Below are 508,089 nucleotides of genomic sequence, written 5' to 3'. Positions count from 1 at the left end.
AAATTTTTATTCTATCCAGTGTTTTGTCTACATACATACGTCATCTGTGGGGTGAGCTATTCATGATGTGTGTAACACAGGCATCATTATTTCAGATGGACAATCCACATACACACCTGTGTATTCCAGAAGACAATATCGTTGAATGGTTATGGATCTCTAGTTCTCCCGGGAAGGAGTATTTGCTACACAATATGTGGCTATAAGCTGCTATACATTAAGGCACTGTTGGGAAGTCTCACCATTTTGGATCACCATCTATATAGTTCCACGCTCGCTGTAATGTTACCATCTGCCTGCGTTTTAAGATGGCATTATAGAGAGGTAGCGCTATATTTCTGATACTTGAGAAAAGCTGTCTGTGTCCCCCTTAACTAGTGTTGCTCAGCACTATTTTCTGTTTGTTGTAATGTAGTTAACCTTTTTAAATGGCCACTCTTATCTCAATTAAGAGTATCCTGTTATGTATTTACGTACATCTCCCACACATGGTTTGGGCAACCATATTGTGGATAGTATTAATATCCATTACAATCAATTTGTACCTCAGTGGGGGCTACTGACTTGATAAGCTGCATGGGAGTAGATATTTGTTACACTTAATACATGACCTGTAAAGATATATCTTCCTAGCTTTGTTTCTCGTCTACTGTAGATTTATTAATGTCCATATAAGAAAGGGATAGCTCGTTTCATTTACAGCGGTAGAATCCTCAATGCGTGTTTGTAAAAGGTACAGTATTATACTGCATTAAATGGAGAGAAAAAAAATGATGAATGTTACATTGCCTAGCAGTGATCGATACCCACGTTGTAAGACTGGGGATTCTCACTGCACAACACTGTAGGTAGTCAGTCTGAGCACAGCATAAAGTAAAGGAGGCGTTGAAATGCTGATTTATTTGTCATTTCTCTTTCATCCACTAGGGGCCACTGGAACAGTCTTATACAGTAGGGGTGTGAAGCTTGCAACCGGAGGTGTGGCACAATCTAAAATTAGCATTGTCTGCACAGCCGGCTCCTCCCCCTTCACATCCCTCCTCCCTCAGTTTGAAAAATTGTGCTAGGAGGAAAGAAGCACAGATGGGAGCTCTGCTCCATAAAGAAATTTTATTTTTTGTTTTGTCATTTATGACCGGCCCAATCCCTCCTAACCCTAAAAGGAGGGTGCAGGCTTTTTTCTTTAAAAGGGAGATGGTGCCCAATCCCTCCTAAATGAAAGGAGGGTGCAGGCGTTACCACATGAAGATAAATTCAACCCAATACAAGGGGGACAAATGTCTTCAGAATAGAGAGAGACAAGGATCCCAACTAAAGGGATCTACATCTTTCTCTCCAGGAAAATCCGAAGCATCAGGGCAACTGTGAGTACTGGTTGTAGTGTCACCTGTCCATTTGACACTGGTGGCCGGGCAGACCCGCTCTCCCTCCCTCGACTTTGTAAGCCTGCATTCGCTGGCTCCGTATCTCCGCGGCTGACAGCCGCAGCGCCCCTGCACTCCCTGAGCCGCTAGGTTATGACAGCGGCAGAGTCCTTCCAGACACACCGGGTTTGTACTACTGCATTCGCGGCTGACAGCCGCAGCATCACCCGCTCCCCCCGCCGCTGGCTCCGTGTCTCCGCGGCTAACAGCCGCAGCGTCCCTGCACTCCCTGAGCTGCTGGGTTACTTAATAGCAACAGCGCCCTTGCTAGTGGGAGACCTGACCCGCTCTTACATAGTACACGGCTCCTATCTCCCATATGCACCCTCCCTCCAAACAGTAGCGAGGGACGCGGCAGGGGGACCCGGCATGCGGGGGTAATGTAAAGTTTAAAAAACACTAGTTAGGAGGGCTGCTTGACATAAGGGAGCTGGAGCGCTGACTGAGGCGCTAGGGGAAAATTAATGAAGTTTACAAAAATATTCAGTGGTGGCCATCTTTAAGATACAAGAGGCGCCAAGCTGCTGTTCAGGGGAAACTATACGCCCCCTAGAGTGGAGCCATAAGTCCTGACCAGTTAGAACAGGGGGCGGTGTTTTAGTGTAGAGTATACTCCCTCTGCTGGTAGCTTGTAAATCTCTGATGCAGAGGATTTTCCATGTGTTATTAAACATAGTAGATGTACGCTTTATATTTTCAAAGGACATCTAATACAAAGATCCTGTGGAAATAATGGGAACGGCTGGATATCAACCCCAACCTCAGAACTGAATCACAGTGAGGTGTTGAAAGAGGCTGTTGTTTAGAATTTATTTTATTTATTTCTCTGACGTCCTAGTGGATGCTGGGACTCCGTCAGGACCATGGGGAATAGCGGCTCCGCAGGAGACAGGGCACAAAATTTAAAAGTTTGACCACTAGGTGGTGTGTACTGGCTCCTCCCCCTATGACCCTCCTCCAAGCCTCAGTTAGGTTTTTGTGCCCGTCCGAGCAGGGTGCAATCTAGGTGGCTCTCCTAAAGAGCTGCTTAGAAAAAGTTTGTTAGGTTTTTTATTTTCAGTGAGTCCTGCTGGCAACAGGCTCACTGCAACGAGGGACTTAGGGGAGAAGAAGTGAACTCACCTGCGTGCAGGATGGATTTGCTTCTTAGGCTACTGGACACTAGCTCCAGAGGGACGATCACAGGTACAGCCTGGATGGGTCACCGGAGCCGTCTCAGTCTTCATGAGGTAGCGCACAGCACTGCAGCTGTGCGCCATTGCTCTCCGCACACTTCACACCAGCGGTCACTGAGGGTGCAGGGCGCTGGGGGGGGCGCCCTGGGCAGCAATGTAATATACCTATTCTGGCTAAAATATATCACATATAGCCCCTGGGGCTATATGGATGTATTTAACCCCTGCCAAAAAAAAACCGGGAGAAGAAGCCCGCCGAAAAGGGGGCGGGGCCTATTCTCCTCAGCACACAGCGCCATTTTCCTGCCCAGCTCCGCTGCGAGGAAGGCTCCCAGGACTCTCCCCTGCACTGCACCACAGAAACAGGGTAAAAACAGAGAGGGGGGGCACTTATTGGAGATATTTATAATATTTGAGCTGCTATAAAGGGAACACACTTATTAAGGTTGTCCCTATATATATTTATAGCGCTTGGGTGTGTGCTGGCAAACTCTCCCTCTGTCTCCCCAAAGGGCTAGTGGGGTCCTGTCTTCTATCGGAGCATTCCCTGTGTGTCTGCTGTGTGTCGGTAGATGTGTGTCGACATGTATGAGGACGATGTTGGCATGGAGGCGGAGCAATTGCCTGTAATGGTGATGTCACCCCCTAGGGAGTCGACCCCAGAATGGATGGCTTTGTTTATGGAATTACGGGATAGTGTCAGCACGCTACAAAAGTCGGTTGACGACATGAGACAGCCGGCAAACCAGTTAGTACCTGTCCAGGCGTCTCAGACACCGTCAAGGGCTGTAAAACGCCCTTTACCTCTGTCGGTCGACACAGACCCAGACACTGACACTGAATCCAGTGTCGACGGTGAAGAAACAAACGTATTTTCCAGTAGGGCCACACGTTATATGATCACGGCAATGAAGGAGGCTTTGCATATCTCTGATACTGCAAGTACCACAAAAAGGGGTATTATGTGGGGTGTGAAAAAACTACCGATAGTTTTTCCTGAATCAGAGGAACTGAATGAAGTGTGTGATGAAGCGTGGGTTACCCCAGATAGAAAACTGCTAATTTCAAAGAAGTTATTGGCATTATACCCTTTCCCGCCAGAGGTTAGGGCGTGCTGGGAAACACCTCCTAGGGTGGATAAGGCGCTCACACGCTTATCAAAGCAAGTGGCGTTACCGTCTCCTGATACGGCCGCCCTCAAGGATCCAGCTGATAGGAGGCTGGAGAATACATTACATTAAAAAGTATATACACACATACGGGTGTTATACTGAGACCAGCAATCGCCTCAGCCTGGATGTGCAGTGCTGGCGTGGCTTGGTCGGAGTCACTGTCTGAAAATATTGATACCCTGGATAGGGACAGTATTTTACTGACTATAGAGCAGTTAAAGGATGCATTTCTTTATATGCGAGATGCACAGAGAGATATTTGCACTCTGGCATCAAGAGTAAGTGCGATGTCCATATCTGCCAGAAGAAGTTTATGGACGCGCCAGTGGTCAGGTGATGCGGATTCCAAACGACATATGGAAGTATTGCCGTATAAGGGGGAGGAATTATTTGGGGTCGGTCTATCGGATCTGGTGGCCACGGCAACGGCTGGAAAATCCACCTTTTTACCCCAGGTCACCTCCCAGCAGAAAAAGCCGCAGGCTTTTCAGCCGCAGTCCTTTCGTTCCTATAAGAACAAACGAGCAAAAGGACATTCCTATTTGCCCCGAGGCAAAGGAAAGGGTAAGAGACTGCAACAAGCAGCTCCTTCCCAGGAGCAGAAGCCCTCCCCGGCTTCTACAAAGGCGTCAGCATGATGCTGGGACCTTACAAGCAGACTCGGGGGCGGTGGGGGGTCGCCTCAAACATTTCAGCGCACAGTGGGCTCACTCGCAGGTGGACCCCTGGATCCTGCAGGTAGTATCTCAGGGTTACAGGTTGGAATTCGAGAAGTCCCCTCCTCGCCGTTTCCTAAAGTCTGCTTTGCCAACGTCTCCCTCCGACAGGGCGACGGTATTGGAGGCCATTCACAAGCTGTATTCTCAGCAGGTGATAGTCAAGGTACCCCTCCTACAACAGGGACAGGGGTATTACTCCACGCTAATTGTGGTACCGAAGCCGGACGGCTCGGTAAGACCGATTCTAAATCTAAAATCTCTGAACCTGTACATACAAAAATTCAAGTTCAAGATGGAGTCACTCAGAGCAGTGATAGCGAATCTGGAAGAAGGGGATTTTATGGTGCCCTTGGACATCAAGGATGCTTACCTTCATGTTCCAATTTGTCCTTCACACCAAGGGTACCTCAGGTTCGTGGTCCAAAACTGTCATTATCAGTTTCAGACGCTGCGGTTTGGATTGTCCACGGCACCCTGGGTCTTTACCAAGGTAATGGCCGAAATGATGATCCTTCTTCGAAGAGAAGGCGTCTTAATTATCCCTTACTTGGACGATCTCCTGATAAGGGCAAGATCCAGAGAACAGCTGGAGGTCGGAGTAGCACTAACCCAAGTAGTGCTCCAACAACACGGGTGGATTCTGAATTTTCCAAAATCCCAACTGATCCCGACGACACGTCTGTTGTTCCTAGGGATGATTCTGGACACTGTTCAGAAAAAGGTATTTCTTCCGGAGGAGAAAGCCAGGGAGTTATCCGATCTAGTCAGGAACCTCCTAAAACCAGGAAAAGTATCTGTGCATCAATGCACAAGAGTCCTGGGAAAAATGGTAGCTTCTTACGAAGCGATTCCATTCGGCAGATTCCATGCACGAACTTTTCAGTGGGATCTGCTGGACAAATGGTCCGGATCGCATCTGCAGATGCATCAGCGGATAAAATTGTCCACAAGGACAAGAGTGTCTCTGCTATGGTGGTTGCAGAGTGCTCATCTGTTAGAGGGCCGCAGATTTGGCATACAGAACTGGGTCCTAGTGACCACGGATGCCAGCCTGAGAGGCTGGGGAGCGGTCACACAGGGAAGAAACTTCCAGGGCGTGTGGTCAAGCCTGGAGACGTCTCTTCACATAAATATACTGGAGCTAAGAGCAATCTACAATGCTCTAAGCCTGGCAAAACCTCTGCTTCAGGGTCAGCCGGTGTTGATTCAGTCGGACAACATCACGGCAGTCGCCCACGTAAACATCCCGGGAGTGGACAACTGGGAAGCAGACTTCCTCAGCAGACACGATCTGCACCCGGGAGAGTGGGGACTTCATCCAGAAGTCTTCCACATGATTGTGGTCCATTGGGAAAGACCAATGGTGGACATGATGGCGTCCCGCCTCAACAAAAAACTGGACAGGTATTGCGCCAGGTCAAGAGACCCTCAGGCAATAGCTGTAGACGCTCTGGTAACACCATGGGTGTACCAGTCAGTGTATGTGTTTCCTCCTCTGCCTCTCATACCAAAAGTACTGAGAATTATACGGCAAAGGGGAGTAAGAACGATACTCGTGGCTCCGGATTGGCCAAGAAGAACTTGGTACCCGGAACTTCAGGAGATGCTCACGGAAGATCCGTGGCCTCTACCTCTAAGACGGGACCTGCTTCAGCAGGGACCGTGTCTATTCCAAGACTTACCGCGGCTGCGTTTGACGGCATGGCGGTTGAACGCCGAATCCTAAGGGAAAAAGGCATTCCGGAAGAGGTCATCCCTACCCTGGTAAAAGCCAGGAAGGAGGTGACTGCACAACATTATCACCGCATTTGGAGAAAATATGTTGCGTGGTGTGAGGCCAGGAAGGCCCCGACGGAGGAATTTCAATTGGGTCGATTCCTACATTTCCTGCAAACAGGATTGTCTATGGGCCTCAAATTAGGGTCCATTAAGGTTCAAATTTCGGCCCTGTCGATTTTCTTCCAGAAAGAATTGGCTTCAGTTCCTGAAGTCCAGACTTTTGTAAAAGGAGTACTACATATACAGCCCCTGGTTGTGCCCCCAGTGGCACCATGGGATCTTAATGTAGTTTTGGATTTTCTCAAATCCCATTGGTTTGAGCCACTCAAATCGGTGGATTTGAAATATCTTACATGGAAAGTAACCATGCTACTGGCCCTGGCTTCAGCCAGGAGAGTGTCAGAATTGGCGGCTTTATCGTATAAAAGCCCATATCTGATTTTCCATTCGGACAGGGCAGAACTGCGGACGCGTCCTCACTTTCTGCCTAAGGTGGTTTCAGCGTTTCACCTGAACCAGCCTATTGTGGTGCCTGCGGCTACTAGCGATTTGGAGGATTCCAAGTTGCTGGACGTTGTCAGAGCATTGAAAATATATATTTCAAGGACGGCTGGAGTCAGAAAATCTGACTCGCTGTTTATACTGTATGCACCCAACAAGCTGGGTGCTCCTGCTTCTAAGCAGACGATTGCTCGTTGGATTTGTAGCACAATTCAACTTGCACATTCTGTGGCAGGCCTGCCACAGCCTAAATCTGTCAAGGCCCATTCCACAAGGAAGGTGGGCTCATCTTGGGCGGCTGCCCGAGGGGTCTCGGCATTACAACTCTGCCGAGCAGCTACGTGGTCAGGGGAGAACACGTTTGTAAAATTCTACAAATTTGATACCCTGGCTAAGGAGGACCTGGAGTTCTCTCATTCGGTGCTGCAGAGTCATCCGCACTCTCCCGCCCGTTTGGGAGCTTTGGTATAATCCCCATGGTCCTGACGGAGTCCCAGCATCCACTAGGACGTCAGAGAAAATAAGATTTTACTTACCGATAAATCTATTTCTCGTAGTCCGTAGTGGATGCTGGGCGCCCATCCCAAGTGCGGATTGTCTGCAATACTTGTACATAGTTATTGTTACAAAAAAATCGGGTTGTTATTGTTGTGAGCCGTCTGTTCAGAGGCTCCTACGTTTGTCATACTGTTAACTGGGTTCAGATCACAAGTTGTACGGTGTGATTGGTGTGGCTGGTATGAGTCTTACTCGGGATTCAAAATCCTTCCTTATTGTGTACGCTCGTCCGGGCACAGTATCCTAACTGAGGCTTGGAGGAGGGTCATAGGGGGAGGAGCCAGTACACACCACCTAGTGGTCAAACTTTTAAATTTTGTGCCCTGTCTCCTGCGGAGCCGCTATTCCCCATGGTCCTGACGGAGTCCCAGCATCCACTACGGACTACGAGAAATAGATTTATCGGTAAGTAAAATCTTATTTTTTTTATCAGTGAATCCAGCCAGGTGAATCCAGTGTACATTTGTTCCCGTCATCCGTTACGGTATTCCGTTGTCTATTATAAAGAATGTATTCTGTGGGGGTGCATTTTCATCATCACATGCACAAGCCAAGAATACTAAGACTTATTACCAGTACAGTAACTCCAGTGTACATCTACTTATATATTTATATATGCATAATGCCTCCAACAGACGCTGCTAACAGGTCGGCGGAGGAGGGAGCATCAGATATGGTCACCCAATTCACTTCTATCTGTGTCAACAGTTGGTGGTCTGGTGGGTGTTGGTTGAAGGAGTATTTATATTAATTATATATTTTCTACTAGAAAGAAAGATTTCCAGCTATTTAAAAATACTCTTCAGAGCTCCAAATATGTCTACGGCCTTTTTCCTCCTATGTTAATAGGTGAAAGTCCGGCTGAGTGGTATGTACATATTTATCTAAGGTAAATGGTTGCTCAAATAAATGGGCACTAAGGTTAACAGCCCTGGGGTTTGCGACAGTTGAGAACGGGCACACTACCAGGGGGCAGTGGGTGTCAAGGTTTGGAAGGCATAACCTGACCTATATTTCAACAATTGAGTATGGGCTGCAAACCCATCCGAAATAGGGAGAAATTCATAGTTAAAATTACTCCATCCACACGGGTATAACATAATGGCCTAAAATGGAAATGTGATGCTGACTCTCGAAATGGTGGCGAACCGTTAAAGGCATAACTACCTAGAAGTGATCATTACATACTTCCAAATTCCCAAATCAAAATTTTGATTAGCGGGGCATATCCGAGAGTTAACCACATATTTTATCAGGCTGCTATGGAAGTTAGCTTCCAGATCTCAACTATATCTCTCAATGTTTTCTATGACAACAGAATCTCGGATTCCACAGAAGGGGAAAAGATCCTATAACGATTGTGGCTCACCCCTGCCTAGTCTGTTAAGGGACACTCTTACTTATTACAGTCCCACTGCAAAACAGGGGTCACATGTAGGTTGGAATTGACAGGGAAATCCAAACCTCTAGTGGCAAGACCATCTCAAACGGACATGGGAGGTTCTTGTGTCAATAAAGAGCTGTTACCGGGTTGGAGGCTATTTCCCTTGGAGGTGCAGCCTTCCTTGGTCCAATAAATTTAAGACAAATGGTAATCAATTTGAAGTGTTTGACCCAGTTTCTACCGGCCTAAAGATTCAAGAGGGAATCAATCCAACCGGTCACTGCAGGCCTAGAACCGGGGGAGTTCATAGTGTCTTGGGACATAAGGGATGCATTCCTTCATAACCCGATTTGGACTCCTCATCAAGCATACTTAGAATTCATACTGGTCAAAGATCAGTACCAGTTGGGACCTTACCATTCCCTCTATCATCAGCCACGAGAATTTTATACAAAGATAAGGGTCACCAGTTTGAGACTGTTAAGGGTCACGATCATACCTTATATAAATGATCTGCTGATCTAGGCCACCTTCCAGGAACAGCTGATCGAAGCGACTCCTCAAATTCTCACACATCTTCTGCCTACCTGGTATTATAGAACTAGACCAATAGGCAGTAGCCGTTACTCTGGTCCATTATCCAACTAGTTTGGTTCTCCGTCTCGTACTGGAGGAGTCTCAGGTAACAGAGACTATTCCCAATAGCCACTAATCGGGGTCTCTACACAGACTTACCGTGGACCTCCTATGGGGGGTAAGGGTTGGAAAGGTCTAGAAAGATTGGGTCCGAGACTTGAGAATTTTATATCAACAGGGTTTGTCTCCCTATATGGAATATAGATGTTGACAATGCCTAAGCTGTCATTCCGTTCTAAAGCGTAGGCATTACTGATGACGATTCGGAAATTGATACGCATATCCCTTTTCTTCAGGAGAAATGGGGTTCTTTTCGAATCCTTTTTTGTCATGCCCACAGACGGTCACACTCAACATGGGTGAATTGTGATTCCAGAAATCCAACCTAATGCCAATTCAAGGGATTCCATTTCCAGGTCTCCTCTTCGACACAGTACAATTGAGGGTAGTCCTACTATTGACATACAGAGGCTGGTGACTCGGGTACTACAGGCACAGACGGTTTCTCTACACCTCGGTGTACATCTATTCGGCATTTGGGATTGGAGGATCCTCACAACGGATGCCAGTCTCAGAGGTTGAAGTGCCGTCCTCGAGGAAAGACGGACGTCACGAGAGAACAGTATACCCATAAACATTCTCGAGCGGAGTGCAGTTACAATACAACTTCTCTTAGCCGAAGACCTAGTAATGGGCCAACACGTGATGATGCAGTTGGACAATGTCACAATGACATTATGCATAAACCGTCAAGTAGGGGCAATATAACATTAAAAGTTCGTCCTTTTCGGTGTAGTTCATTCCAAGACTGAACAACTGAGAACCAAATTATCTCAGTCGCCAGGACATGCATCCGGGAATGGAGATGGTGGTAAGGAGATGGGGCCGACCTCAAGTAGACCTGATGGCCTTTTAAAAAAAAAAAAAAAAAAAAAAGAGATTCAGCTGTCCAGGTAGTGGCAAGCACGAGAGATACAGCAGCGAGCGGAGTGGATGCATTGACACTTCCTTGAGCTTACAGAAGTGTTTCATTTTACCGCAGTTTCCTCTCAGACCCTGGGTAATAAAGAAGGCAAAACGGAACAGTGTGTGGGCAATTCTCATTGCACCAACCTGGTCCCGCAGAAATAGGCACTCGGACTTGAGTGGGCTCGTTGCGAAAGATCCCTAGTGGCCACCTTTCAGAGAGACTGCCTGTGATCACAGGGGAAGTTCCGCCTCCCAGACCTGAACAGGTTTTGTTTAACTGCGTGGCTCTTGAGACCAGGATCGTGAGAAGGAGAGGGATACCAAAGGCGGCTATTCATACAATGAAAGCGGCTAGAAAGCCGGTCACGACCATGCACTACTAAAGAATATGGAAGAAAACATGGACTAGTGTCTGGAACGGAGGTTGAATTCCAGGAGCTTCCACCTGTCTAGGCTTTACGTTTTCTCCAGGCCGTTTTACATAGAAGCCTAAGTTTAGACTCCTTGAAGGTACAGATTTCGTCTCTCCCCATCCTCTGTCAGCAGCGCTTAGCATCTTTAGAGGCGGTTCAGACTTTCTTACGGGAGGTTCTGAGGATACAACCTCCTTTTCCGTCCTCCCACAGAGTCGTGGGACCTAAGGTTGGTGTTGGAATATTTAAATTCAACCACCTTTCAGCCTTTAGAGAGAGCAGGATTGAGATATATCTCCAGGAAAGTCACGCTGGTCCTTACCTTAGTTTCGACCTGATGGGTCTCTGATTTGGGAGCCTTATTGTGTAAGAGTCCTTTTTCTAATTTTCCATGAAAATAGGGCAGTCCTCCGTACGGGGGCAGAGATTCTCCCAAGTGTGTTTTCTGGGTTTCACGTAAACCAGCCAATTATAGTTCAGTCTCTTCAAGGATATAGAAATGGGTGTCTTTGGACGTTGTCAGCACTTTACGGATATACGTGCAGGTTACGTCGTTCTCCAGAGAGTAGGACCATTTGTTTTTTGTGATAGTCCAAAGAAGGCTAAACAAGGTCTGGCGGTTTTGGGGTTTCACGTTAACCAGCCAGTTGTGGCCCCATCTTTCCAGGGTTTTCGCAGATGGGGACGTGTCCTTGGATGGTGTCCGAGCTTTACGAGTATGCGTACAAGTTACGTCGTCCTTCAGTAAGTCGGACCATTTGTTTGTTCTATCTGATGAGCCAAAAGAAGGGTTGGCCAACACCTAAGCAGTCTTTGTCTAGATGGATTAGCCTTGCCATTCGGCAAGCTTATCTTTCCTGTGGTAAACAGGTTCTGGTTCAGACGGGTGCTCATACCACCCGATCAGTGGGTGCCTCATGGGTGGCTGCCAGAGGTGCTTCCACTACTCAACTTTGCAGAGCGGCGACGTGGTCCTCAGCCCACACGTTCGCGTAACTTTACAAGTTTGATACCTTTTGCATCTGGAGACTCTAAGTTCGGACGTATAGTTTTGCAGGCCACCGACAGCACTCCCTCCCTGGGGGATAACTTTGGGACGTCCCCTACTGTATAAGACTATTCCAGTGTCCCCTAATGGATGAAAGAGAAAAGAGGATTTTGGTACTTACCGATAAATCCATTTCTCTGAATCCTCTAGGGGACACTGGACGCCCACCTCGGTGCTGTCAACCTGCTGTGTTCAAAGTTCTTGTTAAAACAGTTTCGTGAAAACAGCGTTAGTTTTCGGTTAAGAGTTCTTTGATGCTGTTCGATATGTTGTACGGTTCGGTTCCTCGCCAGGTGCTATAGTATCATGTCCTATTCTTTCGGTCAAATTTTTCAAACTGAGGGAGGAGGGATGTGAAGGGGGAGGAGCCGGCTGTGCAGACAATGCTAATTTTAGATTGTGCCACACCTCCGGTTGCAAGCTTCACACCCCTACTGTATAAGACTGTTCCAGTGTCCCCTAGAGGATTCAGAGAAATGGATTTATCGGTAAGTACCAAAATCCTCTTTTTAGCAGCTTGATTTAAATGTGTTAAATCATACAGTCAGGAATCTGTTAATGATTTTTAATCTACTTAAAAATCCCTTTACATAGTTGAGCCAGGTTTGGGGAATAATAAATGTAAAGAGCAATCCGTAACACTTACAGTATACAAATGGATAGACGTGTGAAAGACAGTGTTCACATTCTGAGTTGACATTATGAATATGTTGACATAATAACCATGTACATGTCATTAATGGAGACAGGACCTGATTTGGAAGCAAGACAGAAAAAGCACTTAAGTTTTTATCTGGAGTAAACCATTTTGCAATGCAAATGGAGCAAATACATTTATATATTTTTTTCTGTGCAGGGTAAATAATGGCTGTATTTGCATGTAATTACTGTGGTTCTCTGCAGCCCCAATTCTTGTCTCACTGCGCTGCTCCCATTGAGAGCACACCATGCAGAGAAAGGGGACTGTGACATAAAAACACAGTACAGCACGAGTATGGCAGCAGCTCTCCCCATGCTGTCAGTGCTGCACCATGCTGTAAAAGGTTTTACTTTCACTTTAGAGTTGAGGGGGTCCAGGCACCAGTGGCGGGGAGGGAGTGGTGTTTAAGCAGTACTGTGTTTCAACTACTTCAGATGGCTGGGGTAGGCTTTCTCCCAGCCAAAGCTTCCCTCATTGGACCTCCACCGCTTCCTGCATCCATATCCATCCTGTACTTCAGGCAGGCATCATTTAGGTGGGACAGCGGTTTTCTGTGAAAAAAAAAAAAACCTAAAGCTACAGCATACAGCGCTTTTCCTCCAGCCTTCAGCACAGATCTGTCCAGAAAGAGTGTTACTCCACTCCTGTAAGCTTCACTTTCTCTTATCCTGTGAATCAGTGTTTGTGGTGTTTTAGATTACTGTGTGCAAGGTGTGTGTGTATTCACAGTGCACTATGGCAGGCAAGGGAGCATCCAAAGCATCCCAGAAAGTACATGTTCCAAACGCTCTGGTGTGGCGTCTTTACGTGAGGCTCGTGAGTTGGTGGAATGTGTGTACCCTCCCCTGCATGAACCCCTCCTGATCTATCAGACTCCTCATTGGCGGGTGTTACGCCTGACCTTTCATTTGAACCGGTAGCCTCCCTTAGAGACAGGGAGTCTGCATCCAGCTCACGCACCTTGGTGCTGCCATTCAGAACCATACTAGGCCTGGTTGTCTCGGTGGTACACATTCTGGAATCAGCTATTTACCTGGGAGAGGCATCTAGAGCACAGGTTCTCAAACTGTCCTCAGGACCCCACACAGTGCATGTTTTCCATGTCTCCTCCCAGAATCACAAGTGAAATGATTAGCTCCTCCTGTGGACCTTTTAAAATGTGTCAGTGAGTAATTAATACACCTGTGCACCTGCTGGGTTACCTGCAAAACATGCACTGTGTGGGGTCCTGAGGACCGAGTTTGAGAAACTGTGATCTAGAGCAGTGGTTCTCAAACTCGGTCATCATTACCCCACACAGTGCATGTTTTGCAGGTCTCCTCACAGAATCAAAAGTGAAATAATTAACTGCACCTGCGGACCTTTTAAAATGTGTGTGTGAGTCATATACATGTGCACCTGCTGGGTTACCTGCAAAACATGCACTGTGTGGGGTAATGAGGACCGAGTTTGCAGACCTATGCTCTAGATCAGTGTTTCCCAACCGCGGTCCTCAAGGCACACTAACAGTCCTGGTTTTAGTGATATCCAGGCTTGAACACAGGTGACTTAATTAGCACCTCAGTTATTTTGATTTAACCATCTGTGCTGAAGCCTGGATATCACTAAAACCTGCACTGTTGGTGTGCCTTGAGGACCGCGGTTGGGAATGCCTGCTCTAGATTATAGACTCTGTAACCTACTAAGGTGCACAGTCAGCACCCTATACCTTAAGAGCGCAGTGTGTGGGTTGGCTCTAATCTCTGTCTCTCTTGCTGTTCTTGGGGGTGAAACTCTGTCTAGCCTCCCCTGGGTGTGTGTGTGGAGTGTTTGGGGTATCCATTTAGCTATGTCCAGGGACTCCGTGTCATATGCTGCAGAGGATATGTCCCCTCAAGATGATCTCATTCCATGTAATCAGGATTGCACTGGTTTAGCGCAGATACCAGCAAGGGAGCCTGAATGGTTATCCTCTATCAAATCTATGATTTAGCAGATTTCTACTAGGGTTGCACAAAATGAATCTGCAACTCAGGTTTGGTCTGGTTCTGTTACCTCAGGAATTGAATTGAGCTAAGGACATAGAGATTTAAAGAGAATCATGTTATGAAATGTATCAAACATGGTGCGTGACCACGGGATGAGGTCACTTCCTATGAATCAATTTTCTGTCCACACATTATTGGCTACTGGTACTATAAATACCTGGCTTCCCACACAGCAGGTTAGGTCTTGACAAAGGTCCTAGGACCGAAAAGCGTCGACAGACTGCTGTGTGAGTAGCCTTTAATCCTCCTAACAGAGACTATTTATGGACTTTTTTTGTACTGTATGTTTTTAAGTTTGTATTTTTTTAACTTTGGATGGACTTTCTGTGAAGTCCTTGGATTGCTTCCCATTGTATTTTGCACACGTTTTTATTGATTGGTGTAACTTTCTGAGGAATAAATTAATTGTTAAACTTTTGGAGATCAAGAGTGTTTGAGAATCCAATCTGTGAATGGCTGATAAAGCATGAATTCAGTAAAGAAACCATGGTTGGGGTACGCCAATTAAACGTGATTGGTTATTTAAAGATACCATGATAGGAGTCACCCTATCGATCACCGTGTGAGTCAGGGGTACGCATCGGCTTAGCAAAAGAACGGTGAAGGGTGTATGTTTGAATATTGTATATAAATAACCACCATACATACAGAAGATTTAACCATGGTGTAAGTGAGACACGGATGTTCCTTATTACGTGTTAACTTATATAAGGTTGAAGTTATCAAAAATACCACACATTGGTTGCTTTCTTTCATTTTGTTTATGAGACCATCCTGAGATGTGGAGGCACACTTAGAGCCACACCAAACAACATCAAAAGATACCTTGATAGAGGAGTCGACATTTCCAGCTTTGTGTGAGTTGGGGGTACAACACCCAGTCTTTCCTGATTTATTCCAGGTGTATGGTCTTGAGTGATGTGATATCGTTTTCCAATCGAAAAGGGAAAAGATACCTTTACGTGTACAACCTACTCCCCAATAGTGTGAGTGGGGGTACGCAGAAAATCTTTCCACCATTTTTTAAAATATGTCTAGGAAAGCAATATAGATATAAGGAATTTCCTGGCATATTTTTCCCTCCCTTTCCCCTGGCGCCAAAGGAGCAAACTGATCCTATCTTTCTTTGTTGTGTATAGTTAATTTTTTGGATAAAAGGTGAAATCCAATTGGATCAGCCTGTTCCACAGGCGGGTGGTCTTCTGTATGCCGAATGTCGGGATCCCGGCGCACAGTATACCGGCACCGGAATACCGACACCCGGCATACCGACAACTATTCTCCCTCGTGGGGGTCCACGACCCCCCTGGAGGGAGAATAAAATAGTGTGGCGTGCGTAGCGCGCCACCGTGCCCGTAGCGTGGCGAGCGCAGCGTGCCCGCAAGGGGCTCATTTGCGCTCGCCACGCTGTCGGTATGCTGGGCGCCGGGAGCCCGAGCGCCGGCATACCTTACGACACCCCCACAGGCAGCATTCCCTTTGCGCCATTCTGTGTGTTCTACAAAAACACTTTATTTGTATCTTCTGTTTGATAGTAAGTCTAAGCCAATTAGCAGTGGACTGCTTCGAAGCATGGCAAGCCTTTTTCTGCGCATCATATAGCACGAACAAGGAATCCGTCTTTCTGATCCGAGACGTTCTCTTGATGTAGATCTTCGCGGCTCACACAGCATCCAACGCCTCCGTAGGAGCAGAAGTGCCGGAACCACAATAGGTTGATTCAGGTGAAACGCAGAGACAACCTTCGGCAGGAACTGCTGCCTAGTCCTGAGCTCCGCTCTGTCCTCATAAAAAGCCAAGTTAGGGCTTTTACAGGATCAGGCCCCAAATTCCGAGACACGCCTAGCAGAAGCCAGGGCCAGTAACCATCACTGTCTTCCACGTGAGGTACTTGTCTTCTACAGTCATCAGAGGCTCAAACCAGGAGGACTGTAGAAATTCCAACACTATATTCAAATCCCAGGGTGCCGTGGACGGCACAAAAGGAGGTTGAATGTGAAGTACCCCTTGCAAGAAGGTCTGAACTTCCAGCAAGACTGCCAATTTATTCTGGAAGAAAATTGAGAGGGCTGAAATCTGAACCTTAATGGAACCCAGACGTAAGCCTTTATCCACACCATGATTCAAAAGGAGAAAATTTCTGTATACTCTATTAATTGGCGCAAGGGGAATGCTGCCCGGTAAAAACTGTTGACTCTACTGGATATCACCCCTTAATCCAAAATAAATTGTACACATCTAAAACAGGAATAGAGTCAATAGCTTCTTTTGGCGCATGGGAAAAAAAACATGAGAGATGAGGAAGTAATTGTACTTTCCTAATTACAATAGTATGGTATTGTTATTCAGCGTACCCCCACTCACGCTGTTATAGAGTAGGAAACACACATCAAGGTATCTTTTATTCTCCTGTATCAAACTCAAGGTATAGAGATAATCCTGGGTATCGTACCCCAACTCACACAGCAATGAATATCAGGACTCCTATCAAGGTTTTGATAAAGCTGAATATTTATCTTATATAAAACCCTTTATGAGGTCTAAGAACACTGTACGCTATTTACGTATGAAGTACCGTAAGGGTACGCTCGTTGCGTAACAATCGCTTAGCCGTAGTCGAGACGCTCAAGCGTCACGTTCGCTCACGGCCAAGAGATCACAGGCAGGCACGCTATTGGCTGCTGACTAACGTAATGATTCGCTATAGCGTAGCGGACGCTCGGGACCACGAGGAGATCACCAGCGGCGCTGACGCTAACAATGTTAAACCTTTGTATCTAAACCATAAACAGTATAATATGCAGTAAAACCTTAGTGTAGAAATAGGGTGTAGATGCAACCTAGTGTAACCTTATTAACTCAAATGCTGTTCGAGCGCCACCAACACTCTGAGAATACTAAACACTATAAGAAATACACAGATACCTGGGCTTAGGGTCCAACGCCTAATAAATATATATTATGAATGATATACTTGCAAAAGAATTTAACACAATACAAGTCATACACTACAATATAACAGACTACCTAACCAGTTAACTACACAGGAAATACAATACAATAACGTTTTAAGGGAAAATAAGAGAGAAAGAGGAGAAGATGAGAGAGAGAGAGAGAAATTGGCCCACAATAACAGTAAGAACAATATGGTTGCGGAGAAAAACTTACGCACAAAGGAAACGATCGCATGCGCCTCTGGACATCCAGCTCCCGATTTTCAGCAATGATAACCGTTGAAGAGTGAGAGCTGGATGTGATCGGCTTGTCTATTTATGCCCCACACACAATACAATTCAATGGTCCCTACAATCTCATTGTTCATTGGACACAGGAATTCCTCCTCGCATTATAACAAAAGGTCATAGGTTGATTCATACAGGTGGGCCGTGACTATTTCCAACAGCTCAGGTGGGAGGGAAACTGGGTTTCCCGCCGCATGGATAAGTAAGTGCAAATACAGTAAATGTTCATAAACTTCTTATGTCCATAACTATTCGCACGAGCGATTAATCTGCTTCAAACCAACACCGGAATATTGCTAATTAAATACTCTTCCGATGGGTACTAAACACCACTGTATTACTCCTGTCTGACCCTTCGTATCAAACAAAGAGGGATTTCTCTGTTCACGAACATTCTATATTAACCAAACTTTCAGAATCTATCAAAGGGACCATGATCTACAAAATACATTATATAGTGAAAATATGTAACGATTGAGTCGCACGCTACGATCACATAAACTCTACCGTAAATACGCATACCGTGCGCCTGCGGGTGCCCGCGACTGTGAGTATGCGCACGTACGGGAGAGCGTACGCATGCGCAGCACGGACCTGTGTGAGGTGCAAATATGGTAGTGTGCATAGAGATATTTTTCTGACTTTGACAGTCCACCCTTTGACAGTCAACAATAACTGCCACCTTCTAAAACATTTCAAAAAGAGAAAAATATATGTCAGGGGTTAATACATTTACATGGTTGGGTAGGGGAGGAGAGGAGAAGGTAGGAAAAGGGTATGACCTAGTGAGATAGCAGAAGCATGTGTGTATGAATCCGTGCTTGGGGGTCATGTATCATCGTGCCGTACGTGTTTTAAATCAAGCTTCGAGGTATTGCGAAGTATACATTTGAATTCCTTCTTATCCCGTGGTACGGGTCTGTGGATGGGCTGTCAAACTTTACCGAGCTCTTTTCGGCTTTGGTTGTAACAAAATGGGGGAGCACATTTTAGTTGATGATACATGAATGGGGGAGATATGTGATTGCTGATATCTGCCTGTATTCCCTATCGACTATGTGTGTCATTACCTGAGGGTTGTAGAAATGAAGAAAAGACATAATTACGGTAAATGCGGTGGTATTCTATGTCAGGTAAATGTACATTCGTCGATTGAGGTCTTGTTTGGTGTCTGTTGAATGCAGTCTTCTTTGTGCTTTTGCCCATAAGGTGCGAGCAAAAGCTGTCAATGTCCATAGATTTACAAAAGTGTTGGGCTATCGTAATTTTAAAATTTCTAGGGAAACTGGGGATCCATGGCATAGTTCATCAAAAATCTGTGTATCAGGTTGTCAAAACTTCTTCTTTAATCCATCTGTTGTCTGTATATCGGCTCATCAAATTCCTCGTCCAAGTGGGTCTTTTTACCTTGGAGAAAACGGAAAAACAGGTGAAAGAAACGGACCGTAGAAATCGCATTTTCATCACATCATTGTTTCTACATTTGGGTCATAAATCAAATCCATTGGAATTACAGTTTCCTCACTCCTTAAACTCATCACCCTGGTACGACGATTGCACTTCATTAAAGCCTGACCGCATCTAAATATCAAACCAATTGATATGACAACACCTAAGATACATAGGAGAAACTTCCCAACATCCATTTTGACTCCTTGAGCCCAGTCTCCTAAACCAGAGAACCAATTTCGTGGGTTCAACCATGACACCCAACCAGTCAGCTCATTACCTACTGCAGCAAGAGTGAGATTGTGTCTCCTGCGAAATTCCCACTTCAGTTGGAGAATATCGTCCATCTTTTGGTCTATGACCTCGACCGGGTCCTCGGTGCTATTCGTAATATATGTGCAACATTTCACGCCGTATTGTGTTGCCAGTGTGACACAATATCCGCCTGTCACTGCTGTGAGGTAATTAAGAACCATTCTATGCTGTACTAGTTCTGTTTTATAAGCCTGAAGTTCTCTTCCAGTATACCTAAACGTGTCATCATACATTTCAGTGATATTATCTAACAAATTTGCAAGTGCGGATATGTATTTATAATTCAACACTCCTCTGGCGGTACGAGTGATGTCTAACGCGATTAGAAACTGAATCCCGGTGGATTCATGGATCATGTCAGAGGCCGGATGCTCTGTTCTTTCTATCAGGTGCCGTTTAACTACGTGCTCGTAATGGGTGTGAGTATAAGGAGTTTGGGCAACACGGTGTATGTCTTTCATTTTGTCATGTGATACAGTCATTACTTCAGGCAGTACTTTTCCAATATAACACAATCCTTCAGAGTTTGGGGCAAGCCACTTATACGCCTTTCTCCCGCATATGAAATATGCATCATCGGGGAGAACATATGGGACGGAGTAGGACATAACCATATTACACACCTTCCATGTGAAATCTCCTAACCCTAATTCTTCCATCTGCTTAGTACACGTATCAGGTTGTACGATATGTGCACAGTATCCTGGTGATACCTCTCCGACTCTCGTAATCCTATTTCCTAAGGTATACCTATATCGGAAAGATTTTCCTCTACTGGCTATGTGGCGTATAAGCTCTGTATCTGTAGGCATTCTATCTGCTCTATGCGAAAAGGTCATGGTTTGATTACTCCATGACACTTCCCAATTTCCCGGCTTTCGGGGATTGGAGATGTTAAAACATAATAGGGACCTATCCACATGGTATTGGTGGAGCTTCAAACTAGGAGGGCTGGAGATATTAAACCTCCTGTCCACCGGTCTCCCACCACTTAACTCGAGTACCTCCCCTAACGTTAAAGGAAATGGTACTAGCCCTGATTTGCTATGACCTTGAGGTACTTGAGAGCATACCCAACAATCTGTTTTATTTAACACACTACCCACTAAGGAGTGATAGTCACTCAATGGATGCCGGTCCATATGGATATTAAAACTGGATTGGCATTTCTTTATGCACCCATCCTCAATGACATTGTTACAGAGCCGACAGATACAGTTTTCTTCAGCTAACAATCCTTCACAATTCCTTCTATGGTCAATGCTATCGGATCGTTTTCTGATACTCGCCTTTACTTGTTGATTAAGTTGTTCTTGGAAAGCTACGCCTCCATCTTTATCATCAGAACCCATTCCAGAACCTCTCTCGACCTCCATGGTACTCTCGCCGGAACAGACTGCTCTGGTCAACATCATGGTCAACAGGAAAATCCAGATCACAGTCTCTTGGGGCAAGTCCATCTTGTAGGAGGAAACGGAGAAGAATGAGAAGGGGGAAAAAATAATTTGAGGGAGAGGGGATGGGAAGTTGGAGAAAAACAATAAAAGGGAACAGGGGATCGACAACTGCTTTTGGTCTTGTGATTTTCAATGCTCAGGTGCCGCCTCAATCCTCCTGGAACAGACACTCCAGTGATACAACCTCTACCGTCTGTTCCTTATCACGGGACCTCTCTGGATCAGCAACCTTCTTACAGTGGGACGAATGAACCCAAGTCTCTCTCTCAGCAACCTTCAATGCTGTAGTGCTAGTCAATAAGACCTGGTATGGTCCTTCCCATCTGTCAATAAGGCAACCTGAGCGTAGAAAATTCCGTATCATTACATAATCCCCAGGTTCAATGTCATGACAATTACTATCTGGTAAATCAGGACTTCAGATTATCATTTTGATTCCTTAACTGTTTACTCATGTTAATCAAGTATTTTACAGTCACTTCATTGTTACACTTCAAATCATCCTGAGGGTTAATCATAACATGCGGTTGTCGACCAAACAAGATTTCAAAGGGAGACAGATTAAGAGGGGACCTGGGAGTGGTTCTGATGCTGTACAGTACAATGGGTAAAGCTTCTGGCCATGTCAATCCTGTCTCTGTCATCACTTTACTCAGTTTATTTTTAATAGTGCTGTTCACTCTTTCCACTTTCGCACTCGCCTGTGGACGGTATGGAGTGTGCAGCTTGCTATCAATTCCCTTCAATTTACACATTCCTTGAAAGACATCACCTGTAAAATGGGTACCCCTATCACTTTCGATAATTCTAGGGATACCATATCTACATACAAATTCCTGCACAATTTTCTTAGCAGTAAACATAGCGGTATTTGTGGCCGCCGGAAATGCTTCGACCCAATTTGAGAAAACATCTATACAAACAAGTACATATTTTAAATTTCGACAAGGGGGTAATTGAATAAAGTCAATCTGTATTACCTGGAAAGGGCCGCCGGCAGGTGGGATATGAGATGGTTCTGTAGGTATTGCCTTTCCGATGTTCTCTCTCAAACAGGTAAGGCATGACATTGCTCTTTTACTCGCATGAGATGAAAATCCTGGGGCACACCAATATGCTTTTACCAACTTGCACATCCCTTCCTTGCCCAGATGCGTCAGCCCGTGAGCTGCCTCAGCTAAACATGGAAGGTATGCTCTGGGGGCCACTGGTTTACCGTGTCCATCCGTCCAGAGTCCTGAGGACTCCTGGCCATATCCTTTTGCCTTCCAGACTGCCTTTTCCTGTGTGGAACACAAATTTTGCATCTCACACAACTTCTGTGTGTTGATGGTATTAAATACCATCAGTTGTGTGGTGTCTGTCTGTCTGGGGGTAGCAGCTGCTAACTTAGCAGCTTCGTCTGCTCGGCTGTTACCAAGTGATACTGGGTCCTGGCTATATGTGTGTGCTTTACATTTGATAACAGCCACTCTGTCGGGTTCCTGTATCGCTGTTAGAAGCCTTTTTATGTGAGCTGCATGCGCTACCGGTGTACCAGCTGCCGTCATGAAATTTCTGAGGCGCCATAGGGCTCCGAAATCATGGACTACCCCGAATGCGTATCTAGAATCGGTGTAGATATTGGCTGATTTGCCCTTAGCCAATTCACATGCTCTGGTTAGGGCGACCAGTTCAGCAACCTGGGCTGAGTGAGGTGGGCCTAGCGGTTCCGCTTCTATGGTGCCTTGGTCATCTACGACTGCGTATCCAGTACACAAGTCTCCCGAGTCTGACTGTCTATGACAACTACCGTCCGTGTAGAACGTAAGTTCTACATCTTCCAGTGGGTTGTCACTGATGTCAGGCCTTGCGGTAAAATTTTGGGTCAAATATTCCATACAATCATGTGTGTCTTCCTTTGTATTAAATCCTCCTTCCCCACCACTCTCATCCTCCACCCTTTGTGCCTGTCCAGGCACACCTGGGAGATATGTTGCAGGATTTAATGCACTGCATCTCCTTATGGTGATGTTTACGGGGGCCATTAGTGCCAATTCCCATCTTGTAAACCGCGCTGATGAGACGTGTCTGGTTTGGGCAGAATTTAACAAGGCTGACACTGCATGTGGTGTATGAATTGTGAGGTTGTGACCTAGCACGACGTCTTCGCTTTTCGTTACTAGCAATGCTATCGCAGCAACGCTTCGCAAGCATGTGGGGAGGGATCGCGCTACCGTATCTAGCTGAGCGCTGTAATATGCTACTGGCCTGCTGGCATCACCGTGCTTTTGGGTTAGTACGCCTGCCGCGCAACCAGCACTTTCTGTTCCGTATAGTTCAAAGGGTTTCCCATAGTCTGGCATACCTAATGCTGGTGCCTGCGTTAGGCACTGTTTAAGTCTCTCAAATGCTGTCTCAGACTCGTCTGTATGCGAAATCCGATCAGGTTTGTTTGAGGAGACCATCTCCTGCAAGGGTAACGCTAGAATGGAAAACCCTGGGATCCAGTTACGGCAATACCCACACATTCCTAAAAATGTTCTGATCTGTTGCTGGGTTTGTGGCAGAGTCATGTCTCTAATTGCTTGAATTCTATCAGCGGTCAGGTGTCTCAGTCCTTGTGTTAGACAGTGTCCCAAATATTTTACCTTAGTTTGGCATAATTGCAACTTGTCTTTGGAAACCTTGTGTCCTGTGTCTGAAAGATGAAACAGGAGCTGTTTCGTATCCTTCAGGGATGCTTCCAATGAATCAGAACACAGTAGTAGATCATCCACGTACTGTATTAATACTGATCCACTCACTGGTTGGAAAGACTGTAAACAATCATGCAAAGCCTGGGAAAATATACTTGGACTATCTATGAATCCTTGTGGTAATCGAGTCCATGTGTATTGGACTCCTCTGTATGTGAATGCAAACAAATATTGACTGTCAGGGTGCAGAGGTACCGAAAAGAAAGCGGAGCAGAGGTCAATAACAGTAAAAAATTTCGCAGTGGGAGGGATTTGCATTAGGATGACAGCTGGATTTGGCACTACGGGGAACTGACTCTCAACTATTTTGTTAATCCCCCTTAGATCCTGCACTAGCCGGTAACCCCTCCCCCCACTCTTTTTAACAGGGAAGATGGGACTATTGGCAGTGCTGGACGTTCTTACCAGAATGCCCTGTTGTAGCAAGCGCTCTATTACTGGGTAAACTCCTAATTCCACCTCTGGCTTCAGAGGGTACTGTGGAATCTTTGGAGCTATCCTACCATCTTTTACTTGTACAACTACCGGAGCTACGTTTGCCATTAATCCAGTGTCCTGTCCATCTTTAGTCCAAAGTGACTCTGGTATCTGAGATGTCATTTCTTCTACTTGGGAGGGAGTCCTATTTGTCATAATGGTATGTGACATTAATTTTGATGGGGAGTCTAACATGTCTCGTACTTCCTGAGCGTGATTCTCAGGTATGTCCAAGAATACACCTTCAGGAGTACAATAAATGACGCACCCCATTTTACACAGTAAGTCTCTACCCAGGAGATTAGTCGGTGCCGATGTAGCCAGCAAAAAGGAATGCTTGGTATGTAAAGGCCCTATTGTAATCTCGGCTGGTTTGCTAACAGGGTAGTGCTGGACTACCCCCGTTACCCCTATGGCTGGAATTGTCTTACCAGTGGTTCTCATGCCCACTGTCGAATTTATCACTGATTTGGCCGCCCCTGTATCTACAAGAAAGTTTAATGATTTACCAGCTACATTGATTGCAATTTCTGGTTCACTTCCAAGGCTTGCAATCAATTTTTCTGGCTGCAGATTACAGGTATGGCCACACCCCTATTGGGTATGGTGACCTCCCTGAATCCCGCTGGCAGCAACTACTTGTGATGGAGTTAATTGGGAGCTACCAGAGGCTTGCCAGTCTCTGTTCGGGGGATATCTTTTTGTTTCCCCTGCATGTGGCTCATAACTCCGTTTCTGCGGACCCTGATCCCAATGTCGTGTGTCGTGTCCTTGTCTAGGGGGTTGATAAGATTTTTGTATATTTCTCGATCTACAGTCTCGTGCAAAGTGTCCCTGTTTGTGACAAGAATAACATGTTACCACATTTGACTTACCCACAGGGTTTGGTGATATTAACACAGGCTGTTTTGTGGTCAAGGCCTGTATACTTACTGCCATTAACTTATCACCTTGTTGTTCCCTGTGTCTGGTGATATTCCGGTCGTGATCAATAGCAGCCTCTCTCAAAGTAGCCACAGACAGACCTCGCCAACATGGTTGTGTGGTCTGTACCCTAGTCTTTAATGACTCTTTTAAACCATCCATCAGTACCGATACTGCTACTTCTCGATGGTTTATGTTTGTTTTAATGTCCTCTATGCCTGTGTATTTTGCCATCTCTAATAATGCTCTGTGAAAATACTCTGTAGCTGTTTCTGACTCCTTTTGTTTAATGGAGAATATCTTGTTCCATTTAACTACCGCTGGGAAATACTCTTTTAACTGTAAGCTTATTCTTTTTACATTGTCTTTGTTGTACACATCTGTAAGAGGTACATCCTGGTCTAATCCACAGTCAGCTAAAAATTGAGTTGCGTCAACATTGGAGGGTAAACATGCTCTCAGCAATATCTGCCAGTCTTTGTTGTTGGGCTCTACCGTGTTACTTAGGTCTCTGATGTATTTTTGGCTGGCAACTAAGTCTTTTCTAGGGTCAGGGAATTCAGACACTATGGTCCTTAATTCCATTCGGGAAAATGGGCTATACATGGCAATGTTCCTAACAGGAGTGACTCCTGAAGTGTCTGTTTTCCCATTTGGAACTACTATTACCTTAACAGGATTAACTCTAACAACCTCATTCTGTGTAGATTCTACAGGCTGTGGTGAAATAGTTTCAGCATAGTGTATGGTGCCGTACTTACCCGTTGATACGACCTCACCTATCCCTCCGCTAGGGGCCTTTGTTACTAATCTCGGGGGTGTAGCTGTGCCTACTGTGGTCTCTGCTATGGTGGCTGCTAGAGAGAGCGCTGAAATTGTTGCCGATTCGTCCTCTTGATCACACTCCTGAGGAAAGTTCAAAACAGGGTACAACTTGCACGGGTTAATACTTGCATTGGTTAATTGGTTAACATTATCTTTAACATTTACACAGTTGCTAAGTGTTTGTGTGTTACACCTTAGTGCGTCATTCTCCGCAACCAATTTCTCTCCTGATATGTATGGTGGCGGTGGGGCCGTGGCTATCAGTTTCCTGATCGAGCCAGATCCCGCCGCCTGAGCCAATCCTCTCTGTATGTCACCCTCCTGTTGCCACAACTGCAAATAATCATAATGCTTGATTCGTCTCTTTGCTGATTTAATGAGACATATCCTTCTCCTTAAATTCGTTAACACTTCTGTGCTGAAGCTACCTACTCTTGGGAATTTCTCTCCGTCATGTACTGTCATTCTCTCCCATTCATCACATAAAGCTTCTGTGTGACTTCCGTACTTTTCACACATTACGTACCTTGCCGACCCGACTGGTCGGTTTATGGAATCAACCCGAACCGAGGTTGATCGCCCCCTTCCTGAACAACTGGCCCCCATAATTTGCAGGTGTTACGGACCCTTACAAAAAACCAAGATATTCACGATAGGTTGACGGTAAGGTTTACCGAGCACCTTACTCACTCTGCCCACGCCGACCAATACGACCTGATCACACCGATATGGTGCTGGCGTACTCGACCCAGGGCACCTATTTAACCTTTGTTTACTGGAACATGCGAGGGATATCCGCAGAACACTTACTCTTTCCAGTAAAGGTGAGGTTGTTGGATAATTCCTGAGTGACCAGCGAACTTCCCTTTGTAAAAATAAAAAATTACACAAATCACGTCAGAATGTACAAATAGCGTTTATGACCTTCGTACACAAATAGTACCGGTCAGGTTTACTAATGCACACATTTACGTGCGGTACAATCGTTCAGCACATAAGCAACTAATCTTATGTACGGAGCGACCAGTGGAATCGAAAATTGCGGCTGCGAATTCCTTCAGCAAGAGCTTGTATGGCCTATATGGGTGTTGCACCAACCCTTTTTTTTTGGTGTTGTGCCTGTGGACTGTATAGCGGACTTCCTTGTCTGCTGTACCTGAACCTGCTGGTCTGCTATGACCTCCTGGTCTGTTACAGTATGACCTCCTGGTCTGCTATACTCTAATGCTCAATTTTTTTATGTTTAACCAAGGATGCCTCCCTAGCCACCGTGCATGTCACTTACACGTATGTACCTCACGAGAACTCGATGATTTCTTTTGGTTCAACCTCAAAATTGTATGTAAAAACACTCACTCACCACATGTACACTTTTGTTTCTATTTCTATTTCTGCGCAGAAATTTCTCTTTAGACCAGATGTGTTACAAATTAGGAGAAGGATCTATTAATTTAAATTTCGAATGTTAAAATAAATTTTCGCTATTTATCGCCTGTTGCGTTATTTATCGCGTGTTGTTTGAGTTACGTGGGCGTACCCAGACGCTCCGTTGCGTAATTTACGCTGCGTGCGTCGGCCTTTGCGTACGCGAGTCTCCCTTTGTTAGAGACACGTGTACACCAGTCTTTGTCTACCGTAACACAACTAACACGTTTTATCAATGTAGATGATCCTTGATCATCTACCAAGCACCACACCAATCTCTCTTTATACCTTTAGGTAGAGTTGCGTGTGCGCTTTACACTTTATCCCTTTACTTTTACACTTTAACTATGAAATAGCGACAAATCTCTCTTAGTACGTTTATCAATTATACAATGGCAAACAGGAGAGTGATATATGAAAATACACGAATGAAAAGAAATGCAGATATGCGTGCGTGTGTACGCAAGACAGAAATAAACAGTTTAAAAAAAAAAAAAAACACTATCGTTTTGTTCTTACCTCCGGTCCCGGATTCCTTCAGCACCCTTTACTAAGCGAAGCAGACGCTTATCCAAACAGCACTACGAGGAATATGATCTCCCGCCCTTTGCTGCTGGATAATGTCTGCTGAAATTACCTAGTGCAGATATGTGAAGGACGGGCGAGCCGCCAATTGATAAAGCTGAATATTTATCTTATATAAAACCCTTTATGAGGTCTAAGAACACTGTACGCTATTTACGTATGAAGTACCGTAAGGGTACGCTCGTTGCGTAACAATCGCTTAGCCGTAGTCGAGACGCTCAAGCGTCACGTTCGCTCATGGCCAAGAGATCACAGGCAGGCACGCTATTGGCTGCTGACTAACGTAATGATTCGCTATAGCGTAGCGGACGCTCGGGACCACGAGGAGATCACCAGCGGCGCTGACGCTAACAATGTTAAACCTTTGTATCTAAACCATAAACAGTATAATATGCAGTAAAACCTTAGTGTAGAAATAGGGTGTAGATGCAACCTAGTGTAACCTTATTAACTCAAATGCTGTTCGAGCGCCACCGACACTCTGAGAATACTAAACACTATAAGAAATACACAGATACCTGGGCTTAGGGTCCAACGCCTAATAAATATATATTATGAATGATATACTTGCAAAAGAATTTAACACAATACAAGTCATACACTACAATATAACATAGACTACCTAACCAGTTAACTACACAGGAAATACAATACAATACAATTACGTTTTAAGGGAAAATAAGAGAGAAAGAGGAGAAGATGAGAGAGAGAGAAATTGGCCCACAATAACAGTAAGAACAATATGGTTGCGGAGAAAAACTTACGCACAAAGGAAATGATCGCATGCGCCTCTGGACATCCAGCTCCCGATTTTCAGCAATGATAACCGTTGAAGAGTGAGAGCTGGATGTGATCGGCTTGTCTATTTATGCCCCACACACAATACAATTCAATGGTCCCTACAATCTCATTGTTCATTGGACACAGGAATTCCTCCTCGCATTATAACAAAAGGTCATAGGTTGATTCATACAGGTGGGCCGTGACTATTTCCAACAGCTCAGGTGGGAGGGAAACTGGGTTTCCCGCCGCATGGATAAGTAAGTGCAAATACAGTAAATGTTCATAAACTTCTTATGTCCATAACTATTCGCACGAGCGATTAATCTGCTTCAAACCAACACCGGAATATTGCTAATTAAATACTCTTCCGATGGGTACTAAACACCACTGTATTACTCCTGTCTGACCCTTCGTATCAAACAAAGAGGGATTTCTCTGTTCACGAACATTCTATATTAACCAAACTTTCAGAATCTATCAAAGGGACCATGATCTACAAAATACATTATATAGTGAAAATATGTAACGATTGAGTCGCACGCTACGATCACATAAACTCTACCGTAAATACGCATACCGTGCGCCTGCGGGTGCCCGCGACTGTGAGTATGCGCACGTACGGGAGAGCGTACGCATGCGCAGCACGGACCTGTGTGCGGTGCAAATATGGTAGTGTGCATAGAGATATTTTTCTGACTTTGACAGTTTCTTTAAATCGTCCTTCTCACGATAGTTCATGGAAGTGCATCCTCAATGTGTAATAGCCTCATAAGCATGAAATCAAAAGAAATATCCAATGTGTAGTAAATTCTGTTAACTTATATTACATATATGATTTATAATGATAAATCACTCCCGTGCCTAAATTGCACCCTTGTTCATTCCACCGGGTGAAGTATCCTTATAGTTCCATGTGCAACATCGACATGTGAGCCCTTCACCGAAATATGTATAAGGTATGCGTACCCCTCACTCACACAATGAATATGGGGAAAACTCATATAACAGTATCTTTATGTGGAGAAATATGCCTAGCGGGCGTACCCCAACTCACACATGGGTATGAAAGCTGAATCTCATCAAGGTATCTTTATCCAGTCCTTCCTCCCAACTGGTATCGAGTCGCAAAAACCTCTATAGCACTTTAAAGTGGAAACACTTGACCTCCAAATTGAAAGTAAAAAAAGGGGTTCAGAAGGGTCTTTTCTTCCTCCAAAATCATGCAAATCCCAAATGTGAAAACGAAATGTTCCACAACATTTTATTTAAAACGAGCCAATAAAACAATTCATAAAAATTCATCTAAAAAGCATGCAAATAGTTATAAGCATAAATCCATCAAGTAATTCCGTTGGAAGAATGGCTACTCACACAATGGTCTGTCAACGCGTTTCGGTCTCTTGGACCTTTTTCAAGACATGACCTTCTGTGTGAGAAGCCAGCTATTTATGGTGCCTGTAGCCAATCCTATCCTACCTTGTTTAATTTATGGGAAGTATTGAATGGACAAAGAGGGATCATCTATATCATCCAGAAGCCTTTGCGGCATTGCAAAGGAGTAAAAAATTAGTGATAAGGGATTTAGAATCGTTTTCATTGGACTAGATAATATTATAGAAATATAAATAGATCTTTTCATGTGTAATGGGGAGTGGAAATTAATGAATTAAACTGCTTTTAAACTCATATTTAAGTATAAACTATTAGATGAAGTCACTTCCTGTATTTTGATTTCCAGGTAGGATAGGATTGGCCACAGGCACCATAAATAGCTGGCTTCTCACACAGAAGGTCATGTCTTGAAAAAGGTCCAAAAGACCGAAACGTGTTGACAGACCATTGTGTGAGTAGCCATTCTTCCAACGGAATTACTTGATGGATTTATGCTTATAACTATTTGCATGCTTTTTAGATGAATTTTTATGAATTGTTTTATTGGCTCGTTTTAAATAAAATTTTGTGGAACATTTCGTTTTCACATTTGGGATTTGCATGATTTTGGAGGAAGAAAAGACCCTTCTGAACCTCTTTTTTTACTTTGAATTTGGAGGTCAAGTGTTTCCACTTTAAAGTGCTATAGAGGTTTTTGCGACTCGATACCAGTTGGGAGGAAGGACTGGATAAAGATACCTTGATGAGATTCAGCTTTCATACCCATGTGTGAGTTGGGGTACGCCCGCTAGGCATATTTCTCCACATAAAGATACTGTTATATGAGTTTTCCCCATATTCATTGTGTGAGTGAGGGGTACGCATACCTTATACATATTTCGGTGAAGGGCTCACATGTCGATGTTGCACATGGAACTATAAGGATACTTCACCCGGTGGAATGAACAAGGGTGCAATTTAGGCACGGGAGTGATTTATCATTATAAATCATATATGTAATATAAGTTAACAGAATTTACTACACATTGGATATTTCTTTTGATTTCATGCTTATGAGGCTATTACACATTGAGGATGCACTTCCATGAACTATCGTGAGAAGGACGATTTAAAGAAACCTTGATAGGAGTCCTGATATTCATTGCTGTGTGAGTTGGGGTACGATACCCAGGATTATCTCTATACCTTGAGTTTGATACAGGAGAATAAAAGATACCTTGATGTGTGTAACCTACTCTATATCAGCGTGAGTGGGGATACGCCGAATAACAATACCATACTATTGTAATTAGGAAAGTACAATTACTTCCTCATCTCTCATGTTTTTTTTCCCCATGCGCCAAAACAAGCTATTGACTTTATTCCTTTATCCACACCAGCCTGCAGGAATGGAGGAAACAAACCAAGTGAAACTCTGCAGGCAGATACGTGCGTTCCTCGCACCAAGAGACATATCTCCTCCAGATATGATAGTGTTTTGACGTCACATGTTTCCTGGCCTGAACCATGGTTGCAATAACCATTTTAGAAAAGCCCTTGTGAGCTAGGATGTTCCGCTCAACCTCCATGCCGTCAAACGAAGCCGCCATAAGTCCGGGTAGACGAACGGTCCTTGTTGAAGAAGATCTCTTCTGAGTGGCAGAGGCCAAAGGTCTTTGACGGACATGTCTAGAAGATCTGCGTACCATGCCCTCCGAGACCAATCCAGGGAAATCAGAATTGCCTCGACTCCTTGATTCCTGATTCGCTTGAGCACCCTCGGGAGCAATGGAATCGGAGGAAACCGGTAGACCAGCGATAAGGCCAAGGCGACGACAGTGCATCCACTGCCCTCGCCTGAGGGTCCCTGGTTCATGAGCAATACCAAGGAAGCTTCTTGTTGAGTCGAAAATCCATCATGTCTACTTGTGGGCAGCTCCACCGGTCGATGATTTGCTGAAACACCCGATGGTGAAGCCCCTACTACCCCGGGTGGAGATCGTGACGACTCAGGAAGTCCGCTTCAGAGTTGTCCACTCCCGGAATGAAGATTGCGCACATTGCTCTTGCATTTCTTTCTGCCCAGAGGAGTATCCTTAACACCTCTCGTATGCAGGCCCTGCTTTTTGTCCCTCCTTGTTGACTGATGTACTCCACTGCCGTGGCGTTGTCCGACCGTACCTGGAAGGCGTGATCCCTGAGCAGAGGAGAGGCCTGAAGTAGAGCATTGTAGATCACCCGAAGTTCCAGAATGTTGATCGGAAGGAGGGCGTTGTAGTAGGCTGACCACCTGCCCTGGACTGAGCCCCCTGGCTGACAGCTCCCCATCCTCGCATCAGTCGTGAGGAGTATCCAATCCTGAATCCCGAAACTGCGGCCTTCCAGTAAGTTGAAGGTCTGCAAATTCAGGATCCACCCATGGTGTGACAAAAGCTGGACAGTGTGGTCTATATGAAGCAATAAAAGCTCCTTGGACCTTGTTTTTAATCAGAAGACCGTCCAGGTAAGGGACAATATTGACCCCCTGGACGCGGAACATCATCTCCACCATCACCTTCGTGAACACACTTGAAGCCGAGGACAGGCCGAAGGGCAGTGCCTGGAACTGGTAGTAGTTGTTCAGCAGGGCAAACCTCAGGTAGGCCTGATGAGGTGGCCAAATCAGGGATATGGTGATAGATGTCTTTTATATCCAGGGATACCATGAACTCCCTTTCTTCCATGCCCGCAATCACTGCTTGCAAGGATTCCATCTTGAATTTGAAACCTCTAGATAAGGGTTCAAGGATTTTAGTTTCAAAATGGGCCTTACCGAACCGTCCGTTTTTGGTACCACTAACAGGTTAGAGTAGTAACCCTGTCCCTGTTGTAGCGGCACTGGACCAATGTAGCGGCACTGGAACAATTTTTGGATGGCCTGTTGCAGCATAACATGCGTATCCAAAAAAGCTGGTAAGTTTGATTTTGAAAAATCGTTGGGGAGGAGCATTGTCGAAGTCCAGCTTGTAGCCCTGAGAAATGAGGTCCCAGGAATCCTGGCAGGAACTTTCCCAGATGCGGCTGAAGTGACGCAGCCGAGCCCCCACCTCGAGATCCCCTCGGAGTGGGTGGGCACCGTCATGCTGAGACCTTAGTGGAAGCTGGACCGGCACTCTCCTGAGAACTGGGGATCGCTGGTTTTCTTGTCTTACCTCTGGTGCCTCTAGTTGCGTTGGAAGCACTTCTGGCCCTAGATCTAAACCTGTTAGACCGAAAGGACTGGGTAGACGGCCCCCGGGTAGGAACGCCTAGCCGATAGGCTCCAGAGGGTAGAAAAAATAAGATTTGAAACCTACCGGTAAATATTTTTCTCCTAGTCCGTAGAGGATGCTGGGGACTCCGTAAGGACCTTGGGGAATAGACGGGCTCCGCAGGAGACATGGGCACTAAAAAGAACTTTAGATATGGGTGTGCACTGGCTCCTCCCTCTATGCCCCTCCTTCAGACCTCAGTTAGAGAAACTGTGCCCAGAGGAGACGGACAGTACGAGGAAAGGATTTTGGTAATCCAAGGGCAAGATTCATACCAGCCCACACCATCCACACCTTACAACTTGGAACATACGAACCAGTTAACAGTATGAAAAACAAAACAGCATCAGTCAAAGACTGATCAAAACCGTAACATAACCCTTACGCAAGCAACAACTACAGTATATACAAGTCTTGCAGAGAGTAGTCCGCACTGGGACGGGCGCCTAGCATCCTCTACGGACTAGGAGAAAAAGATTTACCGGTAGGTTTAAAATCTTATTTTCTCTTACGTCCTAGAGGATGCTGGGGACTCCGTAAGGACCATGGGGATTATACCAAAGCTCCAAAACGGGCGGGAGAGTGCGGATGACTCTGCAGCACAGAATGGGCAAATATGAGGTCCTCATCAGCCAGGGTATCAAACTTGTAGAATTTCGCAAAGGTGTTTGAACCCGACCAAGTCGCCGCTCGGCACAGCTGTAAAGCCGAGACACCTCGGGCAGCCGCCCAAGAAGAGCCCACCTTCCTAGTGGAATGGGCCTTTACCGAATTTGGTAACGGCAATCCAGCCGTAGAATGAGCTTGCTGAATCGTATTACAGATCCAGCGAGCAATAGTCTGCTTAGAAGCAGGAGCGCCAACCTTGTTGGCTGCATACAGGACAAACAGTGCCTCCGTTTTCCTAACCCGAGCCGTTCTGGCTACATAAATTGCCCTGACCACATCAAGGGACTCGGAATCCTCCAAGTCCCGCGTAGCCACAGGCACCACAATAGGTTGGTTCATATGAAAAGAGGAAACCACCTTAGGCAAAAATTGAGGACGAGTCCGCAACTCAGCTCTATCCACATGGAAGATCAGATAGGGGCTTTTGTGAGACAAAGCTGCTAACTCAGATACTCTCCTAGCAGATGCCAAGGCCAACAACATTACCACCTTCCAAGTGAGATACTTTAATTCCAACGTTTGAAGCAGCTCAAACCAGTGAGACTTAAGGAACCGTAACACCACGTTAAGGTCCCATGGTGCCACTGGAGGCACAAAAGGAGGCTGGATATGCAGCACTCCCTTCACAAAAGTCTGGACTTCTGGGAGAGAAGCCAATTCCTTCTGAAAGAAAATGGATAGGGCCGAAATCTGAACTTTAATGGAGCCTAATTTTAGGCCCAAATTCACTCCAGTCTAGAGGAAGTGAAGAAAACGGCCCAGATGGAATTCTTCTGGAGGAGCAATCGTGGACTCACACCAAGACATATACTTCCTCCAAATACGGTGATAATGTTTCGCCATCCCCTCCTTCCTAGCCTTTATCAGAGTAGGAATGACCTCATCCGGAATGCCCTTTTCAGCTAGGATCCGGCGTTCAACCGGCAAGCCGTCAAAACGCAGCCGCGGTAAGTCTTGGAATAGACAGGGCCCCTGTTGCAACAGGTTCTCTCTGAGAGGAAGAGGCCACGGATCTTCTGTGAGCATTTCCTACAGATCCAGATACCAGGCCCTTCGAGGTCAATCTGGAACAATGAGAATTGTCTGTACTCCTCTTCGTCTTATTATTCTCAATATCTTTGAAATGAGAGGAAGAGGAGGGGACACATAGACCGACTGGAACACCCACAGTGTCACCAGGGCGTCCACAGCTATCGCCCGAGGGTCCCTTGATCTGACACAATATCTCGGAAGCTTCTTGTTGAGGCGTGACGCCATCATGTCTATTTGAGGCAGCCCCCACTGACTTGTAATCTCTGCAAAGACTTCCAGATGAAGTCCCCACTCTCCGGGATGTAGATCGTGTCTGCTGAGGAAGTCTGCTTCCCAGTTGTCCACTCCCGGAATGAAGACTGCTGTCAGAGCGCTTACATGATTTTCCGCCCAGCGAAGAATCCTGGTGGCTTCTGCCATTGCCACTCTGCTCTTTGTTCCGCCTTGGCGGTTTACATGAGCCACTGCGGTGATGTTGTCTGACTGAATCAGAACCGGTAGGTCGCGAAGCAAATTCTCCGCTTGACGAAGTCTCTTAATTCCAGTACGTTGATGTGTAGACAAGCCTCCTGGCTTGACCACAGACCTTGGAAGTTTCTTCCCTGTGTGACTGCTCCCCATCCTCGGAGGCTCGCGTCCGTGGTTACCAGAACCCAGTCCTGAATAACGAACCTGCGACCCTCTAGAAGGTGAGCACTCTGCAGCCACCACAGGAGAGATACCCTGGCCCTTGGGGACAGGCTGATCATCTGATGTATATGTAGATGTGACCCGGACCACTTGTCCAGTAGGTCCCACTGAAAAGTCCTCGCATGGAACCTGCCGAATGGAATGGCCTCGTAAGACGCCACCATCTTTCCCAGAACTCGAGTGCATTGATGCACAGACACCCTTTTCGGCTTCAACAGGTCCCTGACCAAGCTCTGGAGTTCCTGGGCCTTTTCCATCGGGAGAAAAACCCTTTTCTGTTCTGTATCCAGAATCATGCCTAAGAAAAGCAAACGGTTCGTTGCAACCAACTGTGACTTTGGTAGATTGAGAATCCAGCCGTGCTACTGCAATACCCTCAGGGAGAGTGATACGCTGTTCAGCAACTGCTCTCTTGATCTCGCTTTTATTAGATCGTCCTGCGCAGGAGCACCATCATTTCCACCATTACCTTGGTGAAAACCCTCCGGGCCGTGGAAAGCCCAAACGGCAACGTCTGAAATTGGTAATGACAATCCTGTACAGCAAATCTCAGGAACGCCTGATGAGGAGGATATATGGGGACATGAAGGTATGCATCCTTTATGTCCAGGGACACCATATAATCCCCCCCCCCCCCCCGGGCTGGCGATGACCGCTCTGAGCGATTCCATCTTGAACTTGAACCTTTTTAAGTACAGGTTTAAGGATTTTAAATTCAGAATGGGTCTGACCGAACCGTCCGGTTTCGGGACCACAAACAGGGTTGAGTAATACCCCATCCCCTGCTGAAGCAGGGGAACTTTGACCACCACTTGTTGAAGAGACAATTTTTGAATCTCATTTAAAACTACCTCCCTCTCTAGGGAATAAGCCGGTAGGGCCGATGTGAAAAACCGGCGAGGAGGCACCTCTTCGAATTCCAGCCTGTAACCCTGGGAAACAATGTCTATTGCCCAGGGATCCACCTGTGATTGAACCCAGACATGGCTGAAAAGTCGAAGACGTGCCCCCACTGGGGCGGACTCCCTCAGCGGAGCCCCAGCGTCATGCGGTGGATTTTGTAGAAGCCGGGGAGGACTTCTGCTCCTGGGAACTAGCTGTAGTTGGCAGCTTTTTCCCCTTGCCCTTACCTCTGGCAAGAAAGGAAGATCCACGTACTCTCTTGGATTTATGCGACCGAAAGGACTGCATCTGATAATGTGGCGTTTTCGTAGGCTGTGAGGAAACATAAGGCAAAAAAGTTGTTTACCTTCAGTAGCTGTGGATACCAGGTCCGTGAGACCTTCCCCAAACAATTCCTCACCCTTGTAAGGCAAAACCTCTATATGCCTCTTCGAGTCTGCATCACCCGTCCATTGTCGGGTCCATAGGGCTCGCCTAGCAGAAATCGCCATAGCGTTGGCTCTGGAACCCAGTAGGCCCACGTCTCTCTGAGCATCCCTCATACATAGGACAGCATCCTTAATGTGACCCAGGGTCAATAAAATGGTTTTCTTATCCAGCGTATCAATATCAGCAGATAAGGTATCTGTCCACGCTGCTACAGCGCTACAAACCCAAGCCGACGCTATCGCCGGTCTGAGTAATGTACCAGTATGTGTGTAAATTGACTTCAAGGTAGTCTCCTGCCTGCGATCAGCAGGATCCTTGAGGGTTGCGGTATCTTGAGATGGCAGCGCTACCTTTTTGGATAAGCGTGTCAACGCTTTGTCCACCCTTGGGGAGGATTCCCACCGTATCCTGTCCTTAGCCGGGAAAGGATACGCCATAAGAATCCTTTTGGGAATCTGCAGTTTCTTGTCTGGAGTTTCCCAAGCCCTTTCAAACAACTCATTTAGCTCATGTGAAGGGGGAAAAGTAACCTCAGGCTTCTTTTCTTTAAACATGTGGACCCCCGTGTCCGGTACAGAGGGGTCATCTGTGATATGCAACACATTTTTTATTGCAATAATCATATAATGAATACTTTTAGCCAATTTTGGCTGCAATTTCGCATCATTGTAGTCGACACTGGAGTCAGAATCCGTGTCGGTATCAGTGTCTATTACTTGGGATAGTGGGCGCTTTTGAGACCCAGAAGGTCCCTGCGACATAGTGAAAGGCAGGGCTGGACTCCCTGTACATTCCCTGGACTCTGCTTTGTCCAACCTTTTGTGTAATAAATTCACATTTGCATTTAAAACATTCCACATATCCAGTCAGGTGTCGGCATTGCCGACGGAGACACCACACTCATTTGCTCCACCTCCTCCCTAGAAGAGCCTTCTGCTTCAGACATGCCGACACACGCGTACTGACACCCCACACACTCAGGGAAATCTCTAATCTGGAGACAGTTCCCCAACAAGGCCCTTTGGAGAGACAGAGAGAGAGTATGCCAACACACACCCAGCGCCAATGACCTTGGAAAAAATACCCAGATAGATATAGCGCTTTTATTATATATATATTCACTGTGCCAAATTATGTGCCCCCCCTTCTTTAAAACCCTCTGTCACCGTGTTCAGCAGGGGAGAGTCTGGGGAGCCAGCTTCTCAGCGGTGTGCTGTGGAGAAAATGGCGCTGGTGAGTGCTGAGGGATCAAGCTCCGCCCCCTCAGCGGCGGGCTTCGGTCCCACTCGATTTCTTTAAAAACTGGCGGGGGAACTCCTATATACAGCCCGCAGAGCCTATATATATATTTGCCAGTCCTAGAGGTTTAAAATTGCTGCCCAGGGTGCCCCCCCCCCTGCGCCCTGCACCCATCAGTGCCTGCCATGTGTGTTGTGTGTGGGAGCAATGGCGCACAGCGTTACCTCAGAGAAGATCTGAAGTCTTCTGCCGCCTCTGAAGTCTTCTATCTTCTCATACTCACCCGGCTTCTATCTTCTGGCTCTGTGAGGAGGACGGCGACACGGCTCCGGGACGAACTGCGAGGGGAGACCTGCGTTCCGACTCCCTCTGGAGCTAATGGTGTCCAGTAGCCTAAGAAGCAGGGCCTATCATTTAAGTAGGTCTGCTTCTCTCTCCTCAGTCCCACGATGCAGGGAGCCTGTTGCCAGCAGGGCTCCCTGAAAATAAAAAACCTAACAAATATACTTTCTTTCAGGAAACTCAGGAGAGCTCCCTGTAATGCACCCAGTCTCCTCTGGGCATAGTAGTAAACTGAGGTCTGGAGGAGGGGCATAGAGGGAGGAGCCAGTGCACACCCATATCTAAAGTTCTTTTTAGTGCTCATGTCTCCTGCGGAGCCCGTCTATTCCCCATGGTCCTTACGGAGTCCCCAGCATCCTCTAGGACGTAAGAGAAATGGATTTCCCTGCAGTAACTTTAGAAATCCACGTATCCAATTCTACCCCAAAGAGCCATTCGCCCAAAAAGGGGAGAGACTCTACACTGCTCTTGGATTCTGCATCCGCTATCCACTGATGCAACCAGAAGGCCCTGCGTGCTGACTGTCATAACAGTTGTCCTAGCATTAATATTGCCTATCTCCTTGAGAGAGTCACACAGGATCCTTGCAGTGTCCTGAATATGCTTCAGGAGAGACACTGTAGTGACCAGGGGCATATCCCCCGAGAGGCCCTCCTGAATCTGAGTAGCCCAGGAATGAATGGCATGAGTCATCCAGCAACCCGCCATGACCGGCCTTTGAGACAGCCCCGCTGCTGTGTAGAAAGACTTTAGTGTAGTTTCCATCTTCCTATCCCCAAGGCCATTCATAATGAAGGAGCCCAGGGCCGGCAGTACCGCCTTTTTTGGAAAGGCGGAAGACTTATACGTCCACAGCCAGGGATTCTTCCCAGAATTTTCTGCCTCCAGGAGCAAATGGGAAAGTGTGTAAAAACCGTTTTGACACTTGGTATTTTTTATCTGGATTTCTGCTGCTGGGTACACTGGGCTCCACAGGCAATGACATTGGGGTGTAGAGTAGGATCTTGATCCAAGGCACCAACAGCCTCAAAGCTTTGACTGTTCCCAGAATGCCTAGCGCCGCTTCCTCTATAACCCCGCCACCATGCACAGGAGCTCAGTTTTGTAGTTGGTGCAGGCACTTAACAGGGGGGCTGCACCAGCAGCCCTAAAAGAAGCTTTTAAGAAAATTTGAAGACTTCAAGGGCTGCAGCAGAGACACTGACAGTGTTAGATGTCAGTGAGACATCTCCTACTGCAGCTCCATCACCTCCCCCAGCGGTGCTGTACACTTTCGCGCCCTGGTTGCCGGGTACCTACAGCGGAGGCTCCGGTTTTCTTTCTGTCAGTCACACACACGACCGCTGCTCTCCCGGATCGCGTGGCCGCTCTACAGGGAGGAGGTAAGGGGTCCCCGCAACAGGACCCGCTGTAAATCACGATCCCGCACGGCCGGTGGGAGGCGGGCCGCGCACGCTGGCGTGGACACTGTGGCAGTACAGGGACCCCACTAAACCACCAAGGCATGGGCACAGGTCGTTTTTTTCTCTAAAAAAAACATTTTTCTTAGCCCCCAGTGCCCGGTGGTGAAGTCCAGCAGGAGGATAAGGCTTTGACCTGTAGCCCGTCCCCCAGCCCCAGGGCGCCATTTAGAGGAAATGTTCCAACCCTGGAGCTGCATATCTCTCTCTACCTCACTCCCAGTCAGTGTTTGGGCGCCATTACACAGAGCAACACTGTTCCTGGGACTGTCTGGGCAAATCCTCCTCTGTAAAGCCGCCTGCCTGCCAGCGCCGTGCATTTTACAGGACACTTAACTAATACTGTCAGCAGACATGTAGAATACTTAAGAAAAAGTGCATTTAGTCAGGGTTATTTAGTACAAGTACTCTGTGATATACATCCAGTCTTTACTGTGCATTGTTATATCTGATTCAGTGTTTAGCTATACATAGTACTACTCTGTATTGCTAGTCCAGTTTTATTGCCTGTCATAATCTCTGCATTGTACAAACTGTGACTCTGTGTGTGTGCATATAGCTGCTGTGTGAACTCCATTTCGTGTGTCTCACTCAGATTGCTATCCCTATATTCTATAGCCTGAGGGCGCTAAGTGTGTCAGGTTTAACATAATATAGGCAGTTCACAGGATATACTCGATGCGTATTTTTCTCTGTGATTTTTAGTCACCATATAACTCTTGAGTTCCCTGTTTGTGCTGATACATTGCACAGGGGGTTCTTGTCAGGTATTTTGCTGCTGATAATTGTACTGTTGCCTTGCATTGAGCTTTTGATTATGTCAGCTACAAAGAGCTGGGGCTGATCCCACACTGCGTAGTGTTGACGCTGCAGACACATTTGAGGATAACATAGCAGCTGAGGGTTCAGGTTCTGGGGGGTCCTTGCCCCCCAGTGGGACTGTAGCAACAGGGGTGCAAAATGACCCACCTTAGGCTACCTTCTCCACGATATTGAATACACTGGTAACTAGACTAATGCCCCCTATGGGGCCTCCTGTGCCGGTACAACTGCTTATGGTCCCTGCGGTTAACCCGCTATGGGCAGATCAACTGTCCAATCAGTTACAGCAATTGTACCAATCACTGACTACTCAAAAGTCTAACCCTCGCCCGCCTAAGACCAATGGGTCCTCTAAGCGGGCAATTACTTCCTCACAATCCACCCATATCCCAGAAACCTCGTCTGATGAGGATGGCGCTTATACAGACCCCACAGATTCTGATGCTTCTGGGTGGTCTTCAGTATGCCGAATGTCAGGATCCCGGCGCACAGTATACCGGCGCCGGAATCCCAACACCCGGCATACCGACAGCTATTCTCCCTCGTGGGGCTCCACGACCCCCCTGGAGGGAGAATAAAATAGCGTAGCGCGACACCGTGCCCGCAGCACAGCGAGCCCGCAAGGGGCTCCTTTGCGCTCGCCACGCTGTCGGTATGCCGGCGGTCGGGCTCCCGGCGCCGGTATGCTGGTCGCCGGGAGCCCGACCGCCGGCATACCGTAGTACACCCAATGCTTCTGATGGGGATTGTTTCGCAGGTGAATGTTCCTGACTTGTTAGAGGCTATCAGGCTTATTCTTCAGGTTGATGATGAAAAGGAGCCGGTCACTGCCCCTAAGAAACCGGACAGGTTTAAACGTCAGAAGGTGGTTAAACAAGTTTTACCTCACTCTGACCATTTAGTTGACATACGTCAGGAGTCCTGGGAAAATCCAGGAAAGAAGTTTACGCCTCACAAGAAGATGCTGGCTCGCTACCCCCTCGCTGCGGAGCTTAGTAAAAATTGGGAACCACCACCGCCAGTGGATTGGCAAGTAGTGCGGCTGGTAGTATCCTCTGCTCTCCCTGTAACTACTGTCACGTCCTTGAGAGGAGGGTTGTTTGAAGGCAATCTACACCCTAAACGGTGCGGTGCATAGGCCCACTATTGCAGCAACATGGGCTGCAGAAGCATGGGCTCAGGAGCTGGAGGCTGCCTGCCAATGCTTCTGATCATGCTAGACAGTGCCTACCATATATTGTTACAGCGTCTCATTACATTAAAGAGGCGGCTTCTGATACTGGTATTCTGGCAGCCAAGGCTTCTACTACGTCCATTTTGGCTCGCCAAATTCTCTGGTTAAGGTCCTGGTCTGTGGACATGGACTCTCATAAAACCCTGGAGGTAATACCCTTCAAGGGAGACATTCTTTTTGGAGAACACCTTGACAAGATAGTGACTGACTTAACGTCTGCTAAAACAGCATGTCTTCCTAGTACTGCTCCTTCGGTGCCGAAGGCTAAAAGTACTTCCTTTCGTCCTTCAGGGAAAGCAAAAGGTCAGGCGTACCTAAAGCAGGTTTGCACTTCCAAACCCAATAAGCCCAAACCCAAACGGGCCTGGGCTGCCCGTCAGCCCGCTTCCAAGACTGACAAGTTAGGCGCATAACGGGGCGGGCCTCCCTCTGGGGGATCCCAGGATGGGGGTCAGACTTCTAGGGTTTACCCAGAAATGGTTGAAGACCACTTCCGATGCCTGGGTACAGGAAGTCGTCACTCGAGATTACGCCGTATACTTCAAGAATCGTCCCCCTCATCGATTTTGCCTGACAGACATCCCTTCGGAATATAAACAAATGTATTGATCTTAAATGCGCTAAACCGTGAATTGCAGCCCAGGAGAAAACAATTGGTACTTCACAATTATACCACAAAAGTCAATTCGTATAAGATATTTGAGTCTCACAATGGCGCATATCACTCAAAATAAAGTACTTTCCTCGTGTATTTCATTCGATGATATTTGTCATGAATCAGCAAAAATGTTGAAAAATCTTGATCCTAGATTATAGGGATATCCACTTGTAATTTTCAGCTTATCGCTCAATCATATTGCTCACCCATATATTTCTGTTTAGTATCCACGAGCCCTTGAGGAAAGGTGAATAACGGGGAGCTGCAATTGTGAAGGGAACCTGTCTGGCTGCAGCTGCCTCCGATGCTGTGCAGGTGAGCTTCGGATCAGGTGAAGGCAAAGGTGGTACAGTCCCTCCTAGACACAGGAGTGGTAGTACAGGTGCCTCTGGCTCAGAGAGTCAAGGGGTTCTATTCACCGCTGTTCCTAGTCCCGAAACCAAATGGGTCTTCCCGGCCCATTCTCAATCTCAAGTCTCTGAACAAGTTTGTGAAGGTCTCCAAGTTCCGTATGGAAACTCTTCGCTCTACTGTTCTAGCCTTGGAGCCTGGGGACTTTATGGTCTCACTGGACATACAGGATGCTTACCTGCATTTTCCCATTGCAGTGTCGCATCAGCAATACCTGAGGTTTGTGGTTGGCAACCTCCATTACCAGTTTCGGGCGTTACCTTTTGGTTTAACCCCAGCTCCGCGAGTCTTCACCAAAGTCATGGCGGTAATTATGGCTGTATTCCGCCGTCAAGGGGTCAGGATCCTACCATACTTGGACGACTTGTTGATCCTGGCAAATTCCCAGAGATTCTACTACGTCATCTAGATTTGACTATCTGGTTCCTGCAAGCCCACGGGTGGTTCATCAACTGGAAGAAATCCTCCCTGGTCCCTGCTCAGAGCATGGTGCACCTGGGAGCGTTGTTGGACACACACAACCAGCGGTTGTTCCTGTCTCAGGAGAAACTCCTGAAGCTTCAGGACAGGATTCGATGCCGCAAGTGTCGATACATTCGGCAATGCAAGTGCTAGGTTTCATGGTGTCGGCTTTTGACATGGTGGAGTACGCTCAATTCCATTCCCGCCCACTCCAGAGGCTGATTCTAGCCAAGTGGGCCAGCCTGCCTCACCGGATCAGGTCTCATATGATCTCATTATCTCCAGAGGTCCACCTGTCACTGAGCTGGTGGCTTCAGGACCAACGATTGAGCAGGGGTCGTCCCTTCTGGATCTCCAACTGGGTTCTGCTGATGACGGACACCAGTCTGAGGGGTTGGGGCGTGGTGTTGGAGCAACACTCCCTTCAGGGTTGGTGGACCAAGGAGGAGTCTCTCCTCCCGATAAACATTCTGGAATTGCGGGCGGTGTTCAACTCATTGAACTTGGCCCAGCATCTAATACAGAACAGACCTGTTCAAGTACAGTCGGACAACGCCACCGCGGTGGCGTACATAAATCATCAAGGCAGCACTCGAAGCCGCATGGCAATGAGGGAAGTATCACGGATTCTTCAGTGGGCGGAATGCCATCTACCAGCCATATCGGCAGTGTTCATTCCGGGGGTCCTAAACTGGGAAGCGGACTTTCTCAGTCATCAGGACGCATACGCCGGAGAGTGGAGCCTCCATCCAGAAGTTTTTCAACTCCTCGTGGACAAGTGGGGCCTTCCAGATGTGGACCTGATGGCGTCTTGACACAATCACATGGTTCCGGTCTTCGGAGCAAGCAGGGATCCTCAAGCAGCGTTTGTGAATGCACTGGCAATTCCATGGAACTTTCGGCTGCCATACGTGTTCCCTCCGGTGTCACTCCTGCCCAAAGTAATAAGGAATCCTACTTCTGGTCGCTCCAGCGTGGCCCAAACGGCACTGGTTCTCAGACCTTCAGGGTCTCTCGATAGAGCGTCCCCTTCTACTTCCGCAGTGCCCAGATCTCCTCGTTCAGGGCCCCTGTGTATATCAGGATTTACCTTGATTGGCTTTGACGGCGTGGCTCTTGAAGCTTCTGTCTTAAGGGCCAAAGGATGTTCTGAGGCAGTCATTCAAACCATGTTAAAGGCCCAGAAACCGGCTTCTGCCCGGATTTATCATAGGGCCTGGAATTCTTACTTTGCTTGGTGCGCATCTAACAATCATGACGCCAAACTTTTGGCTTTTCTACAACAAGGCCTGGACTTGGGCCTTCGTGTGGCCTCCATCAATGTTCATATTTCTGTCTCGTCGGTTTGGTTTCAGAGAAAGATTGCTACCCTTCCTGATGTGCATACATTCACTCAGGGTGTGTAGCGGATTCAACCTCCTTATGTCCCGCCGGTGGCCCCTTGGGACTTGGTGGTTCTGGAGTCATTGTAAGGGTCTCCGTTTGAGCCTCTTGAATCTGCTGACCTTAAGTGGCTTACTCTTAAGGTAGTGTTTCTGCTAGCTATTGCTTCCGCTAAACGGGTGTCAGATTTGGGTGCCTTGTCTTGTAGGTCTCCCTATCTGATTTTTCACCATCATCGGGCGGTTCTTAGAACACGCCCTGAATATTTACATAAGGTGGTATCTTCTTTCCACCTTAATCAGGAGATCGTGGTTCGCGCCTTGGCCTCTCCAGATTTGTCTTCCAAAGAGCGGTCTTTGGATGTGGTACGGGCTCTCCGTATCTACGTGAAGAGAACTGCCTCCGTCAGGAAGTCGGATTCTCTCTTTGTTCTGTTTGGTTTTCACAAACGTGGCTGGCCTGCTCACAAGCAGACCTTGGCCAGATGGATTAGAATGGTGATTGCATATGCTTACGTACAGGCTGGTCTTCCAGCTCCTGCTACTATTAAGGCCCATTCTACTCAGTCAGTTGGACCTTCTTGGGCGGCCTGCCGTGGTGCGACCCTTGAACAATTGTGCAAGGCGGCTACGTGGTCCTCAGTGAACACGTTCATTAGGTTCTATGCCTTTGATACATCCACCTCCCAGGATGCTTCCTTTGGACGCCGGGTTCTTGTGCCCACTACAGTGCATCCCCTCCCATAAGGAACTGCTTTAGGACATCCTCAATGTCATTCCCTGTGGAGCCCAGAGTACCCCGCAGCAGAAAACGAGATTTATGGTAAGAACTTACATTTGTCAAATCTCTTTCTGCAAGGTACACTGGGCTCCACAGGGCGCCCACCCTGACGCACTTAGCTTCTTTGGGTTGGTATGGCATTAGTAGCTGGCACCCTCTCCTGTCGTGAGTGTGTGGTGTTTGTGGCTACTAACAGTTGTCGTCTCTTTTGCCTGCTACTGCATTGGACTGGTTAACTGAAAACTGAGCTCCTGTGCACGGAGGCGGGGTTATAGAGGAAGCGGCACTAGGCATTCTAGGAACAGTCAAAGCTTTGAGCCTGTTGGTGCCTTGGATCAAGATCCTACTCTAAACCCCAATTTCATTCCCTGTGGAGCCCACTGTAACTCGCAGAAAGAGATTTAACAAAGGTAAGTTCTTACCATAAATCTTGTTTTTTCCAGGCTAACTTAAACAAGTCGACTAACTGCAGAATCAGGGAAAGTGACACTGGGCTTGTTCTGCGTGAAGAAAAATGACTGCAGTGATGCAGCATCCTCTAGAGCAGCGTTTTTCAACCGCTGTGCCGCGGCACACTAGTGTCCCGCCAGCGGTTGTCAGGTGTGCCGCAGCCCGCCGCCCACCAGAGATGTCCTACATAGTGCTCCGGCGCCCGCCGACAGTGCTCCGCTGCCGCCCTTCTCCTGTCAGAGATACTTGGGTCCATCTGCCGTCGGGCTCAGCCAGTGTATTCAGTTTTTTCGCTGCCCGTCCCGTGACCTTAGGTGACGTGCTGTGACACATAGGTCATGCACGCCACGTCACATTCCCGCCCGCCTGCTAGTGTGAGCTGCTGCCTGCGGACTGCTCTGCTGTCTGCTCATCCTGCCCGGAATAAACAGGACTGCAGGTTGGCATTATTGTGAGTGCAGTGTGTACAATTACAGGGGAGGAGACAGTGTAGAATTACTAGGGGGGAAGCAGTGTGGAGTTACTGTGGGGGGGGGGGGGGGGGCAGTGTGGAATTACAGTGGGGGCCAGTGTGTTTGATTTATAACTCTGGGGGCCAATGTGTTTTATTCCGTGGGGGCCAATGTGTTTTATACCGCGGGGGCCAATGTGTTTTATACCGCGGGGGCCAATGTGTTTTATACCGTGGGGGCCAATGTGTTTTATACCATGGGGGCCAATGTTTTTGATAACTGTGGGGTACAATGTGTTTGATAACTGCGGGGACCAATGGGCTTGATACTGCGGGGGCCAATGTGTTTGATAACTGTGGGAGCCAATGCATGTGTTCCCTACACCCCCCCCCCCCCCCCACAGGTCCCAATTCCTCCCCCTCCTCCAGTATTTCCTCATCTGAATCAGATAGTAATGCAGGTAACCTACATTTTTGTGGACCTGAATTAAGGAGGGGGGCTGCTCAACGCTTGCAGCAAGATCTGCAACAGCTTGCTGCAATTGTGTTTTTTGAGCATTTGCAGGGAGCTGAGATGACATATAGCCAAGAAGGCTCTTGGCTCTCCCCCCCCAGTTCCCTCACTGAGCTGTGAGGACTGACTACATTGTTCACATGATAATAAACCAGACCTCTAGCAAGAGAGAATCTGGTGCGACATACACTGCATAATTGATGTTTTACCATGTTCACAGTAATAACACATACATATACACACAGACAAGTAATATGATAGCAAGCCTGCCCTTACTGTATGTGAGAGTGAGACAGAGAAAGGGGACAATCACACCCAAGCTAAACAGCCCCGGTGAGGCTGCAAGCCGATATATCACAGTATAACACTGGTATTCTGTTCTGTTTAGGACACAGATTGTGTACAATAGCGGCTCTCCCCATTTGCTACACCCTGTACCAGTTTCCAGTGATATTCTGCCTGTCTGGAGGAGCTGTGTGTGCCTGCTGCTGCAAGCAGAGGAAGGCGCCAAAATGCCACTGGTTCTGCTCTGAGGAAGCTCCGCCCCCTATAATGGCACCAGAGCTACTGTGTTCTTTATACTGGCAATGTCTCCCAAACAGCTTATAAACATCACACAAGTGCTGGTTTAAGCTACTGCTAGCTAGTGTACCTAGAGGGGTATAGCGGGTCCCCCTCGGGAGAGTCCCGTATGCCTCCCCTGCGTGTCAGCCACACCTTGAACCGAGGGACCCCCCAATCTGCACTCACCACTGTCGTCACCTTCAGGCTACTATTAGGGGTTAGGCTACGATTGTGACCACAAAGGTGCAGCACCCCGCGGTGCAACAACCTCTCAGGACTGTGGTCTTGCAGCTGGGAAGCGGCTCTGACACCTCTCACAAGGCCGGTGACCACTCCCCCCCCCCCCTTCCCCCCCTCCTTCCTCCAACTTCCACGGTGCAGGTATGCTGTTGCCCAAACAGCATACTGAAAATAAGGAGATTTAAGAACGGTAAGTTCTTAACATAAATCTCTTTCTGCGAGGTACACTGGGCTCCACAAGGATTAACAGCGGGGTGTAGAGTTGGATCTTGATACAAGGCACCAACAGGCTCAAAGCTTTTGACTGTTCCCAAGATGCACAGCGCTGCCTCCTCTATAACCCCGCCTCCGTGCACAGGAGCTCAGTTTCAGTAACCAGCCCAATGCAGTAGCAGGTGCCAGAGATGACAATCGCTCGTAGCCAAGTACACCACACACCACAGGAGAGGGTGTCAGCGTCTATGCCATACCAACCCAAAGAAGCTAAGTGCATCAGATTGGGCGCCTTGTGGAGCCCAGTGTACCTCGCAGAAAGAGATTTAACAACAGTAAGTTCTTACCATTAATCTCGTTTTCTGCTGCGGGGTACACTGGGCTCCACCAGGATTCACATCGGGGATATCCTAAAGCAATTCCTTATGGGAGGGGATGCACTGTAGCGGGCACAAGAACCCGGCGTCCAAAGGAAGCATCCTGGGAGGCGGAAGAATCGAAGGCATAGAACCTAAGAAACGTGTTCCCAGAGGACCACGTAGCCGCCTTGCAATTGTTCAAGAGTCGCACCACAGTGGGCCGCCCAAGAAGGTTCAACCGACCGAGTAGAATGGGCTTTGATGGTATCAGGAACCGGACGACCAGCCTGTACATAAGTATGTGCAATCACCATTCTAATCCATCTGGCCAGAGTCTACTTGGAAGCAGGCCAGCCACGTTTGTGAAAACCAAACAGCATGAAAAAAGAGTATCGGATTTCCTAATGGAGGAAGTTCTCTTCACATAGATACGGAGAGCCCGTACCACATCCAAAGACTTCTCTTTGGCAGACAACTCAGGAGAAGTAAAGGCCGGAACCACAATCTCCTGGTTAAGGTGGAAGGAAGATACCACCTTAAGTAAATAACCTGGCCGTGTTCTAAGAACCGCCCGGTCACGGTGAAAAATAGGATTTTAATACCTACCAGTAAATCCTTTTCTCTTAGTCCGTAGAGGATGCTGGGGACTCCAAAAGGACCATGGGGTATAGACGGGATCCGCAGGAGACATGGGCACTTTAAGACTTTAAAAGGGGTGTGAACTGGCTCCTCCCTCTATGCCCCTCCTCCAGACTCCAGTTATAGAACTGTGCCCAGGGAGACGGACATTTCGAGGAAAGAATTTATCATTTAAACCCGGTGAGCGTCAAACCAGCTCACACCTCCAGCATGCCGCAGAACGTGGCATTCAACAGAACACCAGCTGACGGCATGCACAATATACAGCAATATACTGCCAGAAAACGTAACACAACCTGTGTGTAAACACAACCAATAATAGCATAACGCATGCCACGGCATGAATAACATCAGCCACAGGCTGACGGAAAAGTAACACAGCATGTGTGTAACCAAACTTAATAACTGCAGGTACAGTACGCACTGGGACGGGCGCCCAGCATCCTCTACGGACTAAGCGAAAAGGATTTACCGGTAGGTATTAAAATCCTATTTTCTCATACGTTCTAGAGGATGCTGGGGACTCCAAAAGGACCATGGGGTTTATACCAAAGCTCCAGAACGGGTGGGAGAGTGCGGATGACTCTGCAGCACCGATTGACCAAACATGAGGTCCTCATCAGCCAGGGTATCAAACTTATAACCCTCTCAAAGGTGTTTGAACCCGACCAAATAGCTGCTTGACAAAACAGTAATACCAAAAACCTCGGGCAGCCTCCCATAACACACCCACCTTTCTGGTAGAATGGGCCTTCACCGGTTTCGGTAACGGCAATCCAGTCGTAGAATGAGCCTGCTGAAACGTATCACAGATCCAGCGTGCAATAGTCTGCTTGGAAGCAGGAACCCCAATCTTGTTGGGAGCATACAGTATAAAAAGAGCGTCTGTTTTCCTAATCTGAGCCATTCTGGCAACATAGATTTTCAAAACTTAGACCACATCGAGATACTTCGACGTCGCCTAGGCGTCGGTAGCCACCGGCACGACAATAGGATTGGTTCATGTGAAACGTTGAAGCTACTTTTGGCAGACAATGCTGACGAGTTCCCAACTCTGCTCTATCTTCATGGAAGATCAAACAGGGCTCTTGTGAGACAAAACCGCTAATTCAGACACCCTCCTTGCGGATGCCAAAGCCAACTGCATGACCACTTTCCAAGTGAGGAATTTCCACTCAACCTTATTGAAAAAGTTCAACCAATGAGATTGCAGGAACTGCAACACCACGTGAAAATCCCATGGTGCCACAGGGCACAAGGGAGGGTGGATGTGTAACACTCCTACGAAAATTTGAACCTCTGCAAAGGAGGCCAATTGTTTTTGGAAGAAACCCGATAAGGCTGAAAACTGAACCCTAATCGAGCCCAACTTAAGACCCGCATCCACACGGTCTTGTAAGAAAAGAACGGAGAAAACGACCCAACTGGAATTCTTCCGTAGGAACTTTCTTGGATTCACACCAAGACACATGCTTTCTCCAAAAATGGCGTTAATGTTTTAACGTTACTTCTGTTCCGCCTGAAGAAGAGTAGGGATGACTTCACTGGGAATATACCTTTGGGTTGGGATCCGGCGATCCACCTCCAAGCCGTCAATGGAAATCACGGTAAGTCTTGGAACGCACACGGCCCCTGCCGTAACAGATCCTCTCGTAGAGGAAAAAACCAGGGATCTCCTGTGAGTAATTCCTGAAGATCCGGATACCAGCACTCCTTGACCAGTCTGGAAGAATGAGGATCACCTGAACCTTTGTTCTTATGATCTTTTAGCATCTTTTGGAAAGAGTGGAAGTGGAGGGAACACCTAGACTGACCGAAAACACCCACGGTATCACTAGGGCATCTACCGCTATTGCTTGAGGGACCCTCGACCTGGACCAATATCTCTGAAGTTTCTTGTCGAGGCGAGACTCCATCCTGTCTATTTGTGGAATTCCCCAAACTTGTCACTTCTGTGAAAACCGCTTGATGAAGACTCCACTCTCCTGGATGGAGAACGTGTCCGCCGAGGAAGTCTGCTTCCCAATTATCCACTCACAGAACGGACATCGCTGACAGAGCACGTACTTGTTTTCGTCGCCCAGCGGCAAATCTTTCTGGCTTCTGCCATTTCTTCTCCGGTTTTTGTTTGTAGAAAACCGCTATAAACAGCCCTTAACTCTAGGCCGTTAGTGTGGTTACAATTAACCTAACTTGACACTTGTCCTCAGTGCGAATTGCGCCGCTACCACAGGAGTGATATTCTGGTCTTGAAACCATGAATATCTCAAGTGGGAACCGGACCACTTGTTCAACCGGTCCCTCTAACACTCTGGCATGCAAGCTGCCCACTGAATGGCCTCGAAGGTCGCAACCCTCTTTTCCAATAACTGAATGTATTTGGATTGACCCTGTTGCAGGTCCGACCAGACTCTGAAACCTCAGAGGTTTTTTGTTTTTTTTTGGAAGCAAATAATATTTTCCAAGTCGACCACCGCGTCGTTGGGACCCACAGGGATTCCGGCAAGTTCTGCTGTCGAAGAACTGTCAGGGGGAAAACCACGTTTTTCACCAACTGGCTTCTTGAACTCTCCGTAATCTGGAGAGCGATCCAGTACAGAATACTTCTGTCTCCTTACTATCGGAGGAAGCCTATCATACCGTCATCACTCTGGTGAATTGGTAACGACAATCCTGAATCACAAACCTCAGGAAAGTCTAATGCGACAGAAAACCGCAATTAGACCTCCTTTCTCCTTGTTCAGAGTAGAGAAACCTGTCATGAGAGATTCCCTCATGGATTTTAAGAAGGAAATTTTAGATTTTAGGTATAGGATTTTGTCTGACCGAGCCGTCCGGCCTCGGAAGCACGAAAAAGCTTGAAAAATAGCTTCTTCCCTTTTTTTTGTGTGTGAGACCGGGACAGCAGGACAAAGACCTGATCCTGACACAACTCTTGTAATGCGCCACATACTACCTCCCTGTCCAAAGGAAACGTCTGGAAAAAACTCCCGTATGTCCCACCAGGGGACTCTATCCTCAACTCACTGGTCCATGTCCTTTCCAGGGCTGACTGAAGAGTTTCAGACGTGGTCCCACCGGTGTGGGTTCCCGCAAGATAGACCCACCGTCCTGCGGTGGACGTGGCAGAAAACATAGGATGATTTCTGCTCCTGTTGAAAAAAGGCAGCTGACCTCCTTCCTTTCTTTACCTGCAAAGGGGAATCCTTATCTATTCAGTCAAAATGACTGCATCCTACAATAATGCATCACCAGCCGTAGCGAGGGAACCTAGGGCAAGAAGGTAGACCTACCAGTGGCACCTGCTGCGAGCATATTAACCAAGTTATCACCAAACCAGGCTTCACCTTCATAGGGAAGGGGCTCCACTCCTTCTCGGAGTCAGCATTAGCATCCCTTTGGTTAATCCACAACGCCCTCCTAGCTGAGACCGCCATGGACTTGGCTAGCGAACCCAAGAGTTCCATATTCCTTGTAGTCGCACGGTAGTATGCTACAATGTTCTAGATATGACCCAACTTAGGGAGTATTCCATCTCTCCCCAGGGTAATTATATCGGACGACAAGGTAACCGATCATTTCTGAATACAAATACTCCCCCATGCGCATGTCATGTAGGGGGTAATTCCAAGTTGATCGCAGCAGGAAATTTTTTAGCAGTTGGGCAAAACCATGTGCACTGCAGGGGAGGCAAATATAACATGTGCAGAGAGAGTTAGATTTGGGTGTGGTGTGTTCAATCTGCAATCTAAATTGCAGTGTAAAAATAAAGCAGCCAGTATTTACCCTGCACAGAAACAAAATAACCCAAATCTAACTCTCTCTGCACATGTTATATCTGCCTCCCCTGCAGTGCACATGGTTTTGCCCAACTGCTAACAAAGTTCCTGCTGCGATCAACTCAGAATTACCCCCGTAAGTATAATCAACGTATATAATGAAAATATCACTTAGCTTCCTGCATACGATCCTCTGTGACAGGGCCCCGTGCAAGACCGGGGTTGACTCTCACTTTATTCTACCCACGGTGGGAAAAGAATAAACAGTTGGCCTCCTCGTGAGGATTTGAACCATCTTGTCACGGCTGACCTAGAGTTTTTTCAACAGAGCGACCAGCACATGAAAAGGAACAACTTTACTTCAGCATTCATTATAAATTTAAACTAGTGATGAGCGGGTTCGGTTTTACTCGGTTCTCAAAACGGCATCTTATTGGCTCACGGATGTCACATGTTTTGGATAGCCAATAAGATGGCGTTTTGAGTAAAGTAAAACCGAACCCGCTCATGTGCATCACTAATTTAAACATAATTATGCACATTTAAATACACATATATATCTATAAATATATATATCTATATATACACATCATATATATATTTTTGTCCGGAACAGCAGGGTCCCTAGTGACGTTAATACGTTTTTAATGTGTATGAAACATGTACTGAATGCTGATATTGTGGATCTAATCAGGAAACCTTATGGTCGACATAAGAAATAGTATCCGTGTCGATACCAGGGAGTAGTAACTGGGCAATATAACATGCGACCCCGAGGGGTCTGAGGGAAATCTATATATATTAATATTTGTATTACCCTTACTACGTCTGTGATCTAGCCACAGATCTATGCAAACCTACCATACACCAAGCACCATCTGGAGTCGGCGGTGCCGACTGAGACATTCCCATAGCCATATGTGGCAGAGTACTCAGCCTCCTACATGCCGACACACATGTACCAACCACCCAACGACATCACACTGACTATTTTGTGCCAGGGAAACACAGAAAACGCTCTCCAGCTCTTTTGCTCATTACATATTGTGCTTTTTTAACATGTATTGCACTAAACCACTGTGCCCCCCCCCCCCCCCTTTTTCCACTGTTATCTTGTTCAGCAGTGTTTTTGGCAGGGCCAGCGTTTCTGAGGAGAAAATGGCGCTGGTTCGAGCTATGAGGGCGAAGCCACACCCCCTCAATGGCGCGCTTCAGCTATTTATACTGGTGGGGGTCTGTATACAGTGCCTATGCACTGTATACCTCTTATGCCAGGCTTAATATTGAGGTTTTATTGCTGCCCAGGGCGCCCCTCCCCGCGCGCCCTGCACCCTTGTAGTGCCGCTTGTGTGTGGGAGCAATGGCGCGCAGCGTGACCGCTGCGCGGTACCTCTGAGACTTAAGTCTTCTGTACTTCGGTTACTCACCCAGCTTCATTCTTCTGGCTCTGTGAGGGGGACGACGGCGCGGCTCCGGGAACGAGCAGCTAGGCTATACCAAGTGATCAGACCCTCTGGAGCTAATGGTGTCCAGTAGCCTAAGAAGCAGAGCCTTTAAACTCACAGAAGTAGGCCTGCTTCTCTCCCCTCAGTCCCACGAAGCAGGGAGCCTGTTGCCAGCAGTGCTCCCTGAAAATAATAAACCTAACAAAGTCTTTTCCGAGAAACTCGGGAGAGCTCCTCAGTGTGTGACCAGTCTCTCTGGGCACAGAATCTAACTGGAGTCTGGAGGAGGGGCATAGAGGGAGGAGCCAGTTCACACCCCTTTTAAAGTCTTAAAGTGCCCATGTCTCCTGCAGATCCCGTCTATACCCCATGGTCCTTTTGGAGTCCCCAGCATCCTCTAGGACGTATGAGAAAATCAAATAGGGAGACTTACAGGATTAGGCACCAAAGTCCGAGACCCTTCCAGCTGAAGCAATAGCCAGCAAGAACAACACTTTAAGGGAAAGCCACTTAAGGTTAGCGGAGGGAAGAGGCTCAAATGGAGACTCTTGCAAGGCCTCCAAAACCACCGACAGATTCCAAGGGGCCACAGGCGGCACATAAGGAGGCTGAATCTGCAACACACCCTGAGTGAATGTATGGAGATCAGGAAGGGTAGCAATCTTTCTCTGAAACCAAACCGAAAAGGCAGAGATGTGAACCTTGAGGGAGGCCAGACGCAGCCCTAAGTTCAGGCCCTGTTGTAGAAAGGCAATTAGTGTGGCCGTACTAAACTTGAAAACGTCATGATTGTGAGACGCACACCAAGTAAAGTAAGCATTCCAGACCCTACGGTAGATCTGAGCAGAAGCCGGCTTACGGGCCTTCAACATAGATTGAACGACCGCCTCAGAAAAACCCTTGGCCCTCAGGACGGAAGCTTCAAGAGCCATGCCGTCAAAGCCAGATGGGCCAAATCCTGGAAAACACAAGGGCCCTGAACGAGGTCTGGTCGTTGTGGAAGTAGAAGGGGACGATCCAACGAGATCGGAGAACCAGTGCCGCCTGGGCCACGCTGGAGTGACCAGAAGTAGGTTTTCTCCTTTTTGTTTGAACTTCCTCATTACTCTGGGCAGGAGTGACACCGGAGGGAACACATACGGCAGCCGAAAGTTCCGCGGGATTGACAGAGCATCCACGAATGCTGCTTGAGGATCCCTTGTCCTTGTTCCGAAGACCGGAACCTTGTGATTGTGTCGAATTGCCATCAGGTCCACATCTGGGAGGCCCCACTTGTCCACGAGAAGTTGAAACACTTCTGGATGTAGGCTCCATTCTCCGGCATGTACGTCCCGACAGAGCCGGCCCTAACCAAGGCAAGATTTTGGCTGTTGCCCCCTAGCACCACCGCTGGTTCCGCCTCTGACCTTGCACCTCTTTCCCAGCACCATCACCCCTCACCCATAGCAGTCCTTATTTTGGTGTTTGTACCCCCTATATTTTAAATAGGAACAGTTTGCACATTTGGCGCACAGCCCAAAAAGGGGTGTGTTTTTGCTGGCAAGGGGCATGGCCACACAATAGTAACCCCAGTTCCAATTACGCCACACAGTACTGCAACTTTATTCACATTTGATCATGCGATAGTGTCCATAATTCATATTACATCCCACAGTAGTATCACTTTACCTTATTAACGTTACTCCTCACAGTAGAGCCCCTTATTCACATTACATCACACTGAATTGCTCCTTATTCACATTACACCACACCCTATAGCTCTTTATTCACATTAGAAGACACAGTAGTGCCTTTTCTATATGCAACGCCACATAGTAGAGCACCTTGTACACATAATGCCACACATTAGTAATGCATTTATACACATAATTCCACACAGTAATGCCCCTTACACATATGAGACACATTATTAATGTCCTTATAAACATAATGCACCTTACACATTATGACAACCTTTATTAATGCCCTTTTACACATTATGTCCCTTACACATACGCCGCACATTATTAATGCCTATACACATGACACACATAGTGCTCCCTACACATTTGCTGCACATTAGTGCCCCTATACACATAATGACACACATACAGTAGTACTCTTTTACACATATGCCGCACATTATTAATGCCCTTATAAACATAATGACACACATAGTGCCCCCTACACATTTCCTGCACCATGGGGGTAATTCCAAGTTGATCGCAGCAGGAATTTTGTTAGCAGTTGGGCAAAACCATGTGCACTGCAGGGGAGGCAGATATAACGTGCAGAAAGAGTTAGATTTGGGTGGGTTATTTTATTTCTGTGAAGGGTAAATACTGGCTGCTTTATTTTTACACTGCAAATTAGATTGCAGATTGAACACACCACATCCAAATCTAACTCTCTCTGCACATGTTAAATCTGCCTCCCCTGCAGTGCACATGGTTTTGCCCAACTGCTAACAAAATTCCTGCTGCGATCAACTTGGAAATACCCCCATTATTAGTGCCCCTATACACATGACACACATACAGTAGTACCCTTTTACACATATTCCGCACATTATTAATGCCTTTATACACATAATGACATGCATAGTGCCCCTTACACATATTTCGAACACTACTGCACAACCAACCCACTCACATGCACACCAGCAATCACACTGCCACTAACACTGTGACCTCTGTCTCTGCTTGGATACAGATGTCCTCATAAATCTTGCCTCAATGCTAAGGTCTGGCACCTTTTTTTGAGCAAAACGCATCTTATTTGCATTGCTATGTGGCTAGGATGCACAAGCAGCTTCTACTGATTAAAATGATATGCAGCATGCCTATATACTGTGTGAGACTGTGGCTGTATCTGCATATGAAATGCTACACACAGAATATAGGCATGCCGCATATAATTTTAATCAGCAGAAGCTGCTGATGTCCCTAGGCATATCAAATGCCCTAGGCAATTGCCTAGTTTGCCTATACCTATGGCCGGCTCTGCATCCTGATGACTGAGATAGTCCGCTTCCCAGTTCAGAACGCCAGGAATGAACACTGCTGATGTGGCTAGCAGATGGCGTCGTGCCCACTGAAGAATCCTTGATACTTCCCTCATTGCCATGCGGCTTCAAGTGCCAACTTGATGATTGACGTACGCCACCGTGGTGGCGTTGTCCGATTGTACTTGAACAGGTCTGTTCTGTATTAGATGCTGGGCCATTGTCAACGCATTGAACACTGCCCGCAGTTCCAGAATGTTTATCGGGAGTAGAGACCTGGGGGTATATTTACAAAGATTCGTGTTTTGGCCGTTTTGAAGGGTGTTTGAACTCGAATGGTATCGGGTGCATTTTACTGCAACTTTTTGAATCCTGATACGATCATTCACTAAGCTGCCGAGTTTTGCACAATAGTTTTTTCCGATGTCGATGTGATTCGTAATATCAGGAGTGATGAGTAAAACACTGCCTGACAAAACACAAGGAATCCCGGCCGGATCTGTGAGATCCGTGCAGGGCTTCATTGTGTACCTTAAAAAGTTGATTAAAGTCTTAAAAAATCTGAAAAAAATTGCGTGGGGTCCCCCCTCCTAAGCACAACCAGCCTCGGGCTCTTTGAGCCGGTCCTGGTTGTAAAAATATGGGGGGAAAAATGACAGGGGTTCCCCCATATTTAATCAACCAGCACCGGGTTCTGCGCCTGGTCCTGGTTCCAAAAATGTGGGGGACAAAAAGCGTAGGGGTCCCCCGTAGTTTTGAAACCAGCACCGGGCTCCACTAGCCAGGTACATAATGCCACAGCCGGAGGACACTTTTATACTGGTCCCTGCGGCCCTGGCATTACATACCCAACTAGTCACTCCTGGCCGGGGTACCCTGGAGGAGTGGGAACCCCTTAAATCAAGGGGTCCCCCCCCTCCAGCCACCCAAGGGCCAGGGGTGAAGCCCAAGGCTGCCCCCCCCATCCAAGGGCGGCGGATGGGGGGCTGATAGCCTTTTGAAAAAATGTGAGTATTGTTTTTAGGAGCAGTACTACAAGTCCCAGCAAGCCTCCCCCGCAAGCTGGTACTTGGAGAACCACAAGTACCAGCATGCAGTGGAAATCCGGGCCCGCTGGTACCTGTAGTACTACTACTACTAAAAAAATACCCCAAAAAAAACAGGACACACACACCGTGAAAGTATAAGTTTATTACATACATGCACACCTCCATACATACATACTTACCTATGTTCCCACGAGGCTCGGTCCTCTTCTCCATGTAGAATCCTTGGGGTACCTGTGAAAAAAATTATACTCACATAATCCAGTGTAGAATCAGACCTTTGTATAATCCACGTACTTGGCAAAATAATAAAACGGAAACCCGACCACGCACTGAAAGGGGTCCCATGTTTACACATGGGACCCCTTTCCCCGACTGCCAGGACCCCCCCCCCCCCCCTGACTCCTGTCAAAGAGGGTCCCTTCAGCCAATCAGGGCGTGCCACGTCGTGGCACTCTCCTGATTGGCTGTGTGCTCCTGTAGTGTCTGTGAGGCAGCACACGGCAGAGATACAATGTAGCGCCTATGGGCTCCATTATAGCCAATGGTGGGAACTTTGCGGTCAGCGGTGAGGTTACTTTCGGTCAACCGCTGACCGCAAAGTTCCCACCATTGGCTACAATGGAGCGCATTGGCGCTACATTGTATCTCTACCGTGTGCTGCCTCACAGACACTACAGGAGCACACAGCCAATCAGGAGAGTGCCACGACGTGGCGCGCCCTGATTGGCTGAAGGGACCCTCTTTGACAGGAGTCAGGGGGGGTCCTGGCAGTCGGGGAAAGGGGTCCCATGTGTAAACATGGGACCCCTTTCAGTGCGTAGTCGGGTTTCCGTTTTATTATTTTGCCAAGTACGTGGATTATACAAAGGTCTGATTCTACACTGGATTATGTGAGTATAATTTTTTTCACAGGTAACCCAAGGATTCTACATGGAGAAGAGGACCGAGCCTCGTGGGAACATAGGTAAGTATGTATGTATGGAGGTGTGCATGTATGTAATAAACGTATATTTTCACGGTGTGTGTGTCCTGTTTTTTTTTGGGTATTTTTTTAGTAGTAGTACTACAGGTACCAGCGGGCCCGGTTTTCCACCGCATGCTGGTACTTGTGGTTCTCCAAGTACCAGCTTGCGGGGGAGGCTTGCTGGGACTTGTAGTACTGCTACTAAAAACAATATTCACATTTTTTCAAAAGGCTATCAGCCCTCCATCCGCCGCCCTTGGATGGGGGGGACAGCCTCGGGCTTCACCCCTGGCCCTTGGGTGGCTGGAGGGGTGGGGACCCCTTGATTTAAGGGGTTCCCACTCCTCCAGGGTACCCCGGCCAGGGGTGACTAGTTGGGTATGTAATGCCAGGGCCGCAGGGACCAGTATAAAAGTGTCCCCCGGCTGTGGCATTATGTACCTGGCTAGTGGAGCCCGGTGCTGGTTTCAAAAATACGGGGGACCCCTACGCTTTTTGTCCCCCGTATTTTTGGAACCAGGACCAGGCGCAGAGCCCGGTGCTGGTTGATCGAATATGGGGGAACCCCTGTAATTTTTTTCACCATATTTTTCCAACCAGGACCGGCTCAAAGAGCCCGAGGCTGGTTATGCTTAGGAGGGGGGACCCCACGCAATTTTTTTTCAGTTTTTACACTAAACAGACCCTTTCCCATAGATAACCATGCACAGATCTCACTGATCTGTGCATGGTTATCCAAACTCGACTGGAAAAAGCAGGTCTATTTTTTTGCTGCTTTTTTTAACGAATCTAAAAAAACCAGACCCGCACTTGAGCACTCAGAAACTAACACCCAAATACGAATGAATAGTGAATGCCCGTATTGTATGAAATAACAGCCGTGTTTGACCGATGGTCTATTCATTCGTATTTCGGAACTTTGCAAATCAAACCATTACGAAGAGTCCAAACACTGCCGAGATTGGTGCTTAGTGAATTCCCGGATTGGGACTTAGAAAAAACCCCACAAATCGGACAAACTCGGATTTTTAGTAAATACTGGCCCTGGAGAGAGCAGGGGCAAACGCAGGATTTGTAAAGGGGGGTTTCCATCAGACAAATTTACCCACGACTTCCTCAGAAGAAACGTCAAATCACACAAGATTTTAGGACTTTCTATGGGATACGTTTAATTTGCCGGTTGTCGGGATCCCAGAGGTCAGGATACCGACTCCGGAATCCTGACAACCAACAATGCCGCCAGCCGGAATCCAGGCGCAACAGGGCTATTCCACTCGTGTCTGCCCACAGAGTGGCGAGCGCAGCAAGCCCGCAAGGGGACTCTTAGCGCTCACCCCGCTACCAGCATTCTGGAGGACGGGATGCCGCTGTCAAGATCCTAACGGCCGGCAAACCATCCGCCGGTAATAAATACCGAACCCCTTTCTACACCTCACTATGATTTTAGACTTCAGGTGCTATTAATATATTTGTATCTCAGGGAGTAATTCAGACCTGATCGCTAGGGCTGCGTATTCTCACAGCCTGCGATCAGGTCTGAACCGCGCATGCATATGCACCGCAATGCGCAGGCTTGTCGGACGACTGCACCGGGCATTGGTGCAGAGCGACGGGATGGTGCGAAAAAAGCGATCACACTGGCGCTCGCAAGGAGATTGACAGGAAGTGGGCGTTTGTGGGTGGTAACGGACCATTTTCTGGGAGTGTCAGGGAAAACACAGGCGTGTCCGAACGTTTGCAGGGAGGGTGTCTGACGTCAAATCCGGTCCTGAACAGGCTGAAGTGATCGCAGCAGCTGAGTAAGTCCTGGGCTACTTAGAGATTGCACAAAATCAGTTTGTACAGCTCTGCAACACATGCGATCGCACACTTGCACAGCGAAAATACACTCCCCTGTAGGGGGCGACTATCTGAACGCAGGACTGCAAAAAAACACTTGTGAGCGATCAGGTTTGAATTACCCCCTCAATCAAGTAGCCTACAGTAGTTTTATATATACATAAGTTTTATATTATTATTTACTCTTTATATTTAAATAATGTATTCAATTAGTTATGTTCCCATTTGTTTTTCCTAATGCTATTAACCTTGTTAATTTGGGTTGAAAAACATATATATAGAGATAGATAGATAATGCATAAAGCTGTGCACATGAACAAAAATGTGGATTACTTTGTTTAAAGCCATTATGAATATGAAGCAATGGTTGATTGGAGGCAGAGGTTCCTTACCGAGGTCAGCTAGGAAAGGAGCAGTGTGTGGTGGTCACATTCAGATTAGGCAGCCTCACAACACTTGTGACCATTAGCTCTAGTTCACCTGCCGCTGGCTGAGAGAGTTTAGTGTGTGTAGCTCTACCCAGAGGGTCCGCGAATCGCGGCAAAATGCAGCGAGTTGGCAGAGCCTAATGTCGAGAGTGGGCGTAGCTTAATGCCGGGAGTGTGCGGAGCTAAACTTGCAAGCCGCGATTAGCAATAAAATTGATTTGGTCCATCAGGAGGGGTTTCTGGGTACTCAGAAAAACCCCTGGGTGCGCCACTGGAGAGTGTTGTTCCAACACCGCGCCCCAACCTCTCAGACTGGCATCTGTCGTCAGCAGGACCCAGTTGGATATCCAGAAGGGACGGCCCCTGCTCAATCGTTGGTCCTGAAGCCACCAGCTCAGTGACAGGCGACCCTCCAGAGATAGGGAGATCATGTGAGATCTGATCCGGTGAGGCAGGCCGTCCCACTTGGACAGACTCAACTTCTGCAGAGGGCGAGAATAGAATTGAGCATACTCCACCATGTCAAAAGCCGACACCATGAGACCTAGCACTTGCATGGCTGAATGAATCGACACTTGCGGCGAGATAGGAAGCATCGGATCCTGTCCTGAAGTTTTAGGACTTTCTCCTGAGACAAGAACAACCGCTGGTTGTGAGTGTCCATTAACGCTCCCAGGTGTACCATGTTCCGAGCAGGAACCAGGGACGATTTCTTTCATGCACTGGACCGTCAGATCGAGATGACACAGGAGAAGTTCTGGGGAATTCGTCAGGATCAACAAATCATCTAGGTACGGTAGTATCCTGACCCCTTGACGGCGTAGTGAAGCTGTCATGACCGCCATTACTTTGGTGAAAACTTGGGGAGCCGTTGTCAAACCAAAGGGTAATGCCCGAAATTGGTAATGAAGGTTGCCCACCGCGAACCTCAGGTACTGCTGAGACACCGCAATAGGAATATACGGGTAGGCATCCTGTATGTCCAGGGAGACCATATAATCCCCAGGCTCCAAGGCCAGAACAATAGAGCGCAGAGTTTTCAGACGAAACTTGGAGACCCGCACATGCTTGTTCAAGGACTTCAGATTGAGAATGGGCCGCGAGGACCCGTTCGGCTTCGGGACTAGAAACAGCTGTGAATAGTACCCCTTGCTTCTCTGAGCCAGAGGCACCTGTAGTACCACTCCTATGGTCAGGCGGGAATGTACCACCGAATAGAGAGTTTTTGCTTTTGCCAGGTCCAGAGGAACATCTGTCAGGCAAAATCGATGAGGGGGGCGATTCTTGAAGGGTACGTCGTAACCTCGAGTGACGGCTTCCCTTACCCAGGTATCTGAAGTGGTCTTCAACCATTCCTGGGCAAAACCTAGAAGTCGGCCCCCCACCCTGGGATCCCCCAGAGGGAGGCCCGCCCCGTCATGCGGCAGGCTTGTCAGTTTTGGAAGCAGGCTGACGGGCAGCCCAGGCTCGCTTAGGTCTGGGCTTGGCAGGTCTGGAAGAACGAGTTTGCTTTGGGTACGCCTGACCTTTTACTTTACCTGGAGGACGAAAGGGCCGAGGGAAAGTACTTTTAGCCTTCTGTGCGGAAGGAGCCGTACTAGGTAGGCAAGCTGTTTTTGCAGTAACCAGATCAGCCACAATCTTATGAAGGTCTTCACCAAAGAGAATGTCTCCCTTAAAGGAAGCACCTCCAGGGTTTTCTTGGAATCCATATCCACCGACCAGAATCTCAACCAAAGGATACGTCTGGCCAAGACGGACGTAGTAGCAACCTTGACCGCCAGCACCATGGCATAAGAGGCCGCCTCCTTAAGGTACAGAGAAGCCGTGGTAATATATGAGAGACATTATCGAGCATGCTCAGAAGCGTTGGAAGGCAGTTCCGCCTCAAGCTCCTGAGCCCACGCCTCAACAGCTTCAGCAGCCCATGTCGCTACAATGGTTGGCCTATGCACAGCCCCCGTTAGGATGTAAATCACTTTAAAACAACCCTCCACACGTCTAGCCGTTGGTTTGTTCAGAGAGGTGACAGTTACTGGCAGAGCAGAGGAAACTACCATGCTCGCCACATGAGAATCTACAGGCAGAGGAGTTTCCCAATTTTTACATACCCCCGCAGGGAGAGGATAACGAGCCAACAGTCTTATTCAGTGTGAATTCTGTCCACGGATTTTCCCAGGATTCCTGACGTATGTCAACCAGGTGTTCAGAATGAGGTAAAACTTGTTTAACCACCTTCTTACGTTTAAACCTATCCGTTTTCTTAAAGACAGCCTCAGGATCATCAGACACCTGAAGAATGAGCCTAATTGCCTCAATCAAATCTGGGACATCCACCACTAATTTCCCTTCCCCACCAGAAACATCAAGTCAGTGTCTGTGGGATCAGTATATGCACCATCCTCCTCAGAGGATGTGTCTGGGATAGCAGTGGATTGGGAGGAGGTAATGGCCCGTTTAGAAGACCACTTAGTCTTAGGCGGGCGAGAGTGACACTTAGATTTGGACAATGACCGGTTCAAATGCTGTAACTGAGTGGAGATTTGATCTGCCCATGGCGGATTAATAGCAGGGACCATAAACTGATGCATTGGCACATGTGGTCTCACAGGGGGCGCCAACTTAGGTACAGGCGTGTTCATCAGCGTGGAAAAGGTAGCCCAAGGTGGGTCCTGTGATGCCCCAGGTGCTACAGACCCACTGGGGGGTAAGAAACCTCCTGTACCTGAATTCTCAGCTGCCATATTCTCCTCCATCACGTCTGTGGCCTCACTACCACGCAATGTGGGAGAAGCCCCAGCGCCATTGCCACGTGTAGCTGACATACTAATGTGCACAATGGGGGTAATTCCAAGTTGATCGCAGCAGGAATTTTGTTAGCAGTTGGGCAAAACCATGTGCACTGCAGGGGAGACAGATTTAACATGTGCAGAGAGAGTTAGATTTGGGTGTGGTGTGTTCAATCTGCAATCTAATTTGCAGTGTAAAAATAAAGCAGCCAGTATTTACCCTGCACAGAAAGAAAATAACCCACCCAAATCTAACTCTTTCTGCACATGTTATATCTGCCTCCCCTGCAGTGCACATGGTTTTGCCCAACTGCTAAAAAAAATCCTGCTGCGATCAACTTGGAATTACCCCCAATATCGGGCAACCTGGTAAAAGTTTCAGCAGCGATATACCTAACCAGAACTCCCAGTGAAGTGTGACTATGACAGCACAACTGGGAGTTCAAGAAATACAGGTTGAGTATCCCTTATCCAAAATGCTTGGGACCAGAAGCATATTTGGATATCGGATTATTCCGTATTTTGGAATAATTGCATACCATAATGAGATGATATGGTAATGGGACCCAAGTCTAAGCACAGAATGCATTTATGTTTCATATACCTTATACACACAGCCTGAAGGTCATTTAATACAATATTTTTAATAACTTTGTGCATTAAACAAAGTGTGTGTACATACACACAATTCATTTATGTTTCACATACACCTTAACACACAGCCTGAAGGTCATTTAATACAATATTTTTAATAACTTTGTGTATTAAACAGAGTTTGATTACATTGAGCCATCAGAAAACAAACAAAGGTTTCATTATCTCACGCTCACTCCAAAAATTCTGTATTTCGGAATATCTGGATATGGGATACTCAACCTGTATGTATATGTGTGTATATATATATATATATATATATATATATATATATATATATAGTCGAAGTAGGAAAATATTACAGTACACACATCACGTACAAACTCCACACAGATGGCCTCCATGCGCGTACTTATTTGCAAGTTGCGTATGACCGCTCACGCGGTCCTGCGTATTAGCGCGTGGTATGGGTAATTACAGTAGCATTGGTACTCACATGGAAAAGCCACAAAGACAGATCTCATATTTAATCCACATAGTGTACAATGGGGGTAATTCCAAGTTGATCGCAGCAGGAAATTTTTTTAGCAGTTGGGCAAAACCATGTGTACTGCAGGGGGGCAGATATAACATTTGCAGAGAGAGTTAGATTTGGGTGGGCTATTTTGTTTCTGTGCAGGGTAAATACTGGCTGCTTTATTTTTACACTGCAATTTAGATTGCAGATTGAACTCACCACACCCAAATCTATCTCTCTCTGCAAATGTTATAACCCCCTTTCAGCAATTATATGTTGGTGGGTCGGATCCCAACATCTTAAATACAATTGGTGTCATGTCTCTTTTCATGCTAAGGTTTTAAATGTATTTCAGCCACACGTGAAGCTGCATTGTGCTCTCAGCGTGTCAGTGTGTGTGTATGCACTGCGTGTACTTTGTACGTCCGTTGCGGCGTGTGTACGCAAAGTGCGTGCACGGTACAGACCTTTGTACGCTGAGTAAAAAGTACGTAGGTTAAGGACTGAATACAGAGGCCGCAGCGGCTCGATTTTAAAGTGTATTGAGTGTATTAAAGTATTGCTTTTAGTCCTGTAAGTAAATCAGCATTTACAATTGGGTTCTCGATCTGGTTTTTCACACGCTCGTAGACTAGCAGATCATAGCAGACTTTAATCTATCAGCAAAGGGTGGAGATACATCTTTAAGTAAAACCTTTTCCTGGTTGTTTGGATGTTTTGAAACCCTATTTTTGTGCTGTTAGATTGCGTCTGCTCTGTCTGGTCTGCAGAGGTGCTGATAGAACCCGGAGGGAACAATAAAAAAAAGCTATTTAAAAAATCTGTGTAATTTTTTTTGGTGCCAAAAGCATACAAAGGGTACCGATATTTTGCATACTCTCCCACATATTGTTGCCGTAGGTTATTAGTAATTTTAGACCCGTGTGAAATCGGATACATTTGTTTGCTATATAGATACATTTGAAATAAGTGTATTAAGGGAGTAATTATAAAGACACAAAACACAGTTCTGGCCTAGTCGTAAAAGTTTATACAGAACAAGTGTGGGTTGTGTTTGTGAGCGATTATAGTTTGTATTGCTCACATTTATAGAGATTGTGTGGCTTGGTGAATTGCAGACACACATTTGTACACGAGGTACGGACAAAATACGTGGCGCAGGGTCGCACATGTGGCGTAAAAGGCATGCACGGTCACGTGTTTACGCAAGGTTGCGTAGGAGTGCGGACGCTAAGTACAAATCACACGATAGTTGCTCAATTAAAAGGTGTGATAGTATACATTTAATACAATAGCACATAACTATCAGATTTCAAAAGCAGGTTACCTTAAATATTTAATTTAAAACTGTAAGTACCTCTGGGGTAAGTAACCAACCTAAGGGAGTGGAAATTTTCTGTACAGAAAAGAAAAACAAGGTGTATTTGAGTGAGTGGAGCTGAACCCTGGAAATTCGGGTCCCATGGGAACACTGGGTTAGTAGAGGCCCGGTGGCGTAAGGACCACTACCTTACGTGAACATATTGTGGAAATACGAAAGTCGTGAGGAGACTTGCACAGGAGCGTGGTAGGGAATTGTGAATTGAGAATTGTGACCCCATATAGTTTTTGTTACGCTCCGGCTGAGGATCGCAGCTTGTGAATTAGACTCCCACGATCATAGGGCATATAGATAACTAGTATCTATAGGCTGTGTGATTGAACCGCACGTCCGTGTGTTCTACACAGCGCAACGTGATACCATTGTGTCATATGCGCTGTGGAAAAGCATACGCAGATGTGATTGTGTAAACAAAGGTGTTTTTCTTTGATAACGTCGGGAATTCTCCCTGGTGGACTTCCACTGGAAAGGGTGAAGCAATAGTTATTAGGCAACTGTTTTTTCACCCTACAAAAATCCAGTGGAAAGATACCGAAAACAAATTTTTTGCTGCCTCTTTCAGGAAAATATTCCAACAGAACCTCCACTGAAAGAAATTACGGTGCTGTAAGGTCTTATAGGAGCCCTAAGTTGGGTACATTGCGATCCACTAATCGACAGTGTATCGTTGTACTGGCCAGCGTGGGCGAGAGCGAGTGAAAGGCGCTCAAGTAACTTTCACCGTCTGCTTGCATTGAGTATTTTGGTGTTTGTGGGAACAGCCAAGACCCACAATTACGGGAGCCAGTTGCTCAAGTAAGAGACGTTCAGTATGCAGGGTTCAGGCTGGAGAATTGTGGCCGAGAGGGTCAGCAAGGTTTATTATGTGTGGGAAATATGGTCCACACATGGAAGTGTATTGCAATGAATGGGTACGTATGACTGCTGAAGATAGGGCCGCATTTCCCCAGGGTGGGTAGCTTTGAACCAGAGGTACTGCAGAATGTAGGTATTATAATGTCTGATCAAATCTAGAAAACAAAGGATCAGACATAACGATTGTTTAAATCTGTGGCAACAAGAGGGGGAGGTGCAAAGGGAACAAACTCGCAAAGCAAGTTCCAAACCTGGCAGGAATGCGAGTATGAACACACCATTACCGACACAAGTCGAAGGAAAGGAAATAGCTACAATCAATGGTACATCTGTAAATGATAGTAGAATGCAGAAGCAATGTGTTAACCCTAACCCGTGCAAGTTGTATCCTGTTTTGAATTCTCTCCAAGGTTATAGATCACAGGAAGATGAAGGACCCAGCCTAATCGCAGCTCATTCAGGCAGTCACCTTACAGGAAACACAGGTGGGGCCTGTCCAACCAGTAAGAGCAGTAACAGTTTCTCCCACTGAAAGGACTAGTGAGATCACAGACATCGGTAACTGTGAGACTGTTCATTACACAGAGACATTAATACCTCACAGTGGGGGTAATTCCGAGTTGATCGCAGCAGGAATTTTGTTAGCAGTTGGGCAAAACCATGTGCAGTGCAGGGGAGGCAGATTTAACATGTGCAGAGAGAGTTAGATTTGGGTGTGGTGTGTTCAATCTGCAATCTAAATTGCAGTGTAAAAGTAAAGCAGCCAGTATTTACCCTGCACAGAAACAAAATAACCCACCCAAATCTAACTCTATCTGCACATGTTATATCTGCCCCCCCCTGCAGTGCACATGGTTTTGCCCAACTGCTAACAAAATTCCCGCTGCGATTAACTCAGAATGAGGGCCAGTGAGCAAATTAAGAATGGAATGGTAGGGTTACATCCTGCCTTGGAAATAGTAACTCCCAATGGGTGAACCGATAGTCAGGGAATAACCCTCACCAGGAATAATGCAATGTATTGCCCGTGGAACAGATCAGAACTGCGGTCAATCATTTCAGAATTCCCCGATCCCCGGAAGCATTTAGCCAGATGTCAGAAGTTTATCAAAGATCTGGGTAATACCCATGAACCTGCAAAGATTGGCGGACATTCTTGAAAGCGTGCCTACCCCCTAATATTAACACCTAAAAATTTATTACGGATTGTAAATTAGAGTCAGATGGTCCTAGGACCAACGAACACAATCAGAACATGGAACGAATTAACATACAACTAGGATTGTATTTTCCCACTGCTGTTAAGTGGAGCAAAATTTTCTCCATAAGACAGAAGGACAGTGAAATGACATCTGAATATTTCCATAGGGCTTTGCAAATAATGGCTAGATACACTGGGGTATCGGATATAGGTACCGATGCGAATTACAGGGAGGTAGCTATCTCTGTACTAATGGATGGGCTCAATAAGGCATTGAGGGTCAGGGTGCAAACATCTTAGCCAAATTGGAAAGGGGTCACAGTAGCTAATCTTAGAGAGTGCGCTGTTGAACATCACAAGAATATTGCTAGGCGCAGAGAACAGGAGGAGAGGTTGATGATGGTAAGTGTACAGGCACATACAAGAAAGCCCCATCAGCCTAAACCCCAGACCCTGATGGTACATTACAACCAAGAATATGTTACAATTGTAAAAAGGAAGGACATTTTGCAAGGGATTGTAGGAGTAATGGGACACAGAGTAAATATAGACCCCCTAGACAGAAAACATGAGCCACATTATTAAACACATAGATGGGACCAAGGGACATATAGTAAGGAATCACAAGCCATATAGAAAACACAAATTCGGATAATGGGAAAAACAAAATAAATGCAACATTACCCTTTGACAAAACTTGCTGGGGTTAAGATGGGGCCTCAAAACTTTTGCTTCTTTTTCTAGCAGAAATGGCCCCTGATTAACTTAACACAGGCATGTCCAAACTGCGGCCCTCCAGCTGTTGAGAAACTACACATCCCAGCATGCCCTAGCACAGCTTTAGCATTCTCTGACAGCAAAACTGTGTCAGGGCATGCTGGGATATGTAGTTTCACAGCAGCTGGAGGGCAAAGTTTGGACACGCCTGATTTAACAGGAGCTATGTTAGATATGATATACATATAATGTGCTCCCAATCAGGAAGTACGAAGTATGTTAGACACCCACGAAGACTAATGTTACATTTCACTGTTCTAGATTCATATCCATCACAGGTAGAGGAAATTTTCTTACAGATACCGGGTTCCCTTTGAACTTACGATGGACAGGACACTGGATTGATGGCTGGGATAGTCCCAGTAGAGATACAACACACAGATTTTTTTATTTTAAAGGGGAGTAGACCAAGTAGAGAATCACTTCCCCGTAGTGCAGTTGTCAAATTTTATAAAATCTTCTTTACCTCTACAAACTTATCGATCACCAACTTCTATTCTGTTTCTCCACAATTGCCTCTTCATCTTTTTCGTTCACACAGGGTGGTCCAATGGGTGTAGTATGGTAGCCCGACCGCCGGCTTACCGACAGTGTGGCGAGCGCAAATGAGCCCCTTGCGGGCTCGCTACGCGCGCCACGCTATTTTATTCTCCCTCCAGGGGGGGGTCGTGGACCCCTACGAGGGAGAATAAGTGTCGGTATGCCGGCTGTCGGGATTCCGGCGCCGGTATACTGTGCGCCGGGATCCCGACAGCCGGCATACTGAAGACCACCCAGTCCAATACATGGACCCGATTACAGTTCAAACACCACATACCTAATTGGTCCTTTATCCCTCTCTTCTCTCATTCAGAGATGTTTTTACTTCACACAACTGATAACATGAAATAATTAAATTAAAAATTTGTGTTCGCCTTCCAGACTGCCTTTTCCTGTAGGGAAAGGACATGGTCAGGAGTCCTCAAGACTTTGGACAGATGGACACAGTAAGCCAGTGGCCCCCAGAACATATCTCCAGTCTAGCTGAGGCGGCACACGGTCTGACTCATCTGGGCAAGGAGGGTATGTGCAAGCTGGTACGAGCCTACTGGAGTGCACCAGGATTCTTTTCTCATGCAGGTAATAAAGCAAAGCAATTACTTGCTTGAGGAAGAATATTGGTAAGGCAATACCAACGGAGCCATCCCATATCCCTCCTACAGACGGACCTTTTCAGGTAATACAAATCGACTTCATACAGTTACCACCCTGTAGGAATTTGAAATATGTGTTAGTATGTACTGATGTGTTTTCCAACTGGGTAGAAGCATTCCCCGCTGCCACAAATACTGCTGTGTTCACTGCAAAGAAAATCGTGCAGGAATTTGTGTGCAGATATGGTATCCCTAGAATGATTGAAAGTGATAGGGGTACACACTTTACAGGTGAAGTCTTTAAGGTCATGTGCAAACTGATGGGAATTAATAGCAAGCTGCATACTCCGTACCGACCACAGGCAAGTGCAAAGGTGGACAGAATGAACAGCACTTTTAATAATAAGATGAGCAAAGTGATGGCTGAAACTGGATTGCTGTGGCCAGAAGCTTTGCCACTAGTGTTGTACAGCATCAGAACCACTCCCAGGTCACCGCTTAACTTATCACCCTTTGAAATTCTTTTTGGTCGACAACCTCATGTAATGATTGACCCCCAGGACGATTTGAAATGCAATAACGAAATAACTGTGAAATATTTGGTTAGGATGAGTCAGCAGCTGAGAAATCAACAAAGAAATCTAAAGATGGTGATTCCTGACCTACCGAACAGTAATCGTCATGACATTGAGCCTGGAGATTATGTGATGATTCTAATTTTTTTACGCTCAGGTTGCCTCATAGACAGGTGGGAAGGACCGTATCAAGTCTTGTTAACCAGCACGACAGCACTAAAAGTCGCCGAAAGAGAGACTTGGGTCCACTCGTCCCACTGCAAGAAGGTCGCTGGCCCGGAGAACTGTGTGTTCAAAGAGCAAGGTGAAGAGAACCTCGTATCACTAGAGTGTTTGTTCCAGGAAAGCTGAGAGGCAGGACTGTTGAAACGGCACCTGTGCGCGGAGAACAACAAGATCAAAGACGTTTGTCGTACCAGTTTTCTTTTTTCACCTCCCACTGTCTTTCTCCCCCTTCTTCTCCCCTAACAAAATGGATCTACCCCAAGAGACTGCGTTTCGGGTTTTTCTGGTAATTCTGTTTTTGCCCAGGACAATCTGTTTTGGTGAGGGTCCCAGAGAAGTCGAGCAAGGATCTGGAATGGGTTCTGATGGCAAGTTTGGATTTGTAGGATCTCAGGAGCAGCACATCACTCGATTAAAGGCTGGTATCAGTAAGCGCTCTGGTAGTCACGGGGCTCGGAGGGGTTATTGTCTGATGAATATTGTATTTGTAGAAATTGCGAGAACATAGTCGAAGATGGGTGCATCCAGAGATGTCAGTCCAACATTAATATCGACATGGACCGACATCCGTTGAGTGATTACCACTCATTAGTGGGTAAGGCCTTAAACCAGACAGAATGTTGGGTGTGCTCACAAGTACCTCAAGGACAGAGTAAGTCAGGATTAGTGCCGTACCCTTTAGCAATAGATGAGGTACTCAAATTGCGGGGTGGGAGACCAGTGGACAAGAAATTCAATATATCTAGGCCCCCTAGCTTGAAGCTCCACCAGTACAACGTAGATATATCCCTGTTGTGTTTTAATATTTCCAATTTCCGAAACCAGGAAATTGGGAAGTGACGTGGAATAACCAATGATCTTTTCACACAGAGCTGATATGATTCCTATCGACTCTGAACTTGTACGCAAGATAACCAACAGTGGGAAGTATTTTCGGTACTGGTATACACGTGGAAGCAAAACCATGTGGGTTGGAAAGGTATCGCAGGGGTATTGTGCCCATATCATCCAGCCCGATACTTGTACTGAGCAAATGAGAGAACTAGGGATTGGTTTCTTTACCTGGAAGATTTGCAATATGGTGATGTTACATTTTGTCCCCTATGTTCTCCCAGATGATGCCTATTTCATATATGGGAGGAAAGCGTACAAGTGGCTTACTCCGAGCTCTGAGGGACTGTGTTATATTGGAAGAGTACTACCAGAGGTTATGACCATAACCCATGATAAAATGAAAGACGTTCACCGCAACGCTCAGACTCCTTATACTCGTACCCATTATGAACACATCATCAAGAGACACCTCATAGATAGGGCAGAGCACGCAGCCTCTGATTTGATCCACGAATCCACCGGGATTCAGTTCCTTCTCGCATTAGATATCACCCGTACTGCCAAAGGAACTATAAATTATAGGTACACGATGCGCTCGCGAACTTGATAGATAATATCACTGAGATGTATGATGACACCTTTCACGTATACGGGAAGGGAGTTACAAGCCTACAAGAAAGAGCTGATCCAGCACAGAATGGTCCTCAATTACGTTACAGCTGTGACAGGTGGGTACTGTGTTACCCTGGCAACTCAATATGGCATGAAGTGTTGTACGTATATCACGAATAGCACTGACTACCCCACGGAGATCATCGATCAAAAGATCTTGAAGTGGGGGTTCAGGAGGAAGCACAACCTTACCTTGACGGCTGTGGGTAATGAACTGACTGGCTGGGTCTCATGGTTGAACCCACGCAAATGGTTCTCAGGGTTAGGAGTGGGAGTCATCATAATTATTGGTCTGCTATTCAGGTGTGTTCGAATTCTAACGCGGCGCAAGCATGGCACAAATTTGATGAAGCTAAGGAGCGAGAGCATCGTCACAGCAGCAGATTTGGTTTATGACCCATCTATAGAAACAGTGTTATAAGGATTGCAAATGAATTTCATGGCCTGTTTCTTTCACCATTTTTCTCTGTCTCCCCTTTTACCCAGAAACATCCAACCGGAAAAGACGTCAACCCTACCCAATGTTTATGTGAATGTATTTTTATATATGTGCGTGCACATATTCGCAAGTTGCGTATGACCGCTCACGCGGTCCTGCGTATTAGCGTGTAGTATGGGTAATAACGGTAGCATTGGTACTCGCATGGAAAAGCCACAGACATATCTCATATTTAATCCACATAGTGCACAATGTACACATAGCCCACACGCACACCAGCAAGTTATACTTGTTTAAAAGGTACAACAAAGGGATTCACCTTTACAGGATATGAGGGGACAGCATTAGGTTATGAGGTGGTGTTTGGTATCCAACGGTAGGGTATTTTAAGGGCAACATTCCAGTAGCAGTTTGCAGAAGATAGCACGTTCCTGTGCATAGTTATGCGCAGGAACAGGATATTAATATTATACTGTGTTTACTGTACTCTGATATTCGTCAGGAACCCAGTGGAGACCAACTGCAAGCACACCTGGAACAGACATCGCCCACCTATTCAAAACAACCTATGACCCCTCCTGTACTGTAAATGACCAGACCGTTGACCTATGGATGAAGAGGTTAGTTTCCATTGTATTGTGTTTTTACCAACTGTATAAAAGCTAAGCTGCCTAGCCAGTCACTCAATCTCTCTCTGAAGGTCATCTTGCAGATTGACTGAGCACCGGACTGTGTGGCGCTGGTGAAACAAAACGTATGTACCATTGTATTGTAGCCTCTTTTCTCTTATTGTAATTGTATATCTGTTGTAACCCCCTTTCAGCAATTATATGTTGGAGGGTGGGATCCCAACATCTTAAATACAATTGGTGTCGTGTCTCTTTTCCTGCTAAGGTTTTAAATGTATTTCAGCCACATGTGAAGCTGCATTGTGCTCTCAGCGTGTCGGTGTGTGTGTGTATGCACTGCGTGTACTTTGTACGTCCATCGCGGCGTGTGTACGCAAAGTGCGTGCACGGTACGGGCCTTTTTTACGCCGAGTAAAAAGTACGTAGGTTAAGGATTGAATACAGCGGCCGCAGCGGTTCGATTTTAAAGTGTATTGAGAGTATTAAAGTATTGCTTTTAGTCCTGTAAGTAAATCAGCATTAAATATATATATATATATATATAGTGACTATAAATCACAAGTGAAAATACACAGCAAGTATATCTTGTGATACAATCCTATATTATATAGAAAAACCTGATACACTTAGCCCTCTCAGGTATAGCAATATAGGAGTAGCCCTCTAAGTGAAATACTCTTTAATTAGGCAGCCACGCAGCAGCTACATGCACACACACAGATATAGTCAGAAGCGTACCATGCAGAAATTATGCACCATAAAACTGCACTGGACCAGCGATGCAAAGTAATACTCAGTACGGCTATATGTGTCAATAGATATAACAAAGCACAGTAGATACTGGATGTATATCACAGGGTGTTTGTACCACACAACCCTGCATGTATGCACTCTCTTAACACTGTCCCAGTGACAGGTAGAATACTTAAGTGTCCTGCATGAAGCACAGCGCTGGCAATCAGGCTGCTCTACAGAGGATTTGCCCAGCATTCCCAGGAACAGCTCAGCTATGTCTGTGATGGCTGCTGACCAGGAGAGAAATGCAACTCCAGGGCGGGAACATTTGCAGAAATGGCACCCTGGGGCCACAGGCTAGACCTACTCCCCCTGCTGGCATCCCGACCGGGCGCTGCGGCATTGAAAAACTGAGTTATTTACATATAAAAAAAAAACAGACCTGTGCCCTGTGATTGTCCCTGGTGGCTAGTGAAGCAGCTGCCCAATAACAGTGTACACGCTACAGTGGATCACGGTAAAGTGCAGCTAAAGAGACCCTTAACTCCCCCGAACTCCCCCGTTCCTGCAGCCCCACGATCCGGGAGGACAGCGGTGTGTGTGACTGATGTTTGGAAGGAACTGGAGCCTCCGCTGCAGTGACCCGGCAACCAGGGCGTGGGAGTATACAGCACCGCTGGGGGTGATGGAGCTGCAGTCGGAAAAGTCTAAGAGACTTTGCCTGCTGCAGCCCTGAAGTCTTGATAGAAGAATCTTCTGTCTTTCCTTCCAAATAAAACTATCAATAGGCTGCCTAAGGCAGCCCTCCTCTTAAGTGCCTGCATACTGCATGGCACCAACTTACAAACTGAGCTCCTGTGCATGAGGCGGGGTTATAGAGGAGGCGGCGCTGTGCATCTTGGGAAGTCAAAAGCTTTGAGCCTGCTGGTGCCTCAGATCAAGATCCTACTCTACACCCCGATGTTAATCCTTGTGGAGCCCAGTGTACCCCGCAGCAGAAAAGAGATTTAAAAGAAACTGAAGAAAACTGAGTGTGCCCACCCTCCTGAGGGCACTTTTTTCTAAACGGTCTGTGGGAGAGGGCATAGAGGAAAAGCCAGCACACCCAGTGGAAGAAATTTAAAGTGCACCAGCTCCTTTGGACCCCATCTATACCCCATCGTACTAAGTCTCCCCAATATCCCTTATGGATGCTAGAGAAAATGTTGATACTCTAGGGTGCCGTTTTTGACTAAAGTTTGAGAACCACTATAGAAAACTATAGCAAGTTTTATGTACAAACAGTGGGTATTATTTTACAAGTGCAGTTTTGACACAGTCACTAAAAGCAATGAAGCTATTTGAACACTGTGAACAACTATAAATTAAAAACTTGTATAGCTCATTAATAATCTGCATATTCCACTATCAAAGACCTAAGGAGGACAAGGCCGTCCAACGTTTAGACTGTTCAGAAAACGACTCTTCTGGTGCAGGATGAAGTTCAGTCCTCTCACAGGAACAACAATCAAGTCATAGTACAAAAGTTTTGTAATCCTTTCGGAGTGTTTGATACGTAACACAGTAGCTTATAAAGACAACAGATTTGATTCCTCAAGCACAATGTGATGCAAACATTACAAAAACGAGTTTTATGGTAAGAACTTACCTTTGTTAAAACTCTTTCTGCGAGGTACACTGAGCTCCACAAGGATTGGACAATGGGGTGTAGAGTAGGATCTTGATCCGAGGCACCAACAGGGTCAAAGCTTTGACTGTTCCCAGAATGAACAGCGCCGCCTCCTATATCACCCCACCTCCCAGCACAGGAGCTCAGTTTTTAGTTAACCAGCCCAATGCAGTAGCAGGAAGAGAGACAACGGTTAGTAGCCACATACACCACACTCTCACAACAGGAGAAGTGTCAGCGGCTAATGCCATACCAACCCAAAGAAGCCAAGTGCGTCAGGGTGGGCGCCTTGTGGAGCCCAGTGTACCTCGCAGAAAGAGAGTTTTAACAAAGGTAAGTTCTTACCATAAAACTCATGTTCTGCTGTGGGGTACACTGGGCTCCACAAGGATTGGACAGTGGGGATGTCCTAAAGCAGTTCCTTATGGGAGGGGGCACACTGTAGCGGGCACAAGAACCCGGCGTCCAAAGGAAGCATCCTGGAAAGCGGCAGTATTGAAGGCATAGAACCTTATGAACGTGTTCACAGAGGACCACGTAGCCGCCCAAGAAGGTCCAACAGACAGAGTAGAATGGGCCTTGATGTGATCAGGAGCAGAGAGACCAGCCTTCACATAAGCATGTGCAATCACCATTCTAATCAATCTGGCCAGAGTTTGCTTGTGAGCAGGCCAGCCACGTTTGTGAAATCCAAACAAAACAAAGAGAATCAGATTTTCCAATTGAAGCAGTTCTCTTCACATAGATACGGAGAGCCCGTACCACATCCAAAGACCGCTCTTTGGGAGACAAATCAGGAGAGACAAAGGCCGGAACCACAATCTCCTGAGTCCTGATTAAGGTGGAACGAAGAAACCACCTTAGGTAAAATATCCGGGACGAGTCCTAAGAACCGCCCGGTCACGGTGAAAAATCAGATATGGGGAACTACAAGACAAGGCACCCAGATCAGACACTCTTCTACAGAGGCAATAGCCAGCAAGAACACCACCTTAAAGGGAGAGCCACTTAAGGTCAGCTGAACCAAGAGGTTCAAATGGAGGCTCCTGCAACGCCTCCAAAACCACCGACAAGTCCCAAGGAGCCACAGGCGGGACATAGGGAGGTTGGACACGCAACACACCCTGAGTGAAAGTATGAACATCAGGTAAAGTTGCAATTTTTCTCTGAAACCACACAGACAAAGCAGAAATATGAACCTTGAGAGAGGCCAGACGCAGGCCTAAATCTAGGCCTTGCTGCAGAAAAGCCAAAAGTTTGGCTGTACTAAACTTGGAAGCGTCATAATTTTTAGATGCGCACCAAACAAAGTAAGAATGCCAGACCCTATGATAAATCCGAGCAGAAGCCGGTTTCCGGGCCCGCAACATAATTTTAATGACCCCTTCAGAAAACCCTTTAGCCCTCAAGACGGAAGCTTCAAGAGCCACGCCGTCAAAGATAGCCGGGCTAGGTCCTGGTAGACACAAGGGCCCTGAACGAGGTCTGGGCGTTGTGGAAGTAGAATTGGACGCTCTGACGATAGGCCCTGCAGGTCTGAGAATGAGTGCCGTCTGGGCCACGCTGGAGCTATGAGAAGCAGATTCCTTTTTCTTGCTTGAACTTCCGAATTACCCTGGGCAGGAGTGACACCGGAGGGAACACATACGGCAGCCAGCGCATCCACGAATGCTGCTTGAGGATCCCTTGTCCTGGAAGACCCTACTTTTCCACTAGGAGTTGAAATACTTCTGGATGGAGGCCCCACTCGCCGGCATGCACGTCCTGACGACTGAGAAAGTCCGCTTCCCAATTCAGGACTCCCGGGAATGAATATTGCCGATCTGGCCGGTAGATGGCGTTTCGCCCAACGTAGAATCCGTGAGATTTCCTTCATTGCCAAACGGCTTCGAGTGCCGCCTTGATGATTTATGTAAGCCACTGCGGTGGCATTGTCCGACTGTACTTGAACAGGACAGTTCTGAATTAAATGCTGGGCCAAGTACAACACATTGAAGACCGGCCGCAATTCCAGAATGTTGATCGAGAGGAGAGATTCCTCCTTGGTCCTCCGACCCTGAAGGGAGTGTTGCTCCAGCACCGCGCCCCAACCTCTTAGACTGGCATCTGTCGTCAACAGGACCCAGTTGGATATCCAGAAGGGACGTTCCCTGCACAAATGTTGGTCCCGGAGCCACCAGTGTAGCGACAGACGGACCCCCGGAGTCAAGAAGATCATTTGAGATCTGATCCGGTGAGGCAGGCCGTCCCACTTGGCTAGAATCAGCCTCTGGAGGGGGCGAGAATGGATTGAGCATACTCCACCATGTCGAATGCTGATACAGTTAGGCCCAGCACCTGCATTGCCTAATGTATTGACACTTGCGGACGAGAAAGGAAGCAACGAATCCTGTCCTGAATCTTCAGGACTTTCTCCTGAGACAAGAACAACCTCTGGTTGTGAGTGTCCAACAACGCTCCCAGGTGCACCATGCTCTGAGCAGGGACCAGGGAGGATTTCTTCCAGTTGATGAGCCACCCGTGGGCTTGTAGAAACCGGACCATCATATCCAGATGACGCAGGAGAAGATCTGGGGAATTTGCCAGGATTAACAAGTCGTCCAGATACGGCAGTATCCTGACCCCTTGACGGCGGAGTACCACCGTCATCACCGCCATAACTTTGGTGAAGACTTGCAGAGCCGTTGTTAAACCAAAAGGTAACGCCCGAAACTGGGAATGTAGGTTGCCAATAGCGAACCTCAGGTATTGTTGATGTGACACTGCTATAGGAATATGCAGGTAAGCATCCTGTATGTCCAGGGAGACCATGTAGTCCCCAGGTTCCAAGGCCAGAACTATAGAGCGAAGGGTTTCCATACGGGACGTGGAAACCTTCACAAACCTGTTCAATGCCTTGAGGTTGAGAATGGGCCGGGAGGACCCATTCGGTTTCGGGACTAAAAACAGCGGAGAAAAGTACCCCCGGCCCCTCTGAGCAAGAGGCACCTGTACTACGACTCCTGTATCCAGGAGGGTCTGTACCACCGAGTGTAGAGTTTTTGCCTTTGTCTGGTCCAAAGGGACGTCTGGCAAAATCGATGAGGGGGTCGGTATTTGAAGGCTATGGCGTAACCTCGAGTGACGACTTCCCGTACCCAGGCATCTGAAGTGGTCTTCAACCATTCCTGGATATACCCTAGAAGCCGGCCCCCCACCCTGGGATCCCCCAGGGGGAGGCCCGCCCTGTCATGCGGCAGGCTTATCGGTCTTAGCAGCTGGCTGACGGGCAGCCCAGGCTCTTTTGGGCTTCGGCTTACCAGGTTTGGAAGTGCGGGCCTGCTTATGGTGCGCCTGACCTTTTGCTTTACCTGAAGTACGAAAGGGGCGAAAGGACGTACCTTTAGCCTTCGACACAGAAGGAGCGGTATTAGGCAGACAGGCAGTTTTGGCAGTAGCCAAGTCAGCCACAATCTTATTTAAGTCCTCCCCACACAGAATATCTCCCTTGAAAGGGAGTACCTCCAGGGTTTTTCTAGAGTCCAGATCCACAGACCAGGATCTCAGCCACAATATCCGGCGAGCCAGGACTGACGTAGTAGAGGCCTTGGCTGCTAGGATACCGGCATCAGAAGCCGCCTCTTTAATATATCGAGAAGCTGTGACAATATATGACAAGCATTGTCTAGCACGGTCAGAAGAGATTTCAGCTTCCAACTCCAAGGCCCATGCTTCAATAGCCTCTGCAGCCCATGTAGCTGCAATAGTGGGCCTTTGTGCAGCACCCGTGAGGGTGTAAATCGCTTTCAGACAACCCTCCACACGTTTATCCATAGGCTCTTTTAGAGACGTGACGGTAGTGACAGGTAGAGCTGAGGAAACCACCATCCTAGCCACATGCGAGTCCACTGGAGGAGGCATTTCCCAATTTTTAGACAGCTCTGGCGCGAGGGGATAGCGAGCCAGCATCTTCTTTTGAAGCACAAACTTCGTACCCGGGTTTTCCCAGGGTTCCTGACGTATATCCACTAGGTGGTCAGAGTAAGGTAAAGCTTGCTTAACCACCTTCTGACGCTTGAACCTATCTGGTTTCTTAGGAGGGACGGATGGCTCGTGAGCATCTATAATCTGCAGAATTAACTTAATAGCATGTGAACTACCCTCCCCATCAGCCATATCCGAGTCAGAACCTGAGGGGTCAGTATATGTGCTGTCTTCATCAGACGAGGTGTCAGTGACAGCAGTGGATTGTGAGGAGATAAGTGCTCGCTTAGAGGACCTCTTGGACTTAGGCGAGCGTTGGTCAGACTTTTTAGTAGTCAAGGACTGGTTCAACTTCTTTAATTGAGCAGATAAATCGTCCACCCACGGCGGGTTAGCTGCAGGGACCACATGCGGTTGTACCGGCATTGGGGGTCCCATAGGGGGAGTTAGTTTATGAACTAGCATATGCAGAAGCGTGAAAAAAGCGGCCCACGGTGGGTCAGTATGTGCCTCCGTTGCCACAGTCCCACTGGGGGGCAAGGAGCCCCCAGAACCAGAGCCCACAGCTGCTATATTCTCCTCATATGGCCCCGTGGCGTCAGCAACACCGGCAGTGTGTTCAGCCCCAGAACCGTTACCCTCAGAAGCAGACATGATATAACTTGCAGTATGAGGTTAACACAGTACAATTATCAGCAGCACTATATCTCTTAACCCAAACCCCTGCGCAGTGTAGTCAGCACTAGCAGAGATAAAGGAGCGGCATGGTGACTAAATCACAGAGAAAAATACGTAACAGTATATCTTTGTGAAAATCCTATATTAGATAACAACTGACGCACCAAGCCCCCTCAGGTTATGGAATATAGGGATAGCAGGTTGAGTGAAAGACACAAAATGGACACCACTCAGCTATCAAATGCACACACAGAAAGTCACAGTTTGTACAATGCAGAGGTTATTACTGACAATAATACTGCACTGGACTAGCTTACACAGCTATATAACAATAGATATAACAGTACACAGTAAGAACTGGATGTATATCACAGGGTAATTGTACTATAAAACCCTGACTAAGTGCACTCTTTCTTAACTATCACTGTCTAAAAAGGCAGGTAGAATACTTAAGTGTCATGTAAAGGCACAGCGCTGACAACCAGGCGGCTTTACATAGGAGGATTTGCCCAAGCAGTCCCAGGAACAGTGAGCTGAGGGATAATGGCGCCGCAGACACCGACAGGGAGTGAGGAAAAGACAGATATGCAGCTCCAAAGCGGGAACACTTGCTAGAAATGGCGCCCTGGGGCTGGGGCTGCAGGTCTAAGCCTTATCCCCTCTGCTGGTAAAACCACCGGGTACTGTGGGCGATAGAAGAATTGGTTTAGAGAGAAAACATGACCTGCGCCCATGCCCTGGTGATCTAGTGGGATCGCCTGTACTGCCAGTGTCCACCGCCAGCACACACGGCCCGCCTCCCACTGACAAAGACCGGGTACCGCAAGCGGGACCCACTTACCACCTCCCGAAGCGCGGCCACGCGATCCTGGAGAGCCCCAGCCGTGTGTGTCTAACGTGAAGAAAACCGGAGCCTCCGCTGTAGGTACCCGGCAACCAGGGCTCGGGAGTGTACAGTGCCGCTGGGGAGAGCTGGAGCTGCAGCAGTGAATGTCAGAAGACATTTACCACTGCTGCTGCCCTTGAAGTCTTCACTTTTTACCTCATAAAAAGCTTTTCTTAGGGCTGCCTGGAGCAGCCCCTCTGTTAAGTGCCTGCTTACTGCAGCACCAACTGACAAACTGAGCTCCTGTGCAGGGAGGCGGGGTGATATAGGAGGCGTCGCAGTGCATTCTGGGAACAGTCAAAGCTTTGAGCCTGTTGGTGCCTCGGATCAAGAACCTACTCTACACCCCATTGTCCAATCCTTGTGGAGCCTAGTGTACCCAGCAGCAGAAAAGGTTATCTTTTTTTCTAATGGGTCAGCTGTACTATACAGGTATAGGAAACGCTTCTCCAACCGGCATATAGCAACCAGATGTTTTATTTTCATGTATTAGATACAGGACAGCTGAAATCTGATAGGTTGCTCAAGTCAACATCTCTATTATTCCAAATCACTGGATGAAGTAGTTGTGTGGTTTGTCCTTTTTTTTTTTTCCTTTATAAAAAAATAAAGGACAAATAAATTTGTGGAAAGACATCTGATGATGTTTATAAGATTTGTTGCACAACATACAAGGCAAATACTGCAGAAGTAGGAGGATGCTTTTATTTTTTTTGTTCAGAACCCCCCCCCCCCCAAAAAAAAACAGTATGACAACTTTATGAAGTAGTGTGTGACCTCCCTCATAGGAGTCCATGTTTGCATGCCCGCCTGCAAATCACTAAATGCATGATTTTAAAATCAAAATCCAAAACCAATGTTAAGAAGAGATTGGACTTTATTAAATAGCTGTATGTACACTTTGGAGGGAAAGACAAATGGCTATTTTCCCTTTAGAAACCTGGTTTAATTATTAAATGTATATGATGGCCAGAAAGTCTAACGGGACATGAAAATTCAGATACAAAATATTGACAATTTATATAATATTCAGCAAAGAGCAGTACAACGTATTCATGTCGATAGTAAGGAAGACAAATATAAGAAATCAGCTGAAAACAGGGCATGTTAATAGACTACAATGTACATAGCAAACTCAAAAATACATGGGATTAACTACATTCATTTATAGTCAATTCACATTTGTTACCATCAGCAGCATACCAGAGGTTTTTTTTCATCTTGTTGCCAATACATCTATTATAGATTGCAAAAAATATACAACATAAGTGTAAAGGTTCCGATTAATCTGGAACACATTGTTTCAAAGCATCAGACAGGACAGATTGGCTGCAAAAATGAAAGGATTAAATTATAGTTATTAGAGAGAAAAAACATGAAAACCTTCTGCAAACATTTAGGTTGTGCTTTTTCTATTTGCTGAAATGGAATAAGAGCCTGAAGTGAAATGACGCAGAACACATTCTCCACCATTATTATGGCACTGTTTCAGAATAATAATTTATGCAATAAGGCACAAGGAAAATTAAAGTACACCTGCCAGTTCTGTAGGCAAACTTTTAAAGCAAAGATGGACCTGAACCAAATCCTTATGCTTCAAGATAACAGAACTTCTCTGTGTCACCAATCTGTTATTCTGCAAAGTAGAACAGATCTCTAAGCGGATCACAAGAAGTTGGTATATACAGTAATACAGCACAGGGAGGTTTGTCCAAATGGACCTGAAACGGTATTTCTATTTAATAGTCATCAATTTACAGTATTATTACGCAGGAAGTCATAAACAGTATTTCTAATTGCAATTTCAATATATAGAAATACTGCAGCCTAATTATTTTCTACAGTTGTTAAATTTGGGTGTCTGTCCCCCCAATTCAAATATGATTTACAGGAGGGAAATCAAAAGTCAAATCTGACCAATTATCCTATTTTTTTATTTTAACGTACATTTGCAATTTCTCTAATCTACTAAAGACATGTAAATATTTGTGTATATTTCTTTTCAAACATCAATATTAAAAAAAAAAAAAACAGATGCTGTATGAGAAACAATATTTAATAGAAAGGCATTTAATATTTACAAGCAGTATTGTGTGCAACGTTCTAAAAATAAACCAGTGGCTATTCTGCATACTGGAGAACGGTACAGAAAACACATTGATGGCTAAAAGGAACTTACAAAAATAATTTGAAGTAGGGATTAATTTTAGACATCGGTATTACTTGCAACAGAATACAGATTTAAATCAAAAGTGGCTGAAACCATTATAACATTGGAAGTCAACAACCTTTCTAAAATATTGTCTTTTATTGGACAACCAATTCTTAGGTCATATGTCATAGTGCAGTCACAAATATAAAAGCTTAATGAGGGACATTTGTGAACTATTTTCTATAAGTAAATGTAGAAACTGTGGCGTTGCCTACAGCAACCACACTAGATTAATTTTCTAAACTGCAATAGAAAATGACAATTTTTTTTTTAATTATCTCCTTTTCTCTTAAGAACAGAACAGAATTCATAGACATCCCATAAAATTACATTTATAAAATAAGGCAGTTTAGATTTATGATTTTGGCTACATTTCAAAATGAAAGGCAAATTTATACAACCAGCACAGTGGTAAGCAATGCTGCCTTGCTGCGCTGGGGCCAAGGGTCCAACTGTTACCAGGGTACTACCTGTGTGGCGTTTGTAGGGGTTGCCACACAAACGCGAAACATACTGGTAAGTTAGCAGTCTCCAGACATAACTAAATTCATGTGTTAGGCAATATAGATTGCAAGGTCCAGCGAGGTGGTGTGATTGATACATATTCTCTGTATGCACAGCATAATAGGTAGGCATTATAAAGTCTGATAATTAACAGCTTGTTCTTTGTAGGTGACTTATACTTTAGTATATTTGCTAAGCCAGTGAGTGGAGAGAGACTTTAGAACCGAGGTATTCAACATGTGACACACTGGCTGCTGTGGAGCTACACATCCCAGCATGCCCTGCCAGAGTTTTCCTTTTAGGGCATGCTATGGCAGGACATGTTGGGATGTGTGGTTCCAAGGTAGCTGGAGGACTGCATGTTGAAGACCCCTGTACATATTTTTGAGTACTGTTTATCACTGAACATATGAAAGCATAATAATGGGAAGGATCTGGCCAATCAGCTGAAGCATTATTATTTACCATTAGATTTTGTAGTTACCAGAAAGACTGCATTTAACATGGTCATCAATGGTAAATATTCTACGGAAAATGATCGGAGAATATTCTTTGCAATGAAAACAGACAGGACTGTAGTGAGGATGGAAAGAGAGAAACAAAAACAAAAACAATGGACACAATGAGACACCTAGAAGCGTTTATTGTATGCAACAAAACTTAAATATGATCATGTGTACATACAGGATGTACAGACAGCATTGGGGATACACAAAAGTGTCCACTAACTCATTGACAAAATGCAGTGTGCACACCTATCCACCTAAAATAAAACCTTGGAAAAATTATTCTGAGACGATCAAGAAACATGGACCTTAAAATAGCAAAACACCTAAAACCTGAAGAGCCAGCATTTCTGAGTTCTCAAGCTGCCCAACTCAACTATTTCTCTTATAAACAAAACAAAAAAAAAAAAGTTTTTTTTTACATTGTTATTAAAATCTGGCAACCAACATTATAAAACCAAATGCTGGACTGTCTTGCGATCCAGTACAGTATTCATCATGAGCATTTCAATAAAACTGCTTTAATGATCATGATATATGGTTTAAAAAAAAAATAAACATATTAATATGTACATTAATCACATATTATAATAACCCAGACAAAAGGGATGAGAAAAAAGGACTTAAAGAAATGTTGTCTTTTAAAATAAGCTGTGGTTCCCACACTGTCCTGTGCAGGGAGGAGGAAAAACAAACAAAATATTGATAAAGTTTCATTGTACGAAGATGGGTAGGGGAGAAAAAAAAAATAAAACTGTACATTTCATTCTATTTAAAAGTAGACCTGCTGCACTATTTTACATAAGACAGTTGCCAACAGAAGAATCCAGCAAGCTTTCCCTTTTCCCTGGCCACAGCTGTGCCTCTATATATCTATACCAGCGGAACAAGTCTATGGGCATGTTAAATTCATTAGATAGAAGCTGGCCATAGTTAGGGCAAATATCAAGCAGAATACAGTGTGGATGCCGAAATGCTGAAACCCAATAAACGGTGTGCGATGCAGTGAAGTCTTAAATCCTTTGCTCCATACAACCATAGTGTAATTTCAACAGATGTAAAGAAAAACGTTGTCTGAAAGAATTTGATGAGATTGAGATAACATGTATGTTTTCTGGTGACTTTTTCACATTAAGAATTTTTTTTCTTTTTTTTGTTAAAAGTAGAAAGCAGTTACTATTTCAGCAAGTTCATCTCCCGAATGAAAGTAAAAAAAAAAAAATGGAATCAAATCTTGAAGTGTGGAGCATGCCTGGTGTTACAGCCACTTATTTACTCATCTTGTGCAAGCTCTTTCTTCTTACCTACCAAACAAAAAGACAGTCAGTCTCTACATACTGATCTTCCACACAGACCGCTCAGCTTTAACAAATGCAAGGAAAATGAAATAAAGTAGACAGCTACAGACTAAAACATAAGCTCATTGTACCACACAAAGGTTTAACTTACACTCTGATTGGACCCAAAAAAAAACAAAACACAATATACCCAATACATTTTCATCAATCTACTAAAGTCATTTTCCAGCCATGGATGGCAATATCCGGTCCAGAACCTGCTGGCATAAATGCATTAACACATTAACTAATCTTTGGCAAACTGCGATATGAGGAGGTTAATACTTAAGTACCAGATATTGCTTACCAACTGTAACATTGGCTTCCCATTCTCTTCCTATTCTAATGTTTCTTCATCAATCCATAGGGGACACCGGCATTAGACAGTGGGACATCCCAAAGTTACTCTCCCTAAAGGAGGAGATGCTCCTGAGCTGTGCTGAAAACTCTTCGCTCAAAAGCCGTGGTCTACGAAAGCTAAGGTGTCAAAAAAAGGAGATTTATGGTAGACTTATCATGGTTAAATCTTTCTGCGAGGTACACAGGGAATACATCGGGGTGTAGCGATGGATCTTGATCCAGAGGCACCAACAGGCTAAAGCTTTAGACTGTCCCAGAATGCATTGTGGGGGCCTCCTCTATAACCTCGCCTCCAGGCACGGTGTGCTCAGTGTTGTTAACCAGTCCAATGCAGAAGCAGGTAAAAGAGAAGGCAGATGTTAGTCACATAGATCCACATTCTCACGACAGGAGAAGGGACTAGCGGCTACTGCCATACAAACCCAAAGAAGCTAAGTGCGTCATGGTGGGCACCCTGTGGAACCCAGTGTACCTCGCAGAAAGAGATTTAACCATGGTGAGTCTACCATAAATCTCCTTTTCTGCAGCGAGGTACACTGTTTCACAGGGAATACATCGGGGATGTCCTAAAGCAGTTCCTCAAGGGAGGGGACACACCTTAGCGGGTATGAGAACCCGGCGTCAAAAAGGAAGCATCCTGGGAGGCGGAAGTATCAAAGGCATAGAACCTAATAAACGTGTTCACTGAGGACCACGTAGCCGCCTTGCACAATTGTTCTGCAGACACGTCACGACAGGCCGCCCAAGGGGGTCCAACAGACCGAGCAGAATGGGCTTTACTATCAGCAGGAGCTGGAAGTCCAGCCTGCGCATAAGCTTGTGCAATCACCATTCTAATCCATCTGGCCAAGGTTTGCAGATTCGCAGACCAACCACGTTTGTGGAAACTAAACAGTACAAAGAGGGTATCTGACCTCCTGATAGAGGCAGTCCTCTCCACATATACACAGAGCCTGTACCACATCCAAAGACCGTTTTTTGGAGGACAATTCAGAAGAGATGAAGGCTGGAACCACAATCTCTTGATTAAGGTGAAAAGATGACACCACCTTAGGTAAATAACCAGGGCGAGTTCTAAGAACTGCCCGGTCACGATGAAATATCAAAAAGGGTGGACGACAGGACAAAGTGCCTAAGTCTGACACCCTTCTAGCAGAGGCAATAGCCAGCAGAAACAGGACCTTGGCTGTGAGCCATTTAAAGGTCCACTGACTCAACAGGTTCAAATGGAGACTCTTGCAGGGCATTCAGGACAACAGACAAATCCCATGGAACCACAGGAGGCACATAGGGAGGCTGAATCCGCAGTACGCCCTGAGTGAATGAATGAACGTCAGGTATAGACGCAATTTTTCTCTGAAACCACACCGACAAGGCAGATATGTGAACCTTGAGGGGGGCCAGACAAAGTCCTAAATCCAGGCCTTGTTGCGAAAAAGCCAGAAGTCTGGAAGTACTAAACTTGGAAGCATCGTAATTCTTAGCAGCACACCAGGTGAAGTAAGAATTCCAGACCCTATATTAAATCCGTGCAGTAGCCGGTTTGCGGGCCTTTAGCATAGTTTGGATAACCGCATCGGAGAAACCTTTGGCCCTCAGGAGTGAAGCTTCAAGAGCCACACAGTCAAAGCCAGTCTGACCAGATCAGGGGTAGACACAAGAGCCTTTAACGAGGTGGTCTGGGCGTTAAGGAAGTAGAAGACGACGCTCTATCGATAGACCCTGCAGGTCTGAGACCAATGCCATCTGGGCCATGCTGGAGCGATTAGAAGTAATTCTCCTTCTTGCTTGAACTTCCGTAGCACCCTGGGCAGAAGCGACACCGGGGGTAACACGTAGGGCAGCCGAAGTGCCATGGAATTGTCAGTGCGTCCACGAATGCTGCTTGAGGATCCCTTGTCCTTGATCCGAAGACCAGAACTTTGTGATTGTGTCGTGATGCCATCAGCTCTACATCTGGTAGACCCCACTTGTCCACTAGGAGTTGAAAGACTTCCTGATGAAGACTCCACTCTCCGGCGTGTACGTCCTGATGACTGACGAAAACCGCTTACCAGTTGAGGACTCCCGGAATAGACACTGCAGATAATGCTAGCAGATGGCGTTCCGCCCAACAAAGGATTTTTGACACTTCCATCATTGCCATGCGGCTTCGAGTGCCACCTTGACGGTTTATGTATGCCACTGTGGTGGCGTTGTCGGACTGTACTTGAACAGGCCTGTTCTGTATCAGATACAGGGCAAGAGTCAAAGCATTCCAGAATGTTTATTGGGAGGAGAGAGTCCTTGTTCCACCGACCCTGGAGTGTGTTGCGACAGCACCGCACCCCAACCCCTCAGACTGGCGTCCGTAGTCAGTAGGACCCAGTTGGGGATCCAGAAGGGACGGCCCCTGCTCGACTGCTGGTCCTGTAGCCACCAGCTCAGTGACAGACGAACCTCCGGAGTCAAGAAGAATATTTGAGACCCGATCTGATGACGCAGGCCATCCCATTTGGAAAGGATTAACCTCTGTAGAGGGTGGGAATGGAATTGAGCGTACGCTACATGTCGAAAACAAACACCATGAGGCCTAGTACTTGCATCGCCGAGTGTATCAACATTCTTGGGCGAGAGAGGAAGCATCTGATCCCGTCCTGAACTTTCAGGACATTCTCTGGAGACAGAAAGTCTTTGGCTGCGTGTGTCCGGTAGTGCCCCCAGGTGAACCATGCTCCGAGCAGGGACCAGCGAGGACTTCTTCCAGTTGACGAGCCACCCGTGGGCTTGATGACTGAGGAGGACATCGTGGGAGTTTGCCAGAATCAGCAAATCGTACAGTCATGGCAGGATCCTGGCGACGGAGGTGAACCGTCATCACGCCCATAACCTTGGTGAAGTATCCAAGGGGCCGTGGCCAGTCCAAATGGCAAAGCCTGGAATAGACAGTGAAGGTTGCCAATAGCAAACCGCATATATTGCTGATGCGATATGGCAATAGGCATATGCAGGTAAGCATCTTGTATATCCAGGGATACCATAGTGTCTCCGGGTTTCATGGCCAGTACAACTGAGCGCAGTGTTTCCATACGGAACATGGACACACTCACAAACTAGTTCAGTGATTTGAGGTTGAGAATAGGCCGGAAAGACCCATCAGGTTTCGGGCCTAGAAACAGGGTCGAGTAGTATGCTCTGCCTCTCTGGGACAGAGGTACCAGCACTACCACTCCTGTATCCAGGAGGGAACACACAACCAGACGTAGAGCTTGCGCCTTTAACGGATCCGAAGGGATATCGGGTGTGCAGAACTGGCAAGGGGGACGTCTCTTGAAAGAGACTGCATACCTGTGAGAGACAACTTCTCGCATCCATGCGTCTGAAGTGGTCATTAACCAGACCTGGATGAATCGGAGAAATCAGCCCCCCACCCTGGGATCCCCCAGGGGGAGGCCTGTCCCGTCATGCCGCAGGCTTGTCATGAGAAGCACGCTGACGAGCAGCCCAGGATTGTTAGGCCTTGGGCTCTGTAGTTGTTGGGAGCTCGAGACAATCTTGGGTATGCCAGACCTTCATTTTCCCTTAAGGCCGAAAGCAGGGAAAAGTGCTACCTTTTGCCTTCTGTGCAGAAAGAGTAGCATTTGGGAGAAAGGCAGTCATAGTAGCAGTCAATTCAGATCCAATTTTTAATTAGGTCTTCCCCAAATAAGTTGTCCCCAGTAAAGGGGAATACCTCCAAGGACTTTTGGAGTCCAGGGCCACCTTCCATGACCTCAACCAAAGAATACAGGCGAGCCAGGACAGACGTATTCGATGCCTTGGCAGCCAACACACCCGCCTCAGGGGACTCCTCCTGGTATAGAAAAAGGTGGCGGTGGTATTGTGAGACCGGGAATGTCTGGCATTTGTCAGATATATCCTCGGGCAGCTCTTCCTCTAATGCCTGATCCAATCATCAATCTATTTTGCAGCCCCAAGAGGATGCAATCGAGGTCTATGTACAACACTCGTTAGGGAGTAATAGACTTCAGGTATCCCTCCACACGCTTACCTCTCGATTCCTACAGTGAAAGGACAGTGGTGAGAGGCAGAGTGGACGACACCCGATGGGTGACACGAGTTCACTAGCAGTGAATTACCTACTTGTTATATAACTCTGCAGGAGGAGGATATCGAGCTAATGCCCGCTGTAGACAGGGGGAATGTCTTCCCTGGATTAGACCAGGGATCTTGTCTGATGTACACTTAATGGTCAGATTGTGGTAACAGTTTTATTTACCCTCCGATGTGTGAACATATCAGATTGCTTAACCACAGTAGGGAAATCCTCTTATCAGTGATCTATAGGATTTGCTTCCCAGTAACCACAAGAGCAGTGGTGTCATTTAGCAATGGGAAATCCTTGTCATAAACACCTAATATAGGTATTGACAGGACAGCATGATTCCCCGCGTCAGAAACACCTAATAATAGGATTTTGGTACTTACCAGGTAAATCCTTTTCTTTGAATCCATAGGGGGCACTGGAGTACTCTTGGGATATGGACGGCTTAGCAGAAACAAAGGCACTGAATATTTAAATTTAGAACTCTCCACCCCTCCATATCCCAGAGTACCTCAGTGTACGACCTCAGTGTTTTTTACTGAGCGAACAGGAACTATAGAGAGGTTGACAATGGAGAATTCCTATAACATAACGGACAACAACAAAGTTGACACATAACGTTACTGTCAACTAAACAGTTGACACCATAACCGATAGACCTTTATAAATTGAACCAATCGGTGAAAATGTGGTACCATAAGCTCCTCTGAGCTTAATACAACCCAGGTAAAACTGCTCTGGGTGGGCGTCCAGTGCCCCCTATGGATTCAAAGAAAAGGATTTACCTGGTAAGTACCAAAATCCTATTTTCTTTTTCATCCACTAGGGGTCACTGCAGTACTCTTGGGACGTACCAAAGCTTCCCTCGTGGGCGGGAGAGCTGTTTGACACCTGTAACAGTAAGCGGCCAAAGCTAGATGCTGATGCCGCAAACGTTTCAAAACTTGTAAACGCGCACAAACGTGTGCACTGAAGACTATGTAGCCGCGTCGTAGAAGCTCCACGACCAGCTGGTCATGACATTCCCACAGAACCTGTGGGATGAGCTATTACTGACGTAGGCGACTGTAACTTAGCCTTAAGGTAAGCCTGACGTGTAGTCAGTTTTATCCAACTGGATAATGTCTGCTGAGAAACTGGCTAACCCCAGTTGGCAGCATCATAGAGAACAAACAACGTATCCGTATTACGAACTGTAGACATTCGGGACATATAAACGCGTAATGCGCGTACCACATTCAGAATTCTAGAATGTGCTGTCAACACAGGAAACACTATTGGTTTATTGATGTGAAAAATAAGAAATCGGAATTCGTCCGAAGTTCCGCTCTGTCATGAGGAAACCCAAATACGGTGGCTTGGAATACAAGGCACCCAAATTTGAAAACAAAACCCTTGCCGAAGCTAAGGCTAGAAGAAAAAACGTTTTCCAAGTGAGAAACTTAATCCCCATTTGTTGTAAGGGTTCAAAATATGAAAACTGTAAGAAATTTGAACCCAGCTTCAAGTCGCATGGCTCTGTAGGTGGGATACATGGAGGCTGCCCTCTGATGACACCTTGTAGAAAGGTGTGTACCGACGCAATAAAGTCAAACGTCTTTGAAAATAAATTGACAACACAGATACCTGCACCCTCAGTGTAGATAAACGCAGTTCTCCATCCCACCCCGTCTGTAAAATAACAGAATACGGGTAACTTGAAAGATGATGTCGGAAACTTCCGAGCTTCACACCAACCTATATAGGCACACCAAATTCTGTAATAATGAGCTGCCGTAACCGGCTTCCTAGCTCGTAACATGGTTGGTATAACCGATACTGTAATGCCCTATCTCTTTTCTTAAGAGGGCGGTCTCAACCACCACCCCGTCAACCGCAGCCGCGGTACATAGGTAAATAGGGGTAAAAGAACGGTCCCTGTTGTAACAGGTTGGACGTAGTATGAGCGGGCAAGGATCGTGTGCGAGTATTCCTTGGAGATTCGAGAAGCAAGCTCTCCGAAACCCATGAGATATCACTAGTATGACTGTGACGAACTGTCTTATGATCCGTTTTAGCAACGGAGAGAGCAGCGGAAAACGGTGGAAACAGATACACGAGGCTGTACGACCACGCGAATGAGAGCCTCCACCGCCACTGCCCTTGTGATCTGTCGTTCTGTACACATACTGAGCGTTTGTAATTGTGGCGAGATGCCATCATGTACACCTGAAGGTAACCCCACCTGTGGACCCACATGTGAAACACCTCTGGATTTAATGCCCAGTTTTCTGGATGAAAATCCCGACGGCTAAGATCATCTGTCTAACAGATGTCCACTCCCGGAATGAACCCCGTCGACAATATCACCTTGTGGTATTCTGTGCAAATGAGGATTTGAGCTACCTCCCGCATTGCCATGCGGCTACTCGGTCCTCCCTGGATGTTGTGTATGCAACTCCCGTTGCGTTGTCTGACTGCACTTGGACAGACTGAAAGCGAAGCATGTAGTGCATTGTAAATTGCACGGAGTTCCAGGACATTTATAGACAGCAATCTGTCGTGATCCGTTTTAGAACCCCTGTCGCTGACCTTTTTAACTACAACTCCTCAACCTCTGAGACTCTCGCCCAGAGTATAGACACCCTCGCCCCCCTGTGGGAAACGCGAGTGAAACCCGGCGAACTAAAGCGCTTCGAAAACACATCATTGTTCCTAATAGGCGAATACACCAATGTACCGCTAGTGTGCGTGGCTTTTGCACTAATTGTACTAGATGGTATAATCTGTTCTTCCTGGTGTAGTAGGTAAATCTCTTTGATTTACCGTATCTATACTCAAACCTAGGAATTGAAGTCGTTCAGACGGAATTAGATGCGATTGTTTTTGAACTTGACACTGCAACCGTGGTGTACGTTAGTAGCGCAAGTAAGAGGAACCTCTGTTGAGACAGAGTTCTTATGAGCAGATCGTCTAAGTATGGAACGATTGTCACTGCCAGGGCTCTGAGATGAGCTATCATCACCAACCTCACTTTGGTGAATACCCGAGGCGCTGACAAGAGGCCAAACGGTAGAACCTGAAAAGGTTAATGGTTGTGGCGTATTGCAAAACGCAAGAACCTGTGATGTGGTGACCAAACCGGAATGGGTAAATACGCATCCTGAAGATCAAGCGCAATCATGCAATCTTGTGGCTCCAAATATGCAAATACTAACCGCAGAAAATCCATTTTCAAACTGTAGTAAGTGACTTGCTGATTGAGACTGCGACGGAGCCCTCCGGCTTCGGTACCCCAAACAGAGGGAAATAAATAACCCTGACTCTGTTGGTATACCAGGCCTGGAAATAAAAACAGCTGAAACCAGCAGAGACTGAATGGCAACCTGCCAAAACGCCTAATTTCGCCCGACAGAGGCAGTCTTGTCTTTTAACCTTTAAATGGCGGATACATCCATGAGTGGATGTCTGGAAAACCGGCAAATGTAACGTGTAACGGCGCGCTTCCACAATTGGAAATTCGATATGGCCTAAGAGGCCGTCAAGCCACTGGCTTGTTGACTTTAGCGCCCTGGCGTTACAAGTCGTGACTGTTTTTGTACCCCAGCCTTGAAAAGACTGAAGTCTAAAGGCTTTAAAGGCCGGACCAAAGTATTTCCGTTTTGATACCGGAGGAGGCAATGGCTAGACATTCACCCCCCCCCCGCCTTGGCCTGAATATCAAATTTAGGACCAAACAACTTCTGGCCTTGTCGTGCTGAAACTAGCGACGATGAAAAGTGAGAATCGAGGTAACAGGCGTCAGCAGAAGCTTTACAGAGATACTCTGCAGCTTCTCATTAACGATAAGTCTAACGTGATCGTCATTGTTTCCATACATAGAGCGCCTAGTGACCCAAATGTATCTTGGGTCTTTATAATGTTTGACACAGACGAATTCACCAATGGCGGATTCTCCCATTTAGATGTGGAAACGGGTAAATAGACTTAAATCTTAGTCAGATATTCTAAATAAGAAACTCATTGAAGATCTGTCGTTTATTAAATTCGACGGATTAGATGTTAGAGTCTCCTTAGTCTCTGTAAACATTGAGACATTGACTCACTGGTCATTAGCAATGTATGGTTGTCAAAACCCGCACTACCTGACTGCTGGTTTAATGTGCCCTTCTCACTCGTAGTTATCGCTGTGAGGTTTGACATAGAATTGTCAGACTGCATTAAATTATAAGACCAGTTAAATTAACAGGGAAGTTGGACCTTTGGAAAGGCTGAGACTCCTCCGTTAGAGCTGGCGGAGTAACTTCCGAGACTCCGATCATACCGCTCCTGTCGAGCGGAGTCAATTTGAATTGCCAATGCTTAACATAGGATCTGGGACTGACCCGGCTTCCGGAGTGGAAACCTACAAAACAACTGAATCTGTGGTAGATTTATGTACAGACATTGTAGTAAACCTTATATTTAGTCTGTGTTGGAGCCTTACCCCTTATACAGACAGACACCACAATAGCCAAAGAACAGACACTTGCACGACTCAGTAAAATCTTTACTTAAGGTGCGTAATATATATATATATTTATGGGCGAAATACAGTTCACATGGGCAACCTATGTGAAACCTGAACCAAAATTCCCACTAACACCCCTGCGCCTCCGGTGGCGTAGAGATGTAGGGCAGGAATGTTCTGGAATTACCACTGGAAGAAACAGGAAACATGATTAAAATGGCCCCCATGTGCTTACACTGATACTCACAGGACAGGTTACAATACCTGCTGCAGTTAATATAGGCTCATAGATTATTATACAGTGATAATCACAGTCTAGTACACACTGATAATCACAGTCTAGTATACACTGATAATCACATGCAGGTTACAATACAATCACAGGCAGGTCACCTTTAATATAAGCTCTGCCTGCAGTTAATTTTGTATTAATATCTTCTATAGATATGGCAGCCTGTTAATATTAATATCTTTTATAGATATGGCAGCCTGTTAATATTAATATCTTCTATAGATATGGCAGCCTGTTAATATTAATATCTTCTATAGATATGGCAGCCTGTTAACATATATATAGGCTCAACAGCCTATTATACCGTGTTTTTCCCCTTGCAGCATTAATACCGTCTGGCAGCTGCAGCCACGCTGTAATCAGCCAGGTCCCCCCCCCCACCCCCTTCCCTGTACTCCCTGTAGCGCTGTGTCTCAGCGGAGAGCCAGGAAGCTCATTGCAGGGAGGCGAGGGACACATAGTTCAGAGCAGCTGAGGTCGGCTGGCCGGAGCGCGGCGTCGCTAGGCAAGCTGCGGCGGGTCTCCCTCTCTGAGCGGTGTACCGCTGACGGAGCGCCTGGCGGGAGGACGGAGCGCCTGGGGCGGGCGGTCGGAGCGGCAGACGGAGCGCTGGACGGAGCGGCTGGGGCGGCTATCACGGCAGTGAGCGGTCGGCTTTACCCACGGACCCCACACAGCGGGGCGGCAGCCTGCGCTGACCGCCCCGTTTCCCCAGCATACCTTTTGTAGGGAGGTCTGCGACGCTTACCGGTCATGGCTGCGACGGGGCTTCCCTCTGTAAGCTCCATCCAGCTCCTCAGGTCATGACTGCGACGGGGCTTCTATGTGTAAGCTCCGTCCAGCTGTTGCAGGAGACAGTGGGCTGCCTGTGGCTGAGAGGGTGCTCTTTGTGAGGACCGACACGCCATGCGCTGCCCGTGCAGCGGCACTATCCCGGACCCATGGTTTTCCAGAAACTGGGAAGGGATGTGCTATAGTAATAAGTAAAAATGAAAAATTAATAAAATCTTCCACCAAGTGTGGGAAGTCCCCACAAGCCTTGTTATTGCTGTGAGCACGGAAAAAACACTGGGGTCGTACACTGAGGTACTCTGGGATATGGAGGGGTGGAGAGTTCTAAATTTAAATATTCAGTGCCTTTGTTTCTGCTAAGCCGTCCATATCCCAAGAGTACTCCAGTGACCCCTAGTGGATGAAAAAGAAATAGGTATTGACAGGACAGCATGATTCCCCGCTCTTCAGATAAAATAGAGAGATTATTGGATAGGGATGAGGAAGCAGACCGCTTAGATGACCCAGAGACACAAGAGTGACCTGGAATAGGGTTTTGCCTGACCAAGGACTGAGTCATACACTACAACCCCTGAGGCAAAATTATCCCACCCAAAGCGGAGTAACCATGGGGACATCAGTGACTGTAATGTTACAGGTGGTCCCATAGGGGGCATAAAGCATTCAACTAGAGTACCCAGTAGGTTTGAGAACGCAGCCCAGGTTGGCTCCTGATTGGTTACAGGAGCTGCAGACTGATCCCATCAGGTAAATCCGTTGCGCATGCTCTGCAGGATGCAGGAGCGTCCCCAGATTTACTGTCCTACATGTTAAACATTATACACAAATGCAACAGAGAGTGGTTTAGTACGATCAAGCCAGACAGAGTACAATACCTACGAATAAGTCCGTTAGCATGTGAATGAGTACCCAGTACACAACACCTGCGAATAAATCTGGTATTATGTGACTGCGTACACCGTAGAATACACGTAATAGGTAAATACTGTGACGCACTATATATTGACCCATACGCACCTAGTCCTCTAGGGTACAGTATACAGAGATAGATCTATCTGGAATACACCGCAGTGAAATCACATAGCAGATACAGGCACACAGTCACGTTTGCAATGCAGATAATTATTTCCATGACAATAAAATTACATTGGATTATTATATGAACACACACGCACATATATTTATATAAAAAACAATTCGCTGTCTGAGACCGGATGTATATATCCGAATACTCGTACAATATATTCTGGTACAGGTACACTTGTTCTTAACTAACGCTGTCTTATTATCGACATGTAGAATACTTAAGTGTTTTTAAAACCACGGCGCTGATGTACACGCGGGGTTTACAAAGGAGAACTTGCCCTGCAGTCCTGAAGACCAGTCGCATCTATTTTAGAAAATAGCAACCAGCGTCTCAGTCAGGGAGTGAGGGAGAGTGTGAGGCAGCTCCAGGGCGGGACCACCAGTAGATGGCGTCCTGGGCCGGAGGAGAGGCTACAGGTCAAGTGCCGGCTCCTCTATGCTGGACTTCACCACCTGGTACAATGGAGCCTTATTAAAATGGATATTAGTATATCTGACCTGTACTCCTATGCCCTGGTGGATATAGTGGGGTCCCTGCTCGGTGACAGTGTATACGCCAGCGTCGCAGTCCGTCTCCCTAGACTGCGATCGGAACGCGATTTAATGGCAGGTCCTGCCTGGGGGACCCTCGTACCTCCTATAGCAGCCACGCGAACCAGGAGAGCGTCTGCGACCGTGTGCCTAGAGCTGGAGAGTATCCGACGCAAGTACTCGGGAAGGTGATGGAGCCGCTGGGGGAGGCGATGGAGCCGCATATGAAACTGACATATGAAGTGCTGCAGCCCTTGAAGTCTTCTAAAAAGCTTTTTCAGGGCTGCCCAGTGCAGCCCCCGTTAAGTGATCTGCTTCATGCAGGCACCAACTCTAAAACTGAGCTCACAGTGCCTGGAGGCGGGGTTATAGAGGAGGCCCTGCAATGCATTCTGGGACAGTCTAAAGCTTTAACCTGTTGGTGCCTCTGGATCAAGATCCATCTCTACACCCCAACGTATTCCCTGTGGAACACAGTGCACCCTGCTGCAGAAATAGAATTTGAGAAACGTATGGGCAGAGGACCATGTGGCAGCTTACAAAGCTGCACCTCTGCTCTGACAGAGGCGCCACGTGAACTGCCCAAGAAGTCTCCACCGAACTGGTGGAATGAGCAGTCACCACAGCCAGGGCAGGAAAACCGTCCACAGCGCAAGCGTGGCGGATTGTAAAACGGAGCCACCTGGCCAAAGTCAACTTTGTAGCTAGCCAGCCCCGCTTATGAAAGTCAGCGAGGCCAAAAAAGCCTACTCTGGCGAGGATCAGGTGCTGGAAAGGCAAGTATCACAATCGTGTCCAAAGAACAGCCCTGTCAGAGTGAAAGACCAGAAATGGGGAGTAACAAGATAACACACAAATCTGACACCCGTCAGGCCGACACTATTGCAAGTAGGAAAAGAGTCTTCCACATAAGCCAACGAATGTCCACAGAGTCCAAGGGCTCAATAGGTGATGACAGAAGAGCCCGTAGCAGCAACGTCAAGTTCCACGGAGCCAACAGAACAACATACGGGAGCTATACATGGTGGACATCCTGTAGGAATGTCCCCACATAAGGCATCAGCTCAATAACTCTCTGGAAAAGGACAGAAAGTGCAAACTGCACCTTTGAAAGACAACCTAAATCCAAAACGCACCTGCCAAAAAGAGGACTCGCACAAGTCGAAACTTAAAACCCTTAGATGAACACCAGGAGTAATAAGTCCGACAAAAACAGTGATAAATCCCTGCAGAAGGAGGTTTTCAGGCATTCTGCATGGTACAAATGACCGATCTGGAGAACCCCAAGCCCTCAAGACTGAGGTCTCAAGAGCCACCCTGTCAAATCAAGATGGGACAGTTCCGGGTGGAGGCACAGACCCCGAGACAGTGTATCTGGCCATAGAGGAAGACACAGTGCCGATAGAGATGCCTAGGAGATCCACGTACCAAGCCTGTCGCAGCCAATCGGGAGCCACAAGAATTGTGCTGCCCTCCAAAGGTGTCTGGATGTAGAGACCACTCGCCAGAGTAAACGTCCTGGCAGCTTAGAAAGGCCGCTTCTCAATTCTGGACTCCGGGAATGAAGACTGCCGACTGAGCCGGAAGATGAAGCTTTGCCCAATTGAGTATGTGACTCACCTTTCATGGCGCCACGACTTCTACACTAATTGTTTATGTAGGCAACGGCTATTGCGTTGTCGGACTGAAACTGAACTGGATGTTGCTGGAAGAGCAGCACAACTAGACAGAGAGCTCTGAAGACCACGCGGAGCTAGAGAGTGTAAATCGGTAGCTGGCTCTCCAGAGCAGTCCACCAACCCTGAATAAGTCTATTAACAGGTTACTGAACTCCCCAACAGCGAAGACTTGCGTTGTGGTGAGGAAGACCCAGTCCTGAATACAAAAGTGACGGCCCTTGTACACATGGGATCCCTGTAGCCACAAGAGGAAGGGCCAAAACTCCTGAGAGAAGGATAATGGAGTCTTGATCTGCAGATGGGTTGTTCCACCAGGCAAGAACTTTCCCTGAAAAGGCTGGTAGTGAAACTGGGTATACTGCACTATGTTGAAGGTGGAGACAAGAGATTCCAGGATCTGCATGCACGAGTTTTCTGAAACTCGGCAGGGACTTAAGAACTTGAAAATTTAGGCATGTAGGTCAAGAAGTTTGTCTGCAGGGAGAAATACGCGCTGAACTTTAGAATCCAGCAAGGCCCCTTCTGAGTCAGGCAATGTGGAAGATTGTGAGTGAGGAGTCACCCATGGCGGGATGCCTCTGAGAGGGAACGTGCCAAGGAGCAAGGGAGGAGCCAAAGAAGAAAGCCTACCTTTCCCTTTTGACATGGACATGCAGAGCATTGGCAGTCTCTACTGAAGAAGTGCCCCATAGCTTGCTGCCCTGGGGTCTAGCGGGTGAGCAGGCGACCTGGACGCCAACTGTCAGCACTGACTGGTCTCCGGCAGTGATAGCCGCTATAATGGGGCTCTTACCTGTACCCCCCTGGTGCCTGGCTGCGGCTCCAAAGGTGTGCTGCCAATAGCCCAGCCTAAGACACTGACCCACTCGCCATCGCTGTGACTGCCATCGCTGGGTGGTTGGTGGAGCAGCAGTGTGGGTGTCCTATAGGACGCCTAGCGCTGCCCATTCTAAAAAAAAAACAAATGTAAATAAAATAAATAAATGTTGAGGCTTCTAAAAGCAATCCCCTATTTAAACAGGGCCCATTCATGCAGGCACCAAACTAAAACTAGCCTGCCTGGGGCTGTGGGCGGCATATAGGGGAGAACGAGCCTGGGCTGCTGCTGGGAGGAAAGAAGTTAACTGTTTGGTGCCCAGTCTCCTACTGACCGCCTATAACCAACTGTCTAATGCCTTTGTCCCCTATGGAATTATGAATAAATAACAATTTAGGACAATCAACTGCTGAATAAATCAAACTTTGATAAATTTACTTCTAAAAAATAATCTTTTTATTAATGCAATTAGACGGCTGGCAAATGGTGAAGTAATTGCCGTGAAGACATTGTATGTAGCCCTCTGTAAGAGCTACTTTAAAGGTTTTATCTGGCAGGTGTTGGTGCACTGAAGTAGATCCTCTGACCATAAAGATGTATTTAAATCAGTTTGCACACAAGAACCTGAACAAAATGTATTGCCATACAAAAAAGGTGAAATTAGACTTTTAAAGGTGCTTTTTTTATTTTTATTTTAAGTTATATTTAGCTTATGCACAAAATAAAAATACTATTAGTTTTCTTTTACTGGTTATTAAAGATTTAGGACTTTATTTGTAAAGTGCTTCTCAGGAGGTTGGAGATGAAAATTTAAAACGGCACTTGCAGTCAGTGTAAAGCACTCCGAGCAGTACACTGACAGAGTGCAGTTTTAAAACTTCACCTCCAACCTGCTGGGAAGCCCTTCTTGTTGAGAACTTTGTACTACCATAACCTTTTCCCTATACAGGTTATTGGGATGAAAAATTTAGCTGAAGTTGATAAATTAAAGTACAATAAACTAAAAGTAGAGCTAATTTTGCAGCTATCTGAATCAATAATTACAGATGAATGTTAAAACACAATTGTACTGTGAGTAATCTGCACCTTCAAGTAACCTGTCTCTTTTATCTGTGTATCTTCTGCATCCTGGCTGCTCTCACATGCACTAAACAGATCTGCCTCATTAGATGTGTATCCTGGACTGAAATCTATTTCCCACAGGAAATCTCCTTCACTGCCCAGACAGTTACTGCTGGAAAAATGGGAACCTGTATTTAATCAGACTGCGCACACACAGCATACACTACAAGCAAGCAGTGGGAAAACGTAATACTTTGTTTCAAAAGCGTTTTTTCTTTGGAGCAGTTTTTGTACATTTTTGGTTCAAATGTATTTCTAAAAACCCAATATTGGACTGCAGTATATGCCTTGCTAAAACCATTAAATCCTGTCCTCCTAGGGGCCTATTCTACACAAATGCATGTCCGTAACTGTTGCAATAGCTATCTGGCAACAGAGAGAACCCTTAATCTGGGTACACATGGAAAGATTTCCACTAATACCCCTTTTCCACTGTAGCACAGGTCGCAGCCGTGTCGCCTGACACGACTGCGACCAGTGCTACAGCCCCCCTTTCCCACATCGCTCACCAACCCGGCATATTGCCGGGTTGGCGACGCTGCTAGTGACGCGGCAGGGGCGGCGCTGGGAGATCACATGATCTCCCAGCGCCACCCTCCTCCCATACACTGTGAACGGGAGCCGTGTCGCCTCGACACGGCTTCCGTTCACACTAGACAGTTTACCGGGTTGAACACGTGTTCAACCCGGCAAGCTACCCGGGTGGGATTCCCGGATCACTTGATCCGGGAATTTGCAGGGGGACCCTTTTCCACTAGGGAAAAACATGGGTAAATGCACGCCCCCGCGCATTTACCCGTGTTTTAAGGAGCTAGTGGAAAAGGGGTATAAGATATCTGCCAGATCTGGTAATGGATGATGGCAAATGACAATTGGCCATTGCTCTCACCCATTACCAGATTTTAAATCCAAACATGCAGATCTGGCAAATCTTTCCAAGTGTACCAAACTTTAGGTTTGAAACATCTGTAAACACTCTAGAAGAAAACCTAAAAATGGGCATACATTATACAATTATCTGGCAAATCATCTGCTAGATCTGGCTAGTTGGATTGAAAATCTGAGAATGGATTAGAGCAATTGACAATCGACCATTTGCTTCTAAACACTGGAAAATGGACAAAACCTGACGTTCAGACAAATTGGTTAAATCCGTGATTTAACCAATTCATATGAACAGCTGTTTTTGTCTGTTTTCCAGAGCCCGGGAGTAAATGGTCGATTGTCATTTGCTCTCATCCATTACTAGATGTTTAATCCAACTAGCCAGATCTGACAGATAGCAATATAGTGTATGCCCAGCTTGACCAATGTCTTGTTTATAATAACTAAATTCAAAACGTTGCTGGTGTTTGTTCTGTCTGTACACACTTACAAAAGTAGAGGGTTAGGACTTCAACCTAGCTTTCCATATGGTGTAGAGGGATCTCTCACCAACTTTTTGTGCTCAAGAAAAGTCAGTTGAAATATAAAGTGCGACAGTTTCCATGTAAAACTACCTGTGAAGTAATGCCAACACCCGCTTAGGACAAAGTACATGTTTTTAAAGCAGCTACTTTGTAAGTATACTGTGTATGTGGTAGGTCACAGTGATTAACTGTAGTGTTTCCTCAGACAAAGCTGAACAAAGTCTGGTGCTTTTAATTTGATTAGTGCATAAATGTGTATATACTAAACAAGTCCATTAATAAAAACCTCACACATTCTCCAAGGTTTACCTTTGTAAATCCATTTGCCTTTGTGCTGTTTTTTTGGCTGCAAGTTCTTGTTTTGGTACCTTGGTGTTGCCTGCCTCCATTCCTGCAGAGCTTTCTTGATTAGCTGCTGCCCTCTTACGCCCTCGCCCTGAAGGCTTGCTAGAGTCATCATTTTTTGCCGCACTGCCCTGAGACTCGGACTTTGGAGGCCGTCCTCTCCTTGGCTTCGGTGGTGGTGTCGGTGTAACATCATCCATTTTCTTCTCTTCAGACTGTTTGTGGATATTTTCTGCTCCCGGTGATGCAGCGGATCTCTTCTTCCCCCGCTCTGCACCAAGATTAGGTGTCACTGTCTGATCCAAATTCACCTCCTAACAGAATTTAATAAATAAAATAAAGTTTTATATACTTAACAATTTTCAGTAATCTGCAACACGTTAACGCTAACATTAAACACAAGTAAAATAATTTAAGACTACTTTATGAGATGTCATAGACACCTAAATGAACAAAGTCTGAAAAACCAACAAAGATGTTACTGTACCTTGTTCTTAACCGCTTCAGATTTGACTGGAGTGACAGAGATCATTCTAACCAGATGCTCATCATTTTCACTAACTCCAATTTCAGAAACTTCTGAGCTCTGATCCCTATGAAGAGATGCACAGGTTACATTGTTAAGATTTCTGTGTTGCCTCCATAAAGTAAGGTCAGATAATGGAGGACTATTACAGTTGGAGACTGCAGCAATGCACGGTGCAGGAGGGTTGGCAGGAGTAAACCCTTGGTTGGAACTTCAGCTGTTCCACTAGTAAAGAGAAAGTAACAAAAATGTTACACTAAGATTCTCTTCCAAGAGAATGGGTGAAGGTAAGGAAAAGGGGAAGTGGTAAGAGTGTAAATATTAACTAAAATCTGGAGATTACAGTAAAATGAAACAAGCCAGAAAGCAAATTGTTTTCTTTTGCTTTTGTATGCAAAGCAAACCGATTCAAATATTACCGATTACAATTAGTAACATCTTCCGGTCATTCATCTACACTCTGGTTTTAATAGGAGCTTGTGAGTCTCTCTATTACACATACCTGTAAGACATGTTCTCCTACAGAACAGGCCTCTAGTTTTTTTATTTATTACTGTTAAGAAACACTCTAGCAAAGTGCACCTGACAATATCTGCAGCCCTTCAGTGTCCCTATGAGAATGACTGCTTACCAGGTACACTTGAAACAAAATTAAGAGGGAGATCGGGTGAAGGAGACACTATGTACTAAATGTGAACTTGCTGCAACAATGCGGCAGACCGCTGCATACATCAGCTGAGAATCAAGTGATTAGGATTGTATTAGTAATTAGTATATATTCACTGCTGCTTAAATTCATGGCAAACATGTTTAGAATAAGACTTCAAATTAGCAACTTTACAGACCATGGTAGACACATTACCAACAACGTTTCTACTGTGAAGTGACAAGTAAAGGAAAGCAACTAGGTAACCAGCGACATATTTAAAACAAACCTGTGATAGGCCTCCCTACAAAGCAAATAATACAGATTTGTAATAAAAGGAAAATAAAATAAATAGGAAACGCTTATTTACCTTTGTCGTAGAAGGACAGTAGAATCAGATTCTGAAATGATGCTCACATTGGTGACAGTGTCGGAAACTGTGCTTCTATGGTAAGGCCGCCTGCCGGTGGCAGACAGAGGCTTGTTCAGAGCACCAAGCACTGTTGTTGGCTTTGGCTGGGAAAACAGAATTTTGATACACACATTCACATTTATTTTCCCATAGTGCAGAACAATGAGCAGAAACTGCATGCACAGATTTGCTCTAGAATTTTTAATTACCATCATCTGGCACTAATTAAATGGGGCACTGGTAAGAGAAAAAAAAAAAAAAAAAGAGTCCCTATCTCTGTTATTGTTTTATTTTAAGCTATGAGGGAAGACTAATCGGTAACCAGATCCTAGAGAAGATGGAGGTGCGCTTCACATAGATGTTTTTGGTGGGTGACTTTAGAATAAGCAAATACTAGTGCGACTCAAACGTCTGTTCTGCCAATCTGTTTGCAATCTCACCTTTCCTGTTAGTAGATGCACCCTCGTTTCCTCAGAAATGTAGCTCTTGTCATTGCAGAAGTCCTTGGAGATAAAGAAGCCATTTTTTTTACACTTTTAAACAATGACAATATATCACTATTATGTTATTAAACAAAGCAATGTGAAAAGCATTGAATAAGCACAATAAGTTTTTAAAAATGCTAGTATGCTTGATAACACGCAAAAAACACATCTAATGGCAGTATGCGGTTCTAAAGCAATTTATGAAAATAAATGACTGGGATATACAGGGTTATTTGGAGGGTGAGGTTTAGGCTGCAGGAAGGGTTAGGGGGCCATTGGGGTAAGGTATCTATACTTCCCCTGTCAGGATTTTGATCACTGAGATGGTATTCTGACCGCTGGCATCCCGTCTGCCGGGATTATCCATCCCAACCTATTACGCCTACATAAACACTGAAATTCAGTTTTCTCTGAATCCATTAAGGGTGTACTGGAGGATACTTTTAGGATTCTGGTGCTTCTGCTCCTCTATATGGCCCATTCTGCAGGTTAGAGTCCCACAAAACAGAACCAGAGAGAAATGAGTCTAAGAGGTAACTTCTCCACTCTAATCACTGCTTCACACATCTACCCCTCTGTGTGCACAATCATTTTCCATATTCACTGTGTGTTGCTTCCCTCTGGAGAGAGAGACTTGCAGTAAGTCACTATGGGGGTCATACAGGTGTGGCTGCACCCGAGACCATCGATGCAAAGTACCGATTTTAGGAAGTCTGAACATGTGCAAGACCCTTCTGTATGTGCGCGAACGGGTCCCATTGGACGCAGGCCGGCATCACTGTCATGGATTTACTGTCTGAAGCTGTTTCAGGGTTGGTGAAAGGTTCATTTTGGACAATCGGAGGCGTGTTGCCACCATCTAAGGGGTAGGGAAGAGACCAGGGACCTCAGTCATATGACAGATTTCCTGGCCTCTGCGACGGGGCTGCTTGCGCACTGATAAGATGCTGCGTCCTAGGACGTGGGTGGACCATTACTGCTGCAGGAGGAGTCTCTGCATGTAATAGACATGTCTTGCTGCATCTACATACAGCGCTATTACTGCTGCTTCCACGGAAGCAGCAGCAATAGCTAACCTAACAGAAATTGAAGGACCCCATATGAACAGAAGTAGCACAGGACCAGTAAGCTGCAAGACTGACAGATTTGCAATACCATACACTACCTCACAGAAATTGCTGTCTTTTATAAGCAATACCAGTGTGCAGGATGTGGCATTTGAACTACAGGATAGTGTGTGGATTACATACATGAATAGTGTGTGGCTGGCATACATGTACGTTTAAAATGGTTTAAACAAAAAAGGTTCTTGCTGTAGTCAGGGCTATCTTAACAGCAGTGTAGGAATCTGGGCAAAGCAATGCACTGGAGCCCCTACCCATCTTCCAGTGGAAGGGGTGGTAGGTGCTATATAAGGGGGTGGTTCTATCTCCCGCTCAGCATGTAGGATCTGGAACAGTAATATCTGCTAATTACTCTTTTACTGCACAGATGGTGGGAGGGAGAACACTAAACTGTAGAAGGGGCATTGGGCTGAATGAAGGGGCCCTGATACATGACTTACAGGGTGGTAGGTGAGGGTTTAATACACAGGGGAGGATAGTGGAGTGGGCTTAAAATTCATCATTTTCTGATGGGAGGGCAGCTTGCTTGACTGCAGATAGCTCTAGTTCCTGGAAATAGATTCCTTAGCTTTTCATGGGGTAAAACACTAGAGGAGCCCTGACTTGGAGATCAGAGTTCAGGAGCCAGAGTAATGAAAATATAAACCTGCATACCAGGCACGTGGGGCTCAAGCAGGGACCAGCTGTAGGAAAAGGTTGGTATCTCTGGTTCCAGGCACGGTAGAGACAAGCTGCCAGTGTCCACCGAAAGGAGAAAGTCCCGGCTTTTGTAATATACCCTCAAAAAAACTCTAAGTCAGACAGAACCTGAGATATCTTGCTGGAAAGAGCAATTAACCGGCTCGGATGGGTACCACTGCTTAGAAGTTGTCAGATATCTCAGGTTCCCTAGGGCCGATCTTCAAAAATCTGGTACCTCTGGAAAGAGAGGACCCTCAGCTATCAGACTAGGGCCCTTGGGTAAGAGCCCATACGAAAAAGAAGGTCCTGGTTGTAGTTTCCTACAAATCATCCTTCCAGAAATTAGAAGCAATAGTAAGTGTTCCTAATACATTGCTTGAGTCACTAATCTCGTTTTAAAGTACAGATAAGAGATCTTATGCAGACTTTCAAGTAACATATGTATGCTTTTTTTTTTTTTTTTACATACTATACCAGTGGTGGCCAACGTGTGGCTCATGAGCCACATGTGGCTCTTTCTTTATTCAAATGAGGCTCCCAACACTCAGTCACAAGAGATCTGTAAACCGTTGCACTCCAGCCAGACATGCAGCAGCACTACGTAGACTGAGAACTGATACACATGGGGGAGCTGGCTGGAGTGCAACAGGTGGGTGCTGGCTGGAGTGACACATGGGGGAACTGAAGTGTATTATGTGAATCTGGCTTTTCAATATATTTTATGCAGATCTGGCTTTTTCAATTATTTGATGTAGAAGTGGCTTTTTCATTGTATTTTATGTTGGCTCTGGCTTTTTCAATGTATTTTATACCAGGGGCGTGGCCTAGCAGGCACAAGGTCACACCCCATTTTTGCAAGTGCGCCTTCGGCTCGAAGTCGGCTCTTTGATGTACCCAACAAGATTTCTTAGCTCTTTGTCTCTGACTGGTTGGCCACCCCTGTACTATACAGTGGAAAGCAAGCATATAAAGTCTTACCTTATCAGGCTGAGTGAAAAATCTACTTGGCAACATTGGTTCCTTTGGCACTTCTGCAAGCGTGATGGCGATCTTGCTATTCATGACACATAGAGCCACATCGCAGACAGTGTACAATTTCTAATGGAGAGAGAAAACCCAAATGTTTATACTGTTCCACAACGGTCTCCAAACTCCCTACATAAATGCATGCAAGGATTACTAAATAATGTGAACAAAGCGCTTGGATATATGTATAAGTAGTATCTGTTAATTGTGACTAATTGTAATAATAGGGTGTAACATCAAAAAAGATGGTTGTAACATTAAACGATTGTGCAATACCTGAAAAATAAAAAGGGTTAGTTAATGTTTTACAGCCCTTTTGTATGATTGCTGCGGTCTCCAGGTGTTTAAACGTAGGGGTTCCATATTTGCCGTTCAGGGAGGCTTGTATTGAGAGAGTCCCGGTTACCTGACTTTCCCTATACTACCAACCTTGTTGTAGTGATGACGTCCGTCTTTCTCCGGCTGGTTCCCCTGCTCTGACTTGCTGCTTTCTCCAGCCGCTTCTCACTTGTGCCGTGTGGCACTAAATGACTGATTGAAGTCCCGGTCTGTGAGTCGGCTTGAATGAACTCAGCAGCGTGCTGTGACTGTAGATAAATAAAAAGTATTTTGGAGTCCGTTACCAGCGCTTCCTCCGAGGAAGTCGGAGCGGGGGAACCAGCCGGAGGAAGACGGACGTCATCACTACAAGGTTGGTAGTATAGGGAAACTCAGGTAACCGGGACTCTCTAAATACAAGCCTCCCTAAACGGCTGTAAAACATTAACTAACCCCTTTTTATTATTCAGGTTTAGCACAATAGTTTAATGTTACAACCATCTTTTTTAATGTTACTCCCTATCATTACAATTAGTCACAATTAACAGATACTACTTACACATATTTCGAAGCGCTTTGTTCACATTATTTATAAATCTACCATTATTTACTGAGCATATAAAACACAGGAATCCCAGACACAGCGCAGTTATTTTTACTACTTATGCAAGGATTACTGTAACTACACATTTGGTGTGCACAAAAAATAAGAATTTACTTACCGATAATTCTATTTCTCGTAGTCCGTAGTGGATGCTGGGAACTCCGTAAGGACCATGGGGAATAGCGGCTCCGCAGGAGACTGGGCACAAAAAGTAAAAGCTTTAGACTAGCTGGTGTGCACTGGCTCCTCCCCCTATGACCCTCCTCCAAGCCTCAGTTAAGATACTGTGCCCGGACGAGCGTACATAATAAGGAAGGATCTTGAATCCCGGGTAAGACTCATACCAGCCACACCAATCACACCGTACAACTCGTGATCTGAACCCAGTTAACAGTATGATAACCGTAGGAGCCTCTGAAAAGATGGCTTCCAACAATAAACAACCCGATTTGTTTGTAACAATAACTATATACAAGTATTGCAGACAATCCGCACTTGGGATGGGCGCCCAGCATCCACTACGGACTACGAGAAATAGAATTATCGGTAAGTAAATTCTTATTTTCTCTGACGTCCTAGTGGATGCTGGGAACTCCGTAAGGACCATGGGGATTATACCAAAGCTCCCAAACGGGCGGGAGAGTGCGGATGACTCTGCAGCACCGAATGAGAGAACTCCAGGTCCTCCTCAGCCAGGGTATCAAATTTGTAGAATTTAGCAAACGTGTTTGCCCCTGACCAAGTAGCTGCTCGGCAAAGTTGTAAAGCCGAGACCCCTCGGGCAGCCGCCCAAGATGAGCCCACCTTCCTTGTGGAATGGGCTTTAACAGATTTTGGCTGTGGCAGGCCAGCCACAGAATGTGCAAGTTGAATTGTACTACAAATCCAACGAGCAATCGTCTGCTTAGAAGCAGGAGCACCCAGCTTGTTGGGTGCATACAGTATAAACAGCGAGTCAGATTTTCTGACTCCAGCCGTCCTGGAAACATATATTTTCAGGGCCCTGACTACGTCCAGCAACTTGGAGTCCTCCAAGTCCCTAGTAGCCACAGGTACCACAATAGGTTGATTCATGTGAAACGCTGAAACCACCTTAGGGAGAAATTGAGGACGAGTCCTCAATTCCGCCCTATCCGAATGAAATATCAGGTAAGGGCTTTTATAGGATAAAGCCGCCAATTCTGATACGCGCCTGGCTGAAGCCAGGGCCAACAGCATTACCACTTTCCATGTGAGATATTTCAAATCCACTGTGGCAAGTGGTTCAAACCAATGTGATTTTAGGAACCCTAAAACTACATTGAGATCCCAAGGTGCCACTGGAGGCACAAAAGGAGGCTGTATATGCAGTACCCCTTTGACAAACGTCTGAACTTCAGGCACTGAAGCCAGTTATTTTTGGAAGAAGATCGACAGGGCCGAAATTTGAACCTTAATGGATCCTAATTTTAGGCCCATAGACAATCCTGCTTGCAGGAAATGTAGGAAACGACCCAGTTGAAATTCCTCCGTAGGGGCCTTCTTGGCCTCACACCACGCAACATATTTTCGCCAAATGCGATGATAATGTTTTGCAGTTACATCCTTCCTGGCCTTGATCAGGGTAGGGATGACTTCATCTGGAATGCCTTTTTCCTTCAGGATCCGGCGTTCAACCGCCATGCCGTCAAACGCAGCCGCGGTAAGTCTTGGAACAGACAAGGTCCCTGCTGGAGCAGGTCCTTCCTTAGAGGTAGAGGCCACGGGTCCTCCGTGAGCATCTCTTGCAGCTCCGGGTACCAAGTTCTTCTTGGCCAATCCGGAGCCACGAGTATCGTTCTTACTCCTCTCCTTCTTATGATTCTCAGTACTTTTGGTATGAGAGGAAGATGAGGGAACACATATACCGACTGGAAAACCCACGGAGTTACCAGAGCGTCCACCGCTATCGCCTGAGGGTCCCTTGACCTGGCGCAATATCTGTCCAGTTTCTTGTTGAGACGGGACGCCATCATGTCCACCTTTGGTTTTTCCCAACGGTTTACAATCACTTGGAAGACTTCTGGATGAAGTCCCCACTCCCCCGGGTGGAGGTCGTGTCTGCTGAGGAAGTCTGCTTCCCAGTTGTCCACTCCCGGAATGAACACTGCTGACAGTGCTATCACATGATTTTCCGCCCAGCGGAGAATCCTTGCAGCTTCTGCCATTGCCCTCCTGCTTCTTGTGCCGCCCTGTCTGTTTACGTGGGCGACAGCCGTGATGTTGTCCGACTGGATCAATACCGGTTGACCCTGAAGCAGAGGCCTTGCTTGACTTAGGGCATTGTAAATGGCCCTTAGCTCTAGGATATTTATGTGAAGAGACGTTTCCATGCTTGACCACAAGCCCTGGAAATTTCTTCCCTGTGTGACTGCTCCCCAGCCTCTCAGGCTGGCATCCGTGGTTACCAGCATCCAATCCTGAATGCCGAATCTGCGGCCCTCTAGAAGATGAGCCTTCTGTAACCACCACAGGAGAGATACCCTTGTCCTTGGAGATAGGGTTATCCGCTGATGCATCTGCAGATGCGATCCGGACCATTTGTCCAGCAGATCCCACTGAAAAGTTCTTGCATGGAATCTTCCGAATGGAATCGCTTCGTAAGAAGCCACCATTTTTCCCAGGACTCTCGTGCACTGATGCACTGACACTTGTCCTGGTTTTAGGAGGTTCCTGACTAGCTCGGATAACTCCCTGGCCGCCTCCTCCGGGAGAAACACCTTTTTCTGGACTGTGTCCAGAATCATCCCTAGGAACAGTAGACGTGTTGTTGGAATCAGCTGTGATTTTGGGATATTTAGAATCCACCCGTGCTGACGTAGCACTACCTGAGATAGTGCTACTCCGACCTCTAACTGTCCCCTGGACCTTGCCCTTATCAGGAGATCGTCCAAGTAAGGGATAATTAATACGCCTTTTCTTCGAAGAAGAATCATCATTTCGGCCATTACCTTGGTAAAGACCCGTGGTGCCGTGGACAATCCAAACGGCAGCGTCTGAAACTGATAATGACAGTTTTGTATCACAAACCTGAGGTACCGTTGGTGAGAAGGGTAGATTGGGACATGGAGATAAGCATCCTTGATGTCTAGAGATACCATATAGTCCCCTTCTTCCAGGTTCGCTATCACTGCTCTGAGTGACTCCATCTTGAATTTGAACCTTTTTATGTAAGTGTTCAAAGATTTTAGATTTAAAATTGGTCTCACCGAGCCGTCCGGCTTCGGTACCACAAACAGCGTGGAATAATACCCCTTTCCCTGTTGTAGGAGGGGTACCTTGATTATCACCTGCTGGGAATACAGCTTGTGAATAGCTTCCAATACTGCCTCCCTGTCGGAGGGAGACGTTGGTAGAGCAGACTTCAGGAACCGGCGAGGGGGAGACGTCTCGAATTCCAATTTGTACCCCTGTGATACTACCTGCAGGATCCAGGTGTCCACTTGCGAGTGAGCCCACTGCGCGCTGAAATTCTTGAGACGGCCCCCCACCGTGCCCGAGTCTGCTTGCAGAGCCCCAGCGTCATGCTGAGGACTTGGCAGAAGCGGGGGAGGGCTTCTGCTCTTGGGAAGAGGCTGCATGGTGCAGTCTTTTTCCCCTTCCTCTGCCCCGGGGCAGGAATGAGTGGCCTTTTTCCCTCTTGCCCTTATAGGGACGAAAGGACTGGGTTTGAAAAGACGGTGTCTTTTTCTGCTGAGAGGTGACCTGGGGTAAAAAGGTGGATTTTCCAGCCGTTGCCGTGGCCACCAGGTCCGATAGACCGACCCCAAATAACTCCTCCCCTTTATACGGCAATACTTCCATATGTCGTTTGGAATCCGCATCACCTGACCACTGTCGCGTCCATAACGTTCTTCTGGCAGAAATGGACATCGCACTTACTCTAGATGCCAGGGTGCAAATATCCCTCTGTGCATCTCGCATATATAGTAATTCATCCTTTAAATGCTCTATAGTTAATAATATACTGTCCCTATCCAGGGTATCAATATTTTCAGTCAGGGAATCCGACCAAGCCACTCCAGCGCTGCACATCCAGGCTGAGGCGATCGCTGGTCGCAGTATAACACCGGTATGTGTGTATATACCTTTTAAGATATTTTCCAGCCTTCTATCAGCTGGTTCCTTGAGAGCGGCCGCTTGTTTTGATAAGCGTGTGAGCGCCTTATCTACCCTAGGGGGTGTTTCCCAACGTGCCCTAACCTCTGGCGGGAAAGGGTATAGTGCCAATAATTTATTAGAAATCAGCAGTTTTTTATCGGGGGAAACCCACGCTTTATCACACACCTCATTTAATTCATCTGACTCAGGAAAAACTACTGGTAGTTTTTTCACACCCCACATAATACCCTTTTTTTGTGGTACTTGTAGTGTCAGAAATGTTCAATGCCTCCTTCATTGCCGTGATCATGTAACGTGTGGCCCTACTGGACATTACGTTTGTCTCGTCACCGTCGACACTGGATTCAGTATCCGTGTCAGGGTCTGTGTCGACCATCTGAGGTAACGGGCGTTTTAGCGCCCCTGACGGTGTCTGAGACGCCTGAACAGGCACTAATTGATTTGTCGGCTGTCTCATGTCGTCAACAGTTTTTTTGCAAAGTGCTGACATTGTCACGTAATTCTTTAATTACTACCATCCAGTCAGGTGTCGACTCCCTAGGGGGTGACATCACTAACACAGGCAATTGCTCTGCTTTCCTCCTCATACATGTCGACACAATCGTACCGACACCCAGCACACACACAGGGAATGCTCTGATAGAGGACAGGACCCCACTAGCCCTTTGGGGAGAAAGAGGGAGAGTTTGCCAGCACACACCAGAGCGCTATATATATATATATATATATATATATATATATATATACAGGGATAACCTTATATAAGTGTTACTCCCTTTATAGCTGCTGTATTATATATTAGCTGCCAATAGTGCCCCCCCTCTCTTGTTTTATCCTGTTTCTGTAGTGTAGTCTGCAGGGGAGAGTCAGGGAGCCGTCCTTCCAGCGGAGCTGTGAAAGAAAATGGCGCTTGTGTGCTGAGGAGAAAGGCTCCGCCCCCTTCACGGCGGCCTTTTCTCCCGCTTTTTTCAGGAAACTGGCAGGGGATAAATGCATCCATATAGCCCAGGAGCTATATGTGATGCATTTTTTTTAGCCATATAAGGTTTTTATATCGTTTTTATTGCGTCTCAGGGCGCTCCCCCCCAGCGCCCTGCACCCTCAGTGACCGGAGTGTGAAGTGTGCTGAGAGCAATGGCGCACAGCTGCAGTGCTGTGCGCTACCTTATTTGAAGACAGGAACGTCTTCTGCCGCCGCTTTCTCCGGACCTCTTCGCTCTTCTGGCTCTGTAAGGGGGCCGGCGGCGCGGCTCCGGGACCCATCCAGGCTGAACCTGTGATCGTCCCTCTGGAGCTAATGTCCAGTAGCCAAGAAGCCCAATCCACTCTGCAGTCAGGTGAGTTCGCTTCTTCTCCCCTTAGTCCCACGATGCAGTTAGCCTGTTGCCAGCAGGACTCACTGAAAATAAAAAACCTATTTAAACTTTTACTTCTAAGCAGCTCAGGAGAGCAACCTAGCTTGCACCCTTCTCGTTCGGGCACAAAAATCTAACTGAGGCTTGGAGGAGGGTCATAGGGGGAGGAACCAGTGCACACCAGCTAGTCTAAAGCTTTTACTTTTTGTGCCCAGTCTCCTGCGGAGCCGCTATTCCCCATGGTCCTTACGGAGTTCCCAGCATCCACTAGGACGTCAGAGAAAAAGGAAAGGTTTGATCGCTGTGCAAACAGGTGTTTGTGCCCAACAGTGATCACATCTCTGTATTTTCCTACATTTCTGCAGATTGCACATTTTCTACAGAGTAGCAAACACGCTGAAAACAGATACTGTACCATCAAATAGCAGCACATTACATTATACATATTGTAAACAGCCTCCACAGAATGTAGCACATTGGGGCTTATGATGGGTTGGCTTCATGCAGTTACCACAGGGTGTAACACACCATGGCCGGCTTGTGATTAACGGACTTCATGTTGTCTCCACAGGCTGCAGCTTACTTGGGTTAGTGATGGGCTGGCTCCATGCAGTCTCCACAGGGTGTAACCCACTGGGGCAGGTTTGTGATAGGATGGCTTCAAGCAGTCTCCACAGGGTGTAGCACACTGGGACAGGCTTCATGCAGTCTCCACATGGTGTAGCACACTGGGACAGGCTTCATGCAGTCTCCACAGGATGTAGCACACTGGGACAGGCTTCATGCAGTCTCCACAGGGTGTAGCACACTGGGACAGGCTTCATGCAGTCTCCACAGGATGTAGCACACTGGGACAGGCTTCATGCAGTCTCCACAGGGTGTAGCACACTGGGACAGGCTTCATGCAGTCTCCACAGGATGTAGCACACTGGGACAGGCTTCATGCAGTCTCCACAGGATGTAGCACACTGGGACAGGCTTCATGCAGTCTCCACAGGATGTAGCACACTGGGACAGGCTTCATGCAGTCTCCACAGGGTGTAGCACACTGGGACAGGCTTCATGCAGTCTCCACAGGATGTAGCACACTGGGACAGGCTTCATGCAGTCTCCACAGGGTGTAGCACACTGGGACAGGCTTCATGCAGTCTCCACAGGATGTAGCACACTGGGACAGGCTTCATGCAGTCTCCACAGGGTGTAGCACACTGGGACAGGCTTCATGCAGTCTCCACAGGATGTAGCACACTGGGACAGGCTTCATGCAGTCTCCACATGGTGTAGCACACTGGGACAGGCTTCATGCAGTCTCCACAGGGTGTAGCACACTGGGACAGGCTTCATGCAGTCTCCACAGGATGTAGCACACTGGGACAGGCTTCATGCAGTCTCCACAGGGTGTAGCACACTGGGACAGGCTTCATGCAGTCTCCACAGGATGTAGCACACTGGGACAGGCTTCATGCAGTCTCCACAGGATGTAGCACACTGGGACAGGCTTCATGCAGTCTCCACAGGGTGTAGCACACTGGGACAGGCTTCATGCAGTCTCCACAGGGTGTAGCACACTGGGACAGGCTTCATGCAGTCTCCACAGGGTGTAGCACACTGGGACAGGCTTCATGCAGTCTCCACAGGATGTAGCACACTGGGACAGGCTTCATGCAGTCTCCACAGGATGTAGCACACTGGGACAGGCTTCATGCAGTCTCCACAGGGTGTAGCACACTGGGACAGGCTTCATGCAGTCTCCACAGGATGTAGCACACTGGGACAGGCTTCATGCAGTCTCCACAGGGTGTAGCACACTGGGACAGGCTTCATGCAGTCTCCACAGGGTGTAGCACACTGGGACAGGCTTCATGCAGTCTCCACAGGATGTAGCACACTGGGACAGGCTTCATGCAGTCTCCACAGGGTGTAGCACACTGGGACAGGCTTCATGCAGTCTCCACAGGATGTAGCACACTGGGACAGGCTTCATGCAGTCTCCACAGGGTGTAGCACACTGGGACAGGCTTCATGCAGTCTCCACAGGATGTAGCACACTGGGACAGGCTTCATGCAGTCTCCACAGCGTGCAACACACTGGGGCAGGCTTGTGATGGACTGGCTTTATGCAGTCTCCACAGAGTGTAGTACACTGGGGAAGCATGGCTCCAAGCAGTTTCCGCAGGGCGTAGCACACTGGGGCAGGCTTGTGATGGACAGGCTTCATGCATTCACTCACTGGAAACATGCTGCAGGGTCAGCAACAGACTTAAGAAAGCAGATGTGTTTATTGGATACTTCTGTGTGGAGTGTGGTGCAAGGGATCGGAGGAAACACTGACAGAACACATTCTAAAAGCTTTGACATTAAGAGCCAGTACTAGACAATCCAGTTTAACAACTTAACATACTATATGTAATCACGAGTAATCTCCTTTGCAAACATTTTCTGGTGAAACACACTTAAGCTGCATGAGTTTACTCATATTCAAAGTATATACCATTACTTTATTAAACTTATTATTCTGTTTAAGATTTAAATAGCTTAAAAAACTTACTTCATTTGCTTTCGGATCATCTGGAGACTGAGCGTCCCTGGTCTGTTTGATGCTCTCACACATTTTCTTCATGAACAAGTGACTGTTGTTCTCATTCTTGGCCATTAAAACTTCAAGCATGAACCAAAGGCACCTGCATTCGAAAAGGTTACTATAGTACATGTTCAAATACTATTCCTCAAACATAAAAGCAATGTATTGCTACCTAAACACTGGTTATTGTATTGTAGTAGGGATGCGTTAAGCATACCGGCAGTCAGGATATCAGCGGTCATGTGAACGACACCACTAAGGAGACAGGCGCCGGTACACAGACAGCCAGCATCCGGAAAGCATCAAGGTGGGTGTTAGTGCACTGATTGGGGGGAGGTTGGCTATAGCCGCCAGCTACAGCCACGCCCCTACCCCCTCCACCGAGTTTTAGCCCTGGCTGCCATCCAGGATGGATAGGGTTAGGGTAAGTGTGTGTGGGGGGGGGGGGATGGAGGGTTAGTGTACCTACTCCCCAGAGGTGTTGGGATGCCGCGGTGAACGCTGGCATCCAGACGCCAGGATATCATACTGAACACCCCTGTAGTAGACCAAGTAGTTCAATCAACATTTGTATTTTGTATATAGAATCACTAGCAACAACACTTTCACATAAGCAGGCATCCAATTAGGCACAACTGGTATTCGGCCAAAACAAAAAATGCTTGATAACGTGATTTTTGACATATGGTCATTACAGCGCTGATCCTATGTATTATTGCAGCTTCGACGGCTGTTAACTGCAAATTATGCTTGGGGACAATGAAGTGGGGGATAGAAAACTACCCCCTCCAGCGTTCTGAGGCACTTGATGCATAATCCCCGATAAGTGCCGGTTTACGGGGTTACTTGGACAGCCCTGGCCGAATTCATTGGCTGTGGCAAAATTACTGCAGCTAATTGGATACCGAGAATACACAGATAACCGTGAGAGTATGTTCAAAATTTTGCGTTGATAGCTTAATGTTAATGGCATAATGTTTAAATTCCTACAGACTGCACAAAATACGTTTAGCCAAACGGGTTTGGGGACACAATTTATGAAATTCAATGAGATTTAATAGTCTCATTTTAGAAACTTACTCTTTGATATCACGTAATTGGTCAATATCCTGAGGTTTCGTAAAATCTGGATCGTGAGCCAGGAGATGAATCATGTATGGGACAACATATTCCGGCAGTAAGGACAGCAGCTTTTCTATGGAAACATTGCACAAATCATGAGATTACGACTTTTCAATGTGAAAGGAGACCTTTATTACTTTTTATAAACAAGGGGACTCTCAAAGTAACAGCCAGCACCAGAACTGGGCTGACAACTAGTGATGCAGTGCGGAATGAAGGCGTGGAAAGTTTGCCACAGAACTGCTCACAGATCAGTTGACAAATTCAGAGTGCTGAATAGCGACATAAAAAAAATAAAAAAATAAACACATGGCGGTAAATGACAAGTTACAAAACATACACAACTACTCACCACTTGCAATTGGGTTTTGCTTTATGTACTCCCTCCGTATACTGATGTTTTTAAGTAAGCACTGTCTAGCATGGGCTCTTCGTTCTTTAACTGGATCCTTTGCACACAGAGCAAAAATAGCCATGTACTCTAGTGGAAGCTGAAGCTTCACCAGTGCCTTGTGCAGCTTCTGTGCAAATATCTGTCGCACCTGGTAACACTCATCCTGCAGAAGAGACAGAGACAAACCACACATTGGTAGCTACTCAGCACATGCTGTGCAGTAACCATTCCACTGTGACAGCACAAATAAACGTGGTTACAGGCTCACAGGACACTATAGAATGGGAGACTGAAAAAACCACACAGGCCAGAATATTCTTACATTGAATGAGCAGTAAGATCAATAAAATTGCACTTACATTAATAACCAGCGCACACAGCTGGAACTGCTCCGGGGTGATTATTTCATGGTAACAAGGCTCCTGTGCCAACTTCATGATGGCACCACCAGCAGCCAATCTCAAACGAGACATGTCAGATTTACTGAAACAATGATAAAGTCAGACTGAATTACCTGATCAGATAGTAGCATTAGTCAGAGAGTAAAATCTGATTTCTCTTACATCCTAGAGGATACTGGGGTCCACTAGCTTTGGGTACTTTAAGAAATGAATAGTGTGGGCTGGCTCCCCCCTCTATGCCCCTCCTACCAGACTCCGTTTAGAAAATGTGCCCGGAGGAGCCGATCACACTTAGGGAAGCTCCTGAAGAGTTTTCTGCATTTGTTTTCCGTTTGTTATTTTCAGGCACTGCTGGGTGGCACCAGCATGCCTGCTTCGTTGGACTTAGGGGGGGAAGAACAGCCCAACTTCCTAAAGGGTTAATGGTTGGGTTTCTCCGCTGACAGGACACTGTGCTCCTGAGGGAGTCATTCGCAAGACCCACCACGGCCAGCGTACCCTCCCGCAGCCCTAACAGAGCCAGAAGAAAGAAGAGTGGTGAGTCGAACGCCGGCGTCCCGGTTTGCAGGTCGCCTGCGAGAATGGCGGCATAAGGGTATGAGTAATGCACTGACATGCAGGCTGCGGCCCCAAACTTCAGTAACATGCTGAAGTGTGTATCCTCGGTGAGGGGCGAGCTGAAGTCAACCACCACCCACACTGGCGCTATCGCTTACAGGGGTTTTAACCCACTGTTAAGCACATGAAATACCTCAAGCCAGTCTAATAAAACCAGGAAGACAGCCCGTCATTAAGGGGGCAGGGCTTCACTATGAGCGGATCCAGCCGCTCACCAGCGCCATTTTACCTCTGCAGATCTCACTGAACAGTCTCACAGGGACACACAGCTCCTCCTTCAAGACTCCAGTTTACCTCAGCGGTACCAGTGGGTTATAGCAAGGGGGGGGGGGGGGGGGGGGGCAAGCAATAATGGTATACTAAGCCCCTATTAAGGGTACTTAGTTTGCGACCCGGCTAAGTCTTTTATTGGCCATAGGGGCGCGTTGTGGCTGGCTCCATAATACTCTGTCTCCCTAGAGGTCTCTGGGTGGGTTAACGGTGTTATACCCTCTTCTCTACTGTGCGGCTGTGTTTTTACTTGTTGCCATGTCAAAAGAGTGTGTCCTGCACTGCAGAGTGCTTCTCGTCCCCAGGGGAATCTATAGTGTACACAAGATAGTACACCTTCTCAGGCTAGTGGATCGGAACCAGTGTGGTTAAATTCACTGAAAGGGATGATCTCAAACATTTCTCAAATTGTCCCAAACTGAGAAAAAGACGCAATACTTAAGACAGTTTATAAATGACCTGATGAATAGAGATTCAGTGCCCATACCAGCGTCTTAGACCCCTGCCATTTGTCCACAAAAACTACACTGGCACAAATCCTGCATACTGACACCGATGATGATGACACTGATGCAGATGACGGTGATGTGGATTTAGGTGGGGGGGGGGATACAGCTCTATCACAGGGAATACAGGCCCTAATAGAGGCTATTAGGGAGGTCCTGCACATTCCTGATACAGTGATAGATACTGAGGAATCTCATTTCAATGTAAAAAAAGAAATCCTCTGCTACCTTCCCTGCATCTAAAGAGTTAAATTCTCTATTTGAAGAAACTTGGCTCACTCCTGACAAGAAGTTTCAGATCCCAAAACTGTTAATAGCATCTTGCCCTTTTCCGCAGGATGATAGGAAAAAGTGGGAAGTGCCGCTAATTGTTGATGCCTCAATTTCTAGGTTGTCCTGTAAGACAATCTTACCAGTCTCAGGTGCAGGAGGCCTCCTTAAAGAACACGGCTTACCGCAAGATTGAGACCATTCTCAAATCTCTGTACACAGCTGTGGGGGTGGCTCAGAGACCCACTATAGCTTGCATTTGGATCTCTAGGGCCATTTCCAAATGGTCAGGTACTCTAATTGAGGACTTAGATTCTTTACATAGGGGGGAGATAGTTTTACAACATGTACAGGACTCTGCTAATTTTATGGTCGAAGCCCTAAAAGAAAATAAGAATTTACTCACCGGTAATTCTATTTCTCGTAGTCCGTAGTGGATGCTGGGTACTCCATAAGGACCATGGGGAATAGACGGGCTCCGCAGGAGACTGGGCACTCTAAAAGAAAGATTAGGTACTATCTGGAATGCACTGGCTCCTCCCTCTATGCCCCTCCTCCAGACCTCAGTTAGGGAAACTGTGCCCGGAAGAGCGGACACTACAAGGAAAGGATTTGGAATCCAGGGTATGACTCATACCAGCCACACCAATCACACCGTACAACTTGTGATAACTATACCCAGTTAACAGTATGAACAACAAATGAGCCTAATTAACAGATGGCTCATAACAAAACCCTTTAGTTAAGCAATAACTATATACACGTATTGCAGAGAGTCCGCACTTGGGACGGGCTCCCAGCATCCACTACGGACTACGAGAAATAGAATTACCGGTGAGTAAATTCTTATTTTCTCTGACGTCCTAGTGGATGCTGGGTACTCCGTAAGGACCATGGGGATTATACCAAAGCTCCCAAACGGGCGGGAGAGTGCGGATGACTCTGCAGCACCGAATGAGCAAACTCAAGGTCCTCCTCAGCCAGGGTATCAAACTTGTAGAATTTTGCAAATGTGTTTGAACCCGACCAAGTAGCAGCTCGGCAAAGTTGTAAAGCCGAGACCCCTCGGGCAGCCGCCCAAGAAGAGCCCACCTTCCTCGTGGAATGGGCTTTTACTGACTTAGGATGCGGCAGTCAAGCCGCAGAATGTGCAAGTTGAATCGTGCTACAGATCCAGCGAGCAATAGTCTGCTTTGAAGCAGGAGCACCCAGCTTGTTGGGTGCATGCAGGATAAATAGCGAGTCAGTTTTTCTGACTCCAGCTGTCCTGGAAACATAGATTTTTAGGGCCCGGACTACGTCCAGCAACTTGGAATCCTCCAAGTCACGAGTAGCCGCAGGCACCACAATAGGTTGGTTCAAATGAAAAGCGGATACCACCTTTGGGAGAAATTGGGGACGAGTCCTCAATTCTGCCCTGTCCATATGGAAAATCAGATATGGGCTTTTACACGACGAAGCTGCCAATTCTGACACACGCCTGGCCGAAGCCAAGGCCAACAGCATGACCACTTTCCACGTGAGATATTTTAGCTCCACGGTTTTAAGTGGCTCAAACCAATGTGATTTTAGGAAATCAAACACAACATTGAGATCCCAAGGTGCCACTGGAGGCACAAAAGGAGGCTGAATATGCAGCACTCCCTTAACAAACGTCTGAACTTCAGGCAGTGAAGCCAGTTCTTTTTGAAAGAAAATAGACAGGGCCGAAATCTGGACTTTTATGGAACCCAATTTTAGGCCCATAGTCACTCCTGACTGTAGGAAGTGCAGAAATCGACCCAACTGAAATTCCTCCGTTGGGGCCTTTCTGGCCTCACACCAAGCAACATATTTTCGCCATATGCGGTGATAATGTTTTGCTGTCACAGCCTTCCTAGCTTTTATCAGCGTAGGAATGACTTCATCTGGAATGCCCTTTTCCTTTAGGATCCGGCGTTCAACCGCCATGCCGTCAAACGCAGCCACGGTAAGTCTTGGAACAGACAGGGCCCCTGCTGTAGCAGGTCCTGTCTGAGCGGCAGAGGCCATGGGTCCTCTGAGATCATTTCCTGAAGTTCTGGGTACCAAGTTCTTCTTGGCCAATCCGGAACAATGAGTATAGTTCTTACTCCCCTTTTTCCTATTATCCTCAGTACCTTGGGTATGAGAGGAAGAGGGGGGAACACATACACCGACTGGTACACCCACGGTGTCACTAGAGCGTCCACAGCTATCGCATGAGGGTCCCTTGACCTGGCGCAATATCTTTTTAGCTTTTTGTTGAGACGGGACGCCATCATGTCCACCTGTGGCCGTTCCCAGCGATTTACAATCAGCTTGAAGACTTCTGGATGAAGTCCCCACTCTCCCGGGTGGAAGTCGTGTCTGCTGAGGAAGTCTGCTTCCCAGTTGTCCACTCCCGGAATGAACACTGCTGACAGTGCTAGCATGTGATTCTCCGCCCATCGAAGAATCCTTGTGGCTTCTGCCATTGCCATCCTGCTTCTTGTGCCGCCCTGTCGATTTACATGGGCGACTGCCGTGATGTTGTCTGACTGAATCAGAACTGGCTGGATTTGAAGCAGGGGTTCTGCTTGACTCAGGGCGTTGTAAATGGCCCTTAGTTCCAGAATATTTATGTGTAGGGAAGTTTCCTGACTCGACCAATGTCCTTGGAAGTTTCTTATCTGGGTGACTGCCCCCCAACCTCGGAGGCTTGCATCCGTGGTCACCAGGACCCAGTCCTGTATGCCGAATCTGCGGCCTTCGAGCAGATGAGCACTCTGCAGCCACCACAGCAGAGACACTCTGGCCCTCGGGGACAGGGTGATCAACCGATGCATCTGGAGATGCGATTCAGACCACTTGTCTAACAGATCCCACTGAAAGATCCTCGCATGGAACCTGCCGAAGGGAATTGCTTCGTAAGAAGCTACCATCTTTCCCAGGACTCGCGTGCAGTGATGCACCGACACCTGCTTTGGTTTCAGGAGGTCCCTGACCAGAGATGATAATTCCTGGGCCTTCTCCTCCGGGAGAAAGACCTTCTTCTGTTCTGTGTCCAGAATCATGCCCAAGAACAGCAGACGCGGCGCAGGAATCAGCTGTGACTTTGGGATATTCAGAATCCAGCCGTGCTGATGCAGCACTTCCTGAGATAGTGCTACGCTGACTAGCAACTGCTCTTTGGACCTCGCCTTTAAAAGGAGATCGTCCAAGTACGGGATAATTATGACTCCCTTCTTTCGGAGGAGCCTCATCATTTCAGCCATTACCTTGGTAAATACCCGCGGTGCCATGGACAGACCAAATGGCAACGTCTGGAATTGGTAATGACAGTCCTGTACCACAAACCTGAGGTACTCCTGGTGGGGTGGATAAATGGGGACATGCAGGTAAGCATCCTTGATGTCCAATGACACCATAAAATCCCCCTCTTCCAGGCTTGCAATAACCGCCCTGAGCGATTCCATCTTGAACTTGAACTTTTTTATATAAATGTTCAAGGATTTCAAATTTAGAATGGGTCTTACCGAACCTTCCGGTTTCGGTACCACAAACATTGTGGAATAGTAACCCCGTCCCTGTTGAAGGAGGGGTAACTTGATTATCACCTGCTGAAGATACAGCTTGTGAATTGCCGCCAGTACTACCTCCCTTTCTCTGAGAGCAGCAGGCAAGGCTGATTTGAGGTAACGGCGAGGGGGAGTCGCCTCGAACTCCAGCTTGTATCCCTGTGATACTACTTGCAGAACCCAGGGATCCACCTGTGAGCGAACCCACTGGTCGCTGAAGTTCCGGAGACGCGCCCCCACCGCACCTGGCTCCGCCTGTGGAGCCCCAGCGTCATGCGGTGGACTTAGAGGAAGCGGGGGAAGATTTTTGATCCTGGGAACTGGCTGTCTGGTGCAGCTTTTTCCCTCTTCCCTTGCCTCTGGGCAGAAAGGAAGCGCCTTTGACCCGCTTGCCTTTCTGGGGCCGAAAGGACTGTACCTGATAATACGGTGCTTTCTTAGGCTGTGAGGGAACCTGAGGTAAAAATGTCGACTTCCCAGCTGTTGCTGTGGAAACGAGGTCCGAGAGACCATCCCCAAACAATTCCTCACCCTTGTAAGGCAAAACCTCCATGTGCCTTTTAGAATCCGCATCACCTGTCCACTGCAGAGTCCATAATACTCTCCTGGCAGAAATGGACATTGCATTAATTCTAGATGCCAGCCGGCAAATATCCCTCTGTGCATCTCTCATATATAAGACGACGTCTTTAATATGCTCTATGGTTAGCAAAATCGTATCCCTGTCGAGGGTATCAATATTTTCTGACAGGGTATCGGACCAAGCTGCTGCAGCACTACACATCCAAGCTGAAGCAATTGCAGGTCTCAGTATAGTACCTGAGTGTGTATATACAGACTTCAGGATAGCCTCCTGCTTTCTATCCGCAGGCTCCTTTAAGGCGGCCGTATCCTGAGACGGCAGTGCCACCTTTTTTGACAAGCGTGTGAGCGCCTTATCCACCCTAGGGGATGTCTCCCAACGTAACCTGTCCTCTGGCGGGAAAGGGTACGCCATCAGTAACTTTTTAGAAATCACTAGTTTCTTATCGGGGGAAGCCCACGCTTCTTCACACACTTCATTCAACTCATCTGACGGGGGAAAAACCACTGGTTGCTTTTTCTCCCCGAACATAATACCCTTTTTAGTGGTACCTGGGTTAATGTCAGAAATGTGCAACACATTTTTCATTGCCGTAATCATGCAACGGATGGCCCTAGTGGATTGTACATTAGTCTCGTCCTCGTCGACACTGGAGTCAGACTCCGTGTCGACATCTGTGTCTGCCATCTGAGGTAGCGGGCGTTTTTGAGCCCCTGATTGCCTTTGAGACGCCTGGGCAGGCACTGGCTGAGAAGCCGGCTGTCCCACAGCTGTTAGGTCATCGAACCTTTTATGCAAGGAGTTGACACTGTCATGTAAAACCTTCCACATATCCACCCATTCTGGTGTCGGCCCCGCAGGGAGTGACATCACACTTATCGGCACCTGCTCCGCCTCCACATAAGCCTCCTCATCAAACATGTCGACACAGCCGTACCGACACACCGCACACACACAGGGAATGCTCTGACTGAGGACAGGACCCCACAAAGTCCTTTGGGGAGACAGAGAGAGAGTATGCCAGCACACACCACAGCGCTATATAATCAGGGATTTACACAAACACAAAGTGATTTTCCCTATAGCTGCTTTACATATACAGTTTGAGCCTAAATTTAGTGCCCCCCCCCCCCCCCCCCCCCCTCTCTTTTTTACCTTTGAGCCTGGAAACTGCAGGGGAGAGCCCGGGGAGCTGTCTTCCAGCGGAGCTGTGAAGAGGAAATGGCGCCAGTGTGCTGAGGGAGATAGCCCCGCCCCCTTCTCGGCGGACTTCTCCCGCTCTTATATTTATATTATGGCAGGGGATTTTTGCACATATATAGTTTTATGTGCTGTTTGCCAATGTAAGGTACTCTAATTGCAGCCCAGGGCGCCGTCGTCCCCCCCCCCCCCCCCCTGCACCCATCAGTGACCGGAGTATGTGGTGTGCATAGGGAGCAATGCCGCACAGCTGCAGTGCTGTGCGCTACCTTAATGAAGACCGGAGTCTTCAGCCGCCGATTTTCAGGATGTCTTCTTGCTTCTGGCTCTGCAAGGGGGACGGCGGCGCGGCTCCGGGACCGGACGACCGAGGCTGGGCCTGTGTTCGATCCCTCTGGAGCTAATGGTGTCCTGTAGCCTTAGAAGCCCAAGCTAGCTGCAAGCAGGTAGGTTCGCTTCTCTCCCCTTAGTCCCTCGTAGCAGTGAGTCTGTTGCCAGCAGATCTCACTGAAAATAAAAAACCTAACAAATACTTTCTTTACTAGAAGCTCAGGAGAGCCCCTAGTGTGCAACCAGCTCGGGCCGGGCACAGATTCTAACTGAGGTCTGGAGGAGGGGCATAGAGGGAGGAGCCAGTGCACACCAGATAGTACCTAATCTTTCTTTTAGAGTGCCCAGTCTCCTGCGGAGCCCGTCTATTCCCCATGGTCCTTACGGAGTACCCAGCATCCACTAGGACATCAGAGAAATTGGCTTACTCCATGCACGCTCCACGGCCATGTCAGTGGAATGAGGATTCCAGAAAGGGAGTGGAAAGCCTACCATTCAAAGGTGACACCCTGTTTGGAGATGAACTGGATGCGTGGAAATCCAAGGCTACGGCGGGTAAGTCTACATACCTCCTGTCTGCAGCACCCCCAGCTAGGAAAATCTACTCTGCTCCACCTCTGCAGTTCTTTCAGACAGCAAAGTTCAACCAAGGGTTCTTCTGCTTCCTTCAAAGGTAATAGAGGTAAACCCAAAAAACCTGCTCCTGCAGGTTCACAGGAACATACCTCCGGCTCTGCTTCCACAAAGCCTTCGGCATGACGGTGGACCGCACTGATTGGAAGACAGGCAGGTGGGTGCCCACTTGAGATATTTCAGTCACATATGGACAACATTAGGCCTAGATACCTGGGTCAAAGATCTTATCACCCAGGGCTACAGACTGGAGTTTCAGGAACACACACCGCAGATTCTTCAAATCAGGCTTACAAACTTCTCCAGAAGCAAGTCTGACTCTACAGGCAGCGATACAAAAACAGGTACAGACTCAGGTCATTGTTAGTTTCACCTTACCTACAGAACAAAGGTTATAATTTTAACCTGTTTGTGGTTCCGAAACTGGACAGTTCGGTAAGGCCCATTTTAAACCTCAGATCCCTGAACCAGTACTTACAGATATTAGATGGAGTCTCTGAGAGCGGTGATCTCAGGTCTGGTGGAAGGGGAATCCTTGGGTGTCTCTAGATATCAAGGATGCATATCTTCAAATCTCGATCTGGCTGCCTCACCAGGCTTATCTAAGGTTTGCATTACAGGACTATCACTACCAATTCCAGGCCCTGCCATTTGGCCTCTCAACGGCACCACAGGTATTCACCAAGGTCATGGCAGAGCTGTTCCTCCTACGCAAACAGGGAGTGAACATAAATCCTTACCTGGACGACGTGCTGATAAAAGCATCATCCAGGGAGAAGCTGCTGGACAGTATTGCAATTTCGACTCAACTGCTCCAGGATTACGGGTGGATTCTGAGCCTACGAAATCTCACCTGGAACCGACGAGAAAACTTGTGTTTCTGGGCATGAACCTGGGCACCCAAGCAATGAGAGTTTTTCTTCCACTGGAAAAGGCATTGGTAATTCAGTCGATGATGTGGGAGGTTCTACAACCTCCCTGGATATCGGTGCACCTGTGCATTCGTCTTCTGGGTAAGATGGTAGCGGCTTATGAGGCCCTGCCGTACGGAAGGTTTCACGCAAGGCCCTTCCAACTGGATCTGTTAGACCACAGGTTCTCAAACTCGGTCCTCAGGACCCCACACAGTGCATGTTTTGCAGGTCTCCTCACAGAATCACAAGTGACATAATTAACTCCACCTGTGGACCTTTTAAAATGTGTCAGTGATTAATTAATACACCTGTGCAGCTGCTGGGTTACCTGCAAAACATGCACTGTGTGGGGTCCCGAGGACCGAGTTTAAGAACCACTGTGTTAGACAAATGATCCGGATCGCATCTACACATGCACCACAGGATACGTCTGTCGCCAAGAGCCAGGATTTCTCTGCTGAGGTGGCTTCAGACTCCTCACCTCACAGAAGGCAGGAGGTTCAGGATTCAAAATTGGATTCTTCTAACCACAGACGCAAGCCTCCGAGGTTGGGGAGCAGTCACCAGGAAGCAACACTTACAAGGAAAAACAACAAGTCAGGAAGCCACTCTTCCAATCAACTTTCTGGAACTAAGGGCCGCATACAACGCCATTCTGCAGGCTTCACATCTTCTTGAAGATCAAGCCATTCAGGTTCAATCAGACAATGTGACGGCGGTGACGTACATAAACCAACAAGGCGGAACGAAGAGCAGAGCAGCGATGTCAAGACGTAACAAGGATTCTCCTCTGGACGAAAAGACATGCAATAGCATTGTCCGCAATCTTCATTCCGGGAGTGGACAACTGGGAAGCAAACATCCTCAGCAGACACGATCTCCATCCAGGAGAGTGGACCCTTCACCTGGAGGTTTTTGGGTGCTTGACGAGTGGGTGGGGACTTCCACAGATCAACATGATGGCCTCTCGTCTCAACACGAAACTCCAGCAGTATTGTTCCAGGTAAAGAGACCCACAGGCGGTGGCGGTAGACACTCTGGTGACTCCGTGAGCCTATCAGGGGGTGCACATGTTTCCACCTCTTCCATTGATCCCAAGGATTCTCAAAAGAATAAAAAAGGTAAAGGTTTCAAGCAATTTTCATTGCTACGGATAGGCCAAGAAGGGCTTGGTATGTGGACCTACTGGAGATGCTCCTGAAGGATCCGTGGCCTCTACCTCTTCGGGAGGACCTTCTGCAACAAGGGCCTTTCATCTATCAAGACTTACCGCAGCTACGTTTGACGGCATGTTTAAACATTACCAACGGATTTGGAGAAAATATATTGCTTGGTGTGAACTCAGGAAATTCCCTGCAGAGGAATTTCGCCTGGGACGTTTTCTGCTCTTTCTGCAGTCAGGTGTGGAAGTGGGCTTACGCCTGGACTCCTTAAAAGCCCAGATTTCGGCCTTGCCCATTTTCTTCCACAAACAATTAGCTTCTCTCCCTGAGGTTCAGACGTTCTTAAAAGGGGTTCTACACATTCAACCGCCCTTTGTGCCTCCCACGGTACCTTGGGATCGCAACGTGGTGTTGCAATTCCTGCAATCTGAATGGTTTGAACCTTTACAGGACGTTGACGTCAAGTTTCTTACATGTAAGACCGTCACACTGTTGGCCTTGGTTTCTGCAAGCCGTGTGTCGGAACTGGGGGCGTTGTCTCACAAGAGCTCCTATTTGTTTTTTCATGAGGATCGAGCTGAACTCAGAACTCGAAGGTGGTGTCTGCGTTTCATATCAACCAACCTATTGTGGTTCCGGTGGTTACAGACACCTCTACTACTTCAAATTCCTTGGATGTTGTGAGGGCTTTGAAGATCTATGTGAAAAGGACAGCTCGTCACAGAAAATCAGACTCGCTGTTTGTTCTCTATGATCTCAATAAAATTAGGTGTCCTGCTTCAAAGACAATTGCACACTGGATCAGGGTTATTATCCAGCATGCTTACTCTACGGCAGGTTTGCCGGTTCCTAACTCTGTTCATGCCCACTCTACTCGGTCGGCGGGTTCTTCCTGGGCGACTGCCCAGGGTGTGTCTGCTTTACAGCCCTGCCAAGCAGCTACTTGGTCAGGTTCGTACACGTTTGCTAAGTTACACTAGTTCAATACTTTGGCCTCTGAGGACCTTCAGTTTGGTCAATCCGTTCTGCAGGATCCTCAGCACTCTCCCATCCGGTTTGGGAGCTTTGGTACATCTCCATGGTACTAATGTGGACCCCAGTATCCTCTAGGACATAAGAGAAAATAGGATTTAAATTACCTACTGGTAAATCCTTTTCTCGTAGTCCGTAGAGGATACTGGGCGCCCGCCTGCCCAGTGCTTTGTGTTTTCCTGCGCTGTTTCTTACGTTAAGTATTGTTATTGGTTCAGCCGTTGCTGTTCAAGTTTGGTTAGCATGGCTTTCCTCGTTTGGTGTGTGCTGGTTCGAATCTCACCACTGTTCTGTTAAATCCTTCTCTCATGGTATGGCCGTCTCCCAGGCACAGTTTCTAAACTGAGTCTGGTAGGAGGGGCATAGAGGGAGGACCCAGGCCACACTATTAATTTCTTAAAGTGCCCAAGGCTCCTAGTGGACCCATCTATACCCCATGGTACTAATGTGGACCCCAGTATCCTCTACAGACTACGAGAAAAGGATTTACCGGTAGGTAATTAAAATCCTATTTTGCTACATATCACTTGATATTTGTCTAAGGTTGAGCTAAGCAAGTGATCTCTTAGGACTATATTGCTAATCACCTTATTCTTTTATGCTCCGTCAAGTCTCCTTCGCTGACCAGCATAGCAGACAACAATCGCAATGTGGAGTTTGCAGACTTTGACTGATTGTTCTTCATACCCAGCAGCCAGCGCACCAGTAACTTTATGGCCTGCACCTAAAGAATCAAACACTTATGTTACAGAGGATATTTCATGAATGAGGAATATCAAAGTGCCCTATTTAATAGTAATTTAACTAAATAGAAAAACATCGGCGCAGGTTACAGTTTTTTCATGTAATAGCATACGTTTCATACAAGGAAAATGATCTAGTGGTTGTTCAAGTACGATTTTTACACTTACCATTAAACTCTGTCTATGAATTCCATGGGGGAGACTGGGTATACAAGGTGGCACGAGGAAACTTGGCTCTTCAAATATAAATTGCCACTGATCATGCTCCTAACCCTTTACACCCTCATTGGTCAACAGAATCTCAGTTTTTAATATAACAAAGCTCAAGAACTTTGGTAGAGTATAATGCAGGGGAGAAGATAATATGACAATGTAGTGTTGAACAAAGCACAAAACAGATCTAACAACTAAACAAACCAACCAACATAAAAGCACGAGGGAGCGTACCCAGTGTCCCCCATGGAATACAGAGAAAAGGTGTATTGGTAATTGCAGAAATCCTGTTTCCACTTGCATTTCATATATTGGAAACTCAGTCGCTGGAGACGTTGAGAATGTGTTCAAGGGAGAGAAGCACTTTCCCCCAAAGTATCTATCACTGGATGTAAAAATGTCACATCTGTAGAGTTTTGTGAATGTGTATCAGTGAAGTCAATGAAGCAGTTTTGTATAGCTGCAGCAGAAGCCCAAAGCCTTGCAACCCAGGCTCCAATATTCTCAGGTACAGGTGTACCTACTTTGGTAACATGAGGAATTACAGTTGCAATCAAGCAAGAAAACCGTTTAAAGGACCTTATTCAGTAAGGATTGCAGTTTCTGCTAAAAAGCAGTTGCTGCGATCAAATAGTTGCTTCCCCGAAATAGAGAAAAAAAACGCCCACTGCAGAAATAGCGAATGCATCGCAATATGCCAAAACCATTCGCAATTACTGGATCATTGAAGACTTCTCCTATCTGCGCCAGGCAAGGTCATCCACAATTCTTGTGACACAAGAGGCTGGAAGTGGTCATCTCTGACATCAGAGGCCCTCCTTAAAAACGCATGGACACACCTGCGTTTTTTCAGGCACACCCAGAAAACAGCAGGATTCCGCCAGCTTCCTGTCAAACAGCGGCTGCATTGCAATCACGATCTGTATGCAATTTCTGTTGCCATTTTTCCTTGCGCATGCGCAATGTGAACGCCGCACATGAGCTGCAACTGCGGACAACGATTTTCTAGCAGACACTTAACCTGCGTCAATAGCTGCTTCTCTCAAATAAGTAGCGGATTCATAAATATGCTCCACTAATACAATGAAATCAGATATTGGCTTACCAGATCTCTTACATTTTCCAAGTACTCTATTTATCAATAGGCTACAATGAGAGGTCTGTGAAATGTCTCTGCTGCATTTTAACAATAGCCTCCACTAAGAAAAGGAATTGAATATTTGGTTTCCGATGGCTAACGATGCAATGGTGAGTATCCAATGTTTCCTCACCATCACAGGTTTAATTTCCGATGTTCTACCGATGAATTGGGTGGTGAGCAGGCAAGCAAGCCCGACTGATTGGCTCCCGCACCTAAGCCCATATGGACCTTCAGATAAATCCACCTGTATTTAAAAGGGTTCATTTCTCAGCATACCATACTCTCGACACAAATCCTCAACCTCCGGTACTACATAACACATTTGCTCCTGCATACTAAACCTTGCAATTCTAACCATATGGAACTAGTTGTAATAGTCAGTTTAAACCACTGCAACTAAGCAAATCTATATAGTGTGGGCCGTTTAATAGTCTGCTATTTTGTAGGTGAGGGGTCAGCCAGACACCTTCACTCCACATTTTACAACATACCAAATATTACTGCATCAACTGAATGCAATTGCACCACTACAACAAATAATCATCGTGCTATTTAACAAGGCACACACAAAATGTTATGGTTTAAAGGTAATTTCAGATATTAGATTAACTATTACCTAAAATTAATGGAAACCCAATAACCACATATTTACCAGAATCCCACCTATGAGTGAAATTAAGACACCTTCTACAAAAACAAGATCTACACTACTCTGGTTATACTTTACACAATGCAATGTAATATAGATCTACACAATATTGTATATACTACTGTTTACAGTACAGAGCTGCAGAAAGGGTCGCATACACGCATCCATACTTTTGAAAGAACTTCAGGAGAAACTTCATCATCTGAGGACCAGAGTTTCCCATTCTTTTCACCATTGGTCTATATATGGGAGAAAGGAGGAGACAGAAAATAAAAATAGTTCTTTAGTACTAATACTTTAACTGTTAAAACATTCAACCAAAAATGTTTATGAGGTGACTCACCCGGTCGTTCATTAGTAGATCTTTCACAATGAAATTTGCCACAACTGATTTCATCGGAGATGCAAACTGATCAGGTGCTAACATGGAAATGTGACCTAGCGACACAAGAGGTGTGACTAACTGTTCTGGTACATCTGCATTAAGACTTCGGCTGAGAGGCTGAAATAAGAACAGATACTTAAACCTTTTGTCATTTGACAAGTGAGTCACACATGGCAACAATAAAAATTGTGAAATTTTGGCTTATATATTCATTTCTTAAATCCTTTGGGGAACACTGGAACTTTGGTTACAGAGGCTCAGCCAGGAGTTTATGCTGATTTTTTTTTTTTTTTAAGTGATTAAAGTCTAACATGACTTCCCATCTATATCCCCTAACCTGCCAGCAAGTCCGTTATTTTTCTAACCAAGCCTCCAAGGGCATAAACAAAAAGGAGAGTAAAAACGGTCCTCCGATACCTTTGTGATGGTAAAGAGAATTAGAGCATAACAGCGCAGGAGCCAACTGACCGTCACTTTCTGAGAAAAGGATTCAACTCAAGTACAGTTTTCTCTCACATCCTATTGTGGGACACAGGAAGCTCAGAGACCTCCCAAGGCTGGTCCATCAAGTGGGAACTCAGAAATAACTGTCAAAACTAACCTCACTGGATCCTCTAGTGCACAGGTTCTCAAACTCGGTCCTCAGGACCCCACACGGTTCATGTTTTGCAGGTTACCTGTAGATTTTTAAAATATGACAGTTGGTGATACACAGTGCAGCTGCTGGGTGACATGGAAAACGTGAACCGTGTGGGGTCCTGAGGACAGAGTTTGAGAACCACTGCTCTAGTGGATGAAAGAGAAAATATTGCATCTACAAAACTTAGTAAACTGAGGATCTGGTGACAACTCAACTCAGATGCTCTGTACTCACTTATTAAGTAAAATGTGCCCTAGCATGGTCAGGAACAGAAATCTATAATCTAGGCCTGTCAACTTCCCAGAGTGATGCATCTAGCAAATGTTTACTTTGATTTATGAAAACCAGTCTTGCAGACATCATGAATGACCAAAAGAGCAGTTTTCCAAAACTAATGGCTCTACCTATACAAATCCTCAGAGGATGACCAATACATGAGGATCTCCCTTTTTCAAAGTCTGCTCTTGTGTCAAAGTTGATATCAAGTCAGTGTCCTGTTTAAGTGGAACTTGACTAGAATGATAGGTGAAAAAGTGTTCTCAGAACAGCCATGTTCTCGCTCTCTCTATCAATATCTATATATATCTATATCTATATATCTACACATAGAGAGTACCGGCTCTCCCATAAGCACTATGCAGCTGAGCGCCGGGTGCCTGTGCAGTAAGACGTATGTACATGCAGAGGATGGCACAGCACTCCAAGGCGGCTTTGAAAATAATCACTCAGTTAGCAGGGATACAGCAACGTTTCAATGTATTAACATTTTCCTCAGGCTTGACAAATACAAAGACAGTACTTACATATATAGCAGACTCTCACCAGGTGCAGGACGCCGTCCTTCCGGATACGGGACAAACACCCGCCCAGCAGCGTGAACGTCAAAGATGACGTCATCCATGTGCTCCCCATCACCATGGTAACCAAATGCACTGCAATTGGACACAGTTTAGCTACAAGAATAAACAATGATTGTCCAATATAACTGATCATGGACCATATATAAGACCAATATGAATGAATAAATACATAATTAGTATAATATAGAAATATCTCCAAACTACAGCAAAAAATCTTATTTATCTAAAATAACAGAGTTAGATATTCATTTAAACCTCGTGGAGCCACAGTGTCCAATCTCTGGATCCACTGGGCTTCCCTCTGTAGCAATTTTAACCCTCGATTACCACCTCTTAATGAAGGTGGGATATGATCGATCATTCTGTATCTGACCGTGGTTAACGGATGGCGTGCAATACTAAAGTGGCGTGCGACAGGCTGCTCACTTTTACCCGTATTTATGGCTGCCTTAATAGCTGACCTATGGGCTGCCATACGTTCCTTAAATGTTCTTTCGGTTTTACCGATATATGACAGCCCACAGGGGCATATCAATTGGTACACCACATACCTGGACCCACACGTGAGTCTATGTTGGATGTGGTAGGTTTTACCTGTATGTGGGTGTTGGAATTTGTCACCTGGTATTAGAAACTGGCATGTCGTACAAGTACATCTATAACATCCCTTTCTCATGCCATAAAAAATGGATTGGGGCCTCGGATCATATATATCTGTTCTGACTAAAATGTCATGTAAATTTCTTGTTCTTTTATAACAGGGCATGATTCTAGAATCAGACAACTTCAAATCGGGATCTGACTGTATAATATCCCAATGTTTTTTTACTGAAGATTTAATGGTTTCACTTACTGCATTGAATTCCTGTACCCAAGGGATACAAGACTCAGATGCTGAATTATTCTGGGGATATAGAAGTTGGTGTCTGTCCAATGCCAAGGCCTTAGTTTTAGCTGCCTTGAGCATTGTAGGATGGTAGCCCCGATTTTTAAATTTATCAGACATGTGGTCAATTTGCTCCTCTGCTTTTGCTGGATCAGAGGTAATGCGCTTGGCCCTTGACATGACATTTTAGTCAGAACAGATATATATGATCCGAGGCCCCAATCCATTTTTTATGGCATGAGAAAGGGATGTTATAGATGTACTTGTACGACATGCCAGTTTCTAATACCAGGTGACAAATTCCAACACCCACATACAGGTAAAACCTACCACATCCAACATAGACTCACGTGTGGGTCCAGGTATGTGGTGTACCAATTGATATGCCCCTGTGGGCTGTCATATATCGGTAAAACCGAAAGAACATTTAAGGAACGTATGGCAGCCCATAGGTCAGCTATTAAGGCAGCCATAAATACGGGTAAAAGTGAGCAGCCTGTCGCACGCCACTTTAGTATTGCACGCCATCCGTTAACCACGGTCAGATACAGAATGATCGATCATATCCCACCTTCATTAAGAGGTGGTAATCGAGGGTTAAAATTGCTACAGAGGGAAGCCCAGTGGATCCAGAGATTGGACACTGTGGCTCCACGAGGTTTAAATGAATATCTAACTCTCAGTTATTTTAGATAAATAAGATTTTTTGCTGTAGTTTGGAGATATTTCTATATTATACTAATTATGTATTTATTCATTCATATTGGTCTTATATATGGTCCATGATCAGTTATATTGGACAATCATTGTTTATTCTTGTAGCTAAACTGTGTCCAATTGCAGTGCATTTGGTTACCATGGTGATGGGGAGCACATGGATGACGTCATCTTTGACGTTCACGCCGCTGGGCGGGTGTTTGTCCCGTATCCGGAAGGACGGCGTCCTGCACCTGGTGAGAGTCTGCTATATATGTAAGTACTGTCTTTGTATTTGTCAAGCCTGAGGAAAATGTTAATACATTGAAACGTTGCTGTATCCCTGCTAACTGAGTGATTATTTTCAAAGCCGCCTTGGAGTGCTGTGCCATCCTCTGCATGTATCTCTATATCTCTATATATATATATATATATATATATATCTATATATACACATACACACACACCCACACACATATATAAATATATATATATATATATACACCCACACACACACACATATATATATATATATATATATATATATATATACATACATATATATATATACACACACACACACACACACACACAGGTTGGGTATCCCATATCCAAATATACCAAAATACGGAATATTCCGAAATACAGAATTTTTCGAGTGAGACTGAAACAGTGAAACCTTTTTGTTTCCCGATTGCTCAATGTACACAAACTTTGTTTAATATACAAAATTATTCAAAAAATTGTATTAAACGACCTTCAGGCTGTGTGTATAAGGTGTATATGAAACAAATGAATTATGTGTATGTACACAAACTGTTTAATGCACAAAATTATGAAAAATATTGGCTAAAGTTACCTTCAGGCTGTGCGTATAAGGTGTATATGAAACATAAGTACATTCTGTGCTTAGACTTGGGTCCCATTGCCATGATATCCGATTATGGTATGCAATTATTCCAAAACACGGAAAAAATCCGATATCCAAAACACTTCTGGTCCCAAGCATTTTTGATATGGGATAGCCAACATGCATGCATGTATGTATACACACACACACACACACACACACACATATATATATATTTCTCTGACGTCCTAGTGGATGCTGGGAACTCCGTAAGGACCATGGGGAATAGCGGCTCCGCAGGAGACTGGGCACAAAAAGTAAAAGCTTTAGACTAGCTGGTGTGCACTGGCTCCTCCCCCCATGACCCTCCTCCAAGCCTCAGTTAGATTTTTGTGCCCGAACGAGAAGGGTGCAAAGCTAGGTGGCTCTCCTGAGCTGCTTAGAAGTAAAAGTTTAAATAGGTTTTTTATTTTCAGTGAGTCCTGCTGGCAACAGGCTCACTGCATCGTGGGACTAAGGGGAGAAGAAGCGAACTCACCTGACTGCAGAGTGGATTGGGCTTCTTGGCTACTGGACATTAGCTCCAGAGGGACGATCACAGGTTCAGCCTGGATGGGTCCCGGAGCCGCGCCGCCGGCCCCCTTACAGAGCCAGAAGAGCGAAGAGGTCCGGAGAAAGCGGCGGCAGAAGACGTTCCTGTCTTCAAATAAGGTAGCGCACAGCACTGCAGCTGTGCGCCATTGCTCTCAGCACACTTCACACTCCGGTCACTGAGGGTGCAGGGCGCTGGGGGGGAGCGCCCTGAGACGCAATAAAAACGATATAAAAACCTTATATGGCTAAAAAAAAATGCATCACATATAGCTCCTGGGCTATATGGATGCATTTATCCCCTGCCAGTTTCCTGAAAAAAGCGGGAGAAAAGGCCGCCGTGAAGGGGGCGGAGCCTTTCTCCTCAGCACACAAGCGCCATTTTCTTTCACAGCTCCGCTGGAAGGACGGCTCCCTGACTCTCCCCTGCAGTCCTGCACTACAGAAACAGGGTAAAACAGAGAGGGGGGCACTATTGGCAGCTAATATATAAATACAGCAGCTATAACAGGGAGTAACACTTATATAAGGTTATCCCTGTATATATATATATATATATAGCGCTCTGGTGTGTGCTGGCAAACTCTCCCTCTGTCTCCCCAAAGGGCTAGTGGGGTCCTGTCCTCTATCAGAGCATTCCCTGTGTGTGTGCTGGGTGTCGGTACGATTGTGTCGACATGTATGAGGAGGAAAATGATGTGGAAGCAGAGCAATTGCCTGTGTTAGTGATGTCACCCCCTAGGGAGTCGACACCTGACTGGATGGTAGTAATTAAAGAATTACGTGACAATGTCAGCACTTTGCAAAAAACTGTTGACATGAGACAGCCGACAAATCAATTAGTGCCTGTTCAGGCGTCTCAGACACCGTCAGGGGCGCTAAAACGCCCGTTACCTCAGATGGTCGACACAGACCCTGACACGGATACTGAATCCAGTGTCGACGGTGACGAGACAAACGTAATGTCCAGTAGGGCCACACGTTACATGATCACGGCAATGAAGGAGGCATTACACATTTCTGACACTACAAGTACCACAAAAAAGGGTATTATGTGGGGTGTGAAAAAACTACCAGTGGTTTTTTCCTGAGTCAGATGAATTAAATGAGGTGTGTGATAAAGCGTGGGTTTCCCCCGATAAAAAACTGCTGATTTCTAATAAATTATTGGCACTATACCCTTTCCCGCCAGAGGTTAGGGCACGTTGGGAAACACCCCCTACGGTAGATAAGGCGCTCACACGCTTATCAAAACAAGTGGCGTTACCGTCTCCTGATACGGCCGCTCTCAAGGAACCAGCTGATAGAAGGCTGGAAAATATCTTAAAAGGTATATACACACATACCGGTGTTATACTGCGACCAGCGATCGCCTCAGCCTGGATGTGCAGCGCTGGAGTGGCTTGGTCGGATTCCCTGACTGAAAATATTGATACCCTGGATAGGGACAGTATATTATTAACTATAGAGCATTTAAAGGATGCATTACTATATATGCGAGATGCACAGAGGGATATTTGCACCCTGGCATCTAGAGTAAGTGCGATGTCCATTTCTGCCAGAAGAACGTTATGGACGCGACAGTGGTCAGGTGATGCGGATTCCAAACGACATATGGAAGTATTGCCGTATAAAGGGGAGGAGTTATTTGGGGTCGGTCTATCGGACCTGGTGGCCACGGCAACGGCTGGAAAATCCACCTTTTTACCCCAGGTCACCTCTCAGCAGAAAAAGACACCGTCTTTTCAAACCCAGTCCTTTCGTCCCTATAAGGGCAAGAGGGAAAAAGGCCGCTCATTCCTGCCCCGGGGCAGAGGAAGGGGAAAAAGACTGCACCATGCAGCCTCTTCCCAAGAGCAGAAGCCCTCCCCCGCTTCTGCCAAGTCCTCAGCATGACGCTGGGGCTCTGCAAGCAGACTCGGGCACGGTGGGGGGCCGTCTCAAGAATTTCAGCGCGCAGTGGGCTCACTCGCAAGTGGACCCCTGGATCCTGCAGGTAGTATCACAGGGGTACAAATTGGAATTCGAGACGTCTACCCCTCGCCGGTTCCTGAAGTCTGCTCTACCAACGTCTCCCTCCGACAGGGAGGCAGTATTGGAAGCTATTCACAAGCTGTATTCCCAGCAGGTGATAATCAAGGTACCCCTCCTACAACAGGGAAAGGGGTATTATTCCACGCTGTTTGTGGTACCGAAGCCGGACGGCTCGGTGAGACCAATTTTAAATCTAAAATCTTTGAACACTTACATAAAAAGGTTCAAATTCAAGATGGAGTCACTCAGAGCAGTGATAGCGAACCTGGAAGAAGGGGACTATATGGTATCTCTAGACATCAAGGATGCTTATCTCCATGTCCCAATCTACCCTTCTCACCAAGGGTACCTCAGGTTTGTGATACAAAACTGTCATTATCAGTTTCAGACGCTGCCGTTTGGATTGTCCACGGCACCACGGGTCTTTACCAAGGTAATGGCCGAAATGATGATTCTTCTTCGAAGAAAAGGCGTATTAATTATCCCTTACTTGGACGATCTCCTGATAAGGGCAAGGTCCAGGGAACAGTTAGAGGTCGGAGTAGCACTATCTCAGGTAGTGCTACGTCAGCACGGGTGGATTCTAAATATCCCAAAATCACAGCTGATTCCAACAACACGTCTACTGTTCCTAGGGATGATTCTGGACACAGTCCAGAAAAAGGTGTTTCTCCCGGAGGAGAAGGCCAGGGAGTTATCCGAGCTAGTCAGGAACCTCCTAAAACCAGGACAAGTGTCAGTGCATCAGTGCACGAGAGTCCTGGGAAAAATGGTGGCTTCTTACGAAGCGATTCCATTCGGAAGATTCCATGCAAGAACTTTTCAGTGGGATCTGCTGGACAAATGGTCCGGATCGCATCTTCAGATGCATCAGCGGATAACCCTATCTCCAAGGACAAGGGTATCTCTCCTGTGGTGGTTACAGAAGGCTCATCTTCTCGAGGGCCGCAGATTCGGCATTCAGGATTGGATGCTGGTAACCACGGATGCCAGCCCAGTCACACAGGGAAGAAATTTCCAGGGCTTGTGGTCAAGCATGGAAACGTCTCTTCACATAAATATCCTAGAGCTAAGGGCCATTTACAATGCCCTAAGTCAAGCAAGGCCTCTGCTTCAGGGTCAACCGGTATTGATCCAGTCGGACAAAATCACGGCTGTCGCCCACGTAAACAGACAGGGCGGCACAAGAAGCAGGAGGGCAATGGCAGAAGCTGCAAGGATTCTCCGCTAGGCGGAAAATCATGTGATAGCACTGTCAGCAGTGTTCATTCCGGGGGTGGACAACTGGGAAGCAGACTTCCTCAGCAGACACGACCTCCACCCGGGGGAGTGGGGACTTCATCCAGAAGTCTTCCAAGTGATTGTAAACCGTTGGGAAAAACCAAAGGTGGACATGATGGCGTCCCGTCTCAACAAGAAACTGGACAGATATTGCGCCAGGTCAAGGGATCCTCAGGCAATAGCGGTGGACGCTCTGGTAACTCTGTGGGTGTTCCAGTCGGTATATGTGTTCCCTCCTCTTCCTCTCATACCAAAAGTACTGAGAATCATAAGAAGGAGAGGAGTAAGAACGATACTCGTGGCTCCGGATTGGCCAAGAAGAACTTGGTACCCGGAACTGCAAGAGATGCTCACGGAGGACCCGTGGCCTCTACCTCTAAGGAAGGACCTGCTCCAGCAGGGACCTTGTCTGTTCCAAGACTTACCGCGGCTGCGTTTGACGGCATGGCGGTTGAACGCCGGATCCTGAAGGAAAAAGGCATTCCAGATGAAGTCATCCCTACCCTGATCAAGGCCAGGAAGGATGTAACTGCAAAACATTATCATCGCATTTGGCGAAAATATGTTGCGTGGTGTGAGGCCAAGAAGGCCCCTACGGAGGAATTTCAACTGGGTCGTTTCCTACATTTCCTGCAAGCAGGATTGTCTATGGGCCTAAAATTAGGATCCATTAAGGTTCAAATTTCGGCCCTGTCGATCTTCTTCCAGAAAGAACTGGCTTCACTGCCTGAAGTTCAGACGTTTGTCAAAGGGGTACTGCATATACAGCCTCCTTTTGTGCCCCCAGTGGCACCTTGGGATCTCAATGTAGTTTTAGGGTTCCTAAAATCACATTGGTTTGAACCACTTGCCACAGTGGATTTGAAATATCTCACATGGAAAGTGGTAATGCTGTTGGCCCTGGCTTCAGCCAGGCGCGTATCAGAATTGGCGGCTTTATCCTATAAAAGCCCTTACCTGATATTTCATTCGGATAGGGCGGAATTGAGGACTCGTCCTCAATTTCTCCCTAAGGTGGTTTCAGCGTTTCACATGAATCAACCTATTGTGGTACCTGTGGCTACTAGGGACTTGGAGGACTCCAAGTTGCTGGACGTAGTCAGGGCCCTGAAAATATATGTTTCCAGGACGGCTGGAGTCAGAAAATCTGACTCGCTGTTTATACTGTATGCACCCAACAAGCTGGGTGCTCCTGCTTCTAAGCAGACGATTGCTCGTTGGATTTGTAGTACAATTCAACTTGCACATTCTGTGGCAGGCCTGCCACAGCCAAAACCTGTTAAAGCCCATTCCACAAGGAAGGTGGGCTCATCTTGGGCGGCTGCCCGAGGGGTCTCGGCTTTACAACTTTGCCGAGCAGCTACTTGGTCAGGGGCAAACACGTTTGCTAAATTCTACAAATTTGATACCCTGGCTGAGGAGGACCTGGAGTTCTCTCATTCGGTGCTGCAGAGTCATCCGCACTCTCCCGCCCGTTTGGGAGCTTTGGTATAATCCCCATGGTCCTTACGGAGTTCCCAGCATCCACTAGGACGTCAGAGAAAATAATAATTTACTTACCGATAATTCTATTTCTCATAGTCCGTAGTGGATGCTGGGCGCCCATCCCAAGTGCGGATTGTCTGCAATACTTGTATATAGTTATTGTTACAAACAAATCGGGTTGTTTATTGTTGGAAGCCATCTTTTCAGAGGCTCCTACGGTTATCATACTGTTAACTGGGTTCAGATCACGAGTTGTACGGTGTGATTGGTGTGGCTGGTATGAGTCTTACCCGGGATTCAAGATCCTTCCTTATTATGTACGCTCGTCCGGGCACAGTATCTTAACTGAGGCTTGGAGGAGGGTCATGGGGGGAGGAGCCAGTGCACACCAGCTAGTCTAAAGCTTTTACTTTTTGTGCCCAGTCTCCTGCGGAGCCGCTATTCCCCATGGTCCTTACGGAGTTCCCAGCATCCACTACGGACTATGAGAAATAGAATTATCGGTAAGTAAATTCTTAATATATATATATATATATATATATATATATATATATATATATTACAGATAGAAAAGGATTCTCGTGGGAGCCAATATGCCTTTTGTATAACAATAATTAAAAGTTTTTATTGTACAGAAACAAACGATATTTATCCTAGGCGTTCGTTATTGACACAACCTTCTAAAAATTCAAATAAAACAATATTACAATCTTATACATAAATTACAGTTGGATGTGAGGATTTTACAGTCAGGTGATCACAGTCAGAACTTGAAATGGATGCATCTCCAACCAGATGCTTGTGATAAGGACTTTATTAACCAGATGTTGCAAAAACCCAACCAGATGTTGCAAAAATCCAACGCGTTTCGTCTGTTAGGACTTCATCAGGGTTTTGGAATCAGTTCTTATAGTAGGAGTGATTACCATTGGTTAGAAAGGTTTAGAATATCCAATGATTACATCCAATCACATATTCAATTCGATAAATATAATATCTAGATAGACTTCAAAAAAATATATATAAATTTGGTTGAAATTAGATGTAGTTGGGATTCAGTGAGGTTGCACTTGTTCCTGTGAAAAAGGAATAGTATCGTTCAGGATTTGAAATTTTCCTAAGTCCTCTGTTTGGTGACATGTATAAACAGAGGTAGACTATAAGGTTCCACCACTCTTGATTGATAATAGGGAACGTAACATCATCTAATTTCAACCAAATTTATATATATTTTTTTGAAGTCTATCTAGATATTATATTTATCGAATTGAATATGTGATTGGATGTAATCATTGGATATTCTAAACCTTTCTAACCAATGGTAATCACTCCTACTATAAGAACTGATTCCAAACCCCTGATGAAGTCCTAACGGACGAAACGCGTTGGATTTTTGCAACATCTGGTTGGGTTTTTGCAACATCTAGTTAATAAAGTCCTTATCACAAGCATCTGGTTGGAGATGCATCCATTTCAAGTTCTGACTGATCACCTGACTGTAAAATCCTCACATCCAACTGTAATTTATGTATAAGATTGTAATATTGTTTTTGAGGATTTTTAGAAGGTTGTGTCAATAACGAACGCCTAGGATAAATATCGTTTATTTCTGTACAATAAAAACTTTTAATTATTGTTATACAAAAGGCATATTGGCTCCCACGAGAATCCTTTTCTATCTGTAATCTACTTTTAATACCTTATCTGACAGAGGGTCTTATCTGACAGAGGGTATTTCTTGGTGGTCTGAGACTAGAGGTATAGCGCAAGATATTATGGTTGATTTTTTTTTTTTTATATATATATATATATATATATATATATATATATATATATATATATATATATATATATATATATATATATATATATATATTATTGTGATGGGGTAAGCTTATCGGCGCTTAACCGCGATACCAAACTGTACTAGAGTGCAGACCAGGATATTATGAATGAGCAATCAGATGGTCTCCTTATTTAGACACTCCCTTTAATATATTCGGGCGTCAGCTACACCTTAAAGAGAGAAGCATTGGTAAAGTGCTTCATGTACAGTGTAAAAGAAAAAGAGGATAAGGTGATTTTAAGCGACCAATGGTGTCTTAGAACTTAGAGGAGACTTAAATTAAAAATGATAAAAATTTAATAAAATATAATCAGCAACAATACAAAAGTAAATAAAAACAATGGCCCTATGCAAAGAGCCTAAAAAATGAATAAGAAATCAATGGAACTACATATAAAAATATAAAAGTTAGTATAAAATTGATAGTACAAACTTATATAAGACAGGAGGAAAATTGTCCTAACAGTAAAAAATTGGAAATAAGATCAGCATAAAAAATGTATAAATAAGGTTCTTGGCTTTTGAGAAGGTATGTATCATAACACCCAACGCGTTTCATCCTATCTGGACTTCATCAAGGGGTGATAGGTAATTGGGACAGCTCATCTATACAGGTATATATCCCAATTAAAAGGGATCCCACTATAGCAGAGGTTATCAAACGCGGTCCTCAAGGCACCCAACGGTCCAGGTTTTAAGTTTATCCATGCTTGGCCACAGGTGACTCAATCAGCACCTCAATTTGATTTAATCATCTGTGTTGAACAATGTATACACCTAAAACCTGGACCATTCGGGTGCCTTGAGGATCGCGTTTGACAACCTCTGCACTATAGGTATTCCTAGGTGCCTGTCATACTGTCAATTTGCATGAAGATTAGAGGCCTGTCACTTAGTGGTTCTCAACCCCAATCCTCAACCGACACAGATGAATTAAGCCATTTTGCTGGGTAAGTAATTATTCATGCTTCCACAGACAAAAATACCCAAAACATAATCTGTTTGGGGAACTTAAGGGGTAGGAGATGAGAAGCGCTGGTTTAGCCGAACAGACCAGTTTCCCTACTCTGTTTTCCACCACAAGAAGCAGAGAAGTGCCCTTTTCCTGAAGCATGAAAGGGATAAAAAACTTACATTAACAGACAGAAAGGAACCATTTTCTACTTGTGGTCTAGCTAATGGTCTTACATGGTTCTGGACTAAGTAAGACATTACCTAAGAATGGTATGGGCTCAAGATTCAGCATGAAGCCAAAATCTTAGTTCCAGTGAGACCAGCTCTGAGAGCAAGCTCATCTGCAAGCCCTCTGAAAGATTCTCTGATCATTCTTTTGAAGTATTACCCAAGCTGGGTATATTATGGGTCAAAGAGAAGCTCCAGGTGCCAGATAAATACACTTAAATATTGCCTAAAACCTTGTGTCATTCCCAAGAACCACTGCATTCAGAATGCTGGGAGTCTTGAACACATGCATTAGAGCATTAACATGGTGAAATAACATGGCTATTTTATTAATACACACTGGGGGATATCCCGTTAGCCCCGGTAATCTACTGGTGCTAATTGTCCCGCTGGGGGCTATCTATTTAGCTTGCTCGAGATGCTGCTTATTGCGGATTTTGTTTTACCGGGGCTAATTGGAAATCCCCCAATGTCTCAACTGCATAATCAGATTCACTTTATGGCAAGTAATCTGCAAATGGAGACTTCAGCATTAAAATGAACCAAGTCCATTTCGTACTGCCATGGTACAATTGAAACATCGCATTTTATATAACAGAAAAATGAAACATGGTCCTACGTTACTGAAGCAGTGAAAATAATTAAAATGTAATGATTATAGTTCTTTAACTTTAAGAACCATTTTCTCCAAATCAACTCTCATGGACTTGGTTCACATTAATTCGGATCCCTCCAAATAATAATGTAGCCACCGGGTCTGACAATTTTACAGAAGAAGAAACAGTGTACATGCAATGGGAATAAATATTTGCAGAGAAAGGCTCCAAGGCCACCGTCTATACCCTACAGTAAACTGAATCCCAGAATCCCCTATGGATGTAAAAGAAATATAAGCTCCTACTGCATGTTTTCTTACAATGCTGACAATTATACAGTGTATACAAATAATATTCACCTCAAAGATCTGAGCCAGTTGTACTTCTTTATTAGAGAATATAGCATGGATACAGTGTACAGCCTGCTTTGCTTGATGTGGTGTACCCCTCTTGGCCTTCTGATGCAAAATTGGAATAAGCGTCCTATTAAAACAAATACAAATATACAGTTTTGTTTTTTGATTTTTTTTTTTTACATTTTCTTTTTACTAGGCAGAGCAAGTATGATCATCTAACCGCTACAGGTCTCTTCTGTTTTTTACCCTTTGTTGCAAAATGTTTAGGAAAAAAAACAAAAACAAGCAACCCTAGTTAAAGTTAAGGGCCCTACAGACATGCCGATCCGCCGCCGAGCTGCCCAACGGCGGATACAGCCGACGAGCACCCGGCGGCGGGAGGGCAGTGATGGGGGGAGTGAAGTTTCTTCACTCCCCCCGTCACACGGCTCCATTGAAGTGCAGGCAAATATGGAAGAGATTGTCCATATTGGCCTGCATGCACAGCCGACGGGGGACCAGCGATGAACGAGCGCGGGGCCGCGCATCATTCATCGCTGGAGCCTCCACACTGAAAGATATGAACGAGTTCTCGTTCATTTATGAACGAGATCGTTCATATCTTTCAAAAAAATCGGCATGTGTGTAGGGCCTATTAGTTTCTGTATGGACGTATTTTGCTACTAGAACACTAAAGCATTCTTAAGCTATAGCACTTTATAAAGGAATATTTATAAACTGGAACATGGGTCGTAGGTTGGGACTGCGGAGCTGGCACTTAAATAAAATTAAACTAACTTTAAAAGACCTCCCTGCAACCAAGCAGTGACCCAGTGAACCTGTTAGAACAATAAAACAGAACAGTAGGGAAATGGACAAGACAAAACCTAGTAAGACTGAGGGAGGAAAAGCAGTGTCCCCCAGCCAAATTAAGAGAAAAGAATCCAACAGTAATTACCCACAAATCTCCTTCTATCCTATATCAAGGCTGGTGAAACACTGGAACCATGGGATGTTCAACAGACTTCCGCAGAGAAGAGAATGCTCAGACTGCCTGTCCGAAGAACTGCATGCTCAAAGTAGTTGTGGCCGCCGGTAAAAAACATGAAAACTGTAAAAACGCGCAAATAGGTCAACAGAGACCCAGGTAGCTGCATAACAGATCTGTTCCACTGAATCCCCGTGTCATGTTGCCCAGGTCGTCACCACAGCCCTAGTGAAATGTACCGACACAGTGTCTGGTGCCAGTCGCACTGCATTAAGAAAAGGCTTGAGTAATGATTGAGCGGATCCAACATGTAATGATCTACTTTGTAGACTGCCAACTATGTTTATGTGTGTCATAAAGAACAAGTAGATAATCTGTGCGGCAGACAGAAGTCTTGTCAACGTAAATCTGAAGAGCACAGACTACATCTAAAAGGCAGATATCCCGAACCAAGAAAGTTGCAGAAGGCGGAAAAACCATAAAGATGATTTCCTGGGTTAAGTGGAAAGCTGAAACAACTGTCTCTCAGTGGAATGAAGGAACTGTATGATAAACCGCTTTATCGTCAGAATATGAGAAAAGGCTGCAAGAAAAAGCACCCACCTCGAAAACACGCACAGCTGAGGAAACGGCCATAAGGAAAACCAGCTTTCAAGTTACGAACTGAAGATCCACTGAATTTAAAGGATCAAATGGAGTCTGCTTGAAAGCAGATAGGACCAGACTAAGATCCCACAATGCTACTGGGTGGATGAATATGCAGCACTCCCTGAAAAATAATTTGAACTTCTGGAAGAATTGCCAGACTCTGCTTGAAATAAATCAACAAGGCCGAAATTTGTACTTTCAAAGAATGACTATGTATAACTGGCCTCCAAACCCTCCTGAAAGAAGGCCAAGAAACGAGAGTGTAGAGACTTGGAGGTATGAGCCCTTCTCTGTTAAAAAAACATTTTCATACTCAAAAACTAGGCCGTTAAAGCCAACTTGAGTTAAGTACTCATACAGACCCTGTAGCAGCAGAACTGGACATAGTGGACAGACGCAACCCAGGACCTGCATTTTGATAACTTCGGTATACCAGGACTTGCGTGGCCAATCTGGAGTCACTAGGATTTCAGTCACCCATTAATCTTTGATCCGCTTGAGCACCCGAGGCATTATTGGGATTGGTGGGAACAGATGCGATATACGAAAGTCCCACAAACCTTCATGGCATCCACTGCAAATGCCATCAGGTCCCTGGATATTGCACAATATTGTGTAACTCTGAAGCTGTGTCAAGAGGCCATTAGGTCCACTTGCGGTAGAGGCCCATGGTTCTACTTCCCAATTTTTTCACTCCCGGAATGAATATCACAGAGGTTATCTGAACATAGTTCTGTCCAGGAAAGAATTTGTGCTACCTCCGACATTGCTCGCACACTCTTGGTGGCTCCTTGATGATTTACACCACAGCTTTGGCCAGGGTGTGAAAAGTATAATAAATAAAAAAAGAAAAGAAAAAACTTTAAAAAAATATTTGTGATTTTTTTTGATTGATTTTAGATTTAAATTAGATTTTGATAAAAGTTATCAAGTAAACAAGAAAAAAAAGTAAAAACAAAGTTCTTTTAAAATACTGTACCTTTAGAATATTTAAGTTAAATGACGAGAGTGTCACCATGAATTATGGCATGGCAAACTACACAAAAATCACACAAACTGCAAAAGGAAAGAAAACCACAATGATGTTAAAAGTTACAATAGTTGGCAATTGCCTTGTCTGATTTGCAAATCTGAGTAAGCCTACACATTAGGTTTTGTTACAACTGAAGAATCTTCTTTCCGAAGTGTCTGTGGTTTCGGAAGATCTTCTGAGCAGTGACCCTTGTACACGCTTGTTTAATAATGTCAACACTCATACATTTGTTTCATGTTTGCAGAAGTAGCAAACAATTAAAATGTGTATTAAAAATATAAATAAATGAAAATGATATTTCAGAGTACCCCAGTTAAGTTTAGAGGGTCATGACAACAGCAGATAGCGGCACATGTAGAGCAGTGGCAAAGTAATGGGGATTCCAGAGAGTTTTTAAAGGTCTCTCCTGGATACAAATCGATCCAAGAGAGACACTGCCTCCTAGATGTCACAGAAGGCAAAGAGTCAAATTGTAGCTCTGGTTTAGATACCAGATCTCTGGCGCTGCCAATCCAGGATTACGGAACATGGCAAGAGATAAATACACAAAGCCAGCACATCCGGTGACCGTGCTTTTCAAAATATACTGTGAGATCAAATACTCAAGCAGTGCTCATTGAAAATATAACCAATAAAAAAGTTTGGGAATGACACCTGCTAAACATACAACAGCAAGTCATGCAATGGTGACATGGTGCTTACGATCGTATCTGTTGCAAATCTGTTTCAATCTTGTGCCCTGTGTTTCGAAAGATCTGGATAGCTGCTTCTGCCACCTTGTCATCTTCCATACGAAGGCACTGGAGGAAAGATTCGTATGTCTCCGCCGAGTGGAATGCAGTTGGATGGGTGAAGGACAGTACCTAAACATAAAATAACAGCAGCTGAGTGTTGCTGTGATGCTATTTGTATAATGACAAACTTTAGTAATGACAATTGTTACCCCCTTTTAGGGAGCACATAAGCACACAAAAATTGTATAGACAATATTAAGATTTCTCAGAAACTGATTCAATTCACATAGGGCCTTGCTCACCTACAAGTAGTAATTAGATGTCAGTAGCCGCTGGGTGGTTAAAACGAAATAAATTTTTTGTAAAAGATTTTTTTAAGTAATTACACAATCCTGCCTAAGTTTCAATTTACCTTTAGAAGTTCCAGTCCTGCTCGTATAGCAGAATCAGGACTTACACCTTCCTCTTCATCATCTGCAGTGCCCTCAATAGATTTATTCATCAGTTTTACTAATGCACTGGAACATAAAAAGTATGCAGCAAATCAGGTCACAGTGCTATGAATGATGCATATCATACAGATTTCTAATGTAATGAAACTGAAAGCAAATTCAATTAACTTCATACCCCTAATCCCACATAAACCTAACTGATGCTAATTGTTTTTGCTCAGTATTCACTACTGAAAGAGGGGAAGGGGCCACAGTTAAGTTGCTGGGATATTCAAGAAAATTAAACAAGTACATTTACAGAGGAGAAGGTCCTAAGAGAACTCTCAAAGCTGAAAGTGGACAAATCTATGGGGCCAGATGGAATATAACCAAGGATACTAAAAGAGCTTAAAGACGTGCTGCTAGCACCATTAACAGAATTATTCAACCAGTCATTAGCTACAGGAATAAAGCAAACATGGTCCCATGGGGGGTGGGGCGTGGGGGAGGAGAGGAGGCGCTAGGGGGGCATTCAGATTTAGTGCCGAAGCGCAGCGATTCATCTCCCCATCCTGGCCCTCCCTCAGACTAGCCTGGGCGGAGGTTTGGGCAGGTGTGGGAGGGTATAATCTGCCGTTGTGTGTAGTGTGTGGGGGAGGTCACACAGTGTGAGTCTGTGTATTAGTCTATATGCAGTCCAGTGTGTGTGGGGGAGGGATGGGACAGTGCGAGTCTGTGTGTGTGAGTAATCTGTCTACAGTCTGAGTGGGTGCATGCTGGGAGGGGGGGGGGGGGGGGGGGGGGCAGTCTGTCTATGTAATCTACAGTCTGACTGTTTATGTAGGGGGGGTAGTCTGGGTGTTTCATATTGGTAATACACATATACTGTTTTACAGTATACATTGTTACAATTGTACACATGTATAAGGCATGTTGGTGGTTATACACATACACACATATGTGCGCATGGAAACCCCCCTTTCAAATGTCGTATTTGCCCCTGGTGCAAAGCAGTGAGTGCCAGCAGGGGCATGTAATGCTGAATGGCATGGGTTGAAGGCTGAAGAGACACCGCCCCTGCTCCGCTCACACTATGCACACACACACACACACACACAGTGTTGGCGTTGCTTCAGCACAGGGGACTTGGGACTGAGGACATATAATAGGGAAGGTAGAGACAGCTATATGACTACCGTGTGTTTGTGTATATATGTGCTGGAGCAGTGCAGTGTAATACTTTGTGTGTGTGCTGGAGCCGTGCAGTGTTTCCCTGTGTGTGTGTTTGCGCGCTGGAAAAGTGCAGTATAACCCTGTGTGTGTGTGCTGAAGCAGTGCAGTATAACCCTGTGTGTGTGTGCTGAAGCAGTGCAGTGTAACCCAGTGTGTGTGTGTGTGTGTGTGTGTGTTGGAGTAGTGCCGTGTAACCCAGTGTGTGCGTGCGTGTGTGTGTGTGTGTGTGTGTGTGTGTGTGTGTGCGCGTGCTGCAGCAATGTGATGCAACATTTGGTACCCAGGGTGGGTACTTGAAGGGATGTAAATTGTCACAATATAGCATGTACTGTATATATGTTTATTGGGGGTATGTGTATATTCATGGGCTGTGTATATATGCACTGTACTGTTTATTGATGGTGTCTTAACTAAACTGCTTCAGAACATCCCTGCTTTGCTTGCCACACTTGAGCCTAAGGGCACTACTACTGTGTGGCATTGTGTGTATATAAGGTGCATTAGTACTGTGTGGCATAACATGAAGAAGGGATACTACTGTATAGCATAATTTGTTATAAAGGGCATTACTACTGTGTTGGGTATTATATATAAGGGGCTCTATTTTGTTGCATAGGTTCATTTTTATTTTTTTGAAAGGTGGTGGTGGTTGGGGGGGCGCACCAGATTACTACTTTGCCCCGGGTGCCAAAAATCCTAGTTTCGGCCCTGGTCTAATCAGTAAGTAGGAAAATTGATGGAATTTACAGGATCCCAAACAGCATAGATTCACTGGGGGGAGATCATGTCAAACAAACCTTGACCTTTTTGACTGTGTGACTAAAGTGATTGATAAAGTCGGAGCCGTGGATATAGTTTATCTACACTTAGTAAGGCTTTTGACACTGTTCCACATAGCAGACTGCTAAATAAACTCAAAAGTTTGGGATTGGATACTAAGATTGTTGAATGGATAAGATCTTGGTTGCAGGAGAGAAAACAGAGTTGTAGTAAATGGAGTCCATTCACAGGAGGGAAATGTTACCCAGTGGAGTACCCCAGGGCAGGGCCGTAACTAGGTGTGGGCGGATGGTGCTTAAAACACAGCACACCTGTGCTGTGGGCGCACCATCCGCATACACCCCGACGCCAGCACCAGCGCTGCCTGCTATATTTTAAAACCGTATCGTTGCGCCCGGCTCCCTCTCTGCTGGACGCATCGCTAAAATACCCAGCAGCGCTGTCAGTCTACCGCGTGCTCCGCTCAGAGCCAGCCCTTGCCAATTGCCTAGGGTATCTGTGCAGGCTGCAATACATTGTGCCGGCTCCAGCTGTCTCTGGCCCTGCCACTGACGAACCGCTGCCTCAAGACACCCCCATCACCAGCGCTGCAGGAGAAGGAGCCCCCCTCACTGCCCGCTGCAGAGGCTCAGAGCTCCTCCAGGGTCCAGTCCACTCATCTGTTCGCAGTGCCGCAGTCCCTATTGACAGTGATGAGGTGAGTTGCACTCACCGGCCCATCCTCCCCCGCACAGACTCCTCTCTCACTGCTCCAGGATCCCCCTCAACCCCATTTGCGGCCTCCCCTCTCCCGCACAGGCTCCTCTCACTGCTCCAGCATCCCCTCACTCCCATTCGCGGCACCCACACAGGCTCCTATCTCACTGCTCCAGCATTCCCCTCAGCCCGGTGAGTGAATACCCCATGTGCTCAGGATAAACTCCGGGAGCCTACCTGCTACCGCTCATTTCTAACCCTCTCCTACCTCTCTCCCCCTCCCTCCCACCGCACTCACTCTGTCTCTCTACATACCACCTTTCTTTTTCTCTCTCCCTCCCTCAGGACTCGACCTGCCGTACTGTGTAAAGGGGACGACGACACTGCCGTACTGTGTTAAAGGAGACACACACACTCCATCTGCTGTACTGTGTAAAGGGGGGGGGGGGGGGGGAGACACTCCACCTGCCTTACTGTGTAAAAGGGGCGACATACACTCCACCTGCCGTACTGTGTAAAAGGGGACACACACACTCCACCTGCCGTACTGTGTAAAAGGGGACACACTCACTCCACCTGCCGTACTGTGTAAAAGGGGACACACACACTCCACCTGCCGTACTGTGTAAAAGGAGGGGACACTCCACCTGCCGTACTGTGTAAAAGGAGGGGACACTCCACCTGCCGTACTGGGTAAATCATGCACTTGGGTCTCAAAAATCCAAAGGCTAAATATAGTATTAATGGCATTATACTGGAAACTGAGGAGAAAAAGGATCTAGGAGACACTATTTCAGGTGACGTAAAGGCAGGTAAGAAATTTAACAAAGCAATGAGGGAGGTTAGTCAGATGCTTGGCTGCATTGGGAGAGGAATCAGCAGCAGAAAGAAGTAATAATGCCATTGTATAGGTCATTGGTACGGCCTCATCTAGAATACTGGGTTCAATTCTGTAGGCCATATCTTCAAAAATAGGATTTTGATAACCTACCGGTAAATCCTTTTCTCTGACGTCCTAAGTGGATGCTGGGGACTCCGTCAGGACCATGGGGAATAGCGGCTCCGCAGGAGACAGGGCACAAAAGTAAAAGCTTTAGGATCAGGTGGTGTGCACTGGCTCCTCCCCCTATGACCCTCCTCCAAGCCTCAGTTAGGTTTTTGTGCCCGACCGAGAAGGGTGCAATCTAGGTGGCTCTCCTAAAGAGCTGCTTAGAGTAAAAGTTTTGTTAGGTTTTTTATTTTCAGTGAGTCCTGCTGGCAACAGGCTCACTGCAACGAGGGACTTAGGGGAGAAGAAGTGAACTCACCTGCGTGCAGGATGGATTGGCTTCTTAGGCTACTGGACACTAGCTCCAGAGGGACGATCACAGGTACAGCCTGGATGGGTCACCGGAGCCGCGCCGCCGACCCCCTTGCAGATGCTGAAGAGAGAAGAGGACCAGAAATCAGCGGCTGAAGACTTCTCAGTCTTCATGAGGTAGCGCACAGCACTGCAGCTGTGCGCCATTGCTCTCAGCACACTTCACACCAACGGTCACTGAGGGTGCAGGGCGCTTGGGGGGGCGCCCTGGGCAGCAATGAAAGTACCTATGCTGGCTAAAAATACATCACATATAGCCCCTGGGGCTATATGGATGTATTTAACCCCTGCCAGGTTGTCAGAAAAACGGGAGAAGAAGCCCGCCGAAAAGGGGGCGGGGCCTATTCTCCTCAGCACACAGCGCCATTTTCCTACACAGCTCCGCTGCTAGGAAGGCTCCAAGGCTCTCCCCTGCACTGCACTACAGAAATAGGGTTAAAACAGAGAGGGGGGGCACTTATTTGGCGATATTATATATTAAGATGCTATAAGGGAAAACACTTATATAAGGTTGTCCCTGTATAATATAGCGTTTTGGTGTGTGCTGGCAAACTCTCCCTCTGTCTCCCCAAAGGGCTAGTGGGGTCCTGTCCTCTATCAGAGCATTCCCTGTGTGTGTGCTGTGTGTCGGTACGTGTGTGTCGACATGTATGAGGACGATGTTGGTGAGGAGGCGGAGCAATTGCCTGTAATGGTGATGTCACTCTCTAGGGAGTCGACACCGGAATGGATGGCTTATTTAGGGAATTACGTGATAATGTCAACACGCTGCAAGGTCGGTTGACGACATGACGGCCGGCAAACCAATTAGTACCTGTCCAGGCGTCTCAAACACCGTCAGGGGCTTTAAAACGCCCATTTACCTCAGTCGGTCGACACAGACACAGACACCGACTCCAGTGTCGACGGTGAAGAAACAAACGTATTTTCCATTTGGGCCACACGTTACATGTTAAGGGCAATGAAGGAGGTGTTACATATTTCTGATACTACAAGTACCACAAAAGAGGGTATTATGTGGGGTGTGAAAAAACTACCTGTAGTTTTTCCTGAATCAGATAAATTAAATGGTGTGTGATGATGCGTGGGTTTCCCCCGATAGAAAATTATTGGCGTTATACCCTTTCCCGCCAGAAGTTAGGTCGCGTTGGGAAACACCCCTTAGGGTGGATAAGGCGCTCACACGCTTATCAAAACAAGTGGCGTTACCGTCTTCAGATACGGCCGCCCTCAAGGAGCCAGCTGATAGGAGGCTGGAAAATATCCTAAAAAGTATATACACACATACTGGTGTTATACTGCGACCAGCGATCGCCTCAGCCTGGATGTGCAGCGCTGGGGTGGCTTGGTCGGATTCCCTGACTAAAAATATTGATACCCTTGACAGGGACAGTATTTTATTGACTATAGAGCATTTAAAGGATGCATTTCTATATATGCGAGATGCACAGAGGGATATTTGCACTCTGGCATCAAGAGTAAGTGCGATGTCCATATCTGCCAGAAGATGTTTATGGACACGACAGTGGTCAGGTGATGCAGATTCCAAACGGCACATGGAAGAATTGCCGTATAAAGGGGAGGAGTTATTTGGGGTCGGTCCATCGGACCTGGTGGCCACGGCAACAGCTGGAAAATCCACCTTCTTTTTTTTTTTTTTTTTTTCTTTACCCCAAGTCACATCTCAGCAGAAAAAGACACCGTCTTTTCAGCCTCAGTCCTTTCGTCCCCATAAGGGCAAGCAGGCAAAAGGCCAGTCATATCTGCCCAGGGATAGAGGAAAGGGAAGAAGACTGCAGCAGGCAGCCCATTCCCAGGAACAGAAGCCCTCCACCGCTTTTGCCAAGTCCTCAGCATGACGCTGGGGCCGTACAAGCGGACTCAGGTGCGGTGGGGGGTCGTCTCAAGAGTTTCAGCGCGCAGTGGGCTCACTCGCAAGTGGACCCCTGGATCCTACAAGTAGTATCCCAGGGGTACAGATTGGAAATTCGAGACGTCTCCCCCTCGCAGGTTCCTGAAGTCTGCTTTACCAACGTCTCCCTCCGACAGGGAGGCAGTATTGGAAACAATTCACAAGCTGTATTCCCAGCAGGTGATAATCAAAGTACCCCTCCTACAACAAGGAAAGGGGTATTATTCCACACTATATTGTGGTACTGAAGCCAGACGGCTCGGTGAGACCTATTCTAAATCTGAAATATTTGAACTCTTACATACAAAGGTTCAAATCAAGATGGAGTCACTCAGAGCAGTGATAGCGAACCAGGAAGAAGGGGACTATATGGTGTCCCTGGACATCAAGGATGCTTACCTCCATGTCCCAATTTGCCCTTCTCACCAAGGGTACCTCAGGTTCGTGGTACAAAACTGTCACTATCAGTTTCAGACGCTGCCGTTTGGATTGTCCACGGCACCCCGGGTCTTTACCAAGGTAATGGCCGAAATGATGATTCTTCTTCAAAGAAAAGGCGTCTTAATTATCCCTTACTTGGACGATCTCCTGATAAGGGCAAGGTCCAGAGAACAGTTGGAGGTCGGAGTAGCACTATCTCAAGTAGTTCTACGACAGCACGGGTGGATTCTAAATATTCCAAAATCGCAGCTGTCTCCGACGACACGTCTGCTGTTCCTAGGGATGATTCTGGACACAGTCCAGAAAAAGGTGTTTCTCCCGGAGGAGAAAGCCAGGGGAGTTATCCGAGCTAGTCAGGTACCTCCTAAAACCAGGAAAAGTGTCAGTGCATTCATTGCACAAGGGTCCTGGGAAAAATGGTGGCTTCTTACGAAGCGATTCCATTCGGCAGATTTCACGCAAGAACTTTTCAGTGGGATCTGCTGGAAAAATGGTCCGGATCGCATCTTCAGATGCATCAGCGGATAACCCTGTCTCCAAGGACAAGGGTGTCTCTTCTGTGGTGGCTGCAGAGTGCTCATCTACTAAAGGGCCACAGATTCGGCATTCAGGACTGGGTCCTGGTGACCACGGATGCCAGCCTGAAAGGCTGGGGAGCAGTCACACAAGGAAAAAATTTCCAGGGAGTGTGATCAAGTCTGGAGACTTCTCTCCACATAAATATACTGGAGCTAAGAGCAATTTACAATGCTCTAAGCTTAGCAAGACCTCTGCTTCAAGGTCAGCCGGTATTGATCCAGTGGGACAACATCACGGCAGTCGCCCACGTAAACAGACAGGGCGGCACAAGAAGCAGGAGGGCAATGGCAGAAACTGCAAGGATTCTTCGCTGGGCGGAAAATCATGTGATAGCACTGTCAGCAGTGTTCATTCCGGGAGTGGACAACTGGGAAGCAGACTTCTTCAGCACGACCTCCACCCGGGAGAGTGGGGACTTCATCGGGAAGTCTTCCACATGATTGTGAACCGTTGGGAAAGACCAAAGGTGGACATGATGGCGTCCCGCCTGAACAAAAAACTGGACAGGTATTGCGCCAGGTCAAGAGACCCTCAGGCAATAGCTGTGGACGTTCTGGTAACACCGTGGGTGTACCAGTCGGTGTATGTGTTCCCTCCTCTGCTTCTCATACCTAAGGTACTGAGAATTATAAGACGTAGAGGAGTAAGAACTATACTCGTGGCTCCGGATTGGCCAAGAAGGACTTGGTACCCGGAACTTCAAGAGATGCTCACAGAGGACTCATGGCCTCTGCCGCTAAGAAGGGACTTGCTTCAGCAAGTACCATGTCTGTTCCAAGACTTACCGCGGCTGCGTTTGACGGCATGGCGGTTGAACGCCGGATCCTAAGGGAAAAAGGCATTCCGGAAGAGGTCATTCCTACCCTGGTCAAAGCCAGGAAGGAGGTGACCGCACAACATTATCACCACATGTGGCGAAAATATGTTGCGTGGTGTGAGGCCAGGAAGGCCCCACGAAGAAATTTCAACTCGGTCGATTCCTGCATTTCCTGCAAACAGGAGTGTCTATGGGCCTCAAATTGGGGTCCATTAAGGTTCAAATTTCGGCCCTGTCGATTTTCTTCCAGAAAGAATTGGCTTCAGTTCCTGAAGTCCAGAAGTTTGTCAAGGGAGTACTGCATATACAACCCCCTTTTGTGCCTCCAGTGGCACTGTGGGATCTCAACGTAGTTCTGGGATTCCTCAAATCACATTGGTTTAAACCGCTCAAATCTGTGGATTTGAAATATCTCACATGGAAAGTGACCATGATGTTGGCCCTGGCCTCGGCCAGGCGAGTGTCAGAATTGGCGGCTTTGTCTCCAAAAGCCCATATCTGATTGTCCATTCGGACAGGGCAGAGCTGCGGACTCGTCCCCAGTTTCTCCCTAAGGTGGTGTCAGCGTTTCACCTGAACCAGCTTATTGTGGTACCTGCGGCTACTAGGGACTTGGAGGACTCCAAGTTGCTAGATGTTGTCAGGGCCCTGAAAATATAGGTTTCCAGGACGGCTGGAGTCAGGAAAACTGACTTGCTGTTATCCTGTATGCACCCAACAAACTGGGTGCTCTTGCTTCTAAGCAGACGATTGCTAGCTGGATGTGTAGTACAATTCAGCTTGCACATTCTGTGGCAGGCCTGCCACAGCCAAAATATGAAAATGCCCATTCCACAAGGAAGGTGGGCTCATCTTGGGCGGCTGCCCGAGGGGTCTCGGCTTTACAACTTTGCCGAGCTGCTACTTGGTCAGGGGCACACCCTGGCTGAGGAGGACCTGGAGTTCTCTCACTCGGTGCTGCAGAGTCATCCGCACTCTCCCGCCCGTTTGGGAGCTTTGGTATAATCCCCATGGTCCTGACGGAGTCCCCAGCATCCACTTAGGACGTCAGAGAAAATAAGAATTTACTTACCGATAATTCTATTTCTCGTAGTCCGTAGTGGATGCTGGGCGCCCATCCCAAGTGCGGATTGTCTGCAATACTTGTACATAGTTATTGGTACAAAAATCGGGTTATTATTATTGTGAGCCATCTTTTCAGAGGCTCCGCTGTTATCATGCTGTTAACTGGGTTCAGATCACAGGTTGTACAGTATGATTGGTGTGGCTGGTATGAGTCTTACCCGGGATTCAAAATCCTTCCTTATTGTGTATGCTCGTCCGGGCACAGTATCCTAACTGAGGCTTGGAGGAGGGTCATAGGGGGAGGAGCCAGTGCACACCACCTGATCCTAAAGCTTTTACTTTTGTGCCCTGTCTCCTGCGGAGCCGCTATTCCCCATGGTCCTGACGGAGTCCCCAGCATCCACTACGGACTACGAGAAATAGAATTATCGGTAAGTAAATTCTTATTTTCTCCTAGACCGTAGGGCAGCGGTGGCCAACCTGTGGCTCTTGAGCCTCATGCGGCTCTTTCTTTATTCAAATGTGGCTCCCGACACTCGAAGTCACATGACCACAACAGATCCAGAAACTGCTGCACTCCAGCCAGACAGGCAGCAGCAGCACTACGGAGACTGAGAACCAAGAGAGCCAGATACTAGAGGTGAGACACCCACTGGCAAACAGAGGACAAATAAGGGGGGCTGTAGTGACACATGAGGGTCCCGGCAGGAGTGACTCAGGAGAGTGCTGCAGGAGTGACTCATGGGGGAGCTGGCTGTAGTGACATACTGCAGGAGTGTGCTAGCAGGAGTGACACAGGAAGTAGCTGGCTGAAGTGACACAGTAGGGTATGTGGAAGTGGCTTTTTAAATGTATTTTATGTTGATCTGGCTTTAAAAATGTATTTTATGTGGATCTGGCTTTTTGAATGTATTTTATACCAGCGGTGTGGCCTAGCAGGCACAAGGCCACACCCCATTTTTGCATGTGCGCCTGTGGCTTGATGTCGGCTCTTTGACGTGCCTAACAAGATTTTTTGGCTCTTTATTTCTGACTGGTTGGCCACCCCTGCCGTAGGGGATGCTGGGAACGACATCAAGACCATGGGGTATAGACGGGGTCCGCAGGAGACATGGGCACTCCAAAGACTTTTCATTGGGTGTGAACTGGCTCCTCCCTCTATGCCCCTCCTCCAGACCTCAGTTGTATGAACTGTGCCCAGGGAGACTGACATTTCGAGGAAAGGAATTACTTAACTAGTGGTGAGCTATCTACTAACTCTCACCCTCAACCATGCCGCACATATGGTATTCAACATAACACACGCCAACAGGCATGAACTAATTGCAGCAACATGCTGAAACCAAGATAACACAACTTGTGTAACTAATAACTAAACTACGGGTAAAGTACGCACTGGGACGGGCGCCCTGCATCCTCTACGGTCTAGGAGAAAAGGATTTACCGGTAGGTTATCAAAATCCTATTTTCTCATACGTCCTAGAGGATGCTGGGGACGACATCAAGACCATGGGGTCTATACCAAAGCTCCAGTACGGGCGGGAGAGTGCGGATGACCCTGCAGCACCGATTGACCAAACTCTAGGTCCTCATCGGCCAAGGTGTCAAACTTGTAGAACTTAGCAAATGTGTGACCCTGACCAAGTAGCTGCTCTGCAAAGTTGTAATGCCGAGACCCCCTGGACGGCCGCCCAGGATGAGCCCACCTTCCTAGTGGAGTGGGCCGTTACTGACGTTGGTAACAGCAATACAGCCGTAGGATGAGCTTGCTGAATCGTATTTCTAATCCAACGTGCAATAGTCTGCTTGGAAGCAGGACAGCCGATCTTGTGATCATACAAGACAAACAGAGCCTCTGTTTTCCGTATACGAGCTGTTCCAGCAACATAGATTTTCAAAGCTCTAACCACATCTAGAGACTTTGAATCAGTGAATGTGTCAGTAACTACTGGCACGACAATAGGTTGGTTTATGTGAAAAGCAGAAACCACATTTGGAAGAAAATGTTGGCGAGTTCGCAACTCTGCCCTATCTTCATGGAAAATCAGGTAAGGGCTCTTGTGAGACAAGGCCCCCAATTCCGTCACCCGCCTTGCGGATGCCAATGCCAAAAGCATCACCACTTTCCAAGTGAGAAACTTCAACTCTATCTTATGTAGAGGCTCAAACCAATCCGATTGAAGGTACTGCAATACCACGTTAAGGTCCCATGGTGCCACTGGAGGCACGAATGGAGGATGGATGTGCAGAACCCCTTTCACGAAGGTCTGAACCTCTTGGAAGAGAGGTCAATTGTTTTTGGAAGAACACTGACTAGGCCGAAATCTGGACCTTGATTGATCCCAATCGTAGGCCCGTCTCCACACCATCCTGCAAAAAATTGAGAAAATGTCCTAAGTGAAACTCTTCCGTAGGAGCTTTCTTGGATTCACAACAAGACACATATATTCTCCAAATAAGGTGGTAATGTTTTGACGTTACTCCCTTTTTGGCCTGAATAAGGATGGGGATGACCTCCTTAGGAATACCCTTCCTGGCTAGGATACGGCGCTCAACAGCCATGCCGTCAAACATAGCCGCGGTAAGTCTTGGTACACATAGGGCCCCTGCTGCAGCAGGTCCTCCCGAGGAGGAAGAGGCCAAGGATCTCCTATGAGTAACTGCTGAAGATCTGGGTACCAAGCCCTTCTTGGCCAGTCTGGGGCAATGAAGATTGCTCGAACCCTTGTCTTTCTTATGATCCCGAGTACTTTTGGGATAAGCGGAAGTGAAGTGAAAACACACACTGACGGAAACACCCGCTGGATCACCAGCGCATCCACTGCTACTGCTCGAGAGTCTCTCGACCTGGAACAGTATCTCTGAAGCTTCCTGTTTAGACGAAACGCCATCATGACTATTTAAGGAACTCCCCAAAGACTTGTCACCTCTGCGAAGACTTCTTGGTGGAGGCCCCACTCTCCTGGATGGAGATCGTGTCTGCTGAGGAAGACTGCTTCCCAGTTGTCTACTCCCGGAATGAATATTGCCCTCAGAGCTTGTAGATGTTTTTCTGCCCAGCGGAGGATTTTTGTCGCCTCTGCCATTGCCGCTCTGCTTTTCGTTCCACCCTGCCTGTTTATGTATGCGACTGCTGTTACATTTTCTGCCTGGATCTGCACGGGACGGTCTTGAAGAAGATGTACCACTTGTTGAAGGCCGTTGTAATTGGCTCTTAGCTCCAGAACGTTTATGTGAAGGCAGGCTTCCTGTTGTGACCAATGTCCCTGGAAGTTTTCTCCCTGAGAGACTGCTCCCCAGCCTCGGAGACTTGCATCCGTGGTTACTAGGACCTAGTGCTGAATCCCAAACCTGCGTCCCTCTAGCAGGTGAGAGCTGTGCAACCACCACAGGAGCGAAATCCTGGTTTTTGACGACAGGATTATCTTTCTGTGCATGTGTAGGTGTGACCCCGACCACTTGTCCAACAGGTCCCACTGGAATACTCTGGCACGGAACCTGCCAAACTGTATGGCCTCGTAGGCTGCCACCATCTTCCCCAACAACGGAATGCACTGATGGATCGACACACTTGATAGTTTCAATATCTGTTTTACCATTTTCTGGATTTCCAGAGCCTTTTCCAGCGGAAGAAATACTCTCTGAACTTCTGTGTCCAGAATCATCCCGAGGAAAGACAACCTTGTCGTCGGCTCCAACTGTGACTTTGGGTAATTTATGAGCCACCCGTGTTGTTGGAGTATTGACAGGGAGAGGGATATGTTTTGTAATAAATGCTCCCTGGATCTCGCCTTTATCAGGAGGTCGTCCAGATAATAAGAATTTACTTACCGATAATTCTATTTCTCGGAGTCCGTAGTGGATGCTGGGGTTCCTGAAAGGACCATGGGGAATAGCGGCTCCGCAGGAGACCGGGCACAAAAAGTAAAGCTTTAGGATCAGGTGGTGTGCACTGGCTCCTCCCCCTATGACCCTCCTCCAAGCCTCAGTTAGGATACTGTGCCCGGACGAGCGTACACAATAAGGAAGGATTTATGAATCCCGGGTAAGACTCATACCAGCCACACCAATCACACTGTACAACCTGTGATCTGAACCCAGTTAACAGTATGATAACAGCGGAGCCTCTGAAAGATGGCTCACAACAATAATAACCCGATTTTTGTAACTATGTACAAGTATTGCAGATAATCCGCACTTGGGATGGGCGCCCAGCAATCACTACGGACTCCGAGAAATAGAATTATCGGTAAGTAAATTCTTATTTTCTCTATCGTCCTAGTGGATGCTGGGGTTCCTGAAAGGACCATGGGGATTATACCAAAGCTCCCAAACGGGCGGGAGAGTGCGGATGACTCTGCAGCACCGAATGAGAGAACTCCAGGTCCTCCTTAGCCAGGTTATCAAATTTGTAGGATTTTACAAACGTGTTTGCCCCTGACTAAATAGCCGCTCGGCAAAGTTGTAAAGCCGAGACCCCTCGGGCAGCCGCCCAAGATGAGCCCACCTTCCTTGTGGAATGGGCATTTACATATTTTGGCTGTGGCAGGCCTGCCACAGAATGTGCAAGCTGAATTGTATTACACATCCAACTAGCAAAAGTCTGCTTAGAAGCAAGAGCACCCAGTTTGTTGGGTGCATACAGGATAACAGCAAGTCAGTTTTCCTGACTCCAGCCGTCCTGGAACCTATATTTTCAGGGCCCTGACCACATCTAGCAACTTGGAGTCCTCCAAGTCCCTAGTAGGCGCAAGACACCACAATAAGCTGGTTCAGGTGAAACACTGACACCACCTTAGGGAGAGAACTGGGGACGAGTCCGCAGCTCTGCCCTGTCCGAATGGACAAACAGATATGGGCTTTTTTGAGAAAAAAAACCCACCAATTTGACACTCGCCTGGTCCAGGCCAGGTCCAAGAGCATGTTCACTTTTCATGTGAGATGCTTCAAATCCACAGATTTGACTGGTTTTAAACCAATGTGTTTTGAGGAATCCCAGAACTACGTTGAGATCCCACAGTGCCACTGGAGGCACAAAAGGGGGTTGTATATGCAATACTCCCTTGACAAACTTCTGGACTTCAGGAACTGAAGCCAATTCTTTCTGGAAGAAAAATCGACAGGGACGAAATTTGAACCTTAATGGACCCCAATTTGAGGCCCATAGACACTCCTGTTTGCAGGAAATGCAGGAATCAACCGAGTTGAAATTTCTTCGTGGGGCCTTCCTGGCCTCACACCACGCAACATATTTTCGCCACATGTGGTGATAATGTTGTGCGGTCACCTCCTTTCTGGCTTTGACCAGGGTAGGAATGACCTCTTCCTGAATGCCTTTTCCCTTAGGATCCGGCGTTCCACCGCCATGCCGTCAAACGCAGCTGCGGTAAGTCTTGGAACAGACATGGTACTTGCTGAAACAAGTCCCTTCTTAGCGGCAGAGGCCATAAGTCCTCTGTGAGCATCTCTTGAAGTTCCGGGTACCAAGTCCCTCTTGGCCAATCCGGAGCCATGAGTATAGTTCTTACTCCTCTACGTCTTATAATTCTCAGTACCTTAGGTATGAAAAGCAGAGGATGGAACACATACACCGACTGGTACATCCATGGTGTTACCAGAACGTCCACAGCTATTGCCTGAGGGTCTCTTAACCTGGCGCAATACCTGTCCCGTTTTTTGTTCAGACGGGACGCCATCATGTCCACCTTTGGTAATTCCCAACGGTTTACAATCATGTGGAAAACTTCCCCATGAAGTTCCCACTCTGCCGGGTGGAGGTCGTGCCTACTGAGGAAGTCTGCTTCCCAGTTTCCATTCCCGGAATGAAACACTGCTGACAGTGCTATCACATGATTTTCCGCCCAGCGAAAAGTCCTTGCAGTTTTTGCCACTGCCCTCCTGCTTCTTGTGCCGCCCTGTCTATTTACGTGGGCGACTGCCGTGATGTTTTATCCCACTGGATCAATACCGGCTGACCTTGAAGCAGAGGTCTTGCTAAGCTTAGAGCATTATAAATTTACCCTTAGCTATATTTATGTGGAGAAAAGTCTCCAGACTTGATCACACTCCCTGGAAATTTTTTCCTTGTGTGACTGCTCCCCAGCCTCTCGGGCTGGCCTCCGTGGTCACCAACATCCAAAACTGAATGCCGAATCTGCGGCCCTCTAGAAGATGAGCACTCTGTAACCACCACAGGAGAGACACCCTTGTCCTTGGATATAGGGTTATCCGCTGATGCATCTGAAGATGCGATCCGGACCATTTGTCCAGCAGATCCCACTGAAAAGTTCTTGCATGAAATCTGCCGACTGGAATTGCTTCGAAGGAAGTCACCATTTTTTTACCATGGCCCTTGTGCAATGATGCACTGATTTTAGGAGGTTCCTGACTAGCTCGGATAACTCCCTGGCTTTCTCTTCCGGGAGAAACACCTTTTTCTGGACTGTGTCCAGAATCATCCCTAAGCACAGGAGACTTGTTGTCGGGATCAGCTGCGATTTTGGAATATTTAGAATCCACCCCTGCTGTTGTAACAGTATCCGAGATAGTGCTACTCCGACCTCCAACTGTTCTCTGGACTTTGCCCTTATCAGGAGATCGTCCAAGTAAGGGATAATTAAGACGCCTTTTCTTCGAAGAAGAACCATCATTTCGGCCATTACCTTGGTAAAGACCCGGGGTGCCGTGGACAATCCAAACGGCAGCGTCTGAAACGGATAGTGACAGTTCTGTACCACGAACCTGAGGTACCCTTAGTGATAAGGGCAAATTTGGGACATGGAGGTAAGCATCCCTGATGTCTCGGGACACCATATAGTCCCCTTCTTCCCGGTTCGTTATCACTGCTCTGAGTGACTCCATCTTGATTTGAACCTTTGTAAGTGTTCAAATTTTTTTTAGATTTAGAATAGGTCTCACCTAGCCTTCTGGCTTCAGTACCACAATATAGTGTGGAATAATACCCCTTTTCTTGTTGTAGGAGGGGTAATTTAATTATCACCTGCTGGGAATATAGCTCGTGAATTGTTTCCCATACTGCCTCCTTGTCGGAGGGAGACCTTGGTAAAGCAGACTTCAGGAGCCTGCGCAGGGGAAACGTCTCGACATTCCAATCTGTACCCCTGGGATACTACTTGTAGGATCCAGGGGTCCTGTACGGTCTCAGCGTCATGCTGAGAGCTTGTCAGAAGCGGTGGAACGCTTCTGTTCCTGGGAATGGGCTGCCTGCTGCAGTCTTCTTCCCTTTCCTCTATCCCTGGGCAGATATGACTCTTATAGGGACGAAAGGACTGAAGCTGAAAAGACGGTGTCTTTTTCTGCAGAGATGTGACTTAGGGTAAAAAACGGTGGATTTTCCAGCAGTTGCCGTGGCCACCAGGTCCGATGGACCGACCCCAAATAACTCCTCTTCCTTTATACGGCAATACACCTTTGTGCCGTTTGGAATCTGCATCACCTGACCACTGTCGTGTCCATAAACATCTTCTGGCAGATATGGACATCGCACTTACTCTTGATGCCAGAGTGCAAATATCCCTCTGTGCATCTCGCATATATAGAAATGCATCCTTTAAATGCTCTATAGTCAATAAAATACTGTCCCTGTCAAGGGTATCAATATTTTTAGTCAGGGAATCCGACCAAGCCACCCCAGCTCTGCACATCCAGGCTGAGGCGATCGCTGGTCGCAGTATAACACCAGTATGTGTGTATATACTTTTTATGATATTTTCCAGCCTCCTGTCAGCTGGCTCCTTGAGGACGGCCCTATCTATAGACGGTACCGCCACTTGTTCTGATAAGCGTGTGAGCGCCTTATCCACCCTAAGGGGTGTTTCCCAACGCGCCCTAACTTCTGGCGGGAAAGGGTATACCGCCCATATTTTCTATCGGGGGGAACCCACGCATCATCACACACTTCATTTAATTTATCTGATTCAGGAAAAACTACGGTAGTTTTTTCACATCCCACATAATACCCTCTTTTGTGGTACTTGTAGTATCAGAAATATGTAACACCTCCTTCATTGCCCTTAACGTGTGGCCCTAATAAGGAATACGTTTGTTTATTCACCGTCGACACTGGATTCAGTGTCCCTGTCTGTGTCTGTGTCGACCGACTAAAGTAAACGGGCGTTTTAAAACCCCTGACGGTGTTTTTGAGACGTCTGGACCGGTACTAATTGTTTGTCGGCCGTCTCATGTCGTCAACCGACCTTGCCGCGTGTTGACATTATCACGTAATTCCCTAAATAAGCCATCCATTCCGGTGTCGACTCCCTAGAGAGTGACATCACCATTACAGGCAATTGCTCCGCCTCCTCACCAACATCGTCCTCATACATGTCGACACACACGTACCGACACACAGCACACACACAGGGAATGCTCTGATAGAGGACAGGACCTACTAGCCCTTTGGAGAGACAGAGGGAGAGTTTGCCAGCACACACCAAAAACGCTATAATTATATAGGGACAACCTTATATAAGTGTTTTCCCTTATAGCATCTTTTTTATATATTTCTAACGCCAAATTAGTGCCCCCCCTCTCTGTTTTAACCCTGTTTCTGTAGTGCAGTGCAGGGGAGAGCCTGGGAGCCTTCCCTCCAGCCTTTCTGTGAGGGAAAATGGCGCTGTGTGCTGAGGAGATAGGCCCCGCCCCTTTTTCGGCGGCCTCGTCTCCCGCTCTTAACGGATTCTGGCAGGGGTTAAATATCTCCATATAGCCCCCGGAGGCTATATGTGAGGTATTTTTAGCCAAAAATAGGTTTTCATTGCCTCCCAGGGCGCCCCCCTTCCAGCGCCCTGCACCCTCAGTGACTGCCGTGTGAAGTGTGCTGAGAGGAAATGGCGCACAGCTGCAGTGCTGTGCGCTACCTTAAGAAGACTGAGGAGTCTTCATGCCGCCGATTCTGGACCTTCTTCTTGTTTCAGCATCTGCAAGGGGGCCGGCGGCGAGGCTCCGGTGACCATCCAGGCTGTACCTGTGATCGTCCCTCTGGAGCTAATGTCCAGTAGCCAAAGAAGCCAATCCATCCTGCACGCAGGTGAGTTCACTTCTTCTCCTTTAAGTCCCTCGTTGCAGTGATCCTGTTGCCAGCAGGACTCACTGTAAAATAAAAAACCTAAGCTAAAACTTTTCTAAGCAGCTCTTTAGGAGAGCCACCTAGATTGCACCCTTCTCGGCCGGGCACAAAAATCTAACTGAGGCTTGGAGGAGGGTCATAGGGGGAGGAGCCAGTGCACACCACCTGATCCTAAAGCTTTACTTTTTGTGCCCTGTCTCCTGCGGAGCCGCTATTCCCCATGGTCCTTTCAGGAACCCCAGCATCCACTAGGACGATAGAGAAAAGGGATTATATTGACTCCTTTCTGACGAAGGAGGACCATCATCTCCGCCATCACCTTGGTGAATACCCTCGGCGCCGTAGAGAGACCGAAAGGTAACGTCTGGAATTGGTAATGGCAATCCTGAACCGCAAATCTCAGATAAGCCTGGTGAGGAGGATAAATGGGAACATGAAGGTAAGCATCCTTTATGTCCACCGACACTAAGTAGTCCACCTCCTCCAGACTGGCAATCACTGCCCGCAGTGATTTCAACTTTAACCATTTCAGGAAGAAATTCAGATCTTTTAGATTTAGGATCGGTCTGACCGAGCCGTCTGGCTTTGGAACAAAGAGGCTTGAATAAAAACCCTGCCCTTGTTGTGACAACGGTACCAGGACTATAACCTGGTCTTGACAAATTTTGGATTGCCGCTGTTACTTTTTCTCTCTCTGGCGGAGAAGCCTGCAAGGTCGATTTGAAAAATCGGCATGGGGGAACGTCTTGAAACTCTAGTTGTATCCCTGGGATACTATTTGCAATACCCAGGGATCCAGGCAAGACAAAATCCAATCCTGGCTGAAGAGTTTGAGACGTGCCCCCACCCGAGCGTCATGCTGGGGATATGGCAGAATTAGGGGTAGACTTCTGCTCTTGGGAACCTGGAGCCGGTGTGGGCTTCTTTCCCCTTCCTGCAAAGAAGGGGAACCTCTCGCCTTTTTGTATTTATTGGGCCGAAAGGACTGCATTTGCGGGTGATAGGTATTTTTTGCCGGTGCAGGCGCAGAGGGCAAAAATGTTGACTTACCTGCGGTAGCCGCCGAGACTAATGCATCCAGGACATCGCCAAATAAGGCCTCACCTTTATATGGGAGAGCCTCCATGTTTCTTTTGGAATCTGCATCAGCGTTCCACTGGCGAATCCATACTGCATTGGTAGCGGCTTGTGAACTCAAGAGTCCAACATCCTTCTTTGCTTCCAGCATGTAGGCGGCAGCGTCCTTGATAATCCCTAACTTAAGGAGTAGCTATCTCACCTTTATCAATCGTGTCAATTTCTGTTGACACGCTTTCTGACCATTTTTCAAGAGCGCAACTCACCCATGCGCAGGCAATAGTGGGCCTGAGCAGTGTACCATAAATGGATTTCAATGTCGTTTCCATTTTGCAGTCTGCCGGCTCTTTAAGAGAGGCCGTGCCAGGAGCAGGGAGAATTACCTTCTGTGTCAACCTGGAAAGTGCACTGTAACACAGGGGGTGACTCCCATTTTTTCCTGTCTTCAACCAGGAAAGGATAAGCTATATGAATCCTTTTGGGAATACAATTTTTTTTTAATCAGGATTCACCCATATCCCTTCAAACAGAGCATTTAGTTCATGTGAAGGAGAGAACGTGACTTTGGATTTCTTTTCCTTACATAAATAAGCTTTCTATATAACCTCCAACACGTCCCTTATAGCCACAATCACATATTGTATACTTTTTGCCAATTTATGATCTATCTCTCTGGATTCACTATTGTCGACACAAGAATCAGAATCCGTGTCGGTATCAGTGTTTACAACATTTGCAAATGGTCTCTTATGTGACACAGAGGGGCCGCCTGCATAAGGAATAACAGCATCCTGAAAAATCACATCTTCCACAGATTTTATCCAGCATGCAGCCTTAGATTCAGACTTATCTAATCTACTGTTAATCAGATGCATACTGTCACGTAGCTCTTTCACCCATGCAGGCTCTTGGTGTGTCGGTAGCGCCACCACATTACAACTCTGTGTCCCTAAAATGGCTTCCTCCGGGGAGGAACTCCCTGCCTCAGTCATGCCTCACACGTGTACACCACACACACAGACACACTGGGACTTATTTTGGGGACAGACCCACAGTAAAATCTGTCAGAGGGACACAGGATAGAAGCAGCCAGTTCACAAACCCAGCGCCAGTATTGCCTGAGAACACAGTATGTCCACAGCCCAAAAGCGCTTTTAAATAGTAATATACACTATCAAATGCACCACAATCGCTTTGTGCCCCCCCTTTATAGCACCCTGTACTTGTCAGAAGTGGAGGAGAGGACCAGCGTGTTTGCTGCAGCCTGAGGAGAGAAAATGGTGCTGAGTAGTGTGCTGGCTGCCTGAGGAAAAGCTCTGCCCCTCAGTGTCCATGACAATATTTATACTTGCAGGGGTAGGGCTATGCCAGCGGCATCTTACGCCCCCTTTTAGCCAGTTTGAGGTATTTTTCTTGCCCCCCCTGCACCCTGCAGTGCCTGTGTGTGTGGGCAGCACTTATTTCATTGAAGATTATTCTTCTCATTCTCACCCGTCTTCTGACTTCTGGCTCTGTGAGGGGGGTGACGGCGTGCTGTGGGAGTGAGCATCTAGACACTGCTAGCGTCCAGTTCCCTTCAGGAGCTAATGGTGTCCTGTCAGCCAGAAATAGAGCCATGAAACGCTGAAGAAGTTGGTTCTGCTTCTGCCCCCTCAGTCCGATGAAGCAGGGAGTCTGATGCCAGCAGATCTCCCTGAAAATAAAAAACCTAACATAAGTCTTTTCAGAGAAACTCAGTAGAGTTCCTCATAGTGCATCCAGTCGACCTGGGCACATTTCTAAAACATCTGAGGTCTGGAGGAGGGGCATAGAGGGAGGAGCCAGTTCACACCCAATGAAAAGTCTTTGGAGTGCCCATGTCTCCTGCGGATCCAGTCTATACCCCCATGGTCTTGATGTCATCCCCAGCATCCTCTAGGACGTATGAGAAAGGATATTAATACATAAGAGACTGTACAAAGAAGGGCAACTAAAATGGTGCTTTGCCTACATCACAAAACATACCCAGAAAGACTAAAAAATCTCATTATGTATAGATTGTAACAGTAGGTAAAGGGGGGGACATGATAGAAACTTTCAAATATAATCAAGGGTTTTAAAATCCAGGAGGGAAATTTTTTGTTTTGGGAGGTGTGGAGAGGGAACCCCGAGACAAATGGATGCAGAATTAATTTCTATTTGGTAATGCAACGGTCAAACAGCAAAAGCAGCAATTGTAGCTAATACATGTCTGTTCACTTTATAGAAAACAGTGTTCGCAAATACGCGCTATAGCGCATATTTTACACAGTTCTGTGGGGCGGGGACTCACTTTTCTTAACTGTGTGGGTCCCCGGGGATGCGCTCTCCGCTGCAGCGAATCCCTGGTTGTCTTTTAAGCTTCCTGGGTAAAGAGAGCTAGAGAGGACGGAGGTGGAGCCTTACCAGTTTTCTAGTGGCGGCCCCCCCTGCTGATCATGTGCTGCGGCTTCACGGGGTCCAGGCAGAGAGTGAAGACGGCTCTGCGGCGCTACACTGTGCTGCAGGGGGAGGTGAGCGCGTATTGTAAGGAAGGGTGAGCGGCCTAGTAGCGGGTGGCTGGACTTGCGGTGGACGCTGGGGGGCTGCTTATATCTGTGACATACGATGGGAAGGCGGAGATGGGGGCTGCATGGCGCCGGCAAACAGGTTGTTAAACACTACCAAAACGTTGCAGGGGGTGGGGGGGAGGCGAGAGGGTGACAGTGCTGCTGGTCTGTGCAGCATACAGGACACTTGGTGCAGCCACTGGATTCGAGTCATGCTGCCTGTAATTTATGTGCCGAGTGATCAGCTTCAGTGACACTCACTTTGTTGGCTGTCTGTTGGTTACTGCAAAGACAGCTGGCACAGTGAGTGTCACTGAAGTTGATCAGTCAGCACATAAATTAAAGGCAGCATGACTCTAATCCAGTGGCTGTACCAATGGTCCGAAGTCGGCGGTCGGGATGCCGGCGTTCAGTATACAGACACCAGCATCTCAATCACAGCAATGCAGACAAGGGATGAAAGGGTACCCTAACCCTCCCTTTCCCGCAGCTGAAACCTAACCCTCCCCCTTAGTGCCTAACCCTTACCTGGCGCAATGTGTATAATGTGCTCTGCCTGGCGCAATGTGTATAGGAGGTTCTACCTGGTGCAATGTGTATAAGCAGCATGACCACGACCCTTCCCCACATTGCCATGCTCCTAATTTTTTGCTGCGCACTGAAAGCGCACACTGTCACTCATTTTCAGTATGTGTGGGGGTGCACCAATTCACTTTCTGCCGCAAGGGCACCAAAATGTCTAGTTACATCTCTGGTGCGGAGTGTCCTATATGCTACACAGCCCAGCAGCATAGTCACCCCATCCTCCCCTTTGCACCACTTTTGTAGTGTCCAAATCAAGTCTGTGTTTTTATATTTGAATCATTAATAAGACTAATGCCTTCATTACAATGGGATCCAGAAAAGGACAGGTAGGACCTCAATTTTTAAAAGTGAGGGGTCCCTGGGACCAACTTTTTTTGGGGGCCCATCGTGATCACTGCGAGAGCATAATGATTTTCATACAAGCAATGAATTTGCAAAAGTAAATCAATAACTGAGTTTACAAATTAAAACTTAGCCAAAGATAAAACAGTGTTATCAGTCTGTATTACAATGTCCCTTGTATTTCAGTGTACTTTATAAATACATTTTAGCACACACCTGATTGCCTCTGAATCTATATGCACAGGGGCTATTCTTTCCAGTAAGAATTTCACCATTTCCAAAAATGGATTTGTAGGCTGTTTGGGGTTAGCGAGTTTCCGGGCGATCTCTCTCTAAAAATAAAAATTGATTACCTACTACTGCACAATAATTGCAATGCAAAAAGTGTATAAAATAATTAGATACATACACATTTGACTGTTCATCAATACATGCATAGCTTATTCTGTACCTTTCTATACTGCTTTAAGAACGGGATTTTGGTACTTACCGGTAAATCCATTTCTCCAATTCCACAGGGGACACAGGAAGGTCTTCACAGTGGGGTATAGATGGTGGCTAAGTGGAGCCGGCACTTTAAATTCTTTAGAACTGTGACTGGCTCCTCCCCTATATGCCCCCCCTACAGACCAGTTTGAAAACGGAGCCAGAGAGAAGACTGCTCGAAGCACTCGACAGAGGAGGAGGTGATGGTAAAAAAAAAATTAGAAGAAACAACAGTAAAAACCATTAACAAACCGTAAAGGTCACCAGTCAACCCAACAGGTAAGTAACCATATACTAACTTAAAACTGTAAAACCTAAGAAAAGGAAAGTAACAAAGACACCCAGCGCTGGGAGGGCGTCCAGTGTCCCCTGTGGAATCTGAGAAATTGATTTACGGGCAAGTACCAAAATCCGTTTTTCTCCTTCATCCACTAGGGGACTTCCCAGAGCTCCCATTTCGGGCGGGACAGTGCTGAGAGTCCTTCAGTACTGCTCAGCCAAACTGAGAAGCCAAAGGAGCAAAAATATACATTATGGTAAGAACTTACCGTTGATAACGGTATTTCTCCTATGTCCAAAGGTTTCCACAGGATAACATTGGGATATGATGGAGCGACAGCGGATTGGCACCAAACGATCACAAGCTTTCTGGCCTCCCAGGATGTAACGGGCTCGTCCATATATTCCCGCCCACTAGCTCAGTCATATCAGCTGTATTCCAAAGCATTTAGGCAGGAGCATTATGTAGAACCCTATTTAGGCGAGAAGAACACACATGCACACCCTTCTACGCAAGAGGGAAGAGGTTAGTGAGTATAAAGATCCTCAAATCAGGTGCGTCAGGGTGGGATCCCTGTGGAAACCTGTGGACATATGAGAAATACCATTATCAACGGTAAGTTCTTACCATAAAATATATTTCTCCGGCAGGGTCCACAGGATAACATCGGGACTTTCCAAAGCAATTTTTAGTGGTGCGGACGCTCCTGATTAGACAGGAGAAACTTTCGCCCAAATTCAGCATCATGAGAAGCAAAGGTATCCAAGGCATAATGTCTAATGAAAGTGTTAATGGAAGACCATGTGGCTGCCTTACATATCTGTTCTGCTGAAGCCCCATGTTGTGCTGCTCATGAAGGACATACCTTACATGTAGAGTGAGCTCGAGAGTATGCTTCTGAAATCGTCAATTTGTTTAGTAGCAGGCCATCCCCTCTTGTGAAATCCATAGAGAATGAAGAGAGAATCTGTCTTTCCGATGGCACTGGTACGATCCATGTAACATAATAACATAGTATAGTAACATAGTATCTAAGGTTGAAAAAAGACAATTGTCCATCGAGTTCAACCCATTTGTGGTCTCCTATGCACGATTATTTTGTATAAAATTTTGACTAAAGTTGATGACTGCCATTACGTTTTACCCCTCTTTTTTTATAATAACCATAGTGTGTAATTATGCCCCGTAACCCTGGATAGCCTTATCCATTAGGAATTTATCTAACCCATTCTTAAAAGGTGTTGACTGAGTCGGCCATTACAACTCCCTTAGGCAGGGAATTCTTAATGCACGGACTACGTCCAGTGACGCTTCTCCCACAGAAAGTCCAGATACCTGAAAAGCCGGGACTACAATTTTTTCATTAAGGTGAAACTTAGATACCACCTTAGGAAGATAACCACACCTAGTTCTGAGATCTGCTTTATCTGGATAAAAAAAAACAGAAAAGGAGATTTACATTACAGTGCTGATACTCTTCTAGCGGATGTCATAGTCAGTAGAAAGAGTACTTTAGCCGTCAACCATTTAAGATCCACTTTAAGTGGTTCAAACGGAGCCATTGAAGGGCTTTGAGGACCAGACTTAAATCCCAAGGTAATGCAGGAGGAACAAAGAGGATTTTGGTACTTACCGATAAATCCATTTCTCTGAATCCTCTAGGGGACACTGGAGTCCTATACAGTAGGGGGGTGAAGCTTGCAACCGGAGGTGTGGCACAATCTAAAATTAGTTTGTGTGCACAGCCGGTTCCTCCCCCTTCACATCCCTCCTCCCTCAGTTTAGAAAATTTGACTGAGAGAATAGGACATGATACTTGAGCACATGGCGAGGAACCGAACCGTACAACCTATCAAACAGCACCCAAGAACTCTTAACTGAAAAACTAACGCTGTTTGTACAAACTTTGAAAAATCCATATTAGGCACAGAGCCCCATTGTGATTTGATCCTATGACCTTGTTCGTCAAAGTCCAGGGACTAACCATGTGAGTCACAAGAGTCCTTTGAACAGGAAGTGTGAACCCAGAAGGCTGACAGCACCGAGGCGGGCGTCCAGTGTCCCCTAGAGGATTCGGAGAAATGGATTTATCGGTAATTACCAAAATCCTCTTTTCTCTTTCATCCACTAGGGGACACTGGAGTCCTATACAGTAGGGGACGTCCCAAAGTTAACCCCCAGGGAGGGAGTGCTGTCGGTGGCCTGCAAAACTAAACGTCCGAACTTAGAGTCCCCGGACGCAAAAATAATAAACTTGTAAAATCATGCGAACCTGTGGGCTGAGGACCCCATTGCCGCCCTGCAAAGTTAAGTAGTGGAAACCCCTCTGGCCGCCGCCCACTGGTTGGGTGGTAGGAGCACCCGTCTGAAACGGAACCAGTTTGCCACAGGAAATGTAAATTTGCCGAATGGCAAGTCTAGCCCAAGACTGCTCAGATGCTGGCCAACATTTCTGAGGCTCATCACAAAGAACCAAGAAATGGTCCGACCTTCTGAAGGATGATGTAACTTGTAGGCAAACCCGGTAAACTCGGACACAGCCCAGGACACGTCTCTATCTGCGAGACCCAGAAAATATACTACAATTGGTTGGGTTACTCGAAGCTCCGAAACAACCATAGGAAAGAAAGCTGGCTTTGTACCGAGATCTGCCCTAAAAGCTCCCAACCCAGAATACCGCCTGGCCGGAGCCAAGGCCAGCATTAACGTGACCGTCTAAGATAGATATTTCAGGTCTGTTTAAACACCAATTTTAAGCGCCAAGACGCAGTAGGAGGACGAAGAAGGGGGTTGGATCCCCCGAATGCCTTGTAAAAAAGGTTTGAACCTCAGGCAAGGCTGTTAACCGCTGTCGAAAAAGGATGGACGGAACCGAAACTTGACCGCTAGGAGAACCCAGCCTCAGTACTACTTCCTGACCTGCCAAAAGGAAAAAGTAGAAGTCTGGAGAAGTGGAAGTTCGCCAAATTCCACCCACCTCATGACACTAGCCCTATTACCTCTACTAAGGCTTGTAGTAGTGTATGGCTGTGACCGGCCTCCTAGCGGCAATCATCGTAAGAATAGTCGATCCTGGTATCCCTCTGTTTCATAGGATCCAGGTTTCAATAACCGCGCCGTTAAAAGTAGCCCGTTTCTGGATGTTGGAACGGTCCCTGAGATAGCAGGGCCCCTCTCTGAGATAACCTTAAAGGATCTTCCGTTGGTAACCCACGCAGCGGGCCAATCTGGTGCGATTAGAATCACAGACACTCGCTCTCGTTTCAACCCTTTTCAGAACCCTGAGACAGAGTTGGAAAGGTGGAAAAATTTAAACCCTCCTGTAACACTAAGAAAGTGTTAATGTGTCCACTCCTTCAGGTGCTGGACCCTTTGTCCCGGATACATTCTTCGTGGCTTCCTTTAACGCCATTCCGTTCCTTTTTCCTCCTTGACGGTTTACGTATGCCGTCGTCGTAACGGTGTTCGACTGTAGGTATGTGTTGACCAATGACCTGGCCCCTTTGGCCAAGAAAGAGGTATTTTCCAGGAGCGTCCAACTGCTCCGAAACTAATGCTATTCTAAGACGGCACCCCAACCTTTGAGGCTAGCGTCTGCTGGCAGGAACCACCAATCCCAAATGCCGAATCTCTAGCCTGCTGCGAGATTCCTGTGCAATGACAAATAAAGTAAGGAAGTGCGTAAGCGTGTTGGAAGTCGGAGTCTTCGACGTTGAAGCCAGTATGACCTTGCTCCCTGAGCAATGAGGTTCATCTGTAATGGACGGGAATGAAGCCTGCCACCAACTTCCCGAACAATTCCACACAGAGGTGTAGAAAATCGTCCCGGACCTCAGTACCTGAGTCTGTAGGTCATGGACCTTGTTCTTTGGTAGGAATCCTCTCAGTAGTATCCGTTGAGTTGGGCAGAGGTTGGATCTATGGAAATTCACAATCTCCCCATGTTGAACGAGAATGGATGGGATATCTGAACATCCCTGATCAATTGGTCTCGAGAGGATGCATTGATTAGCATGTCGCCTAGATAAGGACGAATCGTGACTTTAACAGTCCCGAGTCTGCAACCATGAATGCCATGATCTCCTGTCAAGAGTCTTGGGGCCAGTGATAGACTGAACGGCCATGCCCTGAATTGGTAGCGATCACTCAGCAGTGTAAACCTTTAGCAAGCCTGGTGAGGGGCCCAGATTGGGATAGGCAGATCTGCATGTTCTAAACTTGCAATGATCGACTGGAATGATTCCAGTTTGAATTTGAAGACACTTAGAGACCGGTTTAAAACTTTGAAATTAAGTAACGGCCGGACTGTCCTGTCTGACTTGGCATAGAGAGCCATTCCTCACTGCGAGGCGGCAAACGGGAGAAAGACTCTGAATGTAGCAATCTTTCCATTGCCGGCAGTAGTTCTTATTCTTTCTGAGGGCACTGAGGCAACTTCAGACTTTCGCCCACCAAGGGGAATCCCAGGTGAGCCGTGAGACCGTCTTGTCACGGTCTTGTCAGCAGATTCATCCCGCTTTCTGGCTGCCTGTGAGCGGCCTCTACCTCTGCCCCCACGTACTTGTGTACCAAAAACTCTTCCTCGGGCTCGCAAGGACTGAGCTCTAAAAGAATTCCCCGCTGTTCCCGAATAACCTCTCCTAACCTGTGTAAAGGTTCTTGTATAAGGAGTAGGCAGACAAGTGGACGCTGTAGCCTGCGAAATCCACTTGTCCAACACTGAACCGAAAAACATCTCGTCCTCAAAGGGGGGTATTCTACCGCACCTTGGTGTGAGTATCCCTAGAGGCTTGACACAAGTGTGAAGCTGAATCTCGAATGTATTACGCCAGTTCGGTAACTTCTTCCAAGCCATTTTCCCCTTAAATAGCCTGTACTATGCGTCCAGACCATGCTCCCATGGCCTTGTCAACCCACGCGCAGACGACCGTAGGTCTTTGTGCTGCACCTGCCACAAAAATGGACGTTAAAGCTGCGTCAACCTCTTAAGGTCGTTATATGAGGTAACGGTAAGATTGTCTTCTTTGACTACCTTCCTAGGAAAACACCCACAAGCGGCGGAAACTCCCACTTATCCATTATACTCTTAGGAAGGGGATAAGTTACTGGAAACCCTTTTTGGAAATTGAAAACGTTAGTCAGGTTGGTTCCAAAACCTCCTCCATTTGAGACTGGAGGGATTTAGGAATTAGAAAACGCTGCTGAACGCGTTTTTGGAATTCGAACAAGTCGAATCTACGGGCTCCTTTACTCATTGTATCTTAAAGTCTAGGATCACAGATTGTTGCGATTGCCTTGTCCACTTCTGGAAATTCGGCGTCTAGGTTAGATTCAATCAACTCACCCATTTTATCAAAGAGAAGACCCGCTTCCTTCTCGTTTCCGTTATGAGAGGAAGAGGCCCTTTTAACCGCCTTGCACATTGTTAAGTGCAAGAGGCGTTAACCTGATGAGAAAGTCATCCATCGTCTTTGAGAATCCCGCAACACTGATTGTTGCGTGCGGGATTCCGGTATCCCATCGGAGATTCTATCTACAAGGTTATCCTTGTCCTAGCCGGAGCACTGCTCCCGGGTGGAGCGTCCCTGTCTAAGCAGGAATCGCACACCCCGGGACCGCCTTCCTCGGGCTCGAACCCGTGTGCTGTTCTTGATACATTACATACAACCATAACAGGTCTCTGTCCCGTTGGAGGTCTTTGCATGAAACCTGTCATGGAAACCCCTTACCAGGATCTTTCGTGGCGCTTTCACCCTTTAACTAGGAAGGGAAAGGCCATGAGAGATGACGGAAGCAAAGTTATCGGATCCGGCTGGAATTACTGTTCCCTTCAAGAAACTAGAACAGGACAAAAATATATTTATATAAATAAATAATAAATAAATAAATAAAGAGAAACACCAGCCGACATGCAACCTCTACACCTCAAACCGTAACTCAGCTCCGATGGTAGAGTTTGTATCCGCTTGCTTCCTTGTATTTTCGTTAGGACCTTTATAATAGAAGTCCGTTGAAAAATATAAATAGTATGGCAAAATTATATGTTGAGGAGCCTGCATCTAAGGTAACGGAATACCGTAGTAGATGACGGGAACAGTTGTACACTGGATTTATCTGGCTGGATTCTGAGAAAAAATAAAATAAAAAATTAAGTACACTAAACAGCAGCCTCTTTGCAACCCTCGCATTCAGTTCTGAGGTTGGGGTTGATCTCCAGACGTTCCCTAAATTTTCCTAGGATCTTTGTATTAGAAGTCCCTTGAAAATTATAAAGCATAAAGATGCTTGATTTAATGTCAAACAAATCCTTTGCAGCAGACACCTAAAATAAAAACTACCAGCAGAGGGAGCAATTCTACATCTTTCCTAAGTCTAACCTAGGTATAAAAACCCCTCCCTCTGTCCTTTCACTGGCTGAGGGAAAAGTTGTCACTATTGGGGGCTGTACTTGTGCTGAAAAGACACTTGGCGCCTCTTACTGTATGTAAAGATGGCCGCCACTAAAAAATGTTATGTACTTCATTAAAAAAAACCTCATCTTTCATAGCCGCCGCTCACCCTGCTATAGCTCTTTTCAACAGTATTGGCCCTTACTGTGCCCCCGTCTCTCTCAGCCCTCCGCTCTCTGTGCAGATGACGGGAAAAGCTCTTCAGCGGCTGGCGGGACCAACCGAGCGAGCGGCTGTGCATCAGCAAGGCGGGGGGGGGGGGGGGGGGGGGTGTCAGGGGGAGTGGCGAGCGGGCAGCTGTGAGAGATACCGGCGGTGAGAGACACCGCCCACAGTCTCCCCCTTCTTTCGCGGCCGGCGGGAGTAACATGCGAGCGCTCTGGGACAGCACTGAATCTGAAGCTCCTTCTCCTGTCTCCCCTTCAGTGCTGGGGCGGTAGGGGGATGCCGCTGACGTGTTTGAAAATTAATTAACTATAATAGGGGAGCGGGCGGGGGATGCAGCACCCGCAGTGATAGAGCCTCATGTGTCTGACTAAGGGCCCTGAAATACAACCAGTACTCACTGTCTCTGTGCTCCGGATTTTTGTTGTAGGAAGAGAGAAGTAGATCCCTTTATTGGGATCCTAGTCTCCTTTCAGTAACGCCTGCACCTTCCTTTTGTTAGGAAGGATTGGGCTATGTCCACTTAGGTTCTGCCTGCTCCCTCCTTTGCTAGGTGGGATTGGGCTCTTCTTAAAGTGTCTTTTAAAACCTGCACCCTCCCTTTAGTTAGGAGGGATTGGGCCAGTCATGAATGACTAAAAAAAAAATTATTTTTTTTAAATAAATTAAGAAAACTTCAAGGAGCAGGAGCTCCCTTCTTGTGCTTGTACCTCCTAGGCACAATTTTCTAAACTGAGGGAGGAGGGATATGAAGGGGGAGGAACCGGCTGTGCACACAATGCTAATTTTAGATTGTGCCACACCTCCGGTTGCAATCTTCACACCCCTACTGTATAGGACTCCAGTGTCCCCTAGTGGATGAAAGAGAAAGGTGGTTGAATGCGCAGCATTCCCTGGAAAAAAGTACGCACATCCTGTAAAGTGGCAATTTTCTTTTGAAACCATACAGTCAATACTGAAACTTGAACTCTCAAGAAAGCCACCTTCAAAACCTTATCCATTCCTGCCTGAAGGAAATCTAAGATTCTGGATACTCTGAAAGATCTTGGTTCCATATTTCTTTCATTCCACCAATTAATATAGGCTTGCCATATTCGGTGATAAATGCGAGCAGAGGAGGGTTTCCTTGCTCTGAGCATTGTTTGAATTACCTGTTGTGAAAAACCTCGACTTCAGGATAGAGGTTTCAACAGTCACGCTGTCAAAGACAGCAGATCCAAATGCCTGTGTGATAACAAGGACCCTGCATTAGTAGATCTGGACGTTGAGGGAGCAGAATTGGAGCATCCATCGACATCCTCTGCAGATCTATGTACCAATGCCTTCTGGGCCAAGCCGGAGCTATTAGAATCACATCACCCTTTGCTTGCTTTATTTTCCTCACCACCCTGGGTATCAGGGAGATTGAAGGAAACAGATATGCCAGATGAAAGTCCCATTTCACTGACAGTGCGTCCACAAGGACCGCTCTGGGGTCTTTTGTTCTTGACCCGTATGCCGGAACTTTGTTGCTCAGGCAGGATGCCATGAGATCTGTCTCTGGCAACCCCCACTTGTCTACTAGAGTCTGATAAACTTCCGGGTGTAGAGCCCATTCGGTTGCTCGAATGGTGTGTCGACTGAGAAAGTCCGCTTCCCAGTTTAGGACTCCTGGAACAAACACTGCAGATAATGCTGGAAGATGGGGTCCGCCCACTTTAGTTTGCGACTTCCCTCCTTCATTGCTCTTTGGCTGCGAGTTCCTCCCTGATGGTTGAGGTACGCTACTGCCGTTGCATTGTCCGAGCAGATCTGGACTGGTTTTCCTGGCAGAAAGTCCTTTGCCTGAATCAGTGCCATGTATATGGCCCGGAGTTCCAACAGGTTTATTGGCAGGCAACTTTCTTCTGTGGTCCATTGTCCCTGGAACCATAATTTTCCAGACACTGCTCCCCAGCCCTGAAGACTGGCATCCATTGTCAGGATCTCCCAATCTGATTTTCAAAAGGGTCTCCCCTTGTCTAGATGGGATGTCTGCAGCCACCATGCTAATGACCTTTTTACCTTTCCTGGAAGTACCATCATTTGTTTCTTTATTGTCTGATGCACTCCATTCCATCTGGTCAGAATCAGATGTTGCAAAGGTCTTGAGTGGAATTGTGCATATTCCACCATGTTGAATGTTGACACCATCACTCGCATTGCCATGTGAACTGATATTGTTTGACTGTGCAACAATTCCGGAGTCATTAACTGCACCTTGGATATAATTTCCACAGGTAAAAATATTTTCTGCAGACTTGAATCCAATACAGCCCCCAAGTGAATCATCCGTTGTGACGGAATCAGAGACGACTCCCAATTTATGAGCCATCCGTATTTCTGTAGACAAGTTATTGTCTGTTGGAGATGGTTCAAGAGCAATTCCTGGGATTGTGCCAGGATTAAAAGATCGTCGAGGTATGGGAAAATCCTTATCCCCTGCTTGCGGAGATAAGCTACCATAACCATCATGATCTTGGTAAATACTCTGGGGGCTGTCGCTAAGCCAAAGGGTAATGCCTAGAATTGAAAATGTTGCTGTAGGATAGCGAACCTGAGGTAACACTGATGGGACAATGCTATCAGCACATGCAGGTAAGCATCCTGTATATCCAGAGATACCATGCAATCCCCTGGTTCCATGGCCAACACTATGGAGTGTAATGTCTCCATGAAGAACCTTGGGACCCAAATGTATTTGTTTAACATTTTGAGATTGCGGATGGGCCAAAAATGACACATTTGGCTTCTGGACCAAAAATAGGTTGGCGTAAAAACCCTGTCATCGTTGTGCCAGGGGTACTGTAATAATTACCCCGAACTGAAGCAATTTCTGAACTGCTTCTTGCACGGCTCTGGCCTTCGGCTCTATACGAGACGGGCTGGTGCAAAAAAAAAAAACCTTCGAGGCTGCTGCTTCTTGAAAGGGAAAACATAACCCAGAGATACCACTTCTTGCACCCAAAAGTCTGTTGTCGACTGCTGCCATGTGTGTGCAAACTGAAGACGACGGTCCCCTACCTTTGAGTCCTCCATGTGGAGGCCCGCACCATCAGGCTGATGGTTTCTGTTCTGGTTTGGAAGCTGGCCCTCTAGTGGCCCATTGCTTCACCAGACTTATTGTACTGGGTTTGCTTTGATTCATTTTTACCTTTTGTTTTACCTTACCACCGAAATGGCCGAAATCCCGAGCCCTTAGGCTTAGGGTTATAACTGGCAAGAAACTTGACCTTCTTGGATTCAGCCTCTGACTCCAGAATATCTGTCCGTTCCTTACCAAAAAGAATGTTCCCAACAAAAGGCAAAGCTTCCAGAACCTTTTTGGATTCTGAATCAGCTTTCCATGTACGTAGCCAAATTGCTCCGCGAGCAGCTACCGTTAAAGGCTGATGCTTTAGAAGTAACCGTACCCATATCCATATCCATTGCTGCTTCTTCTAGGAATAGCGCAGCCTGTTTCATATGAGCTATATGGGACTCCTGCTCCCTAGTAGGTGCTGAGAGCCCATTTTCCAGTTCTTCAGCCCATTCAACCATCGCTTTTGCCATCCAGGCTGAGGACATAGCCGGCCTTATGACTGCCCCTGACAGAGAATACATGTCTTTCAAAAAACCATAAACTCTTCTGTCTGTGACATCATTTAATGACGTAGATGGTAAAGGCAAAATAGATTTTCGCACTAATCGAATATCGTGCGTATCTACCTTAGGAGGCACTTCTCTTTTTAAACAGTCCCTAGTTGGAAAAGGGTAGTAAGAATCCCACTTTTTTGGAATTCTATATTGCCTATTGGGCGTAGCCCAAGGTTCCTCCATAATTTCCGTCAATTCCTCTGACCCTGGAAACTCGACCCTAACTGTTTTGGGATGTTTAAACACAGGTGCCTTAGATTTTATTATTGGCTCAGCTGAATCCTCTAGAGACAGAATAGCCATCATTGCTCTAATTAACTCAGCTATGTCCTCTGAGCTGAAACCCTCCATTTGTTCTTCATATGGTGAAGTAGAGTGTATGGAGTCATCACCTGTTGTATCATCCTGTGTAACCTGTGAATTTGATGATATATTTACCCTTGGTTTATCAGCTTGTTGATTTGTAGAAGCTGTAGGGGCTATACCATAAGATGGGAGCTGCATGTATGGGTTAATAGTGTACCCTATTCCTGAGGTTGAAGCTGCAGGGACCAACCTGTCAGCTATACTGGATAAGGTTTGTGCAAACACAGCCCAAGGTGGATCTATTTGTCGTTGAACAGGGATCTGCCTTGCAATCTGCTGAAACGCAAAACAATTTGCACGTAACCGATTGTGTGCCAGATGTTGATAACCCCACCTTGCAGGATAAACCAGTTATGAGTGTTGGTGTAACTGTTAATGTAACCTCGTCACCTTTGCCGCTCTTAGACATGATAAACAATCAGCTTTTTCACAGCTGGCGCTGGGGGAAAGTGCCCTGATAGTCTTATAGACCGGGGACTCCGCTAATCAGAGCACAGGCGCATACTTACTCCTGCCTTGCTACCCGGCTAGGGCACAGGCTGTGGGGGCCATTGTGGAATTACCCCTGGGACTGATGCGGAGGCTACAGTCTAATAAAAAAAAAATAGTGCCAAATTCCCACTGGAAGCTCTCACGATGCAGACAGGCAGGGGCAGTAGGCTGCCCATCTGTCCTCAGTTCTGAAAAGAAAAAGAAAATGTTTTTTTTCGGAGAAGCCCAGAGAGTCCCGGCTCCCTCGGGCACATTCTTCAAACTAGTTTGTAGTAGAGGGGGCATAGAGGGGAGGAGCCAGTCACCATTCTAAAGAATTTAAAGTGCCGGCTCCACTTAGCCGCCATCTATACTCCACCGTGAAGACCTTCCATTGTCCCCTAGTGGATGAAGTAGAAATACTCTGTTTATTCATACACCTGGAGAACTGAAACATGTCTCACACACATTCTAATACAGTTCCATTTATATACACATTGTACATAGTATTTCATGGAATACTTTTGGAGACTTCATGGAAAGAAAAAGTTATATTAAGAAATGAAACAAAATAAGAACATAATACCATAATGAAAAATACTAGTCACTTACCACACAAACATCTGCCTGTTTACATGAGCATGTTGGACTTATGAGCAATTCCAGTTGAGACCGAAGCTTCTCATCATCGCCTAAAACCTGATTGAACTTCTTAACAAAATCTTGTGCTTTTCCAGGATCAGGTAAATTCTCTAAAAAAAAAAATTAGTATGGAAAATAAATTCAATGCAGAATCAATTTTAAGCCGTTCTATTAAAAAAATAAGATTTTACTCACCGGTAAATCTATTTCTCGTAGTCCGTAGTGGATGCTGGGGAATAGCGGCTCCGCAGGAGAAAGAAAGCTTTAGGACTACCTGGTGTGCACTGGCTCCTCCCTCTATGACCCTCCTCCAGACCTCAGTTAGGATACTGTGCCCGGAAGAGCGGACACAATAAGGAAGGATTTTGAATCCCGGGTAAGACTCATACCAGCCACACCAATCACACCGTATAACTCGTGATACTATACCCAGTTAACAGTATGAATAATAACTGAGCCTCTCAACAGATGGCTCAACAATAACCCTTTAGTTAACAATAACTATATACAAGTATTGCAGACAATCCGCACTTGGGATGGGCGCCCAGCATCCACTACGGACTACGAGAAATAGATTTACCGGTGAGTAAAATCTTATTTTCTCTGACGTCCTAAGTGGATGCTGGGACTCCGTAAGGACCATGGGGATTATACCAAAGCTCCCAAACGGGCGGGAGAGTGCGGATGACTCTGCAGCACCGAATGAGCAAACTCTAGGTCCTCCTCAGCCAGGGTATCAAACTTGTAGAATTTAGCAAATGTGTTTGACCCCGACTAAGTAGCTGCTCGGCAAAGTTGTAAAGCCGAGACACCTCGGGCAGCCGCCCAAGAAGAGCCTACCTTCCTCGTGGAATGGGCTTTCACTGATTTAGGATGCGGCAGTCCAGCCGCAGAATGTGCAAGCTGAATCGTACTACAGATCCAGCGAGCAATAGTCTGCTTTGAAGCAGGCGCACCCAGCTTGTTGGGTGCATACAGGATAAATAACTAGTCAGTTTTCCTGACACTAGCTGTCCTGGAAACATAAATTTTCAGGGCCCTGACTACGTCCAACAACTTGGAATCCTCCAAGTCTTTAGTAGCCGCAGGCACCACAATAGGTTGGTTCAAATGAAAGGCTGATACCACCTTAGGGAGAAACTGGGGACGAGTCCTCAATTCTGCCCTATCCATATGGAAAATCAGATAAGGGCTTTTACATGACAAAGCCGCCAATTCTGACACACGCCTAGCCGAAGCCAAGGCCAACAGCATGACCACTTTCCACGTGAGATTTTAATTCCACGGTTTTAAGTGGCTCAAACCAATGTGACTTTAGGAAATCCAACACCACGTTGAGATCCCAAGGTGCCACTGGAGGCACAAAAGGGGGCTGAATATGCAGCACTCCCTTAACAAATGTCTGAACTTCAGGTAGTGAAGCGAGTTCTTTCTGGAAGAAAATCGATAGAGCCGAAATCTGGACCTTAATGGAACCCAATTTTAGGCCCATAGTCACCCCTGACTGTAGGAAGTGCAGAAAACGGCCCAGCTGAAATTCTACCGTTGGGGCCTTCCTAGCCTCACACCACGCAACATATTTTCGCCATATGCGGTGATAATGGTTTGCGGTCACTTCTTTCCTAGCCTTAATCAGCGTAGGAATGACTTCCTCCGGCATTCCCTTTTCCTTCAGGATCCGGCGTTCAACCGCCATGCCGTCAAACGCAGCCGCGGTAAGTCTTGGAACAGACAGGGCCCCTGCTGCAGCAGGTCCTGTCTGAGCGGCAGAGGCCATGGGTCCTCTGAGATCATTTCTTGAAGTTCCGGGTACCAAGCTCTTCTTGGCCAATCCGGAACAATGAGTATAGTTCTTATTCCTCTTTTCCTTATTATCCTCCGTACCTTGGGTATGAGAGGAAGCGGAGGGAACACATAAACCGACTGGTACCCCCACGGTGTCACTAGAGCGTCCACAGCTATTGCCTGAGGGTCTCTCGACCTGGCACAATATCTTTCTAGCTTTTTGTTTAGGCGGGATGCCATCATGCCCACCTGTGGCCGTTCCCAACGGTTTACAATCAGCTGGAAGACTTCTGGATGAAGTCCCCACTCTCCCGGGTGGAGGTCGTGCCTGCTGAGGAAGTCTGCTTCCCAGTTTTCCACTCCCGGAATGAACACTGCTGACAGTGCCAACACGTGATTTTCCGCCCATCGGAGAATCCTTGTGGCTTCTGCCATCGCCATCCTGCTTCTTGTGCTGCCCTGTCGGTTTACATGGGCGACTGCCGTGATGTTGTCTGACTGGATCAGTACCGGCTGGTTTTGAAGCAGGGGTCTTGCCTGACTTAGGGCATTGTAAATGGCCCTCAGTTCCAGAATATTTATGTGTAGGGAAGTCTCCTGACTTGACCATAGCCCTTGGAAGTTTCTTCCCTGTGTGACTGCCCCCCAGCCTCGAAGGCTGGCATCCGTGGTCACCAGGACCCAGTCCTGTATGCCGAATCTGCGGCCCTCTTGAAGATGAGCACTCTGCAGCCACCACAGCAGAGACACCCTGGTCCTTGGAGACAGGGTTATCAGCCGATGCATCTGAAGATGCGATCCGGACCACTTGTCCAACAGGTCCCACTGAAAAGTCCTTGCATGTAACCTGCCGAATGGAATTGCTTTGTAGGAAGCTACCATTTTTCCCAGGACTCGCGTGCAGTGATGCACCGACACCTGTTTTGGTTTCAGGAGGACTGACTAGAGATGACAGCTCCTTGACTTTCTCCTCCGGGAGAAACACTTTTTTCTATTCCGTGTCCAGAACCATCCCCAGGAACAGTAGACGTGTCGTAGGGACCAGCTGTGACTTTGGAATATTTAGAATCCAACCGTGCTGTTGTAGCACCTCCCGAGATAGTGCTACCGCAACCAACAACTGCTCCCTGGACCTCGCCTTTATCAGGAGATCGTCCAAGTACGGGATAATTAAAACTCCCTTTTTTCGAAGGAGTATCATCATTTCGGCCATTACCTTGGTAAATACCCTCGGTGCCGTGGACAGACCAAACGGCAACGTCTGGAATTGGCAATGACAATCCTGTACCACAAATCTGAGGTACTCCTGGTGAGGATGGTAAATGGGGACATGTAGGTAAGCATCCTTGATGTCCAGTGATACCATGTAATCCCCCTCGTCCAGGCTTGAAATAACCGCCCTGAGCGATTCCATCTTGAACTTGAATTTTTTTATACAAGTGTTCAAGGATTTCAAATTTAAAATGGGTCTCACCGAACCGTCCGGTTTCGGTACCACAAACATTGTGGAATAGTAACCCCGTCCTTGTTGAAGGAGGGGCACTTTGACTATCACCTGCTGGGAATACAGCTTGTGAATTGCCTCTAGCACTGCCTCCCTGCCTGAGGGAGTTGTCGGCAAGGCAGATTTGAGGAAACGGCGAGGGGGAGACGTCTCGAATTCCAGCTTGTACCCCTGAGATACCACTTGAAGAATCCAGGGATCCACCCGTGAGCGAGCCCACTGATTGCTGAAGTTCTTGAGACGGGCCCCCACCGTACCTGGCTGCGCCTGTGGAGCCCCAGCGTCATGCGGTGGACTTGGAGGAAGCAGGGGAGGACTTTTGTTCCTGGGAACTGGCTGTATGCTGCAGCTTTTTCCCTCTACCTCTGGGCAGAAAGGACGCGCCTTTAACCCGCTTGCCTTTCTGGGGCCGAAAGGACTGTACCTGATAATACAGTGCTTTCTTTGGCTGTGAGGGAACATGGGGTAAAAATGCTGACTTCCCAGCTGTCGCTGTGGAAACGAGGTCCGAGAGACCATCCCCAAACAACTCCTCACCCTTATAAGGCAAAACTTCCATGTGCCTTTTAGAATCTGCATCACCTGTCCACTGCCGAGTCCATAATCCTCTCCTGGCAGAAATGGACATTGCACTTATTTTAGATGCCAGCCGGCAAATATCCCTCTGTGCATCTCTCATGTATAAAACTGCGTCTTTTATATGCTCTATGGTTAGCAATATAGTGTCCCTGTCTAGGGTATCAATATTTTCTGACAGGGAATCTGACCACGCAGCTGCAGCACTGCACATCCATGCTGAAGCAATAGCTGGTCTCAGTATAATGCCTGAGTGTGTACATACAGACTTCAGGATAGCCTCCTGCTTCCGATCAGCAGACTCCTTTAGGGCGGCCGTATCCGGAGACGGTAGTGCCACCTTCTTTGACAGACGTATGAGCGCTTTATCCACCCTAGGGGACGTTTCCCAACGTGACCTATCCTCTGGCGGGAAAGGGTACGCCATTAGTAACCTTTTAGAGATTACCAGTTTCTTATCGGGGGAAGCCCACGCTTCTTCACACACCTCATTTAATTCATCAGATGGGGGAAAAACCACTGGTAGTTTTTTCTCCCCAAACATAATACCCTTTTTTGTGGTTCCTGGGGTAATATCAGAAATGTGCAACACATCTTTCATTGCCGCAATCATGTAACGTGTGGCCCTATTGGAATGTGCATTTGTCTCATCGTCGTCGACACTGGATTCAGTATCCGTGTCGATATCTGTGTCCACCATCTGAGGTAGCGGGCGTTTTAGAGCCCCTGATGGCTTTTGAGACAGCTGGGCAGGCACAAGCTGAGAAGCCGGCTGTCCCACATCTGATATGTCGTCAAACCTCTTATGTAAGGAGTTGATACTTTCACGTAATTCCTTCCACAAGTCTATCCATTCAGGTGTCGGCCCCGCAGGGGGTGACATCACATGTATCGGCACTTGCTCCGCCTCCACATCAAACATGTCGACACAGCCGTACCGACACCGCACACACACAGGGAATGCTCTGACTGAGGACAGGACCCCACAAAGCCCTTTGGGGAGACAGAGAGAGAGTATGCCAGCACACACCAGAGCGCTATATAACACAGGGATTAACACTATAACTGAGTGATTTTTCCCAATAGCTGCTTGTATACACAATATTGCGCCTAAATTTAGTGCCACCCCCTCTCTTTTTTACCCTATGTAGTCTGGAAACTGCAGGGGAGAGCCTGGGAGCGATCCTTCCAGCGGAGCTGTGAGGGAAAATGGTGCCAGTGTGCCGAGGGAGATAGCCCCGCCCCTTTTTCGGCAGACTTCTCCCGCTTTTTTCTATGTATATCTGGCAGGGGTATTTTACACATATATAGTCTCTATGACTATATTATGTGTTATTTGCCAGCCAAGGTACTTAATATTGCAGCCCAGGGCGTGCCCCCCCCCAGCGCCCTGCACCCATCAGTGACCGGAGTGTGAGGTGTGCATGGGAAGCAATGGCGCACAGCTGCAGTGCTGTGCGCTACCGTGTTTGAAGACCGAAGTCTTCTGCCGCCGATTTCCAGGACCTCTTCTTGCTTCTGGCTCTGTAAGGGGGACGGCGGCGCGGCTCCGGGAACGGACGATCGAGGTCGGGCCCTGTGTTCGATCCCTCTGGAGCTAATGGTGTCCAGTAGCCTTAGAAGCCCAAGCTAGCTGCAAGCAGGTAGGTTCGCTTCTCTCCCCTTAGTCCCTCGTAGCAGTGAGTCTGTTGCCAGCAGATCTCACTGAAAATAAAAAACCTAAAATAAACTTTTTTCTAGGAGCTCAGGAGAGCCCCTAGTGTGCATCCAGCTCAGCCGGGCACAAAATTCTAACTGAGGTCTGGAGGAGGGTCATAGAGGGAGGAGCCAGTGCACACCAGGTAGTCCTAAAGCTTTCTTTAGTTGTGCCCAGTCTCCTGCGGAGCCGCTATTCCCCATGGTCCTTACGGAGTCCCAGCATCCACTTAGGACGTCAGAGAAAATGAAAATAACACCCTGAAATTCAATAAAAGTTAATCAGGCACTGTCAGAATCCGTGTCCAGGGACTTCTGAAGACCATTGCTTTCACATGATAGTGTTAATGAGAGTGTTTTCGCGCTCTGATTTACCAATCAGGGACTAAATAGTGAGGCAAATATACTAATAATTGAATAACCATTAGACCCTTGTACTGGTAAACAGCAATATAAGACATACAATTCCAAATCACCAAAATTCCAGTACCATTATAATAAATATTTCTCAAAAATTTGTCCCACTTAATATATAACTCTTTCAGCAAGGCTGGGAGACACTGGACCAGGTGACTGCAGGTTGGGGAGGGAGTTTGGCACCTAGTGTAAACAGCTTTAACACACAAGCTCCTTCCCCCTGCATTCCCAGTTTTGTTTAGGTGCCTGAGGAGTGAGGGCTCATTTTTCAGGGCTGCAGCCCTCCTTAGTTTTAAACTTTTGTTTATTTGTAATTTATTTTTCTTTTACTCTTTCTAGTATATGAGGCACAGGGGCTGCAGGGAGCCGTCTCTGCCGCAGAAGAATAGCTTGCCACACAGCAGCAGTAGCAAGAGGGGTGGGCACTCATGTGAGGACCTTTCCATTGCACTCCGGTTACACGGAGAATGACTGGTCCTTGGGCCAGTGCACGCCAGCACTGTGTTAGAGGGAGCATGGCGGCCTGCACTGTCCTGATATGGCGCCGTTATTCTCTCTGGGTTTTGGATGCCAGCTCCACTCCCACGCCAGGAAGCATGTATGTTACAGACTGCACGTGTTTTATCCAGAGTTTACCCCATCATGGGGAAGTACACTGCGATTGTGGAGACTGGAGATGGGATATTGGGAGGGGAGGGGGGTTGGCAGCTTTTTAAGTACTGCACTTCCACTGCCCTGCAGTGGTACGGATCCTGCTGCAAACGCCTACATCAGGAGTCTGCTGTATCTTGAATCCTGTTTCCAGCAGGTACTGCACAGTGACCACTACATCAGAAGAGTGCACACCTCCTCTCTCCTGTGGATTCTGTATTGGCTGCTATAGTATTTGAAGCTAAGTACCATTTGTATGGGGGTGTTATTTCACTGCATTACTAGGTGCTCAGTCTACAGTACAGTGACATTATGTTAACCATGGTGGTACCTGCAGCTGTTGGCAAGTCAAGAAATGCCTCTGTCATACCATGCCCAGCAGTGTACACTATGTGACTATATTGCTGTCTCACACTCACCTACGTGTGTTTATCAGGATATATTACGGTGTCACTGTCACCTATGTTTATCTCTGTATGCTATATATTGCTATGTCTCACCTGTGTGTGGTTATTAGTATATATGTTGCTGTGTCACTTTCACCTACAGTATATGTATCTATGTACACTAGGCATTGCTGTGTTTCACACTTCCCTAGGAGTGTTTATCAGTATATATTACAGTGTCACTCTTCTATGCGTATCTGTACACTATAGACTGTCATGTCACCCTGTACGTATAAATATTGCCGTGTCACTCTCACATGTGCTTATCTGTGTACGCTATATATTGCGCACAATCCTTTAGGTGTTCATCTGTATATATTATGGTGTTTCTGTTATCTATGCGTATTTATGTATGCTAAATATTGCTGTCGCACACTCACCTATGTGTGTTCATCAATATATATTACTATGTCTCTCACAAAAAAAAAGGGATCCAATCCAGCAAACCTCTCTGTCACATTGGGCTATAGGAACGGTTACCTTATCCTGGTAATCTGTCTAGTATTCAATTGTTTTCTAGGACACACCCAGTGTTATGTATGATATTATAATGTGCATGTGCTTGTGGTGTTTGGGTCCACTCACAAGACAGGTATTCGCAAGAGGAGAGCTGGTGGTCTTTTCACATTATTTTCTTTCTCAAAATCTTTTTGGCCACGTAAAACAAAAAATAGTCAATATACACATACAGCACAAATACACCTATCAAATACAATATATGCATGTAATACAGTACATCAGGTAAGAAAAACAACCTCAAGTAAGCCAGAGATAAAACATAACAAAAAACAAATACAAAGTGATGAGCAAAATCTGGAGAATACAGACACAGTATACATAAATCATTATGTTGGGTATGAGATGTTGCATCCTGTAACCAATGGAAATTCAGAACAGAGCACCAGAGTCTAGAGGCCCCCATCCACTAGTCAGATTTGGGCAGTTTTCTTCAGATTTCGATGCATCTGACCGTCATATCTGAAGAAAAGTGTCACATTGGATGGCTCTTCAGATCCAATGCTCACTCCCGTGTCAGATATGTCTTAACTACAGATCTCTGAGGCTGCCCCAACTATTTATCTGAATCTGAAGAAAACAGGTGCACATCGGATTGTTTTTTTTACTTCAGATGTATCTGATCAGATTCATCTGAAGCGTCACTTGACTGGCAACTCCCTGACCACTCCCACCTACAAAGAGGGGTAACAGCGGCAGCAGCAGCATCAGATCAATCACATGTAGCATGTGTGCATCAGATATATCTGATGCGATCTGGCACATGATATATTGCATCAGATATATCTGAAGTGAATGTAATGAAAATTAAAGCCAGGGTCTGATCCGAATTCCGGGACGCTCCCGGGAGAGTTCAAGAGAAATCTGATGCTATCTGCAGTTCAGACAAGTCTGAGTAGTGGATGGCCACCTTTAGACTGCTGAATTATACCATTTACGGGTATATGCAATTCCGGGCGAATTGCAGCTTTTTTTTCGCCCGTTTTTAAATTCGACAGTCGAATTCCGGCCGGCGGGTGCCGGAATTCAACATATTCAATAAAAAAACGGATTCGACAGTCCCGCTGTCGAAAAACGGACCAATTGACGGATAAGTGCGTCCTGGATTCGACTTTTCCGACGGCGCAAAAATGGTTAAACACAGAAAAAAAACTGTGTGGGGTCCCCTCTCCTAAGCATAACCAGCCTCAGGCTCTTTGAGCCGGTCCTGGTTGTAAAAATACGGGGGGAAAATGGACAGGGGGATCCCCCCGTATTTTTAGAACTAGCACCGGGCTCTGCGTCCGGTCCTGGTGCACAAACTACGGGGGACAAAAAGCGTAGGGGTCCCCGGTATTTTTTGAACCAGCACCGGGTTCCACTAGCTGGGGAGATAATGCCACAGCCGGGGGACATTTTTATACCAGTCCCTGCGGCCGTGGCATTAAATACCCAACTAGTCACCCCTGGCCGGGGTACCCTGGAGGAGTGGAGACCCCTTAAATCAAGGGGTCTCCCCCCTCCAGCCACCCAAGGGCCAGGGGTGAAGCCCGAGGCTGTCCCCTCCCATCCAAGGTCTGCGGATGGGGGGCTGATGGCCTTGTGTAAAATCAAAGAATATTGTGTTTTTTTTGCAGAAGAACTACAAGTCCCAGCAAGACTCCCCCACAAGCTGGTACTTGGAGAACCACAAGTACCAGCATGCGGGATGGAAACGGGCCCGCTGGTACCTGTAGTTCTTCTGCAAAAAAAAATACCCAAATAAAAACAGGACACGCGCCTCGAAAGTAAAACTTTATTACATACATGCCGACACACACATACTTACCTATGTTGACACGCCGACTCTGGCCACGTCTCCAAGTAGAATCCGGGGTACCCGAAAATAAAAATATACTCGTCTAAATCCAGTGTGTCCTGTTTTGTTTTTGTAATCCACAAACTTGGCAAAAAAACAAACCGCATACCCGATCCACGAACTGAAAGGGGTCCCATGTGTAAACCCCGAATACTGAGACCCCCCCCCCCCCCCCCCGTGACTCCTGTCACAGAAGGTCCCTTCAGCCAATCAGGGAGCTCCACGTCGTGGCACTCTCCTGATTGGCTATGCGCGTCTGAGCTGTCAGACCCTCTGTGACAGGAGTCACGGGGGTCTCAGCATTCGGGGAAAGGGGTCCCATGTGTAAACATGGGTCCCCTTTCAGTCCGTGGTACGGGTATGCTGTTTGGTTTTTTTGCCAAGTACGTGGATTACAAATAATAACAGGACACTGGATTTAGGCGAGTGTGTGGTGTAGTGTGTAATATGGACACTAAGTTCCAGTTTGGTGTCAAAGTTTGTTCGAATGCTTTATTCAGTTAGCCTGGATCAACGGAAACATTTGTAATAAATCTAAAAGGCGTGGAAAACTAATCATTTTATGTAAATGACAGCGACCAGTGTATGTCAAAGGGAGGTGGGTCCACCTAGAGAAATCCGAGTAGGTCATGGAAAGTAATGAAGAAAAGTTTAACGTATATAACTTGGAGGGATGATTAGGGATTTTAATACCTAAATATGTGATACAGTCATCAGGTGCCTATTGAAACGGAAATGAGGTCCCCCATCCCAATTTTGCAGAAGAAAAGAAGACCAAGGCTTCAGTCTTGGAATAGTTAATTTTAAACCCAGATACTGTTTCAAAGAAGTCTAGAATAGAGATTAAATGTGGCAGTGCAGCGTGGGGGTTACTAAAATAAAGCAGGATATCAGCAGCAAATGCAGAAAATTTAAGTTCCAAGTGGGCCAGTTTAATGCCATGCCATCTATTTTCTTTCAGGAAGTGTCGAAAAAGAGGGTCCAAAACAAAGTTAAATAGGAGCAGGGATAAAGGACAGCCTTGCCTAGTGCCTCGATGTAGTTGGAAATAACGAGTGTTGTGGGCATTACTTGTTACAAAGGCCAGAGGTTTTTGATATAAGGTGTGAAAGACATGTAATAAATCAGGGCCAAATTCCTTATGCTGAAGGATTCTTCCGAGATGAGCCCAGGAGACCCTATCAAAGGCCTTATCAGCATCACAGCTAAGGACTATGTTTCCCGTCTCCAGGGAACGGTGTGTTTTTATCATGGATGCCAGCAGTGAGCGGACATTATGGACTGAATGTCTATTACATAGAAAACCTGTCTGAGCAGGATGTAATAATTTAGACAGGAGGCTATAATTTTCTTAAGAATTGTAAAATCCCGGTTCAAAAGGGAGATTGGTCTATAGGAGGAGACCAGGGCGGGGTCCTTGTTCGGTTTGGGCAGGACAATAACACTGGCTGTGTTAAAATCATGTGGGGCAGAGTGACCTGTAAGGATAGAATTGTAGAGTTTGGAAAGATGTTCTTATATGCGGTAACAGAAGCTTGTAATAAGCGGCAGATGGGCCTGTGGTTTTCCCATTAGGTAAGGATTTTATAGTTGCCTCTAGATCTGCATGCGTGATGGGGGAACTAAGAGCTTCTCTGTCATCTGCTGAAAGGGTAGGAAGATCAGCATTAGTTAAAAAGTCCAAACCCTTTGTGGGTTGATCTGGAGGTGCGGTATATAAATTCTCAAAAAATTTAAGAAAAACATTACTAAATGCATCCTGGGTTAGTGTCAAGGAACCCTGGGTATTTCGAACAGACGGAATGTGTTTGGGGGCGGCGGAAGCTTTTACCAGGTTTGCTAACAATTTTCCAGGGCGATTTCCCTATCGGAAATATTTATTGGACTAAAATAAGAACAATTTTGCCTGCTCAGCACAAAGGGTATCATAGGCCAATATCGCATACCTGTACACTACTTTGTTCGCTTCAGACGGGTTAGTTAATAGCTGAGAATATGACGAGGTAACTCTTTGGTTCGCATGGGACAATCAGTCCTGAAACTGTTTTTTTCTGAAGGTCACATAGGAGAGTATGTAGCCTCGAAGGACTAGTTTCGAAGCCTGCCAAAAGAGGTTTATGTTGTCAGAATGAACACTATTGTCGTGAGCATAGTTGTGAAAAGATTGAGTTAAATGAAGTTTGAAGTCGTCAGAGGCAGCCAGTTAGTTTGGGAAGCGCCAGTTGCGGGAATAGGTGTGGGGCGTCGTCAAAGTAAATGTAAGGGTGATGGGAGCATGATCATATACAAGGATACTAGCTATAGTGGAGTCATCAACTCTGTGAACCAGAGAGCTTGATATCAACCAATAGTCTAGTCGGAAGAATAGCTTATGGGGGTGGGAGGAAAAAGGTGTATTCTCTAGAGTCAGGATCTAGGAACCGCCAGGGATACATTAGTTGTAATGATTCTAACAACAGTGGCAAGGTGGATGGAGCGGGCCTACTTAACCCTGTCTGTCTGGGCCCACCCGATACATCTAGGGAAGGATCAAAAACTACATTCAGATCACCCCCCATGATTAAAGAGCCTTCCATCCAGCCTTGTAAGTTAACAAAAAGATCTGAAAAAAACGACATATTTGGCACAGTGTGGGCATAAATACACGCTAAAGTGAACGTTTCCTGGTCAATATCTACCTTCAGAAACAAAAACCTCCCTTCAGGATCTAACCATTCATCAAGAATCACATAATGTAGTGATTTATTAAACAGGATAAGCACACCTTGAGTTTTTATAGTATAGGAGGCACACCTATAGTCGCTAATCCAAGTATCTCTGATTGTATTGGGGTCTGAAAGTCGCCAGTGTCTCTCTTGTAATAAGGCAATATCCGGGCAGAACTTTTTAAGATGGTTCATCACTTTCTTCTGTTTAATTGGCGTGTTCAAACCTTCCATGTTTCAAGAGACCAGTTTAAGGAAAGTCCTAGAGTCATCCTTGGAGACACTAAGAGCAATAGGCCCCGGTATTATTCAAATCCCCAGTCTGATGGAACGTGGAAGGGGAAACCATAAGACGATGCCCAACCACCCATCCCAGCGAGCAGGGGGAGAAACTGAGAATAAGCATCAGGAAAAGGTACAAGCAAAAACCATAAACAACTAATTGTACTGCAATATGTATAAACGCTACAGTAACATATCGGTAGCCACCTGTCAAATAGTTTTGAACGTTTTTGAACCCAATATGACAGTTTGGAGAACTGTCATAATACAGAAAAATTATTGCAAAGATTAGGGGGGGGGGGGGGGGGGGAGAAAAGGGTGTGGGGAAACAGGGAAAAAGAATAAACATTCCCTCTCCACCCCAACAACCACAGTGTAAGAGGGGAAACCCTTCGCAACAACAAAAACAGTGAAATCAGCAAAAAAAGACATATGATGTCACGCTTAAGGGGGGGAAAAAAGGATGCGTGTCTCAGCAATACTTATCAGTCCATGAACAGTCAATCGGCATCTTCCATGCAAGAATCAGATGAAGATAAAGATTTAACGAAGTTCCGAGTCGTATCTGGAGTATCAAAGTAATGTGGCTTGCCAGCATGAAAGATACGCAACTTTGCAGGTTAAAGTTGTGCAAATCTGCTACCGTTTGAGAAAAGTTCTTTGCAGATCGGGGAGAATTACCGCCTGCTTGAAGAAAAGTCCTGAAAAAGAAGCAGTTTGGAGTCCTCATAGCAGAAATTGGTGGATTTGCGGTAAGTCTCCATGATTTTCACTTTATCCAGGTAATTTAGAAGCTTAAAGATCACTGGTCTAGGACAGTGTTGTGAAAGGCTGTTTATCAGAGCCCTTTCCGCCATGTAGGCGAAGGTGGGAGACCCAGAGTATCAGGGAGCCAGCGAGACACCAGATCCAGGAGGTCTTTCGGTCGTACAGATTCCGGAACACCGATAAAACGCAGATAATTCCGAAGACTGAGATTTTCCAAATCTTCCTTTTTTTTTTGTTCAGAGCCGCAAGATTGGAGTCGTGTGTTTGCAGTTGCGATTTGGCTTCGTGTTGGTCATCTTCCAAGGTGGAGATGCGGTCCTCCGCTTCCACAAGCTGTTTGGTGTATTGCGTTAGTTGAGCAGCAGCCGAGTTAACTGCCTCCATCAGAGGAGCCAACTTTACGTCCAACAGAGGTGAAATAATGTCGAAAATTTCTTTGGCAATCTGAACAGAGGAAGGACTAAATTTGTCAGATACGGTCAGTGTATCCTCAGAGTCTCCCCGTCTGGGTGAGGCGGGAGAGAGAAAATGATACAAACAGGCGTCCTTATCTTTGGGTGCCGACTGATTCTTATTCAGGGAATTTTTAGTTACCCGTTGCGCTTTAGCTACATACCGCTCCATGGTCTGATGTTGTAATTTAAATAGAACTCAATATAAAAAGGAGAGAAGCGGTCCCAAAAACTATATAATGAAAGAGCATATCACTGTTGTCACTAGATGCAGCTGAAGAACTTCACTGTGTGTTTCACAGGGAAGGAGGTGATGGCACCATCGCTGCAGGGTGAGTAGCGATCAGGCTGGATACAGGGTCGTATGTCCTGCCACTATAACACAGAGCCTGCGGGGAGGAGGGAGGGGGAGAGCTCTCAACCCCTCAGTATGGAGGGAGATTTAGCTGGTCCTAGCGTGGTGAGTCTCATGTAGCAGTGAGAGGAGGGGGGGGGGGGGGGGGGTGAGAGAGAGAGAGATAGTTTCTGAACCCCTAGAGTGGCTTCTGAGGGGAGCAGGCAGCTGATTAAGGTATCTGAAAAGGTACCTGGGAAGGCGGCTGATCCTCCGTGTATTGTGGCTGCAGGCCAGGAGTAAAGAAAGATGGCCACCCTGTCTGGGTCCCAGGAGCAGAGCTTGGATGTAGTCAGTGAGGGAGGCAGGGAACTTGGAAAACCCCGGGGAAGCCGTGGTTCGTGGCGGACAGCGTCCAGCGCGGTACCCGCAGGTGCCGTACAAGCCCTCCAGCAACCAGACCCTTCAGATGCGGCGGGATCCAAGATGGCCACTGTCCTGCAGTGCACACATCGTGTGCAGACCCCGGTGGTAAATAAAGTGCAGGGGCGAGCCGGGAGGTGACACCACTTTGTCCCGCAGTATCTCAGGACCCCGTAGATGTATTTGTGGGGGTTTCGGACCTGGTGTAGCCGATATGGGCTAATTAGGCAGCCAGGACAGAGAGCTCTCTTTAAAAAAACACGGACAGTCAGTTCGGCCTGCCCACCAGAAGTCTATTTTATTTATCTATGTAGCTTTTCATTTTATTTGTTACTGAGGTACTGGGTGCTACTTACAGCAGGCCACAGTGTGACTGCAGTAGCTGTTTGTTTGCATGATGCAGCCGCGCCGCCGAGGAGGGGGTGTGGGTGTTTTGTGCTTCATCGGTAATAAGTATTTACACTCGTTTCTGGAATGCGATGTTTACCGTGGTATTGACCAGGCTATCCCTTCTCACGACTTTGCTGCTGCTCCTTGTTTGGAGGCCATGCAGCTCATTACAGCTGATATTGACTGTTCGCACCTTCAACATTGGGTTGCCTTCCTGCTTTAGGTCATTCTTTTTAAATAAAATCTATCCTTATGTGACCCACAGCATGGAGACAGACAACTGGTTGTCCTCACTGGACCTTAGGGAAGCGTGTCTTCCTCTTCCGTTTGAAGCAGACTCCAATGGTACCTAGTGCACTGATGTGGTTGTGCGGAAGGTTTTTGGGCATTGTCATCTCCACCTTAGTGACCATTCTATATGCTAGTGTCCACTAAGGGGTATTTGAGTAGTGAATCCTCCATAACCGAGCATGACACTCAGCATCTGCTTTGTTCTCTCTGTCCGTCAGTACTTGTCTATTTCTCCTTGGCTGGCTGTTTTCTGGTTGTCTCCTCAGACCATCCTTTGTCACTTCAGTTTGGGTCACTGGGACTACTGGCAAAGGATTAGGATACCAGGTAATTGCATATGCTGCTCCAGCGTCTCTGGTCACCACTGAAGCCAGCTCTGCAGCTCACGATGCTCGAGCTCAAAGCTTTTCTTCTAATTCTCTTAATAACCCAGTACATCCTGGTCAGCCAGTCAGTTTGTTTTCTGTCGGACACCCGTCATAGTGGGAATGTATGTGTGGTATCAGTGAAACACGAAGGAGCGGAAGTGATGGCAGAGGACGGATCTTTTCCTGGGTAGATACCTTTGTTCCTGGACGTTCAGCAATTTTCATGCTAGCAGTGGCTAATTAGGAGACTTACTTCCTCGATCTCAATCAGATCAGCAGTGTTGACTTTGCACAGGAGACTCTCAAAAGACGTTCGATAAAACTGAGTTCCACAATTATGTGCTACAAGTATTCTACGAGAGGACACACAGGGATGACTACTTAAAAGAAAGTTTGTGATCTTTAAGACATATCACATTGTTTCTGCTATAGTTTTTATAAAATATAACTATCAATATATTAACAAATATTTCTAGAGTTAGAGCACAGAATATCAATGTAGCGAAATATTAAAACCTTCACGTGCGTGTTACTTATGGTTTTACCATTTCACTCCACTGATGTATCAGAACTGAAAATATTTCAATGCACATTGAATAAAGGTTATATTTTATAGAAACAGTAGCAGAAAATGTGATGTATGTGCTTGGTGATGGTAGAATTGACTGTAGTATTCACATAATAAACTAAGATTGATTCAAACATTAAAACTAAAGATTGGATGGTTAATGTGGAAGAAGGAAGTGACTTGTGGCAGATCTTATGGGCATTTAAGGGGCATGTTGGGTGTTCAGACGCTATGTTTGCAGGTCTGTCTGTCTGACATTTAAAGGGCATGTGAAGAGGACTGAGCAGCATTTAGGGTACAGTATACGTGGGGAAACTGCTGGCATTATATATATACAATATATTTAAACAATAAATTATGATGGAACCTAGAAGCAGTGAAGACACCAAATTTTTGTTTTTAATTGAGGTGTTCCTGGAACAGACAATCACAGCAGCAACAGTAAAACATCTCATGTACTAATCATTTTCTACTGTATGTAGTTACCAAAATTAACCATTACACTCTTTGCAGCCCATGGATACAGCATATAAAAGTCTGTTTTCCCAATATACAGCCTTAGATCATGATCAGGATTGTTAAACTCTAAACTGCAATTCGCAGTACAAACATGTAGATTATAAACCATTGCATGATTTCGCATATAACCACAGTACATTCCCACCAATTATCTCTTATAAAATAGTCTTCCAAACAACCAATAATTTAATACCATAGAGATGTAGGTATTTAAGTTAAATCGTACAATCCAATTTGTTACACACAGGCAACATCCATTTAAAAAAAAATCATAACGAAGGGGTATAGACTGGGTCCAAAGGAGCCTTTTAAATTTCTTCAACTGGGTGTGCTGGCTCCTCCCCTCTATGCCCCCTCCCATACAACAACCAGCAACGGCTGGTAACAACAGCAGCTGAACAGTTAACTATAGAACAAGAACCTGCAGAAAAATCCACGCACTGAGGTGGCCCCCCAATATCTCTACGAGAAAAGGATTTTCCGGTAGGTATTAAAATCCTATTTTTTCTAGCATCTATAAGGGATATTGGAGGAAACTAGTACGATGGGGACATCCCAAAGCATCCAGAATGGACGGGAACGTGCTGAGAATGCTGCAGCACTGCTGCCCAAACTGGGTATCCTCTTTGGCCAGGGTAGCTCGGCATAGTTGCAAGGCCGAGACTCCACAGGCAGCCGCCCAGGAAGAGCCCACTGATCTTGTAGAGTGGGCCTTCAGAGACTCAGGAACAGGCAAGGCTGCCGACATATACCTGTTGGATAGTAAGCCAAACCCAACGAGAAATGGACTGCTTCGAAGCAGTGTATCCCTTCTTCTGCACATCATAGAGCACGAACAAGGAATCAGTCTTTCTGACCCGAGCTGTGCACTTGACAGATCTTCAAGGCACGCACAGCATCAGAACTGGACGAAACCACAAGAGGCTGATTCAGATGAAACGTGGAGAGCACATTCGGCAAGAACTACTGTCTAGTCCGGAGCTCCACTCTGTCCTCGTAAAAGATCAAGTACGGACTTTTACACGATAAGGCCCCCAATTCTGAGACACGTCGAGCAGAAGCCAGGGCCAGTAACATCACTGTCTTCCACGTGAGGCACTGGTCTTCTACCGTCATTAGGAGGTTCAAACCAGGAGGACTGTAGAAATGCCAACACTTTAAAAAATCTCAGGGTGCCGTAGGTGGCACAAAAGGATGTTGTATGTGGAGAACCCCTTGCATGAAGATTTGAACTTCTGGCAATACTGCCAATTTCTTTTTGGACGAAAATGGCGAGGGCTGAAATCTGGACCTTAATGGAACCCAGACGTAAGCCCTTATCCACACCAAGCTGCAGGAAACATAAGAAACGTCCCAAGTGGAACTAATGAAGGCAGATTTGTGCATTCCTCGCAAGGATCTTCAACGGACATGTTCAGAAGATCCGCGTACCACACCCACCGAGGCCAATCCGGGACAATCAGAATTGCCTGGACACCTTGATTTACTGATTCGCTTTAGCACCCTTCGGAGCAACGGAATTGGAGGAAACAGGTAAACTAGCCGGTATGGCCAAGGCGACGCCAGTGTGTCCACTGCCCTCGCCTGAGGGTCCCTGGTCCGTGAACAATACCAGCTAGGTTTCTTGTTAAGCCGAGAAGCCATCATGTCTGTTTGTGGGCAACCCCACCGGTCAATGATCTGCTGGAGCACCAGATGATGGAGCCCCACACTCCCCCAGGAGGAGATCGTGACGACTCAGGTAGTCCGCACACAGAATGAAGATTGCCGACATTGCTCTTGCATTTCTTTCCGCCCAGAGGAGTATTCTTGACACCTCTCGCATGCAGGCTCTGCTTTTTGTCCCTTCTCGTCGATTGATGTACGCCACTGCTGTGGCATTGTCCGATTGTACCTGGACTGCATGATCCTTGAGCAGGGAAGCAGCCTGAAGCAAAGCATTATAGATCGCCCAAAGTTCCAGAATGTTGATCGGAAGGAGGGCCACCCCCCAGGGAGTGTCACGTATGCCACGCCCGTGGTCAGCCACACTTGAACCGGGGAACCCCCCTAGTGTGGTCCCCAGTTTGTACTCACCACTGATGTCACCTTCAGCGTTAGGGGTGTGCGGCGTGCTGTGGCTGTGACAGCCAAGGCGCAGTGTCCCGCTGAACAACCACCCCCCAGGACGGTGTTCCTGCAGCGGGGAAACGGCTCTGCACCTCGTAGGCCAGTGACCGTGTCCCCCCCAACTCCCACGGTGCAGGGGGAAAATAAAAGTTTAAAAGAAAATTTAAGAAAACGCTCTGGAGCTGCAGAGATGTGCATCCTCTCCTGAATGCACTTTTTTCTAAGCTGCCTGTGGGAGGGGGCATAGAGGGGAGGAGCCAGTACACCCAGCTGAAGAAATTTAAGGAGCACTGGCTCCTTTGGACCCAATCTAGACCCCATCGTACTAGTTTCCCCCAATATCCCTTATGGATGCTAGAGAAACACGGTTTTGGTTTTCCACAGCACAAAAGGCCAGGCAGTCTTTTGCTTGACTCATTTCCATGGGCTGCAGCATGATAGCATTACAACGAATGTGTACCACACAGACCGAACTCATTCCCTCGCACATACCTGCATTCCATCCCCCTCCATACCACATGGATTGCACCGTAGGTAATGGAGCACTGAGGCATACAGAAACAGCGGAGGACAGTGTTAGGTTTTGGCCATGTAATGGAGCTGGTGTAAGTGGTGGATACATTCTCTTGTGTTTTTTGTGAATTAGTATGTTTTAATGGCTAGATTATAATTTTCGAACATAAAAATATCTTTCAGTTAAATCAAAGAAATAATCATGGTAATGGAAATGCATATTCTGTGTGTGATTTGTTCTAAGAGAGCAATATATACACTTGAAATACAACCTAAAACAGAAATGTTGTATACTGTACATATGGCTTCATTTAAACTCTAGTTTTTCTATCAACACTAAAACAAACGGTTTGTGAAAAATACTCACTTGCTATTGTCATTAACTTCCCAAACATAGCTGAACTGTTTGCTTCTGACTGTGGAAAGAAGATAAAGAAGCTTTTAGGTATACATCACTTGATGTTACATAAAGTCTATGGTTACAAAGGAAGGATACATGTGATTAGCAAATTGGGGACTTATTTGCAAACTCTGATCAGAACCACACTCATTATTACACATGTAAGGGGGGACAAGCATAAGCTCCTGTGGCAAAATGCATAAAATATATTTCTTTTTCATCCACTAGGGGTCACTGGAGTACTCTTGGGATATGGACGGCTTTAGCAGAACAAGGAACTGAATATTTAAATTTAGTAACTCTCCTCCCCTCCATATTCCCAGAGTACCTCAATGTTTTTTCTGTGCTCACAGCACCGAGGGCTGTAACACAATAGCCGGTTTTCCCCGGATGGCAAAAAGCCGGACAAACTTTGTCCGGCTTTTTGCCATACGGGAGAAACCGGCAGAGTCGCTCACACAGGACGGCTTTGAGCCGTGTGTGATGCTGTGCGCATGCGCAGCATCAGACACGGCTTCAGAAAAAAACGTTGTGTGTGAAAGCTCCCCTTCACACACACGGTTTACTGGCTGCAAAGACAGCCCGGCGCCCGCCCGGCAGCCGGACCTTTCAGTGGTGAGACCCGGCTGCAACCCGGGGCCGTGCAGTGTGTAAGGACACTAGTCCTCACACTGTTAACTACAATGCCGGCACGGGATAAAGCCGTCTGGCTTTTTCCCGGCCGGCAAAAGCCGGGTAGTGTGTTTTAGCCCTAACATGCTTGTGTGGATCTCCCACACTTACTTTGATTGATTTATTTTTAATTTGTACTTTTTATTTTTTGCAACTTCTGCACATCCCTTCCCAGTTTATCAAAAAACGTGGGTCCGGGATAGTGCCCGCTGCACGGAGGCAGTGCATGGCGTGTCGGTCCTCATGTAGAGCACCCTCACAGCCACAAGCAACTCACTCACTGACCTGCAAGAAGAGCTGGACGGAGCTTACAGACAGAAGCCCCGTCATAGCCCTCAGTACAGGAGTCAAGGTATGCTGGGGGACGTGACGGTCAGCGCACGCTGCCGCCCCGGTGTGTGGAGTCCGTGTTTCCTGTCACCGCCGCCCGCACCCACCGTTGTTTGTAGCGCCCGACCCAGCCGCTCCATCTGCCGTAGTACAGGGCTCAGCGCCCGCCACAGCCACTTCCAATAAGCGTCCGCCATGAGCCGCTCACACCCGCTGGCCGCACAGAGGACCGCTCTCCACTACAGCGCTCCCCGGCTCCCTGCACCCGATCTCCGGCTTCCGGATACCCGCTCCCCGGTAACTGCTCCCCGCTAAGACAGCGGTACACGGGGCACAGGGGGAGGGGGAAGATCACAGGCAGCGCAGCTGCAAGAGGGGGGAAAGGGGCGGCATGCATAACAGCAGCAGCAAGGCTGCGTGGGTTATAGCAATTATTACATAGGCTGTTAAGCCTATATTAACAGGGTTACTTTTGATTAAATAGTTACAGGTTATAAGGATTGAAACCTGAACTGTGATTATGACTGTAAGAATGGCATTTTAACCATGTTTCCTGTTTCTTCCTGTTCGTGATTCCAGAACGTTCCTGTCCTACATCTCTACTCCACCGGATGGCGCAGGGGTGTTAGTGGGAATTTTGGATCAGGTTTCATATAGTACTGGCCATGTGCACTGCACTTCGGAGATATATATATATATATATATATATATATATATATATATATATATATATATATATATATAGAGAGAGAGAGAGAGAGAGACACCTTAGTAACGTTTTACTGAGTCGTGCAAGTTGTCTGTCTTTGTATATTGTATTGTCTGTCTGCATAATGAGTACGGCACCAGCAAAAACAAAAAAGCAGTTTCACTGCAATGTCTGTAAGAGTGTGTTACCGGATGGATCTACCACATGTACAGTATGTTTTGTGAATTCAGCTACAAATACAATTTCCGCTCCGGTCTGGAAGCCGGTTTCATCCCCGGACCCTCCATGGGCTATGCTAGCAGATGTAATGGCTGGGTTGCAATCAGAATTGGCTGCCGCTCGACACGAGCGGGAAGTGGCAAGATCTGAGTCTCGGGTGAGACCACCAGAACTACCGGAGGAGTCTCAGCCTTGCCAAAGGACCAAGTCCACTTTGGGTAGAAGGGATAAATTTAATTTGTCTTACGAGTTACCAGTTTCTGCTATGTTGCATTCTGACGATTCTATGCCAGACCTCACTGCGCAAGATGAGGGTGAATTAGACTAGCAGTCAGATAGTGAAGATTTTGACAGCCCAGGCATTGAAATCTCATAAGGGCGGTGCGTGAGTCTCTGAAGTTTACCGAGGAGCCACTGACAAATGATGAAGTTGTATTTACTAAACGACAGATCTCCAATGTGTTTTCCTGTTTCGGAATCTCTTAATAAGATGTTAGTTGAAACACGGAAGATTCCGGATAAACGGTTTTCTATACCTCGTCGATTTAAGTCTAGTTACCCGTTTCCAGAGTCTGTGACATCCACATGGAAGAATCCGCCAATGGTGGATTCGTCTGTGTCAAAACTTTAAAAAAAAATTGACCATACCATTACCAACGGCTACTACGCTTAAAGACCCTTCAGACCGGAAAATAGAAGCTATGCTAAAGTCCATGTATATAGCAGCAGGAGTGTTGCTTAGACCTGGGTTGGTTGGCATTTGTGTAACTAAGGCGCTAATTGTATGGATAACGGAACTCAAGTCTGGTCTACATGACGATCACCTTATACTTCTCGCTGATCAAATCTGTGAAGCTGCTGAGTATCTATGTACAGCTTCTACTGACGTCTGTCAGCTCACTTCTCGCCTTTCATCGCCGCTAGTTACGGCACGACGAGCACTCTGGCTGCGATCTTGGCAAGTGGAGGCAGAGGTTAAGAGAGGTATAGAAGAGTTACCTTAAGGTGGCGAGAAGTTGTTTGGTCCTGAATTGGACAAATGAATTTCTGGGGCCACGGGAGGGATGTCTGTTTTCCTACCATTGCCTCCAACAGTACCTAGACGGAAATACTCTGGGCCAGCGTTCAAATCCTTTAGACCTCAGCCCTTTCGAGGCCGTGGTAGAGGAACAGCCACGCTTGGTAGACTAGGTTTTCAACAAACCAACACCAGTCATCGTCCTGATGGCATGACGGGCTCCCAGCCTATCTCGGATCTCCATTTGTGGGGGCACGCCTTCAGACGTTACATTTGGCGTGGTTCCAGACATCCACTGATGGGTGGATCCGCAATTTAGTGTTAAAAGGTTACAAGATAGAGTTCGACTGTCTCCCGCCGCTGCGGTATTTCAAGACAGGACTGCCTGTGTCGGACGACAAGAGGGCGGTTCTGCAAATTGCCATTCAGTCTCTGCTGGATTCAGCAGTTTTGATTCCGGTCCCTGTACACCAACAAGGTCAGGGTTATTATTCCAGTCTGTTTGTGGTACCAAAGCCGGATGGCTCGGTCAGGCCAATATTGAACTTAAAGGGCCTCAATCAGTACGTCACTTACTCGAGATGGAATCTCTGCGGTCAGTAATTGCAGGTTTAGAGCCACAGGAATTCATGATTGCGCTGGATCTCAAGGATGCGTACTTACACATTCCGATTTGGCCACCTCATCAGAAGTTCTTGCGTTTTGCGATACGGCAGAACCATTACCAGTTTCGGGCTCTACCGTTTGGCCTCTCGTCAGCGCCTCAGGTATTCACCAAAGTGATATCTGTGATGATAGCTCATCTCAGATCCCTGGGAGTGATAATAGTTCCGTACTTGGACGATCTGCTCATCAAAGCTCCGTCTCAACAGATGCTCCTCCAACATGCGTTGCTGACGTACAATGTACTAGTTCAGCACGGTTGGATTGTCAACTTCAAGAAATCACATCAGATTCCGTCTCAACGACTTCAATTCCTAGGTATGATTCTCGATACGGTAGATCAAAGAATTTACCTACCAGAACAGAAAGTACAGATATTTCGTCATCTGCTACAATTAATGTTCAAGCCACGCACAGTCTCGGTACATTTGTGCATTCGCCTGTTAGGCACAATGGTGGCGGCTTTCAAAGCGCTTCAGTTCGGAAGATTTCACTCACTTCCTTTTCAACTGGATGTGCTCGTACAGTGGTCGGGCTCGCATCTGCAGATTCATCAGAGGGTGAGGTTGTCTCCACGGGCCAGAGTATCTCTACTCTGGTGGCTCAAAGTACACAACCTAACCGCAGGGAAACGGTTCGGCGCCTGGAATTGGATAACTAACGACGGACGCGAGTCTCAGAGGTTGGGGAGCTGTAGTTCAAAATAGTCAGCTCCAGGGTCTCTGGGCGGATCACGAAAGATTGCCGTCTATAAATGTCCTAGAACTCCGGGCAATTTACAATGCGCTACGACAAGCAGTGCACATGCTTTGGTCTCAGACTGTACAAGTGCAGTCAGACAACGCGACTGCGGTCGCGTACATCAACAAACAAGGAGGAACGAGAAGCCGCATGGCCATGCGGGAAGTAGCTCGAATCCTCAATTGGGCCGAGCATTACCAAGTGATATTGTCAGCAGTGCTCATTCCGAGAGTGGACAACTGGGAGGCGGATTATCTCAGCCGTTGGGATTTTCATCCAGGAGAATGGGCATTAAATCCAGAAGTGTTTCACATGTTGGTCCAGAGGTGGGGTTTCCCTCAAGTGGACCTGATGGCATCTCACCACAATCACCAAACGCCCCAGTATGTGTCCAGAACGCGAGATCCACAGGCAGTGGCGGTGGATGCTCTCGCAATCGTTTGGCCGTACAGCCTCGTGTATCTGTTTCCACCGTTTCCGCTACTCCCTCTGTTGCTAAAACGGATCAAAAGAGAGTACGCCACAGTCATACTAGTGCCGCCTCATTGGCCTCCGAGAGCTTGGTTCTTGGATCTCCGCGGACTACTCGCAGACTATCCTTGGCCGCTCCCGCTACGTCTGGACCTGTTACAACAGGGTCCGTTCCTTTACCCCGATTTAGCGCGGCTGCGTTTGATGGGGTGGCTGTTGAGACCGCCCTCTTGAGAGAGGGCATTCCATAATCGGTTATACTAACCATGTAACGTGCTAGGAAGCCAGTTACGGCAGCTCATTATTACAGAATTTGGCGTGCCTATATAGGTTGGTGTGAAGCTCGGAAGTTACCGACATCTTTCAAGTTATCCCGTCTTCTGTTATTTCTACAGACGGGGTTAGATGGAGGACTGCGTTTATCTACACTAAAGGTGCAGGGTATCTGCTTTGTCAATTTACTTTCAAAGACGTTTGGCTCTATTGCCGTCTGTACACATCTTTCTGCAAGGTGTCCTCAGAGTACAGCCTCCATTCATTCCACCTTATAGTCTTCATATTTTGAACCCTTACATCAAGTGGATAATAAGAATTTACTTACCGATAATTCTATTTCTCGTAGTCCGTAGTGGATGCTGGGGACTCCGTCAGGACCATGGGGTTTAGCGGCTCCGCAGGGGACAGGGCACAATAATAAAAGCTTTAGGATCAGGTGGTGTGCACTGGCTCCTCCCCCTATGACCCTCCTCCAAGCCTCAGTTAGGATACTGTGCCCGGACGAGCGTGCATAATAAGGAAGGATATTGAATCCCGGGTAAGACTCATACCAGCCACACCAATCACACCGTACAACCTGTGATCTGAACCCAGTTAACAGTATGATAACAACGAAGGAGCCTCTGAAAAGATGGCTCACAACAAGAATAACCCGATTTTTGTAACAATAACTATGTATAAGTATTGCAGACAATCCGCACTTGGGATGGGCGCCCAGCATCCACTACGGACTACGAGAAATAGAATTATCGGTAAGTAAATTCTTATTTTCTCTAACGTCCTAAGTGGATGCTGGGGACTCCGTCAGGACCATGGGGATTATACCAAAGCTCCCAAACGGGCGGGAGAGTGCGGATGACTCTGCAGCACCGAATGAGAGAACTCCAGGTCCTCCTCAGTCAGGGTGTGTCCCTGACCAAGTAGCAGCTCGGCAAAGTTGTAAAGCCGAGACCCCTCGGGCAGCCGCCCAAGATGAGCCCACTTCCTTGTGGAATGGGCTTTTACTGATTTTGGCTGTGGCAAGCCTGCCACAGAATGTGCAAGCTGAATTGTACTACAAATCCAGCGAGCAATCGTCTGCTTAGAAGCAGGAACACCCATCTTGTTGGGTGCATACAGGCTAAACAGCGAGTCAGATTTTCTGACTCCAGTCGTCCTGGAAACATATATTTTCAGGGCCCTGACAACGTCAAGTAACTTGGAGTCCTCCAAGTCCCTAGTAGCCGCAGGTACCACAATAGGTTGGTTCATGTGAAAAACAGAAAACACCTTAAGGAGAAATTGAGGACGAGTCCTCAATTCTGCCCTGTCAGAATGAAAAATTAAGTAAGGGCTTTTATATGATAAAGCCGCCCATTCTGACACACGCCTGGCTGAAGCCAGGGCTAATAGAATCTTCACCTTCCATGTGAAATATTTTAATTCCACAGTGGTGAGTGGATCAAACCAATGTGACTTTAGGAAACTCAAAACAACATTGAGATCCCAAGGTGCCACTGGGGGCACAAAAGGAGGCTGTATATGCAGTACCCCTTTTACAAACGTCTGAACTTCAGGCACTGAAGCCAGTTCTTTCTGGTAGAAATTTGACAGGGTCGAAATTTGAACCTTAATGGACCCTAATTTTAGGCCCATAGACAGTCCTGTTTTCAGGAAATGTAGGAAACGACCCAGTTGGAATTCCTCTGTAGGGACCTTCTTGGCCTCACACCACGCAACATATTTTCGCCAAATGCGGTGAAAATGTTTTGCGGTTACATCCTTCCTGGCTTCGACCAGGGTAGGGATGACTTCATCTGGAATGCCCTTTCAGGATCCGGTGTTCAACTGCCATGCCGTCAAACGCAGCCGCGGTAAGTCTTGGAACAGACAAGGCCCCTGCTGGAGCAGGTCCTTTCTTAAAGGTAGAGGCCACGGTTCTTCCGTGAGCATCTCTTGAAGTTCCGGGTACCAAGTCCTTCTTGACCCATCCGGAACCACGAGTATCGTTCTTACTCATCTCCTTCTTATGATTCTCAGTACTTTTGGGTATGAGATGCATAGGAGGGAACACATACCCTGACTGGTACACCCACAGTGTTACCAGAGCGTCCACCGCTATTGCCTGAGGGTCCCTTGACCTGGCGCAATATTAGTCTAGTTTTTTGTTCAGGCGGGACGCCATCATGTCCACCTTTGGTTTTTCCCAACGGTTTACAATCATGTGGAAGACTTCCCGCTGAAGTCCCCACTCTCCCGGGTGGAGGTTATGCCTGCTGAGGAAGTTTGCTTCCCAGTTTTCCACTCCCGGAATTAACACTGCTGAGAGTGTTATCACATGATTTTTCGCCCAGCGAAGAATCCTTGCAGTTTCTGCCATTGCCCTCCTGCTTCATGTGCCGCCCTGTCTGTTTACGTGGGCGACTGCCGTGATGTTGTCCCACTGGATCAATACCGGCTGACCTTGAAGCAGAGGTCTTGCTACGCTTAGAGCCTTGTAAATTGCCCTTAGCTCCAGTATATTTATGTGGAGAGAAGTCTCCAGACTTGATCACACTCCCTGGAAATTTTTTCCTTGTGTGACTGCTCCCCAGCCACTCAGGCTGGCATCCGTGGTCACCAGGACCCAGTCCTGAATGTCGAATCTGCGGCCCTTTCATAGATGAGCACTCTGCAGCCACCGCAGAAGAAAACACCCTTGTCCTTGGAGACAGGGTTATCCGCTGATGCATCTGAAGATGCGATCCGGACCATTTTCCCAGCAGATTCCACTGAAAGGTTCTTGCGTGAAATCTACCGAATGGGATCGCTTTGTAAGAAACCACCATTTTTCACAGGACCCTTGTGCAATGATGCACTGATACTTTTCCTGGTTTTAGGAGGTTCCTGACTAGCTCGGATAACTCCCTGGTCGTCTTCTCCGGGAGAAAACATCCTTTTCTGGACTGTGTCCAGAATCATTCCTAGGAACATTAGACGTGTCGTCGGAAAAAGCTGCGATTTTGGAATATTTAGAATCCACTCGTGCTGTCGTAGAACTACTTGAGATAGTGCTACTCCGACCGCCAACTGTTCTCTGGACCTTGCCCTTATCAGGAAAGCGTCCATATTTCTTTTAGGAAGAATCATCATTTCGGCCATTACCATGGTAAAGACCCGGGGTGCCGTGGACAATCCAAACGGCAGCGTCTGAACTGATAGTGACAGTTCTGTACCACGAACCTGAGATACCCTTGGTGAGAAGGGTAAAATTTGGACATGTAGGTAAGCGTCCCTGATATCCAGTGACACCATATCGTCCTGGTTCGCTATCACTGCTCTGAGTGACTCCATCTTGATTTGAACCCTTGTATGTAATTGTTCAAATCTTTTAGATCTCACCGAGCCGTTTGGCTTCAGTACCACAATATAGTGTGGAATAATACCCCTTCCCTTGTTGTAGGAGGGGTACTTTGATTATCACCTGCTGGGAATACAGCCTGTGAATTTTTTTCCAATACTGCCTCCCTGTCGGAGGGAGACGTTGGTAAAGCAGACTTCAGGAACTTGTGAGGGGAAGACGTCTCGAATTTCCAATGTACACCTGGGATACTACGTGTAGGATCCAGGAGTCCACTTGCGAGTGAGCCCACTGCGTGCTGAAACTCTTGAGATGACCCCCCACCGCACCTGAGTCCGCTTGTATGGCCCCAGCGTCATGCTGCGGACTTGGCAGAAGCTGTGGAGGACTTCTGTTCCTGGGAATGGGCTGCCTGCTGCAGTCTTCTTCCCTTTCCTCTAACCCTGGGCAGATATGACTGGCCTTTTGCCCTCCTGCCTTTATGGGTACGAAAGGACTGAGACTGAAAAGACTGTGTCCTTTTCTGCTGAGATGTGACTTGGGGTAACAAAAGTGGATTTTCCAGCTGTTGCCATGGCCACCAGGTCCGATGGACCGCCCCTTTATACGGCAATACTTCCATGTGCCGTCTGGAATCTGCATCACCTGACCACTGTCGTGTCTATAAACATCGTCTGGCAGATATGGACATCACATCTACTCTTGATGCCAGAATGCAAATATCCCTCTGCGCATCTCGCATATATAGAAATGCATCCTTAAAATGCTCTATAGTCAATAAAATATTGTTCCTGTCAAGGGTATCAATATTTTCAGTCAGGAAATCCAACCAAGCCCCCTCAGCGCTGCACATCCAGGCTGAGGCGATTGCTGGTCGTAGTATAACACCAGTATGTGTGTATATACTTTTTAGGATATTTTTCAGCTTCCTATCAGCTGGCTCTTTGAGGGCGGCCGTATCTGGAGACGGTAACGCCACTTGTTTTTATAAGCGTGTGAGCACCTTATCCACCCTAAGGTGTGTTTCCCAACTCGCCCTCACTTCTGGCGGGAAAGGGTATACCTCCAATAATTTTCTATCGGAGGAAACCCACGTATCATCACACACTTTAATTTATCTGATTCAGGAAAAACTACAAGTAGATTATTCCCACCCTACATAATACCCTTATTTGTGGTACTTGTAGTATCAGAAATATGTAACACCTCCTTCATTGCCCTTAACATGTAACGTGTGGCCCTAAAGGAAAATACGTTTGTTTCTTCACCGTCGACACTGAAGTCAGTGTCCGTGTCTGTGTCTGTGTCTGTGTCGACCAACTGAGGTAAATGGGCGTTTTTACAAGCCCCTGACGGTGTCTGAGACGCCTGGACAGGTACTAATTTGTTTGCCGGCCGTCTCATGTCGTCAACCGACCTTGCATCGTGTTGACATTATCACGTAATTCCTAAATAAGCCATCCATTCCGGTGTCGACTCCCTAGAGAGTGACATCACCAATACAGGCAATTTGCTCCGCCTCCTCACCAACATCGTCCTCCTACATGTCGACACACACGTACCGACACACAGCACACACACAGGGAATGCTCTGATAGAGGACAGGACCCCACTAGCCCTTTGGGGAGACAGAGGGAGAGTTTGCCAGCACACACCAAAAACGCTATAATTATACAGGGACAACCCCTTATACAAGTGTTTTCCCTTATAGCATTTTCACATATGTAATCATATCGCCAAATAAGTGCCCCCCCTCTCTGTTTTAACCCTGTTTCTGTAGTGCAGTGCAGGGGAGAGCCTGGGAGCCTTCCTCACAGCAGAGCTGAGCAGGAAAATGGCGCCGTGTGCTGACAATAGGCCCCGCCCCCTAAAACGGCGGGCTCTTCTCCCGGAGTTTGTGAGATCTGGCAGGGGTTAAATACATCCATATAGCCTCAAGGGCTATATGTGATGTATTTTAGCCATAAAAAAGGTATAATACATTGCTGCCCAGGGCGCCCCCCCCAGCGCCCTGCACCCTCAGTGACCGCTGGTATGAAGTGTGCTGACAACAATGGCGCACAGCTGCAGTGCTGTGCGCTACCTTATGAAGACTGAAAGTCTTCTGCCGCCTGTTTCTGGACCTCTGGACCTCTTCAACTTCGGCATCTGCAAGGGGTGTCGGCGACACGGCTCCGGGACGAACCCCAGGGTGAGACCTGTGTTTTGACTCCCTCTGGAGCTAATGGTGTCCAGTAGCCTAAGAAGCAAATCCATCCTGCACGCAGGTGAGTTTACTTCTCTCCCCTAAGTCCCTCGTAGCAGTGAGCCTGTTGCCAGCAGGACTCACTGAAAATAAAAAACCTAACTTAAACTTTTATTCTAAGCAGCTCAGGAGAGCCACCTAGATTGCACCCTTCTCGGCCAGGCACAAAGATCTAACTGAGGCTTGGAGGAGGGTCATAGGGGGAGGAGCCAGTGCACACCACCTGATCCTAAAGCTTTTATTATTGTGCCCTGTCTCCTGCGGAGCCGCTAAACCCCATGGTCCTGACGGAGTCCCCAGCATCCACTTAGGACGTTAGAGAAATTAAGTTTCTCACTTGGAAAACAATTTTTCTCCTAGCCTTAGCTTCGGCAAGGCGTGTTTCAGATTTGGGTGCCTTGTCATGCAAGCCACCGTATTTGGTGTTTCATGATGACAGAGCGGAACTTCAGACGAATCCCGCTTTCTTGCCAAAGGTAGTGTCATCTTTTCACATCAATCAACCAATAGTAGTTCCTGTCTTAACAGAAGATTCTGGAACTTTGGATGTGGTACGCGCACTACGCGTTTATGTATCTCGAACGTCTACAGTTCGAAAGACAGATACGTTGTTTGTTCTCTATGATGCTGCCAAGATGGGTTGGCCAGCTTCTAAGCAGACCTTATCCAGATGGATTAAACTGACCATACGTCAAGCTTACCTTCATGCTAGGTTACAGCCGCCTACATCAGTAACAGCTCATTCCACACGTTCTGTGGGAACGTCATGGGCAGCTGGTCGTGGGGCTTCTACGACGCAGCTTTGCCGTGCGGCTACATGGTCATCAGTGCACACGTTTGTGCGCTTTTACAAGTTTGATACGTTTGCGGCATCAGCATCTAGCTTTGACCGCCTAGTGTTACAGGTGCCAATCAGCTCTCCCGCCCACGGGGGAAGCTTTGGTACGGTCCCAAGAGTACTCCAGTGACCCCTAGTGGATGAAGAAGAAAATAGGATTTTGGTACTTACCAGGTAAATCCTTTTCTTTGAATCCATAGGGGGCACTGGACGCCCAGCCAGAGCAGTTTTACCTGGTTTGTGGTAAGTTCAGTGGATCTTATGGTAACACATTCTCACCGACTGGTTCAAATTTTCAAGTTCAATCGGTTATGGTATCAAATGTTTAGTTCTCAGTAACGTTATGTGTCAACTTTATTGTTGTCCGTTATGTTATATGTAATTCTCCATTGTTCATCCTCTCTATCGCTCCTGTTCGGCTCGGTAAAAAAACACTGAGGTACTCTGGGAATATGGAGGAGAGGAGAGTTACTAAATTTAAATATTCAGTGCCTTGTTCTGCTAAAGCCGTCCATATCCCAAGAGTACTCCAGTGCCCCCTATGGATTCAAAGAAAAGGATTTACCTGGTAAGTACCAAAATCCTATTTTTACTGTGACGCTTTTAAGCTTTCTTCAAATACCAGCAAGAGCAAAAGGCATGAAATATTTATGCATTCTGGATTTAGCGAGGGTGGCATTCTTTTAGAATTATCTCTGTTTAATTAGCATTTTACAGAGAATTTAATGTGAATAAGACTAGAGGGAACCAAACTTTAACATAAACTTACAGCTGGTTGTTTGTGTAAATCCAACAACTCCCGAACGTGACTTCTCAACATATTCTGACATTTCCACATTTCATTTAGTGCCCTGTGTTTTGACAAAACCAACAATCAATCATCAATAAAAACAGTTAGCTATCAAAGATATCGGAAAGCAAAGAAATTAAGCATGGTATCCAATTGAATGCGGTCATTTACGGCACATAAAAAGTGAGCTAAATTAGCGCAATAGTATAATCAGACTATTCAATTATACCTCATTTTCATCTTGCAGTAAATGACCCATTTTCGGTCGATAACAATTGGGATCTGGGACAAGTTCCCAGACCCATGTGTTATTGCGCAAAAACAGGTCTCGGGCGTCTGTTTATCGCGGAATATGATTTAGGTACCTGGGGCACCCAAAGCATAATCCCCGAAAAGTGCCACTTATTGGGGCTAATTAGATGGCCCCAGGCTGATCCATTAGCTGCAGCAAATAACCGCAGCTAATTGGATACCGGCCTTCACTAATTTCGCAACCCAACAAAAGCTGTGAAATGGAATCCTAATAATGTACAACAAAACCGCTAAAGATATAAGAATTCAAAACATGACTTTTAAAAGGTCAGGAACACATGTAAATACTGATTTTACGGATTATATACAATTGTTTAACAAAAAAAGAAGAACGGATTTATTTCTTTTTTGTAAACAATGTGGGTAGAATAAGAACAATTTTTTTTATACTACTGAAGTCTTCTGGGTACCCAAGTCATAAGAGGTGTTTAGAGTAATACAAAATTCTACATAACACTAAAATCCCGTAACAGTTTCCAGAATGGGGCATACTCACTTTACAGCATTGGGATCCAAACTAGCATACAAATAATAGAGACACTTCATTCTTTCTTCTGTTTCTAAATTGTGAGGAACAATGAATTGGGCAAAAATCTTCTCTACAAGTAACCTAAAAGGGAAAGAGGCAAAGTGTTATTATAGCGATTACTTCAATAAATCAGTCTAGTCAAATAGGAGTATTTAAACTCCATGAAATAACACAAAAAAACAAAACAGTTTATTTATACTAGTCGTCAAGAACAAGTAAACTACACAAATAATCGGCATTTTCAGCCATACAATTTACCAGGCATGATACAGTTCAAAACAAACCTCCGTAAAATAACAGAAGATACGTACTTGTCATCAATGCTGTTTTGGTAATATATATGTAGCAGTTTGTCCTTTATCCAGCTCACTTTGTCTGCAGCTTCCTTCCCGGCTTCTGCATGCAGGCAATATTTTTTGTAGAGCTGAGCAAGACCCATCATAGCTTCTTTCCTTACTCTCCACTACAGGCACAGGAAAAGGGATATGTTACATATGCTTTGTGTTTCACATAAATGCCCTGTACAGTGAATTAGACTGCATGGTAGTGTGCATATAAAATACATATAAGAAAATAGATTTTTATTGTTCCACAATTTAAAATTGTGTTTTTAAATGTAAAACTTGCTACCCAAGTAAATGAAATAAACTGAGTTTAAACTAAAGGGCTAGATACCTAGGGTCCATAGAGGAAAAAAACAAATCTGTTTCACAAACTGGGTGCTATAGCACCCAGGAGTGCCACACTCTCAGAGTGCTCTCAAATTAAAATGATTTGGACAAGCATGTTTTTGACAGGCCAGATGCTGAATGCCTGCCAGCCCTCACAGATGGTGCACTACTACTTGTGTGAGTCCGTGCTGCCTACCACCTCAACTTATTTTATTTATTAACAGTTTCTTATATATACCGTTGCGCTTTACAACTTTCCCTCCAATCTCCTACTTCTCAGCAACACAAGTATAAAAAAGGGTAATGGGCACAGATGATTTACATTCTCTTCCAAGCGGAACACACTAAGGGTGAGAGAGGTTCCTGCACAGTATACAGACTCTGGTCCACCCCCTTCCACCTCTATCACATTCTGTGTGTGTTTCCCTGTCACCCACTTTGTATTAGGTCATCTATCATTTTGAATGTGTATGTGTCCCCGTCTCCCCATAAGCGACTCTCGGTTGAAGCCCTTTAAAACGTCAACAAATCACAGCCCTCATGTCCTCCTCCTCACAACCTAACATCTGCAAGAGAGGCACCTAACCGCACCACGCTTGCATTGGTCCCATGTGCACACTTATACCATAATAAAATAAGAATTTACTCACCGGTAATTCTATTTCTCGTAGTCCGTAGTGGATGCTGGGAACTCCGTAAGGACCATGGGGAATAGCGGGCTCCGAAGGAGGCTGGGCACTCTAGAAAGATCTTAGACTACCTGGTGTGCACTGGCTCCTCCCACTATGACCCTCCTCCAAGCCTCAGTTAGGTACTGTGCCCGGACGAGCGTACACAATAAGGAAGGATTTTGAATCCCGGGTAAGACTCATACCAGCCACACCAATCACACCGTACAACTCGTGATATGAAACACAGTTAACAGTATGAAACAATAGAGCCTCTCAACAGATGGCTCAACAATAACCCGATTTAGTTAACCATAACTATGTACAAGTATTGCAGATAAACCGCACTTGGGATGGGCGCCCAGCATCCACTACGGACTACGAGAAATAGAATTACCGGTGAGTAAATTCTTATTTTCTCTAACGTCCTAGTGGATGCTGGGAACTCCGTAAGGACCATGGGGATTATACCAAAGCTCCCAAACGGGCGGGAGAGTGCGGATGACTCTGCAGCACTGAATGAGAGAACTCCAGGTCCTCCTCAGCCAGGGTATCAAATTTGTAGAATTTTTGCAAACGTGTTTGCCCCTGACCAAGTAGCTGCTCGGCAAAGTTGTAAAGCCGAGACCTCTCGGGCAGCCGCCCAAGATGAGCCCACCTTCCTTGTGGAATGGGCATTGACAGATTTTGGCTGTGGCAGGCCTGCCACAGTATGTGCAAGCTGAATTGTACTACAAATCCAACGAGCAATAGTCTGCTTAGAAGCAGGAGCACCCAGCTTGTTAGGTGCATATAGGATAAACAGCGAGTCAGATTTTCTGACTCTAGTTGTTCTGGAAACATATATTTTCAGTGCCCTGACAACGTCTAGCAACTTGGAGTCCTCCAAGTCCCTAGTAGCCTAGGCACCACAATAGGCTGGTTCAGGTGAAACGCTGACACCACCTTTGGGAGAAACTTGGGACGAGTCCTCAATTCTGCCCTATCCATATGGAAAATCAAATAAGGGCTTTTACAAGACAAAGCCGCCAACTTTGATACTCGCCTGGCAGAAGCCAAGGCCAATAACATAACCACCTTCCACGTGAGATATTTCAAATCCACGGTTTTTAGTGGTTCAAACCAATGTGATTTTAAGAAACTCAACACCACGTTGAGATCCCAAGGTGCCACAGGAGGCACAAACGGGGGCTGACTCTGCAGCACTCCTTTTATAAATGTCTGAACTTCAGGTACTGAAGCTAGTTCTTTTTGAAAGAAAATCGACAGAGCCGAGATCTGTACCTTAATGGAACCCAATTTAAGGCCCATAGTCACTCCTGCTTGCAGGAAATGCAGAAATCGACCTAGTTGAAATTCCTCTGTTGGGGCCCTTTCGGCCTCACACCATGCAACATATTTTCGCCATATGCGGTGATAATGAGTTGCTGTAACCTCTTTCCTGGCTTTAGTAAGCGTAGGAATGACTTCCTCCGGAATGCCCTTTTCCTTCAGGATCCGGCGTTCAACCGCCATGCCGACAAACGTAGCTGCGGTAAGTCTTGGAACAGACAGGGCCCCTGCTGCCGCAGGTCCTGTCTGAGTGGCAGAGGCCATGGGTCCTCTGATATAAATTCTTGAAGTTCTGGGTACCAAGCTCTTCTTGGCCATCCACGAGTATCGTTCTTACTCCTCGCCTTCTTATTATTCTCAGTACCTTTGGTATGAGAGGCAGAGGGGAGAACACATAAACCGACTGGTACACCCACGGTGTTACCAGAGCGTCCATAGCTATCGCCTGAGGGTCCCTTGACCCGGTGCAATATCTTTTATAGCTTTTTGTTGAGGCGGGACGCCATCATGTCCACCTGTGGCCTTTCCCAATGGTGTACAATCCTATTGGAAGACTTCTGGAGGAAGTCCCCATTCTCCCGGGTGGAGGTCGTGTCTGTTGAGAAGATCTGCTTCCCAGTTGTCCACTCCGGGAATGAACACTGCTGACAGTGCTAACACATGATTTTCCGCCTATCGGAGAATCCTTGTGGCTTCTACCATCGCCATCCAGCTTCTTGTGCCTCCCTGTTGGTTTACATGGGCGACTGCCGTGATGTTGTCTGATTGGATCAGTACCGGCTGGTTTTGAAGCAGAGGCCTTGCCGGCCTCAGGGCATTGTAAATGGCCCTCAGGTCCAGAATATTTATGTGTAGGGAAATAACCTGACTTGACCAAAGTCCCTGGAAATTTCTTCCCTGTGTGACTGCCTCCCAGCCTCAAAGGCTGGAATCCATGGTCACTAGGACCTAGTCCTGTATGCCGAACCTGCGGCCCTCTTGAAGATGGGCACTCTGCAGCCACCACAGTAGAGATACCCTGGTCCTTGGAGACAGGGTTATCAGCCTATGCATCGGAAGATGCGATCCGGACCACTTGTCCAACAGGTCCCTCTGAAAAGTTCTTGTATGGAACCTGCCTAATGGGATTGCTTCGTAGGAAGCTACCATTTTTCCCAGGACTCGCGTGCAATGATGCACCACTACCTATTTTGGCTTCAGGAGGTCTCTGACTAGAGATGACAACTCCTTGGCTTTCTCCTCCGGGAGAAACACTATTTCTGGTTTATGTCCAGAACCATCCCCAGGAACAGTAGACGTGTCATAGGAACCAGCTGTGACTTTGGACTGTTTAGAATCCAACCATGCTGTTGTAGCACTTTCCAAAATAGTGCTACCCCGACTACCAACTGCTCCTTGGACTTCGCCCTTATAACGAGATTGTCCAAGTACGGGATAACTACAACTCCCTTTTTTTTGAAGGAGTATCAACATTTCGGCCATTACCTTGATAAAACACCCTCGGTGCCATGTACAGTCCAAACGGCAGTGTCTGGACTTGGTAATGGTAATCCTGTACCACAAATCTGAGGTACTCCTGGCGAGGATGGTAAATGGGGACATGCAGGTAAGCATGCTTGATGTCCCAGGATACCATGTAATCCCCCTCGTCCAGGCTTGGAATAACCGCCCTGAGCGATTCCATCTTGAACTTGAATTTTTGTGTTCAAGGATTTTAAATATAAAATGGGTCACACCGAACCATGCGGTTTCGGTACCCCAACCCGTGTGGAATAGTAACCCCGTCCTTGTTGAAGTAGGGGCACCTTGAGTATTACCTGCTGGGAATACCGCTTATTAATTGCCTCTCGCACAGCCTCCCTGCCTGAGGGAGTTGTCAGCAAGGCATATTTTAGGAAACGGCTGGGGGGAGACATCTCGAATTCCAGCTTGTACCCCTGAAATACTACTTGAAAGAAACAGGGATCCACCTGTGAGCGAGCCCACTAATTGCTGAAATTTTTGAGACGGCCCCCCACCGTACCTGGCTACACCTGTGGAGCACCCGCGTCATGGTGTGGCCTCACAGGAGGCGGGGGAAGAATCTTGATTCTGGGAACAGGCTGACTGGTGCAGCTTTTTTCCCTCTACCCTTGTCTCTGTACAGAAAGGAAGCGCCATTTGTTTCTGAAGCCGAAAGGACTGTACCTTTGTCTGTGAGGAAACCTGAGGTAAAATTATTTCTTCCCAGCAGTTGCTGTGGATACGAGGTCCCAGAGACCATCCCCAAATAATTCCTCACCCTTATAAGGCTCTCTATGCGCTTTTTAAGTCAGCATCACCTGTCCAGTGACAGGTCTCTAATACCCTCCTGACAGAATGGACATTACATTTATTTTGGATGCCAGCCGGCAAAATATCCCTCTGTGCATCCCCCATATATAAGACGACGTCTTTAATATGTTTTTATGTTTGCCAACTAGTATCCCTGTTTGACAGGGTCACCGACCACGCTGCAGCAGCACTATCTGCAGGTCTCAGTCTAGTACCTGAGTGTGTAAATACAGACTTCAGGATAGCCTCCTGTTTTTTATCAACAGGTACCTATTAAAGTGGCCGTATCCTAAGACGGCAGTGCCACCTTTTTTGACAAACGTGTGAGCGCCTTATCCACCCTAGGAGATATCTCCCAGCGTAACTTATCCACCTGGCGGGAAAGGGTACGCCATCAGTAACTTTTTATAAATTACCAGTTTCTTAACGGGGGAACCCACGCTTTCACACACTTCATTTATTCATCTGATGGGGGAACAAAACACTGCCTGTTTTTTCTCCCCAAACCTAAAACCCATTTTTAGAGGTGCTTGGGTTAAAGTCAGAAATGTATAACACATTTTTTATTGCCGGGATCACGTCACGGATGTTCCTAGTGGATTGTGTATATGTCTCCACCTTGTCGACACTGGAGTCAGACTCCGTGTCGACATCTGTGTCTGCCATCTGAGAGAGCGGGCGTTTTTGAGCCCCTGATGGCCTTTGAGACGCCTGGGCAGGCGCGGGCTGCGAAGCCGGCTGTCCCACAGCTGTTACGTCATCCACCCTTTTATGTAAGGAGTTGACACTGTCGGTTAATACCTTTCACCTATCCATTCACTCTGGTGTCGGCCCCACAGGGGGCGACATCACATATATCGGCCTCTGTTCTGTCACCATATAAGCCTCCTCATTCAACATGTCGACACAGCCGTACCGACACACCGCAGACACACAGGGAATGCTCTAAACGAGGACAGGACCCACAAAAGCCCTTTGGGGGGACAGAGTAAGAGTATGCCAGCACACACCAGAGCGCTATATATATACAGGGACTAACTGAGTTATGTCCCTAATAGCTTTTATATAATATACTGTATACAGTGCCAATTTTAATGCCCCCCCTCTCTTTTCCCTCTTACTGTGCAGGGAAGAGCCAGGGAGCTTCCCTCCAGCCGAGCTGTGAGGGAAAAATGGCGCCAGTGTGCTGAGGAGATAGGCTCCGCCCCTTTTTCGCGGCCTATTCTCCCGTTTTTTATGGAATTCTGGCAGGGGTATTTACCTCATATATAGCCCCTGGGGCCATATATTGAGGTATTTTAGCCAGCCAAGGTGTTTTTATTGCTGCCTCAGGGCGCCCCCCCCAGCGCCCTGCACCCTCAGTGACCGGAGTGTGAAGTGTGTGAGAGGAGCAATGGCGCACAGCTGCAGTGCTGTGCGCTACCTTGGTGAAGACAGAGTCTTCATGCCGCCGATTTTCCGGACCATCTTCTTGCTTCTGGCTCTGTAAGGGGGACGGCGGCGCGGCTCCGGGACCGAACATCAAGGCTGGGCCTGCGGTCGATCCCTCTGGAGCTAATGGTGTCCAGTAGCCTAAGAAGCCCAATCCGGCTGCAAGCAGGCGAGTTCGCTTCTTCTCCCCTTAGTCCCTCGCTGCAGTGAGCCTGTTGCCAGCAGGTCTCACTGAAAATAACAAATTCTAAGACTATAACTTTCTAAGAGCTCAGGAGAGCCCCTAGTGTGCATCCAACCTCGGCCGGGCACGAAATCTAACTGAGGCTTGGAGGAGGGTCATAGTGGGAGGAGCCAGTGCACACCAGGTAGTCTAAGATCTTTCTAGAGTGCCCAGCCTCCTTCGGAGCCCGCTATTCCCCATGGTCCTTACGGAGTTCCCAGCATCCACTAGGACGTTAGAGAAATGGTAGTAATTGGTAATCTATCAGGCTAATCATGGTTATTATTTTACTATTTATATTTGATCTGGCATGACTTGTACAACTCATCCTGGCATCCTACATTGGCTATATAATGCATAAGCTCAAATATAAATGAAAACAAAGAAAAAATAAATAGCAAAGTGAAAACCCAAATGTTTTAAGTGATTGCGCCCTGGTATCCATAAAATTATGAACTCAAGAGTGATTATTGGATATCATCAGTCTCCTGGGACAGATCCTTTAATGTGCACTTTTAGCAGTATCAAATTAACTGGCCTCATAATGTCTACATCTCAGTAAACAGAAATATGGCACTCACAATCATACTCTAATCACCCACAGCCCTTTCACATGGTGGCCTCTAATATAACACCCTAAAGATCTGGAAGCACAGCAGGAATTGGGTTTGGAATCCTCCATAATCTGTATGATCAGTCAGAGTTCTGCCACCTGTAACTATCAACCACGTTCTCATATTTTCAAGCCTTTCTAGCATTGATGTGAACTATAGACCTCATGGAAGCCCCAAAAACATAGTACACATTTTCAGCATGGCTTTCCCATCTCCATAGACATCACCATCGTCATCTAAGGTGATTTCAACATCTTAACCGATTACCAACATTTCCCTCTGCTTTAATATACTCTCTAACCTTACCCAGAGGTCTGACAACCCAACTCATTTACAATAATTCAGTTTCTGATTACTGCAACACTTTTTTTTTTTTTTTTGACAGGCCATAACTTCACCCTCTATGCACTCTAACTTAACCAAGCTTCTCATGCCCACAGAATTAGTGAACACACACACACCCCTTTGCAGCAACTCTGTGATTCCTCCCCCCCCCCCCCCTTTCAAAAAAAGAATCCATTCTACACTATCCTGTCCTAATTCAATAGTTCACATCCAAAAGTTATTTGGTGAACACTGGGGCCATGGCTTATAAAAATACGTACAGGGGCTCATGCACTTCAAGAAATGCTCATTGGAGACTGAGCTCTTGAAACAATATACCCTAGCTAGGAAATCAAAAGCCTCTCTACAGGAGAAAATTGGACAGGTTTAGAAGGAGAACTTGTCCTCCAACAGGCACTGTAAAGTCAGCTTAAAAAAATAAATTAAATAAAAACACAAGGGCAGATTTAATAAGCCTGGTGAAGTGATAAAGTGGAAGGTGATAGATGACCAGCCAATCAGCTCCCAACTTCCATGTTACAGACTGGATTTAAAAAAAAATGACAGGACTTGACTGGTTGGTGCGTTATCACCTTCCACTGTATCACTTCACCAGGCTTAATAAATCTGCCACACAATAACCGTGAGTCTACTGTCCCCCCTCATCAACATTGGAGAGAGGTGAGCAGACAGCTATGTGCTGGGGGGACGAGGCGCAGCCGTTTGAGTGCAGAGCATGTGGTGCGGCGGGGGGGGTGTGTGTTAGGGAATGAGTGATTATGTGCTATGGGGAGTGAGCGACCGGTGAGTGCAGTGGGGAGTGAAGTGTATGTGCTGATGGGAGTGAGCGGCCAGTGAGTGCAGTATGTGCTGCAGGTAGTGAGCGGCCGGTGTGTACAGTATGTGCTGTGGGGAGTGAGCGGCCGGTGTGTACAGTGTATGTGCTGCAGGTAGCTATGTGCTACGGGAGTCAGAGACAATGACTTTAGCCTCGGCCATGAGAACGGGGAGGACTGTGCAGCGCTGGTGATTAAGATACCTGTAGTCTATGATGCAGCGTCGGGGATGGCAATGGGGAAGACAGCCTGCATGCACTGTCTGTGAGTAACACACACACACACACTGCCCAGGGGCTCTACCTGACGCAAAGTGCCCAAGGGGCTCTACCTGACGCAAAGTGCCCAAGGGGCTCTACCTGACGCAAAGTGACCAAGGGGCTCTACCTGACGCAATGTGTAAGTGGCACTACTGTGTGATGTAATGCGAATTACACTTCTATGTGGTGTAATGTGAATTGGAACTATTATGTGGCCACACACCATACCCATGAAGACACGTCCCTAAATTTTCAATATGTTCCTATTTTCAATATTGGAATGGGGGAACGTATGCTACACAGCCCAGCAGCATTGTCTCCCCATTCCACCCGTTGCAACACTGTGTCCAAATCAAGTCTGTGTTTTAATATTTTAATAAGATTAATAACTTATTCCAATGGGACACAGAAAAGGACAGGTAGGAGTAGGGAGGCCAATCCCGGGCCATATTTTCAATCCTGGGTATCGAGATTGAAAAAATTGTCAATACAGAGATTGGCTTTTCCCTACGTGGCCACCCACCTCGCCCCGAACATATAACTCACCATACCTCGCGGGCGGGCCACATCATCATCTCTCCACCGGAAGTAGTCAGCAGCAGGTGATGGCGCAGCGTGACCTTACTGCATGTCACGCTGCTCTGGGGAGCCGGAAGCCGGGCAGCGTCTGAGCGTACTAAGGACGATTGAATCATGGACGTTTTTGGGCCTAAATCCCGGGATCCCGTTCCCGGGATTTGCCTCCCTAGCTAGGACCCCAATTGTTAAAAGTGAGGGGCCCCTGGGACCCACTTTTTTGTGGCTCAGCACGATTTCTGATCCCATACAACTCCGCTAGCACCAGGCATACTTTTTGCAGAAAAAAAAAAGTGTGTGTGTGTGACTACAGCTGAATCTGCATACAAAAATAGGATTTTAATTACCTACCGGTAAATCCTTTTCTCGTAGGCCATAAGGGATATTGGGGAATCTAGTACGATGGGGTATAGACGGGGTCCAAAGGAGCCAGTACACTCTAAATTTCTTTGACTGGGTGTGCTGGCTCCTCCCCTCTATGCCCCCTTCCACAAGCAGTCATAGGTAAACGTGCCCGAAGGAGAAAGGACATGCACGAGAGAAGGAAATACAATAACAAAGAGTGGTGAGATTTACAGACCAGCACACCACTAACATATAACAACCAGCAACAGCTGGTAACAACAGCAGTAACAGCTGAACAGGTAACAACAGAACAAGAACCTGCAGAAAAGTCAACACACTGAGGCGGGCGCCCAATATACCTTATGGACTACGAGAGAAGGTAATTAAAAACCTATTTTCTCTAGCATCCATAAGGGATATTGGGGAATGTAGTAAGATGGGGACGTCCCAAAGCTTCCAGAACGGGCAGGAACGTGGGGAGGCTGCTGCAGCATCGTCTGCCCAAACTGGGAATCCTCTTTGGCCAGGGGTATCAAATTTATAGAACTTCACAAAAGTGTTCTTCCCGACCAGGTAGTAGCCTGGCAAAGTTGTAAGGCCGAGATTCCACGGGCAGCTGCCCAGGAAGAAAACTGATCTCGTAGAGTGGGTCTTCAGAAACTTAGGAACAGGCAAGGCTGCAGACACATAGGCTTGTTGAATAGTAAGCCTAATCCAACAAGCAATGGACTGCTTTGAAGCAGGAAAACCCTTTTTCTGTGCATCATAAAGCACAAAGAAACAGTCTTTCTGATCAGAGCCATTCTCTTGACATAGATCTTCAAGGCTCGCACAACATCCAATGCCTCCAGAGGAGCAGAAGTGCCAGAACTGGATGGAATCACTATAGGCTGATTCAGGTGAAACGCAGAGACAACCGTCGGCAGGAGCTGCTGCATAGTCCAGAGCTCAGCTCTGTCCTCGTAAAAGACCAAGTATGGACTTTTACACGATAAGGCCCCCAATTACAAGATGCGTCGAGCAGAAGCCAGGGCCAGAAACATCACCGTTTTCCACGTGAGGTACTTGTCTTCCACTGTCAGAGGTTCAAACCAGGACTGTAGAAGATCTAACACTACAGTTAGATCCCAGGGTGCCGTAGGCGGCACAATAAGAGGTTGGATAAGAGGTTGGATGTGGAGTACCGCCCCCTTGCAAGAATGTCTGAACCTCTGGCAACACTGCCAATTTCTTCTGGAAGAAAATGGAGAGGGCTGAAATCTGGACCTGAATGGAACCCAGACGTAAGCCTTTATCCACACCAGCCTGCAGGAAACGACCCAAGTGAAACTCAGCAGGTGGATACGTGCGCTCCTCGCACCATGAGACCTATCTCCTCCAAAAATGATGATAGTGTTTTGACGTCACATGTTTCCTGGCCTGAACCATGGTTGCAATAACCTTCTTGGAAAGGCCCTTACGAGCTAGGAAGTTCCCTTCAACCTCCATGCAGTCAAACAAAGTCGCCGTAAGTCAAGTAACTAACAGTCTTTGTTGAAGATCTCTTCGGAGTGGTAGAGGCCAAGGTTCTTGGACGGACATGTCCAGAAAATCCGCGTACCACGCCCTCTGAGGCCAATCCGGGGCAATTAGAATTGCCTGGACACCTTGATTCCAGATTGGGAGCAATGGAATCAGAGGAGACAGGTAGACCAGCCGGTACGGCCAAGGCGATACCAGTGCGTCCACTGCCCTTGTCTGAGGGTCCCTGGTCCGCGAGCAATACCAGGGAAGTTTCTTGATGAAACGAGAAGCCATCATGTCTATTTGTGGGCAACCCCACCGATCGATGATCTGCTGGAACACCAGATGGTGGAGCCCCCACTCCACCGGGTGGAGATCGGGACGATTCAGGAAGTCCTCCTCCCAGTTGTCCACAACCGGAATGAAGATTGCCGACATGGCTCTTGCATTTCTTTCCACCCAGAGGAGTAACTGACACATCTCGCATGCAGGCTCTGCTTTTTGTACCTCCTTGTCGATTGATATATGCCACCGCCGTGGCGTTGTCAGACTGTACCTGGATCGCGTGATCCTTGGAGCAGAGGAGAGGTTTGAAGTAGAGAATTGTAGATAGCCCGAAGTTACAGAATGTTGATTGGAAGGAGGCTTTAGTGGGTTGACCACCTGCCCCTGGAACTGCTCCCCTTGGGCGACAGCTCCCCATCCTCTCAGACTCGCATCCGTTGTGAGGAGGGTCCAATCCTGAAACCCGAAACTCCTGCCCTCCAGGGGATTGGAGTACTGTAGCCACCACAGGAGGAAAATCCTGGCCAGAGGTGACAGCTGAATCATCGGGTGCATCTGGAGATACGATCCGGACCACTTGCTCAAGAGATCCAAATGAAAAACAGGATTTTGGTACTTAACGGTAAATCCCTTTCTCTGATTCCACAGGGGACACTAGAAGGCTTAAGAACGTGGGGATATATATGGTGGTAGATGGAGCCAGCAGTTTAAGAATTTAAAAATGTAACTGGCCCCTCCCCCTCTATGCCCCCCCCCTCCAGACCAGTTAAAGAAACTGAGCCCGAGGAGAGAGACGCAAGACCAGATACCAGAGGAGGAGGTGAAACAATAGCAACAGAACAGTGAAGGAACATGAAAACCAAGAATACATAACCTAAGATCGATAATAAGAATTTACTTACCGATAATTCTATTTCTCGGAGTCCGTAGTGGATGCTGGGGTTCCTGAAAGGACCATGGGGAATAGCGGCTCCGCAGGAGACAGGGCACAAAAGTAAAGCTTTTACAGGTCAGGTGGTGTGTACTGGCTCCTCCCCCTATGACCCTCCTCCAGACTCCAGTTAGGTACTGTGCCCGGACGAGCGTACACAATAAGGGAGGATTTTGAATCCCGGGTAAGACTCATACCAGCCACACCAATCACACCGTACAACTTGTGATCTAAACCCAGTTAACAGTATGATAACAGAGGAGCCTCTGAAAGATGGCTTCCTAAACAATAACCCGAATTAGTTAACAATAACTATGTACAAGTATTGCAGATAATCCGCACTTGGGATGGGCGCCCAGCATCCACTACGGACTCCGAGAAATAGAATTATCGGTAAGTAAATTCTTATTTTCTCTATCGTCCTAAGTGGATGCTGGGGTTCCTGAAAGGACCATGGGGATTATACCAAAGCTCCCAAACGGGCGGGAGAGTGCGGATGACTCTGCAGCACCGAATGAGAGAACTCCAGGTCCTCCTTTGCCAGGGTATCAAATTTGTAAAAATTTACAAACGTGTTCTCCCCTGACCACGTAGCTGCTCGGCAGAGTTGTAATGCCGAGACCCCTCGGGCAGCCGCCCAAGATGAGCCCACCTTCCTTGCGGAATGGGCCTTAACAGATTTAGGCTGTGGCAGGCCTGCCACAGAATGTACAAGTTGAATTTTGTTACAAATCCAACGAGCAATCGACTGCTTAGAAGCAGGTGCACCCAACTTGTTGGGTGCATACAGTATAAACAGCGAGTCAGATTTTCTGACTCCAGCCGTCCTTTAAATGTATATTTTTAAGGCTCTGACAACGTCCAACAACTTGGAGTCCTTCAAGTCGTCTGTAGCCGCAGGCACTACAATAGGCTGGTTCAGGTGAAACGCTGATACCACCTTAGGGAGAAAATGCGGACGCGTCCGCAGCTCTGCCCTATGTCGAATGGAAAATTAAATAAGGGCTTTTATAAAACAAAGCCGCCAGTTCAGATACTCTCCCGGCCGAAGCCAGGGCCAGTAACATAGTCACTTTCCATGTGAGATATTTCAAATCCACATTCTTTAGTGGTTCAAACCAATTGGATTTGAGGAAATCTAAAACTACATTTAGATCCCACGGTGCCACCTTAGGCACCACAGGAGGCTGTATATGCAGTACTCCTTTGATAAAAATCTGGACCTCAGGGACTGAGGCCAATTCTTTTTGGAAGAATATTGATAGGGCCGAAATTTGAACCTTAATAGATCCCAATTTGAGACCCATAGACAATCCTGATTGCAGGAAATGTAGGAAAACGACCCAGTTGAAATTCCTCCATCGGAGCACTCCGCTGCTCGCACCACGCAACATATTTTCGCCAAATACGGCGATAATGCTTCGCGGTGACTTCCTTCCTTGCCTTTATCAAGGTAGGAATGACTTCTTCTGGAATGCCTTTTCCTTTTAGGATCTGGCATTCAAACGCCATGCCGTCAAACGCAGCCGCGGTAAGTCTTGAAAAAGACAAGGACCCTGCTGAAGCAGGTCCCTTCTCAGAAGTAGAGGCCACGGATCGTCCGTGACCATCTCTTGAAGTTCCGGGTACCAAGTCCTTCTTGGCCAATCCGGAGCCACTAGTCTTACTCCTCTTTGCCGAATCCTCAATACCTTTGGTATGAGAGGCAGAGGAGGAAACACATATACGGACTGGTACACCCAAAGTGTTACCAACGCGTCCACAGCTATTGCCTGCGGATCTCTTGACCTGGCGCAATAACTGTCCAGTGTCTTGTTGAGGCAAGACGCCATCATGTCCACCATTGGTTTTACCCAACGGTTTAATAGCATGTGGAAAACTTCTGGATGAAGTACCCACTCTCCCGGGTGAAGGTCGTGTCTGCTGAGGAAGTCTGCTTCCCAGTTGTCCACGCCCGGGATGAATACTGCTGACAGTGCTATCACGTGATTCTCCGCCCAGCGAAGGATCCTGGCAGCCTCTGCCATTCTGTTTCTTGTGCCGCCCTGTCTGTTTACATGGGCGACTGCCGTGATGTTGTCCGACTGGATCAACACCGGTCTTCCTTGAAGCAGAGGTTCCGCCTGGCTTAGAGCATTGTAGATTGCTCTTAGTTCCAGAATGCTTATGTGAAGAGACTTTTTCAGGCTCGACCACACTCCCTGGAAATTTCTTCCCTGTGTGACTGCTCCCCAGCCTCTCAGGCTGGCATCCGTGGTCACCAGGATCCAATCCTGCATGCCGAATCTGCGGCCCTCCAATAGATGAGCCTCCTGCAACCACCACAGAAGGGATACCCTTGTCCTCGGCGACAGGGTTATCCGCAGGTGCATCTGAAGATGCGACCCTGACCATTTGTCCAACAGATCCCTTTGCATGGAATCTGCCGAAAGGGATTGCTTCGTAAGAAGCTACCATTTTTTCCCAGGACTCTTGTGCATTGATGTACAGACACCTTTCCTGGTTTTAGGAGGTTCCTGACCAGGTCAGATAACTCCTTGGCTTTTTCTTCGGGAAGAAAAACCTTTTTCTGAACTGTGTCCAGAATCATCCCCAGGAACATCAGACGAGTTGTCGGCATTAATTGGGATTTTGGAATATTCAGAATCCATCCGTGCTGCTTTAGCACCTCTTGAGATAGTGCTAAACCCATCTCTAGCTGTTCTCTGGACCTTGTCCTTATTAGGAGATCGTCCAAGTATGGGATAATTAATACGCCTTTTCTTCGAAGAAGAAATATTATCTCGGCCATTACCTTTGTAAAGACCCGAGGTGCCGTGGACAAACCAAACGGCAGCGTCTGAAACTGATAGTGACAGTTTTGTACAACGAACCTGAGGTACCCCTGGTGTGAGGGGTAATTGGAACGTGGAGATACGCATCCTTGATGTCCAAGGATACCATAAAGTCCCCTTCTTCCAGGTTCGCTATCACTGCTCTGAGTGACTCCATCTTGAACTTGAACTTCTTTATGTACAGGTTCAAGGACTTCAGATTTAGAATAGGCCGTACCGAGCCATCCGGCTTCGGTACCACAAAAAGAGTGGAATAATACCCCTTCCCTTGTTGTAGAAGAGGTACCTTGACTATCACCTGCTGAGAATACAGCTTGTGAATGGCTTCCAAAACCGTCTCCCTTTCTGAGGGGGACGTTGGTAAAGCCGACTTCAGGAAACGGCGAGGTGGCTCTGTCTCTAATTTCAACCTGTACCCCTGAGATATTATCTGCAGGATCCAGGGATTTACCTGCGAGTGAGCCCACTGCGCGCTGTAATTTTTGAGACGACCGCCTACCGCCCCCAAGTCCGCTTGCGAAGCCCCAGCGTCATGCTGAGGCTTTTGTAGAAGCCGGGGAGGGCTTCTGTTCCTGGGAAGGAGCTGCCTGTTGCTGTCTCTTCCCTCGTCCTCTGCCTCGTGGCAGATATGAATAGCCCTTTGCTCTCTTATTTTTAAAGGAACGAAAAGGCTGCGGTTGAAAAGTCGGTGCCTTTTTCTGTTGGGGAGTGACTTGAGGTAGAAAGGTGGATTTCCCGGCCGTAGCCGTGGCCACCAAATCCGATAGACCGACCCCAAATAACTCCTCTACGCATCGCCTGTCCACTGTCGTGTCCATAAAGCTCTTCTGCCCGAAATGGACATAGCACTTACCCGTGATGCCAGTGTGCAGATATCTCTCTGTGCATCACGCATATAAAGAAATGCATCCTTTATTTGTTCTAACGACAGTAAAATATTGTCCCCGTCCAGGGTATCAATATTTTCGATCAGGGACTCTGACCAAACTACCCCAGCACTGCACATCCAGGCAGTCGCAATAGCTGGTCGTAGTATAACACCTGCATGTGTGTATATACCTTTTTGGATATTTTCCATCCTCCTATCTGATGGATCTTTAAGTGCGGCCGTCTCAGGAGAGGGTAACGCCACTTGTTTTGATAAGCGTGTTAGCGCTTTGTCCACCCTAGGAGGTGTTTCCCAGCGCTCCCTAACCTCTGGCGGGAAAGGGTATAAAGCCAATAACTTCTTTGAAATTAGCAGTTTTTTATCGGGGCACCCCACGCTTCATCACACACGTCATTTAATTCTTCTGATTCGGTAAAAACTACTGGTAGTTTTTTCACACCCCACATAATACCCTGTTTAGTGGTACCTGTAGTATCAGCTAAATGTAACATCTCCTTTATTGCCAAAATCATATAACGTGTGGCCCTACTGGAAAATACGGTTGATTCGTCACCTTCACCACCGGAATCAGTGCCTGTGTCTGGGTCTGTGTCGACCGACTGAGGCAAGGGGCGTTTTACAGCCCCTGACGGTGTTTGAGGCGCCTGGACAGGCACTAATTGAGTGTCCGGCCGCCTCATGTCGGCAAACGACTACTTAAGCGAGTTGACGCTATCCCGTAATTCCACAAATAAAGGCATCCATTCTGGTGTCGACCCCCTAGGAGGTGACATCCTCATATTTGGCAATTGCTCCGCCTCCACACCAATAACGTCCTCATACATGTCGACACACACGTACCGACACACAGCAGACACACAGGGAATGCTCTATACGAAGACAGGACCCACTAGCCCTTTGGGGAGACAGAGGGAGAGTCTGCCAGCACACACCAAAAAGCGCTATATATGACAGGGATAGCCTTATGATTAAGTGCTCCCTTATAGCTGCTTTTATATTGATATATTGCCATTTATTTTGCCCCCCCTCTCTGTTATACCCTGTTTCTGTAGTGCAGTGCAGGGGAGAGACCTGGGAGCCTTCCTGACCAGCGGATCTGTGACAGAAAATGGCGCCGTGTGCTGAGGAGATAGGCCCCGCCCCTTTTCCGGCGGGCTCGTCTCCCGCTATTTAGTACATTTAGGCAGGGGTAAATATCTCCATATAGCCTCTGGGGCTATATGTGAGGTATTTTTAGCCTTTTTAAAGGTTTTCATTTGCCTCCCAGGGCGCCCCCCCCCAGCGCCCTGCACCCTCAGTGACTGCCGTGTGAAGTGTGCTGAGAGGAAAATGGCGCACAGCTGCAGTGCTGTGCGCTACCTTAAGAAGACTGCAGGAGTCTTCAGCCGCCGATTCTGGACCTCTTCTTGCTTCAGCATCTGTGAGGGGGCCGGCGGCGTGGCTCCGGTGACCATCCAGGCTGTACCTGTGATCGTCCCTCTGGAGCTTCATGTCCAGTAGCCAAGAAGCCAATCCATCCTGCACGCAGGTGAGTTCACTTCTTCTCCCCTCTGTCCCTCGTTGCAGTGATCCTGTTGCCAGCAGGAATCACTGTAAAATAAAAAAACCTAAGCTAAACTCTCTAAGCAGCTCTTTATGAGAGCCACCTAGAATTGCACCCTTCTCGGCCGGGCACAAAAATCTAACTGGAGTCTGGAGGAGGGTCATAGGGGGAGGAGCCAGTACACACCACCTGACCTGTAAAAGCTTTACTTTTGTGCCCTGTCTCCTGCGGAGCCGCTATTCCCCATGATCCTTTCAGGAACCCCAGCATCCACTTAGGACGATAGAGAAATATGTAAAACAAACCGCAGTCACAAGTAACTGTAAAACCTAAACAGCAAGGCAGGGAAAGAAGCGCTGGGTGGGCGTTCAGTGTCCCCTGTGGAAACAGAGAGAGGGATTTACCGGTAAGTACCCTAATCCTGTTTTCTCCTTCATCCACTAGGGGACACTGGAAGGCTTAAGACCGTGGGGACATGCCAGAGCTCCCTTTTTGGGCAGGAGAGCGCTGAAAACCCTGCAGCACCCCTCAGCCAAATTGAGAGGCCGAAGCAGCGAATGTATCAAACCGGTAAAACTTAAGGAAGGTATGCCGGCCTGACCAAGTAGCTGCCCTACACAATTGGGTCAGTGAGACCCCCTGGCAGCTGCCTAGGAGGTGCCAACCAACAGAGTAGCTGCCTGGATCATGCCAGATAAGCTTGACAGATTGTAAAACGAATCCACCTAGATAAAGTCTGTTTGGAAGCAGGCCAACCAGGACGAGATGCGTCAAAGAATAAACAGGGCACCAGTCGTGTGGAGAGAAGCTGTCCTGTCCACTTAAATCTTCAGGGCTCTGACAACATCCAGAGACCATAAAGAAGGGGAGGTATTAGTACCACTATCGGTTGATTAATATGGAACGCCGAAACAACCTTTGGTAAGAAAGACAAACATGTGCGTAATTCCGCTCTGTCAGAATGAAATACAAGATACGGTGGTTTACAGGAGAGAGCTCCCAGTTCCGAGAGTCTTCTAGCCGAAGCCAGTGCTAAAAGCAAAACCACCTTTCATGTGAGATATTTTAAATCCGTGGACTCCAAAAGGTCAAAAACAGAAGATTGAAGAAAAGATAGAACCAATTCAAGATCCCGTGGAGCCAGAGGCGTAACCCTTGGTGGTCTCAGTCTTAGTACACCCTGGAAAAAGGTCTGAACCTACGGAATCAATGCCAACTTCTGTTGGAAGAAAATAGAAAGCACTGATATTTGTACTTTTAAAGACCTCAAGCTGAGGCCTGCCTCAAAACCAGAGCGAAGACAAAGCAAAAAAGTCTGGACAGCTTAAAAGTGGTAGCTGAAACACCACGATTCTCGCACCAAATGACATAAGCTTTCAATATTCTGTAATAATGTTGCGAGGTAATCTCCTTTCTAGCTCGTATCATAATAAGGATGACAGCTGACGGAATACCTCTCTCCATCAGAATGGTCCTCTCAACAACCAAGCCGTCAAACGCAGCCGCTTTAAGTCTGGATAAACGAAAGGGACTTGTCGTAGAAGATCCTCTCGAAGTGGTAGAGGCCACCGATCGGTGATTAATAGTTTGTGTACCATGATCTGCGAGGCCAGTCTGGTACCACCAGTAGTACCTCGATCCTCTCCTTCTTGATCCGTTTGAGAAGAGGTAGTAGTGGAAACGGAGGGAATAGGTATACAAAACTGTAAATGCCAGGGAATTGTCAGGGCAACTACTGCCTCCGCTAGTGGGTCCCTTGAACGGGAGCTGTAACGCCGTAGTTTGTGATTGTGTCTGGACGCCATGAGGTCTGTGGAAGGCCCCACCAAGTTACAAGTTGCTGAAAAACCGGAGGATGAAGTTCCCATTCTCCCGGTTGTAGATATTGTTGATTGAGGTAATCTGCCTCCCAGTTGTCGACTCCCGGATAAACGCAGCGGATATTGCCTCCGCAAAGACCTCTGCCCACTGAAGAATGCGGGATACCTGCCGCATAGTAGTTTTGCTGCGAGTGCCCCCTTGCCGATTTATGTAGGCCACAGCCGTGGCATTGTCTGATTGTACACATATCACTCGGTGTTGTAACAAGGGTAGAGCTAAGCTCAAAGCATTGTAAATTGCTCTTTGTTCGAGGATGTTGAAAGGTAAAGTAGCCTCCTGAGCAGACCATCGTCCCTGAATCTGAAGATTCGATGTCACCGCTCCCCAACCTCTGAGTCTGGCATATTTGGTGAGAAGATTCGATTAGGATATCGCAAATCTCCTCCCCTGAGATAGGTTTGACAATTTCGTCCACCACAGAAGAGACATCCTTGTCCTGGCAGTTAGCTGTACCCACTGATGGAGGAACAGATGACATCCTGACCACTGGGATAGTAGACTTAGTTGAAAGGTCCTGGAATGGAATCTTCCGAATGGTAGAGCCTTGAAGGCGGCTACCATCTTCCCCAGTAGCCGGATGCATAAGTAAACGGAAACTCGAGAATGTAATAGGACCTGTCTCACCATTGTCTGAATGGAGTGAATCTTGTCCTGAGGTAGAAAAATCCTTTGTTGAACAGTGTCTAAAATCATCCCCAAAAAGTGGAGTGTCTGTAGGTTGAAGATGAGATTTTTGGAAGTTCAAGATCCAACCGTGTTGGATGAGTAATTGTTGAGTCAGTCCAATGTCCCGCAGTAGAACCTCCTTGGACTGAGCCTTGAGACGTTGAGATAAGGTATTAGATTTACTCCTCGAGTGCGTAATACTGTAGAGCCATCATCACCGCCATCACCTTCGTGAAGACTCGTGAAGCAGAGGACAGTCCGGAGGGCAAGGCATGGAATTGATAATGTGCATTCTGAACTGCGACTGCGAACCCGAGATATTTCTGGTGAGGAGCCCATCTGGGAATGTGAAGATAGGCGTCCTTGATTTCTTAAGACACCATGAACTCCTCCGCCTCCAGTCCAGCGATAACTGATCGCAGGGATTCCATCTTGAACTTGAACACTCGTAAAAACGGATTGAGAGATTTCAAGTTCAGGATGGGTCTGACCGAACAGTATGGTTTTGGAACCACGAATAGGCTGGAGTAAAACCCCTGTCGTAGTTGGTGATTTGGTACTGGTAGGATAACACCTGTTGACAGTAGTCTTTGGATCGCCTCCTGTAGAACCAGTCTTGTCTACAGAAACTGGCACCCGTGGTGAAAAAAAGTGGGGAAGGTGGAAATTGGAAATAGATTTTGTATCCTTCTGTGATGACATCCCGAACCCAGGCGTCTGAGCAATTTTTCTTCCAAATGTCCCCGAAATGTCTTAGTCGGTCTTCCACCATGGGATCCCTCAGGTGGGAGAGAAGCCCGTCATGCAGTGGGCTTAGTTGTAGACTTGGCTTTCTAGTTTGTAGGAGATGCCGCAAAAGCACTACCTTGTCCTCTATTGCCTCTGGAGCTTGTAGCTCCACTTCTAGTTCTTCCTCTGAATATCGAAGGAACCCGAAAGGAACGAAAAGACGGACCTGAGTATGTCTTGCGGGGAGCAGGAGTGGCTGATGGAAGGAACGCAGATTTTCCTCCAGTTGCCTTGGATATTAGTTTGTCCAATTCAGGACCAAACAAAAATTCACCCGTAAAAGGTATGGCTTCACAACAGCTTTCTTAGACTCTGCGTCTGCTTGCCATCGTTGGAGCCAGAGTGCTCTGCGAGCAGAACTAGCCAACGCTGAAATTTTAGAGGCTACTGTACATGTGTCTCTAGATGCATTTCCTAAGTAAATGGCAGACTCTTGGATATGTTCTGCTAACATATCAACAGAAACTCTGATTATTCCTGACTGTAAGCCCGAAGCCAAATGCTCAGCCCAGGCTTCTACAGCTTTATTAACCCAAGAACCTACCAGTGTAGGACGGATTAGTACTCCTGCTGCGGTATAAATTGCCTTTAAGGTGGTCTCCAGGCGACGGTCTGCAGATTACTTTAAAGCCATTGCCCCTTCCACGGGTAGGATAGTCGGGAAAGCAAGGGATCCACCAACAGAGGAGTCTCCCACGTCGCTCTATTTTCTGCTGGAAAAGGATAAGAAGCCAGAAAACGGCGAGCAACCTGAAATTTATCAGGGTGTTTCCATGCTAATGCCAGGTGATCGTCTACTTCTGCGGAAACTGGGAATGTAATAGCTGACCTTTGTTTCTTACTGAAGAAAAAAGGCTGAGCTGTACCCGAAACTGAGTCAGTAGTTTGTAGGACCTGGCGGACCGCTAAAATAAGCGCTTCAAGGCCCTCAGAAACTATTTCTGAATCAATAGGGTTGTCAAGTTCCGAATCCTGACCCACCTCCCCCTTCCTCTATCGTAGGAATGCCCTCCGATTCTGACTCGTCGGACTGTAACACCACAGGTAAAAATCTCTTTGGAAACCGTAGTGTTAGTTGCAGGGGAAGGATTTAGTGGACGCATGGCCTTGGTAAGTCCTTCTACTGACTTAACCAAGGCCTGTGCCCACGTTGGTTCAGTTATATCTGGACTATGAGGTCTTAGACTCTCCCTCTCTCTCCAAGAAGCAACCAGTTCTGCCAAGAGACCAGCCATGACCCCCGTAAACTGAGTTAACCAGACTGGAGCTGAACCCTGTTGTGAAGGACCAGGATCAGAAATCAGAGCCTGTTCACATGCACCACAAAAGAAAGTTACCTCTGACTGTGCCGGTGTAAACTTATTATTACATTTCTTGCAAGTAAAGCTTCTGGGAGTTCTGCCATAGTGTATAGGTCCACAATATATAGGATGTAGTAAGAGTAGAGAGAAAGGAAAAGTCTAGAAGGAAGGCTAGAAGGGGAGAAGAGTCACATTTGCCTTACTCAGCACTGTGATATATATGTATACACTGTGCAGGCACAGATGATACGCAGTCTGGTAATAGGATGCGTTTAAGCACCAACCCCTCTACAACCTCCGCTCCCCACACTCACGCCTCCAGGACCTCCGGACCACGCTGTATCTGGACTCTGTCTGCTGCACGTGGAGACGCCAGAAAGAGAAAGAGCGCAGTGTGAGCCAGGCTGACAGGAAGTCCTGTGGCCGCGATGAAAGCAGAGACAACCTGCACGGAGCCAAGCTCCGCCCCCTCACGCCATGGCACCTAAATTCAAAGATGTCCATGTATAACAGGAGCTCATTGGGCAGTATAAGAGCCTTTGCCCCTATCGTTTATGTGACCGCCAGCACCGGAGATCCTACTGTACCCTTAGTTATATACAGTAGGAGGCAGTGACACCCACACACTAAAACAGTCTGTTACTATTAGAATATACACTGTGCCTAATGTACCCAGCGCTCTGCTAGTCAGAACGCTGGGTTATTACTCAGATACTACCATGCTGACCGGTTCTCGGCACATGGCTGGGGGACTAATTGCAGTCAGTGTTAGCTGCAGTAGCAATACCCAGAGAGACAAAGGTCTCTGTAGCTTGGGACCCTGGGCTCCAGCTTATGCAGTTGTGACAGGGTCCCACCGGTAGCTCCCTCGGTGCAAACAAGCAGGGGCAGTAAAGCTGCCTGTCTCTCCCCAGCATTAAAAAAAATAAATATTCTGGAGCAGCCCAGAGAGATATCCGGCTCCCTCGGGAACATTTCTAAAACTGGTCTGGAGGCGGAGGCATAGAGGGGGAGGAGCTTTCGGATAGCCTGTTACAACGTAACTTGCATATCCTCCAAAGCTGGTAAGCTTGATTTGCAAAATCGTTGGGGGAGAGTATTGTCGAACTCCAGCTTGTAACCTGCAGAAACTAGCACCCTGACCCAGGCATCATGGGAGGAGGTCTCCCAGATGCGGCTGAAGTGACGCAGTCGGGCTCCCTCCTCGAGGTCCCCTCAGGGTGGGTGGGCACAGTCATGCTGAGGCCTTAGTGGAAGCAGAACTGGTGGACTGTTCCTGAGAACTGGTGCTTGTAGGCTTTCTGGACTTACCTCTGGTGCCTCTAGTCACATTGGAGGCACCTCTGGCCTTAGATCGAAATCTGTGAGACCGAAAGGACTGGACAGACTGTCCCGGATAGGAGCGTCTCTCCGGCGGGGACCCAGAGTGGAGAAACGTGGACTTCCCAGCAGTATCTTTGGAAATCCATGCATCGAGTTCAACCCCAAAAAGCCAATCCCCAGAAAAGGGGAGGGATTCAAATTACATTTGGATTCTGCGTCTGCAACCCACTGATACAACCACAAGGCCCTGCGAGCCGACACTGCCATGGCAGACATCCGAGCATTAATGTTCCCCATCTCCTTGAGGGAATCACAGAGGACACAGGTAGTGTCCTGAATGTGTTTAAGGAGGGTTACCATAGTAACTAAGGGCATATCCCCCGAGAGGCCCCCATGAATTTGCATGGCCCAAGAATGAATAGCATGGGTCATCCAGCAACCCGCAACGACAGGTCTTTGTGAAAGGCCAGCTGCAGTGTATATAGATTTTAGGGTAGTCTATCTTTTGATCCCCAGGATCCTTCAAAGAAAAGGAGCCCAGGGCAGGCAGCACCGCCTTCTTAGACAGGTAAGACAGACATCCACCTCAGGGGGTTCCTCCCAAAATTTTCTACCTTGAGGAGCAAATGGGAAAGTGCGCAAAATTTTTTGGGACACTTGCAATTTTTTGTCTGGATTTTTCCAGGCCTGTTTGAGTAAGTCATCTAACTCTGGAGAATCAGAAAAAGTGGGCTTGGTTTGTACAAAGAAAAACGACTGCTGTGATGCAGCGTCCTCTAGAGGGAGCTTTAACACGTCCCTTATAGCCAAAAATAAGAATTTACTTACCGATAATTCTATTTCTCATAGTCCGTAGTGGATGCTGCGACTCCGTCAGGACCATGGGGAATAGCGGGCTCCGCAGGAGACAGGGCACATCTAAAAAAGCTTTTAGGTCACATGGTGCGTACTGGCTCCTCCCCCTATGACCCTCCTCCAAGCCTCAGTTAGGTACTGTGCCCGGACGAGCGTACACAATAAGGAAGGATCTTGAATCCCGGGTAAGACTCATACCAGCCACACCAATCACACCGTACAACTTGTGATCTGAACCCAGTTAACAGTATGATAACACAAACGAAGTAGCCTCTGAACAGATGGCTCACAACAACAGTAATAACCCGATTTTTGTAACAATAACTATGTACAAGCATTGCAGACAATCCGCACTTGGGATGGGCGCCCAGCATCCACTACGGACTATGAGAAATAGAATTATCGGTAAGTAAATTCTTATTTTCTCTAACGTCCTAGTGGATGCTGGGACTCCGTCAGGACCATGGGGATTATACCAAAGCTCCCAAACGGGCGGGAGAGTGCGGATGACTCTGCAGCACCGAATGAGAGAACTCCAGGTCCTCTTTAGCCAGAGTATCAAATTTGTAAAATTTTACAAACGTGTTCTCCCCTGACCACGTAGCTGCTCGGCAAAGTTGTAATGCCGAGACTCCTCGGGCAGCCGCCCAGGATGAGCCCACTTTCCTTGTGGAATGGGCCTTTACAGATTTAGGCTGTGGCAGGCCTGCCACAGAATGTGCAAGTTGGATTGTACTACATATCCAACGTGCAATCGTCTGTTTAGACGCAGGAGCACCCAACTTGTTGGGTGCATACAATGTAAACAACGAGTCAGATTTTCTGACTCCAGCTGTCCTTGAAATATATATTTTTAATGCTCTGACAACGTCCAGTAACTTGGAGTCCTCCAAGTCGCTAGTAGCCGCAGGCACCACAATAGGCTGGTTCAAGTGAAATGCCGAAACCACCTTAGGGAGAAATTGAGGACGTGTCCTCAATTCTGCCCTGTCCGAATGGAATATCAGATATGGGCTTTTGTATGACAAAGCTGCCAACTCCGAAACTCTCCTGGCTGAAGCCAGGGCCAACAGCATGGTTACCTTCCATGTAAGGTATTTTAAATCTACCGATTTTAAAGGCTCAAACCAATGAGATTTGAGAAAATTTAGAACCACGTTCAAATCCCACGGTGCCACTGGAGGCACTATTGGGGGTTGTATATGTAGTACACCTTTGACAAAAGTTTGTACTTCAGGCACTGACGCCAATTCCTTCTGGAAGAAAATTGATAAGGCCGAAATTTGAACTTTAATGGACCCCAATTTGAGGCCCATAGACAATCCTGCTTGCAGGAAATGTAAGAATCGACCCAATTGAAATTCTTCCGTTGGAGCCTTCTTGGCCTCACACCACGCAACATATTTTCTCCAAATGCGGTGATAATGTTGTGCGGTCACTTCTTTCCTGGCTTTAATTAAAGTAGGAATAACTTCCTCAGGAATGCCCTTCTCTTTTAGAATCCGGCGTTCAACCGCCATGCCGTCAAACGCAGCCGCGGTAAGTCTTGGAACATACAAGGTCCCTGCTGAAGCAGATCCCTTCTTAGAGGTAGAGGCCACGGATCCTCCGTGAGCATCTCTTGAAGTTCCGGATACCAAGTTCTTCTTGGCCAGTCCGGAGCTACCAGTATTGTTCTTACTCCTCTTTTCCGTATAATTCTCAGTACCTTTGGTATGAGAGGCAGAGGAGGGAACACATACACTGACTGGTACACCCACGGTGTTACCAGAGCGTCCACAGCTATTGCCTGAGGGTCTCTTGACCTGGCGCAATACCTGTCCAATTTTTTGTTGAGGCGAGACGCCATCATGTCCACCTTTGGTTTTTCCCAACGGTTCACAATCATGTGGAAAACTTCTGGATGAAGTCCCCACTCTCCCGGGTGAAGGTCGTGTCTGCTGAGGAAATCTGCTTCCCAGTTGTCCACTCCCGGGATGAACACTGCTGACAGTGCTACGACATGATTCTCCGCCCAGCGCAGAATCCTTGCAGCTTCTGCCATTGCACTCCTGCTTCTCGTGCCGCCTTGTCGGTTTACGTGGGCGACTGCCGTGATGTTGTCGGACTGGATCAACACCGGCTGACCCTGAAGCAGCGATTTTGCCAGGCTTAGAGCATTGTAGATCGCTCTTAGCTCCAGTATATTTATGTGAAGAGACGTCTCCAGGTTTGACCACACGCCCTGGAAGTTTCTTCCCTTTGTGACTGCTCCCCAACCTCGTAGGCTGGCATCCGTAGTCACCAGGACCCAGTCCTGTATGCCGAATCTGCGGCCCACTAACAGATGGGCAGTCTGCAACCACCACAGGAGAGACAACCTTGTTCTTGGTGACAGTGTTATCCGCTGATGCATGTGCAGATGCGATCCGGACCATTTGTCCAGCAGATCCCACTGAAATGTTCGTGCATGGAATCTGCCGAATGGAATCGCTTCGTACGAAGCCACCATCTTTCCCAGGACTCTTGTGCATTGATGTACGGACACAGTTCCTGGTTTTAGGAGGTTCTTGACAAGTTCGGATAACTCCCTTGCTTTCTCTTCCGGGAGAAATACCTTTTTCTGAACCGTGTCCAGAATCATGCCCAGGAACAGCAGATGTGTTGTCGGGGTCAATTGAGATTTTGGAAGATTTAGAATCCACCCGTGTTGCTGAAGCACTACTTGTGTTAGCGCTACACCGACTTCCAGCTGTTCTCTGGACTTTGCCCTTATCAGGAGATCGTCCAAGTAAGGGATAATTAATACGCCTTTTCTTCGTAGAAGAACCATCATTTCGGTCATTACCTTGGTAAAGACCCGAGGGGCCGTGGACAACCCAAACGGCAGCGTTTGAAACTGATAATGACAGTCTTGTATCACGAACCTGAGATACCCTTGGTGTGAGGGGTAAATCGGGACATGTAGATAAGCATCTTTTATGTCCAAGGACACCATGAAGTCTCCTTCTTCCAGATTCGCTATCACTGCTCTGAGTGACTCCATCTTGAACTTGAATTTCTTTATGTACAGGTTCAAGGATTTCAGATTTAGAATAGGCCTTACCGAACCGTCCGGTTTCGGTACCACAAATAGTGTGGAATAATACCCCTTTCCCTGTTGTAGGAGGGGTACCTTGACTATCACCTGCTGAGAATACAGCTTGTGAATGGCTTCCAAAACCGACGTCCTTTCTGAGGGAGACGTTGGTAAAGCAGACTTTAGGAACCGGCGAGGGGGGGACCTTTCGAACTCCAGCATGTAACCCTGAGATACTATCTGCAGGACCCACGGGTCCACTTGTGAGTGAACCCATTGATTGCTGAAAATCTTGAGTCGACCCCCCACCGTTCCTGAGTCCGCTTGTAAAGCCCCAGCGTCATGCTGATGGCTTTGTAGAAGCCGGGGCGGGCTTCTGTTCCTGGGCAGGGGCTGCTTGCTGCCCTTTTTTACCCTTTCCTCTGCCTCGCGGCAGATAAGACTGTCCTTTTGGTCGCTTTTTATAGGAGCGAAAGGACTGCGGCTGAAAAGACGGTGTCTTTTTCTGTTGGGAGGGGGTCTGAGGTAAAAAAGTGGATTTGCCGGCAGTTGCCGTGGCCACCAGGTCCGAAAGACCGACCCCAAACAATTCCTCTCCTTTATATGGCAATACTTCCATATGCCTCTTGGAATCCGCATCACCTGACCACTGTCGCGTCCATAAACTTCTTCTGGCAGATATGGACATCGCGCTTACTCTTGATGCTAGAGTACAAACATCCCTCTGAGCATCTCGCATATAAAGGAAAGCATCCTTTAATTGCTCTAGAGTCAATAAAAAACTGTCCCTATCCAGGGTATCAATATTTTCAGTCAGAGAATCCAACCACACTACCCCAGCACTGCACATCCAGGCTGAGGCTATTGCCGGTCGCAGTATAACACCAGTATGTGTGTATATACTCTTCAGTGTAGTTTCCAGCCTCCTATCTGCTGGATCCTTGAGGGCGGCCGTATCAGGAGACGGCAACGCCACTTGCTTTGATAAACGTGTGAGCGCCTTATCCACCCTAGGGGGTGTTTCCCAGCGCGCCCTAACCTCTGGTGGGAAAGGGTATAATGCCAATAACTTCTTGGAAATTAGCAGTTTTCTATCGGGGTTAACCCACGCTTCATCACACACGTCATTCAATTCCTCTGATTCTGGAAAAAATACAGGTAGTTTTTTCACCCCCCACATAATACCCCTTTTTGAGGTACATGCAGTATCAGAGATCTGCAAAGCCTCCTTCATTGCCGTGATCATATAACGTGTGGCCCTATTGGAAAATACGTTTGTTTCTTCACCGTCGACACTAGATTCATCTGTGTCGGTACCCGTGTCGACTGACTGAGGTAAAGGACGTTTTACAGCCCCTGACGGTGTCTGAGACGCCTGAACCGGTACTAACTGGTTTGCCGGGCGTCTTATTTCGTCAACTGACTTTTGTAATGTGCTGACATTATCACGTAATTTCATAACTAAAGCCATCCATTCCGGTGTCGACTCCCTAGGGGGTGACATTACCATCATCGGCAATTGCTCTGCCTCCACACCAACATCGTCCTCATACATGTCGACACACACGTACCGACACACAGCAGCCACACAGGGAATGCTCTAATCGAAGACAGGACCCCCTAGCCCTTTGGGGAGACAGAGGGAGAGTTTGCCAGCACACACCCAAAGCGCTATAAATGTATATAAACAACCCTAGAAGGTGTTGTTTACTATATATGCGCTCTTAATATATAAATATCGCCAATTTATGCCCCCCTTCTCTTTGTTACCCTGTTTCTGTAGTGCAGTGCAGGGGAGAGACCTGGGAGCCTTCCTCACCAGCGGAGCTGAGCAGGAAAATGGCGCTGAGTGCTGAGGAGAATAAGCTCCGCCCCTTTTTCGGCGGGCTTTTCCCCGGTTTTTAAGAAACTGGCCTGGGTTAAAATACATACATATAGCCTTAATGGCTATATGTGATGTATTTATTTTGCCACTAAAGGTAATTATATTGCTGCCCAGGGCGCCCCCAGCAGCGCCCTGCACCCTCCGTGACTGAGTCAGTGAGCCGTGTGACAACAATGGCGCACAGCTGCCGTGCTGTGCGCTACCTTCAAGAAGACTGAGGAGTCTTCTGCCGCCTGCTTTCCGGACCTCCGTTCTGCCGTCTCTTCAGCGTCTGTAAGGGGGATCGGCGGCGCGGCTCCGGGACGAACCCCAGGCTGACCTGTGTTCCGACTCCCTCTGGAGCTAAGTGTCCAGTAGCCTAAGACTCCAATCCATCCTGCACGCAGGTGAGTTGGAAATCTCTCCCCTAAGTCCCTCGATGCAGTGATCCTGTTGCCAGCAGGAATCACTGAGATTGAAACCTAAAAAAAAACTTTTCTAAACAGCTCTTTAGGAGAGCCACCTAGATTGCACCCTCTCGGACGGGCACAAAAACCTAACTGAGGCTTGGAGGAGGGTCATAGGGGGAGGAGCCAGTACGCACCATGTGACCTAAAAGCTTTTTTAGATGTGCCCTGTCTCCTGCGGAGCCCGCTATTCCCCATGGTCCTGACGGAGTCCCAGCATCCACTAGGACGTTAGAGAAATGAAGGGTTCAATAGCCTGAGCAGAATCGGGATCCCCACTAATGGGATCCAGGTCACCCCCATCATCATGAATATCATCTGAATCTGATAGCAGAGCAGGTAAACCACGGTTCTGTGGACCTGCATGAGAGAGGGGATTGCTGTGCATCTGACCTAGCAGCTAAATCTGCAACAGGTTGTTGGGAGTAGCTGTGTCTTCTGCACATTAGCAGTGAGCTGGGAAGACATATCTGACATCATAGTCTTAAGAGACCCTAAGCAGTGGGGCTCTGGACCCTCTCCCTCAGCCCCTTCACTGATTTGTGAAGATTGACTGCATTGTTCACAGGAAACAGAATCATTAGATAATTAGAATCTGGTGTGACATACACTGCACAGCTTGCGTTTACCCATATTTCACAGTAAGCACAATAACATACACACAGACAGTTCTAATGCAAGCCTGCCCTACTGTGAGAGGAGACACAGATGAGAGAGGACACCAGCACACCCTGAGCTGCACAGCCCCAGCGAGGCTGTCAACTTTCTGAATATAGTAAACACTAGCAATTTAAGTCCTACAGAGGATCAAGATAGTGTACACAAGCGGCTCTCCCACTTTGTTACTGCCTGTACCAGTATTCCAGCGTGTATTGTGAGGCAGGAAGCACTGTGTGCGCTGTAGATGGCTGCTGTAAGCAGAGGAAGGCACCAAAACGCCTCAGGTGGACCCTGCTCTGAGTTAGCTCTGCCCACTCTAATAGAGCTGGAGCTATAATGAATATTTACACTGGCAAAGTCTCCTTCAGAGCTTAGACAAGCCATTTGTGCCAGTTCTACAAGGGGGATCTTAGCAAGACATCCCTCCCCCAGGGAGGGTCCCGTACGCCAAAACTGTGGCCAGCCGCACTTTGACAAGGGGGATCTTAGCGGGACCCCCGGTTTGTACTCACCACCGATGTCACCTTCAGGCAGCGTTAGGTGTGTGCGGCATGCTGCGGCTGTGACAGCTAAGGTGCAGTGCCCCGCTGAACAACCCCTCAGGACGGTAGTCCTGCAGCGGGTAAGAGACTCTGCACCTCGTAAGGCCGGTGACGGCCCCCCTAATTCCCACGGCGCAGGTATGCTATTGCCCAGACAGCATACGGAAAATAATAAAATGTTACAATGAAATTGAAGAAAACTCTCTGGAGCTGCAGAGATGTGCATCCTCTCCTGAGGGCACTTTTTTCTAAACTGCCTGTGGGAGGGGGCATAGAGGGGAGGAGCCAGCACACCCAGTTGAAGAAATTTAAAGAGCACTGGCTCCTTTGGACCCCGTCTATACCCTATCGTACTAGTTTACCCCAATATCCCTTATGGATGCTAGAGAAAATAAGATTTTACTTACCGATAAATCTATTTCTCGTAGTCCGTAGTGGATGCTGGGGACTCCGTCAGGACCATGGGGATTAGCGGCTCCGCAGGAGACAGGGCACAAAAATAAAGCTTTAGGATCAGGTGGTGTGCACTGGCTCCTCCCCCTATGACCCTCCTCCAAGCCTCAGTTAGGATACTGTGCCCGGACGAGCGTACACAATAAGGAAGGATTTTGAATCCCGGGTAAGACTCATACCAGCCACACCAATCACACCGTACAACTTGTGATCTGAACCCAGTTAACAGTATGACAACGTAGGAGCCTCTGAACAGACGGCTCACAACAAGAACAACCCGATTTTTTTGTAACAATAACTATGTACAAGTATTGCAGACAATCCGCACTTGGGATGGGCGCCCAGCATCCACTACGGACTACGAGAAATAGATTTATCGGTAAGTAAAATCTTATTTTCTCTAACGTCCTAGTGGATGCTGGGGACTCCGTCAGGACCATGGGGATTATACCAAAGCTCCCAAACGGGCGGGAGAGTGCGGATGACTCTGCAGCACCGAATGAGAGAACTCCAGGTCCTCTTTAGCCAGGGTATCAAATTTGTAGAATTTTACAAACGTGTTCTCCCCCGACCACGTAGCTGCTCGGCAGAGTTGTAATGCCGAGACCCCTCGGGCAGCCGCCCAGGATGAGCCCACCTTCCTTGTGGAATGGGCCTTGACAGATTTAGGCTGTGGCAGGCCTGCCACAGAATGTGCAAGTTGAATTGTGCTACAAATCCAACGAGCAATCGTCTGCTTAGAAGCAGGAGCACCCAGCTTGTTGGGTGCATACAGTATAAACAGCGAGTCAGATTTTCTGACTCCAGCCGTCCTTGAAATATATATTTTCAATGCCCTGACAACGTCCAGCAACTTGGAATCCTCCAAATCGCTAGTAGCCGCAGGCACCACAATAGGCTGGTTCAGGTGAAACGCTGACACCACCTTAGGCAGAAAATGAGGACGCGTCCGCAGTTCTGCCCTGTCCGAATGGAAAATCAGATATGGGCTTTTATACGATAAAGCCGCCAATTCTGACACTCTCCTGGCTGAAGCCAGGGCCAGTAGCATGGTTACTTTCCATGTAAGATATTTCAAATCCGCCGATTTGAGTGGCTCAAACCAATGGGATTTGAGAAAATCCAAAACTACATTAAGGTCCCACGGAGCCACTGGGGGCACAACCGGGGGCTGTATATGTAGTACTCCTTTTACAAAAGTCTGGACTTCAGGAACTGAAGCCAATTCTTTCTGGAAGAAAATCGACAGGGCCGAAATTTGAACCTTAATGGACCCCAACTTGAGGCCCATAGACAATCCTGTTTGCAGGAAATGTAGGAATCGACCCAATTGAAATTCCTCCGTGGGGGCCTTCCTGGCCTCACACCACGCAACATATTTTCTCCAAATGCGGTGATAATGTTGTGCAGTCACCTCCTTCCTGGCTTTTACCAGTGTAGGAATGCTGAGGAAGTCTGCTTCCCAGTTGTCCACTCCCGGAATGAACACTGCTGACAGTGCTATCACATGATCTTCCGCCCAGCGAAGAATCCTTGCAGCTTCTGCCATTGCTCTCCTGCTTCTTGTGCCGCCCTGTCTGTTTACGTGGGCGACTGCCGTGATGTTGTCCGACTGGATCAACACCGGCTGACCCTGAAGCAGGGGTTTTGCCAGGCTTAGAGCATTGTAAATCGCTCTTAGCTCCAGTATATTTATGTGAAGAGACATCTCCAGGTTTGACCATACTCCCTGGAAGTTTCTTCCCTGTGTGACCGCTCCCCAGCCTCTCAGACTGGCATCCGTGGTCACCAGGACCCAGTCCTGTATGCCGAATCTGCGGCCCTCTAACAGATGAGCACTCTGCAACCACCACAGAAGAGACACCCTTGTCCGTGGCGACAAGGTTATCCGCTGATGCATCTGCAGATGCGATCCGGACCATTTGTCCAGCAGATCCCACTGAAAAGTTCGTGCGTGGAATCTGCCGAATGGAATCGCTTCGTAAGAAGCCACCATCTTTCCCAGGACTCTTGTGCATTGATGCACAGACACTTTCCCTGGTTTTAGGAGGTTCCTGACAAGTTCGGATAACTCCTTGGCTTTCTCCTCCGGAAGAAACACCTTTTTCTGAACCGTGTCCAGAATCATTCCCAGGAACAGCAGACGTGTCGTCGGGGTCAATTGAGATTTTGGAAAATTCAGAATCCACCCGTGCTGTTGCAGCACTATTTGGGTTAGTGCTACTACGTCCCCCAGCTGTTCCCTGGACCTTGCCCTTATCAGGAGATCGTCCAAGTAAGGGATAATTAATACGCCTTTTCTGTGTAGAAGAAACATCATTTCGGCCATTACCTTGGTAAATACCCGAGGTGCCGTGGACAATCCAAACGGCAGCGTCTGAAACTGATAATGACAGTTTTGCACCACGAACCTGAGGTACCCTTGATGTGAAGGGCAAATTGGGACATGCAGGTAAGCATCCTTGATGTCCAGGGACACCATAAAGTCCCCTTCTTCCAGATTCGCTATCACTGCTCTGAGTGACTCCATCTTGAACTTGAATTTTTGTATGTACAGGTTCAAAGATTTCAGATTTAGAATAGGTCTTACCGAGCCGTCCGGCTTCGGTACCACAAATAGTGTGGAATAATACCCCTTTCCCTGTTGTAGGAGGGGTACCTTGACTATCACCTGCTGAGAATACAGCTTGTGAATGGCTTCCAATACTGTCACCCTGTCTGAGGGAGACGTTGGCAGAGCAGACTTTAGGAACCGGCGAGGGGGAGACTTCTCGAATTCCAACCTGTAACCCTGAGATATTATCTGCAGGATCCAGGGGTCCACCTGTGAGTGAGCCCACTGTGCGCTGAAATTCTTGAGTCGACCCTCCACCGCCCCTGAGTCCGCTTGTAAAGCCCCAACGTCATGCTGAGGGCTTTGCAGAAGCCGGGGGGGGCTTCTGCTCCTGGGAAGAAGCTGCTTGGTGCACTCTCTTACCCTTTCCTTTGCCTCGGGGCAAATATGACTGTCCTTTCGCCCGCTTGTTCCTATAGGAACGAAAGGACTGCGGCTGAAAAGACGGTGTCTTTTTCTGTTGGGAGGGGACCCGAGGTAAAAAGGTGGATTTCCCGGCTGTTGCCGTGGCCACCAAATCCGATAGACCGACCCCAAATAATTCCTCCCCCTTATACGGCAATACTTCCATATGCCGTTTGGAATCCGCATCACCTGACCATTGTCGCGTCCATAAACTTCTTCTGGCAGATATGGACATCGCACTTACTCTTGATGCCAGAGTGCAAATATCCCTCTGTGCATCTCGCATATATAGAAATGCATCCTTTAAATGCTCTATAGTCAGTAAAATACTGTCCCTATCCAGGGTATCAATATTTTCAGTCAGGGAATCCGACCAAACCACCCCAGCACTGCACATCCATGCAGAGGCGATGGCTGGTCGCAGTATAACACCAGTATGAGTGTATATACTTTTCAGGGTAGTTTCCAGCCTCCTATCTGCTGGATCCTTGAGGGCGGCCGTTTCAGGAGACGGTAACGCCACTTGTTTTGATAAGCGTGTGAGCGCCTTATCCACCCTAGGGGGTGTTTCCCAGCGCGCCCTAACCTCTGGCGGGAAAGGATATAATGCCAATAACTTCTTTGAAATTAGCAGTTTTCTATCGGGGTTAACCCACGCTTCATCACACACTTCATTCAATTCGTCTGATTCAGGAAAAACTACAGGTAGTTTTTTCAGACCCCACATAATACCCCTTTTTGTGGTACATGCAGTATCAGAGATATGTAAAGCCTCCTTCATTGCCGTGATCATATAACGTGTGGCCCTACTGGAAAATACGTTTGTTTCTTCACCGTCGACACTAGATTCGGTGTCCGTGTCTGGGTCTGTGTCGACCGACTGAGGTAAAGGGCGTTTTACAGCCCCTGACGGTGTCTGAGACGCCTGTACAGGTACTAACTGGTTTGCCGGCCGTCTCATGTCGTCAACTTATTTTTGTAATGTGCTGACATTATCACGTAATTCCATAAATAAAGCCATCCATTCCGGTGTCGACTCCCTAGGGGGTGACATCACCATTACCGGCAATTGCTCCGCCTCCACACCAACATCGTCCTCATACATGTCGACACACACGTACAGACACAGCAAATGCTCTTATCGAAGACAGGACCCCACTAGCCCTTTGGGGAGACAGAGGGAGAGTTTGCCAGCACACACCCAAGCGCTATAAATATTTAGGAACAACCCTATAGAAGTGTTGTCTCCCTTATAGCAGCTTAATATATATCAAAAACGCAAAAAAAAGTGCCCCCCCCTCTCTTTTTTACCCTGTTTCTGTAGTGCAGTGCAGGGGAGAGTCCTGGGAGCCTTCCTCGCAGCGGAGCTGAGCAGGAAAATGGCGCTGTGTGCTGAGGAGATAGGCCCCGCCCCCTATTTCGGCGGGCTCTTCTCCGGAGTTTGTGAGACCTGGCAGGGGTTAAATACATCCATATAGCCCCAAGGGCTATATGTGATGTATTTTTTAGCCAGAACAAGGTATTCTCATTGCTGCCCAGGGCGCCCCCTGCAGCGCCCTGCACCCTCCGTGACCGCTGGTGTGAAGTGTGTGACAACAATGGCGCACAGCTGCAGTGCTGTGCGCTACCTCATGAAGACTGAAAAGTCTTCTGCCGCCGGTTTCTGGACCTCTTCGCTTTTCGGCATCTGCAAGGGGGTCGGCGGCGCGGCTCCGGGACCGGACTCCATGGCTGGGCCTGTGTTCGATCCCTCTGGAGCTAATGGTGTCCAGTAGCCTAAGAAGCCAATCCATCCTGCACGCAGGTGAGTTCACTTCTTCTCCCCTAAGTCCCTCGTTGCAGTGAGCCTGTTGCCAGCAGGACTCACTGAAAATAAAAAACCTAAAAACTTTTTCTAAGCAGCTCTTTAGGAGAGCCACCTAGATTGCACCCTGCTCGGACGGGCACAAAAACCTAACTGAGGCTTGGAGGAGGGTCATAGGGGGAGGAGCCAGTGCACACCACCTGATCCTAAAGCTTTATTTTTGTGCCCTGTCTCCTGCGGAGCCGCTAATCCCCATGGTCCTGACGGAGTCCCCAGCATCCACTAGGACGTTCGAGAAATGGTATGTTACATTGCTTTCTAGGAAAACACTGTAGTGTAGCATTTCGTGTGCAGATACAGCCAGTCATCAACAGATACAGCCGGTCATCCACAGAACATAGATAGGCATGCTGCATATGACTATGCATAAGTAGCTTGTGCGTCCTATTCGCATTACTCGCAAAAAAAGATGCTCGGCGCTACAGTCACACCACAGCAGCTATTTAACATGCAGGGAAGCTAGATGTCAGTGGACATATCTGTACCTGCCAAATTACCAAGGAAAGCCGCTGATTATTTTAGATTTAGCCAAGTGATAATTATAAATCGGATTTAAGTTAATTTTTCTTACTGAACTTCAGATGAAGTGGGGACAGCACTGTAATAAAATATTATATAGAGGACCTGCAAGAAGGCCTTTAACTCTAAGACACTTCCTACCTTAAAAATTGCAAAAAAGAAAAACTGCTTTCCAAGTAAGAAATTTAGGGGCACATTTATCAACGAGTTTTATAATACACAATGGAGTTTTAAAATTCGCGTATGATAAATGGTGCTCCCGCCATTCAGCTAACAGTCATGCTTTTGAAAATCAACAGTTGAGAGCTGATTGGCTGAAGCACCATTTTGCGCATGCAAGGAGTTTTAAAACTCATTGGGGGGGATTCAATTGTTTGAAAAGTCAGTTGGGTGTCTTTTTTCATATCGAATAGACAGGAAAAAACAGACACCCAACCGACTTTTCAAACAATTGAATTCCCCACAGAGTGTATGATTTATTTATTAACAGTTTCTTATATAGCGCTGCATATTCCGTTACGCTTTACAATAAGACCAGTAGCAGAACAAAACTGGGTAAACACAGACAGAGGTAGGAAGGCCCTGCTCCCAAGATTACAATCTATGGTAAAACTCATTGATAAATCAGCCCCTTAAGTCCTACAAAATCTAACCATTAAATCAGGCAATACTGTAAGACAATCAATACTGAATTACGATCCCAGTGGGAAATATGAACAGGAAGTACTTCCAGTATTATACGCTGAAAACAAACTTTTAAGTCTCAAACCAGTGTCTAGACCTTCATGTGAAAACTAAAGCAAACTAGACAATTTAAGAAAGAGAAAATTTCCTTTTGCTCACACAGAGAAATTTTCTACTCTCGATGGGTGTTCTTAGCTGAAAAAACTTTTCCAGCTGTTAACATGGTCTCCACCACTCTTTCAGTGATACAATTACACTTCAAATTTTTGGTTTATGCAGCCACAGCATTAAAGTGAATTTAGGCCAATTCTGATGAAAAAATGGACCTTGGGTTAACAGGTCACATTTTAGTGGAACACGCTTTGATGGTATTCTTGCTGTACCTTGCCTTTGTGAGAACCATGGTAGGTACAAGTGGCAAGAGGCCTGGAGCTTTCATTAAACATGATGTCTACTAGAAACATTTTTGTATCCCATCCTTAAGCAACAGCAGTCTACTTTGTTGTTCAACTGAAATGTCACGTCAACCTCTGCTATGGACAGGAAATATGTACAGGATATTGGGATCAGTATCCAAAAATATTCACTCAAAGTCCATTAATCATTTTCCTATCTTCATAATGAACACAGCAGAGATCATTGCACTTATTTCATATAAACATTGGGTCTCTTCGTTTCTCCCTGGTGAATGATGTATGCCGCCACTGTCACATTGTTGGATTTAATTTTTATTTAAGATTTATTGGCTTTCCTCTTAGAAGAGGCTGAGCTTTTAAGGTTGCATTTTTTCAGGAACATTGTCAAGAATTGGAGACACTTCCCATAGCAACCAATTAGTTTGCCTATAGCAACAGGCTTCTTGATAAATGCTAGAAGATAATTAGTTGTTATGTGCAACTTCTGCACTAGAGTCTGCTTGATAAATCTGTCCCCATATCACTTACAAGTAACAGCTTGGCATTGTATGTGGCATAAAAAAACAAAAAAAAAAAACCCCAAAACTTAAGAATCTCTTCTCTATGCATGCTCAACAACTGTTCAATGAAAACACTGAAAAATGTGTGTGGATACCTATAGTCTAAAGGACAAACATTTAATTAAGTGACATTTTCTAGAATACATAGCATGGCTTCTTACCCTCTTATCTAATGTTCTCTCACGTACAAAGCCAAGCAACTGGTCATTTACTAGAGAAAGATCTTTCCTCCCAGCAGTGATTATAGTTACAATAACATCATGGCGGATTGCTTCCTCGGGATCATGTGACCTCACCTTAAGGAACTCTGCATACAGATTAAACAATAAGAAAAGAAAACGTGAAATTTCTTTCTTAAAATATTAATTTATTTGCAACGCTTAGAGAGAAACAAGTCGGAACTGCATAAAAAAGGGCACTGCTTGCAAGCATAGAATGAATGACCTAAAAGCAGAATTAAAAAAAATAAGATTTTAAACCTACTGGTAAATCTTTTTCTTCTAGTCCGTAGAGGATGCTGGGGACTCCGTAAGGACCATGGGGTATAGACGGGCTCCGCAGGAGACATGGGTACTACTATAAAGAACTTTAGAATGGGTGTGCACTAGCTCCTCCCTCTATGCCCCTCCTCCAGACCTCAGTTAGAGAAACTGTGCCCAGAGGAGATGGACAATACGAGGAAAGGATTTTGTAACTCTAAGGGCAAGATTCATACCAGCCCACACCATATACACCGTACAACCTGGAACATATGCAATCAGTTAACAGTATGAACAAAACCGTATCAGCTAAAGACTGATCTCAACTGTAACCTAACCCTTATGTAAGCAACAACTATATACAAGCCTTGCAGATTTTGTCCGCACTGGGACGGGCGCCCAGCATTCTCTACGGACTAGGAGAAAAAGATTTACCGGTAGGTTTAAAATCTTATTTTCTCTTATGTCCTAGAGGATGCTGGGGACTCCTTAAGTACCATGGGGATTATACCAAAGCTCCCAAACGGGCGGGAGAGTGCGGATGACTCTGCAGCACCGATTGAGCAAACGCAAGGTCCTCATCAGCCAGGGTATCAAACTTATAGAACTTTGCAAAAGTGTTTGAACCTAACCAGGTAGCAGCTCGGCAAAGCTGTAAAGCCGAGATGCCTCGGGCAGCCGCCCAAGAAGAGGCCACCTTCCTAGTGGAATGGGCCTTTACCGAATTTGTTAACGGCAATCCTGCCGTAGAACGAGCCTGCTGAATCGTGTTACAGATCCAGCGAGCAATAGTCTGCTTCGAAGCAGGAGCGCCAACTTTGTTGGCTGCATACAGGACAAACAGTGCTTCTGTTTTCCTAACTCGAGCCATCCTGGCTACATAGATTTTTAAAGGCCCTGACTACATCCAGGAACTTGGAATCCTCCAAGTCACTCGTAGCCACAGGCACCACAACAGGTTGGTTCATATGAAATGAAAAAACCTTAGGCAAAAATTGAGGACGAGTCCTCAACTCTGCTCTATCCACATGGAAGGTCAAATAGGGGCTCTTGTGAGACAAGGCCGCCAATTCGGACACCCGCCTTGCAGATGCCAAGGCCAACAACATGACCACCTTCCAAGTGAGAAATTTCAATTCAACCGTTTGAAGAGGTTCAAACCAGTGAGACTTCAGGAACCGTAACACCACGTTAAGGTCCCAAGGTGCCACTGGGGGCACAAAAGGAGGCTGGATGTGCAGCACAGGATCCGGTCTGAAGATCGAGTGTCTAGGTCGACAATGTTTAGGTCGACCACTATAGGTCGACATGGATGGAAGGTCGACAGGGTTTCTAGGTCGAAATGTGCTAGGTCGACAGGTCTAAAGGTCGACATGAGTTTTTCACATTTTTTTTGGGGGGGGGGGGGGGATTTTTTCATACTTAACGATCCACGTGGACTACGATTGGAATGGTAAAGTGTGCCGAGCGAAGCGAAGGCACCATGCCCGAAGCATGGCGAGCGAAGCTAATTTGGGATCCCGGTCACTCTACGAAGAAAATTACACAAAAAAAAAATCCTCATGTCGACCTTTAGACCTGTCGACCTAGAAACCCTGTCGACCTTCCATCCATGTCGACCTAGTGACTGTCGACCTATAGTGGTCGAACTAAACATTGTCGACCTAGACACTGTCGATTTGATGAACCACACCCGTGCAGCACTCCCTTTACAAAAGTCTGGACTTCTGGGAGAGAAGCCAATTGCTTCTGAAAGAAAATAGACAGGGCCAAAATCTGTACCTTAATGGAGCCTAATTTTAGGCCCATATCCACTCCTGTCTGTAGAAAGTGGAGAAAACGGCCCAGATGGAAATCTTCTGTAGGAGCATTCTTGGCTTCACACCAAGAAACATACTTACTCCAGATACGGCGAAAATGTTTCGCCGTCACGTCCTTCCTAGCCTTTATCAGAGTAGGGATGACTTCCTTCGGAATACCTTTCCCAGCTAGGATTCGGCGTTCAACCGCCATGCCGTCAAACGTAACCGCGGTAAGTCTTGGAATACGCAGGGCCCCTGCTGTAACAGGTCCTTTCTGAGAGGAAGAGGCCAGGGATCCCCTGTGAGCATCTCCTGAAGATCTGAATACCAGGCCCTTCGAGGCCAATCTGGAACAATTAGTATTGTTTTTACTCTTTTGTCGTATGATTCTCAATATTTTTGAGATGAGAGGAAGAGAGGGGAACACATAGACCGACTGAAACACCCAAGGTGTCACCAGGGCGTCCACCGCTACTGCCTGAGGGTCCCTTGACCTGGTACAATACCGCCGAAGCTTCTTGTTGAGGCGTGAAGCCATCATGTCTATGTGAGGAATTCCCCAAAGACTTGTTATCTCTGTAAAAACTTATTGATGAAGTCCCCACTCTCCTGGATGGAGATCGTGTCTGCTGAGGAAGTCTGCTTCCCAGTTGTCTACTCCTGGCGGTGTACATGAGCCACGGCTGTGACGTTGTCTGATTGAATCAGAATCGGTAGGTCGTGAAGAAGATCCTCCGCTTGTCGTAGGCCGTTGTATATGGCCCTCAATTCTAGTACGTTGATGTGTAGACAAGCCTCCTAGCTTGACCATTGCTCCTGAAAATATCTTCCTTGTGTGACTGCTCCCCATCCTCGGAGGCTTGCGTCCGTGGTCACCAGAGCACAGTGCTGAATGCCAAACCTGCGACCCTCTAGAAGGTGAGCACTTTGCAACCACCACAGGAGAGACACCCTGGCCCTGGGGGACAGGCTTATCTTCTGATGTATTAGTAGATGTGACCCGGACCACTTGTCCAGGAGGTCCCACTGAAACGTCCTTGCATGAAACCTGCCGAAGGGGATGGCCTCATAGGCTGCCACCATTTTCCCCAGAATACGAGTGCATTGATGAACAGACACTCTTTTTGGTTTTAGCAAGTCTCCGACCATGTTCTGGAGGTCCTGGGCTTTTTCCATTGGGAGAAAAACCCTCTTCTGTTCCGTGTCCAGAATCATGCCTAGGAATGATAGTCGAGTCGTTGGAATCAATTGTGACTTTGGCAGATTGAGAATCCAACCGTTTTGTTGTAACACTCTCAGGGAGAGCGACACGCTCTTCTGCAATTGATCTCTCGATCTTGCTTTTATCAGGAGATCGTCCAAGTATGGGATAATTGTGACTCCCTGCCTGCGCAGGAGCACCATCATCTCCGCCATCACCTTGGTGAACATCCTCGGGGCCGTGGAAAGCCCAAACGGCAACGTCTGAAACTGGTAATGACAGTCCTGTACAGCGAATCTCAGGTACACCTGATGAGGAGGATATATGGGGACATGAAAGTATGCATCCTTTATGTCGAGTGACACCATAAAATCCCCCCCCCTTCCAGACTGGAGATCACAGCCCGGAGCGATTCCATCTTGAATTTGAACTCTCTCAAGTACAGGTTTAGGGATTTTAGATTTAAAATGGGTCTGACCGAACCATCCGGCTTCGGGACCACAGACAGGGTCGAATAGTACCCTTTCCCCTGTTGGACTAGGGGAACCTTGACAATCACTTGCTGTTGATACAGCTTTTGAATTGCAGCGAACACTACTTCCCTCTTTGGGGGAGTAGCTGGCAAGACAGACTTGAAAAATCGGCGAGGGGGCACCTCTTCGAATTCCAGTTTGTAGCCTTGGGATACAATATCCATTGCCCAAGGATCCACGTCTGACAGAACCCAGACCTGGCTGAAGAGTCGAAGACGTGCCCCGCCCCCACCGGTGCGGACTCCCTCAGTGGAGCCCCAGCGTCATGCGGTGGATTTAGTAGAAGCCGGGGAGGACTTCTGCTCCTGGGAACTAGCCGGAGCAGGTGCTCTCTTTCCTCTACCCTTACCTCTGGCGAGGAAAGATGAGCCCTGACCTCTTCTGGACTTATGCGACCGAAAGGACTGCATCTGATATTGTGGAGTTTTCTTTTTCTGCGGGGGAACAAAAGGCAAAAAGGTAGATTTACCCGCGGTAGCTGTGGCAACCAGGTCCGTGAGACCTTCCCCAAATAAAACTTCACCTTTGTATGGCAAAACCACCATATGCTTCTTTGAGTCAGCATCACCCGTCCATTGGCAGGTCCACAGGGCTCGCCTAGCAGAAACCGCCATGGCGTTGGCTCTCGAACCCAGCAGCACAACGTCTCTTTTAGCGTCCCTAATATATAAGACTGCGTCTTTAATGTGGCCTAAGGTCAATAAAATGGTATCCCTATCTAGGGTATCAAAGTCAGCTGACAAGGTATCTGTCCAAGCTGCAACTGCACTACACACCCATGCCGATGCTATTGCCGGTCTGAGCAAAGGACCCGTATGCGCATAAATAGATTTTAAAGTAGTTTCCTGTCTGCGACCAGCAGGATCCTTGAGGGCTGCCGTGTCTGGAGACAGTAGCGCCACTTTCTTGGACAGGCGTGTTAAAGCCTTGTCCACCCTGGGTGAGGATTCCCAACGTACCCTGCCCTGTGCAGGGAAAGGATACGCCATAAGAAACCTCTTGGGAATCTGCAGTTTTTTTATCTGGAGTTTCCCAAGCTTTTTCAAATAACTCGTTAAGCTCATGGGATGGGGGAAAGGTTACCTCAGGTTTCTTTTCCTTATACATGCGCACCCTCGTGTCAGGGACCGAGGGGTCATCTGTGATATGCAAAACACCTTTTATTGCAATAATCATATAATGAATACTTTTGGCCACCCTTGGGTGTAACCTCGCCTCATCATAGTCTACACTGGAGTCAGAATCCGTGTCAGTATGTGTCTGCTATTTGGGATAGGGGACGTTTCTGAAACCCAGAAGGGCCCGGTGACCCAGCTGAAGCCGTGGATTGACTCCCTGCTTTTTCCCTGGACTCTGCTTTCTCCAATCTCTTATGTAATAAGGTCAAATTTGCATTTAAAACATTCCACATGTCCATCCAATCATGAGTCGGCGTTGCCGACGGAGACACCACAATCATCTGCTTCACCTCCTCCTTAGCTGAGCCTTCCGCATCAGACATGCCGACACTCGAGCAGACACCCCCACACACACAGGGATAATAGTTATAAGGAGAAAATTCTCCTTTGGAGAGAGAGAGTATGCCAGCACACACCCAGCGCCAACTGACACTGGAAAATAAACTCCCAGATAATAGCGCTTTTTATATTACTCACTGTGTTAATACACTCACTGCACCTTCAAGTGCCCCCCCTCCTCTTTTCAGCCCTGTGTCACAGTGTTCAGCAGGGGAGATACCGGGGAGCCAGCTTCTCTGCAGATCTCTGTGGAGAAAATGGCGCAGGTTAGAGCTGAGGGACCAAGCTCCGCACCCTCCAGCGGCGGGCTTCGGTCCCGCTCAATCTCAAAACTGGCGGGGGATTTAAAGAATTACTGCCACCGCAGTGCCTATAATACTGCCAGATATAGAGGTCATTATTGCTGCCCAGGACGACCCCCCTGCGACCATCAGTGCCCGCTAGTGTGTGTAGTGTGTGGGAGCAAAGGCGCGCAGCGTTACCGCTGCACGCTTACCTCAGTGAAGATCAGAAGTCTTCTGCCGCCTTGATGTCTTCTATTCTTCTCATACTCACCCGGCTTCAATCTTCCGGCTCTGTGAGGAGGACGGCGGCGCGGCTCTGGGACGAACGGCGGGGGGAGCCCTGCGTTCCGACTCCATCTGGAGCTAATGGTGTCCAGTAGCCTAAGAAGCAGAGCCTATCACTTAAGTAGGCCTGCTTCTCTCTCCTCAGTCCCACGATGCAGGGAGCCTGTTGCCAGCAGTGCTCCCTGAAAACAAAAAACCTAACAAAATTCTTTTTCAGAGAAACTCAGGAGAGCTCCCCTGCAGTGCACCCAATCTCCTCTGGGCACAGGCTCTAACTGAGGTCTGGAGGAGGGGCATAGAGGGAGGAGCCAGTGCACACCCATTCTAAAGATCTTTATAGTGCCCATGTCTCCTGCGGAGCCCGGCTATACCCCATGGTCCTTACGGAGTCCCCAGCATCCTCTAGGATGTAAGAAAAATGAACTAAAGATTCTATATCAAACACCAGGATTTTTAAAATACTGCAAAAATATATTCCTGCGTCTCTGATGAGAAGTGCTTATCCCAGAGGTTCCCAAACACGGTCCTCAAGGCACCCCAACGGTCCTGGATTTTAAATGTATTTATGCTAGGCCACAGGTGACTTAATTAGCACCTTAGTCAATTTGATTTAACGATCTGTGCTGAGCCATGGATATACCTAAAACCGGGACTGTTGGGGTGCCTTGAGGACCACGTTTGTGAACCTCTGGCATATCCTAAAGAGTTTCTACAACATTACAATTTATGAAAAATAAGAATTTACTTACCGATAATTCTATTTCTCGTAGTCCGTAGTGGATGCTGGGAACTCCGTAAGGACCATGGGAATAGCGGCTCCGCAGGAGACTGGGCACAAAAGTAAAGCTTTAGGACTACCTGGTGTGCACTGGCTCCTCCCCCTATGACCCTCCTCCAAGCCTCAGTTAGGATACTGTGCCCGGACGAGCGTACACAATAAGGAAGGATTTATGAATCCCGGGTAAGACTCATACCAGCCACACCAATCACACCGTACAACCTGTGATCTGAACCCAGTTAACAGCATGATAACAGAGGAGCCTCTGGATAGATGGCTCACAACAACAATAACCCGATTTAGTTAACAATAATTATGTACAAGTATTGCAGACAATCCGCACTTGGGATGGGCGCCCAGCATCCACTACGGACTACGAGAAATAGAATTATCGGTAAGTAAATTCTTATTTTCTCTGACGTCCTAGTGGATGCTGGGAACTCCGTAAGGACCATGGGGATTATACCAAAGCTCCCAAACGGGCGGGAGAGTGCGGATGACTCTGCAGCACCGAATGAGAGAACTCCAGGTCCTCCTCAGCCAGGGTATCAAATTTGTAGAATTTAGCAAACGTATTTGCCCCTGACCAAATAGCTGCTCGGCAAAGTTGTAAAGCCGAGACCCCTCGGGCAGCCGCCCAAGATGAGCCCACCTTCCTTGTGGAATGGGCTTTTACAGATTTTGGCTGTGGCAGGCCTGCCACAGAATGTGCAAGCTGAATTGTATTACAAATCCAACGAGCAATATTCCGCTTAGAAGCAGGAGCACCCAGCTTGTTGGGTGCATACAGGATAAACAGCGAGTCAGATTTTCTGACTCCAGCCGTCCTGGAAACATATATTTTCAGGGCCCTGACTATGTGCAACAACTTGGAGTCCTCCAAGTCACTAGTAGCCGCAGGTACCACAATAGGTTGGTCCAGATGAAACGCTGAAACCACCTTAGGGAGAAAATGAGGACGAGTCCTCAATTCCGCCCTGTCTGAATGGAAGATCAGATAAGGGCTTTTACAGGATAAAGCCGCCAATTCTGACACGCGCCTGGCCTAGGCCAGGGCCAACAGCATGACCACTTTCCATGTGAGATATTTTAACTCCACAGATTCAAGTGGTTCAAACCATTGTGACTTTAGGAACCCCAAAACTACATTGAGATCCCAAGGTGCCACTGGAGGCACAAAAGGAGGCTGTATATGCAGTACCCCTTTTACAAACGTCTGAACTTCAGGAACTGAAGCTAGTTCTTTCTGGAAGAAAATTGACAGGGCCGAAATTTGAACCTTAATGGACCCCAATTTTAGGCCCATAGACACTCCTGTTTGCAGGAAATGCAGGAATCGACCTAGTTGAAATTCCTCCATCGGTGCCTTACTGGCCTCGCACCACGCAACATATTTTCGCCTAATGCGGTGATAATGCTTTGCGGTTACATCCTTCCTGGCTTTGATCAGAGTAGGGATGACTTCATCCGGAATGCCTTTTTCCTTCAGGATCCGGCGTTCAACCGCCCTGCCGTCAAACGCAGCTGCGGTAAGTCTTGGAATAGATAGGGTCCTTGATGGAGCAGGTCCCTTCTTAGAGGTAGAGGCCACGGGTCCTCCGTGAGCATCTCTTGAAGTTCCGGGTACCAAGTCCTTCTTGGCCAATCCGGAGCCACGTGTATAGTTCTTACTCCCCTCCGTCTTATAATTCTCAATACTTTTGGTAAGAGAGGAAGAGGAGGGAACCCATACACTGACTGGTACACCCACGGTGTTACCAGAGCGTCCACAGCTATTGCCTGAGGGTCCCTTGACCTGGCGCAATACCTGTCCAATTTTTTGTTTAGGCGGGACGCCATCATGTCCACCTTTGGTTTTTCCCAACGGTTTACAATCATGTGGAAGACTTCTGCTGAGGAAGTCTGTTTCCCAGTTGTCCACTCCCGGAATGAACACTGCCGACAATGCTATCACATGATTTTCCGCCCAGCGAAAAATCCTTGCAGCTTCTCTACGTGGGCGACTGCCGTGATGTTGTCCGACTGGATCAGCACCGGTTGACCTTGAAGCAGAGGTCTTGCTTGGCTTAGGGCATTGTAAATGGCCCTTAGCTCCAAGATATTTATGTGAAGTGATGTCTCCAGGCTTGACCACAAGCCCTGGAAATTTCTTCCCTGTGTGACTGCTCCCCAGCCTCGCAGGCTGGCATCCGTGGTCACCAGGACCCAGTCCTGAATGCCGAATCTGCGCCCTCTAGAAGATGAGCACTCTGCAACAACCACAGGAGAGACACACTTGTCTTTGGTGATAGGGTTATCCGTTGATGCATCTGAAGATGCGATCCGGACCACTTTTCCAGCAGGTCCCACTGGAAAGTTCTTGCGTGGAATCTGCCGAATGGAATTGCTTCGTAGGAAGCCACCATTTTTCCCAGGACCCTTGTGCACTGCTGCACTGACACTTGGCCTGGTTTTAGGAGGTTTCTGACTAGTTCGGATAACTCCCTGGCTTTCTCCTCCTGGAGAAACACCTTTTTCTGGACTGTGTCCAGGATCATCCTTAGGAATAGAAGACGTGTCGTCGGGATCAGCTGCGATTTTGGAATATTAAGAATCCAACCGTGCTGCCGCAACACTACTTGAGATAGTGCTACCCCGACTACCAACCGTTCCCTGGATCTTGCCCTTATCCGGAGATCGTCCAAGTAAGGGATAATTAAAACTCCCTTCCTTCGAAGGAGTATCATCATTTCGGCCATTACTTTGGTAAAGACCCGGGGTGCCGTGGACAAACCAAACAGCAGCGTCTGAAACTGATAGTGACAGTTCTGTACCACAAACCTGAGGTACCCTTGGTGAGAAGGGTAAATTGGGACATGGAGATAAGCATCCTTGATGTCCAGAGACACCATATAATCCCCTTCTTCCTGGTTTGCCATCACCGCTCTGAGTGACTCCATCTTGAATTTGAATCTTTGTATGTAAGTGTTCAAGGATTTCAGATTTAAATTAGGTCTCACCGATCCGTCCGGCTTCGGTACCACAAACAGCGTGGAATAATACCCCTTTCCCTGTTGTAGGAGGGGTACCTTGATTATCACCTGCTGGGAATACAGCTTGTGAATGGCTTCCCATACCGCCTCCCTGTCGGAGGGAGACGTCGGTAAAGCAGACTTTAGGAAAACGGCTAAGGGGAGACGTCTCGAATTCCAATTTGTACCCCTGAGATACCACCTGAAGGATCCAGGGGTCCCCTGTGAGTGAGCCCACTGCACGCTGAAATTTTTGAGACGGGCCCCCACCGTGCCTGAGTCCGCTTGTAAAGCCCCAGCGTCATGCTGAGGACTTGGCAGAGAACGGGAGAGGGCTTCTGTTCCTGGGAACTGGCTGTTTGCTGCAGCCTTTTTCCTCTCCCTCTGCCACGGGGCAGAAATGAGGAGCCTTTTGCCCGCTTGCCCTTATGGGGCCCAAAGGACTGCGCCTGATAATACGGCGTCTTCTTATGTTGAGAGGCTACCTGGGGTAAAAATGTGGATTTTCCAGCCGTTGCCGTGGCCACCAGGTCTGTTAGACCTACCCCAAATAACTCCTCCCTTTTATAAGGCGATACTTCCATATGCCTTTTGGAATCAGCATCACCTGACCACTGTCTTGTCCATAACCCTCTTCGGGCAGAAATGGACAGCGCACTTACTCTTGATGCCAGTCGGCAAATATCCCTCTGTGCATCACGCATATATAGAAATGCATCTTTTAAATGCTCTATAGTCAGTAATATACTGTCCCTATCTAGGGTATCAATATTGTCAGTCAGGGAATCCGACCAAGCCACCCCAGCACTGCACATCCAGGCTGAGGCGATTGCTGGTCGCAGTATCACACCCGTGTGAGTGTATATACATTTTAGGATATTTTACTGCTTTCTGTCAGCAGGTTCCTTAAGGGCGGCCGTATCCGGGGACGGTAGTGCCACCTGTTTAGACAAGCGTGTGAGCGCTTTATTCACCCTAGGGGGTGTTTCCCAACGTGCCCTATCCTCTGGCGGGAAGGGGTATGATGCTAATAACTTTTTAGGAATTAACAGTTTTTATCGGGGGAAACCCACGCATCATCACACACTTCATTTAATTCCTCAGATGCAGGAAAAACTACAGGCAGTTTTTTCTCACCCAACATAATACCCTTTTTAGTGGTACTGGTATTATCAGAAATGTGTAAAAACATTTTCCATAGCCTCAATCATGTAACGTGTGGCCCTACTGGAAGTCACATACGTCTCTTAATCGTCGACACTGGAGTCAGTATCCGTGTCGGCGTCTGTATCTGCCATCTGCGGTAACGGGCGTTTTAGAGCCCCAGATGGCTTTTGAGACACCTGGACAGGCACAGGCTGAGTCGCCGGCTGTCTCATGTCATCAATCTTTTGTAAAGAGCTGACTCACATAATTCCTTCCATAAGCTCATCCACTCAGATGTCGACTCCCTAGGGGGTGACATCTCTGTTACAGGCAATTGCTCCGCCTCCACCTCATTTTCCTCCTCATACATGTCGACACAACGTACCGACACACAGCACACACACAGGGAATGCTCTGATAGAGGACAGGACCCCACTAGCCCTTTGGGGAGACAGAGGGAGAGTATGCCAGCACACACCAGAGCGCTATATATATATATATATATATATATATACACAGGGATAACCTTATATAAGTGTTTTTCCCCTTATAGCTGCTTTATTGTTATACTGCACCTAATTAGTGCCCCCCTCTCTTTTTTAACCCCTTTCTGTAGTGTAGTAACTGCAGGGGAGAGCCAGGGAGCTTCCCTCCAACGGAGCTGTGAGAGAAAATGGCACCAGTGTGCTGAGGAGATAGGCTCCGCCCCCTTCTCGGCGGCCTTTTCTCCCGTTTTTCTGTGGAATCTGGCAGGGGTTAAAAATCATCCATATAGCCCTGGGGGCTATATGTGATGTATTTTCGCCAGCCAAGGTGTTTTTATTGCTGCTCAGGGCGCCCCCCCCTAGCGCCCTGCACCCTCAGTGACCGAAGTGTGAAGTGTGCTGAGGAGCAATGGCGCACAGCTGCAGTGCTGTGCGCTACCTTGGTGAAGACAGGATGTCTTCTGCCGCCGATTTTCCGGACCTCTTCTTGCTTCTGGCTCTGTAAGGGGGCCGGCGGCGCGGCTCTGGGACCGAGCTCCGAGGCTGGGCCTGTGTTCGGGTCCCTCTGGAGCTAATGGTGTCCAGTAGCCTAAGAAGCCCAATCCACTCTGCACGCAGGTGAGTTCGCTTCTTCTCCCCTTAGTCCCTCGATGCAGTGAGCCTGTTGCCAGCAGGTCTCACTGAAAATAAAAAACCTAAAACTAAACTTTCACTAAGAAGCTCAGGAGAGCCCCTAGTGTGCACCCTTCTCGGCCGGGCACAAAAATCTAACTGAGGCTTGGAGGAGGGTCATAGGGGGAGGAGCCAGTGCACACCAGGTAGTCCTAAAGCTTTACTTTTGTGCCCAGTCTCCTGCGGAGCCGCTATTCCCATGGTCCTTACGGAGTTCCCAGCATCCACTAGGACGTCAGAGAAATGAAATTAGCATAAGAAAAAAAAAACTATACAAATACTATGAAACTGAAAGTAGTACCACAACATAATACATATTAGGCAGTGATCTTGCATCATATACATACAAAACTCAGTTCATCCAGTGGAAATTCAAACAGCAGAACCTACTGTACTTGAATCTGCATGTTAGATCAGGACAGGCATTGCTGTGCGTCTCTTTTATCAACAATTAAAGTTAGGTGACTGATAATCAGTGGCGCAAACTTTTTCTCAAAACAGACCATTCTTTACCTTCTGATCATTTTTCATTATTCTCTCACCTGAATATGGTATTTGTGACCATTCACTTTATTCCCCGGAGGGAGGATGCTTATGGGGCACTGTGCACTGGGCATAAGACACTGTGCTAAAAATATACATATTTACACTGTTACACACAATGCACATTTAGGTCCGACTTGGTGACAATTTCTACAGTTTATTAGAATAGATAGAGTATATTAAAGGTTTTATAACCTACTAGAGGTGCAGGATAGCATACAAATATACTTGAATTACCTGAGTCGATTTATCAGCACTTTAAAAGACAAACTTTTACCAGAAATGGTCTTCTAGTAGTAACTCACCAGTCAGATCTCTAGCCAAATCTGGATGGTTCATTAAACAGTGACTGGCAAATTTGACACTTTCTAATCTCACAGGAACATGGATATCATTAAATCTATAAATAAAAATAAATAAAAAAGAACAAATTACAATCTATAAACTAATGATGCAAGATTGATCAGGCTTGTTTCTATAGAGCAGCTCAAGCAATTACATTTAAATGATTGTTCAATAAAATTTGCTTAATTACATTGAATACAACAATGTTTGGAACACAAAAAAAAATGGCTGATAACAAAATCTCAGTAACAAGCATGTAACAGTCTTAATTTGATGTACTGTTTGCATTACAGACTTCAGGCCTTTAGGTGTTACTACAACGTATTATGGGTGACACAAAGCTCTTACCAAGGCTAAAGAAATAAGTGCAATCTCATCCCAACAAGCCATAGTAACTAGGTTTCTTTGCCACCAAGTGTTACGTCTTTTATTGTAAGTGAGGAAGCATTAAAACGTAACACTTGCACTGTTGTACACCTTTCAAACTGCACAAATAACCCGGTATTGCCCCGGGTCGACACGCGGTGTGAAAGGAGCATAGCCGAAATCCTGGGTCGCCCGACCCGGCAATTCAACCCGGGTATAAAGCAGTGTTATACCCGGGTTGAATACCGGGTCAGTGGCTGCGTAAACAGGCTCCCGGGTCGATGCGACTCGGGACCCGTTTACTAGATAGGGAGAGGCGGCGCGGAGATGATCTCATCTCCCAGCGCCGCCCCCGCCGCTTATTGCCGGGTCGGGAAAGCCTGCAGCAGCTGCCAATGCCGGATCCCACCCGGGAAAGACCCGTTTCCAATTCCAATTCCAGGGTGGGATCCGGCATTGGCAGTGTGAAAGGGGTATTACTTAGCAGATATTTTTCATACACTGCTAGTCATTAGACAAAGAGCAGACATAAAAAAAAAAACACTTCCCTTTCCAAAACAGTGGCTTGTGAATGAACACAAGATAAAGTATTATTATATATATTCTATTTCTAAGGTTGAAACTCAATTATTTGTGCTGCTAGCAGCCAGTAGATGGTGCCCAGCGTAGCTATTAAATTTTTTCTCCACTGTGATGAGATCAGCTGCTGGCAACTGCATTTCAGCTTGCACACCACAAGTATTGTTGAAACAAAACAAAAAAAAAGTCAGCAATGCAGTGTTCGTTCTGTTTGGAGAACAATAAAGTTACTTTGAAAACAAGAAGAAAACAAACCTGTAGCTGCTTGGTGAAGTGTTGAGAGACCGATCTGTTACTGTAAAGAGCCCTACACACCTGGTCGATACCAGTGAAAGATATGAATCATCTCGTTTATTAATGAACGAGATACCGTTCATATCTTTCAGTGTATAGGCACCAGCGATGAATGATGTGCATCCCGCGCTCGTTAATCGCTGGTGCCGGCTCGTTTCAACATGCAGGCCAATATGGACAACATCGTCCATATTAGCATACACTGCTATGGAGCCGGGTGACGGGGGGAGTGAAGAAACTTCACTCCCCAGCCGCCGGGTCGCCCATCTGTCGTATCGGCGGTCGGGTAGCTCGGCGGCGGGTCGCCGAGTCTGTAGTGCCCTGTAGTACGATACTAGTAATTTTTGCAGTGGGTACAGGGGAGAGGTCATAGATGACAGGGGTTAATACTAGCATTGTGCATTAGTTACTGGAGAAACTTTATCACAGTGAAAACATGTATATACTGTAGTGTGCTATACCACCACAGTGGGGTGAGAGCAGTGAGCAGCACAGCAGGGTGAGTTTGCTCTCTGTTTGGAAAACAAAGTTCTATGGAAAAGAGAAACAAAACTATAGCTTTTACTAAAATAAATATAATGTGTTCATCTGTCTAAAGCTACATACACACTAGACGACGTTGCCGTATGAGCGACATCGTGTAGTGTTTCCCCTCCCTGGCCAGACGGTCCGTGCCCGCCGGTACACACTTAGCGATATGACCGTTCATATCGCTGTGACGTCAAGCAGCGGCCGGCCGCGCATGCAGCTCCTGGACAACAGTCCAGATTGAGCATGTATGCACTGCCGACACTGAGGGTCATTAAAGACCTGCGATGCCGTGCATCCGCCATAGTCGCCGGCATACACACTTGCCAAGAAAGTGAACGACGTCGCTCATGAAGGGAGAACATGAGCAATGTCGTTCATTTTATCGGCAAGTGTATATGCACCTTATGAAGAGGATTTACAAGGTGGGGTGATGAATATGCCTTGCTACAATTTTACTACAGTAACCAAGTTATTACTAATTAATTTCCATTATTATCGTTTGAACGTAGTAAAACAGAGGAGTCTGAGTTACAAGTTCGGCTTACAGAATCCATAGCCCAGCTCCCAGAGGACAATAGTCTGAGGACCATCGCATAATACTTCTTAGCAGGTGTAGGATGAGGACTTAGTTATGCTTGGAAGCCAGGTTATTTGATGAACTACTATCAAACACCATACAGCACCATAAAACAGTCTATGGCATTGAGGGGCAGATGTATTAAGCCTGGAGAAGTGATAAAGCAGTGATAGTGGAAGGTGATAATACACCAGCCAATCAGCTTCAAACTGTTAATTTAGATATTGGAGCCGATTGTCTGGTGCATTATCACCTTGCACTTATCACTGCTTTATACTTCTCCAGGCTTAAAACATCTGCCCCTCAATGCTTTAGCAGCAGCATTGTTCCATCTGAACAGAAGTTTCTAATTACATTTCTGTACCATGTTGTGACAAGCATCCAAAATTATTCCCAGTGAAGCTGAGAAAAACAATGTAAAAGCATCCGCCTAATTAGAAGCTGGCAGTGTATAGAGCATATTAGCCAGCATTCTGTGTAATGTTCTATCTATAAGAAACAGAATGAAACATGGCGCACACATCAAAATTCGTAGAATATTTAAATGCTGGAGTAACAGAGCACATTATAAATGAAGATTATATTTCTTTTACTTATTCACCAGCTAAAAGCTCCCACAATCTCCCTTCCCTAGTCACTGGGAAGACACTTGGCTGGCAGCCATACTGCTTTCAGACACACAACCGTTAGCCATAGTGCTGCAAGACAGATTTACAAGTTTTTCAACATGGCTTTTGCTTTTATCAAAAAGGTGTTAAAATCCCTGAAAAAATGAGTCATTTGTTTTTCAAAGTACTTAAAGTATGAAAATCAAGCTTGGCAGCTGGAATAGAGAAGCCGATCAAGGACACTATGATCACATAACTGCATCAAGTTCCAATGTAACCATACGTTGTAGGGGGGATACAGAGTTACAGGGTGTGACAAGGAGAGGAGCAGGGCAAGGCCAACAAACAAATAGCTATAAACAAAAGCAAATACAATGTTAAAAATTTATATATATATATATATATATATATATATATATATATATATATATATATTATATATATACACACATACATACATACATACATACATACACACACACACACACACAGTATATACACAGTTAAATGCTTATCGGAGGTTGGCAAAAACCTAAAATTTGTCAAGAACGGAGAGTGCTAAATGGGTGGGATAAAATAGACAAAGCTCTATTCCTCACGATATCTATATATTTTGGTCTGTATCCACTTAATTGACATGGACTTGCAGTATATAATCTGCAGTGGGAAAGGGATGTGTCTGATAGAGTATTGGCATACTATTCCAAAATGGTAGAATATGGACCAAATATAAATATGTATATATGTGTAAGAATATTTTACTTCTCTAATGATCTGCAGTCCTGTTGAAGGATCTCAATATACAAAAGGTCCTTGTAATTCTACTTGTGTTTAAAAAGGTATCTGCACGTATTTAAGTAACTAATATAGCAAATACAGATGTGTCCTCATACATCTAGCCTCAATACACCATGCTGCGGGAGATGCCTGGCATGAGTGAGCATGAGTGAGCCAACAGTTGCCAATAGAAATGCTACTAGGGTGCAAGAGGAGACTGATGATTAATTAGATATGGGACACTTATTTATCTGTGTGTGACTGAGGGCCGGATTCAGTTTTGCAAGCAAAGCAAAAAAAAAAAATGTGCAAAACCATGTTGCCCTGCAGATAAGACATATGTAACATGTGCAGAGATTTAGACATGGGTGAGATATGTTCAAACTGAAATCTAAATTGCAGTGTAAAAATAAAGCGAACAATTGTGGGCTACACGCAAAAGCAGCCAATATTTACTCTGCAAAGACAAAATACAAACCACCTAAATCTCTCTGTACATGTTACATCAGCCCCTGCAGTGAAACATGATTTTGCACAGTTGTGTACTTTTTTGCTGCGTTTACAAAGCTGAATCAGGCCCTAAGCCTGTATATGAAGCAACATGGAACTTAACATGGAACAAAGCCACAGCTACTGCATCGTAGCACCTCATACACAGATTCAGAGACTCATTCGCACAAAGCTATGCAAGTGCCTCATATCAAATTAATCTGCACAGTTACTGGTCTGTCCTAGTCACATTACGTTGAGACTAAGACACATTATCAGTTTAAAAAAAAAAAAAAGGTTTTGGGGGACCTGGCGTGCCAAGAGGGACTGTCTGACACAACTGCAGCAAAGACATATGAGAACGCATCTGTAGAGAACCTTGAAGTCACAATATTACAGGTAATGTACTACAGAGTCTCGTTGCACCAAGCTCCTGGTTCAGCTAGTGCCCCAGTAGCCAGCCGGAATTTAGCATCTGCACAATCAATCTAACACTGCTACTACCTGTTCAGCAGAATCCAGTGACCAGATATTGCCAAATATCATAGCTCTGCAGACTGAGCTTACTTCCATATCTGTCCACCGCAGCTGGTCTCTCCCAATAGATGAAATTGATGGGAGATACATGGAGATAATCACATTTCTAAAAGGGCCCAACACACTTGGCGAAATACACAGGCGATATTAACGATAACGGTCATAAGTGAACGATATATTGTTTATATCGTTTAGTGTGGAGGTACCAACGATTAACGAGGCGCATCCCCACAGTCATTCGTTGGTTTTACCTCGTTAAATATAGCAAGCCAATTTGGACAATGTCATTAATTGTTGAAAACGAACATCGTCCAAGTCAGAAACATCGCCAAGTTGTTAGGGCCCTTTACTTCAAGGTCACCTAATTGCTAAATTAGTTACTTCAATCCATGGGAATATCTTCTTTGTATATTGGTATCCACCAATGGGACTGCAGATCACTGGAGATGTAAACTTACTTACAAACATAGAAAATGGATTGGAGTATTTAGCAACCACTGGTGTCCCACCTATCAGACAAATATAGTCCAGATTTAAGAAAAGTGATAAAACACACAAAAATAGGATTTTAATTACCTACTGGTAAAACCTTTTCTCGTAGTCCATAAGGGACATTGGGGAGACTTAGTACGATGGGGTATAGACGGGGTCCAAAGACAGCCGGTGCACTTTAAATTTCTTCACTGGGTGTGCTGGCTCCTCCTCCCCTCTATGCCCCCTCCCACAGGCAGTTATAGGTAAAACAGTGAAAGTTTGGAAAAACAAAGCGCTAAATGAACAATGCTTAGAGGGGGAAGATGCAGAGGAGAAAGATGCAGCAGGAATAAGAAATTAGAAAATAACAAAGAAATTATGATAAAATAAATAAAATAAAAAAATTAAAATAAAAGGATTCTTTTAAAATAGATTTTTCAAAATACAATAATAATGTTTAAGCTCTTTTGTGAAAAATTGCGCACTTAATCATGGGTATGATTTGACACTATATACCCATGATTAAGTGCGCATGCACGAAACGCGTTGGGACGTTAATACAGCTGTTTTCGGGAGGAAAGAAAGATACTGGCACGCTTAGCCATTAAGAGACCCGCCGCACCGAACAGAACAAACATCAAAGAGCCGCTAATAGACGCTTCCGGCCCCAGCACGTAAAGCCGCAAGAAGACCCGCTACACTGAGCCGCTGCATAGAGCTGCTGGAAGGAGCGCTCTGCTAACTAGCTTCGGACAGAGCGTAAGAAGACCCGCTACACTGAGCCGCTGCACTGAGCCGCTGGAAGGAGCGCCCGGCTAACAAGCTCTGGTCAGAGAACGACGGAGCACAAAGGTTAGAACCAGGGACAGATTAGCATTTAATTAAGGCGGTGTAAGATCCTGATTAAAGGACTTCTTCCTCTCTGCCCTCATCAAACAGCAATTTTTCACAAAAGAGCTTACACATTGTATTTTGAAAAATACATTTTAAAAATCCTTTTATATTTATTTTTATTTTATCATAATTTCTTTATTTTCTAATTTCATATTCCTGCTGCATCTTTCTCCTCTGCATCTTCCCCCTCTAAGCATTGTTCATTTAGCGCTTTGTTTTTCCAAACTTTCATTATAAACAATATATACAGAGCTGCTTAAATTATATTTACAAGCGCAGCAAACTGTTCTATTTTCCAATTATAGGTAAAACAGTGCCCGAAGGAGAAAGGACATACACGAGAGAAGGAACAGAATAACAAAGAGTGGTGAAATTTATACACCAGCACACCACTAACAACTGGTAACAGCAATAGATGAACAGGTAACCACAGAAAAGAGAACCTGCATAAAAGTCAACGCACTGAGGCGGGTGCCCAATACCACTTATGGACTACGAGAAAAGGATTTACCGGTAGGTAATTAAAATCCTATTTTCTCTAGCATCCATAAGGGATATTGGGGAGACTTAGTACGATGGGGACATACCAAAGCTTCCAGAACGTTCGCCTGACATAGACCTTCAAGGCTTGCACTGCATCCAATGTCTCCGAAGGAGCAGAAGTGCCAGAACTTGACAGAACCACAATAGGTTGATTCGAGTGGAACGCAGAAACTACCTTTGGCAGTAACTGCTGTCTAGTCTGCTGCTATCTAGTCCGAAGCTCCGCTCTGTTCTCGTAAAAGACCAAGTATGGACTTGTACGTGATAATGCCCCCAATTCTGAGACACGTCTAGCAGAAGCCAGGGCAAGCAACATCACAGTCTTCCACGTGAGGAACTGGTCTTCTACCATCGTCAGAGGTTCAAACCAGGAGGACTGTAGAAATTACAACACCACATTCAAATCCTAGGGTGGCGTAGGCAGCACAAAAGGAGGTTGTATGTGGAGTACCACTTGTAAGAAGGTCTGAACTTCTGGCAACACTGCCAATTTCTTCTGGAAGAAAATTGAGAGAGCTGAACTCCGGACCTTAAACTGAACCCAGACGTAAGCCCTTATCCACACCAACCTGCAGGAAACATAAGACACGTCCCAAGTGCAACTTATGCAGGTGGATTTGTGCATTCCTCGCACCAGGAGACATATCTTCTCCAGATATGATGTTAGTGTTTTGACATCACAGGTTTCCTGGCCTGAACCATGGTAGCAATAAACTTTCTGGAAAGGCCCTTGTGAGATAGGATGTTTCGCTCAACCTCCATGCCGTCAAACGAAGTCGCCGTAAGTCCGGGTAGACGAACGGTCCCTGCTGAAGATCGCTTCTTAGTGGTAGAGGCCAGGGATCTTCAACGGACATGTCCAGAAGATCCACGTACCACGCCCTCAGAGGCCATTCCGGGGAAATCAGAATTGCCTTGTCCAGTAAGGCCAAGGCAACGTCAGTGCATCCACTGCCCTTGCCTGAGGGTCCCTGGTTCGTGAGCAATACCAGTGAAGCCTCTTGTTGAGTCGAGAAGCCATCATGTCTATTTGTGGACAGCCCCACCAGTGGATGATCGGCTGGAACACCTGATGGTGGAGTACCCACTCCCCCGGGTGGAGATCGTGACAACTCAGGAAGTCCGCTTCCCAGTTGTCCACACCCGGAATGAAGATTGCAGACATTGCTCTTGTATTTCTTTCCGCCCAGAGTATCATCTTTGACACCTCTTGCATGCAGGCTCTGCTTTTTGTCCCTCCTTGCAGATTGATGTACGCCACCGCTGTGGCATTGTCAGACTGAACTTGGATCGCGTGATCTATGAGCAGAGGAGAGGCTTGATGCAGTGCATTGTAGATCACCCAAAGTTACAGAATGTTGATCGGAAGGAGGGCTCCGTGGGCTGACTACCTGTCCTGGAACTGCACCCCTTGGGTGACAGCTACCCATCCTCGCATCGTCGTGAGGAGGGTCGAATCCTGAATCCCGAAACTCAGGCCTTCCAGGAGACTGGAAGACTGCAGACATCACAGGAGGGAAATCCTGGTCTGAGGTGACAGCCGAATTATCCGGTACATAAATGTTCTGGCATGGAACCTCCCATATTGGATTGCCTCGTATGAGGCGACCATCTTCCCCAACAATCTGATGCAAAGACGGATGGACACTCAAGTAGGTCAGAGCACCATGCGAGCCATCACCTGAAGTGGTCTCGCTTTGTCCTCCGGGAGGAACACCTTCTGGGCCACTGTACCCAGTAACATCCCCTGGAACAGGAGCCGCTGAGTTGGCTACATGTGGGACTACTGTAGATTGAGAATCTACCCATAGCATGACAGAAGTTGGATAGTGTGGTTGATATGGAGCAATAAAAGCTCCCTGGATCTTGCTTTTATCAGAAGATTGTCCAGGTAAGGGACAACATTAACCCCCTGGACCCGGAGTTGGAACATCATCTCCACCATCACCTTTGTGAATACCCTCAGAGCCATGGACAGGCCAAAGGGTAGTGCCTGGAACTAGTAGTGATCGTCCAGTAGGGCAAACCTCAAATAAGCCTGATGAGATGGCCAAATTGGAATATGAAGGTAGGAGTCCTTGATATCCAAGGAAACCATGAATTCCTGTCCTTCCAGGACCGCAATCACTGCCCTCAGGGATTCCATTTTGAAATTGAAAACCTTTAGGTAAAAGTTCAAGGATTTTAGATTCAAAATGGACCTTACCGAACCATCCGGCTTCAGTACCACAAATAGGTTGGAGTAATAACCCCTGCCTCATTGTGGACTGGGACAAAGACATGGGACTGGACCAAGTTTCAGATGGCCTGTTGCAGCGTAACTTGCGTATCCTCCAAAGTTGTCAAGCTTGATTTGAAAAATCGTTGGGGAGGTGCACCGTCGAACTGAAGCTTGTAGCCCTAAGAAATGAAGTCCCTTACCCAGGTATCCTGGCAGTAGCTTTCCCAGATGCGGCTGTAGTGACGCAATCGAGCTACCACTCGGGAAGGGTGGGCACAGTCATGCTGAGGACTTAGCGTTAGCAGAACTGGTGCTCTATTCCTGAGAACCGATTGTTGCAGGTCTTTTTGACCTATCTCTGGTGCCTCTATTTGCATTGTAGGCACCTCTGGCTCTAGATCGAAATGTGTTAGATGTAAAAGATTAACAGACGGCCGCAGGTAGGAACGCCTAGCCGGCGGAGCCCCAGAGGGGAGAAAATAAGATTTTACTTACCAGTAAATCTATTTCTCGTAGTTCGTAGTGGATGCTGGGGACTCCGTAAGGACCATGGGGAATAGACGGCTCCGCAGGAGACATGGGCACTTTAAGAAAGAATTTAGATTCTGGTGTGCTCTGGCTCCTCCCTCTATGTCCCTCCTCCAGACCTCAGAGAAACTGTGCCCGGAAGAGCCGACAGTACAAGGAAAGGATTTTGGGAATCCAGGGCAAGATTCATACCAGCCACACCAATCACACCGTATAACTTGAGATAAACATACCCAGTCAACAGTATGTACATTAACAGAGCAACAGGTCAACCCTGATGCAACCATAACATAACCCTTATTTAAGCAATAACTATATACAAGCATTGCAGAAGAAGTCCGCACTTGGGACGGGCGCCCAGCATCCACTACGGACTACGAGAAATAGATTTACTGGTAAGTAAAATCTTGTTTTCTCTAACGTCCTAGTGGATGCTGGGGACTCCGTAAGGACCATGGGGATTATACCAAAGCTCCCAAACGTGCGGGAGAGTGCGGGTGACTCTGCAGCACCGATTGAGCAAACACAAGGTCCTACTCAGCCAGGGTATCAAACTTGTAGAACCTTGCAAAAGTGTTTGAACCTGACCAAGTAGCCGCTCGGCAAAGCTGTAATGCCGAGACCCCTCGGGCAGCGGCCCAAGAAGAGCCCACCTTCCTAGTGGAATGGGCCAACTGATTTTGGCAGCAGCAATCCAGCCGCAGAATGAGCCTGCTGAATCGTGTTACAGATCCAGCGAGCAATAGTTTGCTTTGAAGCAGGAGCACCAATCTTGTTGGAAGCATACAGGATAAACAAGGACTCTGTTTTCCTGACCCTAGCCGTTCCGGCTACATAAACCTTCAAAGCCCTGACCACGTCAAGTAACTCGGAATCCTCCAAGTTAGTAGTAGCCACAGGCACCACAATAGGTTGGTTTATATAAAAGGATGAAACCACTTTCGGCAGAAATTGTGGACGGGTCCGCAACTCTGCTCTATCCGCATGGAAAACCAGATAGGGGCTTTTTTGTGACAGAGCCGCCAACTCTGACACACGCCTAGCTGAAGCCAAGGCTAATAGCATGACCACCTTCCAGGTGAGATATTTTAACTCCACCGTTTTGAGTGGTTCAAACCAGTGGGATTTCAGGAAACTCAACACCACGTTAAGCTCCCAAGGTGCCACTGGAGGCACAAAAGGGGGCTAAATATGCAGCACTCCCTTAACAAACGTCTGAACTTCAGGTAGAGAAGCCTCCTTTTGCAAGAAAATGGATAGGGCCGAAATCTGGACCTTAATGGAACCCAATTTTAGGCCCAAATTCACTCCCGACTGTAGGAAGTGAAGGAACCGGCCCAGCTGGAATTCCTGGCCTCACACCAAGCAACATATTTTCGCCATATACGGTGATAATGTTGGGCTGTCACGTCCTTCCTAGCCTTTATCAGCGTAGGAATGACCTCATCCGGAATGCCTTTCTCTGCTAGGATCCGGCGCTCAACCGCCATGCCGTCAAACGCAGCCGCGGTAAGTCTTGGAACAGACAGGGCCCCTGTTGCAACAAGTCCTGTCTTAGAGGAAGAGGCCACGGGTCCTCTGTGAGCATTTCTTGCAGATCTGGATACCAAGTCCTTCGTGGCCAATCTGGAACAATTAGTATTGTTCTCACTCCTCTTTTTCTTATTATCCTCAGCACCTTTGGTATGAGAGGAAGAGGAGGAAATACATAGACCGACTGGAACACCCACGGTGTCACCAGGGCGTCTACAGCTATCGCCTGAGGGTCTCTTGACCTGGCGCAATACCTCTGTAGCTTTCTGTTGAGGCAGGATGCCATCATGTCCACCTGAGGCAGTTCCCACCTACTTGTAATCTGTGCAAAGACTTCCTGATGAAGTCCCCACTCTCCCGGGTGGAGGTCGTGTCTGCTGAGGAAGTCTGCTTCCCAGTTGTCCACTCCCGGGATGAACACTGCTGACAGTGCGCTTACGTGATTCTCCGCCCAGCGAAGAATTCTGGTGGCTTCTGCCACCGCCACTCTGCTCCTTGTGCCGCCTTGGCGGTTTACATGAGCCACTGCGGTGATGTTGTCTGACAATCAGAACCGGTTGGTCGCAAAGCAGACTCTCCGCTTGACGAAGGGCGTTGTATATGGCCCTTAGTTCCAGGATGTTGATGTGAAGGCAAGTCTCGTGACTTGACCACAGTCCTTGGAAATTTCTTCCCTGTGTGACCGCATCCCAACCTCGGAGGCTTGCGTCCGTGGTCACCAGGACCCAGTCCTGAATGCCGAATCTGCGGCCCTCGAGAAGGTGAGCGCTCTGCAGCCACCACAGGAGTGAGACCCTGGCCCTGGGGGATAGGGTGATTAACCGATGCATCTGAAGATGTGACCCGGACCACTGGTCCAGCAGGTCCCATTGGAAAGTCCTCGCATGGAACCTGCCGAAGGGAATGGCCTCGTACGATGCCACCATCTTTCCCAGGACTCGAGTGCAGTGATGCACAGACACCTGTTTCGGATTTAACAGGTTCCTGACCAGTGTCATGAGCTCCTGAGCTCTATCGGGAGATAAACCCTTTTCTAGTCTGTGTCTAGGATCATGCCTAGGAGAGGCAGATGAGCTGCAACTTTGGAATATATAGAATCCAGCCGTGTTGCCGTTACACTTCCAGAAAAAGTGATACGCTGTTCAGCAACCGCTCTCTTCTCTCGCTTTTATGAGGAGATCGTCCAAGTATGTGATAATCGTGACACCTTGCTTCCGCCGGAGCACCATCATTTCCGCCATTACCTTGGTGAATATTCTCGGGGCCGTGGAGAGACCAAACGGCAACGTCTGAAATTGGTAATGACAATCCCGTACCGCAATTCTGAGGTACGCCTGATGAGGTGGATAAATGGGGACATGAAGGTATGCATCCTTTATGTCCAGAGTCACCATAAAATCTCCCGTTTCAGGCTTGCAATGACCGCTCTTAGCGATTCCATCTTGAACTTGAACCTTTTCAGGTATATGTTCAGGGATTTTAAATTCAATATGGGTCTGAACGAACCGTCTGGTTTCGGGACTACAACATGGTCGAATAATAACCCCCTCCTTGTTGAAGGAGGGGAACCTTGACCACCACCTGTTGAAGATACAATTTGTGAATTGCAGTTAACACTGTTTCCCTCTCATGGGGGGAAGCCGGCAGGGCCGTCGGTGAGGGGGCATCTCCTCAAAGTCCAGCTTGTATCCCCGAGACACAATATCTATTGCCCAGGGATCTAACAGGGGGTGAACCCACTTGTGGCTGAACTTACGAAGGCGTGCCCCCACCGGGCCTAGCTCCGCCTGTGGAGCCCCAGCGACATGCGGTGGATTTTGTAGAGGCCGGGGAGGACTTCTGTTCCTGGGAACTAGCTGTGTTGTGCAGCTTCTTTCCTCTGGCAAGAAAGGACGCACCTCGGACTTTCTTGTTTCTTTGTTCGAAAAGCTGCATTTGATAATGTCGTGCTTTCCTAGGCTGTGCAGGAATATAAGGCAAAATATCAGAATTACCAGCTATAGCTGTGGAGACCAGGTCCGAGAACCCTTCTCCACACAATCCTCAGCCTTCCATATGCCTCTTAAGTCGGCATCATCTGTCCATTGCACATTCTACAGGACACGTCAAGCAGAAATCGACATAGCTTTGACTCTAGGACCCAGTAGACTCATGTCTCTTTGGGCATGTTTTATATATATATATATATATATATATATATCTCTATCTCTATCTCTTAAGACAGCATCTTTAATATATATATATCTCTATATATATATACATACATATATATATATATATATATATATATACATATATATATATATATATATATATATATATATATATATATATACACATACATACATATATATATATATATATATATATATATATATATATATACATACTAGGGTCTCAATCTCTGCTGATAAGGTACCTGTCCACGCTGCCACAGTGCTATAAACCCATGCCGACACAATCGCCGGTCTGAGTAGTGTACCAGAATGTGCACGCTATCTGCAGGATCCCTGAGAATAGCTGTTACGTCAGGGCTACCTTTTGGGCAAACGTGACACCCTAGGGGAAGATTCCCATCGTATCCTGGCCCTAGTGGGGAAAGGATACTCCCTGAGAATTCTTTGTGGGAAACTCTTGTCTGGAGATTCCCGCTCTTTTTCATCATGAGAGGAGAGAAATTTACCTCAGCTTTCTTCCCCTTAGACATGTTTACCCTTGTGTCAGGGACAGATGAGTCATCAGTGATATGCAAATCATCATATATCATACAATAATCATATATTGAATACTTTTCTGCCATTTTAGCTGTAACTTTGCATTATCGTAGTCGACACTGGAGTCAGACTCCGTGTTGATATCAGTGTCTATTATTTTGGATAGTGATCATTGAGAGACTCTGAAGGTCTCTGCGACATAGGGACAGACATGGTTAGATTTCCTGTCTGTTCTCTAATCTTTTGTGCAATAAATTCACCTTAGCACTTAATTACACATATCCAAACAGGTGTCGGCGTTGTCGACGGAGACAGCCTCTCACACATATTTGCTCCATCTCCTCCTTAGGGGAGCCTTTTACCTCAGACATGTCGACACACACGTACAGACACACCACACACTCAGGGAATGCTCATCTGAAGACAATTCCCCCATAAGGCCCTTTGGAGAGACAGAGAGAGAGAGAGTATGCCAGCACACACCCCAGCGCTATTAACCCAGGAATAACACAGTAACTTAATGTTAACCCAGTAGCTGCTGTCTATATTGATTTTTGCGCCTAATTATGTGCCCCCCCTCTCTTTTTACCCTCTTCTACCATGTAACTGCAGGGGAGAGGCTGGGGAGCTTCCTCTCAGCGGTGCAGTGGAGAAAAAACATGGCGCTGGTGAGTGCTGAGGAAGAAGCCCCGCCCCCTCGACGGCGGGCTTCTGTCCCGCTTTCATGTACAATTATTGGCGGGGGCTCATACATATATACAGTGCCCAACTGTATATATGCAACTTTTTGCCAAAGAGGTCTCTAATTGCTGCCCAGGACGCCCCCCCCCCCCCCTGCGCCCTGCACCCTTACAGTGACCGGAGTATGTGGGTGTAGTGTGGGAGCAATGGCGCACAGCTGCAGTGCTGTGCGCTACCTCAGTGAAGACTGGAGTCTTCTGCCGCCGATTTCGAAGTCTTTTTGCTTCTTTCACCCGGCTTCCGTCTTCCGGCTCTGCGAGGGGGACGGCGGCGCGGCTCCGGGATCGGACGACGAGGGTGAGATCCTGTGTACGATCCCTCTGGAGCTAATGGTGTCCAGTAGACTAAGAAGCAGGACCTATCTGCAGAGAGTAGGGCTGCTTCTCTCCCCTCACTCCCACGATGCAGGGAGTCTGTTGCCAGCAGAGCTCCCTGAAAATAAAAAAAACCTAACAAAATACTTTCTTATAGCAAGCTCAGGAGAGCTCACTAAACAGCACCCAGCTCGTCCGGGCACAGAATCAAACTGAGGTCTGGAGGAGGGACATAGAGGGAGGAGCCAGAGCACACCAGAATCTAAATTCTCTCTTTCTTAAAGTGCCCATGTCTCCTGCGGAGCCCGTCTATTCCCCATGGGCCTTACGGAGTCCCCAGCATCCACTAGGACGTTAGAGAAAATGGCTTTTTTGTGGGAGTACCAATGCACAAGTATGTATTCATCTGCAGTGATCGCAAAAACGCGCTATGGCGCGTATTTTACCCAGAAACAGCCGCCCGGGACTCACATTTAGAAGATGAGCGGGTCCCACCTGGGGCTCCACTACTTTGACACAGTTGTAACTGATTTGTCGGTATATTTAGCAGTAGCCAGCCCGCCAGGGGAAGCGATTGGACGAGCTCCTTCTTGCCAGAGAACAGCCTCTGCTTGCGATTTCACATAGAGCTCCTCCAGACTACAGGCGCCGGCTGGCTACTTGTGCCAGTGCACTCACTGCACTGTGCTGTCAGAAAAAATGGTGTCAGTGAGTCGCTGCTGGGGGCGGAGCCACATGTGTCAAACGGCCCCTTCGTGCAACTGGAAGTCATAAGTGGTTACTGCAATGTGCCTCAGTGCTCTACCTGGTGCAATGTGTATAATAACGTGCTCTACCAGGCGCATTGTGTATAACAACGTGTTCTACCTGGCGCAATGTGTATGATAACTTGCTCTACCTAGCGACAATGTGTATGATAACGTGCTCTACCTGGCACATTGTGTATAACGTGTTCTACCTGGCGTATTGTGTATAACGTGTTCTACCTGGCGCAATGTGTATGATAACGTGCTCTACCCGGCATAATGTGTATAACGTGCTCTACCTGGTGCAATTTGTATAAGTCCTCTACCTGGAGCAAAGTGTATGACGTGCTGTACCTGGTGCAAAGTGTATGACGTGCTGTACCTGGTACAAAGTGTATGACGTGCTGTACCTGGTACAAAGTGTATGACGTGCTGTACCTGGTACAAAGTGTATGACGTGCTGTACCTGGTACAAAGTGTATGACGTGCTGTACCTGGTACAAAGTGTATGACGTGCTGTACCTGGAGCAAAGTGTATGACGTGCTGTACCTGGCGCAGTGAGCATAGGAGGTGCTACCTGGTGCAATGTGTATAAGCGGCACTACTGTGTGGTGTAATGTGAATAGACACTATTATGTGGTCACGCCCCTTCCCTATGAAGCCACGCCCCTAAAATTTTGCACCGCGCACTACCTATGCTTTTTGGTCTAAGTGGTGGAACACCAATTCACTTTCTGCCTAAGGGCACCAAAATGTCTAGTAACAGCTCTGGTGCAGGGTGTCCTGCATGCTACACAGCCCAGCAGCACTGTCAACCCATCCCCCCCCCATCTTGCAACACTTTTGTAGTGTCCAAACAAGATTAAAATTAATAAGAACCTTCATTCCGATGGGACCCAGAAAAAGACCGGTAGGACCCCAATTTTTAAAAGTGAAGGGTCCCTGGGACCCACTTTTTTTTTGGCTCAGCGCGATCACTGATCTGCGTATATATTGTGACTGAATTTAAATGTCATTGCGTCTTATTGTATTGTGATTCTTACAACAATATTTTTATTATAGGTTATGATTGCCGCTCCTAAATATATTTTTAAATCCAGTTTGCTTCCCAGAATTATATTATAATACCCCTTGAGATATAGGTTACTTGCATTAAATGTATTGGTATTATAAACTGTATTTCAAGAATTCAATTATATAAAATACAAAACACTCTAAATAAATCGATATTAAGCCAAAGTATGTTCCTGTGTCTTATTCCTATTAAATCCTCTTCTATTGTTGCATATCTTTTATATTTCATCATAGGCGTCCACTTCGTCAGGACACTGCGAAACGCATGCCGGCTTTACAGCTGGGTGTGGCCATTTTCCAATGCACTATTTCATACCAATGATCTGAATGTGTTGATCAATATAGGTCTTTTCGCTGTTACTATAGGATTACTAGTATACACTAATCCTATATGGATTACTTGATTTGCCTATTCTGGATGTTGCCAGCATATTGCAAGCATTAATCCTGGAATAGGATAGCCTGCTAAACGATTATTCCCCTGAATTGAATCTATGTAACTTTATCACACTGCAACATTGATTTTTGAAACCATGCATCTCTGCACACCATAGAATAGACACATGCATAGAAAGGAGCAGGTAATTTGCTGAATGTTTTTCCTGATCATTTATCCCTTTATGATAACACTGTATTATCATCACATGGAAACACTTTATTCTGCAGCAATACATTATGATGAAATATAAAATACAGGGAGATTCAAAAGTTGCAGTACACCCTTTTGTTTCAAAATGTCAATTTCAAGATGGCACCCATGTTCGATACATACCCTGAAAGATAGCTCACCTCACCCATACATTACTGGAGTATTAACTTTTCCCATTTCCTGCACAGTTTTTGAAACAAAAGGGTGTACTGCGACATGAATCACCCTGTATATATGCAACAATAGAAGAGTGTTTAATAGGAATAACACACAGGGTCCTTCTTTGGCATAATATCAATTTATTTAGTTTGATTTTTACATTACTGAAATACAGTTTATAATACGAATGCATTTAATGCATGTAATATATATCTCAAGGGTATTATAGTTTTATTCTGTGTAGCAAATTGGATTTAAAAATATATTTAGTAGCGGCAATCATAACCTACAATAAAAAGAAGATTGTTATAAGCATCAGAATAAAATAAGACACAATGACATTTAAATTCAGTGACAATATACATGCAGATGAATACATGTGCATTGGTACTCCCACACAAGCTATTTTTTATTGCCACATTTCTTTCTCACCTTCACACTTCTATGCATTGGTATCTTGCAGTTTTTTAAAATTCATAGTAATTAGTTAATTTTTTTAGTCTGTTGATGCACCACACAGACAAATGCTTTTCTTTTTGTTCAGATATACAAGTGTCATATCAAATAATCAGCAGTCTCCTTGTGAACCTAGTAGCACAGCGTTGTGACCAAGAGACATTTGCTAGAAAATTCTCACAACCTGTTTAGGGGCTGTTTAGCAATGAATGAGGACATATCTGTATATACATGAATTGCTAATTTTATATACAGCTCAAATAGTTACTACAATAAGTACAACTACTGTACATCCAATCTGTTTAGCACGGACCCTTTGTTTTCCATTGTCCTATAGAAGCAGTTCCCTCCTAAGACAGCTGCTTGCAGGGCTGGATATAGAGAAATTGAAACGCTACATAAACTCACAACGCGTGTGCCAGTAAGGGGGAGTACTACATGTTTTATTCTAAAAGAAGCAAATGTTATCTGTTCCACTGAGTTTGATAATGTTATGATTGAGAAAAACAGATCATGACAAGAGTTTATGGCGCCTAACAGCTGCAACACATTACTATTGTGCACTTTGGTAAACAGGCCATTATAGCTGCAATACGACTAGAAATTACTATTTGTAAGTCTTAATAAATAGGTGCAGAATACATCGGGAACAGCTCCACCCATTTCATTCATTCATTATATATTCAAATCCTAAATACTCATTCAAGCATCTCTCAAATAACCTACAGTATAACCTATTCCCATTAAAAGAAAAGATGGTTCAACAGTCAATATAGTGGATGAATCCACAATATCAAACTTTCAACATATCAAATTTTTAAACCTTTACACACAACTAGCAGTCTAAAATTATCAATCCAGTAACATGTACAGGTTGGTCAGGGCATATAAGAGTAGAAAACACGTAATTTGACAGAAGAATGACAACATTTCAGGTGTAGATCATTAGATCAATAATGTTATGGGTGACCGTCAATTAAGACACCAAATCGTCAACACGTGAAAAATTGACAGATGTTTTTTTGGGGCCAAACACTGTGTAATTCAAGTTATGTGACCAGCATCAGTACAAACGTGTATGCTTGCCACTTCAGTCATAGTGGCTTGCTCCACTCGCCACAGGTTACTATTCCCAATAAATGTCCATGTGGATAGTAAAAACCAGCAGCTGTTGAGACATCGGAAAAACCCAAAAACCATGTGTCTGTCATGTCAACCTTTTGAACCTGTCGACTATATTGTATCAACCTATCATCCGGATACCAGACAGTTCACCATTTATATACACAATAACCCGTTACATAGCAGTAAAAAGTGACGAGAATACAATGGAATACCTCATAAAACAAGTACATAAAGTAGAATTTTAAGATTTAAAATAGTGGGTTCTGCTCAACAGCCACCTCCATGCAACATATTTCCATCCAATACAATTTTATCACTTGTCAGCTGCAATTGAACTCATTTTTAATCATATTCAGCACAACAGCAGGCAGGAGTACTCACCTCCCAAGAAAGCACTGCCACAGCGGCCTGTTCTGATTAGCAAGGTCAGAATCTTTAGAACCGAACAGTTTTGCAAGTAGTCGCACAACTGCTAACCGTTCCTCACCGTCATTACTCTGGGTAAAAAGGGAAAATGAGACAAAAATACAGTGAAGAAACAAAGATTAGGTAAATACATAATGCCAACTTAAAGTCGAGAAAAAGTTATAACCTAGTATGACGTAACTTGAATTTAAACATTACATGCCACAATAAGATTTAAGTTTATAACAACCACGCTTAAGCAGGAGTGATAGCGTTTCTGCACAAACTCAAGAGGACTAGCTACTGCCTTGGTGAATGCGGACTGGGAACTCAGCCTTGATAACATTTAAGCACTAAGGTGAATCATGTGAATGCAAACCGTAGTTAAAGTTTAACATATGTTTCATAAATGCAGTAGAAACTTTCATACATTCAAAATGTTAATACATGTTATATCAGCATGTACTCCGTACTGAAATAGAGGGAGACTCCCAAGAAATTTTTGAACAGAGCATAGGGCTGATTCTATCGTTTCTTGTGCCCCCTGCTGGGCGTCTATAGGAATGGCCACCTATCCAATCTATTCAATTGTTGCCCTGATCAGACGCAGCAGTCACTTTTTATCACAGCCTCCGGAGGTGAGGGAAAAAATAAGATTTTACTCACCGGTAAATCTATTTCTCGTAGTCCGTAGAGGATGATGGGGACTCCGTAAGGACCATGGGGAACAGACGGCTCCGCAGGAGACTGGGCACATCTAAGAAAGATTTAGGACTATCTGGTGTGCACTGGCTCCTCCCCCTATGACCCTCCTCCAAGCCTCAGTTAGGAACTGTGCCCGGAAGAGCTGACACAATAAGGAAGGATTTTTGAATCCCGGGTAAGACTCATACCAGCCACACCAATCACACCATATAACACGTGATAGGAACCCTGGTTAACAGTATGATAACAAATTGGAGCCTCTGAAGAGATGGCTCACAACAAAACCCGATTTTTGTAACAATAACTATGTACAGGTATTGCAGACAATCCGCACTTGGGATGGGCGCCCAGCATCCACTACGGACTACGAGAAATAGATTTACCGGTGAGTAAAATCTTATTTTCTCTGACGTCCTAGTGGATGCTGGGGACTCCGTAAGGACCATGGGGATTATACCAAAGCTCCCAAACGGGCGGGAGAGTGCGGATGACTCTGCAGCACCGAATGAGAGAATTCCAGGTCCTCCTCAGCCAGGGTATCAAATTTGTAGAATTTTGCAAACGTGTTTGCCCCCGACCAAGTAGCTGCTCGGCAAAGTTGTAAAGCCGAGACCCCTCGGGCAGCCGCCCAAGATGAGCCCACCTTCCGTGTGGAATGGGCTTTTACAGATTTAGGCTGCGGTAAGCCTACCGCAGAATGCGCCAGCTGAATAGTGCTACAAATCCAGCGCGCAATAGACTGCTTAGAAGCAGGAGCACCCAGCTTGGTGGGTGCATACAGGATAAACAGCGAGTCAGTCTTCCTGACTCCAGCCGTCCTGGAAATATAAATTTTTAGGGCCCTGACTACGTCCAGCAACTTGGAATCCTCCAAGTCCCTAGTAGCCGCAGGCACCACAATAGGTTGGTTCAAGTGAAAAGCTGAGACCACCTTTGGGAGAAACTGAGGACGAGTCCTCAATTCTGCCCTATCCATATGGAAAATCAGATAAGGGCTTTTACAAGACAAAGCCGCCAATTCTGAAACCCGCCTGGCCGACGCTAACAGCATGACCACTTTCCACGTGAGATATTTTAAATCCACAGTCTTAAGTGGTTCGAACCAATGTGATTTCAGGAATGCCAAAACCACATTGAGATCCCAAGGTGCCACTGGGGGCACAAAAGGAGGCTGAATATGCAGTACTCCTTTGACAAAAGTCTGAACTTCGGGCAGAGAAGCCAGTTCTTTTTGGAAGAAAATCGACAGAGCCGAAATCTGGACCTTTATGGACCCCAATTTGAGGCCCAACGTCACCCCTGCTTGCAGGAAGTGCAGGAATCAACCCAATTGAAATTCCTCCGTCGGGGCCTTCATGGCCTCACACCAAGCAACATATTTTCGCCAAATGCGGTGATAATGTCTTGCGGTGACAACCTTCCTGGCTTTGATCAGGGTAGGGATGACTTCCTCTAGAATGCCCTTTTCCTTCAGGATCCGGTGTTCAACCGCCATGCCGTCAAACGCAGCCGCGGTAAGTCTTGGAACAGACAGGGTCCCTGCTGCAGCAGGTCTTGTCTGAGCGGCAGAGGCCAAGGGTCCTCTGTAAGCATCTCTTGAAGTTCCGGGTACCAAGCTCTTCTTGGCCAATCCGGAACCACGAGTATGGTTTTCACTCCTCGCCTTATTATTCTCAGTACCTTGGGTATGAGAGGTAGAGGAGGAAACACATAAACCGACTGGTACACCCATGGTGTCACTAGAGCGTCCACCGCTATCGCCTGAGGGTCTCTTGACCGGGCGCAATATCTTTTCAACTTCTTGTTGAGGCGGGACGCCATCATGTCTACCTGTGGTTTTTCCCACCGGTTGACCAGCATTTGGAAGACTTCTGGATGAAGTCCCCATTCTCCCGGGTGGAGGTCGTGCCTGCTGAGGAAGTCTGCTTCCCAGTTGTCCACTCCCGGAATGAACACTGCCGTCAGTGCTAACACATGATTCTCTGCCCATCTGAGAATCCTTGTGGCTTCTGCCATCGCCATCCTGCTTCTCGTGCCGCCCTGTCTGTTTACATGGGCGACCGCCGTGATGTTGTCTGACTGGATCAGTACCGGCTGGTTTTGAAGCAGGGGTCTTGCCTGGCTTATGGCATTGTAAATGGCCCTTAGCTCCAGGATATTTATGTGAAGAGAAATCTCCTGATTTGACCACAGTCCTTGGAAATTTCTTCCCTTTGTGACTGCCCCCCAGCCCCGAAGGCTGGCATCCGTGGTCACCAGGACCCAGTCCTGTATTCCGAATCTGCGGCCCTCTAGTAGATGAGCCCTCTGCAGCCACCACAGCAGCGACACCCTGGTTCTGGCCGATAGGGTTATCCGCTGTTGCATCTGGAGATGGGACCCGGACCATTTGTCCAACAGGTCCCACTGGAACGTCCTTGCGTGGAACCTTCCGAATGGAATTGCTTCGTACGAAGCTACCATTTTTCCCAGGACTCGTGTGCATTGATGTACCGACACTTTTCCTGGTTTTAGAATGTCTCTGACCAGAGATGACAATTCCTCGGTTTTTTCCAGTGGAAGAAACACTCTTTTCTGGTCTGTGTCCAGAATCATTCCCAGGAACAGAAGACGTGTCGACGGGACCAGCTGTGACTTTGGAATGTTTAGAATCCAGCCGTGCTGTTGTAGCACTTCCTGAGAAAGTGCCACCCCCACTATCAACTGTTCTTTGGACCTCGCCTTTATCAGGAGATCGTCCAAGTACGGGATAATTAAAACTCCCTTCTTGCGAAGGAGTATCATCATTTCGGCCAATACCTTGGTAAAGACCCTCGGTGCCGTGGATAACCCGAACGGCAGCGTCTGGAACTGATAGTGACAGTCCTGTACCACAAATCTGAGGTACTCCTGGTGCGGAGGGTAAATGGGGACATGCAGGTACGCATCCTTGATGTCCATGGATACCATGTAATCCCCCTCCTCCAGGCTCGCAATAACCGCCCTTAACGATTCCATCTTGAACTTGAACCTTTTGATATAAGTGTTCAAGGTTTTTAAATTTAAGATGGGTCTCACCGAACCGTCCGGTTTCGGTACCACAAACATTGTGGAGTAGTAACCCTTTCCTTGCTGAAGGAGGGGTACCTTGACGATCACTTTCTGTGAATACAGTTTTTGAATAGCCACCAACACTGCCTCCCTGGCAGAGGGAGTTGCCGGCAAGGCAGATTTTAGGAAACGGCGGGGGGGAGACGTCTCGAATTCCAGCCTGTACCCCTGAGATACTACTTGAAGGACCCAGGGATCCACTTGTGAGAGAGCCCACTGTGTGCTGAAAAACCTGAGACGTGCCCCTACCGTTCCCGATTCCGCCTGAGCAGCCCCAGCGTCATGCTGTGGACTTACCGGACGCAGGGGAGGACTTCTGCTCATGGGAACTAGCTGTGTGTTGCAGCTTTTCCCCCCTTCCTCTGCCCCTCGGCAGAAAGGATGAGCCTCTAGCCCGCTTAATTTTCTGGGGCCGAAAGGACTGTACCTGATAATACGGTGCTTTCTTTTGCTGTGGGGTAGCCTGTGGCAAAAAGGTCGATTTCCCAGCAGTAGCTGTGGAAACGAGGTCTGAAAGACCTTCCCCAAAAAGTTCCGCCCCTTTATAGGGTAAAACTTCCATGTGCCGCTTGGAGTCGGCATCACCTGACCATTGCCTAGTCCATAGCCCCCGTCTGGCGGCAATGGACATAGCACTCATTTTTGATGCCAGCCGGCAAATATCCCTCGGTGCATCACGCATGTATAAGACCGCGTCTTTTATATGGTCAATCGTTAGCAAAATATTGTCCCTATCCATGGTATCAATGTTTTCCGACAGGGAGTCTGACCACGCAGCAGCAGCACTGCACATCCAAGCTGATGCAATAGCGGGTCTCAATATAATGCCAGTGTGTGTGTATATAGCTTTTAGGGTACTTTCCAGCTTTCTATCAGCAGGTTCTTTTAGGGCGGCCGTATCCGGAGACGGTAGTGCCACCTTCTTTGATAAGCGTGTCAATGCTTTATCTACCCTAGGGGGTGTTTCCCAGCGTGACCTATCCTCTGGCGGGAAAGGGTACGCAGCCATTAACCGTTTAGAAATGATCAATTTCTTATCTGGGGAAGTCCACGCTTCCTCACACACCTCATTTAATTCGTCAGATGCAGGAAAAACTACTGGTAGTTTTTTCTCAACAAAAATAATACCCTTTTTTGTGATACCTGGGGTATCATCAGAAATGTGTAAAACATTTTTCATAGCCTCAATCATATAACGGGTGGATCTATTGGAGGGTACACTCGTCTCATCATCGTCGACACTGGAGTCGGTATCCGTGTCGACATCTGTATCTGTCATCTGAGGTAGCGGGCGTTTTATAGCCCCTGATGACATTTTAGACGCTTGGACAGGCACAAGCTGAGTAGCCGGCTGTCCTATGTCGTCAAACCTTTTATGTAAGGAGCTGACACTGTCACGTAATTCCTTCCATAAGTCCATCCACACTGGTGTCGACCCCGCAGGGGGTGACATCACATTCACAGGCATTTGCTCCGCCTCTACATCATTATCCTCATCATACATGTCGACACAGCAGTACCGACACACAGCAGACACAGGGAATGCTCTTACAGAGGACAGGACCCCACAAAGCCCTTTGGGGAGACAGAGGGAGAGTATGCCAGCACACACCAGGGCGCTATATAACACAGGGATATCACTATACAGAGTGTTTTCCCCTATAGCTGCCTATAATATACATATACTGCGCCTAAATTTGTGCCCCCCCTCTCTTTTTTACCCTTTCTGTAGTGCAGGACTGCAGGGGAGAGCCAGGGAGCTTCCTTCCAGCGAAGCTGTGAGGGAATAATGGCGCCAGTGTGCTGAGGGAGTTGGCTCCGCCCCTTTTTCGGCTGGCTTTCTCCCGCTATTTTATCGTTTCTGGCAGGGGTTAATATACACCTATATAGCCTTTGGGGCTATATATGGTGTTAGTTTTGCCAGCCAAGGTGTTATTATTGCTGCTCAGGGCGCCCCCCCCCCCCCCCCCAGCGCCCTGCACCCATCAGTGACCGCAGTGTGTGGTGTGCATGAGGAGCAATGGCGCACAGCTGCAGTGCTGTGCGCTACCTTGGAGAAGACAGAAGTCTTCAGCCGCCGATTTTCCGGACCACCTTCTTGTTTCTGGCTCTGTAAGGGGGGCGGCGGCGCGGCTCAGGGAACGGACGACAAGGTCGGGTCATGTGTTCGATCCCTCTGGAGCTAATGGTGTCCAGTAGCCTAAGAAGCCCAAGCTACCACCACTTAGGTAGGTTCGCTTCTTCTCCCCTTAGTCCCTCGTTGCAGTGAGCCTGTTGCCAGCAGGACTCACTGAAAATAAAAAACCTAAACTATACTTTCTTCTAGGAGCTCAGGAGAGCCCCTAGTGTGCATCCAGCTCAGCCGGGCACAGAAATCTAACTGAGGCTTGGAGGAGGGTCATAGGGGGAGGAGCCAGTGCACACCAGATAGTCCTAAATCTTTCTTAGATGTACCCAGTCTCCTGCGGAGCCGTCTGTTCCCCATGGTCCTTACGGAGTCCCCAGCATCCACTAGGACGTCAGAGAAACAAATGTGATAAAGTCTGTAATACCCTTTTCAGACAGGAAAGTCTGAATGTCCCGGCAATTACCCGGCATTTCAGTGCCGGGTCGTTTTGCCGGGACCTGCTTGACCCCCCTTCACACAGACATGCAAATTACCGGGTCGAAAATTTTGACCCGGTAATTTGCAGAACACGACGGGTATTTTGTCTGTGTGAAAGGGTCAACCCATGTCATAATTCCCGTGTCTGACCCTGGTAAATTCCTGGGTCGAAGTCCCGGGAATTACAACACGACTTGACCCTTTCACACAGAAAGGACCCGCGTGTCATGAAATTCCCGAGTGGAACTGCTTCACCCAGTAATTTCATGTTCTGTCTGAAAGGGGTATAATTTGAGGAGGCAGCGCTTGATGCTCGTAAGGGAAAAAAGCATGGCTGTTGAGCTCCGTTGTTGGAGCTAATGTACACCTCCATACCGGCTGACTTTCATAGCATCTGCCTTTTTCTACCAACTGCCACCCCCCTGGTGACTCAGTGACCCGCTTGGAGGCACATACGGGCTCGCGGCATACTCCTCGGCTGTGATTGTACCTGTGGCCCAAAAAAGTGGTGCGAGATAAAAGGGGGCGTGGCATAACAAAAAAGGGGCGTAGCCTTGTTGCACAGGGTGTAATGACTGTCTCGCACAAAATCACACATTGGCCCCTACAGTTAAAAACCTCAAAAACACAGTGCCAGATACACATATGCCCCCACAGTGCAAGATACTTACTTTAGCTGGCTGGATCCCCGCTGTCTGTCTCCCCGCTGGCTGGATCCTGCTCCCGCTTCCTGCCGCTGTCCTGCTGCCTGGATCAAACCAGATCCAGTAGGCACACAGGCTCCTCATATCGCGTTCCCAGTCGAGCATTGCGCAGCTGACATGACGTCCCATGCGCAATGCATCATTGGGAACGGTCCGTACTCAGGCGGCAATTGGATCGCGATCTACCAGCGAGAGTTCCGCGATCTACCGGTAGATCGCGATCAATGTTTGGCCACCTCTGTCTTGGAGCATCTCACTGTCTTTTTGCTGAAATTTGGGACCGTTGGCCCTGGAGCTCCTTTTGTGTAACCCCTTCACCCTTTTGTTTTTACTTTTCCTACAATTGGGATCTACAATGTCTGCAAGTGTACTGTGATTTTTTTTTTTTTATAGGGGTGTCATAATTTCCTCCATTTTACCAGCGCTATCTACAACTAATTGTTTCATTTTTTTGTGTGATACAACCATTTCATACTGCACGTTTTTCCTGAGACCTGGATTTTCTTTTTGCGATATCTCCGTGGTCCATGGTTCCTGTGTTGTCACTTACTGGCTGAGTAAATCTATTAAGCTTCTCACTCTGGGAAAACGGGAGATACCACGGGGTTTAAGGAGGTTTCCGAATCCTCTGTCATTTACCCCTGCTGTTACACAGTACAGCAAAGACTCTCTCCGGCCTTCCGATGGCGCTTACTTATGAGGATATCGTCAGAGCCATAAAAGATACGATCACTCCTATCGTAGAAGCTCAAGTTTTCTGCGACCATTAAAAAGCTGAAGGAACAACTGGATTCTACAGATATTCAAGTCTCGACAAATCAAACCAAATTGAAGAGCATGAACAGGCTTTGTTTGATATGCAGCGGGAGCTGAATCATATCCGTGATGTCAATCATCCACTACTCAACAAGGTTGATGACAAGGAAAACCGTTCAAAGCATAACCACCTTCATATTGTTGGCCTTTTAGAACATTTTAAAAGGCCCAGATTTGTGCAATATCGTTAGTACAGACTTTTTGCATTTTCGGAGCTCCCCAATTTTGTTGTTGAACGGGCACACCGTCTTGACCTGCTACGTGATTCCAGAAAGCCACGTACGGTCATATTCCGAAGCCTGAATTCGGCTCACAAATCTGCTATCTGGGCGGCGGCCCCGAAGAAGGGCAAGATTGAGTGGCAGCAACATCACCTTCTAGTCTTCAAAGATTATTCGGCCGAAGTTTCCAGGGCCCAGAAGGAGAGGTCTCCGGTGTGCTCTAATGCAAATTTGTGTTCCTTTTCCCGGCCAGTCTTCAAATTTTTAGTGACTCTGGCTTCAAGGACCTCAGTGCTGATGCGATGTCCTTCCTTTTTTGTTTCAGGTCTGTTTCTTTTTTTTATTTCCTGCATCAGCATTATTCATGTTTTTCACGTTATGATGTGGTATAGTTTATCTGCGTCTTTGAAGCGCTCAAATATTCTGTGATACCATGTTTCTTCTTTTGTTATTTTATTTCTCAGTTTATTATTTTTCTTGCATTTTTGGTCTCTCGTAATACCTGAATTGCTGACTATAAATATCTAATCTCATTAGTTATAATTTAATTCCGTTCCCTTATAGATTTGATGTGGGGCACCCCCTGGTCCATTTTTATTGTTTCATGTGTGTTACCTGGTAAAAAAAATTCAGTTTATTGTATACTAACCCGCTGTTCCGTAGTGGGTTTTGCGACATTCACCCCCCTTGTACCCCCTCTTTTCTTCCCCCCTTTACCAGGAACAGAACAGCCCTCCGATGATTTCTTACACAGTGCCTTCACTTCTTCTACTGTAGTTTTTGGACTATCAATTTATTGTTTATTATTTCTCTATGCAAATGTTTCTATGATTCTAGTGATCTCACGGAGTCTGACCGTTGTGGACTTGTTTATTCTCTCCTACGATATTCCATATGCTTGAGTTTTAACTTTACTCTTGCAATGTCCAGGTAATAAACTCTCTGGCAAAACGCCGTAAACTTATTACATATCTTAATATACAGTACATAAAGCTGAAAATTACTTTTTGCAGGAGACCCATCTCACTGCATCTGAACACGAAAACTTTCAATGTTAAGTCATAAAAATATGACTTATGCCACTTTCTTCTAAGTCTCGAGGAGTAGCAATTTTGGTGAAAGTCACTTCCTTTTACAGTTGGCCACCAGCAGTCAGACCCTGAGGGTCATTATGTTCTCCTTGTGGACAAATTATTTGATGTGCAATATGTGTTTTGTAACATTTATGCCCCTGCGATCTATTATAAGTCTTTTTATACATTGCTTCACAATCATTTACTCCCCTATTTAGACTGTAATGTAATGTTAGGTGGCGTTTTCAATTTTGTGTCCTCATTTATGGATCGCCAACCACTGCCCTCCTATCACCACAAAAAATTTTGTATACCGAACCGCCTTAGCACTCTACATCTAGTTGATATATGGCGACTCCAACATCCAGTTGATAAGGAATTTACCTTTTATTCAGCCCCTCGTTCAGTGTTTACAAGGATAGATTATTTTTTAGTTTCAATGGTGCTGGCCTCCAGAATAGTGCAATCTGGTATTGATACCTTGGGACAGAGATCATGCGCCTATAGGGCTCTCGTTGTGCTCCCAAGTTCTCTCTGGTGGCCTTAGGCTCTGGAGTTTCCCCTCAGGTATGGCAGGTTCTCATACTTTGTGATACTCTTCAATCAGCATGGAATGAGTATCACCAGTCTAATTCGCATCACCACCACCACCCGGCCCTTTACTGGCAGACGGCAAAAGCGGTCTTCCGTGGTAGATAGTTATCTTGTATGTCTCATCACAATAAACGTTATTCTGAAAAAATGTGCGCAACACAATTAGCGCTAACTCAGGCATACGAATCCATGAAACGCACACCCTGCCCTGACCATCCTGCTGTGTTTAAAGAATGTAAAGTGGGCTTTCATGCATTAATTTAACAAGCTGGTGATATGTGTTCATAATATCAATTCCACATGCATGATAATAAAAATAGCAAGTTGTTCTCTAACCACTTAAATGGTAATCGAATAGGCTCTGTCATCCTTGTGTTAAAAGAGGATTCTGGTATATTGCACACAACGGTCCCCGGCATCATACCTGCTTTACACAATTTTTATGCCTCTCTTTATAGTCAGAAACCCATTGATCTGACTCAAAATCAATCTTTTTGGCTACACTTAAACATCGCCGTTTATTAGAGGAACACACGTCTCCACTTTTAGCTCCAATTAAGGATACTCAGGTTCTTGCAGTGATCAGAGGTCTTAAACCTGGAAAATCACCCGGCCCAGATGGTTCACTGCAGAACTTCACAAATGTCTATCACAATCTGTAGTCCCTCAGCTTGCCTCTTTATATAATTCCATTTCATTAGGTGACCCTCTCATACCTTATTTTAATGACGTCATTATAAAAGTCCTTCCGAAACCAGGCAGAGATACACTTTTGACCTCTTCTTACCGTCCCATTTCCCTGCTAAATGTGGATTATAAAATATTCACTAAAATACTAGCAAATAGGCTGAAACTCATTTTACCATCTATAGTCCATGACGACCTAACAGGTTTCATCTCGGGACGCAGTGCCGTCTCTAATATTCGCAAAGTATTGGCCCTTTTACAACATTTAGATGATCTACATATCAATGATATTAACCTTCTTTCATTAGATGCCGAAAAGGCGTTTGATCTTGTGGTCTGGGATCATTTATATGAGACACTGCATGGGTTTGGCTTCAATAGTGAGTTGATAAATCTTAAACGTGCCCTTAACTCTACCTCCTCTTCTATGATAGCTGATAATAATTTCCTCTCTCGTCCAATATCGATTCAACGGAGAACCCGGCAGGGATGCCCTCTCCCGCCCTCCTTTATTCCTTTAGTTTTAGAGCATTTTGCTACAGCCCTTCGTGTACTTCTCCATTTTCATGGCATTCATGTAGGCCTTGTAGAATTAAAGCTCTCTTTGTTCGCTGATGACTTACAATTGTTCGTTTCCCACCCTTCCGATTCGATCCCACATATTTTACAGTTAATATCAGCTTTTAGTTCCTTTGCAGGATACAGAATTAAAACTTCCAAATCTGAAGTTCTCCATTAACTAGGTTAGATATCGTTTCTCAATGCTTATCCCTCACGGCTGCTCTTCCGACCATTTCCTCAAAAATCAAATATTTAGGAATTAACATCCCTCCTCACATTTCTCGTATTTATGAGACAAATTTACCACGTCATTGCCAAACTCACGCAAAAGGTCCAACAATGGACGTCCCTTTCGTTATCACTTGGTAGAGTTGCAGTTGTGATAGGTGTTCTTTTCCCAAAATTGGCCTATCCCCTACAGATGCTGCCCCTCTTTTTAACTAAATCAGACTGAGTAATGTATGGCGCTTTTTTGACGTTTTGTATGGTGTAACAAAAAACCTTGTATAGCTGTCCGCCATCTATGTCAGCAAAAACAGAAAGGGGGCCTGGGGCTGCCTGATGTTTTCACATTCGACTTTTCGTTATATTTCGGATTAGTGCCTGGGCCATTCTCTATTTACCAACAAGCTTCTTGAGAAAGCTTTATTTGCCCCTTATGCACCCCCCGCCATGCTACATTTACAGCGCTCTCGATTGCCAGGGGGCCTTACTTACAATTTGTTCCTTATTGGGAGATATGGGGCATGAGCTGTCATTCATAAACGGTATGCCTCAAATCCATTGGTTACAAAGTTTATACCACTATGGGGAAACCCTGATTTCTCACCATCCTTATTCTATCTCGTTTTACCTCCTTTGGAAGCAGAATGGATGCCAACCCTTCAGCAATGTTTTTGATCCTGGCGGCAGTTTATATTCTTTTCAACAATTGAAGGATACCTTTGACATTCCTAATTCCCACTTACTTTATCTGCAAGTCAGACATTATATCCATAGCAAGGTTAAACCAGGGTCGTATGACTTGTTTCTAAACTATAGTTCACCCTCCCCTCTGAGCTCTTTGTTTCATTTAGCTGACTAGGTGAATTATAAGATTCATTATATTTATAATGATCTCCTGCCATTGGATACAGATAAGTTACGGGGCTGAGTGTGGTCTGTGTGGACTCCGGATTTTCCTTCTCATGCAATGACCTTTAAACAGTTCCCTTATATTTTGAAGTGGGTGTGGTCAGCCAAGTTGCTAGAAGTTCTATTAAATTCCTCAACAGAGCTTATATATCCCAATCCCAATGGGGTCATTTTACCAACTCTGCTTTTTCTAGCTGTCCTAAATGTTCAATTACCTAAGCCTCCTTTTTACATAATATTTGGCGATGCTCTAAAATAAAACGTTTTTGGCACAAAGTTCATAATTGTATCCAAGCAATATTAAACTGCAGCCTTCCCTTTTCTTGCAGACCTTTGCTGTTGGCTGACTTCACACCAGAGACTTCTAATAAGGTACAGAATATGTTACTGATGCTGACTACGCTTACCACCTTAGCCAGATTGTTAATCTTACGACAATAGTTGGAGAACACTGACCGCTCCATCAAGATGCTGAAATCCGAATTGATATACTTATACCATGATAGACGTTCTGCCTGTTATGATATAGAAAAGGGAGTGGCGAAATTCCATACTAAATGGGAGCTCTATTTAAGATAGTTGCCGGAGTCTACTTCTGAGTCTGCTATGAAAATATTCGAAAATACCACGTGGTCGCTCTTAAGAAACATTTCTTAATATCATTAATTCATTTCTCTGCTCTTTATTTTGTGTGTTACATTTCAGTCCTGCTTCTTTTCCCCCCCCTACCCTATCTTCCCTCACCCCCCCCCCCCCTTCCCCATAAAAAAAAAAATGAAAAATCACAAATGTATTCTTCTGTTTTGCTAATGATATCATTTACTGATGTTTGTCATGACATCTGCATATCTCTTCCATCATTTCTGTTATGTCTTACTCTCAATAAAATTGTTACTTAAAAAAAATAATCTGTAATTAAAGTGCCCAAACCCGGACTCTGGACGACAAAACAAGTTCTTTAGTAGGCTTTGCGTGGCTAAACCAGTAGCTGTAAGACGTCATAACTACTAATGGGCGTCTAACAGGAGCAACAATTAAATAACTCCGACATCCATTCCTATAGACGTCCGGCACAGGCGCAAGAAAAAGCTTAATCAGCCCCCAACACTGAATTGGATCTGATGGTAATAGCGACATAAGATTGTAAGAACTCCATTTTATATAAAACAATGACAAAAATCTATATGGCATAGCTCTGGTAACTTCAAGTAAAAATATATTAAAACGCACAAAGAATGATAAACCCATAACTTAGAGTACTAAACTATTAACTATATTTAGTTACAGATGTAGCCACACCTTGTTGCCACGATAGAATGGCTAGGGTGGCCACGCACATATCATAGTCTATTGTGCCAACGCCCGCTGTGGCCAGTCACAAAGCAGTGTGTTCGCACTATGCACATCGCGGCATAGATTAGTGTGGCATTATCTGTATGTGACAATTTTCTTAAATATTCATAATCGGGAAAAAAAAATACCAACATAAGAGCAAAGATATAAAATAAAAAATAAATAAAAAATACCCCATCGCGTCGGGATGTCGATGCCAGTCATGTGACTGTGAGCATCCCGACCGTCTGTATTATGTATCACAGCCGAATAACACACTTATCTAAATATGCCAAGCTTACTCCCCTGCAGTAGGCTGCCCTGTTAGAATGGAGGATGTAATATCAAGAAATAGAGAACTGCAGACTTGCGAGCAGAGATCTACTGTACAGATTAGCAGAGGGGCCAGCTAATAACTAATAACATTAGTTATTTATATAACTAGTTTTGCAGCTTTTATAAACAATAAAAGATACCTCACTTAACATGGTGAAGAACTTCTCTTTAAAGGAGTTGTAAAGAGGATACCTTAAATCTGAATGGACCACATGAATATTACCTTTATGGTTCATATAGGAAAACAAAAATCCACATTTAGTTTTAGGATCAAATTCTATTAGGCCCGAAAAGTCATTTTTCGCCGTAAAACCTCAAATTTACTGCAAATCGCAAAAAAAGTGCCTATTGAATTGTCTGCAAAAAAAGGATTTGCTACTGTGAATTTCAATTCACCACCTCTAAGCAGTTGATACATTTGGGAAGCACCCTTAAAGCTTATTTAAAAGCTAAAAATAAGATTTTACGCACCGGTAAATCTATTTCTCGTAGTCCGTAGTGGATGCTGGGACTCCGTAAGGACCATGGGGATTAGCGGCTCCGCAGGAGACTGGGCACAACTAAAGAAAGCTTTAGGACTACCTGGTGTGCACTGGCTCCTCCCACCAAGACCCTCCTCCAGACCTCAGTTAGGATACTGTGCCCGGAAGAGCTGACACAATAAGGAAGGATTTTGAATCCCGGGTAAGACTCATACCAGCCACACCAATCACACCGTATAACTCGTGACACTATACCCAGTTAACAGTATGAAATATATAACTGAGCCTCTCAACAGATGGCTCAACAATAACCCTTTAGTTAGGCAATAACTATAAACAAGTATTGCAGACAATCCGCACTTGGGATGGGCGCCCAGCATCCACTACGGACTACGAGAAATAGATTTACCGGTGAGTAAATTCTTATTTTCTCTGACGTCCTAAGTGGATGCTGGGACTCCGTAAGGACCATGGGGATTATACCAAAGCTCCCAAACGGGCGGGAGAGTGCGGATGACTCTGCAGCACCGAATGAGCAAACTCTAGGTCCTCCTCAGCCAGGGTATCAAACTTGTAGACTCTTACAAAAATGTTTTAACCCGACCAAGTATCAGCTCGGCAAAGTTGTAAAGCCGAGACCCCTCGGGCAGCCGCCCAAGAAGAGCCCACTTTTCTCGTGGAATGGGCTTTTACAGAATTAGGGTGCGGCAGTCCAGCCGCAGAATGTGCAAGTTGAATCGTGCTACAGATCCAGCGAGCAATCGTCTGCTTAGAAGCAGGAGCACCCAGCTTGTTGGGTGCATACAGGAGAAATAGCGAGTCAGTTTTCCTGACTCGAGCTGTCCTGGAAACATATACTTTTCAGGGCCCTGACTACATCCAGTAACTTGGAATCCTCCAAGTACCAAGTAGCCGCAGGCACCACAATAGGTTGGTTCACATTAAAAAATTATACCACCTTAGGAAGGAATTGGGAACGAGTCCTCAATTCCGCCTTATCCATATAAAATACAGATAAGGGCTTTTGTATGACAAAGCCGCCAATTCTGATACACGCCTGGCCGACGCCAAGTCCCACAGAATGACCACTTTCCACGTGAGGTATTATAGCTCCACGGATTTAAGTGGCTCAACCCAATGCGACTTCAGGAAATCCAACACCACGTTGAGATCCCACGGTGCCACTGGAGGCACAAACGGGGGCTGACTATGCAGCACTCCCTTAACAAAAGTCTGAACTTCAGGCAGTGAAGCCAGTTCAATTTTGGAAGAAAATCGATAGAGCCGAAATCTGGACCTTAATGGAACCCAATTTTAGGCCCATAGTCACCTCTGACTGTAGGAAGTGCAGAAATCGACCTAGCTGAAATTTCTCCTTTGGGGCCTTCCTGGCCTCACAGTACGCAACATATTTCCGCCATATGCAGTGATAATGGTTTGCGTTCACTTCTTTCCTAGCTTCAAATAGCGTAGGGATAACTTCCTCTGGAATTCCCTTTTCCTTCAGGATCCGGCGTTCAACCGCCATGCCGTCAACGCAGCCGCGGTACGTCTTGGAACAGACAGGCCCCCTGCTGCAGCAGGTCCTGTCTGAGCGGCAGAGGCCATGGGTCCTCTGAGATCATTTCTTGGAGTTCTGGTTACCAAGCTCTTCTTGGCCAACCCGGAACAATGAGTATAGTTCTTACTCCTCTCCTTCTTATTATTCTCATTACCCTGGGTAAGAGAGGCAGAGAAGGGAACACATACACAGACTGGTACACCCACGGTGTTACCAGAGCGTCCACAGCTATCGCCTGAGGGTCCTTGACCTGGCGCAATATCTTTGTAACTTTTAGTTGAGGCGGGACGCCATCATGTCCACCTGTGGCCTTTCCCAACGGTGTACAATCATTTGGAAGACTTCTGGATGAAGTCCCCACTCTCCCGGGTGGAGGTTTCTTAGTTGTCCACTCCGGGAATGAACACTGCTGACAGTGCTAACACATGATTTTCCGCCCATCGGAGAATCCTTGTGGCTTCTGCCATCGCCATCCTGCTTCTTGTGCCGCCCTGTCGGTTTACATGAGCGACCGCCGTGATGTTGTCTGACTGGATCAGCACCGGCCGGTGTTGAAGCAGGGGTCTAGCCTGACTTAGGGCATTGTAAATGGCCCTCAGTTCCAGAATATTTATGTGTAGGGAAGTCTCCTGACTCTTCCATAGCCTTGGAAGTTCCTTCCCTGTGTGACTGCCCCCCAGCCTCGAATGTTGGCATCCGTGGTCACCAGGACCCAGTCCTGTATGCCGAATCTGCGGCCCCCTAGAAGATGAGCACTCTGCAGCCACCACAACAGCGACACCCTGACCCTTGGAGACAGGGTTATCCGCCGATGCATCTGAAGATGCGACCCGGACCACTTGTCCAACAGATCCCACTGGAAAATCCTTGCATGGGACCTGGCGAACGGAATTTCTTCGTAAGAAGCTACCATCTTTATCAGGGCTCGCGTGCATTGATGCACCGACACCTGTATACGTATTAGGAGGTCTCTGTCTAGAGACAACAACTCCTTGGACTTCTCCTCTGGGAGAAACCCTTTTTATCCTGTTCTGTGTCCAGAACCATACCCAGGAACAGTAGACGCGTCGTAGGAACCAGCTGCGACTTTGGAATATTCAGAATCCAGCCGTGCTGTTGTAGCACTTCCCGAGATAGTGCTACTCCGACGAACAACTGCTCCCTGGACCTCGCCTTTATAAGGAGATCGTCCAAGTACGGGATAATTATTTCGGCCATTACCTTGGTAAATACCTCGGTGCCGGGGACAGACCAACGGCAACGTCTGGAATTGGTAATGACAATCCTGTACCACAATATTGAGGTACTCCTGGTGAAGAGGGTAAATAGGGACATGCAGGTAAGCATCCTTGATGTCCAGTGATACCATGAAATTCTCCAGGCTTGCAATAATCGCCCTGAGCGATTCCATTTTGAACTTGAACCTTCGTATATAAGTGTTCAAGGCTTTCAATTTTAGAATGGGTCTCACCGAACCGTCTGGTTTCGGTACCACAACATTTTGGAATAGTAACCCCGGCCTTGTTGAAGGAGGGGTACCTTGCTTTCACCTGCTGGAAGTACAGCTTGTGAATTGCCGCCAGTACTACCTTTCTCCGAGGGCAGCCGGCAAGGCTGATGTGAGGAAACGGCGAGGGGGAGTCGCCTCGAACTCCAGCCTGTATCCCTGTGATACTATTTGCAGAACCTAGAGATCCACCTGTGGGCAAGCCCACTGGTCCCTGAAGTTCCCGAGACGCGCCCCTACCGCACCTTTCTCCACCTGTGGAGCCCCAGCGTCATGCGGTGGACTCAGAGGAAGCGGGGGAAGATTTTTGATCCTGGGAACTCGCTGCTGGTGCAGCTTTTTTCCTTCTTCCCTTGTCTCTGTGCAGAAAGGAAGCGCCTTTGACCCGCTTGCTTTTCTGAAGCCGAAAGGACTGTACCTGAAAATACGGTGCTTTCTTAGGCTGTGAGGAAACCGGGAGGTAAAAATTTTTCTTCCCAGCTGTTGCTGTGGATACGAGGTCCCAGAGACCATCCCCAAACAATTCCTCACCCTTATAAGGCAGAATCTCCATGTGCCTTTTACAGGCAGCATCACCTGTCCACTGCCGGGTTTCTAATACCCTCCTGGCAGAATGGACATTGCATTAATTCTGGATGCCAGCCGGCAAATATCCCTCTGTGCATCCTTTATATATAAGACAACGTCTTAAATATGCTCAATGTTAGCAAAATATTATCCCTGTCTTAGCGTAGTAATATTATCTGACAGGGTATCAGACCACGCTGCAGCAGCCCTATTTATGCTGAGGCAATTGCAGGTCTCAGTATATAACCTGAGTGTGTAAATACAGACTTCAGGATCGCATCCTGCTTTTTATCAGCAGGTTCCTTCAAGGTGGCCGTATCCTAAGACGGCAGTGCCACCTTTTGACAAACGTGTGAGCGCCTTATCCACCCTAAGGGATATCTCCCAACGTGACCTATCCTCTGGCGGGAAAAGGTACGCCATCAGTAACTTTTTAGAAATTACCAGTTTCTTATCGGGGGAAACCACGCTTCTTTACACACTTCATTCATTCATCTGATGGGGGAACAAAACACTGGCTGCTTTTTCTCCCCAAAAATAAAACCCCTTTTATGTGGTACTTGGGTTCAGGTCAGAAAATGCGTAACACATTTTTCATTGCCGAGATCATGTAACGGATGTTCCTAGTAGATTGTGTATATGTCTCAACCTCGTCGCCACTGGAGTCAGACTCCGTGTCAACATCTGTGTCTGCCATCTGAGGTAACGGGCGTTTGAGCCCCTGATGGCCTTTGAGACGCCTGGGCAGGCGCGTGCTGAGAAGCAGGCTGTCCCACAGCTGTTACGTCATCCAGCCTTTTATGTAAGGAGTTGACACTGTCGGTTAATACCTTCCACCTATCCATCCACTCTGGTGTCGGCCCCACAGGGGGCGACATCCCATTTATCGGCCTCTGCTCCGCCTCCACGTAACCTTCCTCATCCAACATGTCGACACAGCCGTACCGAAACACCGCACACACACAGGGAATGCTCTGACTGAGGACAGGACCCCACAAAGTCCTTTGGGGAGACAGAGAGAGAGTATGCCAGCACACACCAGAGCGCTATATAATGCAGGGATTAACACTATAACTGAGTGATTTTTCCCCAAATAGCTGCTTGTATACATATATTGCGCCTAAATTTAGTGCCCCCCCTCTCTTTTTAACACTTTGAGCCTGAAAACTACAGGGGAGAGCCTGGGGAGCTGTCTTCCAGCTGCACTGTGAAGAGAAAATGGCGCCAGTGTGCTGAGGGAGAAGCCCCGCCCCTTTTTCAACTGACTTTCTCCCGCTTTTTCTGGAATACTGGCAGGGGTAATTTTACATCTATATAGCCTCTAGGACTATATATGATGTAGATTTGCCAGCCAAGGCGTCATATATTGCCCTCAGGGCGCCCCCCCCAGCGCCCTGCACCCATCAGTGACCGGAGTGTGAGGTGTACATGAGGAGCAATGGCGCACAGCTGCAGTGCTGTGCGCTACCTTGGTGAAGACCGAAGTCTTCTGCCGCCGATTTTCCGGACTCTTCATGCTTCTGGCTCTGTAAGGGGGACGGCGGCGCGACTCCGGGAACAAACACCAAGGTCGGGTCCTGCGGTCGATCCCTCTGGAGCTAATGGTGTCCAGTAGCCTAAGAAGCCCAAACTACCACCTGTTAGGTAGGTTCGCTTCTTCTCCCCTTAGTCCCTCGCTGCAGTGAGTCTGTTGCCAGCAGATCTCACTGTAAAATAAAAAACCTAAATATACTTTCTTTCTATGAGCTCAGGAGAGCCCCTAGTGTGCATCCAGCTCAGCCGGGCACAAGAATCTAACTGAGGTCTGGAGGAGGGTCTTGGTGGGAGGAGCCAGTGCACACCAGGTAGTCCTAAAGCTTTCTTTAGTTGTGGCCAGTCTCCTGCGGAGCCGCTAATCCCCATGGTCCTTACGGAGTCCCAGCATCCACTTAGGACGTCAGAGAAAAGGTCATTATTTGGTTCCAAATCCCTGGGACACCCCCCTGAATGACTAATTAGGCACTTAGAATTTTTTAATTGGCCATGTCGTCATTTTTGGAGTAAAATTTTTTTTTTACTCTATCTCTCTCTCTCTATATATATATATATATATATATATATATATATATATATATATATATATATATATATATATATATATATATATATATATATATATATATATATATATATATATATATATATATATATATATATATATAGATATATAGATATATATATATAGATATATAGAGAGAGAGAAACGGGCGGCACTCCACGGGTTTAAACACATGAGACAGCTACACAGGCTTGATTAAATAATCAAGCCTGTGTAGCTGTCTCGTGTTTTTGAATCCGCGGAGTGCCGCCCGTTTCGCGCTCTCTGTACTTGTTCCGTCTGGATCATGGGAAGGCACCCAGGTATTTAAAGCAACTTACATGGAGTGCCGGTCATACTGGAATTGTATAAATTATATATATATATATATATATATATATATATATATATATATATATATATATATATATATATATATAAATGATTTTACTTACCGGTAAATCTATTTCTCGTAGTCCGTAGTGGATGCTGGGGACTCCGTAAGGACCATGGGGAATAGACGGCTCCGCAGGAGACCTGGGCACTTTATGAAAGAATATAGATTCTGGTGTGCTCTGGCTCCTCCCTCTATGTCCCTCCTCCAGACCTCAGTTAGAGAAACTGTGCCCGGAAGAGCTGACAGTACATGGAAAAGGATTTTGGGAATCCAGGGTAAGACTCATACAAGCCACACCAATCACACCGTATAACTTATGATAACTTTACCCAGTTAACAGTATGAACAATCACAGAGCATCAGATAAACTCTGATGCAACTATAACATAACCCTTATTTAAGCAATAACTATATACAAGCATTGCAGAAGAAGTTCGCACTTGGGACGGGCGCCCAGCATCCACTAGGGACTACGAGAAATAGATTTACCGGTAAGTAAAATCTTATTTTCTCTAACGTCCTAGTGGATGCTGGGGACTCCGTAAGGACCATGGGGATTATACAAAAGCTCAAAACGGGCGGGAGAGTGCGGATGACTCTGCAGCACCGAATGAGCAAACACAAGGTCCTCCTCAGCCAGGGTATCAAACTTGTAGAACTTTGCAAAGGTGTTTGAACCTGACCAAGTAACCGCTCGGCAAAGCTGTAATGCCGAGACCCCTCGGGCAGCCGCCCAAGAAGAGCCCACCTTCCTTGTGGAATGGGCCTTAACTGATTTAGGCAGCGGCAACCCAGTCGCAGAATGAGCCTGCTGAATCGTGTTACAGACCCAGTGAGCAATAGTTTGCTTTGAAGCAGACGCCCCAAGCTTGTTGGAAGCATACAGGATAAACAAAGATTCTGTTTACGTGACCTTAGCCGTTCTGGCTACATAAACCTTCAAAGCCCCGACTACATCCAGTGACTCGGAATCCTCCAAGTCAGTAGTAGCCACAGGCACTACAATAGGTTGGTTTATATTAAAGGATGAAACCACTTTCGGCAGAAATTGTGGGCGGGTCCGCAATTCTGCTCTATCCGCATGGAAAACCAGATAGGGGCTTTTATGTGACAAAGCCGCCAATTCTGATACACGCCTAGCCGAAGCCAAGGCTAATAGCATGACCACCTTCCACGTGAGATATTTTACTTCCACCGTTTTGAGTGGTTCAAACCAGTGTGATTTCAGGAAACACCACGTTAAGATCACAAGGTGCCACTGGAGGCACAAAAGGGGGCTGAATATGCAGCACTCCCTTTACAAACGTCTGAACTTCAGGCAGAGAAGCCAGTTCTTTTTGAAAGAAAATGGATAAGGACGAAATCTGAACCTTAATGGAACCCAATTTAAGGCCCAAAGTCACTCCCGACTGTAGGAAGTGAAGGAAACGGCCCAGCTGGAATTCCTCCGTAGGGGCATTCCTGGCCTCACACCAAGCCACATATTTTCGCCATATACGGTGATAATGTTGAGCCGTCACATCCTTCCCAGCCTCTATCAGCGTAGGAATGACCTCATCCGGAATGCCTTTCTCTGCTAGGATCCGGCGCTCAACCGCCATGCCGTCAAACGCAGCCGCGGTAAGTCTTGGAACAGACAGGGCCCCTGTTGCACAAGTCCTGTCCTAGAGGCAGAGGCCACGGGTCCTCTGTGAGCATTTCTTGCAGATCTGGATACCAAGTCCTTCTTGGCCAGTCCGGAACAATGAGTATTGTTCTCACTCCTCTTTTCCTTATGATTCTCAGCACCTTGGGTATGAGAGGAAGAGGAGGAAATACATAGACCGACTGGAACACCACGGTGTCACCAGTGCGTCCACAGCTATCGCCTGAGGGTCTCTTGACCTGGCGCAATAGCTCTGCAGCTTTTTGTTGAGGCGGGATGCCATCATTTCCACCTGTGGCAGTTCCCACCGACGTGCAATCTGCGTGAAGACTTCTTGATGAAGTCCCCACTCTCCCGGGTGGAGGTCGTGCCTGCTGAGGAAGTCTGCTTCCCAGTTGTCCACTCCCGGAATGAACACTGCTGACAGTGCGCTTACGAGATTCTCCGCCCAGCGAAGAATTCTGGTGGCTTCTACCATCGCCACCCTGCTCCTTGTGCCGCCTTGGCGGTTTACATTAACCACTGCAGTGATGTTGTCTGACTGAATCAGAACCGGTTGATCGCGAAGCAGGGACTCTGCTTGACGTAGGGCGTTGTATATGGCCCTTCGTTCCAGGATGTTGATGTGAAGGCAAGTCTCCTGACTTGACCACAGCCCTTGGAAATTTCTTCCCTGTGTGACTGCCCCCCACCCTCAAAGGCTTGCATCCGTGGTCACCAGGACCCAGTCCTGAATGCCGAATCTGCGACCTTCGAGAAGGTGAGCACTCTGCAGCCACCACAGGAGAGACACCCTGGCCCTGGGGGATAGGGTGATTAACCGATGCATCTGAAGATGTGATCCGGACCACTTGTCCAGTAAGTCCCATTGGACGGTCCTCGCATGGAACCTGCCGAAGGGAATGGCCTCGTATGATGCCACCATCCTTCCCAGGACTCGAGTGCAGTGATGCACTGACACTTGTTTTGGTTTTAATAGATTCCTGACCAGTGTCATGAGCTCCTGAGCTCTCTCTATCGGGAGATAAACCCTTTTCTGGTCTGTGTCTAGGATCATTCCTAGGAGAGGCAGATGAGCTGTAGGAACCAACTGCGACTTTGGAATATATAGAATCCAGCCGTGTTGCCGTTACACTTCCAGAGAAAGTGATACGCTGTTCAGCAACTGCTCTCTTGATCTCGCTTTTATGAGATCGTCCAAGTACGTGATAATAGTGACACCTTGCTTCCGCAGGAGCACCATCATTTCCGCCATTACCTTGGTGAATATTCTCGGGGCCGTGGAGAGACCAAACGGCAACATCTGAAATTGGTAATGACAATCCCATACCGCAATTCTGAGGTACGCCTGATGAGGTGGATAAATGGGGACATGAAGGTATGCATCCTTTATGTCCAGAGTCACCATAAAATCTCCCCCTTTCAGGCTTGCAATGACCGCTCTTAGCGATTCCATCTTGAACTTGAACCTTTTCAGGTATATGTTCAGGGATTTTAAATTCAATATGGGTCTGACCGAACCGTCTGGTTTCGGGACTACAACATAGTCGAATAATAACCCCCTCCTTGTTGAAGGAGGGGAACCTTGACCACCACCTGTTGAAGATACAATTTGTGAATTGCAGTTAACACTGTTTCCCTCTCGTGGGGGGAAGCCGGCAGGGCCGTCGGTGAGGTGGCATCTCCTCAAAGTCCAGCTTGTATCCCTGAGACACAATATCTATTGCCCAGGGATCTAACAGGGAGTGAACCCACTTGTGGCTGAACTTACGAAGGCGTGCCCCCACCGGGCCTAGCTCCGCCTGTAGAGCCCCAGCAACATGTGGTGGATTTTGTAGAGGCCGGGGAGGAGTTCTGTTCCTGGGAACTAGCTGTGTTGTGCAGCTTCTTTCCTCTGCCCCCGCCTCTGGCAAGAAAGGACGCACCTCGGACTTACTTGTTTCTTTGTTCGAAAGGCTGCATTTGATAAAGTTGTGCTTTCCTAGGCTGTGCAGGAATATAAGGCAAAATATCAGAATTACCAGCTATAGCTGTGGAAACCAGGTCCGAAAACATTTCTCCACACAATCCTGAGCCTTCCATATGCCTCTTAAGTCGGCATCATCTGTCCATTGCATATTCTACAGGACACGTCAAGCAGAAATCAACATAGCTTTGACTCTAGGACGCAGTAGACTCGTGTCTCTTTGGGCATGTTTTCTATATATATATATCTCTTAAGACAGCATCTTTAATATATATCTCTCACTTATATATATATATATATATATATATATATATATATATATATATATACATATCTATATATATCTCTCTCTCTCTCTATATATATATATATATATATATATATATATATATATATATATATATATATACATATATATATGTATACACACATATACATACACATATCTATATATATCTAGCTCTCTCTCTCTCTCTATATATATATATATATATATATATATATATATATATGTATACACACACACACACACACACACACACACACACATATATACATACTAGGGTCTCAATCTCTGCTGATAAGGTACCTGTCCACGCTGCCACAGCGCTATAAACCCATGCCGACACAATCGCCGGTCTGAGTGGTGTACCAGAATGTGCACGCTATCTGCAGGATCCCTGAGAATAGCTGTTACGTCAGGGCTACCTTTTGGGCAAACGTGACACCCTAGGGGAAGATTCCCATCGTATCCTGGCCCTAGTGGGGAAAAGATACTCCCTGAGAATTCTTTGTGGGAAACTGCAGTCTTTTGTCTGGAGATTCCCGCTCTTTTTCCTCATGAGAGGAGGGAAATTTACTTCAGCTTTCTTCCCCTTAAACATGTGTACCCTTGTGTCAGGGATAGATGAGTCATCAGTGATATGCAAATCATCTTTTAATACAATAATCATATATTGAATACTTTTCTGCCATTTTGGCTGTAACTTTGCATTATTGTAGTCGACACTGGAGTCAGACTCCATGTCGATATCAGTGTCTATTATTTTGGATAGTGATCATCGAGAGACTCTGAAGGTCTCTGCGACATAGGGACAGACATGGTAGATTCCCTGTCTGTTCTCTAATCTTTTGTGCAATTAATTCACCTTAGCACTTAATTATACATATCCAAACAGGTGTCGGCGTTGTCGACGGAGACACCCTCTCACACATTTGCTCCATCTCCTCCTTAGGGGAGCCTTTTACCTCAGACATGTTGACACACGTACCGACACACCACACACTCAGGGAATGCTCATCTGAAGACAATTCCCCCATAAGGCCCTTTGGAGAGACAGAGAGAGAGTATGCCAGCACACACCCCAGCGCTATTAACCCAGGAATAACACAGTAACTTAATGTTAACCCAGTAAGCTGCTGTCTATATTGATTTTTGCGCCTAATTATGTGCCCCCCCCCCCTCTCTTTTTACCCTCTTCTACCGTGTAACTGCAGGGGAGAGACTGGGGAGCTTCCTCTCAGCGGTGCTGTGGAGAAAAAACATGGCGCTGGCGAGTGCTGAGGAAGAAGCCCCGCCCCCTCGACGGCGGGCTTCTGTCCCGCTTTCATGTACAATTTTTGGCGGGGGCTCATACATATATACAGTGCCCAACTGTATATATGCAAACTTTTGCCAAAGAGGTCTCTAATTGCTGCCCAGCAATTGTTTAGCGCAATTTGGTTATTCTACTGCTGATATATATATATATTTTTATGAAATACACTTGCTATCATTTTTCACTTAAAAAAAAAAAAAAAAGTGCTTAACAGCCATTTGACAATTTAATTACCCAAAAACTTTTATATCCAATAATCAACGTCTACCTGTCATATGGGGTTGGGTATGTGCAGTCACAATACCGACGGCGGGATCCCTGCTGTTACATTGCCGGTAGGGGGGGCATGCGCCACAAAGCCCTTGCGGGTTTGCTGCGTTCGCCATAGGTTCTATTCCCACTCTATGGGTGTCGTGGACACCCACGAGTGGGAATAGTCCCTGTTGGGCGGCATGCAGATGGTGAGATTTTCAGATGCCAGGATCCCGACGTCAGTATTGTGACAACCGGTCTCCTGACCGCTGGTCAAATAAACACATCCAGTTATAGGACGTTAGTTTTACTTTTTTCGGGTGGACTATAGGCAGATTTACCCATTATCCACTTTTCACTGGCAGCAGTAGTTTTCACGGTAATTCTGTTTTCAGGGAATTTGTAATTGACCAAGCGAATCATGGGAGTGCGCGGACCCGTAAAAAGCATCCTTTCGCAACAAAAATATCCGCAAAAAAAGCAATGGTAGTAAATTACCGTGATTTCGCATCTAACTGAATTCAGCACTTAGTGGATATTTAGCTTTGCAGCTATAAGTGACTTTAAGGAGAAGCATCATTCACTGGACTATTAGATCTCCATTAGAAGTTAATGCTTTAGTACTTCTATTACATAACTCAAAATAACAATCTTACCTTTAGTTTAAATTCCAGCTGTGGCATTACAGAAACCAATAGGTTAGGATCTATTGCAAACAGTTCTTGAATGAGATCAAACACATGCTCTGAGAGGTCGCTCACTGATGATTTGCCAAGCACCAAGACCTGGTTGAAAAACTAAATAGACAGGACAGAAAATAAACATTTCAAAATCATCAATATTTTATTTCAAACAAATCGTGCAATGATTCTACACACTCTCAAAACTTCAGCTGGCAGAAAATGACCACACTGGGGTAGATTCAATTGCGGCTACGCATGCAACCTAGTGCACGCATATGCCGCACGTACAGTAGTCTCGAGATTGTGTATTTTTGTAAGCACCCCTATGAGCCTGTGAAGACGGATACACAATTTACAGGACAAATTCAGGCTATTTGCAACAGCACATACAGTATCATGCATCACCAATAAATGAATCAACCTCAGCATGTCCAGTAACAACATATCATTTGCAACTACTTGTTCTTAGAGCTCTCTTCGGTACCTATTCAGGTTGAGTAGCAGATTCTGCTAAAAAGCAAAATCTGCTACTCAGTACAAATAGCATGCTGGGGGCCGCCCAGCATGCAAATCCCGCCCAGCACTGCGATCGCTTCGCTCACCATGGCATAGCGGACGCCACCCCTGCGTATGCAGCCACACCGCCACCATTTTCTTTATCGGAAGAGCTGCGTGCGACGTCACAAAGCCGCCCTAAAAACAGTCCTGCCACACCTGCGTTGGCCAGACTACTCCTCCACAACGATCTGTCACTGCCCACCCCCAAATGTAAGCAGGTGAACCTGCCCCAAGCAGCAGACATATACTACACATACAGATGCAGCCTCGTTCATCTATGCTGTCTATGACGTTAATCCCGATCACAGAGTAGAGGCGTGCCTAGTTGTAGGGAGACTCACAGAGCTTATCATGGCGTTTGGCGTTACCAGTGAGCGCAACACCTGTGATCATCCACCAGATGTCGCTTTTTAAAATCACCATTGCGCATACTTGTGGCCTCCATTGAAATACAGTACACTATAGCGCAAGAACTACTTTACTGTACACTGTATGGGCAATGTTTTATACGCGTATCATTACGCTATTTAAGATACACTGTGGCAATGAGGTCCCGTAGACAAACCAATAAATAAAAATAGTGTATAGAGACGCAAACTAATGTGTTAAAGCAATGGTCCATTGACGTTAGGTTTATGAGCGTTATTAAATGAAATTAAATTAATTAAAAAGGGCTTAAAGTTTAGTATCTCTGGTTCTGGGGGTCCAATTGGCTCAGAAGCGGATAGGTATGGAAGGGGAAACTATTAGCTACCAGAGGATACCTACAACAAGTTTCTATGACCCCCACAAGGCTAACAGCAAGCGTTAGAACCCATGGTGGGTCTGAATTAACCGCTCATTATAGTCTAGGTGAAAATGGGTCAACTTTGCGCCCCGATATCTCCTATTCTGGGTATCCCAGCGACTCGAGATTGGTAGCATACAAAATAGGAGAAACTTGGCTTTCGGAGCAGAGCAGCCACTAGTTTATGTGACACCGCAAAGGGAAGCGGCAAGCATCCATATGTCGGGTCCCCTCAAATTGTTCACCCCGCTTGCATGGGGTGTAGGGATTCTGGCTAAATAGAAAATACTGTACAGAGATGCTAAACACAGTGTTTTGGCATCCAGGAGCTTAGGGAAGAGCTTTTATCTCTCCCCATTATACTTATAAATATAACACTTTCCACTGTAGTCTTTAGAGATGAGTATGTTACAATTTCTTAAATTGACTCTCCGTCTGACCATTGGTCTGTGTATACAGCACACAGTAACATTACAGTCGTCACTGACCATTTGCCAGAGCTTGTAGATCAATCCGCAGCTATTCGCTCTACAATACTGGATTAGCGGAGCATTAGCCACCGAGTGGTGAAGATGTGTATTGCATGCTGCGTATGTAGTCATGCCTCAATGCGCCTGTCTGTGAAACTGAACAACCTGAACTATCGCTTAGGCGTGACTAATCCTCCGTTTAGGCGGAGAAACAGCAACAATGAGGGAGGCTCTATCTGTAGTTGAAATACACAATGACAAACCAATTTTATTTACTGATCAGCACCCATAAACCAAATACATTATCACATTTTTGTTGTTTATTGAAACTGAAACATAAAAATTATAAAATATTAAGTCAAAGTGGCGCAGGTCTCCAAACCCAAAGCTGCCGCATGCAAAACTTGTGATAAAGAAAAAATGTTTTTATATTTAACTCATTGTGACGTGTAGTCAAGTTAGGGCATATTACTTATTTATATTTAATATACCTATGCACACACTTCTGGTATTATGTCGGCTCATTGTAATATAGTAAAATAGCTACATGTTCCAACAACCTAAGCAGCGGGGTAAAACTTAACAGATAATACTGCAAAGGGGGCAGACTGCGCCATTCCATTATAGAAACTGTGAATGAAACAAGCAGGGGCTAATTTACCAAGATGGGAAATGACTAGAGTATGAGCCTCACAGGGCCTCCTAGGGCCAAACACTGGTAGCCAGGAGCTATTAGAATTCCGATCATACAGTGACAGTAACATCAGTAGATCCTGATTTATGAATAGAAGAATAACCAGAATAGAAATGTAATCAGTTACACATAAACTGCAGCCAATACTTACATTTGCGATGCATGGCTCAATTGTTGGGACCGTCCTCTTTAAGAGTACTTTGGCAAGATCAAATGCTTGCTTGTTTAGATTCTGATAATATAAAAAAGAGTGTGTAACACTCTGTAAGGTAAAGTTCTTAGTAAATATATGAATGAGTAACAACATACAATGACAAAAGATGGACTATTTACAATAAACATGATCACCACTAGTGCCCCCCAGTCACATTACTGGTCTCTTTATACTCTGATGGAACTAGTTTAGATACACTAAACACCTCTGCCTCTACCTATTCTTATGCTTTTTCACACACACTATTCCACACAGTTTGCATCACAACTCCATTACCTAACCCTCTAGTCCTGTCCCATTCATCTACTTACACCTCACTATGTGTGCATTCCTTTTCACCTAGAAAGTACACATAAATAACTAGGAACTTGCAGCTAAGGTTCTTTGGGATCCATCACATTGGAGCGAGAACTGTCCCTCTCTCACATACAGATGCATCCTCATGACCGAGTCTGTACACGGAACACAATAGAACTTGTATTGGAAAAAAAGCTGCAGCTGCTACACTGAGTCTCTGAATCTGTACACAGTGCTACAGTCGCACACAGATATGCAACTGTCATAGCAAATTAATTAGCACAGTTTCCTTGTGCGTCCTAGTAGCACTGAGACTAAGATGCATTTTCTGCAAAAAAAAAAACAAAAACACCCAACGCTAGAAGATTCTCACACGACCTGGTGTGCCAAGAGTAGCACTTTGGCGTGACTGCAGCAAAGGAGTATGAGGATATATCTGTGCTCCACTATGTAGACAAAAGTAATTGGGACACCCCTGGTTTGACATGGGTCCACTACTTGGGGTGTAGTATGTTATGCCGGCGGCCGGGATCTCGACCACCAGCATGCCGACAGCTGAGTGAGAGCAAATGAGCCCCTTGCGGGCATGCAACGCTATTTATTCTCCCTCCAGGGGGGGTCGTGGACCCCAAGAGGGAGAATAGTTGTCGGTATGCCGGGTGTCGGGATTCCGGCGCCGGTATACTGAGCGCCGGGATCCCAACAGCCAGCATACTGAATACTACCCCACTACTTGTAATGCATAGTCACTTTAACTCTGAGAAGTATAGAGTAGTATAGAGATGTTCTCGATAACTCTGTGCTCCTTACATTGTGGCAGTTCTACTGAAATTACTAATTCTTTTATCATGACGACAATGCCAGATGTCATGTTTCCAAGGTGATGGACTGGTATACAGAAAATACAGTAACCCAGATGGAGTGGCCAGCTCAGAGGCCAGACTTAAACCCCACTGAGAACCACTGGGATATACTGGAGCAACGGGTGCATTCTATTCCAACTCAACCTTCAGTGTCGCAGGTGGTCAATGTGCTTAAGGAGGTATGGGAAAACATACCTCCTGTTGTTGTCCAGGAACCTGTGGACAGTTTGCCAAGAAGGGTATCTGCAATACTTATTGTACATGGTGGACCTACAAAGTACTGATATCAATAAAATATCAATGCTCTATTTGCGGTCAGTGTCCAATCAGTTTTGTCTGCATAGTGTATGCTCTTAGCAAAGTTGTGAATACAAAAATCTCTTCATTAAAATATAAATATGACAACGCTATACTGCTGCTATAACAAGAACCCAAACGAAACTTTTCTCAATTTTTACAACCCTTGTAACATTATAACTGACAGAACGAAAACATATCTATATATCTCCTGACAACCAATCAAATTCATTCACATGATAAGCATCCTTAGCCTTACACATATGTTTGTAGCCATACAGAATTCCCTTGCATGGTAGATGGTCTGTGTCACACTGTCAGCACTAGGTATTCCACCAACAGTACTATAAACATTGTGCATACACAATAGCAATGAAAAGTAAAATAATTTAAATGATTCCCGTTACAGCATGGATTTTAGGTTAAGATAAAAACATAGGTTATATTGTAACCTATTGTTATAAGCATTTTCCGTTATTACATTTCATGCAATTTAATGCAATTACATTTTTTCACTAACCAAAGTGCAAATTAAGATTTACAGGTTTTTTTTATCAGCTCTCATAATTCTATTTATTTCCTTTTCCAACTGACCCACAGCATTAAAATGTATCATACACACTATAGTATGTTACTCAGTCACTATGATGCCAACTCTGAACAATGTGAAGTGACTGTATAAACTTAATTTTAAAATACTAAGGGACTGACCTTATGAGCAGGGATGAGATTAATGAGTATAGAATCCAACAATTCCTGTGTAACTCCATCTCCTTCCATGGTAATTGAGCTCATTAAGTCCAACATATGCATCTGAACCTTCTGGTTGTGACTGTTACTAAATGAATGGAGACAATGTCTGAGAGTTAGGCACGGGCGCTAAAACCATTATAAAAATAAATAAATAGGATTTTAATACCTACCGGTAAATCCTTTTCTCCTAGTCCGTAGAGGATGCTGGGAACTCCAAAAGGAACATGGGGTATAGACGGGATCGGCAGGAGACATGGGCACACTAAAAGACTGACTGGGTGTGAACTGGCTCCTCCCTCTATGCCCCTCCTCCAGACCTCAGTTATAGGAACTGTGCCCAGGGGAGACGGACATTTCGAGGAAAAGGATTTTTGTTAAACTAAGGGTGAGATACATACCAGCTCACACCACAAACACACCGTACAACTGGATTAGCAGGAATACCAGATAACCGTATGAACGAAAAACAACAAGCTGAACATAACCGATAAACAAACTTCGTGTAAACGAAACCAACAATACAACTGCAAGTAACAGTACGCACTGGGATGGGCGCCCAGCATCCTCTACGGACTAGGAGAAAAGAGGATTTTGGTACTTACCGATAAATCCATTTCTCTGAAACCTCTAGGGGACACTGGAGTCCTATACAGTAGGGGTGTGAAGCCTTGAACCGGAGGTGTGGCACAATCTAAAATTAGCATTGTCTGCACAGCCGGCTCCTCCCCCAGTTTGAAAAATTTGACTGAGAGAATAGGACATGACACTATAGCACATGGCGAGGAACCGAACCGTACAACATATCAAACAGCGACCAAGAACTCTTAACCGAATAAGGAACGCTGTTTATACGAACTGTTTAAAACAAGAACTTTGAACACAGCAGGTTGACAGCACCGAGGCGGGCGTCCAGTGTCCCCTCCAGGATTCAGAGAAATGGATTTATCGGTAAGTACCAAAATCCTCTCTTCTCTTTCATCCACTAGGGGACACTGGAGTCCTATACAGTAGGGGACGTCCCAAAGTTTACCTCCAGGGAGGGAGTGCTGTCGGTCGCCTGCAAAACTAAACGTCCGAACTTAGATTCTCCAGACGCAAAAGTATCAAACTTGTAAAATTTTGCGAACGTGTGGGCTGAAGACCATGTCGCCGCTCTGCAAAGTTGAGTAGTGGAAGCACCCCTGGCAGCCACCCACGAGGCACCCACTGAACGGGTAGTATGAGCACCCGTCTGAACCGGAACCTGTTTGCCACAGGAAACGTAAGCTTGCCTAATGGCAAGTCTAATCCATCTAGACAAATACTGCTTAGATGCCGGCCAACCCTTCTTTGGCCCATCATAAAGAACAAACAAATGGTCCGACTTTCTGAAGGACGACGTAACCTGTACGTATACCCGTAAAGCTCGGACAACATCCAAGGACAAGTCCTCATCTGTGAGACCCTGGAAAGATGGGAGCACTATTGGCTGGTTTACGTGAAACCCCGAAACCACCTTTGGAAGGAAGTCTGCTCTTGTACGGAGTTCCGCCCTATCCTCATGAAAAACTAAGAAAGGACTCTTACAGGATAAGGCTCCCAACTCAGAAACCCGCCTAGCCGAAGCCAAGGCAAGTAATAACGTGACCTTCCAAGAGAGATATTTCAGGTCTGTTCCTGTCAACGGCTCAAAAGTCGGTGACTTCAAATATTGTAACACCAAATTTAGGTCCCATGGTGCCGTGGGAGGATGAAAAATAAGATTTTACTTACCGATAAATCTATTTCTCGTAGTCCGTAGTGGATGCTGGGGACTCCGTCAGGACCATGGGGATTAGCAGCTCCGCAGGAGACAGGGCACAAAAATAAAGCTTTAGGATCAGGTGGTGTGCACTGGCTCCTCCCCCTATGACCCTCCTCCAAGCCTCAGTTAGGATACTGTGCCCGGACGAGCGTACACAATAAGGAAGGATTTTGAATCCCGGGTAAGACTCATACCAGCCACACCAATCACACCGTACAACTTGTGATCTGAACCCAGTTAACAGTATGACAACGTAGGAGCCTCTGAACAGACGGCTCACAACAAGAACAACCCGATTTTTTTGTAACAATAACTATGTACAAGTATTGCAGACAATCCGCACTTGGGATGGGCGCCCAGCATCCACTACGGACTACGAGAAATAGATTTATCGGTAAGTAAAATCTTATTTTCTCTAACGTCCTAGTGGATGCTGGGGACTCCGTCAGGACCATGGGGATTATACCAAAGCTCCCAAACGGGCGGGAGAGTGCGGATGACTCTGCAGCACCGAATGAGAGAACTCCAGGTCCTCTTTAGCAAGGGTATCAAATTTGTAGAATTTTACAAACGTGTTCTCCACCGACCACGTAGCTGCTCGGCAGAGTTGTAATGCCGAGACCCCTCGGGCAGTCGCCCAGGATGAGCCCACCTTCCTTGTGGAATGGGCCTTGACAGATTTAGGCTGTGGCAGGCCTGCCACAGAATGTGCAAGTTGAATTGTGCTACAAATCCAACGAGCAATCGTCTGCTTAGAAGCAGGAGCACCCAGCTTGTTGGGTGCATACAGTATAAACAGCGAGTCAGATTTTCTGACTCCAGCCGTCCTTGAAATATATATTTTCAATGCCCTGACAACGTCCAGCAACTTGGAATCCTCCAAATCGCTAGTAGCCGCAGGCACCACAATAGGCTGGTTCAGGTGAAACGCTGACACCACCTTAGGCAGAAAATGAGGACGCGTCCGCAGTTCTGCCCTGTCCGAATGGATAATCAGATATGGGCTTTTATACGATAAAGCCGCCAATTCTGACACTCTCCTGGCTGAAGCCAGGGCCAGTATCATGGTTACTTTCCATGTAAGATATTTCAAATCCGCCGATTTGAGTGGCTCAAACCAATGGGATTTGAGAAAATCCAAAACTACATTAAGGTCCCACGGAGCCACTGGGGGCACAACCGGGGGCTGTATATGTAGTACTCCTTTTACAAAAGTCTGGACTTCAGGAACTGAAGCCAATTCTTTCTGGAAGAAAATCGACAGGGCCGAAATTTGAACCTTAATGGACCCCAACTTGAGGCCCATAGACAATCCTGTTTGCAGGAAATGTAGGAATCGACCCAATTGAAATTCCTCCGTGGGGGCCTTCCTGGCCTCACACCACGCAACATATTTTCTCCAAATGCGGTGATAATGTTGTGCAGTCACCTCCTTCCTGGCTTTAACCAGTGTAGGAATGACCTCTTCTGGAATGCCTTTTTCCCTTAGAATTCGGCGTTCAACCGCCACGCCGTCAAACGCAGCCGCGGTAAGTCTTGGAATAGACACGGTCCCTGCTGAATCAGGTCCCGTCTTAGAGGTAGAGGCCACGGATTTTCAGTGAGCATCTCCTGAAGTTCCGGGTACCAAGTTCTTCTTGGCCAATCCGGAGCCACGAGTATCGTTCTTACTCCCCTTTGCCGTATAATTCTCAGTACTTTGGGTATGAGAGGCAGAGGAGGAAACACATACACTGACTGGAACACCCACGGTGTTACCAGAGCGTCCACAGCTATTGCCTGAGGGTCTCTTGACCTGGCGCAATACCTGTCCAGTTTTTTGTTGAGGCGAGACGCCATCATATCCACCTTTGGTTTTTCCCAACGGTTCACAATCATGTGGAAGACTTCTGGATGAAGTCCCCACTCTCCCGGGTGTAGATCGTGTCTGCTGAGGAAGTCTGCTTCCCAGTTGTCCACTCCCGGAATGAACACTGCTGACAGTGCTATCACATGATCTTCCGCCCAGCGAAGAATCCTTGCAGCTTCTGCCATTGCTCTCCTGCTTCTTGTGCCGCCCTGTCTGTTTACGTGGGCGACTGCCGTGATGTTGTCCGACTGGATCAACACCGGCTGACCCTGAAGCAGGGGTTTTGCCAGGCTTAGAGCATTGTAAATCGCTCTTAGCTCCAGTATATTTATGTGAAGAGACATCTCCAGGCTTGACCATACTCCCTGGAAGTTTCTTCCCTGTGTGACCGCTCCCCAGCCTCTCAGACTGGCATCCGTGGTCACCAGGACCCAGTCCTGTATGCCGAATCTGCGGCCTTCTAACAGATGAGCACTCTGCAACCACCACAGAAGAGACACCCTTGTCTGTGGCGATAAGGTTATCCGCTGATGCATCTGCAGATGCGATCCGGACCATTTGTCCAGCAGATCCCACTGAAACGTTCGTGCGTGGAATCTGCCGAATGGGATTGCTTCGTAAGAAGCCACCATCTTTCTCAGGACTCTTGTGCATTGATGCACACTTTTCCTGGTTTTAGGAGGTTCCTGACAAGTTCGGATAACTCCTTGGCTTTCTCCTCCGGAAGAAACACCTTTTTCTGAACCGTGTCCAAAATCATTCCCAGGAACAGCAGACGTGTTGTCGGGGTCAACTGAGATTTTGGAAAATTCAGAATCCACCCGTGTTGTTGCAGCACTACTTGGGTTAGTGCTACTCCGTCCTCCAGCTGTTCTCTGGACCTTGCCCTTATCAGGAGATCGTCCAAGTAAGGGATAATTAATACGCCTCTTCTTCGCAGAAGAATCATCATTTCGGCCATTACCTTGGTAAAGACCCGAGGTGCCGTGGACAATCCAAACGGCAGCGTCTGAAACTGATAATGACAGTTTTGCACCACGAACCTGAGGTACCCTTGATGTGAAGGGCAAATTGGGACATGCAGGTAAGCATCTTTTATGTCCAGGGACACCATAAAGTCCCCTTCTTCCAGATTCGCTATCACTGCTCTGAGTGATTCCATCTTGAACTTGAATTTTTGTATGTACAGGTTCAAAGATTTCAGATTTAGAATAGGTCTTACCGAGCCGTCCGGCTTCGGTACCACAAATAGCGTGGAGTAATACCCCTTTCAATGTTGTAGGAGGGGTACCTTGACTATAACCTGCTGAGAAAACAGCTTGTGAATGGCTTCCAATATCGTCGCCCTGTCTGAGGGAGACGTTGGCAAAGCAGACTTTAGGAACCGGCGAGGGGGAGACTTCTCGAATTCCAACCTGTAACCCTGAGATACTACCTGCAGGATCCAGGGGTCCACCTGTGAGCAAGCCCACTGCGCGCTGAAATTCTTGAGTCGACCCCCCACCGTTCCTGAGTCCGCTTGTAAAGCCCCAGCGTCATGCTGAGGGCTTTGCAGAACCCGCGGAGGGCTTCTGTTCCTGGGAAGGAGCTGCTTGCTGCCCTCTCTTACCCTTTCCTCTGCCTCGGGGCAGATATGACTGTCCTTTTGCCCGCTTGTTCTTATAGGAGCGAAAGGACTGCGGCTGAAAAGACTGTCTTTTTCTGTTGGGAGGGGGTCTGAGGTAAAAAGGTGGATTTCCCGGCCGTTGCCACCAGATCCGATAGACCGACGCCAAATAATTCCTCCCCTTTATACGGCAATACTTCCATATGCCGTTTGGAATCCGCATCACCTGACCACTGTCGTGTCCATAAACTTCTTCTGGCAGATATGGACATCGCACTTACTCTCGATGCCAGAGTGCAAATATCCCTCTGAGCATCTCGCATATAAAGAAAAGCATCCTTTAATTGCTCTAAAGTCTGTAAAATACTGTCCCTATCCAGGGTATCAATATTTTCAGTCAGGGAATCCGACCAGACCACCCCAGCACTGCACATCCAGGCTGAGGCGATGGCTGGTCGCAGTATAACACCAGTATGTGTGTATATACTTTTTAGGGTAGTTTCCAGCCTCCTATCAGCTGGATCCTTGAGGGCGGCCGTATCAGGAGACGGTAACGCCACTTGTTTTGATAAGCGCGTGAGCGCCTTATCCACCTTAGGGGGTGTTTCCCAGCGCGCCCTAACCTCTGGCGGGAAAGGGTATAATGCCAATAACCTTTTTGAAATTAGCCCTTTTCTATCTGGGTTAACCCACGCTTCATCACATACATCATTCAGTTCCTCTGATTCAGGAAAAACTACAGGTAGTTTTTTCACCCCCCACATAATACCCCTTTTTGTGGTACTTGTAGTATCAGAGATATGCAAAGACTCCTTCATTGCCGTGATCATATAACGTGTGGCCCTACTGGAAAATACGTTTGTTTCTTCACCGTCGACACTAGATTCAGTGTCCGTGTCTGGGTCTGTATCGACCGACTGAGGTAAAGGGCGTTTTACAGCCCCTGACGGTGTCTGAGACGCCTGGGCAGGTACCAACTGGTTTGACGGCCGTCTCATGTCGTCAACTGATTTTTGTAATGTGCTGACATTATCACGTAATTCCATAAACAAAGCCATCCATTCCGGTGTCGACTCCCTAGGGGGTGACATCACCATTACCGGCAATTGCTCTGCCTCCACACCAACATCGTCCTCATACATGTCGACACACACGTACCGACACACAGCAGACACACAGGGAATGCTCTATTGAAGACAGGACCCCACTAGCCCTTTGGGGAGACAGAGGGAGAGTTTGCCAGCACACACCCAAGCGCTATAATATATATGGGAACAACCCTATATAAGTGTTGTATCCTTATAGCAGCTTAAATATAGTAATATCGCCAAAAAAAGTGCCCCCCCTCTCTGTTTTACCCTGTTTCTGTAGTGCAGTGCAGGGGAGAGTCCTGGGAGCCTTCCTCACAGCGGAGCGGAGCAGGAAAATGGCGCTGTGTGCTGAGGAGAATAAGCCCCGCCCCCTATTTCGGCGGGCTCTTCTCCGGAGTTTGTGAGATCTGGCAGGGGTTAAATACATCCATATAGCCTCAAGGGCTATATGTGATGTATTTTTAGCCATAAAAAGGTATTATACATTGCTGCCCAGGGCGCCCCCCCAGCGCCCTGCACCCTCCGTGACCGCTGTGTGAAGTGTGCTGACAACAATGGCGCACAGCTGCAGTGCTGTGCGCTACCTCAGGGAGACTGAAAAGTCTTCTGCCGCCTGCTTCTGGACCTCTTCCATCTTCGGCATCTGCAAGGGGGGTCGGCGGCGCGGCTCCGGGACGAACCCCAGGGTGAGACCTGTGTTCCGACTCCCTCTGGAGCTAATGGTGTCCAGTAGCCTAAGAAGCCAATCCATCCTGCACGCAGGTGAGTTCACTTCTCTCCCCTAAGTCCCTCGATGCAGTGAGCCTGTTGCCAGCAGGACTCACTGAAAATAAAAAACCTAAAAACTTTTTCTAAGCAGCTCTTTAGGAGAGCCACCTAGATTGCACCCTTCTCGGTCGGGCACAAAAACCTAACTGAGGCTTGGAGGAGGGTCATAGGGGGAGGAGCCAGTGCACACCACCTGATCCTAAAGCTTTATTTTTGTGCCCCGTCTCCTGCGGAGCCGCTAATCCCCATGGTCCTGACGGAGTCCCCAGCATCCACTAGGACGTTAGAGAAAGGGGGTTGAATCCTCAGAACCCCCTGTAAAAAGGTTTGAATCTCTGGCAAGGATGCTAGCCGCTGTTGAAAAAGGATGGAGAGAGCCGAAATCTGAACCTTCAGAGAGCCCAGTCTGAGTCCTCCCTCTAGACCGGCCTGAAGGAAAAGTAGAAGTCGAGATAAGTGGAAGTTCGTTGAATTCCATCCCCGTTCTTGACACCAAGCCATGTACCGTCTCCAAATCCTGTAGTAGTGCCTGGCTGTGACCGGCTTCCTAGCGGCAATCATTGTAGGAATGGCCGTTCGTGGAATCCCTCTGTTTCTTAAGATCCGGGTTTCAATAGCCACGCCGTCAAACGCAGCCTGTTCAGGTCGGGGTGTAGAAACGGTCCCTGAGATTAGCAGGTCCTCTCTCTGAGGTAACCTCCAAGGATCTTCCGCAAATAACCAACGCAGGTCGGAGTACCAACTCCTGCGGGGCCAATCTGGTGCGATTAGAATCGCCCACACTCGTTCCCGCTTTACCCTTTTCAGAACCCTGGGTATGAGTGGGAACGGTGGAAATATGTAAACCCTCCTGTAACACCAAGGAAGCGTTAATGCGTCCACTCCTCCTGCTGCCGGATCTCGAGTCCTTGACACATCTGGGCAGCTGATGGTTTTGCCGAGACGCCATGAGGTCCACCTGAGGCAGACCCCATCGTCTCACAACCATGTCGAAAATCCATGGATGTAGGCACCACTCTCCCGGATGCATGTCCTGGCGACTGAGGTAATCTGCTTCCCAGTTCTCCACACCTGGAATGAACACTGCCGAGAGGATGATGTTTCGTCTTTCTGCCCACAACAAGATCTTTGTGGCTTCCTTTAACGCCATCCTGCTCTTTGTTCCTCCTTGACGGTTTATGTAAGCCGTCGTCGTGGCATTGTCCGACTGAATCCTGATGTGTTGATTCATGACTAGGTCTTCTGCTAAGAGAAGCGCATTGTAAACTGCTCTTAGTTCGAGGATATTTATGGGTAGTCTGCTCTCCTGTAACTTCCACCGTCCTTGAAACTGATGGTCCTCTAGGACGGCTCCCCCACCTCTGAGACTGGCGACCGTTGTCAGAATCCTCCAATCCCAAATGCCGAATTTCTTGACGGCTGCAAGGTTCTTGTGTAACGACCACCATATCAAGGAGACCCATACTTGCGGTTGAAGTCTGATTCTCCGATAGCGAAGCCAGTGCGAGCCTGCTCCCTGAGCAATGAGGTTTATTTGGAATGGTCGGGAATGAAGTCTGCCGTACTGGAGAGCTTCGAACGACGCCACCATCTTCCCGAGAAGTTGTACACAGAGGTGCAGAGAAACAGTTTGTGTCCTCAGTACCTGAGCCACTAATCTCTGTAGGTCTTGGACCTTGTTCTCTGGTAGGAACACACGTAATAGTACAGTGTCCAAGATGAGACCGAGGAATTGAATCCGTTGAGTCGGTATAAGGTTGGACTTATGGAAATTGACAATCCAACCATGTTGAATTAGAAATTGATGGGATGTCTGAACATCCTTGAGCAGTCGATTCTGAGATGGTGCCTTGATCAATAAATCGTCTAGATAAGGTATAATCGTGACCCCCAACAGTCTCAGTCCTGCAACCATGATTGCCATGATCTTTGTGAAGATTCTTGGGGCTGATGATAGACCGAACGGCAAGGCCCGGAATTGGTAGTGATTCGCCATCAGTGCGAACTTTAAGTATGCCTGGTGAGGAGTCTAGATTGGAATATGCATCTTTTATGTCCATGGATACCATGAACTCGCCCTGTTCTAAGCCTGCAATGACCGATTGGATTGATTCCATCTTGAATTTGTAGACCCTTACGAACTGGTTGAAAAAAACTTTTAAATTGAGTATTGGTCTGACCGTCCCGTCTGGCTTTGGCACGACAAAAAGATTGGAATAGAACCCCGTTCCTCTCTGAGAAGCGAGAACCGGAATAATGACCTCTACCTGTAGCAATTTTAGAATTGCTGCCCGTAGTGCCCTTGCTTTTTGAGGGCACTGAGGCAATCCTGTTGTAAAAAAAACTGACTGTGAGGCCTCTGTTGAAATTCCAGTTTGTACCCCTGAGAGATTAAGTTGTTCACCCAAAGTTCTGGTGAGGTTTTGGCCCAGATGTCCTGAAAACCTTCCAGTCGGCCGCCCACCAAGGGGGACCCCAGGTGAGCTGGGAGGCCGTCATGCCACGGTCTTGTCAGTAGGTTTATCCTGCTTTCTGGTTGCTGCCTGTGAGCGGCCTCTACCTCTGCCCCCACGTGCTTGTGTACCGAAACCCCTTCCTCGGGCTCGAAAGGACTCATCTAAATGAAGTAAACGCTGGTCCCGAATAACCTCTCCTAGTTTGTGGAGTGGTTCTCGTATAAGGAGTAGGTAGAAAAGTGGACTTCCCCGCTGTAGCCTGCGAAATCCACTTGTCCAATTCTGGTCCGAACAGCATTTCACCCCCAAATGGTATGGATTCTACCGCCTTTTTGGTGTCAGAGGCTCCCTGCCATTCTCTGAGCCATAAAATCCTTCTAGCCGATATGGCCGATGCAGATATGCGCGATGCTATTCTGCCAATATCCTTAGAAGCTTGACACAAGTACGATGCAGATTCTCGAATGTATTCCGCCAGTTGGGTAATCTCTTCTAAGCTATTTTCCTCCTCAATAGCTTGTACAATACGGCCGGACCATGCACTCATGGCCTTGTTGACCCAAGCACAGACGATCGCAGGTCTCTGCGCTGCACCAGCTGCAACAAAAAGTGACTAACGCAGTGTCAACTTTACGGTCTGACGCATCCTTTAAAGTAGTTACGTTAGGAATTGGTAAAATTTTCTTTTTTGACAACCTTCCTAGTGAAGCATCCACTACCGGCGGAGTCTCCCACTTGTCCATTACACCCTTAGGTAGGGGATAAGTTACCTGAAACCGTTTCGGAAATTGAAACCATTTGTCAGGTTGTTTCCAAGCCTCCTCTATCTGAGATTGGAGGGATTTAGGAATGGGAAACACTGCTGAACGCGGCTTTTGGGATTCGAACAAATCGAAATCTTCCGGCTCCCGTATTTCCTCGTCATTAAAGCTTAGGATCTCCTTTACCGCGTCAATTAAGGAGTCTAGACCTGAGATTGCCGAGTCCTCTTCTGGAAAGTCGGCGTCTAGGTTAGGTTCAATTAACTCACCTTCCTCCGTATCAAGAAGAAAAACCTCTTCCTCCTCTGATTCTGGTATCATAGGAAGAGTTCTTTTAACAGCTTTGCGCACACTCGTTTCTGCGTGTGCGGGCGGCGTTAACTGGATGAGAAATTCCTCCATCGTCTTTGAGAATACCGCAGCCCATTCCGATTGCTGCTTGCGCGATTCTGCCATCTCCATGGAGATTCTGTTAGCAAGGTTGTCTTCCAATGCCTTAACCAGAGCACTGCTCCCAGGTGGAGCGTCCTTGTCTAAGCACACCCCGGAGCTGCCAACCCGCGTGCTCTTCTTGTTACATTTCGTACAAACATAAAAGGTCTTGGTTGCCTTAGACATGTTGTTTTTAAAACCCTGTACCAGGGTAGCCCGCAGCGCTTTCACCCTTTAAACTATGAAGAGAAAGACTGGGAGATGACGGAAGCGAAGGTATTGGATCCGGCTGGAATTACCTGTCCTTTTCGTATATAAAAGGAGCAGGCCAATAGCTTTACTTTAATTTAAAAAAAAAACAAAAAAAATAAATAAATAAAACACCAGCCGACTCGCAATCCTCACACCCCAACTGTAAAATCAGATACGATGTTAGAGTTGGTATTCGCTTGCTTCCGTGTATTTTCTGCAGGATCTTGGAAACAGAAGTCCCTTGAAAATATAAATTGTAAAGTTTGATTACTTTTCAGGAGATCCTCAAACTGCATATATTATACACTAGCAGAGGGAGCTGTTACCTAACGATCTCTCTACTATATTAATCTATGCACTATCCAGGCAGTGCAGCAGGGGGAGCTTATTCTTTAATAAACAACCTTCCCCTATGTACTTTACTGGGGGGGGAGGGGGAGGACCCATCCATTATCCCAGCTTGGCGCCATAATCATTAAATATGGCCCCCACTAAATGTCCTTTAAGACTGTATAACCCTCTTCCTCCTGAAGCACTTGCCGCTGCCCCATATATCGCTGTGTATTGATTTTTAGCCCCCTCCCGCTGCCCGCTGGCTGGCGCGCGCCGAGCACTATTTGGCGCTCGCCGAGACCACTATTTGGCGCGCTCCGGACCCGCTGGACAGTTTCCCGTAGCGGCGCCTGTGCTCCGCTTCGTCTGTTAGTCTCCGTCGCTGTGCAGCGCGTCGCTCTGCCGTGTCTCCCTGCTCACAGGGAGGAAAGGCTGAGTCCCGCGCCGCACTCTGCTCCCGCGCCCGCCGCTGTAGCTGCAAGAGGGGATCTAAACTCTATTACAGGAGGCAGCAGTGATAGAGAGTGACATTAAATAAGGAAGGACAACCAAAAAGCAAAAAAAAAATATATTACATGAAGGACCCTAGCCTAAGATACTTCTTCCTTCGACCAGTACTCACTGTGAGAGGACTTGGAGTATCTCCTGTGGAGAGATGCAGGTCCCTTCAGAAGGGATCTTTGTCTCTCCAATATATATGTGGCTTTGTCTCCCTTTTATTAGGTGGACGCAGCACACTCTTTAGATTTTAGTCAGGAGCTCAGTGCTCCACGTGCTGTACCTCCAGCACAATTTTTCAAACTGAGGGAGGAGGGATGTGAAGGGGGAGGAGCTGGCTGTGCAGACAATGCTAATTTTAGATTGTGCCACACCTCCGGTTCAAGGCTTCACACCCCTACTGTATAGGACTCTAGTGTCCCCTAGTGGATGAAAGAGAAAAGGATTTACTGGTAGGTATTAAAATACTATTTTCTCTTACGTCCGAGAGGATGCTGGGGACTCCAAAAGGACCATGGGGTCTATACCAAAGCTCCAGACCGGGCGGGAGAGTGCAGACGACTCTGCAGCACCAATTGAGCAAACATGAGGTCCTCCTCAGCCAGGGTATCAAACTTATAGAACTTAGCAAAAGTGTTTGAACCCGACCACGTAGCTGCTCGGCAAAGTTGAAGTGCCGAGACCCCTCGGGCAGCCGCCCAAGACGAGCCCACCTTCCTGGTAGAATGGGCCTTTACTGACTTCGGCAATGGCAACCCAGCCGAAGAGTGAGCATGCTGAATCGTATTACAAATCCAGCGTGCAATAGTCTGCTTGGAAGCAGGATTACCAATCTTGTTGGAAGCATACAGGACAAACAGTGTTTCCGTTTTCCTAACAAGAGCCGTTCTGGCGACATACATTTTTTAAAGCTCTTACTACATCAAGAGACTTTGGAACCGCAACAGCCTCCGTAGCCACAGGTACCACAATAGGTTGATTTATGTGAAACGAAGAAACCACCTTCAGCAGAAATTGCTGACGAGTCCTCAATTCCGCTCTATCCACATGAAAAATCAAATATGGGCTCTTGTGAGAGACAAAGCCGCCAACTCTGACACTCGTCTGGCAGACGCCAAGGCCAAAAGCATGACCACTTTCCAAGTGAGAAACTTTAACTCAACCTTTCGCAAAGGTTCAAACCAGTGAGACATAAGAAACTTCAACACCACTTCAAGATCCCACGGGGCCACGGGTGGCACAAACGGGGGATGGATATGCAGCACTCCCTTCACGAAAGTCTGAACCTCAGGAAGGGCAGACAATTCTTTTTGAAAGAAAATAGATAAAGCCGAAATCTGCACTTTGATGGAACCCAATTTCAGGCCTGCATCCACGCCTGCCTGCAAAAAATGGAGGAAACGACCCAAGTGAAACTCCTCCGCAGGATCTGCTTTGGTTTCACACCACAACACATTTTCTCCAAAATACGGTGATAATGTTTTGCCGTGACCTCCTTTCTAGCCTTAAGGAGAGTGGGGATGACTTCCCCGGGAATACCTTTCCGAGCTAGGATTTGGCGTTCAACTTCCACGCCGTCAAACGCAGCCGCGTTAAGTCCAGAAAAACGCATGGCCCCTGCAGTAACAGGTCCTCTCTTAGAGGAAGCAGCCAAGGATCTTCTACGAGTAATTCCTGAAGATCCGGATACCAGGCCCTCCGTGGCCAATCTGGAATGACGAGAATTGCCTGAACCCTTGTTCGTCTTATAATCCTCAACACTCTTGGAATGAGAGGAAGTGGAGGGAACACATACACCGACTGAAACACCCACGGAGTTACCAGGGCGTCCACTGCACTGGCTTGGGGGTCCCTCAACCTGGAACAATACCTCGGAAGCTTCTTGTTGAGGCGAGACGCCATCATGTCTATTTGAGGAATTCCCCCAACGCCTTGTCACTTCTGCAAATACCTCTTGATGGAGGGCCCACTCTCCTGGATGGAGATCGTGTCTGCTGAGGAAGTCTGCTTCCCAGTTGTCCACTCCCGGAAGGAAGAGAGCTGACAGAACGCTCACGTGCTGTTCCGCCCAGCGGAGAACTCGTGGCCTCCGCCAATGCCGCCTGCTCTTTGTTCCGCCCTGGCGGTTTACGTACGCCACTGCTGTTATGTTGTCCGACTGGATCAGGACAGGGAGTCCTTGAAGGTGGTTCTTCGCTTGCAGGAGGCCGTTGTAAATGGCTATTAACTCGAGAAAATTTATGTGGAGACAAGATTCCTGGCTTGACCATTTTCCCTGGAAACTTCTTCCTTGTGTGACTGCACCCCAGCGTCGGAGACTGGCACCTGTGGTCAGTAGGACCCAATCCTGGATACCGAATCGGCGTCCCTCTAGAAGGTGAGAACCTTGCAGCCACCACAGGAGAGAAATTCTGGTCCTGGAAGATGGACTTATTTTCCGATGCATGTACAGGTGAGACCCGGACCATTTGTTCAGCAGATCCCACTGAAACACTCGGGCATGAAACCTGACAAACGGAATGGCTTTGTAAGCCGCAACCATTTTCCCTAGCACTCGAGTGCATTGATGAATCGATACTCTTGCCGGTCTCAGAATTTCCTTGACCATGGTCTGGATTTCCAGAGCTTTTTCCGCCGGAAGAGACACCCTCCGTAGTTCCGTGTCTAGAATCACGCCCAAGAAGGGTAGCCGAGTTGTCGGAATCAAGTGAGACTTTGGCAAATTTAGAATCCAACCATGATGCTGCAGAACCGTCAGGGAAAGTTCCACATTTCGTAGCAACTGCTGTTTTGATCTCACCTTTATCAGGAGATCGTCCAAGTACGGGATAATTGTGACCCCCTGCTTGCGTAGGAGTACCATCATTTCCGCCATCACCTTGGTGAAGACCCTCGTGGCCGTGGAAAGCCCAAACGGCAACTTCTGAAATTGGTAATGACAATCCTGCACCGCAAATCTTAGGAAGGCCTGATAAGGAGGATATATCGGGACGTGTAAGTAGGCATCCTTTATGTCGACTGACACCATAAAATCCCCCCCTTCTAGGCTGGAGATAACAGCTCGAAGAGATTCCATCTTGAACTTGAAAGTTTTCAAGTATGGATTGAGGGATTTTAGGTTCAGAATCGGTCTGACCGAGCAGTCCGGTTTCGGCACGACAAAGAGGCTCGAATAGAACCCTTCCCCCCTTTGGGACGGGGGAACGGGGACAATGACCCTCTGTTGACACAGCTTTTGTATCGCAGCATTTACCACTTCTCTTTCTGGAAGAGAAACTGGCAAGGCCGATTTGAAAAAGCGGCCGGGGGGGGGGGGGCGGCATCTCCTGAAACTCCAGTTTGTACCCTTGGGACACACTATGTCTAAGACCCAAGGATCCAGTGCCGATTGAAACCAGACCTGACTGAAGATTCGGAGACGGCCCCCCACCGGCACGGACTCCCGCAGGGGAGCCCCAGCGTCATGCGGCGGATTTGGTAGAGGCGGGGGAGGACTTTTGGTTCTGGGCGCCAGACAGCAGGCGACCTTTTTTCCCTTCCTCTACACTTTGAAGCGAGAAAGGATGAGCCCTTTCCTTTTTTGTATTTATTAGGCCGAAAGGACTGCATCTGATAATGGGGCGCCTTTTTCTGTAGTGTGGGAACATAAGGAAGAAAAGATGACTTACCCGCAGTAGCGGTAGACACCAGGTCAGCAAGGCAGTCACCAAACAAGACACTACCTTTAAAAGGGAGAGCTTCCATAGCTTTCTTGGGAGTCGGCATCAGCATTCCATTGATGAGTCCACAGCGCCCTCCTGGCCGAGACCACCATGGCATTGGCCCTTGATCCCAAGAGGCCAATATCCTTCGCCGCATCCTTCAGGTAATCTTGATATAACCAAGAGTCAAAAGCTAAATTATCAGCCCACTTAGCAATACTCACCCACGCCGACGCCACAGCAGGCCTGAGTAGTGCACCAGTAGTAACGAAAATGGCCTTCAATGTTGTCTCCTGCTTGCGATCTGCTGGATGCTTGAGGGCAGCAGTGTCAGGAGACGGAAGCGCCACCTTTTTGGACAGTCGGGACAGAGCCTTGTCCACATTGGGAGAAGACTCCCGTTTCTCCCTGTCGTCAGAGGGGAAAGGATATGCCATAAAAATTCTCTTGGGAATCTGCCACCTTTTGTCAGGCGACTCCCAAGCCTTTTCACAAAGAGCGTTCAGTTCATGAGAGGGGGGAAACTTTACCTCAGGCTTTTTCCCTTTAAATAAACAAACCCTCGTATCTGGAACAGGAGGTTCCTCAGAAATATGTAAGACATCTTTAATAGCCACAATCATGTACTGAATACTCTTTACCACTTTCGGATGTAAACTGGCCTCATTAAAGTCGACACTGGAATCAGAGTCTGTGTCAGTATCTGTATCTGCCATCTGGGTAAATGAACGTTTTTGTGACCCTGAGGGGGTCTGTACCTGAGACAAAGCGTCCTCCATGGATTTTCTCCATGTTTGTGTCTGAGAATCAGATTTATCCAGCCTTTTAGACAACAATGCCACGTTTGCATTCAATGTACTCAATATATTTACCCAATCAGCAGTCGGCTGTGCCGACTGAGTCATTCCCAAATCTTTTGCCGCGTCCCCAGTAACTTCCTCCGGGGAGTAACACTCAGCCTCAAACATGTCGACACGCAGTACCGACACACCCACACCGGCCAAAAGAGGACAGACCTACACAGGGAAGCCTGCAGAGAGAACACAGCGGGAGTATGCCAGCTCACACCCCAGCTCCCAAATACTACTAAATAAATAATATGCGATGGCTGCGCTGTAAATAGATATATAGCACCAAAATTGCCTGTGCCCCCCCCCCCCCTCCCCCGTTTTGCCAGCGTCTCTGCAGCGGCTGTGAAGAGATAAAATGGCGTTGGTAAGCTGTGCAGCTAAGCCCCGCCCCTTCCCGGCGCGCTGTAGTCCTGCTTAAATTTGATTATTATTTTTTTTTAATACTGGCGGGGGTATCGTACACCGAATATGCATCTCTTGCCAGTCAAAAGACCCTCAGTAACTTGCAGCCCAGGGCGCTCCCCCCCAGCGCCATGCACCCTGTGAGTGCCGTTGGTGTGTGGGAGCATGGAGCGCAGCGCGACCGCTGCGCTGTACCTCTGTTACTGAAGTCTTCTGCCGTCACTGAAGTCTTCTGTTCTTCTAATACTCACCCGGCTTCTTTCTTCTGGCTTCTGTGAGGGGGGTGGCGGCGCGGCTCCGGAAACAAGCAGCTAAGCGCACCAAGTGATGAAACCCTCTGGAGCTAATTGTGTCCAGTAGCCTAAGAAGCAGAGCCCTTAACTCAGAAGAAGTAGGTCTGACTTCTCTCCCCTCAGTCCCACGAAGCAGGGAGCCTGTAGCCAGCAGGTCTCCCTGAAAATAAAAAAGCCTAAAAGTCTTTCCAGAGAAACTCAGGAGAGCTCCCCTAGTGTGTGTCCAGTCTCTCCTGGGCACAGAATCTGAGGTCTGGAGGAGGGGCATAGAGGGAGGAGCCAGTTCACACCCAGTTAAAGTCTTTCAGTGTGCCCATGTCTCCTGCGGATCCAGTCTATACCCCATGGTCCTTTTGGAGTCCTCAGCATCCTCTAGGACGTAAGAGAAAATAAGAATTTACTTACCGATAATTCTATTTCTCTATCGTCCTAGTGGATGCTGGGGTTCCTGAAAGGACCATGGGGAATAGCGGCTCCGCAGGAGACAGGGCACAAAAAGTAAAGCTTTTCCAGATCAGGTGGTGTGCACTGGCTCCTCCCCCTATGACCCTCCTCCAGACTCCAGTTAGGTACTGTGCCCGGACGAGCGTACACAATAAGGGAGGATTTTGAATCCCGGGTAAGACTCATACCAGCCACACCAATCACACCGTACAACTTGTGATCTAAACCCAGTTAACAGCATGATAACAGAGGAGCCTCTGAAAGATGGCTCCCTAAACAATAACCCGAATTAGTTAACAATAACTATGTACAATTATTGCAGATAATCCGCACTTGGGATGGGCGCCCAGCATCCACTACGGACTCCGAGAAATAGAATTATCGGTAAGTAAATTCTTATTTTCTCTATCGTCCTAGTGGATGCTGGGGTTCCTGAAAGGACCATGGGGATTATACCAAAGCTCCCAAACGGGCGGGAGAGTGCGGATGACTCTGCAGCACCGAATGAGAGAACTCCAGGTCTTCCTTTGCCAGGGTATCAAATTTGTAGAATTTTACAAACGTGTTCTCCCCTGACCACGTAGCTGCTCGGCAGAGTTGTAATGCCGAGACCCCTCGGGCAGCCGCCCAATATGAGCCCACCTTCCTTGTGGAATGGGCCTTAACAGATTTAGGCTGTGGCAGGCCTGCCACAGAATGTGCAAGTTGAATTGTGTTACAAATCCAACGAGCAATCGACTGCTTAGAAGCAGGCGCACCCAACTTGTTGGGTGCATACAGTATAAACAGCGAGTCAGATTTTCTGACTCCAGCCGTCCTTGAAATGTATATTTTTAAAGCTCTGACAACGTCCAACAACTTGGAGTCCTCCAAGTCGCTTGTAGCCGCAGGCACTACAATAGGCTGGTTCAGGTGAAACGCTGATACCACCTTAGGGAGAAAAATAAGAATTTACTTACCGATAATTCTATTTCTCGGAGTCCGTAGTGGATGCTGGGGTTCCTGAAAGGACCATGGGGAATAGCGGCTCCGCAGGAGACAGGGCACAAAAGTAAAGCTTTTACAGGTCAGGTGGTGTGTACTGGCTCCTCCCCCTATGACCCTCCTCCAGACTCCAGTTAGGTACTGTGCCCGGACGAGCGTACACAATAAGGGAGGATTTTGAATCCCGGGTAAGACTCATACCAGCCACACCAATCACACCGTACAACTTGTGATCTAAACCCAGTTAACAGTATGATAACAGAGGAGCCTCTGAAAGATGGCTTCCTAAACAATAACCCGAATTAGTTAACAATAACTATGTACAAGTATTGCAGATAATCCGCACTTGGGATGGGCGCCCAGCATCCACTACGGACTCCGAGAAATAGAATTATCGGTAAGTAAATTCTTATTTTCTCTATCGTCCTAAGTGGATGCTGGGGTTCCTGAAAGGACCATGGGGATTATACCAAAGCTCCCAAACGGGCGGGAGAGTGCGGATGACTCTGCAGCACCGAATGAGAGAACTCCAGGTCCTCCTTTGCCAGGGTATCAAATTTGTAAAAATTTACAAACGTGTTCTCCCCTGACCACGTAGCTGCTCGGCAGAGTTGTAATGCCGAGACCCCTCGGGCAGCCGCCCAAGATGAGCCCACCTTCCTTGCGGAATGGGCCTTAACAGATTTAGGCTGTGGCAGGCCTGCCACAGAATGTACAAGTTGAATTTTGTTACAAATCCAACGAGCAATCGACTGCTTAGAAGCAGGTGCACCCAACTTGTTGGGTGCATACAGTATAAACAGCGAGTCAGATTTTCTGACTCCAGCCGTCCTTTAAATGTATATTTTTAAGGCTCTGACAACGTCCAACAACTTGGGAGTCCTTCAAGTCGTCTGTAGCCGCAGGCACTACAATAGGCTGGTTCAGGTGAAACGCTGATACCACCTTAGGGAGAAAATGCGGACGCGTCCGCAGCTCTGCCCTATGTCGAATGGAAAATTAAATAAGGGCTTTTATAAGACAAAGCCGCCAGTTCAGATACTCTCCCGGCCGAAGCCAGGGCCAGTAACATAGTCACTTTCCATGTGAGATATTTCAAATCCACATTCTTTAGTGGTTCAAACCAATTGGATTTGAGGAAATCTAAAACTACATTTAGATCCCACGGTGCCACCTTAGGCACCACAGGAGGCTGTATATGCAGTACTCCTTTGATAAAAATCTGGACCTCAGGGACTGAGGCCAATTCTTTTTGGAAGAATATTGATAGGGCCGAAATTTGAACCTTAATAGATCCCAATTTGAGACCCATAGACAATCCTGATTGCAGGAAATGTAGGAAAACGACCCAGTTGAAATTCCTCCATCGGAGCACTCCGCTGCTCGCACCACGCAACATATTTTCGCCAAATACGGCGATAATGCTTCGCGGTGACTTCCTTCCTTGCCTTTATCAAGGTAGGAATGACTTCTTCTGGAATGCCTTTTCCTTTTAGGATCTGGCATTCAACGCCATGCCGTCAAACGCAGCCGCGGTAAGTCTTGAAAAAGACAAGGACCCTGCTGAAGCAGGTCCCTTCTCAGAAGTAGAGGCCACGGATCGTCCGTGACCATCTCTTGAAGTTCCGGGTACCAAGTCCTTCTTGGCCAATCCGGAGCCACTAGTCTTACTCCTCTTTGCCGTATAATCCTCAATACCTTTGGTATGAGAGGCAGAGGAGGAAACACATATACCGACTGGTACACCCAAGGTGTTACCAGCGCGTCCACAGCTATTGCCTGCGGATCTCTTGACCTGGCGCAATACCTGTCCAGTGTTTTGTTGAGGCGAGACGCCATCATGTCCACCATTGGTTTTACCCAACGGTTTAATAGCATGTGGAAAACTTCTGGATGAAGTCCCCACTCTCCCGGGTGAAGGTCGTGTCTGCTGAGGAAGTCTGCTTCCCAGTTGTCCACGCCCGGGATGAATACTGCTGACAGTGCTATCACGTGATTCTCCGCCCAGCGAAGGATCCTGGCAGCTTCTGCCATTGCCCTCCTGCTTCTTGTGCCGCCCTGTCTGTTTACATGGGCGACTGCCGTGATGTTGTCCGACTGGATCAACACCGGTCTTCCTTGAAGCAGAGGTTCCGCCTGGCTTAGAGCATTGTAGATTGCTCTTAGTTCCAGAATGCTTATGTGAAGAGACTTTTTCAGGCTCGACCACACTCCCTGGAAATTTCTTCCCTGTGTGACTGCTCCCCAGCCTCTCAGGCTGGCATCCGTGGTCACCAGGATCCAATCCTGTATGCCGAATCTGCGGCCCTCCAATAGATGAGCCTCCTGCAACCACCACAGAAGGGATACCCTTGTCCTCGGCGACAGGGTTATCCGCAGGTGCATCTGAAGATGCGACCCTGACCATTTGTCTAACAGATCCCTTTGCATGGAATCTGCCGAAAGGGATTGCTTCGTAAGAAGCTACCATTTTTTCCCAGGACTCTTGTGCATTGATGTACAGACACCTTTCCTGGTTTTAGGAGGTTCCTGACCAGGTCAGATAACTCCTTGGCTTTTTCTTCGGGAAGAAAAACCTTTTTCTGAACTGTGTCCAGAATCATCCCCAGGAACAGCAGACGAGTTGTCGGCATTAATTGGGATTTTGGAATATTCAGAATCCATCCGTGCTGCTTTAGCACCTCTTGAGATAGTGCTAAACCCATCTCTAGCTGTTCTCTGGACCTTGCCCTTATTAGGAGATCGTCCAAGTATGGGATAATTAATACGCCTTTTCTTCGAAGAAGAAATATTATCTCGGCCATTACCTTTGTAAAGACCCGAGGTGCCGTGGACAAACCAAACGGCAGCGTCTGAAACGGATAGTGACAGTTTTGTACAACGAACCTGAGGTACCCCTGGTGTGAGGGGTAATTGGAACGTGGAGATACGCATCCTTGATGTCCAAGGATACCATAAAGTCCCCTTCTTCCAGGTTCGCTATCACTGCTCTGAGTGACTCCATCTTGAACTTGAACTTCTTTATGTATAGGTTCAAGGACTTCAGATTTAGAATAGGCCTTACCGAGCCATCCGGCTTCGGTACCACAAATAGAGTGGAATAATACCCCTTCCCTTGTTGTAGAAGAGGTACCTTGACTATCACCTGCTGAGAATACAGCTTGTGAATGGCTTCCAAAACCGTCTCCCTTTCTGAGGGGGACGTTGGTAAAGCAGACTTCAGGAAACGGCGAGGTGGCTCTGTCTCTAATTTCAACCTGTACCCCTGAGATATTATCTGCAGGATCCAGGGATTTACCTGCGAGTGAGCCCACTGCGCGCTGTAATTTTTGAGACGACCGCCTACCGCCCCCGAGTCCGCTTGCGAAGCCCCAGCGTCATGCTGAGGCTTTTGTAGAAACCGGGGAGGGCTTCTGTTCCTGGGAAGGAGCTGCCTGTTGCTGTCTCTTCCCTCGTCCTCTGCCTCGTGGCAGATATGAATAGCCCTTTGCTCTCTTATTTTTAAAGGAACGAAAGGGCTGCGGTTGAAAGGTCGGTGCCTTTTTCTGTTGGGGAGTGACTTGAGGTAGAAAGGTGGATTTCCCGGCCGTAGCCGTGGCCACCAAATCCGATAGACCGACCTCAAATAACTCCTCTACGCATCGCCTGTCCACTGTCGTGTCCATAAAGCTCTTCTGGCCGAAATGAACATAGCACTTACCCGTGATGCCAGTGTGCAGATATCTCTCTGTGCATCACGCATATAAAGAAATGCATCCTTTATTTGTTCTAACGACAGTAAAATATTGTCCCTGTCCAGGGTATCAATATTTTCGATCAGGGACTCTGACCAAACTACCCCAGCACTGCACATCCAGGCAGTCGCAATAGCTGGTCGTAGTATAACACCTGCATGTGTGTATATACCTTTTTGGATATTTTCCATCCTCCTATCTGATGGATCTTTAAGTGCGTCCGTCTCAGGAGAGGGTAACGCCACTTGTTTTGATAAGCGTGTTAGCGCTTTGTCCACCCTAGGAGGTGTTTCCCAGCGCTCCCTAACCTCTGGCGGGAAAGGGTATAAAGCCAATAACTTCTTTGAAATTAGCAGTTTTTTATCGGGGCACCCCACGCTTCATCACACACGTCATTTAATTCTTCTGATTCGGTAAAAACTACTGGTAGTTTTTTCACACCCCACATAATACCCTGTTTAGTGGTACCTGTAGTATCAGCTAAATGTAACATCTCCTTTATTGCCAAAATCATATAACGTGTGGCCCTACTGGAAAATACGGTTGATTCGTCACCTTCACCACCGGAATCAGTGCCTGTGTCTGGGTCTGTGTCGACCGACTGAGGCAAGGGACGTTTTACAGCCCCTGACGGTGTTTGAGGCGCCTGGACAGACACTAATTGAGTGTCCGGCCGCCTCATGTCGGCAAACGACTGCTTAAGCGAGTTGACGCTATCCCGTAATTCCACAAATAAAGGCATCCATTCTGGTGTCGACCCCCTAGGAGGTGACATCCTCATATTTGGCAATTGCTCCGCCTCCACACCAATAACGTCCTCATACATGTCGACACACACGTACCGACACACAGCAGACACACAGGGAATGCTCTATACGAAGACAGGACCCACTAGCCCTTTGGGGAGACAGAGGGAGAGTCTGCCAGCACACACCAAAAAGCGCTATATATGACAGGGATAGCCTTATGATTAAGTGCTCCCTTATAGCTGCTTTTATATTAATATATTGCCATTTATTCTGCCCCCCCTCTCTGTTATACCCTGTTTCTGTAGTGCAGTGCAGGGGAGAGACCTGGGAGCCTTCCTGACCAGCGGAGCTGTGACAGAAAATGGCGCCGTGTGCTGAGGAGATAGGCCCCGCCCCTTTTTCGGCGGGCTCGTCTCCCGCTATTTAGTACATTTAGGCAGGGGTAAATATCTCCATATAGCCTCTGGGGCTATATGTGAGGTATTTTTAGCCTTTTTAAAGGTTTTCATTTGCCTCCCAGGGCGCCCCCCCCCAGCGCCCTGCACCCTCAGTGACTGCCGTGTGAAGTGTGCTGAGAGAAAAATGGCGCACAGCTGCAGTGCTGTGCGCTACCTTAAGAAGACTGCAGGAGTCTTCAGCCGCCGATTCTGGACCTCTTCTTGCTTCAGCATCTGTGAGGGGGCCGGCGGCGTGGCTCCGGTGACCATCCAGGCTGTACCTGTGATCGTCCCTCTGGAGCTTCATGTCCAGTAGCCAAGAAGCCAATCCATCCTGCACGCAGGTGAGTTCACTTCTTCTCCCCTCTGTCCCTCGTTGCAGTGATCCTGTTGCCAGCAGGAATCACTGTAAAATAAAAAACCTAAGCTAAACTCTCTAAGCAGCTCTTTATGAGAGCCACCTAGAATTGCACCCTTCTCGGCCGGGCACAAAAATCTAACTGGAGTCTGGAGGAGGGTCATAGGGGGAGGAGCCAGTACACACCACCTGACCTGTAAAAGCTTTACTTTTGTGCCCTGTCTCCTGCGGAGCCGCTATTCCCCATGGTCCTTTCAGGAACCCCAGCATCCACTTAGGACGATAGAGAAATGCGGACGCGTCCGCAGCTCTGCCCTATCCGAATGGAAAATTAAATAAGGGCTTTTATAAGAAAGCCGCCAGTTCAGATACTCTCCTGGTGGACGCCAGGGCCAGTAACAGTCACTTTCCATGTGAGATATTTCAAATCCACATCTTTTAGTGGTTCAAACCAATGGGATTTGAGGAAATCTAAAACTACATTTAGATCCCACGGTGCCACCGGAGGCACCACAGGAGGCTGTATATGCAGTACTCCTTTGACAAAAGTCTGGACCTCAGGAACTGAGGCCAATTCTTTTTGGAAGAATATTGACAGGGCCGAAATTTGAACCTTAATAGATCCCAATTTGAGACCCATAGACAATCCTGATTGCAGGAAATGTAGGAAACGACCCAGTTGAAATTCCTCCGTCGGAGCACTCCGATCCTCGCACCACGCAACATATTTCCGCCAAATGCGGTGATAATGCTTCGCGGTGACTTCCTTTCTTGCCTTAATCAAGGTAGGAATGACTTCTTCTGGAATGCCTTTTCCTTTTAGGACCTGGCGTTCAACCGCCATGCCGTCAAACGCAGCCGCGGTAAGTCTTGGAATAGACACGGTCCCTGCTGAAGCAGGTCCTGTCTTAGAGGTAGAGGCCACGGATCGTCCGTGACCATCTCTTGAAGTTCCGGGTACCAAGACCTTCTTGGCCAATCCGGAGCCACTAGTATCGTTCTTACTCCGCTTTGCCTTATGATTCTCAATACCTTTGGTATGAGAGGCAGAGGAGGAAACACATACACCGACTGGTACACCCAAGGTGTTACCAGCGCGTCCACAGCTATTGCCTGCGGATCTCTTGACCTGGCGCAATACCTGTCCAGTTTTTTGTTGAGGCGAGACGCCATCATGTCCACCATTGGTCTTTCCCAACGGTTTATTAGCATGTGGAAAACTTCTGGATGAAGTCCCCACTCTCCCGGGTGAAGATCGTGTCTGCTGAGGAAGTCTGCTTCCCAGTTGTCCACTCCCGGGATGAACACTGCTGACAGTGCTATCACGTGATTCTCCGCCCAGCGAAGGATCCTGGCAGCTTCTGCCATTGCACTCCTGCTTCTTGTGCCGCCCTGTCTGTTTACATGGGCGACTGCCGTGATGTTGTCCGACTGGATCAACACCGGTCTTCCTTGAAGCAGAGGTTCCGCCTGGCTTAGAGCATTGTAGATTGCTCTTAGTTCCAGAATGTTTATGTGAAGAGACTTTTCCAGGCTCGACCACACTCCCTGGAAGTTTCTTCCTTGTGTGACTGCTCCCCAGCCTCTCAGGCTGGCGTCCGTGGTCACCAGGATCCAATCCTGTATGCCGAATCTGCGGCCCTCCAATAGATGAGCCCTCTGCAACCACCACAGAAGAGATACCCTTGTCCTTGGAGACAGGGCCATCCGCAGGTGCATCTGAAGATGCGACCCTGACCATTTGTCGGGAAGAAAAACCTTTTTCTGAACCGTGTCCAGAATCATCCCTAGGAACAGCAGACGAGTTGTCGGCATTAATTGGGATTTTGGAATATTCAGAATCCATCCGTGCTGCTTTAGCACCTCTTGAGATATTGCTAATCCCATCTCTAGCTGTTCTCTGGACCTTGCCCTTATTAGGAGATCGTCCAAGTATGGGATAATTAATACGCCTTTTCTTCGAAGAAGAATCATCATCTCGGCCATTACCTTTGTAAAGACCCGAGGTGCCGTGGACAAACCAAACGGCAGCGTCTGAAACTGATAGTGACAGTTTTGTACAACGAACCTGAGGTACCCCTGGTGTGAGGGGTAAATTGGAATGTGGAGATACGCATCCTTGATGTCCAAGGATACCATAAAGTCCCCTTCTTCCAGGTTCGCTATCACTGCTCTGAGTGACTCCATCTTGAACTTGAACTTCTTTATGTACAGGTTCAAGGACTTCAGATTTAGAATAGGCCTTACCGAGCCATCCGGCTTCGGTACCACAAAGAGTGGAATAATACCCCTTCCCTTGTTGTAGAAGAGGTACCTTGACTATCACCTGCTGAGAGTACAGCTTGTGAATGGCTTCCAAAACCGTCTCCCTTTCGGAAGGGGACGTTGGTAAAGCAGACTTCAGGAAACGGCGAGGTGGATCTGTCTCTAATTCCAACCTGTACCCCTGAGATATTATCTGCAGGATCCAGGGATCTACCTGCGAGTGAGCCCACTGCGCGCTGTAATTTTTGAGACGACCTCCCACCGTCCCCGAGTCCGCTTGAGAAGCCCCAGCGTCATGCTGAGGCTTTTGTAGAAGCCGGGGAGGGCTTCTGTTCCTGGGAAGGAGCTGCCTGTTGCTGTTTCTTCCCTCGACCTCTGCCTCGTGGCAGATATGAATAGCCCTTTGCTCTCTTATTTTTAAAGGAACGAAAGGGCTGCGGTTGAAAAGTCGGTGCCTTTTTCTGTTGGGGAGTGACTTGAGGTAGAAAGGTGGATTTCCCGGCTGTAGCCGTGGCCACCAAATCTGATAGACCGACTCCAAATAACTCCTCCCCTTTATACGGCAAAACTTCCATATGCCGTTTTGAATCCGCATCGCCTGTCCACTGTCGCGTCCATAAAGCTCTTCTGGCCGAAATGGACATAGCACTTACCCGTGATGCCAGTGTGCAGATATCCCTCTGTGCATCACGCATATAAAGAAATGCATCCTTTATTTGTTCTAACGACAGTAAAATATTGTCCCTGTCCAGGGTAACAATATTTTCAATCAGGGACTCTGACCAAACTATCCCAGCACTGCACATCCAGGCAGACGCTATAGCTGGTCGTAGTATAACACCTGCATGTGTGTATATACTTTTTTGGATATTTTCCATCCTCCTATCTGATGGATCTTTAAGTGCGGCCGTCTCAGGAGAAGGTAACGCCACTTGTTTTGATAAGCGTGTTAGCGCCTTGTCCACCCTAGGAGGTGTTTCCCAGCGCTCCCTAACCTCTGGCGGGAAAGGGTATAATGCCAATAATTTCTTTGAAATTATCAGCTTTTTATCAGGGGCAACCCACGCTTCATCACACACGTCATTTAATTCTTCTGATTCAGGAAAAACTATAGGTAGTTTTTTCACACCCCACATAATACCCTGTTTAGTGGTACCTGTAGTATCAGCTAAATGTAACGCCTCCTTCATTGCCAAAATCATATAACGTGTGGCCCTACTGGAAAATACGGTTGATTGGTCACCGTCACCACTGGAATCAGTGCCTGTGTCTGGGTCTGTGTCGACCGACTGAGGCAAAAGGCGTTTTACAGCCCCTGACGGTGTTTGAGGCGCCTGGACAGGCACTAATTGATTGTCCGGCCGCCTCATGTCGTCAAACGACTGCTTTAGCGAGTTGACGCTATCCCGTAATTCCACAAATAAAGGCATCCATTCTGGTGTCGACCCCCTAGGAGGTGACATCCCCATATTTGGCAATTGCTCCGCCTCCACACCAATATCGTCCTCATACATGTCGACACACACGTACCGACACACAGCAGACACACAGGGAATGCTCTAAACGAAGACAGGACCCACTAGCCCTTTGGGGAGACAGAGGGAGAGTCTGCCAGCACACACCAAAAAGCGCTATATATGACAGGGATAGCCTTATAATAAGTGCTCCCTTATAGCTGCTTTATATATATCAAGATATTGCCATTAAATTTGCCCCCCCTCTCTGTTTTACCCTGTTTCTGTAGTGCAGTGCAGGGGAGAGACCTGGGAGCCGTCCTGACCAGCGGAGCTGTGAGAGGAAATGGCGCCGTGTGCTGAGGAGATAGGCCCCGCCCCTTTTTCGGCGGGCTCGTCTCCCGCTATTTTGTGAATACAGGCAGGGGTTAAATATCTCCATATAGCCTCTGGGGGCTATATGTGAGGTATTTTTAGCCTTTTAATAGGTTTTCATTTGCCTCCCAGGGCGCCCCCCCCCAGCGCCCTGCACCCTCAGTGACTGCGTGTGAAGTGTGCTGAGAGGAAAATGGCGCACAGCTGCAGTGCTGTGCGCTACCTTTAGAAGACTGCAGGAGTCTTCAGCCGCCGATTCTGGACCTCTTCTTACTTCAGCATCTGCAAGGGGGCCGGCGGCGCGGCTCCGGTGACCATCCAGGCTGTACCTGTGATCGTCCCTCTGGAGCTGATGTCCAGTAGCCAAGAAGCCAATCCATCCTGCACGCAGGTGAGTTAACTTCTTCTCCCCTCTGTCCCTCGTTGCAGTGATCCTGTTGCCAGCAGGAATCACTGTAAAATAAAAAACCTAAGCTAAACTTTCTCTAAGCAGCTCTTTATGAGAGCCACCTAGAATTGCACCCTTCTCGGCCGGGCACAAAAATCTAACTGGAGTCTGGAGGAGGGTCATAGGGGGAGGAGCCAGTGCACACCACCTGATCTGGAAAAGCTTTACTTTTTGTGCCCTGTCTCCTGCGGAGCCGCTATTCCCCATGGTCCTTTCAGGAACCCCAGCATCCACTAGGACGATAGAGAAAATATATGAACAATTGATAATCTACACTGCTGCTACACCACTATACTAACACAAGCTTACAGTTATCAAAATAGACCAGAAATCTATATAAAGTGGTTTAAATATTTCAGTAATTAATTTGTTTAATGCACACACAAAAATAACTATCCAACCAATTCTGAATCATGCAGGCGGTTTAGTCTTTTAACAACCACTAGATGGCGATATATTTTCTAGTTGTCCAAGTAAAAATTTTTAAAGCAAAAATAGTAATGGAGAAAACAAATTTAAAGGATATAAAACTTACTTAATAACTGAAAAGAGAGTTTTAAAGAGCTGAATAAATATTTCATTGCAGTCTTCCAATTCAAAACAAATGTTGTAAGATTTGACCCATGCTAAATTCTGAAATAAGACGAGAGAAAAGTACATTTAGAAACACAATGTAATGACAAGTGCAACGTGGGCAGAAAATAAAATCCCAAATCACACTTGCCCATCTTTTCAAAGTGCTAACCCCAAAACATGTAATTGTAACAAGTACTTTTCCTGAACACTTCACATGGGGCTGCCAATCAGCTACAGCTGTGGTAAGAATACTGGGCACAATTTCTTGGACCACGCCAACTTACAGACCGAAATCACATCCTTCCACAATGCAGACATAGAGCATTCACCAGGAACAGCATTCCCCCATTCCCATAGCATTATGTATACCAGTTTTACAACAAATGTTACAAAACAAAAATAGACTGTACCTCTAGCAGGTAAAAATATCTGTTGAATTGTGGGCTCTTTGTGTCTTCCAGGCCTTTCAGTTGCCTTGTTATAAAGAGGAATATATCCTGCACGAGAGAAAGAACAACAGTTCTGTATTGCACTCAAGAAAAGATTTAGATTTTCTGCAAATGTTTTTATTTTCAAATTCACAACATAAAACAGCTGGGCGTGGCTGGTGTTACCGACTTGCCATATAAAAACAGTGGAGCTTTTCTTACCCTTCAGTGGCCACTGCTACTCCACACACAGCAGAAATTGCACTATGGATGCTGTTTCTTAAGGTGGGTACACACTAGTAGATATATCTGCAGATATATCTATGAACGGATCGGGCAGTGTGCTGTGCATACACACTGCCCGATCCGTCGTGCACGGACGTCATGAACTGGGCGGGCGTGTACACACGCCCGCCCAGTTCAGCTGTCAATCACCGCCGGCCGCCGCCGCATGTGTACGGGACGGTCGGCCGACCGCCCCGTACACACACAGCGACGCGCCAATATATCGGTAGATATATTGGCCGTCGGCTGTGCTGCGCGTCCGACGCGATACGTCTGTGAACGACGGAGTTCACAGACGTATCGGCCGTACACACTGGCCTACGGTCCCGCGATACATCGGCCGTTCAAGAGAACGGCTGATATATCGACCAGTGTGTACGGGCCTTTAGAGCTAGTCTCATTAAATATTACTCCAAGAAGACAGTCTAGAAATGTGAGAGCTAATATGAAAACCTTTTTGTACAATAGGGTGGGGGCTGTGTGTGATGTCCGTGACTTCTCTCAGATATTAGCACCCACATCATAACCCCTTCCATATCTAACTCAATGCTCTTCTTTCCTCTGTCCCTACCTCATTCTCTATGCTCTGAAAGTAGTCCCCCCAACATATCACTTTCATCACTATCACCCCGCCATTTTCCTTTTCTTCAATCATTTATCCCCACCCTAACTTTAACTTAACTTGCATTCACTAAGAGGGAAACTATGAGTATGTTTGTGCCACCACCAAGACCACATATGCATGCTCACAGAGGAACAGATAAATGATCAGATCCCATGGCAGTTAATGACTGGTGATCCAGAACCCTTGCGCCAGGCACACTGCATTATGGAGTGCCAATTAGGAGCCAGCTGCGAGGGCAGAGTACTTCATCACAAAGTAGGCAGTATGACATGCTGCACTCCCAGGAGACAGAAAGATAACCTGATTCCCATAATGCTATTAAGTAAAGATGGGTACACATTAGATGATATCATCCAAAATATCATTCTGGTACGGATTGGAACAATTTATCGGCCACATCGTCTAGTGTGCACAGCCAATAGCGCTCTCCAGCAGGTTGTTAACTGGAACATCCCATCGGGCGTGTGCAATGACTGCATGCATTACAAATGCTGCTGTGAACGATATATTGTTCAGTGTGTACGGCCGACGATATATTGTTATACTGTTTATGCAATTGGCTGGGGCACCCAGCATTAGGCACCGCGTTGATCAGACACATTATGTAAAATCACAGAAAATTGTGAGGAGACAACAATGATGCCACATTGCTTCTAATATAACACCCAGGGAGGGGTCCATAAAAAATTGCACTTGCGTGAAGATGAACCGCTTGTAAACACTTTCATTTTATTAGTACGTTTCTAATTGCTCTTAAGATCATTTTTATCTACCTGGCCTAATTTTAGCCTCACATCCATAGATTAGGGCCTGACCTCCCAGTACTGTACCTTTAGCTTGTCATGTGAAGTGTATGGTGCCTCTGGTGCATATATTCTGAAGATGTCAGCCAAGCAGCAGGCTACAAGAAGTCGGACATCTTTGTTAGGATTCCTGAGGAAGAACTCAGAAGAAAGGTGCAGGGCTAAAGGGAGATATTGCTGTTTTTCATCTTCAGAATCCTGGTCCATATCCATAAACGTTTTAACCACCATCTAACAGAGGAAAACAAATATATTAGACCTATACAAACACATTTTGCAGTGACTTGAATAAATCATTTTGAATAACATTTATAGGAGAGTTAGTACTAAGGATATTTTTCATCTCCATATACTCAAAATGACTAAATAAGTTACTGTAAGCCTTACTACAACAACAAATCAACATGAATATTTGTTTGATTCAATTCATCGCAATGTTAATAATGTCGGGAACAGATTAGATGATTTCTGCTGAAGTGCGAGCAGAAATCTGACTAAACTAGTGCAGTGATGCTGTTTTCTACCTTTAGCGCAGTACAAACAGCTTTGCTGCAGGCACGCAACTCTGAGAATGACGGTTTTTGTGAGTAAAAACAAGATTTATGGTAAGAACTTGCCGTTGTTAAATCTCTTTCTGCGTTGTACACTGGGCTCCACAAGGAATAAAATCGGGGTGTATAGTAGGATCTTGATCCGAGGCACCAACAGGCTCAAAGCTTGGACTGCTCCCAAGATGCACAGCACCGCCTCCTCTATAACCCCGCCTCCGTGCACAGGAGCTCAGTTTCGTTAACCAGACCAATGCAGTTGCAGGTACCAGAGACGACAATTGCTCATAGCCAAATACACCACACACACACACACACACACACACACACCACAGGAGAGGGTGTCGGCGGCTAATGCCATACCAACCCAAAGAAGCCAAGTGCGTCAGGGTGGGCGCCCTGTGGAGCCCAGTGTACCTTGCAGAAAGAGATTTGACAAAGGTAAGTTCTTCCATAAATATCGTTTTCTGCAGCGGGGTACTCTGGGCTCCACAGGGAATGACATTGGGGATGTCCTAAAGCAGTTCCTTATGGGAGGGGATGCACTGTAGTGGGCACAAAAACCCGGCGTCCAAAGGAAGCATCCTGGGAGGTGGATGTATCAAAGGCATAGAACCTAATGAACGTGTTCACTGAGGACCACGTAGCCGTCTTGCACAATTGTTCAAGCATCACACCACGGCAGGCCACCCAGGAAGGACCGACAGACCGACTAGAATGGGCTTTAATGGTAGCAGGTGCTGGAAGGCCAGCCTGTACATAAGCATGTGCAATCACCATTCTAATCCATCTAGCCAAGGTCTGCTTGTTAGCAAGCCAGCCACATTTGTGAAAACCAAATAGTACAAAAAGCGAATCAGACTTCCGAATGGAAGCAGTTCTCTTCACATAGATACGGAGAGCCCGTACCACATACAAAGACCGCTCTTTAGATGACAACTCTGGAGAATTAAAGGCCGGAACAACCATCTCCTGGTTAAAGTGGAAGGAAGACACCACCTTGGGTAAATAACCTGGGCGTGTTCTAAGAACCGCCCGGTCACGGTGAAAAATCAGATAGGGGGACTTACAGGATTAGGCACCCAAGTCAGAGACCCTTCTAACCGAAGCAATAGCCAGCAAAAACAAACCCTTAAGGGAAAGCCACTTAAGGTCTGCAGACGCAAGAGGTTCAAACGGAGACTCTTGCAAGGCCTCCACAACCACCGACAGATCCCAAGGGTCCACAGGAGGTACATAAGCGCCTTGAGTCCTATTGGAGAAAGAGCGCTATATAAATAAAAATAAGAATTTACTTACCGATAATTCTATTTCTCGTAGTCCGTAGTGGATGCTGGGGACTCCGTCAGGACCATGGGGAATAGCGGCTCCGCAGGAGACAGGGCACAAAAATAAAGCTTTAGGATTAGGTGGTGTGTACTGGCTCCTCCCCCTATGACCCTCCTCCAAGCCTCAGTTAGGATACTGTGCCCGGACGAGCGTACACAATAAGGAAGGATATTGAATCCCGGGTAAAACTCATACCAGCCACACCAATCACACCGTATAACTTGTGATCTGAACCCAGTTGACAGTATGACAAACGTAGGAGCCTCTGAACAGACGGCTCACAACAATAACAACCCGAATTTGTATGTAACAATAACTATGTACAAGTATTGCAGACAATCCGCACTTGGGATGGGCGCCCAGCATCCACTACGGACTACGAGAAATAGAATTATCGGTAAGTAAATTCTTATTTTCTCTAACGTCCTAAGTGGATGCTGGGGACTCAGTCAGGACCATGGGGATTATACCAAAGCTCCCAAACGGGCGGGAGAGTGCGGATGACTCTGCAGCACCGAATGAGAGAACTCAAGGTCCTCCTCAGCCAGGGTATCAAATTTGTAGAATTTTGCAAATGTGTTTGCCCCTGACCAAGTAGCAGCTCGGCAGAGTTGTAATGCCGAGACCCCCCGGGCAGCCGCCCAGGATGAGCCCACTTTCCTTGTGGAATGGGCCTTGACAGATTTAGGTTGTGGCAAGCCTGCCACAGAATGTGCAAGTTGAATTGTGCTACAAATCCAACGAGCAATCGTCTGCTTAGAAGCAGGAGCACCCATCTTGTTGGGTGCATACAATATAAACAGTGAGTCAGACTTTCTGACTCCCGCCGTTCTTGAAATATATATTTTCAATGCCCGGACCACGTCCAACAACTTGGAATCCTCCAAATCGTTAGTAGCCGCAGGCACCACAATAGGCTGGTTCAGGTGAAACGCTGACACCACCTTAGGCAGAAAATGAGGACGTGTCCGCAGTTCTGCCCTGTCCGTATGGAAAATCAGATATGGGCTCTTATATGATAAAGCCGCCAATTCTGATACTCTCCTGGCTGAAGCCAGGGCCAGTAGCATGGTTACTTTCCATGTAAGATACTTCAACTCCACCGATTTGAGCGGCTCAAACCAATGGGATTTGAGAAAATCCAAGACTACATTAAGATCCCACGGTGCCACTGGGGGCACAACCGGGGGCTGTATATGTAGTACTCCTTTTACAAAAGTCTGGACTTCAGGAACTGAAGCCAATTCTTTCTGGAAGAAAATCGACAGGGCCGAAATTTGAACCTTAATGGACCCCAATTTGAGGCCCATAGACAATCCTGTTTGCAGGAAATGTAGGAATCGACCCAGTTGAAATTCCTCCGTGGGGGCCTTCCTGGCCTCACACCACGCAACATATTTTCTCCAAATGCGGTGATAATGTTGTGCAGTCACCTCCTTCCTGGCTTTTACCAGTGTAGGAATGACCTCTTCCGGAATGCCTTTTTCCCTTAGAATTCGGCGTTCAACCGCCCTGCCGTCAAACGCAGCCGCGGTAAGTCTTGGAATAGACACGGTCCCTGCTGAAGCAGGTCCGCTCTTAGAGGTAGAGGCCACGGATCCTCCGTGAGCATCTCTTGAAGTTCCGGGCACCAAGTTCTTCTTGGCCAATCCGGAGCCACTAGTATCGTTCTTACTCCCTTTTGCCGTATAATTCTCAGTACCTTTGGTATGAGAGGCAGAGGAGGGAACACATACACTGACTGGAACACCCACGGTGTTACCAGAGCGTCCACAGCTATTGCCTGAGGGTCTCTTGACCTGGCGCAATACCTGTCCAGTTTTTTGTTGAGGCGGGACGCCATCATATCCACCATTGGTTTTTCCCAACGGTTCACAATCATGTGGAAGACTTCTGGATGAAGTCCCCACTCTCCCGGGTGTAGATCGTGTCTTCTGAGGAAGTCTGCTTCCCAGTTGTCCACTCCCGGAATGAATACTGCTGACAGTGCTATCACATGATCTTCCGCCCAGCGAAGAATCCTTGCAGCTTCTGCCATTGCTGTCCTGCTTCTTGTGCCGCCCTGTCTGTTTACGTGGGCGACTGCCGTGATGTTGTCCGACTGGATCAACACCGGCTGACCCTGAAGCAGGGGTTTTGCCAGACTTAGAGCATTGTAAATCGCTCTTAGCTCCAGTATATTTATATGAAGAGACATCTCCAGGCTTGACCATACTCCCTGGAAGTTTCTTCCCTGTGTGACCGCTCCCCAGCCTCTCAGACTGGCATCCGTGGTCACCAGGACCCAGTCCTGTATGCCGAATCTGCGGCCCTCTAACAGATGAGCACTCTGCAACCACCACAGAAGAGACACCCTTGTCCGTGGCGATAAGGTTATCCGCTGATGCATCTGCAGATGCGATCCGGACCATTTGTCCAGCAGATCCCACTGAAAAGTTCGTGCGTGGAATCTGCCGAATGGAATCGCTTCGTAAGAAGCCACCATCTTTCCCAGGACTCTTGTGCATTGATGCACAGACACTTTCCCTGGTTTTAGGAGGTTCCTGACAAGTTCGGATAACTCCCTGGCTTTCTCCTCCGGAAGAAACACCTTTTTCTGAACCGTGTCCAGAATCATTCCCAGGAACAGCAGACGTGCCGTCGGGGTCAACTGAGATTTTGGAAAATTCAGAATCCACCCGTGTTGTTGCAGCACTAGTTGGGTTAGTGCTACTCCGTCCTCCAGCTGTTCTCTGGACCTTGCCCTTATCAGGAGATCGTCCAAGTAAGGGATAATTAATACGCCTCTTCTTCGCAGAAGAATCATCATTTCGGCCATTACCTTGGTAAAGACCCGAGGTGCCGTGGACAATCCAAACGGCAGCGTCTGAAACTGATGATGACAGTTTTGCACCACGAACCTGAGGTACCCTTGATGTGAAGGGCAAATTGGGACATGTAGGTAAGCATCCTTTATGTCCAGGGACACCATAAAGTCCCCTTCTTCCAGATTCGCTATCACTGCTCTGAGTGACTCCATCTTGAACTTGAATTTTTGTATGTACAGGTTCAAAGATTTCAGATTTAGAATAGGTCTTACCGAGCCGTCCGGCTTCGGTACCACAAATAGCGTGGAGTAATAACCCTTTTCCCTGTTGTAGGAGGGGTACCTTGACTATCACCTGCTGAGAAAACAGCTTGTGAATGGCTTCCAATACCGTCGCCCTGTCTGAGGGAGACGTTGGCAAAGCAGACTTTAGGAACCGGCGAGGGGGAGACTTCTCGAATTCCAACCTGTAACCCTGAGATACTACCTGCAGAATCCAGGGGTCCACCTGTGAGCAAGCCCACTGTGCGCTGAAATTCTTGAGTCGACCCCCCACCGCTCCTGAGTCCGCTTGTAAGGCCCCAGCGTCATGCTGAGGGCTTTGCAGAACCCTGGGAGGGCTTCTGTTCCTGGGCAGGGGCTGCTTGCTGCCCTCTCTTACCCCTTCCTCTGCCCCGAGGCAGATATGACTGTCCTTTTGTCCGCTTGTTCTTATAGGACCGAAAGGACTGCGGCTGAAAAGACGGTGTCTTTTTCTGTTGGGAGGGGGTCTGAGGTAAAAAGGTGGATTTTCCGGCAGTTGCCGTGGCCACCAGATCCGATAGACCGACGCCAAATAATTCCTCCCCTTTATACGGCAATACTTCCATATGTCGTTTGGAATCCGCATCACCTGACCACTGTCGCGTCCATAAACTCCTTCTGGCAGATATGGACATCGCATTTACTCTCGATGCCAGAGTGCAAATATCTCTCTGAGCATCTCGCATATAAAGGAAAGCATCCTTTAATTGCTCTATAGTCAATAAAATACTGTCCCTATCCAGGGTTCAATATTTTCAGTCAGGGAATCCAACCAGACGACCCCAGCACTGCACATCCAGGCTGAGGCGATGGCTGGTCGCAGTATAACACCAGTATGTGTGTATATACTTTTTAGGGTAGTTTCCATTCTCCCATCAGCTGGATCCCTGAGGGCGGCCGTATCAGGAGACGGTAACGCCACTTGTTTTGATAAGCGTGTGAGCGCCTTATCCACCCTAGGGGGTGTTTCCCAGCGCGCCCTAACCTCTGGCGGGAAAGGGTATAATGCTAATAACTTTTTTGAAATTAGCATTTTTCTATCTGGGTTAACCCACGCTTCATCACATACATCATTTAATTCCTCTGATTCAGGAAAAAATAAGAATTTACTTACCGATAATTCTATTTCTCGGAGTCCGTAGTGGATGCTGGGGTTCCTGAAAGGACCATGGGGAATAGCGGCTCCGCAGGAGACAGGGCACAAAAAAGTAAAGCTTTTACCAGATCAGGTGGTGTGCACTGGCTCCTCCCCCTATGACCCTCCTCCAGACTCCAGTTAGGTACTGTGCCCGGACGAGCGTACACAATAAGGGAGGCAATTTGAATCCCGGGTAAGACTCATACCAGCCACACCAATCACACCGTACAACTTGTGATCTAAACCCAGTTAACAGTATGATAACAGAAAGAGCCTCTTAAAGATGGCTCCTTAACAATATAACCCGAATTTGTTAACAATAACTATGTACAGTATTGCAGATAATCCGCACTTGGGATGGGCGCCCAGCATCCACTACGGACTCCGAGAAATAGAATTATCGGTAAGTAAATTCTTATTTTCTCTATCGTCCTAAGTGGATGCTGGGGTTCCTGAAAGGACCATGGGGATTATACCAAAGCTCCCAAACGGGCGGGAGAGTGCGGATGACTCTGCAGCACCGAATGAGAGAATTCCAAGTCCTCTTTTGCCAGGGTATCAAATTTGTAGAATTTTACAAACGTGTTTTCCCCCGACCACGTAGCTGCTCGACAGAATTGTAATGCCGAGACCCCTCGGGCAGCCGCCCAAGATGAGCCCACCTTCCTTGTGGAATGGGCCTTAACAGATTTAGGCTGTGGCAGGCCTGCCACAGAATGAGCAAGTTGAATTGTGTTACAAATCCAACGAGCAATCGTCTGCTTAGAAGCAGGGGCACCCAACTTGTTGGGTGCATATAGTATCAACAGCGAGTCAGATTTTCTGACTTCAGCCGTCCTTGAAATGTATATTTTTAAGGCTCTGACAACGTCCAACAACTTGGAGTCCTCCAAGTCGCCAGTGGCCGCAGGCACCACAATAGGTTGGTTCAGGTGAAACGCTGATACCACCTTAGGGAGAAAATGCGGACGAGTCCTCAGTTCTGCCCTATCCGAATGGAAGATTAGATAAGGGCTTTTATAAGATAAAGCCGCCAATTTAGATACTCTCCTGGCGGAAGCCAGGGCCAGTAACATAGTCACTTTCCATGTGAGATATTTAAAATCCACCTTTTTCAATGGTTCAAACCAATGGGATTTGAGGAAATCTAAAACTACATTTAGATCCCACGGTGCCACCGGAGGCACCACAGGAGGCTGTATATGCAGTACTCCTTTAACAAAAGTCTGTACCTCAGGAACTGAGGCCAATTCTTTTTGGAAGAATATTGACAGGGCCGAAATTTGAACCTTAATAGATCTCAATTTGAGACCCATAGACAATCCTGATTGTAGGAAATGTAGGAAACGACCCAGTTGAAATTCCTCCGTCGGAACACTCCGATCCTCGCACCACGCGACATATTTTCGCCAAATGCGGTGATAATGTTTCGCGGTGACTTCCTTCCTTGCCTTAATCAAGGTAGGAATGACTTCTTCTGGAATGCCTTTCCCTTTTAGGATCTGGCGTTCAACCGCCATGCCGTCAAACGCAGCCGCGGTAAGTCTTGAAAGAGACAGGGACCCTGTTGTAGCAGGTCCCTTCTCAGAAGTAGAGGGCACGGGTCGTCCGTGACCAACTCTTGAAGTTCCGGGTACCAAGTCCTTCTTGGCCAATCCGGAGCCACTAGTATTGTTCTTACTCCTCCTCACCGTATAATCTTCAATACCTTTGGTATGAGAGGCAGAGGAGGAAACACATATACTGATTTGTACACCCAAGGTGTTACCAGTGCGTCCACAGCTATTGCCTGTGGATCTCTTGACCTGGCGCAATACTTGTCCAGTTTCTTGTTGAGGCGAGACGCCATCATGTCTACCATTGGTCTTTCCCAACAGTTTATTAGCATGTGGAAGACTTCTGGATGAAGACCCCCCTCTCCCGGGTGAATATCGTGTCTGCTGAGGAAGTCTGCTTCCCAGTTGTCCACGCCCGGGAAGAACACTGCTGACAGTGCTATTACGTGATTCTCCGCCCAGCGAAGAATCTTGGCAGCTTCTGCCATTGCACTCCTGCTTCTTGTGCCGCCCTGTCTGTTTACATGGGCGACCGCCGTGATGTTGTCCGACTGAATCAACACCGGTTTTCCTTGCAGGAGTGGTTCCGCCTGGCTTAGAGCATTTTAGATTGCTCTTAGTACCAGAATGTTTATGTGAAGAGACTTTTCCAAGTTCGTCCATACCCCCTGGAAGTTTCTTCCTTGTGTGACTGCTCCCCAACCTCTCAGGCTGGCGTCCGTGGTCACCAGGATCAAATCCTGTATGCCGAATCTGCGGCCCTCCAATAGATGAGCCTTTTGCAACCACCCAGAAGATATACCCTTGTCCTTGGCGACAGGGTTATTCGCAGGTGCATCTGAGGATGCGACCCTGACCATTTGTCCAACAGATCCCTTTGGAAAATTCTTGCATGGAATCTGCCGAATGGAATTGCTTCGTAAAAAGCCACCATTTTTCCCAGGACTCTTGTGCATTGATGTACAGACACCTTTCCTGGTTTTAGGAGGTTCCTGACAGGTCGGATAACTCCTTGGCTTTTTCCTCGGGAAGAAAAACCTTTTTCTGAACCGTGTCCAGAATCATCCCTAGGAACAGCAGACGTATCGTCGGAAAACAGCTGCGATTCTTGGAATATTTAGAATCCAGTCGTGCCGTCGAAGAACTACTTTAGATAGTGCTCTTCCGACCTCCAACTGTTCTCTGGAACTTGCCCTTTTTAGGTCGTGCAAGTAAGGGATAATTTAGATGCCTTTTTTCTTTGAAGAAACATCTTTTCGGCCATTACCTTGGTAAAAAGGCCCGGGGTGCCGTGGATAATTCAAACGGCATCGTCTGAAACTGATATTGACAGTTCTGTACCACGAACCAGAGGTACCCTTGATGAGAAGGACAAAATTTGGACATGGAGGTAATCCTTGATGTCCAGGGACACCATATAGTCCCCTTTTTTCCGGTTCGCTATCACTGCTCTGAGTGACTTTATCTCGATTTGAACCTTTTATGTAAGTGTTCAAAACATTTTAGATTTAGACTATGTGTCACCAAGCCGTCTGGCTTCAGTACCACAATATAGTGTGGAAAAATAATACCCTTTTCCTTGTCGTAGGAGGGGTACTTTGATTATCACCTGCTGGATATACAGCTTGTGAATTGTTTCCAATGCTGCCTCCCTGTCGGAGGGAGCCGTTGGTAAAGCAGACTTCAGGAACCTGCGAGGAGAAGATGTCTCGACTCTCCAATCTTTACCCCTGGGATAATACTCGTACGATCTAGGGGTCAACTTGCGAGTGATCCCACTGCGCCCTGAGACTCTTGAGACTACCCCCCCACCTTGAGTCCGCTTGCACGGCCCCAGCGTCATGCTGAGGACTTGGCAGACGCGGTGGAGGGCTTCTTTTCCTGGGAAAGGGCTGCCTGCTGCAGTCTACTTCCCTTACCTCTATGTCTGGGCAGATATGACTGGCCTTTTGCCTGCATGCCCTCATGGGAAAGGAAAGATTGAGGCTGAAAAGACGGTGTCTTTTTTAGCTGAGATGTAACTTGGGGTAAAAAAGGTTGGATTTCCCAGCTGTTGCTGTGGTCCCCAGGTCCGATGGACCGACCCCCAAATAACTCCTTCCCTTTATACAGCAATACTTCCATCTGCCGTATGGGATCTGTATCACCTGACCACTGTCGTGTCCCTGACATCTTCTGGGAGATATGGACAACGCACTTATCTTGATGCCAGAGAGCAAATATCCCTCTGTGCATCTCACATACATATATATAGAATGCATCCTATTAAATGCTCTACATGAATAAAATATTTTCAGTCAGGGAATCCGACCAAGCCAACCCAGCACTGCATCTCCAGGCTGATGGCGATCGCTGGTCGCAGTATAACCACCGTATGTGTGTATATACTTTTTAGGATATTTTTCCAGCTTCCTATCAGCTGGCTCCTTGAGGGCGGCCGTATCTGGAGACGGTAACGCCACTTGATAAGCGTGTGAGCGCCTTATCACCCTAAGGGGTGTTTCCCAACGTACCCTAATTTCTGGCGGGAAAGGGTATAACGCCAATATTTGCTATCGGGGTAACCCTACGCATCATCACACACTTCATTTTATTTTATCTGATTCAGGAAAAACTACAGGTAGTTTTTTCCACTCCCACATAATACCCTTTCTTGTGGTACTTGTAGTATCAGAAACACGTAACACCTCCTTCATTGCCCTTAACGTGTGGCCCTAATGAGAAATACGTTTGTTTATTCACCGTCGACACTGTATTCAGTGTCCGTGTCTGTGTCTGTGTCGACCGACTGAGGTAAATGGGCGTTTTTAAAACCCCTGACGGTGTTTCTGAGACGCCTGGACCGGTCCTAATAGATTGTCGGCCGTCTCATGTCGTCAACCGACCTTGCAGCGTGTTGACATTCTCACGTAATTCTCTAAATAAGCCATCCATTCCGGTGTCGACTCCCTAGAGAGTGACATCACCATTACAGGCAATTTCTCCGCCTCCTCACCAACATCGTCCTCATACATGTCGACACACACGTGCCGACACACAGCACACACACCGGGAATGCTCTGACAGAGGACAGGACCCACTAGCCCTTTGGGGAGACAGAGGGAGAGTCTGCCAGCACACACCAAAAACGCTATAATTATATAGGGACAACCTTATATAAGTGTTTCTCCCTTATAGCATCTTTTATATATATACAATATCGCCAAAATCAGTGCCCCCCCTCTCTGTTTTAACCCTGTTTCTGTAGTGCAGTGCAGGGGAGAGCCTGGGAGCCTTCTCTCCAGTTTTTCTGTGAGAGAAAATGGCGTTGTGTGCTGAGGAGATAGGCCCCGCCCCTTTTACGGCGGGCTCGTCTCCCGCTATTTTTGAAGTTAGGCAGGGGTTAAATATCTCCATATAGCCTCTGTGGGCTATATGTGAGGTATTTTTTGCCTCTAATAAGGTTTTTATTTGCCTCTCAGAGCGCCCCCCCCAGCGCTCTGCACCCTCAGTGACTGTTGTGTGAAGTGTGCTGAGAGGAAAATGGCGCACAGCTGCAGTGCTGTGCGCTACCTTTATGAAGACTCAGGAGTCTTCAGCCGCCGATTTTGGACCTCTTCTCTCTTCAGCGTCTGCAAGGGGGCCGGCGGCGCGGCTCCGGTGACCATCCAGGCTGTACCTGTGATCGTCCCTCTGGAGCTAGTGTCCAGTAGCCAAGCAGCAAATCCACTCTGCACGCAGGTGAGTTCACTACTTCTCCCCTAAGTCCCTCGTTGCAGTGATCCTGTTGCCAGCAGGACTCACTGTAAAGTAAAAAACCTAAGCTAAACTTTCTCTAAGCAGCTCTTTAGGAGAGCCACCTAGATTGCACCCTTCTCGTTCGGGCACAAAATCTAACTGGAGTCTGGAGGAGGGTCATAGGGGGAGGAGCCAGTGCACACCACCTGATCTGGTAAAAGCTTTACTTTTTTGTGCCCTGTCTCCTGCGGAGCCGCTATTCCCCATGGTCCTTTCAGGAACCCCAGCATCCACTTAGGACGATAGAGAAACTACAGGTAGTTTTTTCACCCCCCACATAATACCCCTTTTTGTGGTACTTGCAGTATCAGAGATATGCAAAGCCTCCTTCATTGCCGTGATCATATAACGTGTGGCCCTACTTGAAAATACGTTTGTTTCATCACCGTCGACACTAGATTCAGTGTCTGTGTCTGGGTCTGTGTCGACCGACTGAGGTAAAGGGCGCTTTACAGCCCCTGACGGTGTCTGAGACGCCTGGGCAGGTACTAACTGGTTTGCCGGCCGTCTCATGTCGTCAACTGATTTTTGTAATGTGCTGACATTATCACGTAATTCCATAAACAAAGCCATCCATTCCGGTGTCGACTCCCTGGGGGGTGACATCACCATTATCGGCAATTGCTCTGCCTCCACACCAACATCGTCCTCATACATGTCGACACACCCGTACCGACACACAGCAGACACACAGGGAATGCTCTTATCGAAGACAGGACCCCACTAGCCCTTTGGGGAGACAGAGGGAGAGTTTGCCAGCACACACCCAAGCGCTATAATATATATGGGAACAACCTTATATAAGTGTTGTTCTTTATAGCAGCTTAAATATATCAAAATATCGCCAAAAAAATGCCCCCCCTCTCTGTTTTACCCTGTTTCTGTAGTGCAGTGCAGGGGAGAGTCCTGGGAGCCTTCCTCACAGCGGAGCTGAGCAGGAAAATGGCGCTGTGTGCTGAGGAGAATAAGCTCCGCCCCCTATTTCGGCGGGCTTTTCTCCCGTAGTTTTAGATAACTGGCATGGGTTAAATACATACATATAGCCTCAATGGCTACATGTGATGTATTCTTTTGCCATAAAGGTATTAAATATTGCTGCCCAGGGCGCCCCCAGCAGCGCCCTGCACCCTCCGTGACCGCTTGGTGTGAAGTGTGTGACAACAATGGCGCACAGCTGCAGTGCTGTGAGCTACCTTCATGAAGACTGAAGAGCCTTCTGCCGCCTGTTTCCGGACCTTCAATCTTCAGCATCTGTAAGGGGGGTCGGCGGCGCGGCTCCGGGACGAACCCCAGGGTGAGAACTGTGTTCCGACTCCCTCTGGAGCTAATGGTGTCCAGTAGCCTAAGAATCCAATCCATCCTGCACGCAGGTGAGTTGAAATTCTCTCCCCTAAGTCCCTCGATGCAGTGAGCCTGTTGCCAGCAGGACTCACTGAAAATAAAAAACCTAAAAACTTTTTCTAAGCAGCTCTTTAGGAGAGCCACCTAGATTGCACCCTGCTCGGACGGGCACAAAAACCTAACTGAGGCTTGGAGGAGGGTCATAGGGGGGAGGAGCCAGTACACCACCTAATCCTAAAGCTTTATTTTTGTGCCGGAGCCGCTATTCCCCATGGTCCTGACGGAGTCCCCAGCATCCACTTAGGACGTTAGAGAAATTATTATTATTATTATTATTATTATTATTATAAGGAGGCTGAATCCACAACACGCCCTGAGTGAAGGTATGAACATCAGGCAGAGCAGCAATGCCGACAAGGCTGATATGTGAACCCTGAGGGAGGCCAGACGAAGGCCTAAATCCAGGCCCTGTTGTAGGAAGGCCAACAGTTTGGCCGACCTAAACTTGAAAACGCCATGAATATGAGACGCGCACCAAGTAAAGTAAGAATTCCAGACCCTATGGTAAATCAGAGCAGAAGCCGGCGTACGGGCCTTACACAGTTTGAACGACCACCTCAGAAAAACCCTTGGCCCCCAAGACGGAAGCTTCAAGAGCCACACCGTCAAAGCCAGACGGGCCAAGTCCTGGTAAACACAAGGTCCCTGAATGAGGAGGTCTGGTCGTTGTGGAAGTAGAAGGGGACGATCTAGCGAGAAGCCCTGTAGATCGGAGAACCAGTGCCGTCTGGGCTACGCTGGAGCGATCAGAAGTAGGATTCGTCCTTCTTGCTTGAACTTCCGTATTCACTCTGGGCAGGAGTGACACCGGAAGGAACACATACGGCAGCCGAAAGTTCCATGGAATTGCCAGAGCGTCCATGAACGCTGCTTGAGGATCCCTTGTCCTTGCTCCGAAGACCGGAACCTTGTGATTGTGTCGAGACGCCATCAGGTCCACATCTGGAAGGCCCAACTTGTCCAAGAGAAGTTGAAACTGGATGGAGGCTCCAATCTCCGACATGTACGTCCTGACGACTGAGAAAGTCCGCTTCCCAGTTAAGGACCCCCGGAATGAACACTGCGGATATGGCCGGTAGATGGCGTTCTGCCCACTGTAGAATCCGTGAGACTTCCTTCATTGATAGGTGGCTTCGAGTGCCGCCTTCATGATTTATGTAAGCCACTGTGGTGGCGTTGTCCGAATGTACTTGAACAGGACGGTTCTGAATTAAATGCTGGGCTAGGTTCAACGCATTGAAGACCGCCCGCAACTCCAGAATATTGATCGAGAGGAGGGACTCCTCCTTGGTCCACCGCCCCTGAATGGAGTGTTGCTCCAACACCGCGCCCCACCTCTTAGACTGGCATCTGTCGTCAACAGGACCCAGTAGGATATCCAGAACGGACGGCCCCTGCACAGTTGCTGGTCCTGGAGCCACCAGAGCAGCGACAGACCGACCTCCGGAGTCAATGAGATCATTCGAGACCTGATCCGGTGAGGCAGGCCGTCCCATTTGGCTAGAATCAGCCTCTGGAGAGGGCGAGAGTGAAATTGAGCGTACTCCACCATGTCGAATGCTGACACCATGAGGCCCAGCACCTGCATCGCCGAATGTTTCAACACTTGCGGACGAGATAGGAAGCAACGAATCCTGTCCTGAAGTTTCAGGACTTTCTCCTGAGACAGGAACAACCGTTGGTTGAGAGTGTCCATTAGTGCTCCCAGATGCACCATGCTCTGAGCAGGGATCAGGGATGACTTCTTCCAGTTGATGAGCCACCCGTGGGCTTGCAGAAACCGGACCGTCACATCTAGATGACGCAGGAGAAGTTCTGGGCAATTTGCCAGGATTAACAAGTCGTCCAAATACGGCAGTATCCTGACCCCTTGACGGCGGAGTACAACTGTCATCACCGCCATGACTTTTATAAAGACTAGCGGAGCCATTGTTAAACCAAAAGGTAACGCCCGAAACTGGTAATGGCAGTTGCCAATCGCAAATCTCAGGTATTGCTGATGAGACACTGCTATAGGAAAAAGCAGGTAAGCATCCTGTATATCCAGGGAGACCATGAAGTCCCCAGGTTCCAAAGCCAGAACTATAGAGCGAAGGGTTTTCATTCGGAACTTGGAAACCTTCACAAACCTGTTCAATGCCGTGAGGTTCAGAATGGGCCAGGAGGACCCATTCGGTTTCGGGACTAGAAACAGCGTAGAATAGTACCCCCGGCCCCTCTGCACAAGAGGCACCTGTACTACGACTCCTGTATCCAGGAGGGTCTGTACCACCGAATGTAGGGTGTTTGCCTTTGTCTTGTCCAACGGGACATCTGTCTGGCAAAATCGATGAGGGGGTCGGTTTTTGAAGGCTATGGCGTAACTTCGAGTGACGACTTCCCGTACCCAGGCATCTGAAGTGGTCTTCAACCATTCCTGGGTATACCCTAGAAGCCGGCCCCCCACCCTGGGATCCCCCAGAGGGAGGCCCGCCCCGTCATGCGGCAGGCTTATCTGTCTTGAAAGCTGGCTGACGGGCCGCCCAGGCTGTTTTGGGCTTAGGCTTACCAGGTTTGAAAGTGCGGGCCTGCTTGTTGTACGCCTGACCTTTTGCTTTACCTGAAGGACGAAAGGGGCGAAAGGAAGTACCTTTAGCCTTCGACACAGAAGGAGCAGTACTTGGCAGACAGGCAGTTTTGGCAGTAGCCAAGTCAGCCACAATCTTATTTAAATCCTCCCCAAACAGAATATCTCCCTTAAAAGGGAGTACCTCCAGGGTTTTTCTAGAGTTCAGATCCACAGACCAGGATCTCAGCCACAATATCCGGCGAGCCAGGACTGACGTAGTAGAGGCTTTGGCTGCCAGGATACCGGCATCAGAAGCCGCCTCTTTAATATAACGAGAAGCTGTGACAATATAAGACAAGCATTGTCTAGCATGGTCAGAGGAGATTTCAGCATCTAACTCCAAGGCCCATGCTTCAATGGCCTCTGCAGCCCAAGTAGCTGCAATAAGTGGGCCTTTGTGCAGCACCCGTGAGGGTGTAAATCGCTTTCAGACAACCCTCCACACGTTTATCCATAGGCTCTTTTAGAGACGTGACGATGGTGACCGGTAGAGCTGAGGAAACCACCATCCTAGCCACATGCGAGTCCACTGGTGGAGGCGTTTCCCAATTCTTAGACAGCTTCGGCACGAGGGGATAGCGAGCCAGCATCTTCTTTTGAGGCACAAACTTCGTAGCCGGGTTTTCCCAGGGTTCCTGACATATATCAATTAGGTGGTCAGAGTGAGGTAAAACTTGCTTAACCACCTTCTGACGCTTGAACCTATCTGGTTTCTTAGGAGGGACGGATGGCTCGGGATCATCCGTAATCTGTAAAATTAACTTAATAGCCTCCAAAAGATCAGGAACATCCACATGTGAACCACCCTCCCCATCAGCCGTATCTGAGTCAGAACCTGTGGGGTCAGTGTAAGTGCCGTTTTCATCCGACGAGGTGTCAGTGACAGCAGTGGATTGTGAGGAGACAAGCGCTCGCTTAGAGAACCCCTTGGACGTAGGCGAGCGACAGTCAGGGACTGGTTCAACTTCTTTATTTGAGCAGATAAATCGTCCGCCCACGGCGGGTTAGCTGCAGGGACCACAAACTGTTGCACCGGCATTGGGGGTCCCATAGGGGGTGTTAGTTTATGAACTAGCGTATGCAGAAGCGTGGAAAAAGCGGCCCACGGCGGGTCATTATTTGCCCCCGTTGCCACCGTCCCACTGGGGGGCAAGGAGCCCCCAGAACAAGAGCCCAAAGCTGCTATATTCTCCTCATAGGTATCTGCAGCTTCAGCAACACCGGCAGTGTGTTCAGCACCAGAACCGTTACCCTCAGAAGCATACATGCTATAACTTGCAGTATCAGGTAACACAGTACAATTTGTCAGCAGCACAATACCTCTAGCCCAAACCCCTGTGCAGTGTGGTCAGCACCAGCAGAGATAAAGGAGAGATATGGTGACTAAATCACAGAGAAAAATACGTAATACAGTCTATCTTTGAGAAAATCCTATATTAGATAAAACCTGACGCACCAAGCCCCCTCAGGTTATAGAATATAGGGATAGCAGGTTGAGTGAAAGACACGAAATGGGCACCACTCAGCTATCAAATGCACACACAAATAGTCACAGTCTGTACAATGCAGAGGTTATTAATAACAATAATACTGCACTGGACTAGCTTACAAAGCTATATAACAATAGATATAACAGTACACAGTAAGAACTGGATGTATATCACAGGGTAATTGTACTAGGAAACCCTGACTAAGTGCACTCTTTCTTAACTAACACTGACTAAAAAATGCAGGTAGAATACTTAAGTGTCTTTATAAAGTCACAGCACTGACAACCAGGTGGCTTTACATAGGAGGATTTGCCCAAGCAGTCCCAGGAACAGTGAGCTGAAGGATAATGGCGCCGCAGACACTGCCAGGGAGCGAGGGAGACAGATATGCAGCTCCAGGGCGGGAACATTTGCAGAAAATGGCGCCCTGGGGCTGTGGGAGGGGGTCCAGGTCTAAGCCTTATCCCCTCTGCTGGCAAAACCACCGGGTACTGCGGGCTACTTGTAAAAATAAGAATTTACTTACCGATAATTCTATTTCTCGTAGTCCGTAGTGGATGCTGGGGACTCCGTCAGGACCATGGGGAATAGCGGCTCCGCAGGAGACAGGGCACAAAAATAAAGCTTTAGGATTAGGTGGTGTGTACTGGCTCCTCCCCCTATGACCCTCCTCCAAGCCTCAGTTAGGATACTGTGCCCGGACGAGCGTACACAATAAGGAAGGATATTGAATCCCGGGTAAGACTCATACCAGCCACACCAATCACACCGTATAACTTGTGATCTGAACCCAGTTAACAGTATGACAAACGTAGGAGCCTCTGAACAGACGGCTCACAACAATAACCCGAATTTGTTTGTAACAATAACTATGTACAAGTATTGCAGACAATCCGCACTTGGGATGGGCGCCCAGCATCCACTACGGACTACGAGAAATAGAATTATCGGTAAGTAAATTCTTATTTTCTCTAACGTCCTAAGTGGATGCTGGGGACTCAGTCAGGACCATGGGGATTATACCAAAGCTCCCAAACGGGCGGGAGAGTGCGGATGACTCTGCAGCACCGAATGAGAGAACTCAAGGTCCTCCTCAGCCAGGGTATCAAATCTGTAGAATTTTGCAAATGTGTTTGCCCCTGACCAAGTAGCAGCTCGGCAGAGTTGTAATGCCGAGACCCCCCGGGCAGCCGCCCAGGATGAGCCCACTTTCCTTGTGGAATGGGCCTTGACAGATTTAGGTTGTGGCAAGCCTGCCACAGAATGTGCAAGTTGAATTGTGCTACAAATCCAACGAGCAATCGTCTGCTTAGAAGCAGGAGCACCCATCTTGTTGGGTGCATACAATATAAACAGTGAGTCAGACTTTCTGACTCCCGCCGTTCTTGAAATATATATTTTCAATGCCCGGACCACGTCCAACAACTTGGAATCCTCCAAATCGTTAGTAGCCGCAGGCACCACAATAGGCTGGTTCAGGTGAAACGCTGACACCACCTTAGGCAGAAAATGAGGACGTGTCCGCAGTTCTGCCCTGTCCGTATGGAAAATCAGATATGGGCTCTTATATGATAAAGCCGCCAATTCTGATACTCTCCTGGCTGAAGCCAGGGCCAATAGCATGGTTACTTTCCATGTAAGATACTTCAACTCCACCGATTTGAGCGGCTCAAACCAATGGGATTTGAGAAAATCCAAGACTACATTAAGATCCCACGGTGCCACTGGGGGCACAACCGGGGGCTGTATATGTAGTACTCCTTTTACAAAAGTCTGGACTTCAGGAACTGAAGCCAATTCTTTCTGGAAGAAAATCGACAGGGCCGAAATTTGAACCTTAATGGACCCCAATTTGAGGCCCATAGACAATCCTGTTTGCAGGAAATGTAGGAATCGACCCAGTTGAAATTCCTCCGTGGGGGCCTTCCTGGCCTCACACCACGCAACATATTTTCTCCAAATGCGGTGATAATGTTGTGCAGTCACTTCCTTCCTGGCTTTTACCAGTGTAGGAATGACCTCTTCCGGAATGCCTTTTTCCCTTAGAATTCGGCGTTCAACCGCCATGCCGTCAAACGCAGCTGCGGTAAGTCTTGGAATAGACACGGTCCCTGCTGAAGCAGGTCCGGTCTTAGAGGTAGAGGCCACGGATCCTCCGTGAGCATCTCTTGAAGTTCCGGGTACCAAGTTCTTCTTGGCCAATCCGGAGCCACTAGTATCGTTCTTACTCCCTTTTGCCGTATAATTCTCAGTACCTTTGGTATGAGAGGCAGAGGAGGGAACACATACACTGACTGGAACACCCACGGTGTTACCAGAGCATCCACAGCTATTGCCTGAGGGTCTCTTGACCTGGCGCAATACCTGTCCAGTTTTTTGTTGAGGCGGGACGCCATCATATCCACCATTGGTTTTTCCCAACGGTTCACAATCATGTGGAAGACTTCTGGATGAAGTCCCCACTCTCCCGGGTGTAGATCGTGTCTGCTGAGGAAGTCTGCTTCCCAGTTGTCCACTCCCGGAATGAATACTGCTGACAGTGCTATCACATGATCTTCCGCCCAGCGAAGAATCCTTGCAGCTTCTGCCATTGCTGTCCTGCTTCTTGTGCCGCCCTGTCTGTTTACGTGGGCGACTGCCGTGATGTTGTCCGACTGGATCAACACCGGCTGACCCTGAAGCAGGGGTTTTGCCAGGCTTAGAGCATTGTAAATCGCTCTTAGCTCCAGTATATTTATGTGAAGAGACATCTCCAGGCTTGACCATAACTCCCTGGAAGTTTCTTCCCTGTGTGACCGCTCCCCAGCCTCTCAGACTGGCATCCGTGGTCACCAGGACCCAGTCCTGTATGCCGAATCTGCGGCCCTCTAACAGATGAGCACTCTGCAACCACCACAGAAGAGACACCCTTGTCCGTGGCGATAAGGTTATCCGCTGATGCATCTGCAGATGCGATCCGGACCATTTGTCCAGCAGATCCCACTGAAAAGTTCGTGCGTGGAATCTGCCGAATGGAATCGCTTCGTAAGAAGCCACCATCTTTCCCAGGACTCTTGTGCATTGATGCACAGACACTTTCCCTGGTTTTAGGAGGTTCCTGACAAGTTCGGATAACTCCCTGGCTTTCTCCTCCGGAAGAAACACCTTTTTCTGAACCGTGTCCAGAATCATTCCCAGGAACAGCAGACGTGTCGTCGGGGTCAACTGAGATTTTGGAAAATTCAGAATCCACCCGTGTTGTTGCAGCACTAGTTGGGTTAGTGCTACTCCGTCCTCCAGCTGTTCTCTGGACCTTGCCCTTATCAGGAGATCGTCCAAGTAAGGGATAATTAATATGCCTCTTCTTCGCAGAAGAATCATCATTTCGGCCATTACCTTGGTAAAGACCCGAGGTGCCGTGGACAATCCAAACGGCAGCGTCTGAAACTGATAATGACAGTTTTGCACCACGAACCTGAGGTACCCTTGATGTGAAGGGCAAATTGGGACATGTAGGTAAGCATCCTTTATGTCCAGGGACACCATAAAGTCCCCTTCTTCCAGATTCGCTATCACTGCTCTGAGTGACTCCATCTTGAACTTGAATTTTTGTATGTACAGGTTCAAAGATTTCAGATTTAGAATAGGTCTTACCGAGCCGTCCGGCTCTGAGGGAGACGTTGGCAAAGCAGACTTTAGGAACCGGCGAGGGGGAGACTTCTCGAATTCCAACCTGTAACCCTGAGATACTACCTGCAGAATCCAGGGGTCCACCTGTGAGCAAGCCCACTGTGCGCTGAAATTCTTGAGTCGACCCCCCACCGCTCCTGAGTCCGCTTGTAAGGCCCCAGCGTCATGCTGAGGGCTTTGCAGAACCCTGGGAGGGCTTCTGTTCCTGGGCAGGGGCTGCTTGCTGCCCTCTCTTACCCCTTCCTCTGCCCCGAGGCAGATATGACTGTCCTTTTGTCCGCTTGTTCTTATAGGACCGAAAGGACTGCGGCTGAAAAGACGGTGTCTTTTTCTGTTGGGAGGGGGTCTGAGGTAAAAAGGTGGATTTTCCGGCAGTTGCCGTGGCCACCAGATCCGATAGACCGACGCCAAATAATTCCTCCCCTTTATACGGCAATACTTCCATATGTCGTTTGGAATCCGCATCACCTGACCACTGTCGCGTCCATAAACTCCTTCTGGCAGATATGGACATCGCATTTACTCTCGATGCCAGAGTGCAAATATCTCTCTGAGCATCTCGCATATAAAGGAAAGCATCCTTTAATTGCTCTATAGTCAATAAAATACTGTCCCTATCCAGGGTATCAATATTTTCAGTCAGGGAATCCAACCAGACGACCCCAGCACTGCACATCCAGGCTGAGGCGATGGCTGGTCGCAGTATAACACCAGTATGTGTGTATATACTTTTTAGGGTAGTTTCCATTCTCCTATCAGCTGGATCCCTGAGGGCGGCCGTATCAGGAGACGGTAACGCCACTTGTTTTGATAAGCGTGTGAGCGCCTTATCCACCCTAGGGGGTGTTTCCCAGCGCGCCCTAACCTCTGGCGGGAAAGGGTATAATGCTAATAACTTTTTTGAAATTAGCATTTTTCTATCTGGGTTAACCCACGCTTCATCACATACATCATTTAATTCCTCTGATTCAGGAAAAACTACAGGTAGTTTTTTCACCCCCCACATAATACCCCTTTTTGTGGTACTTGCAGTATCAGAGATATGCAAAGCCTCCTTCATTGCCGTGATCATATAACGTGTGGCCCTACTTGAAAATACGTTTGTTTCATCACCGTCGACACTAGATTCAGTGTCTGTGTCTGTGTCGACCGACTGAGGTAAAGGGCGCTTTACAGCCCCTGACGGTGTCTGAGACGCCTGGGCAGGTACTAACTGGTTTGCCGGCCGTCTCATGTCGTCAACTGATTTTTGTAATGTGCTGACATTATCACGTAATTCCATAAACAAAGCCATCCATTCCGGTGTCGACTCCCTGGGGGGTGACATCACCATTATCGGCAATTGCTCTGCCTCCACACCAACATCGTCCTCATACATGTCGACACACACGTACCGACACACAGCAGACACACAGGGAATGCTCTTATCGAAGACAGGACCCCACTAGCCCTTTGGGGAGACAGAGGGAGAGTTTGCCAGCACACACCCAAGCGCTATAATATGTATGGGAACAACCTTATATAAGTGTTGTTCTTTATAGCAGCTTAAATATATCAAAATATCGCCAAAAAAATGCCCCCCCTCTCTGTTTTACAATGTTTCTGTAGTGCAGTGCAGGGGAGAGTCCTGGGAGCCTTCCTCACAGCGGAGCTGAGCAGGAAAATGGCGCTGTGTGCTGAGGAGAATAAGCCCCGCCCCCTATTTCGGCGGGTTTTTCTCCCGTAGTTTTAGATAACTGGCATGGGTTAAATACATACATATAGCCTCAATGGCTACATGTGATGTATTCTTTTGCCATAAAGGTATTAAATATTGCTGCCCAGGGCGCCCCCAGCAGCGCCCTGCACCCTCCGTGACCGCTTGGTGTGAAGTGTGTGACAACAATGGCGCACAGCTGCAGTGCTGTGCGCTACCTTCATGAAGACTGAAGAGCCTTCTGCCGCCTGTTTCCGGACCTTCAATCTTCAACATCTGTAAGGGGGGTCGGCGGCGCGGCTCCGGGACGAACCCCAGGGTGAGACCTGTGTTCCGACTCCCTCTGGAGCTAATGGTGTCCAGTAGCCTAAGAATCCAATCCATCCTGCACGCAGGTGAGTTGAAATTCTCTCCCCTAAGTCCCTCGATGCAGTGAGCCTGTTGCCAGCAGGACTCACTGAAAATAAAAAACCTAAAAACTTTTTCTAAGCAGCTCTTTAGGAGAGCCACCTAGATTGCACCCTGCTCGGACGGGCACAAAAACCTAACTGAGGCTTGGAGGAGGGTCATAGGGGGAGGAGCCAGTACACACCACCTAATCCTAAAGCTTTATTTTTGAGCCCTGTCTCCTGCGGAGCCGCTATTCCCCATGGTCCTGACGGAGTCCCCAGCATCCACTTAGGACGTTAGAGAAAATAAGAATTTACTTACCGATAATTCTATTTCTCGTAGTCCGTAGTGGATGCTGGGAACTCCGTAAGGACCATGGGGAATAGCGGCTCCGCAGGAGACTGGGCACAAAAGTAAAGCTTTAGGACTACCTGGTGTGCACTGGCTCCTCCCCCTATGACCCTCCTCCAAGCCTCAGTTAGGATACTGTGCCCGGACGAGCGTACACAATAAGGAAGGATTTTGAATCCCGGGTAAGACTCATACCAGACACACCAATCACACCGTACAACCTGTGATCTGAACCCAGTTAACAGCATGATAACAGAGGAGCCTCTGAAAAGATGGCTCACAACAATAATAACCCGATTTTTGTAACAATAACTATGTACAAGTATTGCAGACAATCCGCACTTGGGATGGGCGCCCAGCATCCACTACGGACTACGAGAAATAGAATTATCGGTAAGTAAATTCTTATTTTCTCTGACGTCCTAGTGGATGCTGGGAACTCCGTAAGGACCATGGGGATTATACCAAAGCTCCCAAACGGTCGGGAGAGTGCGGATGACTCTGCAGCACCGAATGAGAGAACTCCAGGTCCTCCTCAGCCAGGGTATCAAATTTGTAGAATTTTGCAAACGTGTTTGCCCCTGACCAAGTAGCAGCTCGGCAAAGTTGTAAAGCCGAGACCACTCGGGCAGCCGCCCAAGATGAGCCCACCTTCCTTGTGGAATGGGCTTTTACAGATTTTGGCTGTGGCAGGCCTGCCACAGAATGTGCAAGCTGAATTGTACTACAAATCCAACGAGCAATAGTCTGCTTAGAAGCAGGAGCACCCAGCTTGTTGGGTGCATACAGGATAAACAGCGAGTCAGATTTTCTGACTCCAGCCGTCCTGGAAACATATTTTCAGGGCCCTGACTACGTCCAGCAACTTGGAGTCCTCCAAGTCCCTAGTAGCCGCAGGTACCACAATAGGCTGGTTCAAGTGAAACGCTGAAACCACTTTAGGGAGAAATTGAGGACGAGTCCTCAATTCTGCCCTGTCCGTATGAAAAATTAGGTAAGGGCTTTTATAGGATAAAGCCGCCAATTCTGAGACACGCCTGGCTGAAGCCAGGGCCAACAGCATTACCACTTTCCATGTGAGATATTTTAAGTCCACAGTGGTGAGTGGTTCAAACCAATGTGATTTTAGGTACCCCAAAACTACATTGAGATCCCAAGGTGCCACTGGAGGCACAAAAGGAGGCTGTATATGCAGTACCCCCTTAACAAACGTCTGAACTTCAGGAACTGAAGCCAGTTCTTTCTGGAAGAAAATCGACAGGGCCGAAATTTGAACCTTAATGGACCCTAATATTAGGCCCATAGACAGTCCTGTTTGCAGGAAATGCAGGAAACGACCCAGTTGAAATTCCTCTGTAGGGGCCTTCCTGGCCTCGCACCACGCAACATTTACGCCAAATACGGTGATAATGCTGTACGGTTACATCCTTCCTGGCTTTGATCAGGGTAGGGATGACTTCATCCGGAATGCCTTTTTCCTTCAGGATCCAGCGTTCAACCGCCATGCCGTCAAACGCAGCCGCAGTAAGTCTTGGAACAGACAGGGTCCCTGCTGGAGCAGGTCCCTTCTTAGAGGTAGAGGCCACGGGTCCTCTGTGATTCTCAGTACCTTGGGTATGAGAGGCAGAGGAGGGAACACATACACTGACTGGTACACCCACGGTGTTACCAGAGCGTCCACAGCTATTGCCTGAGGGTCCCTTGACCTGGCGCAATACCTGTCTAGTTTTTTGTTGAGGCGGGACGCCATCATGTCCACCTTTGGTTTTTCCCAACGGTTCACAATCATGTGGAAGACTTCTGGGTGAAGTCCCCACTCTCCCGGTGGAGGTCGTGTCTGCTGAGGAAGTCTGCTTCCCAGTTGTCCACTCCCGGAATGAACACTGCTGACAGTGCTATCACATGATTTTCCGCCCAGCGAAGAATCCTTGCAACTTCTGCCATTGCCCTCCTGCTTCTTGTGCCGCCCTGTCTGTTTACGTGGGCGACTGCCGTGATGTTGTCTGACTGGATCAGCACCGGCTGACCTTGAAGCAGAGGTCTTGCTTGGCTTAGGGCATTGTAGATGGCCCTTAGCTCCAGGATATTTATGTGAAGTGATGTCTCCAGGCTTGACCACAAGCCCTGGAAATTTATTCCCTGTGTGACTGCACCCCAGCCTCTCAGGCTGGCATCCGTGGTCACCAGGACCCAGTCCTGAATGCCGAATCTGCGGCCCTCTAGAAGATGAGCACTCTGCAACCACCACAGGAAAGATACCCTTGTCCTTGGTGACAAGATTATCCGCTGATGCATCTGAAGATGCGACCGGGACCATTTGTCTAGCAGATCCCACTGGAAGGTTCTTGCGTGGAATCTGCCGAATGGGATTGCTTCGTAAGAAGCCACCATCTTTCCCAGGACCCTTGTGCATTGATGCACTGAGACTTGGCCTGGTTTTAGGAGATTTCTGACTAGTTCGGATAACTCCCTGGCTTTCTCCTCCGGGAGAAACACCTTTTTCTGGACTGTGTCCAGGATCATCCCTAGGAATAGAAGTCGTGTCGTCGGGATCAGCTGCGATTTTGGAATATTGAGAATCCAACCGTGCTGGCGCAGCACTATCTGAGATAGTGCTACTCCGACTTCCAACTGTTCCCTGGATCTTGCCCTTATCAGGAGATCGTCCAAGTAAGGGATAACTAAAACTCCCTTCCTTCGAAGGAGTATCATCATTTCGGCCATTACCTTGGTAAAGACCCGGGGTGCCGTGGACAATCCAAACGGCAGCGTCTGAAACTGATAATGACAGTTCTGTACCACAAACCTGAGGTACCCTTGGTGAGAAGGGTAAATTGGGACATGTAGGTAAGCATCTTTGATGTCCAGAGACACCATATAGTCCCCTTCTTCCAGGTTTGCAATCACTGCTCTGAGTGACTCCATCTTGAATTTGAACCTTTGTATGTAAGTGTTCAAGGATTTTAGGTTTAAAATTGGTCTCACCGAGCCGTCCGGCTTCGGTACCACAAATAGTGTGGAATAGTACCCCTTTCCCTGTTGTAGGAGGGGTACCTTGATTATCACCTGCTGGGAATATAGCTTGTGAATGGCTTCCAATACTGCCTCCCTGTCTGAGGGAGACGTCGGTAAAGCAGACTTTAGAAAACGGCGAGGGGGAGACGTCTCGAATTCCAATTTGTACCCCTGAGATACCACCTGAAGGATCCAGGGGTCCACTTGCGAGTGGGCCCACTGCGCACTGAACTTCTTGAGACGGGCCCCCACCGTGCCTGAGTCCGCTTGTAAAGCCCCAGCGTCATGCTGAGGACTTTGCGGAGGCGGGAGAGGGCTTTTGTTCCTGGGAACTGGCTGTTTGTTGCAGCCTTTTTCCTCTCCCTCTGCCACGGGGCAGAAATGAGGCACCTTTTGCCCGCTTGCCCTTATGGGGCCGAAAGGACTGCGCCTGATAATACGGCGTCTTCTTAGGTTGAGAAGCTACCTGGGGTAAAAATGTGGATTTTCCAGCAGTTGCCGTGGCTACCAGGTCTGATAGACCTACCCCAAATAACTCCTCCCCCTTATAAGGCAATACTTCCATGTGCCTTTTAGAATCCGCATCACCTGACCACTGCCGCGTCCATAAACCTCTTCTTGCAGAAATGGACAGCGCGCTAACTCTTGATGCCAGTCGGCAAATATCCCTCTGTGCATCACGCATATATAGAAATGCATCCTTCAAATGCTCTATAGTCAGTAATATACTGTCCCTATCTAGGGTATCAATATTTTCAGTCAGGGAATCCGACCACGCCAGGCCCGCACTGCACATCCAGGCTGAGACGATTGCTGGTCGCAGTATAACACCCGTGTGAGAGTATATACATTTTAGGATATTCTCCAGCTTTCTATCGGCAGGTTCCTTTAGGGCGGCCGTATCAGGAGAGGGTAGTGCTACCTGTTTAGGCAAGCGTGTGAGCGCTTTATCCACCCTAGGGGGTGTTTCCCAACGTGCCCTATCCTCTGGCGGGAAAGGGTACGATGCCAATAACCTTTTAGGAATTATCAGTTTTTTTTATCGGGGGAAACCCACGCCTCACACACTTCATTTAATTCCTCGGATACAGGAAAAACTACAGGCAGTTTTTTCTCACCAAACATAATACCCTTTTTAGTGGTACTTGTATTATCAGAGATATGCAATACATTTTTCATTGCTTCAATCATGTAACGTGTGGCCCTAGTGGAAGTCACGTTTGTCTCCTCATCATCGACACTGGAGTCAGTATCCGTGTCTGTGTCTGCCATTTGAGGTAACGGGCGTTTTAAAGCCCCTGATGGCGTTTGAGACCCCTGGACAGGCACAAGCTGAGTAGCCGGCTGTCTCATGTCGTTAACTGTCTGTCGTAAAGAGCTGACACTGTCACGCAATTCCTTCCATAAGCTCATCCACTCAGGTGTCGACTCCCTAGGGGGTGACAACTCTATAATAGGCAATTGCTCCGCTTCCATCTCATTTTCCTCCTCAAACATGTCGACACAATCGTACCGACACACCGCACACACACAGGGAATGCTCTGATAGAGGACAGGACCCCACTAGCCCTTTGGGGAGACAGAGGGAGAGTATGCCAGCACACACCAGAGCGCTATATATAGACAGGAATACCACTATAAAATGTGCTTTTCCCTTTATAGCTGCTGTTAGTATTAAAACTGCGCCAAATTAGTGCCCCCCTCTCTTTTTTACCCTTTTCTGTAGTGCAGGACTGCAGGGGAGAGTCAGGGAGACGTCCTTCCAGCGGAGCTGTGATGGAAAATGGCGCCCGTGTGCTGAGGAGATAGGCTCCGCCCCCTTCTCGGCGGCCTTTTCTCCCGCTTTTTTGGTAAGTTCTGGCAGGGGTTAAAATACATCCATATAGCCCTGGGGGTTATATGTGGTGTATTTATGCCAGCCAAGGTGTTTACATTGCTGCTCAGGGCGCCCCCCCCCTAGCGCCCTGCACCCTCAGTGACCGAAGTATGAAGTGTGCCTGAGTAACAATGGCGCACAGCTGCAGTGCTGTGCGCTACCTTGGTGAAGACTGATGTCTTCTGCCGCCGATTTTTCCGGACCTCTTCTTGCTTCTGGCTCTGTAAGGGGGCCGGCGGCGCGGCTCTGGGACCGAGCTCCGAGGCTGGGCCTGTGTTCGGTCCCTCTGGAGCTAATGGTGTCCAGTAGCCTAAGAAGCCCAAGCTACCACCACTTAGGTAGGTTCGCTTCTTCTCCCCTTAGTCCCTCGATGCAGTGAGCCTGTTGCCAGCAGGTCTCACTGAAAATAAAAAACCTAAAACTAAACTTTCACTAAGAAGCTCAGGAGAGCCCCTAGTGTGCACCCCTCTCGGCCGGGCACAAAAATCTAACTGAGGCTTGGAGGAGGGTCATAGGGGGAGGAGCCAGTGCACACCAGGTAGTCCTAAAGCTTTACTTTTGTGCCCAGTCTCCTGCGGAGCCGCTATTCCCCATGTTCCTTACGGAGTTCCCAGCATCCACTAGGACGTCAGAGAAAAAGGTTTAGAGAGAAAACCTGATCTGCACCCATGCCCTGGTGATCTAGTGGGATCGCCTGTACTGCCACAGTGTCCACCGTCAGCGCGCGCGGCCCGCCTCCCACCGGCCGCGCCGGATCGCGATAAAGTGCGGGACCCACTTACCTCCTCCCGAAGTGCGGTCACACGATCCCGGAGAGCCCCAGCCGTGTGTGACTAACTTGGAAGAAAACCGGAGCCTCCTGCTGTAGGTACCCAGCAGCCAGGGCACGAGAGTGTACAGCGCCGCTGGGGGAGAGATGGAGCTGCAGCAGGCAATGTCTACTGACATCCAGCACAATCTGTGCCTCTGCTGCAGCCCTTGTAGTCTTCTTTTTTCCACAGAAAAAGCTTTTATAGAGCTGCTGTGAGCAGCTCTTCCTGTTACATGCTTGCACTGCAAGCACCAACTACAAACTGAGCTCCTGTGCAAGGAGGCGGGTGATATAGGAGGCGGCGCTATGCATCTTGGGAAGAAGGTCAAAGCTTTTGAGCCTGTTGGTGCTTCGGATCAAGATCCTACTCTACACCCCGATGTTAATCCTCGTGGTGCCCAGTGTAACACGCAGCAGAAATAGGAATGGCAAGCTGAGTGAAATACACGAGAGTGCAGCCACGCAGCAGCTACATGCACACACACATAAAGTCACAACTGTACAATGCAGAGATTATACCAAACAATAAAACTGCACTGGACTAGCAATACAAAGAAATACTCAGTATAGCTATATGTATAAGGAAACAGTAGATATAACAAAACGGGATGCAGTCACTTTACCTCCAATCATAATCCCGACGGACAATATACCGACACCCATTGACCGATGGTCGAAATCCCGACAAGGTCTAAATACCGACACGGACTAAATACCGACATGTAAAATACCGACAAGGTCTAAATACCGACATGTAAAATGCCGACAGGTCGAAATACCGACACAAGTTTTTCATGATTTTTTTTCATTAAAACCGACTTGTTCATACTTTACCGTCCCAGTGGACCTGGAGGGGGAATATAATAGTGTGCCGAGCGCAGCGAGGCACCGTGCCCAGCGAGCCATGCGAGGGGACGCGGTACACTTTATATGGTGTCCATGTTGATTTATGTCGACATACACACAAAAAAACATCAAAAAATGCATGTCGGTATTTCGACCTGTCGGCATTTTACATGTCGGTATTTAGTCCGTGTCGGTATTTAGACCTTGTCGGGATTTCGACCATCGGTCAATGGGTGTCGGTATATAGACCGTCGGGATTATGATTGGCGGGATTTCATACCGATCCCAACAAAACACAGTAAGTACTAGATGTATATCACAGGGTGTTTGTACCCCACAGCCTTGACTGTATGCACTCTTTCTTAACTAACACTGCCCCTTGAGCAGGCGGCTTTACAGAGGAGGATTTGCCCAAGCAGTCCCAGTGTTATAGAGTAGGCGCTGTGCGTCTTGGGAACAGTCACAGCTTTGAGCCTGTTGGTGCCTCGGATCAAGATCCTACTCTACACCCCGATGTTAATCCTCGTGAAGCCCAGTGTACCCCGCAGCAGAAACTGATTTGCCTGAGCCAGTGGGCGGGGATATATGGACAGGCCCGTTACATCCTGGGAGGCCTGAAAGCTTGTGATAGTTTGGGGCCAATCCACTGTCGCTCCATCATATCCTATTGTTATTCTGTGGAACCTGCCGGAGAAAAACGTGTCTCGGAGGTCTACAGGCAATTCCTTTGACTTCATGCTTGTTTAGACATGCACTGTCAAGTGTGGGAACCCGTATAGACAGGTGTGTGCCTTTCCAAATCATGTCCAGTCAACTGAATTTACCACAGGTTGACTCCAATTAAACTGTAGGAACATCTCAAGGGTGATCAGTGGAAACAGGATGCACCTGAGCTCAATTTTGAGCTTCATGGCAGAGACTGTGAATACTTATGTACATTGGATTTCTTAGTTTATTTTGAAGAAATGTGCAAAAATCTAAAAAAAATTACAAAAATTCACGTTGTCATTATGTGGAATTGTGTGTAGAATTTTGAGGGAAAAAATGAATTTATTCCATTTTGGAATAAGGCTGTAACATAAAATGTGGAAAAAGTGAAGCACTGAGTTTTTTCCGAATGCACTGTAAGTATTAAATGTAATTCACAGGGACAGCGGTAGCGATATTGGAAGATTCTCTCACATATTTGAAAGACGACTCCTGGGAAACTGACATTGCACATGCACTGCGTCCGTTTCCGAAGACTGCAGGATAGGGATCATAAGATACCTCTCCTCAGAATATGCCTCCATAGGCATAAAACAGTTTGCGACAAACAATAATGGGGACTGGGCTCTGCGGTGGCAGTTTGCCTTTTGCAAGAGTTTTTTGTAAAACAGCAAGAATATATCAAATTATGCAGACACTAATTAATGCATAATTTTATGAACATACATCTTAACTGAGCACCCAACTCTGAAAATGGTTCAGCCAGTGCCTAAATGTGAATGACATGATCCTCAACTCATTGGGGCAGATGTATTAACCTGGAGAAGGCATAGGGAAGTGATAAACCAGTGATAAATGCAAGGTGATAAACACCAGCCAATCAGCTCCCATATGTAAATTAAGAGTTAGGAGCTGATTGGCTGGTGCATTATCACCATGCACTTAACACTGCTTTATCACTTCCTTAGGCCTTCTACAGGTTAATACATCTACCCCATTTGTTTGTTACCACTCCCTGTATATATTGCTACTAAATAAATACTATTAAAATGGCTACAATGGCACACATTGCAAATTCAAGGGTAATGTGGGCAATTCCAAAGTTAGTAGATTTATCTTAATCTGCTTGCACCGAGAATGTTTTCCAAAGAAAAATATTATTTTCAGATCCAGTTACCCAAAAGGCCATTTCACACGCTGCGGTTTTGCCCAGATGGCAAAAAGCCAGAAAAACTTTGTCTGGCTTTTTGTCATCCGTTAGTGCCTTACACACACAACTGTTTTGTGCTGTGTGCATGCGCCGCAGCAGCACGGCACAAAAAACCCACTGTGTGTGAAAGCGCACTGCCTTTAAGGAAGGCACGGAAGCCAGACTTTTCAGTTGATATTGCCGGGTGCAATTCGGCAGTCGTGCAGTGACCATGCTGTCTGAAAGCCCCCGTATGCAGCAATACTTAAACCATGCATGGAAAAAAAAACGGACAACTTTTCGCCATGCGGTTAAAACCGCAGCGTGTGAAATAGCCCAAAGCCTTGACAACTTTTTTGTCATGTTCACGTAGGTCTTATTCTTTGACTTGCCTACCCCTATTGTCTGAAAAGCAAATTACATTTATTTAGATTGCTATGTTTTACTACACATTGGCAGTGCAAAGTTCATTAAGTATAATTCTGATGCTTCGTATACCACAACATTTGTTGTGGATTATAACCTTATGGGCCAAATTTACTTACTTGTAAATTGACGTAAATGCCTATTCAATTGTCCGCGAAAATGGATTCACTGTAACTTTATTGCAAATTTCAATTCACGACCTCGGAGCAGGTGATAAACTTGGGGAAAATCCCCAAGTTAAAAAGGTCAGGATTTGGTTCTGAACCCCTCGGACACTCCCCTGAATGACTAATTAGGCACTTAGAAGTTATTTTTAATTGGCCAATAAAGACGTCATTTTTAGGGGGGGAAATGTAAAGTGATAGAAATTGGGGTACAAGGTATGGGACAGATATATTGGAGTGTTTTATGAGACACGTGTGTAGACTTGCACATGGGAATAATTAGACTGTCCACTTTGACATTTTTTTAATTTTTTTTAAAGTCCCCCAAAATGACCCAAATATATATTTTTACCCATTTTTATGTATCCTGAATTTAATTTTAGCACTTATTTCGCGGGGGGTTAGGGGGAAATAGCTTTATAATTTTTTTAAAAATGCACACAACAGCTATTTGACTCAATATAAGTACAGGTTTAGTCTCCCTTATCCAAAATGCTAGGCACCAGGGGTATTTTGGATATGTAGGAAAAAACAATGGTTCCCTAATGCACACCGAGTGAAAAATATTACTACATAATAGTCAGATAATACGGAGATCTTGGTTGCGTATATCTGCAGATATAGGGTTAAGCCCCCAGGCCGATCGACAAGGCTTCTCCGTCACTGGGGGTCACTAATGCTAGGTATGGGTCTGGGGTGCAGGACCCCATAACGTCGGCACAGGTCGGCTACCCCAGGTCAGCACACAAGTGAGAGTTAATAAGGCCTGGAGGCTTAACCCTATATCTGCAGATATACGCAACCAAGATCTCCGTATTATCTGACTATTATTTTTCACTCGGTGTGCATTAGGGAACCATTGTTTTTTCCTACACAGAATTACCCCTCCCTTTTAGCACCTGCGTGACATCACTATCTGATTGAGCAGCTCACCATTTCTTGCATTGTATTGAGAGGCATGGATGGGTCAGCATTAGGAGGGATTGATGATTCCAGACTGCCATAGGAGAAGCTAGGGGTATCTCCAGGTAAGCTGGCTCTCAGATCTTGTAGGAGCCATTACCATGTGGCCTTACACTGGGAATTTTACCCAGACATATTTGTAATTATTTATGGGGTGGGTGTGGGGTGTGGTGGCCCCTGTGTCGGTATGGCTGGGCTGCTTCAGGTTGGCACACCCTAACACTTTATTAACACTTATGTTTTTCCCTATCATTTGTTTATATTTTTGTATTATTTTAATCACACCACTTACATAGCACTTCTGTGCTTCTTATTAACTCTCACCTGTGTGCTGACCTGGGGTAGCCGACCTGTGCCGACGTTATGGGGTCCTGCACCCCGGACCCATACCTAGCATTAGGGACCCCCAGTGACGGAGAAGCCTTGTCGATCGGCCTGGGGGCTTAACCCTATATCTGCAGATATACGCAACCAAGATCTCCGTATTATCTGACTATTACGTAGTAATATTTTTCACTCGGTGTGCATTAGGGAACCATTGTTTTTTCCTACACAGAATTACCCCTCCCTTTTAGCACCTGAGTGACATCACTATCTGATTGAGCAGCTCACCATTTTTTGCATTGTATTTTGGATATGGGATTTTTCCGTATTTTGGAATAATTGCATACCATAATGAGATATCATGGTGATGGGACCTAAATCTAAGCACAGAATGCATTTACGTTTCATATACACACAGCCTGAAGGTAATTTTAGCCAATATTTTTTATAACTTTGTGCATTAAACAAAGTGTGTTTACATTCACACAATTCATTTATGTTTCATATACACCTTATACACACAGCCTGAAGGTCATTTAATACAATATTTTTAATAACTTTGTGTATTAAACAAAGTTTGAGTACATTGAGTCATCAGAAAAAGGTTTCACTATCTCACTCAAAAAAGTCTGTATTTCGGAATATTCCATATTTCGGAATATTTGGATATGGGATACTCAACCTGTACTAGAAAATAAGATTTTAAACCTACCGGTAAATCTTTTTCTCACAGTCCGTAGAGGATGCTGGGACTCCGTAAGGACCATGGGGATAGACAGGCTCCGCAGGAGACATGGGCACTTTAAGAAAGACTTTGGATCTGGGTGTGCACTGGCTCCTCCCTCTATGCCCCTCCTCCAGACCTCAGTTAGAGAAACTGTGCCCAGAGGAGACGGACAGTACGAGGAAAGGATTTTTGTTAATCTAAGGGCAAGATTCATACCAGCCACACCGTATAACCTGTGATATACAATCTAGTTAACAATATGAACAACAACATATCATCGGTCCAAAAACGACGAAACTATAACATAACCCTTATGAAAGCAATAACTATATACAAGTCTTGCAGAAATAGTCCGCACTTAGGACGGGCGCCCAGCATTCTCTACGGACTACGAGTAAAAGATTTACCGGTAGGTTTAAAATCTTATTTTCTCTAACGTCCTAGAGGATGCTGGGACTCCGTAAGGACCATGGGGATTATACCAAAGCTCCCAAACGGGCGGGAGAGTGCGGATGACTCTGCAGCACCGATTGAGCAAACAGGAGGTCCTCCTCAGCCAGGGTATCAAACTTATTGAACTTTGCAAAGGTGTTTGACCCCGACCAAGTAGCAGCTCGGCACAGCTGTAGTGCAGAGACCCCTCGGGCAGCCGCCCAAGACGAGCCCACCTTCCTAGTGGAATGGGCCTTAACCGATTTTGGTAACGGCAATCCTGCCGTAGAATGCGCCTGCTGAATCGTGTTACAGATCCAGCGAGCAATAGTCTGCTTTGAAGCAGGGCCGCCAACCTTGTTGGCTGCATACAGGACAAACAGTGCTTCTGTTTTTCTGATCCTAGCCGTTCTGGCCACGTAAATCTTCAAAGCCCTGACCACATCAAGGGACTCGGAATCCTCCAAGTCCCGTGTAGCCATAGGCACAACTATAGGTTGGTTCATATGAAAGGATGAGACCACCTTAGGTAGGAATTGAGGACGGGTCCGCAATTCCGCTCTATCCACATGGAAAAACAGATAGGGGCTTTTATGTGATAAAGCCGCCCATCCGAAACTCGCCTAGCCGAAGCCAAGGCTAACAACATGACCACCTTACAAGTGAGATATTTCAACTCCACTGTTTTAAGTGGTTCAAACCAATGTGACTTAAGGAATCTTAACACCACGTTAAGGTCCCAAAGCGCAGCGCCACCGGAGGCACAAAAGGAGGTTGAATATGCAGTACTCCCTTCACAAAAGTCTGTACTTCAGGCAGAGAGGCCAATTCCTTTTGAAAGAAAATGGATATGGCCGAAATCTGAACTTTAATGGAGCCTAATTTTAGGCCCAAATTCACTCCAGTCTGTAGGAAGTGAAGAAAACGGCCTAGATGGAATTCTTCCGTAGGAGCATTCCTGGCCTCACACCAAGACACATATTTTCGCCATATTCGGTGATAATGTTTAGATGTCACGTCCTTCCTAGCCTTTATTAGCGTAGGAATGACCTCATCCGGAATACCTTTTTCCGCTAGGATCCGGCGTTCAACCGCCATGCCGTCAAACGCGGTAAGTCTTGGAACAGACAGGGACCCTGTTGCAACAGGTCCTGTCTTAGAGGAAGAGGCCACGGATCTTCTGTGAGCATTTCCTGCAGATCCGGATACCAGATGCTTCGTGGCCAATCCGGAACAATGAGTATTGTTCTCACTCCTCTTTTTCTTATTATTCTCAACACCTTGGGAATGAGAGGAAGAGGAGGAAATACATAGACAGACTGGAACACCCACGGTGTCACTAGGGCGTCCACAGCTACCGCCTGAGGATCTCTTGACCTGGCGCAATACCTTTGTAGCTTTTTGTTGAGACGGGACGCCATCATGTCTATTTGGGGAAATCCCCACCGACTTGCAATCTGTGCGAAGACTTCCTGATGAAGTCCCCACTCTCCTGGATGCAGGTCGTGTCTGCTCAGGAAGTCTTGTCCACTCCCGGAATGAACACTGCTGACAGTGCGCTTACATGATTCTCCGCCCAGCGAAGAATTCTGGTGGCTTCCGCCATCGCCACTCTGCTCCTTGTGCCGCCTTGGATGAGCTACTGCGGTGACGTTGTCCGACTGAATCAGCATTGGTTGGTCGCGAAGTAAGGTCTCCGCTTGACGTAGGGCGTTGTATATGGCCCTCAGTTCCAGGATGTTGATGTGAAGACAAGTCTCTTGACTTGACCAAAGGCCTTGGAAATTTCTTCCCTGTGTGACTGCTCCCCAACCTCGGAGGCTCGCGTCCGTGGTCACCAGGATCCAATCCTGAATGCCGAACCTGCGGCCCTCTAGAAGGTGAGCACTCTGCAGCCACCATAGGAGAGATACCCTGGCCCTGGGGGACAGGGTGATCCGCTGATGCATGTGCAGATGTGACCCGGACCATTTGTTCAATAGGTCCCATTGGAAAGTCCTTGCATGGAACCTGCCGAAGGGAATGGCTTCGTATGTCGCCACCATTTTTCCCAGGACTTGAGTGCAATGATGCACTGACACTTGTTTCGGCTTCAACAGGTTCTTGACTAGAGTCATGAGTTTCTGCGCTTTTTCTACCGGAAGAAAAACCCTTTTCTGGTCAGTGTCCAGAATCATGCCCAAGAAGGGCAGGCGAGTCGTAGGATTCAGCTGCGACTTTGGAATATTGAAAATCCAGCCGTGTCGCTGTAACACCTTCAGTGAAAGGGATACGCTGTTCTGCAACTTCTCCCGAGATCTCGCTTTTATGAAGAGATCGTCCAAGTACGGGATAATTGTGACACCCTGCTTGCGCAGGAGCACCATCATTTCCGCCATTACCTTGGTGAAAATTCTCGGGCCGTGGAAAGCCCAAATGGCAACGTCTGAAATTGGTAATGACAATCCTGTATCGCAAATCTCAGGTATGTCTGATGAGGAGGATATATGGGAACATGCAGGTATGCATCCTTTATGTCCAGCGATACCATAAAATCCCCCCCTTCCAGGCTGGCGATGACCGCTCTGAGCGATTCCATCTTGAACTTGAACCGTTCTAATTAAAGGTTCAGGGATTTTAAATTCAAAATGGGTCTGAACGAACCGTCCGATTTCGGGACCACAAACAGGGTTGAGTAGTACCCCCTTCCCTCTCTGAAGCAGGGGAACCTCGGCCACCACTTGTTGAAGACACAATTTTTGAATCGCATGTTAACACTATCTCCCTTTCCAGGGGAGAAGTTGGTAGCGCCGATTTGAAAAACCGGCGAGGAGGCACCTCTTCGAATTCCAGCTTGTATCCCTGGGAAACAATTTCCATTGCCCAGGGATCCACCTGTGATTGAACCCAGATGTGGCTTAAAAGTCGAAGACGTGCCCCCACTGGAGCGGACTCCCTTAGGGGAGCCCCAGCATCATGCGGTGGATTTTGCAGAGGCCGGGGAGGACTTCTGTTCCTGGGAACTAGCTGTGTTGTGCAGCTTTTTTCCTCTGCCCTTACCCCTGGCAAGAAAGGACGATCCACGTACTCTCTTGCTTTTATTTGAACGAAAAGATTGCATTTGATAATGAGGCGCTTTCTTAGATTGTGAGGGAATATAAGGAAAAAAATTCGATTTACCTGCCGTAGCTGTGGAGATGAGGTCCGAGAGGCCCTCTCCAAACAATTCCTCACCCTTGTAAGGCAAAAACTCCATATGCCTCTTTGAGTCGGCATCCCCCGTCCACTGTCGGGTCCATAAGACTCGCCTAGCAGAAATGGACATAGCGTTTATTCTGGAACCCAGTAAACTAATGTCTCTTTGAGCATCCCTCATATAAAAGACAGCATCTTTTATATGCCCTAGGGTCATTAAAATGGTATCCTTATCAAGGGTCTCAATATCCGCTGATAAAGAATCTGTCCATGCTGCTACAGCACTACAAACCCAGGCCGATGCAATTGCCGGCCTGAGTAACGTACCAGAATGTGTGTAAATGGACTTCAAGGTAACCTCCTGCTTGCGGTCAGCAGGATACTTGAGGATAGCCGTATCTTGGGATGGGAGCGCTATCTTTTTTGATAAGCGTGTCAAAGCTCTGTCTACCCTAGGGGAGGATTCCCACCGTATTCTGTCCTGTGACGGGAAAGGATACGCTGTTAGAATCCTTTTGGGAATCTGCAGTTTTTTGTCTGGAGTTTCCCACGCTTTTTCGCATAACTCGTTCAGCTCATGTGAAGAGGGAAAAGTGACCTCAGGTTTCTTTCCCTTATACATGTGTACCCTCGTGTCAGGGACAGGGGGTTCCTCAGTAATATGCAAAACATCTTTAATTGCGATAATCATATATCGAATACATTTAGCCACCCTTGGCTGCAATTTTGCATCATCGTAGTCGACACTGGAGTCTGAATCCGTGTCGGTATCTGTGTCAACTATTTGGGATAGTGGGTGCTTCTGAGACCCCGAAGGTCCCGGCGACATTGGGTCAGACATGGGTTGCCTCCCTGACTGTACCCTAGCTTCAGCTTTGTCTTATCTTTTGTGCAATAAATTAACATTAGCACTTAAAACATTCCACATATCCATCCAGTCAGGTGTCGGCGCTGCCGACGGAGACCTAATATTCATACACTCCCCCTCCTCCTTAGGTGAGCCTTCAACCTCAGACATGTCAACACACGCGTACCGACACCACACACACACAGGGAAGCTCTTTTCTTAAGACAGGTTCCCCAACAGGCCCTTTGGAGAGACAGAGGGAGTATGCCAGCACACACCTCAGTGCTATATGACCCAGGAAAAAACACAGAATGTTTACCCAGAAGCGCTTTTCTATCATGTATATGCGCCAATTATGTGCCCCCCCCCTCTACTTTAAAACCCTCTTTCACCGTGTGTCAAGCAGGGGAGAATCCAGGGAGCTTCCTCTCAGCGGTGCTGTGGAGAAAAAATGGCGCTGGTGAGTGCTGAGGGAGAAGCCCGCCCCCTCGGCAGCGGGCTTCTGTCCCGCTCAAATTTTTTAACAACATGGCGGGGGCTCTTTTTATACATGTACAGTGCCCAGCTGTACATGTGTATAATGTGTATTTGCCACAGGAGGTGTTTATTGCTGCCCAGGGCGCCCCTCCTGCGCCCTGTACCCTTACAGTGACCGAAGTGTGTGAGGTGAATGGGAGCAATGGTGCACCGCTTCACTGCTGTGCGTTACCTCTATGAAGATCAAGGTGTCTTCTGCCGCCTCTGAAGTCTTTTCCTCACATACTCACCCGGCTTCTTTCTTCCAGTTCTGCGAGGAGGACGGCGGCGCGGCTCTGGGACGGACGGCGAGGGTGAGAAGTGAGTCTGTTCCTCTCTCCTCAGTCCCTCGATGCAGGGAGTCTGCAGTTTCTTTTACAGGAAACTCAGGAGAGCTCCCTGAAAGCACCCAGTCTCCACTGGACACAGTATCAAACTGAGGTCTGGAGGAGGGGCATAAAGGGAGGAGCCAGTGCACACCCAGATCCAAAGTTTTTCTTAAAGTGCCCATGTCTCCTGCGGAGCCCGTCTATCCCCATGGTCCTTACGGAGTCCCAGCATCCTCTAGGACGTTAGAGAAACACTTATTACAACAAATAAAACTTTTATACCGTTATCCAATGTTAGTTTAGCTTTTATTTGGAGGGGAAAGGGGGTGTACAGTCACATTTTTTTATTCACTGCTATCAACAATTTTTGCGTTAATCCCATTTTCACAAATTTGGAATTGAATAGGTGACTGCAAAAACTGGATTTTTGCAGGTGTGAACGCTTCCTCAAAACGTTAATCGCAGTAAATTACCGCGTTTTTGCGACTAATTGAATTCAGGCATATTTAATAAAAGGGACTGAAGTTCTCACACAACCAGAGGGCTGCAGAAAAGCCTTCACAGTAAACACCTGTTTGTCAGGTAGCCAGATGGACAGCTCCAAATTAAAAGTTACTAATTATACTCTATTTTCAGTCAGAGTTAAAAAGCCAGGATAAAAAAGGCACACATTCCACTTGGCATAGATGAATTATTGAAATACTCTAACCTTGAAGCCATTATGCATAGGTTCCATTCATATCTACTGGAGCCAACTTAAAATCACAAGCTTGGCTCACTGAGCTGCTAAAATGTATTTTATCAGAAAAATAAATACATTGTAATTTAATACCTACCGGTAATTCCTTTTCTCCTAATCCGTAGTGGATACTGGGGTCTTGTAGTTTAGTACCATGGGGTATAGATCGGGTCCACTGGAGCCTGGCACTTTAAAAACCTTTAGTGTGTGTGTATATGTGTGTGCTGCCTCCTCCCCTCTACGCCCCTCCTACCAGACTCAGTCTAGGAAAACTGTGCTAGAGGAGACGGACATACCACGAGAGAAGGAATAATACAACAGCGGAGAGGCAACAAGCCAACACACAACCAGAAACGAAAAGGAGGGCGCTAACCAGAACAGAGGATAGCAACACCCACCAAGGATAGCACAGCTGTCCAAACAACCTAATGGGACCGTAATGCCGATCCAAACAAATACTTACACAGGTAAGCAGGAATGAAGCACTGAGGCGGGCGTCCAGTATCCACTACGGCAGGGGTGTCAAACTCAAATTCATCGGGGGCCGCATCAGCAGTTTGGTCCCCATCAAAGGGCCGGTTGTATCTGTAGGTCTATCCAAAATTTACCGCTCCACCTGCCTTATATGTGCCCAGCCATCTGCCCCCTTTTAAAGTGCCCAGCCATGTGCCCCCTTTTATAGTGCCCAGCCATGTGCCCCCTTTTATAGTGCACAGGTCCCCATTTTACACATTGCGGCAGGCACAGGTCCCCATTTTACACATTGTGGCAGGCACAGGTCCCCATTTTACACATAGCGGCAGGTACAGGTCCCCATTTTACACATTGTGGCAGGCACAGGTCCCCATTTTACACATTGTGGCAGGCACAGGTCCCCATTTTACACATAGCGGCAGGTACAGGTCCCCATTTTACACATTGTGGCAGGCACAGGTCCCCATTTTACACATTGCGGCAGGCACAGGTCCCCATTTTACACATTGCGGCAGGCACAGGTCCCCATTTTACACATAGCGGCAGGTACAGGTCCCCATTTTACACATTGTGGCAGGCACAGGTCCCCATTTTACACATTGTGGCAGGCACAGGTCCCCATTTTACACATTGTGGCAGGCACAGGTCCCCATTTTACACATAGCGGCAGGCACAGGTCCCCATTTTACACATAGCGGCAGGTACAGGTCCCCATTTTACACATTGTGGCAGGTGGTGGAAGGAGGGAGAGAGAGAGAAAGAGAAAGAGAGGAAGGGAGAGGGGCTGACTTACATTTGAAGCGGTTCTCGCCGCTCTTCAGCCGCCTCTCCCTCCTCGTCTGCGCGGCTCCCTTCTCCCTCCTCCGACGGGGTTTCGTTGAATGACGCGTTTGCGCCGTGACGTCACGACGCAATCGCGTCATTCCGCGAAACCCCCCCCCGAGCTGGGCACTCGGGAGAAGGGGGTTTCATGGCGGCGGCACCGCGGGCCATCAGACGAGGTCTGGCGGGCCGGATTTGGCCCGCGGGCCTTGTCTTTGACACCCCTGCACTACGGACTAGGAGAAAAGGTTACCGGTAGGTATTAAATTCCTATTTTCTCTTACGTCCTAGTGGATACTGGGGTATTGTACTCTAGTAACGGGTGGGAGAGTGCAGAGACCCCTGTAAAACCGCCTGACCAAACTGAAGGTCATCCTTGGCCAAGGTATCGAACCTATAGAATAACAAACATGTTCGAACCAGACCAAGTTGCAGCTCGGCACAATTGTAGGGCCAATACACCCCGGGCAGCCACCCAGGAAGAGCCCACCGACCTCGTCGAGTGGGCATGAATAGACGCCGGCAAAGGCAGAGCGGCCTGTTGAATGGTCGACCAGAGCCAGCGAGCAATAGATTGCTTAAAAGCCGGCCAACTAATCTTGGAGGCATCATAAAGGACAGACAGCAAGTCAGATTTCCGGTGACGGGCTGACCTTTTGACAAGTCTTTAGAGCCCTGACCACATCCAAGGACTCCGGACCAACGGAAGTGTCAGACAATAGAGGAACCACAATAGGTTGATTCACATAAAAAGCTGACACCACTTTCGGCAAAAACTGAGGACGGGTTCTAAGTTCTGCCCTGTCTTCATGAAATATCAAATAAAGGGCTCTTACAGGATAAAGCCCCCAATTCAGAGACACGTCTGGCAGACGCCAATAACATCACAGTCTTCCAGGTGACAAATTTTAATTCTATCCTATGTAAGGGTTCAAGCCAGTCCGATTGGAGAAAGACAGAACCACATTGGTGTCCCACGGAGCCGTGGAGGTACAAAGGGCGGCTGCATATGAAAAACTCCCTTTAGGAAGGCAAGCTGTTTCTGGAAGAAAATAGAGTGCAGAAAACTAGACTCTGATGGAGCCTAACCGTTGGCCCATATCCAATCCTGCTTGCAGGAAATGTAGAAAACGACCAATTCTAAAGTCCATGGGAGAAACCTTTCTACCTTCACACCAGGAAACATACTTTTTCCAGATAAAATGATAATGTTTTGACGTAACCATCTTCCTGGCCAGAACCATGGCGGAAATAACCCCGGAGGGAAGACCCTTTCTTGCTAGAATCTCCCTCTCAACTTCCAAGCCGTCAAACGTAGTCGCTGTAAGTCTGGATAGATGAACGGACCTTGTTGAAGATCCTTTTGGAGCGGCAGAGGCTAAGGATCCTCTAGAGCCAAGGTTAGGAGGTCCGAGTACCAAGCCCATCTAGGCCAACCCGGGGCAATTGGGATCGCTTGAACGCTTTTCCTTCTTAGTCTTTTAGAACCCCTGGGATTAGCATTAGAGGAGGGAATAGGTACACAAACTGGAACACCCAATGTGTCGTCAGCGCGTCCACTGCTACAGCCTGCGGATCCCTCGTTCTGGAACAGTAACGGACTAGCTTCTTGTTGAGACAAGAAGCCATCAGATCCATCTGTGGACAGCCCCACCGGTGAATTAACTGTGGAAACACCTAGGGATGTAGGCCCCATTCCCCCGGATGGAGGTCGTGCCTGCTGAGGAAGTCTGCTTCCCAGTTGTCCACTGCTGGAATGAATGTGGCTGAGATGGGCCCTGAGAGGATTTTTGACACTTCTCACATCACCACTCTGCTTCTTGTTCCCCCTTGTTGGTTTATGTACGCCACAGCCGTGTTGTCCAACTGAACCTGGATCGCCTGATCCTTCAGGAGATGAGAAGCTCGCAGAAGAGCATTGTAAATTGCCCTAAGTTCCAGGATGTTTATCGGCTAAGCAGATTCCTGTCTCGACCATATCCCCTGGAACTGGGCCCCTTGGGTCACAGCCCCACAACACCGGAGGCTGGCATCCGTTGTCAGAAGAGTCCACGAGTGGATATTGAAACTCCTGCCCTCTACTAGGTGAGGAACTTATAGCCACCATAATACAGAAAACTGAGCACTCGGAGATAAGGTCACTTCCTGATGCATGTGAAGGCAAGACCCAACCATTTGTCCAGCAGATCCAGCTAAAATGGTCGGGCATGAACTCTGCCATAATGTATTGCCTCGTAATCGGATGCAACCATCTTGCCCAGTAATCGGATGCAAAGATGTATAGATACCTTGCGAGGACTGAGCACCAAGCGAACCATACCCTGGATAGTCAAGGCCTTGTCCATCGGGATAAACACCTTTTGAGACACTGTATCCAGCATCATTCCCAGGAACTGAAGACGTTGGGTCGGTTTTAGGTGAGATTTCTGAAAATTTAGGATACACCCATGATCCATAAGCAGAGGAGTAGTCAGGTCGATGCTGTGCAGCAGGCTCTCACTGGACACAGCCTTTATGAGGTGATTGCCCAAGTAGGGGACTACGTTGACTCCCATAATGCGCAGTTGCAGCATCATCTCCGCCATGACTTTGGTGACTACCCTCGGAGCTGTGAACAGGCCAAAGGGCAAGGCCTGAAACTGGAAATGGTCGTCCAAGAAGGCGAACCTGAGATAAGCCTGATGAGGGGGCCACATGGGAATGTGCAGATAGGCATCCTTAACATCTAGAGACACCAGGAACTCCCCCTCCTCCAGACAGGACACCACTGCCTGTAGGGATTCCATTTTGAACTTACAGATACGGGTTCAGAAACTTCAGGTTCAAGATGGGTCGCACCGAACAGTCTGGTTTGGGAACGACAAAAAGACTGGAGTAAAAACCTCTGCTGCATGACGGAGGAGGTACAGGAACCACCACCCCCGTCGGCAAGTCTTTGAATAACCTTTTGCAAGGTAACACTTGCTGCGGGTAAAGCTGGTAAGCCCGACCTGAAGAACCTGTGAGAAGGGAGTGCTTGAAATTCCAGACGGTATCCTTGGGAAATGAGATACCTCACCCAAGGATCCTGGCAGGACTTGTGAAGACTAGCACCCACCTGAAAATCGCCTTCCGCTGGGGTCAACAATCACGCGGAGGGCTTAGCGGCAGGGGATCCGGTGGTCTGGTCCAGGGAGGCAGCAGCTGAATGTTTTCGGGACTTACCACGGGATCCTCTTGGAGTGGTGGACACTCCCCAGCCCCTTCCTCTGAACCTTGCCACACGAAAATGATTGCAAAGAGGGTCCTGTGTAAGAACATCTAGCAGGTGGCGCAGCCGACGGCAGATATGTAGACTTACCCGCCGTTGCCAGAGAGATCCATTTATTTAATTAGTCTCCAAACAAGATATCACCTGTAAAGGGAAGATTTCTAGCCCCTTTTTGGAATCAGCGTCTGCTGACCATTGGTGTAACCACAGAGCTCGGCGTGCCAAAACAGCCATAGCAGTAGTGCTATCTTACACAACTCTTTAATAGCCGCACTACAAATTTAGCAGCATGCGTTGCAAGAGTAATGACCTCATCACGGAGCAGAGAGTCTAAACCATCAATAACAGATCAGACCACTTTACCATTGCCCTGGAAACCCACCCACAAACTATTGTGGGACGCTGTGCTGCGCCAGCTGCCGTATAAAATACCTTTAGAGTAGTCTTAATTTTACAGTCAGCCAGTTCTATAAGGGATATAATATAGCCCATGGTACCGGCAGCACCAATTTCTTAGACAGTCTGGACACAGACGTGTCAGCTTACGGTGGGTGTTCCTATACCTTCCTGTCCTCAGCTGGGAGGGGAAAGGTAGTTAAAAACCTCTGAGGAATTTTTAATTTTTTATCAGGGTTTAACCAAGCCTCCCTGGCCAATGAGTTTAAATTCTTTAGACACAGGAAAAGTTGCTGAGGTCTTTGGTCTAACATTAAAGTACAACTCCTCATCTGGTTCTGACTACTGATCCGTTATGTGAAGGACCTCTCAAAGCAAAAAATGAGAGCCTCCACCCCAGGAGACAGAGGGGGCTGGGAAGCCTTCTTGGTATCTGCTGCTTTTGCCACACAAACAATAGTGTGTCTTAACACCTGTCTTTCTTTTTTAGCTGCAGCTAATTCTGAATTTACATTATGAATCATGCTCTTAAAACTATCTAACCAGTCAGGTGCCTGTGAACTGTGTCCCTGTGGAGATAACGAACATTGGGGCAGATGTACTAACCTGGAGAAGGCATAAGGAAGTGATAAACCAGTGATATGTGCAAGGTGCGCACGGTACCTGTAAATTTATTTATACTGGCCTTAACAACTGAGCAAATATGTAAACAGTACACACAAAATCTTAGATGACAGTGAGCATTGTGGGGCATTCAGCCCAGAGCCAGTTTCGTCTGCGGCAGGCACCACAGCTCGTGGCCCCAGACCACTGCGTGACATGCCGCCAAAACTGCACCGGGAACCTGCTAACACACACCGCACCTGGATCTTCGGCATCTGTTAGAGGGTGGCGGCTAGCTGCTGGTGTGGGCACGCATACTAACGATGTGTGATCAGTACCTCAGGAGCTCAGTGTCCTGTCAGCTGGGATTACGAACCACCAGGAGGTTGGTTCGGTCCCTCCTTTAAGTCCCACAAAGCAGGTAGTCTGGTTGCCAACCAGAGCTACCTGAAAATAAAATTAAAACAAAAGGAAAATCTCTGAAGCACCAGAGAAATGTACCCGGCCCCTTGGGCACATTTTTCTACACAAACTCTGGTAAGAGGGACATAGAGGGGAAGAGCCAGCACACACACTAAAGGTTTTTAACGTGCCAGGCTCCAGTGTACCCGATCTATACCCCATGGTACTAAAGTACAAGACCACAGTATCCACTAGGACGTAAGAGAAAACATGGCAAAATGCCACTTGTAAGCATTATAGAAGCACAAAGGGCACGATTCAATTCATTGACAGTTAAACAGCACTGGAAATTAACTTCCAGCGCAATTCAATACAGCACCATCTGACATCCAATGATGGGATATCTTCTCACACCCCTGGAGAGGTGCGAGAAATTAATCAGAGTAGACCTACACCCCTTGATGGGGTGGATCCGCTCAATGACGTGCTGCCTGGCTTAGCATAAGGTGTGTACACACGGTGAGATCTTTTCTTTCGATTTTGACTATATAGTAAAAATCTCAAGAAAAGTTAGTGCAGATCGCAAGATGAAAGCCACCTTATGATCCCGATTCGATCCCGATGCGCGGTCCCGCCAGGTCGGCATCGCAAGAAAAGATAGACTGTGCAGGCAAGTCAATCCTTGCTAGATCGGTGTACTATCTAGTTCATCTCACATGTCAATGGGGTCGATTCTATTCGGCAACTTAAGAATAGTGCCGGGAATTAGCTCCCGACGCTATTCAATTCAGCTCCAGTTAAGTCGGCGGTGTCCCGTTCTCGCCGACTAAACAAGTTGAATTGTCGGGAGAACGGGCATTCTCCGACTTAACTCCCCGGCGCGAGGCTGATTCCCGACAGAATCAGCCTCGCGCCGGCCGCGAGGCAGCACTTTTGTCGGGTTTCTTCTCTCATCCCCTGGGGATGAGAGAAGAATCCCCGACAATTGCGGGTCACCAGCAGGTGAATTGAATAGCGTCGGGAGCTAATTCCCGGCGCTATTCTTAAGTTGCCGAATAGAATCGACACCAATGACATCTCACATAAGCCAAAATCGTAAGTACACATAGTCCATATCTCAAGAAAAGTTAGTCAAAAACGGTGCTGGGCTCCGGGGAGTTCAAGGGAAATAGCATAGTCAAAATCGGCCATAGCAAGGATCTCACCGTGTGTACACACCTATACTGTAACTCAGTCTCACATCCGGCAATCTTGCAAAACTGTGACTCTGCTCCTACACAAGTGATCATGCAAGGAGGAGCAGAGTCCACCCGGCGGACAACACAGACTCCTCCAACTTTTCTGGACAAACATAAGAATATAACAGCACTTAAACAATAGCATTTGGAAAATATTTAACATATTGGTTCAACAGTTTCCTCTCTCCCTTACTAACAATCCCTTCCTTCCTCCATTTTACGTTTTATCTCACCGGGTATGGACAGTTGTCCCATTTGAATTTATTTTTTTCTCACCAAGTACAGATTTCTTTTTTTTTTTTTATGTAAACCCACCGCTTCCATTTTTCCTTAAGTTCCTTCCTCCACCAATAGAATCACACACCCAGGACCAAACATGCTGCTTATCACACCAGTTGTTCACAGTATGTGTGTATGAAACATGAATGTAGTGGCTTTGTTCACTGTATTAATACATTGGCTATATGTATATGAATCAGGTATGAATTGGGTATATGTGCATGCAGGATAATGAGCTGTATATACATGTTTTAACAAGCTAGTATTGGACTTTTTTACTTAGTGGTTGAACTGGGCATACCTGTTGTGTAAGCTACATATGTGAATCAATGTAATTGGGGTAACTCAATACCACAATTAGAGAGGGAATTCAATAGTTTTTCCCCGTGGCGGTCCTTGATGGCGCTCGACGGAGCAATTCAATTGTTGCGCCTTTTGGGCATGAATAGCTGTGGGGGTACACATTTCTGCTTGCAGCCTCCTGATGTTTAGCTGCGTAAAGCGTCAAAACCCGGTATGTTGGACACACATGCGCTACAAAAAGAAAAGCAACAACTGAATTGCTCTGGCAGTGATAGCTGCCGGCGTTAACTGAATTTCGCCCATTGAATGGGGATGATTCAATTGTTTTGGGAGTCTATTTCCCCAGTCTTGAACGGGCTGTTTAGATGCCCAAACAACGGTCAGGAATAAACTGTTTTTGGGCAGCCATGCAAACAGACAGGTTTTAGCCACTAAACCAGTCTGAAATCCTGCTTTGGGCATCCAAATGCCAACTTAGCGCACATTTTATCTCACTCCACAGGTGGAGAAGAAATGTCACCCCCATGGCAAAAGGTCATCCAGACAGAGCAACATTTGAATTTCTACATTTTACGCCCCCTAGTGGTAGCTGCAGGGGGGAAACAATTTGAATGGCCCCTATTGACTAATACGTCTAGGATTCATACAGTTTTCTGACAAACCATTTAAGAATGTAAACTATAACAGATGAATCAAACTTTATTACCAGGAAAACACAATTTTATTCTTCAAGCAGATTCAGTGGTGACTAAAATTATCAACAGAATGCCAACTAAATTAAAGCACCACAAAACTTAATACAAAGCAATAAAGTGTCAAGCATAAAAATACATACAGGTGAAACTCAGAAAATTAGAATATCGTGCAAAAGTTCATTAATTTCAGTAATTCAACTTAAAAGGTGAAACGAATATATTATATAGACTCATTACATGCAAAGTGAGATATTGCAAGCCTTTATTTGTTATAATTTTGACGATTGTGGTTTACAGCTTAAGAAAACCCCAAATTAAAAATCTCAGAAAATAAGATTTTACTCACCGGTAAATCTATTTCTCGTAGTCCGTAGTGGATGCTGGGACTCCGTAAGGACCATCGGGATTAGCGGCTCCGCAGGAGACTGGGCACAACTAAAGAAAGCTTTAGGACTACCTGGTGTGCACTGGCTCTTCCCACTAAGACCCTCCTCCAGACCTCAGTTAGGATACTGTGCCCGGAAGAGCTGACACAATAAGGAAGGATTTTGAATCCCGGGTAAGACTCATACCAGCCACACCGTATAACTCGTAATATTATACCCAGTTAACAGTATGAAATATAACAGCCTCTCAACAATAACCCTTTAGTTAGGCAATAACTATAAACAAGTATTGCAGACAATCCGCACTTGGGATGGGCGCCCAGCATCCACTACGGACTACGAGAAATAGATTTACCGGTGAGTAAAATCTTAATTTTCTCCGACGTCCTAAGTGGATGCTGGGACTCCGTAAGGACCATGGGGATTATACCAAAGCTCCCAAACGGGCGGGAGAGTGCGGATGACTCTGCAGCGCCGAATGAGCAAACTCTAGGTCCTTCCCAGCCAGGGTATCAAACTTGTAGCCTCTTACAAAAATGTTTTACCCCGACCAAGTAACAGCTCCGCAAAGTTGTAAAGCCGAGACCCATCGGGCAGCCGCCCAAGAAGAGCCCACTTTCCTCGTGGAATGGGCTTTTACAGATTTAGGGTGCGGCAGTCCAGCCGCAGAATGTGCAAGTTGAATCGTGCTACAGATCCAGCGAGCAATCGTCTGCTTAGAAGCAGGAGCACCCAGCTTGGTGGGTGCATACAGGAGAAATAGCGAGTCAGTTTTCCTGACTCCAGCTGTCCTGGAAACATATACTTTTCAGGGCCCTGACTACGTCCAGTAACTTGGAACCCTCCAAGTCCCAAGTAGCCGCAGGCACCACAAAAGGTTGGTTCACATGAAAAAGTGATACCACCTTAGGAAGGAATTGGGAACGAGTCCTCAATTCCGCCTTACCCATATAAAATACAGATAAGGGCTTTTGTATGACAAAGCCACCAATTCTGATACACGCCTGGCTGACGCCAAGGCCCACAGAATGACCACTTTCCACGTGAGGTATTATAGCTCCACGGATTTAAGTGGCTCAACCCAATGCGACTTCAGGAAATCCAACACCACGTTGAGATCCCACGGTGCCACTGGAGGCACAAACGGGGGCTGACTATGCAGCACTCCCTTAACAAAAGTCTGAACTTCAGGCAGTGAAGCCAGTTCCATTTTGGAAGAAAATCGATAGAGCCGAAATCTGGACCTTAATGGAACCCAATTTTAGGCCCATAGTCATCTCTGACTGTAGGAAGTGCAGAAATCGACCTAGCTGAAATTTCTCCTTTGGGGCCTTCCTGGCCTCACAGTACGCAACATATTTCCGCCATATGCGGTGATAATGGTTTGCGTTCACTTCTTTCCTAGCTTTAAATAGCGTAGGGATAACTTCCACCGGAATTCCCTTTTCCTTCAGGATCCGGCGTTCAACCGCCATGCCGTCAACGCAGCCGCGGTACGTCTTGGAACAAGACAGGCCCCCTGCTGCAGCAGGCCCTGTCTGAGCAGCAGAGGCCATGGGTCCTCTGAGATCATTTCTTGGAGTTCTGGTTACCAAGCTCTTCTTGGCCAACCCGGAACAATGAGTATAGTTCTTACTCCTCTCCTTCTTATTATTCTCATTACCCTGGGTAAGAGAGGCAGAGAAGGGAACACATACACCGACTGGTACACCCACGGTGTTACCAGAGCGTCCACAGCTATCGCCTGAGGGTCCTTGACCTGGCGCAATATCTTTGTAACTTTTAGTTGAGGCGGGACGCCATCATGTCCACCTGTGGCCTTTCCCAACGGTGTACAATCATTTGGAAGACTTCTGGATGAAGTCCCCACTCTCCCGGGTGGAGGTCGTGTCTTCTGAGAAAGTCTGCTTCTCAGTTGTCCACTCCGGGAATGAACACTGCTGACAGTGCTAACACATGATTTTCCGCCCATCGGAGAATCCTTGTGGCTTCTGCCATCGCCATCCTGCTTCTTGTGCCGCCCTGTCGGTTTACATGAGCGACCGCCGTGATGTTGTCTGTTGTCTGACTGACTGGATGTTGTCCAGAAGTCTTTCAAATGATTGTAAACCGTTGGGAAAGGCCACAGGTGGACATGATGGCGTCCCGCCTAAACAAAAAGCTAGAAAAGTATTGCGCCAGGTCAAGAGACCCGCAGGCAATAGCTGTGGACGCTCTAGTGACACCGTGGGTGTACCGGTCGGTTTATGTGTTCCCTCCTCTTCCTCTCATACCAAAGGTACTGAGGATAATAAGGAGAAGAGGAGTAAGAACTATACTCATTGTTCCGGATTGGCCAAGAAGAGCTTGGTACCCGGAACTTCAAGAAATGATCTCAGAGGACCCATGGCCTCTGCCGCTCAGACAGGACCTGCTACAGCAGGGGCCCTGTCTGTTCCAAGACTTACCGCAGCTGCGTTTGACGGCATGGCGGTTGAACACCGGATCCTGAAGGAAAAGGGCATTCCGGAGGAAGTCATTCCTAGTACACCCACGGTGTCACTAGAGCGTCCACAGCTATCGCCTGCGGGTCTCTTGACCTGGCGCAATACTTTTCTAGCTTTTTGTTTAGGCGGGACGCCATCATGTTCACCTGTGGCCTTTCCCAACGGTTTACAATCATTTGAAAGACTTCTGGATGAAGTCCCCACTCTCCCGGGTGGAGGTCGTGCCTGCTGAGGAAGTCTGCTTCCCAGTTGTCCACTCCCGGAATGAACACTGCTGACAGTGCTAACACGTGATTTTCCGCCCATCGGAGAATCCTTGTGGCTTCTGCCCTTGCCGTCCCTTCTCCACTCTTATCACTGCTTCATACATTTACCCAAGAGAGTGTTAGCAGTGGCAGGGAAGATAAACTTCCCTCTGCTACAGCTATCAGAGGGACCGGAAGGTCCCTCTGCCTCCCTGCACTCTCCTCCTGTGTCTGCCATGCTGCCGATCACTGCTGATCGGTCAGCACGGCAGGATCCCCCCCTCCAGCGGCTGCAGACAATGGCAGCCGATGGGGAGTGTAACGGAACCCTCCCAAGCCACCCCCAAACCCCCCCCTGTATACCTGCAGGCTGTCCCGGCTTTCAAAATGAAAGCCGCAATGTTCCGATGGTCGTGATGTTCTCGGTCGATGTTTCGATGTTTGGGGGGGAAATATTTACTAAAATCATTTTGGATAGGGTTAAAGTCATGTTCTTCACCTAATTCACTCATAAAAAACCCTGACAATTTCGGAGCGGTTTTTGGTGAAATAATTGACACCATAAAATCCCCCCCTTCCAGGATGGAGATCCCTGCCCCGAGAGATTCCATCCTGAATTTGAACCTCCTCAAATATAGGTTTAGGGATTTTAGATTCAGAATTGGTCTGACCGAGCCATCCGGCTTCGGGATCACAAATAGGGTTGAATAAAACCCTTTCCCCTGTTGCATTAGGGGAACCTTGATAATCACTTGCTGTTGACACAGCTTTAGTATGGCAGCCAAAACTATTTCCCTCTCTGGGGAAGACGTTGGCAAGGCAGATTTGAAAAATCGGTGTGGAGGCACATCTTCGAACCCCAGTTTGTAGCCTTGGGATACAATTTTGACCACCCAAGGATCCAAAATCAGACTGAACCCAAACTTGGCTGAAGAGTCGAAGACGTGCCCCTACCGGTGCGGACTCCCGTAGCGGAGCCCCAGCGTCAAGCGGATCTCGTCTTCTGGAGTGTGTTGGTTTTACAATATAGTGTCTTGAATTTGATTTGGCATGCTATGCTCTTGGGAGGTTTTTTTGGTTTTTTTTACCGAGCCTGCATATCATGGAGAGGAAGCTAAGCATGGCTACTAGACTTCTCTACACTTGTTCCCTGCCTCACTTCCTTTTAGATAGTTCTGTGCAGAATGAAAAGGGCAAACACTGTCCTGCGTGAAGAGTATTCTGTGTATCGCCTGTTTCTTTGCTTAGCAAAGAGTACATGATGCAGTGTAGCAACATATAAACGGTAATACAGGTTGAGTCTCCCTTATCCAAAATGCTTGGGACCAGAAGTATTTTGGATATCAGATTTTTCCGTATTTTGGAATAATTGCATACCATAATGATATATCATGGTGATGGGACCTAAGTCTAAGCACAGAATGCCTTTATGTTTCATATACACCTAATACACACAACCTGAAGGTCATTTTAGACAATATTTTTAATAACTTTGTGCGTTAAACAAAGTGTGTGTATATTCACAAAATTCAGTTATGTTTCATATATACCTTATACACACAGCCTGAAGGTCATTTAATACAATATTTTTTAATAACTTTGTGTATTAAACAAAGTTTGTGTACATTGAGCCATCAGAAAACAAAGTTTTCACTATCTCACTCTCAAGATTCCGTATTTCGGAATATTCCGTATTTCGGAATATTTGGATATGGGATACTCAACCTGTACTAGAGTGAAACTTAAAAAATAAATACTTTACTGTTTAGAAAACAGAGCTTTAAATCTGCAAGCAACTTGTCCATCTGTCTGGATTCTGAAAGTGAGGATGAGCACCTGAAGAGGAATGTAGTTCTCAGCCAGAGAAAAAGTCACAATATTGTGAAAGAGCAGCAACCCGAAGACCAGGACAAATGCAGGCGTGGCAGAAGAAATGCAGACGTGGCTGGGCATTCGCTGGATGGGTGTGTGACATCAAAAGCCGTCCCTCGGTCGTTAGAATCAACGCACACGAAGTGTAACTACAGTGCTGGTCTTATTTTGAAACGATTTTGCAGGCGCTCTGCTGCTCAAGTGTTCGCACTTCTCCAAAGTGAATATACACTCTCCAGTGGGCAGCGACAATGCGTTTGCATGGCTGCTAAAAACTGCTAGCGAGCAATCAACTCAGAATGACCCCCATAGTGTATTGCAAGAAAATATCTGTAAATCCAATGGTACCGTAAGTGCGGTATATACTCGCACTTCTTTGCGGGGCGAGAACATCTCCCCTAAGTGAAGTCAGCCCTATGAATAGAGTTTGTGTGATCCCTGTGCAGCAGTCACAGAAAGGGTTCATCTCTGCAGTTTGTCACTCAAATTACATTGTTGCATTTTTTCTAGAAGTGGATCTGAGAGCTGTTATTGAAGCAGGGGTCTAGCCTGACTTAGGGCATTGTAAATGGCCCTTAGTTCCAGAATATTTATGTGTAGGGAAGTCTCCTGACTTTTCCATAGCCTTGGAAGTTTCTTCCCTGTGTGACTGCCCCCCAGCCTCGAAGGCTGGCATCCGTGGTCACCAGGACCCAGTCCTGTATGCCGAATCTGCGGCCCCCTACAAGATGAGCACTCTGCAGCCACCACAACAGCGACACCCTGGCCCTTGGAGACAGGGTTATCCGCCGATGCATCTGAAGATGCGACCCGGACCACTTGTCCAACAGATCCCACTGGAAAATCCTTGCATGGGACCTGACGAATGGAATTTCTTCGTAAGAAGCTACCACCTTTTCCAGGGCTCGCGTGCATTGATGCACCGACACCTGTATACATATTAGGAGGTCTCTGTCTAGAGACAACAACTCCTTGGCCTTCTCCTCCGGGAGAAACCCTTTTTATCCTGTTCTGTGTCCAGAACCATACCCAGGAACAGTAGACGCGTCGTAGGAACCAGCTGCGACTTTGGAATATTCAGAATCCAACCGTGCTGTTGTAGCACTTCCCGAGATAGTGCTACTCCGCCGAACAACTGCTCCCTGGACCTCGCCTTTATAAGGAGATCGTCCAAGTACGGGATAATTATTTCGGCCATTACCTTGGTAAATAACTCGGTGCCGGGGACAGACCAACGGCAACGTCTGGAATTGGTAATGACAATCCTGTACCACAATTTTGAGGTACTCCTGGTGAAGAGGGTAAATAGGGACATGCAGGTAAGCATCCTTGATGTCCAGTGATACCATGAAATTCTCCAGGCTTGCAATAATCGCCCTGAGCGATTCCATTTTGAACTTGAACCTTCGTATATAAGTGTTCAAGGCTTTCAATTTTAGAATGGGTCTCACCGAACCGTCTGGTTTCGGTACCACAACATTTTGGAATAGTAACCCCGGCCTGGTTGAAAGAGGGGTACCTTGACTTCACCTGCTGGAAGTACAACTTGTGAATTGCCGCCAGTACTACCTTTCTCCGAGGGCAGCAGGCAAGGCTGATGTGAGGTAACGGCGAGGGGGAGTCGCCTCGAACTCCAGCCTGTATCCCTGTGATACTATTTGCAGAACCTAGGGATCCACCTGTTGGCAAGTCCACTGGTCCCTGAAGTTCCCGAGACGCGCCCCTACCGCACCTGTCTCCACCTGTGGAGCCCCAACGTCATGCGGTGGACTCAGAGGAAGATTTTTGATCCTGGGAACTGGCTGCTGGTGCAGTTTTTTCCTTCTTCCCTTGTCTCTATGCAGAAAGGAAGCGCCTTTGACCCGCTTGCTTTTCTGAAGCCGAAAGGACTGCACCTGAAAATACAGTGCTTTCTTAGGCTGTGAGGAAACCTGAGGTAAAAAATTTTCTTCCCAGCTGTTGCTGTGGATACGAGGTCCCAGAGACCATCCCCAAATTCCTCACCCTTATAAGGCAGAATCTTCATGTGCCTTTTATAGGCAGCATCACCTGTCCACTGCCGGGTTTCTAATACCCTCCTGGCAGAATGGACATTGCATTAAATCTGGATGCCAGCCGGCAAATATGCCTCTGTGCATCCTTTATATCTAAGACGACGTCTTTAATATGCTCTATGTTAGCAAACTATTATCCCTGTCTTAGAGTATTAATATTATCTGACTGGGTATCAGACCACGCTGCAGCAGCACTATTTATGCTGAGGCAATTGCAGGTCTCAGTATATAACCTGAGTGTGTATATACAGACTTCAGGATAGCCTCCTGCTTTTTATCAGCAGGTTCCTTCAAGGTGACCGTATCCTAAGACGACAGTGCCACCTTTTTTGACCAACGTGTGAGCGCCTTATCCACCCTAAGGGATATCTCCCAACGTGACCTATCCTCTGGCGGGAAAGGGTACGCCATCAGTAACCTTTTAGAAATTACTGGTTTCTTATCGGGGGAACCCACGCTACTTTACACACTTCATTCATTCATCTGATGGGGGAACAAAACACTGGCTGCTTTTTCTCCCCAAAAATAAAACCCCTTTTATGTGGTACTTGGGTTCATGTCAGAAATGCGTAACACATTTTTCATTGCCGAGATCATGTAACGGATGTTCCTAGTGGATTGTGTATATGTCTCAACCTCGTCGACACTGGAGTCAGACTCCGTGTCGACATCTGTGTCTGCCATCTGAGGTAACGGGCGCTTATTTGAGCCCCTGATGGCCTTTGAGACGCTTGGGCAGGCGCGGGCTGAGAAGCCAGCTGTCCCACAGCTGTTTTACGTCATCCAGCCTTCTATGTAAGGAGTTGACATTGTCGGTTAATACCTTCCACCTATCCATCCACCCTGGCGTCGGCCCCACAGGGGGCGACATCCCATTTATCGGCCTCTGCTCCACCTCCACGTAACCTTCCTCATCCCACATGTCGACACAGCCGTACCGACACACAGCACCAACACAGGGAATGCTCTGACTGAGGACAGGACCCCACAAAGTCCTTTGGGGAGACAGAGAGAGTATGCCAGCACACACCAGAGCGCTATATAATGCAGGGATTACCACTATAACTGAGTGATTTTTTCCCCCAATAGCTGCTTGTATAAACAATATTTGCGCCTAAATTTAGTGCCCCCCCTCTCTTTTTAACCCTTCGAGCCTGAAAACTACAGGGGAGAGCCTGGGGAGCTGTCTTCCAGCTGCACTGTGAAGAGAAAATGGCGCCAGTGTGCTGAGGGAGATAGCTCCGCCCCTTTTTCGCGGACTTTTCTCCCGCTTTTTTATGGATTCTGGCAGGGGTATTTATCACATATATAGCCTCTGGGGCTATATATTGTGATATATTTGCCAGCCAAGGTGTTTTCATTGCTGCTCAGGGCGCCCCCCCCCAGCGCCCTGCACCCTCAGTGACCGGAGTGTGAAGTGTGTATGAGGAGCAATGGCGCACAGCTGCAGTGCTGTGCGCTACCTTGGTGAAGACTGATGTCTTCTGCCGCCGATTTTCCGGACTCTTCTTGCTTCTGGCTCTGTAAGGGGGCCGGCGGCGCGGCTCCGGGACCGAACATTAATGGCCGGTTCCATGCGGTCGATCCCTCTGGAGCTAATGGTGTCCAGTAGCCTAAGAAGCCCAAGCTACCACCAGTTAGGTAGGTTCGCTTCTTCTCCCCTTAGTCCCTCGCTGCAGTGAGTCTGTTGCCAGCAGATCTCACTGTAAAATAAAAAACCTAAAATATACTTTCTTTCTAAGAGCTCAGGAGAGCCCCTAGTGTGCATCCAGCTCAGCCGGGCACAAGAATCTGAGATCTGGAGGAGGGTCTTAGTGGGAGGAGCCAGTGCACACCAGGTAGTCCTAAAGCTTTCTTTAGTTGTGCCCAGTCTCCTGCGGAGCCGCTAATCCCCATGGTCCTTACGGAGTCCCAGCATCCACTTAGGACGTCAGAGAAAATTAGATTACATAAAATCAATAAAAAAGAATTTTAAATAAGGAAATGTCAGCCCTCTGAAAAGTATAATCATGCATATGTACTCAGTACTTTCTTTGGGCCCCTTTTGTATGAATTACTGCCTCAATGCGGCGTAGCATGGACTCTATCAGCCTGTGGCACCAGGATGCTTCTATAGCTGCCTTCAGCTCTACTGCATTGTTCGGTCTCATGTCTCATCTTTCTCTTGGCAATGCCCCATAGAGAGCCTGGAGAAAATTGTCAGGAAAAGGCCTTTCAAAAGTGTGGGGGAGCTTCACAAGGAGTGGACTGAGGCTGGAGTTAGTGCATCAAGAGCCACCACACACAGACGGATCCTGGACATGGGCTTCAATTGTCGTATTCCTCTTGTCAAGTTGCTCCTGAACAACAAACAACGTCCAAAGCGTCTTACCTGGGCTAAAGAAAAAAATAACTGGTCTGTTGCTCAGTGGTCCAAAGTCCTCTTTTCTGATGAGAGCAAATTTTGCATCTCATTTGGAAACCAAGGTCCCAGAGTATGGAGGAAGAATGGAGAGGTACACAATCCAAGATGCTTGAAGTCCAGTGCGTAAGGGGCCCAAACCAAGTACTGAGTACATATGCATGATTATACTTTTCAGAGGGCCGACATTTCTGTATTTAAAATCCTTTTTTTAATTGATTTTATTTAATATTCTAATTTTCTGAGATTTTGGATTTTCTTAAGATGTAAGCCACAATCATCAAAATTATAACAAATAATAAGAATTTACTCACCGGTAATTCTATTTCTCGTAGTCCGTAGTGGATGCTGGGGACTCCGTAAGGACCATGGGGAATAGACGGGCTCCGCAGGAGACTGGGCACTCTAAAGAAAGATTCAGGACTATCTGGTGTGCACTGGCTCCTCCCCCTATGACCCTCCTCCAAGCCTCAGTTAGGAACTGTGCCCGGAAGAGCTGACACAATAAGGAAGGATTTTTGAATCCCGGGTAAGACTCATACCAGCCACACCAAATAACTCGTGATAGGAACCCCGGTTAACAGTATGATAACAATGGAGCCTCTGAACAGATGGCTCGCAATAACAACCCGATTAAAGTAACAATAACTATTTACAAGTATTGCAGACAATCCGCACTTGGGATGGGCGCCCAGCATCCACTACGGACTACGAGAAATAGAATTACCGGTGAGTAAATTCTTATTTTCTCTGACGTCCTAGTGGATGCTGGGGACTCCGTAAGGACCATGGGGATTATACCAAAGCTCCCAAACGGGCGGGAGAGTGCGGATGACTCTGCAGCACCGAATGAGAGAACTCCAGGTCCTCCTCAGCCAGGGTATCAAATTTGTAGAATTTTGCAAACGTGTTTGCCCCTGACCAAGAAGCAGCTCGGCAAAGTTGTAAAGCCGAGACCCCTCGGGCAGCCGCCCAAGATGAGCCCACCTTCCTTGTGGAATGGGCTTTTACTGATTTAGGCTGCGGTAATCCCACCGCAGAATGCGCCAGCTGAATAGTGCTACAAATCCAGCGCGCGATAGACTGCTTAGAAGCAGGAGCACCCAGCTTGTTGGGTGCATACAGGATAAACAGCGAGTCAGTCTTCCCGACTCCAGCCATCCTGGAAACATACATTTTCAGGGCCCTGACTACGTCCAGTAACTTGGAATCCTCCAAGTCCCTAGTAGCCGCAGGCACCACAATAGGTTGGTTCAAGTGAAAAGCGGAGACCACCTTCGGGAGAAACTGAGGACGAGTCCTCAACTCTGCCCTATCCATATGGAAAATCAGATAAGGACTTTTACAAGACAAAGCCGCCAATTCTGATACCCGCCTGGCCGAAGCCAGGGCTAACAACATGACCACCTTCCACGTGAGATATTTCAAATCCACAGTCTTAAGTGGCTAGAAACCAATGTGATTTCAGGAATTCCAAAACCACATTGAGATCCCAAGGTGCCACTGGGGGCACAAAAGGAGGCTGAATATGCAGAACTCCTTTGACAAAAGTCTGAACTTCAGGCAGTGAAGCCAGTTCTTTCTGGAAGAAAATCGACAGAGCCGAAATCTGGACCTTAATGGACCCCAATTTGAGGCCCAACGTCACTCCTGCTTGCAGGTAATGTAGGACTCGACCCAGCTGAAATTCCTCCGTCGGGGCCTTCTTGGCCTCACACTACGCAACATATTTTCGCCAAATGCGGTGATAATGTTTTGCGGTGACAACCTTCCTGGCTTTGATCAGGGTAGGGATGACTTCCTCCGGAATGCCCTTTTCCTTTAGGATCCGGTGTTCAACCGCCATGCCGTCAAACGTAGCCGCGGTAAGTCTTGGAACAGACAGGGTCCCTGCTGCAGTAGGTCTTGTCTGAGCGGCAGAGGCCAAGGGTCCTCTGCAAGCATCTCTTGAAGTTCCGGGTACCAAGCTCTTCTTGGCCAATCCGGAACCACGAGTATAGTTTTCACTCCTCGCTTTCTTATTATTCTCAGTACCTTGGGAATCAGAGGCAGAGGAGGAAACACAAACCGACTGGTACACCCACGGTGTCACTAGAGCGTCCACAGCGATCGCCTGAGGGTCCCTTGACCTGGCGCAATATCTTTTCAACTTTTTGTTGAGGCGGGACGCCATCATGTCCACCTGTGGTCTTTCCCAACGGTCTACCAGCATTTGGAAGACTTCTGGATGAAGTCCCCATTCTCCCGGGTGGAGGTCGTGCCTGCTGAGGAAGTCTGCTTCCCAGTTGTCCACTCCCGGAATGAACACTGCTGTCAGTGCCAACACATGATTCTCTGCCCATCTGAGAATCCTTGTGGCTTCTGCCATCGCCATCCTGCTTCTCGTGCCGCCCTGTCTGTTTACATGGGCGACCGCCGTGATGTTGTCTGATTGGATCAGTACCGGCTGGTTCTGAAGCAGGGGCCTTGCTTGGCTTAGGGCATTGTAAATGGCCCTTAGCTCCAGAATATTTATGTGAAGCGAAATCTCCCGATTTGACCACAGTCCTTGGAAATTTCTTCCCTGTGTGACTGCACCCCAGCCCCGAAGGCTGGCGTCCGTGGTCACCAGGACCCAGTCCTGTATTCGAATCTGCGGCCCTCTAGTAGATGAGCCCTCTGCAGCCACCACAGCAGCGACACCCTGGTTCTTGCCGACAGGGTTATCCGCTGTTGCATCAGGAGATGGGACCCGGACCATTTGTCCAACAGGTCCCACTGGAACGTCCTTGCGTGGAACCTTCCGAATGGAATTGCTTCGAAAGAAGCTACCATTTTTTCCAGGACTCGTGTGCAATGATGTACCGACACCTGTCCCGGTTTTAGGATGTCTCTGACTAGAGATGACAACTCCTCGGCTTTTTCCACTGGAAGAAAAACTCTTTTCTGGTCTGTGTCCAGAATCATTCCCAGGAACAGAAGACGTGTCGTCGGGACCAGCTGTGACTTTGGAATATTGAGAATCCAGCCGTGCTGTTGTAGCACTTCCCGAGACAGTGCTACCCCCACTACCAACTGTTCTTTGGACCTCGCCTTTATCAGGAGATCGTCCAAGTACGGGATAATTAAAACTCCCTTCTTGCGAAGGAGTATCATCATTTCGGCCATTACCTTGGTAAAGACCCTCGGTGCCGTGGATAACCCAAACGGCAGCGTCTGGAACTGATAGTGACAGTCCTGTACCACAAATCTGAGGTACTCCTGGTGCGGAGGGTAAATAGGGACATGCAGGTACGCATCCTTGATGTCCAGGGAGACCATGTAATCCCCCTCGTCCAGGCTCGCAATAACCGCCCTGAGCGATTCCATCTTGAACTTGAACCTTTTGATATAAGTAGACAAGGCGTTGACACGCTTATCCAAGAAGGTGGCACTGCCTTCCCAGGATACTGCTACCCTCAAGGATCCTGCGGATCGTAAGCAGGAAGTTACCATGAAGTACATTTACACACATTCTGGTACTATTGTTAGGCCGGCTATGGCATCGGCCTGGGTTTGTAGTGCTGTCGCAGCATGGACAGATTCCTTGTCTACGGAGATTGAGACCCTAGATAAGGATACCATTCTAATGACCCTAGAGCATATCAAGGATGCTGCGTTATATATGAGGGATGCTCAAAGAGACATTTGTTTACTAAGCTCCAGAATAAATGCTATGTCTATTTCTGCTAGGCGACTCTTGTGGACCCGACAGTGGACGGGGGATGCCAACTCAAAGCGGCATATGGAGTCGTTGCCTTACAAGGGGGAGGATTTGTTTGGAGAAGGCCTCTCGGAGCTCGTCTCTACTGCTACGGCTGGTAAATCGAATTTTTTACCTTATGTTCCCCCACAACATACTAAGAAGGCACCTCATTACCAAATGCAGTCCTTTCGTTCAAATAAAAGCAAAAAGGTAAGGGGACCGTCCTTTCTTGCCAGAGGTGAAGGCAAGGGGAAAAAGCTGCACACAGCTAGTTCCCAGGAGCAGAAGTCCCCCCCTACGTCTGCAAAATCCACCGCATGACGCTGGGACTTCCCTGAGGGGGCCAGATCAAGTGGGGGCACGTCTTCGATTTTTCAGCCACGTCTGGGTTCACTCACAGGTGGATCCCTGGGCAATAGAGATTGTTTCTCAGGTATACAGGCTGGAATTCGAAGAGATGCCTCCTCGCCGGTTTTTCAAATCGGCTCTGCCAGCTTCTCCGTCAGAAAGGGAGTTAGTGTTAACTGTAATTCAAAAATTGTACCTGCAACAGGTGATAGTCAAGGTTCCTCTTCTCCAGCAAGGAAAGGGGTATTACTTAACCCTGTTTGTGGTTCCGAAACCGGACGGTTCGGTCAAACCCATTTTGAATCTGAAATCCCTGAACCCGTACTTGAAAAAGTTCAAGTTAAAGATGGAATCGCTCAGAGCGGTCATCGCCAGCCTGGAAGGGGGGGGGGGGGGGGGGATTGGATGGTTTCCCTGGACATAAAGGATGCTTACCTTCATGTTCCGATTTTTCTTCCTCACCAGGCGTTCCTGAGATTTGCGGTACAGGACTGTCATTACCAATTTCAGACGTTGCCGTTTGGGCTTTCCACGGCCCCGAGAATTTTCACCAAGGTAATGGCGGAAATGATGGTGCTCCTGCGCAAGCAGGGTGTCACAATTATCCCATACTTGGACGATCTCCTCATAAAGGCGAGATCTCGAGAGAAGTTACTGTACAGCGTGTCACTGTCAGTGAGGACGTTGCAACAGCACGGCTGGATTCTCAATATTCCGAAGTAACAGCTGGTTCCTACAACGCGTCTGACCTTTCTGGGCCTGATTCTGGACACAGAACAGAAAAAGGTTTTTCTTCCGATGGAAAAGGCTCAGGAGCTCATAGCTCTGGTCAGGAACCTATTAAAGCCAAAAAAGGTTTCAGTGCTTCACTGCACCCGTGTCCTGGGGAAGATGGTGGTATCGTACGAGGCCATCCCCTTCGGCAGGTTCCATGCGACCCCTTCGGCAGGTTCCATGCGAGGACTTTTCAATGGGACCTACTGGACAAATGGTCCGGGTCTCATTTACAAATGCATCAAAGGATCACCCTGTCTCCCAGAGCCAGGATCTCTCTCCTGTGGTGGCTGCACAGTGCTCACCTCCTGGAAGGCCGCAGGTTCGGCATTCAGGACTGGATCCTGGTGACCACGGACGCGAGCCTCCAAGGTTGGGGAGCAGTCACACAGGGAAGAAATTTCCAAGGACTTTGGTCAAGTCAAGAGACTTGTCTTCACATCAACATCCTGGAACTGAGGGCCATATACAACACCCTGCGTCAAGCAGAGATCTTACTTCGCAATCGACCAGTTCTGATCCAGTCAGACAACATCACCGCAGCAGCTCATGTAAACCGCCAATGCAGCACAAGGAGCAGAGTGGCAATGGCGGAAGCCACCAGAATTCTTCGCTGGGCGGAGAATCAAGTAAGCGCTCTGTCAGCAGTGTTCATTCCGGGAGTGGACAACTGGGAAGCAGACTTCCTCAGCAGACACGATCTGCATCCGGGAGAGTGGGGACTTCATCAGGAAGTCTTCGCGCACATTGCAAGTCGGTGGGGACTACCCCAAATAGACATGATGGCATCCCGTCTCAACAAAAAGCTACAAAGGTATTGCGCCAGGTCAAGAGACCCTCAGGCGGTAGCTGTGGACGCCCTAGTGACACCGTGGGTGTTCCAGTCGGTATATGTGTTTCCTCCTCTTCCTCTCATACCGAAGGTGTTGAGGATAATAAGAAAAAGAGGAGTGAGAACAATTCTCATTGTTCCAGATTGGCCACGAAGGACCTGGTATCCGAAACTGCAAGAAATGCTCACAGAAGATCCGTGGCCTCTTCCTCTAAGGCAGGACCTGTTACAACAAGGTCCCTGATTGTTCCAAGACTTACCGCGGCTGCGTTTGACGGCATGGCGGTTGAACGCCGGATCCTAGCGGAAAAAGGTATTCCGGATGAGGTCATTCCTACGCTAATAAAGGCTAGGAAGGAAGTGACGTCTAAACATTATCACCGAATATGGCGAAAATATATTTCTTGGGTGTGAGGCCAGGAATGCTCCTACGGAAGAATTCCATCTAGGCCGTTTTCTTCACTTCCTACAAACTGGAGTGAATTTAGGCCTAAACTTAGGCTCCATTAAAGTTCAGATTTCGGCCTTATCCATTTTCTTTCAAAAGGAATTGGCCTCGTTACCTGAAGTACAGACTTTTGTGAAGGGAGTACTGCATATTCAGCCTCCTTTTGTACCTCCGGTGGCGCCTTGGGACCTTAACGTGGTGTTAAGTTTCCTTAAGTCACATTGGTTTGAACCACTTAAAACAGTGGAGTTAAAATTTCTCACTTGGAAGGTGGTCATGTTGTTAGCCTTGGCTTCGGCTAGGCGAGTTTCGGAATTGGCGGCTTTATCACATAAAAGCCCCTATCTGGTTTTCCATATGGATAGAGCGGAGTTGCGGACCCGTCCTCAATTCCTACCTAAGGTGGTCTCATCCTTTCATATGAACCAACCTATTGTCGTGCCTGTGGCTACACGTGACTTGGAGGATTCCGAGTCCCTTGATGTGGTCAGGGCTTTGAAAATTTATGTGGCCAGAACGGCTAGGATCAGAAAAACAGAAGCACTGTTTGTCCTGTATGCAGCCAACAAGGTTGGCGGACCTGCTTCAAAGCAGACTATTGCTCGCTGGATCTGTAACACGATTCAGCAGGCGCATTCTACGGCAGGATTGCAGTTACCGAAATCAGTTAAGGCCCATTCCACACGGAAGGTGGGCTCGTCTTGGGCGGCTGCCCGAGGGGTCTCGGCACTACAGCTGTGCCGAGCTGCTACTTGGTCGGGGTCAAACACTTTTGCAAAGTTCTATAAGTTTGATAACCTGGCTGAGGAGGACCTCCTGTTTGCTCAATCGGTGCTGCAGAGTCATCCGCACTCTCCCGCCCATTTGGGAGCTTTGGTATAATCTTCATGGTCCTTACGGAGTCCCAGCATCCTCTAGGACGTTAGATAAAATAAGATTTTACACTTACCGGTAAATCTATTTCTCGTAGTCCGTAGAGGATGCTGGGCGCCCGTCCCAAGTGCGGACTTCTTCTGCAAGACTTGTATATAGTTATTGCTTACCTAAGGGTTATATTATAGTTCATCGGTTTGGACAGAGACTATGTTGTTTGTTCATACTTTTAACTGGGTAGTTTATCACAGGTTATACGGTGTGATTGGTGTGGCTGGTATGAATCTTGCCCTTGGATTAACAAAAATCCTTTCCTCGTACTGTCCATCTCCTCTGGGCACAGTTTCTCTGAGGTCTGGAGGAGGGGCATAGAGGGAGGAGCCAGTGCACACCCAGAGTCTAAAGTCTTTCTTAAAGTGCCCATGTCTCCTGCGGAGCCCATCTATTCCCCATGGTCCTTACGGAGTCCCAGCATCCTCTACGGACTACAAGAAATAGATTTACCGGTAAGTGTAAAATCTTATTTTAAGCAAGGTCTTCATTCTCTGTCAGTAATGAATAGTTTATTGTAAAATTAAAGATCTATGTTCTTTCCACTTTTGTTTTAGAAGCGTTGTAATAATTTGAAGTTGCTTTAAGAATTGACTTGGCTCAAACCATTAAAAAGCTCCTGTTAGTTTGTTGCAATATTTGCCCTTTTTTGATACAGAGAACCATGAAGTTGTCAGCAGCAGCAAACAAAGAGGTTATAAAACAGTTGGCCCTTTCAGCAAATCCCAAACCATTATCTTCAGTTAACCAAAGAATGCATGTGGGGACAGAAGGCAGGTGCTCAGTAGCAGCTGTCTGGATGTCTATCGCAGGAACACATAAAATATGCATTTTAAGACTGCATGCAGTATACCAAAAGGATCCTTGACAATAATCGTACAGAATTTAAATCCTCAAACTCTCATTACATTTGGCTGCAACAGTTAACTAGCACTGGGGAAATGTACACTGCAAAATTGAGGAAAATTGGAAATGTTTAAAAAACACTAAGGGACAGATTCAATAGTTTTTACCGGCAGCTACCACTAGGAGGTAAAAAATAGAACAATTCTATTGTTGCTCCGTTTAGCCGCAAGATCTTTCTTCTCGCAGTCTCCTGAGTCGGCACTTTCAGCGTCCGAACAGGAGTGCCACCCACAGCTGGACTTTAGATGGGTTTTATGAGGCTAAACCCTGTCTGTTTGGGTGTGACATGCATGGGCACCCAAACAATTGAATTGTTACAAATGTTTGGGAGTCTAAAAATTCCTGTTAAGACGGGAAAAATAAGAATTTACTCACCGGTAATTCTATTTCTCGTAGTCCGTAGTGGATGCTGGGAACTCCGTAAGGACCATAGGGAATAGACGGGCTCCGCAGGAGACTGGGCACTCTAAAAGAAAGATTAGGTACTATCTGGTGTGCACTGGCTCCTCCCTCTATGCCCCTCCTCCAGACCTCAGTTAAGGAAACTGTGCCCGGAAGAGCTGACACAACAAGGAAAGGATTTGGAATCCAGGGTAAGACTCATACCAACCACACCAATCACACCGTACAACTTGTGATAACCATACCCAGTTAACAGTATGAACAACAACTGAGCCTCAGTAACAGATGGCTCATAACAATAACCCTTTAGTTAAGCAATAACTATATACATGTATTGCAGAGAGTCCGCACTTGGGACGGGCGCCCAGCATCCACTACGAGAAATAGATTTACCGGTGAGTAAATTCTTATTTTCTCTGACGTCCTAGTGGATGCTGGGAACTCCGTAAGGACATGGGGATTATACCAAAGCTCCCAAACGGGCGGGAGAGTGCGGATGACTCTGCAGCACTGAATGAGCAAAGGCAAGGTCCTCCTCAGCCAGGGTATCAAACTTGTAGAACTTAGCAAATGTGTTTGAACCCGACCAAGTAGCAGCTCGGCAAAGCTGTAAAGCCGAGACCCCTCGGGCAGCCGCCCAATTAGAGCCCACCTTCCTTGTGGAATGGGCTTTTACCGATTTTGGATGCGGCAATCCTGCCGCAGAATGAGCTTGCTGAATCGTGTTACAGATCCAGCGCGCAATACTTTGCTTTGAAGCAGGAGCACCCAGCTTGTTGGGTGCATGCAGGATAAACAGCGAGTCAGCTTTCCTTACTCTAGCCGTCCTGGCTACATAGATTTTCAAAGCCCTGACTACATCCAGTAACTTGGAGTCCTCCAAGTCCCGAGTAGCCGCAGGCACCACAATAGGTTGGTTCAAATGAAACGCTGATACCACCTTAGGGAGAAATTGGGGACGAGTCCTCAATTCTGCCCTGTCCATATGGAAGATCAGATAAGGGCTTTTACATGACAAAGCCGCCAATTCTGACACACGCCTAGCCGAAGCCAAGGCCAAAAGCATGACCACTTTCCACGTGAGATGTTTTAGCTCCACGGTCTTAAGTGGCTTAAACCAGTGGGATTTCAGGAAATCCAACACAATGTTAAGATCCCAAGGTGCCACTGGAGGCACAAAAGGGGACTGAATATGCAGCACTCCCTTAACAAACGTCTGAACTTCAGGCAGTGAAGCCAGTTCTTTTTGAAAGAAAATAGATAGGGCCGAAATCTGGACCTTTATGGAACCTAATTTTAGGCCCATAGTCACTCCTGACTGTAGGAAGTGCAGGAATCGACCCAGCTGGAATTCCTCTGTAGGGGCCTTCCTGGCCATCACACCAAGCAACATATTTTCGCCATATACGGTGATAATGTTGTGCTGTCACGTCTTTCCTAGCCTTTATCAGCGTAGGAATCACTTCATCCGGAATGCCCTTTTCCGTTAGGATCCGGCGTTCAACCGCCATGCCGTCAAACGCAGCCGCGGTAAGTCTTGGAACAGACACAGCCCCTGCTGTAACAGGTCCTGTCTGAGAGGCAGAGGCCATGGGTCCTCTGAGATCATTTCTTGTAGTTCTGGGTACCAAGTTCTTCTTGGCCAATCCGGAACAATGAGTATAGTTCTTACTCCTCTCTTTCTTACTATCCTCAGTACCTTGGTTATGAGAGGAAGAGGAGGGAACACAAACCGACTGGTACACCCAAGGTGTCACTAGTGCGTCCACAGCTATCGCCTGAGGGTCCCTTGACCTGGCGCAATATTTTTTTAGCTTTTTGTTGAGGCGGGACGCCATCATGTCCACCTGTGGCCGTTCCCAACGGTCCAAAATCTGCGTGAAGACTTCTGGATGAAGTCCCCACTCTCCCGGGTGGAGGTCGTGCCTGCTGAGGAAGTCTGCTTCCCAGTTGTCCACTCCCGGAATGAACACTGCTGACAGTGCTAGCAGCACGTGATTTTCCGCCCATCGGAGAATCCTTGTGGCTTCTGCCATCGCCATCCTGCTTCTTGTGCCGCCCTGGCGGTTTACATGGGCGACCGCCGTGATGTTGTCTGATTGAATCAGCACTGGTTGGTTTTGAAGCAGGGGCTCTGCTTGACTCAGGGCGTTGTAAATGGCCCTTAGTTCCAGTATATTTATATGTAGGGAAGTCTCCTGACTTGACCACTGTCCTTGGAAGTTCCTTCCCTGAGTGACTGCCCCCCATCCTCGGAGGCTTGCGTCCGTGGTCACCAGGATCCAGTCCTGTATGTCGAATCTGCGGCCCTCAAGAAGATGAGCACTCTGCAGCCACCACAGCAGAGACACCCTGGCCCTGGGGGACAGGGTGATCAACCGATGCATCTGAAGATGCGATCCGGACCATTTGTCTAACAGATCCCACTGAAAGATCCTTGCATGGAACCTGACGAAGGGAATTGCTTCGTAAGAAGCCACCATCTTTCCCAGGACTCGCGTGCAGTGATGCACCGACACCTGTTTTGGTTTCAGGAGGTCCCTGACCAGAGATGACAATTCCTTGGGCCTTCTCCACCGGGAGAAACACCTTCTTCTGTTCCTCGAACTCCAGCTTGTATCCCTGAGATACAATTTGTACCGCCCAGAGATCCACTTGTGAGCGAACCCACTGGTTGCTGAAGTTTCGGAGACGCGCCCCCACCGCACCCGGCTCCGCCTGTGGAGCCCCAGCGTCATGCGGTGGACTTAGAGGAAGCGGGGGAGGATTTTTGTTCCTGGGAACTGGCTGCCCGGTGCAGCTTCTTTCCACTACCCCTGCCTCTGGGCAGAAAGGATGCGCCTCTGATCCGCTTGCCTTTCTGAGGCCGAAAGGACTGTACATGATAATACGGTGCTTTCTTAGGCTGTGAGGGAACCCGAGGTAAAAAAGTTGACTTCCCGGCTGTTGCCGTGGATACGAGGTCCGAGAGACCGTCCCCAAACAATTCCTCACCCTTATAAGACAAAACCTCCATGTGTCTTTTAGAATCAGCATCACCTGTCCACTGCCGAGTCCATAATACTCTCCTGGCAGAAATGGACATTGCATTAATTCTAGATGCCAGCAGGCAAATGTCCCTCTGTGCATCCCGCATATATAAGACGACGTCTTTTATATGTTCTATGGTTAGCAAAATAGTATCCCTGTCGAGGGAATCAATGTTGTCTGACAGGGAATCAGACCATGCGGCTGCAGCACTACACATCCATGCTGAAGCAATAGCAGGTCTCAGTATAGTACCTGAGTGTGTATACACAGACTTCAGGATAGCTTCCTGCTTTCTATCCGCAGGCTCCTTTAAGGCAGCCGTATCCTGAGACGGCAGTGCCACCTTTTTTGATAAGCGTGTGAGCGCCTTGCCACCCTAGGGGATGTTTCCCAACGTAACCTGTCCGTTGGCGGGAAAGGGTACGCCATCAGTAACCTCTTAGAAATCACTAGTTTCTTATCGGGGGAACTCCACGCTTCCTCACACAATTCATTTAATTCATCAGATGGGGGAAAAGTCACTGGCTGCTTTTTCTCCCCAAACATAATACCCTTCTTGGTGGTAACCGGGTTAATAACAGAAATGTGCAATACATTTTTCATTGCAGTAATCATGCATCGGATGGCTTTTGTAGATTGTGCATTTGTCTCATCCTCATCTACACTGGAGTCAGACTCCGTGTCGACATCTGTGTCTGCCATCTGAGCTAGCGGGCGTTTATGAGCCCCTGATGGCCTCCGAGACGCCTGGGCAGGTGCGGGCTGAGATCCCGTCTGTCCCAAGGCTGCTGCGTCATCGAACCTTTTATGTAAGGAGTTAATACTGTCTGTTAAGACCTTCCACATATCCATCCAATCCGGTGTCGGCCCCGTCGGGGGCGACACCACACTTATCTGCCCTTGCTCCGCCTCCACGTAACCCTCCTCATCAAACATGTCGACACAGCCGTACCGACACACCGCACACACACAGGGAATGCTCTGACTGAGGACAGGACCCCACAAAGTCCTTTGGGGAGACAGAGAGAGAGTATGCCAGCACACACCACAGCGCTATATAACACAGGGATTTACACTATACTGAGTGATTTTTCCCAATAGCTGCTTATATCTTATTTGCGCCTAAATTTATGTGCCCCCCCTCTCTTTTTTACCCTACTTGTACTGGATACTGCAGGGGAGAGCCTGGGGAGCGTCCTTCCAGCGGAGCTGTGAAGAGAAAATGGCGCTGGTGTGCTGAGGAAGAAGGCCCCGCCCCCTCAGCGGCGGGCTTCTCCCGCGTTTTGTGTATCTTAATGGCGGGGTTTTTTTTTGCACATATACAGTTTTCCAGACTGTATTATGTGCATAATGTGCCAAAAGGTAATCTTATTGCTGCCCAGGGCGCCCCCCCCCCCAGCGCCCTGCACCCTACAGTGACCGGAGTGTGTGGTGTGCAGTGGGAGCAATGGTGCACAGCTGCAGTGCTGTGCGCTACCTTAATGAAGACCGAAGTCTTCTGCCGCCGATTTTATCTCCTTCTTCTGTCTTCTGGCTCTGCAAGAGGGACGGCGGCGCGGCTCCGGGAACGGACGATCGAGGTCAGGCCCTGTGTTCGAACCCTCTGGAGCTAATGGTGTCCAGTAGCCTAAGAAGCACAAGCTAGCTGCAAGCAGGTAGGTTTGCTTCTCTCCCCTCAGTCCCTCGTAGCAGAGAGTCTGTTGCCAGCAGATCTCACTGAAAATAAAAAACCTAACAAATACTTTTTCTAGCAAGCTCAGGAGAGCCCACTAGGAGCACCCAGCTCTGGCCGGGCACAGATTCTAACAGAGGTCTGGAGGAGGGGCATAGAGGGAGGAGCCAGTGCACACCAGATAGTACCTAATCTTTCTTTTAGAGTGCCCAGTCTCCTGCGGAGCCTGTCTATTCACCATGGTCCTTACGGAGTTCCCAGCATCCACTAGGACGTCAGAGAAATTAGATGACCCAAACAATTGAATCTGCCCCATAAAGTCCAAATCACCAACATAACACAACAAAGCGTTCTCTTTCTCCTACCCACTATTCTCGGTGATTTGAATCACCGACAGACCTCATACATCATGCTCATCCTGACATCTCTTCGCTGAATTGCAATCCCTCCTAGGATGTTATAGGGTTACTAGCAAATGTGCAAAACGCAGCTGTGACTGCAGTAAATCACTATGCATGGATTCTAATACCAAGCGGCTAATGCAGGCCTGGCCAACCTGTGGCTCTCTAGCTGCTGCGTAACTACAAGTTCCAGTATGCTCAGCCACATTTTTGCCATTAGGGAATGCTAAGCCAGTGGCAGGGAATCCTGGGATCTGTAGTTTCACAACAGCTGCAGAGCCACAGGCTGGCCAGCCCTGGCCTAATGTGAAAAGAACGAGCAGTCGCAGTGATGGGTAAGATGGAGGTGGGCAGGAGAGAGCAATTGCTTAAGAAGGATCAAATACTTCGTTTATATATCACCACTTTAAAAAAAGTAGTGATGTGCACCGCACATTTTTCAGGTTTTGTGTTTTGGATTCGGTTCTGCGGTCGTGTTTTGGATTCGGACGCATTTTGGCAAAACCTCCCTTAAAATTTTTTGTCGGATTCGGGTGTGTGTTGGATTCTGGTGGGGGGTTTTTTCCAAAAACCCCTCATAAACAGCTTAAATCATAGAATTTGGGGGTAATTTTGATCCCATAGTATTATTAACCTCAATAACCATAATTTACACTCATTTCCAGTCTATTCTGAACACCTCACAATATTATTTTTAGTCCTAAAATTTGCACCGAGGTCACTGGATGACTAAGCTAAGTGACCCAAGTGGCCGGCACAAACACCTGGCCCATCTAGGAGTGGCACTGCAGTGTCAGACAAAATGGCACTTAAAAAAATAGTCCCCAAACAGCACATGATGCAAAGAAAAAAGAGTAAAAGAGGTGCACTGTGGTCGCTGGATGATAAGCTAAGTGACACAAACACCTCAATATCACAGGAATTATTCATTCTAATCAATGGTATTATTGGTCCAAACCACTGGAAGAAAATGCCAAAATCACAGGAATTTGGCAAGATCACTGTAATTAATAAATATAAATCACTGATATTAATTGGTAAAATATCGCTATCGCCTGCCTAGTGAAGTGGAATCTAGATGGGATTTTGTACCGGGGACACAATAACTTCATCAATTGTCTAAATCCCAATGCACTAATGGTAGAAAACGGGCGTACGTCTAACAGCGCACTGATTATACTGAGAACTGATTATACTGATCACTGATGATACTACGGAGAACTGACACTTAGCAGCGAGAACAGCACTGGACTATTGTACTGTAGTATACTGGTCACCACAATGCAGCATTGACACTGAGCACAGATATTAAGCACTGATCAGGATACTAGAAGTGACACGGTGCAGCAAGATAACGCTATGGCCTACTGTACTGTACTACTATATACTGGTGGTCACCACAATGGAGCACTGTACTACTATATACTGGTCATAACAATGCAGCAGATATTGAGCACTGATCAGGAGAATAGAACAGAGTCTGACACGGAGCTGTAAGATACAGCAATGGCCTACTGTACTACTATATACTGGTGGTCACCACAATGCAGCACACTGAGCACAAATATTGAGCTTTTCAGGAAGAGAACGTAGCCACGTCCTCTCCGCTCAATCGACAATGCACAAGTGAAAATGGCAGCGACGCGCGGCTCTTTATATGGAATCCGAATCTCGCGAGAATCCGACAGCGGGATGACGACGTTTTCCCCCGTTTGGGTTTTGCGTGTTAGGCGGGAAGAACCGAGGCTGCCTCGGACCCGTGTAAACCACGTGAATTTCGGGGGGGGTTCGGATCTCGACGAACCGAACCCACTCATCTCTAAACAAAAAATAAATAAAAAAAAGGCCGTCTGACAACTTGCCAATGATAAAAGCCTGTACACTTGTAGTAAAGACGCATATATATTAAACAAGGCTTCAAATTTAGACCTTAAATACTGTATTTTATCAATTAGTATTAAAAAAGCAGCTGCCATGATGTTCACAAACAAAAACTGACAAATATTATAAAAAAATCCTGAAAAGTACAGTTTAGTTTTAGTAGCGGTATTTATTTAAAAAAAAAAAACCTGTTTAATGGTAATTCATTACATCACCCATGCTCTTTGTTATCCAAGTTGTCTGAATCCAAAACATTGGATATAAATATGATAGCGGTTTAGACTAGGGTGGCCAACCCCAGGCCATTTTTTTCAATCCCAGGAATTGGGATTGAAAAATGTATAATACCAGGATTCCCAGGATTGGTTCCTTTTCAATGTACCAATGTAAAATAGTTCAGTTCTGTACCAAGTTAAGACTATTCAATTGAATTCACTCCAGTCTACAGTAGCTGGGAACTAATTTGATTGTTTGCAAAACCAGCCACGCGCTGGTTGCGATGGCTGCATTTTCGCATGATCCATTATACAGTGTTAAGCAGCTTTCACCATAAGTAACAGGCATGCTGCACTTACAGCACATCCAGTACTCTAGCACTACTTTACATGTATTTCTGTCCGTACCTCAGGAGGGGCCGAGCAAAAACCCACTATAAGTGCAGCATCAGGCAGGTCGCCCAAAACAACTGAATTAGCTCACAGCCGAGAAAGCGAATTCAATTTTGACAAAGCTTTAACTAATGGGTGACTGATGGAGCATCAATTGCTGCTCCTTTCAGGGCGCAAATGCATCAAGCACATATATTTCTGCTCCCAAACTCTTAAAGTGGCAACATTGATTTGGGCTTTCTAACCAGGACTTTTTTTTTTTTATTGTTTATTTTTGGATTTCTGCATTTTCACCACAAAAAAAAAAAATTACAATACACAGGAGAATGAGAAGGACATGACCAGCGTACAATAAATCAAAAATTAACCCATATGACAGACATTTGAGTACAAATGAATAGAAAAAGGAAAGCAAATGTAGCAACATAAAATATAATGAAGTGAGTGACAGCGGAAGCAGGCCCGGGACAACCACATAGGACGGAATTCAAGTCTTGCCGCCCACTCTCAGCCCCCAATAGCGCCCGCCGGCAGCTACTGAAATCCAATATCAGCATTTCAGCTCAGCAGGCTGAAATGCTCAAAGTGATTTATCGCAATCGCGCCCATGACTGTAGTCTGGATCTCTAATGGGCACGATAACCGGGGGACAATTGAATATTGCCCCGTGATCTACCATCGCTTTAGATGGGAGAGCGGGCACGGTATTACAATTGAACTCTGCCAATAGAATCTACTTACACATATGTTGTAAGTAGTGCAGCGTGGACCCAAAAGCACCATTAAGGCCCACACAACACTACGCCAGGAGACTAGTGTTTATCTAGGTAAAAAAAAAAAATATCAGGATAGCTATACCTATACCCCCAGCACCCAACAAACCAAGCCGCACCAATGACAACCTACCCATATAGGAGAAATGTATATCAAAGACTAATATAAATAAAATATACACTAGCCACGGACATCAGAATGCATTTAGTAACTACCCCCCCACATTATATGACCATATCCCCCCAACTTACAGGATATCTGGATCCCCGAACCCCCTCCAACTACACTACAACTAAACTAACTTGAGGGCACCTATTTCCATGAACATTGGGGGTAATTCAGTTGAAAAAGGCAGGGCAAAACCATGTGCACTGCAGGGGGGACAGATATAACATTTGCAGAGAGTTAGATTTGGGTGGGTTATTTTGTTTCTGTGCAGGGTAAATACTGGCTGATTTATTTTTACACTGCAATTTAGATTTCAGTTTGAACACACCCCACCCAAATAGAACTCTCTCTGCACACGTTATATCTGGTTTTACCCAACTGTTAACAAATTTGCTGCTGTGATCAACTCTGAATTAGGCCCATTAAGGCAACAGAGTATCCAAGGCCAGGATAAAAGGTGAATGAAAATGACTCACAGAAATAACAAGATAGTCAAGCCAACTATAAGAACTCGAACCAAGACAGACTAATTTAGCCACGTTACGTGGTAAAATTCTGTGCTTTCGGATGCAACAAGCCCAAAAACAATTGAATTGCTCTGTCAGATGCCAATTAGCTAAATCTACGATAAAAACAACTGCATTGCCCCAATCCTTGAGCTCAATTATACCCCTTTCACACAGCACAAATAACCCGGCATATTGCCGGGTCGGTGTGCGGTGTGAAAGGGGTATAGCCGAAATCGCGGGGCGCCTGACGTGGCAATTCAACCCGGGAATAAAGCAGTGTTATACCCGGGTTGAATACCGGGTCAGCGGCTGCGTAAAGGGGCTCCCGGGGTCAATGCGTCCCGGGACCCGTTTACTATAGCAGGGAGAGGCGGCGCGGAGATGCTCTCTCCACCTCCGTCCCCCGCTGCTATGGCAACCTGCCCGGCATATTGCGGGTCGGGGAAGCATGCAGCAGCTGCCAATGCCGGATCCCACCCGGGAAGGACCCGTTTCCAATTCCCGGGTGGGATCCGGCATTGGCCGTGTGAAAGGGGTATTAGTGTTCATTCTAGCACTCTGCACCTTTCAAAACCCATGCAGTTCTGAATTCCTGCCTGGGGTGTCACTCTCTGCTCTGGTGCTTCTCAACACACTCTGGGGCAGATGTATTAAGCCTGGAGAAGTGATAAAGCAGTGATAAGTGAAAGGTGATAATGCACCAACCAATCAGCTTCTGTCATTTTTCAAACCTGTAATGATTGGCTGGTGCGTTATAATCTTCCACTTATCACTGCTATCATTTCTCCAGGCTTAACACATCTGCCCTACTGATCTGTAACTCAGTGCTGAGATAGAGACCAGAGTGTGCAGAGAAGCACCAGAACAGAGAGAGACACCCCAGGAAGGAAGGAAGAACTGCACGGGTTGTGACAGATGCAGAGTACTAGAATGAACACTATTATTGGTCATTGTTATCTCTATTCCTCATTTATTGTCCTTGGGTGCAACTACTACCACTAACAAATGAAAATATGAGGAATAAGTGCCATGGCACTATGTCCATCAGTGAGCAGCATGCCAGACAAATATAATGGGCATACAGCTTCTCAAAGGTAGTGAATAGCCACAAGAGTTTCGGTTCGGCACAGAACTATACGCCTTCTCTCGAACCACAAGACAAGTTCAGTTAATGTAAATAGTCATTGGACGACAATGGTTGCCAACAAGACTCTATGGGGTCGATTCAATTCGGCAACTTAAGAATAGCGCCGGGAATTAGCTCCCGACGCTATTCAATTCAGCTGCTAGTGACCCGCAATTGTCGGGAATTCTTCCCTCATCCCCGGGGGATGAGAGAAGAAACCCGACAAAAGTGCTGCCTCGCGGCCGGCGCGAGGCTGATTCTGTCGGGAATCAGCCTCGCGCCGGGGAGTTAAGTCGGAGAATGCCCGTTCTCCCGACAATTCAACCTGTTTAGTCGGCGAGAACGGGACATCGCAGACTTAACTGGAGCTGAATTGAATAGCGTCGGGAGCTAATTCCCGGCGCTATTCTTAAGTTGCCGAATTGAATCGACCCCTATAAAGACCACTACTGCCATGCAGAAGCCACAATTGTTATTTCACTACTTAGCCGATTACAATTGTTCCCCGCACCTTTCAGATTGTAAACTCTTTGTGCACAGTCATCTTTACCTTATGCTTCATGTAACTTTATATAAATTGTATTTTGATACCCTCACTGTACAGCACTGAGTAACAGGGGTGCTTTATGAAGAAAGAACATCAATACGAATATAATCATAACTTGACCAGTCAGTTTTGTTAGACCCAAAATGCATGGAAAGCAGCAATTCACCTGTGAAATGATGAGTGATAAATGCACCCCAAGATTCAAAAACTGCTCAGACCGCACATATGAGAAGTTCAAAATGACCTAAAGATATATACTGTAAACAGAATATACTGTATACAAGCACTTAATGGGAATGCAATTTGGATATCTGGATGCGATCTGGAAGAACACTTTGCGTCCACCGCCATCACAAGTATTTCCAGGTACCTCACCAAGGTGTGCAGCACTACCGAGCAGCCAAGCGTCAGCAACCAACTTCCCCGCTAGTGACTGAATTCCTGCAGACCATATAACAAACCACCAATACTAGAGAGGACAGGTGCCAAGAATACTGAAGTAAGTGCTTCACACCTCATTAAAATAAAACATTTAAAAAACTAAGAAAGGGAATGGGATGATCCAACATATTTTGCTATCTTGACACGTGCTCAACCATTTCCTCTACCAGGGACACAGACACTCACAATCATAAGATAAAATTGTGTAAATTAAAAAGGTGTCCGTTGAAGAGTAACAACTTCTAAATCAAAAATATTATATAAATATGTGTTCTACGAAAAAAAGACAATGCCTGACCTGCAGTCCTATACTCACACCGCCAGGCCGGGCACAGACAAGGAGGTGAGAATAGATTACTCCTTTCACCACACTGCCCAGTCGCAGTTCTACCATATGTCCCATCAACTCACATTCATATCTTCATGTGATCTGGATTTTTAACCTTTTTATCCTGGGTTTTCAATGTTGTATACCAACCCCCTGCACCACACCAACAATTTCTTCATTCATCTCTTAAGGGCCCTACACACACAGCGCGACCCGCCGCCGAGCTGCCCGACCGCCGATACAGCGGACGGGCAACCCAGCGGCGGGGGAAAACTTTCTTCACTCCCCCAGTCACCCGGCTCCATAGAAGTGCATGCAAATATGTACAAGATCGTCCATATTGGCCTGCATGCACAAGCGACGGGGCACCAACGATGAATGAGCGCGGGGTCGCGCATCATTCATCATTGCTGCCTCCACACTGAAAGATAAGAACGGTATCTCGTTCATTAATGAACGAGATTGTTCATATTTTCAGTAATATCGTCCAGTGTGTAGCGCCTATTATCCTCTGAAGTCCTTACCATCAATATGGGCGATTCCAACAGCTCTACTGACAAATGAATTATTTTTGCATCTCTCGAATATCCTCTCGGCTTCTCCCAATGGACTGACTTTTCTACTTATCGGCATGGCCACTGCCTTCACCTAGTATTCTCTAAATCTGGTGTGGCCAGCTGTTGTGAAACTACAAGTCCCAGCATGTGCAGCCTCCAGTTTTGCCATTAGGGAATACTAAAACTGTGTCAGGGCATCCTGGGATGTGCAGTTTCACAACAGCTGGAGGGCCACTGGTTGTCCAGGCCTGCTCTTTACTGTGCTCGGTAGCAGAATGCTAATGCTGGGAACACACTAAAAAACGTGTGTACCAAGCGACGGCATGATGCTACAACATGATACATCTCGCCATCACTACACACTGCATGATGAGTGATGTATCGCTGCCTAACGCATTTAAACATGTCGTTGTTCCCTGTGTTGTCCCTTTCAGCACACCCAACAGAACGACCCAGGGAACAACCCGCTGTAGCGCACGATCGCAGGTACACAATGTACGTGGCTGCTAACACGTTGCGATACTCACCAAAACAATATAGCACCCGATTAATCGCTTAGTGTGCATCAGGCTTTACTCCCCTTTTCCTCTCCCAGACCATCACCTGCTCTCTCCATTACTTTAAAATTTCTGTTGACAAACTCTACGTTGCAGAACTCTCCTTTCTATCAATTATCAACAACTCTTCACCTGTCTGCCCAACGTCTCCCCCAGTATCCACATTATCCTGTTCCGATATGGCAGTGAATAGGTTTACCGCAGACCTTGAGTAATACCCCTTTCACACCACACAAATAACCCGGTATCGACCCGGCATATTTCCGGGTCAGCGTGCAGTGTGAAAGGGGCAGCGCCGAAATCTCGGGTCGCCTGACCCGGCAATTCAACCCGGGTATAAAGCACTGTTATACCCGGGTTGAATACCGGGTCAGTGGCGCGTAAACAGGCTCCCGGGTCGATGCGACCCGGGACCCGTTTACTAGATAGGGAGAGGCGGCGCGGAGATGATCTCCCAGCACCGCCTCCACCTCCGACCCCCACTGTTATGGCAACCCCAGCCAGCTGCCAATGCCGGATCCCACCCGGGAAGGACCCGTTTCCAATTCCCGGGTGGGATCCGGCATTGGCAGTGTGAAAGGTGGTCCCAGCTGCTCTTCACACTCAACATCAACAAAAGATACACAACATCTTTAAAAACTTTCACGCAGAGTATAATGTAATTGGCACAAATCCCACACTTCTCATGACTATCACACATTCCGATATATGGCTCCTATAGAAATGCTGTGGATACTGGTAAATAAACATACTTCCCTTCTCTAATCAAGCTTCTAACCCAAAATGACTGTTTACTAAATAGAAATCTCTTATCACACCTTCCCACAACAAACCCGTCCGTCACTTTCAGTGTCCAACATCTTACTTCTCACTTTAAGAACAAAACTGATAATATCAAACATGAAATGGTCTCTTCATAAAAGTAAATTAGAACCTGTTCAACTCCACGCCTGAACCCTCTGGCACCTTCTCTTCATATGATCCCCCAGATCTTATATTCCTACTGCACTCTCTCTTTCATCTCAGTTCTATACCCCAACATTAGTTTATTTGTGTCTTCCGGTGCTTAGACCAGTGCTTCCCAAACACAGTCCCCAAGAATACCCAAGCTCGCTGCCTAGGTATCATCCTCAACTCGAACTTGTTCTTTGTTGGCATATTCTGTTACATACATTCTAGAAATAGGCCCAGAATATGCCTATATCTTTACACCAGACACTGCAAAATCCATAATTCATACACTCATTATCTTAGTTATTTTCCCTAAACTAACTTTCACCCCTACAATCTATTCTGAATGTAGCAGTTATACCTCTTTCACACCACAAACACGGGTTGGTCCCAAGTGCAACCCCTTTCAGACTGGCAGCCCGGCCCTTCTTGCCAGGTTGGCGACATTACCAGCGATGCATCCCAGGTCATTCCAACGGTTTGGTATTGGGTGACCAGCGGTCAGCATACAGACGCCAGGATCCCAGCCACCACATTGCCGGTGGGAGGTGCGAGGGCAACGAAGCCCCTTGCGGGCTCGCTACGCTTGCCACAGGATCTATTCCCACTCTATGGGTGTTGTGGAATAGTTTCCATTAGTTAGCATGTCGACTGTCGGGATTTCCAGTGTCGGTATACTGATCGCCAATAATATGATTACATCCCACTTCCAACAGGGTGCATTGGCACTGAACAATATCCCGGGTTGCTGCACGTTCACATGCAATTACCTGGGATATTTATGGCAGTGTGTAAGGGGTATTAGTCTGATCTTCCTCACAGAATGTTAAGCTGCTGCTCCAATCTGTCAGTCACTACATTGGCTGGCTGTATTGTACAAATTTCACTATAAAATACTTCTAATATAAAAGGTCAAAACCAAAAATACACCAACATACATCTCTTCTCTCAAAATGTCTGCCAACTCAACATCTCCATCTCTCAATAACCTTCATTACCAGCTTCCACTCAGGGTTACATGACTTTTTTTCACCCACTTGGTTTTCCTCTTGCATCCAAACTTTCAAGTGTTACCGGAGTTTCACCTCTTTATATAAGCTTATTATATTCCAAAACCATCCATGTAACAGTCCTAAGGTATTCTACTGAGTTAGAGTGAAGTAGAAAACACAACATAAAACTATTTGCGACATGTAGCATCATCCGTACTAGATGATCTTTTACATTTTACAACAAAAAAAATGGATGTGCGCAGAAAGGACCAGTGACTGAACACAATCGGCAAATGCACACACAAGTATAATGAATTAACAAAATGACTAACTTTAATAAAACAAAATTAAAAACTAACAAGTTTGCAGATGGTTTGATGAATTAAACATAAAATTGATAATTCACTCTATCTCCCATCTACAGAGTCTAAACTAAATTTACATGTCTTCTTTCCATACTCAAAAAAACCCTCTGACGACAGGCTAAATTTGCCACTAGAAAGGTTTATAACACCTCTACCGTTGGCTGGATATGACTGCAATATTCTGTTACATAACTATATTCCATTGCCAAACAACAACAGGTTGCACCCCTGCCTGATGCCCATCACCCATATAGATACAACTATGAGCATTTGTCTTCCAGTTTGCCATTCATAGAACAGAGGCTATCAAAGGATGATTACCTGCTTACCTATAGGGATCAATTCAATTACAAGAGATGCCTGTGATTTAGTGCATACCTATGCTGCATGATGACAGACCCAGAACTGTATTTTAATATGTACCCCTATGGGGCTCTGAACTAAAATATGTTATTTGGAGGATGAATAGGCAGCGATTTAGCATGCTCTGGCTGGCATCACAGACACAGGTGGAACTCTAAACACCTGATAGCGTACTGATCCGCAGAACTTCTGCACCATATGGAGGCAACCTGAGGCTCCCCAGCTGTGCCATGACTAAGCTCCCAGCAGTGACCCGAGCAGCCACCTGTTACACTGCCACAAGCAGGGTGCCCATGCTAAGCTACCCCCGGGGTCAGTGTGTGCAGGGCCGGGACCCGGCATCGCTCACCTTCAGTCGTTTCACCACCTCATCGTTAGTGATCTTGTCCGTGATCTCCTTCACCCCGGGGGGATAGATGATTTTGCCGTCGGCGGCTTTCTGCTGGGTCGGGAACTCCATCCTGCCCGGGAGTGTCTGCCACGCTCCTCTAGCGGCCTCTAGCGGGGAGAGAGCAGAACGTCACACACACGGCACAGGGAACAAAAACACACAAGCCCAGTGCTAGCCCCTCTGCCCGGGGGTACGGGGGTGCCTGGGCAGGGAAGGGGTGCAGCTGGGCCAAGGCCGCCTGGGCAGGAGAAGGGGGGGGGGGGGGTAGTAGACAGGGCTGAGGGTTCTGCCACCCAGCAAAGCCGAGTGCAGGCCGGAGAGGAGGTCGGGGCTGCCCCGGGAGGGGAGAGGGTGGGGGAGGATCACGCTCTAGGGGGGGGGGGGGGGCGGAGTGGGTGGAGGACGGGGACAGCTGGATAGGCTACGGGTCGGAAAAGGAGGCCGAGGCCCAGTGAGAGACCGGGGACCCCCGCACTCTGTATGGCCGGGCTCTTACCTCCAGTCAGAGGAGGGCGGGCTCCCCCCGCATGTATCCGGCGCCCGCTGTGTCGGGGAGCGGGGACCTTGCTTTCCCTCGGCGGCGCCGCCTGTCAGGAGCCAGACGCACGTGACCGCCACACCGGGGCTCCTCGCGGGGGGACGCCGTGCTCGGTTGGGGGAGGAACGGCTGCGGACACGCGCTCAGGCCACGCGCTCTCTCTCTCTCAGGCGTCCCCTGTCCCGGAGCTGCCGCTGCTGAGAGTGAGAGACCGGGGGCCGGCACAGCGCACAGCGACCCCTGGCGGTTGGCGCCAAAACCTCCTGGACACGAACTAGGAAGAAATCGGGAAGCGCAGCAGCAGCGCCGCCCCAGTCACAGTTATAGCGTTACACAATTGCTGCTTTCACTGCCAGTCTCCTTCATAATCTCCCGGCAACGTGTAGTATTCCAGATGTCTTGGGGTGCATGCTGGGAATTGTAGTTCCACAACAGGGAGTCCCCTCTATCTCTTTACTATACTGACGTGCATATGGGGTCACGCTTCTGTATGTATTACAATCTATGGGGGCTAGGGATGGATATCGGAAACCGATGGTTAGCAACCATCCTCCGTCAGTTAAAGTACTTTTCCCAACAAAATTGCAGCTATTCGATGGTTGCCAGTCACGGGATAAAACATCCCAATGTCCATCCCATAACTGACTGCGTCTGTGGCTGTGCAGCTGCTGACACGCGGAATTGGTGTTCGCTGCTCAGCTAATGTGTGCATGCATAAAGCTGTGAGGGGTAGCTGTATTAGCCGCTACCGTGTAGAGTGGTATCTGCATGCGCTGTGTGCCGCAGATACCGCATCCCCAACTTTATGGCGGTTGCAGTGTCTTTATCGGCTCTGCTATATACAAGATAGCATGCCGATGTGCAGGTAGATGTATGAATGGTCAATGGCACTGGCCGTTCTGACAGCTACAGTTATCAATTTCGACAGCTGCAGCTGTCATTGCCCGTATACCATAGCGGTGACAACTTTGCCCCTGGCTGCAGGGCTCCAGACTGTGCATGGGAGAACTCACCAGCTGGCCTGAAGGAGAGACATAGCACTAGGTTGAAGCGCTGTAGGGCGTGACAGGGATCGCTGGAGGGGGTAGTTTTCAGCAGACAAGATGTTAATACTAGAGATGTGCGGCTGGCACTTTTCGTGTTTTGGTTTTGGTTCTAATTCCACTTTCGTGTTTTTGGTTTTGCCAAAACCACCCTTTCGAGTTTTGGTTTTGGTTATGGATCTGGATGATTTTTGTAAAAAAACATAAAAACAGCTAAAATCACAGAATTTTGGGGTAATTTTGCTCCTACAGTATTATCAACCTCAATAACAATAATTTCCACTCATTTCCAGTCTATTCTGAATATCTCACATCTCACAATTTTGTTTTTAGGCCAAAAGGTTGCACAGAGGTTGGTGGATGACTAAGCTAAGCGACACAAGTGGACAACACAAACACCTGGCCCATCTAGGAGTGACACTGCAGTGTCAGACAGGAGGGCAGATATAAAAAAAAAGGCCCCAAACAGCACATCATGCAAAGAAGAAAAAGAATTGTAATGAGGTAGTTGTATGACTAAGCCAAGCGACACAAACAATTGGCCTATCTAGGCGTGGCACTGCAGTGGCAGACAGGAGGGCAGATATAAAAAAAAGGCCCTAAACAGCACATCATGCAAAGAGAAAAAGAATTGCAATGAGGTAGTTGTATGACTAAGCCAAGCGACACAAACAATTGGCCCATCTAGGCGTGGCACTGCAGTGGCAGACGGGAGGGCAGATATAAAAAAAAAGGCCCCTAACAGCACATGATGCAAAGAAGAAAAAAAGGTGCACAGAGGTTGCTGTATGACTAAGCTAAGCAACACAACCACCTGGCCCATCTAGTAGTGTCACGCAGTGGCTGAATGTCGAGAGTGGGCCGCAATTGTTCGGTCCACTGACAGCATCTCCAGCACGCTACAGTCACTTTTAAAAAAATCTGCAATTGGTGGGTTTATACGACAGTACCCCAAGACTAATACAGCAGTACCCCTGGACTCATATTGCAGTGTCACACAGGATGTCACTTTTCAAAAACTAGGCCCCAAAGAGCACCTCATGCAAAGATGTCGAAGAGGTGCAATGAGGTAGCTGTATGACTAAGCCAAGCGACACAAACAATTCCCACTGGAATTATACGTCCAAATCACTGGAATTATACGTCCAAATCACTGGAATGAATTGGCAAGATCACTGTAATTATACGTCCAAATCACTGGAATTAATTGGCAAGATCACTGGAATTAATAATTAAACATCAAAATCACTAGAATTAATTGGCAAGATCACTGTAATAATACGTCCAAATCACTGAAATTAATTGGCAAGATCACTGTAATTAATAATTATACGTCCAAATCACTGGAATTAATTGGCAAGATCACTGTAATTATACGTCCACATCACTGGAATTAATTGACAAGATAACTGTTAATAATTATACGTCCAAATCACTGGAATTATACGTCCAAATCACTGGAATTAATTGGCAAGATCACTGTAATTAATAATTATACGTCCAAATCACTGGAATTAAATGGCAAAATCTCGCTATCGCCTGCCTAGTGAAGTGGAATCTAGATGGGATTTGGTACCGGGGACACAATACCTCCATCAATTGTCTAAATCCCACTGCACTAATGGCGTATACCGGACGCACGTCTAACACCAACATAAGTGTCAAGGCCTCAGTTATGACGGCTTTCATCGTCATGTGAAACTGAACCACTACATGGGCCAGGGCCTCAGCCGTTCCTTGCCACTCCGTGTCGTAAATGGCATATTGGCAAGTTTACGTTTCTCCTCAGACCATTTAAATTTATTTTTGGGTTCTTTTTACTGAACTTTGGCTTTTTGGATTTTACATGCCCTCTGCTATCACATTGGGCATTGGCCTTGGCAGACGACGTTGATGGCATTTCATCGTCTATGTCATGGCTAGTGACAGCAGCTTCAGCACTAGGAGGAAGTGGTTCTTGATCTTTCCCTATTTTATCCTCCACATTTTTGTTCTCCATTATTTTTCTGGAGTTATATAACACAATATGCGGCACAGGAATGACTGATGGCTAATGCACAGGACACTACCACTGGTCTGATGCAGGACAACACAGCAACACTGTGGGGGACTTGTTGTTGTTATTATTATTATACGTCAGCAGTGAACACATAGCAGCAGCGTATACCACTGTGACTGCCTGGTCACTGGAATGACTGATAGCCAGGACACTACCACTGGTCTGATGCAGCACAACACAGCAACACTGTGAGAGACTTGTTGTTCTTATTATACATCAGCAGTGGACATATAGCAGCAGCGTATACCACTGTGACTGCCTGGTCACTGGAATGACTGATTGCCAGGACACTACCACTGGTCTGATACAGGACAACACAGCACCACTGAAAGGGACTTATACAGCTACACTGGATATATGGCAGCAGAGGACACCACCACTGTGACTGGTCACTGGACTGATGCTGCACAAGACACTACCCCTGGTCTAATGCAGGATAACACAGCACCACTAAAAGGGACTTATACAGCTAGACTGGATATATGGCAGCATAGGACACCCCCACTGTGACTTGTCACTGGACTGATGCTGCACAAGACACTACCCCTGGTCTGATGCAAGACAACACAGCAAAAATGCAAGGGACTTATACAGCAGCCAGCAGCACTGGGGACATATAACAGCAGAGGACACCAACACGGTGACTGGCTGGACTGATGCAGCACAATACACTGACTACACTGGACTGAGCAGCACAACACAGCACAAGACTCACCACCCCACTTTCCCGCCCCCACACAGACACTGAGGACGGAGACACGTCCTCTCACTACACTCTCTGAGACTGGAGTGAAAATGGCCGCGACGCGCGGCACCTTATATGGAATCCAAATCCGAGAATCCGACAGCAGGATGATGACGTTTCCGAGTCAGGCGGGAAAACCCGAGCCGGGCGTTCAGAGCGTGAAGTTCGGTATGGTTCGGTTCTCTGAGACCCGAACCCGCTCATCTCTAGTTAATACATCTCATCGCAGAGGATGAATCAGTAGGAGGCTGAGCCTATCTGTCCTTCTGGACTCTAAGCTAACAATTCAGATGGTATCAGAAATGTTGCAGAAAAGTGGTGGGCGGTGACTGGGTTGCAACTACTAGTGCATGCAAAAATAGTCCGTTCAGTGGGCGTGTTGTGTGTGTGCCAATGTAACGGCTGCGTTTGCAGATGCACAGCCGCAAGAATAAGAGGCCATGGCCAGATGGAGAAACTGCACATGCCACAGGGCTGGTGCAGTTTTCAATGAAGCAACCGATTGTGGTATATAAGGACGCACCAATCATCATTACAGAGCTTTTGCATGCGACTCAGAATCAGGCCCTTAAAGTGTTAGCAAAGATGCATACCCAATGCATTAGAACCAGCATTAAAAGGAGATTTATGGTAGATTTACCATAGTTAAATCTCTGCGAGGTACACTGGGTTCCACAGGGAATACATTGGGGTGTAGAATTGGACCTTGATCCAGAGGTACCAACAGGCTAAAGCTTTGACTGTTACCAGGATGCATTGCATGGCCTCCTCTATAACCCCGCCTCCGGACACTGGAGCTCAGTTTCGTTACCCAGTCTAATGCAGTAGCAGGTAAAAGAGAAGGCAGATGTTAGTCACATAAAACCACATTCTCACGACAGGAGAAGAGACCAGCGGCTAATGCCATACAAACCCAAAGAAGCTAAGTGCGTCAGGGTGGGCGCCCTGTGGAACCCAGTGTACCTCGCAGAAAGAGGTTTAACTATGGTTAGTCTACCATAAATCTCCTTTTCTGCAGCAGGGTACACTGTGTTCCACAGGGAATACATAGGGGATGTCCTAAAGCAGTTCCTCATGGGAGGGGACGCACCGTAGCGGGCACAAGAACTCGTCATCCAAAGGAAGCATCCTGGGTGGTGGAAGTATCAAAGGCATAAAACCTAATGAATGTGTTCACTGAGGACCACTTTGCCGCCTTGCACACTTGTTCAGCGGACATGCTTCGGCGGGCTGCCCCAGTAGGTCCAACAGACCGAGTAGAATGGGCTTTAATAGCAGCAGAAGCTGGAAGACCAACCTGTGCATAAGCTTGTACAATCACCATTCTAATCCATCTGGACAAGGTTTGCTTATTTGCAGGCCAGCCACGTTTGTGAAAACCAAAGAGTACAAAAAGGGTATCTGGCCTCCTGATAGAGGCAGACTTCTCCACATCCAAAGACCGCTCTTTGGAGGACAAACCAGAAGAGATAAAAGCCAGATCCACAATCTCTTGGTTAAGACGGAAAGATGACACCACCTTAGATAGATAACCGGGACGAGTACGAAGAACTGCTCGGTCGCGGTGAAATATCAGAAAGGGTGGACGACAGGAAAAAACGCCTAAGTCCGACACTCTCCTAGCAGAGGCAATAGCCAGCAGAAACACAACCTTAAGAGCAAGATATTTAAGGTCCACAGACTCAAGAGGTTCAAATGGAGACTCTTGTAGGGCATGCAAGACAACAGACAGCTCACATGGAGCCACAGGAGGGACATTGGGAGGCTGAATCCGTAAAATGCCTTGAGTGAAAGTATGAACGTCAGGAATAGACGCAATCTTTCTCTGAAACCACACCAACAAGGCAGAAATATGAACCTTGAGGGAGGCCAGACGAAGGCCCAAGTCTAGGCCTTGTTGCAGAAAAGCCAAAAGTCTAGAAGTTCTGAATTTGGATGCATCGTAATTCTTAGCAGCACACCAGGTGAAGCAAGAATTCCAGACTCTGTAATAAATCCGTGCAGAAGCCGGTTTGCAGGCCTTCAGCATAGTTTGAATAACTGCCTCGGAGAATCTTTTGGCCCTCAGGAGTGAAGCTTCAAGAGCCACGCCATCAAAGCCAGTCTGGCCAGGTCCGGGTAGACACAAGGGCCCTGAACGAGGAGGTCCGGGCATTGAGGAAGTAGAAGAGAACGCTCGATCGATAGACCCTGCAGGTCTGAGAACCAATGCCGTCTGGGCCATGCTGGAGCGACTAGAAGCAGTATTCCTCCTTCTTGCTTGAACTTCCGTAGTACCCTGGGCAGGAGTGACACTGGAGGGAACACGTATGGCAGCCGAAAGTTCCATGGAATTGCCAGTGCGTCCACGAATGCTGCTTGAGGATCCCTTGTCCTTGATCCGAAGTCCGAAACCTTGTGATTGTGTCAAAACGCCATCAGGTCTACATCTGGTAGGCCCCACTTGTCCACTAGGAGTTGAAAGACTTCCGGATGAAGACTCCACTCTCCGGCGTGTACGTCCTGACGACTGAGGAAATCCGCTTCCCAGTTGAAGACTCCGGGAATGAACACTGCCGAGATTGCTTGCACATGGCGTTCAGCCCAACAAAGGATTTTTGACAATTCCATCATTGCTTTGAGTGCCGCCTTGATGATTTATGTATGCCACCGTGGTGGTGTTGTCTGACTGTACTTAAACAGGCCTGTTCCATACCAGAGGCAAGGCCAGAGTCAAATTATTGAACACTGCCTGCAATTCCAGAATGTTTATCGGGAGGAGAGATTCCTCCTTGGTCCACCAATCCTGAAGAGAGTGTTGCTCTAGCACCGCGCCCCAACCCCGCAGACTGGTGTCCGTAGTCAGTAAGACCCATTTGGGGATCCAGAAGGGTCGGCCCCTGCTCAGCTGTTGGTCCTGTAACCACCAGCTCAGTGACAGACGAACCAGTCGAAAGCCGACACCATGATGCCTAGTACTTGCATCGCCGAATGTATCAACACTCTTGGGCGAGAAAGGAAGTATCTGATATGGCCTGAAGTTCAGGACTTTATCTGGGAAAAGAAACAGTCTTTGACTGTGTGTATCCAGCAGTGCCCCCAGGTGCACCATGCCCTGAGCAGGGACCAGCGAGGACTTTTCAGTTGAAGAGCAGAACATCTTGGGAGTTCGCCAGGATCAGCAAGTTGTGCAGAGATGGCAGGATCCTGATTCCCTGACGGCGGAGAAGGACCATCATCACAGCCATGACCTTGGTGAAGATCCGAGGGGCCGTGGCCAGTCCAAATGGCAGAGCCTGGAATTGATAATGGAGGTTGCCAATAGCAAACCGCAGATATTGTTGATGCGATATGGCAATAGGTATATGCAGGTAAGCATCCTGTTTGTCCAGGGATACCATGTAGTCTTTGGGTTCCATGGCCAGTACAATAGAGCGCAGAGTTTCCATACGGAATTTGGACACTCTCACAAATTTGTTCAATAATTTGAGGTTGTGTATAGGCCGGAAGGACCCATTTGGTTTCGGAACTAGAAACAGGGTCGAATAGTATCCCTTGTCTCTCTGTGACAGAGGTACCGGCACTACCACTCCTGTGTCCAGGAGGGATTGCACAACCAAGTGTAGAGGATGCGCTTTCAAAGGATCCGAAGGGATTACCTTTGAGCAGAACTGGCGAGGGGGATGCCTCTTGATAGAGATTGCGTACCCGTGAGCAGGCCCGCCATCAGGGGGGTGCTGCGGGCACAGATGTCCTGGGCCCGGCCTCTCTGACAGAGAGGAGAGGGCCCGGGCCGCTCATGCCGCTGTCTGCCCGCCACGATGCTCCGCCCACTTTTCATTACTGAGTTCTGGCACTTGCAAAGGAGCTAGAGAGGACGCTGCAAGCTTCTATTGTAAACGTCCCTCCAAAAATGGCCGCTGCCTCAGAGGAGACAGTTATAAAAGATACTAGAGGAGACTCCTCTAGTATCTTTAATAACTGTCTCCTCTGAGGCGGTGGCCATTTTGGCAGAGACTTTTCAGTAGAAGTTTGCAGCGTCCTCTCTCCTGTGACAGTGCCAGATCTCGGTCATGAAAAGGGGGCCAGGAAAAAAGTTACTCCCAGCGCTTGTTCGATATCACACATATAGCTTGTAGGTTGTAAAATAAATTTTTGTTGTTATTCAAAATTTATACAGAAAGTCATAAAAATAGTAATAATATATATATGTAAGGCTTATAAATATCAGAGTTAATTTTTTTTTTTTTTTTTTTTTAAATACCGGTATATACTGATAACACAAACAAAAACACATAAACAAGACAGAAATAGGACAAAAATAAGAATAAGAAAGACTTAGAGTTTAGTGAAAATAGAAAAGTACCAGATGGAGAAAAATTCTTAAGGATGTTTTGAAGAAAAAACGGGTAGACACGGTGTTAAGCGTTTTACTCTATCCAATATGTATGTGCACAGTAAGTTGCTTTTAGTCATTCAGAATTGTTTATGAAAAGCAGTATGGGTGGTAATAGTCCTGGAAAATGTAACAATGTTGTTACTAAGTTTCCGTCAAGTAGGATTTTAAGATGGATACAGTGTATCAGTTCAAGTCTGTATCGTTACTGTATCGTTACTCACAGTCTCTGAGATTTGGAAGTGCTGCTGCGCTCGTCCCGGGGATCCTCCGTGTCCTGCTGAATGCCGCTGCTTGTAGCGTGCCGGTGTGTTTGCATGCACCCGTCCGGGCGGTCTTCTGTGTTCAGCCCGAGGCTCCCCTCAGCGGCGTGTAAGCGGGCACTGGTATAAGGACGGAGTCCGTTGTTGTCTGCCGGCAGACTGAATGGAGCTTTTGCCGCAGGAGGACAGTGTCAGTGTCCGGACCCGTGGCCAATCAACGCGTTTCACATGTGATCTCAGGCTTCGTCAGGATATCCATTCATTCAGACTCCGTTCCTTTATCCTCCAGTTTGCCCTTTTCTCCACTGTGCTAATTACATCATTTCCGCCCTTACTTGGTGCCTCTCTATATGTAATTAATCTTATATATATATATATATATATATAATATATATATATATACATGTATATATATATATGTATATGCATACATGTACACACAATTTGTTTTGTTCATAAATCTTTTAATCCACGAAAAAAAGGGAATCATTTAATCCACAAATAAAAGAGAGAGAGAAGGAAAAAAACCACCGCAAGTGTGCTGGAAGGAGGCATAAAATATACAAGCCTCGGGCTGAACACAGAAGACCGCCCGGACGGGTGCATGCAAACTTGTGATTGGATGTAACATTTAGAACCCTAACCAGTCATAACCAGTGGTAATCCAATCTTTTATAAGAACTGATTGTTAACCCCTGATGAAGTCCTAACGGACGAAACGCGTTGGGTTTCGCGATTTCGGATTCATAAAGCCTTCACCATAAAAATCTGGTTGGAGATATATCTCTTCAAAATTCTGATTGTGATCACCTGATTGTAAATTCCTCACATCAACTGAAACATGTGTTTATATAAGATTGTTATATCATTTTACTGAATTTTTTGTAATTTGTACCAAAGACGAATGTTTAAGTTGTAAATGTCGTCTGTTTGTGTATGAATAAAAACTTTTAAACATAGTTATTCTAAAGGCGTATTGGCTCCCACTAGAACCTTTTTCCTTTTCATATATATATATATATATATATATATATATCGCACATACTGTATCTGGAAACCCCCCTTTAGAAATCCTGCATTTGCCCCTGCACCCCAATGTATTCCCTGTGAAACACAGTGTACCCCGCTGCAGAAAACAAATATAACGCCAGTAGGCATAAAGCCTTTGGATAATGCCTGCTCTGGACTTGTGCAATATTTAAAATAAATGTGCTAGTATTAACAGAAATAGGCATTATGGGCCCTACACATTGCGCAATCCGCCGCCGAGCTGCCCGACGGCAGATGCAACCCGGCGACAGGGGGGAGTGAAGTTTCTTCACTTCCCCCATCACCCGCCTCCATAGCAATGCAGTCAAATATGGACGAGATCGTCCATATTGGCCTGCGTGCACAAGCGACGGGGCACCAGCGATGAATGAGCGCGGGGCCGCGCATTGTTCATCGCTGGTGCCTCCACACTGAAAGATATGAATGGTATCTCGTTCATATCTTTCAGTATTATCGCCCAGTATGTAGAGCCCATTACTCTGTTTTACCAACAAAAGCATACATAACACGTAGATTTATATAGCGCTCTTTCTCCAATAGATTACAAGGAGAGAGTTCTCCACAATCCATTCTCATATAGTGAACCCAAATAAAAAAGAAAAATAGACACTACGTAGCGCTCTTTACCTTTTTTTAAATGGTTTAATAAGAGTAAAGGACGTACACACAATAAAAGATGCGCGGGGACGTGGTACACTAATGGGGCTTGTTTGTGGCAGAAAAGTGCCAAAACACCTAAAAAAAAAAAAGTGTCTATCTTTTTTGTGTCAACCATTTACATGTCGACCTTTTTCGACCCTACATAGTATCTGAGGTTGAAAAAAGACAATTGTCCATCGAGTTCAACCTATTTGTGGTCTCCTATGCATGATGATTTGACTAAACTTTCTGACTGATGCTGCTGTCAGCCGTTGCATTTTATCCCTATTTATAGTAACTATAATGCATGACTATGCACCATACCCCTGGATATCCTTATCCATTAGGAATTTATCTAACCCATTCTTAAAGGTGTTGACAGATTCCGCCATTACAACTCCCTCGGGCAGGGAATTCCAAACACGTATTGTCCTTACTGTGAAAAAGCCTTTACGCCGTATTGTGCGGAATCTCCTCTCCTCTAACCTGAGCGAGTGTCCACGAGTCCTCTGTGTTGATCTAACCAAAAACAGGTCCCGCGCAAGCTCTGTGTATTGTCCCCTTATATATTTGTAGATGTTGATCATATCCCCTCTTAGTCTCCGCTTTTCCAATGTAAACATGCCTAGTCTTTCAAGCCTTTCCTTGTATTCCATCGTCTCCATGCCCTTAATTAGTTTGGTCGCCCTCCTCTGTATCTTTTCTAGCTCCAGGATATCCTTTTTGTAGTACGGTGCCCAGAATTGTACACAGTATTCAAGGTGTGGCCTCACTAGTGATTTATATAACGGGAGTATAATACTCTCGTCCCCCTAGCATCAATACCCCGTTTTATGCATGCTAATATCTTATTAGCCTTCTTTGCTGCAGTCCTACTTTGGGTACTACTGCTTAGCTTGCTATCTATGAGGACACCTAAGTCCTTTTCCAGTACAGAATCCCCTAATTTTACCCCATTTAGTAGGTAGGTGTAATTTTTGTTCTTGTTACCACAGTGCATTACCTTACACTTGTCTGTGTTGAAGCGCATTCTCCATTTGGCTGCCCATGCTTCTAATTTAACTAAGTCGTTCTGAAGAGACTCTGCATCCTCCTCTGTATTTATAGCCTTACACAATTTGGTATCATCTGCAAAAATTGACACCATGCTCTCTAGACCTTCTGTTAGGTCGTTAATGAAAATATTGAACAATAGCAGTCCTAATTCTGGGGCAGATTTATTAAGCTTGGTGAAGTGATAGATTGGAAGGTGATAAAGGACCAGCCAGTCAGCTCCTAACTGTCATTTTTCAAACCCAGCCTGTGACATGGTAGTTAGGATCTGATTGGCTGGTCCTTTATCACCTTCCACTTTATCACTTCACCAAGCTTAATAAATCTGCCCCACTGAGCCTTGCGGCACACCACTTAGCACTTCAGTCCAAGTTGAAAAAGATCCATTAACCACAACGCGCTGCTCCCTATTATCTAACCAGTTTTTGACCCAAGTGCATATTGTGCTTCCTAGCCCTGATTCTTGTAGCTTGTAGATAAGTCTCATGTGTGGTACAGTATCGAACGCTTTGGCAAAGTCTAAAAAGATTACATCCACGTCTTTACCCTGATCTAGGTTTGCGCTTACTGTTTCATAAAAGCCAAGTAAGTTGGTTTGACAGGATCTGTCCTTCATAAACCCATGTTGATTCCTTTTAATGACCTTATTGACTTCAAGGAACTTCTGAATACTATCTCTTAGAATACCTTCCAATACTTTCCCCACTATAGATGTAAGACTAACTGGTCTATAATTACCTGGTTCAGCTTTACTTCCCTTTTTGAATATAGGCACTACTTCCGCTATACGCCAGTCTTTGGGAACCATACCTGTCGACCTTTCCTACTTTCTAATGGGGCGTACACATGGAGTGATTTTTTCTTCATTTTTAAGCAATCTGACTAGATTGCTTAGAAAAGAAGCATACATCGCTCCGTGTGTATGCACCATAGCGATGCGTTGCCCCACAGGTCGCTATGGCTGACTCTAGATTTGCCTGCATGCATGCACAATCTAGCCTGGTCGCTCATTTCACCACTGGGTAAAGTGAGCACCCCCCTCCGCTCAGCACACATCGCGCTGAGTGCTGAGCCGGGGGAGAGATGTGTGCTGAGCAGTCTGTGATAGATCGCTCAGCAAACATCTCTACGTGTGTACCTCCGTAACTATTCTATGTCGACCTTTTGACCCTGTAAACCAAATGCATGTCTAGCATTAGTGGTAGAACTATTGACTGTGGACCATTTTAGTGTGGATCTAGTAATCCACACCCGGAGAGGGGACTGCACAATGATATATGAGGGGTAACACAGCTCCCAGCTGACACTGATATGTGATATTATTAATATATAGATAAGAGTGGACCGCACAGTGAAATATGAGAGTTCAGAAGGAAATACCAGCGGACGGGATGTCAGTCTTCAGTATACCGACCACGGCATCCTGGCCACCAGTATGTCGGCAGCGGGGCGGGCGCTAGAAAGCCCCTTGCGGGCATGGTGGCTCTCTGCGTTCGCCACAGATGGGCACCCAGAGGGAGAATCACCTACATCGCCGGTAATCCAGCAGTGGCATTTCACCACTAGTCTTGATTCCAGCGTCGGCATCATGACCGCCAGAATCCCGACTAGCGGTATTTTAACCGCTTCCTGTAATGGCTATGTGCAGCCAGCCATTTGTACAGTATATTAATAAACAGCAGTAACTGGAATCAGAAGCATATTAGACATACAGAGCAGGAGTTCCCCAGATGCAGCGTTACTGCACCTATGCCGGCAGCGGGGCGAGCGCTAGAAAGCCCCTTGTGGGTTCGCTGTGCTCGCCACGCTGCGGGCACAGTGGCTTGCTGCGCTCGCCACAGGTTATATTCTCCCACTATGGGTGTTGTAGACACCACAGAAGGAATATAGCCTGTGGCGCCGGTATTCCGGCAGCGGGATTTCACTGCGTTGGCATTGTGACCTCCCAGATCCCGGCTAGAGGTATTGTAATTGCTTCCCATATATGAGAGGGGAATAACACAGATATGTGGTATTAGTAATATATAAAGGAGAGGGGACCGCACAATGATATATGAGGGGGAATAACACAGCTCCCAGCTCACACTGATATGTGGTATTATAATTATTATTATATAGAGGAGAGGGGACCGCACAGTGATATATGAGGGGGAATAACACAGCTCCCAGCTCACACAGATATGTGGTACTATTATTATTATATAGAGGAGATGGGACTGCACAGTGATATATGATAGGGAATAATACAGCTCCTAGCTTACACTGATATGTGGTATTATTAATATATAGAGGAAAGGGGACTGCACAGTGATATATGAGGGGGAATAACACACCTCCCAGCTCACACTGATATGTGGTATTATTATTTCTCTGACGTCCTAAGTGGATGCTGGGACTCCGTAAGGACCATGGGGAACAGCGGCTCCGCAGGAGACTGGGCACAACCAAAGAAAGCTTTAGGACTACCTGGTGTGCACTGGCTCCTCCCTCTATGACCCTCCTCCAGACCTCAGTTAGAATCTTGTGCCCGGCTGAGCTGGATGCACGCTAGGGGCTCTCCTGAGCTCCTAGAAAAGAAAGTATATTTTAGTTTTTTTTCTTTTCAGTGAGATCTGCTGGCAACAGACTCACTGCTACGAGGGACTAAGGGGAGAAGAAGCGAACCTACCTGCTTGCAGCTAGCTTGGGCTTCTTAGGCTACTGGACACCATTAGCTCCAGAGGGATCGAACACAGGGCCCGACCTCGATCGTCCGGTCCCGGAGCCGCGCCGCCGTCCCCCTTACAGAGCCAGAAGCAAGAAGATGGTCCTGAAAATCGGCGGCAGAAGACTTCGGTCTTCAACAAGGTAGTGCACAGCACTGCAGCTGTGCGCCATTGCTCCTCATGCACACCTCACACTCCGGTCACTGATGGGTGCAGGGCACTGGGGGGGGGCGCCCTGAGCAGCAATATTAACACCTTGGCTGGCAAAAAAAATCACAATATATAGTCCTAGAGGCTATATATGTGAAAAATACCCCTGCCAGAGATCCATAAAAAAGCGGGAGAAAGTCCGCAGAAAAAGGGGCGGGGTGATCTCCCTCAGCACACTGGCGCCATTTTTCCCTCACAGCTCCGCTGGAAGGATCGGTCCCAGGCTCTCCCCTGCAGTTTTCAAGACTACAAAGGGTAAAAAAGAGAGGGGGGGGCACTAAATTTAGGCGCAGCAGTATATATATAAGCAGCTATAAGGGAAAATCACTCAGTTATAGTGTTCATCCCTGTGTTATATAGCGCTCTGGTGTGTGCTGGCATACTCTCTCTCTGTCTCCCCAAAGGGCTTTGTTGGGTCCTGTCCTCTGTCAGAGCATTCCCTGTGTGTGTGCGGTGTGTCGGTACGGCTGTGTCGACATGTTTGATGAGGAGGCTTATGTGGAGGCGGAGCAGATGCCAATAAATGTGATGTCACCCCCTGCGGGGCCGACACCTGAGTGGATGGACTTGTGGAAGGAATTACGTGAAAGTGTCAACTCCTTACATAAAAGGTTTGACGACATACCAAATATGGGACAGCCGGCTTCTCAGCCTGTGCCTGCCCAGGCGTCTCAAAAGCCATCAGGGGCTCTAAAACGCCCGCTACCTCAGATGGCAGACACAGATGTCGACACGGATACTGACTCCAGTGTCGACGACGATGAGACTGTAACTTCCAATAGGGCCACACGTTACATGATTGAGGCAATGAAAAATGTGTTGCACATTTCTGATGTTACCCCAGGAACCACAAAAAAGGGTATTATGTTTGGAGAGAAAAAACTACCAGTAGTTTTTCCCCCATCTGAGGAATTAAATGAAGTGTGTGAAGAAGCGTGGGCTTCCCCCGATAAAAAACTGGTAATTTCTAAAAGGTTACTAATGGCGTACCTTTTCCCGCCAGAGGATAGGTCACGTTGGGAAACATCCCCTAGGGTGAATAAAGCGCTCACACGCTTGTCAAAGAAGGTGGCACTACCGTCTCCGGATACGGCCGCCCTAAAGGAGCCTGCTGATAGGAAGCAGGAGGCTATCCTGAAGTCTGTATATACACACACAGGTATTAAACTGAGACCAGCTATTGCTTCAGCATGGATGTGCAGTGCTGCAGCTGCGTGGTCAGATTCCCTGTCAGAAAATATTGATACCCTAGACAGGGACACTATATTGCTAACCGTAGAGCATATTAAAGACGCAGTCTTATACATGAGAGATGCACAGAGGGATATTTGCCAGCTGGCATCTAAAATAAGTACAATGTCCATTTCTACCAGGAGAGGGTTATGGACTCGGCAGTGGACAGGTGATGCAGATTCTAAAAGGCACATGGAAGTTTTGCCTTATAAGGGTGAGGAGTTGTTCGGGGATGGTCTCTCGGACCTCGTTTCCACAGCAACAGCTGGGAAGTCTACATTTTTACCCCATGTTCCCTCACAGCCAAAGAAAGCACCGTATTATCAGGTACAGTCCTTTCGGCCCCATAAGGGCAAGCGGGTTAAAGGCGCGTCCTTTCTGCCCAGAGGCAGAGGTAGAGGGAAAAAGCTGCAGCATACAACCAGTTCCCAGGAGCAAAAGTCCTCCCCCGCTTCCTCCAAGTCCGCCGCATGACGCTGGGGCTCCACAGGCGGAGCCAGGTACGGTGGGGGCCCGTCTCAAAAACTTCAGCAATCAGTGGGCTCGCTCACGGGTGGATCCCTGGATCCTTCAAGTAGTATCTCAGGGGTACAAGCTGGAATTCGAGACGTCTCCCCCCCGCCCTCCTCAAATCTGCCTTGCCTACAACTCCCTCAGGCAGGGAGGCAGTGTTAGAGGCAATACACAAGCTGTATTCCCAGCAGGTGATAGTCAAGGTGCCCCTCCTTCAACAAGGACGGGGTTACTATTCCACAATGTTTGTGGTACCGAAACCGGACGGTTCGGTGAGACCCATTTTAAATTTGAAATCCTTGAACACATATATAAAAAAATTCAAGTTCAAGATGGAATCGCTCAGGGCGGTTATTGCAAGCCTGGACGAGGGGGATTACATGGTATCACTGGACATCAAGGATGCTTACCTGCATGTCCCCATTTACCATCCTCACCAGGAGTACCTCAGATTTGTGGTACAGGATTGTCATTACCAATTCCAGACGTTGCCGTTTGGTCTGTCCACGGCACCGAGGGTATTTACCAAGGTAATGGCCGAAATGATGATACTCCTTCGAAAAAAGGGAGTTTTAATTATCCCGTACTTGGACGATCTCCTGATAAAGGCGAGGTCCAGGGAGCAGTTGTTGGTCGGGGTAGCACTATCTCGGGAGGTGCTACAACAGCACGGTTGGATTCTAAATATTCCAAAGTCACAGCTGGTCCCTATGACACTGTTCCTGGGGATGGTTCTGGACACAGAACAGAAAAAAGTGTTTCTCCCGGAGGAGAAGGCCAAGGAGCTGTCATCTCTAGTCAGAGGCCTCCTAAAACCAAAACAGGTGTCGGTGCATCACTGCACGCGAGTCCTGGGGAAAATGGTAGCTTCCTACGAAGCAATTCCATTCGGCAGGTTCCATGCAAGGACTTTTCAGTGGGACCTGTTGGACAAGTGGTCCGGATCGCATCTTCAGATGCATCGGCTGATAACCCTGTCTCCAAGGACCAGGGTGTCTCTGCTGTGGTGGCTGCAAAGTGCTCATCTTCAAGAGGGCCGCAGATTCAGCATACTGGACTGGGTCCTGGTGACCACGGATGCCAGCCTTCGAGGCTGGGGGGCAGTCACACAGGGAAGAAACTTCCAAGGACTATGGTCAAGTCAGGAGACTTCCCTACACATAAATATTCTGGAACTGAGGGCCATTTACAATGCCCTAAGTCAGGCAAAACCCCTGCTTCAAAACCATCCGGTACTGATCCAGTCAGACAACATCACGGCAGTCGCCCATGTAAACCGACAGGGCGGCACAAGAAGCAGGACGGCGATGGCAGAAGCCACAAGGATTCTCCGATGGGCGGAAAATCACGTGTTAGCACTGTCAGCAGTGTTCATTCCGGGAGTGGACAACTGGGAAGCAGACTTCCTCAGCAGGCACAACCTCCACCCCGGGAGAGTGGGGACTTCATCCAGAAGTCTTCCAAATGATTGTAAACCATTGGGAAAGGCCACAGGTGGACATGATGGCGTCCCGCCTAAACAAAAAGCTAGAAAGATATTGCGCCAAGTCGAGAGACCCTCAGGCAATAGCTGTGGATGCTCTAGTGACACCGTGGGTGTACCGGTCGGTTTATGTGTTCCCTCATCTTCCTCTCATACCCAAGGTACTGAGGATAATAAGGAGAAGAGGAGTAAGAACTATACTCATTGTTCCATGATTGGCCAAGAAGAGCTTGGTACCCGGAACTTCAAGAGATGATCTCAGAGGACCCATGGCCTCTGCCACTCAGACAGGACCTGCTGCAGCAGGGGCCCTGTCTGTTCCAAGACTTACCGCGGCTGCGTTTGACGGCATGGCGGTTGAACGCCGGATCCTGAAGGAAAAGGGCATTCCGGAGGAAGTCATTCCTACGCTGATTAAAGCTAGGAAAGAAGTGACCGCAAACCATTATCACCGCATTTGGCGAAAATATGTTGCGTGGTGTGAGGCCAGGAAGGCCCCAAGGGAGGAATTTCAGCTGGGCCGTTTTCTGCACTACAGTCAGGGGTGACTATGGGCCTAAAATTGGGTTCCATTAAGGTCCAGATTTCGGCTCTATCGATTTTCTTCCAGAGAGAACTGGCTTCACTACCTGAAGTTCAGACTTTTGTTAAGGGAGTGCTGCATATTCAGCCCCCTTTTGTGCCTCCAGTGGCACCTTGGGATCTCAACGTGGTGTTGGATTTCCTAAAGTCACATTGGTTTGAGCCACTTAAAACCGTGGAATTAAAATATCTCACGTGGAAAGTGGTCATGCTGTTGGCCTTGGCTTCGGCCAGGCGTGTGTCAGAATTGGCGGCTTTGTCATGTAAAAGCCCTTATCTGATTTTCCATATGGATAGGGCAGAATTGAGGACTCGTCCCCAGTTTCTCCCTAAGGTGGTATCAGCCTTTCATTTGAACCAACCTATCGTGGTGCCTGCGGCTACTAAAGACTTGGAGGCTTCCAAGTTGTTGGACGTAGTCAGGGCCCTGAGAATTTATGTTTCCAGGACAGCTAGTGTCAGGAAAACTGACTCGTTGTTTATCCTGTATGCACCCAACAAGCTGGGTGCTCCTGCTTCAAAGCAGACTATTGCTCGCTGGATCTGTAGTACGATTCAGCTTGCACATTCTGCGGCTGGACTGCCGCATCCTAAATCAGTGAAAGCCCATTCCACGAGGAAGGTGGGCTCTTCTTGGGTGGCTGCCCGAGGGGTCTCGGCTCTACAACTTTGCCGAGCAGCTACTTGGTCGGGGTCAAACACATTTGCTAAATTCTACAAGTTTGACACCCTGGCTGAGGAGGACCTAGAGTTTGCCCATTCGGTGCTGCAGAGTCATCCGCACTCTCCCGCCCGTTTGGGAGCTTTGGTATAATCCCCATGGTCCTTACGGAGTCCCAGCATCCACTTAGGACGTCAGAGAAAATAAGATTTTACTCACCGGTAAATCTATTTCTCGTAGTCCGTAGTGGATGCTGGGCGCCCATCCCAAGTGCGGATTGTCTGCAATACATGTATATAGTTATTGTTTAACTAAAGGGTTATTGTTGAGCCATCTGTTGAGAGGCTCAGTTATTGTTCATACTGTTAACTGGGTATAGTATCACGAGTTATACAGTGTGATTGGTGTGGCTGGTATGAGTCTTACCCGGGATTCAAAATCCTTCCTTATTGTGTCAGCTCTTCCGGGCACAGTATCCTAACTGAGGTCTGGAGGAGGGTCATAGAGGGAGGAGCCAGTGCACACCAGGTAGTCCTAAGCTTTCTTTGGTTGTGCCCAGTCTCCTGCGGAGCCGCTGTTCCCCATGGTCCTTACGGAGTCCCAGCATCCACTACGGACTATGAGAAATAGATTTACCGGTGAGTAAAATCTTATTTATTATTATTATTATATAGAGGAGAGGGGTCTGCACAGTGACATATGAGGGGGAATAACACAGCTCCCAGCTCACACTGATATGTGGTATTATAATTATTATTATATAGAGGAGAGAGGACCGCACAGTGATATATGATGGGGAATAACAGCTCCCAGCTCACACTAATATGTGGTACTATTATTATTATAGAGAGGAGAGGGGACCGCACAGTGATATATGAGGGGGAATAACACAGCTCCCAGCTCACACAGATATGTGGTGGTATTATTATTATATAGAGGAGAGGGGACTGCACAGTGATATATGATAGGGAATAATACAGCTCTGATATGTGGTATTATTAATATATAGAGGAAAGGGGACTGCACAGTGATATATGAGGGGGAATAACACAGCTCCCCGCTCACATTATTAAAGTAAAATAGTTTTCTTCCTGATACATGACATCTCTTTGATTCTACTTTATTTTTCGTTTTTCTGATAAACCTTGAAAAATTGTATATAAGACTTTCTTTTTGTTGCGGCCCACACAAGACTTAGAGCCCAATTCAGACCTGATCACTGCTGTGCGTTTTCACACAGCAGGTGATTATCAAACTACTGTGCATGTATATGCACCACAATGCGCACGCGCGTCGCCAAACAGAAACAGGATGGTGCGAAAATTTCAATTGCACGGGCATTCGCAAGGTGATTGACTTTAAGCGGACGTTTGTGGGTGGTAACTGACCATTTCCTGGGAGTGTCAGGAAAAATGAAGGCATGCCCAAACGTTTTCAGGGAGGGTGTGTGTGACGTCAGCTCCGGACCCGATCAGCCCGATTTCTTTGCACTTTAGGAGTAAGTATTGAGCTACACACAGACTGCACACATTGCATAGAATGGGAAAAACATTCGATGGTGAGTGTGAAGCGAACGGTTTTGCAACTGTCCACTGACTTCGGGGACGTGCAGTCAGGGGAGCCAGTGCATTTCATGTCTATAATGACTACAATACATATTATGTGTCATAAGTAGAGATGAGCGGGTTCGGTTCGTCGAGAACCGAACCCTACCGAACTCCACGTGTCAAACACGGTTCCGAGCCCGGCTCGGTTATTCCCGCCTGACTCAGAAAACCCGAACGAGGCAAAACGTCATCATCCCGCTGTCGGATTCTTGCGGGATTCGGATTCCATATAAAGAGCCGTGCGTCACCGCCATTTTCACTCGGGCATTGTAGAGAGTACAGAGAGAACGTGGCTACGTTCTCTCAGTGTCAGTTCTCAGTATCAGTGCTCATTGTCTTGTGCTGCATCGTGCTGCTTAGTAATACTAGTACAGTGTCTTGTGCTGCATCTTGCTGCTGTAGGGTGCTGTGGTAGTAGTGTCCTGTGACTGTGCATCGGTCATCATCATTCCAGTCACAGTGGTATCTGGGGGGTGACAATTCCAGAGTGCTTTTGTGCTGCTCACTAATACTAGTATAGTGTCTTGTGCTGCATTGTGCTGCTCAGTGTCAGTTCTCAGTAGTATCATCAGTGCTCAGTATCACTGTTTAGTAGTATCATCAGTGCTCAGTATCATTGGTCAGTGCTCAGTGCCTTGTGCTGCATCGTGCTGCTCAGTGTCAGTTCTCAGTAGTATCATCAGTGCTCAGTATCACTGGTCAGTGCTCAGTGCCTTGTGCTGCATCGTGCTGCTCAGTGTCAGTTCTCAGTAGTATCATCAGTGCTCAGTATCACTGGTCAGTGCTCAGTGCCTTGTGTTGCATCGTGCTGCTCAGTGTCAGTTCTCAGTAGTATAATCAGTGCTCAGTATCACTGGTCAGTGCTCAGTGTCTTGTGCTGCTCAGTGTCAGTTCTAAGTAGTATCACTGCTCAGTAGTATCATCAGTGCTCAGTATCACTGCTCAGTAGTCAGTTCTCAGTAGTATCAGTGCTTAGTATCAGTGCTCAGTAGTATCATCAGTGCTCAGTATCACTGGTCAGTGCTCAGTGTCTTGTGCTGCATTTTGCTGCTGTAGGGTGCTGTGGTAGCGTCCTGTCACTGTGCATAGGTCATCATCATTCCAGTCACAGTGGTATCTGGTATCTATCTAGTGGTATCTAATTCCAGACATTACTGCTGTCTAATTCCAGATATATTACTGGCATATAATTCCACACATTATAAAATGGAGAACAAAAATTTGGAGGGTAAAGTAGAGACAATGAAATGCCATCAACATCGTCTGCCAAGGCCGATGCCCAATGTCATAGTATAGTCTGACAGCACTGACTTTATGTAAAAGGTCATAGAACCTAAAATAATTTCACTGTTCATACTAGACATTGCACAGCACAGTGGATCAAGTGAGTGTGGTTTTTTAACAATATATGTTACACTGTGTCCTGCACTCGTCCTTACCGATTTTAATATTTCACAGTTATTGGCTCTTTTAACTTAAGGAAAATAAAAGTTATATTTTAATTGTGTGATTATTTAGCTCTAGTGCGCCACCCAAAGTCCAATCTTTTCCCTTCCTTTCAAAAAAATCCAAAAAGAAAAAGTTCAGTAAAATTACCCAAAAATATAAATGAAAATCGTCTGAGGAGAAGCGTAAACTTGCCAATATGCCATTTACGACACGGAGTGGCAAGGAATGGCTGAGGCCCTCTCCTATGTTCCTCATGACTAGTGGTTCAGCTTCACATGACGATGGAAGCACTCATCCTCCCACTAGAAAAATGAAAAGAGTTAAGCTGGCAAAAGCACAGCAAAGAACTGTGCGTTCTAAATCACAAATCCCCAAGGAGAGTCCAATTGTGTCGGTTGCGATGCCTGACCTTCCCAACACTGGACGGGAAGAGGTGGCGCCTTCCACCATTTGCACGCCCCCTGCAAGTGCTGGAAGGAGCACCCACAGTCCAGTTCCTGATATTCAAATTGAAGATGTCACTGTTGAAGTACACCAGGATGAGGATATGGGTGTTGCTGGCGCTGAGGAGGAAGTTGACGAGGAGGATTCTGATGGTGATGTGGTTTGTTTAAATCAGGCACCCGGGGAGACAGTTGTTGTCCGTGGGATGAATAAGGCCATTGACATGCCTGGTCAAAATACCAAAAAAAATCACCTCTTCGGTGTGGAATTATTTCAACAGAAATGCGGACAACAGGTGTCAAGCCATGTGTTGCCTTTGTCAAGCCGTAATAAGTAGGGGTAAGGACGTTAACCACCTAGGAACATCCTCCCTTATACGTCACCTGGAGCGAATTCATCAGAAGTCATTGACAAGTTCAAAAACTTTGGGTAACAATGGTAGCAGTCCACTGACATCTAAATCCTGTCACAACTGAGGGCTGGTGCTGACCAGAGGAAGCCTCAGTTGTAGGGGCTGAGGTGTACATGAACCTGGGAGGCAGTATAGGGTTCTTGGACATGCGGGGAACCTTTGGAACAGATGCCCGAAGGCGTGACCAAGACAACTTTGTAAAAGTTTAGAAGATTTATTAAACACAGTTCATCTGGTACAACGGCAGTTCAAAGAAGACAGTAATGCTCAGCAGTATGGAATAATGGCATAACAGTTGAATCACAGTTCCTTTGAAATAGAAATGGTAGGATGCTGTTGGGAGTGGTATAACACCATACAGTCTTGGAAGACCTGGAGATGGCAAGTCCTGAGAGCTAACAGCTATCTGCTGTATCGATAGTGTGAGTAGGAACTGTCCAGCAGATGACACACTGGGAGCTGGAGATGCTGGTGAAATGCTAATTAGGGTGAGCACTCGTGAACTGCCGGGTATGCCGGGTGGAACCGGCCCAGGTGGTGAGGGTGCGGCTGAACTCACTGATGAGAGATTGCTGGAAGGAGCACCAATGGAGAACTGTGGAATGATGTTTAAAACGCCAGTGTAACAGGAGATCAAACGAGGAAACACTGGTGAAGCTGGGGCTCGATGAAGGAACACCGATGGTGACTGGAGATCGATGATGGAACACCGATGGTGACTAGAGATCGATGATAGAACACCGATGGTGACTGGAGATCGATGATGGGACACCGATGGTGACTGGCAGGGCTGAGCACCGCTGGAAGCTGGAAGCCGATATTGAACCACTACCAATTGCAGGATGCAATGCTGGGACACCGCAGAGTCAGGCTGCACCACCAGATGGTAGCTGGTGCGGGTCTCTAGTGGAACTGGACACAGGAGCTGGAATACCTGGAACAATAGCTGAATAACCACAGACAGGAGAGACTTGTATCACTGGGTTTGACAACCAAAGCACTGACCTCTTTCCAGCCCAGGAACAGGATATTTATACCTGCTGGGAAGCAGGCATTGGCTGGAGGATTAAGCAGAGTCCAGAGTGCAGCGGATAGGTTGGAATGATGACATGTGACTGGAAAAACATGGCTGCGGCAATGTTAGCATTTGGAGGGAAAGTCTGTTTGTTTATTCCATGTGGGAAACAGTAGTAATGGCGGCGGAGGACGCGAAGGGCAGGAGACGCCATACTTTGAAATAATGCAAATAAACTTGTGAGGCTGCCATGACAGTGCTGCAGGATCACAGGGAGGAAACATGAAGTAAAGACACCAGCGCACTGCACGCTGACAGCGCAGATGGGATCCCATTCTGGAACGCTGGGCCAGTCTCAGGAGACTCTTGAAAGGTAAATAGTGATGACCAGTTACCCGGATCGTGACAGCACCCCCCTTTAGGAGTGGCCCCAGGACACTTCTTAGGCTTAAGAGGAAATCTGGCGTGGAAAGCCCGAACCAACTTGGGAGCATGGACATCCAATGCATTGGTCCAGGAGCGTTCCTCAGGGCCATAGCCCTTCCAATCAATCAGGTACTGAAGATGACCGTACCGGAGGCGTGAATCCAGAATCTTGGCGACCTCATACTCAACACCACGTTGAGTCTGAACCTTAGGTGCGGTGGGGAGCGCAGAATGTAAACGATTCAGGATCACTGGCTTAAGGAGAGAGATATGAAATGTCCTAGGAATCTTCAGGAACGGAGGTAACCTAAGCTTATAAGCAACTGGATTGATGACTTGCTCAATCTGGAAAGGACCGATATTGCGAGCAGCAAACTTCATACTTGGGACTTTCAGTCTTAGATTTCTGGGGGACAGCCAGACACAATCACCAGGCTTGAGGGCAGGAATTGCCCTACGTTTCTTCTCTGCAAACTTCTTGTACCTAGAGGACGCTTTTAGGAGAGCTGCTCGGACATTCTTCCAGTTTTTGGAGAACTGATGAAGGGTGATATCAGCTGCAGGCACAGATGTTGCAGGAAGCGTTTGAAATTCTGGAAAATTTGGGTGGAAGAATGGCGTAGAAGATGAAGAATGGTACTGATTGTTATGACAAAATTCAGACCATGGAAGGAGGCGAACCCAGTCATCTTGAGAAGAAGATACATAAATTCGGAGGAAGGCCTCCAAGTCCTGATTCACCCTCTCGGTTTGCCCATTTGTTTGGGGGTGATATGCAGTAGAGAATTTTAACTTGACTTGCAGTGCCAAACATAGACTTCGCCAGAACTTGGCTACAAATCGGACACCTCTGTTGGAAATTATCTCTTCAGGGAGACCATGTAGTCTGAAGATCTCCTGGATGAAGATTTGAGCCAACTTGGAAGCTGACGGAAGACCGGTGAGAGGAATAAAGTGAGCCATCTTGGTGAACCGGTCAACTACCACCCAGATGGTATTATACTTGTTACACTAAGGAAGGTCCGTGATAAAGTCCATTGATAAATGGGTCCAAGGACGGTGAGGAATAGACAAAGGAACCACTTGCCCAGCGGGTGACTGGCAAGGTACCTTGTGCTGGGCACACTTAGGGCAGGATGCAATAAATTCTGTGATGTCCTTTTTTAGGGTCGGCCACCAGTATGATCTGGAAACGAATTCAAAGGACTTCTGAATACCCGCGTGTCCGGCAAAGCGAGAGGAGTGTGCCCATTGCAAGAGCTTCCTTCTGAGAGCCGGTTTTACGAGGCTTTTCCCTGGCGGGGGCATAGAGTCCATCCTCACGGCGGAGAATGCCACTGGAACAATAATGAGATGCTTGCCAGTAGATTCAGACTCATTTTCTTGCTCCCAGGAGCGGGAAAGAGCATCAGCCTTGCGATTCTGTGACCCTGGACAAAACTGAAGTTTAAAGTCAAACCCAGAAAAGAAGAGTGCCCACATGGCTTGATGAGGATTGAGGCATTGGGCGCCTTTCAAATACAGGAGATTTTTGTGGTCCGTCAGGATGGTGACAGTATGAGAAGCTCCCTCAAGCAGATATCTCAACTCTTCTAGAGCGAGTTTGATAGCCAAAAGTTCTTGATCGCCAATGGCGTAATTGCACTCAGCAGGAGAGAACTTCCGTGAGAAGAAGCCACAGAGATGTAAGTGACCATCATTGGCTCTGAGACAGGACTGCGCCCACTCCAAAGGAAGAGGCATCCACCTCCAGGATGAAGGGCGAGCTGGTATCTGGCTGTTTCAAAACTGGAGCAGAGACAAACTTTTGTTTCAGTAGATAGAAAGCTTGAGTAGCTTCTTCCGACCACTTGGAAGGATTGGCACCTTTCTTGGTAAGAGCAGTGACAGGTGCCACAATAGTAGAAAAGTCCCGAATAAACTTCCTGTAATAATTGGCGAACCCCAGGAATCTCTGAACACCCTTGAGTGTTGTGGGTATCGTACAATCACGGATAGCTTGGAGTTTCTCAGGATCCATCTCTAGTCCAGTACCGGACACAATGTAACCTAGAAACTGAATAGATTTGACCTCGAAGATACATTTCTGCAACTTACAATAGAGATGGTTGGCACGGAGACGAGACAGGACCTCCTTGACCCACAAGCAATGTTCCTCTAGATCATTAGCAAAGATGAGAATATCATCGAGGTAGACCACAACATGTCGGTAGAGGATATCTCGGAAGATCTCATTCACGAAGTGTTGAAACACAGCTGGAGCGTTACTGAGTCTGACAGGCATGACGAGGTACTCATAATGTCCGTCACAGGTGTTAAATGCAGTCTACCACATGTCACCCTTCCGGATCCGGATGAGATTGTATGCACCCCTCAGATCTAACTTAGAAAAGATGGTGGTTCCACTGACACGGTCACACACAGCTCGGTGATAAGAGGCAGAGGATACCGATTTTTCACAGTGATGTCGTTCAAGCCACGGTAGTCAATACAGTGTCGCAGGCCACCGTCTTTCTTCTTTACAAAGAAGAAGCCTGCGCCAGCTGAAGAGGAGGTAGGTCGGTTAAACCCTTTGGCAAGGTTCTCTTTGATGTATTCTTCCATAGTGTGGGTTTCTGGTAATGACAACGGATACATGCGTACCCGAGGTGGAGTCTTCCCTGGGATGAGATCAATAGGACAATCCCACTCACTGTGAGGAGGAAGAATATCTGCGGAAGACTTGCTAAAAACATCTGTGAAATCTCGGTATGGAGGAGGCGGAACATCAGAAGACTTGGAAGAAGTTGTGCAAACTGGAAGCACCTTTTGAAAACAGGTCTCTGAGCAGGAAGGACTCCATGCCAGGATATGTGTAGCTCTCCAATCAATTTGAGGATTATGGAGACAAAGCCATGGAAGGTCTAGGACCACAGGATGTGTGGCTTTTGGAATTACCATGAAAGAAATCAGTTCGCAGTGAAGAGATCCTACCTCCAGACGGATAGGCAGGGTCTTGGAGACAATGACTGCATCGGAAATCCTGCTGCCATCCACGGCAGTCAAAGATATGGAAGACAAAAGTCTCTCAGTGAATAGGGACCACCGCTTAACGTATTCCTTAGTCATGAAGTTCCCAGCTGCTCAAGAGTCTAACAGAGCAATGAGGTTCCTGAAGCGCTGAGCAACTTAAAGCGAAACTGGGAGATTACAATCATATGAAGATGGAGAGGAGTTCATTACTCCTAGCCGGCCCTCTCCTTGACGGGCTAGGACTTGGAGTTTCCCCAACGCTTTGGGCAAGCGCTGATGACGTGAGAAGAAGCAGCACAATATAGACATAGATGTTTGGATAGACGTCTTCTACGCTCTGCAGGCGACAGACAAGAGTGACCAATCTGCATGGGTTCATCTTTAGGCGGAGATGGCTGACGAGGCGGAGGAGCAGTAGAAGTCTTAGGAAATGTGGACCTTCCTCGCTCAATCGCCCTTTCTCGGAACCGGAGATCGACTTTGGTGCAGAGAGATATGAGCTCATTTCATTTTGGAGGTAAGTCTCTAGTAGCGAGCTCATCCTGGATTCGTTCGGATAACCCATGCCAGAAGGCTGCATAAAGAGTGTCATCATTCCAGGAAATTTCAGACGCTAGGATCTAGAACTGTACCAGATATTGACCGACTGTTCGTGTCCCCTGACGTAGCCGGAGGATATCAGAGGAGGCTGATGTCACACGACCTGGTTCGTCAAAGATGCGCCTGAAGGTTGCCACGAAATCTGCATATGAAGAGAGCAGAGCATCTGACTTCTCCAATAGAGGTGAAGCCCAATCGAGGGCGGAGCCACTGAGGAGGGAGATGATGTAAGCAACCTTGGTGCAGCCGGTTGGAAAATTGCCAGGCTGTAACTCAAAATGTATCTCACACTGATTTAGGAAACCCCGACAGGCTTTTGGGGAACCATCGAATTTGGCAGGTGTCGGCAAATGGAGACGAGGAGCAGAAACGGGAATGGTGGGTGGGGTTACCAATGAAGATATTGCAGTCGGCACCCTGGACGCCCCTGAACCACGGAGGGTTGTTTGTATCCCATTCAGCCGGGAGAAGAGGTCCTGGAGACAGCGAATCACATGGCCCTGTGTAGCCTCCTGATGTTCAAGGCGGGCTGCAAGTTCTTGCATCGGCCTAGTCGCTTGGACCTGATCTCCGGCCGGATCCATTAGGTCAGTGATTACTGTCACAACTGAGGGCTGGTGCTGACCAGAGGAAGATCCTCCCTTATACGTCACCTGGAGCGCATTCATCAGAAGTCATTGACAAGTTCAAAAACTTTGGGTAACAGTGGAAGCAGTCCGACAACTAAATACTGTCACAACTAAGGGCTGGTGCTGACCAGAGGAAGCCTCAGTTGTAGGGGCTGAGGTGTACGTGAACCTGGGAGGCAGTATAGAGTTCTTGGACATGCGGGGAACCTTTGGAACAGATGCCCGTAGGTGTGACCAAGACAACTTTGTAAAAGTTTAGAAGATTTATTAAACACAGTTCATCTGGTACAACGGCAGTTCAAAGAAGACAGTAATGCTCAGCAGTATGGAATAATGGCATAACAGTTGAATCACAGTTCCTTTGAAATAGAAATGGTAGGATGCTGTTGGGAGTGGTATAACACCGTACAGTCTTGGAAGACCTGTACATGGTAAGTCCTGAGAGCTAACAGCTATCCGCTGTATCGATAGTGTGAGTAGGAACTGTCCAGCAGATGACACACTGGGAGCTGGAGATGCTGGTGAAATGCTGAATAGGGTGAGCACTCGTGAACTGCCAGGGATGCTGGGTGGAACCGGCCCAGGTGGTGAGGGTGCCGCTGAACTCCCTGATGAGAGTTTGCTAGAAGGAGCACCAATGGAGAACTGTGGAATGATGTTTAAAGTGCCAGTGTAACAGGAGATCAAACGAGGAAACACTGGTGAAGCTGGGGATCGATGAAGGAACACCGATGGTGACAGGAGATCGATGATAGAACGCCGATGGTGACTGGAGATCGATGATGGAACACCGATGGTGACTGGCAGGGCTGAGCACCGCTGGAAGCTGGAAGCCGATATTGAACCACTGCCAATTGCAGGATGCAGTGCTGGGACACCGCAAAGTCAGGCTGCACCACCAGATGGTAGCTGGTGCGGGTCTCTAGTGAAGCTGGACACAGGAGCTGGAATACCTGGAACAATAGCTGAATAACCACAGACAGGAGAGACTTGTATCACTGGGTTTAACAACCAAAGCACTGACCTCTTTCCAGCCCAGAAACAGGATATTTATACCTGCTGGGAAGCAGGCATTGGCTGGAGGATTAAGCAGAGTCCAGAGTGCAGCGGATAGGTTGGAATGATGACATGTGACTGGAAAAACATGGCTGCGCTCATGTTAGCATTTGGAGGGAAAGTCTGTTTGTTTATTCCATGTGGGAAACAGTAGTAATGGCGGCGGAGGCCGCGAAGGGCAGGAGACGCCATACTTTGAAATAATGCAAATAAACTTGTGAGGCTGCCATGACAGCGCTGCGGGATCACAGGTAGGAAACATGAAGTGAAGACATCAGCGCACTGCACGCTGACAGCGCAGATGGGATCCCGTTCTGGAACGCTGGGCCAGTCTCAGGAGACACTTGAAAGGTAGTGATGACCAGTTACCCGGATCGTGACAAATCCCTTCTTTCTCCTGTACCCAAGCTTCTGCAAACCACACCACCAACTCTCTCAATGTCAATTTCCTCCTTAGACAGGAACGCCAATAGTCCTGCAGGCCATGTCACTGGCAAGACTGACGAGTTCTCTCCTAACTGGGATTCCTCCGATAGATCCTTGAGTGGAATGCCTACTGCTGCTGGCGCTGCTGCTGTTGTTGCTGCTGTGAGTCGATCGTCATCCCAGAGGGGAAGTCGGAAGACCACTTGTACTACTTCCATTAAGCAATTGACTGTCCAACAGTCCTTTGCGAGGAAGATGAAATATCACAGCAGTCATCCTGTTGCAAAGCGGATAACTGAGGCCTTGACAGCTATGTTGGTGTTAGACGTGCGTCCGGTATCCACCGTTAGTTCACAGGGACTTAGAGAATTGCTTGAGGTAGTGTGTCCCCGGTACCAAATCCCATCTAGGTTCCACTTCAGTACGCAGGTGATACCGAGAATGTACAGGGACGTCAGAAAAAGTGTCCTCAGTGTCCTAAAAAATGCAGTTGTACCCACTGTCCACTTAACCACGGACATGTGGACAAGTGGAGCAGGGCAGACTAATGACTACATGACTGTGACAGCCCACTGGGTAGATGTATTGCCTCCCGCAGCAACAACAGCGGCGGCACCAGTAGCAGCATCTCGCAAACGCCAACTCGTTCCTAGGCAGGCTACGCTTTGTATCACCGCTTTCCGTAAGAGGCACACCGCTGACAACCTGTTACGGAAACTGAGGGTCATCAACGCACATTGGCTTACCCCACTTAGACTCTCCTGGGGATTTGTGATATCAGACAACACCACCAATATTGGCCCTCATTCCGAGTTGTTCGCTCTGTAATTTTCTTCGCATTGCAGCGATTTTCCGCTAATTGCGCATGCGCAATGTTCGCACTGCGACTGCGCCAAGTAAATTTGCTAAGAAGTTTGATATTTTACACACGGCATTACAAGGTTTTTTCTTCGTTCTGGTGGTCGGAGTGTGATTGACAGGAAGTGGGTGTTTCTGGGCGGAAACTGGCCGTTTTATGGGAGTGTGTGAAAAAACGCTGCCGTTTCTGGGAAAAACGTGGGAGTGGCTGAAGAAACGGGGGAGTGTCTGGGCGAATGCTGGATGTGTTTGTGACGTCAAACCAGGAACGACAAGCACTGAACTGATCGAACTGGAAGAGTAAGTCTCGAGCTACTTAGAAACTGCACAGAAAAATCTTTTCGCAATATTGCGAATACTTCGTTCGCAATTCTGCTAAGCTAAGATACACTCCCAGAGGGCGGCGGCTTAGCGTGTGTACTGCTGCGAAAAGCGGCTAGCGAGCGAACAACTCGGAATGAGGGCCATTGTGCGTGCATTACACGCACAATGTCACGATCCGGGTAACTGGACGCCATTTCCTGCCTGTCAGGTGTCTCCTGAGGTTGGCTCAGCGAGCCAGGGCCGGGCTATAACTATGTTATGGGTTTCATTGCATGGGTATTGCCTGCAGCGCTGGTTCAGCTGCCTCCTTAGTCTACAACACTTACGGTGGTGTGGCTCTCTCAGCCCCGTCGCGGCCGTCATTGCCGTGCCTGTGGTCTTCCGCTGGACATGCGTCCTCTGTGTGCCGCGGCCGTCATCACCATCCCTGTGGCCGCTGTGCGCGTTTGGGCTAGTGGAGTTTCTGCTGCTGCGGCCTCCGCCGCCATTACCGTTTGACACATGGTTTCTGAGTGCTTCTTTCCCCTTTAATCACCGTCAATGGGCGCAGCCATTTTGGATTGAATCACATGATACTCTCTTCACCTATCCGCAGTGCTGCCGGAGCATAATTATCAGCCAATCCCTGCTATCCAGCAGGTATAAATATCCTGTCTCAGCTCCCAGAAGGTTGTCAGTGCTTCCATTGTCTCTCCAGCGTTCCAGTATGCAGCTTCACTAAGGACTCTCCTGTGAATACTTCCTGCAGTAAAGCCTGACTCCCTTGTGGTTACTCTCAGCGGTGCAGCTCCAGTCCACCTGAGCTGACTCTCTGTGGTGCAACCTGCCTCCCTTGTTCCCGCACCCAGCGGTAGCAGAGTGTATGACTCCGGCTTCCAGCAGCCACTCTCTAGCAGTCCTCTGTCTCCACTACTACCAGAACTCATTATTACAGTGGAGTATTTGTCTGTGATCCCCAGCGTCACTCAAAGCTTTATCTGCGATCCCCAGCATCACTCAAAGCTTTATCTGCGATCCCCAGCATCACTCAAAGCTTTATCTGCGATCCCCAGCATCACTCAAAGCTTTACCAGCGATCCCCAGCATCACTCAAAGCTTTACCAGCGATCCCCAGCATCACTTTACGTTTTCACCTGTGTTCCTAAGATTCATACAGCACTCCCACTCATACTCCGGATTTCTGGTCTTAACCAGGTTCTGATTCAGAGACTCACTTGTTTGGTTGCACATTCTTTGACTTTTTATGATTTAATAAAAACCCTCAAAGGCACCTCCTGTTGTCGTGGTCACGCCTTCGGGCTTCTGGTACCACTATCTCAGCACATGTCTAGGAGTCCCCTCCTACCTCCTAAATTCACATACCCGTCAGCCCCTACAACTGAGGCTTCCAGCTACCGACACCAGCCCTCAGTTGTGACAGTGGGCAAATTTCAGCACGTCCCATGTTTTGCACATACAATTAATTTGGTGGTGCATAATTTTTTTTAAAACGACAGGGGCGTGCAGGAGATGCTGTCGGTGGCCCGAAAAATTGCGGGCCACTTTCGGCATTCAGCCACCGCGTGCCGAAGACTGGAGCACCAGCAAACACTCCTGAACCTTCCCTGCCATCACCTGAAGCAAGAGGTAACGAGATGGAATTCAACCCTCTATATGCTTCAGAGGATGGATGAGCAGCAAAAGGCCATTCAAGTCTATACATCCGCCTATGATATAGACAAAGGTGGGGGAATGCACCTGACTCAAGCGCAGTGGAGAATGATTTCAAGGTTGTACAAGGTTCTCCAACCCTTTGAACTTGCCACACGTGAAGTCAGTTCAGACACTGCCAGCCTAAGTTAGGTCATTCCCCTCATCAGGCTTTTGCAGATGCAGCTGGAGAGATTGAAGGAGGAGCTAAGACGGAGCGATTCCGCTAGGCCTGTGGGACTTGTGGATGGAGCCCTTCATTCGCTTAACCAGGATTCACGGATGGTCAATCTGTTGAAATCAGAGCACTACATTTTGGCCACCGTGCTCGATCCTAGGTTTAAAGCCTACGCTGTATCTCTCTTTCCGGCAGACACAAGTCTGCAGATGTTCAAAGACCTGCTGGTGAGACAATTGTCAAGTCAAACGGAACGTGACCCGTCAACAGCTCCTCCTTCATTTTCTACCGCAACTGGAGCTGCCGGGAAAAGGATAAAATTTCCAAACCCACCCACTGGCGGTGATGCAGGGCAGTCAGGAGCAAGTGCTGACATCTGGTCTGGACTGAAGGACCTGCCAACGATTACTGACATGTCATCTACTATTACTGTATATGATTCTGTCGCCATTGAACGAATGGTGGAGGATTATATGGGTGACAGCATCACTGTAGGCATGTCATGTATACTGGCAGGAAAAAGAGGCAATTTGGAGGCCCTTGCACAAACTGGCTTTATTTTACATAAGTTGCCCCCCCTCCAGTGTGAACTCCGAAATAGTGTTTAGTGCAGTTGGTCACCTTGTCAGCAATCGGCGTAGGAGGTTACTTCCACTAAATGTGGAGAAGATGATGTTCATCAAAATGAATAATAAATTTCTCCATGGAGACATTTACCAGCAGTTGCCTCCAGAAAGTACACAGGGACCTGTGATGGTGGAATCCAGTGGGGACGAATTAATAATCTGTGATGATCAGGAGGAGGATCTACACCCTGAAAGGGGTGAGGAATCTGAGGGTGAGGATGAGGACGACATCCTGCCTCTGTAGAGCCAGTTTGTGCAAGGAGAGATGAATTGCTTCTTTTTTGGTGGGGTGATTCATTTCTTCTTTTTTTGTGGGGGCCCAAACAAGCCAATCATTTCAGCCACAGTCGTGTGGCAGACCCTGTCGCTGAAATTATGGGTTTGTTAAAGTGTGCATGTCCTGTTTATACAACATAAAGGTGGGTGGGAGGGCCCAAGGACAATTCCATCTTGCACCTCTTTTTTATTTATTATTTGCATCATGTGCTGTTTGGGGACTATTTTTTTAAGTGCCATCCTGTCTGACACTGCAGTGCCACTCCTAGATGGGCCAGGTGTTTGTGCCGCCCACTTGGGTCGCTTAGCTTAGTCATCCAGCGACCTCTGTGCAAATTTTAGGACTAAAAATAATATTATGAGGTGTGAGGTGTTCAGAATAGACTGGAAATGAGTGGAAATTATTGTTATTGAGGTTAATAATACTATAGGATCAAAATTACCCCCAAATTCTATGATTTTAGCTGTTTTTGAGGTTTAAAAAAAAAATCACCCGAATCCAAAACACATCCGAATCCAAAACCCGAAAGGGTGGTTTTGCCAAAACGCGTCCGAATCCAAAACACGACCGCGGACCCGAATCCAAAACCAAAACACGAAAAATGCCCGCTGCACATGTCTAATCATAAGTATATGCTTTATATTTTAGTAATCATTTGTAAATTTTTAAAATAGGCGTAATTTAGTCCTGCAGCCAATGATAAAGGGCCAGAAGAGGGGGGGGCAAGCGATGGGCAGTAAAAAGCCCATTTAAAAAAGCAGTATAAGTGGCACTAGTATAACTGCCTCAGTGACAGGGGCGTGCTTTCAGCCCATAAGAAAGCACTCCCCTGTCTCTGAGGCAGATATGATTGGGCATCAGATTTGGAGTTCTCCTTGGGATCCAACCCACCTTCTCTTGGATTGAGAGACTATTGTCCACCCCAAGAGAGGCCCCTGCATCGCACCTCCTCTTCTATTATTCATTGCCACTGGAAGCCGGGGGTAGCTGCAATCACTGCCGCCAGGGCTTGCCCTACCAATACTCCATGTAGGGCGTCACACTTAGGAGGGCACCGCAGCCTGACATACCCATATTCCACAGTCACTCGGTCCCCACCTGCCTCGGACACTGGCAATGTCTCCTGTGACTGGCGCACAGCCCGGTGTGTTACCCCGCCTTTCCTCCAGCGTCCTTGTACTCATGAATGAAGTGCTCTGCGGCCTCTGCCTCTACACAGGTCAGTGTCCCCGCCACTCTGGTGCGCAGCACAGAGAGCCGACTTGTGTGTGTGTGCGGTATGTATATCCATCTCCCGGTGTCCATGATGAACGCTGCTGTATACTGACCACGGGCTACACTGCTCTCTTAGTTTCATGACTGCCATATGGGCTCTGCCAGCAAGATGTGCACACTGTGCCAGGGTATAAGGCGAGGGGGGATGGGGGTTATTAGTGCATGTGTCCCGGGGTATAATGGGAAGGGTGGAGATCACTGCGTTCATGCTGGGGTATTGAGGGGACGGGGAGGGTAATTACTGCATATGTGCCTGGGTATAAGGGGAGCGGGGAGTCATTAGTGCATGTGTACTGGGGTATAAGGGGAGGGGAGAGTGATGAGTGCATGTGTGCCGGGGTATAAGGGGAGCGGGGAGTGATTAGTGCATGTGTGCCGGGGTATAAAGGGAGGGGGGAGTGATGAGTGCATGTGTGCTGGGGTATAAGGGGAGGGGGAGTGATTACTGCATGTGTGCCGGGGAATAAGGGGAGGGGGGAGTGATTAGTGCATGTGTGCTGGGGTATAAGGGGAGGGGGGGGTGATTACTGCATGTGTGCCGGGGTATAAGGGGAGGGGGGAGTGATGAGTGCATGTGTGCCGGGGTATAAAGGGAGGGGGGAGTGATTAGTGCATGTGTGCTGGGGTATAAGGGGAGGGGGGGTGATTACTGCATGTGTGCCGGGGTATAAGGGGAGGGGGGAGTGATGAGTGCATGTGTGCCGGGGTATAAAGGGAGGGGGGAGTGATTAGTGCATGTGTGCTGGGGTATAGGGGGAGGGGGAAATGATTAGTGCATGTGTGCCGGGGTATAAGGGGAGGGGGGAGTGATGAGTGCATGTGTGCCGGGGTATTGAGGGAGGGGGGAGTGATGAGTGCATGTGTGCTGGGGTATAGAGGGAGGGGGAAATGATTAGTGCATGTGTGCCGGGGTATAAGGGGAGGGGGGAGTGATTACTGTGTGTGTGCTGGGGTATAAGGTGAGGGGGCTGTCTCGATCAACCACTCTCCAGCTCTAATCCCGCTTCTATGTCTCCAGGCAGACCCTCTGCTGCTCTTCTTACCCCTGGGCATCTCTGCTGCCCAGACCCTGGCTGCTACTGATACCCAGACTTCGCAAGCATTAGCGGCAACATCGGACTGGGGATTAGCAGTGGGGGTGGTAGGTGGCGGCAACCATAGCAGGCATTGACAGCTAGCGGGGGTGACAGTACAGTAGTGGGCACTGGCAGCGGCGATAGTAGGCATGCCTCGCCAGCCACTGACCTCACCGCACACCACTGGTGCACATGCAATAGCATACTTGCACGGGGTGAATTTTCACTCTCCCTGGGCGGCGACTATCTGATCGCAGGACAGTGTAATTTGCAGCACAGCGATCAGGTCTGAATTAGGCACTAGACGATATGAATGATAAAGAATCTGTCAAAGTCGAAAAATATTCCAGTACACACATCACGTACTAACCACACACATGCCCGCTGCGCGTGCACTTGTTCCGCCGTGCATGCACATATCCACAATTTGCGTATGATCGCTCCCGCGGCCCTGGGCGTGGTATGGGTATTTACGGCGGAGTTTGTGAGCGCATAGAGGGTTATCAAAACATTACATATTTAATCCAAATAGTGCACATTGTACACATAGCCCCCCTGCACCACATCAGCAAGTATCAACAGTTTAAATGATTCCAGGACTAAGGGATTCACCTTTGCATGATAGGAAGGGACAGACTAAGGTTATAAGGTGATGGCTGGTATCCAGCTGTAGGGTATTTTAAGGGCAACATTCCGGTGTTGGTTAGAGGAAGATCGCATGTTCCTGCGTACAGTTATGTGCAGAAGTAGAATATAGATATAAACTGTATTTACTGTATATTATGTATGCGGCGGGAATCCAGAGGAGACCACCCGCAAGAGCAGTTGAGAAAGACATCGCCCACCTTTTCAAACCAACCTATGACCTCTCCTGTAATGTAAAGATGCATCTCTGTGTCCAATGGACAAAGGGATTACAGTATCCATTGTATTGCTTTTGGAAGTAGTGTATAAAAAGCCTGTTGCTGCCTGGCCGGTCAGAAGACTCTTTACGCTATCTACCTGATTAGCGGAGGACTGGACCAGGAAGCGCATGCGAATATTCTCACGTATGTACATTGACTGTAGCCATTTACACTGTTGTATTGTAGTGTATAAATTGTATTGTTATCCCCTTCCAGATATATACGCTGAGGTGTCGGAGCCCAGTGTTTAACTACAAATCGGTGTTGTGTCCTCTTTTCCCTGCTAGGGTTTAAAGCGTATTACATTACCTAACTGTATAAGGTTTAAAAGTTGTATTGATAAGGTGTGTACGCTCTGCGGGTACTTTGTACCGTCAGCGCTGCATAAGGTTTTAGGTGTAACATCATTGCAGTGCTTTGCTGCATAAGGTTTAGAGTGTAATAATATAATTGCGTTGCATTACTAATAAGGTTTAAAGTATATCAAGAGTGTGTGCGCGCTGTGTGTACTTTGTACCCCCAGCGCGGCGTTTGTAAGCTAAGTCAGTACATGGTACGGGACTCTGTACGCAAATAGCGTACAAAGTACGTAGAGTTCATATTAAGTCTAGCGCCCGCAGCGGCTCTATGGTAAAAGTGTGTTTAAAGGTATAGCTTTATGGTTTAAGATAATATCGACATTATCAATTGGGGCCATCGTCCGGTTTTTCCTCATACCCACAGCCTAGCAGGTTAAAGCAGACTTTATCTATCAGCAAAGGGCGGAAGGGTATCCTACGTGAACCTTTTCCTGGCCGTAGAATACACTGGAAACCCTAAGTTATTGCTGATTAGATGGCGTCTGCTCTGCATGGTTTGTAGGGATGCTGGTGGGACCCGTAAAGTAAATACGCAAAGCTATTCATTTTTTTCAAAGGTCTCTGAATTTCTATTTTGGCGCCAAATGCGCACACAACACAAGCACACACCTGTACTTCGTATTTGTATACCTGCTCATATTGTTGCCATAAATACTGATTACTAGATTAATTTAGACCTGTATGGAGAAATTTGTTGCTATTTAGTTAAAATATAGAATAAATATTAAGGAAGTAAACGTAAAACACAAATACAGTCTGGCCTAGTTAAACAGGTTTATACAGGAAGAAACTGTGTTGTGTTAAGTAAAAGATTATAGGTAATATTGCTTACATTTATAGAAGTGTGGGATTTGTACTATTGCTGACGTACGGTTTTTGTACACGTGTCTCGGACAAAGTACGGGACTGCGTACGCAACGTAAAGACATACGCATGGTCGCGTGTTTACGCAACGTGCGTAAGGGTACGACCGCTAAGTACAAATTACACAATAGCATTGTTTAGTTTAGGGGCGGAACAGTAGCCACGCTACAATAGCACAAATTGCTCGGTTTCCAAAATTTAGTTTAAATAAAACCTTTTCTACTGTATTACCTCTGGGGAAAGCTATCAGTTAACAGGAAAGGATATTTTTTTTCTGATCAGAAAACTATAGTGTTAGTGTGGGCTGAAAAAGGTGTGAATGTATTGAGCCCCGCTTGGTGAACTTGGTGAACTCTGTGAACTCGGTGAAACTCAGTGAACTTGGTGAGCACGGTCTAGGTGAACACGTGCAACGGAGTGTGATAAAGCTTTGTGAAGTTGTTGTTTTCTTGGTATTACACTCCGGCTGTTTTGGAGCACAGTGTGAAGACTCCAGTGATCCTACAACTTATAGATAGCAAGTGTCTATAAGCGGTACGATTGGACCGCACGGTTGTGTGAGCAATACGTGGCGCAACGTGATACGAAGTTTTGCATATTTGTGCGTAAATCTCGTCATCATACGCGTTGTGTAGAGCACATGCAAGCGTGATTTGTGTAAAAAATTGTCTTTTAGGCAGATACTCACTGGGTACGGTAAGTTACTCCTAAAGGCCCAGGGGATATAGGCCGAAGTAGGGCCTGCAATGGCTACACGTGTCTGCTAAAGAGGGCGGATCCGTGGTACTCGGAGCAGAAGAAGTTAGTGGAAGAACTTTGAGGACTTCCACCGTTAGACTACTGTGTTTGGAGCATTTTAGGAAATTTTCTCGTGTTAAAAGGGTCCACAATGGGAGCCAAGTTCACAACACAGGGACATTCCTCAGTCAGGGTTCAGACAGCAGAATTGAGACCCAGGGGGTCAGCTCGGTTGGTAATGTGGGGGAAGTATGGTCCCCACACTGAGACCTTTTGTGATGAATGGACACGAATGACTGTGGGGGATAAAGCATAATTTCCTGGGATAGGTAGTTTTGAACCAGAGGTATTGCAGAATTTAAGGAGTGGGTATGTCTAATAAAATCCAGAAAACAAAGGATTAGACATACAGATTGTTTAAACTTATGGCAGCAAGAGGGCGATATGCAAAGGGAACTAGCTTCCGCAGCAGGTTCCAAACCTAGCAGGAAAATGATGGCAACTGCACCACCACCACCGTATATTGTAGGGGAGAAAGTGGCTACAGACAATGGCATATTGGTACCTGATAAGAGTATAGTTGATAAATGTACTAATGCTAACCCGTGCAAGTTGTATCCCATTTTAAACGTTCCTCAGGACTGTGAGCAAGAAGATGAGCCCAGCATGATATCGGCACTCTCTCTAGCAGCCACCATACAGAACACTCAGGTGGGCACGGCCCAACCAGGAAGATCAGTTGTAAGGCCCCCTAGCGGAGGGATAAGTGAGGTCGTGTCCACAGGTAAGTACGGTACCATACATTATGCAGAGACAATAGCACCTCAGATTGTGGAGTCAACTCAGAATGATGTAATTGAATTAAATCCTGTCAGGGTGATAGCAGTCCCCAATGGGAAGACTGACGCTCAGGGAGTCACTCCCATCAGGAACATTGCTATGCATTGTCCTTGGTCCCGGACAGAATTGAGGACAATTATGTCTGAATTTCCCGATCCCAGAAAGGATCTAGTCGCATGCCAGAGGTTTATTAAAGAATTAGGTAACGCCACCGAACCCACAAACAAAGATTGGCGAACAGTGCTACGAGTATGTTTACCTTCCAATATTGACCCCGCGAAATTCATTACTGATTGTAAATTAGATGCTGAAGTACCTCTCACTGATGAGTACACTCAGGAGAATGTACGACATATCAATCTGCAATTAGGAGTATATTTCCCTACTGTTGTCAAATGGAATAAAATCTTTTCCATAAGACAGGGTCGAGGTCATTAAGGAAAATGTACATCACAGGGAGGTAGCTGTGTCAGTATTAATGGACAGGTTAAAAGAGACATTAAGAACAAGGGTACAAACCTCTCTACCTAACTTCTAATTGTAAAGCGCAACGGAATATGCTGCGCTATATAAGAAACTGTTAATAAATAAATAAACTGGAGAGGTATCTCAGTGACTGCATTAAGAGAGTCCGCTATCGAGCACGATCGGAACGTCATTAAGCACAGGGAGTCACAGGGGGATAAGCTGATGACAGGAAGTATACATGCCCTTACGTCCAAACCGCATCAGCCAAAACCCGAGACCCCTGATGGTAAGTCGCATGTAGTAGTATGCTATAACTGCCGGAAGGAAGGACATTTTGCACGGAACTGCAGTTATAAAGGCACACATAAGGTATATCGACCCCCTAGACCAGGATACGAACCACATTATAATAAACATGATAGGGATCAGGGATCGCATAGGAGAAGTTATGAGCCGCATGCAGGGGAAACAAGGAGGTACCCACCTAGGAGGGACTGGCAGACCTCTGAAAATTCTCAGCTACTGCCCTCACATATTGTAGCTGCCAGCGCGCTGCGGGAGGGTCACAATATACAATAGGGGTTGGGCCACACCTGTAGTCTGCAGCCAGTGAAGTTGATTGCTAGCCTTGGTAGTGAACCCGAGGTCACAGTTGATGTAGCTGGTAGATCACTACCTTTTCTTGTAGATAGAGGGGCGGCCAGGTCAGTGTTAAATTCAACGGTAGGTATAAAAACCACGGGTAAAACAATTTCGGCAATGGGAGTAACAGGAGTAGTACAACACTACCCTTTGAGTAGACCTGCGGAGATTACGATAGGGCCTTTGCAGACCAAGCATTCCTTTTAGTTAGCTGCATCGGCTCCGACTAATCTACTGGGGAGAGATCTATTGTGTAAAATGGGGTGTGTCATATATTGTACTCCTGAGGGTGTCTTCTTGGATATACCCGAGAATCACGTTCAGGAATTGCAGGATATGTTAGACACCCCACAAAGGCTAATGTCACACTCTGCTGGTATAGACAGGTGCCCATCCAAGGTGGAGGAAATGATCTCACAAATACCGGGATCCCTCTGGACCAAAGATGGACAAGACACTGGATTGATGGCGAATGTAGCTCCCATAGTAGTGCAAATAAAAGATGGTAGGATAGCTCCAAAAATCCCACAGTATCCTCTGAAGCCAGAGGTGGAATTAGGAGTGTACCCAGTCATAGAGCGCTTGCTACAACAGGGCATCCTAGTTAGGACATCCAGCACTGCCAATAGTCCCATCTTCCCTGTGAAAAAGAGTGGGGGGAGGGGTTACAGGCTAGTGCAGGATCTAAGAGGGATAAATAAAATAGTTGAGAGCCAATTCCCAGTAGTGCCAAATCCATCTGTCATCCTCATGCAAATTCCCCCTACTGCAAAATTTTTCACTGTCATTGACCTCTGTTCTGCTTTCTTTTCTGTCCCTCTGCACCCTGACAGCCAATACCTGTTTGCATTCACATACAGGGGAGTACAGTACACCTGGACTCGCCTACCCCAAGGTTTCATTGACAGCACAAGTATTTTCTCCCAGGCTCTGCTTGACTGTTTACAATCCTTTCAACCTGAGAGCGGATCAGTATTAATACAGTATGTAGATGACTTACTGCTGTGTTCTGATTCACTCGAATCGTCCTTGAAAGACACGAAACAGCTTCTGTTTCACCTTTCTAATACAGGACACAAGGTTTAAAGGATAAGTTGCAGTTGTGCCAGACCAGGGTAAAATATTTGGGACATTGCTTGACGCAAGGCCTTAGACACCTTACCGCTGATAGAATACAGACCATAGGCGTGCGCACGGGGGGTGCCTGGTGCGCACAGGCACCCCCTAATGTCCAGCACTCCCCACACGCCGCACTCCCCACACGCCACGCATGCTATGGCATAGTAGTGTGTGATGATCGCTGGGCCCGTGCTGAGCTTAGCCGGCTTATCATTGTTGTCTGCCACTGTGGCTCCCCCCTGCTGTGCCCGCCTACCGCCGCAGATGATGTACATGTACAGTAGCGGCAGCGCAGAGGGGACTGACGTCAGGCTCTGCCTATTGATGTGAAGTGTTCAATTCACACCGCGCTCCCTCCCTTCCCATCCGGCTGCTCACCTCCTGCCTGCGCTCTCAGTCCATGTATGCCCTGCCACTGCCGTCCCGCCAACACCGCAGCCGCTGTAAGAACGGAGGAAACAGCTGAGCGGCTGAGCCTGAGACAGTTTAGCACAGGGTGAGACTCTGTCATTCTTTTCTTATTACTTTGTTTTATTTTGATTTTTTTTTACATATTCAGGATCAGGATATACTAGCTGAGGTAAGCATTCAGTAGTTTCCTGAGTGCACCTATAGTCAATAGGTGCACTCAGGAAACTACTGAATGATTGGCTGCTTGGTTCTGCATATATATATATATATATATATATATATAACCCTTTTCTGCATATATATATTATAACCCTTTTCTTTTTTTATTTTCATGAGTGCATTTTTTTGTAGAACGCATTATTTTTTTATTACGTACAGTATTTGGCCAGGCCAGCCAGGGGGAAAACGCATGTACAGTGTATACTATATATACATGAAGATACCTGAAAAAAAAAAAAAAAAAAAGATCTGTGGATACACTCACGAAAAAAAATAAATAGAAAAGAAGGGCTACATAAATATATTAGCATTCAGTAGTTTCCAGAGTGCACTTATAGATCTGATTCTTTCCTTTTTAGTAACTGTATTTATATACAATGATGAGATGGGTATGGTAGCACCGGGATGTGGTTATGTGACCGGCATACCGATCATACCGGCAGTACTACACATACTGTGTGGCGTAATGTGAATTTCGGCTCATACCATGTGGCGATATGTGAATTTCGGCTCATACTGTGTGGTGTAATGTGAATTTCGACTCATACTGTGTGGTATAATGTGAATTTCGGCTCATACTGTGTGGTATAATGTGAATTTCAGCTCATACTGTGTGGCGTAATGTGAATTTTGCCTCATCCCGTGTGGGGTAATGTGAATTTCGGGTCATACTGTATGGCATAATGTGAATTTCATCTCATACTGTGTGGTATAATGTGAATTTCGGCTCATACTGTGTGGTATAATGTGAATTTCAGCTCATACTGTGTGGGGTAATGTGAATTTTGGCTCATACCATGTGGCGTAATGTGAATTTCGGGTCATAGTGTGTGGCATAATGTGAATTTCATCTCATACGGTGTGGCATAATGTGAATTCCGGCTCATCCCGTGTGGTGTAATGTGAATTTTGGGTCATACTGTGTGGCATAATGTGAATTTCGTCTCATTCGGTGTGGCGTACTGTGAATTCCGGCTCATACCGTGTGGCGTAATGTGAATTTTGCCTCATCCCGTGTGGGGTAATGTGAATTTCGGGTCATACTGTATGGCATAATGTGAATTTCATCTCATACTGTGTGGCATAATGTAAATTTCGGCTCATACAGTGTGGTGTAATGTGAATTTTGGCTCATCCCGTGTGGTGTAATGTGAATTTTGGCTCATACTGTCTGGCGTAATGTGAATTTTGTCTCATACTGTGTGGCGTAATGTGAATTTCGGCTCATACCGTGTGGCGTTATGTGAATTTTGGCTCATAGTGTGTGGTGTAATGTGGATTTCGACTCATACTGTGTGGCGCAATGTGAATAAGGGGCACTACTGTCAGTAGCTGGTGAGCATGGGAGCATGTGTGACAAATGCTGGTGTCCTGCAGAGATGGGGTCTGATGGCATAGAAAGAGCCCAATGTGGCTTTGATGGCACATGTATACATTTTAAACTTTACTTGTGTTATATTAAAACTGAAATGTTCAGCCCTTTAATTCTCCCGTACTTTTCAGAAGGACCCACTCAAAATTTGGGTGTAGGTGTTGGTGGGTGCAAAGGGTGGTGGTGGTGGTGTGTGTGTGTGGGGGAAATGCATATGCACCTAGGCTTACCACTCTCTCTAGTTCTGCCACTGGGTCAGGGATAGGTTGGGGAAGTGTAAGCAGTGATAGGGTGTAGCGGCAGCTAGGACTCGGGGTTATGCCCTAGCGGACATTTAGTACCGGCTGGTAATCACACCATTATGTTTGATTTTATTTCTCTGGGGTGTAGTATATCTATTTGTAGTATTAGGAACAAGGGAGAAATTAGTCTAAGCCATGTGATTTACTGAATGTAAACTAGTGCTAGACACGCCCATAAAGCTGTGCTAGACACGCCCCAAAAGGTGGTGCTAGACACGACTCTCCTGCGCTGCACACCCTAATAAAATTAGCTGCGCACGCCTATGATACAGACGATTCGCGACATGACTCTGCCACAAACCCAGCAACAGATCCGCACCCAGCAACAGATCCGAAACTGGATCTCAGGGTTCTCCATGTTGGCTTCACCTTAGCAAAAAATAGTCTCTTCAAACAAACCAGATCGGATCTCGCACACAGATGAGTCCGAACTGCATTTGAGAGACTCAAACAGTGCCTATCACAGGCACCTGCATTAGGCATGCCAGATTATGGGAAACCCTTTGAATTGTACGGTACGGAAAGTGCTGGGTGTGCGGCAGGTGTCCTAACCCAGAGACATGGTGATGCCAGCAGGCCGGTAGCTTACTACAGTGCACAGTTGGACACCGTAGCGCGGTCTCTCCCCACATGCTTGCGAAGTGTTGCAGCGATAGCTTTGCTAGTGAGTAAAAGCGAAGACGTAGTGTTAGGACACAACCTGACAGTCCATACGCCTCATGCAGTGTCAGCCTTACTGAACTCCGCTCAAACCAGACATGTCTCATCAGCGCGGTTTACAAGGTGGGAATTAGCACTAATGGCCCCTGTAAACATCACCATAAAGAGATGCAGCGCACTAAATCCTGCAACTTACCTGCCGGGTGTGCCTGGACAGGCACAAAGGGTGGAGGATGAGAATGATGGTGAAGGAGGATTTCGTGCAGATACTGACACGCATGATTGTATGGAGTATCTGAACCAGACTTTCACCGCGAGACCTGACATTAGTGACAACCCACTGGAAGGCGTAGATTTTACTTTTTACACTGACGGTAGTTGCCACAGACAGACGGACTCGGGAGACTTGTGTACTGGATACGCAGTCATAGATGACAGAGGTATCATAGAAGCTGAACCCCTGGGCCCACCGCACTCAGCACAAGTTGCTGAGCTGGTCGCCTTAACCAGAGCGTGTGAATTGGCCAAAGGTAAGTCAGCCAATATATATACAGATTCTAGGTATGCCTTTGGAGTAGTGCATGATTTCAAGGCCCTATGCGCCTCAGAAATTTCATGACGGCAGCTGGCACACCTGTAGCGCATGCATCCCACATAAAAAGGCTACTAACAACGATACAAGAACCAGACAGAGTGGCTGTTATCAAGTGCAAAGCACATACTTACAACCAAGATCCAATCTCACTTGGTAACAGCCGGGCAGACAAAGCTGCTAAATCAGCAGCCAGCACCCCCATACAAACAGATATCACATCACTGATGATATTCAACGCCATCAACACACAAAAATTAAGTAAAATGCAAAATTTGTGTTCTCCACAGGAAAAGGCGGTCTGGAGGTCAAAGGGATATGGCCAGGAGTCCTCAGGGCTCTGGACAGGTGGACAGGGTAAGCCAGTGGCCCCCAGAGCATATCTTCCAAGCTTAGCTGAGGCGGCACACCGTCTGGCTCATCTGGGTAAAGAGGGTATGTGTAAGCTGGTGAGAGCCTACTGGTGTGCACCAGGATTCTCTTCTCATGCGGGTAAGAGAGCAATGACATGTCTTATTTGCTTGAGGAAGAATATTGGAAAGTCAATACCAACAGAACCATCCCATATCCCGCCGACAGACGACCCTTTTCAGGTCACACAGATTGATTTCATACAGTTACCACCCTGTAGGAATTTAAAATATGTGTTAGTCTGTATTGATGCGTTTTCAAATTGGGTATAAGGGTTCCCTGCTGCCACAAATACTGCTACGTTCACTGCAAAGCAAATTGTGCAGGAATTTGTGTGTAGATATGGTATCCCTAGAATAATTGAAAGCGACCATTTTACAGGTGAAGTCTTTCAGGTTATGTGCAAACTGATGGGAATTAATAGCAAGCTGCACACTCCGTACCGCCCACAGGCGAGTGCGAAGGTGGAGAGAGTAAACAGCACTATTAAGAACAAGCTGAGCAAAGTGATGGCTGAAACTGGATTGTTGTGGCCAGAAGCTTTGCCACTAGTATTGTACAGCATCAGAAGAACCACTCCCAGGTCCCCCCTTAACCTATCACCCTTTGAGATTCTTTTTGGTCGCAGCCCCATGTAATGATAGACCCCCAGGATGATTTGAAATGCAATAACGAAGTGACTGTAAAATATTTGGTTAAGATGAGCCAGCTGCTGAGGAATCAAAACAAAAATCTAAAGCTGGTGATTCCTGACCTACCGAACAGTAATTGTCATGACATTGAACCTGGGAATTATGTAATGATTCAAAATTTTCTACGCTCAGGTTGCCTCATTGACAGGTGGGAAGGACCGTACCAAGTCTTACTAACCAGCACGACAGCATTAAAGGTTGCCGAGAGAGAGACTTGGGTCCACACGTCCCACTGTAAGAAGGTCGCTGACCCAGAGAGAACCCGTGACAAGGAGCAGAGTGTAGAGAACATCGTATCACTGGAGTGTCTGTTCCGGGAAGGTTGAGAGGCAGGACTGTTGTCACGGCACCTGAGCGTGGAGAACAACAAGACCAGAGGCGGTTGTCGCACCAGTTTTTTTCTTTCTTTTTTATTATTTTCTCCATCCCCCACTACCCTCCTTCTCTCCTTCCCTTTTCCTCCCCCTTCTTGTTTCCTTTCTCTTCCCTTAACAAGATGGACTTACCCCAAGAGACTACGTTCCGGGTTTTCCTGTTAACCCTGTTGTTGACCAGAACAGTCTGTTTCGGTGAGAGTAGCAGAGAGGTCGAGAAAGGATCTGGAATGGGTTCTGATGGCGAGGACGGATTTGTAGAATTCCAAGAGCAACACATCACTCGAGCAAAGGCGAGTATCAGAAAACGATCTGGTAGTCAGGGAGCTCGGAGGCACTGTGAAGGGTTATTGGCTGAGGAAAATTGCATTTGTGAGAATTGTGAGAACATAGTTGAGGATGGGTGCATCCAGAGATGTCAGTCCAGCCTTAATATCAACATGGACCGTCATCCATTGAGTGATTACCACTCACTAGTGGGTAAGGTTTTAAACCAAACAGAATGCTGGGTGTGCTCACAAGTACCTCAAGGTCAGAGCAAGTCAGGATCAGTACCGTACCCTTTAGCAATAGATGAGGTACTCGAATTACGGGGTGGGAGACCGGGGGACAAGAAATTTAATATTTCTAGGCCCCCTAGTTTGAAGCTCCACCAGTATCATGTAGATAGATCCTTATTATGCTTCAACATTTCCAATTACCGAAAACCAGGAAATTGGGAGGTGACATGGAATAACCAGACCATGGCCTTTTCATATAGAGCTGATAAGATACCCATAGACTCGCAACTTGTACGCCAAATAGCCAACAGTGGAAGGTATTTTCGGTATAGGTATACTCGAGGAAGCAAGACCATGTGGGTTGGAGAAGTATCACCAGGGTACTGTGCTCATATCATACAGCCTGATACTTGTACTGAACAGATGAGAGAACTAGGGATTGGGTTTTTCACTTGGAAAGTTTGTAATATGGTAATGTCATATTCTGTCCCATATGTTCTCCCCGATGATGCCTATTTCATATGTGGGAGGAAGGCGTATTGGTGGCTTGCCCCGAACTCAGAGGGATTGTGTTATGTTGGAAGAGTGTTGCCAGAGTGTCACGATCCGGGTATCTGGACGCCATTACTTACCCTTCAGATGCCTCCTAAGGCGGGCTCAGCGTTCCAGGACCAGATTCCGCTGTTCCTGAGTTTCCACATGCATAGTGTCAGAGTGGTGTTTTCATCAGCCGCGGCCTCCGCTGTGCCCGCGTGGTTAAATGTGCATCTATCAGCCTGGCGTCTCCTGTCTCCGGTGGCCGGCGCCGCCATTACTGTTTCCCAGACCACATGGATTACAAACCAAACTTCCCTCCAAGTGTCTGCATGGGCGCAGCCATCTTGGATTCTGTCATCTGATCATTTCCACCAATCTGCTGTTTGTATTGTTGATTTGCATAATTGCCTAGCCAACCCCTTCCTTGCTGCAGGTATAAGTAAGCTGTGCCTGAGCAAGGAAGACGTCAGTGCTTTGGTTGTCAAACCTAGTTCCTGTTTGTCTCTCTTCTATGATTGTCTTCCAGGTTCCAGCTCCTGTCTCAAGACTTCCACCATAGAGACCCGCACCAGCATTCCACCTGCGGTGTAGCCTGACTCTCCAATCCATTGTGGATTCATCTGTTTCCAGCTACAACACTACCTGCTTCCAGCCTCAGCTTCCAGCAGAATACAGCTTCCCTTAAAGGGCCGGTGTCCTTTCTACACTTTACCACTCTCCACCGGAATTATTATTTCTCCGCTCTCAAGTTCTACATTTCAGTTCACATTTCATCGCTCCCAAAGTTCATTTATTATTTAACTGGTTCCAGCCAGTATCCACTCCGTGCTAACAACAGTCTGGTTCCAGCCAGTATCCACAGCAGCTGTTTTACCTTCAGCAACCCAGCTCTTCCTGGAACACCAGCTGGTACAATCCTGGGTTATCTCCATTGCTACAGCCGGGCCTGGTAAGGACTTTCCATCTAGAAGATCATAAGAACTATCTCACACTACCAGTGCCTTGTGGCTCCTGCCATGCTGTAGTACTCAGGAACTGTATTTATTCTTTGCTGACTTTTACGTTTTCCTTTATTGCTGCTGTGATGCGGAGTTGTCATAATAAACATCATTGACTTTTATCTAAGTTGTCGTGGTCACGCCTTCGGGCAGTTATTATTCATGTTACTTACATGTCCAGGGGTCTGATACAACCTCCCAGGTTCCGGTACATCTCAGCCCCTACAACTGAGGCTGCCTCCCGTCAGCTCAGGCCCTCAGTTGTGACAGTAAGCACTGACCTAATGAATCCAGCCGGAGACCAGGATCAAGCGGCCAGGCCGATGCAAGAACTGGCAGCCCGACTAGAACATCAGGAGGCTGCACAGGGCCACATCATCCGCTGTCTCCAGGATCTCTCTACTCGGCTGGATGGGATTCAGACCACTCTCCGTGGATCAGGCGCGTCTGGTGCGTCAACCACAGTGACTCCAGCTATAACCCCACCCACCTTACCCATTCCTGCTCCACGTCTTCATCTTCCAACGCCAGCAAAATTTGACGGATCTCCAAGATTCTGCAGGGGATTTCTCAACCAGTGTGAGATTCAGTTTGAGCTACAACCTGGCAATTTCCCCAGTGACCGTACAAAAATTGCCTACATTATTTCTCTTCTCAGTGGCTCAGCCCTCGATTGGGCATCACCGTTATGGGAGAGGTCCGACACCCTGCTATCTTCTTACACTGCATTCGTGTCAACATTCAGGCGCATCTTCGACGAGCCAGGCCGGGTAACTTCAGCTTCGTCTGAGATTCTCCGTTTACGCCAGGGATCATGTACTGTAGGACAATATCTTATACAGTTCCAGATCCTGGCATCCGAACTGGCATGGAACGACGAGGCCCTGTATGCTGCATTCTGGCATGGTTTATCCGAGCGTATTAAAGATGAGTTAGCTACCAGAGACTTACCCTCCAAGTTAGATGAGTTAATCTCACTTTGTACGAAAGTTGACTTACGTTTCAGAGAGAGAGCAACTGAGCGTGGAAGATCATCTGCTCCAAAATCTTCTGCTCCTCCTCCTCGCCAACTGTCACCAACTAAAGATGAACCCATGCAAATTGGCCGTTCCCGTTTAACTCCTGCTGAGCGCCGAAGACGTCTCTCCGAGTTTCTCTGTTTGTACTGTGCAGCTCCGTCTCACACCATTAATGCCTGTCCCAAACGTCCGGGAAACTCCAAATCCTAGCTCGCCAAGGAGAGGGCCGGCTAGGAGTAATGATCTCCTCTCCATCTCCTCAAGATTGTAACCTCCCAGTCTCGCTTCAAGTTGCTCAACGTTATCAGAACGTCATTGCCCTCCTGGATTCCGGAGCAGCTGGGAACTTTATTACCGAAGCCTATGTTAAACGGTGGTCCCTACCCACCGAGAGACTTCCTTCGTCCTTTTCCTTAACTGCTGTGGATGGCAGTAAAATTTTTGATACAGTTATTTCTCTAAGGACTCTACCAGTTCGTCTGAGAGTGGGAGTTCTTCATTCCGAACTTATTTCACTTTTAGTGATTCCAAGAGCCACACATCCTGTGGTCCTGGGCCTTCCATGGCTCCGTCTTCACAATCCTACAATTGATTGGACGACTACGCAAATCCTGGCATGGGGTTCCTCCTGTACTAAGACATGTTTGTTTAAAGTGTTGCCTGTCTGTTCCTCCTCCCCCAGGTCGTCTGATGTTCCACCTCCTCCATATCAAGATTTCACGGATGTGTTCAGTAAAGCTTCTGCTGATATCCTTCCCCCTCATAGAGAATGGGACTGCCCGATTGATCTCGTTCCAGGGAAGGTTCCACCTCGAGGCCGAACTTATCCGTTGTCTCTCCCCGAGACGCATTCTATGGAGGAATACATAAAAGAGAACCTAGCAAAGGGGTTCATTCGACCTTCTTCTTCTCCAGCCGGCGCAGGCTTCTTTTTTGTAAAGAAGAAAGATGGTGGTCTGCGGCCGTGCATCGACTACAGAGGTTTGAACGACATTACCATCAAGAACCGCTATCCTTTACCCCTGATTACTGAGCTCTTTGACAGAGTTAGCGGAGCTACCATCTTTACAAAGCTGGACCTGAGAGGTGCATACAATCTCATCCGGATCCGTGAGGGTGACGAGTGGAAGACCGCATTTAACACCCGTGACGGACATTATGAGTACCTCGTCATGCCCTTCGGATTGAGCAATGCTCCAGCTGTCTTCCAGCATTTCGTCAATGAGATCTTCAGAGACATTCTATACCGTCATGTCGTGGTCTATCTAGATGATATCCTCATTTTTGCCAACAATTTAGAGGAACATCGTTTCTGGGTAAAGGAGGTTCTGTCCCGTCTCCGTGTCAATCATCTCTACTGCAAATTAGAGAAATGCGTCTTTGAAGTCAAGTCCATTCCGTTTCTAGGGTACATTGTGTCCGGTTCCGGACTAGAGATGGATCCTGAGAAACTACAAGCAATCCAGAATTGGCCAGTACCCTTAACCCTCAAAGGGGTCCAGAGGTTCTTAGGGTTCGCCAATTATTACCGAAAGTTTATACGAGACTTTTCCACCATTGTGGCGCCTATTACTGCTTTCACCAAGAAGGGTGCTAACCCGTCCAAGTGGTCTGAAGAAGCCATGCAAGCTTTTCATCTTTTAAAACAGAGGTTCATCTCTGCACCTGTCCTGAAACAGCCTGACGTCGACTCTCCTTTCATCTTAGAGGTGGATGCCTCCTCCGTTGGAGTAGGAGCGGTGTTATCTCAGAGGGCTAAAGATGGTCATTTACATCCTTGCAGTTTCTTCTCACGGAAGTTCTCCCCAGCGGAGCGCAACTATGCCATTGGCGACCAGGAGTTGCTAGCCATCAAGCTCGCTCTAGAGGAGTGGAGATATCTGTTGGAGGGAGCTTCTCATTCAATCACCATCCTTACAGACCACAAGAACCTTCTATATCTAAAAGGCGCACAATGTCTCAACCCTCGTCAGGCCAGATGGGCACTTTTCTTTTCCAGGTTCGACTTTAAACTCCAGTTCTGTCCGGGCTCTCAGAATCGCAAGGCCGATGCCCTTTCCCGCTCATGGGAGCAAGAAAATGAGTCAGAGTCTTCAGACAAGCATCCTATTATAAATCCGTTGGCATTCTCCACGGTAGGGATGGACTCTACGCCCCCATCAGGGAAAAGTTTTGTGAAGCCGACACTAAGGAAGAAGCTCATGCATTGGGCCCATGCTTCCCGTTTTGCCGGACATACAGGTATCCAAAAAACCCTGGAGTTTATCTCTAGGTCCTATTGGTGGCCAACTCTGAAAAAGGACGTTTTGGAGTTTATTGCATCTTGCCCAAAGTGTGCTCAACATAAAGTATCCCGCCAGTCGCCTGCGGGGCAACTGGTTCCACTATCTGTTCCCCGTCGACCATGGACCCATTTGTCGATGGATTTTATTACAGATTTGCCCATGTGCAACAAGTTCAATACCATCTGGGTGGTAGTTGACCGGTTCACCAAGATGGCACACTTCATTCCTCTCACCGGTCTTCCGTCAGCTTCCAAGTTGGCTCAAGTATTCATACAAGAGATCTTCCGACTCCACGGTCTTCCAGAAGAAATTATCTCAGATCGAGGAGTTCAATTCACAGCCAAATTCTGGCGAAGTTTATGTCAAGTCCTCCAAGTCAAGTTAAAGTTTTCCACGGCTTACCATCCTCAGACCAATGGTCAAACTGAGAGGGTGAATCAGGACTTGGAGGCCTTCCTCCGCATCTATGTGTCCTCCTCTCAAGATGACTGGGTTCAATTACTTCCCTGGGCCGAGTTCTGTCATAACAACCAGTATCATTCTTCATCTTCTTCAACACCATTCTTCACCAACTTTGGATTCCACCCTAAAGTCCCTGAGTTCCAACCGCTTCCAGCAACTTCTGTTCCCGCAGTGGATATCACCTTGCATCAGTTTGCCAATATCTGGAAGAGCGTACGATCAGCTCTGCTCAAGGCATCGTTCAGGTACAAGAAGTTTGCGGATAAGAAGCGTCGAGCAGTTCCTGCTCTCAAGGTGGGTGATCGGGTATGGTTATCCACGAAGAATTTGAGGTTAAGAGTTCCCAGTATGAAGTTTGCACCTCGCTACATCGGTCCTTTTAAAATTGATCAAGTCATCAATCCTGTTGCTTACAGACTCCAGTTACCTCCCTTCTTAAAAATACCCAGGACATTCCATGTTTCCCTGTTGAAACCGCTAATCTTGAATCGGTTTCATTCCTCACTTCCACCAACTCCGAAAGTCCAAACTCAACGAGGCGTTGAGTATGAAGTGGCCAAGATCCTGGACTCACGTCACCGTTACGGTCAACTTCAGTATCTCATTGACTGGAAGGGCTATGGTCCTGAAGAACGCTCTTGGACCAATGCCTCTGACGTCCATGCTCCTGCCTTGGTCCGAAATTTCCACGCAAAGTTTCCTTTAAAGCCTAAGAAGTGTCCTGGGGCCACTCCTAAAGGGGGGGGTGCTGTCACGATCCGGGTATCTGGACGCCATTACTTACCCTTCAGATGCCTCCTAAGGCGGGCTCAGCGTTCCAGGACCAGATTCCGCTGTTCCTGAGTTTCCACATGCATAGTGTCAGAGTGGTGTTTTCATCAGCCGCGGCCTCCGCTGTGCCCGCGTGGTTAAATGTGCATCTATCAGCCTGGCGTCTCCTGTCTCCGGTGGCCGGCGCCGCCATTACTGTTTCCCAGACCACATGGATTACAAACCAAACTTCCCTCCAAGTGTCTGCATGGGCGCAGCCATCTTGGATTCTGTCATCTGATCATTTCCACCAATCTGCTGTTTGTATTGTTGATTTGCATAATTGCCTAGCCAACCCCTTCCTTGCTGCAGGTATAAGTAAGCTGTGCCTGAGCAAGGAAGACGTCAGTGCTTTGGTTGTCAAACCTAGTTCCTGTTTGTCTCTCTTCTATGATTGTCTTCCAGGTTCCAGCTCCTGTCTCAAGACTTCCACCATAGAGACCCGCACCAGCATTCCACCTGCGGTGTAGCCTGACTCTCCAATCCATTGTGGATTCATCTGTTTCCAGCTACAACACTACCTGCTTCCAGCCTCAGCTTCCAGCAGAATACAGCTTCCCTTAAAGGGCCGGTGTCCTTTCTACACTTTACCACTCTCCACCGGAATTATTATTTCTCCGCTCTCAAGTTCTACATTTCAGTTCACATTTCATCGCTCCCAAAGTTCATTTATTATTTAACTGGTTCCAGCCAGTATCCACTCCGTGCTAACAACAGTCTGGTTCCAGCCAGTATCCACAGCAGCTGTTTTACCTTCAGCAACCCAGCTCTTCCTGGAACACCAGCTGGTACAATCCTGGGTTATCTCCATTGCTACAGCCGGGCCTGGTAAGGACTTTCCATCTAGAAGATCATAAGAACTATCTCACACTACCAGTGCCTTGTGGCTCCTGCCATGCTGTAGTACTCAGGAACTGTATTTATTCTTTGCTGACTTTTACGTTTTCCTTTATTGCTGCTGTGATGCGGAGTTGTCATAATAAACATCATTGACTTTTATCTAAGTTGTCGTGGTCACGCCTTCGGGCAGTTATTATTCATGTTACTTACATGTCCAGGGGTCTGATACAACCTCCCAGGTTCCGGTACATCTCAGCCCCTACAACTGAGGCTGCCTCCCGTCAGCTCAGGCCCTCAGTTGTGACACAGAGGTCATGACCATAACCCATGATAAGATGAAAGACGTTCACCGCAGTGCTCAGGCTCCTTGTACTCATACTCACTATGAACACATCGTCAAGAGACACCTCATAGATTGGACAGAGCACGTAGCCTCTGATTTGATCCACGAATCCACCCGGATTCAATTCCTTCTCACATTAGACATCGCCCGTACTGCCAGAGGAATTATAAATTATAGGTATATCCATGCGCTAGCGAACTTGATAGATAATATCACTGAGATGTATGACGACACCTTCAGGTATACGGGTAGGGAGTTGCAAGCTTACAAAACGGAACTGATCCAGCACAGGATGGTCCTTAATTATATCACAGCTGTGACGGGTGGGTACTGTGTCACTTTGGCAACTCAATATGGTGTGAAGTGCTGCACGTATATTACAAATAGCACTGATGACCCAACCGAGATCATCGATCAAAAGATGGACGATATCTTGCAGTTGAAGTGGGAGTTCCGAAGGAGACTCAACCTTACCCTGACTGCTGTGAGTAATGAACTGACCGGCTGGGTCTCATGGTTGAACCCACGAAATTGGTTCTCAGGATTAGGAGAATGGGCTCAAAATGTTATTATGAGTGTAGGAAAGTTTCTCCTTTGTATCCTGGGAGTCGTCATAATTTTTGGTTTGATATTTAGGTGTGTTCGAATTCTGATGCGGCGCAAGCACGGCACAAAATTGATGAGTTTAAGGAGCGGGGGCATTGTTACAGCAGCAGATTTAATTTATGACCCATCCATAGAGACAGTGTTATGATAAGGATTGCAAATGAATTCCATGGCCTGTTTCTTTCACCCGTTTTTCCTTTGTCTCCCCCTTTGCCCAGATACACTGATCTGGAAAAGACATCGACTACACTCAAGAATGATTACGAAAATGTTATGTGAATGTATTTTAGATATGTGTCTTATGTTCATCTCTACAACCTTCAGTTAGTGACACACATAGTCGACAGGTGATATCCACATATATTAGCACTCACATATGTTCCCCCTCCATGTATCATCAACTAAATGTGCACCCCATTTGTTGGAACAAGAAGCCGAAAAGAGCTCGGTAGTGTTTGTTGGCCCACTTACAGACCCTTAATACGGGATAAGAAGGATTTAATGTATACTTCGCAATACCTCGAAGCTTATCTAGAACATATACGGCACGATGATACATGCCCCTCAGACATGGATTCATACATACATGCTTTTACTATCCCACTAGGTCATCCATTTCCCACCTACACCTCTCCTCCTACCATCCAATCATCTGTAGATATCGTATTGTATATTTTTCTGTTTAATGTTTAGATAGTGGCAGTTATTGTTGACTGCCAAAGGGTGGACTGTCAAAGTCGAAAAATATTCCAGTACACACATCACGTACTAACCACACACACATGCCCGCTGCGCGTGCACTTGTTCCGCCGTGCGTGCACATATCCGCAATTTGCGTATGATCGCTCCCGCGGTTCTGCGCGTGGTATGGGTATTTACGGCAGAGTTTGTGAGCGCATAGAGGGTTATCAAAACATTACATATTTAATCCAAATAGTGCACATTGTACACATAGCCCCCCTGCACCACATCAGCAAGTATTAACAGTTTAAATGATTCCAGGACTAAGGGATTCACCTTTGCATGATAGGAAGGGACAGACTAAGGTTACAAGGTGATGTCTGGTATCTAGCTGCAGGGTATTTTAAGGGTAACATTCCGGTGTTGGTTAGAGGAAGATCGCATGTTCCTGCGTACAGTTATGTGCAGAAGTAGAATATAGCTATAAACTGTATTTACTGTATATTATGTATGCGGCGGGAATCCAGAGGAGACCACCCACAAGAGCAGTTGAGAAAGACATCGCCCACCTTTTCAAATCAACCTATGACCTCTCCTGTAATGTAAAGATGCATCTCTGTGTCCAATGGACAAAGGGATTACAGTATCCATTGTATTGCTTTTGGAAGTAGTGTATAAAAAGCCTGTTGCTGCCTGGCCGGTCAGAAGACTCTTTACGCTATCTACCTGATTAGCGGAGGACTGGACCAGGAAGCGCATGCGAATATTCTCACGTATGTACATTGACTGTAGCCATTTACTCTGTTGTATTGTAGTGTATAAATTGTATTGTTATCCCCTTCCAGATATATATGCTGAGGTGTCGGAGCCCAGTGTTTAACTACAAATCGGTGTTGTGTCCTCTTTTCCCTGCTAGGGTTTAAAGCGTATTACATTACCTAACTGTATAAGGTTTAAAAGTTGTATTGATAAGGTGTGTACGCTCTGCGGGTACTTTGTACCGTCAGCGCTGCATAAGGTTTTAGGTGTAACATCATTGCAGTGCTTTGCTGCATAAGGTTTAGAGTGTAATAATATCATTGCGTTGCATTACTAATAAGGTTTAAAGTATATCAAGAGTGTGTGCGCGCTGTGTGTACTTTGTACCCCCAGCGCGGCGTTTGTACGCTAAGTCCGTACACGGTACGGGACTCTGTACGCAAATAGCGTAAAAGTACGTAGAGTTCATATTAAGTCTAGCGGCCGCAGCGGCTCCATGGTAAAAGTGTGTTTAAAGGTATAGCTTTATGGTTTAAGATAATATCGACATTATCAAATCTTTCTGCTCCAAATTTAAATTTGGTTGACTGTCTGTGCGCTCCGAGGCACCTGAGGACCATATTTGATGTCACACCTAAAGCCGGGTACACACTGGGCGACCTTCACTAATTAGCAATCAGCGCTATATCGCTGATTGCTAATTAGGGGAGATCGCCAGTACATACACACTGAACAATATCGATGAACAATATTGTTCTGTGACGTCATCCCCGCACTCCCCAAACATGCAGCTCAATTATATAGTTAAAGCTGAGCTGCATATTCAGTAGATAATGCCAGAACAAAAATGACCCGCAGGTTCATCGTTCAGGCATACACACTAGACGATATGAACAATAGCTCTTTTAAAAAAAAGATAATTTGAGGTCCTGCTAGACACATTTTCGAATGTTTACTTGGATACCCCAGGGAGGAGTAATATGGTCTGGCGTGGCATTGTGACTCCTCCAGGGGAGGTGGTCAGCCAAAGGTCATATAGATTCCCTGAGGCTTATGTAATAGTGGCACGAGGTTATGTAACATAGGGGTCTATTTACTAAGCCTTGGATGAAGATAAAGTCAACAGAGATAAAGTCCCGACCAATCAGCTCCTAACTGCCATGTCACAGGCTGGGTTTGAAAAATGACAGTTAAGAGCTGATTGGCTGGTACTTTATCTCCATCCACTTTATCTCCGTCCAAGGCTTAGTAAATACTGACTTAGTTAATGGCATGCTTGCGGTTCTGGCGAGTGTGCACATATTTTTAAAGTGACAATCATTTTGACTATTAAATGGAACCGCAAAATATGTTATGCCTACTGCACTGGTCCCTAAATCTGCTCGCTTTTGCATGGATTTACTCAAGATAAATGTAGTTGGATACATACATAAATGTAGTTGGATACTTACCTGGTGCCATGGGTAGAGGAATTCCTTGATCATCTGGGTTTTGCCAGCTATATTTCCACCCATGATCTTTAAAAAAAACTGGCTACTAGCAGATTGAGTTGACATAGGAGTACAAGCAGTGTCGGACTAGGGCATGAAGGGCTCACCAGTGGAAAGCGGTGGTAGGGTCCATGCTTAAGGGGTGGGGCCAGCCACCACAGAGGCTTGGCCATCCATTATAGATGACATTGAGCCTGATTCATTAAGGATTGCAAATGCAAAGCTGCACATTTGCAGTCCGTAGCAATGCATATGCAGGAGGAGGTGCATACCACCTCCTCCCTACATTTGCAATATGATCGCATATCAGAAGAACTGTTCATCTGCGACGGCAGGCTGAGTAAGCTTCGACATACTCAGCCATCTTCCTGCTCTATCAAGTAAATTACTCTATAATAGAGTAATAATACTGTCTGAAACCTGACAATAGAAGAGGAGGGGCCCTAAGGCAGTGAGACCCACCAGGAAGTTCCCATGTACCCAAGCATATGACAGTGTTTAATACACAGCCTGATCTGAATTATACTTACTATTGTTGCTATTGTCATGTACATTGGAATGTCACCCATCATAGAATGGATCTAAAGTGATTATCTTGGCATACCTCCCAACATCGGGAGATGAAAAAGAGGGACTCCCTTGCGTGGCAAAGCCTATAGAAAAGGGGGCATGGCTTTGCGGGAGTGCTGCAACTGTGAGTCACGACCCCATTTTCCGCCACTGTGGATGCATGGCCAGCGTTCTGTGAGCTGCTGGCATGCCCCCAGTCCGTCTGTCTCCCGTGAATAAGCGCTGTGCGCTCTATTCACAGCTGCTCTGGAGCCTCCCAACTGCTCCTCCCACACACGCACCACAGGACACTGCGGCCTGCGGGTGAGACAGTCCCAAAAAAAGAGCTTCATTTGGATGATCAGGTAGTTGAACCCATAGGGGCCCATTTATCACGAATCACATATTGAATGCGATCTGGGTGGGATCTTATCGCCCAGGATCGCATTACAATATTATATCCCTTCAGGTGGATGTATCACCCGACACCCGCAGGGACAGGGGCCCCGAAAGGAGCACGTCCCTGCGATGTGCTCTGCCGGTTGTCGGGGGTCTTGTGCATACACGGTCACGTGTGATGCACTGAAGTCATTTCTGAGGGTAGGTTTCAGGGAACCCAGTCAGAAATTCTGTCCACGATGTGAAGCCCATATGCTACTATGGGCTACCGCAATCAAAAGATCAGGATCACAGCGGTCAGGATCACAGCAGTCAGGATTCCGACAGCGGAACCTCAACTGACACCATGTTTGTACACAGCTACTGTGCAAAGATATGCTAATGCTGCTGCTGGAGATGGATTGTCAATCACTTTGTGAGAAAATACTCACTGCATCAACATCACTAAGTCACCTTGACGTGCACAGTGCGACTTATACATGTGCAGATTGACGATAATCGCTCCACTGCGAAAGCATCATGCAACTCTGAATCAGACACTGTGGGCAAATTCTTTTGGAAACTAAAATAGTGCTGAATGTTTAGGAAAACAACCATTTCTTGAGACAGTTTATTGGGTCCTATGACAGAGTGGTTCTCTCCCACATATGAGGAAAGAGTTAGTCTACTGTTATTCAGGAACAATTAGGGGTCTATTCATGTTGCAGAGAAAATCCCTATTTTGTGTTAAACAGGGCTTTTCCCTGCTTATTGCAATTCACAGAGTGGGTCACCAAAGAGAAGTCCCTGATTCCTCCAATGGCACCCCTGCTACGTGCCTTGATTGCATCACCATTCTTTTCATTTTCCTTCGCAAAGCCCCTTCGCCATCTCAGGATGACGTAAGGAGGCTTGTTATTGGGGAAGAGCAGTAAAGACATCTGTCTCTTGCCTTCTCTCCGCCCCCTTCTGTGATAGCAGACCATCAGAGGAGCCCAGGTGACCCAACATATGCCGCTGAAGTGACCCGACATATGCATATGCCGGGTCACCTCCTCCTTACTGCCCGCTGCCCCCTCGCACTGCCCCTACCCCCCGCTGTGAGCTGCTGGCAGAGCCGGCCCTGACCAATATGATGCCCTAGGCAAGATATTGGCTAGTGCCCCATAGCACCGCCACTAGTTCTGCAGGAGATGCCTGGCATGAGTCATCTGGCAGCTCTGCTAACGTCTGGTGCCTTTTGTTTATGAAAATGCATTTGCATTACTATGTGGATAGGATGCACAAGCAGCTTCTGCTGATTAAAATAATATGCAGCATGCCTATATTCTGTGTGCGACTGCGGCTGTATCTCATACGAAATGCTACATTACAGTGATTTCCAGGAATACACTGCAATGTAGTATTTCGTATGCAGATACAGCCGCAGTCACACACAGAATATAGGCATGCCGCATATCATTTTAATCAGCAGAAGTTGCTGGTGCCCCTAAGCATACCAAATGCCATAGGCATTTGCCTAGTTTGCCTATGCCTAAGGCCGGCTCTGGCTGCTGGCATGCCCCAAACCCTCTGTCTCCTGTGAATAGAGCAGTGAGTGACAGGAGCCTCTCAACTGCCCCCCACCATCACCACCACCACGGGACACTGAGACCTGCAGGTTGGACAGCGGGACAGTCCCACAAAAATGGGCCTGTCCCGCAAAAATCGGGACAGTCGTGAGGTTTGCTGATGCGATCTGTAGTGATAAGTAATTATTCTTAACCGCTAACCTACATGAATAGACCCCTTAAAGAAGGGCTTACGTATAAAAAACCTGAAGATGTGAGTCAATCAGTGTGAGAGATGCTTTCCAGCTCTTTCTGTGCAGGATATTATTCTGTGCTACAATACCAAGCGTAGTCCATAGAGGATACTGGGGTTCCATTTAGTACCATGGGGTATAGACGAGTCCACTAGGAAGCTATGCTAACCTAACTTTAAACAGGAACAGCAACAGCTGAACCAACAATACTTAACCAAGTAACAGTGCAGGAAAAACGAAGCACCGGGCAGGCGCCCAATATCCTCTACGGACTACGAGAAAAGGATTTACCGGTAGGTAATTAAAATCCTATTTTCTCTTACGTCCTAGAGGATACTGGGGTTCCATTTAGTACCATGGGGATGTACCAAAGCTCCCAAACCGTGTGGGAGAGTGCTGAGGTTCCTGCAGAACTGATTGACCAAAGCGAAGGTCCTCAGAGGCCAAAGTATTGAACTTGTAGAACTTAGCAAACGTGTTCGAACCAGACCAAGTAGCCGCTCGGCAGAGCTGTAAAGCCGAGAGACCCCGGGCAGCCGCCCAGGAAGAACCCACCGACCTAGTAGAGTGGGCCTGTACAGACCTTGGAACACGGCAATCCTGCCGTGGAATAAGCATGCTGGATAGTGAGCCTGATCCAGCGTGCAATTGTCTGCTTTGAAGCAGGACACCCAATTTTATTGGGACCATATAGAACGAACAGCGAGTCGGATTTCCTGTGACGAGTTGTCCTCTTTATTTATACCTTCAAAGCCCTCACAACATCCAAAGACTTTGAAGTAGCGGAAGTGTCGGTGATAACCGGAACCACAATAGGTTGGTTGATGTAAAACGCAGACACCACTTTCGGAAGAAATTGCTGATTAGTTCTGAGTTCAGCTCTGTCCTCATGGATAATTAACTAGGGCTTTTTGTGGGACAAAGCCCCCAGCTCTGACACATGTCTTGCTGAAGCCAAGGCCAACAGTGTGGCGGTCTTCCACGTAAGATATTTTACATCCACCTCCTGTAATGGTTCAAACCAGTCCAATTCGAGGAACTGTAGCACCAAATTGAAATCCCAAGGTGCCATGGGAGGCACAAAGGGAGGTTGGATGCGCAGAACCCCTTTCAAAAATGTCTGGACCTCAGGGAGAGAAGCCAATTGTTTCTGAAAGAAAATGGACATGGCCGAAACCTGGACTTTTATGGAGCCCAGACATAGACCCACATCCACACCTGCCGCAGTAAAAGCAGGAAACGTCCCAGGTGAAATTCCACTGCAGAATAAGTTCTGCTCTCACACCAAGAGACGTATTTCTTCCAAATACGGTGGTAATGTTTAGACGTTACTCCCTTCCTGGCTTGGATCATAGTCGGAATAACTTTGTTAGGAATCCCTCTTCTGGCTAGAATCAGCCGTTCAACTTCCATGCCATCAAACGTAGCCGCAGTAAGTCCTGATAGATGAACAGGCCCTGTTGCAGAAGATCGTCATGAGGAGGTAGAGGCCACGGATCTTTGAGGAGCATCTCCAGAAGGTCCGCATACCAGGCCATTCTTGGCCAGTCTGGAGCAATGAGTACTGCTTGAACCTTTTCCCTTTTTATTCTTTTGAGAATTCTTGGGATCAGAGGAAGTGGAAGAAACACGTACACCATCTAATAGACCCATGGAGTCATCAGAGCGTCTACCGCCACTGCCTGTGGTTCTCTCGACCTGGAACAATACCGCTTGAGCTTCTTGTTGAGACGAGAGGCCATCATGTCGATTTGTGGATATCCCCACCGATGTGTCAAGCACCTGAACACTTCTGGGTGAAGGCCCCACTCCCCCGGGTGCAGGTTGTCACACTCGCGGTGCTGCGGCTGCCGCGCTTACCGCTCCGGGTGCGCTGGGTCTCTCGGCGGTCGCCGCCCCCGGTGGGCACCGGGTTGTTGCGTCTTGCTGGCGCTGCCTCCAGCGGGTTCCCGGGGTGTGGGCGCCGCCATTGCGCCTGCCATTCACGGGAGCGTGGTGGGCGAGTGACGTCATCGGCCCCTTCCGCCAATTGGGAGAGAGCGGGAAGTTCAAAGGAAGATGCCGTGCAGAGCCCCGGCGCCTGAGTATCGTCTCTTCTATGATCACCAGTGCTAGCAGCGTTCAGTGAGTTCTCTAAACTGAACGTCTCCTGTGTACCAGCGTTTGCAGAGTATCTCTCAGTGGAACATTCCTTGTTCTTCCAGCGTTTGCAGAGTATCTCTCAGTGGAACATTCCTTGTGCTCCCAGCGTTTGCAGAGTTTCACTCAGTGGAACAATCACTGTGCTACCAGCGTTACAGTGTATCACCTAGTGGAACATTCACTGTGCTACCAGCGTTACAGTGTATCACTCAGTGGAACAATCACTGTGCTACCTGCATTACAGTGTATCACTCAGTGGAACATTCACTGTGCTACCAGCATTACAGTGTATCACTCCGTGGAACATTCACTGTGCTACCAGCGTTACAGTGTATCACTCAGTGGGACATTCTCTGAGTTACAGTGTTTCTCCTAGGGGGACACCTCCTGTGTTTCCTGTATTACATGATATCTCCAAGTGGAACGCCTTCCATACTTCCAGAGTTACACTGAATCTTAAATCCTCATTCATTTCTTCAACATCGCTCACAAGCTTCTCATTCTTCAAACATCGCTCACAAATTCTTCATTCTTCAGTGTGCTTCACCATCGTTCTCAAATCCTCATTCATTTCTTCAGCATCGCTCACAAGTTCTTCATTCTTCTGTGTGCTTCACCATCGTTCTCAAATCCTCATTCATTTCTTCAGCATCGCTCACAAGTTCTTCATTCTTCTGTGTGCTTCACCATCGTTCTCAAATCCTCATTCATCTCTTCAGCATCGCTCACAAGTTCTTCATTCTTCTGTGTGCTTCACCATCATTCTCAAATCATCATTTAATTCTTCAGCATTATACGCCAGTTACTACGGCTAGTTCTGCATGAGGAAAACCTACATCCGGCCATCCCTACTCCGGCCCAGCAGTGGTTCCTCCTTCCGATCATCGGAAGAACCCCCGAGTTCTCAACACTCCGAACCCAGGTCAGTGACACAGGTCGTGTCTGCTGAAGAAGTCTGCTTCCCAGTTGTCTACTCCTGGAATGAAGAACACTGACAACACCACAACGTTTTTTTTCTGCCCAGAGGAGAATTCTTGACACCTCTGACATTACTGCTCTACTTTTCGTTCCGCCCTGTTGGTTTATGTACGTCACTGCCGTCACATTGTCCGATTGGACCTGAATGGTCCGATCGTGAAGAAGATGCCTGCAGAAGAGAGTTGAAGAAGAGGCCTGCAGAATGACGTTGTATATGTCCCTGAGTTCCAGAATGTTGATTGGAAGGATGACTTCCTGACTTGAGCATCTTCCTTGAAACTGCACCCCCTGGGTGACTGCTCCCCAACCTCTGAGGCTTGCGCCCGTAGTTAACAGGATCCAGTCCTGAATTCTGAACCTCTGACCCTCGACGAGGTGAGAAATCTGTAGCCCCGACAGAAGGGAGATCCTGGCTTTTGGTGACAGATGGATCCTCTGGTGCATGTGAAGATGCGATCCAGACCATTTGTCCAACAGTTCGAGCTGGAAGGGTCTTGCGTGAAATGTTCCGTATTGAAGCACCTCGTAAGAGGCCACCATTTTCCCCAGAATGCGAGTGCATAGATGCACTGATATTCGGGTTGGCTTCAGGACATCCCGAACCATCGACTGGATTATCAATGCCTTTTCCAATGGCAGGAACGCTTTCTGCAACTCCGTGTCCAGTATCATTCCCAGGAATGGGAGCCTCCGTGTTGGCTCTAGGTGAGATTTCAGAAGGTTCAGAATCCACCCGTGATCCTGGAGAAGTTTGGTTGAGAGACCAATGCTGTCCAGCAACCTCTACCTGGACAGGGCCTTTATCAGAAGATCATCCAGGTACGGAATTATGTTCACTCCCTGCTTGCGGGGTTTAAAACCTCATCTCTGCCATCACTTTGGTGAACACCCTCGGTGCCGTGGAGAGACCAAATGGCAGGGCCTGGAACTGGTAGTGACAGTCCTGCAGTGCAAACCATAGATAAGCCTGATGAGGTGGCCAGATCGGAATGTGAAGGTACGCATCCTTGATATCCAGAGACTACTAGGAATTCCCCTTCCTCCAGACCTGAGATCACAGCTCTCAGAGACTCCATCTTGAACTTGAACACTCTTAAACAATCATACACTCTTAAGAACCATCCGGTTTCAGTACTACAAACAAGTTGGAATAGTACCCCTTGTTGTGCAGATGAGGTGGAACTGGAACAATTACTTGAGTCTGTACCAGTTTTTGGATGGCCTGCTGTAAAGTTATACTTGCCTCTTGTGAAGCTGGTAAGCCTGATTTGAAGCATCTGTGAGGTGGGAGCTCTTGGAACTTCAGTCTGTAGCCCTGGGAAATAAGATCTATTTGACCAGATGTGACTGAACAATTGTAGTTGGGCTCTCACGTGACAGTCCTCCAGGCATCATGGTCCACCGTCATGCTGAAGGCTTTGAGGAAGCAGAGCCTGAGCTCTGTTCCAGAGCACCTGCAGTTACTGGTTTGCATGGTTTACCTCTTGCACCTCTGGTGTTATGATTCCTGTACTCCAGACCGGAGGAGATCTTATGGCAGGGATCTGAGTACAGGAAAATAAGCTGGTTGTGGGAGCTGGATAGCCTAGTAACCCCTGGCGCCCTAACTCCGTTGTCTCGCCCGTGTTATCAGAAATCCCCTGCGAGACTATGGTTGCTTGAGCCCATGGCAGCCGCGTTCGAAGGGCGGATTATGTCTGCCCAACCCCGATGCCCCCGCAGGTCTTAATGGGAGACAAGGGGAAGTCCGAGACAGGGTGATAACAAGGGGCCCTCTGACTAAGCAACCAGGCCAGGGGTTACAAGCTAACTAACTAAATCAAAAGGTATGTGCGGACTAGCCGCCAGGAAAAAGGACAACCAAGGATCCACTGATCCGACACTCCTATCCGGCACCGCCGGACACCAGAGTGGATCTGTGGAAGCGGAATCCTCCGCAAAGCTCCAGAACACAATTAAACAAAATAATAAACAGAAGCGGACAAGCCGCAACACACGGCTGCGCCGTGACTCACGAACACCACCAGATGTTAAAGGTGCTCGGTCAGACTCCAGGAACAGATGGTAACTTCCGAGTACAGGATCTCTGAGGACAGGAACAACCGAAAAGACCGGGACTGGGAACTCTCTGCAGCAGACACAGGCAAACAGGAAGCTATCACCGGCGTCTGTAAGAAGTCCTGAGGGTGCCTTTATTCAGGCACCCTCCAATCAGGATCCAGACAGGACAATCAAATAGAAATGCCGTGCAGCTTGCATGCTGCACGGCCAGCACATAATCAGGGTAATGAGAATAGACCCAGCAACGGGGAACGCGGCTGAACGTGGCGTCCCCGTTGCTAAGGTCAGAGCGGCTCCGTGCGCCCGGCGTCTTAGCGTTGCCAGGGAGCCGGCGGCTGAACGCGCACGGCGTCCCTGGTTGCTAGGCGCCGGGCCGCACGGCCGAGCGGACCCCGGCGCCTAACAGTACCCCCCCCTTGAGGAGGGGTCAAGGAACCCCTAAAGCCAGGTTTCCGAGGAAATTCACGAAAAAATGCCCTTTTGAGCTTTGGGGCATGAAGGTCTTCATCCAGGACCCACGACCTTTCCTCTGGCCCATAACCTCTCCAATGCACCAAAAAATAAAGCCGACCCCGGGACAACTTGGAATCGAGAACCTTCTCAACCAAGAACTCTTCCTGACCCTGTACATTAACTGGTGATCTCCCCTGAGATTTTTTACGAGGAAATCTGCTGGACGAAACATATGGTTTAAGCAATGAGCAATGGAAGGTATTTCCGATCCGTAAAGTTTTTGGTAAACGTAACCGGAAAGCAACTGGATTGACTTTTTTGATAATGAGAAATGGTCCAATATATCTAGGACCCAATCTGGCTGAGGTTTGTCGAAGTTTGATGTTGCGAGTCGACAACCACACCCTGTCTCCTACTTTAAAAGTGCACGGCCGCCGGAGCCTGTCAGAAATTTTTTTTTCCCGGAAAGCTGCTTTTCTGAGAGCCAGGTGCACTTTTTTCCAAATAAGTTTAAGATGAGAGGTCAGGGCCAGAGAGGAGACAGAGGAATGTTGAAAAAATGAATTAGCTCTGGGGTGGAAACCAAAAACTGCAAAAAATGGAGACACATTGGTGGAGGAATGACAGGCATTATTATAAGCAAACTCCGCCAATGGAAGAAACTCAGACCAGTCATTTTGGAGTTTGGCCGAGTACAAACGCAAATATTGTTTTAGAGATTGGTTAACTCGCTCAGTCTGTCCATTGGATTGTGGATGATAGCCGGAGGTTAATGATAATTTCATCTTTAATGAAGCACAAAAAGACTTCCAAAATTGCGCAATGAATTGTGGACCCCTGTCAGAAACAATATCAGTGGGTAACCCATGGAGTCTGAAAACATGACGGAGGAACAAGACTGCCAATCCCTGGGCAGATGGCAATCGGGGAAGAGCAATAAAATGGGCCATCTTGCTAAAACGGTCCACTACCACCCATATGACTCGGCATCCGGCTGACAGAGGGAGATCCACCACAAAATCCATGGAGATATGCGACCATGGCCTAAGAGGAACTTTCAAGGGCATAAGTTGACCAATAGGCAAAGAACGGGGAACTTTATGCTGTGCACAGACCTGACACGAAAAAACAAACTCTTTAATGTCTTTGGAAAGACCAGGCCACCATACTGAGCGGGATACTAATTCCAAAGTCTTAGCGATTCCCGGATGCCCTGCAACTTTGCTATCATGAAATTCCGCCAAAACAGTTGCTCTCAAAAACTCAGGAACAAAAAAACGACTAGCAGGAGTATTTCCCGGAGCTTGATGTTGAAGCAGCTTTAATTGGGAAAATACATCCTGTGTGAGACCTGCCTGAATGACTGAAGGCGGAAGTATGGGAGTAACAGGACTGTTGTCTTGAACCGGAAGGAAACTGCGTGACAGGGCATCTGCCTTGGTATTCTTGGAACCTGGTCTGAAGGTGATAATGAATTTGAAACGAGTAAAAAATAAAGCCCAACGAGCCTGTCGGGCATTCAGTCGTTTAGCCGATTCAATGTATTGAAGATTTTTGTGATCAGTCAAAACTGAAATGGTGTGGGTAGCTCCTTCAAGCCAATGTCTCCACTCCTCGAAAGCCCATTTAATAGCCAGCAATTCCCGGTTACCAACATCGTAGTTGGATTCTGCAGATGAGAATTTCCTGGACATAAAGGCACAAGGATGTAACTCAAGGGAATCTGGATCCTTCTGAGAAAGGATAGCCCCTACTCCAACCTCCGAGGCATCCACCTCAATAATGAAAGGTAATTCTGGGTTGGGATGTCTAAGGACAGGGGCTGAGACAAAGGCTTGTTTTAAGGCCTGAAAAGATAACTCCGCTTCACATGACCAATTGGTAGGATCTGCTCCCTTCTTAGTAAGTGCCACAATGGGAGCAACTAGGTCAGAGAAAGAGTGAATAAATCTTCTATAGTAGTTTGCAAACCCTAAAAAGCGCTGAATTGCTTTTAAATTGGTGGGTTGCGCCCAACTAAGGATGGCTTGGAGCTTTTTTGGTTCCATTCGGAATCCCCGAGGGGAAATAATGTACCCTAAAAAGGATACTTCCGTGACATGAAATTCACACTTCTCCAGCTTGGCATATAAGTGATTTTCACGTAATCTCTTTAGCACCTGACGCACCTGGGTAACATGTTGTTCCACGGAGTCAGAATATATCAAAATATCGTCTAAATAGACCACGACGAATCTTCCCAGAAACTCACGGAGCACATCATTAATGAGATCCTGGAAAACTGCCGGAGCGTTAGATAGGCCGAATGGCATGACCAGATACTCATAGTGGCCCGACTGAGTACTAAATGCCGTTTTCCACTCATCCCCTGACCTGATTCTGATGAGGTTATATGCTCCTCTAAGATCAATCTTAGAAAAAATAACAGCCGAACGTAGCTGATCAAAGAGGACAGAGATCAGCGGCAGAGGGTAAGTATTCTTTACTGAGATTTTATTCAAAGCTCTAAAGTCAATGCAGGGTCTGAGTGAACCATCCTTCTTCTCTACGAAGAAGAAACCTGCACTTAAAGGGGATTTAGATGGCCTGATAAACCCTTTCCCAAGGCTTTCTTTCACATACTCATTCATGGCCACAGTTTCAGGACCAGACAATGCATATAACCTTCCTTTAGGCAACGTGGCACCAGGAATTAACTCAATGGCACAATCATAAGGCCTATGGGGAGGCAAAATATCCGCATTGCCCTTGGAAAACACATCAACAAAATCCTGGTATTCCCCAGGAATATGTGCGGAACTGGCGGCAGCTACTCGGATAGGAAGCGTAATACATTCTTTATCACAGATGGTACCCTATTGTAGGATCTCCCCAGACTGCCAATCAATGACGGGATTATGAAAGGCCAGCCAAGGATGACCCAGAACCACAGGAACTGCTGGACAATGGGTAAGGAAAAACTCAATTTTTTCAGAATGCAGAGCTCCCACCGAGAGCAAAACAGGAGGTGTACATAGAGAAATAACCCCATTGGATAAAGGACTCCCATCTAAACCATGCATGGTGATACACCTACCTAAGGTTAGCTGAGGAATACCTAAGGCCTTGGCCCATGTTAAATCCATAAAGTTTCCTGCAGCTCCACTGTCCACAAAAGCAGAGACCGAGGAACAGAGGCTGCCATAGGAAACTTTAGCAGGAACCAACAGTGAATTATTTGAGGAGATGAGCTGCAGACCAAAGTGAACCCCCTCACAATTCACTTGGTCAGGAAGTTTCCCAACTTGTTTGGACAACTACGGGCAAAATGTCCCTTACCTCCGCAGTATAAACACAGACCATAATTTTGCCTCCTGGTTCTTTCTTCCGGAGACAATTTGGAGAGACCAATCTGCATAGGCTCCTCTATGTCTACAGGAATGGAAGGAACCCAGGGAGAGGACCCGACAGATGCCCCTTTTTCAGCCCTCCGCTCTCTGAGCCGACGATCTATTTTAATAGATAGCTCCATGAGGTTATCGAGGGTCTCAGGAGCGGGATACTGGAGGAGACTGTCTTTTATAGATTCCGATAAGCCGAGGCGAAACTGACTGCGCAGGGCTGGGTCATTCCAGCCACAGTCGTTCGACCAACGGCGAAACTCCGTACAATAATTCTCTGCGGGACTCCTACCCTGTCTAAGAGCACGCAACTGACTTTCTGCGGACGCCTCTCTATCAGGGTCGTCATACAATAGCCCTAAAGATTTTAAAAAGGCGTCTACAGACGATAAGGCCGGATCGTCTGTCTTTAAACCAAAAGCCCAGGTCTGAGGATCCCCCTGAAGTAGAGAAATAATAATCCCAACCCGCTGAGCCTCTGTACCTGAGGTAACTGGTCTTAAACGAAAATACAGTTTGCAAGATTCTTTAAAATTAAAAAACTGTTTTCTATCCCCAGAAAAACGGTCAGGCAGATGCATTTTTGGTTCAGGGATGACCCTCGGGGAAGTCCGTAACAGATCTTCCTGTGACCTCACCCGGAGGGACAGATCCTGAACCATCTGAGTAAGTTCCTGAATCTGACTAACAAGAAGCTGGCCAGGGTTTGGCCCAACACCGGTGGGATTCATAAGGCCGACAAAAATCTCCCAAGTAAAAAGTGAAAAAATTTACTGTAAGTTAAATCTTTTCTTTTGTAGGCCGGTGATAATGTTATGATTCCTGTACTCCAGACCGGAGGAGATCTTATGGCAGGGATCTGAGTACAGGAAAATAAGCTGGTTGTGGGAGCTGGATAGCCTAGTAACCCCTGGCGCCCTAACTCCGTTGTCTCGCCCGTGTTATCAGAAATCCCCTGCGAGACTATGGTTGCTTGAGCCCATGGCAGCCGCGTTCGAAGGGCGGATTATGTCTGCCCAACCCCGATGCCCCCGCAGGTCTTAATGGGAGACAAGGGGAAGTCCGAGACAGGGTGATAACAAGGGGCCCTCTGACTAAGCAACCAGGCCAGGGGTTACAAGCTAACTAACTAAATCAAAAGGTATGTGCGGACTAGCCGCCAGGAAAAAGGACAACCAAGGATCCACTGATCCGACACTCCTATCCGGCACCGCCGGACACCAGAGTGGATCTGTGGAAGCGGAATCCTCCGCAAAGCTCCAGAACACAATTAAACAAAATAATAAACAGAAGCGGACAAGCCGCAACACACGGCTGCGCCGTGACTCACGAACACCACCAGATGTTAAAGGTGCTCGGTCAGACTCCAGGAACAGATGGTAACTTCCGAGTACAGGATCTCTGAGGACAGGAACAACCGAAAAGACCGGGACTGGGAACTCTCTGCAGCAGACACAGGCAAACAGGAAGCTATCACCGGCCTCTGTAAGAAGTCCTGAGGGTGCCTTTATTCAGGCACCCTCCAATCAGGATCCAGACAGGACAATCAAATAGAAATGCCGTGCAGCTTGCATGCTGCACGGCCAGCACATAATCAGGGTAATGAGAATAGACCCAGCAACGGGGAACGCGGCTGAACGTGGCGTCCCCGTTGCTAAGGTCAGAGCGGCTCCGTGCGCCCGGCGTCTTAGCGTTGCCAGGGAGCCGTCGGCTGAACGCGCACGGCGTCCCTGGTTGCTAGGCGCCGGGCCGCACGGCCGAGCGGACCCCGGCGCCTAACATCTGGAGGCCGTAGAAGCACCTCTGGATTTTCCCTTAAACTTGGCCGTCCGAAAGGACTGTAAATTTTAAGCTGAATAAGCTTTCCTGGCTGGGGGAGCTGCAGAAGGAAGATACGTAGACTTACCCGCAGTAACTTTGGAGATCCATTTGTCTAGTTTGTCTCCAAACAAGGCCTCTCCTGTGAATGGTAGGCCTTCCATGCCTTTCCTGGAGTCCGCATCAGCAGTCCACTGGCATAGCCACAAGCCCCTGCGTGCTGACACTGCCATAGCGCTGGTGCGTGCATTAAGCAAGCCTATGTCTTTTATGGCTTCCATCATAAAGTTCACAGAGTCCTGTATATGCTGCAGGAGTAAAACAATATCCCCCCTAAACAAGGAATCTAACCCCTTAATTTGGTTACCTGACCATTTGGCAATGGCTTTTGTTATCCACGCACATGCAATAGTGGGTCTCTGGGCCACCTCAGCAGCTGTGTACAATGATTTGAGTGTAGTCTCAATTTCTCTTACGTCCTAGAGAATGCTGGGGTCCATTTTAGTACCATGGGGTATAGACGGTTCCGCAGGAGCCTTCAGCACTTTAAGACTTTTCAAAAGTGTGAACTGGCTCCTCCCTCTATGCTCCTCCTCCAGACCTCAGTTTTAGAAAATGTGCCCAGGAGACTGGATGCACACTAGTGGAGCTCTACAGAGCTTTGCTGGAAAAAGACTTTCTTAGGTTTTTTATTTTACAGGGAAGCTGCTGGCAACAGCTTCCCTGCTTCGTGGGACTTAGGGGGGGGGGGGGGGGAGTAGGAACCAACTTCTCAATTAGTTAATGGTTCTGCTTCCGCTGACAGGACACCAGTAGCTCCTGAAGGGTACTGAACACAGCCCAAGCCTGGCCGGGCGTTCACTACCACAGCACTGCCGCCACCCCCTAACAGAGCCAGAAGTCAGAAGGCTGGTGAGTATATTACCGGAGTCCTGCAGAGAGGGGATCGGTCATAGTTGGCGGCATACAGGTACACGTCATGTCTCTCAGCACAAGGGTGCAGAGCGCGGGGGGGGGGGGGGGGGGGGGCGCTCTGAGGGCATGTTTTAAAACCTTACTCTCACTGGCAAAAAGGGTACATACATGTACAGCCGCTGATGTGCCATCCCCAGCCAGTATAAATATTACATTGCTGAGGCTGAAGGGCGGGGCTTCTCTTCAGACTTGCCAGATCACTCACTGGGTGCCATTCTCTCCTGCAGAAACTCCAGTATGAAGCTCCTGAACGCTTTTTCTCCTCATGACAACGCTGATACAAGTACAGGGTGTTATAGAAGGGGCAGAGAGTGTTCATTATAATTGGGTCTGTGGGCCTATTATTGGTATATGCGCTG

The 508,089-nt window shown here is 47.2% G+C and overlaps 1 protein-coding gene across 4 annotated transcripts; it reads right to left on the bottom strand.

The window, feature by feature from the left end:
* Positions 1-83,228: 83,228 nt before the first annotated feature.
* On the bottom strand, positions 83,229-435,204 carry PDS5A (PDS5 cohesin associated factor A). 4 transcript variants are annotated; one of them, XM_063921117.1, is made up of 34 exons: positions 434,860-435,204; positions 434,322-434,470; positions 352,318-352,521; positions 350,560-350,646; positions 350,109-350,206; positions 321,208-321,334; positions 318,977-319,087; positions 316,290-316,430; positions 289,700-289,815; positions 270,349-270,443; positions 257,469-257,614; positions 219,120-219,271; positions 218,776-218,889; positions 217,947-218,028; positions 205,644-205,692; positions 186,098-186,237; positions 173,831-173,946; positions 151,054-151,159; positions 150,610-150,770; positions 147,263-147,386; positions 133,915-134,073; positions 133,742-133,810; positions 131,413-131,549; positions 119,708-119,831; positions 119,307-119,511; positions 118,913-119,027; positions 117,800-117,932; positions 108,787-108,906; positions 105,959-106,021; positions 105,477-105,622; positions 104,422-104,527; positions 103,899-104,248; positions 102,145-102,292; positions 83,229-86,895 (listed from the first exon to the last, which is right to left on the bottom strand). In XM_063921117.1, exons 2-34 carry the CDS (start codon positions 434,430-434,432, stop codon positions 86,860-86,862), a joined length of 4,191 nt encoding a protein of 1,396 aa, XP_063777187.1. In that variant the 5' UTR covers positions 434,433-434,470; positions 434,860-435,204; the 3' UTR covers positions 83,229-86,859. The 4 variants fall into 4 exon arrangements, with proteins under 4 accessions (XP_063777187.1, XP_063777196.1, XP_063777207.1 ...); XM_063921126.1 differs by having other exon boundaries at positions 102,145-102,289; XM_063921137.1 differs by having other exon boundaries at positions 318,977-319,057; positions 434,860-435,203.
* Positions 435,205-508,089: the final 72,885 nt, after the last annotated feature.

The sequence above is a fragment of the Pseudophryne corroboree genome, chromosome 1, assembly GCF_028390025.1.
Source record: "Pseudophryne corroboree isolate aPseCor3 chromosome 1, aPseCor3.hap2, whole genome shotgun sequence".
In the NCBI taxonomy this organism is placed as follows: Eukaryota; Metazoa; Chordata; class Amphibia; order Anura; family Myobatrachidae; genus Pseudophryne; species Pseudophryne corroboree.
This window is presented reverse-complemented; position numbering and strand designations above follow the sequence as displayed.

Excerpts from the sequence above, each read along its gene's own strand:
- PDS5A (XM_063921117.1), bottom strand. The coding sequence starts at position 434,432 with ATGGAGTTCCCGACCCAGCAGAAAGCCGCCGACGGCAAAATCATCTAT. Across the intron at positions 173,947-186,097 it reads AACAGGCAGATGTTTGTGTG|AGAGAGATCGCCCGGAAACT; the intron begins GTAAGTGACTAG and ends TTTTATTTTTAG. Across the intron at positions 119,028-119,306 it reads GCAAAACCCAATTGCAAGTG|AAAAGCTGCTGTCCTTACTG; the intron begins GTGAGTAGTTGT and ends ATGTTTCCATAG.